Source organism: Phyllobates terribilis, unplaced genomic scaffold (genome assembly GCF_046119375.1).
Source record: "Phyllobates terribilis strain yellow unplaced genomic scaffold, ASM4611937v1 Scaffold_11__3_contigs__length_659146591, whole genome shotgun sequence".
NCBI classification, from domain to species: domain Eukaryota; kingdom Metazoa; phylum Chordata; class Amphibia; order Anura; family Dendrobatidae; genus Phyllobates; species Phyllobates terribilis.
This window is the reverse complement of record NW_027362771.1, coordinates 90,612,241-91,188,956: the sequence shown is the minus strand read 5'-3', so window position 1 is coordinate 91,188,956 and position 576,716 is coordinate 90,612,241. Positions and strand designations below refer to the sequence as shown.

General features: G+C 44.8%; 2 protein-coding genes and 1 long non-coding RNA gene across 6 annotated transcripts; all 3 read right to left on the bottom strand.

Annotated features, from left to right (window-relative positions):
• Window positions 1-66,694: 66,694 nt before the first annotated feature.
• Window positions 66,695-68,818, bottom strand: LOC141165000 (uncharacterized). Its single transcript, XR_012251023.1, has 3 exons — window positions 68,595-68,818; window positions 68,264-68,478; window positions 66,695-67,862 (listed from the first exon to the last, which is right to left on the bottom strand). It is a non-coding gene; the product is annotated as an uncharacterized lncRNA (long non-coding RNA).
• Window positions 68,819-138,905: 70,087 nt separating this feature from the next.
• Window positions 138,906-231,816, bottom strand: AFAP1L1 (actin filament associated protein 1 like 1). 2 transcript variants are annotated; one of them, XM_073651327.1, is made up of 18 exons: window positions 231,256-231,816; window positions 173,067-173,195; window positions 170,584-170,661; window positions 169,524-169,712; window positions 168,780-168,902; window positions 165,740-165,951; window positions 160,143-160,322; window positions 158,687-158,767; window positions 157,442-157,529; window positions 150,916-151,068; window positions 149,815-150,026; window positions 149,375-149,520; window positions 148,841-148,907; window positions 148,595-148,709; window positions 147,131-147,295; window positions 144,387-144,565; window positions 141,147-141,266; window positions 138,906-140,997 (listed from the first exon to the last, which is right to left on the bottom strand). In XM_073651327.1, the coding sequence occupies exons 1-18, from the start codon at window positions 231,269-231,271 to the stop codon at window positions 140,974-140,976; spliced, it is 2,277 nt and encodes a 758-aa protein (XP_073507428.1). In that variant the 5' UTR covers window positions 231,272-231,816; the 3' UTR covers window positions 138,906-140,973. The 2 variants fall into 2 exon arrangements, with proteins under 2 accessions (XP_073507428.1, XP_073507429.1); XM_073651328.1 differs by having other exon boundaries at window positions 138,907-140,997; window positions 168,780-168,878; window positions 231,256-231,814.
• Window positions 231,817-246,308: 14,492 nt separating this feature from the next.
• On the bottom strand, window positions 246,309-512,717 carry ABLIM3 (actin binding LIM protein family member 3). 3 transcript variants are annotated; one of them, XM_073651326.1, is made up of 22 exons: window positions 512,211-512,717; window positions 361,071-361,211; window positions 325,271-325,454; window positions 314,552-314,664; window positions 306,066-306,192; window positions 300,979-301,072; window positions 299,460-299,547; window positions 295,685-295,743; window positions 284,880-284,951; window positions 282,692-282,847; window positions 278,040-278,169; window positions 277,244-277,342; window positions 271,991-272,041; window positions 268,963-269,076; window positions 268,428-268,492; window positions 266,200-266,332; window positions 265,390-265,419; window positions 263,681-263,739; window positions 262,122-262,182; window positions 261,697-261,704; window positions 257,015-257,095; window positions 246,309-250,921 (listed from the first exon to the last, which is right to left on the bottom strand). In XM_073651326.1, the coding sequence occupies exons 1-22, from the start codon at window positions 512,221-512,223 to the stop codon at window positions 250,808-250,810; spliced, it is 1,992 nt and encodes a 663-aa protein (XP_073507427.1). In that variant the 5' UTR covers window positions 512,224-512,717; the 3' UTR covers window positions 246,309-250,807. The 3 variants fall into 3 exon arrangements, 2 of the variants coding, with proteins under 2 accessions (XP_073507427.1, XP_073507426.1); XR_012251181.1 differs by lacking the exon at window positions 261,697-261,704 and having other exon boundaries at window positions 246,310-250,921; XM_073651325.1 differs by lacking the exons at window positions 246,309-250,921; window positions 257,015-257,095; window positions 282,692-282,847 and having other exon boundaries at window positions 261,418-261,704.
• Between the last annotated feature and the right edge of the window lie 63,999 nt (window positions 512,718-576,716).

The following is a 576,716-nucleotide window of genomic DNA, read 5'->3' as shown; positions in this document are numbered from 1 at the left end:
TACCGGATCCCAAGTTGGTGGAGGAGAAACTACCCTCAGCCAAAGACCGGAGGTCGTGATCATTTATTGGTGCAACACCTCAGCAAACCTGCTAGGAAGGCACCATATAGGACAGTGGGGGACGGGCCCACGTTTACCCGCGCAGATCCGCGGCAGCTGGACAAAAGTGGGTCACTGGTGAGGCAGGCCAGAGAAAGGATTGAAGGGGGTCCTGTGCCATGCTCCTGAACTACCTTGGGGTTGACCGAGCCCCTCACCTGGTGGACACTGCACGGCTTGGGAGGTCACTGCTTGCGCAGAAGTGACCCGGAGCACCTGAACTGTGAGTAAAAGACATTGGACTGCAGTACGTTGTCTGTGTACTTTTTCGCTCCTCCAGCACTAACGGCACTGGGACTCTCTGCACCATCACCCCCACCATCCACCGCACTGCCCTGGGGTTACACTCTTCCCGTGGGGAGTTATATAATCTCAGCTGCACACACCATCAACCTCAGGGGACTGTCTTGCAGCGGCGGTTCCTAATAACCGCAATCCACGGGTGGCGTAGTCGGACATCACTTAAAACATCTAAAAGACTGCCACTGGTCTGACCACCCTGAGCCACGGGACCGGGTCGCCACTACTACCCCCATCGTCTCCCTATTGCCCGGTTCCGAGTGCCCAACGGCCCAGGGGGCGAGTCACATACAGTGCTGAAAAGACATGGGAACAGCATGGGGAAGACCCCTGGAAGCATCTCTGACACTCAGGTCACTGCCTAAAAGTGTGCCCATCAGAAGTGATCCTTCCCGCATCAGAAGATGCAGACTTGCAACTATCCCCGTGCAAGTCCTTGTCCCAGGGCAGTGTTCAATTTTACCTCCCCCATTCCTTGCAATGCAAGCGCAAGTATGCAGCCTGCCACCCGCCCACCCCCAGGCTTCAATACCATACTGCTAGCTTGCTTGCACTTGAAATGGGGCCTTTTAGCTTGGAGGAGACCAAAGCTGGCCACTACCTCATGGCTGCTTTGGCAGCGAGGTATCCATACTCAGTCCCCAGGCCAGTCAACCACACATGTCTTGTAGGATATGTTTCTGTACCAAAAGGAGCAGTTCGGCTACACAGTTATAGGGCATGCAGTGAGTGCAATGCCTAACAAAAATTTCGAGGCACTCCAATGCCCCTTGGAAGTGACATGGAGGTCAGAGGGCCTTAACTAAACCGTTTTTTCCATTTATAGCAACTGGGTCTCCTGTGCACTGCTGGCCTAAGCAGTGAATGGAAGGCTTTCCAAAAATTATGAGGAACTGCAATGCCCCTTGAAACAGACGTGGATTACAGCATACTAAAAACCTTCTACTCATTATTGGGGAGTGGGTCTCCCTTAGTTTTCGCCTATGCATTGAAAAGCAAAAGCTGACTAAAATTAGGAGGAAATACAATGCCTGTTGGAAGAATGGTGGAGGTCGCAGTGGAATAAAAAGACAATATCAATGCCCCTTGGAAAAGTGGTGGAGGTCGCAGGAGCTTAACAAGATGGTTTTAATGCCCCTTGGAAGAGACGTGGAGGTCGCAGTATATTAACAAGACAGTTTTAATGCCCCTTGGAAGAGACGTGGAGGTTGCAGTAGCTTAACTAGATGGTTTTAATGCCCCTTGGAAGAATGGTGGAGGTCGCAGTAGCTTAACAAGACGGTTTTAATGCCCCTTGGAAAAGAGGCGGAGGTCGCAGTAGCTTAACAAAACAGTTTTAATGCCCCTTGGAAGAGACGTGGAGGTCGCAGTAGCTTAACAAGACAGTTTTAATGCTCTTTTGAAAAGTGGTGGAGGTCGCAGTGGAATAAAAAGACAATATCAATGCCCCTGGGAAAAGTGGTGGAGGTCGCGGTAGCTTAACAAGATGGTTTTAATGCCCCTTGGAAGAATGGTGGAGGTCGCAGTAGCTTAACAAGACGGTTTTAATGCCCCTTGGAAAAGTGGTGGATGTAGCAGTAGCTTAACAAGACGGTTTTAATGCCCCTTGGAAGAGACGTAGAGGTCGCAGTAGCTTAACAAGACGGTTTTAATGCCCCTTGGAAAAGTGGTGGAGGTCGCAGTAGCTTAAAAAGACGGTTTTAATGCCCCTTGGAAGAGACGTGGAGATTGCAGTAGCTTAACAAGACGGTTTTAATGCCCCTTGGAAGAGACGTGGAGGTCGCAGTAGCTTAACAAGACGGTTTTAATGCCCCTTGGAAAAGTGGTGGAGGTCGCAGTAGCTTAACAAGACGGTTTTAATGCCCCTTGGAAGAGACGTGGAGGTCGCAGTAGCTTAACAAGACGGTTTTAATGCCTCTTGGAAAAGTGGTGGAGGTCGCAATAGCTTAACAAGACGGTTTTAATGCCCCTTGGAAGAGTGGTGGAGGTCGCAGTGGAATAAAAACACAATACCAATGCCCCTGGGAAAAGTGGTGGAGGTCGCAGTAGTTTAACAAGATGGTTTTAATGCCCCTTGGAAGAGACGTGGAGGTTGCAGTAGCTTAACAAGACGGTTTAAATGCCCCTTGGAAGACCCATGCAGTACAGCATCTTAAAAACATTATTCCCATTATTGGGGAGTGGGTCTCCCATAGTCTTTGCCTATGCCTTCCAAGCAAAAGCTGCCAAAAATTAGGACGGAGGAACTTGCAATGCTGGCAACACGGACCAAGGTCACCCTAGTGGTATAGTGGTGGTGGAGGCTGAGGATAAGGAGAAGAGCAAAATGCAGCCGAAATGAGGAAGCATATACCCATGTGTGGATGTGAAGCGGTGAATGGGAATACACCTCCCGAAATAACACAGTGGATTTAACTTTATGTTACTCTGCTGTCATTTGGTGGTGATGAGAAGTCTGGCCCAATCCAGCCCTTGTTCATTTTGATAAGAATCAGCTTGTCAGCATTGTCAGTTGACAGGCGAGTGCGCTTATCTGTTATAATTCCCCTAGCAGCACTAAAAACACGCTCCGATAACACGCTAGCGGCAGGGCAGGCCTGGACCTCCAAGGCGTACAGAGCGAGTTCATTCCAAGTGTCCAGCTTGGATACCCAAAAATTAAAAGGCACAGAGGAATCACGGAGGACTCTGGTACGGTTGGCAAGGTACTCCCTCACCATCTTTTGAAACGTTCCACTCCTTGTGAGAGTACCCCGCGCCTCAGGGCCTGTAAGCTGGGCGGGTCTCAGAAAACTGTCCCAGAATGTTGACAGTGTTCCCCTGCCTCTGCTGGATTGGAGTTGCATCTCTCTTGCCTGTATGCCTTGGTTGGTCAACGAACTGTGACCTCTGCTGCTAGCTTGTTCAAATGGGAATTTTTTTAACAGTTCTGCAGCAAGGGCCTTCTGGTACTGCCACATTTTTGTAGAACTCTCCACCTCAGGAATAAGAGAGTGAAAGTTCTCCTTGTAGCGGGGGTCTAAAAGTGTCACCAACCAGTAATGACTCTCACTCAACATTTTGACAACGCGAGGGTCACGGTTAAGGCAGCGTAACATAAAGTCAGCCATGCGTGCCAGACTGGTAACGGGCAAGACTTCCGTGTCCTCACCAAGATGACAACTGACCATGCTCTCCTCCTCCCCCTCCCCTCTGTCCTCAGGCCACCCACGCTGAACCGACTGTATGACAGTTGTACAGGTACTACCGTCTACAGAGCATGATACCAGCTCCTGTTCTTCCTCCTCCTCCTCCTCTCCCTCATTGTCCCCCAATGCACGTTGGGATGAGATGAGGCTGGGCTGCGTGTAATCGCCCATTACGGCTTCTTGATCCATCTCATCATACTCTGGCTGCAATGCCTCCTCTTTAATTCTCTGCAGAGAGCATTGCAAAAGACAGACAAGTGGGATGCTGACACTAATGATGGCGTCATCGCCACTCACCATCTTGGTGGACTCCTCAAAGTTTGTCAGGATGATACATATGTCAGACATCCAGGTCCACTCCTGAGGTCTTCTGTGTGGAATCTGACCTGAATATCGACGGCCTTGTTGCAGCTGATACTCCACAACTGCTCTCTTCTGCTCACAAATCCTTTGCAACATGTGGAGGGTAGAGTTCCAACGTGTGGGGACATCACACACCAGTCGGTGTGCTGGAAGCTGCAAACGCTGCTGCAACACAGCAAGGGCGGCGGAAGCTGTAGCCAACTTCTGAAAATGAGCTGACAGGCGGCGTACTTTGAGGAGCAGATCTGGCAACTCGGGGTACGATTTAAGAAACCGCTGAACCACGAGGTTAAGCACATGAGCCAGGCATGGTACGTGTGTGATCTCGCCTCGCCTCAGAGCCACCACCAGGTTACAGCCATTGTCACACACGACGATGCCTGGATGTAGGTTCAGCGGTCTCAGCCACAGATCTGCCTGCTCTTTCACAGCTGTCCACAACTCACAAGCAGTGTGAGGTTTATCACCTAAGCTTATGAGTTTCAGCACAGCCTGTTGCCGCTTGGCTGAGGAAGTACTGCAGTGCTTCCAGCTTGTAACTGATGTGGTGATATCTGAGATGGAGGCTGAACATGAGGAGGAGGAGGAGGATGATGCGCAGGAGCTGTACACTGTGGGGGCAACTCTGACTAACATAGGGCCCGCAATCCTCGGTGTGGGGAGGATGTGTTCCGTCCCAAGGTCCAACTGGGTCCCGGCTTTCACTATGTTTACCCAGTGTGCCATCAGGGACCGTCCCTGGCCACAAGCACTTGTCCACATGTCCGTTGTCAGTGAACGCTGCGGTGGGACGTGGACGTGGATGCTGTTTCTTGAGAAACTGCCAAGTGAAGACTGAGAGGAGGGGGCATCTTTGCATGCAGTATGGAGGTTCACCCCATAAAATCGGGTGCTTTGCTGCCATGTGCCTGATCATGCTGGTGGTGGTCAGGCTGGTAGTTTTGTGATCCCTGCTGATGCTGGCATGGCAGGTGGTACAAATGGCCTTTTTGAGGTTATCAGCAGAGTTTTTTTTAAAAATTCCAGACTCTGGAAGACCTACAGGTTGTACTGGCAATGCTCATCGTGTTGGTGTTACGTGGAACTGTTGCCCGCCTTCTGTGTGCGGCCACCACACTGCTTCTTCCTGCCTGTTGGGGTACTCTGCCTCCCTCCCCCTGTGTGCTGCTGGCCTCACTCTGCGCGTCTTCCTGCCACGTTGGGTCAGTTACTAGATCATCCACCAACTCCTCCTCTTCCACTTGCGCACCACGATCCTCCTCCTCACTTCGTGGCAATTGTGTCTCATCATCGTCCACCTCTTGTGACAAAATGCCAGCATCGACTTCCTCTGGCCGTGGCTGTTCAAATATTTGGGCATCGCTACATGGGATCTCCTCTTCCACCACTTCAAGCGGAGCAGGCGAGGGGCACAAATATGGAAATGGACCAGTGAACAGCTCTTCAGAGTGTCCAAGTGTGGGATCAGTTACTGTCTGACGACTCTCGGCATGGTCGGAGGAAGGAGCATCAGGGTGAGGAGGAGTATGCAGTCGAGACTCACGGCTACTAAAACTTGACCATGTGGAAGACAGACCGGAGTTGGTGGTGCCCAGGTAACTGGAAGTATTATCTGCTATCCAATTAATAACCTGTTCACACCGATCAGTTCGCAATACTGGTGTTGTAGTGTGCTTCTCTAGTAATTCGGTCAAGAAGTGGGAGCAAGAAGTTTTGGCTGTTGGTTGTAGCGCATTTTCACCTTGGCCACGGACTCGTCCTCTACACGCACCATCACCAGAACGTCCAGTTCCACGTCCCTTGCCATGCGCCTTGCCCATTGTAAATGAAGTAAAATATCTTACACTCGCACTATCAATGGCAAAAGGGTAATAAAAAGGAGATTTGAAACGTGGAAGAGGAAAACAATAGTTCTAGTTCTCTGGCCTACACCAGAATCTTTTAAACAGAAATATTTGTGTCTGAACAGTCAGCGAGACACTGAAACTGTTTTTTTTTATGCAAAAAGGTGGATTACACCCAGATTTGAACTGTGGAAGAGGAAAACCACAGTTCTAGTTATCTGCCCTAAACCAGACTCTTTTCAATAGATATATTTGTGTCTGAACAGTCAGAGAGACACTCAAAATGTTTTTTTTCATGCAAAAAGGTGGATTACACCCAGATTTGAACCGTGGAAGAGGAAAACCACAGTTCTATTTGTCTGGCCTACACCAGAATCTTTTAAACAGATATATTTGTGACTGAAAAGACAGGGAGACACTATTACTGTTTTTTTTACGTAAAACAGGCCAAAAGCTATATAATACAGAGATTTGAACCGTGGAACTGCAAAACCACAGTTCTAATTTACTGTTAGAACCTTGCTGTTAGGTTTTTTTTCCTTTGCTGGTCACATGACCTTGTTGGCCTATTTAGTCCTGCTCCGCCCTTCTGGCTTTGCTGGACTTCATTGTATATCTACTTTCTAGCTAGCCTGTGCTCTGTATCTAACTCTGTTAGTTTGCTTGGTCTTCGGACCTCTATGTTCTATCTATTTTGTTTGTTCGTCTGTCTGCTACTATTTCTGTTAGGAGGTGTCCCATATTCCTCCCAGTCCTTAGTACTTGTAGGGATTCCCTCCCCACATCTATAGGTCTTCGTACAGACTAGATTAGGACTTTAGCAGGTCTGATCGCAGGATCAGGTTCCCTGTTACATCGTAGGGATTCAGCTGAGTCTCATAGTAGGGACAGATCTCCTCTCTTTCCTTAGCTTTGGTAGCAGAACATAACAGTAAGTCCAGCCAGCAAATTCTCTAAGGAAAGATTTTTCTGTTCCATCATGGTGTCGGTTCAGGATTTGGCTCATCGCCTGCAGGGACTCTCTCTGGAGGTGGCCGAGCTCCGTCAGCACGTGAGTAACTGTCCTGGAGCACATTTCTTGGAGCCTAAGGTATGTTTGCCGGATTTGTTTTTTGGTGAACACCGAGAATTTTTTTCATTTAAAAATGCTTGCTTATTGTATTTTCGTTTGAGACCTAAGTCCTCTGGGGATGAATCCCAGCGCGTAGGGTTCATAATGTCACTTTTGCGCAAAGAGCCTCAGGAGTGGGCCTTTTCTTTGCAACCTAGTGATTCATGCTTCAGATCAGTGGATAGTTTTTTTTCTGCTTTGGGACTATTATATGATGATCCTGACCGTGTCGCATCAGCTGAGACTGAGTTGAGACGTCTAAAACAAGGATCGGGTAATGTGGAAAAATATTGTACACATTTTCGTCGTTGGTCCACTCAAACAGGGTGGAACGATTCTGCTCTGAAAAGTCTATTTCTTGCTGGGCTCAGTGAAAGGGTTAAAGACCTGCTAATTGCTTATCCTACACCTGAAGATTTGCAACAGGCTATGCAATTAGCTATACGGGTGGATAGAAGACTGCGTGCTAGGGTTAATGAGAGCAAATCCTCTGCTATGTCAGTTTCTGGTTATGATAATGTGTGTACTAACAGTGGTGAACCGATGGAGATTGGATCGGTGGCACCTCGCTCTCAAGAAAAAGACCGTCGTTTTTCGCAAGGCTTGTGTTTCTACTGCGGAAAATCTGGTCATTTGATTAAAGGCTGTGAGCTTCGTATGAAGAAAGAAAAAAAAATGGTCAGTCACGCCCGTATTGCCTGTTTAAATTCCAAGGGTATATTTTTAGCTGCTTCCACGATTGCTCAGGAAAAATTAATGGAATTTCGGGTGTTTGTTGATTGCGGGTCTACACTGAATGTAATTGATGGGGGATTCGTGGAAAAACTCAATTTAAAACCTGAACCTTTGTCATCCCCCATTGCTGTGGTTTCTGTGGATGGCTCCCCTTTGAAGAATATTACTCTCAAGGTCAGTGAATTTCCTCTCACTATTAATGGTGTTCACCATGAGAAATTGGATTTGGTAGTGTTGAATAACTTGCCTTCTCCAGTAATATTGGGTTTGCCCTGGTTAAAATTTCACAATCCTGTACTGGATTGGTCTACCAGTGAAATTAAATCCTGGAGCCATAAATGTTATGACAAGTGTTGTAACGGGCGTATTGCAGCTTTGGATAGGGGAGAATTGCCTGTTCCTATTCAGGATTTTTGGAGAGTTTTTTCTGAGAAGGAATCGCAGGTTTTGCCTCCCCATAGAGACTATGATTGTTCTATTGAATTTGTCCCTGGAGCGACTCTTCCTAAGAGTCGTTTATTTAACCTTACTATTCCTGAGAGGAAGGCTTTGGAGGAATACATACAGACAAGCTTGGCCGCCGGTCACATTAGGCCCTCTAAGTCTCCTGTGGCGGTTGGATTTTTTTTTGTAAAAAAAAAGGACGGCGGTTTACGTCCTTGTCTGGATTTTCGTGAGATTAACAAAATTACGGTACGCAATCCTTACCCACTGCCATTGATTCCTGATCTGTTTAACCAGTTATTGGGGGCCAAGTGGTTCTCTAAAATTGACCTTAAGGGGGCATACAATCTGTTGCGCATGAAGGAGGGTGATGAATGGAAGACTGCTTTTAACACTCCTGTGGGTCATTTTGAGAATCTGGTTATGCCTTTTGGTCTCACTAATGCTCCTGCATTTTTTCAGAATCTGATTAATGACATCCTTAGACCTTTGATCGGTAAAAATGTGGTTGTGTATTTGGATGACATTTTGATTTATTCGCCAGATCTGGAGTCTCATTGGCGGAGCGTGCGTGAGGTATTACAGTTATTAATGGACAATTCGCTTTTTGCTAAGCTGGAGAAATGTGAGTTCGCTGTACAGAGAATTAGTTTTTTGGGCTACAATATCTCCAGCAAAGGTTTTGAGATGGATCCGGTTAAGGTTCAGGCTGTGCAGGAATGGCCTAGGCCTATTGGTTTGAAATCGATACAGAGGTTTTTGGGTTTCGCCAATTACTATAGAAAGTTCATAAAAAATTTTTCTAGTATTGTCAAACCTCTGACTGATCTCACCAGGAAAGGTGCTGATGCGGTTCAGTGGTCTTCTGAGGCCATTGAAGCTTTTGTGTATCTCAAGGAGAGGTTCACCTCTGCTCCCATCCTTATGAAGCCTGATGTTACTAGGCCGTTTTTGGTTGAGGTTGATGCTTCCTCTGTGGGGGTTGGCGCAGTATTGTCTCAGGATAACGGGGATGGATTACATCCCTGTGCCTTTTTTTCAAAAAAATTTTCGGAGACTGAATTGAATTACGATATTGGTAATCGGGAATTATTGGCTATTAAACTCGCATTTGAACACTGGCGCCACTTCTTGGAAGGTGCGGAATTTCCCGTTCAGGTTCTTACGGATCATAAAAATCTGATATATCTTGATGCTGCCATGCGCCTGAATGCCCGTCAGGCTAGGTGGGCACTGTTTTTCTCGCGGTTTAATTTCTCCGTTACTTACATCCCTGGTACTAAGAATGTTAAGGCGGATGCCTTGTCTCGCAGTTTTTCTCCCATAGTCGGTGCTGAGAAAGAGGAAAACATTTTACAAGAAGGTGTTGTGATAGCTGCTTTAGACTCCGTTTTGGAAGATGAGATTCTTAAAGCTCAGGAGAATGCCCCATCTAACACGCCTCATGGGAGGTTGTTTGTGCCTGAGACCTTTAGGAGAGATTTGTTTGTTGAGTGTCACGAATCTCGGTTGGCAGGTCATCCCGGAATCTCTGAGACCAAGAGACTGGTGGGTCGCAGTTTTTGGTGGCCTGGATGGCAGAAGGAAGTCATTAAGTGGGTGCGCCAATGTACTATATGTGCTAGATCTAAGTCCTCACATACTCCTGCTGCGGGGTTGCTTTGTCCTTTGGAGGTCCCCAGTGCTCCTTGGACACATTTGGCTATGGACTTTATAACTGACCTTCCCCCCTCTGAGGGTTTTACTGTCATCTGGGTGGTCGTGGACCGCTTTAGCAAGATGTGTCACTTGGTTCCCTTCGTCAAACTGCCCTGCGCTAAAACTCTCGCTAAGGCCTTTGTCAAGGAAATTGTCAGACTTCATGGCGTTCCTACTGACATTGTTTCTGATAGGGGTCCTCAGTTCGTGGCTCGTTTTTGGCGTGCCTTTTGTGACAGGCTGGGAATTCATTTGTCGTTTTCGTCCGGATATCATCCTGAATCTAATGGCCAGACAGAAAGGAAAAACCAGGATGTCGAGCAGTTCTTGCGTTGTTTTGTGGCAGACAATCAAGAGGGGTGGTCTGAGTTTCTGCCACTTGCCGAATTTGCTCTGAACAATCATACATCTTCTTCTGCTGGTTGTTCGCCTTTTTTTTGTTGTTCTGGGAGACATCCGTCGTTTGGGTCGTTCTCCAAGTTGGGATCTGCCGTGCCTGAGGAGGAGAATTTTTCCGGTGATTTGGAAAGAGTTTGGACGGATGTGCGTGGTAATCTTCAGGAGGCCAACAGAAAATCTAAAGACTACTTTGATAGGAAACGACAAGAGGTTTTGTTCGCTGTTGGTGACATGGTTTGGTTGTCCTCTAGGAATCTGCGGTTGAGGATTCCTTCTAAGAAATTGGGTCCCAAGTTTGTAGGGCCCTTTAAGGTGCTTCAGGTTGTCAACCAATCTGCTGTTAGGTTGGAGGTTCCTACCTCCTGGAGAATTAATCCGGTCTTTCATGTCTCTCTGTTAAAAAAAGCTGTTGTGTCGGATGGTGACGCCTCTGCCTCTGTTCCTCCGGTGGTGGAGGACGGGGAATATGAAATTTCTCGCATCCTTGACTCTAGACGGTATAGAGGTAGTTTGCAGTATCTTGTGGCCTGGAAAGGTTTCGGACCCGAGGATAACTCTTGGGTGAGGTCAGATGATGTTTCCGCGTCCAGACTTATCAGAGCGTTTCACAGGAGATTTCCTGATAAGCCTGGTCCTAGGGGATCCGGAGGATCCTCTTAGAAGGGGGGGTACTGTTAGAACCTTGCTGTTAGGTTTTTTTTCCTTTGCTGGTCACATGACCTTGTTGGCCTATTTAGTCCTGCTCCGCCCTTCTGGCTTTGCTGGACTTCATTGTATATCTACTTTCTAGCTAGCCTGTGCTCTGTATCTAACTCTGTTAGTTTGCTTGGTCTTCGGACCTCTATGTTCTATCTATTTTGTTTGTTCGTCTGTCTGCTACTATTTCTGTTAGGAGGTGTCCCATATTCCTCCCAGTCCTTAGTACTTGTAGGGATTCCCTCCCCACATCTATAGGTCTTCGTACAGACTAGATTAGGACTTTAGCAGGTCTGATCGCAGGATCAGGTTCCCTGTTACATCGTAGGGATTCTGCTGAGTCTCATAGTAGGGACAGATCTCCTCTCTTTCCTTAGCTTTGGTAGCAGAACATAACATTTACTGGCATATACCAGACATTTTTAAATAGATATATTTGGGGCAGAACAGTCAGCGACACACTCAAACTGTTTTTCTTATGTAAAAAAGACCCAAAAGTGGATAATGAAGAGATTTAACCCGTGGAACTGCAAAACCACAGTTATAGTTATGTGGCGTACACCAGACTCTTTTAAACAGATATATTGGTGTCTGACCAGTCAGGGAGACACTATTACAGGTTTTTTTTACGGCAAAAAATGCCAAAAGCAGTATAATACAGAGATTTGACCCATGGAACTGCAAAACCACAGTTCTATTTTTCTGGCCTACACCAGACTCTTTTAAACAGATATATTGGTGTCTGAACAGTCAGGGACACACTATTACTGTTTTTTTAATGGCAAAAAATGCAAAAAGCAGGATAATACAGAGATTTGACCCGTGGAACTGCAAAACCACAGTTATAGTTATGCGGCGTACACTAGACTCTTTTAAACAGATATATTGGTGTCTGACCAGTCAGGGAGACACTATTACTGTTTTTTTTACGGCAAAAAATGCCAAAAGCAGGATAATACAGAGATTTGACCCGTGGAACTGCAAAACCACAGTTATAGTTATGTGGCGTACACCAGACTCTTTTAAACAGATATAATGGTGTCTGACCAGTCAGGGAGACACTATTACAGTTTTTTTTGGGCAAAAAATGCCAAAAGCAGGATAATACAGAGATTTGACCCATGGAACTGCAAAACCACAGTTATAGTTATGTGGCGTACACCAGAATCTTTTAAACAGATATATTGGTTTCTGACCAGTCAGGGAGACACTATTACAGTTTGTTTTATGGCAAAAAATGCCAAAAGCAGGATAATACAGAGATTTGACCCATGGAACTGCAAAACCACAGTTCTATTTTTCTGGCCTACACCAGACTCTTTTAAAAAGATATATTGGTGTCTGAACAGTCACAGACACACTCAATTATTTTTTTTTTTGGGGGGGGGGATACCAAAAGGTTAATAAGACACGTATTTTTTTTGGGGGGGGGTGGAATACCAAAAGGTTAATAAGATGCGTATTTGGACAGTCTGACTGAGGAAAAAAAAAATACAGGATTTAGATTAAAAAAATAATAATTTTTCCTGGCCTCTGAGACCGGGGTGATAAGTCTAGCAATTTGACCAACAGGAGCACACAGACTGTAATGCAGCGTTAGCTGGTATATCCACTGCGTCTCCTAAACAGACTGCCTGCCTGCCTGATATCTGGGATGAATATTAGTCCTGAGAAGGACTGTTTGCTTGATTTGGCAGGCTTTAGAGACCCTACACTACCTATTTTGCATTATATATCTCTCCCTAACTCAGCAGCACTCTCCCTACACCTTCTGATCCAGAGCGACTGTGTCCAAGATGGCGGCGCCCGGTTTTAAATACTCGAGGTGACGCTGTGCGGCCAGCCAATCACTGTGATTCCCACAAACAACATGGCTGCGGCATTACAGTGACTGGCTGGCAATCCCTGCATGTTCATTGGCTCTGTAAAGAGCGCCAAACGTGCAGGGCGGAGACCCGAGCTCCCACCCGAGTAACCCGGAAATGCTCGGTGCTCGCCGAACATCCCAAGTAGCGTGATGCTCAGGCGAGTAACGAGCAGTGTCGAGCATGCTCGCTCAACACTACTTATGACCATGTGATATTTAAGTTTTTCTTTTTTAATAAATTTGCAAACATTTCTACATTTCTGTTTTTTTCAGTCAAGATGGGGTGCAGATTGTACTTTAATGAGAAAAAACATGAATTTTTTAGAATTTACCAAATGGCTGCAATGAAACAAAGAGTGAAAAATTTAAAGGGGTCTGAATACTTTCCGTTCCCACTGTATACCAGGAATAAACCAGAAGGGAACAGTAAGCACAGCTTATTACATGTGCTTAGCTTTTCTTTTAACCTACTCCTACTCCTTCAACATGCTTACATATGCTCACAGTTTTGGCTCCACCCCTCCTCACTCTCCTTTGCTATTCTCAAACCTCAGCACCCTCTAACCAAATAATTATCTCTCCTTCCCTCTTATCTCCCCACCTGTCCTCATCTGCTGTACTGCTCTTCAACCTCAGATCTATCCTACTAAAACATGAAAAAACAGTCACTCTCCTTCTCCCACCTGCTCTTCCTCTCTCTGCTTCTCCTCACTGCTGGCGACATATCTTCCAATCCTGTTCCCCCCACATCCAGGGCCAGTTTTAGACAAAGTGGAGCCCTGGGCAAAAGTTTAAAGCGGGGCACCAAATGCTCATATATTACACCATCACACAGAAACATTTCAGTTGCATTTACATGCACAGAGTTCAGGCCGTTAAATGAGTGCGATTGACAAGTCGTTGTGTGCTTGATATTGGCGTCTTTAGACAGGCTGACTACTAACAATGATGAGCACAGAACAATTACTAGTAGATCAATCTGTCCCCATACAGTCTCGTGTTATCAGCAGCATTTCTCCTGATTATACCGGGTGATGTGCTGCTGAGAATAATGATTTTTGTTCTCTAAACAATCCAATCACCGATGAATGAGCAGCATTTTGCTTATTCATTGGGCAATTGCCAATGTTTATACATATTAACTCTTGTCTATACTGCCGGGATTTATAACTGTGGATGCTACATACACATAGTTCAGTTTTTCTATTATTTCAAATACTTATTTCATGCAATAATATACAAATTAATTATGTAAAAATGTAAAAATCATACAATGTGATTTTCAGGATTACTTTTTAGATTCTGTCTCTCACAGTTGAAGTGTACCCACGATAAAAATTACAGACCTCTTCATTCTTTGTAGGTGGGAAAACTTGCAAAATCGGCAATGTATCAAATACTTATTTTCCCCACTGTATATATGAGCACATAGATATAGACTTGTGTTTATATACAGTACAGACCAAAAGTTTGGACACACCTTCTCATTTAAAGATTTTTCTGTATTTTCATGACTATGAAAATTGTACATTCACACTGAAGGCATCAAAACTATGAATTAACACATGTGGAATTATATACTTAACAAAAAAGTGTGAAACAACTGAAAATATGTCATATTCTAGGTTCTTCAAAGTAGCCACCTTTTGCTTTGATGACTGCTTTGCACACTCGTGCTGTGCTCGTCACAGTCACTCCGGAATCAGACAGTGTAGGGAGAGGTGCTGCTGCGTCAGGGAGAGATTTGCTTGTGTATTAGGTAGTGTAGGGAGAAAAAACGTACATTACACATATCCATCTTAACAAACAGTCCTTTTGAGGACTAACTAATCCATCTGCAGAGATATCAGGCAGGCAGTGTATATATGCAAAAAGAAAAGGGAAAGGACGCATGTGTAGACTCACAGGGCTATTTATATAAATTTAAAAGTGCCAGTGCACTCACCTGTGATGGTTGTGTACGTCTACACAACCAAGATTAAGCGTGTGATTAATGAGTCTCCGGGTCGCCTCTCTCTATTTGTAATACCGTCCTGTCGGTGTTTGCATCGCAACTCCGTGCTCCTCGAGTGGTCACGCGATCCTGCCGGACCGGATACCACATCACCGCAGGTTCTCAGTTGTTTATCCCGGTGGCTGGATAACCGCAGGTCCTCAAACATCCAAATATGCCAGGCTGCTCCTGCCGCTTTGGCTCTGTATGGAGATATTTCACATGGAAACAATGGTGCAGCGGTCTCAGAGAGCGCCAAAGGAATACTGGACAATTTAATAGATGACAACCGACCTTTATTCTTCCTCCAATACCACTGCCACAACGTGTTTCAATGGTCTAAGCCGTCTTCATCAGGTGGGGTCAGATAAGGGAAGAGGAATTGTCCTTATGGATAGATCTTGGTATGTGGAAGAGGGCATGAGAATATTGAGTGATACGGAATTTTATGAAAAATTGGAGGATGATCCTAATATCAGTATTTTTATAAAGTATAATCTTCTAATTAAGAAGGCTTATGAAAAGGGGATACTCAATAAAAAAGAAAAGAACTTTTTAGATATTGCGCAATATAGAATACCTTTTTTCTATTTTCTGCCCAAACTGCATAAAGACCCAAAAAATCCTCCTGGACGCCCAATAATATCAGGGATCCAATCCATTACAAGTAATCTATCGCATTATGTAGATTTATTTTTGCAGACATATGTGCTGAGATTCACATCATATCTAAAGGACTCGTCACAATTAATTAAAGAGTTAAGGGCTCTACCACGCATGGAGGGATGCATCTTCCTCTCTCTGGATGTAGTGGCCCTCTACAATAATATTTCACATATATTGGGAATAAAGGCCATCGAAGAGGTTTTAACTGGAGACACTAATATGCCTATAAACCAAAGAGAATTCATTCTGAGCGCAATAGCGTTCATATTGGAGAACAATGTGTTTTCCTTTGAGGATGGATTATATAAACAGATCAAGGGCTGCGCGATGGGGACGAGATTTGTACCAAGCTATGGGAATCTCTTTATGGGTGCGGTGGAATCCGTCCTCATCGCACAGCCGGGATCATCCACGAGTGGAGTACTTTTCTATAGGCGCTTTATAGATAATTTATTCATTATATGGCATGGATCAATGGAGGAGGCATTGAGCTTTGCGGACAAACTAAATATCAATGATTGGGGGATACAATTCACGGCCACAGCATCATCCACTTGTCTCCAATTCTTGGATCTATGGGTGCAGTTCGACCACCTGGGGAGAGTATTCACATCCACGTTTTTTAAACCAGTGGATGTGAATAGCTACCTCAAATTCAACAGTGGACACCTTCCCGGATGGATCAAAAATGTGCCTTATGTGCAGTATTGGAGAGTCGGGATAAACTGTACTCTGGATTCTGACTTTAAGGTGGAATCCAAGATTCTCAAAAAGAGATTCTTGGAAAAAGGCTATCCAAAAAAACTTTTAAAAGATGCATATAAAAGAACGTGCACCCTATCACAAGATTCGTGCTGGGATAGAAGGGAGAATCCGGATAGGGCTTCTTTAAGAACAGAGGAAAAGACAAAGTGGAGTTTAATTACTACATTTTGCCAATCCAGGTCGGTAGTACGGGAGTTATTACAGAAACATTGGTTTATTTTAAAAGGTGACCCCATTCTCTCCAAAAGCATTCCAGAGAAACCAAATATTATCTTCAGGAAGAATAGAAGTTTAGAAACCTTGCTTGCTCCCAGCAACACGAATAGAAAGAAAAAAATAAGGGATGTGACGACTAATACTAACACAGGAGGCTGTTTCGCATGCAATACACCTAAATGTATGTGTTGTGGCGTTATAACCAATAATGCAAAAACCTTTAAATCTAATACCACTAATGAGGTTTTTCAGATCAAACAGAGATTAACATGCCAATCCACCTATGTAGTATACCTATTGGAGTGCCCTTGTGGCTTGCAATACATCGGCCGGACAATTCAGACGGCCCATGCCCGATTAAATAAACACAGATCTAATATAAGGGCAGGATATCAATTACATAGTGTCTCCAGACACTATGCAAACCATCACCACAAAGACCCGAGTAAGATGAAAATAACCATTATTGACCACATTGTGGATAATGGACCAGAACGATTGAGTACACTTATAAAGAAAGAAAGTTTTTGGATATACAAAATGGGTACTTTGTACCCTGAGGGTTTGAACCTTACGATTGAAAACACATCAAACCATTAAATCCGAGGAGGTTTAATGTTGTCCCTCTCATATCTTTCCCGGGTTGTCATCAGCCGTTTAATGACGGCTAGCGGGGTTACCTGCACAGGATTGAAGGTATGGTATGAGGCAGCCTAGCAGGAGACTTGCTTGCCCTTTCGGGTTGTCATTTAGCTCATTTTTCCTATTGGCGTCGGTTACTTGGTTTACTGGAAGCATAGGTTCCGATCATGATAATGGATAGTATTGGGTTTTAGGAACTTTATAATAGTAGTGGACAACTGTACAAGGTTATTTTCGGCCATTTTATATGAAAGTGTACTGTCTCTTTAAGAAACTTAACTTTTGAATTGGGGGTGGGTAATCGCAGTATAGCATTGTTAGGACACCCTGGGAAGGTTCCCAGGGTGTTTTAAAAAATTTATGGGGTTTATAATCGTAGTGGGCAACAGTACAAAGTTATTTTCGGCCATTTTATTTGAAAGTGTACTGTCTCTTTAAGAAACTTAACTTTTGAATTGGGGGTTGATAATCGCAGTATAGCATTGTCAGGACACCCTGGGAACCTTCCCAGGGTAATTTTAAAAATGTATGGGGTTTATAATCGTAGTGGGCAACGGTACAAGGTTATTTTCGGCCATTTTATTTGAAAGTGTACTGTCTCTTTAAGAAACGTAACTTTTGAATTGGGGGCTGGAAATTGTAGTATAGCACTGTCAAGACACCCTAAGAAGGTCCAAAGGGTGATTTTAATAGTTGGTAATAATAATAATAATAATAAAAAAATTTTTTTACAATTTTTTAAACACAAATAGGAAGTTTTTATTAAGAATTGTGAGTTTATGAATCCATGTAGGGATTTTTAAATATGAGTGCACAATGCTGTTTCAAGGGGAAATAAGAGGTTAATTGGTAAAGAATGCATTATATGGAGTTCTACAATGAAAGGGTTAATTGATTACAACATGTGGTCTAAATTATGTAAAATACCACCCCTTTATAAAGCTGTCATTGTAACATTCTCCTTTACCCCACCTGATGAAGACGGCTTAGACCGGTGAAACGCGTTGTGGCAGTGGTATTGGAGGAAGAATAAAGGTCGGTTATCATCTACTAAATTGTCCAGTATTCCTTTGGCGCTCCCTGAGACCGCTGCACCATGGTTTCCATGTGAGACATCTCCATACGGAGCCAAAGCGGCAGGAGCAGCCTGGCATATTTGGATGTTTGAGGACCTGCGGTTATCCAGCCACCGGGATAAACAACTGAGGACCTGCGGTGACGTGGTATCCGGTCCGGCAGGATCGTGTGACCACTCGAGGAGCACGGAGTTGCGATGCAAACACCGACAGGACGGTATTACAAATAGAGGTGACCCGGAGCCTCATTAACCACACGCTGTAGACGTACACAACCATCACAGGTGAGTGCACTGGCACTTTTTAATTTATATAAATAGCCCTGGGAGTCTACACATGCGCCCTTTCCCTTTTCTTTTTGCATAAGGATATATGACCTCCTACATTGCGGCTGGGCTAAATAAAAGGAAATAGGCACTGCTGTTTTCATGAGCTAGACAGTTTAATGTGCAAGCCACTATTCTTGATGAAGGGGAAATAATTATGTGCCCACGATGCAGAAATGCTCCTGATTTTTCCTGAGTGTTTCTGCATCTCCCTAGTAGAAAAAATGCATGCGGATTGTACATGTGGATTGTACATGCGGTTTTTGCGCCAGGGACAAGCGTGTGACAGGTCACATGACCGCTGACATCATGGAAGGTCCTTTTACATTACCGGTTCCGCCACGGAGCCAGCAGCGACGCCGAGAGCAGGGCGGGGGCCATTAGAAGGTGAGTATAAGGTTACTTTTTATTTTAATTCTTTTTTGACTTACAGGTACTATGGTACCCGGGTCTGGAGGAGAGTATCTTCTTCTCCAGACCCAGGTACCATCTGCGCATTAAACGCATGGCTACATGTAGTCATGCGGATCCAATGCAAGTCAATGGCGGCAATTTCACAGCGAACTAGAATTGTTCGCACTAGAATTGGTCTTGCTGCGGGTTTTACCGCAGTGCGAATTCGCAGTGGAAATTTCCGCATGATGTGCACAGCACATGCTGATTTGCATTGCAGTACATGGCAGACCTATTACAAGCAATTTTAATGTGTTTTCGCAGCAAAAATACGCTGCAAAAATGCATTAAAATCGCTTCGTGTGCACATAGCCTAACACTGTGTCATGAAACACAAAAATCCCTAGATAGGAAGCACAGATATCCCAATACATCTATGCGAGTTTGTGAATGGCCACCTGATAATGGAACTAGCAGGGGATTTGTTATCTATGAACTTTGGGCTAAGTGTAATATATGGTCTTTTGTATTTTGGCTGAAAATGAAATAAATATCTATGCACAAATAAATATATTGGGAATTATGCAATATGAATGAGTGAAGTGTAGGTGATACTCTGCTGAATTAGCTAAAATTATATAAGAAACATTCAAGACGGGTGGTTATACACATTGTTTTACTGTTAGTATCCGGCTCTGTCCTTGAATGAGGATACAGAGGGGATAGACTACAAAAGCACGATGGATGTTTAAATAATAGTTTTTAATATCCTTATAAGTTACATTTTAAAGTTAGTTCACCAGTCAGTAAGTTGTAGAAATTAGTGAACTTTATTATCTTGAGTTTATGGTCCTCCCTCAGTAACTAAGTGGAACCCCCCCCCCCCCCACACACACACACACAAGTGACACCTTTTTAAAAACTAGACCCCTTTAGGCTGTGTGCCCACGATGCGTTTTTTAAGCGTTTCCGTAGCGGCAAAAATGCTGCAGAAACGCTTAAACGCTTGCTAGAAGGTCTGCCATGTTCCCCAATGATAATCCGCATGTGCTGTGCACATGCTGCGGAAATTTCCGCTGCGGATTATCATTGCGGAAAAAAACGCAGCACTACCAATTATTTTGCGGAAGCGCTGGGTTTTCGCCGCCATTGACTTGCATTGGATCGCATGGGTTACGCATCACTGCATATGTACATGCGGAATCCATGCGTTTCAATGTGCGGATGGTACCCAGGTCTAGAGGACCGGAGACTCTCCTCCGGACCCGGGTACCATAGAACCTGTTAATAAATAAGAATAGAATAAAAAATAAATATTATATTTACCTTCTGATGGTCCGCGGTGTGCTTGTCTTCACTTGCCAGCAGATCGTGGTGGACTGAAGGACCTGCGCTGACGTAATAGTCATGTGACGGCAGGCCCTTCAGTGTACTGCGATCTGCCGGCAGCCAGGATGGATTGAATAAAGACTCCGGGGCCATCAGAAGGTAAGTATAATATTTATTTTTTTATTTTTTGACATTCTTTGGGGTCACACTATATAAATCCATGCCGTTTGCATGGATTTATATAGTTTGACCAAGTTGTCAAGCACTTTCCAAGTGATGCTAAAATCTTTTGGAAAGCGCTTGACAACCCGCATGCGGAAATGCAAGTGAAGAACGCTTCTCTTCCGCATGTCCCTGGCAGGAAAACGCATGTACAATCCGCATGTGTTTTTTTTTCTGCCAGGGAGATGCAGAAACGCTCAGGAAAAAATCCGGAGCATTTCTGCATCGTGGGCACATAGCCTTAAAGGGAAGGTGCCGCATTTTTACATTATGTAAAAGAAATTAAAATGTTAAATTCCTTAATGTTATAACATATTTTCAAGTGCCCAGTATTTATCGTTTATTTTTTATTAATTTGTTTTGCAGCTACTGGGGGCTTCCATCTTGCTTTTCAGGAGTGTAAGAGTTACTACACTACACTCACACTCCTTCAAATACGGCAGCCCTAGACATAGGCTTCAGCTGTGGATGCTGACCCTATCTGTAATATTGTAGCCACATTAGCTGTGAACTGGGCACGCCTCTGTGGGCTGCTCAATTCACAGCTGTAGGTGTGTCTAGGTGCCATTTCATTGTGGCCCAGAGCTTCCACACTGAGGACATGTAACTGGAAGCTTTTTACACACACAAGCTCCCCCAGCTCTGCTCTCATATTCTCCCATCCTCCACTGCCTGAGCAGTAAAGCTATGGACCCTGCGAGCTCCTTTACGGCCCCGCTGACCGTGAGAAATTCCCACAGTACAGCAGGGCCATAACGGAGGTCTCCGGAGCTGCGCTGCCTGAATGCACTCCGGTGACCTCAGTCAGGGGCTCACACTGCCGGGAGCGGACGTGTTCCCGGCAGTGTGAGCATACAGCAGCCATGACAGCTGTCACATCTCCCGATGTGACAGCTGTGCATGGGAGATCAGCGCTGGAACGTGGACAGGTAATTATTTTCTTTTTAGTAAATTAATAATTAAATAAAATTGTGTCGTTTATTTCAAATAAACAATTTTTTTTTTCTGAGTCTAGTGTCTTGTTTTTTTTTGTTTGTTTTTTTAACTTTGTAGGTTAGTAATGGGGTTGTCTTATAGACGCCCCTCATTACTAACCTGGACTTCATGGCAGCTAGCGCTGACATGAACCCTGCCACCGCACCAGGGCAGCGTGGAAGAGCGAGGCTAAGCGCCAGATTTGGCGCACAAATATGATGCGCCAAATCTGGGGCGGCTGAGGGCTGATATTATAGCCTGGGAGGGGGCCTATAACCATGGCCCCTTTCTAGGCTATTAATATCAGGTCGCAGCTGTCCGCCTAGCCTTTGCTGGCACCAATTTATAGGGGGACCCTATATTTTTTTTTTTGGGGGGTCCCCCTGTAGAATGGGCAGTAAAGGCTAAGCTAACTGCTGCGGCCTGATATTAATAGCCTAGAGAGGGGCCATGATCCTTGACTACGTCCCAGATTATAACATCAGCCCTCATCCGTATGCTTTCCCTCTGCTGGTTATTGAAAATACACGTGAGCCCACCCAATTTTTTTTATTTTTAAATACATTGAAATGTAAGATTATTATACAGCATATGCGTGACCAAGCATACATTGAAATGGGTCTGTGTGTGTCTCCGGTATGTGTGGAAAAAGTCATCACCACTTCATTTCTGCATCGTGGGCACATAGCCTAAATATACTGAGATCCTCTTCCTGTTTAGCAGCTGGTTGAGATTAGATCTCAGTGCAGTCACCAAGAAAATGGCGGTGCATTGTCTCTAGTCTTTATTCTGCCTCCCTCACTTTTGGGTGTAGTAGAACACCTAAAAGGGGAGGGAAACATTGATGTCCCAAGGACACTGCCCCAATTTTGCAGCTAACGTAATGCAAGTAAGCATTACTGTAGCTGCTTGAGGTCTATACAGGAAGATGCTCCCCCTAGCTATTGGAAACTTCACTGTTTAATGAATTCATCTAGGGGTGTAGTGAGTATTTTGAACCCATAGGTGCCTCACAGAATTTTATAACACTGAGATGTGAAAATGACATTTTGTGGTAAAAATGTCATTTTTGTATTTGCTACAAATTTTTTAGGTACACAAGGGTTAATAGGTGAAACTGGACACCATAATTTATTGTGCAATTTCTTCCGAACGCGATGATGCCCCATATGTCGTCAGAAATTACTGTTAGGCCACACGTCAGGACAGAGAAGGGAGGAGCGCTATTTGGCTTTTGGAGCACAGAAGGTACAGAACAACAGAAACCCCCAAAAGTGACCCCATTGTAGAATTTGCACCTATCAATGAATTCATCTACGCGTGCAGCAGCTATTTTGGAACATCCACGCCATGCTTTATTCTGAAGAATTGCAAATATGCCAGCTTAGTACCCATATGTTGTGCCCCCATAAAGTATAGAGCCCCCATATATTGTAGCGCCCCCATGCATTGTACCCAGCTTGACCTTCTGGCGATACGCACCCCGTAAATTGTTAAGTGCTCTCCCCACTACAATAATGCAAAACATTTGGCAGCTTACTGCGGTTTAGGTACAGTGGGGCTCAGAAGGAGGAGGGCATTTGGATTTGGCAGCGCAGAATTCACTGAATTTTATTTGAGGGGGCGGGAGCCGTTGCTTTTCCAGAGTCTTGGTTCTACCAGTAACTTGGGAACCCCTATAGTTCCAGTAACCGATGACGGACCTGAGTGGGGGCTGGTTTTGTTCAGCTATAAATTGGTAACATTTTATGGAACATAATATTTTCGATTGCTTCCAGAATAAGGCTCAATCGCCTTCTTGTGTTCAACGCTGAGCACTTACATCGGGGTTTCCGTGTAAATTCCACAAAAATGCGATTCAGATGAAACCCCCGGCGGAACCACTTACTATAATGAGGCAGATGAAGACACTTTTTAAAACGGCGATCTGGAATAAAGCCCCTTAACGACTACCATTTTAATGCGTATTTGCGGTTGTTAAGCAATTAAATGACCTCCGATCAGTAAGGCTGTGTGCCCACAAAGCATTTTCCAAGCGTTTACGCTGCGGAATTTACGCAGCGTAAACGCTTGGGAAACGCTTGGTAATCCGCCCCCCCCATGGTCCCCAATGACAAGCTGCAATGTCAATGCCCATGCTGTGGATTTTTCCGCAGCATTTATGCTGCGCTCAAAAATCTGCAGCCTATCCATTAATTTAGCGGACACGCAGCGTAATCGCCGCCATTGACTTGCATTGGACCGCGTGACATCCGCATCACTACATGTGGATAAGCGGATATCACATGGTTCAATGTGCGGATGGTACCCAGGACTGGAGGAAAGGAGACTCTCATCCAGACCTGGGTACCATAGAAACTGTAAAAAAAAGAATTTAAAATAAAAAATAAAGATTAAACTTACCTTCTGATGTCCTTCTTATTCTTCTTCTTTCTTTTTTTTTTTTTTTTTTTTTTTACTAACTTGGTCACACTTCTGTAAATCCATGCCGGTTGCATGGATTTATATAGTGTGACCAAGTTGTCAAGCACTTTTCCAAGTGATGCTAAAATTGCTTGGAAAAGCCCTTGATAACCCGCATGCAAAAACGCTTGACAAACGCTTCTACCTGGCGGGAAAACCGCATGCGTTTTTCCTGCCAGGGAGAAGCGTAAAAAATATGCAGCATTTCTGCATCGTGGGCACTTAGCCTTAATGTTTACAAACCTGTGGGTCTTATTGTCTTGTTTCTATGTAAACAGACCCTTAGACTATGTGTACACAGAGTGTTTTGAGGAGTTTTTTGGAGCAGATCAGATTAAAAAATGTTAGAAAGATTCTCCTTCTACTGTAAAACCACTTTGCTGGTCACATGTTCAGCCTTTTGAACGATCTTTGTGCTTCAGGTTTTGAAATACAGTATGCTAGGTAGGAAAAAAAGAGAGAGCTGTTTCCTGATGGAAGATGCTCCAAACTAGCCAGTGTCCCATCAAAAGGCTGATGCCTCAGGGGAAAAACTTCACACCCACTCCAGGAAATGAAAATCTCCTCCAAAAATTCCCTGTTTCTGCACCTATTAAATAAATTAGGTTACTTGCGTTTCTTCATTGTGTTACACGCACGCCGCTAGGTTCAGATAGGGTGAGACGGGTTTCGTGAATTCGTTGGAATCCTGGGGGAACCGTTAATCAGGGCGACCATAGGCTGCAGCTTCTCTCATGCATACGATAGATTTAGTTGCTGACCAGACACATCTGACAAGAGTCTTTTTCAACAGTTTAACAGTGGAATTTAATCTGAAGCACGGCCAGTGCAATTCAGAGATATTACAGCAACAATGTTCGTTACCATACAGTTTAATAAAGCAGGTACAGTAATGTCAGTCTCTTCAGTAGCATAATGCAGCACCGATTAGATCTCTTAGCACACTTCTATGCATACACAACCACAGTTTTTTCCTTCACAAGGACTTAATAGTACGCAGCATTCTTTATCCTGCATGGAGATGGAGGGGGAGAGGGTTTGATGAGGGAGGATATCACTATGACACGATTCCTTCCAGTCCTTATCTTTTTGCCGGATAATACTCCACACTGTTAGCTCAGGGAGTCTATCTGACCTGTGTTTAGCTTCCCTCCTTACCTGAATTCTGTTCCCTTGCCTTCTGTGATATACAGATCACACACCACCTTTCTTTTGGCTCCAGCCAGACAGTAAACAACTTCCCCACAATCCCCCTGGGGCTCTGCTAAACACTCCCTGTCTCCTGTGACTGTGTTAACCCCTCTAGTTGCTGGATGCTTCTGGAGCACAACACTTCCTGTCTCCTGTGCTTGTGTATCTTCTGATAGTTGCTGGATGCTTTTGAAGCAACAGCACTACTTCTACATGTCACACTCTTCCCTCCTTTTTGAATGTCGTCTCTTCAGCTGGAGCTTTTCGTACATCTTCAACCAGCTCTCTCTCACTAGACTTTAACAGTTCTTTGTTTCTACAAAGTCTTTTAAGGAAAATCAAAGCATGAAAACAAGTATTTCCACCAGGCAACATCTTCCATTCTGCCTCTCGGTGGTGAATACTACTCCAGTAGGCTTACCTGGTCTGTAGGCAGAGATACCTGTTTCCAGTCGACAGTCCTTTGCACTTGACTCATTTCACCAAGTGTCTCATATGTCAACATCACGGGCCTCCTCACTTCTCAAGTCGACATCCTCCTTGTGGGTTGTTCCTCAGATACCACGGGTTCTTCGGTCACAGGAGTTTCTTCTGCCGCACTCATTTCCTATGCTTCCTCAAACGCTCTAGGAGCTGCCTCTGTAAGTTCCTGTACTTCTCCTGAGTCGCCTGTTTGTCTGGTAATTCTGCTCCTCCTGAGTGTTGATCAGTCTTTTCAGGAACCGGTGTTTGATCATCAGATCTGAATTGGACTTCATCTGTACTCCTTGGTACAAACTCTGGAGCCTCGGGACTTAGTTCACTCTCCTGAGGATGGTACATACCTCTCCTTGCCGGTCACGAGAAATACAATGGTGTGTTCTTCTTCATCTGAACTTTCAAAGTCACTAGCCACCTTCGGAGCTTCAGTCTGTGGTCGTCCCTTAGTGGATCTCGGATGATGTCTGTTTACTTCTGGGAAGTCTTGTTGTGGTGGGGGATAATCACAGAGTAGTAGTAAATTCCGATGGACTATTCTGGTTTTCTTGTCTCCCATTTCTAATCTGATTTCTTACACTTGGCTGTCATCAGCTTTCCTCCATACGACCACATACACTTTGTCTTCCCAGTACGAATTAAGTTTTTCTGGACCGCCTTTCTCGCGTACATTCTTGACTAGCACCTGGCTTCCTGGTGCCAATTCTGCTCCATAACATTTTCGATCGTTGTACTCCTTACTCTTGCTCTGTCTTTGTGCAACCACTTTGGAAACTATGTTGTATGCCTCTGCCATCCATTCTTTCCATTTTCGAACGTACTCCAGATATGTTCTGTAAGCCTCTGACACCAGAGTATCGAACATGATGTCAATTGGCTGTCTTGGCGATCGTCCATACAAGGAAGAAGGGTGAGTGTTACGGGTCAGGGAGGTGGAACCTCTGTGCTACGGTGTAAGGAGGGACCCAGAGGGGCGTAACTAAGTATCAACCCGGAGCGACCCTGGTCGTACGGCGGCTAACAACTCCGTGACCAGGGAGGGACCAGGTGCTACTCTGGGGACGACCTTGTAAGGGAGCAAGTGACTCCCACGGTACAGATGGCAGGGACTGACCGGAATAGCAGGTAGGCACAGCAGGCAATCTGGCGAGCAGAAGCCTCCAGGTAGGCTATCAGGTAGACACGGCAAGTGATGACAGGAGTCTCTAGGTGGGCTGGCAGGTGGTCACGGCAAGTGACGGCAGGAGCCTCCGGGTAGGCACGGCAGGTAACAAGCGGGTAACAGGCAAGTGCTCCCAGGTGAGTGGGCTGGCAGGCATGGCAGGTAACAGGCAGGCAACAGGCAAGTGCTCCCAGGTGAGCGAACTGGCAGGTAACAGGCTGGTGGGCAAGACTGGTAGTCAGGCTACCAGCAGGACCTGAGGGCTGAAGCAGAGGTCAGAAACACTGTGCAACAACTTTTGCTCGGGCACCTCCATTTTGGAGGAGGTGCCTTATATATGGGAGGACCCTCGGCTATTGGCCGGGGACTCCTTAGGACTGCGCGCGCGGCCCCTTTAAGAGGGAGGGAGCGCGCGCCCTAAGCACAGTGCCTGGGGAGCTGCGCGCGCCGGCAGCAGGAAGAGGGGCGCTGGTGAATGCAGAGCAGGGATCGAGGAGGTGAGTGGGATGGCGTCTCTGCCTGGCAGGGGGCAGAGACACTGATGCTACAGTGAGTAACCCGTTGCATCACTCTTTGTACAGTTATAGGCATGTACCACTTTTGATAGAGAACTCTTCCAGTTTTTCTTCTCATCAGCTGTTAAAGTGTGCAACATCGACAATAATGTCTGGTTAAAACGTTCCACTTGTCCATTACCCTCTGGGTGATAGGGCATTGTGTGGGATCTCTGAATTCTACAGTACTTTCCTAGCTTGGCAAAGAGCTGGTTCTCAAATTCTCTTCCATGGTGTAACCTCGTTGGGAACCCAAACCTCACCACCAAGATGTATTCGTAACCACCCTTGCACGTCTCAAGATGTAGAAAGTCTATTGATACCATCTCAAATGGATACGTAGTTTGGATGTTGCCCATAGGTGCCTGGGTTGATGTGTTGGGACGTTTATCTTTCAGACACCCACACTCCCTGGTCACGTACCTCTCAATATCTCTCTGCACGTTCGGCCAGAAGAACTGTTCACGGACCAAGTTTGTTGTCCTTTCCACTCCCAGGTGTCCCATGCTTTCATGGAGTTCTTTGAAGACCAACCTACGGAATACTCTGGGTAGTACCAACTGCCAGTTTTGTCCTCCTTTACAATACAGGATACCGTCTTCACTGAGGTAGAGCTTCATCCATTCTTTAACTAAAACAGATACTGCTGGTGACTCATTATCTCTCTCCCGTTTACTTGGAAACCGATTTGGTCCATATAATGTAGTATTCTACCAATTATCTGATCTTCCCGCTGTGCTCTATGGATTTTTCCTTTTGGTAGTTGTTGAATGGACAGGGGGTGATCTTGTTCTCTCGCTTTTATGGTGGTTTCCACCGTCAACGGACAACACAATGGTGTGTTTTCGTCTTGATAAGCTGGTACTGCTTGGGTAGTTCTCTCAATTGCTTCCAGACTGACTTTCTCTGAGCATTCTTGCATGAACTCCTCAGGCTCTAGTGGCATTCTCGACAATCCGTCAGCATCCGCATTGCATTTTCCTGGCCTGTACTTGATGCTGAAATTGAAGTCAGCTAGTTCAGCGACCCATCTCTGACCCGTTGCATTCAGTTTGGCTGTAGTGAGTACATAGGTCAAAGGGTTGTTGTCAGTGTATACCTCAAACTCTTTGCTATAGTAGAGATAATAGCCCATTTCAATGCTAGGAACTTCAATTATCTGGTATGTAGATGGTAATTCTTCTCGGCGTCTGTCAACGTTTTAGAACCGTAACCGATGACTCAATTTTCCATATTAATGCTGATACAGGGCAGCTCCCAGTCCAACTTGAGAAGTGTCACAATGAAGAACAAACGGTAAGTTGAAATCAGGATATCCCAAGATGGGTGGTTTTACCAGGTAGTCTACTAGTTCTTCCAATACCTCCTGGTGGTCTGCCGTCCAGAGAATGGGACGAAATGGCGTTGTTTTTTAAGGCCGGTCCTACCCACGTTCTTCTTTTCTCCGTGGGTGTTGTTGACTCTGTCTCCCTTCCCAAGAGGAGGTATAGTGGGAGGGCAATCCTGGAGAAGTTCCAAACATAAGTATGATAGTAGGAGAGGAATCCTAATATCTGCCTCAACTCCCCGACAGTAGAGGAACGCTTGTCTTTTAAGAGCCAGTACCGGAGCGATTTCTGCTGGGTCTATGGTATATCCTTCTCTGGACACAATTTTCCCTAGAAATTGGACTTGCCTTTTGAACAGTTCACACTTCTTTTGGGTCAACTTAACTCTGTGTTGTTGATACCGCTGTAATACGGTCCTCACGTGTTCAACATGCTCCTGGAAAGTTTTTCGGTGTACCACATTGTCATCCAAGTACGGCTGGCAGATATCGTCACTCATTCCTTCTAAACATGTCTCCATGCTCCTCTGGAATTCTGCTGGAGTTGAGCTGAGCCCAAATGGTATGCGGATCCACTCATATAACCCCCAGGGTGTGATGAATGCTGTCAAAGGTCTACTGGATTCTTCAACCCTTGATGGTGTGCTTTACCCTGATCGAGGACAGAGAACCAGGTACTTCCTGATAGGCTATCCTGCATATCTTGAATCTTTGGTATCGGGTGCCGATCAGGTACTGACTTTCGGTTTAGTTACCGGTAGTCACAGCAGTCTCAACGTACCATCCTTCTTCCTAACACAAACAATAGGAGAGGAATAAGACGACTTTGACTTTTGGACCCAACCTCTGTTGATTAGGTCTTGTAAATACTCTTTCACTTCACGGTGTAATGGTTTCGGCACAGACATGTAACTTCTGGTTACTGGGGTCGTGTCTTTCAAATAGATTTTCAACTGCAACAACGGGATACAGCCTATATCAGCGTCATCTTTGGAGAATGCATGACACTCTTCTCTCAGCATCTGTTTTGCTACCGCTCGATCTTCAGCACACAAGTGTTCCAGGCGTACTGGAGGATCCCAGGACCCTGAGGTGGGTCGTGCAATTTCCTCCCCTGGGCAACTCCTGTTCCTTGGCGAGGAGAATGAATTCACGGTAGAACCCTGGTTAGGTCTCACACTGACTAGGTATACCATTTTAACAGTTTCAATGTGACCTAACATAGTCTTTGGATCCAGTCTAATTTCATGTTTTGTAATATTCCTCACTGGTACTGTCACTTGAGCAAACCCACCAGTAGGAATCGTTAGCACAGTCTCACCTTGAACTAGGCCTTCGGGAAGTTCTGAGGAGTCTTTTGGCACTAACAGTCTTTTCTGGACTTTTCTTCCTGGTTTTACCTGGACTCCACACCTCACCCCCACCATTTGGTTTGCAGGGATGATGGTTGGGCGCCAGCCTAACTTAACATCTTTTAGGTCCATTCTATTCTGTGCTTTCTTTACTCTATGAATCACACCTAACGCCGTGGCGGAAAATATGCCAAGCGATGTGGCAATTGCATCCACCCCCAGTGTCTCTGACTTGTGTTTCGTGATGACCTCACTGATTACATTATAACCCAGGATAGGATCCTCTGCCACGTTCGGATCACTTGTCACGAGAAAAGGTACCAAAAGCTCAATGGTGTTGCTGTTCTTCATGGCCCTTGTAATGCACACGCCCAGGCTGAGCGGCGTGTGCGTGTGATTCCACTGGACCGTGCCGGAGAGTGAATGCCTGGAGGGGCGTAACTAGGTATTCACCCGATCCGACCAGGGTCGCACGACAGCATACGACGCCAGTGCATCAAGGAGGAACCGAGCAGAGGGACCAGGTGCTACTGCAGGACAGACCCCGGACACGGCTGTTGACCCACACAGGGGAATACAGGAACAGACAGGTTAGGCTGGCACACAGACTGGTGGGTATATGCAGGCACGACTGGTATGCAGGCAGGTGGGTATGCAGGCAGTGGATTACAGGCAAGCACGGCTAGAGTGCAGACAGGGAGGCACTAGCAGGTAGGAACACAAGCGGGATAGGACCCAGTACACACTGGGACTCAGGAACAGAACCACAGATGTGGCGGACAAACACAGCAGAGTAAGGCCGCCCAGAGTGGTGAGCGAGAGCAGGGCAAGACGAGGCCGCCTGGAGCGGTGAGCGAGAGTAGAGCAGGACGAGGCTGCCTGGAGCGGTGAGCAAGAGTAGTCAGAGCGGAGCGAGACTGCCAGAGCAGTGAGCAAAGGGTCAGAGCGGAGCGAGACTGCCGGAGCAGTGAGCAAAGGGTCAGAGCGGAGCAAGACTGCCGGAGCAGTGAGCAAAGGGTCAGAGCGGAGCAAGACTGCCAGAGCAATGAGCAAGGCAGAGCAGGCTAGAACCGCCGGAGCGGTGAGCAAGGCAGAGCAGGCTAGAACCGCCGAAGCGGTGAGCAAGGCAGGGCAACTGGGGACAGGGCTCTGTTCACACAGAACAGACAGGAAGGGAAAGGCAGAACCAGATACCCACAGGGTACTTGCAGTGATGTAGCGAGTGGACCACAAACTCACAAACGGAAGTACAGTGACAACGAGCAGGAGTTAGGTACGAGTTCAGACTCTGCAGAAAAAGGAAAGGTACAGAAACAGGCTAGAAGAGTATACAGACAAGAACAGACACAGAAACAAGATACAGGAGCGGGTCTAGGTATGCAGCCCCTAGAAGGCGGGAGGAACAGGCGAGGAGCGTGTTCAGACAGGACTGGAAATACAGCCTACAAGAAAGGCAAGCAAGCAAACACAGAAAGGGACCTGGCACATTCAGAGTGAAAGAGCACACTGAATGAAACACAATGCTCAGGCAGGGATTCATTGGAGCAGCTGGGTTAAATACCAGGTGAAGGACAGCAATAGGCTGAGGACGCACAAGGGGTGTGCCCGCAGCAGGCACAAGAAACAGGAAGTGATCGGGCGCCGCCCTTAAGCAGCAAACACAGAGGCAAGCAGACAGCATGGAGGGAAGCCAGGCTAGCAGACTGGACTGGAGATCAAGTGCGCGCTCTTGCACAGTGGGAGATGGACCACTATGCAAGGACGCCGCCAGGTATGTTACAGCCCTCAGTTGGAAAGTCACTTCCATCCAGCCTATGAAAGGGATTTTTGTCTGGTTGACAGCTTTGCCGTGGAGTTCCACTGGTCCTAAGAGTTCTTTTAGCGACCGAAGGCAAGTAGCGCCTTCTCCATTCTTCATTTAAAAGGCTCGCTTGTGCTACTGTGTCCCACAGTGCTTTTACCAGGAGTCCATCTAACTGGCACTGTATAGAGCACCTTTCACCGATTAGGCTGATGAGGCTATCGTTACTGACCGAGGAATTCTCCTCCCAGGAGTACGTCGTTTGACCTCCACACTGGGTATTAAGTAACTTATGCCCCTGTCTCTCTTGCAGCTGTTGTAGACGGGAACACCCTTGGGATAGTACTGATGCAGCCGTTTTACCTCATGCGCCGTTCTGGGGTTTGGTGAGATTTGGATTTGCTTCTGGGGCCTTTTCCGTGTCGCGGTTACCAGTCACCCCGCACTGGCAACCTCCTGTCTTTTAACCCAAACGACCATGACCATTGTCATTCCTTGGCATAATGTCTTTCCTCACCACATCTTAGACAGTGGACACACACCGTACTCTGATTTGATGAACGGCATGCTTCACAAGTCGGGTATCTTCTGTTTTTCAACCCACTCCTGGGTCTGAGGGATACAGGTTCTTTTTCACCTCAATCAACTCGGCTCGCAGTTCTCCTACTACTTCCTCTCAGTCAGTCAGCGCTGGCGGTCCTCTCTTTTGTTGGTGCTTTAAGGTTCCATCTCTGAGGTGGCACTGGAGGATCTCCATGATGATCTTCGGACTGGCCACCGGGGGTCTCCAACTTCAGCTGACTCATTTTGGTGATTTTAAGAACAGAGCCTTTCTTTAAATTTTATTCGCTCTGACTCCAAACTAGCTGCCTCATTCATTTTTTCAATTAGGACTTCGTCCAGAATGCCAGGATCTTCTAGGTACAGTTTCAGCTGCAACTTGATGTCTTTGCTGATTAACCCCGTTCCAAATGATCTCAAGAACTTCTTCTGGACTAGTCCAGCATCAAACTTCTCCTCCGCTTCTACATCTCGGGATGCAAACAACAGTCTATCCTTCAGTTCAATTGCCCTGAGCAAGAAACTTTGGGGTGATTCGTTATTTTTCTGTGAGAGATTAATGAGTTGGTGGTACAATTCTGAAGTACTCTCTTCTTTATAGTGCCATTTTAAAATCCTCTTCAGCTGTTGCAAGGTCAATTGACTCTTCATTTCTAGCATACTATGGAGGTTCAGTCCTGGGCTGATCGCTTTCACCACCCCCTCAACGATCTGGTAGCCTTTCTGTGAAAAAGAAGTGAAAAATTCCAGCTCCAAAAAGTTATATTAAATTCCAAGTTTTTATTACATCATTTTAAAATCCGATGAGGACACAAGGTAAATGGAAATTCACATAGCAACACGTTTCCAACGCCAACCAGAATTCTTTGTCAAGCTACTATGACATGATACTGTGATCTTTTTTTAAATATTTCTGAAACAAATCACAAGTAGTACACTGATCACAAGAGCAATGAGATCACACCCATATTAAAACAAAAGAAAAAAAACACTAACACACCCTAATAAGAACAAGAGGATACAAATACATGCAAAATACATATCAAATATATAAATGCATAGATGCATAAATGCATGAACGAAAAGTCCCATATGTAAACACCTCAATAATGAAACATGACTTCTCTCCGAGAATTAAGTCCATGTGGATAGCAAGTTCCCAGGCAAAACATCCAGAAGGCTTCTCTTGTTAACATGCGTCTCCTGAGGTCTCCTCTCCTCTCAGACTTCAGTATATGCTCCACACCCAGAACTCTAAAGGAATCCGTATGTCTCCCATGGCAACTGATGAGATGTTTTGATGCGTGAGATATGGCACGATTGGAGCTGGAAGAATTAATGATGTCCGTTAAATGTTCAGAGATTCTGACCTTCAGCTTCCTACCAGTGCATCCAATATAACATAAATTACACTCCAGACATCTGATCATATACACCACATACTGCGAGTTGCAGTTTATATATTGTTTTATCTTGTGTTCCACATCATTATTACCAGAAAATGTGTGTGCAGCGACCGAATGTTTACATGTTCTACTCCTCAGTCCTCCACACTTGAAAAAAACAGGATGATTGAGCCATGAACTACGTGCTTTTTGACCTCGGAAAAAACTTGGTGATATAATTGTAACATCCCTGGCGGCGTGCTTGCAAGGCTTACCATCTCCCACCATGCAAGACCGCAATCTTACCTTTCAGGCCAGGCTGCACACTTTTGCTCCAGTACCTGCTGTTTGTATGTCTCTTGCCTGCTGGCTTAGAGCGTCGGTGCTGTTGCTTTCTGATTCTTAAAGCTACAGGGTGCGCAGTCCTAATGCGTCCCCAGCCTATTGCTGTGAGTCACTGGATACTTAAACCCCCTCCACCCAGTAGGAGGTGCCTGAGCAACACTTTCTTACAGTCTGTTCTGTGCAACTATGAGTTGCCAGGTCCTGTCCTGACTCTAGTCTGTCCGCCAGCCTGGGGGCTGAGTACCCAGGGCCTCTGCCTGTACCTGTGACTTCTAGTCAGTTTCTGCCACCCTGGGGGCTGAGTACCCAGGCCCGTTCCTGTATCTTGTTCCTGGTTCAGATCCTGTCTGAACAGTGTCCTAGTCCGTTACTTGTTTGTCTCTGTCTGTATCTTCCCTCTTTCCTGCAGTATCTGAGCCTCCACCTAACTCCAACTGGTTGTCTCTGTACTTCTGTTTGTGAGTCTTGTGTCCACTCGCTACTTCATTGTAAGTACCTTGTGTGTATCTGGTTCTGCTCGTTCTGTTTCCCTCCCTCTGTATCTAACTCCTGTCTTCCAGCTATCTTCTTGTGTTTTCCAGTCTGTTCCATGTGAACAGAGCCCTGTCCTGTCTACCGCATCTGCGGTTTTGCTCTGCTTTGCTTGCTCACTGCATCTGCGGGTTTTGCTCTGCTTTGCTAGTTCACCGCATCTGCAGGTTTTGCTCTGCTTTGCTAGTTCACTGCATCTGCGGTTTTGCTCCGCTTTGCTTGTTCACCGCATCTGCGGGTTTTGCTCCGCTCTGCTTGTCTACCGCTCCTGCGGCTCTTTCTGTATCCCAGTCTGTACTGGTCCCTATCCTGCCTACGTTCCTACTTGCCAGTACCCGCCTGTCAGCCGTGCCCACCTGTCTGCATACCAGCTGTGCCTGTCAATATCCACCTGTCTGCATACTAGCCGTACCCACCAGTCAATATGCCAGTTTAACCTGCCTGTTCCTGCATTCCCTGGTGTGGGTCAACAGCTGTGACAGGGGTCTGACCTGGAGTAGCACCTGGTCCCTCTGCTCGGTTCCTCCCTGATTCACGGAGTTGACTGAGCCGCCGTTTGACCTTGGTCGGATTAGGTTGATACTTGGTTACGCCCCTTCAGGCACTCCTCGGTTCATGGTACAGTGGGATCACTAATCACGCTCATGCCAGTCTGTCCGGGCGTGTGCGTAACAATAATATTGCCCAATGAAATACCCTTCTTGGCTGCTATCCAGCACCCTGACTCCAATATAGTGGACAAAACATCCTCATACAACATGGGTATATGTTTTGTTATAATCCTCTTGATTTCATTAAACTGTAGACAATACAGGACACTTAACAAATGTTGATTTTTCTTTCTGTCTATATCTAATTAAATGCTGATGATTCTTTCTGCATGCAATATCCCTATCCCTATTCAGAGACCATTGAGGATATCCCTGTTTCCGAAGTTTGTCCTGGCATTGCTGCAGTTCTGTATTCAAACAAGAACCATCCCTGCAATTTCTAACAATTCTGGTCATTTCCCCCACTGGCACAGATTTGATGGTATGTCGTGGATGGCTGTTCTTAGCATGCAATATGGAATTACCAGACAATGGTTTAGAGTGAGTGGATGAAAAGATGCAATTTCCCAGTCTTCCCTCCAACTTCAAATCTAAAAAAGATATAGAAAAGGAATTAGTCACATGTGTGAAGGATAAATTGCAGTGATTCTGATTGATGTATTTGATGAACTCTGGTATGACAGATACCCTCATAATTTGGAATGGAGATGTATCATCAATGTATCTGCCATACCAGAGTATATACCGAGCAAACGGATTCCCATCAGAGTACAGGTATGACTCTTCCCAGTATGACATGACTAAATTTGCCAGGGAAGGTGAATGTTTCCCACCCATAGCTAATCCCTTGTGTTGAGAATAGTAATGGCCATCAAAAAAGAAATAATTATTGTGCATAAGAAAATGAGCAACCTGCACTATAAATGTACACAAATCTACAGTATAATTACAATACCTAGCCAGGTGAAATTCAAGCGCAACCACTACAGTATCTTTGGGTATTGATGAATATAATGCAGTTACATCACAGCTTAACCAAGAGAACTGATCTGTCCATATAATAACAGATAGCTGTTCCAACACGTCTCCAGTATCTCTTATAAATCCGACAGTCCTTCGGCAAAGCGGTTGCAGCAAGTAGTCCAACCATTTGCTGAGATGCTCCGTGCTGGATCCAATGCCAGAAATTATCAGTCTCATTGGAGGTAGAGACATTCCTTTGTGCACCTTTGAAAGTGCATGTATGATGGGAACAACCGGATGCTCCACTTTCATGAAATCTGCCTGCACCTTGGTGAGCACATTTAAAGACAAACCTTCATCAATTAATTTGTGAGTAGCCACCTGGATTTCTTTGGTCGGATCTCAGAAGTTTTTTGCAAGTCGTATAATCACTCAATAAATCATGAATTTGTGATCTATACAGTGGTGTCCATGAGACTACAAGACGTCTTTTATCAGTTGCCATGTTAACTGTCTTATCTGTGGAAAAATTGTTGTTGTGCAATTCCTGCAAATTCATTAGTGTCGTTTGTTCATCAAAATGCATATTACGAAATTCATTATTTCCAATATCATTATATCGAACAATTGCCATATTATCCTCATTGAAAAAATGCCTTTTCACCTGTTCACATCAAGCAATGTTTGAAACAAATTAAATTGTTGATCCGGAACAAAGTTCAAACCATAAAAAAGAACTTCTGTCTGCTCCTTGGTCAATACACTGTGGAACAAATTCAAGACATTGAACACTTGTTCCTGTGCTATGTTTTCCTGCGGAGTGTCTCCATTCCTCCTGGATTTGGAGTGCTTTCGCCCGCTGTGCTTTTTCCGTTTTTTGATTTCCGTTTTTTGTTTTTATTATAATAAGTGAAATCACTAGATGTACCTTGTGCACCATCATCATTCACACAATCATCAACAGACTCTTGATCTGAGGAGCTGAAGCTTACATGCAATCTAGATGTACTGGGATAATCATTTTTCCTTATTTTGAGAATGGGACATGGTGCTTTCCGTGATGGTTGCCACCTGCCCCATTCATAAACCTGTTTCATATTATTGTCATTTGTATCCCTTAAAAGTTTAGATTTTTTGCGAGCCATAATCCTCTCCTCTAGCTTACTGACAGATTGTTGAATGCGCTGCATGGAGTCTTTGTAATCAATTGCATCTATGTGCTACTCCAAGTTACTTTTTATGTAGGTGATCTCAGTTTGTACCTCCTTTAATTTGACCTCTTCATAACGAATTATCAAGCGTATTAAATTTAGCGAACAGTTTGTTAATAATTGATTCCATTCATCAACAAACTCTGAGGTATAAATTACAGTAGGTATCTTTTTGATTCTAAGTCCCCTAGTAATCATGTCTTTCTGCACATAATTATTCAAAGTGGTATGATCCCACCACATCTTAAGTTAATTTATCATTTTCTTCTCCAACATCTTGAAATTTTGAAACTCATTATTTCCATTTTGTTCCACGTCCACAGTTAATGAGAAAAAATGTGCAGGTTTGCGCTATCAGAATGCATATGAGTCATGATGATTGTGCTGATAATACTGATAACAACATACCATGCCAAAAATAAATACAGAATCCGTGGTTCTTAAATGATCTCACAAACTCAGACAATGTGCAAGTTTCAAAAACCATTCAGGTGTGCACGACAACCCGACCAAAATGTGTATAACAATAGAGAACAAATGGAAGTCAGCTCACCTTCCACGGATTTCAGCGTGTCGAAGCCAGGAACAACCTGTGGTCACACGTGGAATCAATGCAAAAAAGAAGTGAAAAATTCCAGCTCCAAAAAGTTATATTAAAAAATTTCAAGTTCCTGGAATTCCACACCTTCCTGGCTTCGACACGCTGAAATCTGTGGAGGGTGAGCTGACTTCCATTTGTTCTCTATTGTTATAGCCTTTCTGTAAGCCTGCATCGATCTGGTGCAACAAGTTCATATAAGACAGTTTCTTTTTCTGTTCACACTCTCCAATCTGTCCCAGGATCTTGAATTCTTTCCTTATGGTGATTTGTGGTGTTAGAGAGGACTGTCTTCCTGATTTATCTAACCAGAGCACGTTAAAGGTCCTGTCTGAGACTGTCACCCGTTGAGAGGTTTTGGTCGATTGCTGCAGGGCTGTTGTTAAAGCATTGAATTGTTCTTTCAATTCCTGTAGTTCTGTCTGTGGACGGAGATTCCCGCTTTTGGTAATTGGTGCCGCCCCTCCATCTTCCAACTTCAACCTGGTTAGAAACTGCCTCAGATAGGACGAGATGGGTTTCATGAATTCTTTGGAATCCTGGGGAAACCGTTACTCAGGGAGACCATAGGCTGCAGCTTCTCTCAGGCACACGATAGATTCAGTTGCTGACCAGACACATCTGACAAGAGTCTTTTTCAACAGTTTAACAGTGGAATTTAATCTGAAGCACGGCCAGTGCAATTCAGGGATATTACAGCAACAATCTTCATTATAGTACAGTTTAATAAAGCAGGCACAGTAGCGTATTGCAGCACAGATTAGATCTCTTAGTAGCACACTTCTTTGCATACACAACCACAGGCTTTTCCTTCACAAGGACTCAATAGTACACAGCATTCTTTATCCTGCATGGAGATGGAGGGGGAGAGGGTTTGATGAGGGAGAAAATCGCTATGACACGATTCCTTCCAGTCCTTATCTTTCTGCTGGATAATACTCCACACTGTTAGCTCAAGGAGTCTATCTGACCTGTGTTTAGCTTCCCTCCTGACCTGAATTCTGTTCCCTTGCCTTCTGTGATATACATATCACACACTACCTTTCTCTTCGGCTCCAGCCAGACAGTAAACAACTTCCCCACAATCCCCCATGGCCTCTGCTAAACACTACCTGTCTCCTGTGACTGTGTTAACCCCTCTAGTTGCTGGTTACTTCTGGAGCACAACACTTCCGGTCTCCTGTGCTTGTGCTACTTCTGATAGTTGCTGTATGCTTTTGAAGCAACAGCACTACTTCTGCATGTCACAATTGCTTTTTTTTATATGCGTTTTTATCTTGTTTTTGTTTTTTTGTTATGTCATGCTATAAATAAAGTTCCTTTGTTTTTGATAATTCCTGATATTTGGCTTTGACAAACCTTATTGATATAGTAATGTGTGGATTACCTACGATTTTTATACATAGTAGACTGTGTCTGGGTGTCCGTCTCCAGTAGGCATACACGCCCGAAAATTATGCACAGCAGAGCACATGTTCGCTCTGTCGGCACCATTATAGTCTGACAGTGCTGGTGAACCTATGGCACGCGTGCCAGAGTGGGCACAAAGGGCCCTCCCTAAGGTCACACGCGCCATAGCCACAGCACTAGTGCACCTGGACCTGGACCGGGCCGGTGGCTGAGTACTTGGAGCCCGCTGACGCCAGCCCCTACTTCAGCTGGGCGCATGACAGTGACGTTGTAACGGGTCTGGGAGGCGGAACCTCTGAGCTACTATACAAGGGGGCGGTCCTTGTAAGGGAGCGGGTGGCGACCAGGGAAGACGGGCAGGAAGTCACAGCAGGTGACCGGGACAGTCTCTGAGTGAACGGGCTGGAGGTCACGGCAAGTGACCGGGGCAGTCTCTGGATGAACGGGCAGATGGTCACGGCAAGTGACCGGGGCAGTCTCTGGGTAAAGGGTTGGTACGACCTGTGGCGGCTGATGATAGACGTGAGCTCCCAGGTGAGCAGGCGAGAGTCTCTGGATGAATGGGTGGTCACAGCATGTGACGGCGGAGCCTCCAGGAAGACCAACAGACAGGCGGCAGATGAGCGCTCCCAGGTGAGCGGGCAGGAGTCACTGGACAGGCAGGTGGTCACAGCACGTGACGGCAGAGCCTCCAGGTAGGCTAGCAGACAGGCAGCAGATGAGCGCTCCCAGGTGAGCGGGCAGGAGTCACTGGACAGGCAGGTGGTCACAGCACGTGACGGCGGAGCCTCCAGGTAGGCTAGCAGGCAGGTAGCAGATGTGTGCTCCCAGGTGAGCAGGCAAGCTGGTCCATAGACAGACTGACAGGAGTTGGAAGGCAGACCGTCGGACCTCAGGCAAGCAGGCAGGTGGCTGAAGTGCGCTCCCAGGTGAGCGGACAGGCTGGTCCTTAGACAGACTGACAGGAGTAGTAAGGCAGACCGTCGGACCTCAGACTAGCAGGCAGGTAGCATATAATCAGGCAGGAATAAGACAGCAAGCTGGCAGGAATCTGGCAGGTATCTGGCAGGTAACTGGCAACGGGACCTGAGGGCTGAAGCAGCGTAGTGAACAGTGCAACAACATTGCTCGGGCACCTCCATTTTGGAGGAGGTGCCTTATATATGGTGAAGTCCTCCGGCCATTGGCCGGGGACTCCTTAGGACGGCGCGCGCGGCCCCTTTAAGAGGGAGGGAGAGCGCGCGCGCCCTAAGCACAGTGGCCGGGAAGAAGCGCGCGCTGCCAGCAGAGCGGGAGGAGGACGCCGGGCACGGAGCAGAGAGGTGAGGGGAACAGCGTCCCTGCCTAGCAGAGGGCAGGGACGCCGGCGCTACAGACGTCATGCGCCCCTGTCGCTAGGACACTGAAATCAGCTGCTGGTTACAGGAGAGGACGTGGCGCAGGAGAGGAAGGAAGGTGAGTAGGAGTGTTTGTTTTTTTTTGCTTGTTTTTTTTTGTTTGTTTTTTTATATGCAATGAACAGGAACAGCAGCAGCGGCGGGTGTGTGTGTGGAGGCAGCATATATACATGGATGGGGGGTGTGGAGGCAGCATATACTACCGTGCAAAAGTTTGGGGTCACCCAGACAATTTTGTGTTTTCCATTGAAACTCAAACTTTTATTTATCAAATGAGATGCAAAATGAATAGAAAATATAGTCCAGACATTGACAAGGTTAGAAATAATGATTTTTATTTGAAAGAATAATTTTCTCCTTCAAACTTTTCTTTCGTCAAAGAGTGCACCCTTTGCAGCAATTACAGTATTGCAGACCTTTGGCATTCTAGCTGTTAATTTGCTGAGGTAGTCTTTGGAAATTTCACCCCATGCTTCCTGAAGCCTCTCCCACAAGTAGGATTGGCTTAATGGGCACTTTTTGCGTACCATACGGTCAAGCTGCTCCCACAACAGCTCATTAGGGTTGAGATCTGGTGACTGCGCTGGCCACTCCTTTACAGATAGAATACCAGATGCCTGCTTCTTCCCTAAATAGTTCATGCATAATTTGGAGGTGCTCTTTGGGTCATTGTCCTGTTGTAGGATGAAATTGGCTCAAATCAAGCGCTGTCCACAGGGTATGGCATGGCATTGCAAAATGGAGTGATAGCCTTCCTTATTCAAAACCCCATTTACCTTGTACAAATCTCCCAATTTACCAGCACCAAAGCAACACCAGACCATCACATTACCTCCACTATGCTTGACAGATGGCGTCAGTCACTCTTCCAGCATCTTTTCAGTAGTTCTGCGTCTCACAAATGTTCTTCTGTGTGATCCAAACACCTCAAACTTTGATTTGTCTGTCCATAAAACTTTTTTCCAATCTTCCTCTGTCCAATGTCTGTGTACTTTTGCCCATATTAATCTTTTCCTTTTATTAGCCAGTCTCAGATATGGCTTTTTCTTTGCCACTTTGCCCTGAAGGCCAGCATCCCGGAGTCGCCTCTTCACTGTAGACGTTGACACTTGACTTTTGCGTGTTCTATTTAATGAAGCTGCCAGTTGAGGAGCTGTGAGACGTCGATTTCTCAAACTAGAGACTCTAATGTACTTATCTTGTTGCTCAGTTGTGCAGCGGGGCCTCCCACTTCTCTTTCTACTCTGGTTAGAGCCTGTTTGTGCTCTCCTCTGAAGGGAGTAGTACACACCGTTGTAGGAAATCTTCAGTTTCTTGGCAATTTCTCGCATGGAATAGCCTTCATTTCTAAGAACATGAATAGACTGTCGCGTTTCACATGAAAGTTCTTCTTTTCTGGCCATTTTGAGAGTCTCATAGAATAAACAAATGTAATGCTCCAGATTCTCAACTAGCTCAAAGGACGGTCAATTTTATAGCTTCTCAAATCAGCCAAACCGTTTTCAGCTGGGCTAACATACTTGTGCAAGGGTTTTCTAGGGTTTTCTAAACATCCATTAGCCTTCTTACAAAGTTAGCAAACACAATGTACCATTAAAACACTGGAGTGGTGGTTGTTGGAAATGGGCCTCTATACACCTATGTAGATATTGCAATAAAAGCAAGATGTTTGCAGCTAGAATAGTCATTTACCACATTAACAATGTATAGAGTGTATTTCTGATTCATTTAATGTTAGCTTCATTGAAAAAAATGTGCTTTTCTTTAAAAAATAATGAAGTTTCTAAATGACCCCAAACCTTTGAACGGTAGTGTATATACATGGATGGGGGCAGCATATATGCAAGGATTGGAGGCAGCATATGTGGCACCCCAGGGGTCTGGTTTCCACAGTAACGGCAATGTTATGTCTGAGAGCAGGTGGGAGGTCTCTTGGTCAGGGATCCTGTGCATGCCACACCTCCTGCCCAGTCCTGGGAGGGGAAGGACTTCCCCTATATAAACCTAGGGCTGAGGCAGGGTTAGTGAGTAGAGAAGAAGTAGAGACAGAGAAGAGAAGCCGATATAGGAAAGAACATCAGGAGCTCTGTGGGAGCAGTGCTACAAGGAGTCAGGGGCTGGCAGCTGCAGAGCTCGCCCTGACTGAGAAGTTATCACCGGACCCGGAGTCCGAGGCTGTGGGGACTAACTCCTATCCAGCAGCAGAAACCGACCGGCAGGGGATTGCAGGTCCTCTGGCCCAGAAACCCGAAGGCATGGTCACACGCGTGGGACCAGCACCGCCGTCGTGGAGCGGAAGCTACTAGAAGGCCCCGAGTCACCGGCCATACGGGTGAGCACCACACGGTACACTCAGGGACGTGGGCTATTTATACCCGCTTCTAGCAAGGTAGCCAGAAGAGTATCGTTAGTTTGGGAGGCCTACAACTCCGCCTGGCCAGGGGAGATCCCATCTGCTCAAGGACTGACCAGGCCCCAATCGCTAGCCAGTACTCCGGGAGGGTCTATCGTTGTCACCAGTAAAGACTCTGAACTACACCGTACCGTCTCTGAGTGGTTCCTGCTACCCCCATCATCCACGTCGGCTGCCCTGAGGCCATACCCCTCCCGTTGGGGGTTATACTATCACGTTGCACAATCCTACCACCGGCCTCAGCGGTCTGCCCTGCAGCAGCAGCTCCTTAGCTGTACTCAACGGGTGGCGTAGTCGTCCAACATCTACCGCTAATACAGCGCCACTTAGTCTGACTCCCTGGGCACGGACCGGATCACCGCCACTAGACTACAACCCTCAAGAGATCCGGCTCCGGGTAAGCTCCCGCGTGCGCAACGCAGCGTGACACAGGCCCAGGGGCGCGTCAACTTTTGGCGTAGTCGGCAGGATTTCGTGCCCGCAACCACCGGGTACTGCGTGCCTGAAAAAGAATGTTCAAACTTACCTGTGGTGAAGATTCCCGCCATCCGGCGCCATCTTCCGCTTCCTTCCCGCCATCGGTGGAGTTTTCCCGCCATTGGACGCCATCTTGAGGACGCCGCGCGGGAAGAAGAGGGGCGTGGACTCCGAAAGCGCGCGAGAACTGAAGCCCCGCCTCACGTCCGGACGTTGCGTAAGGTCCTGGAAGGAGCCCAGCAGACGCCGACGTCACAGGAGCGCGACGGAAGGTCCTCAACCCTGACGATCCACTGCGGAGCCGCGGCCTACGGAAGAGGATCATCGCAAGGTAGGCCACGGTCCACTAGGGGGGAGAAGGATGTCGGATACGGAGAAGAGCTTCACCGCTTCAACCCCCGCCAGCGCCACCGCTGTTGCGGTCATGCCTTTCACCATGCCCTATATCCCGGGGGCAGCCTGGCTACCCCAGTACTCAGGGGAGTCACATACCCTGCATGACTTTAGAGAAAAGCTGGATAGCCTCTTCCAGGTGTACCCACTCACAGAGGAGCAAAAAGTGAGCATCCTGGTGGCCCAATTTAACCGGAGCAGCCCAAAGGGAGGTAAAGTCCTGGCCACCTGGGGGGAGGACTGTCGCAGGGATACTAACCCGGCTGAGGGACACCTTTGATACCCGCACCTCAGCCGAGATCAAGCTTAGATTCTACGGGTGCAAACAGCGGGCACATGAGAGTATAAGGGACTATGCCCTGAACCTACAAGAGGCCCTGAGAGCCATTAAGCAGACCGACCCTGACGGCGTGGGAGACGAGGACAGGCTGTTGACTGAACAATTTATAGAGGGTTTATATTGCAATGCCCACCGAACCCAGTTGCGGGCAATGGCCTTACAGGACCCTCATCTGGGATTTGCACAGTTCAAGGACAGAGCCATCCGGGTGCTTCGAGAACCGGCACCAGGTGGCGTTGTGACCCCCAGACGCCCCACTACCACTTACCACCAGGAGGCGGCGCCCTTGTCGGCAGGGCCTGTGGGAGCTGATGCGTAGGCTTTGAACAATGACCCGGCTCCAGACCTGCACCATCAGGTCCAAGAGCTAGCTAAAAGCGTTGCTGCGCTAACCCGAACTGTGCAGTCTTTACAGGTTTCCACTCCAGGGAAGATCCAGCTGGCATCCGGACCGGAGGACATCCCGTGGCGTCGACCAAGGAGGACCCCACCGGCCAGAGGAAGACCCAGCGACCGATACAACTAGGACGGACGACCCATCTGCCGCCGCTGCAATCAACCCGGACATATGGCAAGGTACTGTCCTTTAAACTGGCACAACCTGGGGTAGAGGGCCAACCCCCAGGAAAAAGATCACCAGGCCCATCGAACTGGCGCGACAAATATGTGGGAGGACGTCCAGTCTTACCCGTGGTACTGGATGGCATTCCTATGAGTGCCCTACTGGACACCGGGTCACAGGTCACCACCATCCCGTACGTGCTCTTCAAGCAGTACTGGAATGACTCGGATATCACCCGCTGCCCTGACGACGACTTGAGTATCATCGCCAGCAATGGTCAGCCCGTGCCACAGATTGGATTTAAAGAGGTGACCATTAAAATCGGTAGAGTCGAACTGGCAGCACAGGGACTGATCATTGTAGACATTGACAAACACGAGAGTCACCCAAAGATAACTCTAGGAACTAATGTAATTGAAAATTGTCTTGCAGAGGTGATTTTCCTTTTACAGCAGGTTGCCAAGAACGCCAGCTCCGGCCAGCAGCGAGTGCTCCAGAAAGAGATCCGGGCACTGATGCGACGGCAACAGCTAGAACTCTCCGGTGGTGAGATTGGTAGCGTAAGAATGTGTGACCCTTTCCCTATTGCCATGACCCCAAAAAGTGAAATGATGATTTGGTGCCGGGCAGCTATTGGTCTGAGAGGTAGAGATTACCAGGCAATGGTAGAACCAGTTTACTCAGACAGTAGGCCCACCATTTTGACAGCACGGGGAGTGGTCAATGTACGCCATGGGAGGGTGCCCGTTCGCATAATAAATATCGGGAAGAGGGAAGTGTACCTGCCCCGGTATGCCACGCTAGCCAAATTGTATACCATCAATCAAAATTCCATACAGTCCGTAGAACCCTTGCCTCCATCTTCCCCGGAGGAAGGTAACGGCTCTAAAGAAACAATGGAGGACTGGTGTCAGCAACTACATTTGGGTACTGACTCCACTCCCTCACACCAGAAACAGGGAGTCTATCGGGTGGTTCAAGAGTACGAGAGAGTGTTTAGTAAACACCCGTTAGACTTCGGGCGAGTCAAGGGGGTAGAACACCACATCCCCACGGGAGACCATCTTCCCATAAAAGAGAGGTATCGACCCGTACCCCCTGCACACTACCAACACGCCAAGGGGATGCTTAGGGACATGAAGGAGGCTGGGGTGATCAGGGATAGCTGTAGCCCCTGGGCAGCTCCACTAGTCTTAGTCAAAAAGAAAGACAACACCATGAGGATGTGTGTAGATTACCGGAAAATTAACCGTATCACACACAAGGATGCGTACCCCTTACCAAGGATAGAGGAGTCTTTGGCTGCTTTAAGATCTGCTAACTTCTTCTCTACCTTGGATCTCACTAGCGGGTACTGGCAGGTTCCTGTAGCAGAGGCGGACCGGGAGAAGACCGCATTCACCACCCCGATGGGACTTAGCGAGTTTACCTGTATGCCGTTCGGACTCTGCAACGCACCGGGAACCTTCCAACGATTAATGGAGTGCTGTCTGGGCCACAGAAACTTCGAGACGGTCCTGTTGTACCTGGACGATGTCATCGTATATTCCAAGACTTATGAGGACCACCTGAAACACCTGGCGGAAGTGTTCGAAGCTCTGGCAAGCTACGGCTTAAAGGTAAAACCCTCCAAGTGTCACCTCTTGAAACCAAAGGTGCAGTACCTGGGACACGTGGTGAGCGCTGACGGAGTGGCTCCCGACCCTGATAAGATCACCGCAATTAAGGAATGGCCAAGTCCCTCCAGTGTAAAGGAAGTGCGGCAGTTCCTCGGGTTGGTAGGCTATTACCGCAGATTCATCCCCGGTTTCACCAAAAAGGCAGCTCCTATGCAGGACCTCCTGATAGGCCAGTCCCGGAAGGCCAAGAACCAGAAGCCGCCCTTCAAATGGGAGAAGTTAGAAGAAGAGTCCTTCCGCCAGCTGAAGATGGCCCTCACGGGGGATGAAATCCTGGCGTACCCTGATTACAGCCAGCCCTTTATCCTCTACACCGACGCAAGTAACATCGGGCTAGGAGCCGTACTGTCCCAGATCCAGCAGGGGAAAGAACGAGTAATCGCTTACGCCAGCCGAAAACTGCGACCCACCGAAAGAAACCCTGAGAATTATAGCTCATTTAAGCTAGAGTTCCTGGCAGTGGTGTGGGCAGTCACCGAACGCTTTAAGCACTACCTCGCTTCTTCCCGGTTCACCGTGTACACGGATAACAACCCGTTGACACACCTGGACACTGCAAGACTCGGTGCCCTAGAGCAGAGATGGATGGCCCGTCTGTCCAACTACGAGTTCACAATCAAATACCGGGCAGGACGCTCCAATACCAACGCGGACGCCCTGTCCAGGATGCCAAACCTACCGGACGTAGGAGAAGATCCAGAGGGACTGGAAGAAGTCGAACTCCCCGCGTTCCACCGTCATGGGACTATCCAGTATTCCCATCGGGTAAGGAGTAAGCAAGCCGCTACGTTCAACCCCTTACCTCATTACAACTGGGCGGAAACGCAAGACAGTGACCCTGCCGTCCGGCTGGTGAAGGAGATGCTGACTCGGCCAGAGGCTCGCCTTGACCCAGACGCTCCGGAGGAAGCCAAGCAACTGTGGGCTGAGAAGAGTCGACTGTTCCTTTACAAGGGGAAGTTGTGCCGCAGAATGGTTAACTCCCGGACGCATGAACTAATCTGGCAAGTAGTGGTGCCACGGAGAGACGCAGCCATGGTGATGGAAGCATACCACGACGGGGCTGGACACTTCGGATGGAAGAAGCTGGAGTTCCTGCTGCGTGGGCGGTTCCACTGGGTAGGCATGAGGGGAACCATCGAGAGGTGGTGCAGAGACTGTGGCCCGTGCAACCTAAGAAGGAAGGACCGTGCCAGCCAGAAGACTCCCCTGCAGTCCATCGTCACCCGGCAGCCGTTGGAACTGGTAGCCTTGGATCATGTAAAACTGACCCCAAGCAGAAGTGGCTACGTCTACGCGTTAACCATTGTGGATCATTACTCCCGGTTCTTGGTTGTCGTCCCCGTTAAGGACTTAACGGCTCAAACAGCAGCTAGAGCCTTCCAGCAGCACTTCTGCTGTCCACACGGGTACCCGGACCAAGTGCTGACGGACCAGGGACCTGCCTTTGAAGCGGAGGTCTTCCAGGAATTCTGCAAACTGTATGGCTGCCGGAAGATAAGGACGACACCCTATCATCCGCAAACTAATGGACTTTGTGAGAAAATGAACCAGGTGGTAATGGATCTCCTGAAAACGTTGCCCCTGGAAGAACGCAGTCTGTGGCCTGAGAAGCTGCCCGATCTAGTGGACCTATACAACCACATCCCGGTAGGTTCCACCAACTGTACCCCGGCTTACCTAATGAGGGCGAGACCTGGTAAGTTACCTGTTGACCTGGAAATGGGAGTCCTGACACCCGAGGACACTTCACCAGAAGCAGACTGGGACACAGAGAGGCAGCAGCAGTACCGGAAAGTACAGGAGAGCGTGGAGCGAAGTGTCTGTCAGGCTAGGGAAAGACAAGAGAAAACTTACAACCAGTATGCTCCCGCTGTTCCCCTGGTACCCGGAGAGCAGGTCTTGAAGAGGAAAAGACGGCTCCACAAGTTGGACGACCAGTGGGAGAAGGACCCGTACACCGTACTGCCCTCAAGCCACGAGAACCCGAAAGTCTGTACCATCAGTAAAGACGGAGGGGAGACCATAGCCATTGTATCCCGGGATCACCTGAAGAAGTGTCCCGAACAGCTACGGAACCCTGAAGAGGAACAAGAAGACCATCGACCCGTAGAGGAAAGGGAAGATATGGTTAGTACTGTGCTCGGAGACTTCCCTCGGTCCTGGACTCAAGTCAATGGTGCAGTTGTGGTACCCGTCCTCATGTTCCTCCAACCAGCATCCCAAGTGCCTACGGAGCAACAGGTAGAGCTGGAAGAGCAGCCGGTCCAGGAGGCAGAAGACTCCACACAAGCAGAACAGGAGGATCAACCCTCTGCTTATAGTGAGCCTGCCGTACCCCTAGTGAGTCAAAGAGCCGGTAGACAGCTGCCCAGTTTACCCTTGACAGCTCCTACACCCTGTAGTTCAGGGCTAGACAGTCAGCTCCGTAGGTCCACTAGGGCCACTAGAGGCCAGTTACCCGCACGTTGGAGGATTTGAAGTGTATAAATTGTTTTATTTGTGGTTACCTGTTTTTCTTGTTGCTTGTGTATAATTATGTGTTTCTAGTTATTTATAGGAGTCCTTGGTGGATTTACCGGGAATCCTTTGTGTATAGTTGGAGCGTAACCCAGGACGGACTAAAGACTGTTAAGGACTCGGGGCAGGACAGACCCCTACCTGGTTACGTCTCCCTGTTTTGGTGAAATGGACACCTTGCTTTTCTTCAAAGACTGCACCCGGTTGCGGACACGCCGTAACCATCTTTATGTGTTTTTCTTATTGTATTATTATTGTTTATACCTTGTTATGTTTTTCTAAAAATATGTTTAGTCCCGGAGTACTAAATTTCACTAGGGGGGAATGTGGCACCCCAGGGGTCTGGTTTCCACAGTAACGGCAATGTTATGTCTGAGAGCAGGTGGGAGGTCTCTTGGTCAGGGATCCTGTGCATGCCACACCTCCTGCCCAGTCCTAGGAGGGGAAGGACTTCCCCTATATAAACCTAGGGCTGAGGCAGGGTTAGTGAGTAGAGACAGAGAAGAGAAGCAGATATAGGAAAGAACATCAGGAGCTCTGTGGGAGCAGTGCTACAAGGAGTCAGAGGCTGGCAGCTGCAGAGCTCGCCCTGACTGAGAAGTTATCACCGGACCCGGAGTCCGAGGCTGTGGGGACTAACTCCTATCCAGCAGCAGAAACCGACCGGCAGGGGATTGCAGGTCCTCTGGCCCAGAAACCCGAAGGCACGGTCACACGCGTGGGACCAGCACCGCCGTCGTGGAGCGGAAGCTACTAGAAGGCCCCGAGTCACCGGCCATACGGGTGAGCACCACACGGTACACTCAGGGACGTGGGCTACTTATACCCGCTTCTAGCAAGGTAGCCAGAAGAGTATCGTTAGTTTGGGAGGCCTACAACTCCGCCTGGCCAGGGGAGATCCCATCTGCTCAAGGACTGACCAGGCCCCAATCGCTAGCCAGTACTCCGGGAGGGTCTATCGTTGTCACCAGTAAAGACTCTGAACTACACCGTACCGTCTCTGAGTGGTTCCTGCTACCCCCATCATCCACGTCGGCTGCCATGAGGCCATACCCCTCCCGTTGGGGGTTATACTATCACGCTGCACAATCCTACCACCGGCCTCAGCGGTCTGCCCTGCAGCAGCAGCTCCTTAGCTGTACTCAACGGGTGGCGTAGTCGTCCAACATCTACCGCTAATACAGCGCCACTTAGTCTGACTCCCTGGGCACGGACCAGATCACCGCCACGAGACTACAACCCTCAAGAGATCCGGCTCCGGGTAAGCTCCCGCGTGCGCAACGCAGCGCGACACAGGCCCAGGGGCGCGTCACATATATACATGGATTGGGAGAGGACAGCATATATACATGGATTGGGGGTGGGCAGCATATATACATGGATTGGGGGAGGACAGCATATATACAAGGATTGGGGTCATATACCAAGATGGGGGTGAGCACATTCTTTATTTCTGCAGTCTCATACCCCTGCTCCTTTCTGTGGCTACTTTATGCTGCCCTCGCCTGCTCTCTGTATGAGTTGTTTTTTTTTAAACTAAAACCTCAGTATTTAGGTTAATTTACCCTGTTGGCACTTGTCGATAAATAAGTGGGCTTTGGGTTGCAGTTTAGGCACTCGGTCTGTAAAAGGTTCGCCATCACTGGTCTATGGCCTCATCGGCACATACGCCCGAATCGGACGTAAGCCTCGACGGGACCAACGAATGGGGGCTAGAAAGCAGTGTGAAAGCACCCTTCTTTGCGGATTTGTGATGTTTATTATTTTTTTAAGTGCATTTTAAATGTCATTATTGTAATTGTTTCTCATTATTTTTTAGTAATTTAATAGGAAGAAAAAATCTGACTTTTATTTTCCTTCTATTTACCAGTACAATCTGCTTGTACTTTAGGAGGATACAATTCAAGTAGAGACAATTCTTCCACACCGTTCAGTGCAGCCAATGTTGAAGGTTAAGTGTTCGAATCCCGGGGAGATCAGATCTCAAGAAAATAATTGTTTGTTTAATTGAATGTACGGTAAGTATAAGCAGAGCTAGAGATGTCGCCTCACTCACTCCCCCAGAGTCAAGACCTTTGGAGCAATGAAGACGCTATAAGAGAAGACATCACACAGAGTAAGTGGAAGTCAGGACATAGCCCTGAACTCCCAGGACAGTGGGACAGCTTCTCCAAATTGGAACAGTCCCGTTGGATCCGGGACGGTTGGGAGTTATGCATGGGAGCAACAGCTGGGTTCAGGCGAGCATATGCAAAATCGTCAATTTTTCGTCCTGAATTTTCATTAGATTTTTCCTCTGTATTGTTATTCATATGCAAGCCATATCCTTCCATATGTATGCTATTTACATCCATCTGGCATATTGCATCCGGTTTTTACTTCAACATATTAATAAATAATAAAAAGCCAAATAGCTTTCTTTATTAATAATTGTAATGGATTTGTGAAAAACGCATGACATATGGATACTAAACTGTATGTCATTTATTTTTTGTACATCCATTTACTTATGACGGGCGAGTCTAATCCAAATTATGAATCATAGGAGCCCATGTTGCAATTTTTTCAGTCTGTGTGTAACCATTACATATATACCACCCATTTTGCATATGGACATTTAATACAGTGGTGGCCAAAAGTATTGGCACCCCTGCAATTCTGTCAGATAATACTCAGTTTCTTCCTGAAAATGATTGCAATCACAAATTCTTTGGTATTATCTTCATTTAATTTGTCTTCAATGAAAAAACACAATAAGAATTGTCCTAAAGCCAAATTGGATATAATTCCACACCAAACCTAAAAAAGGGGGTGGACAAAAGTATTGGCACGGTTTGAAAAATCATGTGATGCTTCTCGAATTCGTGTAATTAACAGCACCTGTAACTTACCTGTGGCACCTAACAGGTGTTGGCAATAACTAAATCACACTTACAGACAGTTAACATGGATTAAAGTTGACTCAACCTCTGTTCTGTGTCCTTGTGTGTACCACATTGAGCATGGAGAAAAGAAAGAAGACCAAAGAACTGTCTGAGGACTTGAGAAACCAAATTGTGAGGAAGCATGAGCAATCTCAAGGCTACAAGTCCATCTCCAAAGACCTGAATGTTCCTGTGTCTTCCGTGCGCAGTGTCATCAAGAAGTTTAAAGCCCATGGCACTGTGGCTAACCTCCCTAGATGTGGACGGAAAAGAAAAATTGACGAGAGATTTCAACGCAAGATTGTGCGGATGGTGGATAAAGAACCTTGACTAACATCCAAACAAGTTCAAGCTGCCCTCCAGTCCGAGGGTACAACAGTGTCAACTCGTACTATCCGTCGGCATCTGAATGAAAAGGGACTGTATGGTAGGATACCCAGGAAGACCCCACTTCTTACCCCGAGACATAAAAAAGCCAGGCTGGAGTTTGCCAAAACTTACCTGAGAAAGCCTAAAATGTTTTGGAAGAATGTCCTCTGGTCAGATGAGACAAAAGTAGAGCTTTTTGGGAAAAAGCATCAACATAGAGTGTACAGGAAAAAAAAAGAGGCATTCAAAGAAAAGCACACGGTCCCTACAGTCAAACATGGCGGAGGTTCCCTGATGTTTTGGGGTTGCTTTGCTGCCTCTGGCACTGGACTACTTGACCGTGTGCATGGCATTATGAAGTCTGAAGACTACCAACAAATTTTGCAGCATAATGGGAGGGAGACCCAGTGTGAGAAAGCTGGGTCTCCCTCAGAGGTCATTGGTCTTCCAGCAGGACAATGACCCAAAACACACTTCCAAAAGCGCTATAAAGTGGTTTGAGAGAAAGCACTGGAGACTTCTAAGGTGGTCAGCAATGAGTCCAGACCTGAATCCCATAGAACACCTGTGGAGAGATCTCAAAATGGCAGTTTGGAGAAGGCACCCTTCAAATATCAGGGACCTGGAGCAGTTTGCCAAAGAAGAATGGTCTACAATTCCAGCAGAGCATTGTAAGAAACTCATTGATGGTTACCGGAAGCGGTTGTTCGCAGTTATTTTGGCTAAAGGTTGTGCAACCAAGTATTAGGCTGAGGGTGCCAATACTTTTGTCTGGCCCATTTTTGGAGTTTTGTGTGAAATGATCAATGATTTGATTTTTGCTTCATTCTCTTTTGTGTTTTTTCCTTGCAAGCAAATTAAATGAAGATAATACCAAAGAATTTATGATTGCAATCATTTTCAGGAAGAAACTGAGTATTATCTGACAGAATTGCAGGGGTGCCAATACTTTTGGCCACCACTGTATGCTCGTCTGAATGAGTCCTAAGTCTATGGCCTCATTCAGATGAGCGTATTATACGGACGGTCTGAGTAAACATTGAAGAGCACACTGGCCAAAGTTACGGTAATTCAATACGGCTGTTCAGATGACAGAATCTTTGCACGGACCAAGTGTCCATGTAAAAAAAATTTCAGCCAGTACTATTCTCTTCCGTATATCAGATGAGACTCTCTTATTCAAGTCTATGAGTTTGCAGGAAAAAATCTAATCCCATACAGAATATCCGTATTGCATCCAATTTTTAGATATGCATTGCCATTATTAAATTAGGAAACTATTTGATCGTTTACATTTTAAAATGCTTATGTAGAAATAGATACCACACGGACGTAAAATATGGACACATGGATGCATGTGGAAGACAATATGGATGAAAATCATCTGTATGAACGGCCTATGGGTCAGTGAAAAACTTGGGCAGCACTCAGATGCTAACCAAAAAAGGACACTATCCCGAAGGAGTTTGTATCTGTAAGGGCACCATCTGTAGAATATTCACACCCTGCGCTGGTTTATCGCTTCATGGCTTTGAAGCCCAGGGTGGTGAGGAAGATCACATTCACCAGAGCTCCCATCACCCTGGCCCAGTTTCTGGCGAACATGTCCTTCTCAGTTGAGTAGGTCAAATGAGCAAATTGCCTACCACGAGAATAACATTAGACATCTTGCGAGTAGGCTTGGGAGTTGATGACCCAGGTCACCACTACCACTGCTATGAAAGAAAAAACAAAGGCGAGGCACAGTATGCATAGCAGTGATTTTTCCGTTAGTTTTGAAAAATGGAGCTAAAAGAGAAAAAATATCATGGCAAGCTCCATTGAATTCCGTATACAGAGCCATTCTGTCTTAGGTCTCAGTCAGATGGCTGTATAACTCAGATGACGATCGCATCACAATGCTCGGACTGGCCGGCGGCTCTCCTAATCCGAGTGTGAAGACATGCATGTATTTCTATGCAGTTGTCACACTCGGGTCAGGTGAGGCGCCGGCCAGTCCGAGGATTGTGATGCGGTCGTCATCTGTGTTATACAACTGTCTGACTGAGACCTTAGAAAAACGTATTTTAATTAGAATGTAAACATATTAGTTACGCTCATATTGGACAATAATCCTTATATTGAGCGAAGTGCAGGGATGCACCCTATGAATGAAACAGCAACACATAATCCCATGGGGATTACCCAGAAGGATAAAACAAGTGCAATGGTACTCCACAACACATTTATTCAAACATTTAAAAAAAATTGGAATTTAACAAAATTAAAAGGCAAGGAATCAAATGACACAAGTGGGTCAGGCTATGTACAATTATAGGACATGTGACTTTCATATCATAGTAATGAGATATTATACTAATAAGATCAGTAGTCAAGCTCAATATAGGTATGCAAAATGCTAAACCCAAACTGGAATTAGTAAGGGGTTAACAGCTGGTATAATATATAGGACAATAGGTAGCAATCAGAGATATATCATGTTCAAAATTATAGTAATAAAACCAACAGTATCTGGCATACAATCTATCCTACCATTCTAATTTGTCCATGTATGCTAGCTACAAATCAGCATATGGAGAGACAAAGTGGCAGAAAAACACATTAAGGCTATATCAGAAAATGTAGAAAGGATAGTTGATAATTACATACCTATAGAGGGGTTCACCTGACCAACGGTGTCCCAAGCCCCGATGCGCGTTTCACTCTGCTTCCTCAGGGGGCGTGTGGCCGTCTTTATACCAATTATCAACCATCTTTTCTACATTTTCTGATATAGCCTTAATGTGTTTTTCTGTCACTTGATGACAGATCTATCACTGATTGCTGCCTATTGTCCTTTGTATTATACCAGCAGTTAATCCCTTACTAATTCCAGTTTGGATTTAGCATTTTGTATACCTATATTTAGCTTGGCTACTGATCTTAATAATATAATATCTCATTACTATGATATGAAAGTCACATGTCCTGAATAAATGAATATAGTCTGATCCGATTTGTGTCATTTGATGTAACCTTGCCTTTTAGTTTTGTTTGATTCCAATTTTTAAAAAATGTTTGAATAAATAAATGTTTAACTACCATGTGGAGTATCATTGCACTTGTTTTATCCTTCTGGGTAACCCCCATGGGATTATATGTTGCATATTAGTTGCCCACCTAAGGTTTTCCTGTGGTTAGGAAATTGTGAAAAGCTTTCCATATGTTAGGAGCTGTGGGATTTTCCAGCTGTTGATGGCAGGAGGGTGAGGTAAGAGTAACAATTACCAGAAACCCAGGGAGAGGGCGTCCGTATAAACAAAACTGCAGTCATTGTCCTGCTGATGGAGCAGCCACACACTGTCCAGGAAGGGAAAGCCATTTGTATGTTAATTACATACGAAGTTGTGGAATGTTACAGATGTCCCTATAAAGAGCACTGAGTCAGCCTGTGAAGAATTTACAAAGGGCAGGGGATGTATTATACACACAAGATATCCAGCAGTATGTGTCTAGTTCATAAGAAAGGTGAAGTGATGTCAATGTTTGTTTTAGCATTTAAATACCCCATACTCCATGAATTTTGCTGAACACACTGTTTTCAGCAAGACTTGTTGACCATCTGGTGTCTCCACTCCCTCCAATACATGATGTCAAGGTAAATACGAATTGGAATGAATTTCACTGCCTCATCCTTTTGTTCTCCAGGGAGATGAGCTGTTATCATGCTCACTATTGAAAATACCAATAATCTCTTCACAGAGAAAAAGAATAATGTCTGGTGCCAACTATTGGCTTAAGCAGGGATGTCAAACTTAAACACACAGAGGGCCAAAATGAAAAACTTGGACAAAGTCGTGGGCCAACCAGTATACAGTATAATGGGCTCCACACAGTCCTCCATACAGAATAATGGGCCCACCATAGTCCTCCATACAGTATAATGGGCCTCACACAGTCCTCCATACAGAATAATGGGCCCCACATAGTCCTCCAAACAGAATAATGGGCCTCACATAGTCCTCCAAACAGAATAATGCCCCCCTCATAGTCCTCCAAACAGAATAATGGGCCCCCCATAGTCCTCCATACAAAATAATGGGCCTCACATAGTCCTCTATACAGTATAATGGCCCCCACATAGTCCTCCGTACAAAATAATGGGCCTCACATAGTCCTCCGTACAAAATAATGGGCCTCACATAGTCCTCCAAACAGAATAATGGGCCCCACATAGTCCTCCATACAAAATAATGGGCCTCACATAGTCCTCCAAACAGAATAATGGGCCCCCTCATAGTCCTCCAAACAGAATAATGGGCCCCCCATAGTCCTCCATACAAAATAATGGGCCTCACATAGTCCTCCAAACAGAATAATGGGCCCCCCATAGTCCTCCATACAGTATAATGGGCCCCACATAGTCCTCTATACAGTATAATGGGCCCCACATAGTCCTCCGTACAAAATAATGGGCCTCACATAGTCCTCCGTACAAAATAATGGGCCTCACATAGTCCTCCAAACAGAATAATGGGCCCCACATAGTCCTCCATACAAAATAATGGGCCTCACATAGTCCTCCAAACAGAATAATGGGCCCCCCATAGTCCTCCATACAGTATAATGGGCCCCACATAGTCCTCCATACAGTATAATGGGCCCCACATAGTCCTCCGTACAAAATAATGGGCCTCACATAGTCCTCCATACACAATAATGGGCCCCTCATAATCATCCATACACAATAATAGGCCCCATGTAGTGCTCCATACAGAATAATAGCCCCACATAGGGGTGGTGGTTCTGGTGTTGGGGGCCAAATATGACCACCCTGTGGGCCAGATTTGGGCCATGGGCCAGAGTTTGTCACGTGTGGCCTAAAGGATTGCTTCATGCAGTAGGTGACACCAGAGCCAATGGGGGCAGGCCACGTGACTGTTATGCGGCCCATGAGCCAATGGGGGGCCCATAGCAGTCACTTGCACTGTGTACTCCCCGCATCGGGCCCCCCTCTTGCACCCCTCGCTCCGGCGCTGCAGCTTGATTGTCGGCACTTCAGACATGGCCTTGCGCTGTGTGGCTGTGTCTGCCTGATAGTAATGACGCAGCAGGGGTAACACCGCACCTTTAATTGTGCTTGTGTGTTGCCCCTGCCGCGTCATTACTAGCAGACACAGCGCGCAGCCATGTCTGAAGTGCCGGCAATCAAACGCCACCAGAGGTCCTGCGGAGATGCTGGGGGAGCCGTCTGGGGTCCCGACGGTGAGGGGGCCCCTCTGATGGTCCAGGGCCATGCCTGTGATGGCCATCAGACACCCCGGCGGCCCCGCATAGCTGGACCAGACACAGGCCGGGGGCAGGTAAGTGAGGCTTGTAGCCATATTCCCCAATCCCCATATTAAATATATTTCTAATGTGTGTGTTTGTGTGTGGATGTATGTGTGTGTGTAATATATATATATAAATATATGTTTTTAAGAATGTGTTCAACTATGTATGTATGCCTGTATGTGTACGTATAGGTGTATCTGTTTGTGTATGTGCGTGTCTGCGTAATGTATGTGTGCATATCTGTGTACCATGTGCATGTGCGTGTATGTCTGCTTACCATGTGCATGCATGTCTCTTTACTGTGTGCGTGCGCATGTCTGCATACTGTATGTGTGCATGTCTGCGTACTGTGTGTGTGCGTGCATGTCTGCATACTGTGTGTGCATACACTGCGTAGTTTGTGTGTGTGTGCATGTCTGCTTACTGTGTGCGTGCATGTCTGCATACTGTGTGTGCATGTCTGCATACTGTGTGTGCGTGCATGTCTGCGTACTGCGTGTGCGTGCATGTCTGTGCGCATATCTGCGTACTGTATGTGAGCGCACATGTCTGCGTACGGTGTGTGTGTGCGCATGTTTTCGTACTGAGCGGGCGCGCATGTCTGCGTACTGTGTGCATGTCTGCATACTGTGCATGCGTGTCTGCGTACTGTGTGCATGCGTGTCTGCGTACTGTGTGCATGCGTGTCTGTGTACTGTGTGCACACGTCTGTGTACTGTGTGCGTGCGCGTGTCTGCGTAGTGTGTGCGTGTCTGTGTAGTGTGTGCATGCGTGTCTGCGCAAATGTCTGTACAGTGTGCGTGCGTGTCTGTGTACTGTGTGCGTGCGCGTGTCTGCATAGTGTGCCTGTGCATGTCTGCGTACTGTATGTGTGCATGTCTGCATACGGTGTGTGCGTGTCTGCATCCTGTGTGCACACATGCGTAGTTTGTGTGTGCTTGTGTGCGTGCATGTCTGCATACTGTGTGTGCACACACTGTGTAGTTTGTGTGCGTGCATGTCTGCATACTGTGTGCGTGCATGTCTGCTTACTTTGTGCGTGCATGTCTGCATACTGTGTGTGTGTGTGTGTGCGTGCATGTCTGCGTACTGTGCGTGCGTGCATGTCTGCATTCTGTGTATGCGTGCCTGTCTGCGTACTGTGTATGCGCGCATGTCTTCGTACTGTGTTCATGTCTGCGTACTGTGTGTGTGTGTGCGTGTCTGTGTCCTGTGTGCGTGCATGTCTGCATAGTGTGCCTGTGCATGTCTGCGTACTGTATGTGTGCATGTCTGCATACTGTGTGTGCGTGTTTGCATACTGTGTGCGTGCATGTCTGCATCCTGTGTGCACACATGCGTAGTTTGTGTGTGCTTGTGTGCGTGCATGTCTGCATACTGTGTGTGCACACACTGTGTAGTTTGTGTGCGTGCATGTCTGCTTACTTTGTGTATGCGTGCATGTCTGCATACTGTGTGTGTATGCGTGCATGTCGGCATACTGTGTGTGTGTGCGTGCATGTCTGCGTACTGTGTGTGCGTGCGTGCATGTCTGCGTACTGTGTGTGCGTGCATGTCTGCGTTCTGTGTGCGTGTGCCTGTCTGCGTTCTGTGTGTGCGTGCCTGTCTGCGTACTGTGTATGCATGTCTTCGTACTGTGTTCATGTCTGCGTACTGTGTTCATGTCTGCGTACTGTGTGGGTGTGCATGTCTGTGTCCTGTGTGTGTGTGCATGTCTGTGTCCTGTGTGTGTGCATGTCTGTGTCCTGTGTGTGTGCATGTCTGTGTCCTGTGTGTGTGCATGTCTGTGTCCTGTGTGTGTGCATGTCTGTGTCCTGTGTCCGTGCATGTCTGTGTACTGTGTGTGCACGCATGTCTGCGTACTGTGTGCATGTGTGCACGTCTGCGCTCTGTGTGCATGTGCATGTCTGCTTTCTGTGTGCGTTCTGTGTACATGTCTGCATAGTGTGTGTGTGTGTGTGTATATGTCTGTGACTCGCCCCCTGGGCCGTGGGGTACCCGGAACTGGGCCTTCTGGTGTACGGTGCTGATGGGGGTAGTAGTGGCAACCCGATCCCGTGGCTCAGGGTGGTCAGACCAAATTGTGGCAGTCTATTTATCAGTGTTTTGAATGTCCGACTACGCCACCCGTGGATTGCGGTCAGGGATAACCGCCGCTGCAAGGCAGACCGCTGAGGCTGGTGTTGGTGTGCAGCACAGGGGTAGGATAACTCCCCACGGGAAGAGTGTAGCCTCAAGGCAGTGTAGGTGGATGCTGGGGGTGATAGTGCAGGCCGCAATAGTAAGAGTTCAGAGTCCGCTTCAAACAGTCCAGGGTCTTTATTGTAAGTATTATTAATGACCCAACAGTAGTACCAGTTAGGAATGGGCCTGGGTGTCTGAGAGCATTCGGGCGAGCCCCACTGGTCAGGGTGAGTGTGTAGGCCTACCGTTCTCTCTATGCTCTTTCTGACTATCCCCCTCTTCGTGGTGTAATAGCCCACGTCCCTGAGCTGGCCGTGTACTTCTCGCCTGTATGGCTTGCGACTTGGGCCTTGGGTACCTTTTGCTTTCTCCTCGCTGTACTGGTCCCTCTGTGTGGCGGAGCCTCCAGGCTTCTTAGGCCAAGGGACCTGAAATCCCTCGCGGGTTGGTTCTCTGCTGCTGGGCTTACAACCCTGACAGCCTCGGACCCCAATGTCCGGTTGTGTGGTTCTCTCAGCCAGGACCGGCTCTCGTCGCCTCTGTCCCTAGCTTGCAGTTTCTCCTCTGCCTCATGGACTCCTCAGCTACAGCTGAACTGTCCCTCCTTCTCTGGGACTAGTCTCAGTCCTGATCTAGGTCGTCCAGTTCTCTCTAACCCTGCCCCCAGTTCCAGCTTTTATCGGGGCAGCCAGCTCCCCCTACTGGCCTGGGACAGGAGGTGCTGTATGCTAATTGTCCCTAACCAGGGAACCTCCCTCCTGCTCTCAGACGCAGCCTTTAATATTTGTGGCATCCAGGCCTGGGGTGACACATTCCCCCCTAGTAAAATTTAGTACTCCGGACTAAACAGGAAACACAAATACAGGGTATAAATGATAGCATAACATATTTACAAGTACATTTTGTCCTTAAGGCCACGGCGCTTCCATGACCGGGTGTCCATAGCACCCAACAAGGTGAAGTTTTCCACAGTGTGGGGACCTGTCCCTATAAACCCCAAGTTCCTGACCTTGGGCGTGGCGGCAAGGTAAAAGCTAACTACTTTGGACCACAAGGGAGCCACGCCGGACAGGTTTTTCTTCTGTGGCCATCTTCACAAGAGGGCACCAAGTGCAACTATCTACAAGACAGTTCCGGCCATTCAGTGTCCATGACCTGTCAGTCCATTGTATCTAGGAAAACTGGGAAAACAGTATTAATAACCGGGTAACAAACATAAAACATTTGCAATATACAGCATTTAGAACTTCCAGCGAGCTGGTATTTGACCCCTAGTGCTCCGGGTTGACCTGCGTAACCCACTGTCTGGTGGTGGTCTAACCTGGCTTTCCCCACTAGCATTTAGGGTACAGCTACTAGCTGGGTTTACAGGCAGGGCAGGCAGCTGTCTGCGGGTCCTTTGGCTTATCGCAGGCATGGCAGGCTCACTGTCAGCAGAGGGTTGACTCTCCTGGGCTGCTGGCATGGGTTCTTCTGCCTCCGGGGCTGCTTGTTCCTCTTGTTCTTCCTGCTCTCATGTAGGCTCCTGCTGGGTAGGTTGAAGGAAGTGTAGGACGGGTACCACTATCGCGTCGTTTATCAGAGTCCAGGACCAGGGGAACTCTCCAAGAACTGTGCTGATCATTTCTTCCTTGTCCTCTGCGGGTTCAAGGTCATCTTGATCTTCTCCTGCACTCTGTAGTCGCTCGGCGCACCGTTTTAGGTGGTCTCTGGAGACAGTGTTAGTGGTTTCTCCTCCATCCTTGATAATTACACATACCTTCGAGTTGTCGTGGTTGGACGGCAGTACTGTGTACGGGTCTCTCTCCAACTGGTCATCTAGCTTGTGAAGCCTTCTCTTCCGCTTCAGGACCTGCTCACCAGGTTCCAGGGGACCAGCAGGGGCGTGTTGGTTGAAGAGCCTCTCTTGCTTTTCTCTCGCTTGAGCCAGACTCCTCTCCACACTCTCCTGTACCTTCTTGTACTGTAGCCGCCGTTCTGTATCCCAGTCCACGTCCGGGGAGGTGTCCTCAGGTGTCAGGACTCCCATCTCCAGGTCTATCGGCAGCTTACCTGGTCTTGCTCGCATCAGGTAAGCCGGGGTGCAATTTGTAGCATTCACCAGGATATGGTTGTATAAGTCTATCAGGTCCGGCAGTTTTTCCAGCCACAGGCTGCGTTCCTCCAGGGGCAACGTTTTGAGGAGATCAATGACGATATTATTCATTTTCTCACACAGCCCGTTGGTTTGCGGGTGGTAAGGCATTGTCCGAATCTTCTTACAACCGTAGAGGTTGCAGAACTCCTGGAAGATCTCCGCCTCGAACGCTGGACCTTGATCTGTCAAGACCTGTTCCGGATACCCGTGTGGACGGCAGAAGTGTTGTTGGAAGGCTCTGGCCACTGTTTGGGCTGTCAAGTCTTTAACAGGAACCACCACCAGGAACCGGGAATAGTGGTCCACTATTGTCAGGGCATAGACGTAGCCCGACCGGCTTGGAGCCAATTTCACTTGGTCCAGAGCTACCAGCTCAAGAGGCTGCCTGGTGACTATGGGCCTCAAGGGTGTCTTCTGGCTGGTACCGTCCTTCCTTCTGAGGTTACATGGGCCGCAGTCCCTGCACCACTTCTCTATGGCCTCTCTCATACCGACCCAGTAGAACCGCTCTCTCAGTAGGAACTCCAGTTTCTTCCACCCGAATTGTCCCGCTCTGTCATGGTAGGCCTCCAGGACCATTGCTGCATCTCGTCTCGGGACCACTACCTGCCAGGTCAGCTCGTGCGTCCGGTGGTTGACAAGCCTTCTGCACAGCTTACCTTCGTAGAGGAATAGCCTGCTTTTCTCCTTCCATAACTGCTTGGCTTCCTCTAGAGCGTCCGGGCCAGGGCTAGCGTCTGCCTGGGTCAACAGGTCTTTCACCATGCGAACTGCAGGGTCACTATCTTGCGTTTCAGCCCAGCTGTGGTGGGGTAAGGGGTTGAACATGATGGTGGTTAGGTCTTTGTCTCTTACCCGGTGAGAATACTGAGTGTCATAATTTGATAGCCGGGCCATCCACCTCTGTTCTAGGGCACCTAGTCTTGCATTGTCCAGGTGTGTCAACGGGTTGTTGTCCGTGTACACAGTGAACTTTGCGGAGGCCAGGTAATGCTTAGGCTATGTGCCCACGATGCAGAAATGAAGCAGAAAATTTCTGCAGCATTTCTGCATCTCCCTGGCAGAAAAAACGCATGCAGATTGTGCATGCGTTTTTCCTGCAGAGTACATGCGGATCCACATGCGGATTCACATGCGTTTCCGCATGCAGATTGACAAGCGCTTTCCAGGCGATAGCATCACTTGGAAAGTGCTTGACAACTAGGTCACACTGTATAAATCCATGCAAACCGCATGGATTTATACAGTGTGAACCGTAAAAATTAAAACAAATAAAGCTATACTCACCCCCGAGGCCCCGGCGTGGCTGCAGCGCTGATTCACGGCTGCCGGCATATCGCGAGACAGAGCGGTGAAGGGCCTGCGGTCACATGACTGTGACGTCACCGCAGGTCCTCAAGCGATGCCGGCATTCAGAGAGAAGCCGTCGGACAGGTGAATATAAACTTTATTTGTTATTTTATTCTTTTTTTACAGGTACAATGGTACCCAGGTCTGGATGAGAGTCTTCTCTCCTCCAGAACTGGGTACCATCCGCACATAGAGACGCATAGAAGCCGCTTGTAAAAATGTAAAGTCGCGGTTTCTATGCGTCTCAATGCAAGTCAATGGCGGGAGTTCCGCTGCGCTTCCGCCATTGCATAAACGCTGCGGAAAAATCCGCAGCATGTGCATAGAACATGCGGAATCCCCTTGGGGATCATGGGGTGCGGATTACCTAGCATTTCACAAGCGTTTCCGCTGCGGAAATTCCGCAGCATAAACGCTTGAAAAACGCTACGTGGGCACCCAGCCTTAAACCGTTCTGTAACGGCCCACACCACTGCCAAGAATTCTAGCTTGAAGGAGCTGTAATTCTCCGGGTTTCTTTCAGTGGGCCTCAGCTTCCGGCAGCCGTACGCGATCACCCTTTCTCTGCCCTGTTGGTTCTGTGACAGTACGGCTCCCAGCCCCACATTACTGGCGTCTGTGTGGAGGATAAAAGGCTGGCCATAATCGGGGTAGGCCAGGATCTCATCCCCCGTGAGGGCCATCTTCAGCTGGCAGAAGGACTCCTCTTCCGGCTTGTCCCACTTGAAGGGTGGCTTTTGACTTCTGGATTTAGACTGACCTATCAGGAGGTCCTGCATTGGAGCTGCCATCTTTGTGAACCCGGGGATGAACCTTCGGTAGTAGCCTACCAACCCGAGGAATTGCCTCACTTCTTTGATGTTAGAGGGGCTTGGCCAGCTCTTGATTACTGTAACCTTGTCGGGGTCGGGGGCCACTCCCTCTGCACTCACCACGTGTCCTAGGTACTGGACCTTCGGTTTCAACAGGTGACACTTTGAGAGCTTCACCTTCAGGCCAAAGCCTGCCAGGGCTTCGAACACCTCGGCCAGGTGCTTTAGATGGTCCTCGTAAGTCTTTGAATATACAATCATGTCGTCCAGGTAAAGTAGGACCGTCTCAAAGTTTTGGTGCCCTAGACAGCATTCCATCAGCCTCTGGAAGGTCCCGGGTGCATTGCAGAGCCCGAATGTCATACAGTTGAATTCACTTAATCCCATCGGGGTGGTGAAGGCGGTCTTCTCCTTGTCAGCCTCTGCCACAGGAACCTGCCAGTACCCGCTAGTAAGGTCCAAAGTAGAGAAGAAATTAGCTGATTTTAGTGCGGCCAAAGACTCCTCTATTCTAGGCAACGGATATGCGTCTTTATGGGTGATACGATTGACTTGTCTATAGTCCACGCACATTCTCATAGTACCGTCTTTCTTTTTTACCAGAACCAAGGGGGCTGCCCAGGGGCTACAGCTGTCTCTAATGACCCCGGCTTCTTTCATTTCTCTCAGCATGCCCTTTGTGTTCTGATAGTGTGCGGGGGGTACAGGTCTGTATCTCTTTTATTGGTGGGTGGCTCCCCGTGGGGATGTGGTGTTCTACCCCTTTCACTCTACGGAAGTCTAGCGGGTGCTTACTAAAGATTCTCTCGTACTCCTGAACCACCCGGTAGACTCCTTGTTTTTGGTGCAAGGGAGTGGAGTCTGCACCCACGTGGAGTTTCTGGCACCAGTCCTCCTTGGGTTTCTGGGAGCCATTACCCTCCGCCTGGGGAGATGGAGGCAAGGGTTCCACGGCCCTGACAGCATTGTGTTCAACAGTATACAATTTGGCTAGTGTAGCGTACCGAGGCAAGTGTACTTCCCTTTCCCCAATGTTTAGGATCCGGACGGGCACCCTTCCAAGGCAGACATCAACCACTCCCCGGGCAGTCAAAATGGTGGGCCTGCTGTCTGAGTACACGGGTTCTACCATGGCTTGGTAGTCTCTCCCTCTTAACCCGATTGCAGTCTGACACCAGATCATCATTTCACTTTTGGGAGGCATGGCAATCGGGAACGGGTCGCTCATCCTCACGCTACCGATCTCACCACCAGACAGTTCTACCTGTTGCCGTCTCATCAGGGCTCTTATCTCCTTCTGGAGGACCCTTTGTCGGCTGGAGCTCGCATTCATCGCCACCTGCTGCAAAATTACAATCACTTCTGAAAGACAATTTTCAATCACGTTAGTACCCAAGGTTATTTTAGGGTGACTTTCTCGACGGTCAATGTCCACAATGATCACTCCCTGTGCCGGCAGTTCAACTTTACCAATCTTAATGGTCATGTCTCTGAACCCCACCTGCGGCATGGGCTGGCCATTGCTGGCGATGATGCTCAAGTCATTATCTGGATAGCGGGTTATGTCAGTGTCACTCCAATACTGCTTAAAAAGTACATAGGGGATGATATTTACTTGTGACCCGGTTTCCAGCAGTGCACTCATGGGGATACTGTCCAGCACTACGGGTAAAACTGGGCATCCCCCCACGTACTTATCACGCCAATTAGACGGGCCTGATGACCTTATGCCTGGGGGTTGGCCCTCTGCCCCAGGTCGGACCCATTTAACACTAGGACTACTGGACTCGTGACCCCGCCTAGAACTACTGAAAGGAGTCATTTTGACTCCTTGCTTGTTTTCGTTTATTTTTAGAGTTTCATTTGTGGTTATTTATTAATAATTATATTTTTTGTAATGTATTATTATTGTGAGATCCAACAGTAATGCTTTTGATTGTTTTTTTTCTGCTTTTCTTATTTTTCTACAGAAAATAACAATAATTATAATAGACGTTTTTCAAACATTTTTTTTTATTCAAGTGCACACATATAAACAACAACTGAAGAACAAAAAGCAGAGAAAATGTAGGTGGAGGAGCATAAAAATGAAAATATGGCGCAGAATTCACCTTCTAAACATTTGGTGTTTCGCATTTTAGGCATTGCCTTTGATTTATGGCAGTACATTGCCCACACAAAGACTTACCACAAGTCTTACAATTTCCGACAGATCTATTTTTCTTGCACTTTTCTTTGATCTGGCAAAATTTTGTTTGAACCATCACTTCTGAGCATGTAGAAACTTGGGACGTGGAACCCTTTTCCCTATCTGTGACATAAGGACCACTCAACTCTCTCACAAGCTTTTGCAAAAATGCCTTGCGTGACATTTTTTGGTGGGTAATCTCCTTGAATATTATCCATGCATTTATACCCGCAAAGTCTAAGGCATTTTCAAATGCATGAACAGGCCATCTCCTTGTGCATGTTCGTGTGGTATATTTTCGTGCCATCTGATCCACTACATCTACTCCATATTTTGTTTCACTGTAAAACTTTACCGTTTCTGGAGTTTTTTTAGCGGAATCAGACGCAACAACAACATCTGGATGGACGGAACTCAAAATGACAACATTTTTGTTGGGCTTTCCTTGATATACTGTAAGTGTAAAATTGTCTTCATTTCTAAACACTTTAGTGTTGTACAATTCCTCTTTCATGGATTTTATTTCTTTAGGCACTTCTAGCCTTATCTTGTTCAGTGTTCCCACGATGGTTGTTCCTTTGCTTTTTAGCTGTTTAGCTAATTTTACTGAAGTAAAATAATTATCGGTTGTAACATTGCGACCTTTTTTCAAAAACGGGTCCAATAACTTCATTACCACATGGTCAGCTAAACGGTCCTCAGCACAGCGTGTGTCATCTTTGCCTAGATAAGGGAAGCCATTTGCCAGATATTTGCTCCTCTTATCAACAGCTAGCCAATATTTGTGGCCATATTTATCTGGTTTGGAAGGCATGTACTGCGTGAATGGACACCTAGTTTTGCTTGGGAAAAGTTGCTCATCCACCGTTATGTATGGGCCAGGTTTGTAACACGCAATACAATTTTCAATAAACCTGTCCCACACAGTAGAAAATAGAGCAAACTTGTCCGTTTGCAGTCTCTCCGATCGAGTAGATTTCTCATCAAATCTGAGAAACCTCATAATTTCAACAAAGCGGTCCCTAGACATTGTCGCTTTGCAAAACGGTATTCCTCAGTCATTACACCAAATACTGCTAATCGAGTGACGGTTCGTGCCAGATATTCCACGAGCATAGAATATCGCAATGAATGCATCTAGCTCCTCATCAGATAGAGTAAACTGTAAATTATTGTTCCTGCATGCTTCTGCAAGCGTACAGTTCTTTATATGTGTCAATATATATGAATCAAAAAATAAACGCCATGCGCTCAAAGGACTATCGATAATGATATTTCTTCTGGCGTATCCTGTAGGGCCAGGTGCTTCTCGAAGAATATTTTGGCTGTCACGCCTACCAGGCAAGTGTTCTCCAATTTCAACAGGTTTCCATTGAATACCATCCGCTGAAACTAGTATTCCTTCAGATTCGCCTTCTCTGGTGTTTGTTGTTGCATTACCTTCGCCGTCATCGTTATCTGTTGTTCTTTCATTTCTGGGACGTTTTGCTGATTTTTTCTGTCCACGACCAGGAGGATGGTCACGAGGCAACATAACTGCATGAGCCCGATCCCCAGTTGATGTGCTTGGAATATCTGTAAAAAAGTTGATGAATATTTAGAATTTTTGTTTTGTAAGGGTCCGTGCACACTGGCTGGATTAGCGGCGGAATATCCGACCGGATATTCTCACCACAATCCGGCCCGTACCTGCCCGCTCAGGTACAGAGCGGAGTTTCAAACCTGAAGCTCCGCTCCGAACCCCGGGCTGGAGCCGCTGTCTGGGACGGAGCCGTGCTCGCGCGTAAGCAAGCGCTGCTCTGTCCCTGACAGCGGCTCCAGCCCGGGGTTCGGAGCGGAGCTTCAGGCATGAGCGGGCAGGTACGGCCTGTATTGCGGCAAGAATATCCAGATGGCTATTCAGCCAGAATTCTGCTAGTGTGCACAGGCCCTAACTCAGTGTGTGGAAGAACAAATAAATACACATAACTACTTACCTTCTGGATTTGTTCCTTCTGAGTCTTCAGATTCACTTGATATGTTCTGAGGAATGAAATCTTCATCACTGTCAGAATCAAATACATGTTCCTGCAATTCGGATTCCGATTCATCCTCCGGTATGGATTGCAAAGTAGCCAGAATATCCTGAGGCTTTATCAAACGTCTTCTCTCCATATTCCTCACAAATTCCATAATTCTATATAGTTCCCTGCTGAAAAATAGAAATGAAATGAAACCTAAAAGAAATAATAACTGTTCTGCCACCTTCAAAAGTAGGTGGGCTGAATCAGTTGACAGACAGATAAACTATTTCATAACAATTCATACCTGTATGAGTCTTCAGAGCTCGTATGTCTGCGTCTGTTCTCTTTGTCTCTTCAGCTGAACTGAAAGTAAAGTTACTATCCAGAATACTGTCTCCTGCTAGGACCTTAGAAAAACACCACCCTTCATTAGCATAAGATAAGAGCCTAGAGTAAACAAGCTATTTTGTTCAGCATTACACAGTAATACAAGCAGGTAAAACACAAGGAAAATGTGAAAAGTTGACATGTAAATTGAACTACATCTATATGAACATCAGGGTAAATAAGACAGAGTGAAAAAATTATGCACAAAACTTTATAGCAACATTTAGTGACAAAAGGACCTCAAAATATAGTAGGGAGTCAAAATGACTCCCTTCAGTAGTTCTTGGTAAATTTTGAAAAAAACGCGCAAATTTTTCACCAAAATTATTTATTCTCACAAAATCTTTTTTCACATCATATTTGAGGAAAAGTCACCGAGTTTCAAGCCGGAATTCTGAAAAATGTAGTCACAGAAGAGAAATAAAAAACGAAAGGAGTCAAAATGACTCCATCAGTAGTTCTAGTGTTAAAGTACAGTACCTGGCTACGTGTCCCGGCTGGCTGCAACGGCGGCAAATCGGCTGTCCATCCTCAGTGTAACGGTCGGTGGGCCTCCCTCTGAACGACGGGATCCTCCTCTGTCGACGCCACAGGACATCCTCCGGACTTGAAGCCAGCTTGATTGGTCCTGACGGGTCCATCTGTAACGACTGTATGGTCCTGGTCAATGCAGCAACACTCTTTGTTAGTTCTTGGACCTGATGGTGCAGGTTTGCAGGCGGGGATGGGTTGCCTGCGCATCAGCCCCCACAAGGTCTGGGGGTAGGGCGCCGCCCCCTGGTGGTAAGTGATGGCAGGGCGCCGGGAAGCTACAGCGCCACCTGGTGCGGGTTCTCGGAGCACCCGGATGGCCCTATCTTTGAACTGCGCAAAAGTCAAATCGGGGTTCTGTAGGGCCATGAGGCGCAGCTGGGTTCTGTGGGCGCTGGACAGCAAACCTTCTATGAACTGATCAGTCAATAGTTTATCTGGATCCTGCACGCTGCCAGGGTCAGCTTGCTTAATTGCCCCCAAGGTTTCCTGTAAATTTAGGGCATAATCTCTGATGCTATCTTGAGCTCGCTGCTTACATCCATAGAACCGCATTTTGATTTCTGCTGAGGTACGGGTATCAAAGGTGTCCCCTTACAGTCCTTTTCTCCTCAGCTGTCCAAGACTTTACCTCCCGCTGGGCCGCACCAGTTAACTGCCCTATCAGTATGCTTACTTTCTGTTCTTCTTTCAGGGGATAAACTTTGAACAGGCTATACAGCCGTTCTTTAAAGTCGCCCAAGGTATGCGACTCGCCGGCATACTGTGGCAGCCAGGCCGCTCCGGGGATATAGGGCATGGAAAACGGCATCACAGCTGCAGCGGCTACGCTGGTGGTAGAGGGTCCCTCCGCGTCCGACATCTTCCTCCCCCCTAGTTAACCGTGGCCTACCTTCCGGCGATCCTCTTCTGTAGGCCGCGGCTCCGCTCGCGATGCTCTGGGCGAGGACCTTGCGTCGCTCGGTGATGTCGTCACTGCATTCTGAGTCTTCTATCCTTTGGATTACGATATCTGAGAGAGAGAGTGAGACACAGGACAGGATGTGTGTCAAACAAGCTCTAAACTTTATTACAAAGCATGGGTTTTATATTCACTCTGAAGGCAGGAAACGGATTTACCATATATGGTTTGATTATACAATTTTAGCACACAAAGACTAACTTCTATTCTCGTGCTTGTGTTGAAAGATTCAGTCGGACACATTGAATTAGACACATTAAATCAGATACATTCTGATGACTGGCAAGGACGCATTATTGATTCAAGAAGGAACATTCATAGCTGGTGTTTTTTGACCTAAAGTAACTTTCAGACTTATATAGCATAGATGGGGCCTTTGAACTTAAGGGGCCTCATCTTCTGCTATAACATTCCATCCTTTTGTTCCTTCATTTATCAATATGTTTCTCTATATTTCCTTATAGTACACCGCTGAATACACATTAGAAAAAGCTTAAAAACCAAATAAACCGCAAGACACATTAGCAAAACCTGTAAAATAGCTTGCACTATACCAGCCAACCACCCACCGATACCTTTAAACCAATTTGCGGGATTTAGAAAGGAAAATCTCTGTGTGGAATTATTGGCCAAAGTATCTGAACAGTTCACCCAAAAGTTTATCTCTTCCCATGAGACTGGAACAGCGAGAAAGGGTATGCTAGTGGACGTCACAGGGGCATGTGTACATATCCAACAATTAGCAATGGTCTGGTTTTGCTCCTTTAGTCCATCGATTAGAGCAAGATGGTGTTTAATGAATCTATTGTCATCTCCATCTGTGGCGCTCAACCTAGTCCATGCACCTGTGGTTGTAAGTATGCAGGTAAGTATAAACAATGTCATCATTCTTTGTCCGCTGGTTCTCCTAGTATCTTTTTGTAATGGGATGCGTGGATCCAGGTCTCTTTTCCCTCTAGCTTAACGGCTGTACTTGTGGTCAGCAGAACTTGAAAGGGTCCGTCAATCCGTGGATCTAGGCTTTTCCTCACGTGTCTTTTTATAACCACCCAGTCTCCAGGTTGCAGCGTATGGCTGCTAGAGTCTTGATCTGGATCTGGAAGAGAACTGAAGACATTATCATGTACTTGCTTAATCTTTTTGTGTAAAGCCCTCACGTAGGAACTTAGCACATGGTTGTTAATTTCTAATGCTTGCGGATAGAAAAACCCTAGGCTGGGTATGTTGCCAAACAATATCTCATATGGAGAGAGTCCAGTCTTTCTATTAGGCGTGTATCTTACTGAAAACAGAGCAAGCGGTAAACAGTCCGGCCATGGTTTTCCTGTCTCAGCCATGGCTTTCTGAATTTTTAATTTCAATGTCCCATTCAGTCTTTCCACTTTTCCACTACTTTGCGGGTGATATGGGGTGTGGAATGCTTGTTGAATTCCTAGAGCTGACATGACTTCATTCATTATTTCACCTGTGAAGTGTGTACCTCTGTCACTCTCAATTACCTCTGGTACCCCATACCTGCAGACCACCTCCGCAAGCAGTTTCTTTGCGGTTGCCGCAGCCGTGGCTTTGGCAATCGGGAAAGCCTCTGGCCATCCTGAGAACAAATCAATACAGACCAACACATATTCCCATGATCCTGACTTTGGCAGCTGAATATAATCAATTTGCAGTCTCTGGAATGGATAGAGGGGCCGGGGGGTGTGTTTGGGTGGTGTTTTAACTACTCTACCCTGATTATGTGTAGCACATATCATGCACCCTTGTACCAGGTTTTCAAAACAGGTGGAGAATCCTGGTGCCACCCAATGTTTCTGCATCACACTCATCACACCCGTTTTAGATTGGTGTGTCGGCCCATGTAGTATCTGGGCAGCTGCTGGGTACAGTGCCCTTGGAAGGCATCGTCGTGTCCCTTTCCCCCATACCCCATTTGCTTCATTCAGGCATGCACCTTCCTTTAACCACTTATCAACCTCCTCCTTTTGAGCCTGAGCCTGCATTTGGGATAAGATGTCCTCCGACACAAAGGGGTTTTTAGGGGCACTTATCTGACGTACTGTTGACCCTTGTTGCGGCTTACAGGCTGCTGTTTTTGCCGCTGCATCTGCCATCGCGTTTCCTCTGCTTACCTGGTCGGTGCATCTGGTATGTGCTCTTACCTTTATGACAGCTACATGTTTGGGTAGTTGTAGCGCATCAATTAACTGCTGGACCGCATCAGCATTCTTAATGGGGTGTCCTGCTGCCGTCAGGAAACTTCTTGACTTCCATATTGGACCAAAATCATGCAATATACCGAATGCGTACCCAGAATCTGTGTAAATGTTAACAATACTACCTTCCGCTAGTTTACAGGCCTCGGTTAGGGCCCTAAGTTCGGCTTCTTGAGCCGACTGGTGTGGGAGCATTGGTTCTGCCTTGATTACTGCATTGAGGGAGACAACTGCATATCCAGTATGGAAAGTACCTGAATCGTCCTGATGACGGGATCCATCTACAAAAAATTAAAAATCTGCATTTTGTAATTCATGTTCAAATACAGTAGGTAAACCTGCCGTTTCTTGTGCCATCATTTGTACACAGTCATGAGGAACTTCCTCTCTTGGATCTTCCTTATAAAGCACAGTACCTGACCCCTCCTTTAGATCCGAGAGAGGTAACAAAGTTCCTGGATTCAGGGTAGTACACCTCTGTAAAGAAACATTGGGAGGCATTAACAGTGCACATTGTAACCTAAGATGACGTGCTGCTGAGAGGTGAGCGGGTTGCACTTGATTCAATATAGTGTAGACATCATGAGGTGTTAGCACGGTGAGCGGGTGGTCAAGAACAATGTCTGCGGATTTGTGGAGTAATAGTCCAACAGCATGCAGAGCACGTACACAGGATGGTGCACCTCTGGCTACCGCATCTAATCTGCCACTAAAATAGGCAACAGGTCTCTGATTGTCACCGTGTGTTTGAGTTAAAACTCCTGCTGCATGTCCAGCTTGCTCATGAAGGTACAGAGTAAATGGGAGCTCATAATTAGGGGTACCCAAAGCTGGAGCGGCCAAAATACGGTTCTTGAGAGAATAAAAACAGTCTATTGCCTCTGGTGTTAGTACAAAAGGTGTTGGGGTAAGACAGTCATAGAGGGGCTGCATTAAAACAGAGACGGCATGAATCCACTGTCTGCAATAGGAAACAAGTCCAAGAAAAGTTCTGAGGGCTGCAACATTAATGGGGACGGTGAATGCCTGTACTGCTAGTTTACGTGCATTTGTTAAATGACGAGCTCCTGGTGTAATGCAATGTCCCAAAAAGGTGACTGAAGATTTACAAAACTGAAGCTTATCTTTCGATGCCTTGCAGCCAGCGTGATAGAGAAACAACATAAGCGATATAGTTGCACTATGACATTGTTTCCTGGAGGGGGCACAAATGAGCAGGTCATCGACATATTGCAAAACAATGATATGTGTTTCAGACCATCCCTCCAGTATTTCCTGCAGACTTGCAGTGTACATTGTGGGTGAATTCTGGGCACCCTGTGGCAACACTGTCCATGTATATTGACTGCCCTGGAACGTGAAAGGAAACAGGTACTGGCAGTCAGGATGTAATGGTACACTGAAAAATGCATTTGCCAAATCGACCACTGAAAAGCAAAGAGAGTTAGAAGGTATCTGTGACAGAAGAGTATGCGGGTTGGGCACAACTGGTGTTAGAAGTTCTGTGGCTTTGTTAACCAACCGGAGGTCATGGACCATTCTATATGCGGCTGGTTGTCCTGGCACGCTCTTTTTCTTTACTGGGAACAGGGGAGTGTTGCAAGGGGACTGGGTTTTGACTAGGACTCCCCTGTGTAGTAATTTTTGGACTTGCTGGGCTATGGCATTCTCCTGAGCTGAGCTAAGGGGATACTGCCTCTGTTGAGGTAAGATGGCTCCTGGTTTTAATTTCACCATTACTGGTTGAACTCTTAACCTACCAACATCTGTTTTGTCTGAGGCCCAAAAATCATGTGGTACAGCATGCTCTAATATCAGGGGAAACTCATTTGTCTCTTCTATGCTGGCAATATCTAGTTTCATAATTTTGCAAAGGGTGCTTGGTTTTAAACCTGGGGTCATGGTGACAGTGCCATCAGGATGATACTCTATATGTGCTTGTAATTGGGACAACACATCATTTCCCAATAGATTACATTGGCCTCGGGGCGATACCATGAGCTGGCTATGTACAGTAGCTCCTTGAATTTGCAGGGGAATTCTCTTAGTGACAGGGAGCAGGACAGACGGGGAATTGAAGGGGGTGGCAATGACATGATGTGAAAAATCAGTGTCCGTATATGGCCAATCACCTTCCATAATTACTGAATTGTCGGCCCCTGTATCTACTTGGAAATCGATTTCATGTCCCCCTGGTAGGTTCACCTGCACTGTACAACTGGGAGTTGGGGGTAAGGAGATGAGGGGGTTCATGTGCAAGCTACCCTCATCCTATGGGGGCGTTGTTTGGTCGGCTGGAGGACCCGTACTCTGAGCATTTGGATACGGGTTGGTCCTACAGTTCTTTCTAAAATGTCCTGGCTTTTTACATCCTTACACAGTTTCTGTCCTCCTCCTTCAGTCCGTCCTCTGCCTCTGTTGTTTCTGGGGGTCGTCTCTACTATATGTATTCTGGCAGCTCTTTTTGCCTGCGCTATGTCATGTTGTGCCCCCTGAGCTATTCTAGCTAAATCTTCTGCCTTCACTGATCTCCAGTCCGGTCTACTGGCTTTTACCTTCTCTGCAATCTCTTTCTTTAGTCCATTCATGAAAGCACTTGCTAATACCCTCTCACTAGTCTTATTCCCGGGGTTGAACCCCATTTCTGACCAGGTTTTCTTTAATGCATAGAAATAATCCTTAGGATCTTCCTCCTTCCCTTGCACTCTATCTTCTAGTGTAACTTGCTTTTCTGCTTGCATGTCTTTACATGCTTTTACCAACGCTTTTACATACAGAACCCCGGCTGCTGCATCATTAGCCTCCGCTACATCAGGACCTGTTCTACTGTCATATTGTTTATAAGTTTCGTCCGTCAGTCTGTCATACCGAGCTTCATCTGCCAATTTCCCCTTAATTACCCCTTGCAGATCTATTCTAGTGGCATGGTACGTATCCTGTATGATGGTGATCATTCTAGCGAAACCCATAGGGGACTGGGACGGATCTGGCAGTTGGGAGATCAACGCCAACTGCTCTGAAAGACTCCATGGTCTATACATTAACATTGTGCGAGCTTCCTGACCTGGAACAACTGCATCCCCCCCTACTGCTGCTGCTGCTCCCGGTGCTCCTGGCACAACTACCGTCCTCATTGGGAATTGTCTAGCTGGGTGGGGTCTCGTTCCTCCACATGCCACACAGATGTCTACTGTCAAGGGGTTCTGCTGTCCACATCTGGGGCAAACCCAACATTTGGGTTCCTGGGAATTCTGGTACTGGGGTGGGGGTGACGTCGGGAGCGGACAGGGAGGAAAATCTGTCATTCCGGTTTTTGTCAGTCTGTAACGTCCGTCTCCTAATTCTTCAATCTTTCCTTCAAAATAAGCGCATGCATTCATCCATACATCTACTGTCCCTAACAGACCCTTGTCTTTCAGCCATCCATGATAGGAGTTAAAGAAGGATTTCCATTTCTCTCCATTCATCTCTCCATTCTCATTCATTCCCGCTTTACACAATATTTTGTCAATACCAATCAGTGCCTGTTTCCCTTCTCTGCGTACTACTAAGTCTTTGGCTATAATGCCTTCCTTAGCATTTTGGTTCCCCATTCTTTTGGTTCTCCTCACCTAGAAGAAACTCCTCAGTCACTTAGACAATGGTCACTTAGACAATGGGCCACAAAGGTTTCTGAACCATTCCACTACTAGCCTCTCTAGGACTTATACGCCAACCAGAAAAACAGACCAAAAACATCAATCCCGGGACACATCCACACCACAATCATCGGATCCATACTTTCATTCTTAAATTCTCCAAAGGATAGAAGGCAGGACTGATCTGAGGGGATTCTACTGGTTCAAAGGGACCTGAGCCAGACAACAATCTGTGAATTACCTGGGAGCCGACCGCTCGATGGTGAGGGAGTCTCTTCTATGCAGTGATATAATTAGGTAGAATATAGCAGTTATTCTTACCTCAGCGCTGTATATATCACCAACAGAGAGCTTCACTCGTCCCATGTCTCGGACCGGTCGAGCACCCCTGGGTAGATTAACTCAAGGTCCCTGTTCGAGGCGTCAGCTGTCGTCACTGCATTCTGAGTCTTCTATTCTTTGGATTACGATATCGGAGAGAGCGTGAGACACAGGACAGGATGTGTGTCAAACAAGATCTAAACTTTATTACAAAGCATGGGTTTTATATTCACTCTGAAGGCAGGAAACGGATTTACCATATATGGTTTGATTATACAATTTTAGCACACAAAGACTAACTTCTATTCTCGTGCTTGTGTTGAAACATTCAATCGGACACATTGAATTAGACACATTAAATCAGATACATTCTGATGACTGGCAAGGACGCATTATTGATTCAAGAAGGAACATTCATAGCTGGTGTTTTTTGACCTAAAGTAACTTTCAGACTTATATAGCATAGATGGGGCCTTTGAACTTAAGGGGCCTCATCTTCTGCTATAACAGTGATGACGTCGGCGTCCGCTGGATCTCCTTCCAGGACCTTGCGCAGCGTCTCAGCGTAGGGCGGGGCTTCAGGTCTCGCGCGTTTTTGACGTCCACGCCCCTCTTCTTCCCGCGCGGCGTCCCGAAGATGGCGCCCGATGGCGGGATACGGCTCCGATTGGCGGGAAAAACTTCACTCAGGTAAGTTTAAAGTCTTTTTCAGGCACGCAATACCCGTTTGTGGCGGGTTGGTCACAATCCTGCCGACTACGCCAAAAGCTGACTCGCCCCCTGGGCCGTGGGGTACCCGGAACCGGGCCTTCTGGTGTACGGTGCTGATGGGGGTAGTAGTGGCAACCCGATCCCGTGGCTCAGGGTGGTCAGACCAAATTGTGGCAGTCTATTTATCAGTGTTTTGAATGTCCGACTACGCCACCCGTGGATTGTGGTCAGGGATAACCGCCGCTGCAAGGCAGACCGCTGAGGCTGGTGTTGGTGTGCAGCACATTGGTAGGATAACTCCCCACGGGAAGAGTGTAGCCTCAGGGCAGTGTAGGTGGATGCTGGGGGTGATAGTGCAGGCCGCAATAGTAAGAGTTCAGAGTCCGCTTCAAACAGTCCAGGGTCTTTATTGTAAGTATTATTAATGACCCAACAGTAGTACCGGTTAGGAATGGGCCTGGGTGTCTGAGAGCATTCGGGCGAGCCCCACTGGTCCCCACCCACTGGTCAGGGTGAGTGTGTAGGCCTATCTCTATGCTCTTTCTGACTATCCCCCTCTTCGTGGTGTAATAGCCCACGTCTCTGAGCTGGCCGTGTACTTCTCGCCTGTATGGCTTGCGACTCGGGCCTTGGGTACCTTTTGCTTTCTCCTCGCTGTACTGGTCCCTCTGTGTGGCGGAGCCTCCAGGCTTCTTAGGCCAAGGGACCTGAAATCCCTCGTGGGTTGGTTCTCTGCTGCTGGGCTTACAACCCTGACAGCCTCGGACCCCAATGTCCAGTTGTGTGGTTCTCTTAGCCAGGACCGGCTCTCGTCGCCTCTGTCCCTGGCTTGCAGTTTCTCCTCTGCCTCACGGACTCCTCAGCTACAGCTGAACTGTCCCTCCTTATCTGGGACTAGTCTCAGTCCTGAGCTAGGTTGTCCAATTCTCTCTAACCCTGCCCCCAGTTCCAGCTTTTATAGGGGCAGCCAGCTCCCCCTACTGGCCTGGGACAGGAGGTGTTGTATGCTAATTGTCCCTAACCAGGGAACCTCCCTCCTGCTCTCAGACACAGCCTTTAATATTTGTGGCATCCAGGCCTGGGGTGACGCATCTGCCTACTGTGTGTGCGTGTGCATGTCTGCGTTCTGTGTTTGTGTGCATGTCTGCTTACTGTGTGCGTGTGCATGTCCGCATTCTGTGTGCATGTCTACGTACTGCGTGCAAGTGTGCATGTCTGGGTACTGTATATGTGCATGTTTGCATATGTGAAGGATGAGAGGACAGCCTGGGCCCTGTGTTGTATACCTATATTTCTCTGCCGTATCTGAGCATCATGAATCGTGATATGTATTAAAGGGGCCACTGAGACTCTTTCGACCGGGGCCCACGAAAACCTGGAGCTGGCCCTGCCTTAAAGCAGTGATGGACGAGGGTACGTCATGTGACACTCTCTCTCCCACCATTCCTCCTCTGCGTCTGACGTAGCGGCGTGATGACGCTCCACGCTCTATCAGACACTGGAGCTGGCAGCTGCTGAGGTGATGACAGAGACGCGCTGCAAAGACTGAAGCAGGGGGAACGAGGAGCGGTAAGTATGTATTTATTTATAATTCAGTGAGTACTGATAAAACTGTTGTACTGGGGGCTGAATATTTTTTACGCTATGGTGGAGACTGCATTTTACCCTATGGAGGGCTGCATTATACTGCGTACAGCACCACCGGATGCATTATACTGTGTTGAGGACCATGGCGAGTGTCTTATACTGTGTGGAGGACCATGGCAAGTGGCTTATACTGTGTGGAGGACCATGGCGAGTGTCTTATACTGTGTGGAGGACCATGGCGAGTGGCTTATACTGTGTGGAGGACCACTGAGAGTGCATTATACTGTGTGGAGGAACATGGCGAGTGCATTATACTCTGTGGATTGTGGGGCCATTATACTGTATGTAAGCCCATTATACTGCATGGAGGACTGTGTGGGGGTCACAGTTGGGGGATTATACTGTGTTGGGGTCACCATACTTTGCCTTGGGAGTTGAGGTGGGGTACAGTAGGGTCATTATACTGTGAATGTGGAAGAATTCACCATGGGGATATCATGCTGTGCTTAGGGGCACTTTTATTGGCATCATACTTTATGGGGCAATGAAAGGGGAATCTAGGACTTCAGCAGGAGAAAAATTACTATGTAAAGGATGGAATGTGAGATCTGCTCTTCTGTGACCCCAACAATTATTTACTTTTTTTTTTTTCCTGGGGGGGCAATTAGAACTTCTGCTATGGGGCCCCATGATTCCTATGTACGCCACTGCACCAGAGGCTCTGTTCTCTTTATTAGGGAAGTGGCTATTTGCATACCTTTTCCTTAGAGAGCATTACATAGCCTGTATATGTCCCTACTCTAGCTTGGCGATCTCCATAGAGAGAAACTTTACCCCTTGGAAGTTGGAACCTTGATTGAAGGACTCTTACCCAGCCAAACTGTCTCCAACTTTGCAGGATGGGAAGGGATGGGCAGGATGGGCAGCTGAAACAGCTGTCTGCAAATGGAGGTCTTTTTTTCCATTTGGAGAAAATGGTGTGGCTTTATATCCTAAGGAGCTGTTCACATTACCCTATTTGGAGCATTTTAAAAGCACAAATCTGTTAAATATTTACCAATTGGCAATCATTTAATAGCCTGTATAGACAAGCAGACTGCATAATAATATGCTTACAACTGAATTAATAAAGATCTTTAAGTGCACATCGATTGCCATTGTTCTCGGCAGTGCAAGTCCTGTTTAAACAGGATGATGTGCTGCTGAGAACCATGATCTTTTGCGCAGTACAAAAGATCATTTCACCCAACCAACAAGCATTTTGCTTCTTCATGCGGTAAATTATTATAACATGAACCGGACTCTATAAGATGCTTCCTCTGTGAGCCAGCTATTTGTATACTTTCACCCAGGGCGCATTGTATGTCCTATAAGTCTCCTCACACCTGCTTTGCTGTCACTCTAAGGAGAAACTTTACCACTTAGACCCTGTTGAAAATATATGGATGATATGGCGTGCGTTCATGTGTATTGGGAGAGTTGGGCAAAATAACTGTAGACGAAATGAACCTTCAGCCACTCCTGCTGTCTAAGGTGTATGAACCACTTTAGCTCTGTTAATATGTATTCATAGATTTACATCAGAAGTATACGTTGGAGAATACACCCAATGAATACCTCCAATGTAAGGCTCACTATTTTGGCCTCAACTGCAAAAGTGTGACCTATTGCTACTTTTATGCTTTGAAAACTCAGCCGGCACATAAACCAAGCATGTTCATATAATGAGATTTAAAGGGGACCTTACTGAAAAAATGTTCAGTCTCAATTCTGTGAAGTAATTTAAGATGACACCATGATATTCCAAGAATGCGTGTCTGTATCAAAATCATCACATTCTGTACGGTTAGGCTATGTTCATATTTGCATTGAAAGTTTCATTAGCAATAACATCATATTTATTGGCAAGAATAGTAGCATATGGCACTAGTCTTGCGGTAAAATCTTAGGGAACCCTGACGGATCCCTTTAAAAGTCCACTGGATACAGTTGAATGGTGGCATTTGTGGAAGGAAGGACAAAGTAACCCAACGAAGAGACACCAGTCAATTTACCAGTCAATTGTGGCACAATTAAACTGATCTACCAGAAGATCCATTCATGGGACCAAATACAACGTGGCCCATGAGGTTAATGAACAGTAAAGTTCATCTGAAGCTTCCATTGGAACAGCTCGCATGTCACTGTATTTTTTCCATTTTAAGATACTCTTTTACAAAATGAGAAATTTAGTTTGTGAGCCACAATAACAGTGATAACATTTTCTGTACAACACTGTGGAATATGATGGTGCTATACACTGTGTGCAGAATTATTAGGCAAGTTGTATTTTAGAGGATTATTTTTATTATTGATCAACAACTATGTTCTCAATCAACCCAAAAGACTCATAAATATCCAAGCTTAATATTTTTGGAAGTTGGAGTGGGCTTTTTTTCGATTTGGCTATCTTAGGAGGATATCTGTTTGTGCAGGTAACTATTACTGTGCAGAATTATTAGGCAACTTAATAAAAACCAAATATAATCCCATCTCACTTGTTTATTTTCACCAGGTAAACCAATATCAGTGCGCAAAATTTAGAAATAAACATTTCTGACATGCAAAAACAAAAACCAAAAAAATTAATGATCAATATAGACGCCTTTCTTTATGATGACACTAAACAGCCTTCCATCCATAGATTCTGTCAGTTGCTTGATCTGTTTTCGATCAACATTGCACGCAGCAGCCACCACAGCCTCCCAGACACTGTTCCGAGAGGTGTACTGTTTTCCCTCCCTGTAGATCTCACATTTTGATGGACCACAGGTTCTCTATAGGGTTCAGATCAGGTGAACAAGGGGGCCATGTCATAATTTTTTCTTCTTTTAGACCTTTACTGGCCAGCCACGCTGTGGAGTAGTTGGATGCATGTGATGGAGCATTGTCCTGCATGAAAATCATGTTTTTCTTGAACGATGCCGACTTCTTCCTGTACCACTGCTTGAAGTTGTCTTCCAGAAACTGGCAGTAGGTCTGGGAATTGAGCTTCACTCCATCCTCAACCCGAAAAGGTCCCACAAGTTCATCTTTGATGATACCAACCCATACCAGTACCCCACCTCCACCTTGCTGGCATCTGAGTCAGAGTGGAGCTCTCTGCCCTTTACTGATCCAGCCTCTGGCCCATCCATCTGTCCCATCAAGAGTCACTCTCATTTCATCAGTCCATAAAACCTTTGAAAAATCAGTCTTAAGATATTTCTTGGCCCATTCTTGACGTTTTATCTTATGTTTCTTGTTCAAAAGTGGTCGTTTTTCGAATTCCTTACCTTGGCCATGTCCCTGAGTATCGCACACCTTGTGCTTTTTGATATTCCTGTAACGTTGCAGCTCTGAAATATGGCAAAACTTGTGGCGAATGGCATCTTGGCAGCTTCACGCTTGATTTTCCTCAATTCATGGGCAGTTATTTTGCGCCTTTTTTGGCCAACACGCTTCTTGCAACCCTGTTGGCTATTTGCCATGAAACGCTTGATTGTTTGGTGATCACGCTTCAAAAGTTTGGAAATTTCAAGACTGCTGCATCCCTCTGCAAGACATCTCACAATTTTAGACTTTTCAGAGCCCGTCAAATCTCTCTTCTGACCCATTTTGCCACAGGAAAGGAAGTTGCCTAATAATTAAGCACACCTTATATAGGGTGTTAATGTCATTAGTCAACACCCCTCCTCATTACAGAGATGCACATCAACAGATTTACTTAACTGGTAGTTGGCTCTCAAGCCTATGCAGCTTGGAGTAGGACAACATGTATAAAAGGTATCATGTGATCGAAATACACATTTACCTAATAATTCTGCACACAGTGTATAAGTAAGCTAATTAAATAATAAATAGATAAGTCATTATGACCCGTAGTTGCAATTTAAGTCTGCAGTTTTGGCCCTTAACCCCTTGTGAGGCAGTGACTGGGATTGTATATGAGGGATGTTGTATATCCCCAGAATATGTGCAGAGACCTATTAAACCCATTGAAATGCATTGCAGTCACAGACAATGAAGGTGAGAATTGACCTGGTCAGGCTATCTGGCTAAGGCAGATTAAGTAAAACCTGGGAGGGCCTTCATTTCTTGGAGGAGGCTACAGAAGGCAGTGGGGCGGCCTCCTCCCTCCAACCCGGGTTTTTCAGTGGCTCTTGCCACAGGTCCTTTAACAAACGGCCCACTGTAGATAAACGTCGGCGCTTGCTGGGCTCTGTGCAGCGCCGACGTTTAAAAACGGTGGGTGGTCTCGCAGCGCTCAGGACCCCCAGGGTCCTGCAAGCGCTGCGATTCCGGTGCAGAGCGTTAGCTCTGACAGGGAACATCATCTGGACCTGATTGGATCAGGTCCCAGTGATGTTAACCCTTTGCTGTCTTCTATATGCCGCGATCTATAGTTATCGCGGCATATAGAAGACAGCAGGAGGAGAGGGGGTCGTCCACTTACCTCTCCGACGGCCCCCTTATACCTTCCAGGACCTGGCGTTGCTATGGCAGCTGGAGGTCACATGACCGCCTCCAGATCTGCCATATATGGTGTCCTGCCTGGCTCAGCCTGCAGCTGAAGCCTGGCAGGACACACTGACTGTGAAACAGTCAGCAAAGATCTCATGTAATGTAATACATGTCTATTACATTACATGAGATCAGTGATCAGAAAAATAAAAATTAATGTCCCATACAGGGACTAAGTAAAAATGTAAATAAAAATGTTTTTAAACTGTTAAAAAAAAAATCACAAAATAAATAAAAATAAATAAATAAAATATTAAACCAATAAATCCGTATATTTATGCAAAACCAAAAAAAGTACACATATTTGGTATCGCCGCGTCCGAAACAACCCGATCTATAAAACTGTCACACTAATTAACTCCTTCTGTGCACACCATAATAAAAATAAATAAAAAACGGAGCAAAAAAATATGTTTTCATCATATCGCCAAACAAAAAGTGGAAAAAAATGCGATCAAAAAGCAAAATGGAAATAAAAATGGTACCGCTGCAAACGTCATCTTGTTCCACAAAAAAAAGCCACCATACAGTTCCATCAGCCGAAAAATAAAAAAGTTATAGCGCTCAGAATAAAGCAATGCAAAAAAAATATTTTTTCTATAAAATTGTTTTATTGTGTAAAAGCGCCAAAACATAAAAAAAATATACAGTAAGTGTAGTATCGCTGTAAACGTACTGACTCGAAGAATAATGCTGCCTGATCACTTTTACCACACGCAGAACGGCATAAAAAAAAACCTCAAACAATTCCTGAATTGTTGGTTTTTGTTAATTTTACCTCACATAAAACGGAATAGAAAGCGATCAAAAAATGTCACGTACCCAAAAATGGTACCAGTAAAAATGTCAACTCGTCTCGCAAAAAACAAGCTGTCACATGACTCTGTCGGCTGAAATATGGAAAAATTATAGCTCTCAAAATATGGCGATGCAAAAACTAGATTTTACAAAAAAAAGCGTCTTAGTGTGTGACAGCTGTCAGTCATAAAAACCCGATATAAATCTGGTATCTCTGTAATCGCACCGACCCGAAGAATAAAGTAATCTCATCACTTATACCGCACGGGGAACGGCGTAAAAAATAAATAAAACCAATTCTTCACCTGCTACTGATTTGTTTATTATGTCTCCCAAAGATCGCAGTAAGGCTCTGCCCACATTTATCCTGCGCTCTGCACTGAGCGCTTACACCAGAGTTTCCGTGTAAATCTCTGAAATACGTGATTCAGACGGAACCCATGACGGAAGATTCCCTGTAATGAGGCAGATATAGGCCACTGTGGATGCCATCTGGCCTGTGATCCCACGGTGTCATTTGTTTTAGGCGTGCATAAAAGTGCGGTTGGCCAGTTTTGTGCACTTCAGAAAAAAAGGACACCGCTAAACAGAGGCCAGACGGAGTCCAGAGTAACTCTGCTGCCTCATTACAGTGAATGGATCCCGCAGGGGTTTCATCTGAATTACAACACTTGGAAATTTAGATGGAAACCCTGATGTAAGTGCTCAGCCTAGAGCGCCGGATAAATGTTGCGTAAAATGTTCCCAATAAAAGCTTCAACTCAGTCCTCAAAAAAAGCACGTCCCCACTCAAGTCCGTCATCTGTTAAAAATATAAGGGACTTCCAAGTTACTGGTAGCAGAAAGGCTCTGGAAAAGCGAAATGGCCCTTGCCCCCCAAAAGAAATTCAGAAAATTTTGTGCTCCCAAATCCAAATGCCTATTCTGCAATAATTTGTTCTCCAATTGTCAAATAGCGCCCCCCCCCCCCCCCGCAGATCTCACCGTATGGCTGAGCGGTACGATATAGCCACATATGGGGTATTGCCACTTTTAGAAGAAATTGTGTGACACATTTCGGCACCATTTTTACCCATTGCCCTGTGTGAAAATGTAAAATCTGAGGGTAAAACATTTTTTTTGTGGTAAAAATATAATTATGCTTTTTTCACTGCCCAATGGTATAAATTAAAAAATTAAAAAATACTCACTACTTCCCTAGATGAGAGGTTTAGTTTACAAAATGGGGTCACTTGTGGGGGTTTCTGCTGTTTCGGCATGTCAGCGACTCTTCAAATGTGACATGGTGTCTGCAACCTATCCCAGCCAACATAGCGCTCCTTTCTCTTCCGAACCCTGCCGTACACCAAAGCAGTGGTTTTCCCTCACATATGGGGTATTGGCGTACTCAGGAGAAATTGCACAACAAATTTCATGGTGCAATTTATCCTATTACCCTTATGATAATGCAAAATTAAGGGATGAAAAATGTTTTTGTGGGAAAAATGTGAAAATTTTATTTTTATAGCTCAATATTATAAACTTCTGTGAAGCACCTTGGGGTTCAAGGTGCTCACCACACATCTAGATAAGTTCCCTAAGGGGTCTAGTTTCCAAAATGGTGTCACTTGTGGGGGGTTTCCACTGTTTAGGCACATCAGGGGCTCCCCAAATGCAACATGGCATCTGCTAATTATTCAAACAAATTTTACATTCAAAAGGTCTAATGGCGCTCCTTCCCTTCCGAACCCTGCAGTGCGCCCAAACAGTGGTTTTCCCTCACATATGGGGTATCGGCGCGCTCAAGAGAAATTGCACAAAAAATTTTGGGGTCCATTTTTTCCTGTTACCCCTGTGAAAATAAAAAAAAAATGGGTCTAAAGTAACATTTTTGTGAAAAAAGTTAAATGTTAATTTTTTTTTCTTCCACATTCCAAAAATTCCTGAATTGAAGTTCTTGAATGTGGTTTTGAGCACATTGAGGGGTGCAGTTTTTAGAATGGTGTCGCTTTTGGGTATTTTCTGTCATAAAGACCCCTCAAAGTGACTTCAAATATGATGTGGTCCCTAAAAAAATGTTTTTGCAAATTTTGTTGGAAAAATGAGAAATCACTGGTCAACTTTTAACCCTTATAGCTCCCTAACAAAAAAAAAATTTTGGTTCCAAAATTGTGCTGATGTAAAGTAGACATGTGGGAAATGTTATTTATTAACTATTTTGTGTGACATATCTCTCTGATTTAAGGGCATGAAAATTCAAAGTTTGAAAATTGCAAAATTTTCGCCAAATTTCCAATTTTTTTCACAAATAAACGCAAGTGATATCGAAAAAATTTTACCACTATCATGAAGTACAATATGTCACGAAAAAAGTCTCTCAGAATCAGGGTGATCCATTGAAGCGTTCCAGAGTAATTACTTCATAAAGTGACAGTGGTCAGAATTGAATAAATTGGCCTGGTCACGAAGGCAAAAACAGGCTCTGGTGCAAAGTGGTTAAAAACCCTGCACTAAGGATTAGTGGTGTTCAGTGTTGGGACCTGCTAGGAGCATAGCAGGAAAGTGGATCCATGAGTAGCTGAGCCCACGTCTGAGAAGGCTCTGCACCCGTCAGGCTCTGAGCGGCCAGGCGATTCCGTTGCCCCTGACAACCATTGTTATGGACTTGTGTTAACCCGGCTCCGAATCGGAGGACTTTCTGTTTATCTGTAAGTTTTGCCGAATAAAAGCTGCTTATGTTGGACTTGCTTGGGTCACTGCCTCAGTTACTGCACGGTGTGAACACCGCCGCCCTACACCCTTTACAACACAGGCTGTTTTCACCTTTTTGATCAGGACAATTTTTTCATATCTGACCATTGTCACTTTAATGAGAAAAGAAATTAACTTTTTAGAATTTACCAAATGGCTGCAATGAAACAAAGAGTGAAAAATTTAAAGGGGTCTGAGTACTTTCCGTACCCACTGTATATCACTCTATACATGTTGACACATCTTTACCTACTCTTCATTGGATGACCCATGTATCCATCTGTGGTTAGTTGATGGGAATGTGACACAACTCAGAAGAATTCACACCTGTTCACTTTGATTTTATTTGCAACCGTTTTTTTGGTTTATTTTAATTTATTTATTTATTCTATCTTCCCCCGACTTCTTTCTTCCCCACTTTCTTGTTTGTACCTTGTAAATGTTGATTTTCAATGGAGTTATGTTATTTATGCTGTTCAATTTAATAAACATACCAGCCCTCAACTTACAGAAATGGTAGATCTTCCCATTGGCGCTGATGGCATGCATCTGGGCGACACTCTTTGCCTTGATTCTTCGGCTTCCGGTTCGCAGGTGCGTTCCACGGTGGTTTCCTCTATACTTCCGGTGGGCACTTGCACACTGGTGTTGGATTGCAGATCCCTTCATTTTCGGTTCGCCAAGTACGTTCCACAGTGGCTCTTGTAATTTTACTTCCGGTGCGTACACACGCACTGACTTTTTTTGCTCAAGTACTGAATGGATGCCTTGCACAGCTGTGCACAATCCTGGTAATTATCTTCTCTATTATTTATATGAACAAACAGGCCACCTTGCTACAATACTTCCCCTGATGAAGCCACATCTGTAGTCGTGATATGCATGGGGTCGGGGCTGCAATATCCTCTCCTTATACCTCTACAGGTCACAAATGGTCTTGTTTTTTTACCCCTATTTTTTGGTTATCCTCCTTGTGCCAGCAGTATATATATATATATATATATATATATATATATATATATATATTGTTTATACGTCTTCACATGTACCGATGATGTATATTCTGGGCGCATAGTGATTACTATTTTCAGTATTAGCACTTTATTGTCCCACGGGCCAGTATTATATGACTTTATATGGTTGTGTAAACTATGTGCATTTGATATTGTATTCATGTTGCATTTTGAGGGTATTTATGCATATTTTCACCTATAGATGCATTACTGTATACATCTTGTGGGGTAACCATCTATTTGTTTGATTACTGATATATAATAGTTCTTGAGGATTGACCTAGACATTATAATGTTGGGGTCTTGGATAGTGTTTTTTCGCTCTTTTAATTGCTTTTAAAAGTTTGTGTTTTGGTTTGTTTGTCAAAGTATTTTGATCTCATTTTGGTGATCCCTGTCTATACATACTGCTTCTTTTACTGTATTTTCCTATATACTCTTGACAAAAGATTCAGCAGCAGGAATACCAGAGGTAGTGGAAACAAGGAATGGAATATTGGGATGTTGACCGTAGACCACGAAAAACGGGGATTTGGCAGACGATTTACTCATATGGTTGTTGTATGCGAATTCAGCCCAAGGCAGGAGTTTGGACCAGTCACTCTGGTGGACATTGACAAAGTGCCGCAGGAAGTTGGTCAGGATGTGATCAGAACCCGCTCAACCTGGCCATTGGATTTAGGATGGTAGGCCGAAGAGAAATCCAGAGTGACACTGAGTAATTTGCAGGTGGCCCTCCAGAAGCGAGAAGTAAACTGGACGCCTCTATCCGAGACCATGAAGGCGGAAAATGTGTAGAATAAACTTCTCTGCAAGCACTGAAGCACATGGGAGACCAGACTGAGGAGTGAAAAGAGCCATTTTGGAGAAGCAATCCACAACCACCCAGGTGATGGTACACCTGGCCGATACTTGAAAATCAGTGATGAAATCCATTGCAATATGCTGCCAGGGGGGCAGATAGTACAGGCAGAGGAAGTAGCCAACTGGTCAGAAGCTGCTACGGAGTTTTGTTCTGGCACAAGAGGGACAGGCAGAGACGAAATCCGCAACATCCTTGCACAGGGTCGGCCACCAATAATGTCGGGAAATGAAGAGAGACCTTTTCTTCTGTCTGGCATGGCCAGCCAACTTAGACGACTGACCCCACAGAAAGACCTGCTTCCTATTTGGTTCTGCAACGAAAATCTTTCCAGAAGGGAGCAGAGACCAATCCATCGGAGCGACTGTAATAATTTTGGAGGACTGACTGATGTGTTCCGGCTCCTCCTCCTGGTTGGAACACAGGAAAGATCTAGAGAGTGTGTCTGCCTTGACGTTCTTATATGCCGGCCGGAAATGGAAAGTAAAGTTGAAGCGAGTGAACAACAGAGACCACCTGGCTTGTCGTGAATTAAGCCGCTGTGCGGACTGCAAATAGGCTAGATTCTTGTGGTCAGCGTAGGTAACTACCTGGTGTATCGCTCCTTCAAGCAAGAATCGCCACTCCTCCAGGGCCAGTTTTATCGCTAACTGTTCTTGATCACCTATGGGGTTGATGCATTCTGGGACTGAGAAGATTTTTGAAAAGAAGTCACAGGTCACCATGAGACCGGAAGAAGACTTCTGAGTAAGAACGGCTCTGGCCCCGGAGAAAGAAGCATCCACCTCCAGAAAGGACTGCTTGTTGTTGTCCGGACGATGCAGCACAGGATCTGAGGAGAAAGTCTGTTTTAAAGACACAAAGGCATCCTCTGCCTCTGGAGTCCATATTTTAGAGTTGACCATCTTGCGGGTCAGGGCAGAAATAGGAGCAGTCCGAGAGGAGAAATGTGGAATGAACTGGCGGTAGTAATTCGCGAATCCGAGAAATCGCTGGATAGCTTTCAGACAGTCTGGATGAGGCTACTTCAAGACTGCAGATACAGTACCTTCTCGGGATCCATTTTCAAGCAGACCTTGGAAATCATGTACCCAAGAAACGGGAGAGAGGTCTGCTTGTAGACACACTTTTCATATTTGGCGTACAGACGGTTCTTCCTTAAGCTCTGCCGGACCCGGCAAACTTCCCTTCGGTGTGAAGGCAGATCGGGAGAGAGCACCAAGATATCGTCAAAGTTAACTACTACACACGTTAGAGAAGGTCCCGGAAGATGTCGTTTACCAGTTCTTGAAAGACTGCAGGGGCATTAGAGTGTCCAAACAGCATTATGCGATACTCATAATGGCCATCCCGGGTATTAAAGGCCATCTTCCATTCATCTCCTTGTTCATCTCCTTGGCATATTCAGATCAGGTTGTATGTCCCTGAAGGTCGAGCTTCATAAAGACAGTGGAACCTTTAAGATGATCAAACAAGTTGTAAATGAGAGGCAGAGGATATTTATTCTTTATTCAGTGGTGACACGTGTAGGTCAACAGTTTATTCTTGTAAGAGACATACAGTCATGGTCCAGAACAATGTATCATATATATCAAAATTTTATTGAATAAATATAAATCAAACAAACGGGCAAAATACATAACATACAATAAAATAAGTCTACAATAGCAAAGACACAGGTATTCAAGTGATTGGTCCTCAAACAGGTACCGGGTATGAGGGGTGCTACATCACTATCAAATAAATAGGATCAACACAGTATGTTGCAATCATCATGTGAAAGTTCCTCACATGGTGAACATCATCAGCATGATGTGCATCCCCACAATTTAAATAAAAGACATAACAAAAATTGCGAATGCATAAAGTATGGGATACACTATCACACACAACGTGTATACACCATCTGAGAGCAGCTCAGTAACATAAGTAGACAAATGCAGGTTATGTACAGTTGAAACCAGAAGTTTACATACACTATATAAAACGACACATATGCATGTTTTTCTCAATATCTGACATGAAATCAGAATAAACCTTTCACGTTTTAGATCAATTAGGATTACCATCATTTTTAATATTTGCCAAATGGCAGAATAATGAGAGAGAGAATGTTTTAAGGCATTTTTATTACTTACATTTCATTAGTATTTGGTACCATTGCTCTTAAACTGAATGACTTGGGTCAAACGTTTGGGATATCCTTCCACAAGCTTCTCACAGTAGTTCGTTGGAATTTGAGCCCATTCCTCCTGACAAAACTGGTGTAACTGATCCAGGTTTGTAGGTCACCTTCCTCACACTTGCCTTTTCAACTTTGCCCATAAATTTTCAATAGGATTGAGATCAGGGCTTTGTGATGGCTACTCCAAAACATTGACTTTATTATCCTTAAGCCACTTTGCTACCATTTTGGCAGTATGCTTCGGGTCACTGTCCATTTGGAAGACCCATTTCTGCCCAAGCTTTAACTTCCTGGCTGATGTCTTGAGATGTTGCTTCAGTATTGTCACATAAGCTTCTTTTCTCATGATGCTATCTATTTTGTGAAATGCACCAGTCCATCCTGCAGCAAAACAACCCCACAACATGATGCTGCCACCCCAGTCTGTTACAGTTGGGATGGTGTTCTTGGGCTTCCAAGCTTCTCCATTTTTCCTCGATGGTCATTATGCCCAACAAGTTAAATTTTAGTTTCATCAGACCACAGGACATGTCTCCAAAAATGAAGGCCTTTGTTCCTGTGTGCATTTGCAAACATTAACATTAAAGACTTTATGTTTCTTTTGGAGTAATGGCTTCTTCTTGGCAGAGTGGCTTTTCAGCCCATGTTGATACAATACTCATTTCACTGTGGTTATTGACACAATCTTACCAGCTTCCGCCATAATCTTCACAAGGTCTTTTGGTCCGACATGTGCATATCAATCCAAGGACTAAAGCAAAGCAGGTTCATCTCTAGGACACAGAACCCGTCTCTGAGCGGTATGATGGCTGGACATTCCCATCTCGTTTGTACTTGCGTATAATTGTTTGCACAGATGAACGAGGCACCTTCAAGTATCTTGAAATTGTACCCAAGGATGTGCCAGACTTGTGAAAATCCACAATTCTCTTGGCTGATTTATTTAGACTTTCCCATGATGCTACACAAAGAAACAGTGTGTTTCAGGTGTGCATTAAAATACATCCACAGGTGTGTCTCTAATTAACTCAGATGTTACCATAAAACCTGTCAGAAGCTTTCAAACACATGACATCATCATATAGGCAGTCCAGAATTGTTTAACCCCTTTACCACCGAGGGTGGTTTGCACGTTCATGACCAGGCCAATTTTTACAATTCTGACCACTGTCACTTTATGAGGTAATAATAACTCTGGAACGCTTCAACGGACCTCACTCATTCTGAGATTGTTTTTTCGTGACATATTGTACTTAATGATAGTGGTAAAATTTCTTTGATATGACTTGCGTTTGTTTGTGAAAAAAATGGAAATTTGGCGAAAATGTTGAAAATTTTGCAAGTTTCAAACTTTGAATTTTCATGCCCCTAAATCAGAGAGATATGTCACACAAAATAGTTAATACATAAAGTTTCCCACATGTCTACTTTACATCTGCACAATTTTGGAACCAAAATTTTTTTGGGTTCGGAAGCTATAAGGGTTGACCAGCGATTTCAAATTTTTCCAACAAAATTTACAAAACCATTTTTTTAGGAACCACATCACATTTGAAGTGACTTTGAGGGGCCTTTATGACAGAAAAGTGACACAATTCTAAAAACTGCACCCCTCGAGGTGCTCAAAACCACATTCCAGAAGTTTATTAACTCTTCAGGTGCGTCACAGGAATTTTTGGAAAGTGGAAGAAAAAGTGAACATTTAACTTTTTCTCACAAAAATTATACTTTAGACCCCAATTTTTTATTATTGCAAGGGTAACAGGAAAAAATAGACCCCAAAATTTGTTGTGCAATTTTTTCTGAGCATGTCGATACCCCATATGTGGGGGAAAACCACTGTTTGGGAGCATGGCAGGGTTTGGAAGGGAAAGAACACCAATTGACTTTTTGAATGTAAAATTTGCTTGAATAATTAGCGAACGCCATGTTGCGTTTGAAGAGCCCCTGATGTGTCTAAACAGTGGAAACCCCTCACAAGTGACACCATTTTGGAAACTAGACCCCTCAGGGAGCTTATCTAGAAGTGTGGTGAGCACATTGAACCCCCAGGTGCTTCACAGAAGTTTATAACATTGAGCCGTAAAAATAAATTTTTCACATTTTTCCCACAAAAATGTTTTTCAGCCCACCAATTTTGCATTTTCATAAGGGTAACTGGAGAAATTGCACCATACCATTTGTTGTGCAATTTCTCCTGAGTAAGCTGATACCCCATATGTGGAAGAAAACCACTGTTTGGGTGCACAGCAGTGTTCGGAAGGGAAGGAGCACCATTTGACTTTTTGAATGTAAAATTTGCTTCAATAATTTGCGGACGCTATGTAGCATTTGGAGAGCCCCTGATGTGCCTAAACAGTGGAATCCCCCCACAAGTGACACCATTTTGGAAACTAGACCCCTCAGGGAGCTTATCTAGATATGTGGTGAGCACCTTGAACCCCCAGGTGCTTCGCAGAAGCTTATGACATTGAGCCATAAAAATAAATTTTTCACATTTTTCCCACAAAAATGTTTTTCAGCCCCCAATTTTGCATTTTCATAAGGGTAACAGGAGAAATTGTTTGTTGTGCAATTTTTCCAAAGTTAGCCGAAACCCCATATGTGGGAGAAAACCAATGTTTTGGCGCGCTGCAGGGTTCAGAAGGAGAGGAGCACTGTGTGACTTTTTGAAAGCAAAATTGGCTGGAATTGAGAGCAGATGTCATGTCTCGTTTGGAGAGCCCCCTGATGTGCCTAAATAGTGGAAACCCCCCACAAGTGACCCCATTTTGGAAACTAGACCCTTCAAGGATTTTATCAAGGGGTATAGAAAATATTTTGAACCCAGAGGTACGACACAGAAATCGATAACATTAGGTCATCATATTGAATAAGTTGTCATTAGTCTTTAGGGCAAGTGCTCGCTACTTGAGTTTGCATCAGGTACTCAGGTATGCATCATGTATTGCGGGTGCTCGAGTGACATGCTCGAGTCCCCGCCCTCATGTTTCACGGTTGTTAAACACCCAAAACAAAACATGCAGGGATCGCTCATGCATGGCAGGCAATCCCCTCGAGTTTTTTTTGGCCGCGAAGCATATGAGGCGGAGACTCGAGCATGTCACTCCAGCACCGGCAATACTCTGTGCATAGCTGAGCACCCAATGCAAACTCAAGTAGTGAGCACTTGCGTTCAACACTAGTCCCCATATTGTCATCTTTTTTTCTTTACTTTTGAAAAAATCCCAACCCCAACAGAACCCTAACCGTAGCACAACCTTAACCCCAGCACAACCTTAACCCTAGAGTTTATTTTTTATGCCTTTCCTCATGCAGTATAAGTGATTAGACGACTTTATTCTTCGGGTCGATGCCAGATTTATATCAGCTTTTTATGATTGACAGCTGTCACACACTAAAAGACGCTTTTTTTTTTGTTTGTTTTGCAAAAACTAATTTTTGCATCGCCATATTTTGAGAGGTATAATTTTTCCATATTTCATCCGAAAGAGTCATGTGATGGCTTGTTTTTTTGCGGGACAAGTTGACGTTTTTATTGGTACCATTTTCAGGCACGTGCCATTTTTTGATCGCTTTCTATTCCGATTTTTGGGAGACAGAATAAACCAAAAACAACAATTCAGGAATTGTTTTTTTTTTTTTTTATGCCGTTCCGCATGTGGTAAAATTGATAAGGTAGCTTTATTCTTTGGGTCAGTATGTTTACAGTGGTACCACATTAATATTTTTTTTATGTTTTGGCGCTTTTGCACAATAAACTATTTTATAGAAAAAAGAATTTATTTTGCATCACTTTATTCTGAGAGCTATAACTTTTTTATTTCTCGGCTGATGGAGCTGTATTGCGGCTTGTTTTTTGTGGGACAAGATGATGTTTTCAGTGGTACTATTTATATTTACATTCGTCTTTTTGATCGTGTTTTATTTGCAGTAGCATCCCTGTGCTATACAGGCTGTCACAGCTGCACAGACAGAAGATACTTTGATCGCGCACTGCGCATGATCAAAGTATCTTCCAGCTGTCTGGTGACCCGAATGTCGTCATGATGATATCCAGGTCACATGACAACCAAGGGACCTGGCCACAGTCACTGCGGGACGTTGGAGAGGAGGTGAGTCCTGGCGCTTACCTCTTCTTTCCACCGGAATGCTGCGATCAACTTCGATCACAGCATTTCGGGGATTAATGTGCTGGGAGTGGTGCAGGACCGCTCCCAGCCCATAGTACCGGGTGTCAGCTGTGACAATCAGCTGACACCCAGCGGCAATCGCTGTGAGGGCGAAATCGTCAGGGTGTACTAATACGTATCTGGCCCATAAGACCCAGGGAACAGATACGCATTAGTGCGCCTTGGGTCAGAAAGGGGTTAAAGGCATAGGGGTTAAAGGTATAGTAATCATAGTGAATGTAAACTTTTGACTTTGCAGTAAGTAATAAAAATGTGACTCGCCCACTGGGCCTGTGCTGGGGAACCCGGAACCGGGCCTGTTGTAGGATGCTGGGGGTTGTAGTCTCTGTGTGGCGGTGACCCGGTCCGTGGCTCAGGGTGGTCAAACCAGTGGCAGTCTATTTGTATTGTAATTGTCCGACTACGCTACCCGTGGATTGCTGTCAGTGGGGACCGCCGCTGCGCTGCAGACCGCTGAGGCTGATGTTATATGCGCAGCCAAGAATGGGATGACTCCCCATGGGAGAAGTATTGCCTCAGGGCAGCTAGAGTGAATGATGGTGTGGGCGTCCCAATACTAATGGTGCTGGTGCGGCGATGAAACCCAGAGACGTGTGGTTGCAGTTCAGGGTCTTTACTGATGTTATAAGGCAGACCCTACCGGGAGTACTGGCTAGTATAAGGGGCCTGGTCAGTCTGTGAGCAAGCAGGATCTCCCCTGGCCAGGTGGAGTTGTAGGCCTCCCCGTCTGTCTGCACTCTTCCTGGCTACCTTGCTGTCAGCGGTTATAAGTAGCCCACGTCCCTAAGTATACTGTGTGGTGCTCACCCGTATGGCTGGTAACTTGGGGCCTTCTGTTAGCCTCCGCTCCTGGATGGCGGCGCTGGTCCCTTCTTTGTGACTGAGCCTCCGGGCTTCCATGGCCAGAGGACCTGGAATCCCCTGCCGACTGGTTTCTGCTGCTGGGTATATATCAGTCCCCACAGCCTCGGACTCCTGTGTCCGGTTTTAGTGTCCTCAGCCAGGGCGAGCTATATCTCTGCTCACAGCCCCTGGTCTTCTGCTTCTGCTCCTACAGAGCTCCTGTTCTCACTTTCCCTGTGTCTGCTCTCCTCCAGACCAGACTGCGCCTCTGTCTGGGGCTTCACTCTCTAATCCCGCCCCAGACCCAGTTTATAAGGGCAGATTCCTCCCCTCCCAGGTCTGGGTGGGCTGTGTTGCATGCTTAGGGCTCCTGACCAGATAAACCTCCCACTTGCTCTCAGACATAATATTTCTATTACTGTGGCAACCAGACCCCTGCGGTGCCACATTCCCCCCTAGTAAACTTTAGTACTCCGGGACTAAACACATTTTTAAAGAAACATAAATACAAGGTATAACAATAACAAGACAACATATTTACAAGAAACTTTAGTCTGTAAAGGTCACGGCGTGTCCGTAACCGGGTGTCCATATCACCCAAGGTGAAGCTTTAAGCGAAGTAGGGGACCTGTCCAAAGCAAACCCCTTGCGTTGGCCTTGGGCGTGGCTGCAAGGCTGGAGCTAGCTACTTTGGGCCGCAAGGAGGCCACGCCAGACAGGTTTTCTCTTCCACGGCCGTCTTCACAAGAGGCACCAAGGTGCAACTATCTACAAAACTGTTCCGGTTATCCAGCGTCCATAACCTGTTAGTCCAAATAAATCTGCAGGGTAACTGAGAAACATAATTAGTAACAGGCAACAACAAAAACCATAAACAGTTAACAGATAAATTCACAGTGCATTAGTTATATTCTCCAGCGAGCGGGCATCTGACCTCTAGTGACCCTAGTGGACCTACGGAGCTCACTAACTGGTTCTGCACTACAGGGTGTAGGAGATGTTATGGGTAAGCTTGGCAGCTGTCTGCGCACTCTTTGTCTCACTAGGGGCACGGCAGGCTCACTACTAGCAGAGGGTTGATCCCCCTGGACTGCTGGTGTGGACTCTTCTGCCTCTTGGGCCGGCTGCTCTTCCAGCTCTACCGGTTCCTCTGTAGGCACTTGCGGGGCTGGCTGGAGAAAGGTGAGGACGGGTACCACGACAGCGCCGTTTACTTGTGTCCAAGACCGGGGGAAGTCTCCGAGTACTGTACTGATCATTTCTTCCCTTTCCTCCTGCGGGTTGAGGGTTTTCTTGATCTTCTTCAGGGCTTTGCAGCTGCTTGGGACACTTCTTCAGGTGGTCTCTGGAGACAATGGCTGTGGTTTCTCCTCCATCCTTACTGATTACGCAGATTTTTGGGTTCTTATGAGTTGAGGGCAGTACGGTGTACGGGTCCTTCTCCCACTGGTCGTCCAACTTGTGGAGCCGCCTCTTCCTCTTCAAGACCTGCTCTCCAGGTACCAGGGGAACAGCGGGAGCATACTGGTTATAAGCCTTCTCTTGCCTTTCTCTAGCTTGAGACAGACTTCGCTCGACGCTCTCCTGTACTTTCCGATACTGCTGCTGCCGTTCTGTATCCCAGTCTGCCTCTGGCGAGGTGTCCTCAGGTGTCAGGACTCCCATATCCAGGTCAATAGGCAGCTTACCAGGTCTTGCTCTCATTAGGTAAGCCGGGGTACAGTTGGTGGAACCTACTGGGATGTGGTTATACAGGTCCACCAGATCGGGCAGTTTCTCAGGCCACAGACTGCGTTCTTCCAGGGGCAATGTTTTTAGCAGATCTATCACCACCTGGTTCATCTTCTCGCAGAGTCCATTGGTTTGAGGGTGATAGGGCGTTGTTCTTATCTTCTTGCAGCCATACAGGTTGCAGAACTCCTGGAAGACCTCCGCTTCGAAGGCTGGTCCTTGGTCTGTCAACACTTGGTCCGGGTACCCGTGTGGACGGCAGAAGTGCTGCTGGAAGGCTCTAGCTGCTGTTTGAGCCGTTAAGTCCTTGACCGGGACCATCACCAGGAACCGGGAGTAATGATCTACGATTGTGAGGGCGTAGACATACCCAGATCTGCTTGGAGCCAGTTTCACATGGTCCAGGGCTACCAGTTCCAGTGGCTGTCTGGTGATGATGGGCTGCAGAGGAGTCTTCTGGCTGGCACGGTCTTTTCTTCTCAGGTGGCACTGGCCACAGTCTCTGCACCACCTCTCGATGGCTCCTCTCATGCCTACCCAGTAGAACCGTTCACGCAACAAGAACTCCAGCTTCTTCCATCCGAAGTGTCCTGCTCCGTTGTGGTATGCCTCCAGAACCATAGCCGCGTCTCGTCTTGGGACCACTACCTGCCAGGTCAACTCATGTGTTCGAGAGTTAACCATTCTCCGGCACAGCTTCTCCCTGTAGAGGAACAGCTTACTTTTCTCCTTCCACAGTTACTTGGTCTCCTCCGGAGCGTCTGGGTCAAGACTGGCATCGGCCTGGGTCAGCATTTCCTTCACCAAACGGACTGCGGGATCACTGTCTTGCGTCTCCGCCCAGTTGTAGTGGGGCAAGGGATTGAACGTCACGGAGCGCCTGTCCTTCACACAGTGGGAATACAGGGTAATCCCATGACGGTGGAACGCAGGGAGCTCGACTTCTTCCAGATCTTCTGGATCTTCCCCTACGTCCGGTAAGTTCGGCATTCTAGACAGGGCATCCGCGTTGGCATTTGAGCGTCCCGCCCGGTATTTGATGGTGAATTCAAAGTTGGACAGGCGGGCCATCCATCTCTGTTCCAGGGCACCGAGCCTTGCAGTGTCCAGGTGTGTCAACGGGTTGTTATCCGTGTACACGGTGAATTTGGAAGAGGCAAGGTAATGCTTGAAACGTTCGGTCACTGCCCACACTACTGCCAGGAACTCCAGCTTGAATGAGCTATAATTCTCAGGGTTCCTCTCCGTGGGCCGTAGCTTTCGGCTGGCGTAAGCGATTACCCGTTCTTTCCCTTGCTGGATCTGGGACAGTACGGCTCCTAGCCCGATGTTGCTTGCGTCCGTGTGGAGGATAAAGGGCTGGCTGTAGTCTGGATATGCCAGGATTTCATCCCCCGTGAGGGCCATCTTCAGCTGGCAGAAGGACTCCTCTTCCAGCTTTTCCCACCTAAAGGGCGGCTTCTGGTTTTTGGCTTTCCGAGATTGACCTATCAGGAGGTCCTGCATAGGGGCTGCCATTTTGGTGAAACCGTGAATGAATCTTCGGTAGTAGCCTACCAACCCGAGGAACTGCCGCACTTCCTTTATGCTGGAGGGTCTTGGCCAGTCCTTAATCACGGTGATCTTATCAGGGTCGGGAGCCACTCCGTCAGCACTCACCACGTGTCCCAGGTACTGCACCTTTGGTTTCAGGAGGTGACACTTGGAGGGTTTCACCTTTAGGCCGTAGTTTGCCAGAGCTTCAAACACTTCTGCAGGTGTTTCAGGTGGTCCTCGTAGGTCTTGAAATAGACGATGACATCGTCCAGGTATAACTGTCACGGGTGTGTCACCACGAAGATCGTCGCGATTACACAGCCTGACTTCTCGCAGCTGAGTTTTTGGTGCTTGGTGTTTTTCGGCAGGGAGGGAGTTAATTCTCTCTCTCTGTGCTAGACGAGGCCCAGCCTCGCCCAGCTGCAGTTAATTCTGCAGTATTGGGACTCCTTCAAATACCTGCCGTTCTGATAGGGTAGTTGTCGGTGAAAGCTTCTCATGCAGACTATCAGAGCGATACGTGGTATTGTGGAGTTTGGAGCGAAGTGTACTCGGTGTGGTTTTTTCCCTTCCTCGCTTTATTCTTTATCCCCTTACCCGTTGGTGTTCCCTCCATTGTAGTGGTGTAAGTTTTTGTATGCGAGGTGGTTTTTGGTTTGCCCCTTGTACTGTCTCGTTCGTCTTGTACTGTGTTTGGCGTATACGGTCATGTCCCCAATTGTTGTGATCGGGGTCCTTCTCAGGACTAGATTACTGAGGTTCAGGGATTCTCAGGAGGTAGGTTTACGCTGGCGGCCTGGACCTCTGTACCATCAACAGTACCTCCAGGTAGAGGGATGAGGCAGGGCCTCAGTGTAGGGACAGCATAGGCTCCTGACTTCCTGAACGCCGAGACAGCGTGACAATAACAGGACCGTCTCGAAGTTCCGGTGTCCCAGACAGCATTCCATCAACCGTTGGAAGGTTCCTGGTGCGTTGCAGAGCCCGAACGGCATACAGTTAAATTCGCTGAGACCCATCGGGGTGGTGAATGCGGTCTTCTCCCGGTCCGCCTCTGCTACAGGAACCTGCCAGTACCCGCTAGTGAGATCCAAAGTAGAGAAGAAGTTAGCAGATTTTAATGCAGCTAAGGACTCTTCTATCCTTGGTAACGGGTACGCATCTTTGTGTGTGATACGGTTGACCTTCCTGTAGCCTACACACATTCTCATGGTATTGTCTTTCTTTTTCACTAAGACTAGTGGAGCTGCCCAGGGGCTACAGCTGTCCCTGATTACCCCAGCCTCCTTCATGTCTCTTAGCATCCCCTTGGCGTGTTGGTAGTGTGCTGGGGGTACGGGTCGGTATCTCTCCTTTATGGGAGGATGGTCTCCCGTGGGGATGTGATGTTCTACCCCCTTTACTCACCCAAAGTCTAGCGGGTGTTTGCTAAACACTCTCTCGTACTCCTGAACCACCCGGTAGACTCCCTGTTTTTGGTGTGAGAGAGTGGAGTCAGTAACCAAATGCAGTTGCTGACGCCAGTCCTCCATTGGTTTCTTAGAGCCGTTACCTTCCTCTAGTTGAGATGGAGGCAAGGGTTCTACGGCCTGTACAGAGTTCTGGTTGATGGTGAACAATTTGGCTAGCGTGGCATACCGGGGCAGGTATACTTCTCTCTCCCTGATATTTATGATGCGGACGGGCACCCTCCCATGGCGTACATCGACCACCCCCCGTGCTGTCAAAATGGTGGGCCTACTGTCCGAGTAGACTGGTTCTACCATTGCTTGGTAGTCTCTACCTCTTAGACCAATAGCTGCCCGGCACCAAATCATCATCTCACTTTTTGGGGGCATGGCAATAGGGAACGGGTCACACATTCTCACGCTACCTATCTCACCACCAGATAGTTCCACCTGTTGCAGCATCATCAGTGCCCGGATCTCTTTTTGGAGCACACGCTGCTGGCTGGAACTGGCGTTCTTTGCAACCTGCTGTAAAATGAGAATCACCTCTGCAAGACAATTTTCAATCACATTAGTTCCCAAGGTTATTCTAGGGTGACTCTCATGACGGTCTATGTCCACTATAATCAGTCCTTGTGCCGCCAGTTCGACTTTACCGATCGTAATGGTCACCTCCTTAAATCCCACCTGCGGCACGGGCTGACCATTGCTGGCGATGATACTCAGGTCGTCATCTGGGTAGCGGGTTATGTCCGAGTCATTCCAGTACTGCTTAAAGAGCACGTACGGGATGGTGGTCACCTGTGACCCAGTGTCTAGTAGGGCACTCATAGGAATGCCATCCAGTACCACAGGCAAGATTGGACGTCCCCCTACGTATTTATCACGCCAGTTTGATGGGCCTGATGATCTTATGCCTGGGGGTTGGCCCTCTACCCCAGGTTGTGCCCGTTTAAATGACAGTACCTTGCCATATGTCCGGGTTGATTGCAGTGGCGGCAGATGGGTCGTCCGTCCTCGTTGTATCTGTCGCTGGGTCTTCCTCTGGCCGGTGGGGTCCTCCTCAGTCGGCGCCACGGGACATCCTCCGGTCTGGATGCCAGCTGGATCTTTCCTGGAGAAGAGACCTGTAAAGACTGCACAGTTCTGGTTAGCGCGGCAACGCTCCTAGTCAGCTCTTGGACCTGATGGTGCAGGTCTGTAGCCGGGTCACTATTTAAAGCCTGCGCATCAGCTCCCACAGGCCCTGCAGACAAGGGCGCCGTCTCCTGGTGGTAAGTGATAGCAGGGCGCCTGTGGGTCACAGCGCCACCTGGTGCCGGTTCTCAGAGCACCCGGATGGCTCTGTCCTTAAACTGTGCAAAGTCCAGGTCAGGGTCCTGTAAGGCCATTGCCCGCAACAGGGTTCGGTGGGCATTGCACAGTAGACCCTCAATAAATTGTTCGGTCAACAGCTTGTCTTCATTTCCCACGCTGTCAGGGTCTGCCTGCTTAATGGCTCTCAGGGCCTCTTGTAGGTTTAGAGCATAGTCTCTTATACTTTCATGTGCCCGCTGTTTGCACCCGTAAAATCTGAGCTTTATTTCGGCTGAGGTGCGGGTATCAAATGTGTCTTTCAGCCGGGCTAGTATTTCTCTGACAGTCCTCTTCCTCCTAGGTGGCCAGGACTTTACCTCCCTTTGGGCTGCCCCGATTAACTGGGCGACCAGGATGTTTACTTTTTGCTCCTCCGTGAGGGGGTATACCTGGAAGAGGCTATCCAGTCTTTCCCTAAAGTCACTTAGGGTATGTGACTCCCCTGAGTACTGGGGTAGCCAGGTTGCCCCCGGGATATAGGGCATGGTGAAAGGCATGACCGCAGCAGCGGTTGCGCTGGCGGCCGGTTTGGCGGTGGAGCTCCCCTCGGTGTCCGACATCCTCCTTCACCCCCTAGTGGACCGTGGCCTACCTTGCGATGCTCTTCTTCCGTAGGCCGCGATCGTCGGGGTGGAGGACCTGGCATCGCGCTCCGATGACGTCAGCGTCGCTCTTCCTCCCTTCCAGGACCTTGCGCAGCGTCGGTGCGTGGGGCGGAGCTTCGGGTCTCGCGCGCTTTCGGCGTCCACGCCCCTCTTCTTCCTGCTCGGCGTCCTGAAGATGGCGTCCGATGGCGGGAAGCAGCTGCGGATGGCGGGAAGATGGCAGAAGACGGCGGGAAACGGTCCAAGATGGCGTCTGATGGCGGGAATCGGCTCCAGATGGCGGGAAACGACTCCGGACGGCGGGAAACTTTGCCACAGGTAAGTTACGAAAGTCTTTTTCAGGCACGCAGTACCCGGTGGTTGCGGGCACGAAATCCTGCCGACTACGCCAAAGTTGACGCGCCCCCTGGGCCTGTGCTGGGGAACCCGGAACCGGGCCTGTAATAGGATGCTGGGGGTTGTAGTCTCCGTGTGGCGGTGACCCGGTCCGTGGCTCAGGGTGGTCAAACCAGTGGCAGTCTATTTGTATTGTAATTGTCCGACTACGCCACCCGTGGATTGCGGTCAGTGGGGACCGCCGCTGCGCTGCAGACCGCTGAGGCTGATGTTATATGCGCAGCCAAGAATGGGATGACTCCCCACGGGATAAGTATTGCCTCAGGGCAGCTAGAGTGAATGATGGCAGTGATGGTGTGGGCGTCCCAATACTAATGGTGCTGGTGCGGCGATGAAACACAGAGACGTGTGGTTGCAGTTCAGGGTCTTTACTGATGTTATAAGGCAGACCCTCCCGGGAGTACTGGCTAGTATAAGGGGCCTGGTCAGTCTGTGAGCAAGCAGGATCTCCCCTGGCCAGGTGTTGTTGTAGGCCTCCCCGTCTGTCTGCACTCTTCCTGGCTACCTTGCTGTCAGCGGTTACAAGTAGCCCACGTTCCTGAGTATACCGTGTGGTGCTCACCCGTATGGCTGGTAACTTGGGGCCTTCTGTTAGCCTCCGCTCCTGGATGGCGGCGCTGGTCCCTTCTTTGTGACTAAGCCTCCGGGCTTTTATGGCCAGAGGACCTGGAATCCCCTGCCGGCTGGTTTCTGCTGCTGGGTATATATCAGTCCCCACAGCCTCGGACTCCTGTGTCCGGTTTTAGAGTCCTCAGCCAGGGCGAGCTATATCTCTGCTCACAGCCCCTGGTCTTCTGCTTCTGCTCCTACAGAACTCCTGTTCTAACTTTCCCTGTGTCTGCTCTCCTCCAGACCAGACTGCGTCTCTGTCTGGGGCTTCACTCTCTAATCCCGCCCCAGACCCAGTTTATAAGGGCAGATTCCTCCCCTCCCAGGTCTGGGTGGGCCGTGTTGCATGCTTAGGGCTCCTGACCAGAGAAACCTCCCACTTGCTCTCAGACATAATATTTCTATTACTGTGGCAACCAGACCCCTGGGGTGCCACAAATGCCTTAAAACATTCTCTTTCTCTCATTATTCTGACATTTGGCAAATATTAAAAATGATCGTAAAACTAGTTGACCTAAAACAGGAAAGGTTTATTCTGATTTCATGTCAGATAATGAGAAAAACATGCATACGTGTCTTTTTATATAGTGTATGTAAACTTCTGGCTTCAACTGTATATAGTCCCATGCGCACAGCGTTGAAAGATCTCATAAGCAAGAAATGCTGAAGGATGTGCACCAGACCCATAAATGACCCCTGTGAAACCACACTTGCAGCAGCCCCAATGCGCGTTTCGCGTGGGCTTCCTCCGGGCGCTGTGTAGGTCAACAGTGCCTGACCACCCCATCCCACTCTTTCTTCTATCTGCATACTACGTATGGTGGTGCTGTGTGTATAGAAGTATTTCTTAGCTGCTATTGGACGGCCTGTCTCTTAGGGATATCATGATTCAGGTGACTATACTCTATATCAATGCTTTGGCGCTGCTTTCTTTGCCTACACACTCATTGTGACTGTAATTATTGCTTAAGGAACCACAGGTTCTGGCCCTTGCTCATGGTATTTTGGTGCAGTAGATATTCTATTGTATTTTTGGGCTTACTACCACCAAGTATTGTTATCAGTAGATAGTCCCTATATACAATGCTTTTGGGACATGTAGTGGTTTATTGGCCTTTTTTATTGGTGCTGACCATTAGAAACTGTGTGGCATAATTAATTTGTTTGTTGTTATAAGCATTACCGTGGGATGGTCTTGGTGGTTGGGCACTCTCCCACGGTAGGCATTCATTTGGTTTTTTAAGTTTTTTTAAATTGTTCAACTGAAGTGTTCTGGGCAATTAATAAAATTTTAATTTATTATAGTGATCCCTGCAATTGAGCATGTTTCTTTTCTTGTTTGCAACTGAGGATATTTATACTTGATTGTAATTTGGTTGAGACCCCTATACAGGGGTTGACACAGGGTCTGAGTGAACCGTCCTTTTTATTCACAAAGAAGAATCCTGCTCCGGCTGTGGAAAAAAGACTTCCGGATAAATTCCCTGGCAAGATTCTCTTTAATATACTCGGATATGGCTCGGGTCTCAGCCTGCAACACGGGGTCGATTTGGCCTCGTGGAGGGGAAGCGCCTGGTAGAAGGTTGATGGGACAGTCATACGGCCTATGAGGCGGTAGTGTCTCAGCCTCCTTCTTATCAAAGACATCAGTATACATCCAATATGCAGCAGGTGACGCGCCCCCAGGGCCATGGGGTACTCGGCAGCCGGGCCTTTGGATGCCGGTTGGCGGGGAATATCTCGGTGGCTGGCCCGGTCCGTGACCCAGGGCGGTCAGTGCAAAAGGGGGATATTTCTAGATGGGGTTTGGGGATTTTTCGTGACGCCACCTGTGGTGTCTGGTGAGGATCACCAGCGCTGCAACAATCCTCTGAGGCAGATGTTAGGGCAGCTTGTGCTGGAACGGCTCCCCACAGATGAAGCAGGCCTCAGGTCAGTGAAGTGAGAGAGCGTGGGTTGCGCTGGGCGTTGCAGTGCAGGGGGAACAATGGCGCAGATGAAAGGATGGATGGAGGCAGTACAGTGCAGTCATCCAAGATTTTACTCACAGTTCTTAAGGCAGTCCACAAGTGCACTATACAGGTGAAGGCCTCCCGCGTCGCGCTGTGTTCACCGGGCAGGGGTTCCATCCTTCCTCAGGCAGCTTGGGAATACCTGGCAGAACCCCACTTTCTTGTGTTCCTATTTTGACCGTCTTCACACTAGGTCCTTCTCCCTCCTGCCCTGCGCTGCCCACTCTCAGTCCCGCTCGGGTGCTCTGAAGTCCTTCCTGTACATCGGATCCGGGACCTACTTGACCCTCCTGGGGATTAGAATGCGGCAACGATCCCTCTGTCTTCTGACAGATGCGGGGCGTATGGGTGCCGTCCTGCACGCGCCGTACCCCCTGGGATCCTTTCTAGAACGGAGCATACTCCCTGCTCCCCTCCTGACTTGGCCCTACTTGTGGAGCAGATCTCCTAATGAGACTCTGCTCCCGGACTGTTTTTCTGAACTGTCCCGAGCTGTTCTTCTGAACTGCTCTCTAGAACTGAACTGCCACCATAAGATGGCTTCCCTATATATACTCCTACCAAAGTGCTCCCTCTAACTACTTCCTCCACCCACACCCACTACTGGTTTCCCCTACCTTTGGGTTCTCCCCACTCCAGCCAGGGTCAGGGCTCAGTTTGCGCTCTGCGTGTTGCCCCTCCAGCCGGCATGGAGCAGTGTAGTGTTGGATGCTGGTGTTTGGGGTTCCAAGCAGCACTCCCTCCTTTCCTGAGAGAAGGGAGACACCACACCTCAGGGTGAGGTGCAGTACCTCTGTGGCGACTGAACCCTAAGGGTCGCCACACAGGCAAGCCAGGTAAATTAGATGGAGAAGTCGGAGGTCGATCAGGACGAATGGGAACTAGACATCTCTCGTGGAACTCCTGAGCGGAGTACATCTCCAGATTTTCAATCCAAGACAGGCTCATGTTTTTCACAGCCATGGATGACCTAGAAGCAGAGGCTGATATAGAGAAGAATCTTCTCCAAGTGTAGCAATCCTACTCGAAGTTTCACAAGCTCGGTCACGAAAAGGATGGTCTCGGAAAGAAGTTTTCCATCCACCGAAGAAACCACCAATGGATCCTGAAAATGTTGGATTGGGATTTGATATTGCTCCACAACAGCCTGTCGAATGAGATTACCTTCGGAACCAGAGTCCAGGTACTCCAATTCGACAAAACGGATATTGCCATAGGACACATACTGACAGAGTCAGCGATTCTCGCCTGGAGTGACCTCTCCAACAGACCCTAGGCTCTGGAGTTTCTCAGTCTCTCTAGGCAAAAGAGGATTACATGCTCAGGACTGCCACAGTAGAAGCACCTTCCCTCTACATGACAGGCCTCCTAACGATGCTTTGTCATCTTCACCTGGTCAACCTGCATGGACTCTAGAGAAGGTGCTGGAGCTAAGGCTTGCTGCATGACTGGTATTTGAAATGTTGGAGCCAGTCATACAGGCCTTCCCTCGCGGTTCACCTCTTTGAAACGCTCCTGAAACCTGATGTCTATCTAGCCTACAACTTCACCTGGCGAGGTGAATTCCCAACTTGCTTACAGGCCGCCCGGGCCTCTATTACCAGCTAGTACCCATGCCCCAGTCTGCTTAACGAACCGCAAGTAAAGATAAGAGGAAACCGCCATTAAGCTGTGGACTAGTCATTATCTGCGCCATCACCTGCACTACAGTGCACCAACAACAACTACCTCATAGCATTACTATATCCTGCCCTGGGGCTAAGCTCTGCATGTGGAGAGCTGAACCAACTCTGCTGCATCACCATCAGCTCTGGAGGATCTGCACTGCAGCGGCGGCCCCATATAGCCGCATACCACAGGTGGCGTCACGAACATTATCTCTATAAAAACTTTATTCCCCTTTTACCTTTCACTTTAATTGACCGCCCTGGGTCACGGACCGGGTCATCGCCACAGTGACATCCTCCAGCATCGACCGGCCCGGCTACCGAGTACCCCACGTGTCACGAACAGGATTCGAACCCCGGTATAACCAGGTACTGTGTGCCATAGACTTTGCTGAACTGTGTCATCACGTCATTTGCCATCAGCCGAGGGGAAGCAGGAGGCCCCGATCCGGAACCACCGGGTAAGCGATCCCTCTCGCAGGCAGAGCAGCATACTGGTACGTCAGCAGAAACCCAGGAACTGTCTGAGGTTCACTAGGGGGTAGGAAGATGCCCAACCTGGGAGAGGATTCAGTCGCGGGCGCGGCCGCCGCCACAGTAATGCCGTTATCAATGCCATATATACCAGGGGCGGCGTGGTTGCCCTAGTACTCAGGGGAGTCGCACACCCTGAGCGACTTTGGGGAGAGACTGCGCAGTTTGTTCCAAGTGTACCCCCTGTCTGAGGAGCAGAAAGTCAGCATCCTCATAGGCCAGTTAATCAGTGTAGCCCAGAGAGAGGTGAAGTCCTGGCCAGGCAGGAACAAAAGCACTGTTAAGGAAATACTGGCGCGGTTAAAGGATACCTTTGACACCCGCACAGCAGCAGAGATTAAAATGAAGTTCTACGGGTGCAAACAAAGGGTGCAGTACAGTGTATGGGACTATGCTCTAAACCTGCAGGAGGCGCTGCGGGCCATTAAACAGGTAAACCCCGACAGTGTGCGAGACGAGGACAGATTGCTAACTGAGCAGTTTATTGAGGGGCTCCTTTCTAACACTCACCGAACACAGCTGCGCATTATGGCTCTGCAAAATCCTGATCTGGACTTTGTGCAATTTAAAGACCGGGCCATCCGGGTGCTGCGGGAATCAACCCCAAGTGGCACTGCACCCCTCCGGCGCCCACCTGTCACATACCACCAGGAGGTGGTGTCCTTTCCCTGGCACCTGTGGAGGCTGACGCGCAGACCCTAGATAATGACCCGTCTGCAGACCTATGCCTTCAGGTTCAGGAGCTGACCAAAAGTGTGGCTGCGCTAACCAAAACCGTGCAGGCCATGCAAGTGTCTCCAAAGGAAAGAATCCAGCTGGCTTCCAGTCCAGATGACGTCCCGTGGCGATGGCATAGAAGAATTCCATCGACCAGAGGGAGGAACAGCAATCGTTATGACCAGGACAGACAACCCATCTGCCGCCGCTGTCAAAAGGCGGGGCACTTCGCAAGCTTTTGTAATTTAAACAAGCAACCCCTGGGGCAGAGGGCCAACCCCCAGGAGTAAGACGACCAGGCCCACAAAGCTGGCGAGACAAGTACGTGGGCTGACGACCGGTCCCACTGGTTCTCAGGTGACAACGATGCCATATGTCCTTTTCAAACGATACTGGACTGATTCAGACATTACCCGCAGTCCAGATGAACATCTTAAGATCTATGCCAGTAATGGTCAGCCCTTGCCTCAGGTGGGGTATAAAGAGGTGACCATAAAAGTTGGCCAAGTAGAATTGCCATCACAAAGAATGATTATTGTTGATATTGATCACCGAGAAAGTCATCCTATGATAACTATAGGCACCAATGTGATAGAGAATTGTCTTGGGGAAATTATTGTTTTGTTGCAACAGGTCCCAGAGACTGCCAGTTCCAGTCAGAAGCGAGTTCTGCAAAAGGAGATCAAAGCCCTGATGCAAAGACAACAGGTAGAGCTGTCTGGAGGAGAAGTCGGCAGTGTCAGAATGAGTGATCCATTCCCCATTGCAATGCCCCCTAGGAGTGAAATGTTAATATGGTGTCGGGCAGCAATAGGTCTCAGGGGTCAAGATTATCAGGCCCTGGTAGAACTCGTGTACTCTGATAGTAGGCCCACCATCTTGACAGCCAGGGGTGTAGTCGATGTCCACAAGGGGAGAGTACTGATACGCATCCTGAATTGTGGGAGAAATAGGTTCATTTACCCCGGTATGCCACCCTTGCTAAGCTGTTCATTGTCAGTAACAATGCAATAAAGGCAGTGGAGCCCTTGCCTCCGTCCAAACCGGCGGAGGATAATGGCTCCAAGGGGCAAGTGGAGGATTGGTGTCAGAAGCTACAAGTAGGCACTGACTTCACCCCTTTGCACCAAAAACAGGGGTGTACTGGGTGGTCCAAGAATGAGCGAGTTTTTAGCAAACACCCACTAGATTTTGGGCAGTTAAAAGGGATCCAACATCATATCCCCACAGGAGATCATCCGCCCATTAAAGAGAGGTACCGACCTGTACCCCCAGCTCACTATCAATGTACCAAGGGAATGTTGCGGGAGATGAAGGAGGCTGGGGTGATCAGAGATAGTTGTAACCCCTGGGCAATTCAATTAGTCCTCGTTAGAAAGAAAGATGGTACAATGAGGATGTGTGTTGATTACAGGCAGATTGACCGCATTACACATAAGGACACCTACCCATTACCCAGAATTGAGGAATCATTAGCAGCACTGAGATCCGCTAACTATTTCTCCACTTTAGATCTCACCAGTGGGTATTGGCAGGTTCCCGTGGCAGAGGCAGACAGAGAGAAGACCGCATTTATGACACCAATGGGCCTCAGCGAGTTCAACTGCATGCCATGCGGGCTCTGCAACGCCCCGGGAACTTTCCAGTGATTAATGGAGTGTTGCCTAGGACACAAAAACTTCGAAACCATCCTGCTGTACCTAGATGACGTAATCGTCTACTCAAAGACGTACGAAGACCACCTGGAGCACCTGGTCGAGGTGTTCAAAGCACTATCTGGTTTTGGCCTGAAGGTAAAGCTGCCCAAGTACCACCTGTTGAAGCCCAAGGTGCAGTACCTAGGCCATGTGGTAAGCGCCGAAGGTGTAGCACCAGACCCTGAAAAAGTCACCGTGATCAAGGACTCGCCAAGACCCTCCACTATGAAGGAAGTGCGGCAGTTCCTCGGGCTGGTAGGCTACTACAGGAGATTCATTAAGGGTTTCACCAAGATAGCTGCACCCATGCAGGACCTCTTAGTGGACCAGTCCAAGAGGGCCAAGAACCCGAATCCTCCGTTCAAATGGGGTAAGCCAGAAGACGAATCCTTCACTCGACTGAAAGTGGCTCTTACTGGAGACGAAGTCCTGGCCTACCCCAACTATGGCCAACAATTTATACTCCATACGGATGCCAGCAATATGGGATTGGGAGCGGTGCTGTCCCAGGTACAGCAGGGCAGAGTGATTGCCTACGCCAGCAGGAAGCTCCGTCCCACAGAAAGAAACCCCGACAACTATAGTTTCTTCAAGTTGGAGTTTTTAGCCATAGTCTGGGCTGTAACAGTGCTTCAAATACTACCTCGCCTCCTCCAGATTTACAGTCTTCACGGACATCCCGGTGAACTCCACCAACTGTACACCCGCCTACCTGATGAGAGCAAGACCTGGCAAGCTACCTATTGACTTAGACATGAGAGTTTTAACACCTGAGACGACATCACCAGATGCAGACTGGGATACGGAGCGGCAGCAACAATACCGCAAGGTGCAAGAATGTGTGGAGAGAAGTTTGTCCCAGGCGAGACAGATGCAGGAGAGAACTTATAATCAGCACGCACCTGCAGTTCCCTTGTCACCTGGAGAACAGGTACTCAAAAGGAAAAGACAAGTTCACAAGTTAGATGATCAGTGGGAGGTAGAGCCATACACCGTCTTACCTTCAAATTTCGACAACACCAAGGTATGCCTCATCAGTAAAGATGGAGGAGAGACTTCGGCGGCAGTCTCAAGAGACCACCTAAAGATATGCCCTGATCAATTGAGACACCAAGAGGAAGACCAAAACAGCCCCCAGCACACAGAAAAGGTGGAAGAGACAGTCCAAACCATCCTTGGAGAATTTCCCCGGTCATGGACGCAGGTGAACCAAGCAATCGTGGTACCTGTCCTGACCTTTCCCCAAGTAGCCTCACCGGAAGCCGCAGAGACTCTAGAACAGCAGAGAGACCAGTCGGCCCCAGAAACAGATGCTTCATCAGCAATGGAACAAGTGAATCTACCCCCTGCTAGTGGTGAATCTGTCATACCCATGGTGAGTCAAAGAGTTCGTAGAAGACTACCAAGCCTACCGGTGTTACCTCAGACTAACCGTAGTGTAGTCCACACTGAACCCACCACACCAGCGGTAGACAATAGAGACCCGGGTAGGTCATTGGCAACAAATGTACTGCGTAGATCAACCCATAGTACCATAGGTCAGCTCCCTGCCCATTATAGGGACTGAAGTGTAGTAAAATAATAGTATCTGTTATATAGTTGCAACTGTTAACTATATATATCCAGGATTACTTATTACATTTATGGACAAATGGACCACAGGACTAGGTGTGGTCAGGACAATGTTGAATAAAGTTAAGTGTTGGGCTTGAAAATAAACCGCAGGCGTGGCCAAAAACCAAGCCCACCAACAGAGTGCCCTGAAGCCATGCCCAGGGACGATACACGAAGTGGGTTGAGGTGGTCTACCAATTTTTGTTGAGTTTTTGTGAATTTTGCTTTTTTAGACTTTGTAAACTGTTGGTAATGAGAATTGTTATTGTTGTTAATTCAAAAAGGTATCCTCAGTCCGGGAGTACTGAATTTAACTAGGGGTGAATGTGGCACCCCAGGAGTCCGGTTGCCACAGTGGCATTGCCTCCCTCACAAGGGGTGATGCCATGCCTGGAAGCAAAGAGGGGTCCCCTAATCAGGTTTACCAGGATACAACACTTTCCTGGCTCCAGACCAGAAAGGGGGAGCTCCTCCCCTTAGCAACTGGAATCTGGAGGCGGGGTTAGTAGGAGTGAGTTGAGAGGAGTTGAAGACAGGACAGCGATGAGGAAAGACCTGGGGAAGGGAGCTGTGTACAAGCTCACCCCAGAGGAGAGAAGCACAGAAGAACCGGATACTGGAATCCTAGGTTGTGGGGCACTGAAGGCCCAGCAGCAGAAACCGGAGGCCAGGAGACTGCAGGTCTCCTGGCCCCATCAGATGCCCGGCGACACAGCAGCACCATAGGGCCCAACACCGCCACGATGGAGCGACACTTGCTGAAGGCCCGAGCTGCCTGCCATACGGGTGAGGAACAGACGTTTTACTCAGGGACGAGGGCCGCAGCATAACTACAAGCAGCAGGGCCAAAGAGATTAGCGCAGAGGGAAGGCCTACAACTTCATCTGGTGAGGTGGATTCCCAACTTGCTTCCAGGCCGCCCGGACCTCTACTACCAGCTAGTACCCGTGCCCCGGTCTGCTTCATGAACCGCAAGTAAATATAAGAGGAAACCGCCATTAAGCTGTGGACTGGTCATTATCGGCGCCATCACCTGCACTACACCACACCAACAACATCTATCTCATAGCATCACTATATCCTGCCTGTGGAGAGCTGAACCAACTCTGCTGCGTCACCATCAGCTCTGGAGGATCTGAACCGCAGCGGCGGCCCCATATAGCCGCATACCACAGGTGGCATCACAAACATCTCTATAAAACTTTATTCCCCTTTTACCTTTCCCTTTAATTGACCACCCTGGGTCACGGACCGGGTCACCGCCACCGTGACTTCCCCCAGCATCGACCAGCTCAGCTACCGAGTACCCCACGGCCCTGGGGTGCGTCACAGGCACCTCCATGCAGGTGGAGATGCCTTAAATAGTGTCTCCCACTGGCTGGGGACACTTTAGTATGGCGTGCGGGCCCTCTAAGAAAGCACAGTGCCCAGGGATCTGCACGCCATGAGGAAGAAGGAGGAAGTGCGGGATTGGGGGCCGCGGCAGTGAGTGGATTGGAGTCTCCGCCGGGAGAGAGGAGCAACGTGCAGGGATGCCTGCGCTACACAGTTCATGAAATTTGTGGTCTATAGATCGGACTAATGTGGCACCCCAGGGGTCTGGTTGCCACAGTAATAGGAATATTACGTCTGAGAGCAAGTGGGAGGTTTCTCTGCTCAGGAGCCCTAAGCATGCAACACCGCCCACCCAGACCTGGGAGGGGAGGAATCTGCCCTTATAAACTGGGTCTGGGGCGGGATTAGGAGAGTCAGAGCCTGGGAGGGAAAGTTACAGCAGGAGCTCTGTAGGAGCAGGAGCGAGAGCCAGGGGCTGGAAACCAGATAGCTCGCCCTGGCTGGAGGCACTAAGACCGGACACAGAGTCCGAGGCTGTGGGGACATTCAGGTCCAGCAGCAGAATCCAACCGGCAGGGGATTCCAGGTCCTCTGGCCATAGAAGCCCGGAGGCACGGTCACAAGCAAGGGACCAGCACCGCCATCATGGAGCGGAGGCTAACAGAAGGCCCCAAGTCACCGGCCATACGGGTGAGCACCACACGGTACACTCAGGGACGTGGGCTACTTCTACCCGCATACAGCAAGGTAGCCAGGAAGAGTGCAGATAGACGGGGAGGCCTACAACTCCACCTGGCCAGGGGAGATCCTGCTTGCTCACAGACTGACCAGGCCTCTACTGCTAACCAGTACTCCCGGGAGGGTCTGCTTTATAACACCAGTGGTTGCAGCGGCGATCCCCACTGACCGCAATCCACGGGTGGCGTAGTCGGACAATTATAATACTACTAAGTCTGCCACTGGTTTGACCACCCTGGGCACGGACCGGGTCATCGCCACGGAGACTACAACCCCCAGCGATCCGGCTCCGGTTATTCCCCGCATACACGTGCACGCACAACACAGGCCCAGGGGGTGAGTCAACTTTGGCGTAGTCGGCAGGATTGAAACCAGCCCGCTACCACCAGGTACTGTGCGCCTTCAGAGACTGAGATACTTACTGTGGTGAAGTTTTCCCGCCAGCCGGAGATTTTTCCCGCCATCGGACGCCATCTTGGGTCGTTTCCCGCCATCTTCTGCCGTCTTCCCACCATCCGCAGCCGCTTCCCGCCATCGGACGCCATCTTTGGGAAGAAGGGCGTGGATGCCGAAAGCGCGCGAGATCCGAAGCTCCACCCCACGCACTGACGCTGCGTAAGGTCCTGGAAGGGAGAGGGAGCGACGCTGACGTCACAGGAGCGCGACGCAAGGTCCTCAACCCCGACGATCGACTGCGGAGCCGCGGCCTATGGAGGAAGATCATCGCAAGGTAGGCCACGGTCCACTAGGGGGGGAAGGAGGATGTCGGATACAGAGGGAAGCTCCACAGCCACCGCCAGCGCAACCGCTGCTGCGGTCATGCCGTTCACCATGCCCTATATCCCGGGGACAACCTGGCTACCCCAGTACTCAGGGGAGTCACATACCCTAAGTGACTTTAGGGAAAGACTGGACAGCCTCTTCCAGGTATACCCCCTCACGGAAGAGCAAAAAGTAAGCATCTTGGTGGCCCAGTTAATTGGGGCAGCCCAAAGGGAGGTAAAGTCCTGGCCATCTGGGAAGAAGAGGACTGTCAGAGAGATACTAGCCCGTCTGAAAGACACATTTGACACTCGCACCTCAGCTGAAATAAAACTCAGATTTTACGGGTGCAAACAGCGGGCACATGAAAGTATAAGGGACTATGCTCTAAACTTACAAGAGGCCCTGAGAGCCATTAAACAGGCAGACCCTGACAGCGTGAGGAATGAGGACGAGCTGTTGACCGAGCAATTCATAGAGGGTCTGCTGTCCAACGCCCACCGAACCCAGTTACGTGCAATGGCCCTGCAGAACCCTGACCTAGACTTTGCAAAGTTCAAGGACAGAGCACCGGCACCGGGTGGCGCTGTAACCCACCGGCGCCCTGCTATTACCTATCCTCAGGAGGCGGTGCCCTTGTCTACGGAGGCTGTGGGAGCTGGTGCGCAAGCTTTGGATACCAACCCGGCTACTGACCTGTACCATCAGGTCCAAGAGCTAACCAAAAGCGTAGCCGCGCTAACCAGAACCGTGCAGTCTTTACAGGTCTCTTCCCCAGGAAAGATCCAGCTGGCATCTGGACTGGAGGACGTCCCGTGGCATCGACAGAGGAAGACCCCGCCGGCCAGAGGAAGACCCAGCAACCGATACAACGAGGATGGACAACCCATCTGCCGCCGCTGCAATCAACCCGGACATATGGCAAGGTACTGTCATTTAAACGGGCACAACCTGGGGTAGAGGGCCAACCCCCAGGCATAAGATCATCAGACCCATCGAACTGGCGTGACAAATACGTAGGGGGAAGTCCGGTCTTGCCTGTGGTACTGGATGGCATTCCTATGAGTGCCCTACTAGACACTGGGTCACAGGTGACTACCATCCCGTACGTGCTCTTCAAGCGGTACTGGAATGACTCGGACATAACCCGCTACCCAGATGACGACCTGAGCATTATCGCCAGCAATGGTCAGCCCGTGCCACAGATAGGATTTAAAGAGGTGACCATCAAGGTCGGTAAAGTTGAACTGCCGGCACAAGGACTGATCATTGTGGACATTGACCGTCGCGAGAGTCACCCAAAAATAACCCTAGGTACTAACGTAATTGAAAACTGTCTTGCAGAGGAGATTCTTATTTTGCAACAGGTTGCCAAGAACGCCAGTTCCAGCCAGCAGCGTGTCCTCCAAAAAGAGATCCGGGCACTGATGAAGCGGCAACAAGTGGAATTATCTGGTGGTGAGATAGGTAGCGTGAGAATGTGTGACCCGTTCCCTATTGCCATGCCCCCGAAGAGTGAGATGATGATTTGGTGCCGGGCAGCTATTGGTCTGAGAGGTAGAGACTACCAAGCAATGGTGGAACCTATCTACTCAGATAGTAGGCCCACCATTTTGACAGCGCGGGGGGTGGTCGATGTACGCCATGGGAGGGTTCCAGTCCGCATCATAAACATCGGGGAGAGAGAAGTACACCTGCCCCGGTATGCCACGCTAGCCAAATTGTTCACCATAAACCAGAACTCCGTACAGGCCGTGGAACCCTTGCCTCCATCTCAACCAGAGGAAGGTAACGGCACTAAGAAACAAATGGGGGACTGGTGCCAGCAACTGCATTTGGGTACTGAATCCACTCCCTCACACCAAAAACAGGGAGTCTACCGGGTGGTTCAGGAGTACGAGAGAGTGTTTAGCAAACACCCGCTAGACTTTGGGTGAGTAAAGGGGGTAGAACATCACATCCCCACGGGAGACCATCCTCCCATAAAGGAGAGATACCGACCCGTACCCCCAGCACACTATCAGCACGCCAAGGGGATGTTAAAAGACATGAAGGAGGCTGGGGTAATTAGGGACAGCTGTAGCCCCTGGGCAGCTCCACTAGTCCTAGTGAAAAAGAAAGACAACACCATGAGAATGTGTGTAGACTACAGGAAGGTCAACCGTATCACACACAAAGATGCGTACCCGTTACCAAGGATAGAAGAGTCCTTAGCTGCATTAAAATCTGCTAACTTTCTCTCTACTTTGGATCTCACTAGCGGGTACTGGCAGGTTCCTGTAGCAGAGGCGGACCGGGAGAAGATCGCATTCACCACCCAGTTCCTCGGGTTGGTAGGCTACTACCGAAGATTCATTCCCGGTTTTACCAAGAAGGCAGCTCCTATGCAGGACCTCCTGATAGGCCAGTCCAGGAAGGCCAAAAACCAGAAGCCACCCTTCAGATGGGAAGAGCTGGAAGAGGAGTCATTCCGCCAGCTGAGGATGGCCCTCACGGGGGAGGAAATCATGGCGTACCCTGATTACAGCCTGCCCTTTATCCTCCACACGGACGCAAGCAACATCGGGTTAGGAGCCGTACTGTCCCAGATCCAGCAGGGAAGAGAACGGGTAATTGCTTACGCCAGCCGAAAACTGCGACCCACGGAAAGAAACCCTGAGAATTACAGCTCGTTCAAGCTAGAGTTCCTGGCAGTGGTGGGGGCGGTACCCGAACGTTTTAAGCATTACCTTGCCTCTTCCAGGTTCACCGTGTACACGGACAACAACCAGTTGACACACCTGGACACTGCAATACTTTGTGCCATGGAGCAGAGATGGATGGCCCGCCTGTCCAATTATGAGTTCACTATCAAATAGCGGGCAGGACGTTCCAATACCAATGCGGACGCCCTGTCCAGGATGCCAAACCTACCGGATGGAGGGGAAGATCCAGAAGAACTGGAAGAGGTCGAACTCCCTGCGTTCCACCGTCATGGGATTACCCAGTATTCCTACCGTGTGAGGGGCCAGCGATCCGCTACGTTCAACCCCTTACCCCACGACAACTGGGCGGAGACGCAAGACAGTGACCCCGCAGTCCATCTGGTGAAGGAGATGCTGACCCAGGCTGACGACCGCCTGGACCCAGACGCTCCGGAAGAGGCCAAGCAACTGTGGACGGAAAAAAGCAGACTGTTTCTCTACAAGGAGAAGTTGTGCCGCAGATTGGTCAATTCCCAGACACATGAACTGATCTGGCAGGTTGTGGTACCGAGACGGGACGCAGCTATGGTGCTGGAGGCCTACCACAATGGGGCAGGGCACTTCGGATGGAAGATGCTGGAGTTCCTGCTGCGTGAACGGTTCTACTGGATAAGCATGAGAGGAGCCATTGAGAGATGGTGTAGAGACTGTGGCCCGTGCAATCTAAGAAGAAGGGACCGTGCCAGCCAGAGGACTCCCCTGCAGCCCATCATCACCAGGCAGCCACTGGAACTGGTCGCTCTGGACCATGTTAAACTGGCTCCAAGCAGAAGCGGGTATGTCTACGCCCTAACCATCGTGGATCACTACTCCCGGTTCCTAGTGGTGGTCCCCGTCAAAGACTTAACAGCTCAAACAGCAGCTAGGGCCTTCCAGCAGCATTTCTGCCGCCCACACAGGTATCTGGAACAGGTGTTGACAGACCAAGGACCAGCCTTCGAAGCGGAGGTCTTCCAGGAGTTCTGCAACCTGTACGGCTGCCGGAAGATAAGAACAACGCCCTATCACCCCCAAACCAATGGACTCTGCGAGAAGATGAACCAGGTGGTGATAGATCTGCTAAAAACATTGCCCCTGGAAGAACGCAGCCTGTGACCTGAGAAACTGCCTGATCTGGTGGACCTGTATAACCACATCCCGGTAGGTTCCACCAACTGTACCCCGGCTTACCTAATGCGAGCAAGACCTGGTAAGCTGCCTGTTGACCTGGATATGGGAGTCCTGACAACCGAGGACACCTCGCCAGAGGCAGACTGGGATACAGAACGGCAGCAGCAGTACCGGAAAGTACAGGAGAGCGTCGAGCGAAGTCTCTGTCAATCAAGAGAAAGGCAGGAGAGGACTTATAACCAACATGCTCCCACTGTTCCCCTGGTACCTGGAGAGCAGGTCTTGAAAAGAAAAAGGCGGCTCCATAAGTTGGACGACCAGTGGGAAACGGACCCGTACACCGTACTGCCCTCAAGCCACAATAATCCAAAGGTGTACGTCATCAGCAGGGATGGAGGAGAGACCACAGCCACTGTCTCCAGAGACCACCTGAAAAAGTGCCCCGAGAAGTTGCAAAGCACGGATGAAGATCAGGAAAACCCTCAACCCGTAGAGGAAAAGGAGGAAATGATCAGCACCGTACTCGGAGACTTTCCCCGGTCCTGGACACAAGTAAACAATGCTATCGTGGGGCCCGTCCTCACCTTTCTCCAGCCAGCCCCTCAAGTGCCTACAGAAGACCAGGTAGAGCTGGAAGAGCAGCCGGCCCAGGAGGCAGAAGAGTCCACACCAGCAGCGCCGGAGGATCAACCCTCTGCTAGTAGTGAGCCTGCCGTGCCCCCAGTGAGCCAAAGAGTACGCAGACAGCTGTCCAGCTTACCCATAACACCTCCTACCCCCTGTAGTGCAGAACCAGTTAGTGATCTCCGTAGGTCCACTAGAGTCACTAGAGGTCAGATGCCCGCTCGCTGGAGAATATAAAGTAATGCACTGTAAATTTACCTGTTTCTTGAAAATGTTTATGGTTTTTGTTGTTGCCTGTTATTAATTATGTTTCTCAGTTACCCTGCAGATTTCTATGGACTAACAGGTTATGGACGCTGGATAACCGGAACAATTTTGTAGATAGTTGCACATTGTGCCTCTTGCGAAGACGGCCGCGGAAGAGAAAACCTGTCTGGCGTGGCCTCCTTGTGGCCCAAAGTAGCTAGCTTCAGCCTTGCAGCCACGCCCAAGGCCAACGCAAGGGGTTTTCTTTGGACAGGTCCCCTACCTCGCTTAAAACTTCACCTTGGGTGATATGGACACCTGGTTACGGACACGCCGTGACCTCTAAAGACTAAAGCTTCTTGTATATATGTTGTATTATTGTTTAACCCTGTATTTGTGTTTTCTTAAAAATGTGTTTAGTCCCGGAGTACTAAAATTCACTAGGGGGGAGTGTGGCACCCCAGGGGTCTGGTTGCCACAGTAATAGGAATATTACATCTGAGAGCAAGTGGGAGGTTTCTCTGGTCAGGAGCCCTAAGCATGCAACACCGCCCGCCCAGACCTGGGAGGGGAGGAATCTGCCCTTATAAAATGGGTCTGGGGCGGGATTAGGAGAGTCAGAGCCTGGAGAGGGAAAGTTACAGCAGGAGCTCTGTAGGAGCAGGAGCGAGAGCCAGGGGCTGGAAGCCAGATAGCTTGCCCTGGCTGAAGACACGAAGATCGGACACGGAGTCCGAGGCTGTGGGGACATTCAGGTCCAGCAGCAGAATCCAACCGGCAGGGGATTCCAGGTCCTCTGGCCATAGATGCCCGGAGGCACGGTCACAAGCAAGGGACCAGCACCGCCATCGTGGAGCGGAGGCTAACAGAAGGCCCCAAGTCACCGGCCATACGGGTGAGCACCACACGGTACACTCAGGGACGTGGGCTACTTCTACCCGCATACAGCAAGGTAGCCAGGAAGAGTGCAGATAGACGGGGAGGCCTACAACTCCACCTGGCCAGGGGAGATCCTGCTTGCTCACAGACTGACCAGGCCTCTACTGCTAACCAGTACTCCCGGGAGGGTCTGCTTTATAACACCAGTAAAGACCCTGAACTGCACTGCACAGACTCTGAGTTGTTCCTGCTGCGCTCGTGCACCATCACTCCCATCATCCACACCAACTGCCCAGAGGCTATACTTCCCCCGTGGGGAGTCATCCCATTCTTAGCTGCACACAGAACACCGGCCTCAGCGGTCTGCCTTGCAGCGGCGGTCCCCACTGACCGCAATCCACGGGTGGCGTAGTAGGACAATTATAATACTACTAAGTCTGCCACTGGTTTGACCACCCTGGGCACGGACCGGGTCATCGCCACGGAGACTACAACCCCCAGCGATCCGGCTCCGGGTATTCCCCGCATACATGTGCACGCACAACACAGGCCCAGGGGGTGAGTCACTAATAGCTGAAAAAAACGCATTGCTCCTTGGCTGTGCTCTATCAGCTGCATTTGTTATACGGATGTGGTGAGCTCCTACCCACCCCCCTCTTACCTTGTCATCAAAACTGCCGTTCCTAAGCTGCGGCTAGAGTGTTATACATAATAGGAATAGGTTTCTAATGGTGTCCCCTTCTGAAATGTGTCATACAGTATAAAGAAAAAATAAAGTCACTGGCTATAAAGAGGTAAGGATGGCAATCCTGAGGAGTCATACAGTCCTACCTCTATAAGGCCACATTCACACGTTCAGTATTTGGTCAGCGTTTTACCTCAGTATCTGTAAGCCAAAACCAGGAGTGGAACAATCAGAGGAAAAGTATAATAGAAAAACGTCACCACTTCTGCAGTTTATTCTTTATCCCTCTTTGTTCCAGTAGAGAGCTTTAAAGCTATTACTATTATGTGTAACAATATGGTGACTGTTTAGGGACAGTATATTTCATGTCAGATTCACTTCAATAACAGTCAAGCATTAAACTTCGTGAAACACAGAAAATCTAACAAATATAATTTTCGGTAATGTCTGAGCATTTTCTTCTGTTGATTCCTTTGAATATTGTCATTGGAAATCCTTGGGCCATCATCCGTCTGGATGGGAATAGATTGACCAACAGGACTGTGTGAAAGGTGTCTTTGTGGTTCTCCTATGACTGTTGAAGGGTCTCAAATGGACAACTAGACAACTTTAATGCCAAAAATATTAGATTATTCTATAAGTGAACCCAATGAATACATATGCCAGCATAGGCTTTCATACTCAAGGGGTGCAATAAGTGACAAAAATAAAGCATTTAGAGCGCTAAAGCAAGTAGGTGGTGATGAGGCATTAAATAAATACAGAAAATTAAATAAATTCTGTAAAAACCAAATCAAGGCAGCAAAGATTGAGACAGAGAGAATCATTGCCAGAGAAAGTAAAAATAACCCCAAAATATTCTTTAACTACATAAATAGTAAAAAACTAAAAATTGATAGTGTTGGCCCCCTTAAAAATAGTCTGGGTGAAATGGTGGATGAGGATGAGGAAAAAGCCAATATGCTAAATGATTTTTTTTCAACCGTATTTACACAAGAAAATCGCATGACAGAAAACATGATCAGTGATAACAAAAATTCTCCATTAAATGTCACTTGCTTAACCCAGCAGGAAGTATGGCGGCGTCTAAAAATCACTAAAGGTGACAAATCCCCGGGCCCGGATGGGATACACCCACGAGTACTGCAGGAATTAAGTAACGTCATAGATAGACCATTATTTTTAATCTTTAAAGATTCCATAATAACAAGGTCTGTACCACACGACTGGCGTATAGCAAATGTGGTGCCAATATTCAAAAAGGGGACAAAAACCAAACTCAGAAATTATAGGCCAGTAAGCTTAAGGCCCCGTCACACTAAGCGAGATCGCTGCTGAGTCACAAGTTTTGTGACGCAACAGCGACCTCAGTAGCGATCTCGCTACGTTTGACACCTAGCAGCGACCAGGCCCCTGCTGTGAGATCGCTGGCCGTGTCGGAATGGTCTGGACATTTCTTTGATCGTTGAAGCCCCGCTGGGTAGCATGCAAAGCTGTGTTTGACACCTTACCAACGACCTTGTTGACGACTCAGACACAGAAACACATAGGCGTGCATCGTTATACAGATCGTTACGGGTCACCGCATCGTTGCTGCGTTGTTGGGAAGATCTGACTGTTTGACATCTCACCAGCGACCACATAGCGACGCAGCAACGATCCCTGACAGGTCGTATCGTTGTTGGGATCGCTGTAGCGTCGCTTAGTGTGACGGGGCCTTTAACCTCTTCTGTGGGTAAAATCCTTGAGGGTTTCATAAGAGATGCTATACTAGAGTATCTGAAGAAGAATAACCTCATGACCCAATATCAACATGGGTTTACAAGGAACCGTTCCTGTCAAACTAATCTAACCCGGTAAATTCCAGACTGGACCAAGGAAATGCAGTGGATGTTGTGTATATGGACTTTTCAAAAGCTTTTGATACGGTTCCACACAAAAGGCTGATACATATATTGAGAACAATGGGGATAGGGGAAAATATATGTAAGTGGGTTAAGAACTGGCTTAGTGATAGGAAACAAAGAGTGGTTATTAATGGAACACACTCAGACTGGGTCATAGTTAACAGTGGGGTACCACAGGGGTCAGTATTGGGTCCGCTTCTTTTTAACATATTTATTAATGACCTTGTAGGGGGCATACAAAGTAGTATTTCAATATTTGCAGATGACACTAAACTCTGCAGGGTAATCAATACAGAGGAGGACAATTTTATACAACCCCTGGCAAAAATTATGGAATCACCGGGCTCGGAGGATGTTCATTCAATTATCAAACTCTTAAAAGAAGGTAAATCATCACGCAATGTTGAAAAAGATGTTGGTTGTTCACAGTCAGCTGTGTCTAAAATCTGGACCAAATACAAACAACATGGGAAGGTTGTTAAATGCAAACATACTGGTACACCAAGGAAGACATCAAAGCGTCAAGACCGGAAACTTAAGGCAATATATCTCCAAAACAGGAAATGCACAACAAAACAAATGAGGAACTATTATGCGAGGAAACTGGAGTCAATGTCTGTGACCGAACTGTAAGAAACCGCCTAAAGGAAATGGGATTTACACACTGAAAAGCTAAACATAAGCCATCATTAAAAACAGAAAAAACAAAGTTACAATGGGCTAAGGAAAAGCAATCGTGGACTGTGGATGACTGGATGAAAGTCATATTCAGTGATGAATCGCGAATCTGCATTGGGCAAGGAGAAGATGCTGGAACTTTTGTTTGGTGCCGTTCCAATAAGATTTATAAAGATGACTGCATGAAGAGAACATGCAAATTTCCACAGTCATTGATGATATGGGGCTGTGACGCGCCCCCTGGGCCGTGGGGTACCCGGTGCCGGGCCGGTAGATGCTGGGGGATGTCACAGTGGCGGCGACCCTGTCCGTGACCCAGGGCGGTCAACAAAAAAGGGGTTATTGATAGGGGATTTATAGTGATTGTATAAAGTTTGTGACATCACCTGTGGCATGCGGCTAAAGGAGCCGCCGCTGTGGAGCAGGTCCTCTGGAGCTGATGTTACTGCAGCAGGGATGGTGTGGCTCTCCACAGGTAGAGCTTAGCTCCAGGGCAGTGTAGATGTTATGGGTTATGCTGGGCATTGTAGTGCAGGGGTTGATGGCGCAGCAATAATCAGTCCACAACTTAATGGCGGTTTCCTCTTAGCTTTACTGGTGGTGATTAGACAAGCGGGGACTAGGGTACTGGCAAGAAGTGGAAGTTCGGGCAGCCTGGAAGCAAGTAAAGAATCCTCCTTGCCAGGTGAAGTTGGAGGCCTTCCCTTTCCACTAAACTCTTTGGCCCTGCTGCTTGTAGCTGTGCGGTGGCCCTCGTCCCTGAATGCAACGTTTCTGTGCTCACCCGTATGGCAGGCAGCTCGGGCCTTGCTGGTGCGTCGCTCCCACGTGGCGGTGCTGGGCCCTCTGTGCTGCTGAGCCTCCGGACATCTGATGGGGCCAGGAGACCTGCAGTCTCCTGCCCTCCGGTTTCTGCTGCTGGGCCTTCAGTGCCCCACAGCCTCGGACTCCGGTGTCCGGTTCTTCTGTGTTGGTTCCTTCTGGGGTGAGTTGCCTCACACTAAGACTAACTAACTCCGCCCCCAGAGCCCAGTTGCCAAGGGGAGGAACTCTCCTTGCTGGTCTGGAGCCAGGAAAGTGTTGCATGCTTAGTAAAACCTGATTAGGGGACCCCTGCTTGCTTCCAGGCATGGCCTCACCTCTTGTGAGGGAGGCAATGCCACTGTGGCAACCGGACCCCTGGAGTACCACATTCCCCCCTAGTTAATTTCAGTACTCCCTGACTGAGGATACATTTTAAAATTAACAATTAACAATAACAATTCACATTACAAACAGGTTACAAAGTCAAAAATTACAAAAGCCCCAAAAAAATTGAAAGCAGTCACTGCGGCGCTTAGTCCTTATGCCACAATCCTGGTAACTGTAATTTGGGTGGTGGGAACCGCATCAACCCACTTTGTGAATCGTGGCTTCAGGGCACTCTTTCGTTGGGCCTGGTCTTCAGCCACGCCTGCGGTTTATTTTCTAGGCCTATTAGTAACTATATTCAATATTGTCCTGACCACACCTAGTCCTGTGGTCCAATTGTCCATAAATTTAGCAAATATACATTTCCAAGAATATTTAACGGTTACAACTATATACAACATACATTTTAGTTCTCTTATACTTTAGTTCCTCCAGCGGGCAGGGAGCTGATCTTTAGTACTCCGGGTCGATCTACGTAGTACATTTGTTGTCACTGACCTACCCTGGTCCCTAGTGTCTACCCCTGGTGTGGTGGGTTCAGTGTGAACTACACTACAGGTAGTCTGAGATAACACCGGTAGGCTGGGTAATCTCCTACAAATTCTTTGGCTCACCATGGGTACGACAGATTCACTGCTAGCAGAGGGTCGATTCTCCTGGTCTGCTGATGATGAAGCATCTGTCTCTGGGGCCGACTGGTCTTCCAGTTGTTCTGGGACTTCTGCAGCTTCTGGTGAGGCCGCTTGGAGAAAGGTAAGGACCGGTACTACAATCGCTTTGTTCATCTGCGTCCAAGACTGGGTAAATTCTCCGAGTACTGTTTGGACCACTTCCTCCACTCCTTCTGTGGGCTGAGAGTTGTCTTGATCTTCTTCTGTGTGTTTCAACTGTTCAGGACAGATCTTCAAGTGGTCTCTTGAGACTGCCGCTGAAGTTTCCCCTCGATCTTTGCTGATGAGGCACACTTTGGTGTTATCGTAACTTGAAGGTAGGACGGTGTATGGCTCTACCTCCCACTGGTCATCTAACTTGTGGACAAGTCTTTTCCTCTTAAGTACCTGTTCTCCAGGTGATAAGGGAATGGCAGGTGCGTGCTGATTATAAGTTTTCTCTTGCTTCTGTCTTGCCTGGGACAAACTTCTCTCAACACATTCTTGCACCTTGCGGTATTGTTGCTGCCGCTCGGTATCCCAATCCGCATCTGGTGAGGTCGTCTCTGGTGTTAAGGCTCCCATGTCTAAGTCAATGGGTAGTTTACCAGGTCTTGCTCTCATCAGGTAAGCGGGTGTACAGTTGGTGGAGTTCACCAGGATGTGATTATATACCGTAGGTCCACCAAATCTGGTAACTTCTCTGGCCACAGGCTACGTTCTTCAAGGGGCAATGTCTTCAACAGGTCTATCACCACCTGATTCATCTTTTCACATAACCCGTTGGTCTGGGGATGATACGGCGTCATCCTGATTTTCTTGCAGCCGTACAAGTTACAGAATTCCTGGAACACCGCTGCTTCAAAGGCTGGACCTTAGTCGGTAAGCACCCATTCAGGGTAACCGTGCGGGCGAGAAAAGTGCTGTTGGAATGCTTTGGCTGCCATCTGAGCCATCTGGTCTTTTACTGGCACTACTACCAGGAACCAGGAGTAGTGGTCTACTATGGTTAGAGCGTAGACATAGCCTGACCTGCTTGGGGCTAGCTTCACGTGGTCCAAGGCTACCAGTTCTAGTGGCTGTTTGGTGATGATGGGCTGCAGGGGAGCCCTCTGGCTGTCACGGTCTTTTCGTCTCAGGTTGCATGGACCACATTCTCGACACCATCTCTCGATTGCTTTCCTCATGCAGGCCAAGTAGAATCGCTCACGTAGCAGGACTTCCAACTTCTTCCACCTGAAGTGTCCTGCTCCATCATGGTACGCTTCTAAGATCATTGACGCATCCCGCCTCGGGACTACCTCCTGCCAGTCCAGTTCATGTGTCCTGGAATTGATGTTTCTTCGACACAGCTTTCCTTCGTACATGAACAGTTTGCCTTTCTCCTTCCACAACTGTTGGGTCTCCTGTGGAGCATCTGGATCAGGGTGCGAGTCAGCTTGCGTCAGCAACTCCTTGACTAGGCGGACAGCCTGGTCGCTATCCTGCATTTCTGCCCATCCATGGTGGGGCAATGGGTTGAACGTGGCCTCTCTGTTGGCCGAGCGCTTGTCCCTCACACAGTGGGAGCACTGGGTTACCCCATGATGATGGAAAGCGGGTATCTCTATCTCCTCCAGCTCTTCCAGGTCTTCTCCCCCATCTGGCAAGTTGGGCATCCTGGACAGCGCATCAGCATTTGCATTTTTATGCCCCGCCTGATACTTGATGGTAAACTCGTAGTTAGACAGTCGGGCCATCCATCGTTGCTCTAGGGAACCAAGCTTCGCAGTCTCCAGGTGCGTCAGCGGGTTGTTATCTGTGAAGACTGTAAATTTGGAGGAGGCGAGATAGTGCTTGAAGCACTCTGTTACAGCCCAGACTATGGCGAGAAACTCCAACTTGAAGGAACTGTAGTTGTCGGGGTTCCTTTCCGTGGGCCGGAGCTTCCTGCTGGCGTAGGCCTTGCTGTACCTGGGACAGCACCGCTACAAATCCCACATTGCTGGCATCTGTATGAAGTATAAAGGGTTGGCCATAGTCGGGGTAGGCCAGGACTTCGTCTCCGGTCAGAGCCATCTTCAGTTGGATGAAAGATTCGTCTTCTGGTTTACCCCATTTGAACGGAGGTTTCGGGTTCTTGGCCTTCTTGGACTGGCCTACCAGGAGGTCCTGCATGGATGCTGCTATCTTGGTGAAACCCTTGATAAATCTTCTGTAGTAGCCTACCAGCCCGAGGAACTGCCGCACTTCCTTGATAGTGGAGGGTCTTGGACAGTCCTTGATTACGGTGACTTTTTCAGGTTCTGGCGTTACACCTTCGGCGCTTACCACATGACCTAGGTACTGCACCTTGGGCTTCAACAGGTGGCACTTGGACGGCTTTACCTTCAGGCCAAAACCAGATAGGGCTTCAAACACCTCGGCCAGGTGCTCCAGGTGGTCTTCATATGTCTTCGAGTAGACAATTACGTCGTCCAGGTACAGCAGGACAGTTTTGAAATTCTTGTGTCCTAGGCAGCACTCCATTAACCGCTGGAAGGTTCCTGGGGAATTGCAGAGCCCGAATGGCATGCAGTTGAACTCGCTGAGGCCCATTGGTGTTGTAAACGCAGTCTTTTCTTTGTCCGCCTCTGCCACAGGAACCTGCCAGTACCCACTGGTGAGATCCAAAGTGGAGAAATAATTAGCAGATCTTAGTGCAGCTAATGACTCCTCAATTCTGGGTAATGGGTAGGCATCCTTATGTGTAATGCGGTTAATTTGCCTGTAATCAACACACATCCTCATTGTACCATCCTTCTTTCTAACGAGAAGTAATGGAGCTGCCCAGGGGCTACAACTATTTCTTATCACCCCAGCCTCCTTCATCTAGTGTAACATTCCTTTGGCACATTGATAGTGAGCTGGGGGTACAGGCCGGTACCTCTCTTTAATGGGTGGATGATCTCCAGTGGGGATATGATGTTGGACCCCTTTTACCTGCCCAAAATCTAATGGGTGTTTACTGAAGACCCGCTCATACTCTTGGACCACCCAGTATACTCCATGCTTTTGGTGCAAAGGGGTGGAGTCAGTGCCCACTTATAACTTCTGACACCAATCCTCCACATGTCCTTTGGAGCCATTATCCTCTGCCGGTTTGGATGGAGGCAAGGATTCCACTGTTTTTATTGCGTTGTTACTGACAGTGAACAGCTTAGCAAGGGTAGAATACCGGGGCAACTGGACCTCTTTTTCCCCACAATTCAGGATGCGTATCGGTACTCTCCCCTTGCGGACATCGACTACCCCCCTGGCTGTCAAGATGGTGGGCCTACTGTCAGAGTACACGGGTTCTACCAGGGCCTGATAATCTTGACCCCTGAGACCGATTGCTGCCCGACACCATATTAACATTTCAGTCCTAGGGGGCATTGCAATGGGGAATGGATCACTCATCCTGACACTGCCAACTTCTCCACCAGACAGCTCTACCTGTTGTCTTTTCATCAGGGCTCTGATTTCCTTCTGCAGAACTCGCTGCTGACTGGAACTGGAAGTCTCTGCGACCTGTTGCAACAAAAGAATAATTTCTCCAAGACAATTTTCTATCACATTGGTGCCTAAGGTTATCATGGGATAACTTTCTCGGCGATCAATATCAACAATAATCATTCCGTGTGATGGCAATTCTACTTTGCCAACTTTTATGGTCTCCTCTTTATACCCCACCTGAGGCAAGGGCTGACCATTACTGGCATAGATACTAAGATGTTCATCTGGACGGCGGGTAATGTCTGAATCAGTCCAGTATTTATTCTAAAGGATATATGGCATCGTGGTCACCTGGGACCCAGTGTCCAGCAACGCGTTCATTGGGATGCCATCAAGCACGACAGGTAGGACGGCCGACCTCCCACGTACTTATCTCGCCAACTTTGTGGGCCTGGTCGTCTTACTCCTGGGGGTTGGCCCTCTGCCCCAGGTGTTGCTCGTTTAAATTGCAGAATCTTGCGTAGTGTCCCGACTTTTGACAGCGGCGGCAGATGGGTTGTCTGTCCTGGTCGTAGTGATTGCTGTTCCTCCCTCTGATCGGTGGAATTCTTCTCTGTCGTCGCCATGGGACGTCATCTGGACTGGAAGCCAGCTGGATATTTTCCTTTGGAGACACTTGCATGGCCTGCACGGTCTTGGTTAACGCAGCCACACTTTTGGTCAGCTCCTGGACCTGAAGGCGTAGGTCTGCAGACAGGTCATTGTCTAGAGTCTGTGAGTCAGCTTCCACAGGTTCTGGGGAAAAGGACGCCACCTCCTGGTGGTATTTGATAGCTGGGCGCCGGAGGGATGCAGCGCCGCCTGGTGTTGAATATCGCAGCACCCGGATGGCTCTGTCTTTAAATTGCACAAAGTCCAGATCAGGGTTTTGCAGAGCCATAATGCGCAGCTGTGTCCTGTGAGCGCTGGACAGGAGCCCCTCAATAAACTGCTCAGTTAGCAATCTGTCCTCATCTCGCACACTGTCGGGGTCTACCTGTTTGATAGCCCGCAGCGCCTCCTGCAGGTTTAGAGCATAGTCCCGTACACTGTCCTGCATCCTTTGTTTGCACCCGTAGAACTTCATCTTAATTTCTGCTGCAGTGCGGGTGTCAAAGGTATCCTTCAATCGGGCCAGTATTTCTTTTACAGTGCCTTTGTCTCTGCCCGGCCAGGACTTCACTTCTCTCTGGGCTGCACCGACTAGCTGGCCTATGAGGATGCCGACTTTCTGCTCCTCCGACTGGGGATACACTTTAAACAAACTGCGCAGTCTCTCCTCAAAGTTGTTCAGGGTGTGCGACTCTCCTGAGTACTGGGGCAACCACGCCGCCCCCAGTATGTATGGCATTGATAACGGCATTACAGTGGCAGCGGCCGCACCTGCGGCTGAACCCTCCTCCATGTTGGGCATCTTCCTCTCCCCTAGTGAACCTCAGCCAGGTCCTGGGCGTCTCCTGACGTACCAGTATGCTGCTCTGCAGGCGGAAGGATCTCTTACCCGGCAGTTCCGGATCGGGGCTTCTTTCTTCCCCCTCGGCAGGCGGCAAACCACGTGATAACACAGTTCAATAAAGTCTATGGCACACAGGACCCGGTTATATCGGGCTTCGTGAATCCTGTTCGTGACGCCAAGTTGACGCGCCCCCTGGGCCGTGGGGTACCCGGTGCCGGGCCGGTAGATGCTGGGGGATGTCACAGTGGCAGCCACCCGGTCCGTGACCCAGGGCAGTCAACAAAAAAGGGGTTATTGATAGGGGATTTATAATGATTGTATAAAGTTCGTGACGCCACCTGTGGCATGCGGCTAAGGGAGCCGCCGCTGCGGAGCAGGTCCTCTAGAGCTGATGTTACTGCAGCAGGGATGGTGTGGCTCTCCACAGGTAGAGCTTAGCTCCAGGGCAGTGTAGATGTTATGGGTTATGCTGGGCGTTGTAGTACAGGGGTTGATGGTGCAGCAATAATCAGTCCACAACTTAATGGCGGATTCCTCTTAGCTTTACTGGTGATTAGACAAGCCGGGACTAGGGTACTGGCTAGAAGTGGAAGTCCGGGCAGCCTGGAAGCAAGTAAAGAATCCTCCTTGCCAGGTGAAGTTGGAGGCCTTCCCTTTCCACTAAACTCTTTGGCCCTGCTGCTTGTAGCTGTGCAGTGGCCCTCGTCCCTGAGTGCAACGTTTCTGTGCTCACTCGTATGGCAGGCAGCTCGGTCCTTGCTGGTGCGTCGCTCCCACGTGGCGGTGCTGGGCCCTCTGTGCTGCTGAGCCTATGGACATCTGATGGGGCCAGGAGACCTGCAGTCTCCTGCTCCCCGATTTCTGCTGCTGGGCCTTCAGTGCCCCACAGCCTCGGACTCCGGTGTCTGGTTCTTCTGTGTTGGTTCCTTCTGGGGTGAGATGCTGCGCAGCTCCAGTCCCCAGCTCCTCTCTCTTCGACGTCCTGACTTCAACTCCTCACACTAAGACTAACTAACCCCGCCTCCAGATCCCAGTTGCAAAGGGGAGGAACTCCCCTTGCTGGTCTGGAGCCAGGAAAGTGTTGCATGCTTAGTAAAACCTGATTAGGAGACCCCTGCTTGCTTCCAGGCATGGCATCACCTCTTGTGAGGGAGGCAATGTCACTGTGGCAGCCGGACCCCTGGGGTGCCACAGCTGCATGTCAGGTAAAGGCACTGGGGAGATGGCTGTCATTACATCTTCAATAAATGCCCAAGTTTACATTAATATTTTGGACAGTTTTCCTATCCCATCAATTGAAAGGATGTTTGGGGATGATGACATCATTTTTCAAGATGATAATGCATCCTACCATAGAGCAAAAACTGTGAAAACATTCCTTGAAAGAAGACACATAAGGTCAATGTCACGGCCTGCAAATAGTCCGGATCTCAATCCAATTGAAAATCTTTGGTGGAAGTTGAAGAAAATGGTCCATGACAAGGCTCAAACCTTACTGTTTGTCACTCATTAAGAGACTGCAAGCTGTTATTAAAGCCAGAGGTGGTGCAACAAAATACTAGTGATGTATTGGAGTGTTCTTTTGTGTGTTTGTTCTTCATGATTCCATCATTTTTAACTCATAATTGAGTGATTCCATAATTTTTTCCCTCTGCTTGGTCTGAAAATTACCCTTACTGAGTACCACATTTTTAATCTTGATTTCTTTTAGTGTTTCTTAAAGCCCTAAAGTTGCCATTTGAAATTACTTTAGTTTTGTGCCATGTCTGTGATCTGCTTTTTTTCAACAACATTAAACAACTGAATGAACATCCTCCGAGCCCGGTGATTCCATAATTTTTGCCAGGGGTTGTATTACAGGAGGATCTATGTAAACTAGAAGCTTGGGCTGATAAATGGCAAATGAGCTTTAATGGGGATAAATGTAAGTTAATGCACTTGGGCAGAGGAAATAAAATGTATAATTATATGCTTAATTGTAAAACACTGGGCAAAACTGTCACTGAAAAAGACCTGGGTGTATTTGTGGACGACAAGCTAACGTTTGGTGGCCATTGTCAGGCAGCTGCTACAAAGGCAAATAAAATAATGGGATGCATTAAAAGAGGCATAGATGCTCATGAAGAGAACATAATTTTATCTTAAAACAAGTCACTAGTGCGACCACACTTAGAATACTGTGTACAGTTCTGGTCTCCGGTGTATAAGACAAAGCTGAACTAGAGCGGGTGCAGAGAAGAGCGACCAAGGTTATTAGAGGACTGGGGGGTCTGCAATACCAAGACAGGTTATTACACTTGGGGTTATTTAGTGTGGAAAAAAGAAGGCTTAGGGGTGATCTTATTACTATGTACAAGTATATGAGGGGACAGTACAAAGACCTTTCTACTGATCTTTTTACTCTGAGGCCTGAGACGGGGACAAGGGGGCATCTTCTACGTCTGGATGAAAGAAGGTTTAATCATAATCACAGACGGGGATTCTTTACTGTAAGAGCAGTGAGACTATGGAACTCTCTGCCGCATGATGTTGTAATGAGTGATTCACTGTTAAAATTTAAGAAGGGCATGGAAGCCTTTCTTGAAAAGTATAATATTACAGGTTATATATACTAGATTCCTTGATAGGGCGTTGATCCAGGGAACTGGTCTGATTGTCGTATGTGGAGTCAGGAAGGAATTTTTTTCCCCAATATGGAGCTTAGTGTTTGCCACATGTTTTTTTTTGCCTTCCTCTGGATCAACATGTTAGTCTATGGGCTGAACTAGATGGACTTAGTCTTCCTTCAACCTTAAAAATTATATTACTCTGCGCCCTGCGCACTCATTTAGCGAAAAGCTGTGTGCTCCTTCCTCCCAAGCTGCATACTTCTTTTGAGTGACTGGCGGGGGTCTCAAGACCTAGACCCACACCAATCTACAAGCACTAAACGTGCTTACAAAATACAAAATATAGTTATTCTTTAACAATATAGCTTGTTAGGCTCTGTTCACATGTCCAGTTGAAATCCGTTTGTAAAAGATCCAATTTAAAAAAAAAAAAAAAAAATGGATCCATAACAAGTTGGAGAAAAAAAAGCAAATGCACATATTTGTTCTGTTTGTAAAGGGTCTATCATTATTAGAGATGTTTCTTATCACTTTTATTTTACTCACTTATATAGTGCCATTAATTACACAGTGCTTTACAGACATTATTAGCACTGTCCCCATCGGAGCTCACAATGTAAATTCCCTATCAGTCTGTCTTTGGAATGTGGAAGGAAACTGGAGAGCCCAGAGGAAACCCATGCAAACATGGGGAGAACATACAAACTCCTTGCAGGGATTTGAATCCTTTGTGGGATTTGAACCCAGGACCCCAAGGCTGCAAGGCTGCAGTGCTAACCACTGAGCCACCGTGCTGCCCATGATCTCTAGCGTTCTGGGCACGTTCTGGGCATGTTCAGTGCTTAAAAAAAAAAAAACAACACAGATCAGTTAACAGATTTCACAATAGATGACCATCCGTTATAATGTTTCCTATAGACTTCAATGTTAAAGAAAATGATCCAGTTGCTATCTATTTTTTTGGGGTAGGGCAAAAAAGTTATGCAAATCACGTTTTTGATCGAGCTATAAAAACGTAGTCAAACAAAAGATATTTTAGGACATTTCCATCACTATTCAGATGAAGAGATTCTGTATTGCAACATTTTATATACTGTATCTGTTTCTGTTATCCCAAGCAGATCCAAAAACAGAAATAACTTTTGGACATGTACTGTAAAACGATGTGAGGAAATATGTACAAGTTTGATTTACAAAATGAGTTTCCTTTTTCATAGGTGTAGGTAAACTGCTTGTTAAAGTGTTAGGCCATGTGCACATGGAGTATTTGGTGAGTATTTTACCTCCGTATGTGAAGGCCAAAACCAGGAATGGGTGATAAATACAGAAGTGGTGACGTGTCCTGATGAATTACACATGTTTCCATTGATGACCAGCAGTAATGACAATTTTTATTCCATAATAAGGGCTAAAGCATCGTAAAGAGTTGGCCGGAAAGAGTGCGATTTTCAATGAAGAGAATTTGGTACTGGAGGAGACAGACTGGTATCTCCTCAATCTTTTCTGTCTCTGGTGGAGCTGAACTATGTGGCCTTACCTGGAAGTGTACACACTACTGTCTGGAAAGAGTATGACACAATAGTACCTTTTACTTATCACCGCATGTAGCTGACAAGATACTGATCTTACAGGGCTTAACAAGAAACCATTCACATTACATCGAAACTGTGATCTACAAAGGGCAGTAAACAATAAAACCCTTAGGCATGTTTGCATGGGTGAGATCAGATGGAGTAGAGGTTTGATTTAACACACACTGCAATAATTACATAAGAGATAATGGAGTCTAAAGTCTAGAAGAAGCAAATATTTTTCTCCACATTATGCCTTGTGCATACCATTTGATAAAAATCCTTACAAACGTGGCAGAGCCATGTGTATGGACCCTATATGGTGGGACACAGTCATTATAGTTCCATATTATGTAGACGTCATGCACCTCTGGGGTGAGCATATTGGCATTCTGTGTTGACTCATAATTTCGGTGGGTGCCATATTAGAGGGAACCTGTCACCATGAAAATGCCATCCAATCTGCAGGCACCATGTTCTAGAGCAGGAGGAAAGGAGTAGATTGATATTTAATTTTGAGAGAAAAGATTCAGTATCACCTGTGATTTAATCCTTTACTCTTTCTGGGAATTGGGTCCAGTGAGCGGTTCTATCAGTGATTGACAGCTTTCTATGTATAAAAGTGCATACAGGCATAGCTGTCAGTCACTGATAGAACCGCCCACTGGACCCAAAATCCCAGAAAGAAGAGAATTAGATCACTAATTATACGGAATCTTTTCTCACAATAGTATACAATCAATCTGCTCTTCTCCCCCTGCTCTATAACATGCCACCTGTAGATAGGACTACATTTTCATGGAAACCGGTTCCCTTTAAACATACATGTAATAATGCAGTTAGCCATAAAATTATTTGCACATACAAAATGGCCATTTAAGGTCCAAAAGGATGGCAACGTCTTTCAACCTGATCCTCTAAATTTTTTAATAGATTAAAATGGATATAAAAATATATAAATTGTTAAAATTGGTGCTTGCTCTCAATCATAATGGTCAAATTATATAGATGGATCAGATGCATCTTTGAAAAATACTGACTAGCCTTCTAGAAAGTTTTCATTTGTGAGTGCATGGAGTCTATCCATATTGAAAATTCAAGCCTTGCATTGAAGCTGTTTTTTTTTTCCCAAAAGATAGTTGATCAAATAATCATCTATGCAAAAAAGAAAAAAATCTTGTGTAGATCTCCGGTAAGGTGGTAATTAGTTGACAGTCCACTGATAATGTTGGGGGTGATAAGTGTTGGGCAGTTTGAATTTAATGCACAACCTTTCAGTTCTTCAGGAAATAAGCTGCTGCCAGAGCAGATTGGCAGAGGCTTTCTCTGGCCTCCTCTTTGAAAACACATGACAGTCTGGAGAGACATCTGCTAACAAAATGAGCGCTTGGCCGTCCGCTATCATATTTTATGGCCACCTTTAGGGAATGAGCATCTGTGACTGCTGCCAGGATAGCTGAGATATTCCCATAGCGGTGCTGAAACCACAAGGCCAAGCAAACCATTGCTGTTTTCCAATGCATTGAAGTTGATTGTGGCCAATAACAAATGCATTCCGTTTTTGAAGATCTATTAAAAAACTGACAGCTTGGAAGGCCACGTGCTATTCATCTGTAAAGTGGCCACATGGCAGCCCCTGTAAGTTTGTACCCTTGAGGTGGCCATACTCCTTGGGCAGCTGTTTGAAGCCGATGAATTTGACAGCACCAGCAATGAAGTAATGTATACTGCTCAAAAAATAAAGGGAACACTTAAACAACACAATGTAACTCCAAGTCAATAACACTTCTGTGAAATCTACCTGTCCAGTTATGAAGCAACACTGATTGTGAATCAATTTATCCTGCTGTTGTGCAAATGGAACAGACAACTGGTAGAAATGATAGGCAATTAGCAAGATACCCCCTTATAAAGGAGTGGTTCTGCAGGTGGTGACCACAGACCATTTCTCTGTTCTCATCTTTTTTGGCTGTTGTTTTGGCCACTTTTTCATTTTGCCATTGCTCTCACCCCTAGAGGTACAGTAGCATGAGGCGGTGTCTACAGTACAACCCACAGAAGTTGCTCGGGTAGTGCAGTTCATCTAGGATGGTACATCAGTGCGAGCTGTTGCAAGAAGGGTAGCTGTGTCTGTCAGTGTAGTGTCCAGAGCATGGAGCTGATACCAGGAGACGTGGAGGGGGCCGTAGGAGGGCAACAACCCAGCAGCAGGACTGCTACCTCCTCCTCTTTGCAAGGAGGAACAGGAGGAGCACTGCCAGAGCCCTGCAAAATGACCTCCAGCAGGCCAGCTGCTAGCACTAGACACTTTCCTGTCAGTCGCACTCCATAAGTATGACTTGAGATAAATTATTGATTTTATTCTGAGATTTGAAAGTCTATTACAGCTAATGGCACTAGACACTTTATGAACAGTTGTACTTTATGAGTATAAGATTCAGACTCAATGATTTATTGAATTTATCTCCTGCATCAGTAATATATAAATCTATTCGTGTTAATTTATTCTATAGGATTGAGACCTGTATTTGAATTCTGGTGCTGAATAATTTTTCTCCTGCTTAATTTTAATGTGGTTTTTCTTTTAATGAATTTAATAAAAGATTTATTTTAATACAATACTGTCTATACTCTATTTTCCCTCTACCTATATGTGCAGTGGGTGACGTGTGACGTATGTAATGCAGGACAATGCCAGACCTCATGTGGCTGGAGTGTGACAGCAGTTCCTGCAGGATGAAGGTATTGAAGCTATGGACTGACCAGCCTGTTCCCCAGACCTGAATCCGATTGAGCACATCTGTGACATCTCGCTCAATCCACCAACGTCATGATGCTCCACAGACTGTCCAGGAGTTGGCGGATGTGTGGCACCCTGCTATTACAGGTACCACAGGACCCAAAAGGGTGCATGGATGGACTTCTCCACAAGAGGCCCTCATTACATAACAGACACCTCCACCCTTCCACCTCATACCACCAGAGGTAGCCCTGTTAGGGATATATTTAGACTGGAAGGTGGAGTTAGAGTCAGAGTGTGCTGGCACTGAGATCAGTGAAGAAGCAGCATGTGAGCTGCTGTGCTGAGGGCCAGCCAGGGTCTAAAGCACATGCTGAAGCCTTGGGGCCTAGAGCGGGGCCAGAGGCAAGGAGAAGAGTGTGAGGAGTTATGGGGGCAGAGGAGCATCCTAGGCTCACCCCAGAACACAAGCCGGACACCGGGGCCGCGCCTACAGGGTCCTCTGCGCCCAGTAGGGACAACCGGTATACCAGGAGGATTCTAGGCCCCTGGTCAACCTGAAGTTACAATCATCTAAAGAACTAGGAACCACGAAGGCCCCAGCGTCCAGGGATAGTGGTAGCCAGAAGAAAGTTCTTACCACCAAGCATACAGGTGAGGAAAGGGAAAGAGTACAGAAGCTAGGCCTAGTTTCATGCTGGTCAGAAGCTTCAGAGTGAGAGGAAGAAAGAGATTAGGAGGCCTTATACCCGCTCACTGGGGAGAGTCCAGAAGTGCACCCTTCCTACCAAGTACTCTGGACCGTACCTGCCATCTACACCAGTAAAGGTACTGAAGCGAACCCCCTGTGTGCGTGTCTGTTATTCTCCCCTGGCCCGGCTGGGTCACCTCTCCCCTGCATTCCTTCCATCAACCCTGCCCCGGGGGTCCACTCTGCCTGTGGGGAGCAGAAACATCCCAGCTGCCATCCCATCACCCCTGGAGGTCTGCAGCAGCGCTGGTACCCATTACCAAGAGCCACAGGTGGCGCCACGAGACAGAACTGTTAACAATCCCCCTTTTAAAGAGTGACTCCAGGGTACGGGCCCGGGAGCTGACCGCCGTGACATCCCAAGAAGGTAAAGGCCCGGGTACAGAGTCCCCTATATTCCCCCTGGGCGAGTCAGATGCTTTAGTCCAGGTGTGGGGGGGGGGGATCCCACAAGAGACCATCCGCAACCTCATCAGGAGCATGCCCAGGAGTTGTAGGGAGGTCATACCGGCACGTGGAGGCCACACACAATACTGAGCCTCATTTTGACTTGTTTTAAGGACATTACATCGAAGCTGCATCAGCCTGTAGTGTGTTTTTCCACTTTAATTTTGGGGGGGTGCCTCCAAATCCAGGCCTCCATTGGTTAATAAATTTGATTTCCATTGATAATGTTTGTGTGATTTTGTTGTCAGCACATTCAACTTTGTACAGAACAAAGTATTCAATGAGAATATTTCATTCATTCAGATCTAGGATGTGTTATTTGAGTGTTCCCTTTATTTTTTTGAGCCGTGTATATTTGGGCTAAAAATTGTGTCACATAAATGTATTGCTTTTTCTCAAAAAAAAATCAGCAATCCAATATATGACTTATGTATTTATAACTGAGCATGTAATGGTCATCAACTGTTGCATAGAAATACAATTAGAAAATAAAAGCCCAGAGGAATTGTGTACATTGTCCTTTTATTGAAAAACATTTGGAAGACTCATAAAGTGCATAGAGCTCTTTGTACAACAGTGGCACAATATGCAGAAAAAATGGGCTTCACACTATTCTATACCTTATGATGAGAAATCATATCACTTTCCCCGGCTGCCATCACAAATCGATAATTATCTTTTTGAGATTTTAACATGAATCAAACCGAATTACCCTCTTGAGTGAGAATAAACTTGCAAAACAATGTATACCATGCGCTTTATAAAATAAAAGTACAAATTAAAGCGGTTTACTACCATAGAAAGTGTTGCTAAGGCTCCATTCACACATCCATATGAAATGTCCGAGTGCTGTCAGATTTTCTATAGGATCAAGTGAGTTAAACGGATCTATTTAGACATCCGTTAAAATAATGAATCTGAGAATGAGATCCATGAAACTCAGAGCATGTCTTATTCTGATCCAATTTTGAGCTTCAGAATAGCACACTCAATGGTTATGTATGCACTCCAATAAAAAATCCAGCAGCACACTGACACTACACGCATGTGTGAATGCAGCTTAAATCTGTATGTTATGCGATCACTAACTTACAATTTGGAGTCTTATGACTCCAACTTAATTAAAGGGCTACAGTACTTGTGGCTACCTCGCAGATTTTACCTACACAGCGACACTTAGCCACACCTTGTATAGGGAGCTCAGTTATAAAATGGTGCTGTGTTATAGTTCATTGTATGGTGGATAGTGGTTAGTGTTACTGTGAGGAAGCAGCAACAGATCCTATAGTTCTTTATTCCAAAGGATCTCAGGAGGTTGATCCTCAACCCATAGGCACCATACACATTAGATACATATTAATTAAAAGTCATCTGAACCCAGTGATATCATCTGACAGTAATTTATAGATGGAGGACTCTCAACTCTCCTGTCTGGGCAAATATGGGTCCGGCATGTTCAATTTTGGACTGCTAATCCTTTCGTTCTCCGGGAGATAATCCGCCACCAGAGAAGTTCAGCAGTGCTATGTATGGAGGAGTTCAGCAGCGCTATGTATGGAGGAGTTCAGCAGCGCTATGTATGGAGGAGTTCAGCAGCGCTATGTATGGAGGAGTTCAGCAGCGCTATGTATGGAGGAGTTCAGCAGCGCTATGTATGGAGGAGTAGGGAGAGATAGCTGCCGGTCGAACAAACAGATATTCAAAGTATCTGGGTCCCTTTATGGCGTATCCTAGTGATAGGCTACAATACAATGGTGTCAATAGTTTTGTTTCACAACTGCCATTTTATTAAAGCACCCTGGAAAATGAAAACAGCGTTTTTACATTAGTTTTTACAACTCCCTTCCAATACATTTTCAGAGGCACTTAATATGCACAATTAAAAGATAAATCAGAAATGTACATATCTATATGCAAGAGTGTTCTTTATTGGGGTTGGTCTGAGGAAATGAACATGTCTACACAACAAATGATCTTGCCAAGGCAGACTTTCTTAATACCACTGCCAGTGTTCGGGATGCAAATGAGGATTGGCTCAGTAGGTAGATGCCATGTAGAACGACTGACAGCCTGGTCTTGCAATTATATTCTTATAGTTTGTACTTTACATAGCAAATCTACAAGAGACTACCCAGTGTACAACTCTCATCCTTCTGTAGCCAGTTTTTTACAATTAGTGTAAGAGAAAACGGTTAGACATTCACAGTAGAGAGGCTATGTCCTGTATGCACAGCATAGACCTAACTGAATATTTTTTTAGTATAGTTTGTAATATCGATTTTCAGGTTTCCACTTCTTTTTCTGCTTTAAAATCCAAATTCATTCACTTGCTTTGATCATTAAGGGCTTATACTTCCAAGCCACAACTTTCACTACTGGACTCTATATTACGAGGAGTTGATGTTCCATGTATTTCCATGTATTTCTTGAAATTAAATCTCATTTTCTCTGATATTGTACATCTTTCAGAACGTATATGATGAAGCCAGATCCGCTTGTCATCATGTTAGTCCAGTGTTCAGTCTTTGTCTTTATCCATCGCTGCAGTTTTACTCTGAGAAGGCACATACATTTCACAAATGCTTCATGTTCACCAGAACGGTTTTCCACATAGAAGATATTAGTGCTTTATGATTTCTTCATTTCCCACTCCTGAAATACAACAGTGACACATTAGGATTGCAGAGAATGAACAGTGATATTAGTATAGTTGTCTTTATGCAGAGAATATATCCAGGTGCTGCCGAGGGACCCTTCAGATCTGTGACTGCCCCTCTCAATTTATTGTAAGTGGAACATACCTTAGCCTTTTGGAGCACCTTCCCTTTATTGGTCGTCACTATAGATGGGGCTCTGTGTCTCAACTCTGCAGCACTGTTGACAGGCACAGGACGTTCACTTTCTTGTTGGGTTTTTGATGCCTGCAGAAGAAAAAAAAAAAAAAGTGAATTTTAATTACATTTGCATAAAAAGCTAAGGTTAGTATTAGTGTTCTTTACAGTAAGGCTATGTGCACACATTAAGTGTTTGGATGGGGAAATTTCTGCACTATTCCCGCCGCGTTTTCAGACAGTAATGAATGCTATAGAGATAGATAAAATTAGATAGACAGACATATAAAACAGACCGACTGACATATAGAAATATAATTGCAAAACCCCCCAACATATTATAAAATTGCACCCTCTGGAGCTTATTGGACCGCTTTTTACTATTAAATAAATGGAAACAAAAAACGACGTGGGGTCCTCCCACTTTTTGTAACCAGTAAACGTAAAGCAGACAGCTGTGAGCTGATATCAGGATTGGAAGGTCTATGGTTATTAGGCCCTTCGGAGGATAAAAGTACCAGCCAGCAGCTGTCCCAGAAGTGGCGCATTACATAAGATGCACCAATTCTGCCGCTTTGCCTTGGCTCTTCCCAATGCCCTGGTGCAGTGGCAATTGAGGTAATGGGGTTTATGTCAGCTGTGTAGTGTCCAAAAACACAGCTGACATCAAGCCCTGGTATTAGTAATAGACATCTCTCCATCAGAAACCCCCATTACTAACCCGGTAAGAAAAACACACACAAAAAATACTTTATTCAAATAAATATCCCCAAAATTATCCCTCGTTCACCAATTTATTTAAAAAAATAAAAATAAAAACTTCCCATGCAGGTCCGCCAAATACAACATAGTCCAGAGTGATCAGGAACGTCTAAAGAGCAGTGACGTTACCGCTCCTCAGAGGCGCCGGGTCAGGCCGGCCTCTGAAGAGTGGTGATGTCAGTAACGTCCCTGTTCAGACAAAAAAGGCAATTCTGGCCTTTTAATTTTTTTTTTCCATTACGCCATTTACTGATCAGAATAATTTATTTTATATTTTGATAGATCAAACATTTCTGAACGTAGCGATACCAATTGTGTATTTATTGTTTTAGTTTCAATAGGGAAATTGGGGTGATTTGAACTTTTTTTTTATTTTTTTCATAGTTTTCAAAACTTGTGTTTAACTTTTCACTGTATTTAATAGTCCCCTTAGGGGACCTGAAGCTGCTATCATCCGACTGCTCGTGCTATACATAGTAGTGCATCAGCACTGATATGTATAGCAGAAATTACAATCTGCTAGGCATTCACAGGAGGATCATAATGACAGGCATGGGGGTCACCAGCAGACCCCCGGCTGTCACGACAACCCGTTGGCGCCCCACAATCAGGTCACAGGTGTGCCGATGGGAGTGTGCAATGACGTGCTCCATGCCGACGGGTGTTAAATACTGCTGTGACAGATTGACAGTGTGATTGAACAGGTTAACAGCCATTAAAGGCATATGATGGCTGAATAAATCAATAAATTTTGAAGGGTGTCTGGAAATTTTTGCCCATTCATCCAGAAGAGCATTTGTGAGGTCAGTCACAGATGTTGGATAAGAGGGCCTGTTCTAGTTAATCCCAAAGATATGAGATAGGAGATGAGGTCAGGGCTCTGTGTGAGACATTCGAGATCTTGCACCCTAAACTCAACTTAGCCCAACCATTCCTTTATGGACCTTGCTTTGTGTATATGGGCAGTGTCATTCTAGAACAGAAAAGAAACCCAAACTGTTCCCACAAAGTTGGAAGCCTAAGTTGTCCAAAATGTTTTAGCATACTTAAGTATTAAGATTTTTCTCCACTAGAAAGAAGGGGCCAGGGCCATCCCTTGGAAAAAAAAAAACCATAGCATTACCCCTCTTTCACAAAACTTTATACTGTAGTTGGCACAGTGCAGTTTGGCTGGTAACATTCTCCTGGCATTTGTCAAACTCAGACTTAGATTGCCAGGTAGAGAATTGTGATTTGTAACCAACACAAACCATATTTCCTCTGCTCCAGAGACTATTTACAACGTGCTTTACACCACTCCATCTGACGCTTGGTAATGTAAGACTTACTGCTCGGCCATGGAAACCCATGTCCCAATGAACAGTTTATGTGCTGATGTTAATGCCAGAGGAGGTTAGTCTCTCTGGAGTTATGTAGTCAGCAGAGCATTAGAGACTTTTATGCACCAAGCGCAACAGCAGTCACTCGTAACTCGTGGGAGAGTTGCTGTAGAGCTTCCACTTTTCCTTAATCAAAATTTCTATTGGTTTTGAACATCAAAAAAGAAAACCATAAAGTCACAATACAAACTGTACAGCAGCAAGTACATGGTTTTATATCCATGTACAATGAGAATGGCAACATGTCATCATAGACTACTTTAGCAGTATAAAGCAAGCAAGGTCATGACAAGTAACAGGTAAGAGTATGCCGGAGAAAAAAAAAAAGAATAGTAAAAAACAAAAAAGGGGAAAAAAGGAAGAGAGGGGCGTTTTGAAAATAAGAAACGCGAGGACGGCCTGTGGGATAACCTTATAAAAACCAAGGCCTCAGTTGGAAGTTGTGGATGAGCATATGTGATGCATGGCAATACGATTTTGGTGAATTTGCCACGAGTATCTGTATTATACTGGTTAGCTTTTCATTGATTAAAAATCCATCCAGTCTGGGTTTCACTTCATGAACTGGAACAAAGAGTTTCTTCCACACCTCAGAAATTGTTTGCTTAGCAGCTAAAAACACATCAGAAAGAAGTTTAAATTGAGAGATTGTAAGTCAATAAAGGAAAGACGATTAAACCATAGAATCTAGACCAAAACCAGGTCAATCTAGGGCATGGCCACCAAACATGTAACATGTCTCCTTGTAGGCCAGACCCTAAGAAATCATGGTAGAGAGAATTCTGGAGCGGCCTTGGCGATTGCTTCCACTTTTCAATACAACTTCAAGAAACCTCATGGACTGGCGGACACTGAAATTTAGTGAGCGCTTTAGAATGACTAATTTTTACAGAAATGTTTGCAAAGGCACACTTCATGGTTAGGGGCTGGATTTTATACACTTTTGTCAATGAGACTGAATATATAACCTGAATTAATTGTGTCCTAATACTTTGTCTACATAGTATTTGATATTGTACGCATATATGACCATTATAATCACATGAAAATTAATATCTGAAATACTTACTGGATTCTCCGCTTTTCCTGTCACTGTTAACCCAAGTGATGGGCCTCCAGCTAGTGACTTCTTCAGATTCTCCTTCACTTCTGTAAGTTGTAGCTCTAAATCTACGCGGTTCTTCTCATTGTCCTTGCACTGCTCTTCCAGAAAGGCTAACCTTGCCTCTAGATCTTGCTGTTGCTTTCCTGAACACAAATGAGAAAGTGAGTGTAAAATATATGCATATTAAAAAGTGATATGGTGATTCAAGGCTACTGTGTCCACAAGTCAACCTAGGACTGTGCTTTTACCCATGTGTGAATCTATAATCATCTCTTTATGCATGGACTAGGTCTATATACAGTACATATTGTATATATTAGCATGGTTTGATGAGTGTCTTTTTTGCTTACATTTTAACCCCTTCCCAACATCCGCTGTACATGTATGGCACAAGTCGAGAGTGGGTGTGTGGAGCTTATACCCAGCAGATAATGGCTTTGTCACAGCCAGGATCTGCCTTTATTAGACGCGGGTTCAGCTGAACTTCACCTGCAACTACTATCTGCCACCATGAATATCTGACAGCGTCATTTCCAGCGCCCCAGCAAGGGGGCACCTCATTGTGTGCGCCCTTCAGCTGCCCTGTGATCAGCTGTGCAGCCGGGTTCTGTTGAAGACCCCGTGACTGCTATCAAAGAGCAACGTTGAAGCTCAGCCTGAGGCAGTATAGTGGTATTGCTGAGTATAGTACAAGCAATCAGATGATCATAGGTTTAGCTTCCCAAGTGTAATAAAAAATACAGTAAAAGGTAAAAATATTTAAAACATTGGCCATTTCGGAAAAGGGTTAAAGGTAGAGCATGATAATGTCATCGGTTTGCCACATGCATGTCAGCTGTGGAATTTGCAGGAAGCCTGCACCAGAAAGCAGAATTTCTGCCATGGATTGGCCAATACGTCCAAGCATAAATAAGCGCCATTGTAATTAGCTTAGCTATTTTGTGGCTTTTCCATGCAGCATTTGTGCCAGTAAGCTGTGCATTTATTATTCTGCACAAATTTTTTCCCCAAACATTTGATTGCGAATGCGGTCACCAGTGCCAATATCCTGAACACAAACCGTCATAGGCCACGTTCACATGGTCCGTATTTTACATCATCATTTGTAAGCAAAAACCAGGAGTGGAACAATCAGGGGGAAAGTATAATAGAAACACGTCACCACTTCTGGATTTATCACCCACTCCTCGTTTTGCTTTACAAATACTGATGTAAAATACTGACCAAATACTGATCACGGCCTTTGGTCCTGTAATCGTATTACGCCAATGCCATGAGCCTAATACATTGCATGGTAATATGACGAACACCATATCTCTTTAGAAATTAAAGAAATCTGGTAATTTTTCACAATTACAAACTTTTTTTAAATTTTTGCAGCTTCTCTAATAAATATAATTGCAATTCATAGAAGCCCATCATACATTTTAGATAGCTATCAGGTGAATGATCATTTGGCCAACTGTTGTCTCTCCTGACTCCCCCATGAAGAAGGATGTTTGGATTGATCTAACATTCATGTGTTTTTATTGGTGAGAGGAGAAAACCACTGCCAATCTCATTTGGTAGCAGCCAATCATGTACAATCTACTCTGTAGAATTTACTCATTAGACCAGGGGTGGGGAATCTTTTTTTTCTGCCAAGGGCCATTTGGATACTTATACCATCCTTCGGAGGGCGTACAAATCGCGCGCTAACTCCACCCACAAAGTACGTTCTGGCGCTGCCACTGGTGTCAGGACGTAATTTTTCATTGCACGCGCCTCAGCATTCAGTAGTGAACACCGCGTGCACTACTCACAGAACAAGAAGAAATTTATGGACCAGCAGCTGTCAAAATACTGCTGCGGCCCAAGCACTGCGGTCCCTGGGATCTGCGCCAGATTAAAGGTCATCGAGGGCTGTAAACGGCACGCGTGCCAGAGGTTCCCCACCCCTGCATTAGATGATCAACTGGCCATGCTGAAATTCATAACCTTAAGGGGTTATACAGGACTATTTTTGTTTTTTTTTACTATGGGCCCAAGAACTAACAGGTAGGTAGTACCCAACTACCTGCCTGTTGTGCCTGGCGCCGATCTCTGCCAGCACAGAGGGGTCACAAACCTCTCCCGCCAGCAATTCAGCGGCTTCTGCTGACATGTCGACAGAGCAGCGGTTTCTCCTCCAGGCTACTCTGTTGACGGGGCAGGATGGGCCAATGTCATGCTGGTTGACACCCAGGTATCCATGCTGCCTAACTGCGAGGAGCAAGCTGTCAACCATGATGCCGGCAGTCACGCCCCATCAACAGAGCAGCCAGGAAGAAGAAGAGCTGCTCTGTTAATGTGGATCACTAGCAGGATCGATCAGTGACCGTTCTGAGCAGGCGCCAGATTGAACAGGCAGGAAGTTATCTCTTTTAGCAACTACTTACCTTTTGGTCTTAAGGCCAATAGTAAAACATCATAATAGTCCTGGATAACCCTTTAATCCAATGTGTATTGGAGGCTTTAAGGGTGCATTGATTCACAAGCAGAAGGATTTGCTGCAGAAATTTTTGCTACGGCTAATCATATCTGCATAAAGCTATTTTGGAGAGAAGCACATGAAGTTCTCCATTTTCTCCATCCAGAAAAAAAGGGACGTTGCCCAGACAATTCGGCAGCAAAATCTGCCATGTGTGAATACTTCTGAAGCTTTTTGCCACATTTATTACTCATCTCACCTGTGCTATTCTTCAACATCTCCTTCAGCTCTCTTCTTTCTTTCCTCAAAGCTACTATTTTGTTTCTGATCACTTCTTTCTCCTTTTCCAGATGTTCTTTCTCTTTCACAAACTTACGAGCGTCTTCCTCGGCTCTGGTTTTACCATATTTGTACTGGTTGGCATCTGAAACAAAACACTTTTTTAGGACTGTATTTACTATAGATGCAAAACAAACATGTGGGAAACTGGCTAAAAAATTTTTTTTTTTTTGGTACTTTTGCTGCTTATTCCTACGTAAATTATTATGATTGAATAAGACCTTCCAGAAGAATTATTTTTCAAATCCCACTTCTATATTGAATTTTTGTCTTTGAGCCAAAACCAGGATTTGTGGCTAATGGGAGCAGTACAATTTAAATACAACTGAAGTCTCAGCACGTTGTCTTGTGGATCCATTTCCTAGTTTTGGCTAGAAAAACAAAATACATGCAAAACTGGCAGCAAAGTGCCAAGTGGTAAATTCGGTATATGACTGCTACAAACTAGGCCTCATTCAGTCGTCAGTTTTTGACGTACGTCAAAAAAGGACCAAGTTTCATCAGAGTTTGGTTAGAGGTTTATCAGGATTTTTCACTGATGAGGGAAAAAAAAAAAAGTTTCTCCACCTTCTCCTATCTGTCAGTGAAAAATGGACAGCATTCGGATGGCATCTAAGTGCGGTCTGATTTTTTCCACTGCCCCTTAGACTTGCATTTCTGATTTTGATCAGACATGTGGATCAATATCGGACAGGTCTCAGTGATTTTGCACACCATTTGTTTTGAGGCAAAAATCTGACAGCCCCATAGACTGTCACAGTGCTATCCATGAAAAAAACCCAGATAGCACAGAAAAGTGAAATACTAATAAGTGAATGAGCCCTTACCAGTGAAAAGCCTGAGGTTCTCATTTCTGTTGAGTTCAGTGGATGTCATGACTAGAAAAACGTAAACATATATGCACTCAAATGCATATATGATTGTAGCCGCTGGCATACTAAGGCTGGCTATACACAATAGATTTCTGTCAGCCGAACAATGCTTCAGATGATCATTCGGATGACAACCATCTCAGCTGGCATCCCCATCCTTAGGAGCTACTCGTTCGGCCGAGAACTCCTGTATTCTCTATAAGAAAGTTGCCAACTGATACGTTGGCCAGCAACTTATTTCTGGAATAACAATGTGAACCGTTGCCATCTCCCTGTATTATGTGATGTATTCATGTATTTTTGCTACTATGGATGCTGTTGTTGCTGTCTTCACCTGTGAATCTTATGGAGGATTGGGATCATACTCGCAGCCACTATCTTCATATCAGGTTATTTGTGGTGATCTTACTATTTTTCTGATATCAGTGGGTTTGGCCGACATTAGTCTAATGTGTATGGGGGCCTTAAGGCTTTAAATATTGATATTTTAGCTCTTAAGGTGTAGCGCTTACTTGAAGCATGACGCTTAACTTTAACTTCAGGGTCCAACCTGCGGGATTTTTCACTACAAGACGAGGCATGGCGCTTCACTTGTGTTCCTCCTTGTGAGCGTTTTGGGTCTTCAATCTGAAAAAAAAAAAAAAAAAAAAAGGATGTTGGCTCCCACTACTGGTCACTATAGAGAATGCAATCAAGTACTATAACATTCTGGTATGTATTCACTGTATGAGAACTTAACAGTTCAGTTCAGTCCATACCTTTTCATAGGCCACATCATCGTAGACTCGACTGTCACTACTTCCACTGTGTGAAGACTTTGCCCACCTGAAAATGAGAATTAAAATATGCTTTTAGTACAGCAATACCTAAAGCTGCATTTACATTGAAAGATAATCGTGAATGAGCATTCTTAAAATGGATTGTTTCACAATTATCTTTCAGTGTAAACAGGCTGCAGATCATCCGATCATCAAGCAAAATGCTCATTTATTGGGTGAAATGGTCTTTTGCGCTGTGCAAAAAAAAAAAAAAAAACCCTCGTTCTTGGAGGTGCATCGTCCTGTATAAATAGGACTCGCACTACCGAGAACTGTAACACTGCGTAATCTATTACAGATCACTCAATGGCCATTGTTTACATTGGTCTGCCTGTGAAAACAGAATATTACATGATCACTGATCGGTAAAGTTTTACAGATCGGTGGTCGTACCATGCCGCCGGTCGGACTGTGTGAACGGACCCTTAGTCATAAACTTACAGTTTTATTTGCGTTTCCCTCCTAGTAACTCACATGAATGAATGGCGAACTGCAGTCACTATATTGGCTATTGTTTCCACATCTACATAGTCATAGTGCAAGGCCTCGGGCTTGGTTTTGGAACCGGTTTGCGCAAGTAGAAGACCCAACCATCGACCCATTTCTTCAGAACTGCTGGACTGCAAGAGCGTGAATAATAACACATAAGACTGTTGTATTATGTACAGCATAATGAGAATTGTTAATTTTACCAAAAAAATTCTGAATAATTTCATGGTGAAGCACAGTGCATGCAGTTGTTCTAACTCTCCCAAATTTACATATCTGGAAACTGTGGAAAATCAATTTAGAGTTCAACACTATATACTATATAATAAAGATTATTACACTTCACTTAGGAGAAAAAAAAAATACACACACACACACACACACACACACACACACACACATAGTCCTACAAAATAGGACTATACCTCTAACACTGAGATTTCTTGATTTTGCCGTAGTATCCGGAAAGCAAATGGATGCTGAGGCCCAAATCCTGGTGACACTTCACAACCACGAAGCGGGATCGAATTCACATGAGTCCGGATCTCATTGCGGTCTTTATGGAAGTAGAGAGTCTGTCCCTTTAACCGGCACCAGCGTTCTTTCCAGCACTGATTTACAAGCACGTTCAGGAATCCTAGAGGAGATGGCACAGAAGATGTGATGATATATATAAACTGAAAAACAATGGAAAATTAAATTATATCCTCGCAACACTGGACAAAGAAATGCAATTACAATTTCAGTTAATGCATACAGTTGCTTGTGTATGCTGGTGCTTGACATTGAAATATTTGCTACCTGCCAAAATACAAAAGGCCAAAAGAAGTAGAAGAAATTGCATTAGTTAAATGAAATGTGAAAAATATGAGCTTGTTCCTTCACCTTTGAACCATGTGAAAATACATTTTTTTTTTCATATTAATAAAAGTTAATTAATTAAAGTTCCCTTTGTAAGCCAAGTAGCTGGAACTGCAGGCTGATGCATTATACCCACTGTGATAGTACTAAGACAAGAGATAGAGTTGTTACTGATGTTGGTCATAACAGATTGCATGGGACGGATACAACTGCAGCAAATGCTCAGCTGTGACAACTATAGGGTTATCACATATCCATACTTATTGATCAGTGCAGGTCCCAGTGGTTGGACACGCACCAATCAGCAGAATGAAGATTTTTTATCTCCATTATAATGGAGCAGCAGTGCACATGCTCAACCACTGCTCCACTCATACCCTATAGGATTGTTGAGAGCGGCTTTTCTGGCAGCCTTGTAGAGAATGAATGGAGCAGCAGTCGGGCATCCAAGCTACGGCTCCATTTTGTAAAAATTATAAAAGTTCCCTGTGGGGGATGAAAATTCCCCGATCTGCCAATCGGTGGAGGTTCCAGTTATGTGACACCCACCAATCAGCATCTACCCTATGAATAGGTGATGTTTGTTCTTACTGGGCAACCTCTTTAAAAATAGGAATATTCCATTTCACCCACAATGAAGCCAGCATTGGCATATTGCCACTTACCACAGCAGGGCACATCTTCGTCAGTAGAGGAGGTGTGATGCTCTTCAGCCGACTGCTTCTTTTTAGAAAAACTAATTATCCTAGTAATTTTCTTCCCTGCAGCTCGGCTCATAGAACCCTTTAGTTCTGCCAGACCAGTCTTCCGACATTTTACTAGAGTAGAATGAATACTTGTTAAGATATTGGTCCCCATAGGAGAGATTTGGCATTATCAAGCATCTCAGCAAATCATATAATTACCTTTCCACTGAAATATTGTAAGAAAGTGTGAACCTTATATTGAGAAGGTACCAGATATTAGAAATCCCACAAATAAATAAATCTATATGATATACAAAGCACATACACTAATATATACAGTACAGACCAAAAGTTTGGACACACCTCATTTAAAGATTTTTCTGTATTTTCATGACTATGAAAATACAGTAATATATTTCCACATGTGTTAATTCATAGCTTTGATGCCTTCAGTGTGAATGTACGATTTTCATAGTCATGAAAATACAGAAAAATCTTTAAATGAGAAGGTGTGTCCATACTTTTGGTCCGTACTATCTATCTATCTATATATATATAGTGATACACTGCCGATTTTGCTAGAACTACAAGAAATGTCTGACCTCTGTAATTGCAAACAACGGATTCTGTACCAAATATTAACCCCTTAAGCCCCGCGGGTGGTTTGCACGTTAATGACCGGGCCAATTTTTACAATTCTGACCACTGTCACTTTATGAGGTAATTACTCTCGAACGCTTCAACGGATCCCCCTGATTCTGAGATTGTTTTTTCGTGACATATTGTACTTCATGATTGTGGAAAAATTTCTTCGATATCACTTGCGTTTATTTGTGAAAAAAACGGAAATTTGGCGAAAATTTTGAAAATTTTGCAATTTTCAAAATTTGAATTTTTAAGCCCTGAAATCAGAGCGATATGTCACACAAAAGAGTTAATAAATAACATTTCCCACATGTCTACTTTACATCAGCACAATTTTGGAACCAAAATTTTTTTTTGTTAGGGAGCTATAAGGGTTAAAAGTTGACCAGCGATTTCTCATTTTTCCAACAAAATTTACAAAACCATTTTTTTAGGGACCACATCACATTTGAAGTCACTTTGAGAGGTCTTTATGACAGAAAATACCCAAAAGTGACACCATTCTAAAAACTGCACCCCTCAAGGTGCTCAAAACCACATTCAAGAACTTTATTAACCCTTCAGGTGCTTCACAGGAATTTTTTGAATGTGGAAGAAAAAAATGAACATTTAACTTTTTTCACAAAAATGTTAATTTGGACCCAATTTTTTTTATTTTCACAGGGGTAACAAGAAAAAATGGACCCCAAAATTTGTTGTGCAATTTCCCCTGGGCACGCAGATACCCAATATTTGGGGAAAAAATACTGTTTGGGCGCACGGCAGGGCTCGGAAGGGAAGGAGCGCTATTTGACTTTTTGATTGTAAAATTTGCTTGAATAATTAGCGGACGCCATGTTGTGTTTGGAGAGCCCATGTGTGCCCAAACTTTGGAGCTCCCCCACAAGTGACCCCATTTTGGAAACTAGACCCCCCAAGGCACCTTTCTAGATGCATAGTGAGCACTTGGAACCCCCAGGTGCTTCACAAATTGATTCGTAACAATGAAAAAGTGAAAAAAAAAAACACTTTTTCATTTTTATGAATCAATTTGTGAAGCACCTGAGTGTTCCAAGTGCTCACAATGCATCTAGATAGGTGCCTTGGGGGGTCTAGTTTCCAAAATGGGGTCACTTGTGGGGGAGCTCCAATGTTTGGGCACACAGCGGCTCTCCAAACGCAACATGGTGTCGCTAACAATTTGAGCCGATTTTCCGTTAAATTTGTTAGAGGACACCATGTTGCATTTAGAGAGTCCCTGTGTGCCCAAACATTGGAGCTCCCCCACAAGTGACCCCATTTTGGAAACTAGACCCCCCAAGGCACCTATCTAGATGCATAGTGAGCACTTGGAACCCCCAGGTGCTTCACAAATTGATTCGTAACAATGAAAAAGTGAAAAAAAAAACACTTTTTCATTTGTATGAATCAATTTGTGAAGCACCTGAGGGTTCCAAGTGCTCACTATGCATCTAGATAGGTGCCTTGGGTGGTCTAGTTTCCAAAATGGGGTCACTTGTGGGGGAGCTCCAATATTTGGGCACACAGCGGCTCTCTAAATGCAACATGGTGTCCGCTAACAAATTTAACGCAAAATTGGCTCAAATTGTTAGCGACACCATGTTGCGTTTGGAGAGCTGCTGTGTGCCCAAACATTGGAGCTCCCCCACAAGTGACCCCATTTTGGAAACTAGACCCCCCAAGGCACCTAGCTAGATGCATAGTGAGCACTTGGAACCCCCAGGTGCTTCACAAATTGATTCGTAACAATGAAAAAGTGAAAAAAAAAACACTTTTCCATTTTTATGAATCAATTTGTGAAGCACCTGGGGGTTCCAACTGCTCACTATGCATCTAGATAGGTGCCTTGGGGGGTCTAGTTTCCAAAATGGGGTCACTTGTGGGAGAGCTCCAATGTTTGGGCACACAGGGACTCTCTAAATGCAACATGGTATCCGCTAACAAATTGAATGGAAAATCGGCTCAGATTGTTAGCGGACGCCACATTGCGTTTGGAGAGCCCCTCTGTGCCCAAACTTTGGAGCTCCCCCACAAGTGACCCCATTTTGGAAACTAGACCCCCCAAGGCACCTTTCTAGATGCATAGTGAGCACTTGGAACCCCCAGGTGCTTCACAAATTGATTCGTAATAATGAAAAAGTGAAAAAAAAAACACTTTTTCATTTTTACGAATTAATTTGTGAAGCACCTAGGGGTTCCAAGTGCTCACTATGCATCTAGATAGGTGCCTTGGGGGGTCTAGTTTCCAAAATGGGGTCACTTGTGGGGGAGCTCCAATGTTTGGGCACACAGGGACTCTCCAAATGCAACATGATATCCGCTAACAATTTGAGCCGACAATTTGTTAGCGGATATCATGTTGCATTTGGAGAGTCCCTGTGTGCCCAAACATTGGAGCTCCCCCACAAGTGACCCCATTTTGGAAACTAGACCCCCCAAGGCACCTATCTAGATTCATAGTGAGCACTTGGAACCCCAGGTTCTTCACAAATTGATTCATAAAAATGAAAAAGTGTTTTTTTTTTCACTTTTTCATTTTTACGAATCAATTTGTGAAGCACCTGGGGGTTCCAAGTGCTCACTATGCATCTAGAAAGGTGCCTTGGGGGGTCTAGTTTCCAAAATGGGGTCACTTGTGGGGGAGCTCCAAAGTTTGGGCACAGAGGGGCTCTCCAAACGCAATGTGGTGTCCGCTAACAATTTGAGCCGATTTTCCATTCAATTTGTTAGCGGATACCATGTTGCATTTAGAGAGTCCCTGTGTGCCCAAACATTGGAGCTCCCCCACAAGTGACCCCATTTTGGAAACTAGACCCCCCAAGGCACCTATCTAGATTCATAGTGAGCACTTGGTACCCCAGGTGCTTCACAAATTGATTCATAAAAATGAAAAAGTGTTTTTTTTTTCACTTTTTCATTTTTACGAATCAATTTGTGAAGCACCTGGGGGTTCCAAGTGCTCACTATGCATCTAGAAAGGTGCCTTGGGGGGTCTAGTTTCCAAAATGGGGTCACTTGTGGGGGAGCTCCAAAGTTTGGGCACAGAGGGGCTCTCCAAACGCAATGTGGTGTCCGCTAACAATTTGAGCCGATTTTCCATTCAATTTGTTAGCGGATACCATGTTGCATTTAGAGAGTCCCTGTGTGCCCAAACATTGGAGCTCCCCCACAAGTGACCCCATTTTGGAAACTAGACCCCCCAAGGCACCTATCTAGATTCATAGTGAGCACTTGGAACTCCAGGTGCTTCACAAATTGATTCATAAAAATGAAAAAGTGTTTTATTTTCACTTTTTCATTTTTACGAATCAATTTGTGAAGCATCTGGGGGTTCTAAGTGCTCACTATGCATCTAGATAGGTGCCTTGGGGGGTCTAGTTTCCAAAATGGGGTCACTTGTGGGGGAGCTCCAATGTTTGGACACACAGGGGCTCTCCAAACGCAACATGGCGTCCGCTAACAATTTGAGCCGATTTTCCATTCAATTTGTTAGCGGACACCATGTCGCGTTTGGAGAGCCCGTGATGTGCCTAAACAGTGGAGCTCCCCCACAAGTGTCCCCATTTTGGAAACTATACCCCTCAAAGATTTTATTAAGGTGTATAGTGAACATTTTGAACCCAGAGGTACGGCACATTATTTGTTTACATTAGGTCATCATATTGAATAAGTTTTCATTATTCTTGAGCGCAAGTGCTCGCTACTTGAGTTTGCATCGGGTACTCAGGTATGCACCATGTACAGCGTGTGCTCGAGTGACATGCTCGAGTCCCTGCTCCGCATGTTTCACGGTTATTAGACACCCAAAAAAAAACATGCGGGGATCGCTCGTGCATGGCAGGCAATCCCCGTAAAGTTTTTTGGCCGCGAAGCATATGGGGCAGAGACTCGAGCATGTCACTCAAATACCCACGATACTAAATGCATACCAGAGCACCCGATGCAAACTCAAGTAGCGAGCACTTGCTCTCAACACTAGTCGCCATATCGTCATCTTTTTTTCTTACTTTTGAAAAAAATCCCAACCCCAGCCCTAGCCCCAGCACAACCCTAGCCCCAGCACAACCCTAGCCCCAGCACAACCCTAGCCCCAAACCCAGCCCTAACCCTAGCCCAATCCTAACTCAAGAGTTTATTTTTGACGCCGTTCCTTGTGCGGTATAAGTGATTAGACGACTTTATTCTTCGGGTCGGTGTGATTACAGCAATGCCAGAATCATATGGGGTTTTTATGACTGACAGCTGTCACACACTAAAAGACGCATTTTTTGTAAAATCTAGTTTTTGCATCGCCATATTTTGAGAGCTATAATTTTTCCAGATTTTGGCAGACAGTCATGTGACGGCTCGTTTTTTGCGGGATGACTTGACGTTGTTATTGGTGCCATTTTCAGGCACGTGACATTTTTTGATCGCTTTCTATTCCGATTTTTGGGAGGCAGAATAAACAAAAACCAACAATTCAGGAATTGTTTTTTTTTTTTTTTTTTTATTCTGTTCCGCGTGTGGTAAAATTGATGAGGCAGCTTTACTCTTCGGGTCAGTACGTTTACAGCGGTACCACATTTGTATCATTTTTCTATGTTTTGGCGCTTATACACAATAAAAGCTATTTTATAGAAAAAAATATTTTTTAGTATCGCTTTATTCTGAGAGCTATAACTTTTTTATTTTTCGGCTGATGGAGCTATATGGCGGCTTGTTTTTTGCGGGACGAGATGACATTTTCAGCGGTATCATTTTTATTTATATGCGTCTTTTTGATCGCGTGTTATTCCACTTTTTGTTTGGCGGTATGGTGATAAAGCATTGTTTTTTGCTTGGTGTTTTTTTTTTTTTTTTTACCGTGTTCACTGAAGGGGTTAACTAGTGGGACAGTTTTATAGGTCAGGTTGTTCCGGACGCGGCGATACCAAATATGTGTACTTTTATTGTTTTTTTTTTATTTTTTTTATAGTAATATTTATTGATGGGTACATTATATTTTTATTTTTGGTGTATTATTTTTTTTATTTTTTTATAATATTTTTGCACATTTTTTTTTTTTTTTTTTTCCACTTTCACACAGTTTATACACTTTATTACTTTGTCCCACTCTGGGACTTTCACTTTTTTTTTTCTGATCGCCTGCATGGCACAGGAATGGAGCACCATCCCTATGCCATGAAGGCTGTCAGAAGTGCACAGTGTGAAGATTGCTTGGAGATGCACTGCGCATGTCCAAGCAATCTTCCTGCTCTCTGGTAACCCGGATGTTGTCATGACGACATCGGGTCGTCATGGCAACACCCGGGAAGCCTTTGCAGACTGCGCTGGAAGCCGGAAGAGGAGGTGAGTATCGCCGATCACCTCCCCTTGCCCCCGCAATGCCGCGATCGACTTCGATCGACTTCGATCGCAGCATCGCGGGGGTTAATGTGCTGGGAGCGGTGCGTGACCGCTCCCTGCACATAGTACCGGGTGTCAGCTGTGACAATCAGCTGACACCCGGCGGCGATCGCGCCCGCACAGCCTGTGTGCGGGCGCGATCGCGATGACGTACTAATACGGGTCTGGCTCTTAAGTCCCAGGGCACAGACGCGTATTAGTACGTCAGATGTTATTAAGGGGTTAAGTTCTGTTTTTCTATTGTATCAAATACTTATTTTATGCAATAAAATGCAATTTAATTATGTAAAAATCATACAATGTGATTTTCTGGATTTTTTTCTAGATTCTGTCTCTCACAGTTGAAGTATATCTACCATAAAAATTACAGACCTCTCCATTCTTTGTAGGTGGGAAAACTTGCAAAATCGACAGTGTATAAAATACTTATTTTCCCCACTACTGGGCTCGGTATCACTGTAGGAGAACTTACCATTGTCCCTGTTCTCCTTCCCACTGGGGGAGCTGTTTTCTCCATTGGCAGCGCTGTCCGAATCAGAGGTTTTGTCATGGGATAGTCTCTGCAGACAGTTAATAAGGAGACAAATCTATAAAATCTTTCGCTATATGAATGCACTTTCCTTGTGGTAATCATTGTATAATAAAATGATATGTAGCATCACTGCTTGCTGGCTATAAATAAGGACATGCTTCTTTGCATCTAGTGGCTGAAAACCTGCACAAGTCTAATACTTCTCACCGCTAGTTTAATATACAATATATTTAATATAAATGTATAAGGGATCAGTCCTTTCTTACAGATCTGTCCTGTACGGAACAGTATAGTATTCGCTATGTCCCTGGCCTTACATGGAATCTATGAGAAAATAAACTGTGTCATGTTCTATTGCATTATGCATTAAAGGGGTTGTCCAGGATTAGATAACCAATGGTCAGGGATGGTGTATTTACTCACTGAAAGCAGAGAAGGTTATGTCTGCGATTGCAGCTCAGCCCCATTAAAGTGGATCAAGCTGAGCTGCAATACCACACACAACCCATGGTCAGGGAGGTGCTGTAGTTTTATTGTTTTTTTAAAAGCAGCCATGTTTTTGTACTCTTGGAAAACCCCTTTAAAAAGGTGGTATTGTCCTTTAAAAAGTACTGAGTCTGTGACAAATTATGGTGCCTCAGTGGTAACACAATGCAGCATATGGGGGGCCTGCAGGTTTGTAATATGGCATTTTAGGGACTTTGCTTTTTATCCACAGTTCATGCATGCTGCAAAGTTGGGGTTTTCCATAAATACATTTTTTTGAACTCAAAAGGTCTCGCTGTAAATAAAATTATTAAAATCAGCTGAATTCCCAACCCTTGCTCCAGAGCCGGCTCTCCAAAACTGTTCCTAGTCTGTGATGACAAGCTGCAGCTATAGCATCATGACCACAGTGCACATGACCTCTGCAGATAATCAGTGTTAAGCTGTCTTCTGCTGACTCAAATGATTGGTGGCAGGGGTTACATGTGCTGCAGTCATGATGCAGCCTGTCAACAAAGACCAGGAGCAGGGGCAGAGAAGCATCCCTGTAGCAGGGATTGAGGAGTATAGCGGATTTTCCGGTTGGGAGCTCTGCGGACAGTCCGTGCATTGCAGTCTGTGCTCAGATATCTGCATGAGACCTAAAACCAGTCCTGCTGGCAGATCTAGACTGAAACATAATAGAAGTGAGTGGTTTACCTTATCCAGGTCTAGTTTATGTCTTAGTGCTGGGGAAGCCAAGGGCTGCAATGTGTTTGGGCTGCTGGCCTCTCTGATGACCTATAGGAAGAGAGCAGTATGTATGAGTTCTGAGCATAGTTTACCATACAGACATATGGTAAAGTAAGAGAACTTATTCTTTTATTTCATGAAAGTTAAGAAGGTTCTTCTGTAGTTCCATTGTAACATTACGCACATCATAAGTATTGTGACAGTCACTGGTAAAATATAGGAGGGGAGGTATGTGTCACTCATGTTGCTCTCCTGTGTGAACTGAAACCTACTAAATTTCTGCCAGCATGTTATGTGCTGGGGGGTTAACTTTCTTAAAGGGTGTGGTTTTATGGGAATGGCAAAGAGGGTGGGAGGCCATTCCCCTACCTTCACTCAGGGTGTGGCTGAGCAGGGTTAAATACTCTGTCAGTGATTTGCTCTGGGTAGTGTGTGGTCTGGAGAGGAAAGTCTCCAGGCTGTGTTGGGCTGAAGCCAGAGAGCAACCCCGGAGGACTGGTCCTGTATCTGCCTCTGAAGAGCAGAGCAAGTCGCTTTACCACAGAATATACTACAAATTATACATATTTTACAACCACACTATACACATTGCACACTTTACTTTCTAATGTATGACCGGGATCAATGCTGATGGTTTTGGGCACTGATTATTTACTTATGTTTATACATAAATGGATGTATATATATATTTTGTATATATATTCCACTATGGATGACCATAGTCAGATGACCATTTTTCAGTCAGACTCTGATCAGAGTGGGATCAGTTTTTCTCTCAGATTGAAAAAAAAAAAAAAAAAAAACACTATCAGGACATGTGCATAGCCCCATAAAATAAAATGGGTACGAGTGCTAACCGTCAAAAACCACTGTTACCCGCAGTGTGCTTTAGATGTGTGGACAAAAGGTGGCCATATACATTATACAAATACAAACTCTGGCTGAACCCACCAACCATCTAAGGTGAATTAATCGTACAGCAAATCCTTTTGTAGAGGTATAGGGACAAAAAGGATTGGGCATCTTGAACGTCAACATGTCTGATACTTTGTTCTCACAAAAGATAAACCGCCGAGGATGCATGTGTTTAGGGAGGTCAGGAAGAATAGCTGTCAGCCAAAGGAGCATTTGGCTGACAGCATTTGTCCACCATAAACTCAGTGTGTGGGTAAGAATCTCCCACAAAGAAGGGGAGAATATCCATAAGGATTTAACCCTCGGTCGAATAATTATGAAGGAATAAGATAAGCGGCTGTATCTTGAGGTTGGGCAACTGGATTGTGAGCCCTGCTAGAGACAAGTACCAGTGTAATCATATCAACTTGTAAATCACAACTACTTTTTTAGTGCATCTTTTTATTTTTTAACATTATTATTGTATTGTTTTATATACAGTGCGTCAACTATGCATCAGTGCCATTACCCTCATCCATTCTTCAGCCTGCTCCCGACTTTGTACAGCCAACACAAGCAGCTCTGAATTAGGCAGGCAGAATCGCAGCTCGTGCTTCTTACGTCTCCCGTCCTTGGGAACATAAGTGACACCACACAGGGGCAAGGGCATCTCTAAATGAGGATGCTGGTCTTTGGAGCTCTTATAACACTGTAGGTAGAAATATTTATTACCAGAAATGCAGTATAAGGATTTGCATATACAAACAGTCAGAAATAAACTCAAATACTGTAAATTCTGGGTAGTAAACAATTATTGGGATCGTACTGCTTCCATTATGATCATAGTGATGATCTTTCCAGTGTCTGAGAAATTAGAGGTAAATATTAGCCAAAAATTGTCTTAAACTATATAAAATGTTTCAGTTATTTCAGGTTTGTAAAAGTTAGATACAATAAAATCATATTGTTATCCTACAGTGAACTCAGGAATTTTAAAGCATACTCCGTAAGTTTTCAGCTCCACTTCGTGTGTGTGTACATAAGTAATAACACCATTTCAGGGTATTATTGCATCCTGCATTGCTCAACAGTTTTCTCTTCTGCAGGCTCTCTCAAATTTCAGTTCTCTCTGAGCTAGTGGGTAGAGACCAGCTTCTATGAGGTCTCCTAAACAGTACACAGAGATGGATTCCTGTTCTCTGTAGCACAGACCTAAGCAGTAGCACAGAGAACATGATACAGCAGTACTGAGCTGTGTGGCTGTGAATCCAGCACTAAAGTAAAATAAATTTGCCAGAAGCTGCAGCTCAACCTGCCATAGGCTTGCTGGTCTCTCATTGTGACGAGTGCTCCTCACTACTCCCCCACCCCACTCTCTCTATACATTAAAATAGGATGTGTAACCCGACACCTCACTATGTACAGTGGGTACGGAAAGTATTCAGACTCCTTTAAATTTTTCACTCTGTTTCATAGCAGCCATTTGGTAAATTTTAACAAGTTCATTTTTTTTTCTCATTAAAAAGGTACACTCTGCATCCCATCTTGACTGAAAAAAACAAATGTAGAAATTTTTGCAAATTTATTAAAAAAGAAAAACTGAAATATCACATGGTCATAAGTATTCAGACCCTTTACTCAGTACTGAGTAGAAGCACCCTTTTGAGCTAGTACAGCCATGAGTCTTCTTGGGAATGATGCAACAAGTTTTTCACACCTGGATTTGGGGATCCCCTGCCATTCTCCCTTGCAGATCCTCTCCCGTTCCATCAGGTTGGATGGTGAACATTGGTGGACAGCCATTTTCAGGTCTCTCCAGATATGCTCAATTAGGTTTAGGTCAGGGCTCTGGCTGGGCCAGTCAAGAATGGTCACAGAGTGGCTCTGAAGCCACTCCTTTGTAATTTTAGCTGTGTGCTTAGGGTCATTGTCTTGTTGGAAGGTGAACCTTCGGCCAAGTCTGAGGTCCAAAGGACTCTGGAAGAGGTTTTCATCCAGGATATCTCTGTACTTGGCCGCATTCATGTTTCCTTCTATTGCAACCAGTCGTCCTGTCCCTGCAGCTGAAAAACACCCCCATAGCATGATGCTGCCACCACCATTTTTCACTGTTGAGATTGTATTGGGCAAGTGATGAGCAGTGCCTGGTTTTCTCCACACATGCTGCTTATGATGAGTCCTTCATGTGTTTTTGAGAAAACTCTATGCGGGCTTTCATATGTCTTGCACTGAGGAGAGGCTTCCGTCGGGTAACTCTGCCATAAAGGCCCGACTGGTGGAGGGCTGCAGTGATAGTTGACTTTGTGGAACTTTCTTCCATCTCCCTACTGCATCTCTGGAGCTCAGCCACAGTGATCTTGGGGTTCTTCTGTACCTCTCTCACCAAGGCTCTTCTCCCACGATTGCTCAGTTTGGCTGGACGGCCAGGTCTAGGAAGACTTCTGGTGGTCCCAAACTTCTTCCATTTAAGGATTATGGAGGCCACTGTGCTCTTCGGAACCTTGAGTAATGCAGAAATTCTTCTGTAACCTTGGCCAGATCTGAGCCTTGCCACAATTCTGTCTCTGAGCTCCTTGGGCAGTTCCTTTGAGCTCATGATTCTCATTTTTCTGACATGCACTGTGAGCTGTGAGGTCTTATATAGACAGGTGTGTGCCTTTCCAAATCAAGTCCTATCAGTTTAATTAAACACAGCTGGACTCCAATGAAGAAGTAGAACCATCTCAAGGAGGATCACAAGGAAATGGACAGCATGTTACTTAAATATGAGTGTCTGAGCAAAGGGTCTGAATACTTATAACCATGTGATAGTTCAGTTTTTTCTTTTTTAATACATTTGCAAACATGTCTACATTTTTGGACGGTTTTCAGTCAAGATGGGGTGCAGAGTGTACGTTAATGAGAAAAAAAATGAACTTTTTAGAATTTACCAAATGGCTGAAAAGAAACAAAGTGGAAAATAGAAAGGGGTCTGAATACTTTCTGTACCCACTGTAGATGGTGAATTCATGAAGCAAGGGGGAGGAGAAGTAGCAGCTCATAAGTGGAGAAAGAAACAATTCTCTGATTAGGCATATTACAAAGTTTCTTAAATATTCCTGTACTATAGATTTATACAAAAATTGTTGAAATGACAGTAACAATGTGGTTAGGCCATAAATGTTTGATAGATGTAGGTGCCAACTTTAAAATCTGCAACTGTCGTCCCTGACATCCAGACACTGAAAATGTAGAGGAGGCCTGAAAAGCTCATAGAATTGAATGGAGAACACCATGCATGTTCGGACACCTCGCCATTCATTGCTGTTGCTTTAGAAAGTGGGATGGTGATTGGGGGAACCCCTATTCTCGGGATAGGTACAGGTCCCAGAGGTGGATTTACCGGTTGATATGATATGAATGTCTAAAATGGGGCTAATCCTCTGTGTTTTATTTTCATTTTGCATATATCTTCCTAAAGAGAAGTTTGTAGGAAAAAATATTCAACACAAAGAGCACACTACATTTAGAAAAAAGCGTGGCAAAAAAAAAAAAAAAAAAAAATTAGTATGTGAAACCACCCTATGGGTAAATTCACGCCTGATAGATTTTCCCTGAAATGTCTACGACTTTCCCATTCATCTAAATAGAGATGGTGGAAATCCATGTGTTGGATACTAAAACATCTCCATACAATTGTATAGAATTGATTTTCGGCCATAGAAATTTGTGCAAGAAATTCAGCATGTGTGAATAGACGTGAACAGCTCAGGTTGAATTATATGGTGAGTTCTGGGGGTTTATAAGCACATGTCAGCATAGTGGTCAGCTCAGTGGTGGACACAGACAGAAGAGAGTCCCTGTGCAATAACTCACCACAATTCCACCAGCTTTGGAGGTGGTAGAGGGTCCCCTCATCTCCTAGGCCACCAGATTGCCCCAATGATATGTCCACCCCTGAGTCAGCCTGCAGTCATGTGCCCTGAGATCTAGGCTTTGGCACTAGATATCCGCACATTGTGTATTACATTCCCATGTCCAGTTTATTTTATGTGTATATTAACCCCTTAAGGACCGGAGCATTTTCCGTTTTTGCGGTTTCGTTTTTTGCACCCCTTGTTCCCAGAGCCATAGCGTTTTTATTTTTTGGTCAATATGGCCATGTGAGGACTTATTTTTTGCGGGACGAGTTGTACTTTTCAACTTCATTACTAGTTTTACCATATCATGTACGGGAAAAAAAATCCAAGCGCCGTGAAATTGCAAAAAAAGTGCAATACCACAGATGTATTTTTTTTTTTTTTTTTTTTACCACGTTCACTGAATGCTAAAACTGACCTGTCAACATTATTCTCCAGGTCATTACGAGTTCGTAGACACCAAATATGTACAGGTTACTTTTTATTTAAGTGGTGAAAAAAAAATCCAAAGTTTGGGTAAAAAAAAAAAAAATGGTGCCATTTTACCAGACCCGTAGCGTCTCCATTTTTTGGGATCTGGGCCCGGGTGAGGGCTTATTTTTTGCGCACCGAGCTGAAGTTTTTATTGATGCTATTTTGGGGCAGATCCGATGTTTTGATCGCCTGTTATTGCATTTTATTGCAATTTTGCGGCGTCCAAAAAACGTAATTTTGGCGTTTAGAATTTTTTTCTCGTTACGCCATTTACCGATCGGATTAATTCTTTTCTTATATTGATAGATCGGGCAATTCTGAACGCGGCGATACCAAATATGTGTATGTGGGGTTTTTTTTTAATTATTTTATTTTGAATGGGGCGAAAGGGGGGTGATTTAAACACACACACTAATATATATTATATATATATATATATATATATATATATATATATATATATATATATATATATATATATATATATATATATATATATATATATATATATATATATATATATATATATATATATATATATAAAAATTTCACTTTTTGCTTGCTTCTATAGTCTCCATAGGAGACTAGAAGCAGCACTCATTTGATCGGCTCTGCTGTATACAGGGGACGAGCAGATCCCCTGCATGCAGCAGAAATGGTCCTGTGCTATGAGCGCCGACCACTAGGTGGCGCTCATAGCGACCAGCTCATGACAACCACTGGTGTCTGCTGCAAGTCCAGGGTTGTCATGACCACCCATCGGCGACCTGCGATCATGTGACGGGGTAGCCGATGGGCGGGGTTTAGGATGCGCTTCCAGGAAGCGCGTGTTAAATGCCGCTGTCGGAAAGTGACAGCGGCATTTAACATGTTAACAGCCGCGGGTGGATCGCGATTTCACCCGCGGCTGTTGCGGGCACATGTCAGCTGTAAGAATCAGCTGACATGTGCTCGGTTCAGTGCCGGAGCCCTCACTGAACCAGGGGTGATGGCACAAGGCGTACTAATACGCCCTATGTCGTAAAGGGGTTAAAATGCAGTGCACTTGTTATTGACTTAAAGGGGAATTCTCATCTCCAAGATCCTATCCCAATATGTAGTAGGTGTAATAATAATAATAATATTAGCAAATACCTCCAATTAAAAATGTAGTACAGTTTTCTGAATCGCTGTGTCTTTTCTCATGTGCAGGACCTTAGGTATCCATGGTTACGACCACTGATATAGTGAAAGCTAGTTGCTAGTGGTTGTAACCATGGATACCTAAGGTCCTGCAATGTCTGCACATTAGGAATCAGACAGAATCATAAGATCTATACTACATTTCTAATTGGAGGTATTTGCTAATATTATTACTACATCTACTACATATTGGGAAAGGATCTTGGCGATGGGAATACCCCTTTAAGTCATCTAGAAGCATATGGTAAGAAGTCATAGCTTTTTACCAATAAAGAGCAGGTCTTTGATGGATCAGGTGTCAGGCAGAATCCCTGACTCCACAGATTACAGGAGATGTAGAACACCAGGGCTGTTCATTGACCTCCCCAACACAACCAGTTCCCAATCTGACTTTTCTCGTTTATTTCCATGAAGGTGGCCAGTGAAATGTGGATACAGGAAATCCTTTCTGGCTGCCACAATATTTTGATATTGAGGGATGTAATCGAGAATATCCTTCTTCCTTCCTACTCTTACATCAGCCTATTTATTTCATGCTTTCTTGACTTTAGGACTGGATTGTTTCTCTTACCAATAGCTTGTTGTCTCTGATGAGTGTAAGCTGCTTGGCCCACTGGCCAAAACGTTTCTTCCGCAGGAGAAAAGCGCAGATTCTGCTGTCTCGAACAAGATGTAAGGAGGCCTCCTGTGAAGGCCATTGGTGCATTTGTCGCTGAGCTTTCCCCTCTTCGTCTTCCTCATCATAAGACTCATAGGAACTGCTGAGTCCATCCGATTCATTATCTATGTACAAAGAAGCAGAACTCCGTTGTTTCGCTGGTGATCACCTTCACATATTACAGGAGCAGGGTTCATATGGGCATCACCTGTACTTACCGTAAGGTCGGCTGCACACATTGCGGATGTTTCCACGCTGATTTCCGTGCGAAGAAACGCAACATAATACAGTACCAGCTAAGTTAATTAGACTTTGAAAATCTCATCTAAACTTTCCGCACATAAATTGACCTGCTGTACGGGCATGTCAATTCTTTGTGCGGATTTTATTGCAGGCTTCACGCTTGCAATGCACAGGATGAAATTCCCAAAATCAGCATCAAAATCGGTGTGTTGAAAAGCTGCGAAAACGCTGCAGAATATCTGTATCGAATCAGCAATGTGTGCGACCTGAAATCACAGCAATGCATGATAAAATACATGCAATTTTACTGCGACACTGCAACAGTATTGCCATATTACAAGCGGATGCATCCCTTCGAACTTTCAGAGGGACAGTGGCTGCCTGTAGAGTATTCTTCAGCGCCCCAATAGCTGTAATTAAGGTCTCAACTATGACAAATCATTTATAGCACCGATATCCTTATATGAGATTTGTCTCCTTGGGCATCTGGGCTTGGCTGCAACTGCCCCCTTATCAATCCCAATAAATACACCTTAAGAGTCTGATGCCTCTTATTTATTTCCTGTTTGTACAGTGAAAACATTCTGCATTCAAAATAAGGGGAGGAAGGGGAAAGAAAGGAAAAATCATCAGCTCACCAGGGAAGGAGGAATGACAGATAGGGCACGGTGCACGGATAGCTGCAGGCTGGTTCCTGGGCTGAATATTCAGGAGAAAAGGGTGTTCATCCAGCAACAACAACAAAAAATCTAAAACTTCTTATCAATGAACAATAAAAACTGGGAAAAACCTAAAAATATGGCAGTAGGCGTCCAGATGTCTGGTCTATGCGCTTCGAGCAGAACGCTTAATTATGATTAAAAGCTTGAAACGCTTAGACAAGACGTCTGGACGCTGCCATTTTAGTCTTTCCCAGTTTTTAATGTTAATCCAAATAAATATGAAGCTTTAGATTTTTTTTTATATTTTGATATAGCGGCTGCTGGATGAAAACCCTTTTCTCCTGCATATTCTGCAATGCTGTAGAGAGATTGCCATCATTCACAACAATCCCTGGATTCAATGGGTCTCATGAACACATCATTGAACCCATTGAGAAGTATGAGAAGAACCCCATGGAAAGATTGGGAGAGAACACACAAAATCCTTGTAGATATTACCTATGGTCAGCTTAGAGTCCAGGTCTCTAGTGTTGCAGGTGGGAAGCCCCGATATACCTGATATTAAGCTTTGCATAAATGCTCTGTACACCATGCAGATGACGTATAGTCTACTGGTAAGTGCCATACACCATAAGCAGTGCACAAATGAGAATCAGAGCACATCAATTTGGTTTTGTTATCTATATTTATAAGCAATTAAAACTGACTCAGAACTGAATATTCTTTTATTTAAACTCCTTAAATGCAGTGAACATCAGTCGTTGGGTTGTATGGCTCAACATAGGAAAAAGAGCAGTGCAGTTGTGAAAAAATGAAAAATTGCCTATAATCAAAAATTCACTGAGGTGTAAACTGATCTATGGTGACAAAATGTGCGATATTACTGTAGTCATGCATGGACGAAAAAGGCAGGAATGTTTTTGCTGTACCTACAAATTTTCACCACTAGAGGGCATGATAAGACAATTTTACCGCCCAGCCTTGCATCAGCTCAGACCAAATTCTCTCTTTAGAAATTAAGGAGTCTATAATGCCACATTCTCTATTTGTTGTGTACTTTAGTATAGTATATCCTCACTGACTTTTTTTAACTGTAAAAAACACAAGTAAATACATGCTATGGCCCTAATTCACCAGTTTTGGCAGAATACTGGGGCAAGTAAAACCGTCTCTGATGCCACCATATTTCTGTGCCACACTCAGTTGCACAAAAATGCAACACATTTTGGCTCCACCAACTTTTTGTAATATGGGCAAAGCTTAATATGCATGCATGGCTAAGCGCAGCCCAACAAATTCATTAGAATTTACACCACAAAAGTGGCATATGACTGGAGAGCACTAATGACCATGGGACATGGGCAGCAGAAAGGCGTGCCAAGTTCATAAAGAGATGTGCTCCTCTTCATTAATTTGGCGCATCTTACTCCAACGCATCCTGGATCAAGACTAGAGTACAAAATGCCAGGATTGATGAATTGGCTCCATTGTTTCCATACAAGCATTATAACGGACCATGGGAGGTATTTATCAAGACTTTTTTTTAACCTCATCCAGGGTCCGCTGGAGTCTTATTAAGTGGTGCATGCCTCTTAAGTAATTTGGTGCATCTTTCAGCAGCCCGTGCATGAACCAGAGTACATTTCTGCTATAATCAGCGCCACTTTTGTAGCTTAAACACCGTCCCACTAAGCTACCCCAATTTTTAAAAGGCTGTTACAGCTGGCAGAAAAGCACCAAAAGTCCCAATATTTTTTAGGTAGCAACATTTTTATGCCAGTGTTATGTCGAAAAGTACTTGATGAATCAGCTCTGGCGTGTTAAAGGGTTTGTCTCATACATTGCTTATTTGGGGTGTCAGGTATTGGACCCACACTTAATTCATTCTTATCTAACAGGTAGGTCATCAATTGTTAAGTTCTAGACCACCCCTTTAACCACTGGTGAGGCCCAATGTTCTGGCTGATGGGGACATGTGAAATAACCCTGCATTACAATGTAACGTTATTGGCTTCCACTCTATGTCTAGAAGGGTTAATGCCACTTACAGGAGTGTTTCTGTTCTCCATTCATCTGTGTCAGGGGATAATTATTATCTGCTTCTTCGTAATATCCGTCTTCTATGGAATTTGGAGGACTGGAGCTATCTGTGCAAAACAGGGAGACGATCACTAGGAACAAAGCACAATAACATCGGACTGCTTGATGTCACAATGTAACACTAGGAAAGACAACTTTGTATTGGTCTTAAAGGGGGTGTCCGGCCTTAGGCTACAAGTCTGCAGTCGCTATGACTTGTGAATCTTCACATCGCACTCAGTGTGTGCTGTGAGCGTTCTACGGTGCTGGTGTTGAGAGCGGCGGTCGTGTGACCACAAGTATGTGATTTGCATACAAGTGGTCACATTCCGACTAGATGAGCGCAGGAGTGCTCAATGTAAGTGTATTGAGCAAAGCCAGACAGTCTAGTTAGAATGTGGCCAGAAGTATGCAGATTGCATGACCGGCCGCTCCGGACACTGGCACCGAAGAATCCTTACAGCGTGCCGGACAGCCCCTTTAAAGTGAACCTCTACTTGGACAACAAGGTTTTCCAAAACACCACAAATGACTACATCCAACTTGCTGTCATACTTTTGTATTCTCTTTGATTAAAAAGGCCATAGACCAGATTGTATAAAACTGTTGGCATCCTGGTGCCAGTGAATGCACCCATCAGTGGTATTATAGTATATAGAACATATCAGTAGCACTGGACTATGGCAGGTATGGAAAAGATGGAAATGACTTACTGCGAGAGGTAATATATTCTGTGGACTTTCCTGGTCCCAGTGGCGCCGCCTCTTCATAATAATCTTCTGGGGGTGGAGTAGTGGGTAATGGTGGTGGAGGGATACAAGGTGGGGGTGGAGGTGGGGAAGATTGGCCTTCTATTTCTCTGTAGTCATCCGGCATATCCCGTAATTCTTGCAGGTCGCAGTCTAGAAAAGGAAAAAAAAAAAAAAGGTAGTTAACCACTTATCTCAGCAACGTCAACATTTCCTTTATAGAGCCCAGCGTATCATTTCCAGTAATGTATTATGTTATTATGTCCAATCGTGAGGAACTACGCACATAGTCTCCCAAACAAGTGTTACATTTAGTGGAGAACAAAGTAGAGTGAAGTTTTACAAGAATGACTCACGCAATAACCGTGCTGATGGTGGTATTAGGGTGGTCCGATAGTAAAGTTACTATATGGCTCTGTTTACTGATAAATTGTTTCCGCCAGAGCTGCAGAGCAGTAATAGGATGTCACAAAGACCATAGGTTTGTCATAGTGACGAACAGTAAATGCTGCTATGACACAGAGTGGAGATGTTACAGTGGTTTATTATTGATGATCTATCCTTAAACTAGGTCATCAATTACCTTATATAAAATGATAAGGTCCCATTTACGCTGCATGTTCCGTCAGCTAAAGGACCGCCGTTCGGTTAGGTTTAGACAGGTGGGCTGGAATACTAATCTCACAGAAAGATCGTTAATAGAGTCGTTCTGTGAGCATAGTACTGCACATCATCATTACACAGGATGATGTGCTACAGACAACCGATTCTTCAGCCAGATTATAAATCATTTCACCCTACAAAAGAGCGTTTTTCTTGTTCATAAAAAGCATAGAACTTCCTTAGGCTGCAACAAAGGAAATGTAGCCAAAGTCACTGTGTAGCCCGACCCTAAAAGGGGTTGTACATAATTCGGAAAAAAAATGTCCCAGTGTAGCCTCCAGCCTTTGTCACCTCACTACTTGTTCTACATAGTGAAAATCCTCAACACAAACTTGACCGATTCAACATAGTAATAACTTACCAAATTCCTCAAAGAGGGACTCCACGAAGCTGGTGCCATTGTGGTATGCTGCAGTGTTCATATACTGAAAGTCCTCTCCTAAAGATATCACATACAATATACAAATTAGTACAGAACTGGAAATGGAATAATCACACTTCCTTCCACCGGCAAATGACTGTCCTATTTGGGGTTTCCAAAAACACTACAGACTTTTACTTGGTAGAAAAATGTATTGAGAATACAGATATACTGTATTAAAATATTTAAAACAAAATAAATCTACCAGGTACATATTTAACTTATAAATTTGTCCATTTAATCCAGTGAAAGGCACATAATCCTTTAAATGTTGACCATCAGCTACTTCAGAAGAATTTAATACAAAAGCAAAAAAAAGGAGGAGTTTTTAGCTAAAAAGTAGTTTTGATTTATATGTAATCAAAAATATGAAAAAAGACAACAAATGTAGCAAAGTAGGATAAGGACAATGAGTGTAAATACATTAACTCTCAAATAATAGACAGGAACCTACATCTTTTCTCATCCATGTGTATGTATATGCGTATGTATGTGTGTGTAAATATACAACAGAAGAAAGCCTTACTCATAGTATAGTACACACAGCAGAGTTATCAGATCTATATTCTCCAAAGTGTATTTCGCGTAAATGGATCTTGCTTCCTCAGAGATTATAATACCCCCAGAGGAAGCAAGATTAATATACACAAAACACACATTGGGGAATATATGGTTATTATAACCCTGCTGTATTATACACCCTAAGGAAGCAAGTTATATATATTAGTAACCCTGTTGTGTGCATTATACTATGGGTAAGGCTTTCTTTTGCCATATACATGTGAATGGGTACATGTGTGTTTGTATATCTAATGTAGGTTCCTTGACCACTTAGTCTATTACTTAGCTAAAAACTCCTTACTTTGCTTTTGTATATATTAATACGTTTGTATTTAATTTTCCAGCAGTGATAATTCACTGTTACACTTTATATAGGCAGAGTTTGCCCTCACCTATGACAACCATCCCACCTCTACATCCGGTGATAGCACTTTATTTTTCCCTTTAAATGGCTGTATAAATAGTCTTATTTATGGGCGAGTCAGTCCAAATGCCATGTTGTTGTACACTACAATTATGGACCCTCTGATAAGGAGGGGCCTGTTGTGAAGTGGCATTGAGGCGCGTTGGTAAGCATGATACATTTATATAAAGGCGTTTTATTTTGGCGCTCTTGAAAATTTGGGTGTGAGCATGTGTGTTGTCACCCCCTCTGTTGATGCGACCTTCCTTCAGGTAGCCACAAACTGCACCAAAACTTCCAAAAAGGGCAACGTTTTTTCTTGTGGAGAGTGATAAGCCAGACCTGGCATGTCAGAGTAAGGAGACTTGTACGCCATGCAATGCTCCTCTGGGAAATTGGATATTTAATTTGCCTCTTCAGAGAGGAAGAGGACTAGAACTCTAGTGCCACCTATTAGAAGTATCAATCCTAAAAGTTAATATAGACCCTTTAACGAGCCTCGTCATATGACTTGGGATAAAAGCCAAACCAGAATCTCAATTTGCAGATATGTTGTTTCGGGGTATTGCCCCTCATCAGTGCAAAGTATGAGATCTGATTTGGCTTGGTGAGAGGCTTAAGACTGGAACCTAAGTGGTAACGTGTCTCCTTCTGGAGAGTGATAGGCCAGGCAAGGCTCGTTAAAAGGGTCGATATTGACTTTTAAGACTGCTACTTCCAATAGGTGGCACTAGATTTCTAGTCCTCTTCCTCTCTGAAGAGGCAATTTGCATAAAGCTTCCAAAGAATCACTATAAGACCAACTACACTGGAAGCAGGGGACCTAAAGTGCACTTGCATCAAGCAGGTCTAAAGCAAAAAGCTCCTTGCCCTAGGAGTCTGGACAGGTGGAGAGTGGAGACTCACTGCATGTTGATTGTGAAGCCAGGTTTATGAAGAATTGAGTTTCCCAAAATCTTGGTGAGTGAGACCTTAGAAGGATGGCATAATAATAATTCTGGTATACTAGAATATATCATTGTATTGGCCTTTAAGGGAACCTCACCAGTACAGATCTACATTGCACTGTTCTAATTAAAAACCTAAAGAGGCATTGAGGTCCCAGCAAGTTTTCATCCATCTGGCCATCTACTGGATAACGATTAGATGAGTTGAATGGAGCAGCAGATCGCACATGCACTATTCCTCTCTAATCAAAGTCTATGGCGCTAATGATTCTAAGATAGACGACTACATCGCTTGACTAGCTTTGTCAGTCCAATAAATAGAAGAAAGGTAGAAAAGAGTGAAGGAAAAAAAAAAAAAGGACAAATGTATAATAAATGATGCTCATGAAACATGTAAAAATTAAATCGTATCAGTTGTCAAGTACAGGTAATAAAAGGAGACAATGTTGAGATACCAGGGTAATGAGTGCTGATCCCCTGCATTAGTCACATCCTTGATAAATGATTCCTACCCGGAGATGGCTGCAGTTGGCGCAGGATATTACATACTGCACTCTGTTTCTCCCTAGTGGTGGCACTCAGGAATTCGTGGTCCAAAAGCTTCAGTAACACATTCAGTTCTGGCAACAGCTGGTCTAGAACTAAGACAGATACAAATACACAGATTACTATATTAGGAAAGCATATGATAAATTATTAATCCCGTAGTTCCAAGTGTCAGATGTACTACTGGAGTCATACAATTATTATTATTACGCCATTTATTCCATGGCACCTTACATGTGAAAAAGGGGTATACAAATTAAAAAACAATTACAATAATCTTGAACACAATGTGACAGCGACTGGTACAGGAGGAGCGAGGACCCTGCCCGATAGGGCTCACTGTCTACAAGGGATGGGTGAGGATACAGTAGGTGAGGGTACAGCTGGTCGTGCAGCGGTATGGTGGAGCGAGAGTTACTGCAGGCTGTAGGCTTGTCGGAAGAGGTGGGTCTTCAGGTTCCTTTTGAAGGTTTCCACGGTAGGCGAGAGTCTGATACGTTGGGGTAGAGAGTTCCAGAGCAGGGGGGAATCACGGGAGAAATCTTGTATGCGATTGTGGGAGGAGGAGATAAGAGGGGAGTAGAGAAGGAGATCTTGTGAGGATCGGAGATTGCGCGCGGGTATGTAACGGGAGACTAGGTCAGAGATGTATGGAGGAGACAGGTTGTGAATGGCACCAGACTCGCCCCCTGGGCCTAGTGTGGACATGTGTGGGATACCTGGAGCCGGGTCTCTGGGGGTTTTAGTATCCGTGGCGGTGACCCGGTCCCGTGGCTCAAGGTGGTCAGGCCGATGGCGGTATTTTGTGGGGGTTTTAGGTTAATTGTCCGACTACGCCACCCGTGGATTGCGGTCAGCGCGGACCGCCGCTGCAAGGCAGATCGCTGGGGCTGATGGTGTGTGCAGCTGAGGTAGTGTGACTCCCCACGGGAAGAGTGGAGCCCCAGGGCAGTGTAGTTGATGGTGAGGGTGCACGGGAGTCCCAGCACTAGTAGTGCTGGTGCGGCAATGAAGCAGGAACGACTCAGAGTCTTTGCAGTGCAGTTCAGGGTCTTTACTGGGGATATTAAGACAGACCCTCCCGGGAGTACTGGCTAACATAAGGGGCCTGGTCAGTCTGCGAGCAAACAGGAGTTCCCCTGGCCAGGTGGAGTTGTAGGCCTCCCCGTCTATCCGCACTCTTTCTGGCTACCTTGCTGTAAGCGGGTAGAAGTAGCCCACGTCCCTGAGTATACCGTGTGGTGCTCACCCGTATGGCTGGTGACTTGGGGCCTTCTGTTAGCCTCCGCTCCTGGATGACGGTGCTGGTCCCTTCCTTGTGACTGAGCCTCCGGGCTTCTATGGCCAGAGGACCTGGAATCCCCTGCCGGCTGGTTTCTGCTGCTGGGTGGATATCAGTCCCCACAGCCTCAGACTCCGGTGTCCGGTACTTGGTTTCTTCTGCCAGGGCAAGCTCTGCTTAGCTTCCAGCCCCTGGTCTTCTGCTCCTAGCTCCTACAGAGCTCCTTGCTGACACTTTCCCTGTGTCTGGAACTGTCTCCAGGCTCTGACTCTCTAATCCCGCCCCAGACCCAGTTTATAAGGGCAGATTCCTCCCCTCCCAGGTCTGGGCGGGCAGTGTTGCATGCTTAGGGCTCCTGACCAGAGAAACCTCCCACTTGCTCTCAGACCTAATATTTCTATTACTGTGGCAACCAGACCCCTGGGGTGCCACACACCAAAGAGTCCTCACTGGGGAATAGCGGGGGGGGGGGCAGGTGGTTTAGTCGGGCAGCAGAGTTTAGGATGGATTGGAGGGGTGTGAGAGTGTTGGAAGGGAGGTCACTGAGCAGGAGATGAGGGTGTGCCCTAGTGATTTTGTAGATTCATAGTTGAGGAATGTGCGGATCCGGGAAATATTTTTGAGTTGGAGTCGGCAGGAAGTGGAAAGGGCTTGGATATGTGGTTTGAAGGAGAGTTCAGAGTCCAGGGTTACACCAAGGCAGCGAGCTTGAGAAACTGGAGAGAGTGGGCAGCCATTGATGTTGATAGATAGGTCAGTTGGGGGGGGGGGGGTTGAATGAGATGGCGGAAAGATAACATGGATAAAACAAAATTCAAGTTTTAGAAATCTAGCAGAGAAGGATGAAATAACGGACAGATATAGTGGGATTTTGGTTAGTAGGGAGGAGATATTGGGTCCAGGTAGATCTGTATGTCATCAGCATAGAGGTGATAATGAAAGCCATGAGACTATGAGCTGTCCCAGGCCTAAGGTGTAGATGGAGAAGAGTAGGGGTCATAGAACTGAAAATTGGGGGACACCAACAGATAGGGGGCGATATAGCCCTGTGACTAGAAAACTGCGGCATATTGTTGAGGATTCTAAATGTTTGCCTAATATTCCTCAAGGTACAGGGAACCGGTTCCCTTTTCTTTCTTATTTTAAGGGGCTATATGTTTCCAGCGACTGCCAGACATGTCTCGTGATGGTTTATCTATGGGAGATTAAAAAGACAAGCAGTCCAGAAGCAGACATGGTGGATCGATATCTTCCCTACCAATAAATTGTAAGCGGCTCCCATACACAATAGATAACAGTCTAATATGTACAGTATTTAGGCCTTACCCCACATGTGCCCTGAAGTCTATAGTGCCAAAGTCATGTGCAGCAAGCAACTGAGAATTAATCTGCGTTGGAATCTTTACAACAGTTACGTCATGGTCGGAGTTGGTTGGGGGTTGCAGTACAACTGTCAAGCAGTAGATGTCACAATGTGATACCGTCATTTTCATGTCTCATGTCACCATGTAGCGCTAGCCTTGGAGCCACATACAGATTTATATGGGGGGAACACAGGAACAAAAGCACTACTATCACTCAATACAATACACCCTGATCAAGTGCATGAGAAAGACTCCATCTGAAATGTATCAATATATTGCCATTCACCTTGTGACCAGGTTCAATACCTACCCAGGCAAGGGGCCTATTCACATGTCCATTTGTATCAGTTTTTTAAATTACCTATAGTCTATGGTATTATTCAGAATTCCAAATAGAGATATGCCATACTGTGGTATAATTTGCAGAACAAACTTACCCAATGGATCAGCAAAATATATATATATATGTGCCCACGATGCAGAAATGCTCCGGATTTTTTCCTGAGCGTTTCTGCATCTCCCTGGCAGAAAAAAAAACGCATGCGGATTGTACATGCAGATTGCACATGCGTTTTTCCTGACAGGGACATGCGGAAGTGAAGCATTCTTCACATGCATTTCCGCATGCGGGTTGTCAAGCGCTTTCCAGGCGATTTTAGTATCACTTGGAAAGTGCTTGACAACTTGGTCACACTATATAAATCCATGCAAACAGCATAGATTTATATAGTGTGACCGAAAGAATGTTTAAAAATAAAAAATAAATCTATACTTACATTCCGATGGCCCCCGGAGTCTTGCTTTGCTCCGTCCTGGCTGCCGGCAGATCGCGGTACACTGAAGGACCTGCGGTCACATGACTAGGACGTCAGCGCAGGTCCTTCAGTCCACCGCGATCTGCCGGCAAGGGAGGACGAGCGCAGCGGGGGCCGTCCGAAGGTAAATATAAACATTTAATTTTTTATTTTATTCTTTTTTTTTTTACAGTTTCTATGGTACCCGGGTCCGGAGGAGAGTCTCCTCTCCTCCAGACCTGGGTACCATCCGCAAATTGGAACGCATGTATTCCGCATGTGCTTATCTAGTGAAGCAGAATCCATGCGTTCTAATGCAAGTCAATGGCGGGGAAAACGCAGCGCTTCCGCAAAATAATTGGTAGTGCTGCGTTTTTTCCGCAATGATAATCCGCAGCGGAAATTTCCGCAGCATGTGCACAGCACATGCGGATTATCATTGGGGAACATGGCAGGCCTTCTACCATGCGCTTTTAAGCGTTTCTGCAGCGTTTTTGCCGCTGCGGAAACACTTAAAAAAAACGTATCTTGGGCACACAGCCTATCACTGGTAAGAAAGTACCTGATTATGTAGGGATATGCCCCTTTAACAAGGGCAATAGAAAAAACTAGTAGTTAAAGGGGTTGTTCAGTCTTCGCATACAAGTCGATGTGACGGCAGACTTTTGAAACATCACATCACGCACTGCATGTTGTGAGGATTGTCCGGTGCCGGCATTGGGAGCAGCAGGAGCGTGTCTGCAAGTATGCAATTTGCATATATGCAGTCATGTGTCGACTTGACATGCACAGCTGGACACGTCTAGTTGGGATGTGGCCAGAAGCATGCAAATTGCAGTCACATGACCACCAGCTACCGGCGCTGGCACCAAAGAGTCCTCACGGCATAAAGTGTGTTGTGAGGATTCAAAAGTCTGCAGTCACAGAGTGACCACAGACTTGTACCCAAAGGCCGGACAAACCCTTTAAAGAAGACCTGTCACTTTCCACAAATCTGGAATTTTTATTTTGTTCCTGCAACCCTCCATTTCTAAGATATGGCCTTTTCCTATATAAATCTACTCTTGTCAGCCAAGGGGGCATCAACATTTTTTTTTTATGTAGTCTTCATTAGGACCATGCCCAGTTGGTGAAAATGGCTAGATTTATATACAAGGGAAAGGGGGTCATATCTCAGGAACAGGAATGCCAGATTCAAGAGAACAGTAGCATTTACATCAGGTAAAAAAAAAAATACATGTTATGGCAAGTGACAGGTCCTCTTTAAGTCAGTCATGCATTTCCAGGTGGAATAACAGAGTAACACTACTCTGAAATCTGAGACAATTTATTCCAGAATCCTTATTTTGCATGAGTGAGCTTCTGTACTAAAACAGACATGTTCTACACTAAAATATTTTTTTTGAACTATAAAAATAAATGTAAAATATTTTTCTTTCCCAAACTTGAAATACTTTACAGTAAATGCTTGTGATGTAAAAGTCACTTGTAGTTTCCTAGAAACGGCCGACATTCGCAGTATTGAAAGAACATGAAGAGCACTTGGGAGATCTCAGCCTACAGTATCTTAGGAGTGGAAGAGGCAGGTGGAATGTGAACAATGGGAGTAATACAAAGGCATGCATGGATAAATGCCTTATCTGGGCTGTTTACAATGGCAGAACATCAAGGCTGAAGGCATTAATATGAGTAATACCAAGACAGGCGGTAGACAGCTCACACAATCCAGGTACAAAGCGGTCACTGTCTGCACATTTCTACATATCTCAAGGTTTTATTTCTATTATATCTAAGTTATAATGTTATCAGCTGCAAATACCGGTGGTGGACTCACTGCTGGGAAAGATGGCAACGAGAAATCAGGGTCCTGTCAAAGTATTGTTCTTCACCCTCCACCGGTTTGCTAATACTCAGCACAAAACTTTCCCTAGCAACATTCATTAGGCTGTATAGTGCAGTGTAAGGAATATAAAGAATATGTGGGGCATAGTATTACGTGCCGAAATTACATCAGACTGTAGAGGAATTTGTTTTATCCACTTAAAGGTGCAATTACACCTGCCAATGTGTAGTGTGAAACAACATTTAATTGTGGCCCGTTTCAGATGGGCAGGGAACGATCAGTTGTAGGCTGTTTGACTAAATTGTTCTCGGCAGCGCAAGTCCTGTTTATTTAGGACGATGCGCTGCCGAGAACAATCATCTTTTGGGCAAATGAAAAGAACATTTCACCCAACAAAAACTATTTGCTCGTTCTTTGGGTGGTTGGCAGCCTGATTATACTGCAGGATTATTGGGAAGCAAGCATTCCTAGGTACATGATAATTTAGTAGTGTAAATGCACTTTTAGACAGGAGGCTGTTAAAACTCTCTGTATCGGACATACTGTAATTGGCACACCAGAACAGCTTATCCCATTCTGCATTAACCGGACTGTCCAGCTGCCTTCAGTGTCATGATAGGAATGTGATATTAAAGGGAACCCATCACATGAAAAAACGCTTTTACCCTGCAGGTTAATAGCATTCTGAACCTGACCGGCACCATCGCTTAGACCAACGCTGCCGGGAGGAAATTAACTTTATTCCTCCCACCAGCGTTCTGGTTTCAGTTACAAGGGTAGTAACAGCGCGGGTTCGGTCACCACTCTGTGTATAGGGAGAGGCGGCTGTAACCGCACCCCCAGCACTGACTGACAGCCGAATCTAATGCTGAGCTGCTGTCGGTCAGTGCCAGAGATACGGTTATAGCCGCTGCTCTCTATACACAGAGCGGTGACTGAAACCCGAACGCTACCGGGAGGAATAAAGCTTGTTTCCTCCTGGCAGCAGGGCTCTAAGTGTGTGAGCCGGGCAGGTTTAGAACGCAATTGACTGGCAGATTAACAGCGTTTTTTTCACGTCACAGGTTCCCTTTAAAAAACATAAAAAGAGGTCCTCTTGATTTTTAAAGGGGGTTTCGCTGCATACTTTGCAATAATAAAAATGGCATAAAACATTTTCTCTCTCATTATTCTGCCATTTGGCAAACATTAAAAATGATGGTAATCCTAATTGACCTAAATGGGAAACGTTTATTCTGATTTCATGTCAGATATTGAGAAAAACATGCATACGTGTCGTTTTATATAGGGTATGTAAACTTCTGGTTTCAACTGTATATATAGGTATTCCCATGTACAGTATATCGAGTTAACTCCACACCGTAGATCAATTTCCACTGCAATTTTTGTACATTGTGCATGAATGACATTTGATAACATCTCAGACACTTTGCTGTTACGATAATACTCTGCAGATTTCCCATCCACAAATTCAGATAGTAAGTCATAACTATCCTTAGAGTTGCAAAGTACAAAAATAATTAATTGGGACAAGAAATAATGAAATATATTTACTGGAAACAATCACCTGCCGCCAATAAATGGGGACCAGTGTCAGCTGGTTACTATCACATTCCAGCCATTTAGAGTGATGAAGGTTGGTTATCAACAAAGGACACTCATGTGCTAACAATCCACAGGATCACACAAACAATACTGGGAAACAAGAAAAAGGTCCACGAGGGTCTCAGTCAATAAGCAAATCGGGCAATAAGGGGTGTAGGAACCTGCAGATAGCAGTAGGAATTTGCCTTTTTTCCTTCCCATACCACTCCCTCTTTTATTCCTCCCATCTCCACTTCCTTCCAAAATTCTCATGATTGTGTATTATCCAATCTTTCTATAATTCCTTCATGCTTTCTTTGACTATAGAGAATGTGCAGTCCTCCATTCCCGCTGTGTGTGTCCCATGGCTACTTCCTTCACTGCCATTCTCCAGAGCGCAGTTTCCTCCATTTGTATTCACATTATTTTTTGTTTTAATGTTGTTACAATATGGATTTCACATTAATTAGCTGAAAATATGAGCACAAAAGAAGAATTAGGCTGCTATACCAGACATGATGGATCAGAAAATTAACAATATTTCTTTTTGGATAAAGGTATGCTATACTTTTAGGTTTGATATATTTCTAGGGTGGTCCTTAGGTGCTCAGTATAGATCTGTTAGCTGGAATACCCTCCAGATACAAGGCTTGGGGAGCAAAGTTCCATCATTTTTGTGATCATGGTGGTCCAAGTGGCTGGAAACCAACACCAATAACAAACTGGAGGTATAGCTATGATTAGAGATTTTTCTAGCATAGCGAGGCCATGAAAAATAGAATTAATCAAATCGCAAGTGAAGATTCTACAGTTATGGACCCCATACCATCCAAACTACACTGCTCAAAAAAATAAAGGGAACACTCAAATAACACATCCTAGATCTGAATGAATGAAATATTCTCATTGAATACTTAGTTCTGTACAAAGTTGAATGTGCTGAAAATCACACAAAAATCATCAATGGAAATCAAATTTATTAACCAATGGAGGCCTGGATGTGGAGACACCCCAAAAATTAAAGTGGAAAAACACACTACAGGCTGATCCAACTTTGATGTAATGTCCTTAAAACAAGTCAAAATGGGGCTCAGTATTTTGTGTGGCCTCCACGTGTCTGTATGACCTTCCTACAATGCCTGGGCATGCTCCTGATGAGCTTGCAGATGGTCTCCTGTGGGATTTCCTTCCATACCTGGACTAAAGCATCCGCCAACTCCTGGACAGACTGTGGTGCAACGTGACGTTGGTGGATGGAGCGAGACATGATGTCCCAGATGTGCTCAATCGGATTCAGGTCTGAGGAACGGGCGGGCCAGTCCATAGCTTCAATGCCTTCATCTTGCAGGAACTGCAGACACACTCCAGCCACATGAGGTCTGGCATTGTCCTGCATTAGGAGGAACCCAGGGCTAACCGCACAAGCATATGGTCTCCCAAGGGGTCTGAGGATCTCATCTCGGTACCTAATGGCAGTCAGGCTACCTCTGGAAAGCACATGGAGGGCTGTGCGGCCCTCCAAAGAAATGCCACCCCACACCATTACTGACCCACTGCCAAACAGGTCATGCTGAAGGATGTTGCAGGCAGCAGATCGCTCTCCACGGCGTCTCCAGACTCTGTCACGTCTGTCACATGTGCTCAGTGTGAACCTGCTTTCATCTGTGAAGAGCACAGGGCGCCAGTGGCGACTTTGCCAATCCTGGTGTTCTGTGGCAAATGCCAAGCGCCCTGCACGATGTTGGGCTGTGAGCACAACCCCCATCTGTGGACATCAGGCCCTCATACCACCCTCATAGTGTCGGTTTCTAACAGTTTGTGCAGACACATGCACATTTGTGGCCTGCTGGAGCTCATTTTGCAGGGCTCTGGCAGTGCTCCTCCTGTTCCTCCTTGCACAAAAGTGGAGGTAGCGGTCCTGCTGCTGGGTTGTTGCCCTCCTACGGCCCCCTCCACGTCTCCTGGTGTACTGGCCTGTCTCCTGGTAGCGCCTCCAGCCTCTGGACACTACGCTGACAGACACAGCAAACTTTCTTGCCACAGCTCGCCTTGATGACCCATCCTGGATGAGCTGCACTACCTGAGCAACTTCTGTGGGTTGTAGAGTCCGTCTCATGCTACCACAAGTGTGAAAGCACAACCAACATTCAAAAGTAACAAACATCAGCCAGAAAGCATTGGTACTGAGATGTGGTCTGTGGTCCCCACCTGCAGAACCACTCCTTTATTGAGTGTGTCTTGATAATTGCCAATAATTTCCATCTATTGTCTATTCCATTTGCACAACAGCATGTGAAATTGATTGTCATCCAGTGTTGCTTCCTAAGTGGACAGTTTGATTTCACAGAAGTTTGATTTACTTGGAGTTCTATTCTGTTTAAGTGTTCCCTTTATTTTTTTGAGCAGTGTAGTTGAAAGTATGGCGATCCTGGTGATTTTGAGATTATCACCACCAATCTAAAAAGTATGGGAGCCTACTGACTTTTCCCCAACAGATGAGAGGGATCAACTTGCTGGAATTTCATTGTCCATATAATATAATATAATATATTATATATAAAATTTTAGTTTTTAAGTAAATAAGCTGTTGGCGAAAGAGTCTACCATTACCTCTTTCATCGATCCCATTGAAGAAAAAAAAAAAAATGCTCGAATCGGCTGAACAATCATATGCACTAAGGTGCTTTCACATTGCGTTCAGGCACCCATTCATTGGTCCCATCGGGGCTTATGTCCAAACCCCTCGCAAAGCGGAATTGCAACATATGTGCTGACGAGACCATAGACTATAATGATGCCAGCAGAGAAAATTCGCTCACTGCTGTGCACCATTTTCGGGCGTATACACCTACTGGAGGTGGACATTACGCAGTTTACTACGTCTGGGTGTCCGCCTCCAGTAGGTGTACAAGCTCGAAAATTATGCACAGCAGAGCGGACCTTCGTTCTGCCGTCATCACTATACTCTATGTTCCTGTCGGCACATACGTCCCAATCCAGTTTTGGGGGGGGTTCGGACGTAAGCCCTGACAGGGCCAGTGAACCGCAGCCTGGACACAATGTGAAAGCACCCTTCGGGTGGAGGGGTCGGGAGCTATAGCTGTATAATGCAACTCCCTGTCTCTAGTTGGGCTCACAATCTATTCCTGAGACATGCTAATGACTCGCCCAGGGGGGGAATATGGGGGAGACTCGGTACCCGGGCCTTTACCTCCTTGGAATGTCACGGCAGTCGGCTCCCGGGCCCGTACCCTGGGGTCACTCTTTAAAATGGGGTTTGTTAACAGTTTGTCTCGTGACGCCATCTGTGGTTCCCGGTAGTGAGTACCGGCGCTGCTGCAGACCTCCAGGGGGTGTTGGGATGGCAGCTGGGAGGTTTCTGCTCCCCACAGGCGGAGCGGGCCCCCGGGGCAGGGTAGTTGCAGATGGTGATGCTGGGAGTTGTAGTGCAGGCGCGGTAGCGTGGTGGAAATAACTGACAGACAGTGGAGTGCAGTCATCCAAGTTTACTCACAGTTCTTTTTAGGTTCCTCTGGTACACTGTCCAGGTGTCAGACTCCCGCGTCGCACTGCGTTTGCCAGGCAGGGGTTCAGCACTCCTTCAGGTATATTAGAAGCACTTAACGAGACCCCCTTTCTTTATGTTCCTTCCTTGGCCGACTTCCCGCGCTGGGTCTTCTCCCTCCTGCCCTGCGCTCCCCACACACAGTCCCGATCGGGTGCTCTGAGGTCCCTCTGGGCAACCTGGAGTTCCCGGACCTACTTGGTGGCCCTCACGGCGACTAGGGTGAGGCTGTGGCAACTGCACCATGGAAGTGCAGAAGCCTCCGGTTTTCCAGCCGAGCCCTGGAGTAACACGGCTGGTCCAGGGACCGGTTCCCTTCCTGCGGCCTGATCCCTCTGACGCCTGGCAGATTCGGGCGTATGGGTGCCGTCCTGCACTCACCGTACCCCCTGGGATCCCTTCTGTTCCTGGAGCATTCCTCCCTTGCTCCCCTCCTGGGCCTCTATCACTAGGCCCCACTCTGGAGCAGAGCTCCTGAAGAGACTCTGCTCCCCTCCTCTCCTCTTGCTGCTCACTTACTTACTGCACTACCACACTAAGATGGCTTCCCTTTATATACACCTCCTATCCAAGTGCTCCCCTGGTCTGTGTCCTCCACCCACACCCACTACTGGTTCCCCCTCTCTTTGCCCCCCCCCCCACTCCAGCCAGGGACAGGGCAGCAGAACAAGTGCATAATGCCCTTCCAGCCGGCCTGGAGCAGTGTAGTGTTGGATCCAGGTGTTGGGGTCCCGGGCAGCACTCCCTCCTTACCTGAGAGAAGGAGATGCCACACCTCTGGGTGAGGTGCAGCACCCCTGTGGCGACTGAACCCTCAGGGGCGCCACACTAAGATCCATTTTATAAGAAGTGAGTTATCTTATCAGTATGTGGAACAGAACTGGTGTACCTAGGGGAAACTCATGCAAACACGGAGAACATAAAAAGTATATTGTAATTATAGGTCTTATTTGCCTGTAAAACAATGGACAGCCGCACGTCTGATGATGCATGTCAGACATGCTGATTGTTTTTAATATTCCATTTGATAATTTAAACAGAATATGGAATAACCATAGATGACCTGAGCTGGGTCGCTCTACACATTTGCTACTGTGCTGGATGTAAATTGGACATCTCACCCCCACCTTCCAGCCACTGCCCTTCCTGCCACCTCCTGCTGTAAACATATCAGCAGCTAATGTATATCTATCTATGCAGCCCTTCTGTTTCCTTCCAGCTCATTCCAGCCAAGTGAAACAGTGACTATAGCCGCACTCAGCACTTTTCACTAAGGGGAGTCACCAAAATTTTCTCTACACTTGGCTTGACAGATAGTCAGATTTATCAATGAAAAGGTTTCCTCCTATTAAAACAGGAAAAGTGGATGCAAGAGAAACACAGCTGGTCGGGGCTGCCAGCCTAGCAGTCTGCCAAACACATGGTGAGAAATTCCAGAGTTTTTACACTGAAAAGTAAAGCAGTCAGGTGACCCAGTTAGTTCTTGTCCCTAAATGGGAACTGTACTTTCAATAGACTTTGCATAAATTAATAGTACTCATCTTCTGCAAAGAAACTTTATAACAAATCTCAGAAAATCTGCTTCGCTCCTCATGTATGTTCCCCTTCTTTCTATTCCCCCTGCCTACTAAACTCACCATCCACTCTGAAAAAAATAGCCCAAATACAAGACTGACTTTCTGCCAGCATAGTGAGGTATCAGGTTACACCTTCTATTATGCTCTGTGGGAGAGGGGAAAAGTGAAGAGACTGGTAGAGGAAGACAGAAAAATTGTGCTGTGCCTTCTATCAAGTTAGTTACCTCACCTCCAGAGCTGGATTCATATCTACACTGCTCAGTACTTCTGTATCTGTAACGGGTCCGGGAGGCGGAACCTCTGAGCTACTATACAAGGGGGCGGCCCTAGTAAGGGAGCGGGTGGCAGTCTCTGGGTGAACGGACAGGGAGTTACGGCAAGTGATCAGGGTAGTCTCTGGGTAAGGGGTAGGTACGACCTGTGATGGCAGAGCCTCCGGGTAGGCTAGCAGGCAGATGGTAGATGTGTGCTCCCAGGTGAGCAAGCGAGAGTCTCTGGAATAGCAGGTGGTCACGGCACGTGACGGCGGAACCTCCGGGCTGGCAGGCAGGTAGGTAACGGAGAAGCGCTCCCAGGTGAGCGGGCAAGAGTCTCTGGAATAGCTGGTGGTCACCGCACGTGACAACGGGACCTCCGGGCTGGCAAGCAGGCAGGTAACGGAGATGCGCTCCCAGGTGAGCGGGCAAGAGTCTCTGAGATAGCTGGTGGTCACAGCACGTGACAACGAAGCCTCCGGGCTGGCAAGCAGGCAGATAACAGAGAAGCGCTCCCAGGTGAGCGGGCAAGCTGGTCCATAGACAGACTGACCGGAGTAGTAAGGCAGACCGTCGGACCTCAGGCAAGCAGGCAGGTAGCTGATATGCGCTCCCAGGTGAGCGGGCAGGCTGGTCCTTTAGACAGACTGACAGGAGTAGTAAGGCAGACCGTCGGACCTCAGACTGGCAGACAGGTAACAGGTATCCAGGCAGGAATCAGGCAGGAAACTGGCAGGAAACTGGCAGGAAACTGGCAACGGGACCTGAGGGCTGAAGCACAGGTGAGACACAGGTGCAAACAACATTGCTCGGGCACCTCCATCTTGGAGGAGGTGCCTTATATATGATGAAGTCCTCCGGCCATTGGCCGGGGACTCTTTAGGGCGGCGCGCGCGGCCCCTTTAAGAGGAGGGGAGCGCGCGCGCGCGCGCCCTAAGCACAGGGGCCGGGAAGGAGCGCGCGCTGACAGCAGAGCGGGGGGAGGATGCCGGGCACGGAGCAGAGCGGTGAGGGGAGCAGCGTCCCTGCCTAGCAGAGGGCAGGGACGCCGGCACTACAGTACCCCCCCCTTTAGGCCCCCCCTTTTTTAGGCCAGACAGAAATTTAGCTAGGATGAGAGGGGCATGGATGTTCTCCCGGGGCTCCCACGTTCTCTCCTCAGGACCAAACCCCTTCCAATCTACCAGGAAAAAGGTCTTTCCTCTTACCCTTTTGGTGGCAAGAATGTTCTCTACCTCAAACTCGTCCTCAGCAGAAACCGGAGCAGGAGGCGTACCTGTAGACTTGGAAAAAAAGAGTTAAGCACCACAGGTTTGAGGAGAGACACATGGAAGGAGTTAGGGATCCGTAAGTTGGCCGGGAGTTTCAATTTATAGGCCACCGGGTTGATCTGACTGATGACCTCCAGTGGGCCGATGAACCGAGGCCCTAACTTATAGGAAGGGATCTTGAGCCGGACATATTTGGACGAGAGCCAGACTTTATCCCCAGGGCGGAATTGAGGAGGGTCCAGACGTTTTTTGTCAGCGTGTCTTTTCATACGCTCGGATGACAGAAGGAGTGCGGACCGGGTACTCTCCCATATGGAGGAAAATTTGTTAACAAGAGATTCCGCAGCCGGATTGTCCGCCGAGGTGGAGACGGGAAACGGGATCCAAGGATGCTGACCGTAGACTACAAAAAACAGGGATTTGGAGGAAGACTCGCTCTCGTGATTGTTGTACGAGAATTCGGCCCATGGCAGGAGATCCACCCAGTCAGAATGGTGGGCATTAACGAAGTGCCGAAGGTAACTGGTCAGGTTCTGATTGATCCGCTCCACTTGACCATTAGACTGTGGGTGGTAAGCGGAGGAGAAGTCCAGGGTGACGTCCAGCAATTTACAAGTGGCTCTCCAGAAACGGGAAGTGAACTGTACCCCACGATCCGACACGATGTGACGGGGCAGGCCATGAAGACGGAAGATGTGGCGGATAAAGTCTTTAGCCAGCTCGGGTGCAGACGGAAGACCTGGCAGTGGAATGAAGTGAGCCATCTTGGAGAAGCGGTCAGCGACCACCCAAATGACCGTACAACCGGCAGAGATGGGCAGATCAGTAATGAAGTCCATCGCTATATGCTGCCAGGGGGCAGCAGGTACTGGCAGAGGTAGGAGGCGGCCGGCCGGCAGGTGTCTCGGAACTTTGTTGCGGGCGCAGGACACACAGGCAGAAACAAAGTCTATTACATCCTTGTGCAGGTTAGGCCACCAGTAGTGCCGGGTAATAAGCTGGAGGGTCTTTTTCTGACCGGCGTGGCCAGCTAGTTTAGACGAATGACCCCAGTGTAGGATCTTCTCCCGATCAGGTACTGGTACGAACGTCTTACCAGGAGGAAGACGATTTAGACTCACGGGAGCCACCTGCATTACTCTGGCGGGATCGATGATATGTTTCGGATCCTCCTCGAGATCAGACACCAGAAAGGATCGAGACAAGGCGTCCGCCTTGACGTTTTTGTCAGCCGGGCGAAAATGAAGGACAAAATCAAAACGAGCAAAAAACAAGGACCACCGGGCTTGGCGCGGGTTAAGTCTCTGGGCATGCTGGAGGTAAGCCAAGTTCTTGTGGTCAGTGTAAATTATTACCGGGTGAAGAGCCCCCTCGAGCAGGTAACGCCACTCCTCCAATGCCAGTTTGATGGCCAATAACTCTCGGTCTCCTATGGAATAGTTGCGCTCAGAGGAGGAGAAGAGTTTAGAGAAGAAGCCACAAGTTACCATCCTCCCGGAAGATGATTTTTGAGTAAGTACCGCTCCGGCTCCAGAGGAGGAGGCGTCAACTTCCAGGAAGAACTGCTTGTTGCCATCTGGGCGATGAAGCACCGGGGCGGAAGAGAAGGCCTGTTTAAGGGAAAGAAAGGCCTCCTCTGCTTCGGGTGGCCACTCTTTGGGATTAGTACCTTTACGGGTGAGCGCAGAAATTGGGGCCGTCCGGGAAGAGAAGTGTGGTATGAAGAGGCGGTAGTAGTTGGCGAAGCCCAGGAATCGCTGAATGGCCTTCAACCCCTCCGGTCGGGGCCATTTCTCGATGGCAGACAGTTTCTCAGGATCCATTTGTAGGCCGGTCTGAGAGATAATGTAGCCCAGAAACGGAAGCGAGGTCTGCTCAAAGAGGCACTTCTCAAATTTAGCGTAGAGATGGTTCTGCCTTAGCCTGAGCAGGACCTGACGAACGTCCCTCCGGTGAGTCTGGAGATCCGGAGAGAAGACCAAGATGTCGTCCAGGTACACCACTACGCAGGAGTAGAGAAGGTCCCGGAAGATGTCATTGACCAACTCTTGAAAGACGGCAGGAGCGTTACAGAGACCAAAGGGCATTACCAGGTATTCATAGTGGCCGTCCCGGGTGTTGAATGCCGTCTTCCATTCATCCCCCTGACGAATACGAACCAGGTTGTACGCCCCACGAAGGTCCAGTTTGGTGAAGATCCTAGCCCCCCTCAGACGATCAAATAATTCTGGAATGAGCGGAAGGGGGTACTTATTCTTCACCGTGATCAGGTTTAGGCCTCTATAGTCTATACAGGGACGGAGAGAGCCGTCCTTCTTTTTGACGAAAAAGAAGCCTGCTCCCGCCGGGGAGGTAGATTTCCGGATGAATCCTCTGGCCAGATTCTCCTCAATATATTCGGACATTGACCGGGTCTCAGCAGCGGATAAAGGATAGATACGCCCACGGGGAGGAGTAGTACCGGGTAGCAGATCGATGGGACAGTCGTATGGTCTATGTGGTGGTAATGTCTCTGCCTCCTTTTTATTAAAGACATCTGCATAAGACCAATAAGGAATCGGAAGTCCAGGTAGATTAGCTGGGGTAGGAGAGGGACGGACGGGATGGACGGGAACCAGGCAGGTTTTATGACAGTCTTGTCCCCAGCGAAGGACTTCTCCGGTTTGCCAGTCAAGCACGGGTGCATGTCTCTGGAGCCAAGGCAGACCTAGCAAGAGGGCGTGAGAGAGTCCAGGCAGAACATGAAAGGAGATACTCTCAGAATGCAGCATTCCCACCTGCAGAGTAATGGATTCGGTGATGAGTTGGATGGGGCGTGGTAAGAGCCCCCCATCCACGGCAGCCACAGACAAGGGTACAGCCAGAGGTTTGGTGGGGATGCGGTATTTCTCTACCAGGGACTGTGAAATAAGATTCCCGGCTGCTCCAGAGTCCAGTTGGGCTAGTTCGAAATAACGGTTCTCCCCGTAGACGATTGAAACTGACAACAGCAGGGATGGAGAGGATTTATTCTTGTCTAGGTGGACCTCTCTGAGCGAACCTAGACACAGGCGTTTCCCGACCTTTCCGGGCAGGCACGGATCTGGTGCTCCTTACTGCCACAGTAGAAGCAGGTCCCCTCGGCACGGCGTAAGTCCTGACGGGTCTTGACCATCTTGGTCTGGTCGACCTGCATAGGCTCAGGAGGGTGTACCTGGTTAGAGACAGAAGGAGTGACAGGTTTCTGAAAAGTAGGAGCTAGACGTGGTAACCTCCTCTCACGGGTGACCTCTCTGGCACGCTCCTGGAACCGTAGGTCAATCCGGGTGGCAAGAGTTATTAAGTCATCGAGAGTGGTAGGAGTGTCCCGACCGGCAAGTTCATCTTTAATACGGCCGGACAGACCCTCCCAGAAGACGGAAACCAGAGCGTCGTTATCCCAGGTCAGCTCCGAGGCAAGGGTACGGAACCGTATGGCATATTGGCCCACGGTGAGACTCCCCTGACGGAGGCGTAGCAACGATGATGCAGATGAGGTCTTCCGTCCGGGTTCGTCGAAGACTTTCCGGAAAGCCGTGAGAAAAGCAGGCAAGTTGGACACCAGGGGGTCTCCTCTCTCCCATAGAGGATTTAGCCAGGCCAGGGCCTCCCCGGTGAGATGGGACATGATGAAGGCAATTTTGGCCCGGTCGGAGTTAAACTGGTAGGACAAAAGTTCAAAATGCAGGGTGCACTGATTTAAGAAGCCCCGAGCCTGGACGGAGTCGCCTCCGAAGCGAGGAGGTGCAGAAAGCCGGGGTCCGGGGTAGGATACCATGGTATTAGTGGGCAGCGGAGCTGCCGGATTGCAAGATATGGCACTGGCGGAGGTTGTTGGTGGATCAGACAGAGTGTTCAGGCGAGTATTAACATTCCGCAGGTGACCCAGGATGGCCTCCTGTTGGGACCTCTGACGGGACAGTTCAAGACAGAGGTCCGAGAGCGAGGGAGCTTGGGTGCCACCGGGTTCCATGGCCCGAGCAAACTGTAACGGGTCCGGGAGGCGGAACCTCTGAGCTACTATACAAGGGGGCGGCCCTAGTAAGGGAGCGGGTGGCAGTCTCTGGGTGAACGGACAGGGAGTTACGGCAAGTGATCAGGGCAGTCTCTGGGTAAGGGGTAGGTACGACCTGTGATGGCAGAGCCTCCGGGTAGGCTAGCAGGCAGATGGTAGATGTGTGCTCCCAGGTGAGCAAGCGAGAGTCTCTGGAATAGCAGGTGGTCACGGCACGTGACGGCGGAACCTCCGGGCTGGCAGGCAGGTAGGTAACGGAGAAGCGCTCCCAGGTGAGCGGGCAAGAGTCTCTGGAATAGCTGGTGGTCACCGCACGTGACAACGGGACCTCCGGGCTGGCAAGCAGGCAGGTAACGGAGATGCGCTCCCAGGTGAGCGGGCAAGAGTCTCTGAGATAGCTGGTGGTCACAGCATGTGACAACGAAGCCTCCGGGCTGGCAAGCAGGCAGATAACGGAGAAGCGCTCCCAGGTGAGCGGGCAAGCTGGTCCATAGACAGACTGACCGGAGTAGTAAGGCAGACCGTCGGACCTCAGGCAAGCAGGCAGGTAGCTGATATGCGCTCCCAGGTGAGCGGGCAGGCTGGTCCTTTAGACAGACTGACAGGAGTAGTAAGGCAGACCGTTGGACCTCAGACTGGTAGACAGGTAACAGGTATCCAGGCAGGAATCAGGCAGGTAACTGGCAGGAAACTGGCAGGAAACTGGCAGGAAACTGGCAGGAAACTGGCAGGAAACTGGCAGGAAACTGGCAGGAAACTGGCAGGAAACTGGCAGGAAACTGGCAGGAAACTGGCAGGAAACTGGCAACGGGACCTGAGGGCTGAAGCACAGGTGAGACACAGGTGCAAACAACATTGCTCGGGCACCTCCATCTTGGAGGAGGTGCCTTATATATGATGAAGTCCTCCGGCCATTGGCCGGGGACTCTTTAGGGCGGCGCGCGCGGCCCCTTTAAGAGGAGGGGAGCGCGCGCGCCCTAAGCACAGGGGCCGGGAAGGAGCGCGCGCTGAGAGCAGAGCAGGAGGAGGACGCCGGGACGGAGCGCGCGCTGACAGCAGAGCGGGGGGAGGATGCCGGGCACGGAGCAGAGCGGTGAGGGGAGCAGCGTCCCTGCCTAGCAGAGGGCAGGGACGCCGGAACTACAGTATCATTTCCTCCATGCTGCTGCTGCATGCTGCAACGGTATGGTGGAGCGAGGGTTACTGCAGGTTGTACGCTTGTCGGAAGAGGTGGGTCTTCAGGTTCCTTTTGAAGGTTTCCACAATAAGGAAAGACAATAGGAATCCATCCGTGTGTGCTGTACTGCTTATGGCAGACATTATAGCAGCTAGTCTCCTCCCACCAGCTCAGAGTCAACTACAAATTTAGAGAGAACCTGCAGAGAAGAAAACTTTAAAGTGCAGGATACAAGTCATATAATGGACAGATAGTGTTTTTTTTTCACGTACCCACAAATGAAATGTTACTTGAAAATGCAGTTACCCTTTAAGATGACTCCAGAACAGCAATTTAATTATAAAAAGGCATCATTAATTTTTATGGGCATTCTATAATTCTTTATTTCTCCTGTGGTAGTGCTGCATTTGCTCCCAGGTGCCATTTCTAGGGTTAGATGGAATTTAAATGGTTACAGGTCATCCTTGGTTTAGGTCATCAATATCAGATTAGTGGGGGGTCTGATACCCAGCACCACCATGGATCAGCTGTTACTAGCGACCGGATGTAAACATTGAACAGAACAGAGCAGCTCCTATTTACGAGAGCTGTCAACAGCTAATAACTGATTGATGGGGGGGGGGGGGAGGGACAGGTTTTGGATCATCAATATTATGTGCTGGGACAGCCCCTTTATACTCAAGCAAGTGGAAAAGTCACATCTAGCAATGTATCTGCAAATGACAAGTATTCAAAGGGGATATTATATACGTTCTCTGGAAAACAAATAGAATTTTACATGTCCCCAGAAATAGTAGAGAACAGTTCCAACTTCTACTTTTAATATGACCCCTTTGGCATGTTGCACGTACAGTTCAGGCAGATGGTTGAAGCAAAAAAACATTCACAACTTGAAACAACTGTACAAGAGTAGACAAAAAACACTGTCGTCCATGGCCTTTGTGTGGTATTACAGCTCTGCCCTTACAAGACACATCCATTGAACTAAAAGTTTTATTCCTGCAAGTCCTTTATATAGACCCGAATAGAGTAATTTTTCAGGCAAGTCGTATTTCTGTCCAGCTGCTTGTGCCAGTCATTGCACTGGTTACCCATCTACTACAATAGGTGTCCCAAACACGCGGCCCCTCAGGCTCCTTCATGCAGCCCACAGGCACATGACCTCCCATAACAATGTGGCCCAGTCCAGGGGGCCGCCGACATAAGCACTTCTTTTCAATTAAGGCTATGTGCCCACGTAGTGTTTTTGTAGCGTTTTTGTGGCCGCGAAAACGCTTGTAAAACAGTCTACCGTGCAAAGGAATGTGAATTTGGATGTGCTGTGCACATGATGCGCTGATTAGCGCGCCGAATTAGCATGGCGTTGCAAAACGCAGCATGACCATTTCTACAGCGATTACACTGCAAATTTGCGGCCATTGAGGAACATTGAAACACAGCAAACCCGCAGGTATATGTGGATTTGCTGCGTTTCAATTAAATTCAATGGCCACGAATTTGCGGCGTAATCGTGGTGCGTGTGATACCCAGGATGAAGAGGAGACTACAACTCCTCTTCATCCCGGCTACCACGCGGTGAAAAAAAGAAATAAAGTTAAAAATAAAAAAAACCTGTATACTCACCTCTCCGGCGACCCCCGGTCTGCGATCCTCTCTCCTCGGCGTCCTGGCAGGACCTGCGGTGACGTCATTTAGTCAGTTGATGGTCACGCGACCACTGACGTCAGCGGTCAGGTGATGGTCGCGTGACCATCAGCTGACTAAATGACGTCACCGCAGGTCCTGCCAGTACACCCCGGGACGCCGAGGAGAGAGGATTGCCGCCGGGGAGGAGACTGGAGAGTTGACTATACAGGTTTTTTTTTAACGTGTTTTTTTTTTTTTTAACTATTGATGCTGCATTTAAAGCATCTAAGTTGGTCACACAATATAAATCCATGCCGGTTGCATGAATTTATATTGTGTGACCAACTTGTCAAGCACTTTTCCAAGTGATGCTCAAAATTGCTTGGAAAAGTGCTTGAAAAAACGCATGTAAAAATGCTTCTCTCTGGCAGAAAATCTGCATGTAAATCTGCATGCGTTTTTTTCTGCCAGAGAGGCAAAAACGCTCTGCATCAAATCTGCTACATGGGCACATAGCCTAAATGTGGGTCCTTGAATGTGTATCCTGGCACAGAGAGCAGGTCTCTGTACCACAATACCAACAGCTACTACTGGCCAATCAGAGGCCAGGAGCTAACGTTGGTGTACCAGCGCAAGATATCACTGCCATGAGCCAACTCGGCTGTGGAGGGGAAGAGGACGCTGTTCGCCGAGGGCACGAAGGACAGGTGAGAAGGATTTTTTTTAATGTGTATGTGAAGAGCGGCACAAATGGGACCATTACTGTAATATTGGGATGAGCCTGAGGAAAGCAGGCTGGGGGACCATTACTACAAGATGATGGCCAGAATTACTATACGGTGCTAATTGTAAGACAATATTACAGTATGAGGCCAATTGGGGGACAAAAAAAAAAAAATAATAATTCAAAATAAAAGTATGTAAAAAAAAAAATTGCACTAAAAAAGGATAGGGAATTTAGATTGTGAGCCCCAATGGGGACAGTGATAAAGGTCTGTAAAGCGCTGCAGAAAGTGATGGTGCTATTTAAGCGAGTAAAATAAAGCAGGGCAGTAATAGGAAGGTCCTCATAAGGAATTCCATATATTGGTATTCCCCAGTCTATATTTCCATGTCTTTCGACACTATGTTGCTGTATTGCCAGCCCCTGATAGATATAATTGAACACCTGCAAATGTAAGAATTGCTGCCACCACAGAGTCACAGATAAAACACAAAAATCCCAAATTAAGTGCACCATAAATTGGTTTATTGCTCTCAGTAAAGGTTTATTACGTCATGCCATATGACACCCTCACTGCCGGCTGCCAAGAAAATATACATTAACTGAGTTTACATTTCATATTCAAAAGGGAAGGGTGTGTGAACCTCCACCATATGCAAGAGACATTGCTTTGATTTTCCAATCGTCACCCATGCTGCACATATAAAGTACAATATGACACAATGTTGGAAAGATGGAAGAGCCCAGCAGCCACGTGACGCTCAGGCAGCAGCATGGTGCCACAGCAGTCACTGGGCGATTGAAGATTTCCTGCTGGAATGGAGTTCACTAACTTTACTGCAAGATCAGATTACCCTGCAGGGAAAAGGGCTGCCTTTGAAGTCCTTTGTTTGCAGAGAAGCAGATTAATAGGCAGAGATAGCCAGGCCCATGAGCAGAGATAAAACAGCTCACAGGGTTATGTTCTGTGCTACAGAGCAGAACCTGCCATCATGACCAAGGAGGATTTACACTACCAGCTAAGATAACTACAGATCTGTACTGATCATATACATTACTGGTATTCCATCAATCTAGTACAAAGAGTAAAGGCTTCTCTTCAGTTACTTTCCACTGCAAAAAAACTGTAATTCTGTACATTTTGTTGAAATTCAGTCTCAGATGTTGGCGTCGTGTTTCTGTATGTTTATGTAACATAGCATGGCACTGTAGCCGTGGGCGAGGTACTCCTCTTACACCCTGGCATGGAGGTGGTGATCCCGGCTGAGTGTGTAGACTTGTGCTATGGGGGCACTATGCCCAAGCAGGCCGCATGTAACCAGTGACATTGGTTTGCCAGGACCAGGTGTTGGACAGTTCAAAATAAACTTTTTACTCAACAATAACTTGGGACGGATTATATACAGTAGGTAGTCGGTACACATCTTGATGAACGTTTCCTTTACAATTCGGAGCATTTTCCACACACAGTTTCAATTCCTTCATTTTACTCGCTTGTTCTTAATGTTTACCGTTCCTCTCTACTTCAGCACAGCCCAGCTCAGTACTACAGTCCAGCTAGCAAGAGTCCTATTCTCAACCCACGGTTGCGAGTCTTCTTTCCCCTCAAGGGTACCATGTTGCCAGTATGGCTGGTACTTATCTTCTCGGTCCCTGACTCCAGCCTGGGGCACTCTCCATCTTACGTACGCTGTCCCGTCTAGGCCCATTATTTTCCAGAGTTATTAACTCTAGGCCATACTGCTAGGCGTCCCTGACCCAGGACCAGTCTTCGATCTTTCACTCTGCTCTTTTGGTCGCTTTTCTCTCCTGCTGTCTGCTAGGATCTCGCTATCCTCTGTGTCTCCTCTAGAGTTATGGACAACCATGTCATGCGGCTCTGCTCACATCAGAACTTAGGTCTTCTTTCTATGCACACTGGGCGCTTTTTGACAGGGAACTGACTCCCTCCAGCCTAAACCCTCCCACTCTGGGGTAGTCCCAAACATTCACTCTCACTTTCCTTACAGTAAAACAACACACATCATTAACACCATTAACATATAGCACAATTCACAGTACACATTACAATAACACACTTATTCTTCAAGGGGGAAACGTGGGCGATATGTCCATCTGCTTACATGGACCTATTTTGTGCAAGATATCAGGCCTCCCAAGATCCAGCAGCACAGTCCCAAGTCTGTCCCAAAAAATTGAAGCTTATAAAAGGAGTTATCATCTATCCATGGGATAGGTGACAACTTTCAACCTCTGGGTCCCCCATCGATAGGAACAAGGTGCACCATTCAGGCTAATTAAAACAAAGTGGAAATTCACATGCGACCGCCACAACATTCATTCTCTATCGGACTGCTGGAGAAAACCAAGTACCGTGCTCCGACAGTCCCATATAAAAGAAATGGAGTTGAGTACATGCATGATGAGCAGACAAGCGCATTTTTGGTCCGAATTAGCTGACAAAACGTCAGATCACACTCCGACCAATGTTATTCTATGGGGCCGAGTAGATGTCAGTTTTTCCTTGGACCGCCTCGGTCTCCTCATCTGACAGACTCCGATCAGACCCCGAAGACACCCACCCATTCAAGTCAATGGGTGCGTAGAAGACATCGGACTGCACTCAGATGCATTCGGATTTCTGTGGATTCACAGAATGAAGAAGATGAAGGACAACAAAATGTCTCCTTTACAGTGTGCTACAATTTTCACACCCAAGAGAATCTGATCACACTATGCTCACGCTCTGACCAACCTGTGATCAGAGTGTGATCGGAGCGTCATTAGCATAATCAGCCCGATTCTCTCGGATGAGAGAATCTATGGTTGTGTGAGCAAGGTTATTATATTTGGCCCTCAACCCCGGCACAGACATCCCCCCAATTATTCTGTATGGAGGACTATGTGGGGCCCATTATACTGTATGGAGAGTGGTTAATAAATATCAAGGTTGGCCTGCGACTTTGTCCAAGTTTTTTTTTATTTCTGCACTCTGGATTCGAGTTTGACATCCCTGCCTTAGATCCGCTCTTCAGAGAGTAGAGCAAGTTGGGGACGGATTCATAGAAAGTCGGTAAACTATTTTATCAGCATTTTCTCCCATTATCCAGCCACAAATAAGCATCAAATCTGGATAAGGATAATACAACAGCTACTAAAAAACAACACACACAACATGTAGTGAAGTAATATTCCTTTCTAGCTGAATGCTACACATTGTCACAAACAATCTTGTTTTCACAATAGTTTTCCTCTGTCAAATAGGAAATCCGGCTTATATTTATATCATCTTATTTTTAGACACAGGGTGTCCCCTTTCCTGAAAAATGGGCCACGATAGAGCCCGGAGTCCTTCCTGCAGACTTTAATTGTTGAATTTACAGAAAGTGGTGATGAAAGGGCGCAGCTCAAATAAATGCCAGCTACACGCCCGAATGGTGCCCAGATTTCACTGACTTACCAGTGAGCAAGCGCTATTAGATGTTAACATGACAGTGTGGAATGACTTTTTGGTTGACTCTACAAAATATCCAAACTTGAATTTTTTTTTTCTGTGTTTTAAGCATGCAAAAAGGTCAAATCACTTCCTTTACCAGTTTATTTCTCCATTTTAACTGATTGGTGTCTCAGAATGATGGAATTTTCTCATTGTTTTATAAAGGAGGACATTTGGAATTAAGAACATGCTTTGAAACAGTGCCAAATATTATACAAGTGAATGCATGTGGAATATAAGCAAACATAATAAATGGGTAAAGATATAACGTAGTGAATGCTAGAGAAATGTTTAAAGAGAATCCGTCACCAGGTTTTTGATACCCCATCTGAGAGCAGCATAATGTACTAACAGAGACCCCGATTCCAGTGATGTGTCACTTCCTGTGCTGCTTGCTCAAGTTTTGATAAATCATCAGCAGATTAAAATTGATTTTATCTACCGGTTCTCTGAATGATGAGCTATGTACAGTTATATGAAAAAGTTTGGGCACCCCTATTAATCTTAAGCTTAATGTTTTATAAAAATTGGTATTTTGGCAACAGCTATTTCAGTTTGATATATGTAATAACCGTTGGACACAGTAATGTTTCAGCCTTGAAATGAGGTTTATTGTACTAACAGAAAATGTGCAATCTGCATTCAATCAAAATTTGACAGGTGCATAAGTATGGGCACCTCACCAGAAAAGTGACATTAATATTTAGTAGATCCTCCTTTTGCAAAAATAACAGCCTCTAGTCGCTTCCTGTAGCTTTTAATGATTTCCTGGATCCTGGATGAAGGTATTTCTGACCATTCCTCTTTACAAAACAATTCCAGTTCAGTAAAGTTTGATGGTCGTCGAGCATGGACAGCCCTCTTCAAATGATCCCACAGATGTTCAATGATATTCAGGTCTGGGGACTGGGATGGCCATTCCAGAACATTGTAATTGTTCCTCTGCATGAATGCCTGAGTAGATTTGGAGCGGTGTTTTGGATCATTGTCTTGCTGAAAGATCCATCCCCTGCGTAACTTCAACTCTTCACTGATTCTTGAACATTATTGTCAAGAATCTGCTGATACTGAGTGGAATCCATGCGTCCCTCAACTTTAACAAGATTCCCAGTGCCGGCATTGGCCACACAGCCCCAAAGCATGATGGAACCTCCACCAAATTTTACTGTGGGTAGCAAGTGTTTTTCTTGGAATGCTGTGTTTTTTTGCCGCCATGCATAACGCCTTTTTGCATGACCAAACAACTCAATCTTGGTTTCATCAGTCCACAGGACCTTCTTCCAGAAAGAAATTGGCTTCTCCAAATGTGCTTTTGCATACCTCAGCCGACTCTGTTTGTGGCGTGCTTGCAGAAACGGCTTCTTTCGCATCACTCTCCCATACAGCTTCTCCTTGTGCAAAGTGCATTGTATAGTTGACCGATGCACAGTGACACCATCTGCAGCAAGTTGATGCTGCAGCTCTCTGGAGGTGGTCTGAGGATTGACCTTGACTGATCTCACCATTCTTCTTCTCTGCCTTTCTGATGTTTTTCTTGGCCTGCCACTTCTGGCCTTAACAAGAACTGTCCCTGTGCTCTTCCATTTCCTTACTATGTTCCTCACAGTGGAAACTGACAGGTTAAATCTCTGAGACAGCTTTTTGTATCCTTCCCCTGAACAACTATGTTGAATAATCTTTGTTTTCAGATCATTTGACAGTTGTTTTGAGGAGCCCATGATGCCACTCTTCAGAGGAGATTCAAACAGGAGAACAACTTGCAAGTGGCCACTTTAAGTAGCTTTTATCATGATTGCATACACCTGGCTATGAAGTTCAGAGCTCAATGAGGTTACAAAACCAAAAAAAGTGCTTTAGAAAGTCAGTAAAAAGTAGGTAGGAGTTTTTAAAACAAGAAAATGATAAGGGTGCCCATACTTATGCACCTGACAAATTTTGTTTGAATGCAGATTGCACATTTTCTGTTAGTACAACAAACCTCATTTCAAGGCAGAAACATTACTGTGTCCAACAGTTATTACATATATCAAACTGAAATAGCTGTTGCAAAAACACCAATTTTTATAAAACATTAAGCTTAAGATTAATAGGGGTGCCCAAACTTTTTCATATAACTGTATAACCCCACCCACACCACTGATTGCACAGTGTACACAGAAAGCTGCTGTAGGCAGAAAGCTGCTAATAACGGTGTGGGTGGAGCTACAGAGTTCATGAATATGGAAGACTACCAGTTTACTAGTTCTCTAGTGATAATTTCCTGCTGATAAAACAGGAATTTTATCAAAACTACACCAAGCAGCATAGTAAGCGACACATCACTGGAATCAGGGTCTCTGTCTCTATATTATGTTACTCTCAGATGTGGTAGCCAAAACCTGCCGACAGTCCTTTATAAATGGCGTAATTAGAAGCACATTATACATGACATACTTTGGATAAATTGGGAAAGTAAAAATTTAAAAAAGGGACACGAATTATTGGTTTTGATATCACATGCCTTCAGCTGTCAACATCTCCTAATGTTGGTTACATGGCTGTATATTCATTTTAGGGCTCGTGCAGACTGTATTTTTGGTCCGAGTGCGATCCGACAAAACATTGAACTCAGACCAATGTTAATCTATGGGGCAGCGCTCATGTACAAAAATCGGACCTTGCACAGAAAAATCGCAGCACGCACGATTTGCATCCGATATTTGGATCGCATTTGGTGATCCAAGTCAGTGAGTCCATGGGAAACATTGGACTGCACTTGGATGACATCTGAGTGCGCTACAATTTTCATGGACTGACAGAATGGAGACATTCTTAACCATCTTCTCCTCCTCTTCTGAGAAAATTGGATCACACTGATCAACCTATCAGATTATGATTAGCATAATCGGCCCGATTCTCTCAGACAAGAAAAAAAAAATTATGGTGTGACCCTAGCCCCAGGACGATGACCACTTTTGAAAAACAAGCTAGTAGGAAAATCAGCAGATTCTGTTTTTTTAATATCCAGCCAGCAAGAGGCTAAATCGGGTCAAACAAGCCCTCAGTGGCAGTCCATAAGAGCCTACCTCCGGCGTTCATAGACTTACATTGAGAAGCATCTCACAGCAAACACGGGAGCGATCCAGCAAGTTACACCCTGCAGAAAACGACTAGAGCGGCACTGGTAACAGATAAAGACGGCGGCTGATGAGTATATTAATAGGGGCAGGGAGCTTAGATTAGTGACACCACTCCAGGTTTAGATTGAAGCACCGCTCCACTTTTTTCTTAAAGCAAATTTTCATCACAGTAAATTAATAAGTAACCATGGTCATCAAGGGAGAAGTCACCATACAACACAAGACTTTTAAACTCACTATAGAGCACAGAATTAAATTTGATTGAAAAAACCTCATGATATTTACCCGGCATAATTTAGACCAAGACTGTGTAAAGTCTAGGAGGTTGTAGTCAACAGCACTTACGATTGACTCCTAAGAAACAAGTGGCAGCACATAGTTTTACTATGTCAGAGTTGAAAGGGACTAGATCAGAACAAAAGTTCCAGTCTTCCTGAAGAGGATGTGCATCCTTCACCATCATAGACATTGTAGACCTCTGAGCTCATACCAGAGTATGGGTGTCTCTCTAGTCACTACTAAAATTAGAACAGCCTCTCCACGCGCCCATTGTGACCCTGTCACCTCTATAAGAGGCAAATCAGACCACAGCAGGTCACTGAGGCTGGAGAAGAATATGCAGCCTCTCAAAGCTAGGTTTTGCCTTTGCACGGATAACACTAAATGTACAGGATTTTTTTTCTATGCACTCAATGGTAAAATGAAGCACAAGTCACATGGAATGACTGCAGACTTGTAGCTTAAGGCCGGACAACCCTTTAATGTAAAAATAGGGTTGTTGCTAGAGTTTGAAAGTGGTAGAAGAATAGTATAAGGCTCAATACAAACTGCTTGTGACCACTGTCGATTGTACATGCGACAGGAGCTAAGTGTGTCCCTATAAAAGCCATTTAAAAAAAAAAATGTGTATTGTGAGATTTTTTTTGCAGTGGATTTTTGCCCAGAGCCTCTCATCTAGCCTAATCAGATCTCATACTTTGCACTAATGAGGGCCAATAGCCTGAAACACCGTGTCTGCAAATTGAGATTCTGATTTGACTTTTATCCCAAGTCATATTGCACGACTCGTTAAAGGGTCGATTGTGACTTGTAGGATTGCACTCTTTACGCCATATACCTTCGTAATGAACCAAAAATGCAGCATCGGCAACGTTCCAAGGCCGTACCAGGCATAAAAGCAACAGATCCACTTGTGTAGATAGAAGTCACTGATCCAGTATTTTATAAGCTGCAGCACACAAGGTGTTACAGTCCAAAGTGACTTCTCTGTGCGAGTAGTGGTAAAATGTAAAACCTTGCATATCCCATCCTAAATTCCACATATTAATGCCCCACTGATATCTGGATTGACCTCACTGGTACCAGAGCACAACGTTAGCCGTATAGCCACAGTACTGGCCGTATCAGTTCAGCTGTCCAGAATCACCACCAAATGGATTCTTCACAATTAATCAACGAATTGTGCAAGGAAATAAAGAGCGAGCAATTTTGCTTCGCTCATACTGTGGGGGAGGGAGATAATTGAGGGTGAGTGGGGGGATTAATGGAGTGCTCAGTCCTCACTTGCTTCCCTCAGGCGCTGATAAGTGATATCTCTCCTTAAGGCATAAAGGAGAATTGTACTGGGTTGTAGAGGTCAAACTTTTATGTTTCACTAATGTGGAGATTTATTCTATGTTTGTGGTGTAGAAACGTGAATACAAAACATAGGAATCCTCCCTTGCAAAAGCAGCAGAAGATGCTTATCATCCTGGGACCTGGTCCACCTTCCTCCACACAGACTAGTTTCACAGGCATGCTTCCCACTCAAGTTCCTAAAAAAACTTGGCACATCTAAGGAAAAAATCCATTCCAGGCGCACAGTGCAGCTCAGTTATGGAGAAGGAGCAGATCTACCATTTCTAGGATAAGTTCAGCTATTCATAGTATTAGGGGCATACAGAGGTCTCCTACTATGGCCAGGTTATGTGCTGGCCAATGGCCTCACGATTCTGTAGTCAAACAGGTGTCATCTTCAAAATTATACCACTGTACCATGCGGGTATGGTAGCTGCCACTCATTGGAGACCCAGCCGAATATCTTTATATTACACAACTAATTGATATGCTTCATGTCAACTTTAATTTACTTTCATATAGTTTCTATATGTGCATCATCGACAATAGGAGAGTCGGACCAAAGAACCTTGGATCCACCAGAGGAAAAAATCTTGTGGCTCAAATTCATCATTTGCAGTTTTAATTTATTTTCTTTTATTGTCTTATGGTATGCAATGAAGGGACATGAAACCGTGACCATAAGTCCCAGCCTAGAGTTCACGTTCATCAGGTTGCCCAAATGTCGCGCCAGTGTCGTGACGTCAAGACATTAGGACGTGCTTGTGCAGAGAAGTCCAGGTCCTGGTTGTGACAAAGTCTAGTGTAAAAAGGCCCAGGCTTTCAGCACGCCATGGCGGTAAGAACCATATGGGGGAGATCATGCAGCGAGGTGGCCAGGAGATCAGACGGCCACCATCTTGCAGACTTTACACAGAGTTTGTTACAAAACTAAAAATTCTAGAGAACATGGATTTTTGAAAAATTCAATTGCGTCCAAATGAATTCAATCAACTCTATTCACAACACATCCTGTGATCATTGATTATCAAGTATAATAATGAATAATAATATCTTTAATTCAAGATTAGATTAAATATGACAGCGTATGACTATTTGGCTCAAAGCAAGAAAAGTATTGAATTCACATGTAAAAAGCCATGGAATAAATGGCGCTATAACAATAAATAATAATAATAATAAGTGCAGAAAATCTGATACTTTATCTTTAAGGTCTGTATGCTATGCAAATTATTCAGTCACGTTCCAGGGACAGCAGAGATGAACCCTGCAAGCAATGTAAAAATATTTGGTTTGAAGAGGAACTCACGGGAAGGCAGGAGCAAAGCAAAAGTTTATTTTTGTCTATAAACACTGGGATTGTCAGGTTTCCTCCCAGATGGGCACAGACATTGGAACGGAGACAAGCTGCTAAACGCAAAAACATCACAAGGAATGAAAATAATAATAAGCAAACAAAAAATGAGGTCACAAGCAGGAGAAAGTCAAGTCAGGGGTCCCCAGATTTACTGAATAAGAAATTACATGGGGATTTCAAAAATGGCTATGATATATCAGACACTTGTATTGACAAATACATCTAACTGATGCAAATGTGGCACCCCAGGGGTCTGGTTACCACAGTAATAGCAATATTACGTCTGAGAGCAGGTGGGAGGTCTCCTGGTCAGGAACCCTAAGCATGCAACACTTCCTGCCCAGTCCTGGGAGGGGAAGAACTTCCCCTATATAAACTGGGGCTGAGGCGGGGTTAGAGAGGGAGAAGAGGAGTCCCAGACAGAGACACAGTCTGGTCTGGAGTGGAGCAGATACAGGGAGAGCAAGATCAGGAGCTCTGTGGGAGCAGTGATAAAAGGGGTCAGAGACTGGAAGCTGTAGAGCTCGTCCTGACTGAAGAGATCTCACCGGACACGGAGTCCGAGGCTGTGGGGACTGATCCATACCCAGCAGCAGAAACCGACCAGCAGGGGATTTCAGGTCCTCTGGCCAAGAAACCCGAAGGCACGGTCACACGCAAGGGGACCAGCACCGCCGGCGTGGAGCGGAGGCTACCAGAAGGCCCCGAGTCACCGGCCATACGGGTGAGCACCACACGGTACACTCAGGGACGTGGGCTACTTCTACCCGCTTCTAGCAAGGTAGCCAGGAAGAGTACAATAGTTGGGGAGGCCTACAACTCCGTCTGGCCAGGGGAGATCCTATCTGCTCACAGACTGACCAGGCCCCGATCGCTAGCCAGTACTCCCGGGAGGGTCTACCTTTGCCACCAGTAAAGACCCTGAACTACACCGCACCGTCTCTGAGTGGTTCCTGGTGCCCGCGTGCAATTCTGCTATCCCCATCATCCACGTCCGCTGCCCTGAGGCCATACCCCTCCCGTTGGGGGTTATACTATCCACGCTGCACAACCGTACCACCGGCCTCAGCGGTCTGCCCTGCAGCGGCGGTTTCATAACCGCATTCAACGGGTGGCGTAGTCGAACTCTATAACATCTTATTCTAAGTTCTGCCACTTGGTTTGACACCCTGGGCACGGACCGGGTCACCGCCACGAGGACTACTACCCCTATCAGATCCGGCTCCGGGTATTCCCCGCGTGCGCAACGCTGCATAACATGGCCCAGGGGGCGCGTCACAAAGACTCAATGTCAAGATTTCTGCAATTTGTCCTGGCATGCTGGACATCAGCTTGTGAGTCAAATCCTGACTGATGGCAAATGGTTCTTTCCTAAACTGTGCTTGAAGTGATCATAATTTCTGGGATGTGTGTCCACTTTTTGGGGCTTGACCACATGTTCTCACTGGGATTGAGATCTGGGAAGTTTCTTGGCCATGGACCCAAAATGTACATTTTTGTTCACAGAGCCACCTAGTTATCACTTTTTCCTTGTGACATGGTGCTTCAGCATGCATTGTTCATCACCAAATTCCTCCTGGATCATCAGGAGAAGTTATTCTTGGACGGGGTTTCATCAGAGAAAATAACTTTACCCCAGTCGTCTGTGGTCCAATCTACAAAGTTTTCTTCTCTGATGAAGCCCCCTTCAGACTGCTTGTGACATCTGGAAGGATGATTGTCTGGAGAAGAAAAGGTGAGCTCTACCATGAGTCCTGTGTCATGCCATCAATAAAGCATCTTGAGACCCATGTGTGGGTTTACTTTTCATCCAAAGGCTCACTCACAATTTTGCCTAAGTATACGGCCATGAATAAAGAATGGTATCTAAAAATCCTCCAAGAGCAACTTCTCACAATAATCCAAGAGCAATTTGGTGATGAGCAAAACTTTTTCCAGTATTATGGAGCAACAAGTCACAGGGCAAAGGTAATAACTACCGCAAGTGGCTCGATGAACAAAACATTGAAATTTTGAGCATGGGGCCAGGAAACTCTAGGTCTCAATCCCAATGAGAGTTGTAGTCAATCCGCAAAAAGAGGATGGACAAACAAAAACACAGAAATTGTTAAAATCTCAAAGTACTGATTAGACAAAAGTGGGTTGTCATCCGTCAGGATTTGGCCATAAGCCGATATCCAGCATGCCAGGGTGAATTGCAAAAGTCAACACAAATGAGGGTCAACACTAAATATTGAGTCTTTGTACTTTATGTATTTTTCAATAAAAAAAATTATGAAAATAATGAAGCAAACTTTGTGAAAAATCTGAATTTGTGTCAGTTTCAAAACTTTTAGCCTCAACAGTGCACTACTCCTGCTGTCAACCACCCTGCTTGACAATTGGTAGGAGTAGTGATGAGCGAGCACTAAAATGCTCGGGTGCTCGAAGCTCGGGTCGAGCACATTGGAATACTCGGGTGCTCGACCCGAGCAACGAGCCCAATGTAAGTCTATGGGAAACTCTAGCATTTTTCTGGTGGTCCCACCCGGCGGTCTGCAGAAGGTCAAAAATTGCCCAAATCGATGGGAACGGTGCTCAATTAAACGTCAGGCAGGCAGAATATATAGGCAGACAGGCAGGCACTGTATATAGGAGGGTGCATGAAAAACATAGCAGGGCACTTGGAACACACTAGTGCCCTCCGATTTTCATGCACCCATCTCTTTAAAAAAGCCAGCCGGCAATTCATCAGTGGCATACACCGGTACCAGACAATTTAGAACAGAAAGAATAGAGCATCACACATAGATTAGATAGATATTATATATGTGACTGACATGTTTCTAAGTACAGTGACAGTGTTGATTACTGTACTTGTCATTTAGTGTTAAAATAAAGGATTTATTAAAAAAAAATTGGCGTGGGGTTCCCCGTAATTTTTGTCTCTAGCGGAGGTTAAGCAGACAGCTGGGGCAGATGTTTGAAGCCTGGGAAGGGGGTAATACCACGGAGCTTCCCAGGCTACTAATATCAGCCCCCAGCTGAATACCTAGCCTTTACCAGCTATTAAAATGGGGGACCCCCCAAAGAAATGATGTGGGGTCCCCCCTATTTTAATAGCTAGCAAAGGCTAGGCAGACACTTGGGGGCTGATATTAATAGCCCAGGAAGGGTGCCATGAATATTGGCCCCCTCCCAGGCTATAAACATCAGCCGTCAGCCGCCCCAGAAATGGCGCATCCATAGGATGCGCCAATTCTGGCACTTAGCCTCGGTCTTCCCACTGCTCTGTAGCGGTAGCAGTGGGGTAATAGGACTGGGGTTGATGCCAGCTTATATCAAGCCCAGGTTAGTAATGGAGAGGCGTCTATAAGACACCCCCATTACTAACCCCATAGTTAAAGTTACAAAAAAACACAAACACCCAGAATAAAGTCCTTTAATTGAAATAAACACACAATTCTTTATTGTTCTAAATTAAACCATACTTACCATCACGCCCATTCCAGCTGAAGCTAACGATCTCCTGCAATAAAAGTAAAATAAAGCAACCTCATCCATTCCTTACCTTTCCATGGTTCCCAGGACAGCTTCAGCTCTGCTACATTCACATGACAGGCTGGATCGCAGCCGAAAGCTGCCATCCAGCTTGCCATGCCGTAGACACTGAGAAGCGCAGGCATGCTTGCGCTCCTCAGTGTCTGGCTGTGACGGCATCCAGATAAGCAGAGTTCATGTCCAATGAACTCAGCTCACCTCATGCACATCACTGACAGCGTGGGGAAATTCTCCTGTGCTTGCGGTGAGCGGGAGCGAATTCTCCTGTGCTCACTGGTATGGTACTAGCTATTGAGCCTGTTCTACCCCTCGGTGGCAAGCATTTTTATTGGTATATGATCTCGCATGCTGGTATTTGTGCTGCCCCCATCTGTTCCCCAATCCTGGTATACGTGGCCCCATCATCCCTTTCACGCTGCACACATACATAAAAAAAAAAAAAAACACTTCTACTCACCTTTCTTCCCTGTGCTCCAGCGCTGCTGTGTCCTGTTCTGCCAGAGGCCAGGGGAGGAGTGTGGCGCCGGAGTACGCGCATTCATCTCCCGGCTACCAGCCCGAAGACACAGCGCGGTCTCCCGGATAGGTCAGTTGTTAGGGGGCTGGGGATCGCAGCATGCATTCAGTGCTTAGGCATACCGCGATCTCCAGGGCCACAATCCTCATCATCCTAAACTCCTCGTTTAGGATGTGGTTGCGTTCCTCTGTGGGGTCCAGACTGCGCCACGATGGAGAAGTAGTCAGCCCTCTATACTGAAATCCCTTTACTTAAAGAGTCTGGAATTGCTGCGCACCAGATCCCTTGTTCTCCACCGAGACAAGATCCATACTTATTAGGCATTTTTGGCATATCCATTGGTATTTGTATACAATAGGTAACTCTTAAAACTATATATATGTCAATATTGGAGTAAATCAATCAATCAGTGACAACAAAATTAGTGACTATGAGTTAGCCACATTGTCTACTGGAAGGGTGATGTAGTCTGAAATCCCCCTTCCGCATCATAACCGGCTCAGTCTACTCTATCAATACAAGCAAATACTTCAGACTTAGATTATTCAGCACATACCACAGATGATCAGATTGGGATCTGGAAATTTAGTGGCCATATCAACATACCAAACTCTTTGTCACATTACATAAACTACTCCTGAGCAGTTTCTGCAGTACAGCAGGGCACTTTATCTTTCTGAAAGGGGCCACTGCCATTAGGGAATCCTGGTGCCATAAACCATTCTGCTGAGTCTGCAACAATGTTTTGTTAGGTGGTATATGCTACTTTGTCATGTAATATTTAGAAAACAATTGCCCAGACCATCACACTGTTGCCTCTTTCTCATAGTGCATGTTGAGGCTACTTATTTCCTAGATAAGCAGCAGATACACACAGGGCCGTCCATTTGATGTAAAAGAATAAGGGATTTAGCAGATCTGGCCGCACTCTTCCATAGCTCCATGGCCTAGTTCTAATGTTCAATCAAACATTGTAAGGGCTTTCAAGGTATACAATGGTCAACATAGACCATCTGACCTGTCTGGGGCTGCACAGTAATTTCTTCACCGACATCTTTCCATCAAAGCCAGCATTAACTTTTTTGGCTACAGCAGCTTTTTTGTCGGATAGCACCCCCATGAGCATCAATGAGTCTAGGGCACCCATGGCTCTGTCATTGGTTGTCCTTCCTAGGACTACTTTTGGCAAGTACGAAACTAATGATTACTGTGAACATCCCACAAGACCTACTATTTTGGAGATGCTTTGACCCAGTCATTTAAGCATCACAATTTGTCTTTACAAATTTGCTCAGATCCTTACACTTGCCAATGTTTCTGTATCGCTAGTCACTACTCACGGAGAAGCAGTGCGGATGGGTAGTCAAGAGGTCCGAGGTCAGATATCAAGAGGACTCGTCATAAACAGGGGAAAAAGGCAAAGGCTTAGTCTGGTAACCTGAGGCCAGAATTCTGGGGAGGTAGTGGATCAAGACAAAAGGGCAAGGCAAACTGATAATCAAGGCAAGGTGCAAGGTCAGTCAGCAAAGATCAAATACAGGAACACAGAACAGAACAAGTGCAATCCATTTGAGCAAAGCTACAACTGGCACCAATTGGGAGGCAGAGAGACAGCTAAGTAGCCAGCTAATCACTCGCATAGCAGACACATGGAGAAGCCCTGGCACGCCCCAGACCTAATTGTACGACTGAACTGTCACTCAACACACTGACAGCTCAGCACGCCCCAGCCTCAGATAGAACAGTTGAGTTATCCATCACCATACTGACAGCTCATCACGCCCCTGTCCTAGATTGGACGGCAGAACTGTCACTCACTGCTTCCAGACACTCCTATAGGTGAAATCGTGGCAGTTTCCTGCTGCCTGAACTCCCTCGACAGACATATATATTACACTAAACATCCCTTTGTTTAAGTATATTTTGTTTCTAGGAAGCAACATATATTAATAAAGTGGAAAGATGTTATAGATACTCAAAATAGAAGCAAATGCTATGTGTTTAGCATGTGTGTTCCTTTTTGCATTTTGACAAACGATCCTGAATAGAATAAACAGACAAACATAGGAACAGAAACATAACCAGGGCCATCAATGGACTTGAGTGCATGCACGCATATGATCAGAGTCTTCACCTGGAAGGAGGAGGAAATGTTATTTCAGAGGAAGGAAAAGCTCCGAGGTCATTCTATTGCCGGGCAATCTAAATTCAACCCAGGGGAGAGACAAAGGGAGAAACAGGGATATGACCATCAGTGTAACCAGGAAAACAGAAGACGACTCTTCACAGTGTCAAGTGCCTATAACACGAGTGCTATGACATGCAAGAAGTCAACAACTGGGAAAACTGGTAGCTTATAAATTAAATAAATCCATAAATCCAATCCAGGCAAAGAAGGCCAAAAGAGCATCCTTATGGCCTCCATAAAAACAGTATACGTCGGTGCTTCCAACATCAGCCTAAACAACACTATGTGTTGGAAACATGCAGTGCAGGTATACGTTGAAACATCATTTCGGATTATACATATGACATACACTCCTACAATTATAAAGGCGGAAAACATTGCAATAATCTAGAAAAAATCCTGCAATGTATTACATAGATGAGGCTAGAGGTATGTTACAGACCATGGATAAACACAGATAAAATTGTGTAAATCGCAATTCTGTTGGTCATTATTGAAAAGACTACTATTTGGTGGCCACCCACATATAAGCCCAGGTCTCATACTGATCCAGTTTCTTAGCATCTGGTTTGGCCATTGTAGAGCCAGGGCAAGACACAATTATACATTTGCCTGACTTTAAAACATTGGGAAAGTAACTAGGTCCACTGCAATTGGAGCCCATTTTGCTTTCTTCATTTTTCAAGTGAATGTGTGTGAAAACCTAGTCCTGTATCATTGTCTTTGTAGTAGAGAGCACTGATATGCAGCGATGCAGCCATATAAATGGTCATCTTCTCACGGTTCTAGAATAAGGCAGCAGCGTCACCATTCGTTATTCTATCTACCTATATAAACCTACATAAGCACTCAGGTCAACATGGGGGTCAGCAGATGAGCAGAGAAAATTGCTGTAACAGCGGACCAGCAGGGACAGATCAAGATTAGATATCCATGAAATTGAACTAAGGGTCGGTTTACTTGGGCAAAAATCTCTCTCTCTTAATGGCCTTTGGAGAAGATAATTTCCCGACTTGGAGTCTTTTAGTTCCATTATTGCAGCTTGTATAAAACATTATACAGCACTGTCTGTACAGATTATGCAATTAAAAGGGTTGTCCACTGCTTGCACAACCCGCTCTAAATTGCCTCTTTGAAATAATAGCCGTGCTGTTCACTGACACCCGGAAGGAGTCAGAGGAGCTGCTGTTCTTGGACTCCCCCCAAATGTCAGTTACATCTGAAGTCCGAAGAAAGTGAGCGAAGCAGCCGATGATTGGCTGCAGGGTTGGACTGGCATTATGTGAGCCCCAGAAGAGCCAGGGCCGTCATCATTGGAACTACACTGGGACCATAGGCAATTCTAGGCTGCGGTCCTTTTTTAAATGGTAATATAGCATTTGAGAAAGGGTTGTCAGTGTAGTGGAGATATATGTCAGCAATATGGAAGCCTCAGGCAGTGTACTTGCAGCAGAAGGTCTGTGCCTCCAACTCCTCCATTCACCTCCCCCTCCATAGACTTTTATAAGCAGCAACTGTCATCTAATTTCTCAATGAGCAGAAACGGTATTCACTGGACACAGGTTTTACCAGTGAATGGAGAGTGAATAATCAGTCCACGAGGAGAAAGAAGACATTACAAAAAAGTAATGACCTCTATAGCAAAATGAACACATTAGTCCTATTCTTCAGGCTTTATCCAATACAAGTAATTTTGGTTGAATGGTAAAAATACTATCCAGTTGCTTAATGTACAGATATAGTTAGAAAGTTCTAAAATATCCTGTATTATACAGAAGACACATGTGGATATTTCTGTGAGATATAAAATACATTATCCTCCCCATATAAGTTACAGTGGAACAGCTGCAGGCAATCACATGCCCCCCCCTGCCCATCTCAAAGCCTTGTTCTGTGCCGACTGTATCCGGTAATTCAACAAGCCCAGGACTATTGGTAATGAATCTGGAAATAAAGCAATCTCCAGAAAAAAAATGTCACGAAGAGGAAGAAAGCTTATAGTGGTGGATAGCAGAGTATTAGGTCAAGGGCAACAAAAATATATGTTCTTCAGCTTTAAACTAACTTACAGTTTTATTGAAAGGAAATGGCAATGTGTAATACCGGTACTTCTTATTGTATAAAGTTACCCAAATCTAAATCCGGAAAAGCATAATAATTGGGGTCTCTGAAGTTTTACAGCTACTTCTTCTGGGAAATAATTATAGATTGTAAGCTCTTACGAGAAGGGTCAATATTGTGGTCAAACTAACTAAACTTTATTTTTGTCATACTTGGGTACACTGAATCTGGATTTTAACTTTTTTGGTCAACTTTTATTCTCTACACTTTAAGTTGGATGATATTCCCACCTTTTTTCTATTACATACAAACAGTGATGTAGTAGAGTTACTGATATGTACAAAACCTAAAGGTCATAAGGACTAAAAGGAACAGTGGAACTCAGAACCTATTAAAGAGCTGAAGAAACTAGAAGAGTTTGTAGAAAAGAATAGAATGGAAAAAAGGAATAAACTGATATTCAGAGTTTTAACACTCTCCATAAAGAGGCAGTGTTCACACCTGCTAAATTTCAGCCAAAGCTTTGGACATGCCATACATCTGGGAGATGGTAGTAGGTCAATAAATGTGCCATCGTGAACCACTAGAAGGCTCCCAAAAAGGAGGAAACACCCACCGGCCCAAATGTGGAGGTCATTCATATAGCAATAAGGTATAACTTATGTGCCATGGAGCAGACTTTGTCAAAAGAAGATCTTAATGATCTAACTGGTTAAAAGCATAAAACAAAATTAATCTGTTTTTTTACAGACTTTCTGTTGGGGCCTCCAACATTTTAACAATGTAGAACAATGACAACTTTAAATCGGGTATACAGTCACAATTTTATAGTGTAGATTCACTTTTGAATACAGAAAAGTACAAAATCTTGTTGTGACACCCCAGGGGTCTGGTTGCCACAGTGATAGAGATATTACGTCTGAGAGCAGGTGGGAGGTCCTTTGGTCAGGGATCCTGTGCATGCCACACCTCCTGCCCAGTCTTGGGAGGGGAAGGACTTCCCCTATATAAACCCGGGGCTGAGGCAGAGTTAGGGAGAAAGAAGACAGAACAAGAGTAGAGAAGAGAAGCAGCATAGCAAGAAACATCAGGAGCTCTGTGGGGAGCAGTGTTACAACGAGTCAGGGGCTGGCAGCTACAGAGCTCGCCCTGACTGAGAAGATTTCTTACCGGACCCGGAGTCCGAGGCTGTGGGGACTAACTCCTACCCAGCAGCAGAAACCGTCCGGCAGAGGATTTCAGGTCCTCTGGCCCAGAAGCCCGAAGGCACGGTCACACGCGTGGGACCAGCACCGCCATCGTGGAGCAGAAGCCATTAGAAGGCCCCGAGTCACCGGCCATACGGGTGAGCACCACACGGTACACTCAGGGACGTGGGCTACTTATTCCCGCCTCTAGCAAGGTAGCCAGAAGAGTACAGTTAGTTGGGAAGGCCTACAACTCCGCCTGGCCAGGGGAGATCCCATCTGCTCAAGGACTGACCAGGCCCCTATCACTAGCAAGTACTCCGGGAGGGTCTATCTTTGTCACCAGTAAAGACCCTGAACTACACCGCACCGTCTCTGAGTGGTTCCTGCTACCCCCATCATCCACGTCGGCTGCCCTGAGGCCATACCCCTCCCGTTGGGGGTTATACCATCCACGCTGCACCATCCTTCCACCGGCCTCAGCGGTCTGCCCTGCAGCGGCAGCTCCATAGCTGCATTCAACGGGTGGCGTAGTCACCAACCATCTACTGCTAGTACATCGCCGCTCAGTTTGACTCCCTGGGCACGGACCGGGTCGCCGCCACGAGACTACAACCCTCAAGAGATCCGGCTCCGGGTAAGCTCCCGCGTGCGCAACGCAGCGCGACACAGGCCCAGGGGCGCGTCATTGTCTTCGTCCACAATTCTCCTACATTGTAGCCCGGAGCTGCATTCATAATTCTGCTGGCTACGTAGCTGATATCTCACATTTCTTGCTTGTTCTTGGTCTCTGTAATTTGCATTCTATGAAATGTAGCTTTAATAGTTTAATAGGTTTAGCTACACTGTTCGGTATGTGTCTGGATGGTCTTCTTTACTGTTTTTGTAGGAACCTGCTGAGTTCTGAATACAGCTCTGTATTATCACAGCCGCTGTATCTTAAGATAAGTGCAAGAAAAGTAATGCAGTTTATAAAAAGTTATGTAAAGGGGAATTAGATATTGATAGGCCATCAATATTAGATCTATGGGGGTCTGACACTTTGCACCACCACTGATCAGCTGTTTGGAGGTCCTGAAGCGGTCAGTGGAAAACAGTACAGAACTGTGGTGTGACCTGCAAACAGCTGGTTGGTGGGGAAGTTGGGCATTGGACTCTAAGGATAGATCATCAATACACAAGTCCTGAACAACCCCTTTAACTTTTATTTAGACAAAATATAAACTGTTCACATGGCATTTAAACGTTATAACCTTAACAATAACTTTGAATGAACTTTTTCCCAGATTTGCTGTATCCATGTCATACAGTTTTATAAAAAAAAATTTCTCTGTAATTTTGATGACAAAAAAAATTTTGATCTCGGTATTTTCTTGGTATATCCTTAGTAAGTTTGCACTGTACCCAATTAATTTGCTGTTCCTGTGGGTAGTCAGCCCTGCCCTTCCCTTGCTGTACAAGGCGGCATAGATCAGGTGCAGCTCCAAGGTCAGAGATTTCAACTCAGAAGTTTCCTGTGCAAGCGGCATCCTGTGACGAAGTCAGGCCTTGTTTGTGGAGGGGGAGACAAGGCCGGAAAACAAGGAAATGCTCCTATCCTGTAGAATCAGAAACCAGGGTGGAGGTGGAGATGCAGAGGGTGGGAATATTCCATCTCAGTGAAGTAAATTGTATATGAGGAGAACTCATTGATAGAAGCTGATGGCAGATAACCAGACTGCGTCTGGCTCTTTACCTTCTGGTGCTAACTACGATACTGTCACTAGGGAATTTCAATTGGTTTACACACAAGTTGCTTGGTAGCAGCAAAAAATAAAATAAAATTTAAGAACAGACTTTTGTCGCTTATATCATTTTCTTGGCTTTTGAGATTGATTACTTTGTACCAGCAGGGACTCGGAGGTGATGAGGCTTTTAAGGCCCTCACATTAGACAGCTGGCTTTCTTGAGTCCTCCATACACAAGAACAATCGGCTTGGCTGAGAGCCGGGAGGCCCCCATACACACTAGACTGTCGACTGATCCTGTTAATATCAGTTGGTTCCTTTGACTTTAGTCTAAAGCCCCCCGTCTCACATAGCGAGATCGCTGCTGTGTCATGGTTTTGGTGACAAAACAGCGACCTCACCAGCGATGTCGCTATGTGTGACACTTTGCAACGATCAGGCCCCTGCTGTGAGGTCGCTGATCGTTGCAAAGTGTCCTGGACCATTTTTTGGTCGTTGCCCGCCCGCTGGTCAGCACACATCGCTGTGTGTGACCAGCGGGAGCAGCGATCACGCTGGTAACCATGATAAACATCGGGTTACTAGGGGCACACGCGCACCTAGTAACCTGTTGTTTATCATGGTTACGAGCCTGCTAAAGTGAGCGGTAACCTCCCGCTCACTGTAGCAGAGTGGTAACCATGATAAACAACGGGTTACTAGGGGCACGTGTGCCCCTAGTAACGCGCTGTTTATCATGGTTACCAGCCTGCTCCTGCTTCAGCAGGCTGGTAACCAGGAGCAAGACATCGTGGAAAGATTCTTTCCACGATGTCGCTGCTCCCCTGATCGTTGGTGAGCCTGCCTGTTTGACAGCTCACCAGCGACCACATAGCGACGCAGCAACGATCCCTGACAGGTCGTATCGTTGTCGGGATCGTTGCAGCGTCGCTAGGTGTGACGGGGCCTTAATGTGTATAAGAGCCTATATAGTGACTTCTCATTAATGGTCTTTTGTCTTCCTTATCTACACAACCTAAATACAACAGGGTTTCAGAGATGCTGCCTGAGGTAATCTGGCTGAAGCCTTCAAAGTAGAAACAATTCACTGCTATAAAAATCAAAATGTACAATGTCTAGAATCAATTTTAGAAAATATAAAAGAAAAAGGCCCCTGTGATAATCTGATTGCCATGGATTGGGCTCCTAAAATTTCCCCAGCAATTACATTGTTGCCAGGAGAAGTTTCATATTACCACATCTTGCATTTAAAATAAATGCACAACAGTGTAAGAGAGCCTGGCATCATGAGCTAGAATGGTAGCCGCTTTCAAGCTGCCCACACATTTTGGAAATCTGTAGACCAACAGTAGCTTCTCCTGTCCGCATTATAAATATGCATTAATTGTCCAATGTGCATGTTTATTTCAATGGAAAGATGGGAATAAAGCAGTGGTACCCAACCTTTCTTGCCTTGAGAGCCACATTCAGCTCTGAAAGATGGTCGTGATCCACATCCAGCCCCCCTTCACACCACAGTAATGAAACTCAGAGCCCCCCGATTATCGGTTTAATGATAGACAAACCTTCCACATAGAAAACACACCAAAGCCTTGTGCTATTGTTCCTTATAGGCAGTATACTTATTTCAAAGGTTTCTAATCTACCCCCATTCAGTATTCCCGCATCAAGCACACTCCCACCACACTATTGCATCCAACTTCAAGCAACCCTCTAACTCAGGAGGTGGGCAATTCATTTTCCGGAGGGGCCACATGAGACCTGGACAGTTGTGGAGGGCCGAACCAATAGGCTGAAAATTAGTTTTGCTCAATATTAATATCAATATTAATTGTAAATTATATTAATTGCATCACTTAATACGGAGCAGAATACAGTATGCCGACATCCCCCTATATACTGTTTGAACCCGAATATAGCCCATTTTATAAACCGTATGAGCCCCACAGCGTCTCTCCATGTCCAGCCACAGACCCCCCACAGGGTCTCCCCATGACCAGACAGACATGGGGAAAAAAAAAAAAAAAAAAACACACCACTTACACCCCGCTCCCGTTCCCCCGGTGCTGTGCCTCTGCTCCTGACTGTCCCCGGTGCACCGACTCGATGACATGACGTTATCGCGTCAGAGACAACCAATGCAGTCAGCGGCTCAGCGCAGTCCGAATGGACGATGGGAGACAGTGGTGACAGCAAGTGGGCGGGTACGGTGCCGTCCGTGGGCCACTGTTTCATACCTCTTTGACTGTCTCGGTCCTCGTGCCGGACTGGAACAGGCAGAGGGCCAGATGTGGCCCGTGGGCCGCACTTTGCCCAGGTCTGCTCTAGCAGTTTCATCCCATCTCCAGTTTACCATATTTATCTCTTCTTTCTATTTTTCTCTTATGTGTGGAGCTACACCCAAAAGTCACCATCTGGAGACCTGCTCTTCAAGGCTGTTTGCTAGACCTGGTGCTAATGCACCAAAGTTCACAGACAGCAGCAAGCCCCACAACATGTTCCCACGAGCCACAGGTTGGGGAACCCTGGAATAAGGCATGGCCAGACTCCTCTGTTAGTGACTCTTCTCATGTGGGAACTAAGGATCAGCAATGTTGAAACCCAACCCTTCATTCCCCTGAGATTTGCCAGTGGTGGAGAGTCAGGAGGCCCCTATACACATTAGGCTATGTTCACATGTCTAGTGGTGATCAGCTAGAACAGATCCAGCAGCAATCAGTTGGCAAAAAAATTGTGCAGACATGAATTTTAGTCTGCTTTTAAATAACTGATCTCTGCTGGATCAATTTTATTTATTTTTTTTAAATTTTTTAACTTTGAAGTCTATGGAAAACGGATGCGTTAATTAGCCATCTATTTTTCTTTAATTTGTAAGAAATCTGTTTTTTTTGCTTACAATTAGTGTTAAGCATTCCGATACTGAAATATCGGGTATCGGCCGATATTCGCGGTATCGGAATTCGATACTTTTGCAATATCGTATACCGGAATCGGAAGTTCCCATAATGCAATGAGCCATTTTCATTTTATTCAGCCAATGAGGATCCTAAGAAGTGTGGGCACATCCTGTTAGGCATGTAGGCATCTTAACTAATGGCATGGCTGTGATTGGCTGCTGAAATGATGTCATGATGCACTATAAAAGCCGCCGCCGCCATTTTGAGCTCACTCTGCTGTGAATTCAGTTAGGGATAGGACGCTGTTGTTCTGATGGACAGTTTTAGCTACCTATTTGGTCTATTCTGCTTTACCCAAGCTACTTTATAAATCGCTGTGCCTTGCAGCGCTAGTGCACAGTTCTCTGTGCTGTTCACCGCTTTCTGCAAGGTCTCTGTGTGTGAGTGCAGCTCACCCTGTAGTGTGTGCTTCAGCCACGTCTGGTTATAGTGCACTCAGTGTGTGTCACTGCCTCATACATTGTCCTTTATTGCCAATTCATAATTTTTCCTGATATCTCCTATTAGTGTGGTGGTTCCATCCGTATTCAGCTAAATTGGTTCCAAACACACTATATAGGAGTAGTTAGAGGAGCCTTTCTGCAGCATTGGGCCCTGCAGCCCCAGCCAGATTAGTATTAGCCTATTTTTTGCAGCCTCATCTATTGCATTGTAGGTTACCTTCCTACATTGTAATAGCTACAAAAAGTTTGTGATACTATCGTTATTACATCTTTAGGCACATCCAGTGTCTTTTTGTGACAAAAAAAACCTAAATAAAGTTCACCAAACACTCCACTTTACAGTTGTGTAGGCCACATTAGCTCATATTAAAGTCTAGTCCACACTTTATAAAATGAGTGTTTCTTATACCTGTTAGCAGCTGTTCAGGAATAAGCACACTAAGCCCTTAGTACTTTTCTGCCTATCTTTATCAGTCTACCAAGATGAAGAAGGCAGGGAGTAAGGCATGTGGTCGTGGGCGTGGAGTTTCTGCAGGGAGAGGACGTGAGGATTCTGTGCCTGCAGGGAGAGGACGTGGGGATTCTGTGCCTGTTGCGGGCACCAGTGACTCAGCATCCCCCAGTTTTACCAGGGAACAGTCCTTTATGCGCAGCTTTGTAGGAGCTAGCCGTACCCCACTGCTGCGGGAGGACCAAATTGAAGCCGTTGTCGGATGGATGGCAGCTAACGCATAGACTTCAATTAGTTCCAGATCCTCTCAGGTCCTGAGCACTGAAGAGCACCCATCTGTCTCTTCACCACCTGCCAAATTGCCCAGGCAGTCAGAGAGCCCTGGACAGGAGCCATCTCTACTTCTGTTCTCTGAATCTCTTGGCTTGGAAAGAGGGGGCCAGCCAAGCAGAATTCGAGAATTTGAAGAAGAGGTAGTATGCAGTGATGCGCAACCGTTTTGTCTCTCTGAATCTGAAGAGGCGGGTGGGCCAGTGCCTATGGTCAGCAGCACACCTCAGTACGCATCTGATGATGAGACTCAGGTGCCACTTTCTGGTGCGTACTGTGCTGTCGAGACTACCCAGGAGAAGCAGTTGTTTGAAGAGGGTGGTGTAGATGAGGAGGTCCTTGACCCATCATGGCGTGAGGGACAGGAAGGTGGTGGGAGCAGCTCTGAGGAAGAGATTCCCCGAACAGCCCAAAAAGGAGGGAGAGGGAGGCTGCAGACTTGGTTGCCTGTAGCCTCCACTTCGGTACCCATTAGGAGCATGGCTCTTCCAAAATCCAAAGCGGGCGCTCCCAAGACTTGCAGTGCCTGGTCCTTTTTTGACACAGTTGCAGATGACATTTGCTTTGCCAAATGCAAGCTGTGTAATCAGAAGGTGAAAAGAGGGAAAAGTGTCAGCAACCTCAATACCACAAATATGTGGAAACATGTGCGGACCAAGCACGTGGTGGAGTTACAAAAACACACTGAAGACCTAGGCCAACCTACAGAGCCACCTACCACCTCTTCAGCTCGTGTTGTAGCCTCTTCCTCCAGCTCACACACAGCTGGTTCGGCTTCCTCACAGGATCGCCATGGAAGAATCTCTGGCACTGTTGTACAGAGACACAGTGTAATTCCACCCACAGCACCACTTTCCCAGTGATCCTCACACTCCCAGGCCAGTCTACAGCCATCGTTAGCACAGGCATGGGAGAAAAGGCGCCCATACTCGGCAAACCACCCCCGAGCACAGGCTCTGAATTCTGGCATTGCTAAACTACTGGCCCTTGAAATGCTATCATTCAGGCTGGTGGAGACTGACACATTCCGTAACTTTATGGCATTGGCAGTCCCACAATACAACGTGCCCAGCCGATTTTATTTCAGCAGGCAAGCCGTCCCTGCCCTGCAACATCATGTGGAGGGAAAAATTAAACATGCGCTACAAAAAGCCGTCAGTAGCAAGGTCCACCTGACCACCGATGCGTGGACCAGTAAGCATGGACAGGGACGATACCTTTCCCTCACTGCCCATTGGGTAAATGTTGTGGAGCCGGTTACAGATCTTGAGAGTGGCGCTGTACGTGTTCTGCCAACTCCAAGGATTGCAGGAATCCAGTCTGTACACATTGATTCCTCCTCATACTCCAGTTCCTCTGAATCAGCGCTGCAGGAGCCATCACGGTCTACCTCCACATCGACCCGTGAACGGTTACCTGTTATGGTGACCAATATGAGCACAGCCGTGGCCAAACGTCAACAGGCCGTATTAAAATTAATTTCTTTGGGGAATCGAAGCCACACAGCGCAGGAGCTCTGGAATGCCATCAAGCAGCAGAGCGACGTGTGGTTTGTGCCAGCGAATCTCCAGCCAGGCATGGTAGTGTGTGACAATGGCCGAAATCTGGTGGCAGCTCTGGGCCTAGGCAACCTCACTCACATCCCATGTCTGGCACATGTGCTCAACTTGGTCGTGCAGAGTTTTTTGAGGGACTATCCGGATCTTGATGCACTGCTTCACAAGGTCCGCATAGAGTGCGCTCACTTGCGGCGTTCCAGCAATGCAAGATCACGCATTGCAGCTCTGCAGCGCCGATTACGTCTTCCGGAACATCGCATCATATGTGACCTACCCACCAGGTGGAATTCAACGTTACATATGTTGGAGAGGTTGTGTGAGCAGCAGGCAGCAGTAATGGAGTACCAGCTGCAGCAGGCGCAAACAAGTCACAGTGCGCGCCGTTCACACTTCACCACCACTGAGTGGGCCTCTATGAAGGACATTTGCCACGTTTTGCGTGCCTTCGATTATTCCACGCGGATGGCGAGTGCAGATGATGCACTAGTCAGCATGACTATCCCCCTTATCTGCCTGCTTGAAAAAACACTGCAAGGACTAAGGGACGAGGTTTTGGAAGAGGTGGAGGATGAGGAGTCACAAATGCCATCTGCTTCTCTACAGTCTGCGCAACGTGGTTCCTCACAAAGGCCTAGGCAGGGGACACTTTGTGAGGAGGATGAGGAGGAGTCAATGGATGAGGAAGACATCTGTCCATAGGAGGGAGGTACACAATGCTCTAGTAGTCAGTATCTAGAGCGAGGGTGGGGTGATGCAGAGCAGGCAGAGATCACGCCTCAAGCAGGGGACAGCGTTTCTTGGCCAGTTGGCAGTCTGCAGCACATGGTTGATTTCATGCTGCAGTGCCTGAGAAACGACCGCCGCATCGCCCACATTCTCAACACGGCTGATTATTGGGTGTCCACCCTCCTAGATCCTCGCTACCGGGACAACTTACAAAGCCTCATAACACCGTTGAACCGGGAGCGTAAAATGCGGGAGTACCAAGACGCACTGGTGCATTCCATCATGTTCTCCATTCCAACCGAGAGCAGTGCTGCTAGTGCTTTACAAAGCAGCTCAGTGCGTCGAGGCAGTGGAGGAAGCTCTGCACAAAGAGGGAGCAGAAGCAGCGCCTCAGCACAAGGCAAGACCAGTATGGCCGAAATGTGGCAAAGTTTTGTGTCCCCGCCGCCACAAATGTCTACACCATCACAGACGGCTCCAGTCAGCAGGAGGCAACGTTTCCGTCAGATGGTGACAGACTACATGTCTTGCCCTCTTAGTGTACTCCCAGACGGCTCTTCCCCCTTCAAGTTTTGGGTCTGTAAGCTAGATACATGGCCAGAGCTAAGTCAGTATGCATTGGAGGTGCTAGCTTGCCCTGCTGCTAGTGTATTATCGGAACGCGTCTTTACTGCCGCAGGTGATGTACTAACAGACCGTCGCATGCGACTATCCTCCGATAACGTTGACCGGCTTACTTTTCTCAAAATGAACAAGGCCTGGATCTCTCATGAATTTGCCAGTCCTCTTCCAGAATAAATAATTGGTTGGCAACAGTATCCAGGTCTCCTGTTCTGTTCATGTTTCTACCACCTGAACTGTAATCCCTGAGCTCCAACACCGCCAGTTGGCGCTCGGAAGTGCCGTCTGCACAGTCAACACTTGCTGCCATGTTATTGGGGTTCGGTAACGTCAGCTGTTCCCCTGCTGTGCGGACGGCAATTTCTCCTGCTCTGTCCACATCCACTGTACTACTGATTTAAAACTTGCTCCGATTACACCTCTGGCTCCACTCTGTTTTTAGTATTTACCCTGGGTTCCAGCACCGCCAGCTGGTTCTCGGTAGTTCCATTTGCTCTTGTACCTTCTACTACCCATCCGGGTTCCAGTACCGTCAGCTGGTTCTCGGCAGTGCCTTTGGATTAGGTGCCTCCTTCTCGGTATCCAAGTTCCACCAACGTCTGCTGGTTCTTGGTAGTGCTTTCTGGCACAGGTACCTCCTGCTTAGTAACCGAGTTCCAGTACCATTGGCTCTTGTACCTTCTGCTACCCATCCGGGTTCCAGTACCGTCAGCTGGTTCTCGGTAGTTCCTCAGCTTTCTTGTACCTTCTGCTACATTTCCAAGTTCAAGCTTTTTGAAATGGTTCTTGGTAATCACTCTGGATCTCCCTGACGAGGACCCTGAAGCCCAACCCTAAGAAGACGAGGACCCCGAAGACAACGACCCTGAAGACGAGGACCCCGAAGACAACGACCCTGAAGACGAGGACCCCGAAGACAACGACCCTGAAGACGAGGACCCCGAAGACCACCCCAAAGAAGACGAGGACCCCGAAGACCACCCCAAAGAAGACGAGGACCCCGAAGAAGACGAGGACCCCGAAGACCACCCCGAAGAAGACGAGGACCCCGAAGACCACCCCGAAGAAGACGAGGACCCCGAAGACCACCCCGAAGAAGACGAGGACGAAGAAGACGAGGACCCCGAAGAAGACGAGGACCCCGAAGAAGACGAGGACCCCGAAGAAGACGAGGACCCCGAAGACCACCCCGAAGAAGACGAGGACCCCGAAGACCACCCCGAAGAAGACGAGGACCCCGAAGACCACCCCGAAGAAGACGACCCCGAAGACGACGACCCCGAAGACGACGACCCCGAAGACCACCCCAAAGAAGACGAGGACCCCGAAGACCACCCCGAAGAAGACGAGGACCCTGAAGACCACCCCGAAGAAGACGAGGACCCTGAAGACCACCCCGAAGAAGACGAGGACCCTGAAGACCACCCCGAAGAAGACGAGGACCCTGAAGACCACCCCGAAGAAGACGAGGACCCTGAAGACCACCCCGAAGAAGACGACCCCGAAGACCACCCCGAAGACGACGACCCCGAAGACCACCCCGAAGAAGAAGACGACCCCGAAGACGACGACCCCGAAGACGACGACCCCGAAGACGACGACCCCGAAGACGACGACCCCGAAGACGACGACCCCGAAGACCACCACCCCCGAAGACCACCACCCCCGAAGACGACGACCCCCGAAGACGACGACCCCCGAAGACGACCCTGAAGAAGTTGACCAAGAGGACAAAGAAGAGAAGACAAGCACCAAGATACAGAAGAACAAGAGACAGAAAACCAAGAAGCAGAAATACAAGAAGCTGCAGAACAAAAAGCGGAAGAACATTAAGCATAAGACTAAAAATCAGAGCAAAAGATAATATCTAAATTATAAGCAGAAGATGACTAAGCAGTGTATGGGGGTGAGTCCGTTCCTCCTCGTGGTGCCCCTGGAAAAGACCTGCTGCTGCAGGCCAAACTGAACGCGGACAAATCCTGTTGTAAATCTTTTGTGACGGGCAGAACGAAAGGTGTAATGTCCAACCTTTTATAGATAACTACAGGAATGCCTGTCACAAATAAGAATATGATGATGAAGAAGAATATGAAGAAGATGAAGAAGTAGAATATGAAGAATGTAAAAAAAAAGAATAATACGAAGAAGGTGAAGAAGAAGAGGATGAAAAAGATGCTGAGGATGATGAAGGAGAAAGTGTGGGAGAAGTAAAAAAGAAGGTGAAGAGCATGGAAGTAGTGAAACATAAATATCTGACAAAATATAAAAATACTTAACATAGTCAATATTTCCGTAACTCAGAACGTCTTAAAAAAATATTAATTCCTGCTATTCCATTTGATTGGGCTAAACCTCTATGCCTTTATTGTCTCCCCCACCTCCCCCAATACATTCTACATTATTCTTAGTTGTTTTCCTTCATGTAGAATTAACCTACAAGGAAAGAAAGGGTTTATTTTCATTCCGATATTTCGGTCCCATTGACTTGCATTGGTTTCCGGTATCGGAATCGGCGATATCCGATACTTTTTTTGGTATCGGTCCGATCTAATCCGATCCGATATTTCCCGATATCGGAAGGTATCGCTCAACACTACTTACAATCAGTTATTTAACAACGGACTAAAAACTTATGTCTGCACAACTTTTTTGCCAACAGATTGCTGGTGGATCCATTCTAACTGATCACTACAGGACATGTGAACATCGCCTTAGATAATTGGCTGTTCCATTTAGCTTACTTTAATGCATATTGGCAACTTTTTGTCTATTTGGACAGATTGTCATCAAGTGGATTTTTTTTATTGCAAATAGTTAACAAAAGTTACCCCCACAGATTACTAAGGGGCAATAACCAAGCATACTCTGCCCTACTTGTTCTTTGGAGACAACATTCCCTAGGATGACATTGTTTTTAATAATGCTCATTTGTTAATTGCCATCAGTATATATTTATTGTACACCGTCCTAAAAATCGAAAAAGTCTTCACATTCTTATTTGCTACCAAACTGTCTTGCATTTTCAGCGGTCTCCGTGCGGTTAGTTACTGCAAGAACCCAACAAGCTGTAACAAAGCTCCATATTTGTTATGTTCAGAGCTCTGTTAACTGTGTGGATTCCAACAATGATCCTTTCTATCACTAAAAACTGAGATCAGCATCCCATCAACAGCATCAGATAAGTCATAAAGGGGCATTTAAAGAAACACTACGTCTATTCTCGTCTGTGAAGCCTTAAATTTTCTTATTAAAATTGACCAATGTTATAACATTCATCTCCGTCACATCCCCTAATTCCTAAGTAGACAGCTCTGTCCTGAAGCATCCATATATTGCTTGCGACTTTGGTTTAACATAATTATGTTCATAAAGCAGGAAAAGAGAATTAAGATCACGTCTGTTTATTTTAAGAAAATACCAGTACAAGACACCAATGCCTGAATTGAAGCTATGTGCTGCTGTCTTTCTAGCTAACCACCACATAACTGTGGATAAAGGCCACCCACAGCTGGTGATAGTATTAATAACCTGTTCTGTTCTTACATGTCACAACTGGACAGCGGAGGAGACAAGTGTTTGTATTAGAGCTCAGAAACACATGGAATTGTCAGTTTTATATGTGAACATGAGCAGCCATGGTACAATAATAATGGCATCTAAGCTAATGCATTCCCCCCCCCCCCTTATGAAATGGGTCTATTTAATTGCAGGAATGAGAACGTTGAACTGCACTTTCAAATGAATAATAAGCTGCCATGTGTGTGTACATGAGGAATAACACTATTTCTGGCCATTAAATGCATTTTTTAGCAGTTTCCCCTGCACTTATTACACACAGCAGGTGTAATTTGATCCTTCACTACAGACAGATTTGTAGACATTTGAGCAGTTTTTGACACTGAATGATAAGTGCATAAGACAAAAGGGGATTGAAAAGTTGGGGAAAAAAAATTTTTCTCTAATAAGATATAGTATAATTTTTTTTTTATTTTTTTTTTAATGTATTTATTTTTTTAACAGCCTTTGGCTCTATCTTGAGCCATGGCGAGTAGATGGATGAATGCTCTTGTAGAAAGATCAATCTTGTGTAAGCCTAGATAGGTCCACTGGGGTCTTCTCTGTTATCTTGATTGTATCAAGCCATTGGGTTGCTGGTCTTCAACTTTGCCTTGTTCTTTCTATTCCTCCGACCAGGATGTCCTTCTCCAGTGATTGCTCTCTTCTTATGACGTGTCCAAAGTAGGCAAGTCATAGCTTGGTGATCCTTGCTTTGAGTGACATGTCTGGCTTGATTTGTTTCAAAATTGATTTGTTTTTTTCTTCCTGCCATCCATGGTATTGATAACATCCTTCTCCAGCACCACATTTTGAAGGTGTCGATTCTTCTTCTATCTAGTTTCTTTATTGTCCAGGTATCACATCCGTATGTTAATACAGAAAAGACCAAAGTATGTACGAGCCATGTCTTTGTCACCAGTGAAATGTTCCTCAATTTGAAGACCTTGTCCAGTGACTTCATTGTTGATTTCTCCATAGCTATTCTCCTATTGCCTTCCAGTGTCATCGCTGCATCTTGAGTGATCATTGATCCAAGTAGGCTTAAGTCCTTTACAACTTCCAATTCGTTGCTGTATGATAATAGTTGCTATTTAAATCTAAAAACTGTGGGTTAACAGTTGAATACTATATACATAATTAAAGACAGGACTACAATGAGAATTTTTTTTTTTTTTTTGGTTGCTAATATCCTACTTTAAACTGATGATTTAAAGGGATTGCTCTATTAAGATAACCCCTATCCAAATAACCCCAAGTCTATTGACTAGAGCAGAAAGCTGCTGCAAAGAGTAAAGCAAGTCCATTCGTTTGAGGATATCCAATACACATACTACAGTGTCTTTTGCATGAGAGATGTCTACCCAACTACAGCTTCCTCTGATGATAACATCTAGGTGTTTCAGCGGTTCAACCGCTGTGGATCAGCCGATTGTCAGTGGTTCCTCAAGGTGTGAAGACATTTTTAGAAGGTGAACACTTTGGAGAACCCCTCGTTTTTAAGCATGTTCTATAATTATTGGTCTCGACCATATAAAGTGCAGAGATAAGATAGTAGCGTTTTAGTGTCCCCTCAAAATGAGAGTCACTCCTTGCAGTGGCTCTCGCTTGATAGAATGGTTTGAATAGGGAATCCTATTTATATGGCATATAGAAAGAGTTCTCCAAATCTATAACCCTTATAAACTGTTAGTAGGCATCTGCAGTAAATTTACCAGTGAGAGATGACAGAAGAAAACTTCAAAAGATGTTCTGGTCCATAACAAACTCAACTGATTCCCAACCACATGTAAAAACGCTAATTTTAGGTTCATAAAACAGCTTCCCTAAAAATGTGGTCATGATCTTGGCAAAACTCTAACACTACGAGTGACCTCTCTGTAATCATGTCATTGCCATTACTGTTAGGTGCAGCCCGGCTTTTAGCTTAGTCTTAGTAGCACAACTTGCAATGTTGTTATTCCTGCAATGTCTAATTGGAATCCTGTCAGTTCAGGATCAGAAGGACTGTACAGACCACTAACATCAATGTAGTCATGTGTCATTAATTATACCAGTAATTGCCCCTGCTGTTATGGGTTCAAAGGACCTGACAGCACTAACAGTTAAGTCATTTGGTGTATTTCGCATCAGTGCACTGATTGAGATGCATATACTGTGTGTCCAGGTGCAGAATAGGAGCTTTTTATTTTGAATGTATTACCACTTTTATATAGTTTTAGAAGATCTTTCTTTTTACTGTTTTATGCAGCATGGGGTCAAGAGAACACCATTACCCAATGCAGGGCATACCGGCAAGTAATAGACCATCGGTAGTGTTGTCACTTACAGTTGATAACAGAAGTCATTATTTTTTTACTTTTCTAGCACAAAACAAATAAATTCACTGTAGGTAAGACTAATAAACCTTGTTATGCTAAGTACTACTAGAGGACCTCAGGGTGGTTTCACATTGCGTTCAGGCACCCGGTCAGTGGTCCCATCGGGGCTTACATCACAAAACAGGATTCAGACGTATGTGCCGAAGGGGCCATAGACTACAAGGCCACGTGCACATGTTGAGTATTTGGTCAGTTTTTTACCTCAGTATTTATAAGCCAAAACCAAGAGAGGAACAATCAAAGGAGACGTATAATGGAAACACGTCACCACTTCTGTATTTATCACCCAATCCTAGGTTTGGCTTACAGATACTGATGTAAAAAAATTAAATACTCAACGTGTGCATGTGGCCCAATTGTGTCGACAGAGCGAACGTGCATTCTGCTGTGCATCATTTACGAGTGTGTACACCTACTTGGGGCGGACATTCAGACAGAGTGCATCTGAGTGTCCTCCAGTGGGCGTGCACGCCTGAAAATGATGCACAACAGAGCACGTTTGCTCTGCCGGCACCATTATAGTCTATGGCCCCATCAACGCATATGTCCGAACATAAGTCCCGACGGGGCCGCCAAATGGGTGCCTGAACGCAATGTGAAAGCACTAAGAACGGTTCTGTTTGGTGCATGCATAATCCCTGTGTCATGGACCACCCCCTCAGTCACTGTATTGTTCTACTTTTTACTTTGTCCTGGTCTTTATACACCAACTATTTCTCTCAAAAAAAGGAATAATTGCTATTTGGTTTAAAAGGGGTAGTCCCATCTCAAATTATATTTTATTAGAACATGCCCCCACTAAATGTTTGTCGGAGTCCAGCCTGTGGGACCCCTACAGACGCTTTAGCACTCAGTAAGCGCTGCTGTACCGTAGTCAGTCCCTGAACAGTGGCGCCCATGCCACATGCTGTGCAGGTGAACTGAATCCAGCTCTAGCAGGCTGTAGTTCAGAGAAAAGTCATGAACCTAGAAGAACCCAAGAGTACATTGAAACCCAGATGAACCCCAAGAAAACACTAGTATGTCCATTGCATTATTTAATGATATATCATTAGGACATGCCCTCACTAAATGATCATGGGGGTCCAATCTCTGGGGCACCAACTGATCCTGAGAATAAAGAGACTTCACTCAGTAAGCGCGGCAGGACATTCCCTAAACAGTGACACCATGATCCAAACACTGTGCAGGGGAAAAACACCTAGCTGGAGCAGGCGGCAGTTCTCTGCACAGTTGGCTTGGGCCTGATGCAGGTCCATGCACCAATGAATGGCCAGGTGCCCTACTGCATCCAGCTCTAGAAAACTGTAGTTCAGAGAAAACCCATCATGAACCTAGAAGAACCCAAAAGTACATTGGAACCAGGGCTGTGGGATCGGTAGGCCAAACCTCCGACTCAGACTCCTCAATTTCCATGACTCAGACTCCCTCATACATGGCTCATGTTTAAGTGATAAATTTACTGTAGCACAGATTCATCTCAGCTAAAAGTCTAGACCCTTAGATCAGGAATAGGACATTTCATAACTTTCCCAAATGCTTATGAAAAAATATTCCCACAAACTGCATTGAACTACTGTACCCAATTTATTATATATTTTAGAAGTTGGAGTCAGTCCACTTTATACTGACTCCGACTCCATGACTCCTACTGCACAGCCCTGATTGGAACCTATTGGTACCCAGATGAACCCTAGAGTACACTGGTATTTCCATCACATAATTTAATGATTTACCATTAGGACATACACTCACTAAATGATAGTGGAGGTTCAATTTCTGGGACCCCAACCGATCCTGGGAATAAAGAGACTTCAGCGATCAGTTAGTGCCGCTGTCCTTGTACAGTGACACCCAGGCCACAAGCCGCACCGGGGAGCAAGCTGTAGTTCTCTGCATAACTGGCTGGGTCCTGATGCAATTCATTGTTCTACCAAATGGCCTTGAGCACCACTGTGCAGAGAAAAACAGTCAAGGGGCCATAGTACTTATTCACATCTAGGACTCCTTCATTTATCTGGCACGTTGCTTTACATACACACCTTTCATAGTACTATGCACATTACAGTGGTAGAAGTCTTCCTGATACAACTACCTATGTATCTTTAGGAAATGCCAATATTCAAGCCCTATTTTTCCATCGCCGAATATTGGAAGGGTTGTAAGATCTTTTATCAAGGATGATCACAGATCATCTTGGAATCTATTAGCAGTAAGGTGTAATAGATCGCTATTGAATACTATTTATGAACAGAAAGTATGATGTAGAAGTATTCCAGGTCACATACTATTGTATATTTAGCAGTAATTATAGATATACTGGTAGATTGTGTTTCCTTCTTTCAAGATCTTAGTATAGAATTGTCACAAAGCAAACTGTCACGCATCCTCAGCTCCCCTACAGATGTTATGTTTACATGGCAGTCGTTGTCCTAAGCATAGTCCTTTATTGTGTATGTGTGCGGGCACCTGGAAAGACTCAGCGGAATATGAGAATGACGGATTGCAGAGGGATACAATGAATTATCTGCCAGAGGGGATAATTAAAAGAAGTTGTAGCTTATGACTCAGAGCAAATAGAGAGAATGGCTGGACCTAACACAAGTCCAGGTTTATATTGCCAACTCAGCTCAGTACATGGCACAACAATATGTCAATTCAACCAAAATTGTTCCCAACCCTAATTTTTGCAGGTACTGTCTGGAATAATGTGACTTTTGCATGGTTGACTGGGTGAGTCAATATATACAATAAAACTACACAATATTAATGGTAATTATTTTAGACATTTGCAATTTATGGGGTTACGTATATAGTTCTGAGTACTTGGTGAAGATAAAATATATCTTTGTACTGTGTTAACCAGTAGATAGAAAAACATTAAAATTTGAGAGTCCTCAGTGGTTGATACCATCTTTTCAGTTAGCCATTAAAAGGTAACACTCACTGGGTACTAGGTGACGGCAGACTTCCAGGTACACATCTTCAATAAACCAGGGTCCTGACCTATTAGACTTATAGGTCCACCCACTACAATACATTTTACATAGGGGTAGTAAAATTGATTTGATGGATTCCCTGCATTCAAGTTTTACAACAAATCAAGCAAATTTCCAAATGATGAAATCAATAGCAATATTAAAATCTAAAAACTGGAAACAGGAGAATTGATTTTCCAGGATCAAGATTTACTGATCTCTATTCAGAAGGATATATGAAAAGCACTGACCTTTAATCCGCTCCATGTCCTTGCTCAATGCTGCATTCCCAGGTGTGATGTAGGTCACTGACCAGTATAGGGTCACCTCTCTGCTCTTGCCAACAGTGAGTAGATCTCCTCTGATGGGCTTGTTCTATGTGTCACCCTTTGAGCAATGTCAAGAGATCTCCTGCATCAGCTCTTTATCTGCTCATTGTGGCTGGCCAGAGATCCTCCTCCAGGTCCTGCATCTGAACATTTCACCCTTCCTAATTGTTTCCCTATGAGTCTGATGTGAGCAGTGCTATCAGCCAGAAGTCCTCCTGGATGTGAGCTGCTGGGCTGAGGTGACTGATTCCTCTGCTTCACCCCCTCCTCTTCTCTCTTGACAAGCAGGCGAAGTTTGAAGCAACATGTAAGGTTTTTCCTGTGTCCTGTCCTGTGTCTCCTCCTCTGCCCCTTAATCAGAGGGTCTTAGTGCTTCCCCACCCCCTCTACTCTATAACCCACACATTGCTGACAAGCTTTTCCAGGGAGGGTCTGCAGTTGAGGAGTGCCCTGCCTCACCCTTCTCTAGAAGAGGGAAAATGTTCCACTCCAAGAGCTTCTCACATACTCTCCCATAGGGAGTCTGGAGATTGCTTTCCAAAAATATACCCCTTGTAACAGTGACTGTGGAAGAAACAGGTGTGCGGCTTCCAATGCGATCATTGACTTCTCTGAACCCAGGATACAGGATTGATGGCTTGTACAGCCACACTTTGTTACATTGTTGCAGTCAGATTTTTCATTTCAATATTAGGCCACAATCACACATCCAGTATAGTCAGTATTTATAAGTCAAAATCAGGAGAGGAACAATCAAAGGAAAAGCATAATGGAAACACGTCACCAGTCACCACTTCTGCATTTATCACCCACTCCTGGTTTTAGCTTACACATACTGATGTAAAATGCTGACCAAATACTGATCGTGTGAACGTGACCTTATTTCTTATGTTTGAATATTATTAGGACATGTGCAGACTATCCGTACTGGCTGTTCTTTGAATGCAGTATACTTTATGCTGCGTCCAAAGCGCTGCACGCAGGTGAATCCACGTGTTCACTGAACCATCCGGATTCACCGCATTCAATACATTGTACTGATCTAATTTCTCTTACGGAGACTCCGCAAGAGAAATTGACATGCTGCGGTCTGTAAAGACGTCCATATCCGCGGGTGATCCGCAGGTGCACGGAGATGCATAGTGGGCATGAGATTTCTTGAAATCCCATCCACTTTGCTTGTAATGCAGAACGCTGCGGTTTACACGTAGCGCACGTGCGATGCGTCCAATCCGCAGCGTTTCCTGACCGTGTGCACATACCCTCATGTGTAAGAAAAAAAAAATCTATCCGATTACTAAACAAATCCTGAAATGATTGCCATGAGTCACGAGCTGGATTGGTGTATTATAATTTTGTAATTTTGACCTCCAAAAGAGTGTAATGTCCCTGCAGGTAACAATGTTTGATCAGTAACTATTATGTAATATACTATGTGATGTCTCTTTGTGGGTTCATCTTAGGGTATATTTAAATCATGGCTGCTTATCATATGTGGCCCTATTTGTATATATATCCCTGTCTATACATTTTTATGTAGCTTTTATTATTATTTACATATTTGACAATTTCTTTTGTCCCTGCTTTAATATGTATTTGTGATCACCTAGTTACTGACATATATACTGTCTAATAGTCTGACAATTAATTGGCCCTGCAGAGTAGTGGGGGGTTATGCATTACTGGGATTACTTTCCCAACCTCCCCCACTATGCTTTTGTATATTTTTAATTGTTTTTAATCTGTTTGTTTGTTTGTGTGGTTTTGCAAAATTTTGTTTAATAAAATTTGATAGTTTCTCAAAACTTTGAGTGTGCACATACCTTATTTGCTCTGTGTCTTTTCTCTTCTTTTTGGGTTCTGCTATTTATCATAGGGTTTAATGTAGCACCCCTGACTACTTATATGGCTGTGCCTACCTATTATCCTCCGTCTTCTCCAAAAGGAATTCTGATTAATATGTCGTTGAGTTGTTTCAAAATGGATCATTACATAGATATCTTGCAAACACGCCTGCTGTTCCCTATTATGGGGCTCTCCAATACGACCACTGTGTGCAATCTACATGCACTTACTGTACATCTCTAGACAGAGATTGTCTGTAAAATTGGTGAGGTACACAATTTTTCACCATGTACACACACAGGGGCCTATGGTTGACCCTGTGTAAAAGTATATGTCTAGACTTCAAGGTTAAGATTGATCTTTGTTTATTTTGTGCTGATATATTTATATACTGTATATATATATATATATATATATATATATATATATATATGTCATTTTGCTCTATTCTCAGAGTTGAATTTTTAACTTGGCATAATATCCATGTGACTAAAAGCAGTCCAATGTAGCTCTGATTGTTTCTTGCGTGAATATTGGTCAATAATTTAGATTTATTTTAGAGTTGATCTACTTGTTTATATACATAAGGGATATGGTTTTCTATGAGATTTTTAATGGGAAGGTGCCTATAGGTGTCTGATACAGTACTGTCCATGATGCAAGCACTCATAGAATAATGATAGTTAAAGGGGTAGTCCAAAAATTTTATATTGATGGCCTATCCTAAGGAAAAGTCATTAATATCTGATCGCTGGGGGTGCGACACCAGGCACCCCCGCCAATCAGCTCCTGCTGTTCTCAATGCTGGCAGTCGTTGGATGTGATCAGTTGCGGAGGTCTACAGCACATCTCCATCAACTGTATTATGGATGCTGCTCGGTACTGCAGAGCCACACCTATTTGAATCAATGGGGGGCGGATGTGCAGTACCTTGTCACAGCCACTATGCAGATGATAGAGCTGTATAGTTTCGCTCCGCAACACAGGTAGCAGCTGATTGGCAGTGGTGTCGGGTGGCTATCCGCTACTGATCAGGTATAGATGATTGGCCATCGGTATAAGTCACGGACATCCCCTTTAAACTATGTAGCGTCGGCGTCTCGGCCTCCTGTACGGCAGAGACGCCAATCCCCTTACCGCCGCGGCCCCCAGCTGGTGTCTCCCGCACCGCCGGTTGTCTCTCACGCTGGCTCTGCCCAGGGTGCGCGCACCGAACGCAGATCCCCAGGCACTGCGCTTAGGGGGTGCGCGCGTGTGCTCCCTGTCTCTTAAAGGGGCTGCGCGCGCTGTCCTAAGATGTCCCCGGCCAATGGCCAGTGGACAGGTATTATTTAAGGCACCTCCCCCAACATGGAGGTGCCTGTGCAATGTGTTAGTTTGGTTCCTAATCGTCCTGTTAGTTCTCAGGTCCCAGTGCTGCCTGCCTATCAGCCGTGCCCATCTGCATGCCTACCTGCCGAGCCCACCCGCTTACCTACGAGCCGAGCCGCCCGCCTGCCTACCAGTTGAGCCCGTCTGACTGTCTACCAGCCATGCTCCTCTGCTCGCCTGCCATGCCAGTCGGCGTCTGCCATCAGTCCCATGGGAGTCGCCTGCTCTCACATGAGGTCGATCCCGGAGTAGCACCTGGTCCACCTTCCCGGTCCTTCCTTGGTTCTCGGAGTCGACTAAGCCGCCGTAGAGCCGGGGTCTGTCCGACTGAGGCCCTAGTTACGCCCCTCTGGTCCCTCCTTGTACCACGGCACAGTGGTTCCACCGCTCGGCTCCATAACAAACTACACAACAATCAATGGTAAATGCTATGATATTCATGGAGTGCTTGTCTTTTATCTGATACATTTAATAATCAGAATCTTATCAGAGGAAATCCAGTGCTGGTTATCTGTCACAGCCTCTGTTATCTTCCATTAGGCCTCAGCCCCACTATCAGTATTTGCTCAGTATTCAGTCAGTACTTTTTCTCAGGAGTGGGAGTCACACCAGGAGTGGGTGATAAATACAGAATTGGTGACTTGTTTCTATTATACCTTTTTTCTGATTGTTCCTCATCTCGTTTTGGCTCCTACTCCTGAGAAAAAATACTGACCGAATACTGACCAAATACTGATAGTGGGACCGAGGCCTTATACTGTATAAGTGCACATGCAATTTGAAGTTTTCTAGATCCCTTTTTAATAGAATGTAGGTATTGCGAGTCTTCAGGGTAAATGATGTTGGGCACTCAAATATCCAAGTGATTAGACAAGCTAACAACCTTGCTCTCTCATTGTGCACTTTGTAGAAGGGGTGAATATGTTTAGTTCATGTAAGTGGTAAAGGATGTGGTGTGGGATTAATGCAAATCAATAAGCGTAGTACAGCAGGATACAGATGAGTAATAAGAGGAGGACGGCGGAGATGTAGATTGTAGGAGTGGGAATGTGTCATGTGATCTCTGTGCAGCGCTGACATGGCCCCTGTTTAATAATGCAATGGTCACCCCCAGACGTAGGAATTCACATTTATTCATACAGTTCTGTGTAGTCCTTTTACTGCTCCTACTAAGAAGCTCAGATTGCAGCTAATGTGTACTTCATTTTCTGTGAACGGGCCTCACATAAGACCGCATCCATTTTGACCCATATTATATTGCACAATACATAATGAAATCGAGCAGTTTATTAAAGGAAAGGCTTTCTGCATTTCCATTTATGAAATTCAATGGCGTCTTTTTTCATGCATGCTCTGCATAAGGAAAGCTGTTCTGCACTCTCCCATCTAATGGGTTAATTTCATGCAGTGGTGGCACTGAAGTACAGAACAGTACGGTGGCTCAGTGGTTAGCACTGTAGCACTGGGGTCCTGTGTTCAAATCCCACCAAGGACAACATCTGTAAGGAGTTTGTATGTTCTCCTTCTGTCCAAGTGGATTTGGTTGAGGATCTTCAGAATCATCAAGACCGGTGATTTTTGTTTATTTTCCCTGTTTTCATGGGTCTCCTTTGGGTACTCCTGATTCATTGCTGATCTTGATGAGGGGAGTGTTGGAGTCAGGTGCTCCTGATTCATTAAGAGGTGCTCACTTCTAATGAATCAGGAGCGTCTGACAAGTGGCGTGCATCATGCCAGAAATGTTACTCCAGTTCATGACACAGGAAATGTTACAGCTCGAAATGAATTAGACGAGCTGTGGCATCACACCCCGCTACGCCCCTGTCCCACCACTACTCTGACTATTTTGGCTGAGTTGGGAAAAGCTGTTGTGAAAATGGCAATATTTTTGCGACTTTTCAAAGCAATTTACGCTGGAATTCTGGTGAAATTGCTTTGATAAATTTGGGCCCTATTGATAGGTAATAAATTGCTTTGTTCACACTACTTACATACTACATGGTCAAATGATCAAACTTGGAAAACCAATGTTGTATGGACTATGGCTTTACGTACAAGAGCATTGTCACCTCGTTGGAGTTATGATGCTCAACCCACTTTGTGAGAAAGAGCCCCAGACCATTAGTTCTTTTCCACCAAAACTTACGGTTGGCATAACACCTTTGATCTTGTGGCCATCCAGATAAGTCATTGATAATTCAGAAATCCTGATCATTTGTATCCAGTGCTCCATCGTCCAACAGAAATGTTTCCCAAACCGTCATTCCAGTGACTGACTGATATCCTGTATGATCTTGGACTTGTAGCCCAGAAATTAATATCCAGTCCATGAAGCTCCTGGCAAACAGTTCTTGTGCCATCATAATTATGCAATTAACAATAACTCCATATATCACTGACTGGAGAAGCCCTAGCAGAATATAATAGAGCTTTGTTGAACTTGGAAATTTAGTATAATTCTATGTCATTGTCACTGTCACTGGGCCACATTTACAAAGACTAGGCTTAAAAAAAGACGTCTTTGGAAGGATTTGTACCAAATGCATTAAAGTGAACCTGACCACGGATACATGCTGCCAATATATGGGCAGCATGTATCAGGCATGTTTAGCTCTGAAACGCTGCTGTGTTTGACAGAAAAACGTAATTTAATAGTCGGACCGGTGGGTCCCTGGCGGCTTCTCCCCACCAGCTGCCAGTGACTAACAGGTCTCTCCCTATACGTGCATATAAGGAGGGACCTGTCAATCCAGGGCGGCAGGCGGGGAAAAGTGAGGCTCAGTCCCCGGCGGCTATTAAACCTCTGAAACGCCGTAGCGTTTCAGAGTCAAACATACTCAGCTGAGATCATACAGCCAGCGCCTCATACATGCTGCCCACGGATCGGGCAGCATGTATCAGCTGTCAGGTTCCCTTTAAGTCACTCATATCTTACATTGGTTGCCCAGTCCTCGCCTACTTTATTTAAGCAGATTTTCACCTATCTGGGCAGCTTTAGATTTGTAAGACAATTAGTGCCACTACCACCTACGCTAGCTAATTAAACTAGCCTATATTTCATAATCTTTGGAAACATTATCAATGTTTACAGTCATTTCCAAATTTTGATGGGCAACCTGCCAGCAAGCAATCACTTGTTTAAAGTGACCCAGATATTGATGACCTCTCCGTATACTGTATAATGGCTATTTTCAGGTACTGTTGGGGCAGCATGGTGGCTCAGTGGTTAGCACTATTGCTTGGAAGCACTGGGGTCCTGGGTTCAAATCCAACCAAGGATAACACCTGCAAGGAGTTTGTATGTTCTCCCTGTGTTTGCGTGGGTTTCCTCCAGGTTCTCTGGTTTCCTCCTACACTCCAAAGACATACTGATAGGGAATTTAGATTGTGAGCCCCAATGGCGACAGTGACCATAATGTATGTAAAGCTCTGTGGAAATAATGGCTCTATATGAATGAGTAAAATAAATTTAAAAAAGAGAAATAAATAATGTAGCTCAGCTCCCATTCACTGAATGGTAGCTGAGCTGTAGTACCTGAGAATGGCCACTATACCGTGTAGGGAGAGGTTCTGTTTCACTGTGGAGACTGGTTGGTCCAGGAGCTGCAAACAGATGATTATTGATGGGGCTGGGTATCAGTCTTGCATTGTTCATCAATATTTAAGTCCTGGACAACCTCTTCAATAAATACAGGAGACTGAATTCTTTAATACAATGCTCTCCGCTGTTAATGTATATCTATGGGCATTGCATGCTATATATTTGTATTTATGCATGTGTATACAATGGGAGTGGATGAAATATAGAAACTCGCATATTAAAAGGATATGCAGTCCCTCTAACTAGCTAACAACTTTAATTGATAAAATACGACTTGCCATGTGTCTCACTGTCAAATACCCTGATGCTCACACATATTTATCATGCATGGTTATATAGGGAACATTACATATGACCTTTGGATTTAAAAGAGAAGTTAAAGTAGTAGAAAAAAATGAATCTCTTATCAATGATATCAGGACAACCTTCTATGAATACTTACTATAATTATATAGGTCATGGGTGTTAGCGGTCAAGTGGTCAGGCAATTTAGTCCATTTTTTATTTCAAAATACTAATTAATAAAACTACTAATTTTAATACATATGGGCAAAGCATATGTATATATGAAAAAACAAAATAGTAATTCCCTAACTAAAGGGAGGAAATGCTGCATGGGGTGACCCCCTGCCTAAAACAGTAGTCCCATGTCTGCTTGCGGACTAGTCTAGTCATAACTGCCGGGAATATAATTGCCGGTAGCGCTGAAATATTTACAGAAGCATTCCTGATTATTATGTTAGGAAGCTGCTTTCTCTAATCGAGTTTGTAAAACATTTGTATATTACGGATATATTCAATAGCTCTTATATCTGCACTGTTCCTTTTGGGCTACTGGTAGGTTATCGCTATCAATTAATTTTTACTTTCCTGTGTTTATCCATCTGCATCTGCTACTTTAAAAGAGTCTGTTAGCAGGATTTCACCCTCCAACTATTTATAGTTCTTAAAAAGACAAGTCCAGCGATATTTTTACATAACCATTCTGTGGCTCCATTACTGAGTAATCAGCATTTGAATTGATAAGCAAACCTCTGTCACTCCAGCTCTACTCCCCACTGAGTACTTACTCCTCCTGCTTGGCTGACGACGTCTTTGCTTTAAGTCACACAACATAGAAGCTGTCAGTAAAGGAAGAGGTGGCGCTGGGTGGGGTATAGAGCTGGAGTGACAGAGGTTTCAGATTTTTAGCCTCACTTTCATATTAATTCAAATTCCGATTTCTCAGTAGCAGAGGAATGGACTGTCCATGTAAGGGTATTGCTGGTCTTGTCTTTGATAGAGGTTTGTGTGCATATAAATTGTTTGTGAAGTCCTGCTGACATATTCTCTTTAATATATTCTTGCATTTGTGGGCTGCCTCTACAGCAGACAGACCCTTGCCAGACACCTTCAAGACGAGTGGGTGTTTAATCTTTTAAATGCCTGCCGAGGTTTTTTTTAAATTTGTCACATGTAAGAAAATGTTAAAGCTAGAAAACTCCTTTCAAGGGACTCTGTCACCAGGCTTTTGCTATATAATTTGAGAGCAGCATGATGTAATGACAAAGACCCTGATTCCAGCGATGTGTCACTAACTGAGCTGCTTAATGTAGTTTTGATACAATCCCAGTTTTATCAGCAGCAGATTATCATTAGAGGATTAGTAAACCTACTGCCAGGTAGGCCTCCATATTAATGAGCTCAGTATAACCCCAACCCCACCACACTGTACATGGGCAGAAAGCTGCCAATCACTGGTGTGGGTGGGGTTATACAGAGCTCAACATTCATATAACTGTTAGATCTGTAGCCAGGGGTGGACATATTGCCGATGCAGCTGCACCTGGTCTCGGAGGTTGAGGGGGGCCCTTGCAGGGTGGTAATAATGTGGGCAATCTGGCCTGTTGCTCGGAGCCCATGGCCAGATTGCCCTCATCATATTCGTCGATCTTGCAGCTCTGAAGCCTACAGGATAAAATGGCAGTGGAGCCGCAGAAATATGTCCTCAGCTTCCTGCCTGGCACTTTCTCTGTGACACAGGTGTGTGTGGCTTGATGACGTCAGCATAAGGCGCTACAGTGTAATTTAGAAAGTTGCCGGTGAAGAATAGAGAAGCGATGCCTTAGGGGAACGTATGGAGAGGTGGGGGGGGGGGGGAACAATGAAGGTTGTGGGGGAGAGGACAATGAGGGAAGTTTGGGGGGGGGGCGACAATGAGGGCGGTGAGAATAGAGATAGGCGTAAGGAGGACTTATAATGGACTTATGAATAGGGGGAGGAGGACATTAGATATGGATATAAAATGAATTGGGTGGTGGAAGAGAGTGCTAAGCCCCTGATAGCATTTTCCTCCATCCCACAATTCAATATGATACTATAAGGGACTTAAAATTTATTGGGGAGTGGGAAAGGAGTGGGTAAGGTGCATAGGACACTTTGTAATGAATTGAAAGGTGGGACAACACGCTATCAGAGACTTGTAATGAATTGGGAGGAGGCAGAGGATGTTAAATACCTGATAATGTCTTCACCCACCCCCAAATTCATTATGATGTTATCAAGAACTTGTAATGAATGGGTGGGACACAGGACAGGGACTAAGGCTACATAGCCATAGCGTTCAGGATTTACAGCAGAAAGTTCTGCAGCATATCCTGATGTGTTGGCAAGAAGAACTCTGCATTAAAATACATTACTTTAATATAGTATTTTAATGCGCTAAAATACATTTTTTCGCCATGTTTTACATGCTTTTCTTGCGTATTTTCCCCTCTCATTAGTATGGGTGAAATACGCTGCAAGAATTGACATCATGCAGATTTTAATGTGCTGCAAATCTGCAAGGAAAAAATAAGCAACGTGTGCATGAGACTCGTTCAATTGGCTTGTATTGTAAAACGTTTTCATATTTTCCATAACAAAAACGTAGTGTGTGCACATAGCCTTAAAGTTAATTAGAGAGAGTCACAAAAGACTTAATAATTTATATTTATTGAGCGGGGGAGATTATATGGGGGGCACAGTGCTACTTTATTTTGATTGGCGAGTGGCTAAAAGCATATTAATGGTGGGGTACAAATCTGTAGTCGGGCGCAGTGTGTGGGAGACAAATGTATATATAAAATATATGAGACTTTGTTATTTTCAGGGCTGCAGTGATCATCATGACAAGATGAGTCGTGGCTGGAAGATGTTGACATGAAGGTCTGACCAGATGGAGAAGAAACAGCAGAAAACGACTCTGATCAGATGAGACGTCAGCGGTAAGTTCCTGGATGTAAATATTATTCTGTATCTGCACTGTATGACTTGGAGTTATAATCTGAGATCTAAGGGGTAATGTTTCTCCCTGTGGAGAGTGACACACCGGCTCTGGCATGCCAAGGTAAAGAGTCTTATTTGCCGTGCAATGCTCCTCTGGGAAATTTAATATGCAAATTGCCTCTTCAGAGAAAAAGAGGACTTGAACTCTATAGCACCACCTATTGAAAGCAGCAATTCTGCAAGTCACAATCGACCCTTTAACGAGTCTTGCAATATGACTTAAGATAATAGCCAAATCAGAATCTCAATTTGTAGACACAGTGTTTCGGGCTGTTGGCCCTCGTCAGTGCAAAGTTTGAGAACTGATTTGGCTAGGTGAGAGGCTCTGGACTGAGGTCTAAGGGGTAACGTTTCTCCTTGCAGAGAGTGTCTTACCAGCTCTGGCAGGCCAAGATAAGGAGGCTTATTCACCATGCCGTCACTCTCCACAAGAAGAAATGTTACCTCGTAGAGTTTTATAGATTTACTCACACATCTGTGAAAATCACGGATATGAGAATGAGATCTGTAAGGGTTAGAGAATGTCTATTTCTGATCCAATTTTGAGGATCAGAAAAGGATATTGTTACGCTCAAGCCCTGACTGACTGGTGTGAGCGTGGTTAGTGGTCCCACTGGGCCACGAACCGAGGAGTGCCTGGAGGGGCGTGACTAGGGGCCTCGCCAGATCCGACCACGAACACACGGTGGCTTAATCGACTCCGTAGTCCGAGGAGGGACGTGGGAGGTGGCCCATGTGCTACTCCAGGTCAGACCCCGGTCACAGCTGTTGACCCACACCAGGGAATGCAGGAACGGGCAGGTTTGGCTGGTATGCAGACAGGTGGGTACTGGCAGGCACGGCTGGTATGCAGACTGGCGGGTACTGGCAGGCATGGCTTGTATGCAGACTGGCTGGTACTGGCAGGCACGGCTAGTATACAGACAGGCCAGTACTGGCAGGTAGGAAAACAGGCTGGATAGGGACCAGTACAGACTGGGATACAGGAACAGAGCCGCAGGTGCGGAGGACAGGCGGAGCAGAGCCGCAGGTGCGGAGGACAAGCGGAGCAGAGCCTCAGGTGCGGAGGACAAGCGGAGCAGAGCAGAGCCTCAGGTGTGGAGGACAAGCAGAGCAGAGCCGCAGGTGCGGAAGACAAGCGGAGCAGAGCCGCAGGTGCGGAGGACAAGCGGAGCACAGGAAAGCAGCGGGTGCGGAGGACAAGCAGAGCAGAGCCGCAGGTGCGGAGGACAAGCAGAGCAGAGCCGCAGGTGCAGAGGACAAGCAGAGCAGAGCTGCAGTCGCGGAGGACAAGCAGAGCAGAGCCAGAGGTGCGGAGGACAGGGGTGCAGAGCAGAGCCACTGGTGCAGAGGACAGTGGAGCAGAGCAGAGCTGCTGGTGTGGAGGACAAGCTGAACAGAGCAGAGCCGCAGGTGCGGAGGACAAGCGGAGCAGAGCAGAGACGCAGGTGCGGAGGACAAGCAGAGCAGAGCTGCATTGCGGAGGAGACAGGACAGGGCTCTGTTCACATGGAACAGACTGGGAAAAACCAGAAGATAGCTAGAACACAGGAGGTAGATACGGAGGCAGAGAAACGGGACAAGCAGAACCAGATACACACAAGGTACTTGCTATGAGGTAGCGAGTGGACACAAAACTCACAAACAGAAGTACAGAGACAATGAGTAGGAGTTAGGTACTGGTTCAGACACTACAGGAAAAGGGATGGATCAGACATAGAGACAAACAGGTAACGGGCTAGGACACAGTTCAGACAGGAACTGACACAGGAACGAGATACAGGAACGAGCCTGGGCAGTCAGCCCCCAGGGTGGCGGAAATAGACTAGAAGTCACAGATACAGGTAACAGGCCTGGGTTCTCAGCCCCCAACTTTAAGAATCAGGAAGTACCAGCGCCGCCGCCCTAAGCCAGCAGACAAGAGACATGCACACAGCAAGTAAAGGAGTATAGTACACAGCCTGGACTGATAGGTAAGTTGGCGGTCTTGCATGGTGGGAGATGGTAAGCCATGCCAGCACGCCTCCAGGGATGTTACAGATATACTCAATGCATATATAAAAGCAGACAGCACACTGTCACTGCAGCACACGAATTTAGGAATGTAACCTTATTATGTATAGCACTGTACCTTTAGTATATAGTGTACTCACTTATTATGTATAACGCCGTCCTTAGTTATATAGTTTCCTCTTTTACTATGTATAACACAGTCCCTTATTATGTACCATCTTTTCTACTTATGTATAGGGAGGTCCCTTATTATAAAGCGTCCTCTGCTGTAATGTACAGTGCTGTCCCTTACGTAGCGCATTCTTGCTATTTTGTTATTCACACCACCTTCCCTTTATTACATAATCCTCTTGTTATATATAAAATTACTGCTGACGGAGTAGCCAGAGACCAGTCCATCAGTCTCCTCCATTACCATACTCCATCAACAGTCATTTCAGTATATATCTAACAAGGGAGGATGCTATGTAATAAAGAATAGGGAGCTATAAATAGTCCGATATGTAAAGGACAGTACTGCACATAACAAGACAGGGAACTGTGTAATAAAGGACGGTTATATACATAATAATGAAGACTACAGTGGCATGTAAAAATTTGGCACCTCTGGTCAAAATTACTGTTATTGTGAAGAGTTAAGCAAGTTGAAGATGAAATGATCTCTAAAAAGCCTAAAGTTAAAGATGACACATGTCCTTTCTATTTTAGGCAAAAAAAATGTTATTTTCATCTTCTACATTTTAAAAATTGCAAAAAGGAAAATGGACCAATGCAAAAGTTTGGGCACCCTGCATGGTTAGTACCTAGTAGCACCCCCTTTGAAAGTATCACAGCTTGTAAACTCTTTTTGTAGTCAGACAAGAGTCTTTCAATTCTTGTTTGAGGGAATTTCATCCATTCTTCCTTGGAAAATTCTTCCATTTCTGTGAGATTCCTGAGTTTTTCAAGTAATGTTCAGATCAGGGGACTAGCCTATTGTGAATTTTGAAATGTGTTTAGAATCATTATCCATTTGTAGAAGCCATCCTCTTTTCACCTTCAGCTTTTCTTTTTACAGATCGTGTTATATTTGCATCAAGAATTTGTTGAAATTTCATTGAATCCATTCTTCCCTCTACCCATGAAATGTTCCCCTTGCCATTAGCTGCAACACAATCCCAACGAATGATTGATCCACCCCCATGCTTAATGGTTGGCGACATGTTCTTTTCCTGAAATTCTGTGCCCTTTTTTCTCCACACATACCTTTGATCATTGTGGCCAAAGAGTTCTATTTTAACCTCGGTCCACAGGACTTGTTTCCAAAATGCTTCAGGCTTGTTTAGATATTCTTTTGCATACTTTTGACGATGAATTTTATGGTGAGGACGCAGGAGAAATTTTCTTCTGATGTCTCTTCCATGGAGGCCATATTTGTGCAGGTGTCTCTGAACAGTAAAACAATGTACCACAACTCCAGAATCTGCTAAATCTTTCTGAAGGTCTTTTTACAGTCAAACGGGGGTTCTGATTTGCCTCTGTAGCAATCCTACGAGCAGCTCTCACTGAAATTTTGCTTGGTCTTCCAGACTTTATATTGACCTCTATGGTTCCTGTTAACTGTCATTTTTTAATTACATTTCAAACGTAGGAAAGAGCAACGCTTGAAAAGGCTTTCCTATCTTCTTATAGCCTTCTCCTGCTCTGTGGCCTCCAACATTTTCATTTTCAGAGTGCTAGGCAGCTGCTTGGAAGAATCCATGGCTGCTGTTTTTTGGCACAAGGTTAGAGGAGGCTGGGTTTTTATAAAGCTGGGAAATTTGCATCACTTGGCCTTTCCTAACAACAATAGTGAACAAGCCATTACCCTAACAGGCTGATTTAAGGTTAAGGTCTGAAACCTTGGTGAAAGTTATGTGAGCACTCAAATCTCCAAGGGTGCCCAAACTTTTGCATTGGCCCATTTTCCTTTTTGTAATTTTTAAAATGTAAAAAATTACAATACATTTTTTTTTTTGCCTAAAATACAAAGGAAATGTGTCATCTTTAACTTTAGGCCTTTTAGAGATCATTTCATCTTCACCTTGCTTAACTTTTCCCAATAACAGTAATTTTGACCAGGGGTGCTCAAACTTTTAAATGCCACTGTATGTAAGATATATAGACACATTTCTTACACAGCTGTCAGTGCTCCTGTCTTTACCAGATAAAACAAGGATTTTATCAAAATGACACTAAGCAGCTCAGTAAGTGGTACATCCCTGGAATCCAGGTCTCTGCCCTTATATCATTTTGCTCTCAGGTGGGATAGCAAAAACTTGGTGAGAGATTCTGTTTAAATTGAGGCTACCCATAAGCATCTTCACAGCTTGAAGAGATCCCTATCAATTCTAAAAACATTTTAATATTCCAGCCATGATGATGACATATGTCAATTTCAATATGATAAAACAGATGCTGAAAGGCAACTATTCAGGATTAGAGAGGCACCATCTAGCACGGATGCTCCCATGGTATCATGTCATTAACCATGTCTCCCTCTGATACTCTGTAATGATCATTTCTGACATTCTGCAGAAAGCCAACATAACATCCTCAGCAGGACAGAAGAAATGACATCAGATCGGCGCTGCTATGAAATCCAATATTTCTTTGAAATGCCGTTCTTTCATAATCACTACAGGAGGGATTTTACTCATATTAAATACTGTTGATGTTGGCTGGTTGTTGTTTTTGGACCACAGATAAAACAAAGAAAATTCATGCCTGCACATACATGTCAAAAAACATATGTACGAGCATGTATGTGAGTAAGTAAAGACACAACAAGGTGACCGCATAGAGGCAACTGTTTTTTTTTTTTTAATAGTTAACAAATCTGGAATCCAAATCCAAGGCAAACAGAGATAAGAAATGTTTCAAGAGAGAAAAAACGTCTGCATTGGCAGTTGTGTCCAAGTATTTTCCTTGCCTTAGGTGTTTCTCAAGAAAACATGAGAAGAGGCTGTGGGACGTGCTGTTTTAGGGGCTCACTAAGGCGTGTACGCTGCACGGTCAGGATGTCGCTGCAGGTTGTTATTGACTCATTTCACAGTGAATCATTGAGAAGCCACAATAGTATGATGGCTGATTATTGCACAGATGTCTTTCCTGTAAACCTGCACTATTCGCTTAGGAATGTCATATGGATACTCTGCTTGTCTATATACATTTAATAAGTAAGAACTAGGGGCGATTCCAGCCTTACTGACACCTGCAGGGAATCAACCCCCACCTAGTGAACATAGAACAAGAGAAGTCAACCTGTAGCACACAAGGGTCCTGGAATAAGAAGTTTTGGACATCGGGGATCTACAAGTAAGCAGCCTAGGTAATTATTGCTTGTCATTTGCAGTCCTTACTACTGCTCGTCCTCTCTTGGACAGTGCAGGGCTAAGTATGGCTGTCATTAAGGGAAGATCACCAGCTCATGGACTGTGGATGCCTACCAGTAAACTGGATAAATGATGAACACATGTATTCCAAATTATCCAATCCTCCACCGGTCACTATGACCAGCCTGGCAGATAGCCAAGTTATATGTAAGGGTATATACAGACGTATTTTTTGGCGGTGTGCTGTCCCTGTGGGAAATGAACCCATTGTTAGCCTATCTACTAGTTCACATGGGCTTTTTTCGCATGGACTTTGGATCCGTGTGAAAAAATCACAGCATACTGTAGTCTGGTCTGCTTTACGGGCACATGGATCTGCACACAGAGACAGTCACTTCTGCAATCTGCGGGCGTTACTGGCTTGAGTTTTAAAACATTTTTTTGCAGAAACAATGTTTCATGCCTGTACCAACTATGAGGAAATTGATACCTTATCAACATTAGCCCCAATTGACAAAAGAGATTATTAAAGCAAGAGATTAAAATGGGTTCTGTCTCCTGATTTCACTACACAAACTTTATAAGTTAAAGAAGCACTCCCATCAAAATTTTACACCCGAAAATATTATATATTATTATATATAGTGAGCTTGTATCCATCTCTTGAAAATATACACAGGCACTGACATACATCTGAACATCGTAACATAGCAAATAGAGCATGATCAAGAAGTAGTAGATAATTACCCAAATGCCATAGAAAATGACCGCACCCTTATCCTCCTGAGAAAGCAGTGTGCGAAACCCTTCTATATATGTGTGTAGTGTAAGTGCATTAAAGTACTCTTCTGGCCCACTTTGACTTGCTGGATCACCCTGGGCTCTATGTCTGAGCTGGAAGTTGCTTTTACAGTGTAAGTGTATGGAGCATCATCGTAGTAAAAGCGACTTCAGTAAGTATTTTAAAACAACTACACTACACACATATTTAGAAAGGTTTTGGGCAATCCATTTTTGTTGGGAGTGCTTCTTTAAATAGATCACTTAGACATCTAGAGGCTGGTGTACTTCTCCTGTCAGAATGGCTGTATAATCTTTTTTTTCAAATGTTTCTTGTGATATTAAAATAAGGTTGCGCAAATCTTTACGTTCATGGGCTTATGTCCAAACCCCCCGCAAAACGCAGTCTACTATGTCTGAGTGTCTGCATCCAATAGGCGTACATGCGCGAAAATGATACACTGCAGAGCACACATTCACTCTACTGGCACCATTATAGTCTATGGCGCCGTCGAGGCATATGTACGATTCCCATTTGGCGGGGCGGTTCGGATGCAAGCCCCGACGGGACTCACGATTGTGAAGATAAGCGCAATGTGAAAGCACCCTAAGCCTTCTATAGGTCTAGCTTGTGGTTGTCAGGCAAGAAAACTTTCAAAACAGATTATCTATTCTAACATGGTAAGTACAACAGCATCTTCAGGTCTAAGATCTATTTAATAATGTATGCAGTTTGTATAGCGAAAACTGGTGACACATCTGCTGTAAGCTGTGCTATAAGTCAATTCTGGGGATTTCTAATATTGAGGGTGGGAGAAGGTCGATGGACTATATTCATAGTTTTAAAAAGTTATTCCACTGCTCAGACATCCCCTTTAAATGACTGTATTCCCCTTTATAAAATAACCACAGCCTATATTCACCTTGGGTGCTGATGCCATTCCAGCGATGACGGCACTAGCTCTCCCGGGGCTCGCAGCAAATCAGCGACCACTTCACTCTGACTTCCTTCAGACATTCAGAGGTAGTCAGAAAGCAGCAGCCAATCTCACTGCGTGTCAGTTTTGTCCGAAGGAAGCAAGAATGAAGAGGTCAGTGATTGGCTGCAGGGCTTGCATCACATGACATCACGCAAGTACTACGGGAGCCAGCGCTTTCATCTCTGGAACGGCACTGGCACCGGAGGTAAGTAGGCTGTTATTTTATAATGGGAAATATAGCAATTGAGAAGGGGTTGTCTGAGTAGTGGACAATGCCTTAAGTATATTGATAGGTCCAATTAAGTAACCAGACAGTTACAAAGTCTGAATATTTAATTTTAGCCACCATTTGTTGAAATTGGCATACTTCTAATACAACTGTGCATTGTTTTTAGTGTTTAATTTTTGTTGAAAAACTGATAGGTTTGCATAATGGCTCCTTGTATACCATTTTATTTGCAGGCTTGGCGTTTGATATTAAATGACTATCGATTGGTAACTATTTACCTATCAATGGTCATTTAATAGCCTGTTTACAGAGACAGAACGCAGAACCGATACACGCTTGCTGTTTACACAGGACGTTGCGCTGCCGAGAACGATGATCCTTTATGCAGCACTAAAGATCATTTCACTTGATGAACCAGCGTTTTACTCATTAATCAGGTGATCGGCAAGCAGCCTGTTTAGACGATAATTTCATGACAATCTTGCAGTGTAATTGCACCCTTACTCTAATGTGTATAGGGGGTCTTTAGGCTCATTTGCTTACAAAGAGATACACCAGCTGATATTTCTCTGACAAGACATCTTTTATACATATTGAGATTTCCCTGACAATGCAAATATGTGGTGTAAAAAACTCATCTGTCTGGAAAAACACTCCATAAGAATGATATTTTACAAGGGTGAGTACTAACTTTTTGCGTCTAGTGCTATAAAATGTCAAACTTTTACAAAAATAGTGTCTGTAAATATAGAAATTGGATTACATTATAACATGTTGTAAATGTCACCGGGAGACAAAATTAGAATTATGTTCAATTTTAGTAATAAAGATAGTAAAATCACAAGGAGCGGCCATAATGTACAGCTAAGATAAAATAACAGTGCCCTACATAGGGCACTAGTGGTATTGGTGTAACTATAGTGCGTGCAGGAGTTGCAGTCACACCTGGGCCCTTTAGCCAAAGGGGGCCCAAAAGGTCACTTTGGCCAATATGAAATCAGTTCTATTAAAGACTGGTCATAGTTAGGGGCCTTGATGGAGATTTCGCATTGAGGCCCACAAGCTACAAGTTACGCCACTCACTAGTGGTCCAAAACACTTTATCCCTACAGAAAGCTACACTGCTTAGATGGGTTTAGCAAAGACTTAAATCTACAAAGGTGGATCTAACTGTTCATTTAAATATCATGTAATATATCTTTAGATTATTTTACTTTATTCATAAGGATGAGCCACATGGCTATCACACGATTCTCATCAGCCAAGTCTTGATATCATCTCAGATTATATATGTGACCACATCATGGCAGGCTCCAAAAGCCTCAGCTGAGGGTTACTCTGTGACGTGATCATTCGCATCGGCCAAAGATCACATGGTGCGTTTGGGTTCTGCATCATATGGCAGAAGTTGGCTTACAATAGACCGTCATATAAAATGTATAATCCTAACTAAGAACAGCTTGAAAGGAATGTGGTGAGCAGATGAAGATGGCTTCTGTTTTGCAGGTCACATCTTGTGTCCACTCATCAGTCAGTGCCTGGCTTTGTACTGAAGCAACCTGCAGAGACACCGCCGAGTTTTGGATAAAATGACCAGCGTACATTTGGCATACCTGCCAATTAGTTACCAAGAGAAAATGTCAAGAGATTAAAACAAGTGAGATTTGAAGATGCGTCAAGGTTGCAGGTTCATTGAAGTCTTTAAACTCTCCAAAACAGCGGCGCATAAAAAACAGCATTTAAAAAATATAACCAAGAGTTGAAAATATCTCTCTCCAAAGAATAACCTTGGCAGGAGTTAAAGGGATTACAACACATTGCAGAGAAATAAGCTGTAGTCCCCGTCACTCCTGAAAGGTAGAAAACCAATTCTCGTGGAGATCTTCCTATAATACAATATATATATTATGTGTAGTAGTTATACATAAGTTCTATATATATATATTTATAAATATATTTATAGAGGTGTACATATTGAGGCACATGGTGGAGCAAGTTAGAAAAGCCTGGCTTGTTTCTTCAGCTCATTTCTTTTCCACAGTGCCAGGCGGTCAAACTCCGATATGGTCATTCCAAACACTTGATAGAACTCTTCGGGTGATAGGTGGCGCTGTGGAAAGATAAGGATTGGAGACATGCTCATACAAACTGGTGGGTGGAATATTAGAAACAGGATAATCCCTTATTTTCCTATATAAGTCTCTTAAAGGTGGTTGCACTAAGTTGGGATGTCATTCCCAATCCATAGAATAGTGGATAACTTTCCGATTGCTGGAGATCTGATGGCTGGAACTACCACTGATCCCAAGAACAGAGTTGCAGCGGAATTTGAATAGAGCAATTGTTGATCATATGCACTTCTGCGCTCCATTTATCTTTAATGGGAGTGCTGAAGACCAGCCGAATGCTGTGCTCGGCGATCTCTGTCGGTACCATAGAGAATGAATGGGGCAGAGGTGCGAATGATCGATCATCCTCCATTCACAAGAGCTCTTCATAGCCCCAGTTCCCAGGGTCAGAGGGGCTCCCAGTTTTTGGACCCCAGCTGTGGGAAGTTATCCCTTATCCTATACATAGGCATACCTTCAAACCATAATGAATCCAACGGTACTGTAATAAATTTGGGGAGCTGTCCTTTGATGTCGGGTGTTCCAATTTCAGCTGCATCTGAGTCTTCAGGACACAGATAAAGCTGAATATAACAGTGGGGCAGAGAGCCAACTTGTCCTTTCTCTAAAGTTCAGTATATGTAAAGACCGCAGACCTTGTCAGAACTTTGGGTCACAAGACTTAATCAGGTTACTTCACTAGGCAGCATAGGAGAAGGATGAAGAGCAGGGCATAAGCAAGTCTGTGTGTATGTATTTTTGTGTGGTATACACTGATGTGTGTTGTTGTAGCAGAGCTGTGTGCGTGTTGTAGCAGAGCAGTGCATTGATGATGCAGAGCTGTATGTGTTGATGTAGCAGAGGTGTGTGCATTGTTATAGCAGGTGTGTGTGCATTCATATAACAGTGCTGTGTGTGTTGATGTAGCAGAGTTTTGTGTATTGCTGTAGTAGAGTTGTGTGTGTTAATGTTGCAGAGCTGTGACTATTGATGTACCACAGTTGCCTAGGTGTTGATGTAGCAACGTTGCTTGTGTTGATGTTACAGAGCTGTGTGTTGTGGCATTGTTGTGTCTTTTAGTAGACTTGTGTGTGTATTTTGCTGTAGCAAAGCTGTGTGTGCTGATGTAGCAGAGGTGTGTGTTGATGTAGCAGAGCGGTGGGTGTGTATGAGAGCTAGCATAGTGTATGTGGGGGTCTGTAGGTGGTTTCCAACTGTGTGTGGGCATCAGACGGTGTGGAGGTCTATATGTGTTTGGTACTAAGGGGGCTATAAAGGGCATACTATAACATGTGGAAACACTAACGGGCTTCACCAGTAACAATATTTCTCTGTGGACACATGTACAGAACTGGGCAAAGTTTGGGGACTGTTTTAATATTAAGTAAATATTGCTGAGGTTCGCTGTGCAGCAAGTATTTAAAGGGTTTTCTGGTTTCGGAAAACCCCTGTCCCTAAAGAAAAAACAAAACTGTTCATTACAAAGTCTCCCAGCACTGAGTCTCCACTGCTGCCCCAGGCTCTGTTGTTTGTCTGCAGCGCTGTCATCACGTTGCTGTTGCTAATAACAGAACTAAGCGGCTCAAGTTGCTGAGCTTACTAATTGGCTACAATGTTGTTGATACGACAGCGCTGCAGACAAACAGAGACTGGAGCAGTGTTATAACTGGATAGGGTAAGTAATACATATATTTTTATAGCTACTGAAGCCAATGAAAGAAAGGTTTCCGAAAGAGGACATTTTTTTTTAATTCAAAATACCTAATCAGGTGTTTTTAAATGGATTTTAAAAATTAGACAACTTCCACTTTGTGGGTTATAGTAAAGACTGAAGCATAGTTTCATGTGTTTCCCATATGGCAGTATAAAAGTAGTTATGGACATGCATTAACATAAGCTATTATATGTAGACGTTATTGTGATCACTATACTCACTCTATTACATCAAAATGCCATGGTAATATTACATAAAATTATTATGAAATACAGGCACTTTTGTAGGGAGATTATTTGACATGGACAGTGGAGCAATATACTGTATGGCATAGTAGTTTTAGAACAATTTTTTTCGTGGCACTGTTTTATAATGATATGGCAACATAGAGTGTAAAATGTGCCCCGTGATGTGGAGCAATGCAGAAAATATACGGCTAAGACAAGGATTCCTATAGTATTAAATTATTGTGGATGTGCCCGTACGCTGTGCCCAATATTCAAACATATATACGTACACTGTGCAACAGCACCGTGCCAGGAGTCAAGTGACTGCAAGTATCCGACACAAGTGACTTGAACGAGACCACGCACATCTAGTTGGAATGTGGCCAGGAGTGTACATATTGCATACTTGTGGTCACATGACCACCCAGTCTCAGCGCCGGCACCAGAGAATCCTGACAGCGCGCGCTGTACGAGCTGTGAGAGTTCACAAGTCTGCAGTCACATAGAGTGACTTCAGGCTTTCGGACCAAACCTGGACAACCCCTTTAATTGCAGAGTGCAAGTGCACAAGTGTGTAGTGTTTGTATATATGTGATGTGGAGTGAGTATGTGTATGTATATGTATATGTGTATATATAAATACAGTACAGACCAAAAGTTTGGACACACCTTCTCATTTAAAGATTTTTCTGTATTTTCATGACTATGAAAATTGTACATTCACACTGAAGGCATCAAAACTATTAATTAACACATGTGGAATTATATATTTAACAAAAAAGTGTGAAACAACTGAAAATATGTCTTATATTCTAGGTTCTTCAAAGTAGCCAACTTTTGCCTTGATGACTGCTTTGCACACTCTTGACATTCTCTTGATGAGCTTCAAGAGGTAGTCACCGGAAATGGTCTTCCAACAATCTTGAAGGAGTTCCCAGAGATGCTTAGCACTTGTTGGCCCTTTTGCCTTCACTCTGCGGTCCAGCTCACCCCAAACCATCTCGATTGGGTTCAGGTCTGGTGACTGTGGAGGCCAGGTCATCTGGCGCAGCACCCCATCACTCTCCTTCTATGTCAAATAGCCCTTACACAGTCTGGAGGTGTGTTTGGGGTCATTGTCCTGTTGAAAAATAAATGATGGTCCAACTAAACGCAAACCGGATGGAATAGCATGCCGCTGCAAGATGCTGTGGTAGCCATGCTGGTTCAGTATGCCTTCAATTTTTAATAAATCCCCAACAGTGTCACCAGCAAAGCACCCCCACACCATCACACCTCCTCCTCCATGCTTCATGGTGGGAACCAGGCATGTAGAGTCCATCCGTTCACCTTTTCTGCGTCGCACAAAGACACGGTGGTTGGAACCAAAGATCTCAAATTTAGACTCATCAGACCAAAGCACAGATTTCCACTGGTCTAATGTCCATTCCTTGTGTTCTTTAGCCCAAACAAGTCTCTTCTGCTTGTTGCCTGTCTTTAGCAGTGGTTTCCTAGCATCTATTTTACCATGAAGGCCTGCTGCACAACGTCTCCTCTTAACAGTTGTTGTAGAGATGTGTCTGCTGCTAGAGCTCTGTGTGGCATTGACCTGGTCTCTAATCTGAGCTGCTGTTAACCTGCGATTTCTGAGGCTGGTGACTCGGATAAACTTATCCTCAGAAGCAGAGGTGACTCTTGGTCTTCCTTTCCTGGGGCGGTCCTCATGTGAGCCAGTTTCTTTGTAGCGTTTGATGGTTTTTGCAACTGCACTTGGGGACACTTTCAAAGTTTGCCCAATTTTTCGGACTGACTGACCTTCATTTCTTAAAGTAATGATGGCTACTCGTTTTTCTTTACTTAGAATTTGTATTATAGCAAGAAAAAAGCAGCTAACAGTCTATTCAGTAGGACTATCAGCTGTGTATCCACCTGACTTCTGCACAACACAACTGATGGTCCCAACCCCATTTATAAGTCAAGAAATCCCACTTATTAAACCTGACAGGGCACACCTGTGAAGTGAAAACCATTTCCGGTGACTACCTCTTGAAGCTCATCAAGAGAATGCCAAGAGTGTTCAAAGCAGTCATCAAAGCAAAAGGTGGCTACTTTGAAGAACCTAGAATATAAGACATATTTTCAGTTGTTTCACACTTTTTTGTTAAGTATATAATTTCACATGTGTTAATTCATAGTTTTGATGCCTTCAGAGTGAATGTACAATTTTCAAAGTCATGAAAATACAGAAAAATCTTTAAATGAGAAGGTGTGTCCAAACTTTTGGTCTGCACTGTATATATATATATATAAAGCTGAATGTGTGTGTGTATGTCCGGGATCGGCATCTGCACCGTCGCAGCTACAGCCACAAAATTTTGCACAGTCACACGTCTGGACCCCGAGAGCGTCATAGGCTATGTTGTAAGGCAAAATTTTAACCCCGCGCATTCCAATTCACCAAACAATCTTGCCCCTATCTACATAATGGGGAAAAAGTGAAAGGAAAAGTGTTGGAGGCAAATTGACAGCTGCCACATGTGAACAAGGGAGAATTAAAGAATGAGAGCGATGGCGCCAAAGAGTATATATCGTACAGTTGCTAAGGTCCGGTCCCGACATGGGATACTCATACTGACCACACACGGGGATATGAACAAAAACACTACCACGTGCTTGAACACATATACCACCCTCAGCACACACAAAACTCATCTCACAAAGATTTATCAGGCTGCCAATAGCAACCAATCACAGCTCAGCTTCTATTTTGCTCCACTTAATTAATCTGAGCTGTGATTGGTTAATATAGGCAACAAAGGACATTCTCAGTATAACAAAGCTTGTGTAAGGTAATAAGATGTCAGTTAGGGTGTGTTGGTGAAAGACTGATGTCAATCACATTACTTGTATGTGAAAGGATATAGAAACTGCCAGTTACAGACTATTTTTACCACAATAATGCCTCATAAGAAAAGGAATGTCATGGCACGAATGTCAGCTGATGCGAAAAGAAAAGCTGCATTACGGGCCAATGAAAAATGTGAAGACCGAGAAACAAGGCTGACACACATGAGAACAGCAGCTGCAGAGCCAATGAACTTTCTGAGGACAGGGAAGCGAGGCTTGCAGACCTGAAAACGAGCTGCTTCCTCAAGGGCCAATGAACTTTCTGAGGAAAGGGAAGCGAGGCTTGCAGACATGAAAACAAGAGCTGCTTCCTCAAGAGCCAATGAACTTTCTGAGGAGAGGGAAGCGAGGCTTGCAGACATGAAAACAAGAGCTGCTTCCTCAAGAGCCAATGAACTTTCTGAGGAGAGGGAAGCGAGGCTTGCAGACATGAAAACAAGAGCTGCTTCCTCAAGAGCCAATGAACTTTCTGAGGAGAGGGAAGCGAGACTTGCAGACATGAAAACAAGAGCTGCTTCCTCAGGGGCCAATGAACTTTCTGAGGAGAGGGAAGCGAGGCTTGCAGACATGAAAACAAGAGCTGCTTCCTCAAGGGCCAATGAACTTTCTGAGGAGAGGGAAGCAAGGCTTGCAGACATGAAAACAAGAGCTGCTTCCTCAAGGGCCAATGAACTTTCTGAGGAGAGGGAAGCGAGGCTTGAAGACAAGGGAACAAGAACTGATTCCTCAAGAGCCAATGAACTTTCTATCTATTTGTTTTGTGCTTTTTGTGTGGAGAATAAATTTTTGTGAACACATTCTATTTTGCTAACAGCAGTTATTAACCCGGGCGAAGCCGGGTAGTACAGCTAGTATAAACATATATATATATATATAATCAATGTTGCTCCATGGCACAATTATACAATAATAGTTCAATATGGGGACAATTGGATTTGTAGCACTATGGTGTATGCGGTAATATGCAATATTGCACGTCATGTGGGCAATAAGCTCTAGAGGCATTATATTGTAGGGATGGTATGGTCTGCTATGCTCTAAAAGTATAACACATATATAGGATAGATTCAATCTGCTATGCAGTCAGAAACCTTTATTTCACACTGCTGTGTGTACACAATCACAAGGTTGATTATGCAGAATATACACTGAGGAATAAAAGTAGTGCAGAAGCTGTGAATAAAGTCTCTCATCTCGTACAGGTGGAGTACCATCCATAAAACGTAACACAATGAAGAAGCTCTTTTTAGTATCTCCACATTGCTCACCTCTAGTCGAGTTCTATCTGCATCTTTGGGTAGTCTGCTCCTCCCTCTAGTGGTCACCATGAGTAATTCATATGGATAAATCTGTAGAGAGATCAGTTTGTTAGGGTAGTAGAATTTGTATCTATCAGATGTCCTGCACTTTTAGCCATGCACAATCTTAAAGCTCCCATACACATTACTTGAATGTTAGCTAAACAGAACAATTTTTGTGAGGTTTGGAGGTCTTTCGACTCTCCACTGACAGAGAAGGTCAGGCAGCTAGAATATCAATGCCCAATCCTTTTGTTTCCTGGGGAGATAAGCCGCTGTCATAGCTGTCCTGCTGTGGCTTTCTCCATTCTCCCTGCTGAAAACACATGAATACCAGGCCAAGCTGAGAAGCTGAGCAGGATATTAAAAAAGTATTTTGGTAAATCTAGGTTTGTGACATCAAGACCAGATTCTCCATCTTATAAAAACAACTGAAGAATGTGACATAATAAACTCTAGGATGTTAGGTAATACATCAGGCACAAGAGTCAATATTACATATACGTACTATTTAAACATACATGGATACATACATATATTCACATGGATATATACATCATGAAATTTGAGTTACTTCTGATTGTAAGCAGTACTTTTGTCCTTCTGTTATTAGGTTGCATAGAAATATGCACATATTATTGATAGATAAATAAAATCAATATAGATAGAAATAAGATACATAGATTGATGGAATAGATGGATATATACACTAATCAAAAAAATAAAGGGAACACTCAAATACAGTCATATGAAAAAGTTTGGGCACCCCTATTAATCTTAAGCTTAATGTTTTATAAAAATTGGTGTTTTTGCAACAGCTATTTCAGTTTGATATATGTAATAACTGTTGGACACAGTAATGTTTCTGCCTTGAAATGAGGTTTATTGTGCTAACAGAAAATGTGCAATCTGCATTCAAACAAAATTTGACCGGTGCATAAGTATGGGCACCCTTATCATTTTCTTGTTTTAAATACTCCTGCCTACTTTTTACTGACTTACTAAAGCACTTTTTTTTGTTTTGTAACCTCATTGAGCTTTGAACTTTATAGCCAGGTGTATGCAATCATGAGAAAAGCTACTTAAAGTGGCCACTTGCAAGTTGTTCTCCTGTTTGAATCTCCTCTGAAGAGTGGCATCATGGGCTCCTCAAAACAACTGTCAAATGATCTGAAAACAAAGATTATTCAACATAGTTGTTCAGGGGAAGGATACAAAAAGCTGTCTCAGAGATTTAACCTGTCAGTTTCCACTGTGAGGAACATAGTAAGGAAATGGAAGAACATAGGGACAGTTCTTGTTAAGGCCAGAAGTGGCAGGACAAGAAAAACATCAGAAAGGCAGAGAAGAAGAATGGTGAGATCAGTCAAGGATAATCCTCAGACCACCTCCAGAGAGCTGCAGCATCAACTTGCTGCAGATGGTGTCACTGTGCATCGGTCAACTATACAACGCACTTTGCACAAGGAGAAGCTGTATGGGAGAGTGATGCGAAAGAAGCAGTTTCTGCAAGTACGCACAAACAGAGTCGGCTGAGGTATGCAAAAGCACATTTGAAGAAGCCTATTTCTTTTTGGAAGAAAGTCCTGTGGACTGATGAAACCAAGATTGAGTTGTTTGGTCATACAAAAAGGCGTTATGCATGGTGGCAAAAAAACACAGCATTCCAAGAAAAACACTTGCTACCCACAGTAAAATTTGGTGGAGGTTCCATCATGCTTTGGGGCTGTGTGGTCAATGCCGGCACTGGGAATCTTGTTAAAGTTGAGGGACGCATGGATTCCACTCAGTATCAGCAGATTCTTGGCAATAGTGTTCAAGAATCAGTGATAAAGTTGAAGTTACGCAGTGGATGGATCTTTCAGCAAGACAATGATCCAAAACACCGCTCCAAATCTACTCAGGCATTCATGCAGAGGAACAATTACAATGTTCTGGAATGGCCATCCCAGTCCCCAGACCTGAATATCATTGAACATCTGTGGGATCATTTGAAGAGGCTGTCCATGCTCGGCGACCATCAAACTTAACTGAACTGGAATTGTTTTGTAAAGAGGAATGGTCAAAAATACCTTCATCCAGGATCCAGGAACTCATTAAAAGCTACAGGAAGCGACTAGAGGCTGTTATTTTTGCAAAAGGAGGATCTACTAAATATTAATGTCACTTTTCTGGTGAGGTGCCCATACTTATGCACCTGTCAAATTTTGTTTGAATGCAGATTGCACATTTTCTGTTAGTACAATAAACCTCATTTCAAGGCAGAAACATTACTGTATCCAACAGTTATTACATATATCAAACTGAAATAGCTGTTGCAAAAACACCAATTTTTATAAAACATTAAGCTTAAGATTAATAGGGGTGCCCAAACTTTTTCATATGACTGTAACACATCCTAGATCTGAATGAATGAAATATTCTCATTGAATACTTAGTTCTGTACAAAGTTGAATGTGCTGAAAATCACACAAAAATCATCAATGGAAATCAAATTTTTAACCAATGGAGGCCTGGATTTGGCGTCACCCCCAAAATTAAAGTGGAAAAACACACTACAGGCTGATCCAACTTTGATGTAATGTCCTTAAAACAAGTCAAAATGAGGCTCAGTATTGTGTGTGGCCTCCACGTGCCTGTATGACCTTCCTACAATGCCTGGGCATGCTCCTGATGAGGTTGTGGATGGTCTCCTGTGGGATCTCCTCCCAGACCTGGACTAAAGCATGCGCCAACTCCTGGACAGTCTGTGGTGCAACGTGACGTTGGTGGATGGAGCGAGACATGATGTCCCAGATGTGCTCAATCGGATTCAGGTCTGGGGAATGGGCGGGCCAGTCCATAGCTTCAATGCCTTCATCTTGCAGGAACTGCTGACACACTCCAGCCACATGAGGTCTGGCATTGTCCTGCATTAGGAGGAACCCAGGGCCAACCGCACCAGCATATGGTCTCACAAGGGGTCTGAGGATCTCATCTCGGTACCTAATGGCAGTTAGGCTACCTCTGGCGAGCACATGGAGGGCTGTGCGGCCCTCCAAAGAAATGCCACCCCACACCATTACTGACCCACTGCCAAACCGGTCATGCTGAAGGATGTTGCAGGCAGCAGATCGCTCTCCACGGCGTCTACAGACTCTGTCACATGTGCTCAGTGTGAACCAGCTTTCATCTGTGAAGAGCACAGGGCGCCAGTGGTGTTCTGTGGCAAATGCCAAGCGTCCTGCACGGTGTTGGGCTGTGAGCACAACCCCCATCTGTGGACATCGGGCCCTCATGGAGTCGGTTTCTAACCGTTTGTGCAGACACATGCACATTTGTGGCCTCCTGGAGGTCATTTTGCAGGGCTCTGACAGTGCTCCTCCTGTTCCTCCTTGCACAAAGGCGGAGGTAGCAGTCCTGCTGCTGGGTTGTTGCCCTCCTACGGCCCCCTACACATCTCCTGGTGTACTTGCCTGTCTCCTGGTAGCGCCTCCAGCCTCTGGAGACTAAGCTGACAGACACAGCAAACCTTCTTGCCACAGCTCGCATTGATATGCCATCCTGGATAAGCTGCACTACCTGAGCAACTTCTGTGGGTTGTAGAGTCCATCTCATGCTACCACGAGTGTGAAAGCACAACCAACATTCAAAAGTGACCAAAACATCAGCCAGAAAGCATTGGTACTGAGATGTGGTCTGTGGTCCCCACCTGCAGAACCACTCCTTTATTGAGGGTGTCTTGATAATTGCCAATAATTTTCATCTATTGTCTATTCCATTAGCACAACAGCATGTGAAATTGATTGCCAATCAGTGTTGCTTCCTAAGTGGACAGTTTGATTTCACAGACGTTTGATTTACTTGGAGTTATATTCTGTTGTTTAAGTGTTCCCTTTATTTTTTTGAGCAGTGTATATAAATCAGATAGATAGATAGATAGAGACAAAAAACAAGAGATTCTATCCTTTAATTAAAGGGGTTCTCCAAGAATGTAATAAAATGACCCCTGTCATGAAATTTAAATGGCAGCCTGTCCTAGTCACATGTCAGGATGGGCTGCAGCTTGAAGAAACACTGATCATGAGATCTGTGTCTCATCTGACAGTGGCGCTGGATCCTAAGCACACATACCTTAGTAAGCCGAGGAGAAGGGTGGTGAGTCTGACATCAGAAGAATTTAATATTATCCTTGGCCCAGACATTTTTTTTCTCCAGGCTCAGTCCTCTGTGCACAGTCAAAAGAGGAAGATTTATTATTTATTTGCCCTTCTCTGGCAGCTATACGGTACGTGTGCTTAAGATACAGCTCTTCTGTCAGTTGAGACACAGGTCTCATGAACTGTATGTCTTCAGGCTGTTGCCTGTCCTGACACGTGACTAGGATGGACTGCAGTTAGAATTGTGTGAAAGGGGTTATTTTATTACATTCTTGGAAAACATCTTTAATATAGAGTTAATGTTCAGATCACGATTCAGTGAACAAATCAGCCACAAAGGAAATTTAGGTGTAAGGCTAAAATAATATAGATTATCATTCAGAAAATGATGAAAGTCCTTGGAATTCCGGTTGATTGGACATGAAAGCAGGACAAGGAGGTTCATCTGGTGATCAGTAATGGCCCATTGCATTGGAACAGGTCTATCCACCAAGAAAATGTAGGTTTTCTCACCTTGTACTCTACAATAAAGAAGAATAAGATGTGGTAACTCACTGACCATTCACGCAGAAACAAATTATTAATGTAAGATGTGGAACTGGTATATAACATCTTGTCCAATACGCAGAGTACTTCTTTAATTATTCATATGATGGGATGCTCTAGAAATAGGTTTATATTACTTTTCAGTCATGCTCAAGATTAATTCTTCCATTCATTTTTATGAACAGACCATTAATATGTAAAACTTTGTGCCTATGATCTACATTATAGCACATCCAGTTTAACCCTTTACCTCATATTAGGATATTACTGGTTTGCATTTGCTCTAAATGTCCTGATATGACCCCCTCCTATCACCTCAGTCTACGCCTTTTCTTCTTTATGCATATGAGAAAGGCCCTTAAGCTGGAAGTATAGAATACGATGATAATTACCTCTCATGCCCCAGTTGACAGCATTGGCACTATCGTAATGGAAAAGATCAGTGCTGGGTGGCTGTAAGAAAAACATGTATAGTAATTAGAAAGCAGTTTTAAATTGGGAAAAATGGAATAACTTTGTATTTTCCATCAACATAGCCATATGAGGGCTAGTGTTGAATGACACCATTCAATTTACCATATAACGTAAAAAAAAATTAAAGTAGGGTGAAATAGTGAAAAAACACAAATTCTGCCATTTTTTCTTAGGGGTGGATGGGGCTTGTTTTTATATTGTTCATGGTGCCTGGTTAAATGATTCTGCAGCTCAGTAAGATTATGGAGATACCAATTTTACATATTATTATTTTTATTTTTACTACTATTGTTAGTAGTAGAAGTAGTATTTTAGTATTGTGCTGCTTTTAAAAATTAAGAACTTTGTAAGAAAAACATTGGGTTTGTCTTGTCATTTTCTCCAAGACCCATACGTTTTTTATATCTCTGCTGATGGAGTGAAGTGAGGCAAGTTAGCTTTATTGGTACTACTTTGAGTAGCATATAACTTTTTGATTACTTTTTATCCCATTCTTTGGGGAGGCAAGATAACCGAAAAACCGCAATCCTGGTGTGGGATAAATACTGTTATATTTTTAAATACCTGACTTTTACAAATGTCAGTTCACTGATATCCTCTGAAGCCCAGCCAACGGCTTAGGCCATGGCCCCACTATCAGTATTTGGTCAGTATTTGGTCAGTATTTTTTCTCAGGAGTGGGAGCCAAAACCAGGAGTGGGTGATAAATGCAGAATTGGTGACTTGTTTCTATTATACCTTTTCTCTAATTATTCCTCACCTGGTTTTCGCTCCCACTCCTGAGAAAAAATACTGACCGAATACTGATAGTGGGGCCGTGGTCTTAGCTTCATAGGAGTACCAGGATGGAATGACTAGGATCATGACTTTAGCAGACCCCCAGCTGCCATAGTAGCCAAATTATATAGCATGTGGCATCCAGTAGTTCTTCATTAGAAACCACGTAAAGGAAGAGGAAGACCGTGCTACCACCTTGATAAATTTAGCACATCAATTTATTCAAAGACACTATGATGAATCACCCCCAGTGTGTTTAGGACTTAGGCCACGTTCACACGTTCAGTATTTTACATCAGTACTTGTAAGCCAAAATCAGCAGAAGAACAATGAGAGGAAAAGTATAATAGAAACACGTCACCACATCTGTATTTATCACCCACTCCTGGTTTTGGCTTTCAAATACTGATGTCAAATACTGACCAAATACTGAATGTGTGAACGTGGCCAAAGTGTAAGACTACATTCACATGTTCAGTATTCGGTCAGTATTTTACATCAGTATTTGAAAGCCAAAACCAGGAGTGGGTGATAAATACAGAAGTGGTGACGTGTTTCTATTATACTTTTCCTCTGATTGTTCCACTCCTGATTTTTGCTTACAAATAATGATGTAAAATACTGACCAAATACTGAACGTGTTATTACGTGGCCAAAGATTCAGTTATTTACTTCTCCCAAAAGATATTGTGTACTGTACCCTATGAAGTCCATTTCTCCGGTATGCAGGAAGCGAGGCAGATTTAGAGATCAAGGGATCTGGAAAAACCAGAATGCTTATATTAGTTACAATAACACAGAAATATATTAATGCATATGTCTAATACATAATAATATTTATGCATGTGCTTAATATTGTGATGTTTTAGTGACTTATTGACATTTTTCATGTTATCTTCTGTCCAGTACCGTACATAAGTAGTGTATAGCGTATTCATATTATTTAGTTATTACGTTTTTTTTTAATTCTTAATAACACAAAATTGGTCAGATGAAATGAAAACTTGTTCTATATGAATAAATAAAAAATAACATACCTACATGGATTTCAAACAAGGCAATTAAGAAGTAACTAAAGTGTAGACTCTCAACCATTTAGGAATTACAGCCATATTTTACATAGTCACTTCATTTTCACATTCTCAAAAGTAATTGGATGAACTAAGATAATTATAAATACGAGCATAAGTTTTAATACTTGGACGCAAATACACTGCGTTCAAAAACTGTCTGAAGTCTGGACTACTATAGGTATTTAGAGTTGCTTCTGGTTTGTTTGTCTTCCTTCAGTTTCATCTTCAATAAGTGAAAATCAGTCAGGTTGACTGACTCAATAGTTAAAGAATATGCTACAGCCATGCCTACAGAAGATATTGGGATTAGATATGGACGAATTTATTAGGGTGGAATTGAATTCTACTTGAATTTTACACAAAAAAAGTGTTCTAGAGAATACAGATTTTTTTGTAATTCACTCTGTGCAAATTTACCAGTTCTTGCTGAGCAGTAGAAGGCTGGCAAAAGGTTAAAAAGAAAAAAAGCTCACTCACATCAGGCTCACCTCTCCGGCCGCCCCCTGTGCCCCCTGCCTGCTGTCCAGTTCTCTGTGCCTGCGTTGCATCACATCTCTGGCCTGGTGTTCATTGTATGCCAGGGCTTCTGGCCACGAGTAGGTCCCAAAGTTCACTGCACATGCTCCGGGGTCTACTTGCGACCTGGAGTCCTGGCCTAGAGTGAACACTGGGCCAGAGATGTGATACAATGGAGGTGGGGAGACTTGGATAGTGGGCAGCAGGCAAAGACCGGAAAGGTGAGCATGTTTTTTCTTCTTTTTAACCTTTTGACTGTTACTCACCTCTCCTGCCACTCTTGATGTTCCCTGTCTGCTGTCCTCTCCTCCGCCACATCTCCAGCCAGCTATTCACTCTAGGCCAGGACTTTCGGTCACGAGCAGGCTGAAAGTCCTGGTCTAGAGTGAACACCGGGCTGCAACTTCAGGTAGCAGGTCCCAGAGGTCAATGCGTATGCATAGTTAACAAGCCTGCTTGTGCCCAGAAGCCCCGGCTTAAAGTAAATAGAGGGCCGGAGATGTAACACAACAGAGATGAAAGGAACCACACAGCAAGCAGTGAGGAGCAGTAGAGGTGAGCGGTGAAGTGAGCATAAGGATTTTTCTAATTTTTTACATCCTTCATTGCTTTTCAGTGTGCAAAAATGGCTGGAATTATTAATCTGTTAAACCAATTTTTTATTTAAAATGCCCTGAATAACAGCGGAATGACTACACATCAGAAGTCACAAGTTGGTGGCTGTTATTCCTGATATACTGTACTTGTTCTTCTGAATTCTATATATGTAGATTTTCACATGGATATAAGGGTATCAGTGAAGGTGATCACATGTACTCACCGCTGTCTGCAAGGTAACACTTATTGGGAGCTGTAAGACAAAATCATAAGCTTTATTTTCCCCTGCAATGCTACTGGAGGTCTTTGCTCCATAAACAATTGAGGAAAAGATCCAATAATGACATAATAATAGAAGACAAATCACTATCTTCAATCTTCAGCACTGTTCATTGGCTTATACATGTATGAAAATTTACTTTGACTATTCATTGCCATTTTTCCTTTCCTCTGGTTTCCCCTGACCCTTCCCGGCCCACCCAATAAAAATAATTGCAGGCCATTGTTCTTCAGTTATCAAACTTTGCTCTACAGCAGTGTTCTCCAACTCCGGTCCTCAGGAGCCAACAACAGGCCATGTTTTCAGGATTTCCTTAGTATTGCACATGTGTTGGAATTCTTGCCTGTCCTATCACCTGGGCAATACTAAGGAAATCCGGAAAACATGACCTGTTGGTGGCTCCTGAGGATCGGAGTTGAGGAAGACTACTTTTACAGATATGGGATAGGAGATGTTCTCCTACCATCTTAAAAAACAATTTTTATAAATTAGAGTGTCAGAGTATGTGATTACATTACACCATTTAGGTATGGGAGCCTGAATCCATAAAACTCTTCCGACATCAGAGTTCCACACGACTCCTGATAATAACGGCACTTACAGCAGAACAGCCAGAACCAAAGGACATAAATATGATTAAATTACTTGAACTGTTCCCTATGACAGATGACAGCACTGCATTAAAAGTTACTGTGATCTCCAGTGCAATCCATTCTACAGCTTTATGGCATAATCCTTTAAGTTTTCTCTTACATCCATTGTCATAGCCAATATTGTGCAGAGCTTCTTTGCTGCCTGCCGAACTTCGAGGAGGGGTCCAGGGATCAACATATGACCGAGCCTTCATTTCCTCTTTCAGAATCATCCGCCCAATTCCTCCCTGGAGCTAGTAAATGAGATATATTTGGTTTAATTATATACAATGAGTGACTGCAGAAGACAAACAGTTCTGGGTTCCTACTATTAAAAGTGATGTGCGATAAAGTTCAGTTTTGTTATTACCGTTAAAGGATATTATTCTTACAAGATATGCCATAAATGTCCTATACATGTGCGTCCCTCTGGGACTTGCACCTGCATCAACAAATGGGTCCCATGTCATACCATTGTGAATGAAGACATTAGCATGCTTGTTCTGGACTCCTAAAGAAAAGAATGGAGAGAGCCTTCCATGCATTGCCACCTCTTTATTCCTGGAGGAATGAGACAGGGCCCTAAGATAAGTGCATGTCCCAGAGGTGGGACCCGCATCTATCAGACATTAATAACATAACTTGTGGACCGGAAAATCCCTTTCATTTAAAGTAATTTTTAATGTAAAACCTATTTTATTCAAACCAGAGAGATTGTGCTTCTCTCTCCCCCAGTGAAGATGACTTAAAATGGTCAGTTACTAGGAATGAAGGAGGTGTTGATATGCCACAGCAGATGGCTGACTACAAAACAATTGTTTTATGACGTGTTTGAAAGCCTTTAAAGGGAACCTGTCACCAGGTTATGAGATATGGCCACCACCTTTCAGCCCTCATATACAGCATTCTATACCGGAGGGCGGTCCGGTCCGTGGGGCGTCGCTCATCCTGGTCCGGCGCTTCCCTTCTTCTGTGATACCGTCCTCCTTCTTGATTTGTGTGTATGACGAGTCCTGTACATCATCCACACAGTCTCCCGGCGTCGCGCTCCTGCGCAGGCGTACTTCTCTACCCTGGCTAGGGCAGAGTAAAGTGCTACAGTGCACATGCGCCGGGTATCTTTGACCTTTCCTGGTGCTTGCACACTGCAGTACTTTGATCTGCTCTCAACAAAGCAGAGAAGTACTCCTGCACAGGAGCACAATGTTAAAGAGACAGTGTGGATGACGTAGGGACGCGTCAAACACACAAAGCAAGAAGGAGGACGGCAACGCAAGTATAAAGGAAGTGCTGGACCAATGCGAGCGACACCCCTTGGACCGGACCGCCCCCCCAGGTGAGTATAATAAAAGCTCTTTTTCTGGTGTGCAGGTCGGATCAGGGGCTTATATACAGCATTATAGAATGCTGTATATGAGGGCTGAAAGGTGGTGGCTATATCTCATATTGGTCAAACCTGGTGACAGGTTCCCTTTAAAAGGCCTGTCTCATATTCATAAATGGTTCAAATTGCAAAGTGCTAGTAAAAACAAGCAACGTCACAGTTTCTTTCTTAGTACAAAATCCTCTCCAGAGGGATTTTTAATTTTATAGTTTACTGATTGTTGCCTGAGTTACTGAACACCTCTATTGTCTATCAGCGGTGGCTGGACTCCTAGACTAGTAGTGTGTGTTTGAAAACTTTTTGTTGATAATACTCAATCAAGATCAGTATCTCATTCATTTTCATAAGACCATGAGTGGATGTCACCATTTAATGGATTTTCATCAAAAGGAAGAAAAGTATCAACAGTGAGGCCATTGAAGGAAGAATTAATGCAATTAGTATGATAGTGTGGTGGCGCCAGGGATCAAAATAGAAAATGGCAGCACAAGAATTCAAGGAGAAAAAGAAAGCTATGCCCATATTCTAAAAACTAGCCCTACGAAAAGTATGTACACAAGTTCAGTATTTGCAGAAGAAAACTCTGCGGCAAATCCTGATGTGTGGGCAGGAAAAACGCAGCATAAAATACTGTTTTTTCACATGTTTTTGATCCATTTTTTGCATTTGTTTTTCCCATTCATTAATATGGGTGAAATCTCCAACAAAAACGCTGAAAGAATTGACATTCTGCAGATATAAATCTGCTGCAAATCTGCAAGGAAAAAATAAGCAACGTGTGCATGAGACTTCAGGAAACGTATTCACTTTGCTGGTACTAGGAAATCCTTTAGGTTTTGTGACAATCTGCGCAGAAATACGTGACAAAAATGCACAAACCCAAACGTGTGCACAGACTCTTATACAGTATTACACAATTTTAAACAAACTACAAAACATATTTTGATGTTTAACACCAATAATACCTTATGCATGCTTCGATCAAAACCGTCCTCCTCTCCTCCAGAGGAGAACCTCCGTGCTCGAGGCACTGCGGAACAAATGAGGAAGAGTATAATAAACTTTTGTACTGCAGCTTTGTTTTTAGAAACTGTAAAACAATGGCGTCAATTGTGACTTGTACACAACATATAATGGGACAACCGCTCCAAGCTGTTCCTAACACAACAGATCTAATAGGGGCTCAGGGTAATACAAGGATTATATAGTGGAACAGTCTCTATAGTCTAATCTTATTATTAGGTAACATATTGTTGACATATTAGTCGACAATTAGTGTCCACATGTCAATTCTTGGTTTTCTGTTACTTTAATCACAAGTGCTTTTGTAGGATTCCATGAGCTTCTCCAATTTTTTTCAAGTTGGAATCCAGTGAAAATCATAATGATAAATAATAACCTAAATAATAATAATACAAATAAAATCTACTGCTTATAAGAGTTCAGTACACAAGGCCAATACTATCCCTGCACCTCCAGAATGCTGAAGATGTGGCTTACTCTTTGGTGAGTACATCCAATACTCAGGCTCTGACTGGTAATAAGGATCTGGAGAATACGAAGGCAGATATTTTGAAGATTGCACAAGGTCATCACTTGTTTTGCTTTTCGTTGCTTCATTGGGATCATCTGATGTAAACACAGAAAATAATCACATTGGGCAGAACTTGTTAAACTTGTAAGATCAATGTAACAATAAGAAACTTCTTTTCAGATCTTTAATGGTACTGTAATGGCACGCTCTGGTTGCAGTTTTCTCTACTTTGACCATAGATATGTCAAATATGTACAGTACAGACCAAAAGTTTGGACACACCTTCTCATTTAAAGATTTTTCTGTATTTTCATGACTATGAAAATTGTACATTCACACTGAAGGCATCAAAACTATGAATTAACACATGTGGAATTATATACTTAACAAAAAAGTGTGACACAACTGTAAATATGTCTTATATTCTAGGTTCTTCAAAGTAGACACCTTTTGCTTTGATGACTGCTTTGCACACAGCCAGGTTCCAGCTGTAACTACTAAAGTTGGTATTATCACTGATCCCAGCATTTGAGCCCCTCATATGTCACTGTCAATAGTGAAAGCACCCTATGAGGAGTTTGACAGAGGAAGAGCACTCCTTCTGGCAGCCCATCGGAATCCGTACAGGGCGACTGCAGGGTGCTGATGGGTTGCTTTGGCCTCCAGGTCTGCCACCTATCAGATTCCACTAGATGCAGGCAATCTGTCAGTCAAATACTTATACGATAAGATAATGCACTTCATTACACAAGTAGTGCAGTGTATTAACTATGTGATCATAGGATTGCAAGTTAATTTCACCTTGGAAACTAGTAAGAAAGTAAAAACAGTCTCCCCAAAACTCCAATTTTACCAATAAAAAAAAATATTGAATACGGAAAAAAATAAGCGTTTCTTAAAATGACACATATTTGATATGGCCGGGTCCATTATGACCCACATAAAGCTATATTATTATTTATTCCACACGGTGGAGGCTGCAAAAATAAAATTGAAAAAGCAATGCCAGGATTGCTGTTTTGCTTCATCCCACCTCACAAAAACATGAAATAAAAAGTGATCAAAAGATGGTATGAATCAAAAATGGTGCCAATACTAACTACAGCTTGTTATGCAAAAAGCAAGCCGTCAGAGAGCTGTACATGAACCATATGCACATCACTTTCCTGTCCCATGATCGATGCATTCCAATCAAATCTAGCCTGACCATGACCGTTGCGTGCTGGCTTTGCATCATACACAATGGAATTATTGGAATTAGGCTCCATAAAAGTCACATCATGCAACCTGTGTGATACCACATTGAGCAATGGTTGGCATAAAGATCATGCCGAAATGTTGCATTTCCTACAACATAATACAGAGACTCTTTTTTTAATAAGGGCAAAGATTCAGTTTGCTGTGTTACCTTGTATCTAAATAACCTGCTCCATGCAGAGGGGCTCTTGGTGCCTCATATTTGCACCCAATACCCAGCGTTCATACCTGCCAGCCTTCCCCCTTGCTATGCCCCTTATTAATACACTTGAAAATAAAACTATATCAAGAATAGTTCACATATGCAGTATATATCTGTAGAGACGCAGAAAGCACAGACAGATGAAGAAGTGGACTTGTATGGTTGAGAACAGCAGGCATGCATGCAGAGGGAGGATGCTGAGGAAGTGGCTATGTTCTGCAGTGGTCGGCATATGTGTAAGTAAGTGGCTAGACAACAGCCATGCTTCCCACAGAGAAAAGGAATAAAGCTCTTACTTACAGCATGACACAGAGCCGGCCCGTCAGAGACAAGGGAGAGGTGGGAGAGAAGAGACAGCAACACAGCGTTTAGAGATCTGTCAGTGGTCACACTTATGTGTTTTATTCATGACAACACCTTCATCACGACCACCCACGGGCAATAAAGACACATAACTTCTCTTTCACCAGGCTCTCTACTGGCAAGCAGTTCTAAACCATGACACACTGCAGGGCATTGAAATATTTCACCGGCTTTGCAGGAATTTGCTGTTTCATTTCTTTGCATAGATTTGCTTTTACCAAAGAAGGAGCCCATTGTATAGTTTTGATACATTGGCTGTCAGCCACTATAAATCCTCCATGATAACATCAGCCTTATTACTGAAGGTATGTGGAAGAAACTGGTACTGGGAGGAAAGGATCAGTGGTTAAGACATGGCTAAAATCCTGGATCAAGGGTTACTAAATCAAAATCAATTTCGGTAGGATCCAGTGTCCATTCAATGGGTGATGTTTGGTAAAAAAGGGATTGGGCACGTTGAATTTCAAGGGAGACAAACTGCCACCAGAGGTATCTGGCAGCCACTTGTCAGTAAGATGCACAATTTGTGGGTAGATCAAGAGGGATCCATAGACTGAACATTGGCCCATAGACATTCGAATGTACATCTCATGAGCTGAGTGCTTCTTCCTGGTGGTTTGATCAATCTATCGGGGTATCAGGAGTGGACCTAGACCCACTTTGATCAACAGTGCATCAGAAAGGCTAAAATATTCCAAAAATCTTTTCAAAGTTTTGTTACACTCTTGCGTTCTTCAAACTTGTCCACCCCTGTAAGGCATCTTACAGAAGTATTGGTGCCATTCAATAGTTTTATGGTTTAGCACTCCTTGAACCAGTTGATCATAAAAGCAGTCATGAACTACTCTACAAATACAATACTACAGCAAAACGCCTTTCCAAACTTTATTCTAGTTACATATTGTATTTATTACTCTGCAAACTAATGGCAGATGCAATAATAAAGCATTTCATGGTTAATCAAATGGGTTTATTATTTAGGTACGCAAACCTTATCATGCTTCTTACCTCATGCATTGTACTAAACCCATGTTAACCATGCAATATATACATAGTTTGAATCTAAACAGACATGCATCCTTGCCATATATGCAGGTAGTGCAGCAATGACTAAGCACTGCAATGCAAGGGATACGGCAAGGTGTAGCATGCATAAAGGGACTACACAGTACCATGACGCTTATAGATGGGAGGCTTCCGATATATGTTACTTTCGGCGGCAGCTGTGAGGAGAGAGGAAAAGGAAGACGGAAAGAGGGAGGAAAAAGACAGGAGGAAAAGTGAAAGAGGGAGTGTACAGAATAGAGGGGGAGTTCAGGAGACACCGATCACAAGAGACAGAGGCATGACATGACAACAGGGAGAAGCCAAGATGAGTTAGAGGAAAAACAGGAGTAAGATGAGACAAGAACAATGTTCAATCAAGGCTTTTCTGTCTGATCATAAAGTTACAGGGACAATGTGACAATTCTATTGTGAAGGTAATGAAGAAGTTGTGAAGGAAGTGGCACTGTGCTGGAAGGAAACGTCAAGACCATAGGCCAACATGCATAGGTGATATCTATCCATGTTAACTAAAGGGTTGTATGAAACAAGAAAATATTATGCAATCTTTTTTCCAGAAACTGCATCAATCTTGTCCAGGGGTTGTGTCTAGTACTTGCAGCTCAGCCCAATTCAATTCAATGGTGCTGGGCTTCACTGCTAATTACAACCTTTGGACTAGGATGACTTTCTTCTTCCAATTTTATTCAGCCCATTGAGCTATCTATCTATCTATCTATCTATCTATCTATCTATCTATCTATCTATCTATCTATCTATCTATCCATCCATCTATCTACTTAAACCCACCCTCAAAATGCTAATTTAGTGGTTTAGTTGTCAGAAAAAAAAAACGATTTAACTTGTATGCAAATTAGGGAGCTTCAGAGTACCCTTGGTGTGGCCAAGGGCTCAGTGCGCCATTACGCCCCCTCAATTTGCATACTAAGCACTTTGTCATATGTTGACTGACAGAACTCAAGGGAACGCTCCATGAGCTCAATCAGTGGTTGGTTACAGACACTGCAGCTATGCTCACATAGTGTCATTGCGGGCTCTCAATAAGCCACCAATAAGAGCACACACTGATACTGCAGAAGTGTCAGTGTATACACCCATTGCAGGCTCCTGTGCCAACACTGAGTACTGTACAGCAAACAGGAGCCAGCGATGAGAACAGACACTGACATTAAACACAGCTGGGTTACTACAGTGTCACTGCGTAGGTGCAGAGCCACTGATTCAGTTCAGGCAGCATTCACTTTAGCTCTGTCAATCAAAATATGACCAAGTGCTCATTATGCAAATTGAAGGGGTGCAATCAGCTATGCCAATGGTGCCCCGAAACCCCTTCTTTTGTATACACAATAAATTGTTTTTTTTTCTGGCAACTAAACCTCTAAAATCTATACTACAGGTATGATTTTTATTGGAGCTCAGTCCACTACCTACCTGTAGAAGTAGTTTATTTAACGTTTTAGGGGTGACCCACTTCCTTTGAAGCTATGCTTTTTATAGAAACTTGTCATTTGTGTTTTATTCTTCAGATTATGATCACTCTTTAGTTATACCCCAATTCCCAAAAAGTTGTAACACTGTATAAAATGTAAAAAGAACAAGAATGCAATGAGTTGGAAATCTCTTATAGCCATATTTTCTTCACAATAGAATATAGAACACATTAGAAATTGTAAGTTAGACATTTTTCCATTTTATTTGAAAAAAATTAACACATTTAGAAATTAATAGCAGCAACACATCCTAAACAATTTGGGACAGGGTTACCAAAAGGCCTAGGAATTCTTCCAGAAATCATTGTTGGCACCTTTCCAAAACTGTGAGTAAACAATTTTGTTTCAAGCATGTGATGCTTGTTCAAACTCACCTGTGGCAAGTCACAGGTGTGGGCAATATGAAAATCATACCTGAAAGCAGATAAAAAGGGGAGAAGTTGACTCAATTTTTGTATTGTCTGTCTGTGTGTGTCACACTAAACATGGAGAACAGAAAGAGGAGAAGAGAACTGTCTGAGGACTTGAGAACCAAAATAGTTGAACAATATCAACAATCTCAAGGTTACAAGGCCATCTCCAGAGATCTTGATGTTCTTTTGTCCACAGTGTGCAACATAATCAAGAATTTTACATCCCATGACATTGTAGGTAATTTCCCTGGACGTGGATGGCAGAGAAAAATTGATGAAAAGTTGCAAGGCAGGATAGTCCAGATGGTGGATAAGCAGCCCCTATCAAGTTCCAAAGAAATTCTAGATGTCTTGCAGGCTCAGGGTGCATCAGTATCAGCGCAAACTATCCGTCGACATTTGAATTAAATGAAACACTATGGCAGGAGACCAAGTAGAACCCCACCGCTGCTGTCACAGGGACATAAAAAGCTAGACTGCAGTTTGCCAAAATGTATGTGAATAAGCCAAAATTCTTTTGGGAAAGCGTCTTGTGGACAGATGAGACCAAGATACAGCTTTTTGGTAAAGCACATCATTCTACTGTTTAGCGAAAATGGAATGAGGCATACAAAGAAAAAGACACGGTACCTACAGTCAAATATGGTAGAGGTTCAAAGATGTTTTGGGGTTGTTTTGCTGCCTCTGGCACTGGGTGCCTTGACTGTGTGCAAGTCATCATAAAATCTGCAGATTACAAAAGAATTTTAGGTCACAATGTAATATCTAGTGTCAGAAAGCTGGATTTGCGTCCTAAGTCATGGGTCTTCCAGAAGGACAATGACCCCAAAAATACTTCAAGCAGCACCCAGAAATGGATGGAAACATAACGCTGGAGAGTTCTGAAGCAATAAGTCCGGATCTAAATCCCATTAAGCACCTGTTGAGAGATTTTAAAATTGCTGTTGGGAGAAGGCACCCTTCCAATATGAGAGACCTGGAGCAGTTTGCAAAAGAAGAGTGGTCCAAAATTCCAGTTGAGAGGTGTAAGAAGCTTTTTGATGGTGATAGGAAGCGACTGATTGCAGTTATTTATTCCAAAGAGTGTGCAACCAAATATTAAGTTGAGGATACCAACAATTTTGTCCAACCTACAGTATTTTTGGAGTTTTGTGTGAAATTATGTCCAATTTGCCTTCTTTTCTCTGTTTTTTTTGTGTTGTTCCAATACACACAAAGGAAGTAAATATATGTATAACAAAACGTGTAATTGCAATAATTTTCTGGGAGGAATACTTCATTTTCTGGAGTAATTTCAGGAGAGCTAACATTTTCGGCCATGACTGTATATACAGTGGCTTGTGGAAGTATTCACCCCCTTGGCATTTTTTGTGTTTTGCCTCCTAACAACCTGGAATTTCACAGTTTTTTTTTGAGGCTTTGCATCAGTTCATGTAAAGAACATGTCTACAACTGTGAACATTTGGTTTTCTTTTTATTCTGAAGCAAAAAACACATAAGACAAAATAACTGAAAACTTCATTGTGCATAACTATTCACACCCCTAAAGTCAGTACTTTGTAGAGCATCTTTTTGCGGCAATTACAGCTGCAAGTTGCTTGGATAAGTCTCTATGAGCTTTCCACATCTGGCAACTGGCATTTTTGGTGATCTTGGGGTGATGAGCTGTGTTGGTTTGGCGCCATAGAGTTTACCTTGGTGGCCAAATTACCTTGGTGGCCAAAAAGTTAAATTTTGGTCTCATCTGACCACAGCACCTTTCTCCATACATTTGGGGAGTGGCCCACATGTCTTTTGGCAAGCTCAAAACGAGCCTTACAATTTTTGTGTGTAAGTATAGGCTTTTTTTATGCCCACTCTTCCATAAAGGCCACCGCTATGGAGTGTACGACTTATTGTGGTCGTATGGACAGATACTCCAGTCTCTGATTGGGAACTCTGCAGCTCCTTCAGGGTTACCTTTGGTCTCTGTGCAACCTCTCTGATTAATGTCCTCTTTGCCCAGGCTGAGAGTTTTGGTGGGCGGCCCTCTCTTTTCAGGTTTGTTGTGGTATAATGTTCTTTCCCTTTGATGATCATGGATTTGATGGTGCTCCAGGATATCATCAGAGATTGGGATATTTTTTTTTATACCCCAACCCTGACTTGTACTTCTCAACAACTTTGTCCCTGACTTGTTTGGAGATACCCTTGGTCTTCATGGTGCTGTTTGGTTAGTGGTGCTTCTTGCTTAATGGTGTTGCAGTCTCTGCGGCCTTTCAGAAAAGGTGTGTATACTGACAGACAATGTGACACTTCGATTGTACACAGGTGGACTTCCTTTCACTAAGCATGTGACTTACAGTTAGGTCCATATATATTTGGACAGAGACAACATTTTTCTAATTTTGGTTCTAGACATAACCACAATGAATTTTAAACAAAACAATTCAGATGCAGTTGAAGTTCAGACTTTCAGCTTTCATTTGAGGGTATCCACATTAAAATTGGATGAAGGGTTTAGGAGTTTCAGCTCCTTAACATGTGCCACCCTGTTTTTAAAGGGACCAAAAGTAATTGGACAGATTAAATAATTGTAAATAAAATGTTCATTTCTAGTACTTGGTTGAAAACCCTTTGTTGACAATGACTGCCTGATGTCTTGTTTTGGGTCATTGTCCATCTGTAGTATGAGACGACGACCAATCAGTTTGGCTGCATTTGGCTGGATCTGAGCAGTATGGCTCTGAATACATTAGAATTCATTCGGCTGCTTCTGTCCTGTGTCACATCATCAATAAACACTAGTGACCCAGTGCTGAGCATTATATAGAGGTGTTAGAACACATATGTTCCCATCCTGATAATGTCTATTTCAGAGAAGGCCATGCATATGTCAGGAAGACTGTGCTAAACCACATACTGCATCCATCACAACAGCATGGCTTTTTAGAAGAAGAGCTCGGGTGAAGAACCGACCAACTACAGTCCAGAACTTTCACCAATAAAAAACATTTGGCACTTTATGAATTGAAAAAACAACCAAAAAAGTACCAGGAACCTGGACCAAGACTGTTGAGCAGCTATAATCCTACATCAAACAAGAATGGTATAACATTCCTATCCCAAATGGTCTCCACACTTCCCAAATATATACCTCCAGGGAGGGGTGTTGTAAAAAAGAGGGGATTCTACACAATGCTAGCTATGCCCCCGTACCATTTTTTTACTGTACATGTTGCTGCCGTGAATTTTTAAATAAGTTAATTTTTTCAAATAAAATGGAAACTGTCTAACAATCACCTTCTGATATGTGTCTTATGTTCTGTTGTAAATAAAATATGGCTACAAGAGATTTACAAACCATTGCATTCTTGATTTCTTTACATATTACACAGCATCCCAAATTTTTTGGAATTGGGGTTATATATAATCTCTTGTGATTTTTTATTTTTCAGATAGCCCCTTTGCTTCCTACCTGGTACGTGAAAATGTCGAGGAGCTTGGTAAAGGGTTGGTGTAGAACAACGTACATCTACCTGGCTATAATAAGGAGAGTTACGACCACTCTCTGTGCCTGAAAAAGTTAGGTGAATGTGGATTGAAAGGCAGAAAGAATGGATAAGCGTTAAAGGGCAACAAGAGTGATGTGAAAAAGCAAGAAGAAAGAGGACACACAGTGAGAAATAAGAAAAGAAAAAAGACAAAGCAGAAATAGTGAGATGTTGAGAATCAGTGGGACGTCATAGTCAAGATGGAATGGTTCTGTTGACTCCATATACTATGGAGGCATATACTATGTATATAAGGAGTTATGTCCATCATCTATGGATTATATAAAACTGAAATTATGCAGTAATAGTGATATAGAACACTGATATCAAGAAATGACGGATGGTCTGTGTATATATAGCCCTGTCTAATATTTAGACAATGAAATATATTTGATTAAAATTACTGCCAATGGTTCTTAGAGTGATGAGTATATATTGTGCTCTTAGTGGTTAGCAGTGTTAATTCTAATATCTAAGGACAAGTCTGGTGTAGATTTATTATTTATTGAACAGTAGACTTGACCACCCTCTAGTGTTGTCGTAAGGGAAACCTTGGCATCTCCACAATAAGGTCCCAGGATCATCTATCAACTAGAGATAATATAGATAAGGATGCAGCAGAGGGACAGCTAAGAAAATGAAGTGATCATCTATTGGTGAATCTAAAACAAATAGTTTAGCAGTAGATGAGGATACAATATGTAGAGAGGGAATGCTTACCTGACATGTAGTAATGCTGGGGAGAACGTGGCATGGTAAGAGAGATGTCTCGATGGCTATACAGAGGAGAATCAATATATCCTGGGCTTGATGACCTTCTCTGACGAAGATCCATTCCTTCATAGATATCCTTTGGAAAGTACGAATAAGAGAGTGTCAGCTTGTTAAAGACATAGATGAATGCGGATACGATGAAGGGAAATAGACCTTAAAGGGGTGGTCCGAAGATGAAAGTAAATTTCATTCTAAATGCCTATCTATTTGATGCCATAATCTAAGCTATTTTCTAATATACCAGCTTTAAAAATTCCCTACTGTTCCCTAATTACACTATATAACTGTGTGCTTATTTTTTTTAAGTTTCTGATCGTTTGAGAATCCCAGTGCATCCTGGGACACTCAAACAAAGCATCATCAGAGCAGGGGGCAGAGGCTGTGGTCACGGTCACAGCACCTGCCCCTTACCTGAAACGAAGCATCATCAGAGCAGGGGGCAGAGGCTGCGGTCACTGTCACAGCACCTGCCCCTTACCTGAAATGAAGCATCATCAGAGCAGGGGGCAGAGGCTGCGGTCACTGTCACAGCACCTGCCCCTTACCTGAAACGAAGCATCATCAGAGCAAGGGGCAGAGGCTGCGGTCACTGTCACAGCACCTGCCCCTTACCTGAAATGAAACATCATCAGAGCAGGGGGCAGAGGCTGCGGTCACTGTCACAGCACATGCCCCTTACCTGAAACGAAGCATCATCAGAGCAGGGGGCAGAGGCTGCGGTCACTGTCACAGCTTCTGCCCCTTACCTGAAATGAAGCATCATCAGAGCAAGGGGCAGAGGCTGCGGTCACTGTCACAGCACCTGCCCCTTACCTGAAACGAAGCATCATCAGAGCAGGGGGCAGAGGCTGTGGTCACTGTCACAGCACCTGCCCCTTACCTGAAACGAAGCATCATCAGAGCAGGGGGCAGAGGCTGTGGTCACTGTCACAGCACCTGCCCCTTACCTGAAACGAAGCATCATCAGAGCAGGGGGCAGAGGCTGCGGTCACTGTCACAGCACCTGCCCCTTACCTGAAACGAAGCATTATCAGAGCAGGGGGCAGAGGCTGCGGTCACTGTCACAGCTTCTGCCCCTTACCTGAAACGAAGCATCATCAGAGCAAGGGGCAGAGGCTGCGGTCACTGTCACAACACCTGCCCCTTACCTGAAACGAAGCATCATCAGAGCAGGGGGCAGAGGCTGTGGTCACTGTCACAGCACCTGCCCCTTACCTGAAACGAAGCATCATCAGAGCAGGGGGCAGAAGCTGCGATCACTGTCACAGCACCTGCCCCTTACCTGAAACGAAGCATCATCAGAGCAGGGGGCAGAGGCTGCGATCACTGTCACAGCACCTGCCCCTTACCTGAAACGAAGCATCATCAGAGCAGGGGGCAGAGGCTGTGGTCACTGTCACAGCACCTGCCCCTTACCTGAAATGAAACATCATCAGAGCAGGGGGCAGAGGCTGTGGTCACTGTCACAGCACCTGCCCTTTACCTGAAACGAAGCATCATCAGAGCAGGGGGCAGAGGCTGCGGTCACTGTCACAGCACCTGCCCCTTACCTGAAACGAAGCATCATCAGAGCAGGGGGCAAAGGCTGCGGTCACTGTCACAGCACCTGCCCCTTACCTGAAATGAAGCATCATCAGAGCAGTTGGCAGAGGCTGCGGTCACTGTCACAGCACCTGCCCCTTACCTGAAACGAAGCATCATCAGAGCCGGGGGCAAAGGCTGCGGTCACTGTCACATCTTCTGCCCCCTCCCTCTAACGAAGTGTCATCAGTGACGCTCGTTTCAGCAGCTGGGCTTGTGACTGCTCTGTCCTTTCACTGTGCAGAAACTGTGAGGCTGAGTGTCCACAATGCGGATTTAATGCGTTTTCGCCGTGGCATCTCTGCCGCGGAAATGCATTAAAATCGCTTGTTAAGAGGTCTGGGATGTATCCCAATGATAATCCACATGTGCTGTGCGGATTATCATTGTGGAAAAATCCGCAGCACAACCAATTTGACTTGCATTGAACCGCATAATATCCGCATGTATACATGCGGATGTTATGTGGTTCAATGCGCAGATGGTACCCGGGTCTAGAGAAGAGGAGACTTTCCTCTAACCCGGGTACCATCACACCTGCAATTTAAAAAAGAGAATTATAAAGTAAAAAATAAAAAAAATTATTCATACTCACCTCTCCGGCGGCCCCCGGTCTCCTCCTGGCCAAGTCCTCTATCCTCGGCGTCCCGTGGTGTATCATCAGTCATCAGCTGACTAAATGACGTCACAGCAGGTCCTGCCAGTACACCGCGAGACGCTGAGGAGAGAGGACGTGGCCGGGAGGAGACCGGAGAGATGAATATAAGGTTTTTTATTTCTTTTTACTTTTTAATTCTATTTTTTACTTTAGATGCAGCATTTGATAGTAGAAATTGCCTCTAAGTTGGTCACACAATATAAATCCATGCCAGTTGCATGGATTTATATTGTGTGACCTACATGTCAAGCCCTTTTCCAAGTGATGCTCAAAATCACTTGGAAAAACGCTTGAAAAAAAAAAGCATGCATAAACGCATGTAAAAACGCTGAAAAAACGCATGTAAAATCTGCATGCGTTTTTTCTGCCAAGGAGATGCAGAATTGCTCAGGAAATTTCTGCTTCAAATCTGCATCATGGGCACATACCCTGACAGTGACCGCAGCCTCTGCCCCCTACTCTGATGCTTTGTGTGAGTATCCCGGGATGCACTGGGGGCTCTCAAACGAAAATAGTTATATAGTGTAGTTAGGGAATTTTTAAAGCTAGTATATTATATAGAAAATAGCTTAGATTATGGCAACAAATAGGTAGGGATTTAGATAAAATTTACATTTGCCTTCGAACCATCCCTTTAATATTTGGTCTTCCCAATGAATAGTCAACCCCTGTCTCAGATAATTTTTCTGCAGTATGTGAGTATGTATTCTAAATATTCTAAATCAAGAATATATGACCATGCAATATTATGAAAAGGACCTCTTAGCTTTCCTGACTATTTGAATTAATGTTTGTATTCTGCAAGTACTAACAATTCTAGACCATCTTTTCTTAGAACTCTTCATTGTGCCAATCCTGTTATTGCTCTTTAAAATTAATGAAGAAATTGACAACTGGGATTTACTAGTTGCGTGTGTCTGCTTACCCTTGTTTTCCCTTCATTTGTTTCCTCCTTGCTTTATTGAATACAACCAGTGAACAATGAAAACTGTCTGTACATACCTCTAGGGGTTGTGTTATGCCACGTGGCCTCAGTTTTTGGATTATTTAAACCCCAGCAACTCACTCTGTACCCTCATTCTGTTTTTTACTCCTGATGAAGGAGTTTGTTCAACTCAGTTAATAAAACTGCTCTTTGTTCAACACCATCATCGCCACTGGACATCTTGTTGACCAGCAAATTTATCCGCATATCCCTCTCTATTATCGCATTCTGCCTACACCCTGACACTGTCCATTGAGTGCTTCCAAGGTTAGACTGGGTCACACCTTTTAGACAAGAGAAATGGTAACACCCATTTGTTAATTTCTTCCTAAATATTTAGAAAGAATAACAAAGGAATGGCACAACTCTGAGTTATAAGAAAATTCATGGTATTACAAAACTGACATGTAAGGAGTAATAACTGGCCCTCTTTATCTCAACACAGTGTTCTTTATGATAATAATATTAATACGGCCGCAGATGAAACATTAATATAATAATTGAAAACAACATTGTGGCTTTATTCACAGTACTTTTACATTTTGAGTTTAAGGAGGATCTGCCACCACCAGTGATGGGCGAGCGTGCTCAGCATTGCTCGATACTCAATTAAACATCGAGGTGTCGATCGAGTAGCGAGCAGTGCCGAGTACCACGTGGTGCTTGAGTGCTCGCATCCCCGTAGGTGAATTATCTGAGCGGGGCGCAGAGAGAGAGAGAGAATTTTTCCGTCCTCCGGAAAAATGGTCGTGTTTGCTATTCACTTCCATTATGCTTACTACTCGAGTCGAGCACATCTGACGTGCTCAATTCGAGTACCGAGCACTCGAGCGTTTCAACACTAGTTACCAGTGGGCAGTTTTTGCTTTTGTTTTATTACCACTGATCTACTGAGTATTTCTTTTTTTTCTGCTTTTTAATTTAACCATACAGTTCCAGAAATAAAGGTCTATCTATGTAGTGGTAATTTTTATAGTCTTTACCAAGAGGGCATTGTTCACAGGATTCTCTGGGGTGTGTCTGCAAAATTACCCTACGAGCGCTGCACCCTTGACACAGACCATAAAAATTTGTACTAAATAAAAAAGCCCATATCTCTTGATCCGTATAGCTAAATATTAAAAAAATTGCGGAATACTTGAGGGACCAGTGGGAATAAAATAAGCCAAAAACTGAGCATTTTTTGACCCGGTGACAGATCCTTTTGAACTACAACGAGTTTCTATAATAAAGCTTTGGCTTCAGTACATGCTAAACTTTGTAGTTCAGGTAAAGACTGGGAGACGTTAAAGACACTGAAATTGACAATGGTGTGCAGGAGGGATTATAGGGCAGTGAGCTGTACCAGCAGGCTAAGTCATAATGTTATTGTACCTCCCCATAGCTGTATCTCTCCAGCATCTCATCCGACGTGTATCTGCTATAAGGCTCGTAAGAAATGAGGTCAGGGCGCTGCACTGCGTAGATTGCTTTAATCTTAGGGAGAGCAGCTAAGTCCTTGTAATTTAGAATCTCATTGTTTACTTTAGCCTGAGAGAAAAGGAGAAGGAAAAGGGAGAAAAAAAGAACAGGTGACAAGAGCCCATATTTACTGAGAGGATTATTCTCCCGACACCGTATGACCCATTTCCTCAGTGAGTCATGAAGATGCTTTATGGGAGAACACAGCTCACAAATATGGCTGAAAGGGTTAACAATGCGCGTTACACATAAGCTAGGGAAGCATGCATGAAGAAAAAGTATTTCTATTGGAATGAATGTAACATCGCTTTTTAGAGCGCAGTCAGACGGGCGTATAAATATACCAAGATGGGAACGCAATGCTCGGACTGGCCGCGGCTCTCCTTCCAACCTGTGCGTGACAGTTAAATTGAGATATATGAAGCTGTCACGCTCAGGTAGGGAGAGCTGCCGGCCAGTCCGAGGATTGCGTTGCGATCTCGGTCCGATTTGTACTGCCATCTGACTGTGTCCTTAGTGGGATACATTTTGTCTTAGGTTAGATGTAAAGATCTACAAGAGAGAATAATTTATATATTATGTTCCTATACAATTAGTGTCCAGGCCTGTCCATAGACAATACATTTTGTTGGTTGATTCCACTGGTTTTGGTGGGACCTGCCAACAATATGTCTATGGTCAATCGAAAATTGATCGCAACTAAAACAAACAAGACTGAAACAAGTAGAATTTTTCCTGCCTGTGCTTCAGTTTCACTACCAAGGAAAGTGGTGCCAGATATGCCTGGTAGCTGTGTATCAGCAATACTGTGCATGTGCTATCACAGCAAATATATCTATAACCATGTTCATGGCCTGTTTAACGTGTGATTGTCATGAGAACACTGTAAGTAAGAGCTCATTCAAACATCAGTGATTTTTCTCACATGCAAAAATCGTTCCAAGCTTCATCAGCGTTTGGTCAGTGTGGCAGCGTTTGGTCAGAGTTTCATCAGTTTTTCGCAGAAAAAAAAATGATGGAAGTTTCTTAAACTTTCCATAATAAATGGTCCATGAAAAAAGGACAGCATTTCGATAGTATCTGAGTGCTGTCTGATTTTTGCTAGGACCCATACACTTGCATTGGCGAGTTTGATAAGAGACTTGGATCAAAATCGGATATGGTTATGTGATTCTGTGCAGATCACTTGGTCTGCAGAATACCCCATAGACTATATTAGGTATAATCTTTATCCATGAAAACCATGGATACAACACATACAAGAATAGCTGATGTCTGAATGAACCCAAATGCTGACTGGAGAAGAGCCACCAATTGATAGGACTCCCCTCTTCGGTGCTGCTGTAAAATTCAATAAGATACAGTGATCAGTCTAAACATTACTTGCTAAACCCTTTCATGACAGTGACATTTTAGGGCTATATTGTAACCCCATATTAGGAATGGCAAGGATTTGTATTCTAGGGTGAGTAGAATTTTTCTTGTATCCACTGTATGAAAATGTACAAATAGGTAGTCATCTATCTGAAGGAGGCGGTGAAGAGGAATCAGCCCACATTAGGTCATGTGCACACAACATCTTTTTCAGGTAGTATGCTCCATAACCCTACTAAGTAAGGGCTAAATAAGCCCTAGAAAGAACGCAGTTATGCATTTAAATACATTTATAGTGCAAATGTTCAGTCTTTTGAGCTTGTCTTAACTGCTGCAGTTTTCCAAAGACTCAAAGCAGTTAAAGAAGTGAGCTGAAAATTCTTTAGGCAACTTCCACTTGGAAGCCACTCATAGTACAAGTAAAAAGACGTCACAAAAAATGACTGAAAAAAAGCTTCAAGAAAAAAACGCTGGTGTTCCCTGAAATGTCTTCTGCTTGAAAAACTTAGCAGGTACGCACAAGATGTTATAGGCACATACTCTAACCCAACTCAATCTTCTCAGTATCAACATGTCAGGTTCTACTGGTAAAACAAACGGGATAGTGTGGAGCAGGTAAAGTCATTATTAATATTGAAATGAAGTGCAATAAACAGGATACATAGGACATGATACTTGCCACAACTACACAAACTGGATAACGGTAATGTCATTGCAAGTCACTTACACAGATGACCCGATTGGGCGAGCCAATGCTGGATCCTGGTGGGGAAATTGAGGTTTCAGAAGCTCTTCTGTACTGTCAACACAAGTAAAGAATACATAATAAGTCTGAGCAAGTAGTCAAAATATGAAATGGTAAATTTATAAATTTCAATCTATTATCAATGCAAACCTGCCCGTTACTGTAAAGCATAAATTGCCACACAAACGCCCAGGCTTAACCCAATCTAAAAGCTCAGTCTCATGTGCCTTCTCAATGTAAGTGTTTCAGTATTAAATCAAAATGGCTTCCTTCTGTTCCTTGGTGTATTTGTACCTAGAAACTGACATAAAACCCATCCTTAGAAGCCTTCCTTTTCGATCATATAAATGAGAAAATTATGAATTTAGTAAGGATTTGTGTGCTGAAATGATTCATTAATGTTTACCACTCATCTGTATAATATCCAGTCTGGTTCCCCTGATAAGGAATGTCTTTGTTCTTGAATTCTCAGCCGCTGCCAGACAAGACATTATTTTCCCTATACAGTATTTAAGATCTCCCACAGAAAGCAAAACTGCACTATACAGTGACTATAGACTATGTACACAGTCCTATTTCTTTTATAGGATCCTCAATATACCTTATAGGATTCTCAATATACCTCTAATGGCAGGACACTGCTGTGAATGAATACAATAATGACATTGGCTGTGGAGATAATAAGCTCAGGAACATTGGGTTTTCTACATAGAACTAGCTTCAGAGTAAAATGGGATGTTTTTGGTCTATTCCTCAAACAGTGGTATAGGATGTGAGAAACTGAAGTCCCTCAGAAATGAAGACAGAAAATTATTTTCTCCACGTCTTAGTTAATGCGGCTTCCGCCAAGAGTTGATTGCCGTGATCAGAATCCAATTATGCCAAACACATAACAAGAAGAACTAAATGAGATGTGACGTTCTTCTCTACTTGAGCTGAGCAACCCGATCTCCTCTAGTGTCCTTGGAACTGGTCATAAGAAGGAAGTTTCCTTAAAGGGGATGTTCATAAGATTTATTATTATTATTTACTATTATTATAGCACCATTTATTCCATGGCACTTTACATGTGAAACAGGGGTATACATAGCAAACAACAAGTACAATAATTTGAACAAAAACGAGTCACCGACTGGTACAGGAGGAAAGAGGAACCTGCCCGCAATGGCTCATAGTCTACAAGGGATGGGTGAGGATACAGTAGGAGAGGGCAAAGCTAGTCGTGCGGCGGCATGGTGGAGCGGTGGTTACTGCAGGCAGTAGGCTTGTCGGAGGTAGGTCTTCAGGTTCCTTTTGAAGGTTTCGGCGGTAGGTGAGAGTCTGATGTGTTGGGGTAGAGAGCTCCAGAGTAGGGGAGATGCACAGGAGAAATCTTGTATGCAATTGTGGGAAGAGGAGAAAAGAGGGGAGTAAAGAAGGAGATCTTGTGAGGATCGGAGACTGCCTGCAGGTAAGTACCGGGATACTAGGTCACAAATGTATGGAGGAGACAGGTTGTGGATGGCTTTGTATGCCAAAGTTAGGGTCTTGAACTTGAGTCTCTGGGCAATGGGGAGCCAGTGCAGGGATTGACAGAGGGGAGAGGCAGGGGAATAGCGGGGAGACAAGTGGATTAGTCGGGTAGCAGAGTTTAGGATAGATTGGAGGAGTGCGAGAGTGTTAGAAGGGAGACCACAGAGAAGGAGGTTGCAGTAGTCGAAGCGGGAGATGATGAGGGCGTGCATTAGGGTTTTTGCAGATTCTTGATCACGGAATGTACGGGTTCGGGAAATATTTTTGAGTTGGAGTCAGCAGGAAGTGGAAAGGGCTTGGATATGAGGTTTGAAGGAGAGATCAGAGTCAAGGGTTACCCCAAGGCAGAGAGCTTGCGGGACTGGGAAGAGTGGCAGCCATTGACTTTGATGGATAGGTCAGTTGGTGGGGTTGAATGAGATGGTGGAAAAATGATGAATTCGGTTTTATCCATGTTAAGTTTTAGAAATCTAGCAGAGAAGAAAGATAAAAAATGCGGACAGACAATGTGGGATTCTGATTAGTTAGGAGGTGATATCAGGTCCAGAGAAGTAGATCTGTGTGGCATCAGCATAGATGTTATACTGAAAGCCATGAGACTCTATGAGCTGTCCGAGGCCAAAGGTGTAGATGGAGAAGAGCAGGGGGCCTAGAACTGAGCCTTGGGGGACACCGACAGATAGGGGGCGAGATGAGGAGGTGGTGTGTGAGTGGGAGATGCTGAATGTCCAGTCTGTTAGGTATGAGGAGATCCAAGATAGGGCCAAGTCTGTGATGCCAAGAGATGAGAGAGTCTGTAGTAAGAGGGAATGGTCCACTGTGTTGAAAGCAGATGACAGGTCCAGGAGGAGGAGGACAGAATAGTGCCGCTTGGATTTGGCGGTTAGTAGGTCGTTGGTGACTTGAGTCAGGGCACTTTCAGTGGAATGGTGCGGACGGAAGCCATATTGTAAGCGGTCAAAGAGGGAGCAGGAGGAGAGGTGGGAGCACAGTTCAAGATGGACTTGTTGTTCCAGTAGTTTTGAGGCATAGGGGAGAAGTGATATGGGTCAATAGCTAGACAGAGAGGATGGGTCAAGGGAGGGCTTTTTGAGGATGGGTGTGATCGAGGCATGTTTGAAGGATGAGAGGAAGACACCAGTTGTTAGTGACAGGTTAAAGAAGTGGGTTAGGGTTGGGATGAAGACTGCGGTAAGGTTTGGGATGATGTGGGATGGGATTGGGTCAAGTTCAAAGGCGGTGAGATGTGACTTGGGGAGTAAAGAGGAAAGTTGATCTTCTGTGATGGCGGAGAAGCTGGTTTTGGAGGAGGAGAGTTGAGTAATTATGAGAAAGGGGCTGTGGGGACTTTAGACAAAAGCTTTGCGTTATGTTATCAATTTTCTGTTTGAAGAATGAGGCAAAGATGTACAGTATCTTCAAGATCACACATCTGCTTCCTAGCTTTACCTCTACAAGATAGGTGGAACGCATGGGCACTAAGACTGTCTGGATCTAGGAGTGCGAGCAGGCTGTAGAGCAGGGATGTCAAACTCAGGCACACAGAGGGCAAAATGAAAAACTTGGACAAAGTCACGGGCCAAGCAGTATACAGTATAATGGGCCCCACACAGTCCTCCATACACAATAATTGGCCCCACATAGTCCTCCAAACAGTATGATGGCCCCACATAGCTTTCCATACAGTATTATGGGCCCCACATAGTCCTCCATAAAGTATAATGTGCCCCACATAGGGGTGGTGGTCCCCACTGCGGGCCAGATTTGGCCCACGGGCCAGAGTTTGGCATGTATGCTGTAGAGCATATATCCTGCAGCGTGCTCTCTGTCTATGTAACTGCCCAATCTGAGACTGCAGAAGTGGCAGATAATCTAGGTAACAAGCTGTACACTGTGAAATTAAACAAAGAACAGAGAGGATTTTTAATAAGGGATAAATTGCAAAGTTGCTTGTTTTTACAAGCACTTTACAATTTTACCTATTTCTGAACTTGAGACAACAGCTCAATTAATACAATTAATCACGTGGCTCAGAAGTGATTACATCCTGATTTAACAAAAAAAAATAGCAGGTCCCTGGAGGATAAAAATAAAAATATTCTCAATGCAAAGATTGTGAGGTTTTCTGCTCAAAAGGGAGCAAGGTGCCCTCTGATGCTTGCATAGAGAAAGCCTGGCATGCAGGTAATCTGGGGAGTACACATACACGCTGCAGTATCCTTCACCGAGACCAATAAAACTGCAGGAGAAACTACAACAGGCAGGAGCAAAATAGGAGAATGAACTGTCCTTCATCATTGTCCTTCTCCCTAGCCGTTTTGTCGTCTCATCCTACAGTCCGCTTAGATTAGCAATTAGTGCTGAGAGGGTAATGTTTCCATTGTACACTTCTATAGGGTTTCACTATGCGTTTCCGTCCTGTTTCGGACAATGCTGACATAGATGCAGCTCTTCAGTTATTGTGCACAGCAGTAATTGCTGTCTGTGGCCATTCTGTTTGCTCAGTTTGGAGAGACACAAGCCTGACCATATGAACTGCCTGATAGCCTCGCAGACTCTTGCTGTTCTATCTGTCATCCCTAACAAATGACATGAGAGTAACGACCATTAATGATGTTGGAACCAAACAGTCTGTGCCTTCTTCCATTTTTTTTATTTTACCACATAATTAATTTTTTTTTGCGACTCTGTTGGGCCTTTTGAATTTGAGAACCATAAGGATGGAGCTATATGGCGACTTTGGCTGCAATACAGATCAGGCGACAAAGGATCACTCTATGTTGTGCTACTACATCACTGCATAATGTATGCGAATGGGGTCATATTATGCCCTGCAGGCTACTGCGACTGCAACAGGCAAATCAGATCTCATACTTTGCACTGATGATGGGCAATACCCCAAAACACCGTGTCTGCAAATTGAGATTCTGATGTGACTTTTATCCTAAGTCATATTGCAAGCCTTCTTAAAGGCTCAATATTGACTTGTAGGATTGCTGCTTCCAATAGGTGGTACCAGAGTTCTAGTCCTCTTCCTCTCTCAAGAGACAATTTGCATATTTAATTTCCCAGAGGAGCATGCAAGGCGTTTAAGCCTCTTCATACTGGCGTGCCAGACCTGGCATGTCACTCTCCATAAGGAGAAAACTTACCAACTGATTCTGACTTTTTGCAACTTACTTTTTGCAATACCATGTGGGCGACAATACACCACAATCAGCTGCATTATGCTGCGATGTAGCAGTGTAGCACCCTGAGGATTCGGCTGCTACAGGGGTATTACACCTCAAGCCAGAGGTGTGATATTCCACTCCCGGGTAAGGATGGAGTGTGGAACTGAGCTCAGTAGGCTGCATGCACTACACACATCCCATTTCCGGGGGACAGACCAATGGTACTCCCACTAGAGAAATGTGCAGGTACGACAGTGTCTGTCCCTGGCTGGAGTGGGAGGGGGGTGGAACATCCCAGTAGTGTAGGGGCAGATAGGGGGAGCAGTCTGGCTAGTGCTAGGAGCTCATTGGGTGCTGGTCACCTGAGCTCACACATAGAGGGAGTATATAAGGTGGGAACCATCTTAGAACAGGGTCTTTTGTAGAGGTTTGGTCAGTCTGTCAGAGTGTAACCTGAGGAGCAGAGCAGAGAAGCTCAGCCAGCTCCAAGGCCCAGAGAGAGAGAGGAGAAAGAAGGACCCAGAGGGGGAGAAGAGAGAACTCCAAGATCCCAAAATTAGACCAGAGGGTGAAGAGTTGGCACAAGGGTACCGGATCCCAAGCTGGTGGAGGGCACTAATCCTCAGCCAGAGACCGGAGGTCGTGGGCAGGATCTGCTACGACCGCCCCACTAAATCCACTACGAAGGCAAACCAAGTATAGGGTCAGGGAACCCAGAGACAGAGGTTTACCCAACAAGAGGCCCGAGGGAGCTGGACTTAAGTGGATCCCTGGTGGGGAAGGCCAGAGAGGAGGCACGTCAGAAAGGGAGCTCAGGATCACGCTCCAGAATTACTTGGGAGTTGGCCGAGTCCAGGACCTGGTGGACGCAGCACGGCTCGGGTGGTCGCTCAAGGCCGGAGTGACCAGAATAACAGCAGTAAGTAAAGACCCTGAACTGCACAGCCCGACTCTGTGTCTCATTACCATCCTCACTGCACCTCCACAACCACCATCCTCTACACCTGACCCCCTGAGGCTATACCCCTCCCGTTGGGGGTTATACTACCTGAGCTGCACACACATCACCAGCCTCAGCGGACCCTGCTGCAGCGGCGGCCGTATTGACCGCAATTCAACGGGTGGCGTAGTCGACACAAAAGAACATCTAGTAACATCTATAAGGACTGCCACACACTGAGCTTGACACCCTGGGCACGGACCGGGTCACCGCCACTCGGAGACTACAACCCCCCATCCGATCCGGCTCCGGGTATCCCCCAAACAACGCTGGCCCAGGGGGCGCGTCAACTTTGGCGTAGTCGGCAGGATTACGTGCCCGCAACAACCGGGTACTGCGTGCCTGAAGAAAAGTTCACCGTTACCTTAAAAAGAAGTCTCCCGCCGGTTCCGGAGGGTCCCCGCCAACGGACCCCATCACAGGTCGTTTCCCGCCGGTTGTCCGCCATTTGCAGCTTTTTCCCGCCATCCATGGAGTTTCCCGCCACTGGGAGACGATTCCCGCCATTTCCAAAGATTTCCCGCCTTGGAAGAGCGGACGCCATTATGGGCGTGCCAGAGGGTGGCAAGAGGTCACCTCCCATCGTGGGCCAGGTCGAAGAATGGCGCCAAAAGCGGAAACCGCGCCCACCAACAGAGGCTGTGATGCTGGAAGTGTCCATCAACGTAAGAGAACTGCCCCTGGAACTGACAATCACAAAGTTGCCCCGGGACCACCCTAAATGTGGGCGGAGACAGAACAAGAGAGCAAAGATGGGTGTCGCCTGGAGCAGTCTGGAGAGAGCGCACCCGGAGACAAGAAGTCTGGAGAGGAGTCCAGAGAAAGCCTACCCGGAGATGGAGGGAGAGTCAGGCAGCACCGACCCAGTGGTCAGGAGCCTGCTACAAGCCACAACCCCACTAGGCCTAGTGGAGGTCCTGGCACAGCTCCCCCGAGACCGGGAGTGTGCACAGACTGCGCTGGAGAGCCTCGCACGGAGGATGGCCCGGGTACAGCGAGAGACGTTGGCGGAGTGGAGCCGAGAGATGGCCCAGCAGACCGAAACCCGACAGCGGAGCACGCCACCCGAGACGAGGAGACAGACCGCCTCTGAGGATGGTGCAGGAGGACTGAAGGCCGGAGACGGCGCCGAGAAGGGAGCTGAACGGACGGAGGCAGGTAAAGGGGACGTCTCTACCCCGAGCCGAGAAACCGTGTACCTGTCCCAGCTCCCCGTCGCAGAGCCCGATGTTCCCCCTGCCGTGCCCGTCGCTGCATCGTCACCGCCGCCGACTAGGCCTCAACCGGAAGCCGCGGCCGCGACCCCTGTGACGTCACACGCCTCGACCTCGAGCGTGGCCAAGCAGGAAATACCACCGGCCTGGTCGCAAGGCCTAGTACACCCGGGCGCCGCCATTCCAACAGCGCCCCCTACCTCCGCGGAGCCACCGGCCTGGTCGCAGGGCCGAATAACCCAGGGCGCCGCCGTTCTTACGGTGCCCTTTGCCTTTAAGGTGCCCCAGGCCTGGTCGCAAGGCCTGGCTAACCCGGGCGCCGCTACCATCAACGCGCCCTCAACATCTAGAGTGCCGCACCTGGGTGAAGATCTATTCGCCCAGCATACGTGCCCGGATGGGCAGCCCTTCATATGGCCCCAGGAGTATATTCAGCTGGAACTCCAAAAGGCAAGGCCCATGTGCGAGCCCCTGATTCCGGCTCCGAAGCCCGTAAAGAGGACCTCGCCCCCGCTGGAGGAGGCACAGTTTGAGTGGGACCCCACCGGAGAAGACCTCATGGGGTTCACTCAGGAGACTCGGGCGGCCGCAGCGGAGCCTGCAGAGTGCTGCCGCCAGCAGCTCGAGGTCTTCGAGAAGGAGCGGAGAGAGAGGCGGGTCCGGGAACAGCAGATGCAGATAAGAAGCGCGGAGCAGAAGAGCCGGACCAGGAGGAATCCCCGTGCAGCTCATGGTCCCCCTTCCACCGGGACTGTGATAAAATTCAACATGCAGCATGGGTGGGGCTTTATTAGAGACCATCATACCCCCGGCGACGTCTTTGTGACCCGCAGAGACGTAGAAAGCCATCTGCCGGAGGGACACAGAGGTCGTGACCTGTATGTAGGGGACGAGGTCACCTTCACCCGGCACAAGTGTGCCAAAGGACCCTACGCCCTCCATGTACATCGCCTGACGGAGGAGGAGCTGCGGTGTGAGGAGGAGCAGGAGGACCCGGACGGGTCTAAATCCAAAGAAAGAGCAGGAGGACGCCGTCGTTGAAGTACGGTAGAGAGAGACTGTATAAAGTTGCCCGTCGGGGTACCAAGAACTGTTACTTATTTAAAATATGTTCCCCGTTGGGACAAAGTGTGAACTGTTACCCGTATTCCCATTACCTGGCCGAGGACTGAGAGCGGCCATATCCCCTTTGTATATAGTTGCGCTTCCTAAAGCGCCCCCTACTGGTTTTATGGGAAAACCATTTTTCTTCAAGAGACTGTCGCACTTTACCCGGTCACAAGTTGCACCGTGACCGGAGGAACCAGAGACAGGAATGTTTACAGGAATGTTATTTATGAAAACGTTTTATTGCTGATGATATATATGATGTTTTATATGTTTTATATGTTTATGTTTATGAAAAAAAAAAAAAATTTGTATGTTTTGGATGTTTTTGTATCTTACAGCCCGAGGACGTGCTGTGGTTTACCAGGGGGGAATGTAGCACCCTGAGGATTCGGCTGCTACAGGGGTATTACACCTCAAGCCAGAGGTGTGATATTCCACTCCCGGGTAAGGATGGAGTGTGGAACTGAGCTCAGTAGGCTGCATGCACTACACACATCCCATTTCCGGGGGACAGACCAATGGTACTCCCACTAGAGAAATATGCAGGTACGACAGTGTCTGTCCCTGGCTGGAGTGGGAGGGGGGTGGAACATCCCAGTAGTGTAGGGGCAGATAGGGGGAGCAGTCTGGGTAGTGCTAGGAGCTCATTGGGTGCTGGTCACCTGAGCTCACACATAGAGGGAGTATATAAGGTGGGAACCATCTTAGAACAGGGTCTTTTGTAGAGGTTTGGTCAGTCTGTCAGAGTGTAACCTGAGGAGCAGAGCAGAGAAGCTCAGCCAGCTCCAAGGCCCAGAGAGAGAGAGGAGAAAGAAGGACCCAGAGGGGGAGAAGAGAGAACTCCAAGATCCCAAAATTAGACCAGAGGGTGAAGAGTTGGCACAAGGGTACCGGATCCCAAGCTGGTGGAGGGCACTAATCCTCAGCCAGAGACCGTAGGTCGTGGGCAGGATCTGCTACGACCGCCCCACTAAATCCACTACGAAGGCAAACCAAGTATAGGGTCAGGGAACCCAGAGACAGAGGTTTACCCAACAAGAGGCCCGAGGGAGCTGGACTTAAGTGGATCCCTGGTGGGGAAGGCCAGAGAGGAGGCACGTCAGAAAGGGAGCTCAGGATCACGCTCCAGAATTACTTGGGAGTTGGCCGAGTCCAGGACCTGGTGGACGCAGCACGGCTCGGGTGGTCGCTCAAGGCCGGAGTGACCAGAATAACAGCAGTAAGTAAAGACCCTGAACTGCACAGCCCGACTCTGTGTCTCATTACCATCCTCACTGCACCTCCACAACCACCATCCTCTACACCTGACCCCCTGAGGCTATACCCCTCCCGTTGGGGGTTATACTACCTGAGCTGCACACACATCACCAGCCTCAGCGGACCCTGCTGCAGCGGAGGCCGTATTGACCGCAATTCAACGGGTGGCGTAGTCGACACAAAAGAACATCTAGTAACATCTATAAGGACTGCCACACACTGAGCTTGACACCCTGGGCACGGACCGGGTCACCGCCACTCGGAGACTACAACCCCCCATCCGATCCGGCTCCGGGTATCCCCCAAACAACGCTGGCCCAGGGGGCGCGTCAGCAGCAGCATACAGCGATCTTTACCCACGTGACCTGTTTCTCAGTCAAAGATAATGTTTAGCCCTAGCCTAACAATTAATTTTGACAGCAATATATATCCTATATTGCTGTCAAAGAAAAACTGACAACTGGCCCATCCCTATTCCCTTTCCTTGTTAGGGTACTGTATATGGATGTCAGTGTGTCATCAGTGTTTTTGATCAGTGTGCCATCCGTGTGTCATCAGTGTTTTTGATCAGTGTGTCATTAGTGTGCCATTCATGTTTTTCCGGTATGGATAAGAAAAAAATGTAATGACAAAGCTTCTCCTATACTTTGCAATGTTAAACATGTACAGCACACGGATGGCACACGGATGCCGTCCGTGTGCTGTACCTGTTTTCACAGACCCATAGACTTGTATTGGCTATTGTCATCCGTGTCTCCGGAAAAAAACAGACCAGTCTCCGTGTGATCCACATGGACTGTCTGAAAACACCATAGGTTATAATGGGTATGTGTGGTATCAGTGAGAAAAACAGATGCCACACGTTCTGGAAACATAGACATGTGAAGGGGGCCTAAAAGGGTTTTTTCCACGAACAAAAGTTGATTTTAATCAATAGATTTTGGAATAATAATAATTTCCACAATTGGATGTGTTTAAATAAAATGTTCCTGTGCTGAGATAATCTTATACATGTGCCCCTGCTATGTACTGTGTAATGGCTGTGTACTGTGTAATGGCTGGAACACGGTCTGATCATACCACAGCTCCTGGGCAGGGGAGGGAAGAAGCAAAATAATATATAGACATTACAGCAGGAGATCGCAGATGATTCTTTTTGTGAGGTAAAATATTTCATTGCCTGTTCTTAAACATGTTTTACTTCAAAAGAAAGAATCAGTTGCGATCCCCTGCTGTAATGTCTGTATACTTATTTTTCTCCCCCCACCTGCCCAGGAGATGTGGTGTGGTATGATCAGACCGTGTTCTGTACACAGTGAGACACAGCCATTACACAGACACAGCAAGGGCACATGTATAAGATTATCTCAGCACAGGGACATTTTATTTAAACACATCCAATTGTGGAAATTATTATCATTCCAAGATCTATTGATTAAAAAGAACTTTTGTTTGTGGAAAAACCCCTTTAAGGAAAGTGAACATTACCAATTACTATAAGGTGATTTAAAGTCCACTCACTTTTAGCTTCTTCTCTGCACGGGCCGCCTGCTTACAGATTGGATGCCATACTTCAGAGCCTAGAGAAAATAGAAATTGCTACTTAATAGGAATAATGCCACGTAATTAGAAGTAATTTATTAAAAGGGAGAAAAAAAAGGAAAAGCCAAGAAATGAGATGACAGTAAATGAGATGAAGTGGAACGTGCAATCAGATGCTGCTTTCCGCGCTATCCTTGATCCACACACTGAAAACACATTTCCACAGATCACTGGAACTTAATGGGATATTGGGAACACACAGCAGTATTTGAAGGGCACCTTCAGCATGACGGAGGCTCTCTTGGGAATCCTTGATAATAGCTCTGTCTGAATTCTTTGTTCTTCTGGCACTCAAGGCAAGATGGGGATTTACATTTCTAAAAAAACACTGATGGTATACGGTGCACTGCAACTACGGTATAGTAAGAGGTGCCGCAGCAGGCTTTACAATAAGAAAGCGGAGTTAATAGAAATCTGGCAAACATCACAGCCAGCAGATGGAGAAAATGTGGGGTGCAGCCAAAGGTGATCAACCCACATAAGAGTATGGGGAATTCAGAATGATAAGCAGATTTATAGACCAGGGGAGCTTTCAGGCTAGAACGTTCTAACACATGTGATAACCATATTTAGATTAGCTTATATTGTTATTGCAGTATTATCGTCATTTTTTAAGATAAATAATACATTTTTTTTTAATTATTTACTTTAATAACTAATCATTTAAAAAAATGCAATTTTCAGGTTGTGGGAATTGAACTTTGCAGCACAATACATCAATTATAATACTACAGCTAAGAAATCACTGCAGGCCAGAAGAGGGCGCCAAAGAGATCTCTTTTCCAATGTGAGCCGGGGTTGGGAAATTATGTGAGGTGATGTCATCCGAAATATATCGAGGAGCACGCGGTCTGCTGTTAAAGGGAATGAGCACCTTTGTGCACAAATTTCTAGTGTGACATTGAGCGATAGCAGTAATGGAGTCCAGGAGCAGGGGCACCCACTGATAATTAAGGCCACGTTCACACATTAAGTATTTTACAGCAGTATTTCACATCAGTATTTGTAAGCCAAAACCAGGAGTGGGTGATAAATACAGAAGTGGTGACGTGTTTCTATTATACTTTTCCTCTGATTGTTCCTCTCCTGGTTTTAGCTTACAGATACTGAGGTAAAAAACTCACCAAATACTCAACATGTGAATATGGCCTTAGAGATCTCAGTGCTAAGCTCTATAGTGGTTTACCCAAGAGCCAAGGGAACCTTACCTCTCCCATGCTATTATCTGCCATATATCAATGGCCTGTCACAATTTTAATATTTACACCGCACCTTTTCTTCAGAAATATAGGGATTTTATTTAACATTTTTAATACATTTTACAGGGAATCTCCACCATTCCTTTATTTTGGGAAAAAAATGGTAACATTTCACTGTGTCAAAGTAAACGATACAGAAATTCCTACCATAGGCCTAGCAGCCATGGAGACCACATTCTAGCCACAGTTGTCCCACAATTTTACTGTGGCTTGCAGCAATGGTGGACACAGACAGAAGGGGGCCCCTGTGCAAGAACAGTATCTGGGCCCTTGACAGCCATATAGCTCATCATTATGTACAATCCCACCTGTTTTAGAGGTGGACATGGGCCCCTTACACGCGCCTGTGTGGCTGCACAGGTAGCACCAATGATATGTCTGCCCCTGGCTTGCAGGTGACGTTATCATCTGTGACGCCCGGTATAGAGACCCCCACACCCTCCAATGAACCATAGTAGTGAAATGTAATATAATGAATGGCCATTCTCCTGTAATCTGTACTGAGTGATGAGTGCAGAAGCGAGCTCACCAGGGACCTGATAGAGCTTCTCTGTCGTCATTATGACTACAGGACTTGGTGGACCTTGCACAATGCTGTACTCACTGAGCGCTAGTAATGCTGTACTCACTGAGCGCTAGTAATGCTGTACTGAGAGAGCTAGTAATGATGAACTCAGGTCAAATCCTGTCCTCCTGATGTAAGAGAGCTGTCCTTGGACGTTTTGTGCAGTGACAGTTATATTACTGGATGAAGGACATTTCCTCTTATTAAATACATCAATATCTATTTTTCAATCATTTAAGGTGTAGCGGCAACAAATTGAGTTTGAAACCATTCTGTTATATTTTTTACAATCTTGATTTATACAAAGGATAAATGTTGCAAATCTAAGGGATGGTGGCTTAAAGGGGTTGTACTGTGAAAACAAGTTATCACCTGTCCATAGGATAAGTGACAACTTATTGATCGGCGAGTGTCTGACCACTGGAAACCACATTGATCGGCAGATCGTGGCACTTTTATCCCCTCTACAATGGAATGGTAGAACGTATGCTTGACCGACCCTCCATTCATTACCTATGGGCTGCGCTCGGCTTTTTCCAGCAGCCCCATAGAGAATGAATGGAGCACGGATCGGGCGTCTGACATGTCGTCCCATTTTGTAATGGGGATAAAAGTTTCCCATCTAGGATAAAAATATCCTAATCTACTGATCTATGAGGGTCCCAGCTGTGAGCCACCCACCAATCAGCAAGTTGTCACCTATCCTGTTGGTAGGGGTTAACTTGTTTTAATTGGTCAAGCCCTTTAAGTTGCAGTCAGACAGGCTGATCTGTCTCATATGATCGCTCTGTCCCCATGCACCCTTATGTTATCGGCAGGACATCTGTTTACATGGGGCAATGTGCTGCTGATAATAATGATTTTTATGCCAACATAAATGATCCGATCAACCAAAGCACAAGGAGCTTTGCTTGTTCATTAAGTGATCACTGACATGTCCACATACGAACACTCAATTCATAGATTCTATGCCCGTATAAATACACCTTTACTTAAGTTCCAACATATCGGCAGCTTCCATAACCAAAAAGGTGTACTGTGCAGGAGGAAATTTCTTTGGCAGTACTGCAGAGAACAAATGCTCGACTTCAGCTCCATTCAAAGGCAGGACCAAAGTTATGGTGACCGGTGGGGTTCTCAGCGATTGAAGCCACACTGATCTAGTCAATATCACCTATCCTGTGGATCAGTAGTAACTTGGTCTTACTGTAATACCTCTTTAATAGCAACTGGTGCAGACTTTCACACTACTTGCATGGAACTTTCTTACAGCCTCACAATAAAATCTTAAAGCACCACTCCAGCGCTTTTTTTTCATGGCAGCCTTGGAGTGGTGCTACTAATGTAGGATCCTTGCACCTAGTACTCACTGCCCGCTGTGTCCAGGTCTTCCTGGCACCGCTCCGTTCCTTCACCATCTTCTGACCAGAACTTCTGACTGACCGGCAGTCAGAGGTAACAGTCACAAGCTCTCAGTGCAAGTCCATGAGATCCAGAAGGAGACTCTCATAGACTTGCATTGAAAAGTGACCTCCAGCTTGCTGCAGCTAACACTGGAGCGATAAGGCAGGTCACAACCTCCTGCAGACTGATCGGATAAGAGCAGAAGACAGAGGATGGTAAATATAATACTAAGTGCATGATCCTTACATTAGTATCGCCACTCAAGCGCTGCAATAAAAAAACAAAAAAACGCTGCAGTGGTGCTTTGAGAAAGTTTTTGTACATGCAAAAAGGTTATTTCTAGGGAAAGCACTTGTTTTGTGACTGTTTCCATCACAATTCATACCACTCAACTGAATTAGTGAGCCAATCAGATTGCTTATTCACAGGAGGACACTATCATGCCCGCATGCCCCATATGTCCTACCTGTCAGGTACATTTCCTCTCCTTCTGAAAACATCTGCTGGCAGCGTACACACCGGGCACATGTTGGGTGATAATGCTTGCCTCCTGCCTGAAGAAATAAGATATATATTCAGTGTTATCACATATAAAATATATCCAAAAAGGAAACTTCACACTGTAAATCTACATTGTAAAAAAGAACAGTTGCAATTCATAAAGATAACAAATGGGCTGTAATAGTGGTCCCAGTTGTTGGACCCTCACAGATCAGACATTGATTGCATATGCTACTGTTATTATGGAACTTTACATCTTTTGGAAGTACAACCGAGGTCATTGCAATAAGCATAGCTTTGTTAGACCATGAAAAGAATTACCTTACCATGAAAAGTAGTTTGGCAAAAAAAAAGTAAGTAAAACAAGCATATTAGACACAATATTGATTTCTACAATCTTATTACCCATTAGACTATGTCCAGATCGCAGTGCCAAAAATGCAGTTGCTTAAAAAGAATCTATCAGCACAATTGAGTAATGTAATGTAGATTCATGGCCAAATGGCCCTGTTATACTGATTAAATTGATACCTTTATTGAAGGAATCCGCTCTGTGGTTCTTGTTAATCACCATTTGAAGTTTTCTTGTAATGATATTTCACAGCACAAGGGCGAGACTGTGGGTAGGGTCTTCTCCTCCTGCTCTGGACCCTTCCCCTGCCTACGGTGTTTCAATGAGAGGTCACTGATTTTTTAGTGATCCACCTCCTGTTTGAAATTTCATGTCACTGTCATTGGTGTGGGCGGCATGTGCGCCGTTTGATATTAACGTTGCTGGTAATGTGTCCAGAAATAATTCAAATAATGTGTTGTAAAAGGTGAAAGCGCAGTTTATTCTCAAAGCGTTTTGAAGTTCTCAGACTTCTTCTGGAGAACTTCAAAGATCTTTGTGGTTTCCTGAAAAAGTGAGAACTTCGAAACGCGTTGAGAATAAGCTGCACTGTTAGCGCAGGTTATCCACATCTCCGATTACTTCAGTGTAATCAGTTTAACAGCGACATTATGGCCATGTTTTTACTTTACATTGCTAAATTGTGCTGACAGGTTCTCTTTAAATGCTGTGGATTTGTCCTGGGTTTCACCCTATGTGTTGCAAAAAATGAAATCTACAGTACAAATCTGCAGCCTAATTTGACTAAATGTTAATAAAACCTCATACACAATGCTGGTACTGTAATATGTAGTGGATTTTCTGCCTGCAACATCCTCTGCATATCCGTCCTGCGGGAACATGCCCTAAGTGACAAACTGATAAAGGACACAAAACTTTTGGCCTTGGAGGGCTGTCACTGTCCGGTGAAAGCAAGGATGGCTGTAAAACATTGTGAAGTGTACGGATGTGACGCACTGAATAGTACAAAGTCCAAGGATAACATTACATCCAGCACACACTGGACAAGTGCACATTACATGTCTGGATCCGTTGCTGTAGTCTGTTCACATGCACTAAGTGGCCCGGCTTTGGCCCGTCATAACTCCCATACCTCCAGGACTCTGCCGCTGATGTATTTGTTGCAAGTTTCACATTTGATCCCAAACTGAGCATGGTAATCGGATTCACAGTAAGGCACGCCGTCTCTGCAAGGCAAGAAGAGGGCGGTATGTGATAGAAAAGGTTCCATAAGGTCTAATTAGAGACTGGTGGTTACAAACCGCGAACGGGGGACACAGAACCCAAAGGAGAGCTTGGCATTTGACAGTATTGCTAAGTGTTCTGAAATACACCCAACATACAGAAGGAAGGCTGCACAGCACAATAGGAGCGTGGCAATGCTGTTTGGTTATTTTTATCACCAGGGCCAGACAGGGGAACCTCATGTTCTTGATGTATTGGCTAGTGACCCTTTTTAAAGGGATACTATATTGCCACATTAATTGTGGGAAAAACAGATGAGTCAAGTTCAGAATATACTAAGATGAGCTTGTTTATCAGGGCAGATATAGTCATTTGGTTACAGTCACAAACTTATCTGGGTTATTCACATGACACTTCTCACTAATTTGTGATTGCATGATGACAGTCGATTGCAGTGTTGGGCACTACTGAAGCCCAGATAATAGAAGCTTTCCGTCCACATTTATAGCAGTGTTCTGCTATCTAGTAGAGCTGACACCGCAGTTATCTTTATAGCAGTGATATCTCTGGCACTGTCACTCAATATGTATTTTTCAATGCATTCCTTAAAAGATATGGACAACTTTGAGGGATTCAGTTTACACAAATGTGTATATTTTTGGCTAAAAGTCATTTTTGCAGTAAGATTTTTTTTCTTAGAAATTTTGAACTGTAGAATGAGCTAACGGGGAAATCAGTCAGTGAGCCTATTCTGATAGCAGAGTCTCTAACAGTTATTGTGACTTAAAATATCTGCTAAGCTGATTTATAACCAATTAAAAGTTCAACTTTGATTTTAGTTATGAATCAGATTAGGTTCATCATTAGGTTCTGGCTTAGATAAATAAGAAGTACAGACCCTGTCAACAAAACAAGCTCAGTGACATATTAAACTGTTAATTCATTTGGTGGGCTGCTATGTACATGTGTTACATAAAGGCTACAGAAGCCAAACTGTCCCTATTTTTAGTAAAACCTTATGGAAAAATGCAATTTAAATAAAAGAACCTGATTCCAGCTATGTATCATTTAGTTTATCGGGTGCAGCAATTAGATAGCAGTCATGACAGAATCACAGTTTTCTCTATTGCAGATTTAGCAGAGCTCAGATGTTGAGCTGTGTATTACACTGCCGACATGACAGATTAGCAGGTTCCTGTATATTCAATGTATCATGACAGAGAGCTGCTATTCAGTGGTGCGAGTCAGGTTAGACCAGGAGGCATGAGTCAGTTTGTCCCGTAGTGATAATCTCCTGCAGATAAAACACTGATTATAGTGAAACAGCAAAACCTAGTACGTGATATATCAATGGAATCCGGCTCTTTTCCCCTACATCATGGTGCTCTCAGATTATACAGCAAAAATCTGGTGCCAGATTTGATTTATGTTTATAGAATTGACTGCAGTGCCCAGCACCATCACATGGCCTAGATTGCTACAGTGCAGGAAACAACATATGTAAACAAATGAAAGTACCCCAGGTCACATAATCTGTAATTTAGCACCACTTTTAATTTAATTTAATGTACCTCTGGCCAGAAAATAAAAGCCTGAGTCCATATTGTGTGCAGTCTTACACTTGAAAATTATATTGTTTGTGCTCTAGATTTCTGACGTCTTTTTCTGAAACAAGAAGAATCTGTCTGACAGCTCCAAGCTTCAGTTATAATAGCTTTTATAGGGCAAATTTCCAACCGAGGATTGGTCAGATCACATGTCTGAATCATGTAGCTGCCAACATCTGGGTGGAAGGCACCCACAATTGTGTCGTTTACGCACATCCCCAGACAGGGAGCAATATTTGTGAAGCTCCAAAAAGAGATTGATGTTCTCCTTGTAGCTGTATGTAAACAATATTTTTATATGATACATATACTGTATATATGTGTATATACAATCACGGCCGAAAGTGTTGGCATCCTTGAAATTGTCCCAGAAAATTATTGCAATTACACGTTTTGTTACACACATGTTTATTTCCTTTCTGTGTTTTGGAACAACACAAAAAAACTGAGAAAAAAAATCGGACATAATTTCACACAAAACCCCCAAAATGGGCCAAATTGTTGGCACCCTCAACTTAATGTTTGTTTGCACACCTTTTAGAATAAATAATTGCAATCAATTCCTATAACCATCAACAATTTTCTTACACCTCTCAACTGGAATTTTGGACCACTCTTCTCTTGCAAACTGCTCCAGGTCTCTCACATTTGAAAGGTTCAATTTGATTTAGATCCGTACCCATTGCTGTCCACTTCAGAACTCTCCAGCACTTTGTTTCCATCCATGATGTGCTTTACCAAAAAGCTCTATCTTGGTCTCATCTTCCACAAGACGCTTCCCCAGAATAATTTTTGGCTAACTCACGTACATTTAGGCAAACTGCAGTATAGCTTTTTTATGTCACTGTGTCAACCATGGGATCCTTCTGGGTCTCTTGCCATAGCGTTTCAATTCATTCAAATTTTGACGGATAGTTCACTCTGACACTGATGCACCCCGAGCCTGCAGGACAGCTTGAATTTCTATGGAACTTGATTGGGGCTGCTTATTCGTCATCTGGACTATCCTGTGTTGCAACCTTTCATCGATTTTTCTCTGCCGCCCATGGCCAGGGAGATTTGCTACAATGCCATGGGTTGTAAACTTCTTGATCATGTTGCGCACCGTGGACAAAGGAACATCAAGATCTCTGGTGATGAACTTGTAACCTTGAGATTATTGATATTTTTCAACAATTTTTGTTCTCAAGTTCTTAGACAGTTCTCTTCTCTTTCTGTTCTTCATGTTTAGTGTGGCACACACAGACACACATTGCAAAGATTGAGTCAATGTCTATCCTTTTTACCTGGTTTCTGGTGTGATTTTCATATTGCCCACACCTGTTACTTGCCACAGGTGAGTTTGAACGAGCGTCACATGCTTGAAACAAAATGGTTTACCCACAATTTTGGAAAGGTGCCAATAATTTTGTACGGCCCATTTTCGGGTTTTTTATTATGCCCAATGTGCCTTTTTTTGTGTTGTTCCGATACACAGAAAAGAAATAAACACGTACAAACATATGTAATTGTAATAATTTTCTGGGAGAAATACTTAATTTTCTGGAACAATTTCAAGGGTGCCAACTCTTTCGGCCATGACTGTATGTACACGATTTGGAACAGTATAAAAAGTATCACATTTGTCTGCTTGAGAAACTTAATTTAGATTGGATGGGGCCATATGCAGAAGGTTCAATATATAGATGATAGATTCTATTCATATATGTAAGTGTATATAGAATCTTCTGCATAGGGCCCATCCAGTCAAAAGGCAATCTAAATTAAATGGGTTATCCACTACTGGACAACCTCAGCTTAATCAATACAGGACTCTAATTAAAAAAACACAGTGGATACTCACGTCTTGCAGCAGCACTGTTTCTGCAATGCCAGTGCTGCTGTTCTTGGATGGCGCTAGCTGCAGCCAATGAGTGGCAGCTGTTTGACTTCACCCTTTACTAATCTATCAGAGTGGGTGTCCGCCCTGATGAAATATTGATGAGCTGCAGCCAAATAGCAGCCACTCATTTGCTGAGCAGGTATGTGACCAAACAATGTCATGTCACCCACCAGAAACAGCGGCACCAATATCGCCTGAACAGCGCTACTGCGGTAGATGACTATCCACTGTTTTTATTTTACGTACTGAATCGATTAAGCTGGGGTTGACAGGTAGGAGGAGAACCTTTTTAAAGGGAATCTGTCAGTCTGATCAACCCTCCTAAGTGGTCTATACGGGCAAGTAGGTCATAGGAAGATTAATAAAATGATACCTTGATATTATTATTATTATTATTATCTGCGATCTGATGTCTTATTCAGAAGAAATCCACGTTTTTCTTGTAAGGAAATGAGCTGCTAACATCTATGGGCTGGACACTGATCTCCCTGAGAATCTGCCTCCAAAGCTTATTTTAAATGAAAGAGGCTTTACCAGTGTGAGACATGTAATGACTGACAGTCTGCTCATCTGATCTACAGGTCTCACACTGGTAACACCCACTTTCATTTAAAATAATCACTGGAAGCAAATTCATGCAGATATGTCTGGTCCATAAATGTTAACAGCTCATTTACATATTAAGAAGAACATGGATTTCTCTGCAATAAGACATCAGATCGCAGATATCAAGATATCATTTTATTCAACTTCCTATGACCTACATGCCCATATAGACAGCTTAGGAGGGTTGATCCTACTGATTCAATTTAGATGTTTCATGCAGACAAAACTTATTCTTTTTCGACTCTTCCAAAGTGTTTTACCATTTTGGTGATTATTATTAACTATTTGAGCAATGTATATCTCAGGAGAGAAAGATAATTATTTTTATACATGGATGTCTGACATTTGATCTGGATTACTAAATTTAGTTAATTTACTTTTGGTAAAGTATCAATGAGTTGTATATCTGAGTTTCACGTTTTATTGTACACTACTATGCAAATGGGAACAACAATGTCTTTGGAAGCAATTTGGGAAGCATTAAAAGAAACATACTAGAAGAAAAACTGTAATTGTCCAGAATATCCTGCTTCTATGTTAAAATATTATTGCTTGATTTTACTAGGTCAAAGTCTTAGGATGATCCAATGTAAGGTTCTGATGACATTTCTTTATTCTGATACCTGAGTTAAATAATGGCACATAATTGGCTGGTATTAGTGGGACAAATATATATTTGATATTGGAATGCATACATTGATTTAGTGCAAAAACAGCACCTGACAAATGGGTTATAGTATCAAAATTTCTGGCTGTGCGCTTGAACCTACGTATTATTCTTTTTTTTTTTTTCACATATTAAACTGATTCCTTTTGGTAGGGTTTCTCTCCTGCTCTGCTGGTTGGTAAACCTAAGCTCCCCGGCATCTATCATTTCATACACTGATCATTTATACTCACTTGCTGATATACTCCCCAGTCAGGATGATGCCGCATGTCTGACACTTGAAGCAGCTGACGTGCCACTGTTTTTCTAGTGCCAATAGTGACTGGCCATGTTTGATTTCTTCCTTACAGCCGGCACAATCTGCAATTTCAATGGCAAAACAAAATCGTGATGCAGACATATCCCTCAAGAGCGTCCTATTCTTAGGATCACAATGGAGAACAGGTTTGATTAATGACCATACCTTGCATTACACTATCATGAAAGCTTTAATTATTAACATTAGAAAAGCCATCACTGCAAGCCTTATAAATGTGCTTTCCTAATGCAGTATTTTTGGGCACTGGCAGACCATTGACAATGATGTATTATCCATTCATTGCTTGCTCCCAGCAAAGTGACACTGCTGTATGATAACAAATGATTCATGTTAATGCTTTTACTGCTCTGCATTGATACCATGAATTCTAGCTGTAATATTACATATTTTAACCAATATGTGTTTTCCAGATGGAAATACTCAGTAGCTTTCCAGAAGGTACTGACACGGATTCTTCACCAAAGCACTAAATGTTGATTCACGCAACATTCCTTGGATCTGCTGCTCCTGCAGAAACACAACTCTTCCCGACAAGGATATGAAGTGTTGTTTCTCCACTCCCTTCCGCTCAGAAACAAATCTATTCTCAAGGATGAATGCCTCGAGGTTTTCTCTTTGCGAATACAAGGCAATGTAAAGTTCCATGTATCTGGCAGGCCTGCAAACATCACAGATCAGGTTACACATTAGGTTCTGCTGTCTGAGACAAGTTTAGCCTTAAAGTTTCACCCTTTTCCACTAGACTTTTAAATATAATATATCTATCTATCTGTCATGTTGTAATATATGTAATAATTGTAGAATCATATTACTGACTTCTAAAACCTGAAGGTACTCTCTAGGTGTGAAGAGGCTGCTGTCCATGGTCCTGATTGCTACTTGTCCACTTCAGCCTTATGCTGGACAGAGAGGTCTAGTTAAGTGAACATCAAAGGGCTCATTCAGGCGTCAGTATCTTCCACGTACGAGAAAAACTGACCAATTATTTTAATCAGACTTTGATCAGAATGTGATCAGCGTGTGGGCCGAGTGACATCAGTTTTTCTCGTACGTGTAGAAATAGTTTTCACCTTTCTGATAACACTTGAAAATTGGACAGCACTCACATGTCATCCAAGTGCAGTCCAATTTTTTCATTGACCCATAGAATTGCATTGCCGATTTTGATCTGACCCTTGGATCAAAATTGGACATGTCTCTGTTTTTATTTAAATGGACCACTTGGTCAGAGGAAAAAATCAGACATGTGAACAGCCCCATAGAATATTATAGGTACAAATGCTATCTGTGAAAAACACAGACATCACTGATGTCTGAATGAGCCCTAAATAACATCTTATTGATTGCCTAAGTCATTTTGTGCTTAGTACTTACTCTCCTCCTCAGGGGTGGATTAAGAGTAGTAAGGGACCCGGGCAGTTTAGAAGGCGTGGCACACACACACACACACCTGATGTATCATGTGACATGTCACATGATCCCCTGTGATAGATCATGGGATAGTTCACGTGAAATTAATTTTGCACAATATTAAAATATTATAATCATTTTTTTACATTAATTGTATGACTTAATATTGAGCACAATTAAGTATGCTGACATCCCCTATATACAGTATGAGACCCTTCACACAATATGAGCTGCCACATAATCCTCCTATACACAGCAGGAGGCCGCACGTAGCCATCTATACACAGCGGGAGGCCGCACACAGCCATTTATACACAGCGGGAAGCCGCATGTAGCCATCTATATACAGCAGTGGGCCGCACATAGCCATCTATACACAGCAAGAGGCCACTTGTAGCCATCTATACATAGCGGGAGGCCGCACGCAGCCATTTATACACAGCAAGAGGCCGCACGTAGCCATCTATACACAGCAGGAAGCCGCACGTAGCCATCTATATACAGCAGTGGGCCGCCCCTAGCCATCATTACACAGAGGGAGGCCGCACGTAGCCATCTATACACAGCATGAGGACGCACGTAACCATCTGTACACAGTGGGAGGCCGCACGTAGCCATCTATACATCTATATACAGCAGTGGGCCGCCCCTAGCCATCATTACACAGAGGGAGGCCGCACGTAGCCATCTATACACAGCATGAGGACGCACGTAGCCATCTATACACAGTGGGAGGCCGCACGTAGCCATCTATACACAGCGGTAGGAGGCTGCACGGCGCCATCTATGCACAGCGGGAGGAGACCGCACGGCGCCCCCCAGATACAGCGGGAGGAGGCCGCACGGCGCCCCCTAGATACAGCGGGAGGAGGCCGCACAGCAACCCCCAGATACAGCGGGAGGAGCCCAAATAGCGCCCCCCAGATACAGCGGGAGTAGGCCGCACGGCGCCCCCCAGATACAGTGGGAGGAGGCCGCACGCAGTCACGCACACACAAACATATACAGACATATACATACACGCATAAACACATTTGAAACACAAAAACACATATAAACAGACATCACACAATGATATCTGCTTGCACACACAGACACACTGTGACACGCACGCATGCACGCACACACACGTCACTCACCATCCCCCGACTCGGCTCCAGACGTCGTCCAGCTCCTCTCCGGTGCAGAAGTGCAGGGCGCACTCTGTGTGACGTCACACTAGCAGACACGGCCGTGCACAGGTCTCCTAGCTGTGACGCGGCCGGGCCAGCACAAGCACACAGGGAAGTTAACAGGTGCAGTGCTGACCCGGCCAAAGAAGAAGCAGCATCCCTGCGCCGCTGCCGGGGGAGCGGTCCGCAGGCCCCCCCGCCTCTGCCTGCCGGTGTCTGCCGCATTGGCGCCGCCGCGCCGCACATATTATAATGAATTTATTTTTTTGCATATAATAACTGAGATACCGCATTTTTTCGTGTGCTTGTTTTCTTTTTTATATATATGCTTTGTCTATATTTTAATTATGTTTAATAAAGATGAAAACATTTTTAAATAATTTTTTGGGTAGTTCTACTTTCTTCCTTGGTGTTTATATACAGATGCTACAGAGCTTTGTCATTTAACTGTTTACATGCTCATCCCGATAATCTGCACCCAGAGATGGACACAGACAGAAGGGGACCCTTGTGGAACAAAAGTATATAAGCCCTCTGCTGCTTTGGAGGAGGAAATGTTCCCCCTTATACCTTGGGCCCCTGTGCGACCGCACAGTTTTCACTAATGGTATGTCCACCCTTGCTTGCAACCTTCGTACTATTACAAGAAATAATGAAACCCACAATATGTTGAGAGTTGTTCAGTTTGTGCAGCCCTTGTAAGATTGTGGGTCCTGATGAATAAAGTTTAAAGGGGTTGTCCACAATTTAGATTCTAAGGCCTATCCTTAGAATAGGTCATGAATATCAGATTGCTGCAGGTCTGCAGCTCAGATCCTATTCACTTCAATGGGAGATGAGCGGCAGTACCCATGAAACAGTATGTAGTGGGCAACCCTTTTAATAATTGTGATCCTGCTACTGAAAGTAGGCATTATAAGATTCTATGCTAGGCGAAGCATTACATCACACCCACGACTGCTCACCATACTACAAAACAGTAGAAAGGGATTATTGATTGCTAACAATATAAATGCCTATATACAAATGACGCGCCCCCTGGGCCATGTTGTTAGGGATACCCGGAGCCGGATCAGATGGGGGTTGTAGTCTCCGAGTGGCTGTGACCCGGTCCGTGCCCAGGGTGTCAAGCTCAGTGTGTGGCAGTCCTACAGATGTTATTAGAGTTCTTTGTGTCGACTACGCCACCCGTTGATTTGCGGTCAAAAGGCCGCCGCTGCAGCAGGGTCCGCTGAGGCTGTTGGTATGTGTGCAGCTTTGGTAGTATAACCCCCAACGGGAGGGGTATAGCCTCAGGGGGGTCAGCCGTGGAAGATGGTGGTTGTGAAGGTGCAGCAAAGAGACTCAGAGGCATAAAATGCAGTTCCAGGGTTTTACTTACTGGTGTTGCTCGGGTCACTGTGTACAGCAGTGACCACCCGAGCCGTGCTGCGTCCACCAGGTCCTGGACTCGGTCAACTCCCAGGCAACTCCGGAGTGTGGTCCTGAGCTCCCTTTCTGACTTGTCCTCCTCTCCGGCCTTCCCCACCAGGGATCCACCTAAGTCCGGCTCCCTCGGGCCTCTTGTTGGTAAACCCTTGTCTCTGGGTTCCCTGACCCTATTCTTGGTTTGCCTTCCGGGTGGATTTAGTGGGTGGTTGTGGCAGATCCTGCCCACGACCTCCGGTCTCTGGCTGAGGATTAGTGCTGTAGCCTCCACCAGCTTGGGATCCGGTACCCTGTTGCCGACCCTTCACCCTTTTGTCCTTATTTTGGGATCTTGGGGTCCCCTCTGCGCCTCTGGGTCTCTCTTCCTTCTCCTCTGCTCTGCTTCTCAGGCTCTCAGACAGACTGTCTGACTGGCTGACTGACAACCGACTGACGTCTCACAGACTGACCCTGATCTAAGATGGTGCCCACCTTATATACTCCCTCTATGTGTGAGCTCAGGTGACCAGCACCCAATGAGCTCCTAGCTTTACCCAGGCTGCTCCCCCTATCTGCCCCTACACTACTGGGATGTTCCACCCCCCTCCCACTCCAGCCAGGAACAGACACTGTCGTACCTGCACATTTCTCTAGTGGGAGTACCATCGGTCTGTTCCCCGGAAATGGGATGTGTGTAGTGCATGCAGCTAACTGAGCTCAGTTCCACACTCCACCCTTACCCGGGAGTGGAATATCACACCTCTGGCTGAGGTGCAATACCCCTGTAGCAGCCGAATCCTCAGGGTGCTACATTCCCCCCTGGTAAATCACAGCACGCCCTCGGGCTGTAAGATATAAACATCCAAAACATACAATTTTTTTTTTTTTCATAAACATAAACATAGAAAACATCATATATATATATCAGCAATAAACTTTTCATATAAATAACATTCTTGTTTCTGGTTCCTCCGGTCACGGTGCAACTTGTGACCGGGTAAAGTGCGACAGTCTCTCTTGGAATAAAACAGTTCCCTATAAAACCGGTAGGGGGCGCTTTAGGAAGCGCAACTATATACAAGGGAAATATGGCCGCTCTCAGTCCTCGGCCAGGTATTAGGGAGGAATGACCACTCTCAGTCCTCGGTCAGTGGGAATAGGGACACACGGGTTTCAGTTCAATCTGCTGGTCCCAACGGGGACTATATTTTAACTAGAACAGTTCTTATACCCTACCCGGTAACTATGTACAGTCTCTTTACCGTACTTTAACGACGGCGTCCTCCTGCTCCTTCTTTAGATTCTTCAGACCCGTCCGGGTCCTCTTGCTCCTCCTCACACTGCAGCTCCTCCTCCGTCAGGCGATGCACATGGAGGGCGTAGGGTCCTTTGGCACACTTGTGCCGGGTGAAGGTGACCTCGTCCCCTACATACAGGTCACGACCTCTGTGTCCCTCCGGCAGATGGCTTTCTACGTCTCTGCGGGTCACAAAGACGTCGCCGGGGGTATGATGGTCTCTAATGAAGCCCCACCCATGCTGCATGTTGAATTTTATCACAGTCCCGGTGGAAGGGGGACCATGAGCTGCACGGGGATTCCTCCTGGTCCGGCTCTTCTGCTCCGCGCTCCTTATCTGCGCTTGCTGTTCCCGGACCCGCCTCTCTCTCCGCTCCCTCTCGAAGACCTCGAGCTGCTGCCGGCAGCACTCTGCACGCTCCGCTGCGGCCGCCCGAGTCTCCTGAGTGAACCCCATGAGGTCTTCTCCAGTGGGGTCCCACTCGAACTGTGCATCCTCCAGCGGGGGCGAGGTCCTCCTTGCGGGCTTCGGAACCGGAATCAGGGGTTCATCTAGGGGTCTCTCTTTCCGGAGTCGGGGATGGTGAAACTCCGGTGGCCATATGAAGGGCTGCCCATCCGGGCACGTATGCTGGGCGAACAGGTCCTCACCCAGGTGCGGTACTTTAGGTGCTATGGGCGCTGTGGTGGTAGCGGCGCCCGGGTTGACCAGGCCTTGCGACCAGGCTTGGGGCACGCTAAAGGAAAAGGGCACCGTAAGAACGGCGGCGCCCGTGGTTACTCGGCCCTGCGGCCAGGCCGGTGGGGGCGCTGTTGGAATAGCGGCGCCCGGGGGTACTAGGCCTTGCGACCAGGCCGGTGGTATTTCCTGCTTGGCCACGCTCGAGGTCGAGGCGTGTGACGTCACAGGGGTCGCGGCCGCGGTTTCCGGTTGAGGCCTAGTCGGTGGCGATGACGATGCAGCGACGGGCACGGCAGGGGGAATTTCGGGCTCTGCGACGGGGAGCTGGGGCAGGCACGCGGTTTCCCGGCTCGGGGTAGAGACGTCCCCTTTACCTGCCTCCGTCCGTTCAGCTCCCTTCTCGGCGCCGTCTCCTGCCTTCATTCCTCCTGCGCCATCCTCAGAGGCGGTCTGTCTCCTCGTCTCAGGTGGCGTGCTCCGCTGACGGGTGCCGGTCTGCTGGGCCATCTCTCGGCTCCACTCCGCCAACGTCTCTCGCTGCACCCGGGCCATCCTCCGTGCGAGGCCCTCCAGCGCGGTCTGTGCACACTCCCGGTCTCGGGGGAGCTGTGCTAGGATCTCCAGCAGGCCTTCTGGAGTGGCGACCTGCAACAGGCTCCTGACCACTGGGTCGGTGCTGCCTGACTCTCCCTCCATCTCCGGGTAGGCTTTCTCTGGACTCCTCTCCAGACTTCTTGTCTCCGCGTGCGCTCTCTCCAGACTGCTCCAGGCGACACCCATCTTTGCTCTCTTGTTCTGTCTCCGCCCACATTGAGGGTGGTCCCGGGGCAACTTTGTGATTGTCAGTTCCAGGGGCAGTTCTCTCACGCTGATGGACACTTCCAGCATCACAGTCTCTGTTGGTGGGCGCGGTTTCCGCTTTTGGCGCCATTCTTCGACCTGGCCCACGATGGGAGGTGGCCTTTTGCCACCCTCTGGCACGCCCATAATGGCGTCCGCTCCCCCAAGGCGGGAAATCCTTGGAAATGGCGGGAAAAGGCTGCAAATGGCGGACAACCGGCGGGAAACGTCCTGTGATGGGGTCCGTTGGCGGGGACCCTCCGGAACCGGCAGGAGACTTCTTTTTGAGGTAACGGTGAACTTTTCTTCAGGCACGCAGTACCCGGTTGTTGCGGGCACGTTATCCTGCCGACTACGCCAAAGTTGACGCGCCCCCTGGGCCATGTTGTTAGGGATACCCGGAGCCGGATCAGATGGGGGTTGTAGTCTCCGAGTGGCTGTGACCCGGTCCGTGCCGAGGGTGTCAAGCTCAGTGTGTGGCAGTCCTACAGATGTTATTAGAGTTCTTTGTGTCGACTACGCCACCCGTTGATTTGCGGTCAAAAGGCCGCCGCTGCAGCAGGGTCCGCTGAGGCTGTTGGTATGTGTGCAGCTTTGGTAGTATAACCCCCAACGGGAGGGGTATAGCCTCAGGGGGGTCAGCCGTGGAAGATGGTGGTTGTGAAGGTGCAGCAAAGAGACTCAGAGGCATAAAATGCAGTTCCAGGGTTTTACTTACTGGTGTTGCTCGGGTCACTGTGTACAGCAGTGACCACCCGAGCCGTGCTGCGTCCACCAGGTCCTGGACTCGGTCAACTCCCAGGCAACTCCGGAGTGTGGTCCTGAGCTCCCTTTCTGACTTGTCCTCCTCTCCGGCCTTCCCCACCAGGGATCCACCTAAGTCCGGCTCCCTCGGGCCTCTTGTTGGTAAACCCTTGTCTCTGGGTTCCCTGACCCTATTCTTGGTTTGCCTTCCGGGTGGATTTAGTGGGTGGTCGTGGCAGATCCTGCCCACGACCTCCGGTCTCTGGCTGAGGATTAGTGCTGTAGCCTCCACCAGCTTGGGATCCGGTACCCTGTTGCCGACCCTTCACCCTTTTGTCCTTATTTTGGGATCTTGGGGTCCCCTCTGCGCCTCTGGGTCTCTGCTCTGCTTCTCAGGCTCTCAGACAGACTGTCTGACTGGCTGACTGACAACCGACTGACGTCTCACAGACTGACCCTGATCTAAGATGGTGCCCACCTTATATACTCCCTCTATGTGTGAGCTCAGGTGACCAGCACCCAATGAGCTCCTAGCTTTACCCAGGCTGCTCCCCCTATCTGCCCCTACACTACTGGGATGTTCCACCCCCCTCCCACTCCAGCCAGGAACAGACACTGTCGTACCTGCACATTTCTCTAGTGGGAGTACCATCGGTCTGTTCCCCGGAAATGGGATGTGTGTAGTGCATGCAGCTAACTGAGCTCAGTTCCACACTCCACCCTTACCCGGGAGTGGAATATCACACCTCTGGCTGAGGTGCAATACCCCTGTAGCAGCCGAATCCTCAGGGTGCTACACAAACACATTACACCATTACAAATATCCCCCATGACAGTGAAATACTCACGACTTGGTCCATGAATCTTGATTGGCTTGTCACTTACTAAAGACTGGGAACAATTCTGGCAAACACAGTCTTTACCCCTGAAGGTCACCTTATCTCCGATTGGAAAAGGTTTCCTGTAACACAAAAATGTTTTATATATAACCAAAGTAATAAGTAAGAAATCATGTATAATTATGGGCAAAACTATTTTATTAAACTCACGTTTCCATCCAATTCTGAAAATCAAATTACCGTAGTCAAAAAGTAGAAATGGGGACCTTTTTTTAGCCACAGGCTTGCTAATGTTTTCAGCCAGTTGTCAGTATTCTGCTCCTTAAAATTCATGTAGATTTGTGGATCTATTAGTCAGTGGTCTGTAAATCTCGAAATAACTTGCTGCATTTATTGTTTTCTAAAAAATAATTATTTACTAGGATATGTAATAACTCCACATTCAATAGAGTCCATCTGTGGGACCTCGCTGGTCCTGGGAACTCCAGGGACACAATCAACACTAGGCTTTATTCTGATCAAGGACTACATTTATGTGTAGTTGGTATGTTATCTTGTGTATGCATGGTTTCCTCTGGGTATTTCAGATTCTGAGCTCACTACAAAAACATAGGGTTATATTGGCTTTCTATGAAATTGTCTCTATGTGTTCTTGTGTAATGATATAGGGGAATTTACATTATGGCCCTATTTGTGATAATCTCTAAAATTGTGCTGCCAAAGTATGCTACATGAGTATGGAGTATGGAGCAAAATATACAATGCAATCAACAAGTAAAAAAATGATGTATTTCTCTGCAAATCACCACTCCCATTCTTCACTGTGAAGAGGAACGCAACACAGCCTCAAGGGTTAACCATTGCCTATAGAGCACTTAGCGACGCTGAAACGATCCCAACAACGATACGACCTGTCAGGGATCGTTGCTGCGTCGCTATGTGGTCGCTGGTGGGCTGTCAAACAGGCAGGCTCACCAACGATCAGGGGAGCAGCTACATCGTGGAAAGAATCTTTCCACGATGTCCTGCTCCTGGTTACGAGCCTGCTGAAGCAGGAGCAGGCTGGTAACTATGGTAAACATCGGGTTACTAGGGGCACACGCGCTCCTAGTAACCTGTTGTTTATCATGGTTACCACTCTGCTACAGTTAGCGGGAGGTTACCGCTCACTTTAGCAGGCTCGTAACCATGATAAACAACGGGTTACTAGGTGCGCGTGTGCCCCTAGTAACCCGATGTTTATCATGGTTACCAGCCTGACCGCTGCTCCCGCTGGTCACACACAGCGATGTGTGCTAACCAGCGGGAGAGCAACGACCAAAAAATGGTCCAGGACACTTTGCAGCGATCAGCGACCTCACAGCAGGGGCCTGATCGTTGCAAAGTGTCACACATAGCGACATCGCTGGTGAGGTCGCTGTTGCGTCACCAAAACCGTGACACAGCAGCGATCTCGCTAGTGATCTCGCTATGTGAGACGGGGGCTTTACACATTCCAATCCTAGCTGTACAGAGATATTATTGTGCAATATAGAAAAAAAAAGGAAATACATGGATCATTAGCATTTTATTCAGTAAACTTCACGTAAAAGCAATTTAAGGTTGGAACGTCCATAAGGCAATGGCTGTTTCATGTGTGTGCATGATTGGTCAAAGAATGGTGCAAAGTACATTGAAGGGAGTCTGTCAGCATAAAAGGGCTGTTCACCCAGGTATAGATGCTCGGTGCACCCTTAGAGTGGCAAAGCAGTTTAGGGCATCTTCCCTCCTACTTGTTTTCCATATATCTTCCCCGTTCTCTGGCTCCTCTAATGTCAAAGCTGTCAATCAGGGAAGAGGAGGGCAATGATACAGTTGGGTGGGAAGCAGGGTTGCCAACCTGACTTTTTATTTTTTCTGGACAGCTTATCAAAGAATCACAGACTGACAATAATTTTTACGCACACATTTGAAAAGCATAAAAAATCATTAGAATTATAAGTGATACATGCCTTAAGCCCATAAGTCTCATATGAAGACATCAGCTGCATTCACTGTAAAATGATGATAATTATAGTCATAAAAAACTGTATAAGTTTCTTCAGCTTAAAAAAAAATTGATGGAATTTTTTTATGGACAGGGCAAAAAAGTGACCAATTTTTACGAACTGTCCTGGAATTTCTGGACGGTTGACAACCCTGGTGCAAAGGTGCACTGAAGTGCTTGGCCATTCTAAGGGTACACAGAGTGCATGTGCTTTGTTTGAACAGTCTTTTTGTGCTGACAGAGTCCCTTTTAACACATACTGTTGGATACTGTTCAGATCCATACCGTCTCTGCATAGTACGTAGCACATACTGTATGTCTGTCTGCAAAATCTGGCTGCTTGTTATACGAGGATAGTAGAAGTATTTGAATAACAAAAACGTACTTCATGGGGTTCTCACTACAAGTAAGAAATCAGGAGCCATGCCAAACCTTTCTGTGAACTTACAACTTTACTTCAGTAATTGAAAACTAATGTAAATTTCTACCCCAAAAAAAAATTCTGACAAGAACTCCTTTTTTCCTTCATCTCCTTACAGTTAAACATCCAGGTTTTGCAAGAGGCTTGTAGGGGGTTTCAGAAAGCTTTGATGTTTTAGTACAGGTTCTCTGGAGTATCTAGGACAACCCAGGGGGTCTTGACAGCTGAACGGTGTTCCATGGATGTTATCGGGGTTTGATTTCTTTTATGAGAGTTGAATGTATGCACAGCTGTTCCACAGAGACGCTTAAAATAGACAGAGCACAGCTGCATTCCCAGCCTCACCCAATTCTGTCTTTCAGAACTTGCTGCTCCCAAGTCATGTGAAAACCACTTTGTGAACTGCTGAGCTACAAATTACAATATATTAGATGGCTGTATGCACAGGGGCGGCAATGACGACTAGTCTGCTTGTATCTGTCTTGTTTTCTCACCATGCCAGTTCTCCATCCAAGACATTAATGGTCCTTGGATAGCAGTGAGTAGGGTGATGGTATGTGCATCTGTTTGCTACTATACTTATATGTATATTGATAGGGTGCAAGAAATCTATAGCTTCTGAGCTCATCTTCAAATCTTTATCTAGTAGTTGGCATGAATTTGAAGCCAGCTGCCAGTTATACACGCAGTAAGTGCCAAAAGAGCTCAAGAAAGCTCAGCATCTTGCAAGTGACAGACATCATAATCTTGTGCCATGGCCAGTTATAACATCTGACAGGTTTTGATTTATCTCATTTATTTTACAAGTTATTTAACAGCAAGATATGTGGAAAAAAATTCAGCAACCTATGCCTAGGGGGAACATTTGCATAGGGTGTTAGAAAAGAAAAAATAAAATGTCCAGTATGCAGAACACAGATCTGCAGTCCTCATAATAGATCCTATTCACATCAACATGCCCACATGGTAGTAGTCATACAGTCGTGAATTCTGACACGTCATTATTTCCATTCAGTACCATAGAACTTGTGTATCTGCCTAGTGGCACATTAAGATGAGCCGTGAATCTGTGAACGAGGGTTTGTAAGACACATCTTTATTTACTTTTAATGGCTGAGAACTTGTGTGTCTGTATAATGGATCATTTATCCAAGCTGCAAATCTTCATAAGAACATAAGAACACTTGTTCTTAATTATCAAGCTGGTGATCACCTGAAGAATGAGCGAAATGCTCATTTGTTGGGTGATCAGATGTTTATGCTGGCAAAGAAAATTGTCCATCGCCCCTTGTAAACGCGGAATGTGCTGCGACAACATGATGCTGCTGTACATGAACAGAATTATCATTTTGATGATCATTTTAATCTCACCAGTAATAGTTGACCTGTGCCAACAAGTAAGTAATTGAGCGCTTATAGACTTGTATATATGCAATCAGCGCTTGTTAAAGTGCTGAGATCAGCGGGTCTACATGGACTATAAGTAAGTGCTTGGAGTCCGGAGAGATATGTGTAGCCTGTCTAGGATTGCTTACACCAATTCAATGTAATTAATGAGCAAGTCTACTTGTAAATAAAAGTATTTCAATTAACAGACAACATGAATAGAATATACAAATTAATTTAAACATTTAATTAAAGGGGTATTCTCATTTTATTAAATTAGTAAAGTTAGTTAGACAGCATGAAAATAAACAAGTTTTCAGTTGACTTTCTTTTCCTATCTACTGTCATTCTTCTGCTATTAGAGCTTTTATCATTCATAGTGTACAGCTTGTTGCCAAGGAGATCAAACACCAGTGCATGCTCAGTACTTTCATTAAAGGGTGAGGAGTTAATGCCCAAGATGCCAGTCAGCTCTCTCCAGCTCACCAGCTCATTGATTTCTGTACATCAGCTAGCTACTCACCTCCGTATCAGTAAAGCTAATATGACATCACAAGTGTGTGTTATCAGATAACTCTGATATCAAAACTGGTTGGTTATTCGATAAACTGTTGTGACATCAAAAGTTGGTTTTAAACAGGTAAATGCTGTGATATTACAACTCTGTCAGATACAGGTAGTTGTTTGACATCACAAGTTTGGTTGAGTCTTCAGTGACATCACAAGTTTCAACCAGGGAAGCTCAGTGGTTGAGATACCATATGTAACCTGAAATTAGAACTTGGAAATCAAGTCAAGAAGGATCCCACATACTGATCTTACACAAGGGGCCTCTTCTACTGATGTCCACTGTAGGTCATTAGCTACAGTGGGGAAAAAAAATATTTAGTCAGCCACCAATTGTGCAAGTTCTCCCACTTAAAAAGATGAGAGAGACATGTAATTGACCTCATAGGTAGACCTCAACTATGAGAGACAAAATGAGAAAACAAATCCTGAAAATCACATTGTCTGATTTGGAAATAATTTTTTTTCAAATTTTGGTGGAAAATAAGTATTTGGTCAATTACAAAAGTTAATCTCAATACTTTGTTATATATCCTTTGTTGGCAATGACAGAGGTCAAACTTTTCTGTAAGTCTTCACAAGGTTGGCACATGCGGTTTCTGGTATGTTGGCCCATTCCTCCATGCAGATCTCCTCTAGAGCAGTGATGTTTTGGGGCTGTCGCTGAGTAACACGGACTTTCAACTCCCTCCAAAGGTTTTCTATAGGGTTTAGATCTGGAGACTGGCTAGGCCACTCCAGGATCTTGAAATTCTTCTTACGAAGGCACTCCTTCGTTGCCCTGGCAGTGTGCTTGGGATCATTGTCATGCTGAAAGACCCAGCCACGTTTCATCTTCTATGCCCTTGCTGATTGAAGGAGGTTTGCACTCAAAATCTCACGACACATGGCCCCATTCATTCTTTCATGCAAACGGATCAGTCTTCCTGGTCCCTTGGCAGAGAAACAGACCCAAAGCATGATGTTGCCACCCCCATGCTTCACAGTAGGTATGGTGTTCTTTGGATGCAACTCAGCATTGTTTCTCCTCCAAACACGACGAGTTGTGTTTCTACCAAACAGTTTTACTTTAGTTTCATATGACATTCTCCCAATACTCTTCTGGATCATCCAAATGCTCTCTGGCAAACTTCAGACGGGCCCGGACATGTAATGGCTTAAGCAGGGGGACACGTCTGGTACTGCAGGATCTGAGTCCCTGGCGGCGTAGTGTTTTACCGATGGTAGCCTGTGTAACGTTGATCCCAGCTCTCTGCAGGTCATTCACTAGGTCCCCCCGTGTGGTTCTGGGATTCCTGCTCACCGTTCTTGAGATAATTTGACCCCATGGGGTGAGATCTTGTGTGGAGCCCCAGATCGAGGGAGATTATCAGTGGTCTTGTATGTCTTCCATTTTCTAATTATTGCCCCCACAGTTGATTTCTTCACACCAAGCTGCTTGCCTATTGCAGATTCCGTCTTCCCAGCCTGGTGCAGGGCTACAATTTTGTTTCTGGTGTCCTTCGACAGCTCTTTGGTCTTCACCATAGTGGAGTTTGGAGTGTGACTGTTTGAGGTTGCGGACAGGTGTCTTTTATACTGATAACAAGTTCAAACAGGTGCCAGTACTACAGGTAATGAGTGGAGGACAGAGGAGTAGAGATGAGCGGTGTTCGACTAGAACTGTTCGCCAATCTCAAATTCGAGCTGTTTTGGGCGGTGTTCGAGTTGTTCTACGAACCCGAACGATTTGCAAAAAATTCGGCTGTTCGAGGTTATGTTCGATAACTGTTCGTGCACCAAAAGCGTGTCCTGCATGTCTGGCGCTATTTAGAGCACCAATCATGCAGGGATTGTCTGCCACTCACTGTAATGCCACAGCCATGGTGGTTGTGGCATTACAGTGATTGCCCAAATCGATGGGAACAGTGCCAACAGTGAAACATGAAAAGCCGGCAATTCAGCAGCGGCATACACCGGTACCCGACAATTTAGAACCGAAAGAATAGAGCTTCACACATAGATTAGATAGATATAAACATGTCAGTCACATATATACGAAGTACAGTGAAAGTGCTGCTTACTGTACTTGTCATTTAGCGTAAAGGATTTATAAAAAAAAATAATAGTGTTTTCATGCACCGTCTCTTTAAAAAAGCCGGCCGGCAATTCAGCAGCGGTACCCCACAATTTATAACAGACAGAATAGAGCTTCACACATAGATTAGATAGATAGAAACATGTCAGCCACATATATACGAAGTACAGTGACAGTGTTGCTTACTGTACTTGTCATTTAGCGTAAAGGATTTATCAAAAAAAATAATAGTGTTTTCATGCACCGTCTCTTTAAAAAAGCCGGCCGGCAATTCAGCAGCGGTACCCGACAATTTATAACAGACAGAATAGAGCTTCACACATAGATTAGATAGATAGAAACATGTCAGTCACATATATATGAAGTACAGTGATAGTGTTGGTTACTGTACTTGTCATTTAGTATTAAAATAAAGGATTTATTATTAAAAAAATTGGCGTGGGGTTCCCCTTAATTTTAGGCTCTAGCGGAGGTTAAGCAGACGGCTGGGGCAGATGTTTGAAGCCTGGGAAGGGGGTAATACCCACGGAGCTTCCCAGGCTACTAATATCAGCCCCCAGCTGAATACATAGCCTTTACTAGCTATTAAAATGGGGGACACCCCAAAAAAAATGACGTGGGGTCCCCCCTAATTTAATAGCTAGCAAAGGCTAGGCAGACAGCTGGGGGCTGATATTAATAGCCCAGGAAGGGAGCCATGAATTTTGGCCCCCTCCCAGGCTAGAAACACCAGCCGTCAGCCGCCCCAGAAATGGCGCATTCATAGGATGCGCCAATTCTGGCACTTAGCCTCGCTCTTCCACGCTGCCCTGGTGCGGTGGCAGGGGGTAATAGGGTTGGGGTTGATGTCAGCTTATAATGCCAGCTGACATCAAGCCCAGGTTAGTAATGGAGAGGCGTCTATAAGACACCCCCATTACTAACCCCATAGTCAAAGTTAAAAAAAACACAAACACCCAGAATAAAGTCCTTTAATTGAAATAAAGACACAATCCTTTATTGTTCTAAATTAAACCATACTTACCGTCACGCCCATTCCAGCTGAAGCCAACGATCTCCTGCAATAAAAGAAAAATAATAAAGCAACCTCATCCTTACCTTTCCATGGTTCCCACGACAGCTTCAGCTCTGCTACATCGAGATGACAGGCTGGACCGCAGCAGAACGCTGCCATCCAGCCTCTCATCCCGCAGACACTGAGAAGCGCAGGCTTGCTTGCGCTGCTCAGCGTCTCTCTGTGACGACATCCAGATGAGCCGAGTTCATGTCCAATGAACTCGGCTCACCTCATGCACGTCACTGACAGCGTGGGAAAATTCTCACGCTGAAGCGGTGAGTGCAGGAGAATTCTCCCACGCTGTCAGTGACGTGCATAAGGTGAGCTCATGTCCAATGAACTCAGCTCACCTCCTGCACGTCACTGACAGCGTGGGAGAATTCTCCTGCACTCAGCGCTTCAGCGTGAGAATTCTCCCACGCTGAAGCGCTGAGTGCAGGAGAATTTTCCCACGCTGTCAGTGACGTGCATAAGGTGAGCTCATGTCCAATGAACTCAGCTCACCTCCTGCACGTCACTGACAGCGTGGGAGAATTCTCCTGCACTCAGCGCTTCAGTGTGAGAATTCTCCCACGCTGAAGCGCTGAGTGCAGGAGAATTTTCCCACGCTGTCAGTGACGTGCATGAGGTGAGCCGAGTTCATTGGACATTAACTCGGCTCATCTGGATGTCGTCACAGAGAGACGCTGAGAAGCGCAAGCAAGCCTGCGCTTCTCAGTGTCTGCGGGATGACAGGCTGGATGGCAGCGTTCTGCTGCGGTCCAGCCTGTCATCTCGATGTAGCAGAGCTGAAGCTGTCGTGGGAACCATGGAAAGGTAAGGATGAGGTTGCTTTATTATTTTTCTTTTATTGCAGGAGATCGTTGGCTTCAGCTGGAATGGGCGTGATGGTAAGTATGGTTTAATTTAGAACAATAAAGGATTGTGTCTTTATTTCAATTAAAGGACTTTATTCTGGGTGTTTGTGTTTTTTTTAACTTTGACTATGGGGTTAGTAATGGGGGTGTCTTATAGACGCCTCTCCATTACTAACCTGGGCTTGATGTCAGCAGGCATTATAAGCTGACATCAACCCCAACCCTATTACCCCCTGCCACCGCACCAGGGCAGCGTGGAAGAGCGAGGCTAAGTGCCAGAATTGGCGCATCCTATGAATGCGCCATTTCTGGGGCGGCTGACGGCTGGTGTTTCTAGCCTGGGAGGGGGCCAATATTCATGGCTCCCTTCCTGGGCTATTAATATCAGCCCCCAGCTGTCTGCCTAGCCTTTGCTAGCTATTAAATTAGGGGGGACCCCACATCATTTTTTTTGGGGGGTCCCCCATTTTAATAGCTAGTAAAGGCTATGTATTCAGCTGGGGGCTGATATTAGTAGCCTGGGAAGCTCCGTGGGTATTACCCCCTTCCCAGGCTTCAAACATCTGCCCCAGCCGTCTGCTTAACCTCCGCTAGAGCCTAAAATTAAGGGGAACCCCACGCCAATTTTTTTAATAATAAATCCTTTATTTTAATACTAAATGACAAGTACAGTAACCAACACTATCACTGTACTTCATATATATGTGACTGACATGTTTCTATCTATCTAATCTATGTGTGATGCTCTATCTTTCTGTTCTAAATTGTCGGGTACCGCTGCTGAATTGCCGGCCGGCTTTTTTAAAGAGACAGTGCATGAAAACACTATTATTTTTTTAAATAAATCCTTTACACTAAATGACAAGTACAGTAAGCAACACTATCACTGTACTTATTATATATGTGACTGACATGTTTCTATCTATCTAATCTATGTGTGAAGCTCTATTCTTTCTGTTCTAAATTGTCGGGTACAGATGCTGAATTGCCGGCCGGCTTTTTTAAAGAGACGGTGCATGAAAACACTAATATTTTTTTTAATAAATCCTTTACACTAAATGACAAGTGCAGTAACCAACACTGTCACTGTGCTTCTTATATGTGTGACTGACATGTTTCTATCTATCTAATCTATGTGTGATGCTCTATTCCTTCTTGTCTAAATTGTCGGGTACCGGTGTATGCCGCTGCTGAATTTGCCAGCCGGCTTTTTTAAAGAGAGTGTCTTCTGAGCAGTTTGTCAGCTTTTGGACACCTTTGCAGGTGTTTTCTATGTGTTTCTATGTGTTTTTGTTTGCCTGCCATTGGTTTTAACGGTGTTCGACGGTGTTCTAAGGTGTTCGACGAACAGTTCGACGAACAGTTCCTCAAACATCCCGGTGTTCGACGAACCGAACCGAACCCGAACACTACGGGGGTGGCTCAACACTACAGAGGAGCCTCTTAAAGAAGAAGTTACAGGTCTGTGAGAGCCAGAAATCTTGCTTGTTTGTAATTGACCAAATACTTATTTTCCACCAAAATTTGAAAAAAAATTCTTTCCAAATCAGACAATGTGATTTTCAGGATTTGTTTTCTCATTTTGTCTCTCATAGTTGAGGTCTACCTATGATGTCAATTACAGGCCTCTCTCATCTTTTTAAGTGGGAGAACTTGCACAATTGGTGCTGACTAAATACTTTTTTCCCCACTGTATGTGTACCAGATTAGTAGTGAGTGATCATGAAGACATGATCACTCATTACAGTCGCTCCTGTCCTGTATTACTATTGCCACTCTTGTCCATTTTACAGTTAGGATATAGAACTGCAGAAAGTGACTGAGGTGGTTCTAAAGATTGGGCAGATAGTTTGGCTAGATACTGCGGCTTAGGAGTCATAGCCAGGATTTCACCATGCTTCCTTTCACCAAATTCTGATTTATCTCTCTTTATCCCTATTATGGACTTATTTGTATATTCCCACTGCATGGTATATAGCTAGAAAAAATTGTTATGTCTCTATATAAAATGGCATATGGAAATTAAGTAGAGGTCTATGAGAGCCTTATTACCTGTAGTAGACCATGTACATAAGGCCTAAGACTACTTAGATGATCTAATAATGCTTTGTAAATATTCCCTCATTTAATTTCAAGTAAAATCGGCAACCTCATATTCAGTCTACGATATATACAGTTTTTTATTTTCTGGGTAATAAATACCTTTGCTCATGTTTTTGGTGCTTTAGTGGTAAGTGGTATTTCAATTGCAATTGCACTGCTATCATCCATGGTGTTCCCTATGTGGACAATGCACTTTTTTAAGTGTATAGATATGTCATAATGTGTTCTATTTACCTGCACATACTGCATACAAAACATTTTGGATGGTATGTTCGTCCAAGCGCTGAAATGACTTCTCCTGTAATGAAATCTCTGCAGCTGTCACACCGGGTGCCATAGAGTTGCTGGTAATCGCGTGTGCAGATATACTCCCCATTTTTAAAGAAGAAACCAGACTGGGCCAGATCGCAGCCACACACTGTAACAAAAAAATACAGAGCTTAGAATACTTAACAAAGACTGTATGCAAATCTGGGAAATATATTCATTGAACTAAGTTCCACTGCGATTAGCAAATTTCATTTACAAAAAAAGAAAATGAATTTTCTTTGGAGACTGTAACCAATCGATAATAGCAGTAATCGCGTATGTTGTGCCCCAATCATAATTCACTTCCAGGAAAGATTTATCTGGGTCTTTAACATGCATGAAATATGCATGATAGATTGACTGCGCTGGCTAGACTAATGCAATACAAGCATTCCAGTGGAAACTGTGAATATAGAAGACTAATGTCATTTTACAATTACAGCTAAAAATCTGATCCACGCTATACTGAATGATAATAATAATTTGCTCATGGAGCATTAAGATGTATTATCTAGAGAAAAGCTCATGGTACTGAATGAGAAAGGGATTTCAATTCCACCTGCAGATTCACATGTCACCTGCAAAAGTGCAAATGTTCTGTTTTAGCTCCCCAGAGGGAAAAAGAGGACGACAAAGTCTGCATAAAAAGGTAAATTTAAGTTTTTTAGAGACAAAAGAAAGGAGCACCCCTTCCTGCACCTATGACTGTTATGAGTACAATTGTTTATAAATATTTTTAATTGTTTGAGGGGTTTTTTTGGAATTGGTCTTTGCTGGGACTCAAACTCAGGCCCTGAAGTGTGGAAAGCAGAAACATTAACAGTGAGCCACAGTCTGCACTGCTATATATTAAGACCTACAAGATTCTTCTTTATAGGCATATTGTTCTGGTATATACAGTCATGACTAAAAGTTTTGAGACTGACACAAATTTAGTTTTTTTTACAAAATTTGCTGCTTCAGTTTTTAGAATGGCAATTTACATTAATTCTAGATTGTTATGAAGAGTGATCAGGTATATTGCAAAAAAATCCATATTCATTCTTTGCCAAGAATATTAACTTAATAATAAAAGCATAATTTCCCCTGAATTTCAGCCCTGCCACAAAATGACCTGCTAACATCATTTCAGTGATCTTCTCATTTGCTCCGGATAAAGAGAAAGTTTAATGAGGACAAGGCAGCTGATATGACTCCGTCATGCTGACTGAATTATAAAAGCAGACTGGTTGTTTTAAAAGGGGGCTGGTAACTGAAATCATTGGCTTTTTTTGTTAAGCATGGTGGTTACCTCCAATGAAACATGTGTAACATCATTACTCTGTCTCAAAAAAGCTTAACACACAAAGACACTACTGCTTGTAAGATTGCCTCTAAATCAACCATTTATTGAATCATGAGTCTCAAAGAGAAGAGAGAGGTTCAATTGCTCTGAAGAAGGCTTCAGGGCAACCAAGAAAGTCCAGCAAGTGCCAGGATCGTCTACTAAAGAGAATTCCATTATGGGCTCGGTTAAAACACCAGTGCAGAGCTTAGGCAGTAATGGCAGTAGGCAGGTGTCGGAGCATCAGCACCTACAGTGAGGCAAAAGCTTTTGGAGGATGGCCTGGTGTCAAGAAAGGCAGCAAAGAAGCCACTTGTCTCAAAGAAAAATATCATAAGTATAAGAATAGGAAATGGACTGAAGAGGACTAAAGCCCCCTTCAGACTGTTTGGGACATTAGGAAGAATGATTGTTCAGAAAGAAAAGATGTGTGTTACCGTGAGTCCTCTGTCATACCAACAGTAAAGGACCCTGAAACCATTCATTTGTTGCTTGTCATCCAAGGGAGTGGGATCACTCACAATTTTGTCTAAGAACACTGCCATGAAAAAAGAATGGTAATTGAATATCCTCTAAGGACAACTTCTCCCAATGATCCAGGAGCAATTTGGCGATGATCAATGCTTTTTACACCATGATGGTGCACCATGTCTGATAAGTGGCTCAGTGAACACAACATTGCAAATTGAGTCCATGGCCTGGAAACTCCCCAGATCTTAATCCCATTGATAACCTATGGTCAATCCTCAAAAAGTAGGTGGAAAACAAAAACACAGAAATTATGATTAAAAACCAAGCACAAATTAAAGAAAGAATGAGTTGCCATCAGCCAGGATTTGACCCAAAAGTGGATATAGAGAGTGCAATATTCACCAGGCAAACTGAAGAAGTATTGAAAACTAAGGCTCAGAACTGCAAATATTGAGATCTTGCATAAACTTAATGTATTTGTTAATAAGATTAAAAACTTATGAAATGCTTACAATTTCATAATTGTACTTACTTCAGTAACCATGGAAACATCTGACTAAAAGATATAAAAAAAATTGAAGCAGCAGAGCTTGTGAAAGCCAAAACTTGTGCCAGTCTCAAAACGTTTGACCTCAACTGAACAGTACAGATAGCCTTTCACAATTTTCAGATTAGCATTTTTAAATGCATATACAGTTGAAACCAGAAGTTCACATACATTGTATAAAAATACACATGCATTTTTTTCTCAATATCTGACATGAAATCAGAATAAACCTTTCCCGTTTTAGGTCAATTAGGATTACCATCATGTTTAATATTTGCCAAATGTCAGAATAAAGAGAGCGAGAGAATGTTTTAAGGCATTTTCATTACTTACTGCAAAGTCAAAATTTTACATACACTAAGATTACTATGCCTTTAAACAATTCTGGACTGCCCATATGATGATGTCATGTGTTTGGAAGCTTCTGATAGTTTTTTTGGCAACATCTGAGTTAATTAGAGACACACCTGTGGATGTATTTTAATACACACCTGAAACACACTGCTTCTTTGTGTAGCATCATGGGAAAGTCTAAAGAAATCAGCCAAGATATCAGGAAGAGAATTGTGTACTTGCACAAGTCTGGCTCATCCTTGGGCACAATTTCAAGATACCTGAAGGTGCCACATTCATCTATACAAACAATTATACACAAGTATAAACAAGATGGGAATGTCCAGCCATCATACCGCTCAGTAAGGAGACAGGTTCTGTGTCCCAGAAATGAATGTGCTTTGGCCCAACATGTGCATATCAACTCAAGGACAAAAGCAAAAGACCTTGTGAAGATGATGGCGGAAGCTGGTAAGATTGTGTCAATATCCAGAGTGAAACGAGTACTGTATCAACATGGGCTGAAAGGCCACTCTGCCAGGAAGAAGCCATTACTCCAAAAGAAACATAAAAAAAAGATTAATGTTTGCAAATGCATACAGGAACAAAGTCCTTTATTTTTGGAGACATGTCCTGTGGTTTGATGAAACTAAAATTTTACTTTTTGGGCATAATGACCATCATTACATTTGGAGGACAAAGGGCGAAGCTTGAAAGCCCAAGAACACCATCCTAACTGTGAAACACGGGGGTGGCAGCATTTGCTGCAGGAGGGACTGGTGCACTTCACAAAATACATGGCATCATGAGAAAAGAAGATTATGTGGCAATACTGAAGCAACATCTCAAGGCATCAGCCAGGAAGTTAAAGCTTAGGCGGAAATGGGTCTTCATAATGGACAATGACCTAGAACACACTGCCAAAATGGTAACAAAGTGGCTTAAGTATAGCAAAGTCAATGTTTTGGAGTGGCCATCACAAAGCCCTGATCTCAATTCTATTGAAAATTTATGGGAAAAGCTGAAAAGGCAGGTGCAAACAAGGCGACCTATAAACCTGAATCAGTTACACCAGTTTTGTCAGGAGGAATGGGCCCAAAATTCCAACCAACTATTGTGAGAAGTTTGTGGAAACATATTCCAAACGTTCGACCCAAGTCATTCAGTTTAAGGGCAATGGTACCAAATACTAATGAAATGTATGTAAACTTTTGACTTTGCAGTAAGTAATAAAAATGACTTAAAACATTCTCTCTCTCTCATTATTCTGGCATTTTGCAAATATTAAAAATTATGGTAATCCCAACTGACCTAAAACAGGAAAGGTTTATTCTGATTTCATGTCAGATATTGAGAAAAACATGCATATGTGTCTTTTTAAATAGTGTATGTAAACTTCTGGTTTCAACTGTATGTGTGTATATGTACAGTACAGACCAAAAGTTTGGACACACCTTCTCATTTTAAGATTTTTCTATATTTTCATGAGTATGAAAAGTGTACATTCACACTGAAGGCATCAAAACTATGATTTAACACATGTGGAAATATATACTTAACAAAAGTGTGAAACTACTGAAAATATGTCTTATATTCTAGGTTATTCAAAGTAGCCACCTTTTGCTTTGATGACTGCTTTGCACACTCTTGGTATTCTCTTGATGAGCTTCAAGAGGTAGTCACCGGAAATGGATTTAGCACCAGACACATCTCTTCAACAACTGTTAAGAGGAGACTTTGCGCAGCAGGCCTTCATGGTAAAATAGCTGCTAGGAAACCACTGCTAAGAACAGGCAACAAGCAGAAGAGACTTGTTTGGGCTAAAGAACACAAGGAATGGACATTAGACCAATGTAAATCTGTGCTTTGGTCTGATGAGTCCAAATTTGAGATCTTTGGTTCCAACCACCGTGTCTTTGTGCGACACACTCTTGGCATTCTCTTGATGAGCTTCAAGAGGTAGTCACCGGAAATGGTCTTCCAACAATCTTGAAGGAGTTCCCAGAGATGCTTAGCATTAGTTGGCCCTTTTGCCTTCACTCTGCGGTCCAGCTCACCCCAAACCATCTCGATTGGGTTCAGGTCTGGTGACTGAGTAGGCCAGGTCATCTGGACTAGCACCCCATCACTCTCCTTCTTGGTCAAATAGCCCTTACACAGCCTGGAGGTGTGTTTGGGGTCATGGTCCTGTTGAAAAATAAATGATGGTCCAACTAAATGCAAACCGGATGGAATAGCATGCCACTGCAAGATGCTGTGGTAGTAATGCTGGTTCAGTATGCCTTCAATTTTAAATAAATCCCCAACAGTGTCACCAGCAAAGCACCCCCACACCATCACACCTCCTCCTCCATGCTTTACGGTGGGAACCAGGCATGTAGAGTCCATCCGTTCACCTTTTTTGCATCACACAAAGACACGGTGGTTGGAACCAAAGATCTCAAATTTGGACTCATCAGACTAAAGCACAGATTTCCACTGGTCTAATGTCCATTCCTTGTGTTATTTAGCCCAAACAAGTCTCTTCTGCTTGTTGCCTGTCCTTAGCAGTGGTTTCCTAGCAGCTTTTTTACCATGAAGGCCTGCTGCACAAAGTCTCCTCTTAACAGTTGTTGAAGAGATGTGTCTGCTGCTAGAACTCTATGTGGCATTGACCTGGTCTCTAATCTGAGCTGCTGTTAACCTGCGATTTCTGAGGCTGGTAACTCGGATAAACTTATCCTCAGAAGCAGAGGTGACTCTTGGTCTTCCTTTCCTGGGGCAGTCCTCAAGTGAGCCAGTTTCTTTGTAGCGCTTGATGGTTTTTGCAACTGCACTTGGGGACACTTTCAAAGTTTTCCCAATTTTTCGGACTGACTGACCTTCATTTCTTAAAGTAATGATGGCCACTCGTTTTTCTTTACTTAGCTGCTTTTTTCTTGCCATAATACAAATTCTAACAGTCTATTCAGTAGGACTATCAGCTGTGTAGCCAAGAGACTTCTGCACAACACAACTGATGGTCCCAACCCATTTATAAGGCAAGAAATCCCACTTATTAACCGGTTCAGGACCGCCCACTGTAGATAAACATCGGCGCTGCCTGGGCTCTGTGCAGCGCCGACGTTTAAAAATGGTGGGTGGTCCCGCAGCGCTCAGGACCCCCAGGGTCCTGCAAGTGCTGCGGTTCCGGTGCAGAGCGATAGCTCTGATAGAGGACATCATCGGGACCTGATTGGATCAGGTCCCAATGATGTTAACCCTTTGCTATCTTCTATATGCCGCGATCTATAGTGATCGCGGCATATAGAAGATAGTGAGAGGAGAGGGGGTCGTCAACTTACCTCTCCGACGGCCCCCTGATAGGTTCCAGGACCTTCCGTTGTTATGGCAGCTGGAGGTCACATGACCGCCACCAGATCTGCCATATATGGTGTCCTGCTAGGCTCAGCCTGCAGCTGAAGCCTGGCAGGAGACACTGACTGTGAAACAGTCAAGCAAAGATGTCATGTAATGTAATACATGTCTATTACATTGCATGACATCAGTGATTAGAAAAATAAAAATGAATGTCCCATACAGGGACTAAGTAAAAATGTAAAAAAAAGTCAAAAAAATGTTTTCAAACTGTTAAAAAAAATCACAAAATAAATAAAAATAAATAAATAAAATATTAAACCAATAAATCCATATATTTATGCAAAAACAAAAAAAGTACACATATTTGGTATCGCAGCGTCCGAAACAACCCGATCTATAAAACTGTCACACTAATTAACTCCTTCTGTGCACACCGTAATAAAAATAAATAAAAAACGGAGCAAAAAACTATGCTTTTTCATCATATCACCAAACAAAAAGTGGAAAAAAATGCGATCAAAAAGCAAAATGGAAATAAAAATGGTACCGCTGAAAACGTCATCTTGCTCCGCAAAAAAAAAAAACACCATACAGCTCCATCAGCCGAAAAATAAAAAAGTTATAGCGCTCAGAATAAAGCGATGCAAAAAAAATACTTTTTCTATAAAATTGTTTTATTGTGTAAAAGCGCCAAAACATAAAAAAAATATACAGTAAATGTAGTATAGCTGTAAACGTACTGACCCGAAGAATAATGCTGCCTTATCACTTTTACCACACGCAGAACGGCATAAAAAAAAACCTCAAAAAACAATTCCTGAATTGTTGTTTTTTGTTAATTTTACCTCCCAAAAAACGGAATAGAAAGCGATCAAAAAATGTCACGTACCCAAAAATGGTACCAATAAAAATGTCAACTCGTCCCGTAAAAAACAAGCCATCACATGACTCTGTTGGCCAAAATATGGAAAAATTATAGCTCTCAAAATATGGCAATGCAAAAACTAGATTTTGCAAAAAAAAAAGTGTCTCTAAGTGTGTGACAGCTGTCAATCATAAAAACCCGATATAAATCTGGTATCTCTGTAATCGCACCGACCCGAAGAATAAAGTAATCTCATCATTTATACTGCACGAGGAACGGCGTAAAACATAAATAAAACTAATTCTTCACCTGCTACTGATTTGTTTATTATGTCTCCCAAAGATCGCAGTAAGGCTCTGCTCACATTTATCCTGCGCTCTGCGCTGAGCTCTTACACCAGAGTTTCCGTGTAAATCTCTGAAATACGTGATTCAGACGGAACCCATGACGGAAGATTCCCTGTAATGAGGCAGATATAGGCTACTGTGGATGCCATCTGGCCTGTGATCCCACAGTGTCAGTTTTTTTAGGCGTGCATAAAAGTGCGGTTGGCCACAGTTTTGTGCACTTCTGAAAAAAAGGACACCGCTAAACAGAGGCCAGACGGAGTCCAGAGTAACTCTGCTGCCTCATTACAGTGAATGGATCCCGCAGGGGTTTCATATGAATTACATCACTTGGAAATTTAGATGGAAACCCTGATGTAAGTGCTCAGCCTAGAGCGCCGGATAAATGTTATGCAAAATGTTCCCAATAAAAGCTTCAACTCAGTCCTCAAAAAAAGCTAGTCCCCACTCAGGTCTGCCATCTGTTAAAAATATAAGGGACTTCCAAGTTACTGGTAGCAGAAAGGCTCTGGAAAAGCAAAATGGCCCTTGCCCCCCAAAAGAAATTCAGAAAATTTTGTGCTCCCAAATCCAAATGCCTATTCTACAATAATTTGTTCTCCAATTGTCAAATAGCACTCCGTCCCCCCCAGATCTCGCCATATGGCTGAGCGGTACGATACAGCCACATATGGGGTATTGCCACTTTTAGAAGAAATTGTGTGACACATTTCGGCATCATTTTTACCCATTGCCCTGAGTGAAAATGTAAAATCTGAGGGTAAAACATTTTTTTGTGGTAAAAATATAATTATGCTTTTTTCACTGCCCAATGGTATAAATTTAAAAATTAAAAAATACTCACTACTTCCCTAGATGAATTCTTTGAGAGGTGTAGTTTACAAAATGGGGTCACTTGTGGGGGTTTCTGCTGTTTCGGCATGTCAGCGACTCTTCAAATGTAACAACCAACATAGCGCTCCTTTCTCTTCCGAACCCTGCTGTACACCAAAGCAGTGGTTTTCCCCCACATATGGGGTATCGGCGTACTCAGGAGAAATTGCACAACAAATTTCATGGTGCAATTTCTCCTGTTACCCTTATGATAATGCAAAATTAGGGAATGAAAAACATTTTTTGAGGGAAAAATGTGAAAATTTTATTTTTACGGCTCAATATTATAAACTTCTGTGAAGCACCTGGGGGTGCAAGGTGCTCACCACACATCTAGATAAGTTCCCTAAGGGGTCTAGTTTCCAAGATGGTGGCACTTGTGGGGGGTTTCCACTGTTTAGGCACATTAGGGACTCCCCAAATGCGACATGGCATCTGGTAATTATTCAAACAAATTTTACATTCAAAAAGTCAAATGGCGCTCCTTCCCTTTCAAACCCTGCCGTGCGCCCAAACAGCGGTTTGCCTCCACATATGTGGTATCGACGTGTGCAGAAGAAATTACACAACAAATTTCATGGTGCAATTTATCCTATTACCCTTATGATAATGCAAAATTAAGGGATGAAAAACGTTTTTGATGGAAAAATGTGAAAATTTTATTTTTACAGCTCAATATTATAAACTTCTGTGAAGCATCTTGGGGTTCAAGGTGCTCATCACACATCTAGATAAGTTCCCTAAGGGGTCTAGTTTCAAAATGGGGTCACTTGTGGGCGGTTTCCACTGTTTAGGCACATCAGGGGCTCTCCAAACGCAATATGGCGTTTGCTAATTATTCAAACAAATTTTACATTCAAAAAGTCTAATGGCGCTCCTTCCCTTCCGAACCCTGCAGTGCGCCCAAACAGTGGTTTTCCCTCACATGTGGGGTATCAGCGCGCTCATGAGAAATTGCACTACAAATTGTGTATTCCATTTTATCCTGTTACCCTTGTGAAAATAAAAAAAATGGGTCTAAAGTAACATTTTTGTGAAAAAAAGTTAAATGTTCATTGTTTTCTTCCACATTCCAAAAATTCCCGTGAAACACCTGAAGGGTTAATAAACTTCTTGAATGTGGTTTTGAGCACCTTGAGGGGTGCAGTTTTTAGAATGGTATCACTTTTGGGTATTTTCTGTCATAAAGGCCCCTCAAAGTCACTTCAAATAAGATGTGGTCCCTAAAAAAATGTTTTTGTAAATTTTGTTGGAAAAATGAGAAATCGCTGGTCAACTTTTAACCCTTATAGCGTCCTAACAAAAAAAAATTTTGGTTCCAAAATTGTGCTGATGTAAAGTAGACATGTGGGAAATGTTATTTATTAACTATTTTGTGTGACATATCTCTCTGATTTAAGGGCATGAAAATTCAAAGTTTAAAAATTGCTAAATTTTCAAAATTTTTGCCAAATTTCCGATTTTTTCACAAATAAACGCAAGTGATATCGAAGAAATTTTACCACTATCATGAAGTAAAATATGTCACGAAAAAACAATCTCAGAATCAGGGGAATCTGTTGAAGCGTTCCTGAGTAATTACTTCATAAAGTGACAGTGGTCAGAATTGAAAAAATTGGCCCGGTCACGAAGGCAAAAACAGGCTCTGGCGCAAAGTGGTTAAACCTGACAGGGCACACCTGTGACGTGAAAACCATTTCCGGTGACTATCTCTTGAAGCTCATCAAGAGAATGCCAAGAGTGTGCAAAGCAGTCATCAAAGCAAAAGGTGGCTACTTTGAAGAACCTAGAATATAAGACATATTTTCAGTTGTTTCACACTTTTTTGTTAAGTATATAATTCCACATGTGTTAATTCATAGTTCTGATGCCTTCAGTGTGAATGTACAATTTTCATAGTCATGAAAATACAGAAAAATCTTTAAATGAGAAGGTGTGTCCAAACTTTTGGTCTGTACTGTATATATGTGCATGTGTATGTGTGTGTACAGATAGATAAATTGATAGATAGATAATCTAAAAATAGAGGCAGCACACTGTTCAAGTGCAAAAAATAGAAGTTTGAGAAAGATCCACAATTTGGGACCGAAACGTCACCATATGGTCTATTACAGTGGTCCCCAACCTTTTTTGCACCAGGGACCGGCTTGAAGCAAGATCATTTTTCCATGGCCCAGCAAGGAGGGGGTGGGGTGGGCGGGGCTTTGGTCATATGGGGGTGGGGTAATGGAGGGATTTGGAGTTTAGTGCATACTTATCATATAGTGTAGACCAGGTCCCCGCCAGGAGCTATGCCAGGAGCCCCACATAATGTGCTGTGCCAGGAGCCGCATCACTGAGGCCCCATCACGCCCTGCAGCAGGACAGGGCAGCTGTCCTGACAGCTGCTGTTCAGCTGCATTTACTTCATCCCAGGGGCGGACACAGACTGTAGTGGGCCCCTGTGCAAGAAATTTTTGGGGGCCCCCCCCGCCCTTCATAAGGCAACAAAGTTATGTAAACATAACCCCCCCATGTGCATCTCTCACCCCCCCATGTGCAGCTCACCCCCGTGCATCTCTCATCCCCCTCCGTGCATCTCTCATCCCCCTCCGTGCATCTCTCATCCCCCTCCGTGCATCTCTCATCCACCCCCGTGCATCTCTCATCCCCTCCGTGCATCTCTCATCCCCTCCGTGCATCTCTCATCCCCCCGTGCATCTCTCATCCCCCTCCGTGCATCTCTCATCCCCCTCCGTGCATCTCTCATCCACCCCCCGTGCATCTCTCATCCCCTCCGTGCATCTCTCACCCCCCGTGCATCTCTCATCCCCCTCCGTGCATCTCTCATCCCCCTCCGTGCATCTCTCATCCCCCTCCGTGCATCTCTCATCCACCCCCCGTGCATCTCTCATCCCCTCCGTGCATCTCTCATCCCCCCGTGCATCTCTCACCCCCCCGTGCATCTCTCACCCCCCCGTGCATCTCTCATCCCCCCCGTGCATCTCTCATCCCCCTCCGTGCATCTCTCATCCCCCTCCGTGCATCTCTCACCCCCCCGTGCATCTCTCATCCACCCCCCGTGCATCTCTCATCCCCCCCGTGCATCTCTCACCCCCCCGTGCATCTCTCATCCACCCCCCGTGCATCTCTCATCCCCCCGTGCATCTCTCACCCCCCCGTGCATCTCTCACCCCCCCGTGCATCTCTCATCTCTCCCCTCCCTCCCATGTGGATCTCTCATCTCTCCCCTCCCCCATGTGCATCTCTCATCTCTCCCCTCCCCCCATGTGCATCTCCCATTCCCCCCACTCCTAGTTAATTGTATTTAAAAAAAAATAAAACTTGTTATACTTACCCCCATGCGATCCCTGCAGAATCCTGGCGCTCGTCCAAATCGCTGACACCAGGTTCTCCTGACTTCCGGCCATGTGACGGCGCCGTCACATGACCGGAAGTCAGGGGAATCATGAAGGTGCTGCCGCAGCAGCGCAGCGCTAAGATGTCCCGGACCCGGCGCTTAGCATGCGGCCGGGGGCCCCATGAGGAGAGAGACGCACAAGAGGGGGGCTCCGAGGGGGCTCCTACCGGCCGGGCCCCATACTGGAGTCAGGGCAGTCATGCCCTGATGGCGGCCCTGCTGGAGGCTGGAGGGGCCCCCTCTCCCCGCGGACCGGCTGAAAAACCCCAACGGCCCGGTCCTGGTCCGCGGACCGGCGGTTGGGGACCTCTGGTCTATTAAATAACTTCTATTTTTTGCACTTGAACAGTATGAGAAAGTTCCACAATTTGGGACCGAAACAGCTTGTGCTGCTTTTTTGTCTTTCTTTATAGATAGATAGATTTTAAAATATAAATCTGAAAATTGTGACGAGCATTTGTATTCAGCCCCCTGTAGTGTGATTCCCCTAAATAAAATCCTGAGTGGCCAATTACCTCCAGAAGTCACAACATTTGTAAATTGAGTCCACCTGTGTGTAATTTATTCTCAGCATAACTACAGCTATTTTGTGAAGGCCTTAGAGGTTTGTTTGAGAACATTAGGGATCAAAAACCATCATGAACATCAAGGAACACACCAGACAGGTCAGGGATAAAGTTGTGGAGAAGAGTAAAGCAGGGTTAGATATAAAAAAAAATAGCCCAAGCTCTGAATATCTCATGGAGCACTGTTCAATCCATCATCCAAAAATGGAAGGAGTATGGCACAGCTGCAAACCTACCAAGACATGGCCATTCACCTAAACTGACATCCTAAGCAAGGAAAGCAATAATTAAAGAAGCAGCCAAGAGGCCCAGGGTCACTTTGGAGGAGATGTACAGCTCAGGTGGGAGAATCTGTCCACAAGACAACTATTAGTCTTATACTCCACAAATCTTGCCTTTATGGAAGAATGGCAAGAAGAAAGCCATTTGTGAAAGCAAGTCATAATGTCCCATTTTCAGTTTGCAAAAAGCCAAGTAGGAGACACAGCTATCATGTGGAAGAAGGTGCTCTGGCCAGATGACACCAAGGCAGAATGCATGTTCAATGCAAAACACTACAGTATGTATGGCAGAAAACTAACACTGCACATCACACTGAAAAAAACATGACCACTGTGAAACACGGTGGTGGCAGCATCATGCTGTGGAATGTTTTTCTTCAGCAGGGAGAGGAAAGCTGGTCAGAGTTGTTTAAAAGATGGATGGAAAAAAATAGAGTGCAATCCTGGAGAAAAACCTGTTAGAGGCTGAGAAAGACCTGAGAATGGGAATAGGTTCACATTGAGAATCTGTTGCAAGACTTGAAAATTGCTGTTCACATACTGTACACTCTCTGTCCAATCTCACTGAGCTAGAGCTAGTTTGCAAAGAAGAATGGGCAAACATTTCAGCCTCTAGATGTGAAAAGCAGGTAGGGACATACCCCAAAAGACTTGCAGCAGTATTTGCAGCGAAAGATGGTACTACAAAGTATTGACTCAGGGGAGTCTTCATACAAATGCATGTCACAATTATCAGATTTATATTTTTAAAATAATTAGAAAACATGCATCATTTCCTTTATACATCACAAATACATGATACTTTGTGTTGGCATATCACATAAAATCCCGGAGAAATTACATTAAAGTTTGCGGGTGTAACGTGAGAAAATGTGAAAAAGTTCATGGGGCATGAATACTTTTTTGGGGGCATATATACTTTATATATATATATATATATATATATATAATTACAGTATATATATTAATTTTCATTTATTTATTTTTTAGAAGCTGAACATTTCTCTTACCATAAAGAAGTAACAAAAAACACTGGTACAGGAACGATTAAAATAATCATTTTTTAATACACTTTTTTTCAAATATACACTACTCAAAAAAATAAAGGGAACACTCAAATAACACATCCTATATCTGAATGAATGAAATATTCTCATTGAATACTTTGTTCTGTACAAAGTTGAATGTGCTGACAACAAAATCACACAAACATTATCAATGGAAATCAAATTTATTAACCAATGGAGGCCTGGATTTGGAGTCACCCCCAAAATTAAAGTGGAAAAACACACTACAGGCTGATCCAACTTTGATGTAATGTCCTTAAAACAAGTCAAAATGAGGCTCAGTATTGTGTGTGGCCTCCACGTGCCTGTATGACCTCCCTACAACGCCTGGGCATGCTCCTGATGAGGTTGCAGATGGTCTCCTGTGGGATCTTCTCCCAGACCTGGACTAAAGCATCCACCAACTCCTGGGCAGTCAGGGATGCAACGTGACGTTCGTGAATAGAGCGAGACATGATGTCCCAGATGTGCTCAATCGGATTCAGGTCTGGGGAACGGGCGGGCCAGTCCATAGCTTCAATGCTTTCATCTTTCAGGAACTGCTGACACACTCCAGCCACATGAGGTCTGGCATTGTCCTGCATTAGGAGGAACCCATGGCCAACCGCACCAGCATATGGTCTGACAAAGGGTCTGAGGACCTCATCTCCGTACCTAATGGCAGTCAGGCTACCTCTGGTGAGCACATGGAGGGCTGTGCGGCCCTCCAAAGAAATGCCACCCCACACCATTACTGACCCACTGCGAAACCGGTCATGCTGAAGGATGTTGCAGGCAGCAGATCGCTCTCCACGGCATCTCCAGACTCTGTCACGTCTGTCACATGTGCTCAGTGTGAACCTGCTTTCATCTGTGAAGAGCACAGGGCGCCAGTGGCGACTTCGCCAATCCTGGTGTTCTGTGGCAAATGCCAAGCGTCCTGCACGGTGTTGGGCTGTGAGCACAACCCCCATCTGTGGACTTCGGGCCCTCATACCACCCTCATGGAGTCGGTTTCTAACCGTTTGTGCAGACACATGCACATTTGTGGCCTGCTGGAGGTCATTTTGCAGGGCTGTGGCAGTGCTCCTCCTGTTCCTCCTTGCACAAAGGCGGAGGTAGCGGTCCTGCTGTTGGGCTGCTGCCCTCCTACGGCCCCCTTCAAATCTCCTGGTGTACTGGCCTGTCTTCTGGTAGCGCCTCCAGCCTCTGGACACTACGCTGACAGACACAGCAAACCTTCTTGCCACAGCTCGCATTGATGTGCCACCTGGATGAGCTGCAATACCTGAGCAACTTCTTTGGGTTGTAGAGTCCGTCTCATGCTACCACGAGTGTGAAAGCACAACCAACATTCAAAAGTAACCAAAACATCAGCCAGAAAGTATTGGTACTGAGATGTGGTCTGTGGTCCCCACCTGCAGAACCACTCCTTTATTGAGGGTGTCTTGATAATTGCCAATAATTTCCATCTATTGTCTATTCCATTTGCACAACAGCATGTGAGATTGATTGTCAATCAGTGCTGCTTCCTAAGTGGACGGTTTGATTTCACAGAAGTTTGATTTATTTGGAGTTATATTCTGTTGTTTAAGTGTTCCCTTTATTTTTTTGAGCAGTGTATATCATAAAACAGTAAATAACGTCAACATATTTGTTATCCCAGTAGCAATAATTTTTATGGTGAATTGATTGATAAATGGCAAAAATAAAAATGTCAAAAATAAAAATGAACACTAAAAAGAAGATTCAGGGATAGAAAAGCCGGCATTGCCTGAAGTGTCTTCTGCCTGAAAACCTTGGTGGGTTTGCCCCCTTGACAAAATCATTGTGTGCACATATCCTCAGAATATTGATTTGATTTGGATTTCACTTTTGTTCATTCACTTTGTTTTTTTGTCAATTGATAATAAATTACTAACACTTATATTTTTAAAGCATTCTTACTTTGCAGCATTTTTCAACACCTGCCTAAAATGATTGCACATAAAGCCAATACTACAAGTGACCAGTCTTCCAGAAGATGATTCCTGTTTCTTTTAGGTACCTACTCATTCATTACATATATGTAATGCAGGTGCCGGAATGCAACGCACAGAGACACAAGGCGAGAACAGTCAGAGATGTTTGTAAACAGTTTTATACAACAGGTATACTGAAACAAGGGATTAGCAACAAGGATAATGAACAGTGGTTTGAAATATCATAAAAATGCAAAATTTCTCAAAGTAAGGCGCAGTCTATTAAAATAAGGCGCAGTCTCTTAAAATAAGGCGCAGTCTCTTAAAGTAAGGTGATGCCCTCAAGCATGAGAGACACCACACAAGTTCTTTAACCATGAATTTGGCCCTAGCGGGGGTCACCGGTTATTCCCGCTAGGCCGTGAGTCTCTTTCCAGATAAATTCAATTAAATCACGTTGTGCTACTTTAGCCCCAACTGTTCCCCTCCCAACCTGAGTACTTAAACCCAATTGTCCCCGGTACCGTGGGTGAGCAGTGGAAGTGACGGCCCTGCTCACTTATGCAACTCCTCTCTGCTTGGCCGTTGGAGGCAGTCTCTCGAGCCTTGGATAGGGGGGTCCAGGCCTCGTCTGTCGGCGGCCGACGTCGGGTTCCGCGAACTCACTCAGCACCGCAATCAGGTTCCTAGTATCCTCAGCAGGCACAGCACTCAGGTCACAACTGTGAGGGATCCGGAGCTGTTTTACCGGTGCCCGGCTGGAGCACCTCTCAGGCCTCGGGATTTGGCCTGTCACGCGGGGTTTCTCAGGACGCAGGGAGCACGTCTGCTCCTCTCTGCTGCTTGGCGCCAAAGACCCCTCAGGTTTGGCGCGCTGGCCTCTTATCTCTCTGAACTCCTTCCTGGAAGTCACCTGATCGGGTCCAGCATCTGAATCTGCCCTCTCTGCAACTTCCCTTGTATATTTTGGTTCTGCTTGACTGTCTCTGGCCAGTAGATGGCAGTCTCGCTCCATCCTTGAAACGTCATGTTGTAGTTCTTTTACAAGCTTTCTTGCTCATTCTACATTCCTCCCTCCTTTTTGCTCGCCAGTCCTCGGGCGAGTGGACTCCTCGCAGAATTGATGTCTCCTTCCAGGCAGTGCAAGCTCAGACAGGAGTTGGGCACACTCCTGCGTTTTCTGTTGGATTCGAGACCAGATAAACTCTTCCTGAGCATACCGGTTAGGAGGAATTCCGGCATTAGCCCGCTCAGTTCTGCGGGGCTCTTCTTGCGGAGGAGACTCCGGGAGATCCGAGGAATCAACTACTGGGGATTGCAAATCATTTCCTGACTCATTCTGACTTCCACTCGGGAGTGGCACCAACGGTTCTGACGGGCCCAACTGCATTGTGGCCCACCCTTCTTCATCCCCCAAGGTTCCTGTATGTGGCACTTCAGCCAACACGTCTGAGGGCCCAGCCCCGTTACAGACTTCTGCTTCAGAGGAGCAAGGTCGCAACATATTACGGTGCAACACCCTGGATGTCGCGGCGTTATCCCCTTCGGGCCTAACCTCGTAGACGGGGTTGTCTGGGTGGACCTTCTTCACCACCCGATATGGTATTGCCTCCCAACGATGGTCCAGCTTACTCCCAAATCGTTTAGCCCTCACCAGCACTCGGTCTCCTGGCTGAAGCGATCCACCTGTGGTCGGGGGCTGAACTGCATGCTCTACTTCCTGAAACTTCTGAGCAACCAGTTTTCTCACGGTATGGAGTCGACGCTGGTGTTCTCGCATCCAGGTACTTGGGCTACTGCCCGGACCGGGGTCTTCTGAGTCTAGCTCCAGCTCGGTGATTTCCCGGCCACTTCTTCCAAACAGCAACATGTAGGGGGTGTAGCCGGTGGTTGCATGAACTCGATTATTATACACCCACACCAGCTCGGACACGAATTCGGGCCACTTCATCTTTTTGTCCGCTTCCAGTGTTCGCAACATTTGCAACAGGGTTCGGTTAAAGCGCTCGCAAGCACCGTTCCCTTGCGGGTGGTAGGGCGTTGTCCGGGAACGGTCGATCCCATAGATGCGGTATAGCTCATCCATTACTCATCCTTGGAAGCAGGCCCCCTGGTCAGAATGTATTCGTTTCGGGCACCCATAAATCCGGATGAAATCTTGACAGATGGCCTTGGCTGCGGCTTCTGCCGTCTGATCTTTAGTGGGCGTCACTACTGCAAACTTGGTGAAGTGATCAGTCATGACTAAACAGTGTCCATAACCATTGTATGAAGTTCCTACCATCAAGTAGTCAATCATTAAGACTTCCAAGGGGGCAGAAGTTCGGATGGTCTGAATGGGAGCTCTTTGCTCAGAGGGCTTGTTCAACTCACACTGGCGACATGTTCGGCAGACCCCCTCGACTTCTTGTCGCAGTTGAGGCCAATACACCAGCCGTTGCAACCACCGGAAGGTCTTTTCTACTCCGAAGTGAGCACCTCTTCTATGAGCTTCTTGGGCTAGCTGTGTTACTAGCACTCCTGGAACTACCACTTGCCAGGTAACATCAAACTCTCGAGGCAGCTGGATTCTTCTGCATAGCAAGCCGTCCTTCAGGAGGAGCCTCTCCCACTGGCCTAGGATTTGTAGGGTAGTTGGAAGTGAAGCGGCTCTGGTTTCCTGGTCGGGTCTCTGATTAAGGGCGACCCATTCTCTCAACTTTGCTAGCTCCGGGTCGGATTGCTGCAGATGTATCCATTCGTCTCTTGAACGGCCCAGAATCTGAGTGGGCATCGGCTCCTCTCTGGTCTCTTGGGCGTTGACCACAGCAGCGGCGAACTGGCTGAAATCCGGGATCTCGTCGCCTTCGAGCTCCTCATCTCTGTCCTTCTTCGGCCCCGCCTGAGTGGCCCGGGACAGGGCATCTGCATGTGTGTTCAGGGCCTTGGACCGATAGGCGATTTTATACTGGAATTTGGACATCCTTGCGACCCACCGCTGTTCTAACGCGCCCAGTTTGGCGTTCTCCAAGTGGGCCAAAGGGTTGTTATCTGTCCGCACTTGCACTTCTGACCCTGACAGGTACTCAGCAAATTTCTCGGTCATGGCCCACACCAGTGCCAGTAGCTCCAGCTTAAACGAACTGTAGTTGTCCGGATTCTTCTCCGTATCTCGGAGTGACCTGCTAGCATACGCGATCACTCGCTCTTTCCCTCCTTGTACTTGAGCCAGCACTGCTCCCAGCCCATGCAAGCTTCCATCAGTGTACAACATGAAAGGCTGCGAAAAGTCAGCGTAGGCCAGAATCGGGGCATCTGTTAGCGCCATTTTCAATGCTCGGAATGCCTCTTCTTGTCGTGGGCCCCACTGAATGGGCTGCCGCTTGGCTCCCCCCGGCTGTTCCTCTCAGCAATTCATTGAGCGGGATCGCAATCTTAGCGAAGTCTTTAATGAATCTGCGGTAGTATCCAGCAAGCCCCAGGAATGCCCTTAGTTCCCTTAGATTGGCGGGAGTGGGCCACTTCTGCACGGCAGCTACTTTCTCCACAGTGGGGTGCACCCCTGCAATGGACACAGTGTGCCCCAGATATTCAATTTCTCGTTTGAAGAGACGACACTTACGAGGCTTAATTTTCAGGCCGTGCCTTTGTAGCCGTTTTAACACTTGTTCCAATCGGCGGAGATGATCCTCAAACGTTGCGGAATAGATAATTATATCGTCCAGATATATTAAAGTGGCTTCAAAGTTGAGGTCCCCCAAGCATCTCTCCATCAGCTGTTGGAAGGTTCCTGGCGCGTTTGTTAGTCCGAACGGCATTCGATTGAACTCAAACAGGCCCATAGGGAGAACAAAAGCTGTCTTCGGACGATCCTTCTCAGCTACTGGGACCTGCCAATAGCCACTGGCCAGGTCGAGGGAGGAGAAGAATTTGGCGCTTCCTAGTGCAGATAGAGACTCTTCGATTCGGGGGAGTGGATAGGAGTCCCGTACTGTACAGGCATTCAGCTTTCGATAGTCTACGCAGAATCTCAGGGTACCGTCCTTCTTTCGGACCAGCACGATCGGAGCCGCCCAGGGGCTCTGGCTTTCACGGATCACACCATTCCGCAACATGTGGGCCAACAGCTCTTTCACCTCCTGGTACATTTGAGGCGGGATCTGCCGATATCTCTCTCGGATGGGAGCAGTATTTCCGGTGGGTATTTCATGCTGAATGTCCCGAGTGCACCCGAAATCATCTTCATGCTGTGCAAACACTCCCTGATATCACTGTAGAAGTTGTTCGATCTGCCTTACTTGTCCAGCAGAAAACTCAGTCAGGTTAGCTTCCATTTCTTCCAGGAGGTGGCGTCCAGCCAACGGTTCTCTTCCATGTTCCGGGCTATTGAGGGACACCTCTAGGGTCCATGGTTTTCCTTCCACAGGTGCCAGCCCTATAGCGTCAGCTCTAGTAAGGGCCTCCGGCATTACGCACACTCGCGCCACCTCTTGTCGGGACAACAACTGTAAACTGGTGCCACTTAAATTGATGCAGCGCACGGGTACTCGACCGTGCCGCACGGTGGCCAGAGTTCGAGCAATCAGGAGTCCAGAGGGAGCTTCTTCTCCCTCCATTGGTTCAACTTGAATGTCCACGCCCTCTAAGGACACATGTGCCAGCACCGGCAAAGTGAGTACAGTCTGTCCCACCGGCAGTGTCATTGTGGCTTCGGGCGGTATCGATACCTTACCAAGGTACTGTGAGGTAGTGGGCAACTTTTGAATCTGACTGACCCGCACGAGGTGCTGGAACACTCTCTTGTTAGCTGGGTCTCGAGTGGCGCGGGTCCAGTTGTTTTTGCTACAGCCCTCAGCCAGGAACTGTCCGACTTCTTTCAGCACATTCATGCCCAGGGTTACAATGGGCCCATCGCCTCCGGGCCCGGTGGTCAGTACGATCCCTTTTCGACCGAGGTCCTTTCCACATGCCCGCATGGACATCCGTACTACTCCCACTACTGGGATAGGTAGTTGATTAGCCGCCACCAGTTTGACAGTGGGTTCCCGGCAGGAACGAGCGACTTCAGGAAAGTGACTTTGGAAGTACGTCTCAGGCATAGTGGTCACTTGAGACCCGGTGTCCATCAAACAGCGGATCCGCTGCCCATTGAATTCAGCCCAGATAATGGGCCTCTCGGAGACAATGTCTTCAGAGCTCCCTCTTCTACTCTCTGAAGCTCGAGACCCCACGGTATGCTCCACAACCGTGGGGCATTTTAGTTTAATGGCTGTCCCCTCCTCCTCCTTTCTCGGTTGGAACAGTCTTTGGAGATATGCCCCCTACCTCCGCAGGTCCAGCACTCCGGTCCTCGTTCTGCCGATAGGTCGGGTACATGTCGTGCTGGGGCCGGATAGGAACGTCTTTCTCGTTCTGGTCTCCGTCCGCGTTGAGCAGTACGGTCCGTCGGCAAGGGGGCAGTAGGAGTCTTCCTACTAGAATTCAGCTCACCCCGAATGTCTCGAATTTCCTGACGTATTTCCCGTACCCAATCAGGCTCTTGGTTGGTGAATCCAGGAGCAATTGCCTCATGACTTCTAACTGTGGCTTTGAGAACAGGAACTTCTCTCTCCAGGACTCTAGCTTCAGCCCCTACCTCCAGGAAGCCCATATCAGGGCTCAATCGCAGCCGCTCCTTCAGGATCTGCCTCAGGGAAGGGTCTTTCAAGCCAGCAATCAGTTGGTCACGCAACACCTCATCCAATGGTCCCAGTCCTCGGTTCCCATCTCGAGTTTTCTTAGTGATATGGGCCGTCACTTCCTGTAATGCATTAACATACTGATTTACTGTCTCATTTTCCCCTTGGACCCGCTGAAACAACCGTAAGCGCAAGTGTCCCAAATCTGTAGTGTCACCGTGCATGTCCTCTAGAATTTTTATCACTTTATCCACGGTGTCACGGTACCCAGGTGGGCGGTACATCACAGTTTGTCGGGCCTCTCCATCAAGGGTTAGGAGGGCCAGCTCCGCCTGGGCTAGAGGGTCAAGGGGATACATACGTAGCATACTTCTCAGTCTTTCTGACCAGTCCCAAAGTGACATGCCATCCCCTGTAAACTTGGGAAGATGGCTGAGCATAGCCCCCAGGGGTATATGGCTCCGGCCGGACCCAGCCACAGACTGATCCGCCATCTCTGCGTCTGAATGTTGCATCCTGCCGACTACGCCAAATATAATGCAGGTGCCAGAATGCAACGCACAGAGACACAAGGCGAGAACAGTCAGAGATGTTTGTAAACAGTTTTATACAACAGGTATACTGAAACAAGGGATTAGCAACAAGGGTAATGAACAGTGGTTTGAAATATCAGAAAAATACAAAATTTCTCAAAGTAAGGCGCAGTCTCTTAAAATAAGGCGCAGTCTCTTAAAGTAAGGTGATGCCCTCAAGCATGAGAGACACCACACAAGTTCTTTAACCGTGAATTTGGCCCTAGCGGGGGTCACCGGTTATTCCCGCTAGGCCGTGAGTCTCTTTCCGGATAAATTCAATTAAATCACGTTGTGCTACTTTAGCCCCAACCGTTCCCCTCCCAACCTGAGTACTTAAACCCAATTGTCCCCGGTACCATGGGTGAGCAGTGGAAGTGACGGCCCTGCTCACATATGCAGCTCCTCTCTACTTGGCCGTTGGAGGCAGTCTCTCGAGCCTTGGATAGGGGGGTCCAGGCCTCGTCTGTCGGCGGCCGACGTCGGGTTCCGCGAACTCACTCAGCACCGCGATCAGGTTCCTAGTATCCTCAGCAGGCACAGCACTCGGGTCACAACTGTGAGGGATCCGGAGCTCTTTTACCGGTGCCCGGCTGGATCACCTCTCAGGCCTCTGGATTTGGCCTGTCACGCGGGGTTTCTCAGGACGCAGGGAGCACGTCTGCTCCTCTCTGCTGCTTGGCGCCAAAGACCCCTCAGGTTTGGCGCGCTGGCCTCTTATCTCTCTGAACTCCTTCCTGGAAGTCACCTGATCGGGTCCAGCATCTGAATCTGCCCTCTCTGCAACTTCCTTTGTATATTTTGGTTCCGCTTGACTGTCTCTGGCCAGTAGATGGCAGTCTCGCTCCATCCTTGAAACGTCATGTTGTAGTTCTTTTACAAGCTTTCTTGCTCGTTCTACATATACTGTACATATAGTAATACAGTATATGTAATGAATGAGTAGGTACCTAAAAGAAACAGGAATCATCTTCTGGAAGACGGGTCACTTGTAGTATTGGCTTCTTACTGGAGTCAGTATACCAGCTGACATTGTTGGGAAGGTTGCGTTTAGCTCTAGTGATTTTTTTTCAGCCAATTTTGTGATGGACGATTCACACAAATAATGTGCAGCTACAAAATTTTATTTCCTTTTGGTAAAAAAGTATTGGAAATGGTTGTTACGAGGGCATACACAAAAGAAGCCAGAATTTATTTATAAAATACAGCAAAGTAGGCAAAAGATTGTAAAACAAAAAAAACAAATTACAGGAACCAAATGCAACCTTCCCCAATGACGTTGGCTGGCATTCTGATTCAGGAGGGTTCTGCAAATATTCAGCTAGCAACGGAAGCCCATACTACAAGCATCCCACCTTCCAGAAGACGATTCCTGCTTCTTTTGAGTACCCCCTCGTATATATACGTATATGTGCATAATATGTAAATGTGTGAGTTTTGTACAGTGGGGAAAATACTGTATTTTGCGGATTATAAGACGCACCGGATTATAAGACGCACCCCAAATTTTGGGGTGCAAAATACGAAAAAAAATTTTTTTTAAATAAAATGGTGCACCTTGGGCCAAAATCCGTGATGCAGTGTGAGCAAACTTTGTCAGGAACTACAGGAAATGTCTGACCTCTGTAATTACAAACAAAGGTTTCTGTACCAAGTATTAAGTTCTGTTTTTCTATTGAATCAAATACTTATTTCATACAATAAAATGCAATTTAATTATATAAAAATCATGCAATGTAATTTTCTGTTTTTTTTTATTTTTAGATTCTGTCTCTCACAGTTGAAGTGTACCTACGATAACAATTACAGAACTCTCCATTCTTTGTAGGTGGGAAAACTTGCAAAATCGGCTGTGTATCAAATACCGTATTTTTCGGACCATAAGACGCACTTTTTTCCTCCAAAATTTTGGAGGAAAATGGGGGGGGTGTCCGAATGTTGGGGGAGGGGTGTATATTTATCTGTGGTGTGGTGGGGGAGTGGTATCGGTGGAGGAGCGGGGCACAGGAGGCAGCAGCCGCCTACTGCAGCCTACACTGTCCCCGCTGCTAAAGAAAATGAATATTCACTGCCTCATGGGCGTGGGGAGCACTGAATATTCATACTCCTTAAAAGCGGTATACAGTGTAGCTGCACTGCGGCTGCTGCTGCCGGCTATCTCCTGTGCCCGCTGTTAGAGGGCATGAATATTCAACCTCTCTCCACGCCCATGGGCGTGGGGAGGGGGTGAATATTCATGCCCTTTAATGAGCGGGCACAGGAGATAGCCGGCAGCAGCAGCAGCCGCAGCGCGGCTCCGCTGTGTGCCGGCTATGAAGGAGAGTGAAGTCACTGCTCCCAGCACACACAGATCCGGCGTGGAGAGCAGTGACTTCCGGCAGCTGATCTCTCCTTGTGAGCCGCGCATGGCAGTGACGTCATGCACGGCTCACAAGGAGAGATCAGTGCAGCCAGACAGGACGCAGCGCAGGAGGAGAGAAGAGAGGTGAGTAGGAGTGTTTATTTTTTTTTAATGTGCAGCCTGATGGGGATTAGGGGGACCATGCATACTAGGACAGGGATTAGGGGTGCCATGCATACTAGGACAGGGATTAGGGGTGCCATGCATACCAGGACAGGGATTAGGGGTGCCAAGCATACCAGGACAGGGATGAGGGGCGCCATGCATACCAGGACAGGGATGAGGGGTGCCATGCATACCAGGATAGGGATGATGGGTGCCATGCATACCAGGATAGGGATTAGGGGTGCCTGCATACCAGGACAGGGATGAGGGGCGCTATGCATACCAGGATAGGGATTAGGGGTGCCATGCATATCAGGACAGGGATGAGGGGTGCCATGCATACCAGGACAGGGATTAGGGGTGCCATGCATACCAGGATAGGGATGAGGGGTGCCATGCATTACCAGGACAAGGATGAGGGGTGCCATGCATACCAGGACAGGGATGAGGGGTGCCATGCATACCAGGACAGGGATGATGGGTGCCATGCATACCAGGACAGGGATGAGGGGTGCCATGCATACCAGGACAGGGATGATGGGTGCCATGCATATCAGGATAGGTATGAGGGGTGCCATGCATACCAGGATAAGGATGAGGGGTGCTATACAAACCATGATGGAGGGATGCCAGGCATACCAGGATGGGGATGGGGACCACATATACAAGGAAGGGGGGCGGCATATATACCAGGATGGGGGATATTGTCAGAATTGGGGGACATTACCCCTATACCAGTGTCAGCAGAAGACCCCCTCCCCCTTAAAAGTGCACCTTGACCACATTTTTTGCTTACATTTTTATGTTTTTTTTATCTTCCTCCTCTAAAATCTAGGTGCATCTTATAGTCCGGTGCGTCTTTTAGTCCGAAAAATACAGTACTTAATTTCCCCAATGGATGTGTGTGTGATTGGGCACATTGGCCCTTTACCTGTCCCTGCTCATAGCTCTATTATATTAGCAATGTAAGGTAGCACTATATTGGCACTATATGGCGCTGATGGACTGCAATATTTTATAAAAAAGCACTGTATGGTATTACCAAATACTACAATGGAACACATTCTACAGCAGAATTCTTAATAATGACTAAGCTGTAGTGCGGATCTACAAGGGTTAAGAGAAAATACGCTTTAAAATCAATAAAAGCCATAAAGCCAAGAATGCCTAGTGATGTCTATCAAAGATTACATATCACAGACCACCTCCATGAGGCCATAAAATTAGTAGACTAAAATATACGGTTCCTTAGATTTAGTAATTCTTTACTATGTTCTGGATATACTTCAGCACTATACCATATGAAGTCTATATCAAAGAAGTAATGAAACCTGGCTCCACAACAAGCAGAATCATTAGGTTTTTGTTCTCGATCAATCCTGCTCTAAGTGTAATTTAATCAATCTCACTCGTAATGTGATTCCTTCAATGGAGAAATCATTGTGATGTTGCCGTTCATAATGTTAGAGATAAAATGATAAAGCTTTTATTTTGCCATCATTATAATAATGACTGAGAAATTCATGGATATTTATGAAGTTCATTGTAAGCCTTTCAGCATAAGTAACCATTTTTGCCAGTATTTATGAGACTGTCCCTTAAACCAAATTGCAAAAAAGAGGGGTTTATGCTAACTAAAAGTGGAATTTCTGGCATCTTGAGTGTATAAATATCCCAAAATTTGGGATTCAGTTTTTGGTGTATTGGTATGAGGCATTGGTATTGGCATTTTGCTGACACTTTGCCTACAAAAGTTTGCCCTGGTACAATTTGAATTATTCAAAAAATGCACAAGAAAAGCAGTACCTCATTGTGTTGGAGGAGAAGTGTAACATATAGTTATTCAATAAAGGAGGTACATAATTAGGGACAGTAAGTTATGGAAAAGCCAAATGCAAAACACAACATCAAAGGGAGAGGAGGAAAGACATGGTACAAATTGTGATTCTAAAAATTATATGCTCTTTATTTAATCACATTAACAAAAGGTGTGGGGGGGGGGAACCTCATAGGTCCAAAGAAATGGCGACATGTTACAGCAGGATAGGATGAGATAAATATAATTGCAGTACAAATAGGTTCAATGGTTGATGAGTTTACTGCATAGTATTAATAATCATGAAATATGCATATAAGACATGAAATATAATTGCCTTATTCAACCAATAATATCATGTACTGAAGGTGAAATGATACATTTATAATGAAGTGTATACAGCAAGGTCATGGATCAGTAGTGTATTGGTAATAGGATGTGAATCCAAAGACAAAGAAATGTGTCATCATAAAATAACATAAAAGAGTACTAAATGCCCATTATGTACTTGTACCTATTCCGTTGGAATGGTGACAGCCTCGATGCACATTTTCGGCGTCATTCTATGTCTTAATATTTTATTTCTGGTATGCGATATAGAAAATGCTACTCTAAATTGCTACAGTTTGCTAGATTTGGGTATGCTGGGACAACTTTATCTAAGTCTCCTTTAGGTAAATCACAACATTGTCAAGTAATTGACCTTAAAAGGACTGTATCAAGTTTGGAAATTATTCCCAATATATAGGATAAGAATACCTTCCTGGTAACTAATAGTCTAACTTCTGGGACAACCACTGATACCAAGAATGGGGCTCTGAGGTCAGGGACTGGTAGGGTTCCTGGCAGTTGGATCCCCAGTAATCGGGAAGTTATCCCTTGTCCTATTGATAGGGAATAACTTGCAAACTTGGTACAACCCCTTTTACGAACTGTGTGCACCAATTAAAAGTGACAAAACAGAAAAACTATGGCTACTATTAATCAAGACTGGAGTTCATCACGCTGGTCCTGATCAGGGCTTGAGTTGGAGTATTAAACTCCTAATTCACTGAGAGGCACACACAGCGTCTGCCTAGTGGCATGCATGTCTGTGTGTGCCTCGTCACAAATCTTACTCCAGTGTCTGACGAGCAGCTGTCATAACGCCCCCTGACTCGCCCCATCTCCACCCACTTTGTCAGAGCTGAGCAAAAGTGACGAGAGAACATCAAAAGTCAGAAATTTTTAACGTAAATTTGAGTTGACCAAACATTTTGCGACTTTTCAAAGCTTTTTATGCCAGAATTCTGGTGAAAACTTTGATGAATCGGGCCCTATATCTATATAAATATGATCAGTTTTGGCTATGTAAAAATCCTTTTTAAGATGCAATTGTTTTCAAACTGGACATGGATCACATGAGAGGTGACTCATACATGTCCACCACCGCCAAACATTGCACACAGTACTTTAAATTGCATCACTAGTACTGTAGAAATTAAAATATATCTGGGACATGATCTACAGCAGGACTTTTTCCTCACTGCCTCACCAGCTAATCATGGTGTTATCAGGGGTCCGGCTATCGAACATTATCACGGTGAAGGCCTTTTCATGGCGATGCCCACTTGGTCTCCAGACCAATCACCAGCTCTCATTACATCTCAGACAATAGTGTGACTCATCACTGAAGAGGATAGACCTCCATGCCAGCCTTCATTGTCGTCTTGCTCTGAGCCATAATATCCTTTGAGAGCGCTGACTTGAGGTCACGAATAAGTCTTCACAAAGGAACATCATACCAGTCCTACTCTGGGGATTATGGTGTGGGTTGGCATAATGTACAGTAGCCAGTCTCCTCTAGTCTTCATTCCAGGTACACTAACAGCTTGCCATTACATTGATTTGGTCGCGAAACCAGTGGTGCGGCTATTTGTCCAAATTGTCCCAGTAGTCATTTTTCAACATGACTACGCCAGTCCACATGTTGCTTGTGCAACTGTGAGCATCCTGCCTGGTCTATGTGTTACCATGCCCTGAGCGTCTCTTGACTCTTCTCCTATCAAGCACATCTGGGACGTCATTGGTCAGCAATTGCATAGGGAACTGCCAGCAGCAAATTTTTATGATTTTTCTACCCAATTGCATTCATTGTGGCAGAACGTTCCTCAGTCCACCAATAATAATGCATTAATAGCAGCCAAGGTGCGTAAGTGCGTGTATTTCTGAGGATTGGGGCTCATTCTAGATACTGAATAAATCGAATGTTTCAAAACTTTCGTTTCTATTTTTTCACCTTTTGCATCACATTAAATGGGTCTAAAACGAAAAGTCTGCAGTCACTCTGTGTGACTGCAGACTTGTGAATATTCCCAGCGCACGCACTGTGCGTTGCGATTACTCGCCGTTCTCTGCCCTGGTAATGGTGGTCAAGTATGCAATATGTGTACCCGTCTAATGGGCAATTTCAGAGTTGTGTGTGAATTTGAAGACATATATACATAGACATATATATATACAGTACAGACCAAAAGTTTGGACACACCTTCTCATTTAAAGATTTTTCAGTATTTTCATGACTTTGAAAATTGTACATTCACACTGAAGGCATCAAAACTATGAATTAACACATGTGGAATTATATACTTAACAAAAAAGTGTGAAACAACTGAAAATATGTCTTATATTCTAGGTTATTCAAAGTAGCAACCTTTTGCTTTGCATACTCTTGGCATTCTCTTGATGAGCTTCAAGAGGTAGTCACCGGAAATGGTTTTAACTTCACAGGTGTGCCCTGTCAGGTTTAATAAGTGGGATTTCTTGCCTTATAAATGGGGTTGGGACCATCAGTTGTGTTGTGCAGAAGTCAGGTGGATACACAGCTGATAGTCCTACTGAATAGACTGTTAAAATTTGTATTATGGCAAGAAAAAAGCAGCTAAGTAAAGAAAAACGATTGGCCATCATTACTTTAAGAAATGAAGGTCAGTCAGTCTGAAAAATTGGGAAAACTTTGAAAGTGTCCCCAAGTGCAGTTGCAAAAACCATCAAGCGCTACAAAGAAACTCGCTCACATGAGGACCGCCCCAGGAAAGGAAGACCAAGAGTCACCTCTGCTTCTGGGGATAAGTTTATCCGAGTCACCAGCTTCAGAAATCGCAGGTTAACAGCACCTCAGATTGGAGACCAGGTCAATGCCACACAGAGTTCTAGCAGCAGACACATCTCTACAACAACTGTTAAGAGGAGACTTTGTGCAGCAGGTCTTCATGGTAAAATAGCTGCTAGGAAACCACTGCTAAGTACAGGCAACAAGCAGAAGAGACTTGTTTGGGCTAAAGAACACAAGGAATGGACATTAGACCAGTGGAAATCTGTGCTTTGGTCTGATGAGTCCAAATTTGAGATCTTTGGTTCCAACCACCGTGTCTTTGTGCGACGCAGAAAAGGTGAACGGATGGACTCTACATGCCTGGTTCCCACCGTCAAGCATGGAGGAGGATGTGTGATGGTGTGGGGGTGCTTTGCTGGTGACACTGTTGGGGATTTATTCAAAATTGAAAACATACTGAACCAGCATGGCTACCACAGCATCTTGCAGCGGCATGCTAATCCATCCGGTTTGCGTTTAGTTGGACCATCATTTATTTTTCAACAGGACAAAGACCCCAAACACACCTCCAGGCTGTGTAAGGGCTATTTGACCAAGAAGGAGAGTGATGGGGTGCTATGCCAGATGACCAGGCCTCCACAGTCACCAGACCTGAACCCAATCGAGATGGTTTGGGATGAGCTGGACCGCAGAGTGAAGGCAAAAGGGCCAACAAGTGCAAAGCATCTCTGGGAACTCCTTCAAGATTGTTGGAAGACCATTTCCGGTGACTAACTCTCGAAGCTCATCAAAAGAATGCCAAGAGTGTGCAAAGCAGTCATCAAAGCAAAAGATGGCTACTTTGAAGAACCTAGAATATAAGACATATTTTCAGTTGTTTCACACTTTTTTTGTTAAGTATATAATTCCACATGTGTTAATTCATAGTTTTGATGCCTTCAGTGTGAATGTACAATTTTCATAGTCATGAAAATACAGAAAAATCTTTAAATGAGAAGGTGTGTCCAAACTTTTGGTCTGTACTGTATGTATATATAAAATATATAGACATATGTATGTGTGATTGTATGTATACAGTATATGAGTGTATTTTTTCTGTACATATTCATATATCATGCACATATAGTACTGAACTCCCCCATTACAAAATCCTCCCCAGTTCAATTGCAATGATATAAACCATATTATGATTAAACATACAAATACGGTATAGTGTTATATAAATCTAGAAAATTACAGCTAACATGTGCATTTCATACATTTCTTTATATTTACACTGTAATATAAAACACACAGAAAACACTGTACAAACATCCAGTGTAACAGAGTGGTAAAATAAAGTCATTCTACTGCTTGCGCCATTGATTATAAATCACCAAGGTATTGCTTGTATAATTAGTCATCGTATTGATTCCAATAATGCTCCATTGAAATCTAACAGTTGACTTTGTGTGCTGTATCGCTAGTTAACACAGCATCATTTCAATTAACACATAATGATGGATACATTATATCTAACAAATACAAGGCAGAATGAAACTTGCAGTGTAATAATTCCATGTATGTACATGAAGGAATGATTATTTCTAATTACAACTTTAATATATGTGGGCCATAGTCCAACTCTTGCCTTATTCCAAACTATAAACTAATGTATTAGATTTATTACATGTGAATATTATACTTCATGGTATTTCTAATAGTGTCGCTGTGGGGCTATGTTGTCTATAGGATTGGTGTGAGATTTCACATATAGATCATCATATAGTAATGAAATTGAACTCACGCCTAGATGACAGGTTGATGTGATACAAGAATGATTACTGAATCTATTTTCACTGTCGGTGATGTTGGGAGCATTAGTAATCCTCAGCCAGGGGGTTGTATAGGGAAAAGAACAGTACACAGGAATGGGTTACATACTAGATTTTTACATGCATACTATCTACATAGGACAGATAGTTAATGGATGGATAGATGTTAGAAACATAGATGATAGATCGATAGATACTATTCTTGACACCATCAAAGGACCATTTAGCATAAAAATGACTTTTTTACACAGCTGTATATTTGTCTAGTGTATTCTCTATATGCATTTTCAGGAAAAAAAATCCAAAACAGAACTTCCTTTACCTGTTCTTGTTTTTGGAAAATAACAAAATATTGGAAAAGGACAGTGCTCCCATAGTAAAGGAGAAAACGAAGTAGCTCTTCTATTGCTTATTCTTCGGGCAGAGCACCTCTTCAGGAGAGCTCGTGCCTGATCTTTTTCCTAGTCCAGGTAGCCACTGTGACCAGGTAATAGGATGGTTTATTTTGTGCTGCAAACTCTCTTTTACAATAGCATATTTCTGGGCTGTCCAGTTGTGCTTTCGAATAATTAAAAGGATTTCATAACACAAACTGCATACATTGCTAAATGGATTTCTTAATCCGGTAATGATGCAGTACTTACTATGAAAATCCATGTCAGAATGGCTGTATAGTCATTTACTTGGACTTATAAAATGCTCATATTAAAGGGAACCTATCATGTAAAAATATGTTATAAACATGCAGATATGGGGTTAATCAGCAGGTTAATAGCATTCTGAAGCCGGTGGGCCTCCATATTGAAAGACCCGAAGCCGGGAGAAAATGACGTTTAATCCTCCTGGCAGCCTCAGGCTTTCAGTCATAGGGGTGGGCCAGCACGGCTTCTGTCACCGCTCAGTACATAGTGAGCAGCAGTTTATCCACGCCCCCCAGAGTGACTGACAGCAGTATCTAATGCTGAGGCGGCTGTCAGTCAGTGCTGCGGTGTGGTAACAGCAGTTGTTCACTATACACTTAATGATGACTGAATCCGTGTCAGCTCACCCCTATGACTGAAAGCCTGAGGCTGCTAAGAGGAATAAAGGCAATTTCCTCCCGGCAGTGGGACTTTCAGTGCGGTTGCCGGGCAGATTCAGAATGCCATTAACCTGCAGATTTACCCCATATCTGTAGGTTAATAGCGTTTTGTTACATGATAGGTTCTCTTTAATATCACGATTATTCAGCCATTCTTACATCGATATTCATAGTAAGTACTCCTGTCTTATGAGGTATAAGAAATCTATTTAATATTGTGAAATCTTGTGTCAGATCTGCTTCAAAGTCCATTTCCTCAAATAAAAAAACGACATACTTGTATATTGGTTAACAGTGCAATATGCTTTTGTCACATATTTTGTATTTAAATTCTTTTTTTTCCCATCCAGAAATGTCAAAAGCCTGATTAGACAGAAAGCATGACTATGGTACTGAAAAAAGTCTACAACATTAATAAATATAACATGATGCTGCGTGACGATGGAAATAAATAGCCACAGTAGCCTTTATTGATTACAATATTATTATATACAAAATTTAAATCACCATTTCTTTGCTGAGGAGATCATGGATGGCCCACCAAACACTGGGCAGTGCCAACTACAATACTGCCCAGTCGCACCGTTCCACCACTGTCATAGTACTGCCCACACAATTTATCTATATCCTGGAACAGCGGAAACTAAGGTCACCTACTGATTAAGAGTCACAATACCTCCAATGTGACCAAACCCAATTAACCAAGGCAAACCCTGAACTTCTCACCTTCAACTGACATGACAAAACAAACAAAAACAAAGGAATCCCACACACACCACCAAAATTGGATCATTGTCAACCAAATGTAAAATAAGGGCGCGTGAGAGGGATGTTCACTGGTGCTGTATCCCAGATAGAAGCAGTTGCTCCAATGGTCCCCCTCTTCTTATAAGGTAGCATAAGATACCTGACCCCCATAACCTCTTACCCAATCCTAACTTAATGCCCCCTATGTGACTTATCCTACCCATGCCCCCTTAACAACCTTTCATGCCTAGTGCAAAACTAAAAGTTAACCCTTTCCTGGCCTTCTACTTTCAAACCCCTGTCATGTCTAGGCCTACACTAGCAGCGCCCATTTCGGCCCTATCTTAACATGGGATATTATAAAAGTGGAAGCAACTGAAATAGAAAATAGGTCAATATATACTTGGGCAGCAGCAGGTATTTTTTTCTGTGATTTTGAAATCTAACATGAAGAATATGACAAAAAGAAAAAAAAATCAGTAGCAAATATTGCGGTTGTGGGTGTGACAGTATCATGGAAATTAAATTTAAAAGCCAAATAATCACCATTTAAAGGGAAATACAATCTCCTAATACTCGTCATTAATCATACTTCTGCGCAAGTCTGCTTCCATTGGCAGATGTGGGAAGTGCTGATTCTCTTTAAAGAGACCAACTGAGTGTGTAGCCTTACAAACAATGCACCATGGGAGAAAAGTATGCAAATTAAATTCCGTCCTCGTAGTGGGCGATCAGCTGGTCGAGTTTGCGCAGTTCCTGTCATCATAAGAGGTCCCCCCAACTCCCCACCCCCAGTGTGCACAACGTAATCTCCCTCACACATCTGACAGTGCAGAGAGCTGATTCCTGAAAGCACAGTGGGACTTCCAAACCCCCCTCTTGGTATTTATTTAATGGAGTATAATTTTTAATAAATGTAAATTACAAAACCATTTATTTCCACATTTTCTGCTTGGTTAAAAATATTCTTTATGGTGGCACAACCACTTTAACTCTCTCACAGATTGAAAGAAACTACCTCACATGTATCATCTAGGAGAGGTAGCTACTAGAGATGATCACATCTTTTGCAATTCCGATTCTCCAGGTTTGACACATTTTTCCCCAAAATTTAATTTGGTGTGAATTGCAATACTACAAAGCCTCAATTTGCCCTAAAGAGACATGTACAAAGTTCTGAGGTCTCCTAGGACTGTATCCAACAACTTTCAAGCTCTTTAACACAAACATAGCCTACATAATATCAAAGTGAAAACACTAAAGAAAAGGAAAGTAACACGGTAGTCACCAAAAGCCCATTTAATAACACAGCACACTGACAAACTTTTCATGTTTTGTTTTGTTTGTATGTTTTAAAAAAAAAAAATGGTCCAAAAATTATCGCTCTTTGTAATTTGTGATCAGGCAGACCATTATGTGCAGAACACTGACTGAAACTGAGGGTGTCGCTGATAGAGGTAACATAATCTTGCTTTGAATAAGGATCCATGAGGTCACGTGTGCTTTCCGATTTGGATGCAATCTTCTGTAATGTGTAAAATGGCTGTGGGCATTTTTCTAGCGATTCACATTAGTTGAAACGCAAATAGGTCAAATTTGCTGAGCAATTTTAATAAAATTCAATTTTATTAGATTCAAATCAATTCGATCATCAATAGTTGTTACCCATAAAGTTTATGTCTGGCCCTTCAATGATCCTTGTGATATTATTTTAGCATGGTAATAGGCCCATTTTTAACTTTTTTTTTTAGTATGGGATAAACCATTTTGCAGTAATGCTATTTCCACCAAGCTAGTAATCTTTTCCTTGTCTGGTAAGCATAAAAACACTGAAATGTGGCACATAACATACTGTGCCATACTTCTGATTCAATTCAAGCCAACATTTTCACACATATTGATTAGTCAATCTGCCCCATCTACTGAGATAGGCATTTCATATGCCATTCTTAGTCCAAAGTAGACATGGGTTAAACGCTACAAATGTATTCAGAGGCACAGATTTGAATTGTAATTTATGCCACTTTCTGGCATCAGGCATCAAGGGGACCTGTCAATCCTGCAAAGATTTGTCTGCATTCACTTTTTAGCATTTGTCATGAACATTGTAAAAACTTCACAAATGGCTTGAACCAAATATTATTAAGTATTATAGTGTAAAGTCAGTAATGAGTTAGATTTCATATTAAAATGAAAAAGTATAGGATGCCCTATAACTCAAGATCACACAATCCTGGGGGAAATTGCATGATTTTATTGCAATTTGTATATGACCAAATGGCATCATGTAATATTAACTATGCAATTTTAAAAGGCAAGGTATGATTCTCATTCATAAAAACTCTGCATGTAAAGCACTGAATAAAGCAGTTCCAAAAACTCTCCCGCCTTGCCCTACATGTTATGACTATACAGAAAATTCAGAGAGTAAAGACCCCATACATGTCAGACTGATCAAAACCACTAATATTGATTGGTTTGGTTGACAATCATATATGGTTGGAGGCACTTAACTATCCTTCGACAGATGATGTTGAGGGAAATTAGAATCTAGCATGTCCAATTTTGGGCTGCCAATTTTTCTGTTCTTTAAGATATAATGTCAGCCAGTGCCTCTCTCATGGAGAACAAAGGAGAGCTTGGTGGAGCGAGTATTTCTGTGTATGGGATTGTTGGGTGAGATAGCTGCTAGCTAAAAGATCAAGCAATCGATTGTACAACTCATCTATCTATCTATCTATCTATCTATCTATTTATCTATCTATCTTTCTATCGTGTATGGGGGGCTTTATAGAAGGCATGCATTGTTTTACTTTTGGTTTCTTTAATCTGTAGGAATTACAGCTATTCTGACAAGCAACCAAGGACAAAAATATATTTTATTATTTTACTTAGTTCCATCACATAGGACTATGAATTGTCGATCTCCATGGGATTGCAAGTAAATAAATCTAGTAAGCAGATCACTGGGAAAGGGAGTTTTTTTTAGGAAAGGTGGCATTTAACAAGAGGTAATATATCAATCAGCCTGCTGATGCTTCTTCAGTTTATCTCTTAGAAACACGCGCAGATTGTCGAGTTGTACCTTGACAGGTGAAGCAGCGGATATGGAAGTGGTTGGTCTGGACTCTCACTACTTCTCCTTTACAGGTCTCTCTACACCGGTAGCATTGGATGGGCCCCGTGCTTCCTGATGAACTGTACGAGTTATGTGGGTAGGGCATTGCTGGAAAGAAGACAAGAAAGGCTTGTTACATACAATTCAAAATCACATTTTTATCAAGCTGCTCCTATTCTCTATGTAAATGACAGTACACATTCAAATAATGAAATAATAGGCACCAGGACCAATGTAGTTATTCCTGGTGCTTACATAGCATTGACATATTCCACAGCGCTGTACATAATATCGCCATTTACACCAAACCCTGTTACCCTAATTTATCTATCAAACACACTGGGTTAGTTTCATAGGAAGCCAATAAATCAATCACAAAGTTATTTGGAGATTGGAAAGAAATAGGAAAATCTTAAAGAAACCTATGCGAACATATAGAGAATCTGCAAGACAACAGTTCAAACCACTAAACCACCATACTGCCCTTAAAGCAAACGTGTCACGTGAAAAAAATGCGATTGACCTGCAGATATGGGGTTAATCTGCAGGTTAATAGCGTTCTGAACCTGCCCAGTGCCCGCACTTAGAGCCCCCTGCTGGCAGGAAATGAGACTTGCATTGGCGAATTTGATCCAACACTGGGATCAGTATCGGACAAGCTTCTGTGCTTCTGTACGGACCACTCAGTTCAATGAAAAAAATCGGACATGTGCACTGCCCCATAGACTATCATAGGTGAGGGACGAGTGCTATCTGTGAAAGACATGGAAAACACTTGTATAAGAAAAACTGAAGTCTGAATGAGCCCTTACTAGTGATGAGCGAGTATGTTCTGTTAACCCTTTCGGCAAGCATGCTCGTGTGTTTTCCGAGTATATTCAGCGTGCTCGGGTGTTATGTTTTAGTCACTCCGTGTGCATGATTTGCGACTGACAGCTTTAATACATGTGAGGAATGCCTAAGAAACAGGCATTCCTCACATGTATTAAAGCTGTCAAACAGTCGCAAATCATGAGCACGGAGTGACTGAAACATAACACCCGAACACGCTGAATATACTCGGAAAACACACGAGCATGCTCGCAAATCTCAAGTAACGAACATGCTCGCTCATCACTAGCCCTTACCCCTATTTAGGATTACTTCAATGAAACATGAAAAAATGGCAATGTATTGGGAAAAGGAAGTAACGGGGTTTGTGTAATAGGTATCACATAATAAAATGCACATGACCTTTTTACCAATCTCAGACAGACAGTGAAGGTTTATGGTGTATATCTATATTTTCTTATTTTTGTTTTATGTGGACTGGCTAGTTTTTTTCCTGGGGTCCAAGGAATTGGCTAGTTTTTTTCCTGGGGTCCAAGGATCACAAACTAACTCACCTAAAAGTAATAATTCATTGGACAATAAGGAAAAGTTCACATTCATTGCCTAGTAGAGGGTCAGGTATAGCACCACTGCAGCATCCAGTATCCAGCCATCATTTTATTCTGGAGCATAAATGTCATTGTATAATAAAACTGAGGAATTGTCTCCAGCATTCCTTCAATCCTATCGCTACATTCCTCAGTACAGTCTTCAGTGGTGCTGAAGCCAAACAGCAGTTCACTAAGAGGTTTGATTGTATTAATTTGAGCATGATGATCTGAAGGCAGATGCTTGGTGAAAGCCGCCTATTCATGCTCCTCACATCAGTTACATCTAGATAACCTTTTCAGACACTGCACAGACTTGCTCTGCCGCTCCTGGGTTTTCAGCCATAGATACGCTGTCCTAACCTGCTATTACCTTCAGGGGCCGCAGTAACAGTCAATGGCTGTTACACAGGTTATTCCTTCGCCCTACATTATTCCGTTCACAGCCTGCCAGCACCTGCCCTTACATTCCAGAAAAGCTTTCAGAGAAAAATCTGACATTTGGCATCACACATATATTAGGTTACCCAACTATTTCAGTTTTCTAATGAGTGTAAACAGGTTGAAGATAATGCCTCAATATATTACATGGAGCATCCGCAAGTGCCAATGGTTACGTTTCAATTTTAAATACCATAAATTATACTGTCTTACACTCCATTGTGACATCTCCAGACCAAAGTGGTCTACAGCGCTTTCAGAATTGGAATGGAAATTTATGCTGATTTCTATCAATAACAAATGCACACAGCAAATTTGATCAGAAAGATAATGATTAGTGTTGAGCGAGTATGTTCTATTAACCCTTTCGCCGAGTATGCTCGGGCCGAGCTCCGAGTATTTACAGCTGCTTGGTGATAAGGTTAAATCGCTCCCGTGTGCATGATTTGCAACTGTTTGACAGTTTTATTACATGTGAGGACTGTGTAAGAAATAGACATTAAAGCTAAATAATCCAAACAGTGCTGCATTTTGGATCCACATTAAATCAAAACTGTAAGGTTATGACTGGCTTTTAGCAGACCCAAATATGATCCTTAGTCAAAATGCGTGAAATTACCGTAGCTTCTTTAATAACTAATTTTGATTAGGCTGTAGACCATACTACACGAGATAAGCTCAAGTACCCTAAATCCTATCATCATATCCATCAGATAATACTACATTTTAGTCTAGGAGCACAAGCCTACATACTTTATCTGTTTTTAGACGAAGTATCTGACATACAAAGTACCCACACAGTGATGCATCATCAATAAAAGGAACCGGTCCACTGGCACAGCATGAATCAGAGCCTGGCTGCAGAATTGCAGCCATCTTGGTCAATCTGATTTCTTCATGGAGTTTAAAGGGATAAACCACATACAGCTGTGGAAAAAATTAAGAGTCCACTGAACAGTTTTCTATTGGAAAGCATGGAAAGACTGGTGGAAATCATGCATGAAAGCTGTGATTAAAAATCATGGTTAGTCCACCAAATATTGATTTCTGAACTCTTCCTGAGTTAAAACATGAATAATTTGAGGTCTGAAAGGAAAGGTTATTTTTTCGTATTTTGATTCTTTATCATTTGCTGCAAATAAATACCACATTTTTAGCTTTGAATTTCGGAGACATGTTGTCAGCAGTTTATAGACTAAAACAACAATGTACATTTTACTCAAAAATATACCTATAAAAAGAAAAATCAGAGAAAATGAAAATTTTGCAGTAGTCTCTTAATTTTTGCCAGAGCTGTATACCACGTATCCACAGGACCCCCATAAATGTTACATTTATCATCTATTCTGTGGGCAGGTAAGAAATCTTCGCTATGAAACATTTAAAGGGGTATTGCCATCTCCAAGATCCAATCCCAATATATAGTAGGTGTAATAATAATAATATTAGCAAATATCTCCAATTAGAAATGTAGTATAGTATTTTTGATTCGCTATCTCTCTTTCCTCATGTGCAGGCATTGCAGGACCTTAGGAATCCATGGTAACGACCACTAGCAACTAGCTAACTGTCACTATATCAGTGGTCGTATCCATGGATACCTAAGGTCCTGCAATGCCTGCACATGGAAAGAGACAACGTGAATCAGAAAAACTACTATATTTGTAATTTGGTAATATTATTATTATTACATCTATTACATATTTGGATAGGATCTTGGAGATGGGAATACCCCTTTACCATTTAAGACTAAATCTTGAGAGTCGTCTTTGAAGTTTACATACTTACTATTAATATGCATCTAAGGCAGGGGTGCACAACCTGCGGGCAGAGGTCACATGCAGCCATTCTGTACGGTCCTCAACCATGTGAATTGAAAAATATTGGTCTGACAGATTACCTATATGTGAGCAGCCACACTCAGAAGAGTAATGGCAGCAACTGAGGAACAGGGAGTGGCAAGTACTAATGGCGCACTGGGTAGACATCTCTGGATGCCTCATACATCAGGAGAATGGAGTCTGGGCACCTGTACAGCACTTCAGAAATCAATATGTGAATTAGACAGGTGCCAGTGGTCTTCTGTACCTGCGACTCTCTCCATTGTAGATTATGGGAATTGTGAATCACTAAGCCCAAAACCAATTACCTACTATAGAGAGCCGTGTGCATTCATCACCTCTTCCTCTTTATGGCCTATTCACACTGTTTTTTCTCGAGGATTTAGTATAGGATTTTCCAGCAAAGCCACATAAAAATGCTTCAAATGCTCTTTGAATAAGCTTCCTATTAGTTTAACTAAAAAATACTCAAAATAATGTGAAAAAAACCACTGTGTGCACTAGAGGAGTTTTTCCCATTAAAAGCAGTTGGAAACTTATTCAAAAAATATTTGACGCAATTTTATGTTGATTTAGGAGCTGGAGCCATTTCTAAATCCTTGCCCGAAACCTGTGAACCTAACATTAGAGTGCAGATTTTTGGAGGTAAGAGTCATGTAAGTAGAATTTGTACCTATCAGACATTTATGATGTATACTTTTGATATGCCAGAAATGTAACTGAAGGTAATACCCCTTTGATTTTTGGTGCGACCCCCGGATTGGTTCAGAATGACAATGTGGCCCTTGGACCTGATCTTGGATATATACCCTACAAAGAACACAGGCAACAGTATATGTACTTGAATTTTTAACAGTGCGCATCTGAACACTGGTATTCTTATATTATATAACCTCTCTGTTTCAGTGTTATAAGGATGAACTAGAACGGCTCATGTTTCCAGTGATTTCATTTTTTTCTGTGCTCTTATTGTTTTTTGCACCATATAATATATATTAATATATTTGCAAGCCCTTTGTTGCTAGGGAACTCTGAGTTGTCCCTACCAACCAACGCTAGACTCCCAGGAGGCACAAAAAGATGATGAGCACTAGAGAGAGGAGACAGGGATACGGGTATAGATGAGGACATAGCCGGCAAGAAAAGCTTACTCTATTCAATTATTACCAGTCCATCCAAACATGGAGGAATAAATGATGATTTTAGATCTCTTAACCTGAAATATGCTTTGGTTTGTCAGCGCATTTAAGCAGCAATCTACTATGTGCTCAGATGTAGCGTAAAAGGATCAAGAGAAGCTCATTACAGCATTTAATCCACTAATGTAAACAAGCATTACAAATATCCCTGATGGCAAGGAAAGCGGGCAACGGGGATGGACCAGATCTGTGCAATTACAATGCTGAAATTTCTACATTAACCATTTTGATGATAGATAGAAATGATATATAATACAACATGAGAACACTTTTACTGATTTCTGTCTTTTGGCTTTGGTTAATTAACCACAGGCAAAAATAAATAAAAAATTTAATTAAGTCAAATCTCCACCACTTTCATGAGGACTTTAAAGACATGTTACTAATCAGATACTCTGCAATGATGAGGGTAGAGATATCATGTAGAAATAAATGTATACCTTTATATAGAAGTTACTGAGTGTCCAGTAGGGTTAGATGGGTGGTCCCCTTTCTGAAAATCTCAGTACTTGAACGCAGTTTGTAATAAAAAAAAAAATAAACCGCGCTGTATTCACCCTCCGCGTGTCCAGAGCTAAGCATCCGCCACTGCTCCTGATTTCTGATAGTGGATGAGCAGCCAGTCACTGCGCTCACTAATTGGCTGCTGCGCTGTCGATATGAAGTAAGCGCTGCAGAAAAAATCAGTGACTGAGAGCAGTGGCAGAGACTCGGTGGACCCGGGGATGGTGAAGAAGTAAAGGGACTGGAACGCAGAGAACTGAAGTAGAATTTTTTGCTCTGATGAAGCCCTCTTCAGACTGTTTGGGACATTTGGAAGAATGATGGTCCAGAGAAGAAAAGGTGAGCGCTACCATGAGTCATGTGCCATGCCAACAGTAGAGCATCCTGAGACCATTCATATGTTGGGTTGTTTTTCATCCAAGAGAGTGGGCTTACGCAATTTTGCCTTCGAACACAGTCATCAATAAAGAATGGGATCTAAATATCCTCCAAGAGCAACTTCTCCCAATGGTCCAGGTGCAATTTGGTGATGAACAATGCTTTATCCATCATGATGGAGAAACATGTCACAAGGGAAAAGTAATAACTAAGTGGCTTGGAGAACAAAACATTAAAATGTGGGGTTTATGGCCAGGAAATTCCCCAGATTTCAATCCCATTGAGAACCTGTGGTCAATTCTCAAAAAGTGGGTGGACAAACAAAAACACAAATTATGATAAATTCTTAGCACTGATTAGGCAAGTATGGGTTGCAATCAGTCAGGACTTGGCCCCGAAGCTGATGCCAGGGCAAATTGCAGAAGTGTTGAAAAATAAGGGTCAACACTGTAAATTTTGAGTCTTTGTACTTGATGTAATTGTCAGTAAAAGTTTAAAAATAAGGAAATGCTTATAATTGTACTTTAGTAACCGCAGAACATCCGACTAAAATATCTAAAAACACTAGAAACAAAATTTGTGTCAGGCTCCAAACTTTTGGCCATGACTGTACATTCATGTATCATTTCATATTATAAAGGTAACATTCTTGCATTAGGTAAAATAGACTTTATCACATGAGAAAATTGACAACTTGTATGCGTAAAACAAAAAAGAATGGGATATAAAAAGAGAAGAGAACTCCTATTCAAATGAAAAAACAAAACAGATACCAATTAGCAGTTTTGTCCGGTCTTCTCAACACTGTCCTCAAATTGTACAAAATGACCTATGCTTCCAAAGGGTCCAAAGGGTGCATTTACCAGAATCTAGGGCACATACATATTTCATTCTAGTACTACAACCCCTTGCAAAAATTATGGAATCACTGGGCTCGGAGGATGTTCATTCAGTTGTTTAATGTTGTTGAAAAAAAGCAGCTCACAGACATGGCACAAAACTAAAGTCATTTCAAATGGCAACTTTAGGGCGTTAAGAAACACTAAAAGAAATCAAGATAAAAAATGTGGTACTCAGTAAGGGTAATTTTTTTTTCAGACCAAGCAGAGGGAAAAAATTATGGAATCATGAAAAACAGACACACAAAAGAACACTCCAATACATCACTAGTATTTTGTTGCACCACCTCTGGCTTTAATAACAGCTTGCAGTCTCTGAGGCATGGACATAATGAGTGACAAACAGTACTCTTTATCAATCTGACTCCAACTTTCTCTGATTGCTGTTGCCAGATCAGCTTTGCAGATTGCAGCCTTATCATTGACCATTTTCTTCAACTTCCACCAAAGATTTTCAATTGGATTGAGATCCGGACTATTTGCAGGCTATGACATTGACCTTATGTGTCTTCTTTCAAGGAATGTTTTCACAGTTTTTGCTCTATGGCAGGATGCATTATCATCTTGAAAAATGATGTCATCATTCCCAAACATCCTTTCAATTGATGGGATAAGAAAACTGTCCAAAATATCAATGTAAACTTGGCCATTTATTGAAGATGTAATGACAGCCATCTCCCCAGTGCCTTTACCTGACATTCAGCCCAATATCATCAATGGCTGTGGAAATTTGCATGTTCTCTTCATGCAGTCATATTTATAAATCTCATTGGAACGGCACCAAACAAAAGTTCCAGCATCATCACCTTGCCCAATGCAGATTCGCAATTCATCACTGAATATGACTTTCATCCAGTCATCCACAGTCCACGATTGCTTTTCCTTAGCGCATTGTAACCTTGTTTTTTTCTGTTTAGGTGTTAATGATGGCTTATGTTTAGCTTTTCTGTATGTAAATCCCATTTCCTTTAAGCGGTTTCTTACAGTTCGGTCACAGACATTGACTCCAGTTTCCTCCCATTCGTTCTTGATTTGTTTTGTTGTGCATTTCCTGTTTTGGAGGCATATTGCTTTAAGTTTCCGGTTTTGACGCTTTGATGTATTCCTTGGTCTACCAGTATGTTTGCCTTTAACAACCTTCCCATGTTGTTTGCATTTGGTCCAGATTTTAGACACAGCTGACTGTGAACAGCCAACATCTTTTGCAACATTGTGTGATGATTTACCTTCTTTTAAGAGTTTGATAATCCTCTCCTTTGTTTCAATTGACATTTCTCGTGTTGGAGACATGATTCATGTCAGTCCACTTGGTGCAACAGCTCTCCAAGGTGTGATCACTCCTTTTTAAATGCAGACTAACGAGCAGATCTAATTTGATGCAGGTGTTAGTTTTGGAAATGAAAATTTACAGGGTGATTGCATAATTTTTTCCTCAGAATTGAATGATTCCAAAATTTTTTCTCTCTGCTTGGTCTGAAAAAAATTACCCTTACTAAGTACCACATTTTTTATCTTGATTTCTTTTAGTGTTTCTTAAAGCCCTAAAGTTGCCATTTGAAATTACTTTAGTTTTGTGCCATCTCTGTGATCTGCTTTTTTTTCAACAACATTAAACAGCTGAATGAACATCCTCCAAGCCCGGTGATTCCATAATTTTTGCCAGGGGTTGTAGTGTAGGCAATATACTGGATTCTTATAATCTATTGTAATTTATGGCTCAGTAGAACCTGCTTTATTTATTGTGCTTACACTGTAATATTGGAGCTGTTTTCCTCATTCCTTCTTTTACTTTACTATTTTCTATTTCCTATTATTTGTTTCTTCTCTATCACAATTTACTATTTTCAGTTTATTACGGTATTTATCACTATTTCCTTACTATTCTTATTTGACTTTTACTATTATTTGTTACTTACCTCTTACAATTTACTGTTTTCACTTTACTATTTACCATTATTAGTATTACTTTATTCATGGATGTTATACTATGTACCATGCTTTTTAATATGATCAAGTTCTTTGATCTCAACGGACGAAAAGCCTTTGTAGTTGCTGTATTCTGGACACAAGAAGGGACGATATTTAAAGACATCTCTCAACCTCAAAATGTCTTAATAGGAACATGTAAAAAATGGTTTACACACAAAATAATTAGTAAAATTGTTTATATGTAAACTGTATATATATGAGGTATAATGTGTATTCGTGGACTATGGCTCTGTGATGGTGGGATGAACAAAGCTTATCTTAGCTATTGTAACTATACATAACCATGGATGACTTCACAGTAATGACATAAACTGTGAACATTTACAGCAAAGTCCAGTTATAGGCTCTATAATCGTGCCTTTATTCCCCATCGTCTCTTCCAATACATCTCCTCCATGAAACGTGTTCCACAGTTTTAATTAGGTGTCTGGGGCTGGTCTAGTCTTCTATTTTCCTATGAGATATCTAATGTCTCACAGCTAAACATGGCTTATGCTTCTTGCTGTTATTTTTACAGCAAGAAAGCGGCAGTCCCTTTACTACTAAATTACAAATATTCAGGATGTATTACACTCTAAATATGCAGCTGTGGTCGATGGGCTGACAAAGACGACTGCTTTGGGGAACCAATCCCGCTATGTTTTTTAAATACGGTATTAGGGCATGTTTAATGGTTGTCTGCTTCATCTCTAATCATCCTGATGGTCCCCCAACTATAAACTGTGTTGTCAAAACCAGCAGGAATTGTTTAATTTCCCTACAGCTATCCACCGGATAAATGAAGCATTGCACAGTAGGAAGAAGCCAGCAATGTAATGCATGGTCATGCAGATCTTCCAGGGCAAGAGAAAGTGTTTGTCATTGCTTTCTCCTCTTGTGAATTGTTGAGAGATGCCCTTGTTTAACTTAGAAACCTTTTGACTGGTAAGGTTACCTTAAGAGCTGTGTCAAAAGTGGCCTGTTTTGAATGATCATTTGAGGCCCCAAAAATATACAACCACTAATTTAAACAATCACTTCTGAAAATGATTTTTTTTTATTGTGTCCTTTGTAATATACATGGTTCAGCTTCAGTGAATTAAAACTGTTAAGTTTCCTCCAGCATGTTATTTGCTGAGAGGGGTTAAGTCCATTTGTAAATGGGCGTGTTTTTATGAGAACAACCAAAAACGGGCGGGAGGTCATTCATCATATCTCCACCTCAGGGTGTGGTCTGGGGTTTAAATACTCGGCCTGCTAAGGCATTCAGCTTTCAGTAGGTCTGGAGTGAGGAACTCCAGATCTGTTTGTGTGGAGCTATCCTGAACCACGTGGAGTTGCTGAACTCTAAGCAGGCGGATCTCTGCTACCACAAAGACTGTGCTTTTGTATTACCATTTTGCTCTGTTTTCCTGTTTTGCCCAAAGGGCCATGTTTTCTTTAATGGACTCAATGTTGGTTTATGCTACATTTTAATAAACCAACCAGAAGTTTTAAAGAGACAGTGTTTCTACCTCCGTGTGCAGCTGACTGAGCGATCTACCACAGGGTGGAACATACAATGGGTGTGTGTAACATGCGGGTTTTGAGTGCAACATGAACTAGGTGTGCTTGTGTGTAACATGCAATGTGTGTGTGTAACATGCGGTGTGTGTGTAAAAAATGAAGTGTGTGTGTAACATGCAGTGCGTATAACATGAAGAGTGTGAGTGTAACATGAATTGGGTGTGCGTGTGTGTAACATAGAATGTGTGTGTAACATACAGCATTTGCATAACATGCAGTATGTGTGTAACATGCAGTGTATGGGTGTAACATGAACAGGGTGTGCTTGTGTGTAAAATGCAATGTGTGCGGAACATGCAGTGTGTGTGTGTAACATGCAGTGTGTGTATAACATGCAGTGTGTGTGTATGTAACATGGAGTGTGTGTATAACATGCAGTGCGTGTATAAAAAAATGGCCATGCATAATGGTTTTTCTAGTTTAACGAAAATTGTGGTTAAAGTCAACACAGTCAGCATAGCCTTCGGCTTGTTGGAGATGTCCACGTCTACATGATCAGTAATTAAAGCCGGTGTTTCATGGTCCGAATCTATAGCGGTCCCCTTGTCACACATCTGAAATGTTTACCGGTACACAGTTTCCCTGAGGCCATGTGCACATTGCTATAATTACTTATCAAAACCAGACACCATGTAGAAAAACAATCATTACACACAAAATGCAGTTAAAAGCCTTAGTATTGTTCAGATGACCTTTTCATTGCTGCTTATTCTGCAAAATTCAAAGATCAATTCAGAATGTAAGATATGTATTTAATGTCCATTTCTGTAAAAAAAAAATTCAACACAAAGGAAATAATGCAGCCAACTAACTGTACCCATTCTGACTAATAAAACTACCCCGTTAAAAAGATTTAAAAAAAAACCAAAGATGTATTTTATCTTTATTGGGCCACAAATTCTAAAAGTAGGTGAACTTAACACACACTTAATTTATCAACCTCACAAAATAGTTGATGGAGAAAACGTGAAAAATGTAAATTTATAATTTCAAAATAAAAATATTTCAAAATAATACACATTCCTATTTTGTTAATAGTATCTGTCTGGTAGACAAGTGGCCCATTTGTTACTAAATGGCATATTGATCAATACATTTTAGGTCTCAGCAGTGAAAACCCCATCAATTAGACACTAAGTACTTAAACTGTAGTGCGGGAAACGATATGGGGCAAAAATTGTGTGATGCATTTGCACACATGGCATTTCTTTGGACACAGGGCTGCTAGATAGATAGATGGATTGATAATGGATAGATAAATAGATAAAGGATAGATAGATAGATAGATAGATAGATAGATAGATAGATAGATAGATAGATGTTTTTATGTTAGTCTTAATTTCTTTTTCTTGGAATTTGTGTAGAGCTTTAACTGTTTGCAAAGTAACAACCAATATCCTTTGTAATGATAATAGATATTTCAGCACTGAAATGCCATCTGCTAAGGCGTCTTTATCACAAATATACAAAAGACTCTTTTAGTGGGCACACTAAGTGTTGAAAACTGATCTTCCTGGCACCCTACTCCTTAATGACTCAAAAAGGTTCTCAGGTACACCAGATAATAAGCTTTGTCATATGTAGATCTACAGGAGGCTCCTACAAGAGTCTCTACTGGAAAGAGGAAAATTCCATTGACCTGGAATGAACACTTGCAAAGTAGTTCTGAGCTCATACAGTGGCATGTAAAAGTTTGGGCACTCCTGGTCAAAATTACTGTTATTGTTAAAAGTTAAGCAAGGTGAAGATGAAATGATCTCTAAAAGGCCTAAAGTTAAAGATAACACGTTTCCTTTGTAATTTAGGCAAAGAAAAAAATATTGTCATTTTTTTTTTCATTTTAAAAATTACAAAAAGGAAAATGGACCGATGCAAAAGTTTGGGCACCTTTGGAGATTTGTGTGCGCAGACAACTTTGACCAAGGTTTCAGACCTTAATTAGCCTGTTAGGGTTATGGCTTGTTCACCATCATAGTTAGGAAAGGCCAGGTGATGCAAATTTCCCTGCTTTATAAAAACCTAGCCTCCTTTAACTTTGTGCCAAAAACAGCAGCCATGGGGACTTCTAAGCAGCTGCCTATCACTCTGAAAATGAAAATAGTGGTGGCCCACAAAGCAGTTACCAGGAACAGCGGAGGTCAAGATAAGATCTGGAAGACCAAGCAAAATTGCAGTGAGAATTGCTCGTAAGATTGCTAAATCAGAGGCAAATCAGAACCCTCGCTTGACTGCAAAAAACCTTCTGAAAGATTTGGAAGACTCTGGAGTTGTGGTGCATTGTTCTACTGTTCAGAGACACCTGCAGAAATATGGCCCTCATGGAAAAGTCATCAGAAGAAAACCTCTCCTGTATCATCACCATAAAATTCAGTGTCAGAAGTATGCAAAATAACATCTAAACAAGCCTGATGCATTTTGGAAACAAGTCCTGTGGACCGATGAGGTTAAAATGGAACTCTTTGGCCAGAATGATCAAGGTATGTGTGGAGAAAAAAGGGCACAGAATTTCAGGAAAAGAACATCTCGCAAAACCATTAAGCATGAGGGTGGATCAATCATGCTTTGAGATTGTGTTGCAGCCAATGGCATTGTGAACATTTCATGGACAGAGGGAAGAATGGATTCAATTAAATTTCAACAAATTCTGGAAGCAAACATAACACCAACCGTTAAAAATACTGAAGTTGAAAAGAGGATGTCTTCTACAAATGGATAATGATCCTAAACACACGTCAAAATCCACAATAGACTACCTCAAAAGGCGCAAACTGAAGATTTTACAATGGCCCTCATAGTCCCCTGACCTGAACATCATTGAAAATCTGTGGCTAAACCTCAAAATAGCAGTGCATGCAAGACATTATTTTATCCCAGCAAACATTGAAGAACCTGGGCATCTTCGGTGCATTTTATACTTAAATGCATGTATTTCTGGTTAACCCTAGAATGTGAAACCCAGTAGCTTACTTTTTTGCTATTTTCTGCAAAATTATTTTAGTTAAAATTTTGAAACTCTAGGTATTCCTCAAGTATGTCGTTGTTGGTAATATGTTCATATAATTTTATGTCATAGGCATTTTGGTATAACAATGCTTTTTTGGGGAAACCCCATATTTACAGAACCCGGGGCTTTTAGGCCCATACTATGTTTATCTTGTACTCATCAGTGTTTGTGTCTCAAGTTACTGTGTTATTATAGTCAGGGTTGCTGGGGAGGGGGGTGGATCATGTGTGTGTGTTGAAAGACCAGTGATGATATAATGGCCATGTGATCTTGGGAGTGAGACTGACTCCTCCTTCCCAACTTCATAAGGCCATGACATTGCTTCTGGAAAAAAAAACATGACGAAATATCTCAAAAGAGGAATTGTTTGCTTATATTGGACTAACACTTCTGGCAGGATGTAAAAAATATTATGATCTTCCTATCAGAGAATTATTTCTGGACCCACTTTCTGATCCACACTACAAAACAACAATGTCAGTGGATAGATATGAGGAGATTCGGAGAATCCTTCGATTTCATAGAATCATAGAATCATAGAATGGTAGAGTTGGAAGGGACCTCCTGGGTCATCTGGTCCAACCCCCTGCTCAAAGCAGGATTCACTAAATCATCTCAGACAGATGTCTGTCCAGCCTCTGTTTGAAGACGTCCATTGAAGGGGAACTCACCACCTCTCGTGGCAGCCTGTTCCACTCATTAATCACCCTAACTGTCAAAAAGTTTTTTCTAATATCTAATCTGTGTCTCCTCCCATTTAGTTTCATCCCATTGCTTCTAGTCTTTCCTTGTGCAAATGAGAATAAAGATGATCCTTCTACAATGTGACAGCCCTTGACATATTTGTAGACAGCTATTAAGTCTCCTCTCAGTCTTCTTTTTTGCAAGCTAAACATTCCAAAATCCTGCAACCGTTCCTCATAGGACATGGTTTGCAGACCAGTCACCATTCTGGTCGCTCTTCTCTGAACTTGCTCCAAGTTCAGAGAAGATGATGATCAGTGAACTCATCCTGCGAGGTTGGAAACGAATCAATTAGCACCTATCAATTACATCTGGAATATTTTTATCAAGAATTGTACCAAGTTCTACAATCCTAGTGCTAATGTAACAGTGGATGAGCAACTTGTAGCCTACAGAGGATGTTGCAAGTTCATTCAATATATGCCTAGTAATCCAGCAAAGTATGGAATAAAAATATTCTGGATGTGTGATTCTTCAAATTATTATGGGATGAATGGGCTTATCCCTAGGTTCTGAAATTGAAAAAAAACCTTGCTGTACCAATTTACAATTCTGAGATACCTCCGATGATGAAGCACATTCCACAGCGAGCACTTTATGATAGTGTCTTTGGTTTCAGCAACAAATTAACAATGGTGTCTTACAAAGTGAAGAAGGAAAAATCTGTTATATCATCATAGAATCATAGAATCATAGAATGGTAGAGTTGGAAGGGACCTCCTGGGTCATCTGGTCCAACCCCCTGCTCAAAGCAGGATTCACTAAATCATCTCAGACAGATGTCTGTCCAGCCTCTGTTTGAAGACTTCCATTGAAGGGGAACTCACCACCTCTTACTCAGTACCATGCATCATGATTCCAGTACTGTCAGCAATGACAGGAAACAGAAATCAGAAATCATTCTGCACTATAATAAAACTAAAGGAGGTGTGGACAAGATGGATGAAATGGTTGGAGAGTATTCATGCAAAAGGTAAACAAAACGTTGGTCTGTAGTCATTTTTTCAAATTTGCTTGATGTATCAGCCCTTAATTCCTACATTATTTATACTGAAACTCATCCCGATTTCCATGCTAGGAAGAAGTACAGGAGACGCCTATTCTTGGAGGACCTTTGCCATAAACTTGTAATGCCTCACATGATGTAGCGAAGCAACATGAAATGCTTGCCAAAGCAAACTAGAGAGGCTATGAAACGGTGTGGCGTATTCCATTTTCAGGCAATTCCAGAGCCAGAAGAAAGAAAACAAAAGCATGGTTTTATTTGTCCAACAAACAAAGACAGGAAAACTGAGCATTACTGTACCATTTGTGGAGAAAAGATCTGTAAAGAACATTCTTCAGAAAAGATAACGTGTAAATTGTGCGGAAGATCAATAAAATTGAAAAGGAAAAGTTGGAAAAGAAATGCAGCTGCAGCTAGTTTACGTCAACATTTATAGACCCTTGTTTGTGTGTTTTTCATGTCTTTGTTGAAATGCCTTTAAAATTCAACACTGAACGCACTGATGGCAGAGTTTGCATCACTTATTTCTCTTCTCCTGAACAATCTTCTCATCAGCTAATTTATTATCAAGTCATAAATCAGCTTAAAATACTGTTCAGAAAAAGAGAGGAAAGGGTTACAAACTCAGCTGTCAGAGCCCTCACTGTTGAATTTCCCTAGTAACTCATTTTGCAGTTAGCTGTTTACTGCGATACATAGAGACTGTAGAAACCAAATGGTCCAAGGTTTTTATTATATTACTGGAAATATTTTTTTATACATGTATTAAAATAAAAAATGCAGCAAAACTATCTACTGTATGTATTTTAACTGTCTAGAAGTCCAATTTACCTAAACCCCAAGAAATACCTCATGACACAATCTCACCAGTCTAAAACTGCTACTGAATGTTATTAGCACAGAATGTTGATTCAGACATACACTGTGTGCAGAATTATTAGGCAAATGAGTATTTTGATCACATGATACTTTTTATACATGTTGTCCTACTCCAAGCTGCATAGGCTTGAGAGCCAACTGCCAATTAAGTAAATCTGGTGATGTGCATCTCTGTAATGAGGAGGGGCGCTGACTAATGACATCAACACCCTATATAACGTGTGCTTAATTATTTGGCAACTTCCTTTCCTTTTGCAAAATGGGTTAGAAGAGAGATTTGACGGGCTCTGAAAAGTCCAAAATTGTGAGATGTCTTGCAGAGGGATGCAGCAGTCTTGACATTTCCAAACTTTTGAAGCGTGATCACTTTACAATCAAGCGTTTCATGGCAAATAGCCAACAGGGTCGCCAAAAGCGTGTTGGCCAAAAAAGGCGCAAAATAACTGCCCATGAATTGAGGAAAATCAAGTGTGAAGCTGCCAAGATGCCATTCGCCACCAATTTTGCCATATTTCAGAGCTGCAACGTTACTGGAGTATCAAAAAGCACAAGGTGTGCGATACTCAGGGACATGACCAAGGTAAGGAAGGCTGAAAAACGGCCACCTTTGAACAAGAAACATAAGATAAAACGTCAAGAATGGGCCAAGAAATATCTTAAGACTGATTTTTCAAAAGTTTTATGGACTGATGAAATGAGAGTGACTCTTGATGGGCCAGATGGATGGGCCAGAGGCTGGATCAGTAAAGGGCAGAGAGCTCCACTCCGACTAAGACGCCAGCAAGGTGGAGGTGGGGTACTGGTATGGGCTGGTATCATCAAAGATGAACTTGTGGGACCTTTTCGGGTTGAGGATGGAGTGAAGCTCAACTCCCAGACCTACTGCCAGTTTCTGGAAGACAACTTCTTCAAGCAGTGGTACAGGAAGAAGTCGGTATCGTTCAAGAAAAACATGATTTTCATGCAGGACAATGCTCCATCACATGCATCCAACTACTCCACAGCGTGGCTGGCCAGTAAAGATCTAAAAGAAGAAAAAATAATGACATGGCCCCCTAGTTCACCTGATCTGAACCCCATAGAGAACCTGTGGTCCTTCATAAAATGTGAGATCTATAGGGAGGGAAAACAGTACACCTCTCGGAACAGTGTCTGGGAGGCTGTGGTGGCTGCTGCATGCAATGTTGATCGAAAACAGATCAAGCAACTGACAGAATCTATGGATGGAAGGCTGTTGAGTGTCATCATAAAGAAAGGTGGCTATATTCATCACTAATTTTTTGGGTTTTAGTTTTTGCATGTCAGAAATGTTTATTTCTAAATTTTGCGCGCTGATATTGGTTTACCTGGTGAAAATAAACAAGTGAGATGGAATTATATTTGGTTTTTATTAAGTTGCCTAATAATTCTGCACAGTAATAGTTACCTGCACAAACAGATATCCTCCTAAGATAGCCAAATCTAAAAAAAACCCCACTCCAACTTCCAAAAATATTAAGCTTGGATATTTATGAGTCTTTTGGGTTGATTAAGAACATAGTTGTTGATCAATAATAAAAATAATCCTCTCAAATACAACTTGCCTAATAATTCTGCACACAGTGTATACAGTATAATAAATGGTAAAGCAGACAATTTTCCTATCATAACCTGGCTGCTAAGGAAACATCTGTGTGAGGTGCTTCAGACTGCCACGAGAACAAAAATAAACTCTGCAAAAGCATTCCACAGAAAGTCTCATCTGCACAACATTAATGGGTGGAAAAGGCAGAAAAGGCTCTTTAAAACAAATTGCAAAAGAGCAAAACAAGCCTTTCTGTTCAAACTGTATCAAGTGCCAGCTTGTATTCATGTGCTGCATCAGCCAGATGACACACAGATGACTTCTACAAATGATAAATGCAACTAGGCAGAGGTAACGTGACATAATGCTTATACACTTATATTGAGCACAAGGAATGGCCATGAGCAGGCATATATATATCTACTGATAAAAGTTAAAGGCCACTTTCACAAACTAATTTTTATTACTCCAGTTTATCTACAAAAAAAAAATAAAGCAACCTTGTAAACAGTGTTAATTAAAATTGTTTTGGGACTATGGCACCTTTGAAGTTCCCAATGTATGTTAGAAATTAGTAGAGAACAAAGAAGGAGACCATATGACTGCTGGCTCAGACTACACTGGGTTTGTTTTGTAGTCTGTTACCATGGAGACGCATTTGTCTACTTTACTGGCTTCACACAAAAAGTTACTTAAAGAAGCACTCCCATCTATATTTTTTTATTAAATCTGTGTATATGCATGTAATATAGTATGAGTGTGTTAATATACTCACCTACCGCCGCTCTCTCCGGTGTCCAGCGCCGTTCTTCTTTTCTGATTGATGTCACCACTCTTCAGACTCTCCCAGTCACGCTGCGCTCTGCTTGACCTGGAAGTGGCTTTTACAATGTAAGCCTATGTAGTATCAGAACAAGACTTACATTGTAAAAGAGACATCCGGCTCATGCTTAGAACATAGAGGGAGCCAGCTAGTTGCAATTGTGGTGACATCACTGAGGAGAGAAGTAGAACGGTGCTGGGCACCGGAGAGAGTAGCGGTAGGTGAGTATATTAATACACTCACACTACATTACATGCACATATACCCACATTTAATATAGAAAAACATAGATGAGAGTGAGTCTTTTTCCATTTTAGATGCACTGGATAAATAAAAAATGGTCATAGCCTTTAAACATAATTGTGAAGAACATTTATTATGATCATATTTAGGATTGAGTCCGTAAAATAAATGGCCATCTTATGACATCGTTAGGTCTATAGTCATCCTGAATGCTTTAATAATATATTCTCACAAGGAGTCTTTGCCTAATTTAGTTGATATAGATCTTAACACAGCCAAAGAGTTGATAATATTCTGTCTGCTTGCTGCCATCACAAGGGGAAGCATAGGAACTTGTCTCATACTGTTTCATGATGGAGCTCAATATATAGGTAATAAAGAAAAAACCTTTTCTATCCCCTGCAGGTAAACTAAATGTTGTTATAAATAATATAACTCTATAGCTATTCGTGGAAATTGAAGTTCTGTAGCAGAAGAGTCAAGCTCCCCAATAAACAGTATGATATTTATCAACTGAGAATTTTGGATCTATTTATAGTTAAAACAATTAAATGTTGGACAAGGATGGGCATTCACGTTAGAGCTCACGGAGATAAGAAAGAGTGTTGCTTTAATTAAATATTGGAATGACCTTCAAGGCATACTCTAGTCAGGCTGCGGTGAAGGTTAAGAGAGCAATGTTTGTGTAGAGCAGATGAATGAAATGTGAACATGATGAAATGGCACCGGAATAACCCGGAGAGTTGTCTGACACATCATTATATGCCAGTTGTATTGAACATGCCACAGATATTTCTGAAGCTTGTACATGTTTGAAGCTTTCTGGCTGTTTTTGTACAGATTCTCCATCAACTATGAAAGATCAAGATAGAATGCAATTATTATGTGACATTTCTAACACTAAATAAAATAAATAGCTGTATATGTTAACCAAATGGATACATTTTGCTTCACTAAACTATGGAGCAAATCCATCAAGCTGTTTGCTTTCTCAGGAGACATTTCTCTGAGTACTGTATTGGAGCAATTCATCAAATATTAACTGCAACATGGTAAATTGGAACTAGTATAGCATCTTGATGATTTTCAGAGTTATGCATACTGAGTGAGGAACAGACTAAGCTAACAAGTCATTCAATGAAAATATCTCTATAGCTTGTAATCTTTGACTTGAGGAGCTATGGGCTCTTTGGGATGTATGATGACATTGGTAACAGTAGGTATAATCTATTTGAGACAATGGAAGCACTATTGTTTTGATAATTTAAGACTATTAGGCTAGGGTCACACTGTTTTTTTATCCATCTGAGAAAAATGTACCGCAGTACTGATTGTGCTAATCAGACTCTGATCAGAGTTTGATCAGAGAAAGATTCATTTTTCTCAGAGGCGAAGAGAAAAAAAAAGGTTTCTCCACCTTCTCCATACAGTCAGTCCGTGAAAATAAGACCACATTCAGACGTCATTCAAATGCGATCCAATGTTTTCCACGGACCCGTAGACTTGCATTTCCGATTTTGATCCGATCCGATTGTGATCAGATTGAAATCAGACATGCTAATTGTCCAAGGAAAGAATCGGACATGTGAACAGCCCCATAGAATAACACAGAAAGAACATCGTACCACAACAAACCTGCCAAGAGAGGGCCGCCCACCAAAACTCTCAGCCCAGGAAAGGAGGGTATTAATCAGAAAGGCAGCACAGAGATCAAAGGTAATCCTGAAGGAGCTGCAGAGTTCCCAAGCAGAGAATGGAGTATCTATCCATACGACCACAATAAGCCGTACAATCCATAGAGGTGACCTTTATGGAAGAATGGGAAGAAAAAAAGCCTTTACATACACATAAAAATTGTAAGGCTCGTTTTGAGTTAGCTAAAAGATATGTGGCCATCAAGGTAAACGCTATGTCTGGTGCCAAACAAACACAGCTAAGCATCCCAAGAACCCCATCCCCACAGTGCAACATGGTGGTGGCAGCATCATGCTGTGGGGATGTTTTTTGGCAGCAGGGACAGGGAAAATGGTCCAAGTCGAGGGGGAGTTGGATGGTGCAAAATACAGGAATATTATTGAGCAAAACCTGTTTTAGTGTGTCAGTAATTTGAGACTGGAATGGAAGTTCACCTTCCAACAAGACAATGACCCAAAGCATACTGGTAAAGCAACACTTGAGTGGATAACGGGGAAATGTGTAAATGTTTTGGAGAGGCCTAGTCAAAGCCCAGACCTTAATCCAATGGAGAATCTGTGATCAGACTCGAAGATTGCTGTTCACCAGAAGAAGCCATATAACTTAAAGAAGCTGGATCACTTTTGCCTTGAGGAATGGGCAAAAATTCCAGGGGCAAGAGATGGAAAGCTCATATAGACTTATCCAAAGCGACTTGCAGCTATAATTGTCGCAAACGGAGGCTCTACAAAGTACTGACTTTAGAGGAGTGAATAGTTATGCACACTGAACTTTTCAATTATTTTGACCTATTTGTTGGTTACTTCACAATAAAAAGACAACCAAATGTTCACAGTTGTAGGCATATTCTTTATATGAACTGATGCAAACCATAAAAACCCTGTGAAATTACAGGTTGTGAGGTAGCAAAACACAAAAAATTCCAGGGGGGGTGAATACTTTTGCAATCCACTGTATGTGAGTTTAGCCTTAAAGCACGTGCTACAATGCTGTATATACAGATGTGACTGCTCTGGTTTTCCCTTAGAGACAATAATGCTGAGCATGTATGTGCAAGTATAGTACCTTCATATTGAAAGATTGTAAATGGATGAGTTTATAAAAATAGCCTTTCTTAAAGGGTTTTTCCCACGAACAAAGTTAATTTTAAAGTTGATTTTTATCAATACATCTTGGAATAATAATTTCCACAATTGGATGTGTTTAAATAAAATGTTCTTGTGCTGAGATAATCTTATAAATGTGCCCCTGCTGTCACTGGTGTATCAGTGGTGACAGAGAGATGCCCTGCAGTTGGTTGCAGGAGATCTCTATGTTTGGCATTACAGACATCTTCTTAGATGACAGGCTGTCTCTAGGACCTAGCGGCTACCTCCCTCTGGTAATTAGCTCCCTGGCCTGGGTGTATATATACCTGGTATGTCTGAGAGGGAGGGGCCGGTTATATTCATTTCTACTTGTGAAGGCTTAGCAAGAGCAGCACTTCGTCCTCTCTGGAGTTTGTGGCCGAGGTCGCATTTGTCTGGAGTCATCTAAAGCTAAGCATTCTCCCCCTGTTTGTCTACTCTTGTTGTCTATAGAGGTTAGTGCAGATTGACTAGTGCTCATCTCCTCCCATCCCTAGCCTTTGCCATATGCCAGGGAAAGACAGGGCGAGGCACGCATGCAGCGATTGCTGAAAAGGCAATATAGAGACGGTAGTTGAGACAGGGTGACACTAGACCAGACTAGGAGGCCTCCACTTCCCCCTTTCCCTAGTGTCTGGGCTCTCTTTCCCTCTTTCCTCTGTGTTTCACTAAGTCTTTTCCACACCTGGCGCGACACCTGCTGTGTACTGTGTAATGGCTGTGTGCAGGGGCACATTTATAAGATTATCTCAGTATAGGAACATTTTTTACCACATTCAATTGTGGAAATTATTATTCCAGGATCTACTGCTTAAAATGAACTTTGTTCATGGGACAACCCTTTTAAGTTAGTCTGATAAAAGCTTTTTCATTGCATCAATCTTTTCTCTGCTTCTATAAAGTAAGAGAACAAAGTAACATTCACAAACTTTATGGGATCTGTGTACATGGGCACCTACATGAACATGCAAATACCCAGATTATAGCAGTTGTTGGATCAGACCAAGCATATTTTTGCAATAGGTACAGTACATTTTTTTTAAGTAAATTCATTTTTTCATATCTTTTGTATAACAAAAATTGATCCATGTATATAAATGTCAGATGAGTTTGGATGAGTTCCTCCAGAAATAATTCAGTTGTGTGGCAGACAGTCAACATGCGTCAAACTGGCCAAGTCTGTGGACTCCTAATCAACCCATTGTGTTGATTCACAGAGGTTTGTCATGTAAGCAGATTGTTCCCAAGCTTGTCTAAAGCTTTTTACGTCATAACTAATTGATAGCGGCCTTTGTACCGGGGCTGCTCAAATCATTACACGATCAAGGCACCCAGCTTGGGAAATAATAGAGTCCTATTGGCACCCCATCCAAACTGGAACAATACTTATAAGCAGCTTGACAGCAGTCAGTATATACAGACTTGTATACTAACAGAATGACCCCCCAATACAAACCCCTTCCTCTCATCTATCCCTGGTTCCAGAGTGATTAATTACAGTAATCCGGCACATATTTCCTGCTTTAACTGGCCTGTAAATCATCCTCTTTGCGAAATCCTCCTTAAGCTGCTACTGCCAAAACCTGCTAACAAATATGCCTGTATAGTCAAAGTATAGTACAGTATGGCTGTAAATAAATGGTGGCATAGTACTGCAAGGCCAATTAAAAACGAAATATTTTAGGCCAATTAATGACAAAAGGAGGCCATTACAGCACATAAGGGAATACCGCCATATGTATTGACAATATAAATAACAAATTAAGCATCTTTTTTATCTTTCTTATCTCTTTTGCCCATAAAATTGATTAATTAGCACTTAGAATGTCATCTTTATTTTAATTTTCTCTAATTCGTCTACATTTCTGTTGATTGGCATTTTTCCTTTGTCCATGTTACGACTCTCCTTTAGGCAATGTGCTAGTTTCTCGGGGAACAAGTATTCTCTGCAGTTAGGAAGATTCCAGCTGACTACTCTCTGCATGAAATGCATCTTGACTTCTACTGAACACCTACTCTTATTTTCAAGACTGCAGTCTGGTTTCTGATATGTATGAACATTTCCCCGCTGGCCGCTGCGCAGAATTCAGAGCACAGACGGAAAGCATACAGACTATATCAGGGTTGGTTGGGATGAAAAAGACAGGCCACTAAAACGCGCATCTATTCCCATTCTGCAACGATACTATTAGCACTGTGTCTGCAAGAAAGGATTGGAATTACACCTGCTGTAGTCATAAGCAAAGCATTGCTCACATATTATTTTCTCTGATCAGTTTTCACTATATATTAAAACAGCGCTTCCATCAAAGTTTTATCTTCTTAATATATAGCAGTCATCATATTATATAGCACTATGTACTTACAGTTGCTCATTTTGCCTTTCTACCCAGTTAATTCTTCTCTTTTCTCTGCTCTATGTAAAACTGGAAGTCTCTTGTCCCTGCATTTATCATCCCCTCTTCATCATAGCAGTTATGCAGTCCACATTTCATATATTCAATGTTTGTATACATTTTAGCACTAATCATGGATTTAATGACTTGAACTAACAAGCACCATGCTGATAGTCCACGTCTTGAGACTTGTGATAGGCCCAGGAATTGCACCTGTTATACCGACCATAAAATACAGCCTCTATATGCTCCTTGTGTATAAGCCCTTACCTGTTCACGTAATGAGATGTTAATATTAAAGGGGTTGTCTGAGACTTATATACAGTAGTGATGACATATCCATAGGATAGTCCATCAATATTAGATCAGTGGGGTCTGACACTTGTTGGCATCCCCACCAGTCAGCTGATACCTGCTCCGGCAGTGGCTGAATGTAAGCAATATATGGAGCACAACATCACATTATTTAGAGACTGCTCCCCTCAGTATTCTGTTATTTTTGTTTATTTAAATCCTCCAAACGGTTTCACAGATGAGTCTTTTTATTTAGTACTGATTTTTATGGTCTTTATTAAGGGGGCGGTACTCAACAGGATTCTCTGGGCCGGGTCTTTTGGCTGCGCTGCATTATTAGTCTGTGAGCCACATCCACTTGTAAAGACCATAGATGTTCTGTCCCATGATTCGGCATTTACGGACTATAATGGACCTTTTTACAGTTTCTATTCACTGTTATTGTATTGCTGTAGTGTTTACCTTCCTTAAGTTTGTCCCTTCTCTCTCCCTGTCTCTCTCTCATGTCACGTGTTTAGCTAACCATTCCCTTCTTTCCCCTGTCTTGCATTCATTCATTCACCATCTTGGCACCTTCTGAAGCTCATGTACTCACAGCCTGTTCTGTGAAAAGTTCTTTTTAACCTGCTGCTCCTGCATGCATTTAACAAGAGTTCTTAAAGAAAACCTAGTCTCCTCTGAATTCTTCACAATGTGCCTGCTAGCAGCCGAGTTAAGCTATCTGCGAACATCGCCATTGTATGTACAGGTGAAGAGACCTCGTCTCACAGAGCCATATTTATAGCCACAGGCCATGGGCACAGAATAATAGAAATTAGCTCTAAATAAAAAGGCCCATATCTCTGGAACCATATGGCGTCTTTAAAACAAAAAGAAGTGGAATACTCAATGAGCAGTGGGAATAAGAGAAAACTGGACACCAACAGTATAACCTAGTGAAAGGTTCCCTTTAAGTGGCAATTTATTAGTGAGGCTGCGTGCTCACTATGCGTTTTTCAAGCATTTTTGCTTCGGAATTTCTGCAGCGAAAACGCTTAAAAAACGCTTGGTAATACGTGCCCCATGGTCCCCATTGATAATCTGCATGTGCTGTGCACATGCTGCGGTAATTTCCGCTGCGGATTATCATTGTGGAAAAATATGCAGCATGTCCATTAATTTTGCGGACACGCAGCGTAATTGACGCCATTGACTTGCATTGAACCGCATAATATCCGTGTGAACACATGTGCCCATACGGATATCATACGGTTCAATGTGCGGATGGTACCCGGGTCTGGAGAAGAGGAGACTCTCCTCCAGACCCAGGTACCATAGAACCTGTTAAAAAAAGAATTTAAAATAAAAAATAAAGATTATACTTACCTTCCGATGGCCCCTGGTGTTTTCTCTGCTGTGTCCGGTCTGTTCTATGGGTCGCGGTGGTGTGAAAGGACCTGCCATGTAGTCATTTAGTCATGTGACAGGTCACATGACCAAATGACATCATGGCAGATACTTTCCCACCACCGCGACCCATACAACAGACCGGACACAGCAGAGAAAACACCAGGGGCCATCGGAAGGTAAGTATAATCTTTATTTTTTACCATTCTTATTCTTTTTTTTAAACTATTACTTGGTCACACTACTATAAATCCATGCCGGTTGCATGGATTTATATAGTGTGACCAAGTTGTCAAGCACTTTTCCAAGTGATGCTAAAATCGCTTGGAAAAGCGCTTGATAACCCGCATGCAGAAATAGATGCAAAAACGCTTGACAAACGCTTCTACCTGGCGGGAAATACGCATGTAACATCCGCATGCGTTTTTTCTGCCAGGGAAAAGAGGAAAAAATCTGCAGCATTTCGGCATCGTGGGCACTTAGCCTTATAGCTATTAGCATAAGCTAGTGTACTTCTATATCTTCTGAATGAATGTGTCTGCCATTTTCTGTAGTTCTGTATACATTTATTGCATGATAATACACCAGGAATAATAAACAAACATAAAAATAAATTATTCAGAAATATTGACCTTTTTTTCTATAACAGGAAATATGACCTAGACTTTTAAAGGTCCCAGAAGAGAAGTAGATTGTACAACTGCTTTATTATCCTCGGCAGATAGGGAAACAAGTGTGTCCTGGATACATATGGACGAGGTTTTACATACATAAAGAAAATAAATAAAATATACAGTATGTATCACAATGCTCTGTGTTTTTCACTACATCGTCCAGTCTGGTAAAGTTCTAACTTAGACATTTGTAAGATACAATTTTTCTTCTGTTCGATACTGATTAATTTACTTTTCATTTACTTGACATCCATCCATTTTTAGACAAGTGACAGCATAGTAACAGCCATGAGTTGCAGAAAGGGTTGTGCTAATCAGTGCAAGGCTGTAATAAAACATGGTATATTTTAAGGGATTTTTATTGACAGAATTTTTTGGGGGGTCAAAACACTTTGCTCAGATGTTCCCTTTCTATAATGGAATACAAAGCTTTATAGTTTCTGGGCATAATGGGCATAACTTTGTGGAAGTGGCATTTGTTAAAATGTGCCAATATGCCCCCAAATCGAGACAAGTCAGCCAATATGTGGTGTAAGGCTATGTGCCCACGATGCAGAAATGAAGCAGAAAATTTCTGCTTCATTTCTGCAAGTAAAAACGCATGCGGAATTCCGCACGCGTTTATCGTGCGTTTATCGCGCGATTTCCACATGCGGAATTGCCTTGCGTTTTTTAATGCATTGCAAAAGGCAATTCCGCTTGCGGAAACGCAAAATTAATGAACATGCTGCGGATTTTTGAACGCAGCATAAACGTTCCGGAAAAATCCGCAGCGTGGGCACAGAACTTGCGGAATCCCCTTGGGGACGATGGGGTGCGGATTACCTAGCGTTTAACAAGCGTTTACGCTGCGGAAATTCCGCAGCATAAACGCTTGAAAAACGCAACGTGGGCACGCAGCCTTAATGTCAACTAAAGTGTCTTATGTGCAGCAAAGTTGTCTTGAAGTCCAGACACTTAAATAAATTTGGAACATCGTCTGTCTGTTTGATCTAAGTTTATGCGGCTTTATTATTAGTGGAGATTAGTAAATGTGCCCCACTGTGTGAAAGAGTCGTAAAGAGAATCTATTATAACAGCAGAAAAGATTATGAGTGCAACATTTTTGTTAATGATTGAAATGTATCTATTGTTTATGCTAAACATATTTTCTCTTTTTGATGCTGTGATATCATATTCTTCAAGAGGCAATTGTGCCCTTCTTAAAGGGGCTTTTATATGGATAACCTATCCTTGCTCAGTTGTGGAGCGGAACTACATCGCTCTGTCAACTACATAGTGGCCGAGACTGGGTACTGCACATCCACTTCCCATGAACGCACAGCCACCGATTAGATATTGTTGACCTATCCTAATGCTAGAGTCACACCAGCGTATTTTCTCTCATCAGAGAGAATCGGCCTGATTATGCTAATCACACTCTGGTCAGAATTTCATCGGAGTGTGATCCAATTTTCTCGGATGAGGAGAAGATGGAAAAAAATGTCTCCATCTTCTCCATTCTGTCAGTCTGTGAAAATCGGACTGCACTCGGATTACATCCGAGTGTGGTCTGATTTTTTTCCGTGGACTCATTGACTTGCATGGCCGAGTGCAATGTGAATATTGGATGCAAATCGCGCATGCTGCAATTTTTTCCTTGGACAGACTTGATTCGAGGAAAAAATAGGACATGTGCACAGCCCCATAGACTAACATTGTTCAGAGTATGATCGGACCGATCGGACAGAAAATACGATTGTCTACACAAGCCCTAAAAATATCATCAATATAAAAGTCTAGGATAACCCCTCTAAATATCGTCACCAAATCTTCATGTGACAGGGATTACTCTCACTCTTACTGTTAAGAATCCCTGTTGATGAGAACTTCTCTCCCTAGATGTAGAGAATGCTCATTTGTCACGGTTCCAAGTCTAAGTATTAAACGATCGTTTGATCAAAGAAAAATGTGGACCTTTATGAATCAATCGAGATCTACAGATATCTGATTTCTGATGGACCTGCAAGATTTTCATTGTCCCTTCTATAAAGCGAGTCATTACATTTGTGAATGAGCATCAGACTATCCAATGACATAAAATAGTCTTTAAAATAGTAATATGTGTCCGAGCACCTCTGAGAATCTGAACTGATGTTAAATCTGGGAATTGCTATTGAGGATTCTCTAATATTCTTGCTTTATTCCCAAAAGGCAAATCTCCAGATAAACAACTATAAAAGTAATATTTACAGGTGTGCTATCCATCAATAATGCATATATGTTAAGCATTTGGCAACAATCTCTCAGGACTATTTAAATCAATACCATAGCATCTGAGAGTCTTTCATACTGCAGACAATGTTGATTTTGTGAAATGTAGCTAAATAAAGAAAAATATGTTATGTGACAATAAAAGATGTTCCCAACCAAGTAGGTCATAATATGTATAAATCTATATTTACATCAAGTGAACAAGACTGTTAAATAACATGTATCCTATCACCTTATTTAGACACATTTAAAGGGAACCCCCAGAAATGCTATTTACCTGCAGATATATGGATAATCTGCTGATAAAAAGCCTGAGAACCATGCCTGGTTGCCTTCGTGGAGCTACAGGAAAAAAATGAAGTTATGCTCTCCCTGCAGTTGCTCGCTCACAGTCATCAGGGCGTTTCAGGGGGATGTTACAGTCGCCGCTCACCGCTTTAAACATTGATTGACAGCCTGCCTTCCATACACACACTGCACGCACAGATGTGCAGAGCAGGCTGTCAATCCTGTGATTGATTGCAGTTGTACAGAAAGCGGTGACTGTAAAAGCTCTCTGCACCACCCCAATGACTGGACGCCAGCAACTGCAGGGAGAATAGAACTTAATTTTCTTCCTGTAGCCGCTGCTCCAGTAAACCAGCCAGGCTATTTAACTGTGGATTACTTCTATACCTGGAAGTAAATTATGTTTCTGGAGGTGACAGGTTCCATTTAAAGAGCACTATACTCATAGAAAACTTTTGGATACGATAGTTAAAAAAGCCTTTGGCTAATTATTTTCCCCAAAGCTTGTAATTTTGTTGCCGTATTAAAAGATTTGTAATCACTTTTTTTTAATACTTGGCAGCTAAGACTACTACCTTTCGTTATAATTTGAAGTACATTAGAATAGAATACAAGGATTGCTACTTGCAAGCAAGTTGTTTTATTTTAGTGAAAAAGGCTCTTTCAGTTACCAAGTACAATACTGGGTGAATTATTTTCTGTATTGGCATGTCATTTTTTGATAATGAACACCTCAACATTTGTATTGTAATGTCACAAAACATTATATGTACATATTTTGTTTTCCCACAAAGTAGTTGACGAAAATGATAAAAAAAATTAATATTTCTTCTTTTGTAAAAATTGACTTTGGAGAAATTGGGCAGCAAAGTGACTCAGTGGTTAGCACTGCAGCCTTGCAGCACTGGGGTCCTAAATTCAAATCCCACCAAGGACAACATTTACAAGGGGTTTGTATGTTCTCCCCGTGTTTGCGTTGGTTTCCTACGGGTTCTCTGGTTTCCTCCAAACTCCAAAGACATACTGATAGGGAATCTAGATTGTGAGCCCCAATGGGGACAGTGCCCATAATGTCTGTAAATTGTCTGAATTAAAGAGGGCTGAGGAATATGTTGGCGCTATATAAATAAAAAGATTATTATTATTAAATTGGGCAACTTTAGTAATAGGGTCAAGTATGAAATTCATGTGTAAAGAAATTAAGTATAAAAAAACTAGCACGTAGATTGTTTTATTTTTTATGGCATTGGGGACATTTTGCTTGAACAAAAAGTTGAAGCTTGAACTCAGAAACTGCACATAGCCTCTTCAGAGTAAAAGAGGACTTGAACTCTAGTGCCACCTATTGGATATAGCAATCCTAAAAATCAATATCGACTTTTTAATGAGCCTTGCCATATGGCTATGTGCCCACGATGCAGAAATGAAGCAGAAAATTTCTGCAGCATTTCTGCATCTCCCTGGCAGAAAAAAACGCATGCAGATTGTGCATGTGTTTTTCCTGCAGAATACATGCGGATCCACATGCGGGTTCACATGCGTTTCCGCATGCAGATTGACAAGCACTTTCCAGGCGATAGCATCACTTGGAAAGTGCTTGACAACTAGGTCACACTGTATAAATCCATGCAAACAGCATGGATTTATACAGTGTGAACCGTAAAAATTAAAACAAATAAAGCTATACTCACCCCCGATGCCCCGGCGTGGCTGCAGCGCTGCTTCCTGGCTGGTTCCCGGCTGCCGGCATATCGCGAGACAGAGCGGTGAAGGGCCTGCGGTCACATGACTGTGACGTCACCGAAGGTCCTTCAGCGCTGCTGGCATTCAGAGAGAAGACGCCGGACAGGTGAGTATAAACTTTATTTGTTATTTTATTCTTTTTTTCACAGGTACAATGGTACCCAGGTCTGGATGAGAGTCTCCTCTCCTCCTGAACTGGGTACCATCCGCACATAGAGACGCATAGAAGCCGCTTGTAAAAATGTACAGTCGCGGTTTCTATGCGTTTCAATGCAAGTCAATGGCGGGAGTTCCGCTGCACTTCCGCAAAATTAAATGACATGCTGCGGATTTTTGTACGCAGCATAAACGCTGCGGAAAAATCCGCAGCATGTGCATAGAACATGCGGAATCCCCTTGGGGACTATGGGGTGCGGATTACCTAGCGTTTTACAAGCGTTTCCGCTGCGGAAATTCCGTAGCATAAACGCTTGAAAAACGCTACGTGGGCACACAGCCTATGACTTAGGATATGAAGCCAAACCAGACACTCCACAGACATGTGTTTCGAGGTGTTTGCCCCTCATCAGTGCAAAGCAAGAGGTCTGATTTGGCAGGGTGAGAGGTCTGTGACAGAGGGTCTAAGTCAGGGGTGGGAAACCTTTTTTCTCCCAGGGGCCATTTCTATATTTATAACCTCATTCGTGGGCTGTACAAAATTATCAACTTGAAATTTATCCTGCTATATCTGGTCAAACCTTTAATTAACTCACCCCTAATGTGAAGCTGGAACTGCTTCTCTTTGGTGCAAAGTATGATGTTAGCTGGTAATGATGATGTTGCTACTCACTACTGCTTTTCTAGGTTTGGTCGGCTTTGAGTGCAGTTGACTCTTTGCGAAGAATTTTGAAAAGAACTCGCAGCACTAAATTCTGAACACAGATGGAGATTACACTACATGTCTCCTCACAGTGGGAATTTCATCACTGCTCATGTTATATTTATAGAATTCAAGAAGTGGGGGTTCTGCAGTATACATCACATAGGAGACACTGAGACTGCTCTATATACATCATATATAAGACACTGGAGCTGCAGCATTTGCATCACATAAGAGATGACAGGGCTGGAGTATATACATCACACAGGAGACACAGGCTGGAGCATATACATTCCACTGTTAAGTTGCACCCAGTAAAAGTCAACAAAAAAGTATCTATACAGCAAAAATAATGTATACATTCCTCCTTAGTCACTAAAAAAGTTTTATGCCATAATACAGATGACAGAGAGCTTGCCAGAATCAGTGCTGATACTGCTGAGCAATTTGTCTCTTCAGAGAGGAAGAGGACTAGAACTCTAGTGCCACCTATTAGAAGTATCAATCCTAATAGTCTAATAGTTAATATCGACTGTCTAACAAGCCTAGTCACATGACTTGTAGACACTGTGATTCGGGGTACTGCCCCTCATCAGTGCAAAGTGATCTGGTTTGGCTGGGTGAGAGGCGTCTGACCAGGATCCAAGGAATAACCTTTCTCCTTGCAGACAGCCTTACATGCCAAGGTGAGGAGACTTTTAAGCCCCAATGCTCCTCTGGGAATTATGCAAATTGTCTCTTCAGAGAGGAAGAGGACTAGAACTCTAGGGCCACCTACAGGAAGTAGAAATCCTAAAAGTCAATATCGACTTTCTAACGAGCCTTGTCACATGATTTAGGATTAAAGCCAAAACCAAAATCTCAATTTGCAGACCTTACTGTGATCACAGAACTTATCTAGCAAGTTCCCTCTACAGCCATAAAAAGCTTGTCATTGTTTGTCTGTGTAATAAGTTCAAGGGGTTGTCTCATCTCAAAAGAAAAGTCTGCAGTCTCTCTATAGCTTCCCTATATTCCCCAAGTGGGTGGACAATCACGTGAATTAAATGAAGTGCATGATTCTAGTGGACATGTGTCCCCAAGTATGCAAATCACACACTGTCATGATTCGCCAGTCTGCAGTCACGCTGAGTTATTGCAGACTTTTCTTCCATATAGTTCTGTCTTTCTTTCAGCAAGGAGAAAGTAAAGTTCTCCAGTAAATCATGTCTTCCTTCTATGCTGCTTCTTAGTAAAATGAATGTACAACCTCTAAGTGAATGATGCTGATAATCAACATAGATAACTCATTGTTTAGGTATTTATTTATTTTCATGTTTTATTTCTAGATTAAAACTAGAATTTACACACTGAGGTACTTAACAGCTTTTAAAGCAGAGGTCCCCAACCGCCGGTCCGCGGACCAGGACCGGGCCGTTGGGGTTTTTCAGCCGGTCCGCGGCGCCGCTGACAGCTAGCTCCGCGGCCCTGCGCCTGGTCAGAGCTCGCTCTGTGTGGATTTATAATGTTTTCTGCCATAGCCGTGACAGCTCGCAGCTCCCGGCAGAGAACATTATGCAGGACGGGGTGGGGCGTCGGGCGGGTCTTAGTGACGCGGCCCTCCTGCACAGCATGGTGTGTTCCTGACGGGGTGGGGCGGCAGGCTCTCCTCACTGACACGCCCCCGGCAGAACATGTTATGTGGGGCGTGCTGGGGCAGCAGACTGGCTTCAGTGACGCGGCTCCCGGTACCGGTGTTCAGTGTGTAGCGCTGCTAAGCAGCAGCGCTGTATACACTGACGCTCAATGTACAATGCTGATACTTAGCAGCGCTGTACACCGAGGTCCCGCCAGCATCCTCCCCATACAGCTCCACCCCTCCATAACCCCACCCCCATATGACCAAAGCCCTGCCCCCACCCCCACCGGGCCGTGGAAAACTGGTCTTGCTTAAAGCCGGTCCCTGGTGCAAAAAAGGTTGGGGACCTCTGTTTTAAAGTACACAACTGGAGATAAGTTTCCACCACTGACACAAAAAATACATTTCTATGAGTGTAAATGGAGTATCATTTAAGATAAAAAAAGATTCACTGTGTGACCGACACTTTATTTTTAATGTTTCTCAAATAACATTCAGAGCTAAATATTTCAAGGGAATACACAGATGCGGCCATAACTTTCTCCCTGCAATAGTGCCATGCATAATTGCGTTATACACCATTCCTTATTAAGACATTAAAATATAGCTGTCAAGCTTTCAGATGCCACAAGAGCATAATCTTGTATTTCAATCTACACCATATATCATGTGCAGGAGAACAAATATATATCCTGTACCTTTCCGATAGGTGCCATAAAAATGCAAATGAACATAAATGTAGTTATTAATTCTTCTTCTGAAGTATCATCCAGACAAACTGATCTCCCTCACAGTTTTATTTTATATGGATATCCAATAATAATAAACTTTGTAATTATGATTTGATAGATTCTCAACAGAGCTTTATTTTGAGCAGAGTGGTTGGTGCACATTTTTCACAGAAAGAAAACAAACTACAATTTTCCTACATGCGCAAATAGAGATCTTTTCAGTAACCTGGAGAGTAGAGGTCCAGTAAAACCATAGCCAATTTATGGAAACTGAGTAGCCTGCAGTGCAATGTTGTTTCCATAGCCTCGTCTCCAGTGGCTGGCATCTGGACTGGGTTATTTTATGTCATCCATGAAAGGCTGAGATGAGAACAGCGACCCACTTACATGAGTGGTGATGAGTCTAGATTGTCCCAGACATAATGCCAATTTATTTTTTTAAGCACGGGCAAGGCAAGGAGCTGATCATGGCTTTCTGCAGTGCCACTATTCCAATTTTCCAGACTCTAACAATGTACACACTATTACCATTCCCCTGTACTTGCAATGCAAGTGGGCAGTCATGTATCCGCTTGTATGAGATTTGCATACTTGTTGTTATGTCCTGGCTAGACTAGATTCCATTGAGGACTAGATTCTCATCCACTTCTCTCAATATTCTATTGAGACTAGTCTTCTATTGAGGACTAGATTCTCATCCACTTATCTTAATGCTCTATTAAGAAAATCGGATAAACTACTCATCACATGGCTATGCATATGCTAATCGCAAACAGGTGGTCACGTGACTGTCTACACACGCTGCAAATAAGGGGGAATAGTGACAGTGTGCACACCACATGCTGCCACGATTCTGCAGCTTGCAATCACATAGAGTCATTGCAGACTTTGTTTTTCAGCCTGGAGATCCCCTCTAAAAAGGGCTATTCCTTCCAAAAAACAAGTTATCGCCTATGCATAGAATAGCTGATAACTTGTTGATCACTAGTGTCTGATTGCCCTGAGAACCAAGCGCTGCAGCACTTTCTTGAATGATGAGTATAGCGATTGTCTTTCTCCAGCAGTCCATAGACCCCCCTCCATTCATGATGGGGTTGCTAAGCCCATTTCTTGAGATTAAACAGCCCCGATCTTAGGATCGCTGCGGTCCAACCTGCTTTTTGGGTAAAACTCTCTAAGATGTAGATATAATTAGATTATAGTGACTCGCCCCCTGGGCCGTGGGGCACTCGGATCCGGGCAATAGGGAGCGATGGGAGTAGCAGTGGCAACCCGGTTCCGTGGCTCAGGGTGATCAGGCCAGTGGTAGTCCGTTATATTGATTATGTCCGACTACGCCACCCGTGGATTGCGGTTATTAGGAACCGCCGCTGCATGCAGACCGCTGGGGCTGATGAGGTGTGCAGCTAGGGTAGTGTGACTCCCCACGGGAAGAGTGCGGCCCCAGGGCAGTATAGTGGATGGTGGGAGTGATGGTAGTGAGAGTCCCAGTGATTATAGTGCTGGAGGAGCAAGGAGCACACAGACAACAGGTTGCAGTCCAGGGTCTTTACTAAACAGGTAAACTGACCCACAAACAGTCCCAGCTAGGAGGGGACCTGGATGTCTGAGAGCAACGGGAAAATTGGCCCTGGTCAGGGTGAGGGTGTAGGCCTACCATGCTTTCTGCGCTCCTTCTGGCTATCTCCTCCTGATAGGGTAACAGCCCACGTTTCCGAGCTTTCCGTGCTTTCTCGCCTGTATGGCCTGCGACGTGGGTTCCTTTCTGCTCCCAGCCTTGTACGGCTTTACTGGTCCCTTCGGTTGTGGCAGGGCCTCCAGGCTTCTTAGGCCAAGGAATGTACAGTCCCTTGCGGACTGGTTCTCTGCTGGGGGATGTGGAATCCTTCCAGCCTCAGACACCAAAGTCTGGTAAAGCTAAGTCTTTCTCTGCCAAGACAGGCTCTCTTCGCCTCTTGTCTCTGGCTTGTGGCTCTCTCCTACTGCCACACTTCCTCTTAGGTGCAATCAACTTTCTGTCCCTGCTCCACTCTGGGACACGTCTCAGTACTGAGACAGGCAATCCAGTTCTCTCTAACCCTGCCCCCAGCACCAGCTTTTATAGGGGCAGCCTGTTCCCCCTACTGGCCTGAGACAGGAGGCATTGCATGCTAATGTTCCCCTGACCAGAGAACCTCCCCCTTGCTCTCAGACACAGCTTTATTACACTTGTGGCATCCAGGTAGGGTGACACAATAGCAGTGCTGCAAGAAGTTATCATTAGCTTTGTGCCTTGTTACTCAATGCCCTCCCTATGATGCTGCCAGCAAAATGATGTGACATTGCAGGGTATTTGCGTATTATGTTTCTGTCTTTGTCCTTTTCTGTTTAGTGGCCATGTGTGAACATGCTCTTACATGCTGCATGCACACCAATTTACAAGTGCATCTCACTAAATTAGAATATCATCAAAAAGTTAATTTATTTCAGTTCTTCAATACAAAAAGTGAAACTCATATTATATAGAGTCATTACAAACAGAGTGATCTATTTCAAGTGTTTATTTCTGTTAATGTTGATGATTATGGCTTACAGCCAATGAAAACACAAAAGTCATTATCTCAGTAAATTAGAATAATTAACAAAAAACACGTGAAAATGCGTTTAAAAGGGTCTCTTAGTCTGTTTCCCTTAGTCTCTATATAATATATATAATATATGAGTTTCACCTTTTGTACTGCAGAACTGAAATAAATTAACTTTTTTATTATATTCTAATTTAGTGAGAAGAACTTGTATATCTCAGTTCATTTCTTTAGTTTTTTTTTCGGTTAGTGTGCACCAAATGCATATAAAGGTGCGGCCTGCTTTCTCCTCGAGCTGAAAATTCTATCCATCTTGTTCCCCATGGCTGTGTCTTTCAGCCCTTGTCCACATGCATGTCACTTGACAAATGGTAAGATATATTAGAGTTAGGACTATTCCGAATAGTCACCGTGACGTGGTGGGATGGCTTTTGCATTATTTTGATAGCATTTATGTTAACTAAGTACAATATATTATTTTCATGCACTATTGCTGTTTATTTATTGTCTGTCTTTGTTTTTTTTGCTAAGTCATTCAGACGAAGAGTGGATAGGAGACGGTGCCCATGCGGGATCATGTGATGGGAAGTGAGTGTTTTTTTTTTCAGAGGGTTATTGGGGTGGCTTGAATTCTTTTCATTAGACACATTGGTAGCTTATATTCTCTTTAAGGTCAATGGGGTGGATTATAATATATTCAGCTGGAAAAGTAGTGGCTTATATTACTTTTAGGGGCCACAGTGAGTAATTGTATATTCAGACGGCACAGTGGCTAGTGATATATTGATAGGAGGCACAGTGGTTAATTTTATATTTAGGCGGCACAGTGGCTAAGGTGTCGGTCTGGGGCTGGATTTGAAATGGGTCCAGGACCTTCTGTGGTCTCCCATTCCAGGCCAGCTGGGGCTGATACTGCTCAGCATTGTTATCAGCCTCAACGCCTAGCTGTTCCACGAGCCCTGCAGATTGTCTCCCAGGCATCTGCGCCTAGCAGTGTTAAGCATAGGCTGCAGAGGGAGACAGGGCTCGTGGAGTCTAAGTCCAGGATTCGCCGCACTGAGCATGTCCGTGACCTGGTGGATCATGATTGGTGGTTTGCACCCACCTGACCTGGTGACCTGGCACCGCCTGATTGGTCACGGGTGTCGTCACCAATGGTGCGACAGTGGGGAAGGGCTTAATCTTTAAAAGGCCCGCCCACAAACATGGCGGTGCGCTCAGATCATTTGAGCTAGCTGTTTGTGGTGTGCACGCTGACTCTGGGCTCAAAGAGCCATAGTTTCCGCTAGTCAGGTTTAGCTCCATAGAGGCAGGTAGCTTTGCTTCGCTGACTGGCTCTGACCAGGGGGTTCGCCCTTACACCCCGAGCCGCCTGTGAGTTTAATTGAGCGGGTTTGCTCAGTCCGGTAGCACGCCGGCTGAGTGCTCGAATACCCGGCGGGAATCACCCGCAAGCTAGCGCCGTCTCCTATAGCGTAGCGCCTGTACCGAAGACAGGGCTACTGCTCATAGTCCGGTCACACGTCTCCCTGCGGTTCTTGGAGATTGTGTGAACCGCTTTAGCGCCAATCCCCATAGCGTAGCGCCTGTATCAAAGACAGGGCTACTGCTGTTCCCACGGACGCACGTCTCCCTGCGGTTCTTGGAGATTGTGCGTACCGTCTTACCCTTCCGTGTGCGTTAACACGAAGGGATAAAATTATTGTTAGGTGCGTCACCGGTCGCTCTCTCCTCCGTGCAGTAAACGGAGATAGAGCGTACCGCTATACCCTGTCCGGTGTGAAGTTAACACGGAAGGGTTTATCATTTAGTTGTCGTTTGCCTTTCCACCCGAGAAGTGTTCGGCAGCAGTCCTCTAGGCTGCATCGCGGACCCCGGGGTCGGTTGCGTTCCATTAAATAAAGTTGTCTGCAAGCGCTCCCCTTAACAGCTAGTAACATATTTATGAAGTGCTATCATTTACTGAGGAGTCACAAAATGTAGCAATTTTTATTCAGGGACACATTGTAAAACATATTTGTGTTCATTTGTGTTTATTTAAGGGAACAATTATGGGCAGGTTTTTCATTGTAATAAAAAATAACCAAAGACATCTGCACAGCAAACTGCAGAGACAAGTCATGGCCAGGAGTAGTTGTCATGAATGTCAGGAGAAGGTGGTGAAGAAAAAAATAGAGAACGAATTCAGAGCAGATGTCACCTGTAAGGTGCGAAATGTAAATGTGATCTGACTAATGCATCTGACTAAGGTCAAGTTCACATGAGAGTATTTTTGCTCCATGTGCTGTAAGTGAAAAACAGGCAGCACACGGACAGCCCCCAGACCAATGTTATTCAACGAGGTAATTCAGATGAAGGATTTTTTTCATGGACTGAACCTGCGCATTTGCAGCATGCACTATTCATTTTACTCACTTATATAGCGCCATTAATTCCACAGCGCTTTACAGATATTATCATCACTGTGCCCATTGGAGCTCACAATCTAAATTCCCTATCAGTCTGTCTTTGGAATGTAGGAGGAAACCGGAGAACCCAGAGGAAACCCACGCAAACACGGGAAGAACATACAAACTATTCTCTTCCATATGTAGGATAAGACTTGCACATTCTAGTCTATGGTTGTGCGATTATATAGCATATGATTACTATGGAAAAACTGCAATTCTTTAATATAGGAAACTATATTTTGTGTGGAAAACCTTTAATAACTGCTGATGCATAAAAACGGATGCCAGACAAATTGCATATGGATTACAAATGAGAAAAATATTGCCGAATTTTCTGGATGAAACTCAAATGATTTTTTCTATGACTAATCACTACAGATTTTTTATGGTCTGCAAAGTGATAATGGGTGGTTGCATTCTTGTTTGTGACACAAATCACAGAATACCCTTACTATTGTGCATTCTTATGGTCACACGCCAACTAGCTTCTCATCTGTTTTTCTCAATAGAAAATGAAGAGAAGTAGATGAGAAGCTAGTTGGCATATGCCTGGAAGAAGGCAAATTGCATACTTATACTTATATGAAGTGCAAGCTGCAATGCTTGTCGAAAATTTGCACTGGACTAGACAAACCTTTTAAGGCTATACTAGGAGGTGTAATTTCACAAAGGTATAAAAATACATAGCAGGCATTTATGACACACACACCCTAATCTGAACCTTTATGTACACCTCTCCTCTGACCTCCTTTATTATGTTTAACAATGTCCATTATTACATACCGTGACATCCTATAATATTATATAGGGTATTCTTTTTAAATTACTGAATTTAAAGCATTGTACTTTATTACATACTGAATTTAAAGCATTGTACTTTATTACATACAGTGTCCTCCCATAGTATTATAAACAGTGTTTTCCTTTATTAATACATACAGTGTTTTCCCTTATTATAATATACAGCGCCTGATGCTGGTCATGTGGTTTATAATTGTTTAGGGCATCTGCAGTGTAGTCTGTATTCATCCTGGGGTGTGCCAAATGGGGTCATGTGTATTATTTGTGAGTAAAATGCCATGATGGTAGATCCATAAGAGAAAACTTGTACGTGTTTCATGTGTCCCAGTTGTCCCTGTCCAAAGTTGCCAATAGTTATATCCCAAATCACCATGAGAATATGGCTTCATCCATGCTGGTTTGGTGTATGGATAAAAGTCATACAAGCAATGTAATAATTTATTTACATACAATGCTTTTATTTGTACCCCTACATCACTTGTCACAATATCCCAGACCAAAACCTTCTCCCAGTTAATTTCCCAATACATTTCTGGCTGTACCTTTGGATGGGAATTATCCATTAAAGAAGCATTCCCATCAAAATTTTTATCCTCTTAATATATAGCAATCATCATACACTGCTCAAAAAAATAAAGGGAACACTCAAATAACACATCCTAGATCTGAATGAATGAAATATTCTCATTGAATACTTTGTTCTGTACAAAGTTGAATGTGCTGACAACAAAATCACACAAAAATCATCAATGGAAATCAAATTTATTAACCAATGGAGGCCTGGATTTGGAGTCACACCCAAAATTAAAGTGGAAAAACACACTACAGGCTGATCCAACTTTGATGTAATGTCCTTAAAACAAGTCAAAATGAGGCTCAGTATTGTGTGTGGCCTCCACGTGCCAGTATGACCTCCCTACAATGCCTGGGCATGCTCCTGATGAGGTTGCGGATGGTCTACTGTGGGATCTCCTCCCAGACCTGGACTAAAGCATCCACCAATTCTTGGACAGTCTGTGGGGTAACGTGAAGTTGGTGGATGGAGTGAGACATGATGTCCCAGATGTGCTCAATCGGATTCAGGTCTGAGGAACGGGCGGGCCAGTCCATAGCTTCAATGCCTTCATCTTGCAGGGACTGCTGACACACTCCAGCCACATGAGGTCTGGCATTGTCCTGCATTAGGAGGAACCCAGGGCCAACCTCACCAGCATATGGTCTCACAATGGGTCTGAGGATCTCATCGCGTTACCTAATGGCAGTCAGGCTACCTCTGGCGAGCACATGGAGAGCTGTGCAGTCCTCCAAAGAAATGCCACCCCACACCATTACTGACCCACTGCCAAACCAGACATGCTGAAGGATGTTGCAGGCAGCAGATCACTCTCCACGGCGTCTCCAGACTCTGTCACGTCTGTCACATGTGCTCAGTGTGAACCTGCTTTCATCTGTGAAGAGCACAGGGCGCCAGTGGCGACTTTGCCAATCCTGGTGTTCTGTGGCAAATGCCAAGCGTCCTGCACAGTGTTGGGCTATGAGCACAACCCCCATCTGTGGATTTCGGGCCCTTATACCACCCTCATGGAGTCGGTTTCTAACCGTTTGTACGGACACATGCACATTTGTGGCCTGCTGGTGGTCATTTTGCAGGGCTCTGGCAGTGCTCCTCCTGTTCCTCCTTGCACAAAGGCGGAGGTAGCGGTCCTGCCGCTGGGTTGTTGCCCTCCTACGGCCCCCTCCACGTCTCCTGGTGTACTGGCCTGTCTTCTGTTAGCGCCTCCAGCCTCTGGACACTACGCTGACAGACACAGCAAACCTTCTTGCCACAGCTCGCATTGATGTGCCATCCTGGATGAGCTGCACTATCTTAGCAACTTCTGTGGGTTGTAGAGTCCGTCTCATGCTACCACGAGTGTGAAAGCACAACCAACATTCAAAAGTGACCAAAACATCAGCCAGAAAGCATTGGTGCTGAGATGTGGTCTGTGGTCCCCACCTGCAGAACCACTTGTTTATTGAGGGTGTCTTGATAATTGCCAATAATTTCCATCTATTGTCTATTCAATTTGCACAACAGCATGTGAGATTGATTGTCAATCAGTGTTGACAGTTTGGTTTCACAGAAATTTGATTTACTTGAAGTTATATTCTGTTGTTCAACTGTTCCCTTTATTTTTTGAGCAGTGTATTATATAGCACTGTGTACTTACAATTGCTCATTTTGCCTTTCTATCCAGCTAATTCTTCTCTTTTCCATTAGGTCTATGACTTCACGTGATTAAAAACTGACTAGCTGAATCCTTCTAAGCTCTATCTAGAACAGGTGGTCAATTTTCCCTGCATGACTCATAAGTCACTGCAAAAGTCACTGGCAGGGGGAGGAGGGAGCAGCTGGGTCAGGAGTTGAAGAGAGGAATGATAAATGCAGGGACAAGAGACTTTGTTTATACATAGAACAGAGAAAAGAGAAGAATAAGCACGGTAGAAAGGCAAAATGAGCAATTGTTAGTATGCAGAGCTATATAATATGATGATTGCAATATATTAAGAGGATAAAAACTTTGATGGGAGAAGTGTTTCTTTAATGTTATGAATCTTTTTATTGTAGCTTATACAACACCTACATATTCCACAGTCCTCAGAAAAATCATATTGTGAATTTTAGTAGTAAGGATGGAAGTTTATACAGGTTGGCTAGGATTTAAAAATAACTTACCAAACTATATTGTTACTATGAACAGTAGCATGACATATATAATACATAAAAATATATATTGCACAAAATGTTACAAAGTTGATATTCATGTATGTGCAGATGGGACGTGTGAAATATAGGTGAAAATGTATGGTTCCCTGTACCTTCAGAGGTAAAAACTGCTGCAGATATCACTCTTAGACTGCGTGCCCACGATGCGGATTTAATGAGTTTCCGCGGTGCCATTTCTGCAGCGAAAACGCATTAAAAATGCTTGTTAAGTTGTCTGCCATGTTTCCCAATGATAATCCGCATGTGCTGTGCACATGCTACGGAAATTTACGCTGCGGATTATCATTGCGGAAAACTCCACAGCACAACCATTAATTTTGCGGAATCGCAACGAAATCGCCGCCATTGACTTGCATTAGACCGCATAACATCCACATGACTACACGTAAACATGCGGATATTATGCGATTCGATGCGCGGATGGCACCCGGGACTGGAGAAGATGAGACTCTCCTCCAGACCCGGGTACCATAGAACCTGTAGTTAAAAAAGAATTAAAATAAAAAAAAACATATACTTACCTTCTGATGGCCCCCTGTCTGCTCCCGGCGGTGCTGCTGGCTCTTCTGCTGCTCGCAGTGGTGTAAATGGACCTTCCACCATCGGCGGTCGCGTGACCTGTCACATGACTAAATGACGTCATGGATGGTCCTTTTTAGAGTACCCACGAGCCGCCGAAGACATCGGACGCACCGTAGTGGGGTCATCGGAAGGTCAGTATAATGTTTTTTTTTTATTTTTCAACATTTTTATTCGTTCTTTACTACTGATGCTGCATTTGCAGCATCGTAACTTGGTCACACAACATAAATCCATGCCGGTAGCATGGATTTATATAGTGTGACCAAGTTGTCAAGCTCTTTTCCAAGTGATGCTAAAATCGCTTGGAAAAGTGCTTGACAACCCGCATGCAAAATCGCATGTTAGAAACGCTTCACAAACGCTTCTACCTGGCAGAAAAAACGCATGTAAAATCCGCATGCGTTTTTTTTCTGCCAAGGAGATACAGAAATGCTCTGCAGCATTTCTGCATCGTGGAAACTTAGCCTTAGACCTCCCTCAGATATCACTAATGGCACTTAATCACGGTTGACACTGAATCACAAGAGAAATGGTTGAAAATATTGCTGGTAAAACTAAATTTCACTTGGGCAATGTACTGTTTTAGCAATTTAAGGTTGTTATATGGCAGAGAACGCTTAATGTGAGAAAGATACAACAACTGTATATATATGGAAGGGAGCATTAATAGAACATTTGGTAATGCTGGCTCAAGATCAGTGTCATTCATCCTTGGTTGTTCCCTAAATTAATGCCTGATGCTAACAGATCACAAATGAAGAGTTGTTATACTATAAAAGTTGTAAAACCAATGCGCCTGTGCTCCTAGAAGAGTTGTAAAGACATTGCAGAAGAGGGAGCAGGAAACTGTTCACACAACAATATGCCATGTTCTCTCGATCCTCCATTGGTCTGGCTTCAGAAGCTTTTATTAGAAAGTGGAAGAGACCTTTAATTAGAGAGATGTCACACTGCCTTCACATTACTTTACTGAAGACGTGATGTTTTAATAGACTAATAAGGATCTTTTCCCATTAGATGCTAATTCAGATCTCGTATCGGTTCTAACATGTAGTGTCTGCGGTCACACAACGTCGGCACAGCACACCATTATGTACAAGCTTTCAGACTGCAGCTTCAAAAGCCCTTCTGTGCCAAGCTCTGTGTGCGCCGGGGACTCCTGTGCCGGATAATTAGATCAGAGACACAATTTTAGCAGCCACCTGTCTGCTGCTGTCACAGCCCATACCTGTCACTGCAACGCTATGTCACCTCCTGTGGTTGTAGTGGAAGTAAACAAGATGAGGGCATTTAATGGAGGATAAAAGGACAAAGCCAGAGTGACAGAATCTGGGCTGAGGAACGAAAAACTTCCTGATAGGAAACAGTGAGCTTAGCAGGAGTACTAAACCGGCATCTTTGTTGCTACTTCACTGTTAAAAGCACTGGTGCCACCACAGCCACATGGCCTGACCTAGCAAATGAGTCCATATGGTACATCCTGTTATGCACAGTATATGATTTATATGCACATTTTTGATTTACATCTTCCTTACTGGGATTCGCTGAGTATATTAATATATAGCTCAAACAACATAGCTCCATAATATTCACTCTTACAATTTGTTGCCAACTGTGTGTTAATCCTGGGGACCACAGAATGCAAGGCTTATTAATATACACATGTACATAAATGAAATAGATCCTTAGGGATGTATTTATGAACGTATGAAGACAGGAATGTGCAATGAAAGAGTGCTTTTTCTGCAGCAATGTCAAATTATCTGCAGTCACAAGAGGTAATATAACCGTATATATTTATTTAGTTATTTATTATATTATTATTTGTATAGATATATTATGTTACTCTTTATATATACTTCAAAAACAATATCGACAACATCAGACAAAGCTTTAATGTTCAACCACCATAACCCCCCTTATAACAGACCAATACCCTTCCCCTATACCCTTCTTTCTTACCAGCACTGAAGAAAACTTACTTATTGTCTCTACAAATCATACCTCATCACTTATGCACTTTATCCCATCCCACCTCCATCCTAACCTTACCACCATCATTATCACCATCTTCTCTTCTGCTTTCAAACACGCAACAATCACCTATCTTGAAGACATCCATTAACCCAACCTCAACGTCCACCTCCAAACTCCTTAGACAACATGTCCATATTGACCTCACTCTTCAAGAACCTAAAATATGGCTTCCATCCCCATCGCACCACTGAAACTGCCTTAACCAAAGTTACAAATGACTTACTAACTGCCAAAGCTAACAGACAATATTCTCTATACTCCTCCTTCTAGACCTGTCCTCTACCTTTGAAATAGTTGACCATTCCCCACTACTACAGATCCTCTCTTCCCTTGGCATCAAAGACCTTGCCCTCTCCTGGATCTCCTCATATCTTACTAACTGTAATTTTAACGTAACATCATTTTTCTTTCAGGACATTACTTCCAAGAAAATACGAGTATATTAGACCATAAGATTTAACCTTTATTGTGACATAGTCATGATTAAAACACATTAAAAAAACAAAGTGCTTCACAAAAAAATGGGTAAGGTCTAAGATTGACCCATAAACATCATAACAGCAATATTGGATGTATATAACAACGATAGACTGATCAAAATCTACTTTGCATGATGAGCGTTGTGGCTACTTTCAGTCCAATAGTTTAGGCGTGTGCACAATGTGCATCACATACATATGATTAGTTAACAAGACCACATGAATCTCATGCAACCAGAAGCCAACCAGATCAATTCAGATATTGATATGGCACCTATAATAGTGCTAGACACCCATATACAACAAACACATTGTACAGGGATAAACTATATAAATCATTACCTTCAAGAAATGATGTATGGGCATAAACGAAGGTCCGCCATATCAATATCTGAATTGATCTGGTTGAGTTCTGGTTGCATGAGCTGCAATATCTTCCTTTGTTGCCTCCCGACTACACTCTCGAACCTCTCCATTCTGTCCTTAACTCTGCTGCCCGATTAATCTACCTCTCCTCTGCCTCTCTCCTCTGCCAATGCCTTGACTGAGTTATAATCCTCCAGTGAGTCCAATTCAAACGACTAACAACAAATTACAAGGCCGTCTATAATCTGTCTCCTCCATACATCTCCAAACAAGTCTCTGAATACCTCCTCACATACGGTGCTGCTCACCATTATTGGCACCCCTTCATTTTTTTCATAGACTGTACAATATGTTCAGAAATAAATGTAAATGTACCAAAGTTGCATCCTCAGGATTTTTTAATTAGTGGTCCAAAGTAATACAACAATAAAACATTACTTTTCAACTTCCATGTTGCAATGCACCCCTAATTAATACTTGGTTGCACACCCTTTGACATTGCTGAGAGTCTCCAAACATTTCTTGTAGCCATCTATAAGCTTCTTGCACTTCTCAGCTGGAATTTTCTCCCACTCTTCCTTTGCAGTTTCAAGCTCTTGAATGTTTGCAGGGTTCTTTTTCCCAATGGCAGATTTGATTTGAGCTCACCCCAAAGATTTTCAATGGGATTGAGGTCAGGACTCATTGCTGGCTTTTTTTCTTTCTTTTTCAACCATTTCTGTGTACTTTTGGATGTATGCTTTGGGTCATTGTCTTCGACTCAAACCAAGTTTTCTTACTCTGGGTAGGACATTTCGCTCTAAAGTCTCTTGATTATTCTCTGATTTCATGATTCCTGTGGCACGGTCAAGGCCTCCAGTACCAGATGCAGCATAGCAACCCCACAACATTATGGATCCTCATTGTCGGTAAGGTGTTCTTTTCCTTATAAGCTTCATTGCACCATCTGTAAACAAACTGTTGCTTTGCATTGCCAAAAAGCTCTATTTTTATTTCTTCAGTCCACAGAACATTTTCCCAGAAGGATTGTGGTTGGTCAAGGTACTCTTTGGCAAAGATCAGTAGTTCATTTTTATGTCTTTTCCTAAGCAATGGTTTCTTCCTTGGACTTCGCCCATAAAGCTCTACTTGGTTTAGTGTGCGGCATATGGTATTTGTTGAAACCATGACCCCACTATTTGCACCAACCTTCGAAGATATCTCTTCTCAATTTTCCTCTTTCTCCCACGTCCAGGGAGGTTCTTGACAGTTCCATGCTTGGCAGACTTAATAACATTGAGCACTGTTGAAACTGTGATAACAAAGTCTTTGTATACCCTCTGGAAGTCTTGTGTTTGCTAATAATAGCAGTTGTGAGGTCCTCAGACAGCTCCTTTGTCTTCACCATTGTGACAAAGAAACAGGGCCTACCATGTGGATTTTTAAAACAGTGAAGTCATCATTCATTAGCTAATTCATGGCACATGGGCACTGACAGTTAATCATAGGTGAATCTCTTTTGTGATTTACCACAAGCGAGTCAACATGTGTTTCCATACTAAATTAATGTACAGGGTGCCAATTCCTATGACACAGCAAGCTTTAGGTTTTTCTATTTTTCCCTCTCATTGTTTTTTGTTTTAGATTATTGTTTATCATTTGCTCTTTTTTATTTAACACGAGTGCTCTATACAAAAAAAACTGCTTCACTTGATTCATTTTTTTCAGGAGATATTCCACATTATGTACTTAAACTTCATGGGTGCCAATAACGATGAGCAGGACTGTATAATCTCCGATCATCACAAGACCTCCTTCTCTCCTTTCTCTTGTACATTCCTCAGCCCATTGCCTCCAAGACTTCTCCCGGGCATTCCCCCATCCTCCGGAACTCAGTGCCCAACACGTCTGATTATCTCCGACATTTGGATTCTTCTAACGGAACCTGAAAACTCACCTATTCAAAAATGCCTACAGCCTGCAATAACCTCACTGCCACCTCACTACCACCGGAGCCACTACAACCCCCTGACTGATTGTCTCCTTTCCTAATACCCTGTAGATTGTAAATCTGTGAGGGCCGGGTCCTCTCCCCCTCTGTAAATGTCTGATAGTCTGTTTAAGTAAAATTTTAAATATATGTTATGTGTGTAAACCCTTTTTCACATGTAAAGCTCCCTGGAATTAAGGGTGCTTTAAAAATAAAAAATTGTGATAATAATATATTTATATAAATCCATATCACAATATTAGTATGTAACCACAATTAATACATTAAAATTTTTATGTGTTTCACATTTGTATTGACTAAACATACATCAGTACATTCATCGATTCCGAACCAAGAATAACCACGCCATACATTTTAAACTAATGTCGGACAAAGCTGCTCATATCAACAGGGTCGGCCAACAATATAGCACAGTACAGTAATGTGTATCTGAGCCTCATGAATCTCCCATGACAGATTATAATCGGGAAGAGAAGGATGCAAACTGTTGGATTTCCAACAGCACATCCTTTATTTTTTTGGAGATATTGGTTGACAGTTATCTCATTTATATGGGGGATATGGGGAACTTTACTAAGAACCCATCAGTGAGCCAGTTTTGAAATTTTTCAAAGAAAAAGGATTTCCAACTGCTCATCCTTTTGTTCTCAGGGAAAATGCCACTGCTAGAGAATGACAGAGGCACTATCATTGAGAACAATTAAGCAATTAGCTAGTTCCAGTGTATGGGGAGTTGGGGGAGATAGCTGTCAGCCGAACGGTCACCAACAGCTATCTAAATTATATCTAAATTATATGGGGGCCTTAGAGGGAATCTGTAATTTCCCCAAAATTTATTAACCTGCAGATATAGGACTAATCTACAGGTTAATACCATCACAAAACTATTTGTTTGCCTTACTGAAATCGTGGCTACTGGGAAAAAATGAACTTTATTTTTACTGGGAGCCGCCAGCTTTCAGTCACAGATGCGTGCCTGGACATAGTGATACTCAGTAGACAGTGAGAGGCGTACATAAGCACAACTCCACACATTTATTCACAGCTTACTCTGCAGAGCGATCTGTCAATGCTGTGAGCCATGACTGTAGCCGCTCTGGGACATCTCTACGACTGAGGCCACTGACTCCGGTGAGGAATAAATTTCATTTTTTCCTGGTAGCCACGCTTTTAGTATGATACTTTTGTATTGCTATTAATCTACAGATTAACCTTATATCAGCAGGGTAATAGCATTTTTGGGCATGATAGGTTCCTATTAACAGTATCTGTGAACAATGTACCTATTTGTGTGATGGAAGTAGATCTCGATGATGACCTTTCAAAGTCAAGAGTTTAAGTGCTTTCAAATAAATCTCCAGGACTGTCCTGCAAATATCTAGCTACACACAGTAACACCTGAAAATTACATCCCAGGAGATTTTTTTGGCTCAAGGCTACAAAAGAATCAATTTTTCAATATTGTAGGTACTAGCGGCAACCTTCATGAACTTTAGCTCTCATGAAATCAACAAAATGCTCAAAGCTGAATGCTGGCACAAGAAAGATGTAAATTCAACACAGTGATGGTAAATCAATGAATAAATGTGAGTGATATTATATTGTATACAGTGCATAAAATTATACAATTATAATTTTTTCCAGCAAGAGAGTGGAATGTGTGAAGTTTTAAAAAATGGTTAATCTAATCAACAGAGAAAGTTTGGCTTTTTTGGCTTTATCTTTGGAATTATTAACACAGAAGGAAGTTCTTAATTGTCCTGTTATGAGAAAAGTGAGAATATCTTGGAGTATTTGGCTCTCTGAGCCAAAAAAATACAGCAGCTTACACAGTGTTTGTTTCCTGCTGTGAACAAATGCCAAAAACCCATAAACTAAATGGCTGGGAAGAGGTTGGGAGTGCCACTTGACCTACTGACCTCTTCTACAACTATCCCAACATTGTACTGCTGCTTGTAGTTAGACTACTTGATATACCGTTCTGTAAGCAATCCACTGTACAGTACGTAGTGAACTGAAAATATGGAAGGGAGCCCCAGCGGTTTTATAACATGTTCTCTTTATCAGAGAATACTTAAAGGGAGTTGTTCAAGACGATTTTATTTTATAGACTATTTTATTTTTTTACTATTGTTCTAAAAACTACTAGGCAGGTAGTTGCTAACAGAGGCAACTACCTGCCTGCTCTGCCCGGCTCCAGTCCCCGATGACTGCTGCCCACGATTTAGCTGTTCGACATCAACACAGCTGCTCTTTCTCTTCCGGGTTGCTCTGTCGACAAGGCGTGACTGCCAATGTCATGCTGATTGGCAGCCAGCTCTCTGATATAGGCAGTCAACAGAGCAGAGCAGGAGAGAAGCAGCTGCACTGTCAATGTGACGTCAACGGAAGCTGCTGAATCGCGGTTAATGACCACTCTGTGCCAGCAGAGATTGGCCCTGGGAGTAACAAGCAGGTAGTTAGCAAATACCCGACTGTTGGCTGTTAGGTCCCTAGTAAAAATATATATATATAGTCCTGGATAACCCCTTTAATGTTAATAACATTTAAAATTTTATACTCTAATAATCTAAATTCATTCATTCATTTCCTCTGCCAAGTCTGACACTACGGATTTACTAACATTTAATGGTGTCACAGAATTGTAGAAAAAGACTTGGGTCAAACATGCACATTTTATATATAAATGTATTGTTCCTAAGCAAATAAAGCATGATCAGCACTGTCCCCACTGGGGCTCACAATCTAGATTCCCTATCAGTATGTGTCTGGACTTTGGGAAGAAACCGGAGTTCCCGGAGGAAACCCACGCAAACATAGAACATATAAACTCCTTGCAGATGTTGTCCGCAGTGGGATTTGAACCTAGGACCCCAGTGGTGCAAGGCTGCAGCCTGTCTGTGATGACACTTAAGTTCCCATGTGTGTCAATGCGTATCTGTTTCCTGAATATGTCCTCTGTGTGTTAGTGGTTTGGTGGGGGACGGGCTGAAGAGGAGGCAGGTGTAATTGGTGGGGAGCCATTTCAAATGCGAGGAGCTTCTGGTTGGACACTAAGGGTGAATCCCTATATGAAATTGTCCTTTGCCGAACAGCACTATTAGTTTCTCTTTCCTTGTATGGGAATTCCTGAATCCCTGACAAGAAGTAAAAGAAGAGCAAGAATGATGTGCTCGCAGCATACATAGATTCAGGGGGGACTTCAGTGAGGTTAGGTTACCTGACTTTGATTATATACTTCTTCAAGTGCCAGGAAGTTTGTACAAGAAGTTAGAGTTGAAGCTTTCATAACAGACCCTAATTGCACATTTTCAGTTGTGATGTTTTTATATATTTAAAAAATGTAGCGGAAAAAAAAATATTTTATTGGGTGGATGTTTTCCATTGAGGAAAGCTGGAGTGAAAAACAGCTGCATAGAACATCAGTCAGTGGAGGACTTTTCAATATGTAATGTAATGCTGCATGTGCCCTGTGGGGGCACTGCAGGGAAATGTTGCTAAGGCAGGAAGACACTCTGTGATCACCTTGCTGTTGGAGAACTCTTCTAACATAAAGGCACTGTCAAGAATGGACAACCACCAAAATATAATTTTTTTTCACTGTTTTCCATACATTGTGCAGACATGTGAAGTACTAATTTTTCATATGTTTTATACTGATATCTTCTGTAACTGAATATAATTATGAGTAAAAACTCAATTCTATATATTTTACCTCAGTCTTTAAAGTCACATTATGGATTAACATATATTATGCCTCTACGTTAAACCTACAAATATCACTTCCACGCGTGTACAATGACATAAATCATACCTCGTATACCAATAAAGAACCCATCAGTATGCTGTATGTGTGATCTTACAGATACAGAAATCCTAATAATGCCGCAGATAACATGTAAGTGGCATTACAGGGGGAAAAAAGACAGCAGCTCGCAGGTTTTACTAAGCACTAGAAATTGGTTCCTTGGTCTCGCTTCATTGCAGAACTGCATAATTTCGGGTCTCCATGACAACCATCTGGTTAGAGGCACTGCACTGATGCCCCCATGGTGACTGCAGGGTGGCGAATGAATTAACTATAACCCCAAGGGCAAAGCCAGCTAGAAATTGTCAGGACAAATGTGCAATAACAACATACACTAATGAAAACAGTGACGGCAACACAATGTGAGAGTGCTGAATTCATGCTTACATCCACACATCACTGGCCGTGGAAGGGTTAAAAGAAACAGCAAGGGAAGTGATAGAAAGTAGTACGGCCGACAGACGCAACTTCCCTAGGGATGAGTCTGCATAGGTGTACACAAAAGGCAAAAACTGCTAAATCACGGCTTTAATGCAAAAAAGCCCAAAAACAATGATGCCAAATTTTAGAAATTTTACCCAGGACTATGAATGGAAGACGATTTATACCACAGAATGGACAATAAACAATAATTATTTCTTTTTTAATCCCACTATAAATCAAATTGGGTGATGGTCCCCAATGCTGGAGCAGCTTACGATGTTCCATTCAATCTAAGAACAATAGCTATATAATCTCAAATGTGTTTTTAGACATAAGAAATATCTATACTCTCTGGTCTTTTTTGACCGGTATTCCTATGATTAATTTGCTAACAGTAAATTATTTGTACATTGGGCCAAATTTTAATGCACATCTTTAAATAATTTGTCACTTGTAAAGGGGTGTCCCATGATTAAATATTACATTTCTCAGGTCAATTATACAGAATGTAAACATTTTTTCCATTGGAATTGACGCGCCCCCTGGGCCATATTCTTTAGGGGAATACCCGGAGCCGGATCAGATGGGGGTTGTAGTCTTCCGAGTGGCTGTGACCCGGTCCGTGCCCAGGGTGTCAAGCTCAGAGTATGTGGCAGTCCTACAGATGTTATAAAGTTCTTAATGTCGACTACGCCACCCGTTGTATTGCGGTCACTACGGCCGCCGCTGCAGCAGGGTCCGCTGAGGCTGATGGTGTTGGTGCAGCTTTTGGTAGTATAACCCCCAACGGGTGGGGTATAGCCTCAGGGGGTCAGGTGCAGAGGATGGGGGTTGTGGTGGTGCAGCATAGATGTTAAGTGAAGACAGAGTCGGGTTGTGCAGTTTAGGGTATTTTACTCACTGCTGATGTTCCGGTCACTCCAGCTTCAAGTGACCACCCGAGCCGTGCTGCGTCCACCAGGTCCTGGATTCAGCAAACCCCCAAACAAGTCCGGAGCGTGACCCTGAGCTCTCCTTCTGTCCTTTCCTCTGGCCGTCCCCACTAGTGATCCACCTAGGTCCAGCTCCCTCGGGCCTTCTGTTGGGAGACCCTTGGCCTTGGGTTCCCTGACCCTCCACGTGGTTTGCCTTCGGGGTGGATGTGGTGGGTGGCCGTGGCAGACGCTGCCCACGGCCTCCGGTCTCTGGCTAGGGTGTGCTTTTGCCCCCACCAGTTTGGGATCCGGTACCCTATTGCCGACTCTTCACCCGGGGATTGAATTTGGGTTCTCAGAGTCCTCTCTTTGTCCCCTCTCTGGGTCTTTCCTTCTCTGCTCCACTCTCTCTCTGCAGGCTCATCTGGACCTCTGCTTCTTACTCTGACAGACTGACCCTGATCTAAGATGGTGCCCACCTTATATACTCCCTCTATGTGTGAGCTCAGGTGACCAGCACCCAATGAGCTCCTAACTTTACCCAGGCTGCTCCCCCTATCTGCCCCTACACTACTTGGGATGTACCACCCCCCTCCCACTCCAGCCAGGAACAGACTCGGTCGTACCTGCACATTTCTAAGTGGGAGTACCGTTGGTCTGCTCCTCGGAAATGGGATGTGTGTAGTGCATGCAGCCTACCGAGCTCAGGTCCAGACTCCATCCTTACCCGGGAGTGGAATATCACACCTCTGGGTTGAGGTGCAATACCCCTGTAGCAGCCGAATCCTCAGGGTGCTACATTCCCCCCTGGTAAATCACAGCACGTCCTCGGGCTGTAAGAACAAAACACCACAAAACATACAAATTTTTGCATAAACATATAAAACATCATACAAAACATTATATATATATATATCAATAAAACTTTTCATATAAAACATTCTTGTAGACTTTTCTTCGCTTCTAGTTCCTCCTCCGGTCACTGTGCAACGCGTGACCGGGTAAAGTGCGACAGTCTTTTCTTGAAAAATGGTTTTCCTATAAAACCGGTAGGGGGCGCTTTAGGAAGCGCAACTATATACAAAAGGGTAGTGGCCGCTCTCAGTCCTCGGCCAGGTATTAGGGAGGAATGACCGCTCTCAGTCCTCGGTCAGTGGGATTTAAGGGATAAACGGGTAAACAGTTCACACTTGCTGGTCCCAACGGGGACTATGATAGCAGCAGTAACAGTTCACTGTGCCCCGACGGGCAACTATATACAGCTTGTACTCCGCTGTACTTAACGACGACGTCCTCCTGCTCTTTCTTTATGGTTTCCTTTAGCTTCAGACCCGTCCGGGTCCTCTTGTTCTTCCTCCTCACACCGCAGCTCTTCCTCCGTCAGGCGATGCACATGGAGGGCGTAGGGTCCTTTGGCACACTTGTGCCGGGTGAAGGTGACCTCGTCCCCGATGTAAAGGTCACGACCTCTGTGTCCCTCCGGTAGGTGGGACTCAACGTCTCTCCTGGTCACGAAGACGTCGCCTGGGGTGCGGTGGTCTCGGATGAAGCCCCACCCATGCTGCATGTTAAACTTGATCACAGTCCCGGTGGTGCGGGGACTATGCGCTGCACGGGGGTCTCTCCTGGCCCGGCTCTTCTGCTCCGCGCTCCTTATTTGAGCTTGCTGTTCCCGGACCCGCCTCTCTCTCCGCTCCCTCTCAAAGACCTCGAGTTGTTGGCGGCAGCACTCAGCACGCTCCGCTGCAGCTGCCCGAGTCTCCTGAGTGAACCCCATGAGGTCTTCTCCGGTGGGGTCCCACTCAAACTGGGTCTCTTCTAGCGGGGGCGAGATCCTCTTTACGGGCTTTGGAGCCGGGATCAGGGGTGCACACATGGCCCCAGCCTTCCTCTGCCGTTCCAGTTCATGATATTCCTGGGGCCAGATGAAAGGCTGCCCATCCGGGCACGTGTGTTGGGTAAACAGGTCCTCTCCCAGATGCGGCACTCTTGGTCTTATGGGCGCGGTGGTGTTAGCGCCCGGGTTGCCCGGGCCTTGCGGCCAGGCCGGGGGTATCTGGAAGGTGAAGGGCACCGTAAGGACGGCGGCACCCTGGGCTACTTGGCCCTGCGACCAGGCCGGTGGCTCCGCGGAGGTAGGGGGCGCTGTTGGTATTGCGGCGCCCGGGGGTACTAGGCCCTGCGACCAGGCTGGTGGTACTTCCTGCTTGGTCACGCTCGGGGTCGAGGCGTGTGACGTCACAGGGGTCGCGGCTCCCGTTTGAGGCCTAGTCTGTGGCGATGACGTTGCAGCGACGGGCACGGCAGGGGGTACTTCGGGCTCTGCGACGGGGAGCTGGGGCAGGTACGCGGTTTCCCGGTTTGGGGTATAGACGTCCCCTTTACCTGCCTCCACTCGTTCGGCTCCCTTCTCGGCGCCGTCTCCGGCCTTGAGTCCTCCCGCGCCATCCTCAGAGGCGGTCTGTCTCCTCGTCTTGGGTGGCGTGCTCCGCTGACGGGTCTCGGTCTGCTGGGCCATCTCTCGGCTCCACTCCGCCAACGTCTCTCGCTGCACCCGGGCCATCCTCCTTGCGAGGCCCTCCAGAGCGGTCTGCGCACACTCCCGATCTCGGGGGAGCTGTGCTAGGACCTCCACTAGGCCTAGTGGGGTCGTTGCTTCCAGCAGGCTCCTGACCAACGGGTCGGTGCTGCTCTGCTCTCCTTCTGTTGTTTCCAGCAGGCTCCTGGCCAGCGGGCCGGTGCTGCTCTGCTCTCCCTCCTCTGTTTCTAGCAGGCTCCTGGCCAACGGGCCGGTGCTGCTCTGCTTTCTCGCCATCTCCGGGTAAGCTCCTCCGAAACTCTTCTCCAGGCTTCTTGCCTCCGGGTGCGCTCGCTCCAGACTGCTCCAAGCGACACCCATCTTTGTTCTCTCCTTCTCAGTCCTCCCACTTCGAGGGCGGTCCCGGGGCCACTTGGTGATTGTCAGCTCCAGGGGCAGTTCTTTCACGCTGACAGACACCTCTAGCATCACAGTCTCTGTTGGTGGGGGCGGTTTCCACTTTTGGCGCCATTTTCGGTCCTGGCCCACGATGGGAGGTGGCCTCTCGCCACCCTCTGGCACGCCCATAATGGCGTCCGCTCTTCCAAGGCGGGAAACCTTTGGAAATGGCAGGAATCGTCTCCCAGTGGCGGGAAACTCTGCAGATGGCGGGAAAACGCTGTTAATGGCGGACAACCGGCGGGAATCGACCTGTGATGGAGTCCGATGGCGGGGACCCTCCGGAACCGGCAGGAGACTTCTTTTTGAGGTAAACTTGTTCTTTTCTTCAGGCACGCAGTACCCGGTTGTTGTGGGCACGTTATCCTGCCGACTACGCCAAAGTTGACGCGCCCCCTGGGCCATATTCTTTAGGGGAATACCCGGAGCCGGATCAGATGGGGGTTGTAGTCTTCCGAGTGGCTGTGACCCGGTCCGTGCCCAGGGTGTCAAGCTCAGAGTATGTGGCAGTCCTACAGATGTTATAAAGTTCTTAATGTCGACTACGCCACCCGTTGTATTGCGGTCACTACGGCCGCCGCTGCAGCAGGGTCCGCTGAGGCTGATGGTGTTGGTGCAGCTTTTGGTAGTATAACCCCCAACGGGTGGGGTATAGCCTCAGGGGGTCAGGTGCAGAGGATGGGGGTTGTGGTGGTGCAGCATAGATGTTAAGTGAAGACAGAGTCGGGTTGTGCAGTTTAGGGTATTTTACTCACTGCTGATGTTCCGGTCACTCCAGCTTCAAGTGACCACCCGAGCCGTGCTGCGTCCACCAGGTCCTGGATTCAGCAAACCCCCAAACAAGTCCGGAGCGTGACCCTGAGCTCTCCTTCTGTCCTTTCCTCTGGCCGTCCCCACTAGTGATCCACCTAGGTCCAGCTCCCTCGGGCCTTCTGTTGGGAGACCCTTGGCCTTGGGTTCCCTGACCCTCCACGTGGTTTGCCTTCGGGGTGGATGTGGTGGGTGGCCGTGGCAGACGCTGCCCACGGCCTCCGGTCTCTGGCTAGGGTGTGCTTTTGCCCCCACCAGTTTGGGATCCGGTACCCTATTGCCGACTCTTCACCCGGGGATTGAATTTGGGTTCTCAGAGTCCTCTCTTTGTCCCCTCTCTGGGTCTTTCCTTCTCTGCTCCACTCTCTCTCTGCAGGCTCATCTGGACCTCTGCTTCTTACTCTGACAGACTGACCCTGATCTAAGATGGTGCCCACCTTATATACTCCCTCTATGTGTGAGCTCAGGTGACCAGCACCCAATGAGCTCCTAACTTTACCCAGGCTGCTCCCCCTATCTGCCCCTGACGCGCCCCCTGGGACATATTCCTTTTTGAGGGGAATACCCGGCACCGGATCAGATGGGGGGTTGTAGTCTCCGAGCGGCTGTGACCCGGTCCCGTGCCCAGGGCGTCAAGCTCAGTGTGATGTGGCAGTTCTACAGATGTTACTAAAGTTCTTTTGTGTCGACTACGCCACCCGTTGTGATGCGGTCACTGTGGCCGCCGCTGCAGCAGGGTCCGCTGAGGCTGATGGTGGGTGCGCAGCTTGGTGGGATAACCCCCAACGGGAGGGGTATAGCCTCAGAGGGGACAGGCGCAGAGGATGGGGGTTGTGGTGGTGTAGTGCAGACGGCAGTGAAGACAGAGTCGGGTTGTGCAGTTAAGGGTGTTTACTTACTGCAGTTGTTGTACTGGTCACTCCAGCTGCTAGTGACCACCCGAGCCGTGCTGCGTCCACCAGGTCCTGGATCCAGCCAACCCCCAAACAAGTCCGGAGCGTGGCCCTGAGCTCTCCTTCTGTCCCGTTCTCTGGCCGTCCCCACCAGTAATCCACCTAGGTCCAGCTCCCTCGGGCCTTCTGTTGGGACACCCTTGGCCCTGGGTTCCCTGACCCTTCATGTGGTGTGCCTTCGGGGTGGATGTGATGGGTGACCGTGGCAGACGCTGCCCACGGTCTCCGGTCTCTGGCTGGGGAATGTTTTTACCCCCACCAGCTTGGGTTCCGGTACCCTGATGCCGACTCCTCACCCGGTGCTTTAATTTGGGTTCTTGGGTCCTCTCTGTTTTCCCCTCTGGGTACTCCTTCTCTGCTCCTCTCTCACTCAGGGTCTCTCTTCTCCCTTGCTGCAGGCTGACTTCCTCTCTCTGCTTGCTGTCTGCTCCTCTGCATCTGACTTGTTCTCTGCATCTGACCCTGATCTTAGTTGGTGCCCACCTTATATACACCCTCTATGTGTGAGCTCAGGTGACCAGCACCCAATGAGCTCCTATCTTTACCCAGGCTGCTCCCCCTATCTGCCCCTACACTACATGGGATGTACCACCCCCCCTCCCACTCCAGCCAGGAACAGACTCGGTCGTACCTGCACATTTCTAAGTGGGAGTACCGTCGGTCTGCTCCTCGGAAATGGGATGTGTGTAGTGCATGCAGCCTACCGAGCTCAGTTCCACACTCCTTCCTTACCCGGGAGTGGAATATCACACCTCTGGGTTGAGGTGCAATACCCCTGTAGCAGCCGAATCCTCAGGGTGCTACATTCCCCCCTGGTAAATCACAGCACGTCCTCGGGCTGTAAAGACATAAATAACACCAAAACATACAAAATTTTTCATATAAACATATAAAACATATAAAACATTATATATATAAAACTTTTTTATATAAACATTCTCGTAGACTTCTCTTGTCTCTGGTTCCTCCTCCGGACACTGTGCAACGTGTGTCCGGGAAAAGTGCGACAGTCTCTTAGAAAAACTGGTTTTACTATAAAACCAGTAGGGGGCGCTTTAGGACGCGCAACTATATACAGGGAAGTTGGAAGTTGGCCGCTCTCAGTCCTCGGCCAGGTAGAGGGAAGGGAATGGCTGCTCACAGTCCTCAGCCTGTGGGATTAAGGGGTTAACGGGTAAACAGTTCACTGGTCCCAACGGGGACTATTTTAGCAGCAACAACAGTTCCAGTTCCTTTATACCCTGATTGGGTAACTATTTACAACACCTGCTCTGCCGCACTCAACGGCGTCTTCCTCCTGCTCTTTGCTTATAGCTGGCTGTTACTTCAGACCCGTCCGGGTCCTCTTGCTCCTCCTCCTCGCACCGCAACTCCTCCTCCGTCAGGCGGTGTACGTGGAGGGCGTAAGGTCCTTTGGCACACTTGTGCCGGGTGAAAGTGACCTCGTCTCCGACGTAGAGGTCACGGCCTTTGTGACCTTCCGGCAGGTGGGACTCGACGTCTCTGCGAGTCACAAAAACGTCACCGCGGTTGTTACGGTCCCGAATAAAGCCCCACCCATGCTGCGGGTTGAACTTTATCACTGTCCCGATGGTGCGGGGACAATGCGCTGCACGGGGGTTCCTCCTAGTCCGGCTCTTCTGCTCCGCGCTCCGGATTTGGGCCTGTTGTTCTCTGGCCCGCCTCTCCTCCCGTTCTCTCGTAAACTCTGCCAGCTGTTGACGGCAACACTCTGTACGTTCAGCTGCGGCTGCCCGAGTTTCTCCGGTGAACCCCATCAAATCTTCTCCCGTGGGGTCCCACACGAATTGGGCTTCTGCTAGAGGAGGCGAGACCCAAGCCACGGGCTTCGGAGCCGGGATTAGGGGCTCACACAAGGGCCCTAGTCTTTGCTGCCGCTCCAGCTCAGGGTACCCTTCGGGCCAGATGAAGGGCCGCCCGTCCGGCCATGTGAGCTGGCCGAAGAGGTCCTCCCCCAGGTGTGGCACCCTAGGTATTGCGGGCGCAGGCGCGGTGGTGGTGGCGCCCGGGTTGCCCAGGCCTTGCGGCCAGGCCTGGGGCACCTGGAAGGTGAAGGGCACCGTTAATACGGCGGCGCCCTGGGCTACCTGGCCTTGCGGCCAGGCCGGAGGCTCCGCGGAGGTAGGGGGCGCTGTTGGTGATGCGGCGCCCGGAGGTACTAGGCCTTGCGACCAGGCTGGTGGTACTTCCTGCTTTGTCACGCTCCGGGTCGGGGCGCGTGACGTCACAGGGGTCGCTGCGGCGGCTTCCGGTCGGGGCCTAGTCCATGGCGGTGACCTGGCGGTTACGGGCACAGCAGGGGGACTTTCGGGCTCTGCGACGGGGAGCTGGGGCAGGTGAGCGGTGTCACGGCTTGGGGTATAGGCGTCCCCTTTACCTGCCTCCATGCGTTCGGCTCCCTCCTCGGCGCCGTCTCCGGCCTTGGGTCCTCCTGCGCCATCCTCAGAGGCGGTCTGCTTCCTCTTCCAGGGTAGCGTGCTCCGCTGACTGGTCTCTGCGTGCTGAGCCATCTCCCGGCTCCACTCCGCCAGTATCTCCCGCTGTACCCGGGCCATCCTCCTTGCGAGGCCCTCCAGGGCAGTTTGTGCACACTCCCGGTCTCGGGGGAGCTGCGCTAGGATCTCCGCTAGACCTAGCGGGGTTGTGGACTCTAGCAGGCTCCTGACCATCGGGTCGGTGCTGCTCTGCTCGGCTTCCGGCAGGCTCCTGGCCAGCGGGCCGGTGCTGCTCTGCCCTCCTTCCTCGGTCTCTAGCAGACTCCTGGCCAGCGGGCCGGTGCTGTTCTGCTTTCTTTCCATCTCCGGGTGAGCTCCTCCGCTACTCCTTGTTAGACCTCTTGCCTCCGGGTGCGCTCGCTCCAGACTGCTCCAAGCGACACCCATCTTTTCTCTTCTCTTTCGTCTCCTCCCACTTCGAGGGCGGTCCCGGGGCAACTCGGTGACTGTCAGCTCCAGGGGGAGTTCTTTCACGCTGACAGACACCTCCAGCATCACAGTCTCTGTTGGTGGGGGCGGTTTCCACTTTTGGCGCCATTTTCTGTCCTGGCCCACGATGGGAGGTGGCCTCCTGCCCTCCTTTGGCACGCCCATAATGGCGTCCGCTGCTCTTCCAAGGCGGGAAATCTGCGGTTTTGGCGGGAAGCGTCGCCCAGTGGCGGGAAACTCTGCAGATGGCGGGAACAAGCTGGAAATGGCGGACAATCGGCGGGAAACGACTGGTGATGGAGTCCGATGGCGTGGACCCTCCGGAACCGGCAGGAGTCTTCTTTCTGAGGTAAACTTGCACTTTTCTTCAGGCACGCAGTACCCGGGTGTTGCGGGCACGTAATCCTGCCGACTACGCCAAAGTTGACGCGCCCCCTGGGACATATTCCTTTTTGAGGGGAATACCCGGCACCGGATCAGATGGGGGGTTGTAGTCTCCGAGCGGCTGTGACCCGGTCCCGTGCCCAGGGCGTCAAGCTCAGTGTGATGTGGCAGTTCTACAGATGTTACTAAAGTTCTTTTGTGTCGACTACGCCACCCGTTGTGATGCGGTCACTGTGGCCGCCGCTGCAGCAGGGTCCGCTGAGGCTGATGGTGGGTGCGCAGCTTGGTGGGATAACCCCCAACGGGAGGAGTATAGCCTCAGAGGGGACAGGCGCAGAGGATGGGGGTTGTGGTGGTGTAGTGCAGACGGCAGTGAAGACAGAGTCGGGTTGTGCAGTTAAGGGTGTTTACTTACTGCAGTTGTTGTACTGGTCACTCCAGCTGCTAGTGACCACCCGAGCCGTGCTGCGTCCACCAGGTCCTGGATCCAGCCAACCCCCAAACAAGTCCGGAGCGTGGCCCTGAGCTCTCCTTCTGTCCCGTTCTCTGGCCGTCCCCACCAGTAATCCACCTAGGTCCAGCTCCCTCGGGCCTTCTGTTGGGACACCCTTGGCCCTGGGTTCCCTGACCCTTCATGTGGTGTGCCTTCGGGGTGGATGTGATGGGTGACCGTGGCAGACGCTGCCCACGGTCTCCGGTCTCTGGCTGGGGAATGTTTTTACCCCCACCAGCTTGGGTTCCGGTACCCTGATGCCGACTCCTCACCCGGTGCTTTAATTTGGGTTCTTGGGTCCTCTCTGTTTTCCCCTCTGGGTACTCCTTCTCTGCTCCTCTCTCACTCAGGGTCTCTCTTCTCCCTTGCTGCAGGCTGACTTCCTCTCTCTGCTTGCTGTCTGCTCCTCTGCATCTGACTTGTTCTCTGCATCTGACCCTGATCTTAGTTGGTGCCCACCTTATATACACCCTCTATGTGTGAGCTCAGGTGACCAGCACCCAATGAGCTCCTATCTTTACCCAGGCTGCTCCCCCTATCTGCCCCTACACTACATGGGATGTACCACCCCCCCTCCCACTCCAGCCAGGAACAGACTCGGTCGTACCTGCACATTTCTAAGTGGGAGTACCGTCGGTCTGCTCCTCGGAAATGGGATGTGTGTAGTGCATGCAGCCTACCGAGCTCAGTTCCACACTCCTTCCTTACCCGGGAGTGGAATATCACACCTCTGGGTTGAGGTGCAATACCCCTGTAGCAGCCGAATCCTCAGGGTGCTACACCCCTACACTACTTGGGATGTACCACCCCCCTCCCACTCCAGCCAGGAACAGACTCGGTCGTACCTGCACATTTCTAAGTGGGAGTACCGTTGGTCTGCTCCTCGGAAATGGGATGTGTGTAGTGCATGCAGCCTACCGAGCTCAGGTCCAGACTCCATCCTTACCCGGGAGTGGAATATCACACCTCTGGGTTGAGGTGCAATACCCCTGTAGCAGCCGAATCCTCAGGGTGCTACAGAATTGTTACAAAAATGCTCCTGTGTGTAGATATTGATGTTACTTACTTGTTATTGCGCCCCCTTGTGTACTCTTGATTCCCTCTCAGAAAGTCCATCTAATGTGACAAATGTTGGTGGTCATATAATTATTCTACCTCTGGGATTGTCTTGTGCTGTGTCTTGTATATGGGTGGTGGAGCGATCCCCATTAGTGTACAAGCTAGCCAAAAGCAGTGTCATCAACATTTAGCCCTATAATGAATTAAAATAATACCAGGGCTCAAAACTGCATATTTAATTTCTCAGAGGAGCATTGCATGGCCTATAAGTCTCCTTACACTGCCATCTCAGGCATGTCACTCTCCACAAGGAGAAACATTACCCTTAGACCTCAGTCAGAGGCCTCTCATACAGTCAAATCAGATCTCATGCTTTACACTGAGGTGAGGCAACACCCCAAAACACGTGTCTGCAAATTGAGGTTCTGGTTTGGCTTTTATCCTAATATATAAGGCAGAAACTACTGCACACCTGGTGTAGGTGGTGCCCAGGTAAGGTGCCAAACCAAGTATAGACTAAAGATAAAACCCGGCACTCAGAGACTTAATCATTTTTTTTGCTTTTAATAAAGTGGATGAATACAAAAGTATTTTTGTATTCATCCACTTTATTAAAAGCAAAAAAATGATTAAGTCTCTGAGTGCCGGGTTTTATCTTTAGTTTTGGCTTTTATCCTAAGTCATATGGCAAGGCTTGTTAAAGTGTCGACATTGCCCTTTAGGATTGCTAATTCCAATAGGCGGCGCTATAGAGTTCTAGTCCTCTTCCTCACTGAAGAAGCAATTTGCATATCTAATTTCCCAGAGGAGCATTGCATGGCCTATAAGTTTCCTCATACAGGCATGTTACTCTCCGGAAGGAGAAATGCTACCCCTTAGACTCTATTACAATTATGTAACACCAATATCTACACATCGGAATATAAAAATGGTTCCAACTAAAAAGTGAATATAATTTGAGTGATCAGAGAAATGGAATAGTTATCCTCATAATCATGCCCTTTTTATATAAATTATTGCACATTTTGCTCAGCAAATCTTTGTCAATGGGAATAACATATAAAAAAGGCAACCATCAATCCCAATTGTCTATAAATTAAATTATTTTTTTTAACAAGATGCAAGGTGAAAGGTTTTAATAATATTAAAGAGATTGTCCATCACTCGACAAACCTTTATTAATGGGCCCAGGGTGCTGCATAAATTTAAAAAAAATCTATAATAGAGGGGAAGACCGGTCTGAGAGCGGAGGAGGTGCGCCGAACTAGGGAGTAAGCATAGATTTTATTTAATTTATTTAGCTGCCTGGGGACATTACTTACTACTTGTACAGATGTGGACAACCCTACAATCACTCATATATGAATAATGCCTATAGATAACTAACCACTACACCATACTATAGCAATGAGGTCAGGTTCATAATATGAAATCCAAAATCCAAGGATATGGAAGGGAATAGTCAGTGGAGGCAAACCCCACGCGTATTGCTGCTGCGGAGTAGCTTCATCAGGGGGGGCCCGGAGCGGCGCTACGCACAATCTGGATTTGGCCATCGAACTGGACCACACAATTTACATACAGTGCAAGACATGAATGAAACACTTTTTCAGAGGTGTGCAGCGACACCGATAGTGATATCAAGGGGTAGTACGAAACCCATTGAAATGATTTTAAAGGTGATGGGCATGGTTTATATGGCAAAAAACGGGTGACAAGTTCCCTTTAATGTCCACATATGAAAACTGTCTATTAAAGGGCATGCTATGGTTGAAAGCTCTATCAGGCCTAATTCAGACATCAGTGTTTTTCACGTACGCAAAAAAAATGGTACGAATGTCATCAGTGTTTTGGATGCTTATGTCATCAGTGTCTGGTCAGTGTGCCATTAGTATTTCATTAGTTATCTAATATATACTTACCTTGTAATGTCTTCACATCCGATTCCATCCAGATGTGTCCGGATCCCAGAATTCCAAGCGGCGGAAGTTTGTCGACCGCCATATTGGGACATCCAAGTGATGAGTGTCTCAATATGGAAACCGCTGGTGGTACTAACCTCGTACGCAGTACCACCAGCGAAACACCGTCGCAAACACACCGTACACGCCACCGCCGGGATAAGCCGAATGATTCACTGACCGCCGTCATCTTTGTACAGGAGGAGCGCATGCACAGTTTTAATGTGACCTCCACTATCTGTCTGCACAAAGATGACAAAGGTCTCGGGTGAGTGCACATAGGAAAGAGAGGACACACAGGGGGGAGACAGCTCAAACGAGAGAACACATGAGGGAAGAAGACAGCACAGGGGTGGAGAGAGACAGCAGACAAAGGGGGAGAGCACATGGGGTACAGAGGTCAAAGAAGAGATGACATGAGAGGAGAAGACAGCAGATGGGGGAGAGAGAAAGCGCACAGGGGGGAGAGAGACAGAGCACAGGGAGGAGGGAGCTCAAACGGGACAGCACATGAGGGGAGAACACAGTATAGGAAGGAGCGAGACAGCAGACAAGGAGGATAGCTCATGGGGTAGACAAGTCAAAGAAGAGAGCACAGACGGGAGAAGTCAGCACATGGGGGAAAGAGAGAGTGGATAGGTGGGTGAGCACATGGGGGGGGGGGGGAGATTCTCAATGCTGCAAAGCCTGCCCCCATCGTGACATCACCGCCCTCCGATGCGATAGCATCGGGCCTCCATCTAGTTTTCACATATGCATAAATAAATTACAAAGCTTCTCCTCTCCTTTGCAATGTTAAATATAGACAGCACACGGACTGTACACCGATGCCTTCCGTGTGTTGTACGTGGTTTCCACAGACCCCTAAACTTGCATTGGCACTTAACATCCATGTGGCCTGAAAAAAATGGATATGTCTCTGTGAATTTTGCATGGACACAAGGTCCATGAAAAATACCGACATGTGAACAGCTTCGTAGACTATAATGGGTCTATGTTGTATTTGTGAAAAACACAGATAAAACATTTACATGCAACACAGACGTCTAAATAAGGCCTTACAGCCGTACATATTTTACTGCTGGGCGCAGAAGCTTTAAATTACTGGTAATAAAAGATCAAAAAGGTGTAATGTTGGCAGGGGCAGTACTCATGGGCTAGATGAGCATCATCCGCGCGCCACCACACTACAGGAAAATGAGGGTCCCTGCTGGGTGTGTGTGCTTCTATTTCCTTGGTGATATGCCTCTGCAGATCATATTCTGCCGCTAGAAATGGCAGGCCAAGACCAGGTGAGGTAGACGTGAATGATGGAGACCAAAGTCCAAAAATAAGCCTTTAACTTCATGAGAAGTACAGTACAGACCAAAAGTTTGGACACACCTTCTCATTTAAAGATTTTCTGTATTTTCATGACTATGAAAATTGTACATTCACACTGAAGGCATCACAAGTGGAATTATATACTTAACAAAAAAGTGTGAAACAACTGAAAATATGTCCTATATTCTAGGTTCTTCAAAGTAGCCACCTTTTGCTTTGATGACTGCTTTGCACACTCTTGGCATTCTCTTGATGAGCTTCAAGAGGTAGTCAACGGAAATGGTCTTCCAAAAATCTTGAAGGAGCTCCCAGAGATGCTTAGCACTTGTTGGCCCTTTTGCCTTCACTCTGCGGTCCAGCTCACCTCAAACCATCTCGATTGGGTTCAGGTCTGGTGACTGTGGAGGCCAGGTCACCTGGCGTAGCACCCCATCACTCTCCTTCTTGGTCAAATAGCCCTTACACAGCATGGAGGTGTGTTTGGGGTCATTGTCCTGTTGAAAAATAAATGATGGTCCAACTAAACGCAAACCGGATGGAATAGCATGCCGCGCAAAATGCTGTGGTAGCCATGCTGGTTCAGTATGCCTTCAATTTTGAATAAATCCCTAACAGTGTCACCAGCAAAGCACCCCCACACCATCATACCTCCTCCTCCATGCTTCACGGTGGGAACCAGGCATGTAGAGTCCACCCGTTCACCTTTTCTGCGTTGCACAAAGACACGGTGGTTGGAACCAAAGATCTCAAATTTGGACTCATCAGACCAAAGCACAGATTTCCACTGGTCTAATGTCCATTCCTTGTGTTCTTTAGCCCAAACAAGTCTCTTCTGCTTGTTGCCTGTCCTTAGCAGTGGTTACCTAGCAGATATTTTACCATGAAGGCCTGCTGCACAAAGTATCCTCTTAACAGTTGTTGAAGAGATGTGTCTGCTGCTAGAACTCTGTGTGGCATTGACCTGGTCTCTAATCTGAGCTGCTGTTAACCTGCAATTTCTGAGGCTGGTGACTCGGATAAACTTATCCTCAGAAGCAGAGGTGACTCTTGGTCTTCCTTTTCTGGGGCGGTCCTCATGTGAGCCAGTTTCTTTGTAGCGCTTGATGGTTTTTCAACTGCACTTGGGGACACTTTCAAAGTTTTCCCAATTTTTCGCACTGACTGACCTTCATTTCTTAAAGTAATGATGGCCACTTGTTTTTCTTTACTTAGCTGCTTTTTTCTTGCCATAATACAAATTCTAACAGTCTATTCAGTAGGACTATCAGCTGTGTATCCACCAGATTTCTGCACAACACAACTGATGGTCCCAACCCCATTTATAAGGCAAGAAATCCCACTTATTAAACCTGACAGGGCACACCTGTGAAGTGAAAACCATTTCCGGTGACTACCTCTTGAAGCTCATCAAGAGAATGCCAAGGGTGTGCAAAGCAGTCATCAAAGCAAAAGGTGGCTACTTTGAAGAACCTAGACTATAAGACATAATTTCAGTTGTTTCACACTTTTTTGTTAAGTATATAATTCCACATGTGTTAATTCATAGTTTTGATGCCTTCAGTGTGAATGTACAATTTTCATAGTCATGAAAATACAGAAAAATCTTTAAATGAGAAGGTGTGTCCAAACTTTTGGTCTGTACTGTATATACATCAGATAGCAGGCAAAAGGCTCAACGAATGCTTTTTCTGTAGAATTTACAGTTACACGTGGTGGTACATTACATGTTACAACAGTCCATCAAACCGATAGGGGAAGCTCCATCTTCCCTTGTGAGGACTGCAGGGGGCTACAGCCCTTCACAGCTAATCTCAAGTCTATGTTGATTTATGAGGACCCCACTTGCTGTCGTACATCGATTCGACTCCTCACCACTACTTTCAAAGTACATTCGATACGGGCCACACACTCCTTGCTGTGCCACTGCATCTACAGCTCTCCATAGGAAAACTCGCATTCCAGACTGATCATCTTCTCCTTGATGGGCCTCAGACCTGGCTACATTTTAAATTCTTATTTAAGTATAGATAATCGTTAGGATAAGGAATCCTTCCTTCAGCTTAGTCCTTGATCCATACCTCCTAGGCTTGAGATAATGAACCCGTCCTCCTCTTTGTCTGTGCTAGGCCCCCTGCCTGAGATTCGTAATCCTGCTGCCACTTCATGCTTGCTTTTCTTTAGGACATACTATCTGATATATTGTGGTCTCCCCTCTTCGCACACGAACACACGTTACAATGCAGGTCTGCGAGCAATTAGACCATAAATCTGTTCACTTCTCAATCTTTTCCCTATCTAACTAATCAACAGGAAACTACCTTCCCTTATGCCCACGTAACTCCTCCCATCCTTGGCTAGTGCCAATAATTAACTGTGTCTGCTGCCAATTCAACTGTTGCTGGGCACAAAATAGAGAAAACAACATTTTAAACATATGAATGCATTATATAATCGCAAGATCTTCAAGGGGTGTGTGGGCAGTGTCTTTACTCCTTTACAGAGAGTCCTCACTGATCACTAGAACAAGAGAATACCATCTCCACATCCTCTTAATGTAGTCTGCAATGGTGAGAAGGAGCATGCACTCTGTTCTACATAAGTCAATGGGAGATATGCACATGGCCAAACTCTTATTCTTCACAGGAGGAGGGAAGGGGTCTATTGTTCTAAATATTAGTGGGGTCTCAATTGTCAGACCTTTAAATATTCTGATTGTGTGAAAAAGGTGATATATGACAATTTCACCTTAAACATTTGTGTCTGATGCAATATGTTGGCAACCTCTTTAAGACCTTTTTTGGCAACTGATGTTAACTCAAGCTTTGTATGGAGCAGTGGTCTGGACTACAGCTGCAGACATTTTTGCAAATGAAGTGAATGGGAAAACACTGCAAGGAAAAGTATAGGAAATATACCAAATGACTGGTTGTATTATACTGTACTGTACTGTAAAATATACTAAATGAATGGTTATTAGCTAACAGGTAGAAATTATAAAGTTCACATGCTGGAATATAGAGGCAGCCTCAACAACTGACCAAATCAAATGTACCCAGGATTTCCTCTGTTCTAGGGCAAATTCATTTATATGTCAGCAATCATTATTCCTGCCAGTAAGCTGTGGCAATGGATACAAGGAGGAAAAGATAGATTGGGTCATTGTTCTTTTGCAAGCATAAATCGAAAAATATGGTAATATGTAAAGTAAAACTAAATAGACATTAAATAAAATACATCATTTATTATAAACATAAGCAATACAAAAGAATAGTCATACTGTATTTGGCGTCTCATAATATATAAAGCAGATAACCTTATACAAAAAAAATAATTTCAAGAGCCAAGATGTCTTGTATTAATTGGCCAGCAACAAGAAAACAAACAGAAACAAACCAAAACGTTAGCTAGGATTCTGGCAATCTAGCTCCTTGGACTTGCCTAGTCTTATAAAATAGTATATAATTGAATTAAGGAATTTCATACATTTCATTGGTTTGAAGTAAATATATATTTAGTCAAATAGAGTCCTTAATATGACTTTTTTTCATAAGCTCTGTATAACAAAAACATATGAATAATGAGATGAATGTAGAGGGTTTTGCATGTCCCCATTTAAATGGATTAACCACAAGCAGTGGTTATGATGGAACACACTCACTTAGTTAGTACTTTAGCCCTGTAGCACAGAGGTCCTGGGGTCAAATCCCACCAAGGACAACATCTGCAGGGAGTTCCTAACACACTCCAAAGACATACTGATAGGGAATTTAGATTGTAAGCCCCATTGGGTACAATGATGATAATGTCTGTAAAGTGCTGTGGAAATTAAAGAGGCTCATAGATAAGTGAGTAAAATAAATGTATGAATGCACTGGAAAATGCAGTGTGAACAGGCCCAAATTCCTCCATTTGCAAAAATTGAAACTTTATAATTCCATTCTTACACACATACAACTGTATATAAATGTCCATATAGTCAGTGGAGATGAATTTTTTTTTTTAACTAGGAATTGTCTAATGAAAAAATGATATGAAAATTGGGAGCCACTGAACGGGTGGGATGTATGGTGAAATATTGTGGGACAATGGATGTCAGAGGATTCTTTGTAAGCATTTATTGCTTGCATTGTATTCCCAAAGGTAACACAAGGGAAATACAGTTACCCACAATGCATTGTCTGTCTTCTTTCATGCAATAGAATATATTTTTCCCGGTCTCACAAGAGAAATAAAGCAAATATTTTCCATTTTCGCTATATTAATAGCAGGCAATCCTACTTTATCCACCATAATAATTTCCAGTAAAAAATCAACACATCACTGGATATTTACGGAACAATGAATCGCTATGAGCTCAATATGGTACTTGTCATACTCTACAAATCCTTGACATTTACAGAGTATTACTTTTTTTGTGATAAAATCCCTTGTAAATGATTGATGTTATTCTCTTTGCAGATTTTGTTACAATGATAAATCACCACTGAGGATAGGATCCTGTTAAATAATATTGCGGTGTCAAATAAACTTCAGCTACACCGCGCTATGAGGATTAATGTGAAAGCAAAAATCATTCAGATTGTTAACTGCAGACACTCAGGAGGCGCACGGAGCAACGCCATAGGTGCCGTCTGCAGTCACCGCTCAGGAAGATAGGGTTTATTTAAGACATTCACCAAAGTCTAAGCTGAGGCCCAAGTAAGGCAAGTGTTCCCTTCTCTACACACTAATGTCAGGGCTTAGAATTTTATCAACTACATTTTTAAAGAAGCACTCCTCCCATCAAAGTTTTTATGCTCTTAATATATAGCAATCATCATATTATATAGCACTATGTACTTACAATTGCTCATTTTGCCTTTTTACCCAGCTAATTGTTCTCTTTTCTCTGCTCTATGTAGAAGCAGGAAATCTCTTGTCCCTGCATTTATTATTCCCTTCTTCAACTCCTGACCCAGCTGCTCCCTGCTTCCCCTGCCAGGGACTTTTGCAGTGACCCATGACTCATGCAGGGAAAATTGACCTCTTGTTTCTACATAGAGCTTAGAAGGATTCAGGTAGTCAGTTTTTAATCATGTGATGTCATAGGCCTAATGGAAAAGAGAAGAATTAACTGGGTAGAAGGACAAAATTAACAATTGTAAGTACACAGTGCTATATAATATGATGACTGCAATATATTAAGAGGACAAAAACTTTGATGGGAATACTTCTTTAACAGATGGAAAACACAACAGAATCTAATGGACTTCATTGATCATCAAGAATGAAAGCCGTTGGAATGGAGGCAATTTCCAAAAGTCCTACTGAAATTAATGGGGATATTAAAGGGGTTTTTCCTTTTCAACTATTACAAATTCCTCCTGGCCATGATAAAACTAATAAAATGAGCTGGCACCCTTCCCAGGTCCAGCACTGCATCTGTGCCACTACTTCAGTGATGGTATACAGGTTGCTGCAGTGATGTTCCATCAACAACACTACAGTCAATCATTGAGTTCAATTATGCAATTTTTCATGATTCCAATTCAAAACAATTTTTGCAACGTTGCTTTGTAAAATAATGTAAAACACAAAAATTGAGCTTGGTTTAAGTTGGTATACATGCAGCACATAATCACATGTTCACAATGGCCATAAATCAGAAAAACCCTAAATGGGGTCGCCTAGCTGTGGTAGGATGGCTTTTCTGCTATTTTTGATAAAAAACAGTGTTACTAAGAACCCTATGTTATTTAAATGCACTTTTGCATTTATTTATTTACAGCAGGGTTTATGTTCATCTTGCTTCTTGTAGGTTTTCCTGATTAATGGCCATTGTGAACATGCGTTTATGTGCTGCATGTATACCAATTTAAACCAAGTTCAATTTTTGTGTTTCTGTGCAAGCCAGGGTGTGGCCTCCCTTCCTTGAGCTGGAAATCACATTAAAGCTATTTACTCATGATGCAGAAATGCTCCAGATTTTTCCTGAGCGTTTCTGCATCTCGCTGGCAGAAAAAACGCATGCGGATTGTACATGCGGATTGTACATGCCTTTTTCCTGCCAGGGACAAGTGGAAGTGAAGCGTTTTGATCATGAGACTTCACATGCGGGTTGTCAAGCGCTTTCCAAGCAATTTTAGCATCACTTGGAAAGTGCTTGACAACTTGGTCACACTATATAAATCCATGCAGCCGGCATGGATTTTATATAGTGTGACCAAGTTAGTTAAAAAAAAAAATAGTAAAAAACAAAACAAAAACATTATACTCACCTTCCGATGGCCCCAGGTCTCCTTATCCGATGTGTCCGGTCTTCCCGGTGTCTCGTGGTTGTGTAAAAGGACCTTCCATGACATCATTTAATCATGTGACAGCCGACGTCAGTGGTCGCATGACCCGTCACATGACTAAATGACGTCATGGCAGATCCTTTTAGACCATCGCGAGCTGCCGGAGAGCCAGGACACATCGCAATGGAGACCTGGGGCCATCGGAAGGTGAGTATAATGTGTATTTTTTATTTTAATTCTTTTTTTTTTTACAGGTACTATGGTACCCGGGTCTGGAGGAGAGTCTCCTCTTCTCCAGACCTGGGTACCATCCGCACATTGAATCGCTTAATATCCACATGTGCACATGTAGTCATGCGGATATTAAGCAATTCAATGCAAGTCAATGGCAGCGAAAACGCCGCGATTACGCAAAATAATTGGTAGTGCTGCAGATTTTTCCGCAATGATAATCCGCAACGGAAATTTCCGCAGCATGTGCACAGCACATGCGGATTGTCATTGGGGAACATTGCAGACCTTCTAACAAACATTTTTTAAGCGTTTCTGCAGCGGAATTGCCGCTGCGGAAATGCTTAAAAAACGCATAGTGGGCACACAGCCTCAAATAGCTTCCCAAGGCTGGTGTCCACAGTTCGGTACCCAGTCCTTTGTTTGCCCTTATTCACACATCGAGGTCAACTTTCATACATGGTAAGGTTTTTAATATTAGACAGAGTAGGACCATCCCGAATGGGGTCGCCTTGCCTTGGCGGGATGGCTTTTATGCTATTTTTGATCAAAAACAGTGTTACCAAGAACCCTATGTTATTTAAATGCACTTTTGCTTTTTATTTATTTATTTACAGCAGGGTTTATGTTCATTTTGCTTCTTGTGTTTTTTTTTGTAAAATAAAGCGTATGTCAACCATTGACTTTTTTTCAACATATGAGCCTCTGGATGATAGAAGGCAGACAGAAGACATCCATCTGGCATCAGTCAAATTTTTTTTTCATGTAAGTTTAGTCCCGTGCCATACATCTTAAGATATGTTGGGTTTAATAAACACACTCATCTGTACATATTTCAGGATATGTTGAGCAACACTCAATACCGCCATCACTACAGCTTCTATTTGCACCATGAAAAACTAGGTAGATTTTCAGTTAGGGCTCTCAGAAGCTGGATAGCAAACCTATAAAGGTGGCAATTGTGGTAATCATTGAGAATTCAGATACAGTGGCGTAACTTGAAGATTGTGGGCCCCTATGTTAAATCTCAAACAGGGCCCCCAACTATTAGATATCTTTAATAGTAATAGTTTCTACCTTTTAGGCCCCCCTATACTCCAGGATTCAGGTGCGATTGCAACCCCTGCGCCTACTATAGTTACGTCCCTGGTCAGATATACCTAAGAAATAGCTGAGCAGAAATGTTCTTAACAAAGATGGCTTTGAAGCATATTTTCCCGCATTCTAAAAAAGGGTAATTCTATAAAGCACCATGACCATACTTGCTTTACTGTAAAAGATTCATTTCTTGGTCACATAGCTGTTAAACTTAAATAGCTTTTTTGTGAATAACCGGATTAAAATACTCTTTTGTTACTAACACAAAGCAATGTTCTTAAAAGATGAAATCAGAAACGGACAGAGCTTTTTGAGTCACTGAGCCAATTTGTAACGATTGACCCTGCTAAGAGGATGCATAGTGTTATCTTAACAAAGGTCCTGAGCACGCTTAATACTTGGAATAGTCTATAATACAGCTGCAGATTGCTAGTATGTCATTGCCTGGGGTCTAATGCTCAATGAATGAGCATCAAAGCTGAAACACAGTCGCTGGAAAAAATGTATCAAGTGTTACGAAACCAGGACAATGCTTAAGAAAACAGATGGGAATCCTGCCATTTGGACTTGGTGTCGCTCGCTAGCTGGCCACCCAAATGCAAAGTCATATTTCACTCATTCATGGCATACTGATTCCCAGAGTATCAACGGAATTATTTTTCTAACTATTTCCAAAAAGAATCATAAAAGTAGCAAATATTTAATGTGATACAAATATACTATTTTTAACAAAATTAAGTGTAGCCAATAGAATATATTAGAACGCCTAAAAACAAAATTAATGGAAAAGATAGTAAAAAGAGCTGATATAGACTCATTATTAGCACAATAACCTGCACACCCTCACTGTGCTTAAAAGGAATCTATTACCAAGTGTTTGCTATATAATCCGATAATATAGAGACGGAGACGCTGATTCCAGCGATGTGTTACTTATTGGGCTGCTTAGTATAGTTGTGATAAAATTACTGATTTATCAGCAGGAAATTATCATTACAGGACTAGTAAATCTGTCGCCAGGTAGTCCTCCATATTCATAAGCTCTGCATAACCCCACCCCCACCACTGATCAGTAGATTTCTGTGTACACTGTATATGGGCAAAAAGCTGCCAATCAGTGGTGTGGGCGGGGTTATACAGAGCACAGCATTCAGAGCACTGCTAGATCTGCACGGGATAAAACTGTCATTTTATCAAAATTACAGCAAGCAGCCTAGTAAGTGATATATCGCTAAAATCAGGGGCTCTTTTCCCCCTACATTTAGCTGCTCTCAGATGGGGTAGCAAAAACCTGGTAACAAATTCTCTTTCACAAAAAAATGTGGAAGAATCAATTTTTTTTATCATTGACACTAGGATAATGTCTCTTTTTTATGGACTGTCCACTGCAGTGAATGAGGCCAGACAGGTTAGAGTAGTCCTCCCGCAGAAGACTCGAAAGACAGATATTCCTGGAGAGACAGAATTAAAACGACAGCGACCTGCAGGGTTCTTGATGGTGATGTCAACATACAAAGGTTTGTGTTTTTAAGACTAAGGCCACGGCCCCACTATGATAAGATAATTATCAGATAGCCTGATAAGAGAGTTTATTGCCTTTGTACCTTCCCATGAGAACCACTATGTGAATGTCTTCATAACGAGTAATGTCAGCCAAGTTTAGGTGTCTCAATTTTCATGCTAGTAAAAATATGTTGTCCAATCCAGTTGACCACTTACAGAGTAGTTACCCTCTAACATCTCTAAGCAATGGGTCTGCCATGTTCTATACTCACTGTCACACACTCTCAGATTTAGGATTTTTTATAAACATTCATCCATTGTTCCTCAACCAGCACAGGTGGACCTGGCTCTACGGCTTGTCATTGTTGTTTTGTAGCTTGCTGCAAATGGCTAAGGCTTCATGACCTACCTTTCCTGTTCTTCACTAAACATACAGTACAGACCTTTGCAAAGTGTGCAAAGCAGTCATCAAAGCTAAAGGTGGCTACTTTGAAGAACCTTGAATATAAGACATATTTTCAGTTGTTTCACACTTTTTTTGTTAAGTATATAATCCCACATGTGTTAATTCATAGTTTTGATGCCTTCAGTGTGAATGTACAATTTTTATAGTCATGAAAATCCAGAAAAATCTTTAAATGAGAAGGTGTGTCCAAACTTTTGGTCTGTACTGTACATGTTAATTTCTTTCCGGAAGGGAGAGGAAGAGTCTGCCAGAATCCTCTGCTGCTGCATCTTACTGGCAGAGAAAACATATGGATTGCTTTAAAAAAAAAAAAAAATCAAACGTTGATTTATTCCCTATACAAATGAGCGCATCTGAAACCTACAGGATACACTACTATCGATCTGGTGTCCCTAGGTGGCTTTAGCAGAACAGTGATAATGCAGACCATTTTCACTGATAGGTACAGATTAAGTTCTTGTTTGTGATGTCCACTTAGAATCTACTGTACGCAAGGAACAGCTCTTGACATACACAAGAAGCAAGTACATAGGGCGTACATAGCCCAACAACCAAATGTCACCTTTTAACCTCTATCAGGCCAGTATATAGCAAAAAAAAAATGCAATAATTTAGAAGGCTAAAAAATTTTATGACATTATCTAATAAAAAAAAAACATACCACATTATAATTTTTTTTCTACAATGTAACCCTATAGGTTATGGATTGCAATATATGGTATCCATTTGAAATCTCCACTCAGTAGCTTTTCCAGGTGTATGCATCCATAAAGATGTCTCTAAGGGCAGGTACAGTCGGCTGTAGATTCTTTCATCCGACAAAACGGCCGATTATGCAAATAACACTCTGGTCAGACTCCATCAGAGTTTAATCAGAGTGTGATCCGATTCTCTCACATGAGGAGAAAATGGAGAAAAAAAATTCTCCATTCTTGAGGCCACGGAAATCAAGCTGCACTCAGATGTCACCCGAGTGCAGTCCATGTTTTTTAAAGACTCATTGACTTGCATGAACGAGTGCGATCCAATTATCAGATCAAACTTGGGCATGCTGCGATTTTTTACTCGGGACAGTCTGTGTCCGAGGAAAAGTAGGATATGAACACGGCCCCATAGACTAACATTGGTCGGAGTGTGATCCGATGTTTTGTCAGATCGCATCAAAAATACGCTGGTCTGCACGAGCCCTAACAGTGCACTAAGTAAGAGTATGCAAAGTGTTATGTAAGCGATAAAACTACCGGCGTAAAGAGACCGCGGTGAACGAAGCTTATTGTAAATGTATTACATGATCATTCCATATTTGATTTAAACTTCCATTTATAAAGACAACAGAAGGTACAAAAGACCTTCATCGGGAACCTTCATTTTTACCAGACATTATTTTCCCACAGAGACACTAGGAGAATCATTTAAGGAAAATAATGTAACTACTGTTCAGAGCAAGGCAAGGATTTAAAGCCAGGTACAGGCGGCACTTTGCCCCTTCTGCCATCTGTTACAGAAAATATACTGATTGCTGAATAAGAAATGACAAAAAGAAAATGAGAAACGAGTGAAGAAAAAATATTTTAAAGGGATCAGGACCAAGTACAATGGACAAGTCTGCAAAAAAAGGCTATTTCTATGCAAGCCAACATTTATCCCTGCTGGATCCTTGTTTCCTCAACAGCAGACATTTAGGAAATGTTTGACCATTATATATACCACTGAAATTATAATGTACAAGGTGAAGGGAAGAGGCAATGCCGAGCAAGAAGACTTCAGAACAAACTAGAGAAGGGTTATGTAAGGAGAGCCTTCACTTGTAGTCCTGTTTCCACCATGCTAGAGTAAAGGCACACTTGAAGCAGCTGGCATTGGGGGGGGTTAACTGATCTGTTGTTTTGTGGTGTCCTACCCACATGGCTAAAGTGTGCCCCTTCACCTTGACCACATTGCATCTTCATTTGCAAATGTATTGCAATGCTCTACAGTCAGAGCCTTATCTATTACCACTATGTCATCAGGACACCCTAATATTGCTGAACACACTGAAAAAAGGGTCTAAAGGGGTTGTTCATTTCAGGACAATTCCATATTAATTTGCCCAAGTGGAGTTAAAAAATAAATAAATTGATATCTTCAGGACCGATGCAATTGTTTCATCTGCTCAGACAAAATGTGAACAGTTCAGCAGTCAGTGACTAGCTGCAGCGCTCACAGGATTCCCCCACTGGATGGTGATCCCAGCAGACTAGTGAAGGACACAGTGCTGAATATAGAAGAGTGCTGCTGGACGGGGAAGTGAGTACCAATTTTTTACATTTTTTTACCTCCTTGTGCCCATTAATAATGGGTTGTCCTGTAATGGACAACCCCTTTAAAGGAGTATTTCCAACTCATTTTATGTCATGTGCACCCTATATGCCATAAATACTTAAAGTTTACTGATCCTACCTCTGAGATCTGCAAATATGTGCAGAATGAGGGTCCCCAAAGTCACTTGGTTAGTTGGTGGTCAAGTACAGATACACCATGGCTCTCTGAGTTGGAAATACCCCTGTAACATCCAATCTTGTTCAAGGCTTTTTTAAAAACTTTTTAATAAGGTCCAATCATCTTTGCTCCCTGTTTCTCCTAACTAATCAATTCACCTAGAAGGGTGCACCAGAATGTTCCTCAAATTGCATAGTCAACACAATTGTTTTAACCCTTTGCCACTGGTTTTTAACCTTTGGTTCTCCAGCTAATGCAGAATTCCAACTTTAAATAGGCACTGAGCTAAAGGCCACGAGTTGGAGCCCATTGCTTCCTGGCAATCTTTTCAGATGTTCATATTTAGAGTACATCTATCATCTGGCCTAGTTGGTAAGATTCCTTTGATTCTACTTAGGAATGATCTGGAGGACTGTGCTTTCATGTTTCTTATTTCTATGAACGTGTTTACGCTGCCAGAGCCGCTATAACTGGTAATTATTACATTATTCAGTATACAATCTGTTATAAAGCTTCACCCAGACAATGAAGAATTAAGGCAATCTTGCCTAGAGAAAACATTTATGAACTGCCATACTCAGCAAAGCCAAGATAGCAGGCTTTCAGCATCATACTAGATTATGTAAATTGTAGTGTGTACAGAGAAGAAAGACAAAAACATCCTGATCGCTTGGATGAGTTATAGACGCTTCTCAAGGGAGGATGCCATAATGGTGAAAAGATCTAGCTGCTTAAAGTGAGACATTAAAGTTCTGTGACAAGACATGTAACGGCTCGAAAATCAGGATATGAGAGGAACATAAGGAGGCTGACACACATAATGCATCTATATAAAAAGGAATCATCAACTTATACTTGACTTTAATAAATGAAAGTTGAACAATAATAGTATTATTAGAACCTTCGTGTTACAAGCAGGATCCCTGAAACAAGTATGCAGGTGTTTTACATCCTCTCCTTCCAAAATCCATAAGGTTATTATTTTTTCCATGAACTGGAGTTGCTTATTTGTAGAATGAATTGTCATTTTTAATGATGCTTTTGCTGTATTTGATGATGCTGAATTCCACTTTCAGGGCGACATGTAATTTTAATTGGTATGATTTTGGGGTACAAAGGACTTTAAATGACTTTTTATTCTTGTTTTTGCAGAGCAGGGTACACAAAAACGCTATTCTAGAAAGAATTCCAGTAAAAAAAAATAGCCAGGGCAATTTTATAATATAGGATGAGTTAATATTTATATTTCCTTTTTTTTCATATTTTTTATATTTTTAATACTAAAACACTGTGTAAAGGAAAAACTGTTTATTTTTTCACTAAGGATTTTTTTTTCTAAACATTTTGAGCCTGATTCATTGAAACTGACCTTAATGAATGAAGTACATCTCTTAACTGGCGAGGGCCGCCACCAGAAATGTACTCCGGTCTGGGACTAGACTCCGCCATTTTAGTTTTAATTTTAATGAATTTGATGGGTGGGCTTAACCACGCCCCATCTTGCCCTTGCTCCACCCATTTTGCCGAAGCTGGCCAGGACTGGTGTGAGAATGCTAAATGTTGAAGAATTTATATGCAACCAATGAATTGCTCAAAAATTTGCAAAAGCATTATGCCTCTGAACTTTACACTGATAGACTGCCTATTACGTCCTACCGTAGACAAAATCGTACATAAGCAACCTTGGGCTATTGTTAGACCCCAAATACCATGGCAACCTTTCGAAAACTAAGTCATTGGACATAGGAATAACCGTGCCGATTGTAAAACCACTTACGTGCTGCTGTCAACACTTACATCAGCATCTGAGCGGGTTGACCCTCAGTGGCCATGACAACCCTTCGAAACTCTGCTGATGGACCTAGAGGGGCCCCTGTCTTTCTAAAAACCACTTATGTGCTGCAGTCAATACTTACAGCAGTATCTGAGGGGGTTAACCATTACCTATCAATTAAGTATATAGGCTGCAAATACAAGTCCTTAGTCATCGCTATCCCATGGTGTATTATTATGGAATTACTAACTATTAGAAACGACTTGCTTACAGTGAGGTTTGGTAAGGGGATGTATTGTAATGGGTATTAAAGTGTTAATTTACGTGTCTACACATGGCAGATTTGTTGCAGAGATTGTGTTCTCTCTTGAGCATGTGCAAAAATTTCTGCAAACCCCATTCAGAAGTGAAATTTCAGCAATAAATTTACCACAAGTGAATATTCCCCTATACATGCATTTGGACACAACTCATTCAACACACCACTTCATCATGCTCTAAAAGCACCATTCCAGGGTTTGGATTTTTTCCAGTGCTGGAGTGGTGATTCTAATCGAAGTTCTCTGACCCTAGTCTTATACTTACCCGCCGCCGTCTTCACCTTCTATTGCCGCTGCTCCCGTCGGTGTCCAGCAGTTTGTGACCTGCTGGATCGTTACAGTGTTTGCTGGAGAGAGCCAGAGGTCACTTTTCAATACAAATCTATGAGAACCTTGTTCTGGCTCTCAGAGACCTGGTCTCTAATCTGAGCTGCTGTTAACCTGCGATTTCTGAGGCTGGTTACTCGGATAAACTTATCCTCAGAAGCAGAGGTGACTCTTGGTCTTCCTTTCCTGGGGTGGTCCTCATGTGAGCCAGTTTCTTTGTAGCGCTTGATGGTTTTTTGCAACTGCACTTGGGGACACTTTCAAAGTTTTCCCAATTTTTCGGACTGACTGATCTTCATTTCTTAAAGTAATGATGGCCACTCGTTTTTCTTTACTTAGCTGCTTTTTTCTTGCCATAATACAAATTCTAACAGTCTATTCAGTAGGACTATCAGCTGTGTATCCACTTGACTTCTGAACAACACAACTGATGGTCCCAACCCCATTTATAAGGCAAGAAATCCCACTTATTAAACCTGACAGGGCACACCTGTGAAGTGAAAACCATTTCCGGTGACTACCTCTTGAAGCTCATCAAGAGAATGCCAAGAGTGTGCAAAGCAGTCATCAAAGCAAAAGGTGGCTACTTTGAAGAACCTAGAATATAAGACATATTTTCAGTTGTTTCACACTTTTTTGTTAAGTATATAATTCCACATGTGTTAATTCATAGTTTTGATGCCTTCAGTGTGAATGTACAATTTTCATAGTCATGAAAATACAGAAAAATCTTTAAATGAGAAGGTGTGTCCAAACTTTTGGTCTGTACTGTTTAAATATATAGTTCCTCTCACTCAGGCAGAATAATCTTTTCCATTTATTATGAGGACACCCATTCATTTGAGTTCCTGGCTACATTTCTTCTGCAAATAACGAATCCATCAACAATCACTATTCTCCAGGTAGTAACTGAATGCATTTTGTGCATTGCAGAAAAATAAAAAAAGGGGGAAAAAAACAACAAAAATGGCTATGAAAGTAACTTACAAAGATATTAATCTTTACATTTAGTGATGACGTATTTAGTGTTGATTCTAGGCGATTTGTCTCTATTACTATTTTCTATGCAGAATTGATAATTAAATAAATTGCTAACACATTTCATAGACAACCGGATAAAGTTCTTCCACAATGCACTGATGTACTAAATATGTGCCTGACTTAAAAATGCTTTACCAGTGAATCTTCCCTGAAATTATTTAATGGGTTTTCTGTTGCCAGCAGAAAAAGCACATATTATTTTCACAAAGAGAAAGCTATTACATGTACTTAAATACAGGAGGCGAGAAAGCGGTGATTAAAATGCAGAATTACCATGACAACTGCAATACACAGCTTGAGTGACGGCTGCTGGTGCAGAAAAAGATTAGGTTTTGCCAAGGAAATTGGAGATAGAAGAAGTCAGCCGAGGTCATATTGTGCCTTGCTGGTTGCCGTTCTGCATTTGTTACAAGCCCATATGTCTCACCTTTAAGAGACAGCTTGTAAATTTAGGCTCCAAACCTCACCACTGTTTAAAGTTGACATTTGGACGGTGTTCAACTGTGTAAGAGGCTTTATGGTGGTACTCGTTATTTTCCCTTTCGTTACAGAATGTGATCTGAGCAGTGATTTGTTGGACATTATACTATTATGTTCTGCCATTAACAAAAAAAGACCAAAACAAAAGAAAAAATGCAACAAATGTTGGACTTGGCTGCATATGCTCTCTAGACTGTGGCAGTCGCTGGCAGAAAATGAATGGAAATCATGTTATGCCGCCTAGTAATTTCAGGCTTTGTCTCTCATTATTAACTGGAACTACTAAAGTCTTGCTCATTTTTATTCTTTTATAGATGATGTCGTTAATGTAGAACCAGTAGTCCAACCACAGATTATATAGGGGTCCATACATTTGAATAGATATGCGTGAGTTTCAGATTGGGTGCATCCCTAAAAAAATAATTTTCCTATGGGAATTAAGCAAAGGTGAAAAGTCTTATTCAAAATTATCCTACTGTTTTTGTCTTTAGCTCCTATATAAATTCAAGTGTCTCCATCAATACAAAGTATGCAAATTGCCTCTTCAGAGAGAAAAAGGACTTGAACTCTATCACCACCTATTGGAAGTAGCAATCCTAAAAGTCAGTATCGAGCGTTGCCAATTGACTTAGAATAAAAGCCAAAAACAGAATCTCAATTTGCAGACATGTGTTTCAGGGAGTTGCCCCTCATCAGCGCAAAATAGGAGATCTGATTTGGCTATGTGAGAGGCTCTGACTGGGGTCTAAGGGGTTACGTTTCTCATTATGGAGAGTGACATGTCAGGCCTGGCACGCCAGTGTAGCAAAACCTTATGAAAACCACCATGAAAGGATTAGCCACAAACCACCAAAATAATTAATATATATATATATATTTATTGAGACAGGTTAAAAATACCTATGGTACAAAATATTGAGGTCTAAAAAAGAGTAACATAAAAGTGGAGAGACATCATTATCCAGTACAGAATATAAGGAAAGCATAGTTGCATCAGGAACATCATGCAGTTATATGAAAAAGACAAATACCAAGAGTCTATAGAGATCCATAAAACCCATACTTGTGTCAAAAAAATCATGTAAAAAGCAAGTGCTATAAACTAGTGAACATCATATAATGCACATGAATGTTGATAGAAACCCTTGTATGTATATGTTCCATGAAGAGATTAATGGCAATAATTGAGCTTACTCATAATGTGAGGGGATAGATGTATGCGTGTTTTGCATAGCTCCTTTCTCAAGTGGAGGAGCCCTTTTTGACCTCAATATTTTATATGATAGGTGTAACATACCTGGCGGCGTCCTTGCATGGTGGTCCATCTCCCACTGTGCAAGAGGGCGCACTTGATCTCCTGTCCAGAATGTCTCTCTGGCTTCCCTCCATGCTGTCTGTTTGTGTCTGTTTCTGCTGCTTAAGGGCGGCGCCCGATCACTTCCTGCCTTTTGTACCTGCTGTGGGTCACACCCCTTGTGCGTCCTCAGCCTATTGCTGTCTGTCACTTGGTATATAGCTCAGCAGCTCCCTTCTATCCCTGCCTGAGCATAGTGTTTCCTTCAGTGTGTGCTTGCACTCTGAAGGTGCCAGGTCCCGTCTCTTGTCTCCTGCTTTTTATCAGTTCCCGTGTCTGAACTGAGTCCTGTATGTCTCCTGCTTTGCGGTATCAGCTCCCGTGTCTGAACTGAGTCCTTTCTGTGTTCTCTTGTCTGTCCTGTCTGAACACGCTCCTAGCCTGTTCCTCCTGCCTTCTAGGGGCCGATTACCTAGACCCGTTCCTGTATCTTGTCTGACCTGTCTGTACTCGCTCCTTGCCTGTTCCTCTCGCCTTCTAGTGGCCGATTTCCTAGACCCGCTCCTGTGTCTGGTCTGTCCTGTCTGAACACGCTCCTTGCCTGTTCGTTCCGCCTTTTAGTGGCCGATTTCCTAGACCCGCTCCTGTGTCTGGTCTGTCCTGTCTGAACACGCTCCTTGTCTGTTCGTTCCGCCTCTCTGGGGGCCGTATTCCCAGACCCGCTCCTGTATCCCTCTGCAGTGTCGGTCTCCTCCGTACACTCAGTTCCAGTCTGAACTCTCTCCTGTCCTTTACCTGTTTTGCCCCTATGTCCGTTCCCTTCCTTTTTCTGCAGAGTCTGAACTCGTACCTAACTCCTGCTTGTTGTCTCTGCAAGTACTGTGTGAGTATCTGGCTCTGTCTTTCCCTTCCTGTCTGTTCCGTGTGAACAGAGCCCTGTCCTCCCTGCTCAGCCTTGTCTGCACTCTAGCTGTGCTTGCCTGTAACCCTCTGCCTGTATTGTTCCTGAGTCCCGGTGTGTACTGGGTCCTATCCCGCCTGTGTTCCTACCTGCTAGTGCCTCCCTGTCTGCACTCTAGCTGTGCTTGCCTTTACCCCCCTGCCTGCATACCCGCCTGCCTGCATACCAGTCGTGCCTGCCTATACCCACCAGTCTGTGTGCCAGCCTACCAGCCTGTTCCTGTATTCCCCTGTGTGGGTCAACAGCCGTGTCCGGGGTCTGTCCTGGAGTAGCACCTGGTCCCTCTGCTCGGTTCCTCCTTGGTGCACTGGCGTCGTATGCCGTCGTGCGACCCTGGTCGGATCGGGTGAATACTTAGTCACGCCCCTCCAGGCATTCACTCTCCGGCACGGTCCAGTGGAATCACTACCAATCACACGCACACGCCGCTTAGCCCGGGCGTGTGCATAACAATAGGTATATATATTTTAATTCTTTTGGTGGTTTGTGGCTACTCCATTCATGGTGGGTTTCACATTAAAATTAAGGGGGAACACCTAAATTGATTATGTTCACAACCTGGCTACATAGCTTGTGCTCTATGAATGTTTTGGTAATGGCATGCCAGTGTGAGGAGGCTTTTAGGCCATGCAATGCTCCTCTGGAAAATTAAATATGAAAATCCCTCTTCAGGGAGGAAGAGGACTCTGAAGAGGCAATATGCATATTTAATTTCCCTGAAGAGCATTGCATGGCCTATAAGCCTCCTCACACCGGCATGCCAGGCCTCACATGTCACTCTCCAAAATGAGAATTGTTACCCCTTAAACATCAATACAAAGTACATTTCCTATGCCTCTTCTGTGTGCTAAGCTACAGCCAAACGGGAGCATATGGAGCAGAGGGAAAGAAATAGCATTGACTGCAAGCAGCTCTTTTCTTACCTCAAGGAACTTGACGGATCTCATCAAAAGTCAATGAGGTCTATTGGGCACTGGTGGCATCTGCTGTATGATGGACTCATGAGAGCATTGTGGCTTCAGGGTTAAGTGGATGCCAAGGTGCAAGTATATCCTTAGCTAGCCTACGACTATGTGCACAAAAATGTGCATATAATGATATAATATCTACACCTGCATGTTTTGTGGACTGAATCCATTTCTCAAAGTGTTATATATTATCTTGTTCTGAGGTTACTAAAAGAAGAGGTACCATTATGTATTGCACTAGGGTGCACACAGGCAGCATTGCACATAACATACTTAGATACGCTTCCTACACAGCAACCTATCCCCAGAAAATATTTTAACTCAATCTATTCAGCAGCTTCTTAATATTTTGGTACAAATTATAAAAAAATGCACTAACCAGAGAACTTGATTGGTGAAATTAAATTTGCATTTTTTTTAATTACCGTGCATTATTGCCCATTTATGCTTAAGTCAGGTATTCATATGTACCAAGTCAGTTAAAGAGAGGGAAAAATCTAATAAATTGCAAATATCTTTTTTAATTCAAATATATGTAGACATATAAGGGCAAGAAAGAAAGAAATCCATTGTTTTATCACAGGCAAAGTCTTAATATCATCTGATTGGCTGGGGGAGAACAATGAAGGGAGACTGGTTACTGGGAAGAAAATGCACCAAAGATGTCATATATACAGAATTGCCTCATCCGAAATTAGCTTTTTAACTCAAGTCTGGAAATTCTGACAAAATATTGCTACTGACAGATGTGAAAAGGATGAAGGCTGGACGGAAAAAAAAAGAAAAGTAATTAAATACTAGAGAGATGCAACGGGAAATATGCTGGCAAATGTAAAATTCCAATCATTTGTGCATACAAAGCAACCGCCCAAACACATGTAAACAGCGAGCTGCAGTCTCTGACGTTCTCCAACATCTCACATTCCTAGATAGCAGCGCAGGCACAAATACAAGGAATGAAACCTGTCAAACTATTTTCTTTTATTAATATGATTTTTTTTAATGAAAACATTCTGCAGCAGATGTTAGAATATTTTGCAAGTTTAAATCAGATAGCTAGATAGATACGTACATACATTACACGTTAACATCAAGAATCTAGAAAACCCAGGAACCAGATTCAAATTCTTCAAAGAAACTCTCTAATTTAGGGCTCGATCACATGTCCGATTTTCTCATCTGAGTGCTATCCGTGGTTTTCACTCGTAGCACTCGTACCTATGATATTCTATATGGGTGTGCACATGTCCGATTTTCTCATCTGAGTGCTATCCATGGTTTTCACTGGTAGCACTCGTACCTATGATATTCTATATGGGTGTGCACATGTCCGATTTTCTCATCTGAGTGCTATCCGTGGTTTTCACTGGTAACACTCGTACCTATGATATTCTATATGGGTGTGCACATGTCCGATTTTCTCATCTGAGTGCTATCCATGGTTTTCACTCGTAGCACTCGTACCTATGATATTCTATATGGGTGTGCACATGTCCGATTTTCTCATCTGAGTGCTATCCGTGGTTTTCACTGGTAGCACTCGTACCTATGATATTCTATATGGGTGTGCACATGTCCGATTTTCTCATCTGAGTGCTATCCGTGGTTTTCACTGGTAGCACTCGTACCTATGATATTCTATATGGGTGTGCACATGTCCGATTTTCTCATCTGAGTGCTATCCGTGGTTTTCACTGGTAGCACTCGTACCTATGATATTCTATATGGGTGTGCACATGTCCGATTTTCTCATCTGAGTGCTATCCGTGGTTTTCACTCGTAGCACTCGTACCTATGATATTCTATATGGGTGTGCACATGTCCGATTTTCTCATCTGAGTGCTATCCGTGGTTTTCACTGGTAGCACTCGTACCTATGATATTCTATATGGGTGTGCACATGTCCGATTTTCTCATCTGAGTGCTATCCGTGGTTTTCACTGGTAGCACTCGTACCTATGATATTCTATATGGGTGTGCACATGTCCGATTTTCTCATCTGAGTGCTATCCGTGGTTTTCACTGGTAGCACTCGTACCTATGATATTCTATATGGGTGTGCACATGTCCGATTTTCTCATCTGAGTGCTATCCGTGGTTTTCACTGGTAGCACTCGTACCTATGATATTCTATATGGGTGTGCACATGTCCGATTTTCTCATCTGAGTGCTATCCGTGGTTTTCACTGGTAGCACTCGTACCTATGATATTCTATATGGGTGTGCACATGTCCGATTTTCTCATCTGAGTGCTATCCGTGGTTTTCACTGGTAGCACTCGTACCTATGATATTCTATATGGGTGTGCACATGTCCGATTTTCTCATCTGAGTGCTATCCGTGGTTTTCACTCGTAGCACTCGTACCTATGATATTCTATATGGGTGTGCACATGTCCGATTTTCTCATCTGAGTGCTATCCGTGGTTTTCACTGGTAGCACTCGTACCTATGATATTCTATATGGGTGTGCACATGTCCGATTTTCTCATCTGAGTGCTATCCGTGGTTTTCACTGGTAGCACTCGTACCTATGATATTCTATATGGGTGTGCACATGTCCGATTTTCTCATCTGAGTGCTATCCGTGGTTTTCACTGGTAGCACTCGTACCTATGATATTCTATATGGGTGTGCACATGTCCGATTTTCTCATCTGAGTGCTATCCATGGTTTTCACTGGTAGCACTCGTACCTATGATATTCTATATGGGTGTGCACATGTCCGATTTTCTCATCTGAGTGCTATCCGTGGTTTTCACTGGTAGCACTCATACCTATGATATTCTATATGGGTGTGCACATGTCCGATTTTCTCATCTGAGTGCTATCCGTGGTTTTCACTGGTAGCACTCGTACCTATGATATTCTATATGGGTGTGCACATGTCCGATTTTCTCATCTGAGTGCTATCCATGGTTTTCACTGGTAGCACTCGTACCTATGATATTCTATATGGGTGTGCACATGTCCGATTTTCTCATCTGAGTGCTATCCGTGGTTTTCACTCGTAGCACTCATACCTATGATATTCTATATGGGTGTGCACATGTCCGATTTTCTCATCTGAGTGCTATCCATGGTTTTCACTGGTAGCACTCGTACCTATGATATTCTATATGGGTGTGCACATGTCCGATTTTCTCATCTGAGTGCTATCCGTGGTTTTCACTGGTAGCACTCGTACCTATGATATTCTATATGGGTGTGCACATGTCCGATTTTCTCATCTGAGTGCTATCTGTGGTTTTCACTGGTAGCACTCATACCTATGATATTCTATGAGGGCGTGCACATGTCCGATTTTCTCATCCGAGTGCTATCTGTAGTTTTCACTGGTAGCACTCGTACCTATGATATTCTATGAGGGTGTGCACATGTCCGATTTTCTCATCTGAGTGCTATCTGTGGTTTTCACAGATATCACTCGTACCTATGATATTCTACAGGGCTGTGCACATGTCCGACATTCTCATCCGAGTGCTATCTTCGGTTTTCACTGGTAGCACTCGTACCTATGATATTCTATATGGGTGTGCACATGTCCGATTTTCTCATCTGAGTGCTATCCATGGTTTTCACTGGTAGCACTCGTACCTATGATATTCTATATGGGTGTGCACATGTCCGATTTTCTCATCTGAGTGCTATCCGTGGTTTTCACTAGTAGCACTCATACCTATGATATTCTATATGGGTGTGCACATGTCCGATTTTCTCATCTGAGTGCTATCCATGGTTTTCACTGGTAGCACTCGTACCTATGATATTCTATATGGGTGTGCACATGTCCGATTTTCTCATCTGAGTGCTATCCGTGGTTTTCACTGGTAGCACTCGTACCTATGATATTCTATATGGGTGTGCACATGTCCGATTTTCTCATCTGAGTGCTATCTGTGGTTTTCACTGGTAGCACTCATATCTATGATATTCTATGAGGGCGTGCACGTGTCCGATTTTCTCATCCGAGTGCTATCTGTGGTTTTCACTGGTAGCACTCGTACCTATGATATTCTATGAGGGTGTGCACATGTCCGATTTTTTCATCTGAGTGCTATCTGTGGTTTTCACAGATATCACTCGTACCTATGATATTCTACAGGGCTGTGCACATGTCCGACATTCTCATCCGAGTGCTATCTTCGGTTTTCACTGGTAGCACTCGTACCTATGATATTCTATATGGGTGTGCACATGTCCGATTTTCTCATCCGAGTGCTATCTTCGGTTTTCACAGATATCACTCGTACCTATGATATTCTATAAGGGTGTGCACATGTCCGATTTTCTCATCCGAGTGCTATCTTCGGTTTTCACAGATATCACTCGTACCTATGATATTATATGAGGGCGTGCACATGTCCGACATTCTCATCCAAGTGCTATCCGTAGTTTTCACTGGTAGCACTCGTACCTATGATATTCTATATGGGCGTGCACATGTCCGATTTTTTCATCCGAGTGCTATCCGTGGTTTTCACTGGTAGCACTCGTACCTATGATATTCTATATGGGTGTGCACATGTCCGATTTTCTCATCCGAGTGCTATCTTCGGTTTTCACAGATATCACTCGTACCTATGATATTATATGAGGGCGTGCACATGTCCGACATTCTCATCCAAGTGCTATCCGTAGTTTTCACTGGTAGCACTCGTACCTATGATATTCTATATGGGCGTGCACATGTCCGATTTTCTCATCCGAGTGCTATCCGTGGTTTTCTCTGGTAGCACTCGTACCTATGATATTCTATATGGGTGTGCACATGTCCGATTTTCTCATCTGAGTGCTACCCATGGTTTTCACAGATATCACTCGTACCTATGATATTCTATGAGGGTGTGCACATGTCCGACATTCTCATCCAAGTGCTATCCGTGGTTTTCACAGATATCACTCGTACCTATGATATTCTATATGGGTGTGCACATGTCCGATTTTCTCATCTGAGTGCTACCCATGGTTTTCAGAGATATCACTCGTACCTATGATATTCTATAAGGGTGTGCACATGTCCGACATTCTCATCCGAGTGCTACCCATGGTTTTCACAGATATCACTCGTACCTATGATATTCTATATGGGTGTGCACATGTCCGATTTTCTCATCTGAGTGCTACCCATGGTTTTCACTGGTAGCACTCGTACCTATGATATTCTATATGGGAATGCACATGTCCGATTTTTTCATCTGAGTGCTACCCATGGTTTTCACTGGTAGCACTCGTACCTTTGATATTATATGAGGGCGTGCACATGTCCGATTTTCTCATCTGAGTGCTATCCGTGGTTTTCACTGGTAGCACTCGTACCTATGATATTATATGAGGGTGTGCACATGTCCAATTTTCTCATCCGAGTGCTATCCGTGGATTTCACTGGTAGCACTCGTACTTCTATGAAGGTGTGCACATGTGTGATTTTCTCGTCCAAGTGCTATCCATAGTTTTCACTGGTAGCACTCGTGCCTATGATAATCTATGAGGGCGATTTTTTCCTCAGTCCGAGTTGTCCTCAGAAAGTACCAGATACATGTCCAATTGTGATCCGACGGTTGGATCAGAATCGGAAATGCAAGTCAATGGATCCATGAAAAAAATCAGATCGCACTCGGATGACATCGGAGTTGGGATCCGGACGGTCAGAATGGAGAATGTGGAGAAAATGTGTTTTTTATTTCACGTACGAGAAAAACGGATGACACTTGGACTGCACACTGATCTAACTCCAATCAGAATTATCACTCTGTTTTTCTCGAACGTGGAAAAATCAGATGTGGCAATGAGCCCTAAGTGCTCTTTATATTTTATCATGATGATGATTTTGAATTGGTTCAAAGAAGCATAGATAATATGAATAATTTTTCTCATACTGCAATTACAAAATGAGAAATGTTTTTGTGTCACAGCAAATTAATCATTTGCTTCACAATCTTCTGTCTGGCTGTAAAGCAACTGACTGCAGCAGGAACCCTCCTCCTCATCTATGTTCCATTGTAAGAGACTACAGTAGAAATGATGAAGCACCCCCTTCACTAACCCCCTTTAGGAACCCAACTAAAGATGTAACGGATATGATAGAAAGTAACGTGTGTTCTACCATTTTCTCTTACTTTATTAATTCACTTACACCTTTAAAGCTTTTTAAAGGAATTTTACAGAGCACCAAATAAAAATCATAATGACAATATGTCTTAATAACACTACTACCCATTTAATGTTCTTCTAAATTAATGATTTTATTATTATTTCATCCCTTATCAAGTATGAGGAAACAGCACGTCTAGTGCTCCAACTCTTGAAGGGTTCTGAAGCTCGGAACAGCTGGGGTTGGTGGAGCAGATGTGTGAGATTTACTGACATCAGATTCATACAGGGTGTCCGTGTGCTGTCAGTGTCCTGTCAGTGTGACACATATGGAATGAAATGCAGCATAGAAATGAAAGAGTGTTATGTATTAAAGATGTTCAAAATAGAGATAGTGATGAGGAACATGATAGATAGAAATCAGTGCTTTGCCTGATTTTTTTTCTGTACTTTATTGTTTAAATAAATAATTTAAAAAACACGTCCATTTTTCATGATGGCATGGCATGATGCGACCGCTCAGCCATGCATCCAGGAGACACTGAGCTGAGCGTGAGAGCGCAGCTTCAGTGACCAGCGGTGACGTCATTGAGGTTACCGCTGGTCACAAGCTGCGGTTCCCATGGTCAGTTCAGTATGAGACGGCCGATGAACTGCGGTAACGTCAATAAGGTTACTGCAGTTCATCGGCTGGCTCACACTGAGTAAGATGCTGCTGATAGATTCCCTTTAAGAAACATTTTTAAGCAATGGATAACACAAGTATCTTTAGTATTCAATGTGCCTTATTAGCAAGGGAAGAGATTATTGGCCTTTCTGTACCTCAGATATCATACTGGTTTACATATTATGAAGTTCTGGGATCATTTTCTTTGTGACAGGCATGAAGACTGTAGGAATGTGTGGTCATAGCCTCCCAATGAAAAGACTTTTGGACAGGTGGATATTTTCAGGGCAGTCAAAGAATGGAAAACCAGTAAATGTGGATGGCTTTGTTCGGTCAAAGTCTTGTTCTCATTCTGCAGCTGTTGCCCCTTGCTGATTCGGTTTGATGTAGCATGCACTCATATTTCATCCTGTGGGATTACTCTCCTGAGATCTGGATAAATTACACAGTAGCTGCTAATGTGTTGACAATTCCAGTGTCAGGGTTGAGAGACACTGGAGACCTCGGAGAAATATCCACTTACTCACTATGTTTCTACCCAAAAATCTGCTCTATTATACTGAGAGCATAGTAACACTCTCACTGTGGCCATGGCAAACGGTCATTGAACTTAGATAGGGTTTCACGAACGACCACATGACCTTGGGCTAAGTCATTCTTCAAGCGGGACGCTAAATCAGATTACAAGATCATCTGTTTAACGCCAGACTGTGCCAACTTCAATATACTTTCTAGAGTCCAGCTCGTACACAATCAGTGTTTAGAGCGCCGTGCCAAGTGCTCCTCATTCCAGTATCTTCAATCCCAAAAATGACTTTGATTTACGATCCCCTGAGCAGTGCTATTTTTGTGTCGTGTTATTTTTAGATTGATACGCTTTATATGACATCATTTTAGTGCACTCTGAACTCATTATCAAAAGTTAGTCTACTAAATGATTATCCCTTTAAAGGGAAATGTCTATAAAATATACACAGAGCAGGGCTTCAAGAATTGCAGAGCTCTGTGCTATACATTTTTTATATCTGTCCCCTTTTAAAGGGATGACGTGCCAAGTCTGCAAACTTGTAGTCTGGGAACTATGGCCTCTAAGCTGCCGGCCTACTTTCAAAGGATCAGACTCATTTATTAGTGCTTACATTTATGTTCTGTGGGCAGACGGCATACTTTCCCTGAGCGGCATATACGTAGAACTGTCAAATCTCTATATAGAAAATGTTCATTTAAATGTTACTGAAGTATATCAGCTATTAAAGGGAGCCTCACAGTAGATTCATACTGCCCAGACTACTGGCAGCATGAATTACACACTGGTTGATCAAAATATTTTGACAGGATGGCCACGGACTATGCATGTGTATAGGAAGAGACCTGTCAGTCTAGGGGAGGGGACGGGGACAAGCCACTGGGGGACCTGTCTTGGAAGAATCATCCAAAATACATAATCCCATGATGGCTTTTCAGAATATGTGTCCTCTGAAATGCTGAATTTCAGAATAAAATATACACGGTTGAGATAACAATAACCATGAATCTACAGTCAGGTTCCCTTTTATATTTAAGCATTCTCAAAGTCTCTCAAATACGTAGGGCACACTGTGAAGAGCAGGCACACAATATATTAAAAGAGGTTGCCAATCATTATTCAAATTAAGTTTAACTGGAAAAGTTATGCAACGGCCTAAAATTCATTGGGAGAGTATTTACTAAGATAAATACACCAGAATCCAGGTTTAATTTGCACCAAAAAAAACATAGCTTGCACCACATTTTCCAAATACACTATTGTGTCCTGCAAACTAAATGGAAACAGCCAGAAAGGGGGTTAAACAGAGTCCCACGTTGCTAAATTATGTTTTCAATTCTGCTTCACTGCAATGAATGGACACACCAGGATCACGTCTGAATACTGTTTTCTGGTATGCAGATGTGAGCTGATGAAATGCTCAACATAGACTTAGTTTGGCTCATTAAAGCAGTTATCCAACATAGTTTTTTTAGTGGACCAGTTGTGGAAAATAATCTCAGCTGTACTCCCCTTCCGTTGCTCCAGCGCTGCCTCCCCACAGCAATTCCAGTCTTTGTTGACAGGCTGTAGTAGTGACATTTCAAATGCAGCAAATGTGACCGCTACAGCCAAAGACTTGGCCTAAGAGAACTGTCGATGTAGACGGCACGAATCGCTGAGCCTACTGATGTGCTGCTGAGATCACTGAGATTTACTGTCACTCAGGATAAGAGCTGCAAAGTCTGCTAAATCTAAAAGACTGTTGCTAGATACTCATGCACATATGCTGTGAACAAAAGTTACACTTTGGCAATTTGCACATACATAACTGGCAATATGAAGTTTTTATGAGAACCTGAATACAATTACGAGAGATTTTAATCCACAAGTACTGGACTACTATATATTTTTTTACTAGTTACCTATAGCCTAGTCCACGATGGGAAGAATGTGTGCAGTGAATAGAGTCTACAGGTGACTGCGCTATAATATGTAGTGTTACTAATTGCTAGAGTCTCTGTAGGAATTCTAATCTGGCAAACTAAACATGATATAAAACGCACCAGGACAAAAGGAGTATAAAAGTTATACAGCAAGCTGTGGACTAAAGTTAGTGATATATTTGAATGCGTATAACCATTTAAGAACGATTTGGACTGTGGTAACAGAGGAGCTCTCTATAAATATTACATAGTTACATACTTACATAGTTAATATGGTTGAAAAAAGACACATACCCATCAAGTTCAACCGAGGGATGTTTCATAGTTTCATAGTTTATAAGGCCGAAAAAAGACAATCGTCCATCCAGTTCAGCCTATTTCTTGTGCACTGCAGCTATTCCGCAACGTTGATCCAGGGGAAGGCAACAAAAAAACATGCGGTATAGGCCAATTTACATCATTGAGGAAAAATTCACTTCCCGACACCAATCTGGCAGTCAGATTAAATCCCTGGATTAATTAACTAAGCATAAGATGTAATTTTATTGTTCTCAAGAAAGGCGTCCAGGCCTCTCTTGAACTCGTTAAGTGAGTTGGACATCACCACTTCCTCTCCCAGAGAGTTCCAGAGTCTCACGGCTCTGACCGTAAAGAATCCCCTTCTATGCTGGTGCAGGAACCTCCTTTCCTCCAGACGCATAGTGTGCCCTCTCGTCTTTGTCACCATCCTTGGTATAAACAGGTCATGGGAGAGATCTCTGTACTGCCCCCTGATGTATTTATACATGTTTATGAGGTCTCCCCTAAGCCTTCTCTTTTCCAACGTAAATAGGCCTAATTTTGACAACCTCTCTGGGTATTCTAGTCCCTCCATTCCCTTTATTACCTTAGTCGCCCTCCTTTGTACCCTCTCTAGCTCCAATATGTCTTTCCTGAGCACCGGAGCCCAGAACTGTGCACAATATTCTAAGTGCGGCCTTACCAGCGCTTTATACAGAGGAAGAACAATGTTCTCATCACATGCTCCTATTCCTCTTCTGATGCATGCCATGACTCTATTTGCCTTCGCAGCTGCTGCCTGACACTGGGCACTCCAATTTAATTTGCTATTAACCAAGACGCCCAGGTCCTTCTCCATGTCAGATTTCCCCAACGGTTTCCCATTTAATATGTATGGGTGACTGCTGTTTTTCTTTCCCATGTGCATGACCTTACATTTATCGGCATTGAACCCCATTTGCCATTTTTTGGCCCAACTCCCCAATTTATCTAAATCCTCCTGTAGCTGTGCCCTATCCTCATCTGTATTAACTACTTTACAAAGTTTAGTATCATCTGCAAATATTGCTATTTTACTATGCAACCCTTCCACTAGATCATTAATAAATATATTAAATAATATAGGGCCCAAGACAGACCCTTGAGGCACCCCGCTAGTAACCCTGACACACCCTGAGCTTACTCCATTGATAACCACCCTCTGCTTTCTATCACTCAGCCAGCTATTTACCCACTTGCACACATTATCCCCCAGACCAAGCATTCTCATTTTATATACCAACCTTTTGTGTGGCACGGTATCAAACGCTTTGGAGAAGTCAAGGTATACAACATCCACTGACTCTCCCCGGTCCAGCTGTGAGCTCACCTCCTCGTAGAAGGCGATCAGGTTTGTTTGGCAGGAGCGATCCCTCATGAATCCATGTTGATATGCAGTTAGACAGTTATTATCATTAAGATATTCTACAATAGCATCTCTAAGAAATCCTTCAAACAATTTACCCACAACAGACGTTAAGCTGACTGGTCTATAGTTCCCAGGGTCACTTTTAGACCCCTTTTTGAATATTGGTACCACATTTGCTTGGCGCCAGTCTAGTGGGACAGACCCTGTCCATAAAGAGTGCTTGAATATAAGATACAGCGGTCTGTCTATCACATTACTTAATTCTTTTAGTACCCGGGGGTGTATGCCATCTGGGCCTGGTGACTTGTCTATTTTGATATTATTTAGGCGTTTCTGAACTTCCTCCTGGGTTAGGTGGGTGATATTTAGCGGAGGGTTTACTTTATCACTCTGCATTTCCTCCGATAAATTGTTTTCTTTTGTGAAAACAGTGGAGAAGAAGCTATTGATTAGGTTTGCTTTACCCTCATCGCCCTCTATGATTTTACCCAGGTTATTTTTCAATGGGCCAACTCCATCAGTTTTAATCCTTTTACTGTTTATATAGTTAAAGAACAGTTTGGGATTCGTTTTACTTTCTTTGGCAATTAGTCTCTCTGTCTCCTCTTTTGCTATTCTTATTTGTTTCTTACAGATTTTGTTTTTTTCCCTATAAGATATTAGCGCTTCCTCGCTGCCTTCTTGTTTAAGTTTACCGAAAGCCCTTTTTTTGTTTTCCATTGCCCTCTTGACTTCCTTATTTAGCCACATTGGCTTCCTCCTATTCCTAGCCCTTTTATTCCCATAAGGTATGTACCTTCTACAGTGACTATGTAGGACTGTTTTGAAAATTTCCCATTTTCTATCCGTGCTCCTATTACTAAAGATACTATCCCAGTCTATAAGATGAAGGGCATCTCTTAGCTGATCAAACTTTGCCCTCTTGAAGTTCAGTGTTTTTGTGACTCCCTTGCTGGGCACCCTACTGAAGCACATGTGGAATTGTATAATGTTGTGGTCACTATTTCCCAGGTGCCCCCCGACCTGCACCTCAGTTATTCTGTCTGGCCTGTTAGTTAATATTAAGTCTAAAAGGGCCGTCCCTCTAGTTGGTTCCTGCACAAGTTGTGACAAATAATTGTCTTTGATAATTGACAGAAACCTGTTTCCTTTCTGAGATCTACAGCTTTCGGTTTCCCAGTCTATATCGGGGTAGTTGAAGTCCCCCATAATAATCACCTCGTTATTTTTTGCTACTTCGTCTATTTGTCTCATTAATAGACTTTCCGTGGCTTCTGCTATATTTGGTGGTTTATAACAGACTCCTATGATAATTTTGTTATTGTTTTTTGCCCCATGTATCTCCACCCATAAGGACTCGACCTCCTCATTTCCCTCCCATACATCCTCCCGTATTGTAGGCTTTAGACACATCTTTACATATAGACAGACTCCACCCCCTTTCCGACTTCTTCGATCCCTTCTAAACAGACTGTAACCCTGTAAGTTAACTGCCCAGTCATAGCTTTCATCTAACCATGTCTCCGTTATTCCCACTATGTCATAGTTACCTGTAGATATTTCTGCTTCCAGTTCATCCATCTTGTTTGTCAGGCTCCTGGCATTTGCTAGCACGCAGTTTACACGATTTTGTTTTGTTCCAATCTTCTCCCTGTGGATTGTGTTAGAAATTTTCTTACCTCCCTTCCAAGTATCTTGTCTTGGACCTTCTTTGTCGCACTTCATATCTTTCATTAGTATGTTCTCTGGTTGCATGTTCGTGTTCTGCGTTTTTCTTCCCATCCCCTCTTCTTCTAGTTTAACGCCCTCCTGATGAGTGTTGCGAGTCTCCTGGCGAATGTGTGTTTCCCGGGTTTGTTGAGGTGTAGTCCGTCTCTGGCAAGGAGTCCGTCATAGAGGTAATTCACACCGTGGTCCAGGAATCCAAATCCTTGTTGTCTGCACCATCGTCTCAGCCAGTTGTTCACATCAAGGATCCTGTTCCATCTCCTGACGCCATGCCCGTCTACTGGAAGGACAGAAGAAAAAACTACCTGCGCATCCAGTTCTTTTACTTTCTTCCCCAATGCTTCAAAGTCCTTGCAGATTGTCGGTAGGTCCTTCTTTGCCGTGTCATTGGTGCCAACATGTATCAAAAGAAATGGGTGGACATCCTTGGAACTGATGAGCTTCGGTATCCTATCGGTAACATCCTTGATCTTCGCCCCTGGGAGGCAGCATACTTCTCTTGCGGTTATGTCCGGTCTGCAGATAGCTGCTTCTGTTCCTCTCAGTAGTGAGTCTCCAACCACCACCACTCTTCTTCCCTTCTTGGCTGTCCTTTTTCTTGTCGCTTCTGGGTGTTTCTGGGTGCTCTTTTCTTTTTTGCTTGCTGGTAGTTCCTCATCCTTAGGTGTGCCATCTTCGTCCTCCACAAGTCCTTGGAATCTGTTTCTCAGTTGTGTGGTTGGTGGTGTCTCCATGGATGGAAAAGGACAAAGGGAATGGCGTATATGTCTAACTATAATGCATGATCCAATCCAACCGAAAAGAGCTAATCTTTCCCTGTTGATCCTAATTGCTGATCCACTGGAACAAACATTCAGAAAAAAACTTTATACATGTACATGATTAATTATGTTATTTTCTTCTAAAAAACATTTAAGCCCTTTTTTCAACCATTGACATCTCCTGCTGTGACCAACTCTTGTGGTAGACTGTTCCACGGATTAATAGTTCTTATGGTAAAGAAACCCTGACTCCTCAGAGATTAAACCTATTTTGAGGGGGTTTCACCAGAAACAGCTTTTCACCATGCTTTTTTGTATGAACCATTTATGTTCTTGTTCAAGTTAATCATGTCCCCCCTTAGATGTCTCTTCTCAAGAATAAATACATTTTAATATTTTAATCTTTCCCCATAACCAAAATCCTCAATAGTAGTATTATATTGTCTCATTACTTCATACCTATTTTAATACATGACAATATCCTCCTGGCCTTAGAAGCCACTTATTGACATTGCATGTTGTTATTTAGTCTGTGATCTACAAGTACGCTCAGATCCTTCTCTGCAAGTGACTCTCCTAGTTTTACTCCCTATAGAACATATGATTCCTGCATATTATTTGTGCCCATGTGCATAACTTTACATTTCCCCACATTGAACCTCATCTGCCATGTGGATGCCCAAACACTTAGTTTGTCCAACACAGCTTTTACTCACCTGTCAGCAGGATTGTGCTCAGTAAACTACATACACTGTCAGGTGGGCGACATTACACTGATTAAAATGATACCTTGGTTGATGAAATCCGATGAAGGCACAGTGAGCTGTCATAAGAGCATACAGATGAATATGTAAGCAGATCACCAGATAGAGCGCCCTCCACAGGCCGCACCGGAGCACGAGCATATCATTATCTCCAAACTGAAAGTAAAGATTACATAAGAACCACAGGATGGATTTCATCAACCAAGGTATCATTTTAATCAGTATAATGTCGCCCACCTGACAGTGTATGTACTTTACGGAGCACAATACTGCTGACATGTGCGCTTTAACTTATGACATCTTCCATAGACTGTACTATACTACATGGTTTGGTGTCATCTGCAAAAACAGATGACGACAAACTATGTAGCATAATGGACTTAGAATATAGTAATAAAGGAGCTCTAAACACAAAAGTCTGTGCCTCTTAGTGATATTTTTCTTGTTTGCATCAAAAAGAGTCTGTGACACTTCAGTAGTGTATAACACTGACATAAATAAAGTCATTTAAAGGGATGCAACAAGTTACCCTTGTATGTTAGATATGTCTGAACTTTAATGTATGATAAGGCACTAGAAGACTAGGAAAAGTGCAGGCACTCTATGTAATTACCACCCGTGACTTGGACAATGTGACCAAATCAGCGGAAACAACATGGAGAAGCTACTAACAGTGTCAAAATAAGGTCATCTGGGAAGAATTACAACGCATCTCTAGTTCTGAATAAAGGCATACACTGTTCATATCACTGCAGAAAATTATAACTCACGTCAAGCCCACCCAGACCAACTGAGTAATTAAATGCTAGGCACTATTTATAAGTGTGGCAGGCTGCCCTCCTTTCTTCTTCATGTAGAAAAGATAACAATATGTTAAGCATTAAAAGGGCAAAGTGTGGAGGCAAGATCTGCTTTGATGCAACCCTCCTGTCATTACAAGTGGCACAAGAAGCGTGGGCGGATGCACCCTGTCACTAGCGGGTGCTTGAATTCTGCAAACATAGTTGAAGGGCACTGGAAAAGGCCATGGTTGATTATTTAGAACCAGTAGAAAAAAATACACATTTACAATAAAATGTGAGACAACTGAAATGCATTTTTTTTTTGTAAAAAGCATTGGGTAAACCTGAAAACTCAATGTAACAAATCCTTTCAAAGCCTCCATAACAACCAACATTCTGTCTTCAAGTAAATTAGTTCCTGGGATAATGCCGAATACCACCTGAACACTTTGGCAAAAACTATATTCTTTGGCAAAAGCTATGTTGTCATTCCTTTAGGGCTATTTTCGGGAATAGCTTAAAACTATTAAAGACACACTCCCACCCAAAATCTTAGCGCTTAGTCCCTTTGCAGAGGGTATGTTGTACACTGTGCTTGTGTTCTGTTCAAATAATTCTGTGTCTTATACCATGACCCGTACGGTTCTCATCCCCTTCTGCATTATATGACCATAATTCACACTAGCCGTATTACACGGTGTCTTTTGTGTGTTGACTGGAAGTTGCTTTTTCAATAGAAGTCTACAAAACTTACATTAAGGCGCTTATACCATTATATAGAGAAAACAACTTCTGATCCACAGAAAAGACACTGTATGATCCAAATAGTCAAAAGAGGACCGGATTGTGCGGATCATGGGAGGAGATGGTGATTGATAAGTATACGAAAATATTCACAGTGTACTACATGTTTATTGCAAAGGGACTAAGCGATAACATTTTGGTGGAAGAGCTTCTTTATAGTGATATCATGCTTATCAGTCAGATTCCAACTGGTACGTGTAATATTAATAATGATAGTAATGTGCATATACAGTACAGACCAAAAGTTTGGACACACCTTCACATTTAAAGATTTTTCTGTATTTTCATGACTATGAAAATTGTATATTCACACTGAAGGCATCAAAACTATGAATTAACATATGTGGAATTATATACTTAACAAAAAAGTGTGAAACAACTGAAAATATGTCTTATATTCTAGGTTCTTCAAAGTAGCCACCTTTTGCTTTGATGACTGCTTTGCACACTCTTACCATTCTCTTGATGAGCTTCAAGAGGTAGTCACCGGAAATGGTTTTCACTTCACAGGTGTGCCCTGTCAGGTTTAATAACTGGGATTTCTTGCCTTATAAATGGGGTTGGGACCATCAGTTGTGTTGTGCAGAAGTCAGGTGGATACACAGCTGATAGTCCTACTGAATAGGCTGTTAGAATTTGTATTATGGCAAGAAAAAATCAGCTAAGTAAAAAAAATGAGTGGCCATCATTACTCTAAGAAATGAAGGTCAGTTAGTCTGAAAAATTTGGCAAACTTTGAAAGTGTCCCCAAGTGCAGTTGCAAAAACCATGAAGAGCTACAAAGAAACTGGCTCACATGAGGACCGCCCCAGGAAAGGAAGACCAAGAGTCACTTCTGCTTCTGAGGATAAGTTTATCCGAGTCACCAGCCTCAGAAATCGCAGGTTAACAGCAGCTCAGATTAGAGACCAGGTCAATGCCACAGAGAGTTCTAGCAGCAGACACATCTCTACAACAACTGTTAAGAGGAGACTTTGAGCAGCAGGCCTTCATGGTAAAATAGCTGCTAGGAAACCACTGCTAAGGACAGGCAACAACCAGAAGAGACTTGTTTGGGCTAAAGAACACAAGGAATGGACATTAGACCAGTGGAAATCTGTGCTTTGGTCTGATGAGTCCAAATTTGAGATCTTTGGTTCCAACCACCGTGTCTTTGTGCGACGCAGAAAAGGTGAACGGATGGACTCTACATGCCTGGTTCCCACCGTGAAGCATGGAGGAGGAGGTGTGATGGTGTGGGGGTGCTTTGTTGGTGACACTGTTGGGGATTTATTCAAAATTGAAGGCATACTGAACCAGCATGGCTTCCACAGCATCTTGCTGCGGCATGCTATTCCATCCGGTTTGCGTTTAGTTGGACCATCATTTATTTTTCAACAGGACAATGACCCCAAACACACCTCCAGGCTGTATAAGGGCTATTTGACCAAGAAGGAGAGTGATGGGGTGCTACGCCATATGACCTGGCTTCCACAGTCACCAGACCTGAACCCAATCGAGATGGTTTGGGGTGAGCTGGAAAGCAGAGTGAAGGCAAAAGGGCCAACAAGTGCTAAGCATATCTGGGAACTCCTTCAAGATTGTTGGAAGACCATTTCCAGTGACTACCTCTTGAAGCTCATCAAGAGAATGCCAAGAGTGTGCAAAGCTGTCATCAAAGCAAAAGGTGGCTACTTTCAAGAACCTAGAATATAAGACATATTTTCAGTTGTTTCAGACGTTTTTGTTAAGTATATAATTCCACATGTGTTAATTCATAGTTTTGATGCCTTCAGTGTGAATGTACAATTTTCATAGTCATGAAAATACAGAAAAATCTTTAAATGAGATTGTGTGTCCAAACTTTTGGTCTGTACTGTATATATATATATATATATATATATCTTTATATATATATAAATATATATGCCACATTTTTCATAAAGATATCACTTGTGCTTTAATTTGCAGTTCTTTCTCTTCCTCCAGTCTGAAAACATTTGGTCACAACTGGATATATATTCTCATCTGCACATCCCTGATTACGAAAAGTTGGGACTCTGTGTAACTATGTTAAATATAAAGAAAACAAGAATGCAATAATCTCTTATAGCCATTTGTTATTCACAATAGAACCTAGAACACGGATCAGAAGGTGAACTTTAGACATTTTTCCATTTAGTTAGAAAAATGAACTCACTTAGAAATTGATGACAGCAACACATCTCAAAAAAGTTGGTACAGGACCATGTCTACCATTGCGTATCATCCTCTCTTCTTTTTAAAACAGTCGGTAAACGTCTGAGAAGCGAGGAGCCCAAGTCATAAAGTTTTGAGGGAGGAATATTGTCCCCTTCTTGTCTGATGTAGAATTCTAGTTGCTCAACAGTCCTGGGTTTTCTTTGATGGATTTTTCATTTCATAATGCTCCAAATGCTGTCTACTGGTGAAGGATCTGGACTACAGGCGGCCAGTTCCTTCACCCAAACTCTTCTTTTGTGAAGCCATACTGCTGCGAAAGATGCAGTATGTGGTTTAGCATTGTCTTGTTGAAAAAATACAAAGCCTTATGTGAAATAGATGTTGTCTGGATGGGAACATATGTGTTCTAAAACCTCTATGTAATGCTCAGCATTGATAGTGCCTTTCAAGATGTGTAAGCTGCCCATTAATGCAACCCGATATCATCAGAGATACAGGTTTAAATCTGTACATTAATATCAAACTGCATAGTTGCTCTCCTCTTGAGTCTGCAGGACATGGCATCCATAAAGAATTTCACATTTTCATTCTTCTGACTACTGAACAATTTTCCATTTTGCCTCAGTCCATTCTAAATGAGTATTGGCCCAAAGAAGACAGCATTTCTTGCTTGTAAATTGGATATATGGTTTCTACTTTGCATGATGGAGCCTTAACCATGGAACGCATACCTGGGGCATCGCAGGCCCGCCCTGTTAATTGTTTTCTATTTTCTGCAAGATTACTTTAGTTAGAATTTTGAAACTCTAGGTATTCCTCAGGTATATAGTTGTTTGTCATTTTTGTTTGAGTTATTCCATGTTATTTGCACACTGGCCTAAAAGGCCCCAGGTATGTGAAAAAGTAGATTTTTATGGTCATGAGTTCTAGGGTTAACTTGCATTTGTGGCTTGCATGATCAATTATGTTCACAGGCAATGATTTCTGGAAGCCCGTGCACTGATTTACCCTACCGAAGCATGCCTGGTTTTAATGCAGTGCCGCCTGAGTGTCCGTAAAGCACGAACATCCAATATTAAATCTGAATTTTTTGATGACTGTAATGCAGATAGTGGAATATTCAAAGTCTTTGCAATTTGACATTGAGGAAAATTTTATTAAATTGTTCCACAAATTTTAGATGCAATGGTTCTTAGATTGGGGAACCTCTGACCATCTTTGCTTCAGAGAGGCTCTGCCTCTCTAACATGCTCTTTTTATATACAGGCTTGTGTCTTGGTTGAAAATTGACCCTCCAGCTGCTTTTCAGTAGTACCACTTTTTTCCAGCCTTTTGTTATAATTCCAAATTATTGTATACTTTTCTTTTCATTTTACACAGCGTACCAACGTTTTTAGAATTGGGGATTCATATATACAGTATATATATTATGATTAGTACATGTATCTGCTCGACTCTTCTTATCTGCCATTGTGGGAGAGTTGTGACACAGGCATACTCATGAGATGATCAGCTGGTCCTGCTGAAATCGGCATTTTTGGTTCCAATTCATCTAATGTGTATTTTTACATGTACGCTAGGCCGAAAGGCCTCACTACTTTCTATGTGCATGATGGGATGATATAGGCTAAGTAATTGAACAGCAGAGTTCAGCCACAATCACAATTTTATTGGAAAATGAATGGCAGGGCTGAATATTACCTTTACAAGTTCCAAGAATATTACTAAGTGGACTGTCGCTTTTACTTTCATCATTCAGAAGGGACAACCTAAGGATGCTGACACAAGCAAGAACACATGTATTTACACACAAGTATGTTTGATAAAAAATAAAGGGGTTGTCCCAACACAGAAAATCTTTTAAAGGGAACCAGTCACCAGTGTTCTAGTATCCCAACAAATGCTACCACCTTTTTCTGCTGTTGCTATGCATTTCACAAATGATTACATTGCCTCCTGACTTCCCCTATACACCTCGAAAATAACATTTGATTTGGTCGTGCGCTGTATTTAAATGAGGCTGGTCTGGTCCGATGGGCGTCCTCCTTGTGGCGTCTGTTCCTCCGCTCCGCTAGTAAAAGCTGTCTTCCGGCTCTGATTGATGTGGATGACGAGTCCTGCGTCATCCACATAGTAGGACGAAGTCTCGCGCCTGCGCAGTAGCATTGCAGGCTGCGTAGGCGCACTTTGCTCTGCCCTACTGCGGGCAGAGCAAAGGACATCAATGTGCATGCCCGCAGTAGGGCAGAGCAAAGTGCGCCTGGACGATGCAACTGCATAGGTTCAAGATACTTCATTTAGCTATGTGGATGACGCAGGACATGTAATCCACATCAATCAGAGCTGGAGGATGGCTTTTGCTAGCAGAGATTAGGAACAGATGTCGCAATGAGGACACCCATCATTTGTGAAATGCATAACAGCAGAAAAAGGTGGTGGCATTTGTTGGGATACTAAAAAACTGGTGACAGGTTCCCTTTAAAAAAAAGATTTGCAGATTGCTCCGGGTACCACTTAGGGCTCCTCAGGCAGACAGCTTATTTTGCCAGCCTTATATTTCCTGTGCAGGGGCATTGCAGCAGAAGTGACTGCCATCCTCTATGGTGTCTTCATAGGTAACAATATATAATAATAAGAACACTAACAATAATATACGATAGCTTCAATGTAAATAGTTATAACGTTAGAACGTCTCTTCATGACTGCCAAATGAGGCCATTTAAGGATAACATTAAAAAAATATTCCTTCTGCTAACTTTGCACTCAGTTCCCATAAAAGATACACCAGCAGAAGTAACGAATGCCTATGATAATAAAGGTCATTTCTGAGACGCAGGCACTGCTCCGGTATTCAGCAAATATGATCATGAAGATCTGTTTGAACTCTTATCAGTGCAGAACTGTACGCTGTGAAATGCAGATTGAATACATTTGAGCAGGACAATGGGTGCATCTTAGGCTCTACAAACTGCTCCGAGACATCCGAAATTCTGCAAAACAAAGAAATGATCTAACCGAGCAATGTTTTAAGTGAGCTGATGATTGAAGCTGAGTGATAAATGAAAAAGTCATCTCTAAGGGGTATTTCTATTCTTACACAAAATAATGAAATTCAAGGAGCACATCAAAAAATCTGAACAATAACAATTTCCATTGTTCCTGGTACGGGGTTGAATTAAAGGTGAGAGTATGGCCAAGGTCATTCCTTAGGAAACAATCTAGAAAAAGTGCATAAAATAGTAGTTAGGCACCATTCAATGCTTGCTGCAGGAGGTTACGTCAATATGGTCAAATTATTATGATGGACAATGGTTATTGGAGGAATAGAAAGTCACTGCGGCCTGTATAGAACACAAGGGACAACTCTGGGAAAAGGCATATTACAATGAATTTCCTGTTTTTCTATAGGATCCTAGTCCCGAAAACCTATCCAGAGAATAGGTGACAATTGTCTGACCTCTGGCGGGCCCACCGCTGATGGTTACAGGGACAGGGGTTTAGCTGTACTTGGCTATCTCCATCGGTCCCATAAACTCTGAATAGAGTGACTTGTAAATATTCCATTATCTGGAGGGGTACTAGACAGACCCCTGTACTTGTGATCAGTAGCGACTCCAGCAGGTTGGATCCCCAGCGATCACATAGTTATCATGCATAATTTACCACCTATCCTCTCTACTATTTCAATGATTTATAAAACACAACACCTGAAAAAATGTATTATCCCAATAGCCTATAAATAAATGCCGGATTGGTTATGTGATTATCAGTTCACTGTAAAACAAGATCTGTGACTTATTTCAATCATACAGTATGGATGGTCCAAAAGTCTGGACTTTGTGCCATAAAGACCAGATAGTTCTAATAGAGATGGAATCTGCTAAATCTTGATTGATTAATAGTTTTTATTTTTTATAGTTTTTATTTTTATAGCGCCAACATATTCCGCAGAACTTTACAAATTTTAGGGGGGACATATACAGACAATACAGAATAAGCATATCTCATATCGAAAGGAGTGAGGGCCCTGCTCGCAAGCTTACAGTCTATGAGGAAATGGGGGAGACACAAAAGGTAAAATGTACATATATTGTATAATGCAGCCTTGATATACTAAATAGGATAAATAATAATACATGGACTGGTCGCCAGCCAGTATGTGTGCAGTCCTGACAGAGGCTATTATGTGCATGGTTGGTATGAACCTGAAGTTGAAGAAGATTTTAATATGGGGGAAAACTGGGACGGACAGAGTGTGTTTAGGCGATACGCCAGTCTAAAGAAATGTGTTTTAGGGTTCGCTTGAAACTGTGGGTATTGGGAATTAATCGAACTGTCCTGGGTAGTGCATTCCAAAGAATTGGCGCAGCACGCGATAAATCTTGGAGACGGGAGTGGGAAGTTCGGATTATGGAGGATTTTAGTTTTAAGTCATTTGCAGAACGGAGGGCACGTGTAGGGTGGTAGACTGAGACAAGAGAGGAGATGTAGGGGGGTACTGAAGCATGGAGCGCTTTGTGGGTAAGCGTGATAAGTTTAAATTGAACTCTATATTGGATGGGCAACCAATGCAATGATTGGCACAGGGAAGAGGCATCGGTGTAGCGGTTGGCGAGGAATATGATCCTGGCTGCTGCGTTAAGGACGGATTGGAGAGGGGAGAGTTTAATAAGAGGGAGACCAATTAGTAGAGCATTGCAATAGTCAAGACGAGAATGAATAAGAGCTACAGTAAGAGTTTTTGCGGAGTCAAAGGTGAGAAAAGTCCTGATTCTTGAGATGTTTTTGAGGCATAGATGACATGAACGAGCGAGTGATTTGATGTGAGGAGTGAAAGAAAGATCTGAATCAAAAATGACCCCAAGACAGCGGGCTTGTTGCTGGGGAGTAATGGTTGAGCCACAAACAGAAATGGCAATATCGGGCACAGGTAGGTTAGTGGAGGGAGGAAATACAAGTAGTTCAGTTTTTGACAGATTCAGTTTTAGGTAGAGGGAGGACATAATGTTAGACACAGCAGAAAGACAGTCACTGGTCTTTTGTAGTAATGCAGGGGTAATGTCCGAAGCAGAGGTGTATAATTGGGTGTCATCAACATAGAGATGGTACTGAAAACCGAATCTGCTGATTGTTTGTCCAATAGGAGCGATGTATAAGGAGAAAAGAAGGGGGCCTAGGACTGATCCCCGACAGTAAGGGGAAGTAGGGAGGAGGAGGAGCCGGCAAAAGACACAGAGAAAGAGCGGTCAGAGAGATAGTAGGAGAACCAGGAGAGAACAGTGTCCTTGAGGCCAATAGAGCGGAGCATAGTGAGGAGGAGCTGTTGATCCACAGTGTCAAATGCTGCGGAGAGATCCAGGAGAATCAGCAGGGAGTAGTGACCATTAGATTTAGATTCCAACTACTAATTACTATACTAACTATAATTTGTATATAAAATAGATTAGTATACCTGTATATTTTATATGTCATGTATACAGTGGGGGAAATAAGTATTTGATCCATTGCTGTTTTTGTTAGTTTGCCCACTGACAGACATGAACAGTCTATAATTTTAAGGGTAGGTTAATTTTAACATTGAGAGATAGAATATCCCCAAAAAAATCAAGAAAAATCACATTGTATAAATTAGATACATTTATTTGCATTTTGCAGTGAGAAATAAGTATTTGATCCCTCTGGCAAACAACACTTAATATTTGGTGGCAAAACCCTTGTTTTTTTGTAGTTGATGATGAGGGTTGTGCACATGTCAGGAGGAATTTTGGTCCACTCCTCTTTGCAGATCATCTCTAAATCATTAAGATTTTGAGGCAGGACCTTGGCAACTCAGAGCTTCAACTCCCTCCATAACTTTTCTATGGGATTAAGGTCTGGAGACTGGCTAGGCCACTCCATGACCTTACTGTGCTTTTTTGAGCCACTCCTTTGTTGCCTTGGCTGTATGTTTTGAGTCATTGTCTTGCTGGAAGACCCAGCCACGACCCATCTTCAATGCTCTTATTGAAGGAAGGAGGTTGTTGGCCAAAATCTCGCGATACATGACCCTATCCATCTTCCCTTCAGTACGAGTCAGTCGTCATCTCCCCTATGCAGAAAAGCACCCCCAAAGTATAATGTTTCCCCCACCATGCTTCACGGTTGGGACAATGTTCTTAGGGTTGTACTCATCCTTCTTCTTCCTTCAAACACAGAGTTGAGTTCGTGCCAAAGAGCTCAATTTTTGTCTAATCTGACCACAGCACCTTCTCCCAATAACTCACAGAATCATCCAGGTGTTCATTTGTAAACTTCAGACAGGCCTGCACATGTGCCTTTTTGAGCAAGGGGACTTTGCAGGCACTGCAGGATTTTAAACCTTTAAGGCATAAATGTGTTACCAATGGTTTTCTTGGTGACTGTCGTCCCAGTTGCCTTGGGATCATTAACAAGTTCCCCCTGTGTAGTTTTAGGCTGATCTCTCACCTTCCTCATGATCAAGGATACCCCACGAGGTGAGATTTTGCATGGTGCCCCAGATCGATGTCGATTGACAGTCATTTTGTATTTCTTCCATTTTCTTACTATTGCACCAGCAATTGTCTCCTTCTCACCCAGCGTCTTACTTATGGTTTTGTAGCCCATTCCAGCTTTGTACAGGTCTATGATCTTGTCCTTGACATCCTTAGAAAGCTCTTTGGTCTTGCCCATGTTGTAGAGGTTAGAGTCTGACTGATTAATTGAGTCTGTGGACAAGAGTCTATTATACAGGTGACTATGTAAGACAGCTGTCTTTAATGCAGGTAACGAGTTGATTAGGAGTGTCTAACTGGTCTGTAGGAGCCAGAACTCATAATGATTTGCAGGGGATCAAGTACTTATTTCTCACTGCAAAATGCAAAAAAAAAAATCTAATTTATACTATGTGATTTTCTTGATTTTTTTTTGGATATTCTATCTCTCAATGTTAAAATTAACCTACCCTTAAAATTATAGACTGTTCATGTCTTTGTCAGTGGGCAAACTTACAAAAACAGCAAGGGATCAAATACTTATTTCCCCCACTGTAAATTGTCAGGGGCGGGAATAATTCTTAATTCAGTGTATAAATGTAGCCTATATTTAGCCAATCTGCATAGAAGTTTCAGTCATCTATATGTTATTCCATCTCCACGGACAAAAATTCTAGGTCAGAGTGTGACATATGTACAAAGTATTTTATGGTAACTGTCGGAGATGTACAACATGAAATAGCTGGAATGAATGGTATATTTTAGATTTGGTTCTTTATTTTGCCCTGCAGTTGATAAAAATGATTGGAAATCTGATAACAAATTGACATCAGTCAGCATCATTCTTTTCAATCCACCACCCACTGATCTCAATGATAAAATCATGAGAGAACTGATAAAGACAGTCTGACTATAATAGAAATAAAAAAATGCCATTTATTTCCTAATATAAAGCTACTGCAAATGCAAGAAAGAACAATGAATTTACCAAATATTCTGCCTAACCCTGCGGAGGTCCCAGTAACAGACCCCTACTTGGTTCTATAAGGTGTTAGCTTTAGGATCTAGCATGCAATTCCTTAACACAATTTATTCCTCTGACCTTATAATGCTGTAAGGAAAGAAAACTCCAGGTTTGGTTGTCAATAGTAATAAAAGCAAGTGACAGGTAGCAGTTCTGGAATGAAACGTTACAGCATGTGTCAAATGGGGGAGGGCGTCCCACCTGCAGCCTCAGATAGCTTCATCAGATAACGCTGTCAGTCACACAAGCTCTTTGTTCGCAGTGTAAAGAAAGCTTTGCTTTGTTTTGCTCTATAAATGTGGCTGTTTTTAGTCAACATCTGCTAAAACATTCAGGTCAGCTAGGAGTGTTCCCATCCTACAGCCAGTACACATTGCCTGGGGTGTACTCTTCTGTGTGCCCTTTACATAGCACAGTGCGGATCGGCTGCCAGACACAATTTCATACCAATCCCCACATATATCCTGTAACGCAAAAAGTAGCTGTCGGCAAAACAATCATTTGGCAAACAGCCCTCTCCCAACTCATCTATACAAATGAGCAGTCTTACGTGTTTTCAATGAGGAAAGAAGACAAAGCCACTGCCAAAAACGTCTGGCAGTGGCTTATCTGCCCTGAAAGCTATAGGATCAGCCGTTGACATTCCAAAAGGTCTGATCTCTCTCTACCCCTACATCTGTCAGGAAAGAGTCAGGAGACCCCCATACACATCAGATGATACTGCTGAAATAGGCGGGTTTCGCCTCCTTTTCATATAATGTGTACGGAGACCTTTACTGCACTTGCGCTATACATAAGACCAGTTTTTAGCTGCAGAGGTCGTGTGACTGATTGAGAGAATATCATCACTTTACTGACATCTAGGTGGTAAATGTTATATATTTATTTATGAATAATCCCTACTTTATAACCAATTATGTATAATCCTGAAAAACCCCTTTAATTTGAAATCCTATATAAAGAATAAAGAAGACGTCTGTTTACATATGGCAATCATCACAATCGCTTTTTTTAACATATGTCTTCAAGTGAAAGCACCACCTAGATGCAGTAATAGGATAAAAATGTCATATCTGGGTGACATGCAATTATTTTCGCTACTGAGACAATTCCATTGCCGAGCAATTTTTTACCTAAAATCAATAATTATTGATAAAAAGCTCAGTTATTCTCATGGTTTTAACACATCTCTTAAAGTGGTTATCAAGGACTTATGAAAAGGTTATCCTGCATAATACCATTAAGATGTTTGTTTGTTTTTTTGTAAAATCTGCTTTTCTCATTGTTTTTTTTTTTAAGAGACCACTGGAAATGGCAGCCTATAAAAATGAACACCAGTATTTGCTTATTGCAACAATATATGAGCATATCGATGCCTAGCCCAGCAAATGTATCCTTTCAGGTGTGTGGGAAAAATAGCTTACAACCTTTAGGCTATGTTCATACTCCATGATTTTTTCAGCGTTATTTTCCTGCAGCAAAACATGATCTCTTGCCAGGAGGTTGTTCAGGATTTTTGTTGCTATTTTCTTGCTTTTTTTGAGCGTTTTTAGTGCGTTTTTTCCACTGTCCTTTTGTGTCTGTTATGTATGTACATAAGGTTCAGTGAAAAAAAAAATATCATTCTGGTTTATGCAAAAAAAACGCTTAAAAAACGTTGAAAGAAGTGACATGCTCTATCTTTCAAAAAACCATGCAAAGCACAAAATCCTGGCCAAAAAAAAACATGATGTGTGCCTGAGATTTCTGGAATCTCATAAACTTTGCTGGTACTGTACAGCGCAGCTGAAAATTTGCATCAAAAAACGCATCAAAAAGCATGATGTGTGAATATAGCCTAACAGCACCAGTTATGGCTGTAATTTGCTGTTGATACTTTTTGAAAACAGAGGGAAGAAACCAAGAGACATCCCTCTTTGATGTCTGCTGCTTACTGCACTGATACACACAGAAGAGAGCGATGTGAGTGCGATGTCCAGCAGTGTCGGTGCGCAAGAACATATCCAGAGATTCAGTTCAGGGACGGCTTGTTCTCAAAAATTGAGCTCTGTCAAACATCATAAAGTGAGATATGGGGCATGTTATTTGAGGGTGGGATGGGGGAACGGTGCATTCAACCATCAGCCATGCCAAGGTTGCTCCAAGCACGCTCATTTGCATAAGGAGTAAAGCACTTTTTTTCTGAACAACTATGGAAGTGAAAGCTATTCTACAGATATGATTTTTATGAGGGCTTAGTCTTTTTTAAGACTGCATAGGTAGTTTAACTTGAGTTTTGGGGTGAGACTTATCCCTTTAATGATAACAATATCTGGTCTGGCCAGATCAATGCAATGATTTTAAAATGTAAAAAAAGTGAATTATGGTGTTATTTGGTTTCTGGGTGAAGGTTACCACTTTCTGCACGAATTTTATGCCTGCTTGCCCACAACCTGTGCACCAATTTGGTATTGCTGAAAGTGCCCGGTCACCAAGTGAACAGCTTTTTTGCACCTCTTCGCAGTAGTCTTTGCCTGTTGGATTCCCTCAAACATGAGCTCAAGGACTCTGTACCCAGGACAGTATGTCACCCCATCCAGTGCTTTATAGACTATTTGAGGCCATCTAAGAAGCCTACTAATTGTTTAAAAAACGCTATGTGGCATGTCAGGAACTGCCTCGTTTTCAGTCGAGAAAGTATGTCCATCCTGGACTGCCGCAGGCTCGACAGAGAGCTTTTCATATTGAGCAGTTCAGACATTGATGAAGAAGAGGACAAACACACTGCTTCCCCGTCTACCTTTCATGTGTGTGTCTTTCAATAAAGCATTGGCCATGCAATTGACAACACACAGTGTGTTTTTATTTACTGTCTGCAGCTCCTTAAAGAGTTTGACGTGTATCAGCTAATCACAATTTGGCATAAAAAAACAAAACTGTGCTGAATTCATCATACCCGGGGTCACTGACAGGTCTTCACTGCTGCTCTGTATATGACATTTGCTGTGGCTCCTATTAAACTCTTTAGAGAGGGGAATGAGGAGTGAGGATCACTCTGCACAGTGAAAGATAGGCAGACACAGGCAGATCAAGCTGCAGCTTCAAGCAACTGTTTTACCCTCACTCCAGTGCTGGAGTCACAGCCACTGAGCTCAGTACTGCTGGGGCAATGTCTTCCATGCTGCTGCTACTGTCTCTCATGCTATAAAGAAAGAAGAGCAGGAATCAATCTCTTGGTGTGCCGTGTATAGAAGACATTATAGCAGCTAGTCTCTATTCACTATGTCAGCGACAACTGAAAATTAGAGATATAGCCAGCAAATGGGAAAACTGGTGGTACATGCATATTCTAAGTCATATAATGTCGTGCTAGTCTTCATGTATGCCTACATGGCGCATTATTCTGAACATACCTGAAAGAACAGGTATACTTTAATGTATTCTAGTTTTATTTTATATGTATGACATTTACTTTTTCTACCTTTTCCTAAATCATATATTTATTAAAGGGAACCTGTCAGCAGGTTTTTCCCATATAAAGTACGGCCAACACCTGTAAGCCCTCATATACGGCATTCTAAAATGCTATATATACACTGTATGTCCCCAATATGCTTTGCATAACACAAAAAAATTGCTTTTATTATACTCACCTACGGCGTGGTCTGGTCCGATGGATGTCGCTGGTCTTGATCTGGCGCCTCCTATCTTCTTGCGATCGCTGTACTCCTTCTTGCTTCATGTGGATGACGTGTCCTACGTCCTCCACACAGAGTCCTTCATCATGCTCCTGCGCAGACGCACTTCTATCTGCCCTGCCAAGGGCAGAGAAAAGTATTGTAGTGCGCATGCGTGGGTAAAGGGCAAAGAGCGCCAGCGCATGCGCACTACAATACTTTGCTCTGCCCTTGGCAAGGCTGATAGAAGTGCGTCTGCGCAGGAGCATGATGGAGGACACTGTGTGGATGATGTAGGACACGTCATCCACACAAAGCAAAAAGGAGGATGTCAATTGCAAAAAGAGCGGAGATGATGGATCAAGACCAGCGACGCCTATCGGAGAGGACCGTGCCGTAGGTGAGTATAATAAAAGCTATTATTTGTGGTATGCAGAGCACACTGGAGACATATGGACAGCATTGTATAATGCTGTATATGAGTGCTTATAGGTGCTGGCCCTACTTTATATGGGAAAAACCTGGTGACAGGTTCACTTTAAGCAGACAATAGTCGCAATACATTCCTCTTACTGCTAAACACTATAAGACATAATCATTGCTTTTGCAATGCAATAATACAACAATTCTCTGCATAAAATGTGATAATTTTAATGTATATATATGTAATATTAGTAAACCACACTATCGGAAGATATGCGTTTATAGGGCAGTATCTGAGAAAACTTAAAATGTGTGGAAAATACTTTTCCCTGTTGCAGGTCTGGAGAGTTTCCAGTAAGAACCACTGTAATCACAATCACATGTCTCTTGCATAGACTTGTGTTTAAACATTTTGTCCTGGTTTCGTTTAATCCCATTAAACATCTTATAATTTGTTGCTGATCACATTATATTGTTTATCTGTTGGACTCTATTCTGTTATATCTCATGTGTCACGTGTGTATTCTCCATGTGACAGAGCATCCTTGTATTAATTCAGCACAATATACAATCTACAATTTGAAATATATTGAAATAATGTATATAGAGTACGTACACACGTGGTCAAAATTGTTGGTACCCCTCGTTTAATGAAAGAAAAACCCACAATGGTCACAGAAATAACTTGAATCTGACAAAAGTAATAATAAATTAACCCCTTAACAACCATGGGTCTTTCTGTTTTTGTGTTTTCATTTTTTGCTCCACTTCTTCCCAGAGCCAGAACTTTTTTAATTTTCGTTCAATATGGCCATGTGAGGGCTTATTTTTTGCGGGACTTTTAAACGCCATCACTGGTTTTACCATATCGTGTGCTGGAAAATGGGAAAAAAATTCCAAGTGCGGTGAAATTGCAAAAAAATGCAATTCCACAGTTGTTTTTTGGGTCCTTTTTTTACCACGTTCACTTAATGCTAAAACTGACCTGCCATCATTATTCTCCAGGTCATTACGAGGTCGTAGACACGAAATATGTATAGGTTCTTTTTTATTTAAGTGGTGAAAAAAAAATCCAAAATTTGCAAAAAAAAAAATGACGCCATTTTCCAAGACCCGTAGCGTCTCCATTATCTCGGGATCTGGGGCTGGGTGAGGGCTTATTTTTTGCGCGCCGGGCTGTCGTTTTTATTGATACTATTTTGGGGTAGATCCGATGTTTTGATCGCCCGTTATTGCATTTTATTGCAATATTGCAGCGACCAAAAAAACGTAAATCTGGCATTTAGAATTTTTTTCTCGTTACAACGTTCACCGATCGGATTAATTCTTTTTTTATATTGATAGATCGGGTGATTCTGAACACGGCGATACCAAATATGTGTATGTGTGTTTTTTTTTTTAATTATTTTATTTTAGATGGGGCGAAAGGGGGGTGATTTAAACTTTTATTTTTTTTTATATTTTTAATATTTTTAAAAACATTTTTTTTACATTTACTGCATGCTTCAATAGTCTCCATAGGAGACTAGAAGCTGCAGTTGTCTGTTTGCTTCTACTGCATACAGGCGATGAGCAGATCGCTTGTATGCAGCAGAAAAGATCACTTGCTATGAGCGCCGACCACTAGGTGGCGCTCATAGCAATTGAGACATGACAACCACAGGCGTCTGCTGCAGACCCTGGGTTGTCATGCCCACCCATCGATGACCCGCGATCACGTGACGGGGTCACCGATGGGCGGGGCTTAGGACGTGCTTCCCGGAAGCGCGAGTGAAATGCCGCTGTCAGAGATTGAAAAGCGGCATTTAACATGTTAACAGCCGCGGGTGGATCGTGATTCCACCCGCAGCTGTTGCGGGCACATGTCAGCTGTAAGAATCAGCTGACATGTGCCCGGCTCAGTGTGGGCTCAGCGCCGGAGCCCCCGCTGAACCGGCCTTTCCGACCAGGTGCATACTATTACTGACCTGGTCGGAAAGGGGATAAAAATCTATGAAAATGAACAAATGAAAGTCAGACATTGCTTTTCAACCCTGTTTCCACAGAATTTAAAAAAAAAATAAACTCATGAAATAGGCCTGGACAGAAATGATGGTACTCTTAACTTAATATTTTGTTGAACAACCTTTTGAGGCAATCACTGCAATGAAATGATTCCTGTAACTGTCAATGAGACTTCTGCACCTCTCGACTGGTATTTTGGCCCACTCCTCATGAGCAAACTGCTCCAGTTGTCTCGTGTTTGAAGGTTGCCTTTTCCAGATGGCATGTTTCAGCTCTTTCCAAAGATGCTCAATAGGATTTAGGTCAGGGCTCATAGAAGGCCACTTCAGAATAATCCAATGTTTTCCTCTTAGCCATTCTTGGGTGTTTTTAGCTGTGTGTTTTGAGTCATTATCCTGTTGCAAGACCCATGACCTGTGACTGAGACCAAGCTTTCTGACACTGGGCAGCACATTTCTCTCTAGAATCCCTTGATAGTCTTGATATTTCATTGTACCCTGCACAAATTCAAGACACCCTGTGCCAGATGCAGCAAAGCAGCCCCAGAACATAACAGAGCCTCCTCCATGTTTCACAGTAGGGACAGTGTTCTTTTCTTGATATGCTTCATTTTTCCATCTGTGAACATAGAGCTGATGTGCCTTGCCAAAAACTTCCATTTTTGTCTCATCTGTCCATAGGACATTCTCCCAGAAGCTTTGCGGCTTGTCAACATGTAGTTTGGCAAATTGCAGTCTGGCTTTTTTATGATTTTTTTCTACAATGGTGTTCTCCTTGGTCGTCTCCCATGAAGTCCACTCTGGATCAAACAACGACGGATGGTGCGATTTGACACTGATGTTCCTTGAGCTTGAAGTTCACCTTTAATCTCTTTAGAAGTTATCCTGGGCTCTTTTATTACCATTCGTATTATCCATCTCTTTGATTTGTCATCAATTTTCCTCCTACGTCCACATCCAGGGAGGTTGGCTACAGTCCCATGGATTTTAAATTTCTGAATAATATGTGGAGCTGTATTCACAGGAACATCAACCTGCTTGAAGATGGTCTTATAACCTTTACCTTTAACATGATTGTCTATAATTTTCTTTCTAATCTCCTGAGACAACTCTTTCCTTTGCTTCCTCTGGTCCATGTTGAGTGTGGTACACACCATGTCACCAAACAGCACAGTGAGTATCTGTAGCCCTATATACAGGCCCACTGACTGATTACAAGATTGTAGACGCCTGTGATGCTAATTAGTGGACACAACTTGATTTAACATGTCCCTTTTGTCACACTATTTTCAGAGGTACCATCTTTTCTGTCCAGGCCTATTTCATGAGTTTAATTTTTTTTTAAATTCTGTGTAAGCAGGGTTGAAAAGCAATGTCTGACTTTCATTTGTTCATTTTCATAGATTTTTAATTTATGATTACTTTTGTCAGATTCAAGTTACTTCTGTGACCACTGTGGGTTTTCTTTCATTAAACGAGGGGTACCAACAATTTTGACCACGAGTGTATATTCATTAGAGATCAACAAAGCAGCCAAAATTCCAATTGAACAGATTCACTCAAAACTGGTCTGAAAATTCGACTTGCATCAAATGTATTCAATGCGAATCAAATGAGCCCCGATTACTATTAAAAAAGCCATTTAGAATGCTCTGAGGTCTCCGAACCCCAAAGCATAATAAATGGATGGGCCGGTAAGGGGTTAAAAAAACAATAAATGTTCATATTCACCTAGCCCCTCACTGTCATCATAGCTCCTCACTAGAGCAGAGCAAGGGTTTAGGAAGCCAGTGGAGGACGGAGCGTGGAGCTAAATGAGTGTGATTTTTTTTGCTTTCTAACTACTTCCCGGCATATATGAATCTAGAAAATTGGTATCTGACTGGCCAACATTTTACAAGATTTGCAGAAATCAAATTCCAATTCTGAAAATTTTGGGAAATTTTAAAAGATTTGATTTAATTTAGAAAAGAGTCACTCATTCTTAATATTCATTTTACATGCTCTGTACAAATTGAAGGGCTATTCTCTATTCTAGTAAGCAAAAAACATGTCCTCCATGGGATGATAATTCTATTTTTAAGATGCTGATTGCTGTTCTTTATGACCATTGTCTCCGTGCCACCAAGCAACTTGTACCTGGTCATCACTACAAAAGGGTTTTTTGAAGCCTAAAGGGAATGTGTCATCAGAAAATGACATATTGTTTATAGGGAGCTGTGACCACCAAAATACATTTTAAATAAGCTATACAGTGTTATAGGGGACTTGGCCCCTATAACCACCATACTAGCACTGTATCTGTTACTGTTACAGTGTCAAAGAAAATAATTAATTCATATGCAAATGAGGAGGCATTAGTGAACCCTTGGTGTGGCCAAAAGTTTGGTGCCCTCCTCATATCCATATTGGGGCCCCTCCCCCACTTCTGATTGACAGTGCTCGCCTCCCAAAGCGAGCACTGTCTGAATACTACCGGTGTGTGTGTTGCCGCATGCGCATGACGTGACCGACCGTGTGCTCCTTCTCCACACGTTCTGGCAGAATTCAGACAGTGCTCACTTTGGGAAGTGAGCATTGTCAATCATAAGTGAGGGAAGGGCCCCAATAAGCAAATGAGAAGTCGTAACGGTGCACCAAACTCTTGGCCATGCCTAGGGTGCACTGTTGCCTCCTAATTTGCATATATAAATGAAAACTTATTTTCTCAGGCACTTTACCAGTAACAAGTACAGCACAGAAAAATCCCCTACAACACTGTATAGCCCATTTAAAATGCATTTTGGGGGTGATTGACACCCTTTAACCCCTTCACAACCTATGACGTATAGGTATGTCATAGGTCGTGTATCCCCCTTTGATGCGGGTTGCGGCACTGAGCCCATATCTTTTCTGCCACATGACAGCTGATTTGATCAGCTGTCATGTAACCCTAACAGCTGAGGGTGGAATCGCGATCCACCCATGGCTGTTAACATGTTAAATGCCACTGTCAATCTCTGACCGCGGCATTTAACATGATCGCGCCGGAAGCGCATCACAAACCCCGGCCATCAGCGCATCTGTCACATGATCGCGGGGCGCCGATGGGTTGGCATGACAACCGGGGGTCTGCAGAAGACCTCCGTGCTTGTCATTGCTGATCTGCTATAAACGTCGGCCTTAAGCCAAACACTAAATTCATACTTGCTGTTGTTTCCATAATAGTATTTTCTGCGCATTTTCTGACCTGGGAAAAGGTCATTGTGCAGGGAGAGGGAGGTGAACTCTGTCTATAGTGAATAGAGGATCTTGTGTTATCGATTCTGTATAATGGTGTTACCTTTCATTATAATCCTATCTGTGATTCTGTGATGGTATTGAGTCTACTAAGTATGTCTAGTATTGTGCGTTGTGCATAAAATTGCAAGGTTTCCAACATATCTTATAAATGGTGATATGGAAGATTGAAAAATAACAAAAATAAAAAAAGTTATCAAATATTTGTAAAAAAAAATCTGTAATATTGAAACCAGATTTAAACATTATGTATTTTTCTGATGACACATCCCCTTTAGGTATAACATTCCTGTTTGATTAGCCAGTGCCTATAGGTGCAGATGACCATCAAATACAGGAAGGTCCCTGTCTGGGATCCCTTCCATTTCCTAGAATAGAGGTCAGCTGCGTAAAATCTGCTGCTACTCTGGTGGACCATTGAGCAGCTGCAGGGAAAATGCATGGGAATATGCAGTCTAGAGACAAACCTGAGTAGTGCTAGTGCATTGCTTCTAGTGTTAGCATCTGTACTGGCAAACCATTCACTTTTCATATATACAGTCTATACAGGAATATTAAATGAAAATGAATCATAAAGATTCAGGGTCAGGATTCATTAATTATTTTCTTTCGCATTCCTGAATTACGGTATATATTGCGCATTGCTATAATATATAGGATGGGAGCTGTTGACCATTACATGTGTTACGTATTCCTGCTGTTTATAACTGGAACAAATGAAACTATTGAAATGTTGTATTTGTGAAGAAATGTCCGTACAGCATTCTGAAAAAGCAGAAAACGATTAAGATTTCACGTCTTCTCTTTTCGTACTTATTTGCTTTCCACGTTTCCTCACAAACCCTTAAATGGATCAATGCACATAGATCAATGACTCTGCTCACTGGAGAATGATGAATGAATCCAGGTCACATGACCACTTAGATTCTCACTTTACCTGGATGGATCACCATCTCTTTACTCACAGTATGTATGTTGTAGGGCTCGTTCAGTTGAGCGTATTACACTTAAGGATGCTGTCTGTGTTAAAAGTGGATAGCACATGAACAGCAGACTGACCAATGTTATTCAATGGGGCTATTTCGATTACAGTTTTTCACACAGACGGAGTATCAATGTGATAAAAATTGCAGGATGCACTATTCTTGGATGAGACTCGCCTATTCAAGGCTATTGGTGCTTTTTACCGATACATTGCAATTCTTAACACAAGAAACGGTATTTGATCATGTACATTTTATTAGAGGGGCAGTCCAGTACTTTTATATTAAAGGCCTAGCTGAAGGATAGGTCATCGATATCTGCTGCTCCCAGTGCCGGCTTCAGCCAGATGAAATCACTTGTTGAGTGGAACAGCACAGCTCCGCCAATTGTATGGTGGTCACAACCTGGTACTGCACTGCCACCCCCTATTTGAATGTATAGAAGTGAATCAGTAGTACCCAGCTATGGCCACTATACAGATTATGGTGATTTTCTGTTCCATTCTGCAATTGGTATCCAAGAGGTAACATTTCTCCTTGCGGAAACTGGCATGCCAAGCCTGGCATGCCAATGTGAGGAGACTTAAGGCTTAAAAGCCTTGCAATGTTCCTCTAGGAAATTATACATGCAAATTTCCTGTTCAGAGAGGAAGAGGACTAGAACTTTAGTGCCACCTATTGGAATTAGCAATCCTAAAAGTCAATACTGACCCTTTAACCAGTGACTCCTCTCACCTAGTCAAACCTGATCTCACACTTTGTACAGATGAGTGGCAGCACCCCAAAACACCATGACTGCAAATTGTGATTCTAGTTTGGCTTTTATTCTAAGTCATGTGGCAAGGTTTGTTAAAGGGTCCATACTGACTTTTTTCAGATTGCTACTTCTAATAGGTGGCACTAGAGTTCTAGTCCTCTTCCTCTCTTAAGAGGCAATTTGTATATTCTGCAATTGATCACATCTGGCTGCCACCAGCACAAGGAAAAGCTGATTGATGGGGGTGCAATGTGTTGCACCCCCACTATCTGATAATGATGACTTATCCCAAGAATTGGCTATTAACATAAAACTACTGGAAAACCCCTTAACCCTTTGCCTTGAAGCCTGTTTTCACCTTCCTGACCAGGATAATTAACCCTTTAGGTACTTCACAGGAATTAAAGCAATGTGGAAGGAAAACATTTATATTCTAATTTTTCCCACAAAAATGTTCATATAGCCCCAAATTTTTTTTCATTTTCACAAGGGTAACAGGAGAAAATTAACCATACAATTTGTTGTGCAATTTCTCTGGGTACGCTGATACCCCATATGTGAAGGAAAATTACTGTTTGGGCACATAGCAGGGCTCAGAAGGGAAGGAGCGCCAATTGATTTCTGGAGACCAATTTTGGCTGGAATAGATTGAGGCTGCCATGTTACATTTGAAGAACCGCTGACATGTCAAAACAGCAGAAACTACTAAAAGTGACCCCATTTTGGAAACTAAACCTCTTGATGAATTCATCTAGGGGTGTAGTCAGCATTTTTAACCTTCAGGCGATTCACAGAATTGTATAACCTTCGGCTGAGCCAATGGAAAATTACCATTTTTTTTCCACAGAAATGTTGCTTTGACCCCAAGTTTCCAATTTTCAAAAGGGATAATAGGAGAAAATGATTGGTACAATTTGTTATGCAATTTCTCCTAAGTGCGCCAATAACCCATATGTGGGTGAAAACTACTTTTGAGGTACAGTACAAAGGTCAGAAGGGAAGGAGCACAATATTGTAGTACAGTTTTTGCTGAAATGATTTGAGGGTGGCATGTGACACTGGCAGAGCCCCCGAGGTGCCAGAACAGTAGAACCCTCACATAAGTGACCTCATTTTAGCTAGGGGTACAGTGATCATATTGACACCAAGCGTGTGTCACAGAATTTTATACCATTGGGCAGTGAAGAAAAGATATATATTTTTGCCACAAAAATTCTGTTTTAGCAACACCACACCACAGATTTTACATTTTCTCACAGGGAAATGGGTAAAAATGGTACCAAAATTTGTCACATAATTTCTGCTGAAAGTGGCAATGTGGCTGTACAGTACTGCTTAGTTACACGGCGGGGCTCGGAAGGGAAGGAGCGCTATTTGACTCTTTGGGAACAAATTAACGTCAAATAGTTTGCAGACTCCATATACAGAGTCCCTAAGTGCCAAAAAAGCAGAATCCCCCCTCAAGTGACCCTCTCTTGGAAATTACACCCCTCTGGGTATTTACCTACAGGTGTAGTGACAATTGACCTGAATGGGCACTTGCATTTTTTTGTGGATTGAGTTGAAGCTTTTAATTGGGACATTTTACAAAACATTTTCAATCACATTTATCCTGTGCTCTACGCTGAGCACTTACATCGGGGTTTCCATCTGATGTCACACACATGACACACGGATTGAATATGGATGACAATACAAATGAAAACTGTCCTTTTTTCTGTTTGATAATCAAATGATTTTTCATACAAACCTCATGAGAACCTTGTTGGGCTCTAGACCATTGTGTGAGTTGACAGAGCTTTTTGCAGGCTTCATTCTACCCCAGGAGTGTTTTAGATGTTACTGTAGATTATTATTTCTGTACATACATCCATATTGCCCATACAGTACATACTATCTATATAGTAGACCAGAAAATGATGCACAGCACTTATTTTATTCTGTTACTGGAGACTTCAATATAACAAACATCTAATGAACATTTTTTTCCAAAGTCTGAATACTGACAGTGTCATCATCAATGTTGCCATAAAGCTGATGGCATATGATTTTTTCCTGCACTGCTATAATTATTCGCGCGAAGGCCATTCCAGCTATGTCATTAGTTAAATTGCTATTTTTACTGCTACCATAACGAGATCTGTTATCTCTTTTCACCATGAATCATTATTTTTCATTTTTTCTTCAAAGCAGCATCAAACACGAAAAAGCTCACAGAACATCTTCATAAGAAAAATTATTATTTATGGATGAAACAGAATTGGAGCATAAATACAGCATTAGGATTAAAAAAAAACATTGTAAATGATATTGATCCCAATTCATGACTCTGATTTGTATTACCACAGTGCCAAAACACATGGTTGTTTTGGGGAAGTCTTTGTCTTATCTTTATTTTAACAAAAATGGGGCCATAATTTTGTAACACATACTTTATAAATAAGTAGTTCTTCTTTGTGAAGCGTTGGCCACTTGGTAGCCTTCATTACAGACTGGCCAACTGTTCTCAAAATGCTGGCTAATGGAGAGACACGTGACTTTCAATTAAAAAGCGCTGTGGAAATTGGAGGAGGCTGATGGACAGGTCTAGCTCCTCCACCAGCCGCCGTTTTGTGGATAGGAGTGCCGTTCAGTCTGTGAGTAAGGCTACACTCACAAATACAGAAGGAAAACTTGTAATATATATTACAAAGGTTTGCAATATCATGTCCCCCACATATTGGTTAAAAAAGAGTTAAAGTGGATAACCCTTTTAAGAAATCTCCTATTTCTAGAACGTCAGGCCAAAGAAAAAGTGACAATTCCTGCAAATTAACAAAAAAAGGTAAAATTGTACTGCCTTAGGCTGGTGTCATGTGACCGTATTTTCTATCATCCCAGAAAATCGGTCCGATTATGCTAATCACACTCTGATCAGAGTTTAATCTGAGTGTGATCACAGTGTGATTCAATATTCTAATATGAGGAGAAGGTGGAAAAAAGTTTCTCAATCTTCTCCATTTTGTTAGTCCATCAAAAACTGCTTTTTCAACAGACTCATTGAGTTGCATGACTGAGAGCGATTCGAGTATCGGATGCAAATCGTGCGTGGTGCAATTTTTTCTTTAGATAGACTCTGCCCGAACAAAAAAATTGGACATGTGCCCTATAGACTAACATTGGTCCGAGTGTGATTGAAATGGTTTGTCGAGTCGCACTCGGACCGAAAATACAATCTTCTGCACCCTTATTGGGATGACCATCAAAGATTGGGAATTTGTGGTTGAATCCAACAGCAAGGTCAATTCCACTGCAGTAAAACCACAGGGATAATGAAACATTGTACAATCCCTGTTAAATGTAATACATAGATGTGCAGGGTCCTCCAGAGACAAAGTTTTCTTAATGCACTAAAGATATAATAAACAAGTGGGACTATTCCCCGGAAAAGTAATATTTTACTATTACACTCCGCACCCTTTCAACAGGAAAAGAAAGGCAGAAAATGACTGTAATAGAAAATTCTCAGAATAGACACTGCTAATTTTCCAAGAAAAACTATTCAACCTAGTGAAAACAGAAAAGACCCTTTGGCTTACATAATCCTGATTCACAAATCTTGGCGAAAAATACTTTTATTCTACTTGCTACTTAAAAGAGTCTTCTAGACAATGAAATCTATTATTCAATGGGCACACACAGATTAAAAACAATAAGCAAATTGATACCCTAACCATCCCTCCGCACGTGCGTTCAGCTGCTTACCCAGTCCTTGGTGGTCTGTACTTCCTGGTCCCATCTTCGACATGCCAGAAATAACAATAAATGCCCCCTTAACTGGAATTTCCAACCATTTCTACCATGCCAGGGATGGGACCCGAGGAAGATTTGTGAGGGTAATTTAATATTTTTACTTAGTCTGAGCCATTTTAAAACCTGTTTAACAAAATATATGTGTGCCAAAAAAATATAAATATTTCAGCGTATTGAGGCTTTTTTAAATGAAATTAATTTATCTTCAGTGGCACGGTATAATGTTTTAGACACTTTCCAATCAGAATTTATTTCACTTTATTATGCATATGTACATAAATTTTGTACACCAACTGAATGGCCTTGATTTATGATTTGTGTTATTTTAAGTCACTTTCCTTTTTTGTCTTGTGGCGCTAGTTGCCAGTTTTGGCCTCAAATTCTTCAAATGGCGCACACAATTCATGAATTCGATGCAAAGTCAAAAATGGTCTTTTTTTCTGTCTTGAACTATTTTTGTGACTCTTTAGTACTAAAATTTGAATGTTTTAGAAAAATACTGGTAACCTCAAAAATATACCTGTGGATGGCTGGAGTGGAGTCTTTTTAAAAAGTTGCAATTGATGAATAGGGAGAAAATATCTGGAATTGCTAAAATCTGACCACAAAGTGGAAAAAAAGACAGGCGAGAACATATAAAATAGACTTTAACCCCTTTACAGCCTGTGCTGTATTTGTACGCACAGGGCTGTAACCCCCGGTTCAGTGAGGGCTCCGGCGCTGAGCCCTCACTGAACCGGGCACACATCAGCTGATTATTACATCTGACATGTGCCCGCAACAGCCGCGGATGGAATCCCGATCCACCAGCGGCTGTTAACATGTTAAATGCCACTGTCAATCTCTGACAGCGGCATTTAACATCGCCGCGCGGGAAACGCGTCACTTACCCCGCCCATCGGTGACCCCGTCACGTGATCGCGGGTCACTGATGCATGGGCATGACAACTCTGGGTCTGCAGCAGACTCCAGTGGTTGTCATGAGCTGGTCACTATGAGCGCCACCTAGTGGTTGGCGCTCATAGCACAGGACCATTTCTGTTGCATAGAGGTGATCTTGCTGATCATCTCTATGCAGCAGAGGCGATCAGACAAGTGCTGCTTCTAGTCTCCTATAGAAGCAAGCAAAAAGTGAAAAAAAAATGTTTTTAAAAATATTTAAAAAATTTAAAAAATATAAAAGTTTAAAGCACCTCCCTTTCGCCCCATTCAAAATAAAATAATTAAAAAAAAACCACCCACATACACATATTTGGTATCGCCGCGTACATAATCGCCCGATCTATCAATATAAAAAAATAATTAATCCGATCGGCGTAATGAGAAAAAAAATTCTAAACGCCAGGATTATGTTTTTTGGTCGCCACAACATTGCAATAAAATGCAATAACGGGCGATCAAAACATCGAACCTACCCCAAAATCGTATCAATAAAAACTTCAGCTCGGCGTGCAAAAAATAAGCCCTCACCCAGCCCCACATCCCGAAAAATGGAGACGCTACAGGTCTTGGAAAATGGTGCCATTTTTTTTTTTTATCAAACTTTGGAATTTTTTTTCACCAGTTAAATAAAAAAGAGGCTATACATGTTTGGTGTCTACGAACTCGTAATGACCTGGAGAATAATAATGGCAGGTCAGTTTTAGCATTCAGTGAACGTGGTAAAAAAAAATTAAAAAAACATCTGTGGTATTGAACTTTTTTTGCAATTTCACTGCACTAAGGAATTTTTTTCTCGTTTTCCCGTACACAATATGGTAAAACTAGTAATAGTGTTGAAAAGTACAACTCGTCCCGCAAAAAATAAACCCTCACACGGCCATATTGACCATATTGACCAATAAATAAAAACGCTATGGCTCTGGAAACAAGGGGAGCAAAAAACGAAAATGCAAAAACGGAAAATCCCAGGGTTGCGAAAGGGTTAAAAGAGGCGCAGATAGAATAATGAATTGTGTACAAACAAGAAAAGAGTGCAAAACACACAAAATGAGACAAAAAAACAGGCCAAAGGCAATGATGAATCAAAGGCCTATAAGTTTTGTTCTTGTGTCTTCGCCCTACAGGAAAGATTGCACAGATGGCAAAATCACCTTGGTAAATCAGGGCCACAGTCTTTGGAGTGTGACTCTTATTCATTAAACAAGAGACAAGAATAGGAAATTATAATAAAGTGATTTAATAATATAATGTAAGCTGTATACTAGGGGATAGATCACCTTTCCCTGATGAGGCTGGGGTACTCACCTTGCAAATCCACCGTTAAATGACTAATCCTTTCAGAATATGCAGCACCCTATGAGTCCAGCTATATAGTGTCAGATTTTTATGAGTCCAGGTGTATTCAGACTGTAAACTCTACCTCCGCTCCCCTAACTTGATTGACAAGCTACTTTCACTGTGCTCCTTCCCGTTCTTGCTGCTGAAATCTTGTACATGCTCAGTAGAGCTGCAGTCTCTATTGCCATACACTAGAGACAACATCCACCAGCACTTTTAGTGTGTAATAATAGTTGCTAACACCATCTGCTGCAAGAAACAAGTTTCCCAAGGATAATTCTATATATGTACATTATATCTACGTATGGTAGAACATGGTAAATCAGTACAGACATCAAAAATGGCTTGGCTGTCAATCACAGAGCTGGGGGGAGGAGGGAGATGAAACTGAAGGCTGATGAAGGGCAAGCTTGCTGACCAACCTCCATAACATGGTTTACAGATCTGCCAGGAAGACATGAATACACTATTTTTTTAAGGTTTAAAATCCTTCTAGCAGGCGCTGTGAGTAGTGTTTCATGACCTTGACACTGTGGTGACATTAGATGAGCATAGTTTTTCTACTGACAGATCCGCTTTAATCTTGGTTCAGTTAATCTTTATAACAACTCAGCAGAAGTGCCACCTATTATGTATCTGGCACCAATATGTTTCTCCGCCACTGTATTTGTAGTTGTGCTGACTAAAAACAAATTGTGAGCAGACAGCTTGGCCTGCGATTGTTTTCTTTAAAGAGAAACCACCGGTCTTATATCCCCTAAAAGCTATTGCTGTGCAAATGGTCTCCTTGAGGGGGGTCCTCTTAAAAAGAAACAAGGGAATGAAGAACCTAATTGTTTGCTTATGGACAAGAACGCATAGATATTATAAGCGGAGTCCATTCAGTGGTCTGTTATATTAGCCCTAAGGCTCTATTTGTACTGAAATCTAGCACAAGTAGCAAATGTATACCCAGGGCATATACAGTGCTGGCCAAAAGTATTGGCACCCCTGCAATTCTGTCAGATAATACTCAGTTTCTTTCTGAAAATGATTGCAATCACAAATTCTTTGGTATTATTCTCTTCATTTAATTTGCTTGCAAGGAAAAAACACAAAAGAGAATGAAGCAAAAATCAAATCATTGATCATTTCACACAAAACTCCAAAAAAGGGCCGGACAAAAGTATTGGCACCCTCAGCCTAATACTTGGTTGCACAACCTTTAGCCAAAATAACTGCGAACAACCGCTTCCGGTAACCATCAATGAGTTTCTTACAATGCTCTGCTGGAATTGTTGACCATTCTTCTTTGGCAAACTGCTCCAGGTCCCTGATATTTGAAGGGTGCATTCTCCAAACTGCCATTTTGAGATCTCTCCACAGGTGAACTATGGGATTCAGGTCTGGACTCATTGCTGGCCACCTTAGAAGTCTCCAGTGCTTTCTCTAAAACCATTTTATAGTGCTTTTGGAAGTGTGTTTTGGGTCATTGTCCTGCTGGAAGACCCATGACCTCTGAGGGAGACCCAGCTTTCTCACACTGGGCCCTACATTATGCTGCAAGATTTGTTGGTAGTCTTCAGACTTCATAATGCCATGCACACAGTCAAGCAGTCCAGTGCCAGAGGCAGCAAAGCAACCCCAAAACATCAGGGAACCTCCACCATGTTTGACTGTAGGGACCGTGTTCTATTCTTTGAATGCCTCTTTTTTTTCCTGCACACTCTATATTGATGCTTTTTCCCAAAAAGCTCTACTTTTGTCTCATCTGACCAGAGAACATTCTTCCAAAACGTTTTAGGCTTTCTCAGGTAAGTTTTGGCAAACTCCAGCCTGGCTTTTTTATGTCTCGGGGTAAGAAGTGGGGTCTTCCTGGGTATCCTATCATACAGTCCCTTTTCATTCAGACGTCGATGGATAGTACAGGTTGACACTGTTGTACCCTGGGACTGCAGGGCAGCTTGAACTTGTTTGGATGTTAGTCGAGGTTCTTTATCCACCATCCGCACAATCTTGCGTTGAAATCTCTCGTCAATTTTTCTTTTCCGTCCACATCTAGGGAGGTTAGCCACAGTGCCATGGGCTTTAAACTTCTTGATGACACTGCGCACGGAAGACACAGGAACATTCAGGTCTTTGGAGATGGACTTGTAGCCTTGAGATTGCTCATGCTTCCTCACAATTTAGTTTCTCAAGTCCTCAGACAATTCTTTGGTCTTCTTTCTTTTCTCCATGCTCAATGTGGTACACACAAGGACAAAGGACAGAGGTTAAGTCAACTTTAATCCATGTTAACTGTCTGTAAGTGTGATTTAGTTATTGCCAACACCTGTTAGGTGCCACAGGTAAGTTACAGGTGCTGTAAATTACACAAATTAGAGAAGCATCACATGATTTTTCAAAGGGTGCCAATACTTTTGTCCACCCCCTTTTTTAAGTTTGGTTTGGAATTATATCCAATTTGGCTTTAGGACAATTCTTTTTGTGTTTTTTTCATTGAAGACAAATTAAATGAAGAGAATAATACCAAAGAATTTGTGATTGCAATCATTTTCAGGAAGAAACTGAGTATTATCTGACAGAATTGCAGGGGTGCCAATACTTTTGGCCAGCACTGTATGATTGTACGCCATTACACTGCAAAAACAACATATGTCTCATGGTATATTTTTTGTGTACCTGGCTGCACTGGAAAGCTGCTATATAAGCCAGGCTACATGCATGCTCTGTACTAGTGCTCTTTAGAAATGAACAGTTCTGTCCAGGCAACCAGCCTGCAAATCAAATGATAAGCTCAAAAGTGACTCTGTCACCTGCTTTATGCTGCCTGAACCACGGACAGCATGAATCAGACATATGCAGCACGATAGCAGCCAGGTATGTTTTATTCTAAAACACTGTAGCAAGTGGCAAACTAACTCCAGAAATCTAATCAAGTATCTGGAGTACATTTTTGGCAGTGTTAACAGATGTGCTTAATTTATTAAAGGGAATCTGTCACCATGTTTATGCAATGGAATCTGAGAGCAGCATAATGTAGGGGCAGAAACCCTGATTCCAGGGATGTGTCACTTATTGGACTATTTGGTGCAGTTCTGATAGACTCACTGTTTTCTTTGCTGTAGATGCAGCAGTGATCAGAATGCTGAGCTGTGTATAACCCCGCCCACACCACTGATTGGCTAATTCCTGTGCACACTGTCAGGAAGCCTCCAATCAGTAGTAGGGGCGTGGTTACACAGATTAGCCTGACTGGATTTCACACAACACCTAGTCTTGCAGTGATAATCTCCTGCTGATAAAATACTGATAGTATTGACACATCCTTGCAATCAGGGTCTCTCTCCCTTCATTATTCTGCTCACAGATTGAATAGCACAAACCTGCTGACAGATTCAAGGGGTTGTTCAGATTTGGCATGACAGTCTGCAGTTACTCCATGTGACTACACACTTGTGAATCCGTAAAGGGCGCACAGTGCGCGCTGTAAGGATTCTCCGGTGCCAGCGCTGGGAGCAGGAGGTCATATAAATTGAGTGAGGCCACACACGTCTAGTTGGAATGTGGCCGGGAGTGAGCATATTGCATACTTGCAGTCACAGGGGCTCTCCATATGTGTATGTGACCAGTCATCCTAGTCGAATTGTCTCCAGATGAATATTCAAAGTATGATTACTCTGGAAAGCTGCAGTATTTAAGACTAAAACATGCACGACTGCAGTAACACAGCCAGAGTCTGGTTCATGGTGCCCGTGGCTCGGACAGTATGAATGAGCTGAAAGTAATCTTATGAGCTAGGAAAGTGGAGTACATGAGGAAAGTACCAAACAACGCTATGTATTAGTACATAGGACAAGTAACTGTATAAGATAGAAATTGTTATACATCTGTTCCACTATATTGATGGAATGAATGGTTGGAAGCAAAAAATCTATTTTAACCTCTGGATAAACTGATGTTGTTTTCCTTGGTAAAGACTGCATTAGCATCCTCTGAAATGAAGGTCAGGTTAAATAGCCCGTAATAGTCTATAATTACATCCACTTCTTCCTACAAACCACATTTGCATAGACGCACAATTCTACTTAGCAACAACATAAACTGGACCCGTAATCAGATGCTTCACAAACATTAAATCCATTAAATCCTAATGTCAGGTACCCTGCACAATCTGTGGATGGGTAAAAAAAAAAAGATGTAAATTCTCTGTATATACATAAAGGCATATTCACTTTTCCATACATTTCCACCAACAACAGGTGGGGTTTTTAAGGATTTAAGGTGTGCTTTCAACATTATAAGTTATATGAGAGGAAAAAACAATAGTGCTTTCATTAATTTATTATCATACCCAGGCCTTGATACTACCTGAATATAATCTGCTGGTCAAGCAGAAGAAATGAGAAATAGATGCTAGACCCCTCATCTTACTTCCAGAGTGAACACACTATATCTTTAAAGGGTTATTACCTACAAAATTAATTTATTCCCTAGGGGGTAACTTACTGATGGCTGGAGCCCAAGAACTCCTGATGCCGAGATCAAGGCTCTGCAAAGCCCCGTTTCGAATGGAGCAGAGATGCACATACAGGTGCATCTCACTAAATTAGAATATCATCAAAAAGTTAATTTATTTCAGTTCTTCAATCCAAAAAGTGAAGCTCATATATTATATAGAGTCATTACAAACAGAGTGATCTATTTCAAGTGTTTATTTCTGTTAATGTTGATGATTATGGCTTACAGTCGATGAAAACACAAAAGTCATTATCTCAATAAATTAAAATAACTAACAAAAAACACCTGCAAAGGCTTCCTAAGCATTTAAAAAGGTCCCTTAGTCTGTTTCAGTAGGCTCCACTATCATGGGAAAGACTGCTGACTTGACAGATGTCCAGAAGGCAGTCATTGACACACTCCACAAGGTCCCAGAGTTCCAATTTTTATTTGGAAATCAAGGTCCCAGAGTCTGGAGGAAGAGTGGAGAGGCACACAATCCAAGCAGCTTGAGGTCTAGTGTGAAGTTTCCACAATCAATGCTGGTTTGGGGAGCCATGTCATCTGCTGGTGTAGGTCCACTGTGTTTTATCAAGACCAAAGTCAGCGCAGCCGTCTACCAGGAAATTTTAGAGCACTTCATGCTTCCTTCTGCCGACAAGCTTTTCGGAGATGGAAATTTCAATCTCCAGCAGGACTTGGCTCCTGTCCACACTGCCAAAAGTACCAAAACCTGGTTTAAAACCAACAGTATCACTGTGCTTGATTGGCCAGCAAACTCACCTGACCTTAACCCCATAGAGAATCTATTGGGTATTGTCTAAAGGAAGATGAGAGACACCAGACCCAACAATGCAGATGAGCTGAAGGCTGCTATCAAAGCAACCTGGGCTTCCATAACACCTCAGCAGTGCCACAGGCTGATCGCCTCCATGCCACGCCGCATTGATGCAGTAATTGATGCAAAAGGAGCCCTGACCAAGTATTGAGTACATTTACTGAACATACATTTCAGTAGGCCAACATTTCGGATTTTAAAAACATTTTTCAAGCTGTTGTTATAAAGTATTCTAATTTACTGAGACAATGACTTTTGTGTTTTCATTGGCTGTAAGCCATAATCATCAACATTAACAGAAATAAACACTTGAAATTGATCACTCTGTTTGCAATGACTATATAATACATGAGTTTCACTTTTTGTATTGAAGAACTGAAATAAATTAACTTTTTGATGATATTCTAATTTAGTGAGATGCACCTGTAATTGATCTGCGTTCCATTGATGGTCTAGGGGAATGTCGGAGAAAGTGCGATTGGCTATTTCTGGCAGTCGCATAGACAATTGTTCTTTGGGTCTTTGGATAGGGGATAAGTTAATACTTTGAGAATAAGGCTATGTGCACACAAAGCATTTTTAATGCGTTTCCACTGCGTTTTTTCCGCCACAGAAACGCTTGTTAATAGGTCTGCCAGCTATAGCAATGGTAATCCTAATGTGATTTGCACATGATGCGAAAATTTCTGCTCAGGATTACCATTGTGGAAAAAACCACAGCATGGCCATTGTTTGCGAGATTCCGCCACGAATTTGCGCCCATTGACTTGAATTGAAAAGCAGTAAATCCGCAGGCATAGTATTTATACCTGCGGATTTGCTGCGTTTCAATTAAAGCCAATAGCCGCAAATTCGAGGCTGAAGAGGAGGAGGACTACTACTCCTCTCATCCGACCGCCGCTGATAACAGCGAGAGCGGGTCAGCTGGGGAGAGGAGTAGTCTGCTCTGCCGAGCCGACGTGTCCGCGGTAAAAAAAAAATAAAAAATTTAAATTAAAACTACTAAATTCACCTGTCCGGCGCCCCCAGGTGTCCTCCTGGTCCTCGCGATGTCCCCGGTGATGCTCTCCTCCCGGCGATGCTCCCCTCAGTGTACTGCACTGCCAGGACCTGCTGTCAGGTGAGCGATCAACTGATCGCTCACGTGACCTCACCGTGGGAACATTCTGAAAAATGTTCCCATGGTAGTGAGCTCACCGGGGCTGATCAGCTGATCTTCAGCTGATGAACCCAGTGACCTCCTGCAGCAGCATGTATACTGACAGGAGTGATTTTACACTCCTGTCAATATACATTGCTGTCTTCTACAGCAGTGACATCAGTGATTGCTGATGTCACTGCTGTGGAAGTGACACAGATCGCTGAGGGACAATCGTTGGCGTAATCGTGGAATGTGTCGTTGACGGCGGACAGGTGAGGGATATCATTTTTGTTTTTTTACTTTTTTTTCTGAAGATCAATGGCTTCGCGTACAGAGTGCAATAAAAAAATTATTAAAACCATGTGTTTTTTATTTCATTAAAATACTTTATTCTGGCTGTGTCTTTTATTGAAAAAGCGGTGACCACTTTACTGCGCGGTTAGTAATGGGAGAGTCTTATTATTACCCTCCATTACTAACCTGGGCTTCACTTCAGCTGCCAATACAAGGCTGACGTGAAACCCAACCCCATTACCCCACTCGCCACCACTACAGGGCAGTGGGAAGAGCGGAGGCTAAGCTCCAGATTTGGCACATCTTATGGATGCGCCATTTCTGGGACTGCTAAGGGGTGATATTAATAGTCGCGGAGGGAGCTAGCATTGATGGGCCCTTCCCTGGCTATTAATATCAGCCTGCAGCTGTCTGTTTAGCATTTTCTGGTTAGATTTTATAGGGGGACCCCATGTCAATTTTTTTCTATGGTCCCCCTGTAATCTAGCCAGTAAAGGCCAAACAAACAGCTGTGGGCTGATATTAATAGCCAGGGAACATTGTTGGCTAATGACCCCTTTCCCTGGCTACTAATATCAGCCCCCAGCGTTCGGCTTTCCCTCTGCTGGCTATAAAAATGAATCAGGAGCCCATACCATTTTTTTTTTTTCATTTTAGGCTCTGTGCCCACGATGCGGACATAGCAGCGCTTTGGGCACATATTTTTTGCTGCTTCCAAAACATTGAATATTTTGAACGCAGGTAAATCCACATGTGTTCACTGAACCATGCGTATTTACCGCATTCTAGTGGTCAAATTTATGTTGCGAAAACTAGCAGCTCCACAAGACAATTTGACATGCTGCAGTCCTGAAAGACGCGCCGTATGTCAGTGTCCACGGGTGATCCGCAGCCTCAGTTGCTCGCATAGTGGACATGGGATTTCTAGAGATCCCATCCACTATGCTGTAACATCTGGACGCTGCGGGTTTGACGCTGTATAAACACGCAACGTCAAACCTACAGCGGCTCCTGATCGTGGCCACGTACCCAAACTCACCCTCAGCATGTCAATTTCTGTAGTCTCCTCTGCAGATTTTGACCGATTGAAGTGTCATTATATGTGGTGGATTCACATGTACCGACAACAAAAGTGCGGCATTAGAACACAGTGTTTTGGACACAGCTAAAATATGCTGCGTCCAAAGAGCTGCTGAGTGCTGATCGGGGGGACGTAGCAGCTAACGAAACGGCTGTAAGCTGTTAGTAATAGCCAGGGACCATGTTTGCAAATGGCACCTTCCTAGGCTAAAAATAACAGCTCACAGCTGCCGCATAAATTACATTAATGGAAATGCTAATGACATTGGGCGAATGGGATTAGCTGACACCTAGCTCTTTTGTTTGTTGATGACAAGGTGTCAATCAGACCCTTTCATCACCAAACCTAATTAAAGTAAAGTAAAGAGTTAAATAAACACACAGACACAGGGCAAACCCTTTATTTGAAATACAACAGACACATTCTTTAATCATTTAAATTAACAAATATACTCACCCCAGTTCTGATGGTAAACCAAGAGTTTAAGCAATGTCCCACCAAATAACTTTATTTAGCTCCAAAAAGCATTCACTGATGTACAAAAACGCTTCAAAAACCGCATAAAAAAGCGTCAAAAACACATCAAAACCGCACGTTTTTTCCGCAGCGTTTTTCCTGCCAAGGAGATGCAGAAATGCTCAGGAAATTTCAGCTTCAAATCCTGATCATACGCACACAGCCTAACCCTTGAAAAATAGTAACTGTATTTTTTGTTGCAGCAAACAGTAGTCCCAGTGATTTTAAACATTTTTTAAATACACACAATTGCACTTTTTTTAAATTCACGGACACTCCGCAAAAAACAAGTGCTTTTTCTGCCATCCATAGCCTTGCCGAGAAAAGCACCATCCGTGATTTTTTTTCTTTAAAAAAAACTTTGCCTGCAAATAGGCTATCATGAGCAGCACAAGCACAATAAGGGTATGTGCACACAACGTCTTTTAGACAGGTTTTTCAGGAGGAAGATGCTTCGGGACATGCTGGTATCTTTTGTTCTGAAGCATCTTTTTGGTAGTTTCCTGAGCACTTTTTTGGCATCTCTAGAATGGTCAGGTCACTTCTTTTAACTGCTTTGTGTCCTAAGAAACCAGAAGCAGTTTTAAAAAGCTCAAAAGTCTGAACATATCTACAGCAAGTCATTTTTAGAAAGGCATATATTCATTCTTTTAAGTGTTTATTAAGCCCTTTTTTAGGTGGGTTAAGAAGCAAACCTGTCTAAAAAAGAAGTTGTGTGCACATACCGCAACAGACAGAGTCAGACTGACAAGCTGGGACTCAGTTGGGTCACAAAAGGAAGGAGAGGAGCTGCAGTCACAAGTCTACTGTTACATCAGGTCTTACAATACAGCCACAACTTAGCTACAGTCACTATTCTGGTTTTACATCGTGTATTATTCTCCAGTCACAAATGATGCCGCAGCTACTATACTGTTGATACATTAGGTGTTATACTTCAGTCACATCAAGCATTGATATCAAACCAATGACAGACTTGATGTGCTCAGCTGTAGAACTAAGCTACTGAACCAGGACTGTCACTCAAGGAAGAGTGCCTGCCCCCCCAGCAACAAGGAAGTGAAGAGACTGTACAGCTGTGTGCTGCTGAACACATTTGGAGAAAAACTGTTTAAGAGGATATTTAATCACGTATTTATTAAGTTTTACTCTTTGGGAATTCTAAGTCAAAATACTAATCTGCTTTAAACCCAAAGGGAACCTATAACTCATGATTGGTCAAAAGACCATTCAATTAGAAGAAGCTGGCGTTTAGCAGACCTTCAACACAGACCAATTAGATAATATACAGTAAGCACCAAAAGTTTGGACACAGCTTCTCATTTAAAGATTTTTCTGTATTTTCATGACTATGAAAATTGTACATTCACACTGAAGGCATCAAAACTATGAATTAACACATGTGGAATTATATACTTAACAAAAAAGTGTGAAACAACTGAAAACATGTCTTATATTCTAGGTTCTTCAAAGTAGCCACCTTTTGCTTTGATGACTGCTTTGCACACTCTTGACATTCTCTTGATGAGCTTCAAGAGGTAGTCACCGGAAATGGTTTTCACTTCACAGATGTGCCCTGCCAGGTTTAACAAGTGGGATTTCTTGCCTTATAAATGGGGTTGGGACCATCAGCTGTGTTGTGCAAAAGTCTGGTGGATACACAGCTGATAGTCCTACTGAATAGACTGTTAGAATTTGTATTATGGCAAGAAAAAAGCAGCTAAATAAAGAAAAACGAGTGGCCATCATTACTTTAAGAAATGAAGGTCAGTCAGTGCGAAAAATTGGGAAAACTCTGAAAGTGTCCCCAAGTGCAGTTGCAAAAACCATCAAGCTCTACAAAGAAACTGGCTCATATGAGGACCGCCCCAGGAAAGGAAGACCAAGAGTCACCTCAGCTTCTGAGGATGAGTTTATCCAAGTCACCAGCCTCAGAAATCGCAGGTTAACAGCAGCTCAGATTAGAGACCAGGTCAATGCCACACAGAGTTCTAGCAGCAGACACATCTCTTCAACAACTGTTAAGAGGAGACTTTGTGCAGCAGGCCTTCATGGTAAAATAGCTGCTAGGAAACCACTGCTAAGGACAGGCAACAAGCAGAAGAGACTTGTTTGGGCTAAAGAACACAAGGAATGGACATTAGACCAGTGGAAATCTGTGCTTTGGTCTGATGAGTCCAAATTTGAGATCTTTGGTTCCAACCACCATGTCTTTGTGCGACGCAGAAAAGGTGAATGGATGGATTCTACATGCCTGGTTCCCACCGTGAAGCATGGAGCAGGAGGTGTGATGGTGTCGGGGTGCTTTGCTGGTAACACTGTTGGGGATTTATTCAAAATTAAAGGCATACTGAACCAGCATGGCTACCACAGCATCTTGCAGCAGCAAGCAATTCCATCCGGTTTGCGTTTAGTTGGACAATCATTTATTTTTCAGCAGGACAATGACCCCAAGCACACCTCCAGGCTGTGTAAGGGCTATTTGACCAAGAAGGAGAGTGATGGGGTGCTACACCAGATGCGGAACCCAATCGAGATGGTTTGGGGTGAGCTGGAAAGCAGAGTGAAGGCAAAAGGCCAACAAGTGCTAAGAATCTCTGGGAACTCCTTCAAGATTGTTGGAAGACCATTTCTGGTGACTACCTCTTGAAGCTCATCAAGAGAATGCCAAGAGTGTGCAAAGCAGTCATCAAAGCAAAAGGTGGCTACTTTGAAGAACCTAGAATATAAGACATATTTTCAGTTGTTTCACACTTTTTTGTTAAGTATATAATTCCACATGTGTTAATTCATAGTTTTGATGCCTTCAGTGTGAATGTACAATTTTCATAATCATGAAAATACAGAAAAATCTTTAAATGAGAGGGTGTGTCCAAACTTTGGTCTGTACTGTATATGTAGGTAAGCAATTCATCAAAATAAACCTTCTATAATAATTCTCCATTTTAAAAATGAATCTGACTATCTGATTCTGCCATCTCCATAAACTATAATCTATTTCACTATATTCAGCTATTTGTAGCTTGCGGCTCACATCTGCAGGACATTTAAGGGCACTGTAGTGTGAGATAGCTTAGAAAGAGCCAGTTATTACATCATATGGCTAAGGTCCTGATATGCATCTCCTTAGTGACTATTTATAACCTATTTCAATCCTTCAAGGGTATGACTGGGCAGATAACCAAGCAAAGTGGAAGGGGCTATACATAAATGGAAAGCTGGGTTCAGTGGCTTTGGAATTAGCTTATGCAGATATTTTCATTCGGGCGCTAAGCCTGGAGCTGCCAGTGTCGTCAAAGCAGCCGAGATTCATCGAGACGGGAGATATTGTGACAAGACCTAGAGATCAGAAGCATGGAAAGGCCGTCAGCGTATGGACATGGACCAGAGTCTGGCTGCTGAGCACATAGTAACAGGAAGACGCCATCTGCTCCCTCAATCTCTTCTGCTGTCTGAGTTGGACGGATGCTCAATGCATTGAAGCACATGTATATAACACATACGCTTCCCATAAAAATATACATGATGAGAGCTGTTCACGACAGATAAACTACACCTACACTTGTCAGAACATCTTGGACCCTGATGGCTGACATCCTATAGGGTTTTTCTACATCTGATCCTAAGTGCACACAAAAGCCTTTTGTATAACAGACCATACAGAATAGTTACCCCACTCAACTCTGCGCACACACATAGCTCCATTTCAACGAAATTCCTGAGATTTTATCTGGTGCTTGTTCCTCTGCAAACTTCACAATAGCTTAACACAAGCCATTTACATAGAATAATAAAAGAGCAGAGATGTTATGATATGGTTGTGATAGCAAGATGTCTGTGATAAGTCATACAAAGAGGAGCTATCTAAACTGAGACATGAGAACAAGTGGTCCCAAGACAGAAGAGGGGCAGGGAGAATCGTGTAGAGCAGAACCCAAGTTTGTCGATGCATATCCATATAGCAGTGTAGCATTAATCCCAAAAAGTATTCTTTTAAAAGACATCTCTTGTGACATCACATGTAATATTGCTTTAAATAGCATGTTTTATCAACGTCTTATAAAATAACCAAGGTTTTTATAATCATCTACAAAACAAAACAATTGTTACTACAAATGCTTGTGTGATATTTAGCGCATCATATTTGGAAAGGTTGTAAATTACAGCAGCATGAAATCCCTTAGGTGTGTAAAATCTTCAGGGACGAAGCCCAGACGTCTAATAGAGCTGGAAGAGGCTGGGGGCGGGGTGTTAGTGAAACAATAACATATTGTCTGATCCATTTTACACTCCATAACATTGAACATGCAAAATCAAAGTAAGAATTGTGGAATTATGAAAATCTCAGGATTGATTGACATGGTAATGATATGCAAATGGTGAAAAAATTAAAATAAAATTTCAGTGCATCTTAATTTATTTAATATCGAGTATGAGCGGCATGCACATTAATACACACACTTACATGCATTGGCTGCTACCAAAGAGATTATTAACGGTTGTCTGTGGAATGTTCTGCCATGTGAAGGCTTAGGCATGTAAATCCTCAAGATCCGCTGCTGGCAGCGCTCTTTGCTATTGATGTGTTCAATGGGAGACAAGTCCACAGACGCTGCAGGCCATGGTAGCACAAGCAATATACAACCTGACGTTACGTTGAAAAATGGTTCAGGGAACACTTTGGAGAAATGGTTAATTCAATGTAATACCGAGCTATTGTGTACCTGGAATGAAGATTAAAGGGGTCAATTTACAATACTTTATGACACCATAATCTAGGGAAATAGGACTGGTGCGATGATCTCTAGTGACAGCCTCGTCATGTCATTGCTCATGTCGCCCCCAGACCAAACTTTGGTTCATACTGCGTCCAAAACAGGAGCGGGACTCATCACTGATGAGGATAGAGCTCCAATCCAGCCTCCATTGCTCTATTCCAGTCACCAGTCTCCATCTGGAGACCATGTGGGCAACACCACGAAGAGTCCTTCATGAGGGAACAGCACACTATATTCCATATGGCACTCTTGCTCAATACTGAACATATTGAGACGTTATGAAAATTGTGTTTCTAATTTTTCATCATTCGCATATCATTAACATGTCTATGGGTGCAGTGATTTCCATAATATCATGACTTATCCTTCTTGGTGTTGCAATTTCAATGTTGAGGAGTGTATAACATTTTATATGAATAAGAGTTGTATACAGATGTAACAGATTATAAATTGGGATTGCGCTTTATTGAATAATGACTAGGGGTGTAGTTCTCTCTAGCTTGGAGTTAGAGTAGTTGTGTAGTCAGAGCAAAAAATATAACATTTAGGCAGATTATGGAGGTGAAAATGGTCTTTAAGCATGGATGAAACCTTTGACTCTGACAATCCTAGACCACAGGACACTGAGAGGTCAAATAATCACTGAACATCTGCTTCAGGAACCTAAAAAAACCCCACAAAGACTACACTACAGCTAGAACAACATATGTGCTTTGGCCATAAAACAGTAAATAGTGACAAGTCTGGGTCAACATGTTGGTAAAAGCTCTCTAGCTACTCCAAATAGCTACTATAAACATTGTGTGTATTTTGTTACAATGCCTTTCACCTATTAACTGTATAATCTATACCTATTGAGAGTGTTTTACTGCAAGGACATCTAATCAGGATTCTCAGCAAGGACATCTACATAATGCATAAGACAGAACTGGACGGCCTCCCAGGAAGCTGTGTCTAAATATATATAAAAGCACAAAATGACAAATAATAATAGTAATAATAGAATTCATCATTAATAGTAATTTTCACGTTTCCAGCCAAATATTATGAACAACTAGAATATAAATAAAAAGCTACACCAATCTTTCAGAATGTTAAGATGCCGCCGTAAAAGTGAGACGTGGTTTCCTGACGCTACGTGTGCAGCAGATATACATAAGAATTACCCCCATTGTCATTACATGGGGCGAATTTTCAGTTTTTCTTTACCACTCATAAATAAGTACTATGCAACTTATTTCTGTAGTGGATTCATTTTTCCAAAGTACCAACAAAAATCCACCCACATTAGTTAAACTTCATGTGAATGGGATACTGCGTTTAATGCATGTGACGTGTATCGTCTTTGGATTTGACACAGACTTTGGCGCAGGATCTGTGCTCAAGTCTATGTGAAATTTGAGACGTGTGAATGGAACCGAACTCTATCACCATATATTTTGTTAGTGCATGATGGGATGATTTACCATATTGAGAAAGTAGTAACTGCTGTCTTGGCTGTGGAAACAGATTGAAGTATGAAGAAGAGCTACTAGAAACTATGAAGTAGAGTAATTTGTAATTAAAGCATAATTCTACTAACAAAATCAATTTTTCTCTAATCGCACAACAATTGCCCCCTGCTGCGGTGTACTTAGCTCTAAGCTCCCCCTGCTGCATGTTCTAATGCCTTTGTCTCCATGGTTGTCAATGGCTTCATGCAGGGCTGGGATGAGAGGTGGCAAGGTAACCTACTAGGAGAGGGAGGCATGTGATAAGAAGCATACCATCATGTTTTTCTTGTTGATTCTCCAGCTATGAAAAATACAATATGGGTCTATATTCATCTTTTGGTGCACATTACAAATCTGTACAACAAAGACCCATAATATCACAGCATGCAGAAGGCATTACAGACATTAATGCTAAATATATGCAGTCTGCATTAAACAAAATGTATAAGTCATATAAAAGCTCTCTCCACTCCCAGCGATAAATCCAGAAACTAAAATCTAGGAAGATTTAAAGGGACCCTTCGCTTGTGGCCAGTGTCAGACTGGGGTGCCAAGGGCCCACCAGTAAAATTAACTTTGAGGGCCCCACTTTTTACCTGCATGCAAATATTACACTACCCTCATTCACAAATTTACCTATATCTCTATATCAGGGATGTCAAACTCAAACACACAGAGGGCCAAAATGAAAAACTTGGACAAAATCGCAGGCCAACCAGTATATAGTATAATGGGCCTCACATAGTCCTCCATACAGAATAATGGGCTCACATAGTCCTCCATACAGAATAACGGGCCCCCATAGACCTCCATACAGAATAATGGGCCCCACCTAGTTCTCCATACAATATAATCGGCCCCACAAAGTTCTACATACAGAATAATGGCCCCACATAGGTGTGGTGGTTTTCGTGTCACGTGCCAAATATAATTACCCTGTGGGCCTGATTTGGCCTATGAGCCAGAGTTTGACATGTATGCTCTATATAAAAATAAACTAGGTAGATTGGTTAATGAATGATCAGATGCTGCTTTATTCTGTACAGAGTGAATCAAGTGAATTATGCCAATTACTGCACATATAGTGGGGCTGGGAGCCCATATCTGCACAGGAGCCCACCGGGGGATTCCCCTGTTCCCCTATGGGCCAGTCCGAGCCTGTTTGTGGCAGTAAATAGCCTAAATGTTTGGCTTAGCCAGATGGATAAAAAGAATGTGTAATCTGATCTGTGGGCAGCAAGTTAAATGGGTTATATAGGGCTTTTTTTTTTCTATTGGTCTAAGAACCTACCCACAGATGGTTACTATCTACCTGCCTGTTCTGCCCTGCTATGATCTCTGCCGGCTCAGGTGGCATTTCTCCTGCTTTTTTTGACTTCATGTCAACAGAGCAGTTCTTTTTCTTCCAGTCTGCTCTCTTAACGGGGAGTCACTACAGTTAAGGCCCCGTCACACTTAGCGACACTGCAACGATCCCGACAACGATATGACCTGTCAGGGATCGTTGCTGCGTCGCTATGTGGTCGCTGGTGAGCTGTCAAACAGGCAGGCTCACCAACGATCAGGGGAGCAGCGACATCGTGGAAAGAATCTTTCCACGATGTCCTGCTCCTGGTTACGAGCCTGCTGAAGCAGGAGCAGGCTGGTAACTATGGTAAACATCGGGTTACTAGGGGCACACGCGCTCCTAGTAACCCATTGTTTATCATGGTTACCACTCTGCTACAGTGAGCGGGAGGTTACCGCTCACTTTAGCAGGCTCGTAACCATGATAAACAACGGGTTACAAGGTGCGCGTGTGCCCCTAGTAACCCGCTGTTTATCATGGTTACCAGCCTGACCGCTGCTCCCGCTGGTCACACACAGCGATGTGTGCTAACCAGCGGGAGAGCAACGAACAAAAAATGGTCCAGGACACTTTGCAGCGATCAGCGACCTCACAGCAGGGGCCTGATCGTTGCAAAGTGTCACACATAACGACATCGCTGGTGAGGTCGCTGTTGCGTCACCAAAACCGTGACACAGCAGCGATCTCGCTATGTGAGATGGGGGCTTTAGATAGTGGGAAGCCGGCTGTCAATCAGCATGACATCGGCAATCATGGGCAGCATGGTGGCTCGGCTCAGAGCTATACTGGGTTCAAATCCCACTAATGACAACATCTGCAAAGAGTTTGTATGTTCTCCCTGTGTTTTCGTGGGTTTCCTCCAGGTTCTCCGGTTTCCTCCCACATTTCAAAGACATACTGATAAGGAATATAGTTTGTGAGCCCCAATGGGGACAGCAATGATAATGTATATAAAGCGCTGTAGAATACGATGATGCTATATCAGAAAAACATAATAAATAAATGCTGCTGGGTTGACATGATATCACCGGAAGTGAGAGAATTGTCGGCAAGAGTGGTCTATAACCACTGTAACCTGGAAGAGACTGCAGAACAGGCAGATAGTTAGCAACTACCTGCTGGTAAATTCTTAGCCTAATAGTAATGAGAAAAAAAAACAAAGGCCCGGATAATCCCTACAACAGAAGAGGTGAGCAGACTGACATATAGTTTTGTAAAGAATAATTATGTATAACTTGTAATTTTACTGATTTAATTCCCCTTTTCATCCTGGGCTAAGAAGTCTAGTGAGCAGCCCTACTCATACTCAATGATTGACAGTTATGTGTGTATGCAGGAAAACACTGAAAGAGATCACCTAGTATATGCTCAGCTCCAAACACCTAACAGGGACACAGTTTTACAAAACTCTATTCAACATAAAACATAATCATATCAATATAACCATACAAAGCAAGCTGAAATCACATGGGTTTAGTTGGGTTTACATCAGGTACCTGTGGAATAAACAATATTAGTAACACTTACATCCAAACACAGCTTGCTAAACTGTTGGGTTAATAGAAGTCCTCTAAGTTCCTCTATAACTAGAACATACACGCAAGCCTATTATTGATGCTATTTTGAACAACATTTTCCATTCAGATTAAGACAATAAAAAAACACTGTGAATACCAAACTATATTAGAGAATCTAGGACAATGGCAAACAGCTACATAATTCATTGTATGTCTTTCCTGCCAAGGAATTTTGTGCACTGAATGACACAATTAAGCTTACTGTCTCATCGTTTGCTCCCCATTAAATATGCAACAGCATCAACAGTAATTGGTACATGATGACCAGAGATGCCATAGGTCATAAAAAAGTAACAGATAATGGCATACAAATTTCTTACTGGGAGAAAAGGAGCAATTGTTGGCTGATCGCTTTCTTCTAAGCCTCTGTGCCCAGGACAAACCCTGGGAGAGTGGAGCTTGGCAATTGGAGTTTTTCCTATGCAGTTGAGAATTAGGATGGCTCCTCTAGGGCTCTGTAATAAAGCTTAGTGTAAATGTTTTCCCCTAAACGTTGTAGAGTACATACTCATTGGACATTGGAGCTCCTTTTCTATCTTATCAGACCTTATCAACTGACTGCAGAAAAATTAGCAACATTCTATCTTCGATTGTTCATTCTGAAGATACTCCCTTAATTTGCTGACGTCCACTGACCTAAAATGATGCTGACCTGAACATGGAAAATTCTTCCAAGTCAAGAACGACGACAAACAAGGAAAAAGGGCTAAACAAATCCCTAGAACCTGGTAATCCATGCACGTGAAAAATTGACATTAGTGCTTGCTTTCTATATTTTCCATGTTTCCATTTGTACTGTTGGGTGACTAAAAAAGATCAAGTTGACCAATAATGTAGTCTAACTGGATCCTACAGTATTTCATTCACCTTTCTAATAAAGTATGTTGTACATTAACTAGAGTAAGTTCTGCTTCACTGTAGATTTTAACCAAATTGAAAGGTATTTGTTAAGCAGAAATTCGAGGCACTAACATTTATCACATATCCATGGGACAGTTACTTTTTATGTTGGTGGCCATTCACATTATGCAACTTTCACTTGACAAAGGCAGTGCCGAAAAGTGAATGCTGTAGCTGTATACAACCCTTTTTAAGATGAGATCTACATATTCCCCTTTCTCCACTTCAGACTTGAGCACTTGGAAAAACAGACAGAAGCTGCACCATATTTAGCATGGTGGTGAATGCTATTAAATAAATATTTCACATCTTGCCAGGCATAAAAGGCACTTTTTTCTTCCTTATGTCTCCTCTTGGCTGGACTATTTTTCACCATTAATTTATGCCAAAATATTGGAGCATGTTATTAATAAGTCATATGTATTTTACAGTTCATTTTAGTCTTAACCTCCTTTTAATACATCTTTCAAAACTGTCTGATTTAATACTGTATATCCTAAATATAATAAATCTGGTGCACACCATGTACTCCAATTTTTTTTTTAGCAATTTGAGACAGAATTATGGTGCCATTTTGCACGGTACTTTGCAAAACTTTGCTTTTAAAACTTCTAGGTACACTTGCACACAGTATCTGAAGGAATTCTGAAAGGAGGTTGTTCTAAACATCTTGGAAAACTAACTACAGATCTGTGGATGTAGGCCTGTGCAAATCCTTCTATTTCTTCATGTAATCCCATACAGACCCAATGATGTTGAGATCAGGGCTTTGTGGGTACCGTATCATCACTTTCAGGACTCCTTGCTTGTTTTTATGCTAAAGATAGTTATTGATGACATTTGTTGTATGTTTGAGATTGTTGTTCTGTTGCAGAAATTTGGAGCCAATCAGATGCCTCAGTGGTGGTATTGCTTGATGGAAAAGTATCTTTCTGTGTTTATCAGAGCATTGAAGACACCAAAAAAGGCAACTTTGAGGACAGTAAACACAAACACAGTGGTCATGGTCATCCAAAGAAAATTAATGCAGCAGATAAGACACCTCATACGTACTTTCCTTCAAAATCAGAAGATGTCCAGCTCTGACATCAGCTCAGAACTGGCAGTGGGACCAACCTACACCCATCTACTGTTCTTAGAAGTCTGGCCAGACGTGGTCTCCATGGAAAAATTGCAGCCAAAAAGCCATACCTTTAACATGGAAATAAGGCCAAGTGACTAAACATAGGAACTGGGGTGCAGAAAATATAGGAATTGGGGTGCAGAAAAATGGCATTAGGTGCTTTGGACTGATGAATAAAAATATGAAATAGTTGGCTGTAACAGAATGCAGTATGTTTGCCAAAGGGCTGGAGAATGGAACAATAATGATTGTCTGCAGGCAACAGTGAAGCATGGTGGAAGTTCCTTGCAAGTTTGGGGCTGCATTTCAGTTAATGGTCATGTCAGGATTAATGGTGTCCTAAATGTTAAGAAATAAAGGTTGATACTTATCCATCATATAACAAGGCATCTGATTGGCTCCAAATTTATACTGCAGCAGTACAACGACCCAAATATACAGCCAATGTCATTAAGAATTATCTTCAGTGTAAAGAAGAACAAGGAATCCTGGAAGTGATGATATGGCTCCCACAGAGCTCTGATCTCATCAACATCATCAAGTCTATGTGGGATTACATGAAGAGACAGAAGCAAGTCGGCATCCACACAAAATCTGTGGTTTGTTCTCCACGATGCTTCAAACAACCTCCATGCAGAGATCCTTCAAAAAGTGAGAGCAAGTGTACCTAAGAGAATGGATGCATTGATGCTGTTTTGAAGACAATAATTAATTTGATTTAGATTTCTATTTTGTTCATTCATTTCGCATTTTGTTAGCTGATAAACAGCGGTGTTGGCACTGTCTCTCCCAGGGATCACGTGACATTATTATGTCACACGATCCTTGCAGCCAATCAATGCTGGCTTCAACCTCCCCACCTTTGGATGAATTACATACATCCCGAGAAAGTGAAAGAGCGGCAGCTGGTTAGCCGCAAGGATTGTGTGACATAACAATGTCACAGGATCCCTGGGAGAGCCAGTGCTGATACCGCTGGAAAAGCACTGGCACTAAAGGTGATTATAAGTGTTATTATTTTACAAGGGGGAAACATAGGCATTAAGAAGGGAAGCAATTGCCTCAGTAGTAGACAACCCCTTTAACACTTCTATTTTTTAAAGTATCCTCACTTTGCAGCATTTCTTACACAACTGACTAACCCTTCTGCGCACTAATCTATATATATTATACTTCATCTTCACAGTTCCACTTTACACTTTACTTTCTGAGTCAGGTATATGAGTGATCAATAAAAAATGACAGCAATGTAGGTGGTGACATTGACCTGTCCTTAACGCATTCCTATATTGAGACACAGCTCTGTTCAGAGGAGTATATTTGCCCAAAGGCTAGAATACAGTGGACATCTTACCTGTCTGACAGGTGGATTTGCCAGTGCAAAAAACATCTGATAACTGGCTATTAAATAGGCAAGGTGTAACAGGTTACTATTATTTATGTATTTCACAACAAGTAGTCTTACAAGAACGCCATGAATATATTTATATCATATTATATAACCTAAATGAGTTCATGTGCTTTAGTCAAAGGACACTTAATGAATGTCACCGCTGCATGCTAGTACATCCCTTATATTTCTTTATCCTAGCTATTAGTAAATTATAGCTCCTATGATCCTATCAACATAGAAATATGATGTTTAGCCATAATGGCCAATTATATTTGTGACCATACACCAATTCTCCAGTGCTAACACTTTTACAATTGGGGTGGCAATCTGATTAACTGGGGGAAGCAATCAAGCAAGAGTTATATCTATTATATTATGCCCTCATACCTCCAAATGAAGTTTTTACAAAGTTCTATTCTGAAAAAAAAAACTGTAGTTTTGCAATGGTAAAATTGGGTATCAATGTCATGCTGCAGGTCAGCACCATATTAATATTGTAACAACTGGTGAATACCATTAAGTACCAATGCTAAATATCAAAAGTCCTTCACAAGCTGATCATGGGGAAGAAGGCAGAAGAAGATCAGGGGAAGAAGACACTCAGTTTGGTAACGCAAGCTCTCCATAATGTGCTTGGAATGGAATGGGGGTGGTGGGGGCTTGCTACTAGCCGACCCCTCCCATGATGTGCTCGCTGGTGTTGTATGTGCTGCTACAGGCAAAGGAAACCAGAATGGAGTACCCATTAAAAGGAATAACAGTTTATGCTTTCTATTGTTTTCCCGACAGCTCTTGCCGTTCTCAACTACAATTGACTTGTTGGAACCAATTCTTTACAATCTGGCAATTCCTTATCATTTATGTCACCATTTTTAGCTCTATGACATCAGTGTGTGAACACCTGTGTCTCTGGGCTGCACTTTCCCACTATAACGGAGTGCTTATACATTTGTGCATGGAGCCAAGCGCTCAGATATAACATGTTTCACTATGAGTACTACAGAGTTCAGCCCAGCCCTAGGAGCAACACACAATAACATTGTCGCTTGACCAAGACCAATTCATTCCCTAAACCAGCATGATGTGATACAGCAAGCACGTCTCTATCATCATAAACCTGATATTAACACTAATTATTAAATAGGACTTTATCATTTACCATCCTAAACAAAATCGAATCAACGCTTGGGAGTAGAAAATGCACCTTTCTAGGCTACATTGGTGAGCAGATCCTCCTATAGGCTAGCAAAGCGCTGTTGTTAGGCAATGACATCAGTTCTTTACTGAACTTAGGAGACAGTCATGTTCATGGAGAAGTGGATGGGTAGATGGATAGAAGATAGATAGATAGATAGATAGATAGATAGATAGATAAATAGATAGATAGAGATAAATATGGATAGCTATAGATAGATAGATAGATAATAGATAGATAGATGATGGATAGAGATAGATAGATGATGGATAGATATAGATAGATATAGATAGATAATAGATAGAGATAGATAGATATAGATAGAGATAGATAGATATAGATAGATAGATATGGATAGATAGATGATGGATAGAGATAGATAGATATAGATAGATAATAGATAGCGATAGATAGATAGATAGATATAGATAGATAATAGATAGAGATAGATAGATATGGATAGATATAGATAGAGATAGATAGATAGATATAGATGATAGATAATAGATAGAGATAGATAGATATGGATAGATATAGATAGAGATGGATAGATATGGAAAGATAGATAGATAGATAGATAGATAGAGATAGATATGGATAGAGATAGATAGATAGATAGATATGGATAGAGATAGATAGATAGATATGGATAGAGATAGATAGATATGGATAGAGATAGATAGATATAGATAGATAGATATGGATAGAGATAGATAGATAGATATGGATAGAGATAGATATAGATAGAGATAGATATGGATAGAGATAGATAGATAGATAGATAGATATGGATAGAGATAGATAGATAGATAGATATGGATAGAGATAGATAGATAGGTATGGATAGAGATAGATAGATAGATATGGATAGAGATAGATAGATATGGATAGAGATAGATAGATAGATAGAGAGAGATAGATATGGATAGAGACAGATAGATAGATAGATAGATAGATAGATAGATAGATATAGATATGGATAGAGATAGATAGATAGATATGGATAGAGATAGATAGATATAGATAGAGATAGATATGGATAGAGATAGATAGATAGATATGGATAGAGATAGATAGATATGGATAGAGATAGATAGATATGGATATCTTGCCACATGATGATACATTGCTAGTATATCTAAAATGTAAAGTTGTCCCAGTGCACAGAACAAGGCCTGCCTTTATTAGATAAAAAATCCAGGCTACATACAGTTCTTCACACACTATAGACAATGATACTATAGATATAGTCCAGTGCTGAAGAACAATGATTTCATTATTAATAAAGGTCTGGGGAAAGAGTTGGTTGTATACAAGGAGCATCACATGGACAATACATTGTGTCAGAGCAAACAATGAGAAGAATAAAGTAGGCTGCATCTATACGAATCCATAAGTAATGGTGAGCAGTGCAGGTACACTAGCACCCTGCAGACCCCGGAGAGCCGGCGCAATGCTCTGCAGCCTCCCCACACATGGCTGGTGGCCCTGGCATGTACTTACAGTTGGTGCTCATGATGCCAGGCTCTTGCTCTCACCCGCTCTGCTTCTGCTGTCTGCCCTGTGTGCTGAATCCTGCCGTGTCCTCGCTTACAAGCTCCTTCCCATGCCAGCCATCCCCGGGCACAGCCACCTCTGCTCTCAGGTAGTCAGAGGCTGGAGGAGGGCACGGTGCCAGCAGGAGGACAATACTGACAGGGAGGTGACTGATGCCACCTTCTCACTGCACACGCCTACAGCCACACACTGACTGTCACTGTCACCGCAGCACAGGAGCGTGGAGCTCTCCCAGCACTCGGGGGTGTGGACTGTGGAGACAGAGGGGGAGGCAGATACACCGCGCAGACCTCACTGCTCTGATCCCTGCCGTGTGCAGCTGCTCTCTGTTCTCCGCTGGTGGCAGCCAGTCTAAGGCTATCACTGGGAATCCTCCGGGACATTCCCATGATAGGATCACGGTGACCGGGGCTGCGATTACCGGCACGAACTGAGCCGGATAGTGCGTGGTCTGCTGCCACCTGCTGGTCAGACCGCATGGCGGCATCAAAGAGAGCAGCGGCTGCCTGGGCTGCACATGGCCCTGGGCAGTGAGGTAATGCTCAGCGGGGTGCCATGTAGTGCCACATAGTGCCATATAGTGTCACATAGTGCTATATAGTGTTATATAGTGCCATATAGTGTCACATAGTGCCATATAGTGTCATATAGTGTCACATAGTGCCATATAGTGCTATATAGTGTCATATTGTGCCATATAGTGCCATATAGTGTCACAAAGTGCCATATAGTGTCATATAGTGTCATATAGTGTCACATAGTGCCATATAGTGCTATATAGTGTCATATAGTGTCACATAGTGCCATATAGTGCCATATAGTGCTATATAGTCCCACATAGTGCCATATTGTGCCATATAGTGCCAAGGCTTAGCTGATACTTTTACTTGGTATATTTACATTTTTTCTTGCAATTTTCAATATTCCTTGTCTTCTTAAATGGGTTGTGTGGTGAAAACCAATTATCATCCATAGCTCACTGGTGGGGATCAGTCACTGGTGGGTGTCCGTTTGTTGGGAATCCGCATTGATCAGCAGAACTGGGAATTTTTATCTTGGACGGAGAACAGTTATCCCCATTGCAAATTGGCGCAGCAGATCAGACGCCCGAACGCTGCGCCAGTCACCGGGGGGTCACCAGGAGTAGCTGACGGCAGCACTCAGCGGCCCCATAGTGACTGAATGGAGCGGCGGTCGAGCATGAGCAATGCCACTCTATTCCGCAATGGGGATAACAGTGTCCTGGAATTGAATTTTACAAAAAAAAATTCTCCAGAATGTGGACGTTTTGTAATTCACAGCTCACAAATTCAGCAAAATGGCGGCCAAATGTGACCACCATTTTGCTGCCATATAGACGGCCAGGCTTGTTTAGCTTAGAAAAACGACGCCTCAGAGGGGTTCTCATTTACATGTATAAATATATGTGTGGTCAGTACAAAGTACTGGCACATGGCTTATTCCTTCCAAAGACCATACTGAGGTCCAGGGGGCACTCATTACGGGTGGAAGAAAGGCGATTCCGGCACCTAAACAGCAAAGGGTTCTTTACAGTCAGAGCAGTCAGACTGTGGAATACCCGACCACAAGAGGTAGTAATGGCTGACACTAGAACAGCTTTTATAAAGGGGCTGGATGATTTCCTCACAACAAATGGCATTGTGGGTTATAAATCTAGCGATAAAGAGTGTATAACTGGGGGAGGAAGGTTGAACTTGATCCTCTATAACCATGTAACAATATGACAGCATTATATTACAAACAGTACCTAATGAGTGTTATACATTGGTCAAATACTTCCACAGAGCGCCCACAACATGCTGATGAATAGAGAGTACCATATGTTGGCTACAAAGCCATATTATGTCTATAGAGAGATAAACAATCCCCTCATAGCACCAACTGGGGACAGCAAAGTTTTATGGTGAACATACAAAGCAAAAATGTGCCCAGTCCCAAATGGTCCAACAATAACCATCCTATGCTGTGCCCACATGTAGCCATCCTGTGCCCATGTACTTTTGTTTCCACCATCCGTCATTAAAGCGAATCTGTCAACAGGATTTTGCTACATCATCTGAGAGCAGAATATTGTAGGAAAAGAGACCCTGATTCAAACGATGTATCACTTAAGATTACTGGGTGCAGCAGTTGTGACACAATCAGAGTTTGTAGATTTAGCATGTAGCAGAGCTCAGAAAGCTAAACCCACCCAAACCACAGCGTTATGTTTACATTCAGCTTAGAGGAGGGATGCATGTTTGAACCAGAGCTTGTGTGCACTGTGGTCCAGGCAGTGATAATCTCCTGGTGATAAAACCTTCATTGTAAGTAAACAAGAGCACACAGCCTAATAAGTGACACATGGTTGAATTCAGTGTCCCAGCTGCTACCTCATACTGTCCTCAAATTACATAGCAAAATTCCACTGACAGATTCCCTTTAATAGTGAAACAAACAAACAAAAAAATGAAACTGGACTTTTCACAAATTTCCAGGTGGGAAGTTACTCCTCTGACAAGTGATGCAGTTATTATCAGTGTTTTCTTAGGTCTTATTAGTATCTATTTTAACATTCTTTTACATCTATTCCTTTATTTCTGTCTTTCCAATGTGAAAATATTTAATGTGATGGTTCATTAAGAGTGCTGCACCTGAGGTTTCATGCCTCTGAGCCATATCTCTTCTGCCTGGCTTCATGATGCTTGTGTTTTTTTGAGTGTGTTTTTTCATATATCACAGTTAGGACAGACAAAAGCTCTAAATTAGGGGAATCATTGCATGATATATTCACACATCATTGCAATATATACATAAATAACTGTATGTGTCTCAGAGTTTTGCAAAGTTCCACTTGTGGTCTGACAGACAATGCAAAGTAAAAGTATTATCTTAGTTCCTTTAGGACAGGACTCTTCAATTTGTGGCCCCCAAATGTTAACAAATCACAACTAAGTATTATGGTGATTAAAAGGGCACATTATTGATGGCCTATCAGTAGGCCATACATATCAGATTGGTGGGGGTTCAACTCTCTGCACCTGTTGATCAGATGTTTGCATCACTTACATTGCTTCAGCTACCTGCCTGCCAAGTAAATGCTATAATGCAGCAATACACAGCATAGCCGCTACTAAGTAGATGGCAGGCAAGTATACAGTAAAGAGAAATAAATATTGAGCTGTGGCGCTTGATTGAGCACCAGAGACATTTCAAACAGCTGATTAGCAAGAGTCGGACTCCAATTGATCTAATACTGATGGCTTAAGGGTAGGAAATCAGTATTGCGATCCCTTTAAAAGCCAATGTGGCACAGGCTAGAGACCACTGCTTTTGCAGTACATCACACAAGGAGATAGCTAGTTGACTTTTTATTAAATGTGAATAGGCTGTCATACATGCAAAAATAAGGTGCATTATTTAATAATAAATATTTGAATGAAACTCAATGTAGCTGCAGAATAAAATTCTCTGTGAAGTCTGAAATAGCTCTAGAAGAATGAGTTTTTAAAATATCCAGTGTCTTAACCCAAAATGGAACATGCAAAATGAATACACAGGTCCGGTGTACTATTAGCACTGTGCCATTTGACTAATAAGAAAAATCAAATAGAGCGGACGCATAGTTTAAGTCCACAGTATTGAGGATTGGAGAGTAACCTCCACCTCTCCCTCTCAGCGGTGCTTGGGAAGCTGCTGTGGCACCACAGTTTTATAAAAGAGAATCTGTCAGCAGGATTTCGCCCCCCAAAAACTATTTATAAGGGCATGTAGTTCTTTCAAAGTCAAGCCCAGCAATACCTTTACATGGCTACTAGTCTGTGCTTCCATTACTGATAAATCAGCGTTTGAATTGATATACCAAATTGGCTAAAGGTCTATTATAGATCTTAAGCATTTGTCACTCCAGCTCTATTCCCCAGCCAGCGGTGCTTTCTCCTACTTGACTGAAGTCACACAGCTTAGAAGCTGTTAGTCAAGCAGGAGGAGGCGACACTGGGCAGGGAATAGAGCTGGAGTGACATAGGCTTCAGATCTATTGCCTCATCTGCATATCAATTCAAATGTTGACTTTTCAGTAACAGAGAAACTGACGGTCTAGGTAAAGGTATTGATGGACTTATATGTGAAAGAGCTACATGTACATATAAATAGTTGGTGGGGGGGGTGAAATCATGCTGACAGATTCCCTTTAAAGAAGTTGTCAAGGGAAAAACAGTAAGGGCCTATCCAAAAAAAAACTAATAAACAACCACTTTAGGAAGTGAAGCACAGAATGAAATTTTGAAGGATGCTGTAAGGCACATGTCAACATCAGAAGAAATCAAGAGATTGCCCGGTATTAAGAAGTCTCCTGACATTCATGCATGCACAAAAAAGTAAGAAAGAGGCAGAGACTTACTGCATTATTTTCTGTGTACTGGATACAAGCAACTTGTATTGTACTTTGTACTGACCACACATATATTTATACATGTAAATGAGATCTCCTATGAGGCGTCGTTTTTCTAAGCAGAAAATTCCTTTGCCAAGCAATAGTTGGAGTAACCCTGGATAAGAATCAACACAATGTTCTTATCTAGAGAACAAAAACATCGCAACCTATAAAAAAATAGGCAAGACACTATCTTTAATATCCTAGGAAGGGAGGAAAAACTCATGGATGAGGATGATCATGTGGTCAGATGTGGACTCCATGGTTTACTCCATATATGTTGTTCTGCTGAGAAACATGTGTCTCACACAGATTTATTGAGGATATTGCTAGAATTCAGTAGTCGGAGAGGTAGAGTACAGACAAAACATGACATGCTCTACTGAGTGGAACCATAGACCCACAGTGTTATGTTACAGTGTTGAATGTATTTCCCTAGCAGAACATCCAGCCTTAACAAATGAATAAAGCTCTTTATGTGTCAGATAGAGAAATGGAATGTTCCTGCACTAATCTTGGAAACCATTGCCCCTCCATGTATATAGAAATCATGCCCATGGCCGTTTGTTGCTTTGTACAGCATGGTAGGAAGTCTAATCTTCTTTTGGTTGCAGAGAACCTTCATAATGCGCAAAATATATTACTGAAGAAAGCCAAACTTTAAGCAGAAACAGGGGCGGACCTACCGTCCATGCAGCTTGTTCATTGAACGGGGGGCCCCCTGGGCCCCTCCAGTCTCCAGCAGGGCCGCCATCAGGGCATGACTGTCCTGACTCCAGTATGGGGCCCCCTCTTGTGCGTCTCCTCATGGGGCCCCCGCAGGGCCGGCGTCTGCACCCGGCGCACCCGGGTAAATGCCGGGGCCCTGAGCAGGCTTGGGGGGCCCTCACCGTTGGGCACCCCACGCGCTATGGGACCCGTGAGCGGAGGAGAGCAGTGTCAGCGCTTGCTCTCCCCTCTTGCTCAGGGCCCCGGCGCCCGGCACAACACTTACCTCTCCCCGTGCCTCCGCAGCAGCTCCTGCATCCTCCGCGGCTGCTGCACTGTGACGTCTCAGGTCAGAGGGTGCGGTGACGTCTTTACACCGCGCTCTCTCCTGAGCAGTCAGAGCGCAGAGCGGGAAGACGCTGGCGACGCTGGAGTCCGAAGCAGTGGCAGCAGGTGAGACGTGAGGTGAGTATTTGATTTTTTTTTTATTGTATGGAGGCCTGTGGCAGTATAAGGGAGGGGGGTGAGGTGGGGGTGTGTGATATCCTGCCTGGGGCATTATAAGGGGGGGGGGGTGACATCCTGCATGGGGCATTATAAGTGGGGGTGTGTGTGTGACATCCTGCATGGGGCATTATAAGGGGGGGTGACATCCTTCATGGGGCATTATAAGGGGGGGGATGTGACATCCTGCATGGGGCATTATAAGGGGGGGTGACATCCTGCATGGGGCATTATAAGGGAGGGGGGGTGACATCCTGCATGGGGCAGTATAAGGGAGGGGGTGTGTGTGACATCCTGCATGGGGCATTATAAGGAAGGGAGGGTGTGTGTCATCCTGCATGGTGCATTATAAGGGGAGGTGACATCCTATATGGGGGGGGGAAACAGCCTGCATGGGGCATTATTTGTGGGGAACAGCCTGCGTTGGCCATTATGTGGGGGGAACAGCCTGCATGGGGCATTATGTGTGGGGAACAGACTGCATGGAGAGTTACATGGGGGCCAGTATTCTGTATGGAGCGTTATATGGGGGCCAGTATCCTGCATGGAGCGTTATATGGGGGCCAGTATCCTGCATGGAGCGTTATATGGGGGCCAGTATTTTGTATGGAGCGTTATATGGGGGCCAGTATTCTGTATGGAGCGTTATATGGTGGCCAGTATCCTGTATGGAGCGTTATATGGGGGCCAGTATTCCGTATGGAGCGTTATATGGGGGCCAGTATCCTGTATGGAGTCTTATATGGGAGCCAGTATTCCGTATGGAGCGTTATATGAGGGCCAGTATTCTGTATGGAGCATTATATGGGGGCCAGTATTCTGCATGGAGCATTATATGGGGGCCAGTATCCTGTATGGAGCATTATATGGGAGCCAGTATCCTGTATGGAGCGTTATATGGGAGCCAGTATTCTGTATGGAGCGTTATATGGGGACCAGTATCCTGTATGGAGCATTTTATGGGGGCCAGTATTCTGTATGGAGCATTTTATGGGGGCCAGTCTCCTGTATGGAGCATTTTATGGGGGCCAGTATACTATGTGGAGCGATTCGCTATTTTCTGAGCTATTGTGGAATTTACAATAGATATCACTCATGTAATGTAAGAAGTGAAATCTTTGCATTGTACTATATATATATTTCTCTTCGGTATCTGTGTATCATGAATCGTGGTATGTGTTAAAGGGGCCCACTGAGACTCTTTCGCCCGGGGCACACAAAAACTTGGAGCCGGCCCTGGGCCCCCGGCCCCATGCTGAGCGCTAAGCGCCGGGACATCTCAGCGCTGCTTTCCTCTGTGTAGCAGTGCAGCGCTGCTGCGGCAGCGCCTTCATGGTTCCCCTGACTTCCTGTCATGTGACGGCGCCGTCACATGGCCGGAAGTCAGGAGAACCTGGTGGCAGCGACGTGGACGAGCGCCAGGTTTCTGCAGGGATCGCATGGGGGTAAGTATTAGGCTGCGTGCCCACGATGCATTTTTCATGCGTTTCCGCTGCGGAATTTCCGCAGCGGAAACGCATCAAAAGCGCTTGGTAATCCGCACCCCATGGTCCCCAATGGCATTCCGCAATGTCAATGCACATGCTGCGGATTTTTCCACAGCGTTTCTGCTGCGCTCATAAATCCGCAGCATGTTCATTAATTTTGCGGAAGCACAGCGGAAGCGCCGCCATTGACTTGCATTGAGACGCATAGAATCCGTGTCTGTACATTTGTACACGCGGATTATATGCGTTTCAATGTGCGGATGGTACCCAAGTCTGGAGGAGAGAAGACTCTCATCCAGACCTGGGTACCATTGTACCTGTAAAAAAAAGAATAAAATAAATAAAGTTTATATTCACCTTTCCGACGGCTCTCTCTGCATGCCGGCATCGCTGAAGGACCTTCGGTGACGTCACAGTCATGTGACCGCAGGCCCTTCACCGCTGTGTCTCGCGATATGCTGGCAGCCAGGAACCAGACAGGAACGATCGCTGCAGCACACGCCGGGGCATCGGGGGTGAGTATAGCTTTATTTTAAGCATTGTTTTACGGTCACACTATATACAGTAAATCCATGCTGTTTGCATGAATTTATACAGTGTGACCTAGTTGTCAAGCACTTTCCAAGTGATGCTAATCGCCTGGAAAGCGCTTGTCAATCTGCATGCGGAAACGCATGTGAATCCGCATGTATTCTGCAGGAAAAACGCATGCACAATCTGCATGCGTTTTTTCTGCCAGGGAGATACAGAAATGCTGCAGAAATTTTCTGCTTCATTTCTGCATCGTGGGCACATAGCCTAACAAGTTTTATTTTTTTTAAATACAATTAATTAACTAGGAGTGGGGGGAATCAGAGATGCACGGGGGGATGAGAGATGCACGGGGGGATGAGATGCACATGGGGGGGATGACAGATGCACGGGGGGGATGAGATGCACGGGGGGGTGAGATGCACGGGGGGATGAGAGCTGCACATGGGGGGGATGAGAGCTGCACATGGGGGGGATGAGACATGCACGGGGGGGATGAGATGCACATGGGGGGGATGAGAGATGCACGGGGGGGTGAGAGCTGCACATGGGGGGGGATGAGAGCTGCACATGGGGGGGTGAGAGATGAATATGGGGGATTATGTTTACATAACTTTGTTGCCCTATGAAGGGCAGGGGGGGCGGAGTCTCAAAAATTTCTTGCACAGGGGCCCACTACAGTCTGTGTCCGCCCCTGAGCAGAAATGTCAAATAATTCGGAAATTCAGTTACCTTCAGTATAAGTTCCAAACTGCCACAATATAACCCTCATGACCAAAGTCTCCAATTACCTTTATGTATGAATATGTTAGGCTATTTTCACACTAGCGTTTTTTCAGCGATTTTTTTTGCGGCAAAACCTGATCTCTTGGCAGGAAAGAAGCTGCGTCAAAATGCATGTTTTAGTGCATTTATTGGTGCGATTTTTTTGCGCGTTTTTGGTGCATTTCTCAGGATCCCAAAGTTCAGCTTTGCTTCCACCACAGAAGCATGAACACAGGTCACCAATGTAAGACATATGTGAAACCATATTAAGAGATAGAGTCTACGGAAGGGTAAACTGGTGAAAATTCAGGATACAAGACATATAAATAGCTAGGAATTGTGTCATTCCTCATGTACACACAGGACAGTTCATTCTGAAAAAAGTTGCTTGAAAGTACGGTTACCCGGTAAGCTTACCAGACACACGAGTTAGCTGCTTGTTCGGCACACAGCCATCCCTACTGGCTCCATCACATACATGAGAACTCAGCTTTCAACAGAGAAAGGGGAGAACAAAAGAATTAAGTGTTTAATTCTAACTGTAAAATTTTTCGCTCCCCCTATATCATCTATCGGTAAAAAGTCGGGATGCTTTGGTTGATTTTTATCTAACGTATATGGGGGCCTTTAATAATTGTGATATCTTGTATCTTAGTCTGGGTTTTTATAAAACTACATGTAAACATAATGGTTATATTTTATTACAAATAGTTCTTTTCATGCAAGAAAAAAGTGTTAAAGGAAAAATTCAGATCTTCTCTATCAGTATCTCCTTTCTGATATTGTTACTCCACGTCAGACATGCATTTGTATATTATGAGGTTTTAGACTCGAGAAATGTGCCATCATTAAACATTATCTACTGCAGCAAAACTGTTTACTAAAACAGGTAAAATATTAACTGACCCCACTGAACACAGACTGAGATAAAAGGTTAAGGTTTTATATATATATTTGTTTGTATCGGAAGTTAGTGTAGGCATTCATTTCTGGAGGAAAGTATGTATGACTGACTTTTGCTGTAGATGAAAAATAACTTCATAATAAAATATTATAATATGAATGCTAAAGATCACTCCTGTAGATACATAGGGCCCGATTCATCAAGACCGACGTTGTTCACACTGGTCTTGATGAGGAGATGTGCTGGAGTTAGTTGCTCCTGATTCATGAAGAGGCTTAGCATGAGTGGTGCGTACCCCTGTGTGCACCTGGCCATAAATCCTACTCCAGTCCCTGCTGGAGTAAAATATGTGTCACAGCGAACTTATGAATTTGACGAGAGGTGGTTGCACAGCCCCTGTCTCAACCCAGCTATGTGCACTTTGTCGGAGCCTAACAAAAATGGTGTGAGAACACCAAAACTCGCAACATTTTAGCACAGCCTCGAGTTGCACCATAGTTGTGCGACTTTTTAAAGCTTTTTGCCCCAGAATACTGGCTTTAAAGCTTTGGTGAATCGGACCCATAAATTCATAAGTGTGAGAACAAAATATCTGCTATAATAATTTATTGTTTACACTTTTTCAGTGTTTTTATATTAGAGCTTAATGTGCTTGACAATTCTTTCTTCAGTTTAAAAATGTTGTGGATATGATTTTATGGCATTTACTAAAATATAAGTTCAGTTCTTTTCACCCCCTACACAGCACTGGTGTCCATAAAATGGCTGCTGATGGAGGAACATGTGACCAGACCAGTCCATCAGACTTCTCCAATTGTAAATCACCTCACCTGGAAAAACTGTTTTACAATTGGAGGAGACTGATTGATAAGTCCGCTCACATGCTCCTTCAAAGAAAAAAAAACAAAAAACTGATTAGCACTTGTTAACAAAATGAAACAACGGTGTACAGGTGCAAGCCGCTGTTACTGAATTTTGTACAACCCAAAGAACACAATAGCATACTGTGTGAGCCAAGACATGTGCAATCATTGAGTATGTGAAATTAAGACTGCAGCATTGTCATCTAAAATATACTTAGAAAATTAGCGAACAAATTGGCTATTATGTGTGTGCCCACCAGCCATGACAAGTGTTATGCACCTATTCCGGATCCGTGCCTTGATTTCCTCACCCTGGTCTGCTAGACTCTGTTGTGGTCCACAATGGGCTTTGCAGATGGCTCTGTGTAATCCCATGTGAGCATCCGACTGGGCCTATATAAGGCTCACCAAGACACAGAACTGTGCCTTGGTATTAAGAATTCAGTGTTGCTAGACTCTGGCTTGCTTTATACACCTTGACCTGCTCAAATGCTGTCTGTGGTCTCCTGGACGTCTTCCACCTGCCTGCGGTCTCTTGACGTCTTGCACCAGCCTGTGGTTTCCTGCACTCCTCCTATCTGCCTGTGGTCTCCTGACATGTTTCACCTGCCTGCAGTTACCTGCACTCCGCCTATCAGCCTGCGGTCTCTTGACGTCTTCTGACTGCCTGCAATTTCCTGCACTCTGCCTGCTTGCAGACTTCTGACATCTTCCACCTGTCACACACAATGTAGGAAAGACAAAGTGCGACATGAAGGGATGAGCGTAGGGGAGCCCAGACACTAGGGAAAGGGGAAGTGGAAACCTCCTAGATTGATCTACAATCACCCTGTCTACCCCTACCGTCCCTCTATTGGTTCCTCACCAATCGCCGCACAGGAACCTATCCCTGTATTTCCGTATCGCTTGGCCCTAGATAGGGAAGGTCGGGATGAGTGCTAGTCGATCCCCACTGACAACTAAAGACAGCAAGGGGAGAGAGACACGGGGAGTCGACTTCAGAGAGATGGCACACACGTCCTCTTAGCACTAGAGAGGAAGTAAGAACTGCGCTTGCTCAAAGCCTTCACAAGGGTTCATGTGAATATCACCGGCGCCTCCCTATTGCAGACTGAAAGTATTTAAACACTCAGGCCAGGGTGTTAATTAGCAAGATGAAGGTAGCCGCTGGGTCCTAGAGTGACACACCTATGACACCACCTGCCTGCAGCTCCTTGCACTCTGCCTACCTGTGTGCGGTCTCTTCACATCTCCCATCTGCTTGCCTGTGGTCTGTTGGACGTCTCCAAGTGACATAGTGTGACAGGCAGGCCAAGGGACATAGTGTGCCAGACAGGCCAAGGGATGGGGGGGCAGCGAGGCCAAGCCACAGTGGGGCCAGCCAGGCCAAGGGATTTAGTGTGCCAGCCAGGCCAAGGGACTTAGGGGGCCAGCCAGGTCAAGGGACATAGGGTGGCAGGCAGTCCAAGGGTCATAGGGGGCCTGTCAGGATAAAGGACATGTGAGGAGCTGGCCTTGTTCTAAAGACTATTGGACCAATGAACGTAGAGCGGAGTCCGTGGCTCTAAGGGATGCAGACATTTTCTAGCACGAAGCACCCTTTACATCATTCTTATTGTTGTTTTATTAGAGATTTTCTTGCTCGTCACTTCAGCCTCAGGAATCAGTGTTTCCATTCAGTGACAGTAAGCACAGGTCTCTTGACGTCTTCTGCTTGCATGAATTTCCTGCACTCCACCTACTTGCTGTCTTCTGACATTTTCCACTTTCCTGCAGTTCCTTGCACTCTACCTGCCTGCGGTCTCTTCACATCTCCCACATCCATTTCCCATGTGTGAGAAAAATACCACTCCACTAATGTACAGTTAGCTTTGGGGGGAGGGGGATGAACAGTTTTGTCCATTAAGGGGCCTGATCCCAGGGAGGGAGGAATAAGCCACATGTTTAGACAGAGAGTTGGTGGAGTGACGTTGAGGGATGAAGATCTATAGCTGAGGTCCTGTAGCCTATGGATGGATAGCCTATGGAGTTTGGAGATTGGTTGCCGGCTGGGCTGGACACACGTTCTACAGTTGTGGGATCTGTCGTCTGGATTTGATGAACTTTCTTAAGGACTGTTGCTGCTAGAAACATGGGCTTCTATTGCGTAATCTGTAGCCTGGAGGAGCGTGGACTGTAATTACAGACTATACTTTCTCAAGAAAAAGCAGCGCAAGGGCAACGCGAAACGCACGTTGGGAGTTAACAAAACAGCCCTGCATACCAGTCTGGGGGTCGGAGGGTCATCAGCCTGTCGGTAAGTGGTCTTGGATTTCCAGCTACTTACAATCTTTTCCTTTGCTTAATATGGCACATACTGGCTTCTGGTTGCTGGCCATTTCTACCAGCATTATTGCAGCATTTGCTATGTGCATTTTATGACCACAGGTTATTTTTTTACTATTTTGAGGCCAGCCACCTGCTACCAGGCCAGTGATCCATAATATTTCACTATACCATACAGGTCACCCCAATTGTTATCTTTGGCTGGTTACTTCAAAGGGGGCATTTTTGCACTGGTCCTTTGCACACTGGTTTTATACAATTGCATGTTTTGTCTGTATATTTATATGTATTTAATAAAGAATTTTGTTATTTTAAAAAAAAAACCTCCTAGTTTCTCCAGTTTGTCCTGTATCTGATGGAGTTGTTCGGGCACACTCTCACTCATGTGTGCTGATGTGCCATAGCCGACATGTTTTTGGGTATCTTTCTAATAACTATGCACTATCTACAGAGCTCCTGTATATAATGTCACCGGTGATCACTGTATTATCTGTACACTGACACTATACTGTACACCCTATACTCCAGTGTTGTTAGTATTGAGTTTTTTATTCATGATCAGTATTGTAGTATCCGGTCACTATGTGGTGGTAATATGTGGTCTGGTGATGGTGTGGTGGTACTTCTCGCTTGTATCTGGTATTATTCAGTCACTATGTGGTGGTAATATGTTGTCTGTTCATGGTGTGGAGGTATTTGTCCCTTGTATGTGGTAATATTTGGCCACCATGTGGCGGAATATGTAGTCCAATCATGGTGTGGCGGTATTTTTCCCTTGCATGTGATATTATTATAACTTCTTGTACATCCTAGTTATTGTGTGCGCATAGTAGATGTGCAGGAGCCGCCTGTGTTTTACAGTGGATGCTCCACTATAACGGGCATAACGGCTAACAGACATTTGCATATAGCTGTAGAGTGGGTTCCTAGAGTCAATTCCCACTGTGGGCCCCAGACATCCCAGTCCGACTCTGCTCCTATGTGATGCATATAGAGCAGTCTCGGTGTCTCCAATGTGATGTATATACTGCAGACCTCCCACTGCTTCAGTTCTATAAATGTAACATGAGCAGTGATGAATTACCCACTGCGAGGAGATATACAGTGTAATATGTATCTGTGTTCAGAACTTACTGCTGCAAGTCCTTTACAAAATTCATTGTAAAGAGTCGACTGCGCTCCAGACGGATGCAAACCTGGAAAAGCAGTTGCGAGTAGCAACATCATCCATACCACCTAACATCACAGCCACATCAAAGAGAAGCAGTTCCAGCCATCACATTAAGGGTGAGTTAATTAAATGCTTGACCAAATATAGCAGGATAAATTTCAAGTTGATCATTTTGTATGGTGCCCTAATGATGGTATAAATATCCAAATGACCTCTGGCAGAAAAAAAGGCTCCTCACTCCTGAGTTAAAGGGACCCGTATCCATACCACTGTACTTCAGAACTTGAGTGCTAAATCAATGGAAACACAAGAATAATACAATAAACCACTTTGACAAGGGGTATATTTACATGCTTTGCAAAGGCCACATAGAAAGCTTATTCTTCAACGAGAAATACCCAATACGTTGCACTGCTTTGACACAAGGATTGAAACTGTGGAGCCTAATTTCTTAAATATTGGCATTTAAATATTTTTTAAATATTGGCATTGATCTCTCAACCTTATCTGTCTATTTAGTAAATTTAGCTAGTGCCTTGGCTTTATTCCCACATTTCAGAAGAGTTTGCTCTCCATTTTTCAGCCAATGTCTGAAGTATAGGGAAAATTTTTTTTGTTCTTCTCTCTATTGGTATCTGTTCCTTATTTGGGTTCAAAACACAATGGAAAAGAGAACCAACCCCTGTAACACTAAAGATGATAAAGGAAAACTTCTTATCACTTTTCTCTTCTTCAATAAGGACGGGTTTTCTAAATAATGCTATGGGTTACTTCTTTTCATTTGATAAATTGCTCTGTAGGGCACCAAAACATTTCTGTGTCCATAGAAAGTAGGAGTCTTAGTGGCTACTTTTAGCCAATCGTATAACAAGTATGAATTCTTGCTTACCATGTGATGTGGCTAAAAACATATGTGACAAATAGGCAAAATGACTCCTCTCAGTCTTAGACTTGGAAAAAATAGCCAACATTGATCTGGCAGATACAAGATGGGCCACATTTATCAAAGTTGTTCATGCTATGTGTTAGACTTGGTACATCTTATATGCAATTAGACACTTACACCAACTCTTAGTTGGCTCATTTTAAGGCATTCATTTGTGCCGAAAAACTTGCACATGCCAAGAATAAATCTAGAACATTTTTAGACTCGTGTTGTAGACACTTGGAAACTGTCTAATGCGGCTCACACGTCTATACCTTATTGCACAAGTCAATGATAAATTAGTTTAAATTCATTTGCACCAAAAAGAAGGTGATAACCAAGGTAGTAAATGTGGACCAATATGTGTGTAATATAGTAGAGATTATTTTGAGCCCCAGAATTTTTGTTCGTGCCTAGAGTCATCATACTCATTTGGCAATACCCAACAATAACCTCACCAGCATTACATGGATGCCTCTTGTCAACTGGCAGCAGGCTCTAGACCTCTACATTCAATTAAGGGAAGACAGCCATATTGGAATACTGGGGTGGTAAGCACAAATATGTGTACTGAGTATCTCGTACTGCTGCTGTCCTCATATTATCACTGTGAGGTAGTGGTAGTCTGAAATCAATGTGACATTGGCTGCTATGAGTTTTGCCAGGATTATAGCAACAGCTAATAGCAGCCATCATATTCATGCTCAGTAAGAATGTCAGGACTAAATGTAGGTGTTCAGCCTTGACGTCTTTAGATATGATAGATACACTATATCTTGTAGTGTTTGATGTGACAGTCACACAAATACACATATTAACATTCTAGTAAAGTGGAAGATACAAGTAGCAACTTCACAGCATTTTATATATGAAAACAAAACAACAAAAGGACAATCTGAGACAAAAGTTCATTAGCAGTACAAACAGAGTGTGAAACAGATGCTCCTCTCTCATCTCAGATCACAAATCACATTGAAAGGCAATTTAGTCTTAAGTGCAATGCTCATTGGAAAACATTAAATTTACCGCTTCACAAAAGCTCCATCTATAAAGCCTCCCTCTTCTAGATAAAATACCATGTAAGACCCCATGCCTGCACTCCACATTATATTAGAGCATCTAATGGATATTACCTCCTCAAATAGTTAGGCATTTTCCCAGTCAGCATCCATCTTTTCACACTATGTCTATTTCTCTCTCGGCACCACAACTCCAACTAGCAGTTGCTTACAGCTATGGTTTCAATGATACATTTGCTAACAGAGAGCAATGCGTAATCAATTTCTATGCTGGTGTTTACTTAGAAATGGCTTAGCATATCAGCGGTTGGTAATTCACAGGCTTCATTGTGATTCTGCAAGAAGGATACTCATAGTCTGACGAAGATTGGCTCAATATTAGTCACGAGAGAGAAGATATGTGTGGCCTCCAATAGATTTTACTGTATAAATTGGAACATATGACTGCATGAATTGTATTCAACCTGGTCTAGAAAAAAATCCAAATGACAAAACTTTCTATCCTGTGTTCCCAGAGATTTCATCCAAACAACTCTCTTTAAAATGTAACTGTCATTTCATCAAAATCTGAAATAAATATATAGGTATATGACGCACCCCTGGGCCTGTGTCGCGCAGCGTTGCGCACGCGGGAGCTTACCCGGAGCCGGATCTGTTGAGGGTTGTAGTCTCGTGGCGGTGACCCGGTCCGTGCCCAGGGAGTCAGACTAAGTGGCGCTGTATTAGCGGTAGATGTTGGACGACTACGCCACCCATTGAATGCAGCGAAGGAGCTGCCGCTGCAGGGCAGACCGCTGAGGCCGGTGGTAGGATTGTGCAGCGTGATAGTATCACCCCCAACGGGAGGGGTATGGCCTCAGGGCAGCCGACGTGGATGATGGGGTAGCAGGAATCACTCAGAGACGATGCGGTGTAATTCAGGGTCTTTACTGGTGATAAAGATAGACCCTCCCGGAGTACTGGCTAGCGATCGGGGCCTGGTCAGTCCTTGAGCAGATGGGATCTCCCCTGGCCAGGCGGAGTTGTAGGCCTCCCAAACTGACTGTACTCTTCTGGCTACCTTGCTAGAGGCGGGTATAAGTAGCCCACGTCCCTGAGTGTACCGTGTGGTGCTCACCCGTATGGCCGGTGACTCGGGGCCTTCTAGTGGCGTCCGCTCCACGACGGCGGTGCTGGTCCCACGCGTGTGACCGTGCCTTCGGGTTTCTTGGCCAGAGGACCTGAAATCCCCTGCCGGGCGGTTTCTGCTGCTGGGTAAAGATTAGTCCCCACAGCCTCGGACTCCGGGTCCGGTGATAGCTTCTCAGTCAGGGCGAGCTCTGCAGCTGCCAGCCCCTGACTCCTTATAGCACTGCTCCCACAGAGCTCCTGATGTTCTTTTCCTATATCTGCTTCTCTTCTCTGTCTCTACTTCTTCTCTACTCACTAACCCTGCCTCAGCCCTAGGTTTATATAGGGGAAGTCCTTCCCCTCCCAGGACTGGGCAGGAGGTGTGGCATGCATAGGATTCCTGACCAAGAGACCTCCCACCTGCTCTCAGACATAACATTGCTGTTACTGTGGAAACCAGACCCCTGGGGTGCCACATTCCCCCCTAGTGAAATTTAGTACTCCGGGACTAAACATATTTTTAAACATAACAAGGTATAAACAATAATAGTACAATAAGAAAAACATATAAAGATGGTCACGGCGTGTCCGCAACCGGGTGCAGTTTTTGAAGTAAAGCAAGGTGTCCATTTCACCAAAACAGGGAGACGTAACCAGGTAGGGGTCTGTCCTGCCCCGAGTCCTTAACAGTCTTTAGTCCATTCCTAGGTTACGCTCCAACCATGTACAAGGATTCCCGGTAAATCCACCAAGGACTCCTATAAATAACTAGAAACACATAATTATACACAAGCAACAAGAAAAACAGGTAACCACAAATAAAACAATTTATACACTTCAAATCCTCCAACGTGCGGGTAACTGGCCTCTAGTGGCCCTAGTGGACCTACGGAGCTGACTGTCTAGCCCTGAACTACAGGGTGTAGGAGCTGTCAAGGGTAAACTGGGCAGCTGTCTACCGGCTCTTTGGCTCACTAGGGGTACGGCAGGCTCACTATAAGCAGAGGGTTGATCCTCCTGTTCTGCTTGTGTGGAGTCTTCTGCCTCCTGGACCGGCTGCTCTTCCAGCTCTACCTGTTGCTCCGTAGGCACTTGGGATGCTGGTTGGAGGAACGTGAGGACGGGTACCACAACTGCACCATTGACTTGAGTCCAGGACCGAGGGAAGTCTCCGAGCACAGTACTAACCATATCTTCCCTTTCCTCTACGGGTCGATGGTCTTCTTGTTCCTCTTCAGGGTTCCGTAGCTGTTCAGGACACTTCTTCAGGTGATCCCGGGATACAATGGCTATGGTCTCCCCTCCGTCTTTACTGATGGTACAGACTTTCGGGTTCTCGTGGCTTGAGGGCAGTACGGTGTACGGGTCCTTCTCCCACTGGTCGTCCAACTTGTGGAGCCATCTTTTCCTCTTCAAGACCTGCTCTCCGGGTACCAGGGGAACAGCGGGAGCATACTGGTTGTAAGTTTTCTCTTGTCTTTCCCTAGCCTGACAGAGACTTCGCTCCACGCTCTCCTGTACTTTCCGGTACTGCTGCCGCCTCTCTGTGTCCCAGTCTGCCTCTGGTGAAGTGTCCTCGGGTGTCAGGACTCCCATTTCCAGGTCAACAGGTAACTTACCAGGTCTCGCCCTCATTAGGTAAGCCGGGGTACAGTTGGTGGAACCTACCGGGATGTGGTTGTATAGGTCCACCAGATCGGGCAGCTTCTCAGGCCACAGACTGCGTTCTTCCAGGGGCAACGTTTTCAGGAGATCCATTACCACCTGGTTCATTTTCTCACAAAGTCCATTAGTTTGCGGATGATAGGGTGTCGTCCTTATCTTCCGGCAGCCATACAGATTGCAGAATTCCTGGAAGACCTCCGCTTCAAAGGCAGGTCCCTGGTCCGTCAGCACTTGGTCCGGGTACCCGTGTGGGCAGCAGAAGTGCTGCTGGAAGGCTCTAGCTGCTGTTTGAGCCGTTAAGTCCTTAACGGGGACGACAACCAAGAACCGGGAGTAATGATCCACAATGGTTAACGCGTAGACATAGCCACTTCTGCTTGGGGTCAGTTTTACATGATCCAAGGCTACCAGTTCCAACGGCTGCCGGGTGACGATGGACTGCAGGGGAGTCTTCTGGCTGGCACGGTCCTTCCTTCTTAGGTTGCACGGGCCACAGTCTCTGCACCACCTCTCGATGGTTCCCCTCATGCCTACCCAGTGGAACCGCCCACGCAGCAGGAACTCCAGCTTCTTCCATCCGAAGTGTCCAGCCCCGTCGTGGTATGCTTCCATCACCATGGCTGCGTCTCTCCGTGGCACCACTACTTGCCAGATTAGTTCATGCGTCCGGGAGTTAACCATTCTGCGGCACAACTTCCCCTTGTAAAGGAACAGTCGACTCTTCTCAGCCCACAGTTGCTTGGCTTCCTCCGGAGCGTCTGGGTCAAGGCGAGCCTCTGGCCGAGTCAGCATCTCCTTCACCAGCCGGACGGCAGGGTCACTGTCTTGCGTTTCCTCCCAGTTGCTTACTCCTTACCCGATGGGAATACTGGATAGTCCCATGACGGTGGAACGCGGGGAGTTCGACTTCTTCCAGTCCCTCTGGATCTTCTCCTACGTCCGGTAGGTTTGGCATCCTGGACAGGGCGTCCGCGTTGGTATTGGAGCGTCCTGCCCGGTATTTGATTGTGAACTCGTAGTCTTGCCATGTCCAGGTGTGTCAACGGGTTGTTATCCGTGTACACGGTGAACCGGGAAGAAGCGAGGTAGTGCTTAAAGCGTTCGGTGACTGTCCACACCACTGCCAGGAACTCTAGCTTAAATGAGCTGTAATTCTCAGGGTTTCTTTCGGTGGATTGCAGTTTTCGGCTAGCGTAAGCGATTACTCGTTCTTTCCCCTGCTGGATCTGGGACAGTACGGCTCCTAGCCCGATGTTACTTGCGTCGGTGTAGAGGATAAAGGGCTGGCTGTAATACGCCAAGATTTCATCCCCCGTGAGGGCCATCTTCAGCTGGCGGAAGGACTCTTCTTCTAACTTCTCCCATTTGAAGGGCGGCTTCTGGTTCTTGGCCTTCCGGGACTGGCCTATCAGGAGGTCCTGCATAGGAGCTGCCTTTTTGGTGAAACCGGGGATGAATCTGCGGTAATAGCCTACCAACCCGAGGAACTGCCGCACTTCCTTTACACTGGAGGGACTTGGCCATTCCTTAATTGCGGTGATCTTATCAGGGTCGGGAGCCACTCCGTCAGCGCTCACCACGTGTCCCAGGTACTGCACCTTTGGTTTCAAGAGGTGACACTTGGAGGGTTTTACCTTTAAGCCGTAGCTTGCCAGAGCTTCGAACACTTCCGCCAGGTGTTTCAGGTGGTCCTCATAAGTCTTGGAATATACGATGACATCGTCCAGGTACAACAGGACCGTCTCGAAGTTTCTGTGGCCCAGACAGCACTCCATTAATCGTTGGAAGGTTCCCGGTGCGTTGCAGAGTCCGAACGGCATACAGGTAAACTCGCTAAGTCCCATCGGGGTGGTGAATGCGGTCTTCTCCCGGTCCGCCTCTGCTACAGGAACCTGCCAGTACCCGCTAGTGAGATCCAAGGTAGAGAAGAAGTTAGCAGATCTTAAAGCAGCCAAAGACTCCTCTATCCTTGGTAAGGGGTACGCATCCTTGTGTGTGATACGGTTAATTTTCCGGTAATCTACACACATCCTCATGGTGTTGTCTTTCTTTTTGACTAAGACTAGTGGAGCTGCCCAGGGGCTACAGCTATCCCTGATCACCCCAGCCTCCTTCATGTCCCTAAGCATCCCCTTGGCGTGTTGGTAGTGTGCAGGGGGTACGGGTCGATACCTCTCTTTTATAGGAAGATGGTCTCCCGTGGGGATGTGGTGTTCTACCCCCTTGACTCGCCCGAAGTCTAACGGGTGTTTACTAAACACTCTCTCGTACTCTTGAACCACCCGATAGACTCCCTGTTTCTGGTGTGAGGGAGTGGAGTCAGTACCCAAATGTAGTTGCTGACACCAGTCCTCCATTGTTTCCTTAGAGCCGTTACCTTCCTCCGGGGAAGATGGAGGCAAGGGTTCTACGGACTGTATGGAATTTTGATTGATGGTATACAATTGGCTAGCGTGGCATACCGGGGCAGGTACACTTCCCTCTTCCCGATATTTATTATGCGAACGGGCACCCTCCCATGGCGTACATTGACCACCCCCCGTGCTGTCAAAATGGTGGGCCTACTGTCTGAGTAAACTGGTTCTACCATTGCCTGGTAATCTCTACCTCTCAGACCAATAGCTGCCCGGCACCAAATCATCATTTCACTTTTTGGGGGCATGGCAATAGGGAAAGGGTCACACATTCTTACGCTACCAATCTCACCACCGGAGAGTTCTATCTGTTGCCGTCGCATCAGTGCCCGGATCTCTTTCTGGAGCACTCGCTGCTGGCCGGAGCTGGCGTTCTTGGCAACCTGTTGTAAAAGGAAAATCACCTCTGCAAGACAATTTTCAATTACATTAGTTCCTAGAGTTATCTTTGGGTGACTCTCGTGTTTGTCAATGTCTACAATGATCAGTCCCTGTGCTGCCAGTTCGACTCTACCGATTTTAATGGTCACCTCTTTAAATCCAATCTGTGGCACGGGCTGACCATTGCTGGCGATGATACTCAAGTCGTCGTCAGGGTAGCGGGTGATATCCGAGTCATTCCAGTACTGCTTGAAGAGCACGTACGGGATAGTGGTAACCTGTGACCCGGTGTCCAGTAGGGCACTCATGGGGATGCCATCCAGTACCACGGGCAAGACTGGACGTCCTCCCACATATTTGTCGCGCCAGTTCGATGGGCCTGATGATCTTTTTCCTGGGGTTTGGCCCTCTACCCCAGGTTGTGCCAGTTTAAAGGACAGTACCTTGCCATATGTCCGGGTTGATTGCAGCGGCGGCAGATGGGTTGTCCGTCCTCGTTGTATCGGTCGCTGGGTCTTCCTCTGGCCGGTGGGGTCCTCCTTGGTCGACGCCACGGGATGTCCTCCGGTCCGGATGCCAGCTGGATCTTCCCTGGAGTGGAAACCTGTAAAGACTGCACAGTTCGGGTTAGCGCGGCAACGCTTTTAGCTAGCTCTTGGACCTGATGGTGCAGGTCTGGAGCCGGGTCATTGTTCAAAGCCTGCGCATCAGCTTCCACAGGCCCTGCCGACAAGGGTGCCGCCTCCTGGTGGTAAGTGGTAGTGGGGCGTCTGTGGGTCACAACGCCACCTGGTGCCGGTTCTCGGAGCACCCGGATGGCTCTGTCCTTGAACTGTGCAAATCCCAGATGAGGGTCCTGTAAGGCCATTGCCCGCAACTGGGTTCGGTGGGCATTGCAATATAAACCCTCTATAAATTGTTCAGTCAACAGCCTGTCCTCGTCTCCCACGCCGTCAGGGTCGGTCTGCTTAATGGCTCTCAGGGCCTCTTGTAGGTTCAGGGCATAGTCCCTTATACTCTCATGTGCCCGCTGTTTGCACCCGTAGAATCTAAGCTTGATCTCGGCTGAGGTGCGGGTATCAAAGGTGTCCCTCAGCCGGGTTAGTATCTCTGCGACAGTCCTCCTCCCAGGTGGCCAGGACTTTACCTCCCTTTGGGCTGCCCCGGTTAATTGGGCCACCAGGATGCTCACTTTTTGCTCCTCTGTGAGGGGATACACCTGGAAGAGGCTATCCAGCTTTTCTCTAAAGTCATGCAGGGTATGTGACTCCCCTGAGTACTGGGGTAGCCAGGCTGCCCCCGGGATATAGGGCATGGTGAAAGGCATGACCGCAACAGCGGTGGCGCTGGCGGGGGTTGAAGCGGTGAAGCTCTCCTCCGTATCCGACATCCTTCTCCCCCCTAGTGGACCGTGGCCTACCTTGCGATGATCCTCTTCCGTAGGCCGCGGCTCCGCAGTGGATCGTCAGGGTTGAGGACCTTCCGTCGCGCTCCTGTGACGTCGGCGTCTGCTGGGCTCCTTCCAGGACCTTACGCAACGTCCGGACGTGAGGCGGGGCTTCAGTTCTCGCGCGCTTTCGGAGTTCACGCCCCTCTTCTTCCCGCGCGGCGTCTTCAAGATGGCGTCCAACGGCGGGAAAACTCCACGGATGGCGGAAAGAAGGCAGAAGATGGCGCCGGATGGCGGGAAAACTTCGCGGATGGCGGGAAGAAGACAGAAGATGGCACCGGATGGCGGGAATCTTCACCACTGGTAAGTTTGAACAGTCTTTTTCAGGCACGCAGTACCCGGTGGTTGCGGGCACGAGATCCTGCCGACTACGCCAAAAGTTGACGCACCCCTGGGCCTGTGTCGCGCAGCGTTGCGCACGCGGGAGCTTACCCGGAGCCGGATCTGTTGAGGGTTGTAGTCTCGTGGCGGTGACCCGGTCCGTGCCCAGGGAGTCAGACTAAGTGGCGCTGTATTAGCGGTAGATGTTGGACGACTACGCCACCCGTTGAATGCAGCGAAGGAGCTGCCGCTGCAGGGCAGACCGCTGAGGCCGGTGGTAGGATTGTGCAGCGTGATAGTATCACCCCCAATGGGAGGGGTATGGCCTCAGGGCAGCCGACGTGGATGATGGGGTAGCAGGAATCACTCAGAGACGATGCGGTGTAATTCAGGGTCTTTACTGGTGATAAAGATAGACCCTCCCGGAGTACTGGCTAGCGATCGGGGCCTGGTCAGTCCTTGAGCAGATGGAATCTCCCCTGGCCAGGCGGAGTTGTAGGCCTCCCAAACTGACTGTACTCTTCTGGCTACCTTGCTAGAGGCGGGTATAAGTAGCCCACGTCCCTGAGTGTACCGTGTGGTGCTCACCCGTATGGCCGGTGACTCGGGGCCTTCTAGTGGCGTCCACTCCACGACGGCGGTGCTGGTCCCACGCGTGTGACCGTGCCTTCGGGTTTCTTGGCCAGAGGACCTGAAATCCCCTGCCGGGCGGTTTCTGCTGCTGGGTAAAGATTAGTCCCCACAGCCTCGGACTCCGGGTCCGGTGATAGCTTCTCAGTCAGGGCGAGCTCTGCAGCTGCCAGCCCCTGACTCCTTATAGCACTGCTCCCACAGAGCTCCTGATGTTCTTTTCCTATATCTGCTTCTCTTCTCTGTCTCTACTTCTTCTCTACTCACTAACCCTGCCTCAGCCCTAGGTTTACATAGGGGAAGTCCTTCCCCTCCCAGGACTGGGCAGGAGGTGTGGCATGCATAGGATTCCTGACCAAGAGACCTCCCACCTGCTCTCAGACATAACATTGCTGTTACTGTGGAAACCAGACCCCTGGGGTGCCACATATACAGCGCTAGTAATTATTATGTCCTGACTGGTTTTGGCACACCATTAATTTCCACAGCGCTTTACAGACCTGGGTTATTTTATGTAGACCTGGGTTTATGTGTTGAGCCCCTAAGCTGCTGCACAGTTACCATTACCAGTCATCTATTGTCTTTCACTGGGATGCTACCGAGCCTTAGAAGACTACCAACACTATACATGCTGCAACTTCCGCTCTTACTGCAGTGACCAATTGGATGCTAGTTCTATCAGAAACCTCTCCTCTCTGCATTATTGTATGATCTGTGACAGGGGAGTGTTGGAGTTTGCGCACACCAGATCAGTGATGGCCAGAGAGGAGATGGAGGTGACAGCGGCACAGTGAGAGGAAGAAAGATCAAGTTGACAGCACAGTGAGAGAAGAAAGACAGAAACATGACTAGTTATGTTTTGTGTGCCCAGTTTGATCCTGTTCAGTTACAGTGGCATGTAAAAGTTCATGCAACACTTGTCAGAATTACTGTTATTGTGAACAGTTAAGCAAGTTGAAGATGAAATGATCTCTAAAAGATGACACATTTCCTTTGTATTGTAGGCAAAAAAATCAATATTGTTATTTTTTACATTTTAAAAATTGCAAAAAGGAAAATGGGTTGATGCAAAAGTTTGGGCACCCTGCATGGTTAGTACCTAGTAGCACCCCCTTTTGAAAGTATCACAGCTTGTAAATGTTTTTTTTTGTAGCCAGACAAGAGTCTTTCAATTCTTGTTTGAGGGATTTTCATCCATTCTTCCTTGGAAAATTCTTCCAGTTCTGTGAGATTCCTGGGTCGTCTTGCATGCACTGCTATTTTGAGGTCTAGCCACAGATTTCCAATGATGTTCAGATCAGGAGACTGTGAGGGCCATTGTAAAACCTTCAGCTTGCACCTTTTGAGGTAGTCTATTGTAGATTTTGATGTTTGCTTAGGATCATTATCCTTTTGTAGACGGTCAGACTGGCCTGGCGGGGTACAGGTGAAATGCCCGGTGGGCCCGAGAGAGAGAAGAAGGAGAGAAGAAAAAAAAAGCAATTTTTAGGGGCACGGACCCTTTAAGAGCGCAGACAGGAGTGCGTGCAAGCAGGGTTCTTACCTGACCTGCCGCGATGACGCTCATTAAGATGAACTTCGGCTGCAGCTGTGACAGGACATTCTGCTCTGTGACAGGCCGTGTGCCGACGTCACATAGCAGTGACGTTAAAAGGCCGGCGGCCTTTCAATGTTATTGCTATGTGATGTTGGTGTGCGTCCTGTCACAGAGCAGAGCTCCCTGTCACAGCTGCAGCCTGTCCAGTACCAGGTGACATAGGGGCTTAGGATGGAGACATTAAATAAAGGGCCCAGGATGGGAACCTTATTAAAGTGGACATAGGGGCACATGATGGGGTGACATAGGGGTCCAGGATGGGGACATTATTAAATAAAGGGGCCCTGGATGGGGACATTATTAAATAAAGGGGCCCAGCATGAGCACACTACTAAATAAAGGGACCCAGCATGGGGACATTATTAAATAAAAGGGCCCAGGATGGGGACATTATTAAATAAAGGGGCCCAGGATGGGGAAATTATTAAATAAAGGGGCCCAGGTGGTGACCTTATTAAAGTGAACATAAGGGTCCAGGATGGGGGCAACGTAGGGGCCTAGAATGGGGACATTAAATAAAGGGGCCCAGGATCTGGGACCTTATTAAATAAAGGGATGACATAATTCCTGGGGGTCAGGATGAGGAACATACATGGTGGCAAGTGGGGGACATAATTACTGTAGAGGCCACTGAGGGGACATTATTACTGCTCTAATTTTATTTACTTTTGAGGATACTGTCTTCCATGGGGGGAACAAAAGGGAGGTCCTGTTACTGTGCAGGGCGGCATTTTTTCACTTTTTTTCTTCATCTAATATATTGTAGAAATTGGGGAAAAAAAGTGGAGAATGTGCTCTAAAAGCGATCAGCTATTGATAACTGTGTTATTTTCTGCAGAGACGAGCCCTCTCTGGAAGAAGTGATGGCGGTCTGCACTGGATGAAAAAGAAAAGTGAAGATAAAGGACTTCAACTACAGATGTCACTGTCGAGTCAGTATGTTATCTGTTCACTTACACTATACAATATATAGTAAAGAGCTTTTGTGTATAATGGCACTGGTGATCACTGTATTACCTGTATGCTATACACACAGGAGCTTTGTGTATAGTGTCAGTGTACAGGAAATGCAGTGATCACCAGTGGCATTATATACAGGAGCTCTGTACATACTGTAATGTCACTGGTGATCACTGTATTACCTGTGCACTGAAACTATCTACAGAGCTCCTGTGTACAATGTCACCAGTGATCACTGTATTACTTGTAAACTGACACTATATACAGAGCTCCTGTGTATAATGTCACCAGTGTTGCCTGTATTACCTGTATAGTATACACTATATATAGAGCTCCTGTGTATAATGTTACTGGTGATCACTGTATTACCTGTACACTATATACTATATACTATATACAGAGCTCCTGTGTATAATGTCACTGGTGATCCCTGTATTACCTGTACACTGGCACTATGTACAGAGCTCCTGTGTATAATGTCACCTGTGATCACTGCATTACCTTTACACTGACACTATATACAGAACTCCTGTGTATAATGTCACCGGTGATCACTGCATTACCTGTACACTGACACTATATACATAGCTCCTGTGTATAATGTCACTGGTGATCACTGCATTACCTGTACACTGAAACTATGTAAAGAGCTCCTGTGTATAATGTCATTGGTGATCACTGTATTACCTAACACTGACACTATAATACAGAGCTCCTGTTTATAATGTCCCCAGTAGTAATATTAGTGTTATTAGTATTGTGGTTTTTACTAATAATCAGTATTGTAGTATTCGGTCACTATGTGGTGGTAATATGTGGTCCGGCCATGGTGTGGCGGTAGTTGAATCTTGTACAGTGGGGATAAAAAGGATTTAGTCAGCCACCAATTATGCAAGTTCTCCCACTTAAAAAGATGAGAGAGGCCTGTAATTGACCTCATAGGTAGACCTTAACTATGAGAGACAAAATGAGAAAACAAATCCTGAAAATCACATTGTCTGTTTTGGAAATAATTTTTTTTCAAATTTTGGTGGAAAATAAGTATTTGGTTAATTACAAAAGTTCATCTCAATACTTTGTTATATATTCTTTGTTGGCAATGACAGAGGTCAAACGTTTTCTGTAAGTCTTCACAAGGTTGGCACACACTGTTGCTGGTATGTTGACCCATTCCTCCATGTAGATATATTCTAGCGGAGTGTTTTGGGGCTGTCACTGGACAGCACAGACTTTCAACTCCCTCCAAAGGTTTTCTATAGGGTTTAGATCTGGAAACTGGCTAGGCCACTCCAGGACCTTGAAATGCTTCTTACGAAGCCACTCCTTCGTTGCCCTGGCGGTGTGCTTGGGATCATTGTCACGCTGAAAGACCCAGCCACGTTTCATCTTCAATGCCCTTGCTGATTGAAGGAGGTTTGCACTCAAAATCTCACGATACATGGCCCCATTCATTCTTTCATGTGCACGGATCAGTCGTCCTGGTCCCTTGGCAGAGAAACAGCCCCAAAGCATGATGTTGCCACCCCCATGCTTCACGGTAGGTATGGTGTTCTTTGGATGCAACTCAGCATTCTTTCTCCTCCCAACACGATGAGTTGTGTTTCTACCAAACAGTTCTACTTTGGTTTCATCTGACCATTTGACATTCTCCCAAAACTCTTCTGGATCATCCAAATGCTCTCTAGCAAACTTCAGACGGGCCCGGACATGTAATGGCTTAAGCAGGGGGACACGTCTGGCACTGCAGGATCTGAGTACCTGGCGGAGTAGTGCGTTACTGATGGTAGCCTGTGTAACATTGGTCCCAGCTGTCTGCAGGTCATTCACTAGGTCTCCCTTGCGGTTCTGGGATTTTTGCTCACCGTTCTTGAAATCATTTTGACCCCATGGGGTGAGATCTTGTGTGGAGCCCCAGATCGAGGGAGATTATTGCAGATTCAGTCTTCCCAGCCTGGTGCAGGGCTACAATTTTGTTTCTGGTGTCCTTTGACAGCTCTTTGGTCTTCACCATAGTGGAGTTTGGAGTGTGACTGTTTGAGGTTGCGGACAGGTGTCTTTTATACTGATAGCAAGTTCAAACAGGTGCCAGTACTACAGGTAATGAGAGGAGAACAGTGGAGCCTCTTAAAGAAGAAGTTACAGGTCTGTGAGAGCTAGAAATCTTGCTTGTTTGTAATTGACCAAATACTTATTTTCCACCAAAATTTGAAAAAAAATTCTTTCCAAATCAGACAATGTGATTTACAGGATTTGTTTTCTCATTTTATCTCTCTTTCTCATTTTATCAATTACAGGCCTTTCTCATCTTTTTAAGTGGGAGAACTTGCACAATTGGTGGCTGACTAAATACTTTTTTCCCTACTGTATGTGGTATTATTCTGTCACTATGTGAAGGTAATATGTGGTCTGGTCATGGTGTGATGGTATTCATCCCTTGTATGTGGTATTATTGGTCTTGGAATAGTGGATTGTGTTGTGTATGGTAGTCATTTGTTCTCTCTGATATCAAAAAGCGGAAGATTCTTTATTTCCAATAGAGATTAATTACTTGGATGTTTAGCTCCTCCCTGTCCTGTGGCTATTAAATAGTAGCTGTAATGTATAATGTTTAGATCTGTCTCTTTAAGAAAAGGAAGTCTTGTGACTGGGGAGTTAGAGACAGGAAGTGAGTTGGGGAGTTTCAGTTTTAGTTTCGGTTTCTAGTCTGCTGAAAAACATGTTATGCTGTGTGCTGGAGGAAGAAGGAGAAGAATAAAATACAGATAAAATCTACTCTCTTGAATTCCTTGTACCGTGAGGACATTACAGTAGCAAATATGCACTTACAGGGGTTCTACTTCAAAAACAAGTAATCACCTATCCTAAAGTCATATTCACACATTCAGTATTTGGTCAGGATTTTACCTCAGCATTTGTAAGCCAAAACCAAGAGTGGGTGATAAATACAGAAGTGGTGACTTGTTTCTATTATACTTTTCCTCTGATTGTTCCACTCCTGGTTTTGGCTTACAGATACTAATGTAAGATGCTGAACGTGTGAACATGGCCAAAGGATAAATGATAAGTTATTGATTGGTGGGGGGCAACTGCTGGGACCTGCACAGATCTGCAGAATGTGCAACTTGTATCTCCAATAGTATGGAGCAGCATGTACATGTAGCACCCTGAGGATTCGGCTGCTACAGGGGTATTGCACCTCAACCCAGAGGTGTGATATTCCACTCCCGGGTAAGGAAGGAGTGTGGAACTGAGCTCAGATAGACTGCATGCACTACATACATCCCATTCCAGAGGAGCAGGCCGACGGTACTCCCACTTAGAAATGTGCAGGTACAACCGAGCCTGTTCCTGGCTGGAGTGGGAGGGGGGTGGTACATCCCATGTAGTGTAGGGGCAGATAGGGGGAGCAGTCTGGGTAGTGTTAGGAGCTCATTGGGTGCTGGTCACCTGAGCTCACACATAGAGGGATATATAAGGAGGGCACCAACTTAGATCAGGGTCAGACGCTGAGAACAAGTCAGTTGGAGAGGAGAGAGAAGAAAACAGCAGCCCTGGAGAGAGAGAGAGGAGAAAGAAAGAGAAAGACCCAGAGGGGGAAGACTGAAGGGACCCAAGAACCCAAATTAGAGCACCGGGTGAGGAGTCAGCAAGAGGGTACCGGAACCCAAGCTGGTGGGGGCAAAAACATCCCTAGCCAGAGACCGGAGGCTGTGGGCAGCATCTGCCACGGCCACCCACTACATCCACCCTGAAGGCATACCACATGGAGGGTCAGGGAACCTAAGGCCAAGGGTTGCCCAACAGAAGGCCCGAGGGAGCTGGACCTAGGTGGATCACTGGTGGGGACGGCTGAAGAAAGGACAGAGGGAGAGCTCAGGGCCACGCTCCGGACTTGTTTGGGGGTTGGCCGGATCCAGGACCTGGTGGACGCAGCACGGCTCGGGTGGTCACTAACAGCTGGAGTGACCGAAACATCAGCAGTAAGTAAACTCCCTTAACTGCACAACCCGAGTCTGTCTTCATTGCCGGCTGCACCGCACCACCACAACCCCCATCCTCTGCGCCTGTCCCCTCTGAGGCTATACTCCTCCCGTTGGGGGTTATCCCACCAAGCTGCACATCCACCATCAGCCTCAGCGGACCCTGCTGCAGCGGCGGCCACAGTGACCGCATCACAATGGGTGGCGTAGTCGACATAAAAGAACTTTAATAACATCTGTAGGACTGCCACATAACACTTAGCTTGACGCCCTGGGCACGGGACCGGGTCACAGCCGCTCGGAGACTACAACCCCCCCCCCCATCTGATCCGGTGCCGGGTATTCCCCTCAAAAAGGAATATGTCCCAGGGGGCGCGTCAACTTTGGCGTAGTCGGCAGGATTACGTGCCCGCAACACCCGGGTACTGCGTGCCTGAAGAAAAGTGCAAGTTTACCTCAGAAAGAAGTCTCCCGCCGGTTCCGGAGGGTCCCCGCCATCGGACTCCATCACCAGTCGTTTCCCGCCGATTGTCCGCCATTTCCAGCTTGTTCCCGCCATCTGCAGAGTTTCCCGCCACTGGGAAGCGATTCCCGCCAAAACCGCAGATTTCCCGCCTTGGAAGAGTAGCGGACGCCATTATGGGCGTGCCAAAGGAGGGCAAGAGGCCGCCTCCCATCGTGGGCCAGGACAGAAAATGGCGCCAAAAGTGGAAACCGCCCCCACCAACAGAGACTGTGATGCTGGAGGTGTCTGTCAGCGTGAAAGAACTCCCCCTGGAGCTGACAGTCACCGAGTTGCCCCGGGACCGCCCTCGAAGTGGGAGGAGACGAAAGAGAAGAGAAAAGATGGGTGTCGCTTGGAGCAGTCTGGAGCGAGCGCACCCGGAGGCAAGAGGTCTAACAAGGAGTAGCGGAGAAGCTCACCCGGAGATGGAAAGAAAGCAGAACAGCACCGGCCCGCTGGCCAGGAGTCTGCTAGAGACCGAGGAAGGAGGGCAGAGCAGCACCGGCCCGCTGGCCAGGAGCCTGCCGGAAGCCGAGCAGAGCAGCACCGACCCGATGGTCAGGAGCCTGCTAGAGTCCACAACCCCGCTAGGTCTAGCGGAGATCCTAGCGCAGCTCCCCCGAGACCGGGAGTGTGCACAAACTGCCCTGGAGGGCCTCGCACGGAGGATGGCCCGGGTACAGCGGGAGATACTGGCGGAGTGGAGCCGGGAGATGGCTCAGCACGCAGAGACCAGTCAGCGGAGCACGCTACCCTGGAAGAGGAAGCAGACCGCCTCTGAGGATGGCGCGGGAGGACCCAAGGCCGGAGACGGCGCCGAGAAGGGAGCCGAACGCATGGAGGCAGGTAAAGGGGGCGCCTATACCCCAAGCCGTGACACCGCTTACCTGCCCCAGCTCCCCGTCGCAGAGCCCGAAAGTCCCCCTGCTGTGCCCGTCGCCGCCACGTCACCGCTATGGACTAGGCCCCGACCGGAAGCCGCCGCAGCGACCCCTGTGACGTCACGCGCCTCGACCCGGAGCGTGACAAAGCAGGAAATACCACCAGCCTGGTCGCAAGGCCTAGTACCCCCGGGCGCCGCATCACCAACAGCGCCCCCTACCTCCGCGGAGCCTCCGGCCTGGCCGCAAGGCCAGGTAGCCCAGGGCGCCGCCGTCCTAACGGTGCCCTTCACCTTCCAGGTGCCCCAGGCCTGGCCGCAAGGCCTGGGCAACCCGGGCGCCACCACCACCGCGCCCGTAAAACCAAGGGTGCCACACCTGGGGGAGGACTTGTTCAGCCAGCTCACATGGCCGGACGGGTCTGAAGTAACAACCAGCTGTAAGCAAAGAGCAGGAGGAAGACGCCGTTGAGTGCGGCAGAGCAGGAGTTGTAAATAGTTACCCAATCGGGGTATATAGACTACAGGCTGAGGACTGTGAGCAGCCATTCCCTACCCTCTACCTGGCCGAGGACGGAGAGCGGCCAACTTCCAACTTTCCCTGTATATAGTTGCGCTTCTTAAAGCGCCCCCTACCGGTTTTATAGAAAACCAGTTTTTCTAAGAGACTGTCGCACTTTTCCCGGACACACGTTGCACAGTGTCCGGAGGAGGAACCTGAAACAAGAGAAGTCTACGAGAATGTTTATATAAAAAGTTTTATATATATATAATGTTTATATGTTTTATATGTTCATATAAAAATTTTGTATGTTTTGGTGTTTTATGTCTTACAGCCCGAGGACGTGCTGTGATTTACCAGGGGGGAATGTAGCACCCTGAGGATTCGGCTGCTACAGGGGTATTGCACCTCAACCCAGAGGTGTGATATTCCACTCCCGGGTAAGGAAGGAGTGTGGAACTGAGCTCAGATAGACTGCATGCACTACATACATCCCATTCCAGAGGAGCAGGCCGACGGTACTCCCACTTAGAAATGTGCAGGTACAACCGAGCCTGTTCCTGGCTGGAGTGGGAGGGGGGTGGTACATCCCATGTAGTGTAGGGGCAGATAGGGGGAGCAGTCTGGGTAGTGTTAGGAGCTCATTGGGTGCTGGTCACCTGAGCTCACACATAGAGGGATATATAAGGAGGGCACCAACTTAGATCAGGGTCAGACGCTGAGAACAAGTCAGTTGGAGAGGAGAGAGAAGAAAACAGCAGCCCTGGAGAGAGAGAGAGGAGAAAGAAAGAGAAAGACCCAGAGGGGGAAGACTGAAGGGACCCAAGAACCCAAATTAGAGCACCGGGTGAGGAGTCAGCAAGAGGGTACCGGAACCCAAGCTGGTGGGGGCAAAAACATCCCTAGCCAGAGACCGGAGGCTGTGGGCAGCATCTGCCACGGCCACCCACTACATCCACCCTGAAGGCATACCACATGGAGGGTCAGGGAACCTAAGGCCAAGGGTTGCCCAACAGAAGGCCCGAGGGAGCTGGACCTAGGTGGATCACTGGTGGGGACGGCTGAAGAAAGGACAGAGGGAGAGCTCAGGGCCACGCTCCGGACTTGTTTGGGGGTTGGCCGGATCCAGGACCTGGTGGACGCAGCACGGCTCGGGTGGTCACTAACAGCTGGAGTGACCGAAACATCAGCAGTAAGTAAACTCCCTTAACTGCACAACCCGAGTCTGTCTTCATTGCCGGCTGCACCGCACCACCACAACCCCCATCCTCTGCGCCTGTCCCCTCTGAGGCTATACCCCTCCCGTTGGGGGTTATCCCACCAAGCTGCACATCCACCATCAGCCTCAGCGGACCCTGCTGCAGCGGCGGCCACAGTGACCGCATCACAACGGGTGGCGTAGTCGACATAAAAGAACTTTAATAACATCTGTAGGACTGCCACATAACACTTAGCTTGACGCCCTGGGCACGGGACCGGGTCACAGCCGCTCGGAGACTACAACCCCCCCCCCCATCTGATCCGGTGCCGGGTATTCCCCTCAAAAAGGAATATGTCCCAGGGGGCGCGTCAACTTTGGCGTAGTCGGCAGGATTACGTGCCCGCAACACCCGGGTACTGCGTGCCTGAAGAAAAGTGCAAGTTTACCTCAGAAAGAAGTCTCCCGCCGGTTCCGGAGGGTCCCCGCCATCGGACTCCATCACCAGTCGTTTCCCGCCGATTGTCCGCCATTTCCAGCTTGTTCCCGCCATCTGCAGAGTTTCCCGCCACTGGGAAGCGATTCCCGCCAAAACCGCAGATTTCCCGCCTTGGAAGAGTAGCGGACGCCATTATGGGCGTGCCAAAGGAGGGCAAGAGGCCGCCTCCCATCGTGGGCCAGGACAGAAAATGGCGCCAAAAGTGGAAACCGCCCCCACCAACAGAGACTGTGATGCTGGAGGTGTCTGTCAGCGTGAAAGAACTCCCCCTGGAGCTGACAGTCACCGAGTTGCCCCGGGACCGCCCTCGAAGTGGGAGGAGACGAAAGAGAAGAGAAAAGATGGGTGTCGCTTGGAGCAGTCTGGAGCGAGCGCACCCGGAGGCAAGAGGTCTAACAAGGAGTAGCGGAGAAGCTCACCCGGAGATGGAAAGAAAGCAGAACAGCACCGGCCCGCTGGCCAGGAGTCTGCTAGAGACCGAGGAAGGAGGGCAGAGCAGCACCGGCCCGCTGGCCAGGAGCCTGCCGGAAGCCGAGCAGAGCAGCACCGACCCGATGGTCAGGAGCCTGCTAGAGTCCACAACCCCGCTAGGTCTAGCGGAGATCCTAGCGCAGCTCCCCCGAGACCGGGAGTGTGCACAAACTGCCCTGGAGGGCCTCGCACGGAGGATGGCCCGGGTACAGCGGGAGATACTGGCGGAGTGGAGCCGGGAGATGGCTCAGCACGCAGAGACCAGTCAGCGGAGCACGCTACCCTGGAAGAGGAAGCAGACCGCCTCTGAGGATGGCGCGGGAGGACCCAAGGCCGGAGACGGCGCCGAGAAGGGAGCCGAACGCATGGAGGCAGGTAAAGGGGGCGCCTATACCCCAAGCCGTGACACCGCTTACCTGCCCCAGCTCCCCGTCGCAGAGCCCGAAAGTCCCCCTGCTGTGCCCGTCGCCGCCACGTCACCGCTATGGACTAGGCCCCGACCGGAAGCCGCCGCAGCGACCCCTGTGACGTCACGCGCCTCGACCCGGAGCGTGACAAAGCAGGAAATACCACCAGCCTGGTCGCAAGGCCTAGTACCCCCGGGCGCCGCATCACCAACAGCGCCCCCTACCTCCGCGGAGCCTCCGGCCTGGCCGCAAGGCCAGGTAGCCCAGGGCGCCGCCGTCCTAACGGTGCCCTTCACCTTCCAGGTGCCCCAGGCCTGGCCGCAAGGCCTGGGCAACCCGGGCGCCACCACCACCGCGCCCGTAAAACCAAGGGTGCCACACCTGGGGGAGGACTTGTTCAGCCAGCTCACATGGCCGGACGGGTCTGAAGTAACAACCAGCTGTAAGCAAAGAGCAGGAGGAAGACGCCGTTGAGTGCGGCAGAGCAGGAGTTGTAAATAGTTACCCAATCGGGGTATATAGACTACAGGCTGAGGACTGTGAGCAGCCATTCCCTACCCTCTACCTGGCCGAGGACGGAGAGCGGCCAACTTCCAACTTTCCCTGTATATAGTTGCGCTTCTTAAAGCGCCCCCTACCGGTTTTATAGAAAACCAGTTTTTCTAAGAGACTGTCGCACTTTTCCCGGACACACGTTGCACAGTGTCCGGAGGAGGAACCTGAAACAAGAGAAGTCTACGAGAATGTTTATATAAAAAGTTTTATATATATATAATGTTTATATGTTTTATATGTTCATATAAAAATTTTGTATGTTTTGGTGTTTTATGTCTTACAGCCCGAGGACGTGCTGTGATTTACCAGGGGGGAATGTAGCACCCTGAGGATTCGGCTGCTACAGGGGTATTGCACCTCAACCCAGAGGTGTGATATTCCACTCCCGGGTAAGGAAGGAGTGTGGAACTGAGCTCAGATAGACTGCATGCACTACATACATCCCATTCCAGAGGAGCAGGCCGACGGTACTCCCACTTAGAAATGTGCAGGTACAACCGAGCCTGTTCCTGGCTGGAGTGGGAGGGGGGTGGTACATCCCATGTAGTGTAGGGGCAGATAGGGGGAGCAGTCTGGGTAGTGTTAGGAGCTCATTGGGTGCTGGTCACCTGAGCTCACACATAGAGGGATATATAAGGAGGGCACCAACTTAGATCAGGGTCAGACGCTGAGAACAAGTCAGTTGGAGAGGAGAGAGAAGAAAACAGCAGCCCTGGAGAGAGAGAGAGGAGAAAGAAAGAGAAAGACCCAGAGGGGGAAGACTGAAGGGACCCAAGAACCCAAATTAGAGCACCGGGTGAGGAGTCAGCAAGAGGGTACCGGAACCCAAGCTGGTGGGGGCAAAAACATCCCTAGCCAGAGACCGGAGGCTGTGGGCAGCATCTGCCACGGCCACCCACTACATCCACCCTGAAGGCATACCACATGGAGGGTCAGGGAACCTAAGGCCAAGGGTTGCCCAACAGAAGGCCCGAGGGAGCTGGACCTAGGTGGATCACTGGTGGGGACGGCTGAAGAAAGGACAGAGGGAGAGCTCAGGGCCACGCTCCGGACTTGTTTGGGGGTTGGCCGGATCCAGGACCTGGTGGACGCAGCACGGCTCGGGTGGTCACTAACAGCTGGAGTGACCGAAACATCAGCAGTAAGTAAACTCCCTTAACTGCACAACCCGAGTCTGTCTTCATTGCCGGCTGCACCGCACCACCACAACCCCCATCCTCTGCGCCTGTCCCCTCTGAGGCTATACCCCTCCCGTTGGGGGTTATCCCACCAAGCTGCACATCCACCATCAGCCTCAGCGGACCCTGCTGCAGCGGCGGCCACAGTGACCGCATCACAACGGGTGGCGTAGTCGACATAAAAGAACTTTAATAACATCTGTAGGACTGCCACATAACACTTAGCTTGACGCCCTGGGCACGGGACCGGGTCACAGCCGCTCGGAGACTACAACCCCCCCCCCCCATCTGATCCGGTGCCGGGTATTCCCCTCAAAAAGGAATATGTCCCAGGGGGCGCGTCATACAACTTGACCACTGATCCATTCATTCCCTAAGTGGCTGCACTTGGCTTTTTCTGGAAGCCCCAAAGAGGATGAATGGAGCTGCGGTCAGACATCCCACCTGCCCCTCCATTTTAAAATGGGGATAAAAATGCACTGTCGGGTAAAAAATTTCACATTCTTCCGATCCGTGCGGTTTCCAATGGTTGGATTACACCAATCAATAAGTTATCACCTACCTAACCTAAAATGTGGATTGGTGATAACTTGTTTTCGTCAAAGAACCCTTTAATGCAAACTACAGTAACTGTACATCCCAGTTATAGTGGCGCACAGTAGATGGGCAGGAGCTGTGTGTGTTTTACAGTCGACGCTCCACTATAACAGGAATAACAGCTTACAGATATTTGCATATAGCTGTAGGGTGTAGAGTCAATTCCCCCTGGGAGTCCCTGAAACTCCAGTCTAACCTTGTTTGTAGAAGCCATGCTCTTTTCAACTTTAGCTTTATTACAGATGGTGTTAGGTCTGCAGCAAGGATTTGTTGAAATTTCATTGAATCCATTCTTCTCTCTACCCGTGAAATGTTCCCCGTGTCATTAGCTGCAAGACAATCCCATGATTGATCCACCCCCATGCTTAATATTTGATGAGATGTTCTTTTCCTGAAATTCTGTGTCCTTTTCTCTCCACACATACCTTTGATCCTTGTGGCCAAAGAGTTCTATTTTAACCTCATCGGCCTGCAGGACTTGTTTCCAAAATGCATTAGGCTTGTTAAGATGTTCTTTTGCATACAGTACAGACCAAAAGTTTGGACAAATCTTCTCATTTAAAGATTTTTCTGGATTTTCATGACTATGAAAATTGTACATTCACACTGAAGGCATCAAAACCTTGAATTAACATATGTGGAATTATATACTTAACAAAAAAGTGTTAAACAACTGAAAATATGTCTTATATTCTAGGTTCTTCAAAGTAGCCACCTTTTGCTTTGATGACTGCTTTGCACACTATTGGCATTCTCTTGATGAGCTTCAAGTAGTAGTCACCTGAAATGGTTTTCACTTCACAGGTGTGCCCTGTCAGGTTTAATAAGTGGGATTTCTTGCCTTATAAATGGGTTTGGGACCATCAGTTGTGTTGTGCAGAAGTCTCGTGGATACACAGCTGATAGTCCTACTGAATAAACTGTTAGAATTTGTATTATGGCAAGAAAAAAGCAGCTAAGTAAAGAAAAACGAGTGGCCATCATTAAGAAATGAAGGTCAGTCAGTGCAAAAAATTGGGAAAACTTTGAAAGTGTCCCCAAGTGCAGTTGCAAAAACCATCAAGCGCTACAAAGAAATACATGAGGACTGCCCCAGGAAAGGAAGACCAAGAGTCACCTCTGCTTCTGAGGATAAGTTTATCCGAGTCACCAGCCTCAGAAATCGCAGGTTAACAGCAGCTCAGATTAGAGACCAGGTCAATGCCACACAGAGTTCTAGCAGCAGACACATCTCTACAACAACTGTTAAGAGGAGACTTTGTGCAGCAGGCCTTCATGGTAAAATAGCTGCTAGGAAACCACTGCTAAGGACAGGCAACAAGCAGAAGAGACTTGTTTGGGTTAAAGAACACAAGGAAAGGACATTAGACGAGTAGAAATCTGGTCTTTGGTCTGATGAGTCAAATTTGAGTTCTTTGGTTCCAACCACCGTGTCTTTGTGCGACGCAGAAAAGGTGAACGGATGGACTCTACATGCCTGGTTCCCACCGTGAAGCATGGAGGAGGAGGTGTGATGGTGTCGCGCCCCGAGGGCAATGGGGTACTCGGAGTCCGGGCCCATAGATGCTGGGGGAAAGGGATATGTCACAGTGGCTGGCCCGGTCCGTGGCCCAGGGCGGTCAACTAAAAGGGGGAATAGTTTATAGGGGGTTTATAGTTAGATCGTGACTCCACCTGTGGTTTCTGGTAATTTGTACCAGCGCTGCTGCAGACCTCTGAGGCAGTTGATAAGGCAGCTGGGATGGAACGGCTCCCCACAGGTGGAGTGGGCCTCAGGGCAGTGTAGGGTTTGATGGTGGGTAGTGATGCTGGGGCTTGTAGTGTAGGCGGGATGGCGCAGCAGGAGTAACTGACAGAGACAGGGGATTCGCTTCAATACTTTTACTGGTGCGGATGTCAGGTACAGTCCAGGGTACTCAGTAGGATGGGTGCACTTCAGGACTTCTCCCCAGTGAGCGGGTATAAGGCCTCCTGGTCTGTCTCTGCCTCTCTGTATGCTCCTGGCCAGCCTGCAACTGGGCCTAGCTTATGTGTCGTGCCGTTCCTTCACCTGTCGCTTGGTAGTGGGACCTTCTGCTGGCAACCACTATTCCTGGTCGCTGGGGCCTTCGTGGTTCCTGGTCCTGTAATGGGTCTAGCTTCAAGTCTGCCAGGGACTTGTAGTCCTCCTGGAATGCCGGTGGTCCCTACTGGGTATAAAGGACACTGTAGGCGCGGACCCGGTGTCCGGTTTGTATATTCGGGGTGAGCCTATGATGCTCCTCTGCCCCCTCAACTCCTCTCTCCTCTCCTCCTTGCCGTCGGCCACACTCGGAGCCCTCAGAACTCAGCAGCAGACGTGCTGCGTCTTCGCTGCTCTCAGCGTCAGCATGCTCTCAGACTCTCTGACTCTGTCTGAATGACTCTCTTCTGACTGAACTGCCTGGCTCCACTCTCTATATATATATCCCTAACGGGCTCCCTCTACTGATATGAGGTGGAAGGGTGGAGGTGTTTGTATGTAGTGAGGGCCTCTTGTGGAGAAGTCCATCCATGCACCCTGGGTCCTGTGGTACCTGTGAACAGCAGGGTGCCACATTCCCTCCTAGTACTATTCAGTACTCCTGGACTGAAGCATTTTGCAAAACAGGCTACAACAATAATAACAATTATAATAATAACAATAATTAAGTTACAGCATGTCCCGTAACCAGGTGTCCATTTCACCGATGAAAGTGTAACAGGGAGAAACATGAGGGACCCGCCTGAAAGCCCTAAACGTAGGCCCTGGGCGTGGCTACAGGCATAAGTGATCCAGGTGCTGGACCACGTCTTCGGCCACGCCAAACGGGTTTTTGTTGTGTGGTCATTTAAGGGGGCACTTTGATAAGTGCAAACTATATACATGAACAGTTTTTTGGCTGCTCACAGTACGACGTTGAGTGGTGGCACCACTGCGCAGGTCTAGGGTGCCAACCTCCGCTGTCAGGTAGGGATTGGGGCCTAGGGCCAGTGTAGAAAAGATCATATGTGCCATGTTGTATCCCTTTGGCCTTTTTATGGGGCCACTTTTTTTCGCCAGGGTTTCCTTCATTTATTTTTAGTAATATATTATTTCTTGATCTACCCTGTGGTGTGTGTTTGTTTTCTCTACCCCTTACTTCAGATGCTGACCCTTGGTTTAGCCTTTTGGACAATGTTCCAAATGTTTTTTTTGCGGACAAATACGTGTTGGTCTTAGCCTCCTATTCATGTCTGCTTAGCTGTCTGGTTAAGATAAGCCCTATGGTGGAAGGCCATGCTTAACCCTTAAGGTGTGGGACGATGGATGCTTCCTTTTTTTCTAAAAAGTTGAATTGCTATAAATCATTTGGTCCCATTGTCTGATATGTTGCTGCATGATTGTAGTGGCGAATGTATCTGAAAATGGAGGAGAGGAGGTGTATTACACCTCCCGGTCTGTTTGTCTGTGACAGTGGTTTATTTTGTCCCTCCTCCCTCCCCAATCACCGCTATGTGGAGTCCAGTTTTGGATCGGCGGTTTTTGTTGTTTTGAAGCGCTAGTGTGAATGCCGGAGATGCTCCTCATTGCTATATACATGCGTTCCATTTACCGGAAACAGGAAGGACGTCACCGGATGTGACGTCGGCGGGATTCCATATGCGTTCCACCCGATGGTTTGCGTTCCAGATACCGGCCCACGTAACTGGAAGTGACCTAGCGGCGTGTCGTTTAGCGCGGCAGTTTAAAGGAGACACAGTGTAGGAAGTGACAGGTGGAATCCTGGGTCTTTTGAAAGGAGGATAAGGGCTGTTTGAAATGATGGAGACCCTCAGCCCCCTTTTTCAGTCTCCCTTGATGAATCTACTTTAGGAGGAAACGCGTTGGGAGCAGGATACCTCCAGTATGTTTTGGTCATGAATAGAGATGAGCGTTGTTCTACTCGAACTGTTCGCCAATCTCAAATTCGAGCTGTTTTGGGCGGTGTTCGAGCCGTTCGGCGAACACGAACAATTTGAGAAAAATTCGGCTGTTCGAGGTTATGTTCGATAACTGTTCGTGCACCAAAATCATAACTGGATTTTTTCTCAGTAATGATGAAAATTAATGTTAATACGCAGTTTGAGTGTACAGCGGGGTGGGGGGAGGGGCAGGGGATGGATCTCTGCAGGAACAATGAAGATCTCCATTTTTTTTTCTCTTTCCCGCATTTGCAGTGGGGAGGTGCAATCTGTCAGCCTATCAGCAGCGCACACACGGAGCGAAGTGCTTTTTTTCACACAAGCAAATGCATGTGTCATTGGCAGTGTATGTCACATGTCCTTGCCCTATAAGACCCAGCCATTTTCCCCGTCGCCACCATTTTCTCACTGCTGCAGCTGCGTGTTAGACGGCACCGCTGTTGCTGTGTGCGCTATACCTTGTTAATTTCAAGCCAATTTTCGCACAAATCTACAGATAGCTTGGGAGTAGGGAATAGTTGTGATTGCAGTCCTTTTAAGGACTAGGTTACAGCATTTCCTACGACTTTTATCAGGCAGGTCTGTGCTCTTAAATAGATAGATTGTGGGAGTACAGACTAATTGTAATTGGAGTCCTTTTCAGGACTAGGTTACATCAGTTCCTATCAGTTTTTGCCAGGCAGGTCTGTGCCAGTGCTGTGCAAGTTTTTTTCACAGCATTTGGCTGAATCTAGCAAAGCTAATCCTTTTTGGCCTATTGCAGAGTGTGTTAGTCAGTGGAGTAGCCTATCTGTGTTGCAAGATATACCACCTGTGTATAGAATACCAATTTTTTTACTGCACCTAGTGAAGTAAAATCTTTTGGGCATAGCATCATTCTATTAGTCCATCTATACTGACCTCCATCAGGTTGCAAATTGAATATAATTTTTTTCTGCATCTAGCTCTGAAAAAATATTGGGCTTCTAGCTGTGTGTGGGACTTGTTCTATTAATCCATCTATACAGACCTCCATCAGGTTGCAAACTGAATATATTTTTTTCTGCATCTACCTCTGAAAAAATATTGGGCTTCTAGCTGTGTGTGGGACTTGTTCTATTTATCCATCTATACAGACCTCCATCAGGTTGCAAACTGAATATATTTTTTTCTGCATCTACCTCTGAAAAAATATTGGGCTTCTAGCTGTGTGTGGGACTTGTTCTATTAATCCATCTATACAGACCTCCATCAGGTTGCAAACTGAATATATTTTTTTCTGCATCTACCTCTGAAAAAATATTGGGCTTCTAGCTGTGTGTGGGACTTGTTCTATTAATCCATCTATACAGACCTCCATCAGGTTGCAAACTGAATATATTTTTTTCTGCATCTACCTCTGAAAAAATATTGGGCTTCTAGCTGTGTGTGGGACTTGTTGTATTAGTCCATCTATACTGACCTCCATCAGGTTGCAAACTGAATATATTTTTTTCTGCATCTACCTCTGAAAAAATATTGGGCTTCTAGCTGTGTGTGGGACTTGTTGTATTAGTCCATCTATACTGACCTCCATCAGGTTGCAAACTGAATATATTTTTTTCTGCATCTACCTCTGAAAAAATATTGGGCTTCTAGCTGTGTGTGGGACTTGTTCTATTAATCCATCTATACAGACCTCCATCAGGTTGCAAACTGAATATATTTTTTTCTGCATCTACCTCTGAAAAAATATTGGGCTTCTAGCTGTGTGTGGGACTTGTTCTATTAATCCATCTATACAGACCTCCATCAGGTTGCAAACTGAATATATTTTTTTCTGCATCTACCTCTGAAAAAATATTGGGCTTCTAGCTGTGTGTGGGACTTGTTCTATTAATCCATCTATACAGACCTCCATCAGGTTGCAAACTGAATATATTTTTTTCTGCATCTACCTCTGAAAAAATATTGGGCTTCTAGCTGTGTGTGGGACTTGTTCTATTAATCCATCTATACAGACCTCCATCAGGTTGCAAACTGAATATATTTTTTTCTGCATCTACCTCTGAAAAAATATTGGGCTTCTAGCTGTGTGTGGGACTTGTTCTATTAATCCATCTATACAGACCTCCATCAGGTTGCAAACTGAATATATTTTTTTCTGCATCTACCTCTGAAAAAATATTGGGCTTCTAGCTGTGTGTGGGACTTGTTCTATTAATCCATCTATACAGACCTCCATCAGGTTGCAAACTGAATATATTTTTTTCTGCATCTACCTCTGAAAAAATATTGGGCTTCTAGCTGTGTGTGGGACTTGTTGTATTAGTCCATCTATACTGACCTCCATCAGGTTGCAAACTGAGGTCGACTCCAGCGCTTCTGTGAATCCAGACGAGGAAATGATCTGCACTGATGCCCAGAATCTTTATGAGTCGGATCCAGGACCAGACGCAGAAGGTTCTGACCATAATGTAGACCCTCATTCCCAAACTGTAACTCCTGTTGGTGGAGACAATGAGGAAGACGATGATAAGACTCAAATACCTGATTGGAGCGACAACTTTAGTTTTTTGTCAGGGCAGGAACAGGTTGGCTCTGAGGACGACGGGTGTGATAACGCACAGGGTGATGATGATGAGGTTGGAGATCCCACTTACTGTCAACCCACAGTCAGCCAAGAGATGAGGTCAGCAGAGGAGGTGGAGGAAGATGCTAGTGACGACGAGGTCAGGTTGCGCCTTCCTGGACAGAGACGTAGTACTGGAAGCACGTCAACAACTGCATCCTCAAACACAACTCTGCCTCTCACCACAAGTCGTGGTGGCTCTTCAGGTCGCATGGGTGCTAAGCCTTGCATAGCCTGGGCATTTTTTCAGATCGATAAAGATGACCCAACTCGTGTTATCTGTAACATTTGTCAGCAAAAGCTAAGTAGAGGCCAAAAAATACATAGTTTGAGTACTTCATGCATGAACCGGCACATGGACATGAAGCATAAGTTGCAGTGGGAAGCTCAGTGTGCTACAATGCGGCCTAGCCGGCCGGACCAACCACCGTCTGCCATATCTTGTGCATCCGCGGCCTCTTCATCCTCTGTGACTGGGGGGACAGCAGTCACACCTGTTTTGGGGCGCAGACCTGCCACCTCTTTACCCGCAACAGCCAGCGTGATTGGCAGGTCATCATTTTCTTTGGAGGTGGTAACACCAGCTGGTCTTGAGCGCTGTCCGACATCGATAGCACCACCTTTGGATCAAGGCAACCTAACATGTCCGCCTGCATCTTCCTCACAGACCGGCAGTTTGCCGGGGACACCCTTATCAACCCCGTCTAAGCACAATAGCCAGCCCTCGGTCCCTCAGATGTGGACAAGTAAAAGACCATTTCCTCCTAGCCATGAGAAAGCTAAGAAGTTGAATTTCACCATCTGCAAGCTCTTGGCTACAGAAATGCTGCCTTTCCGCCTGGTGGACACAGAGGATTTTCGAGACCTTATGTCCGTCGCAGTGCCCCAGTACCAGATGCCCAGTCGGCACTACTTCTCAAAGAAAGGTGTGCCTGCGCTCCACCAGCATGTCGCACACAACATCACCGCTTCTTTGAGAAACTCTGTGTGTGACAGGGTGCATTTCACCACAGACACTTGGACGAGTAGGCATGGACAGGGGCGTTACATGTCGCTGACTGGGCACTGGGTAACTATGGTGACAGCAGGACAAGGGGCTGCTGTCCAAGTCTTGCCGTCCCCACGAGTTGTGCGTCAATCCTCTTTATGTCAAAGTTCCTCCACTGCTTCTGCCTCCTCAACCTCCTCTCGGTCTTCCACCTGCACCCAAAGCCTGTCTGGTCATGCCACAAGCTTTCTAACTGCGCAGAAGGGATCCTGCACACCTCCTTACTATGCTGGAAGTAGGGCTCAACGTCATCAGGCGGTTTTTACATTGAAATGTCTGGGAAATGTGAGTCACACAGCTGAGGAGTTGTGGTCAGCTCTGGAGAACCAATTTCATGAATGGTTGTCTCCACTGGACCTGAAACCAGGGAAGGCCGTGTGCGACAATGCTGCAAACCTGGGTGCGGCCCTTCGCCGGGGCAATGTCACACACGTGCCTTGTATGGCTCACGTGTTGAACCTGGTTGTCCAGCAATTTTTAGCCCACTATCCCAGACTAGATGGCCTTCTGCAGAGGGCACGGTCGCTGTGTGCTCACTTCCGCCGTTCGCATCCCGCAGCTCAGCGACTTACATCTCTACAGAAGTCGTTGGGCCTGCCACTTCACCGGCTAAAATGCGATGTGCCTACCCGGTGGAATTCAACTCTGCACATGTTGCAGCGACTGTGGCAGCACCGACAAGCCCTGGTGCAATACGTTCTGACGTATAGCCTGGGCCAACGAGATTCAGAGGTGGGGCAAATCACGCTGGAGGAGTGGTCTCAGATCAGGGACCTATGCACCCTTCTGCACAGTTTTGAAATGGCGACGAAGATGTTTAGTGCTGACGATGCCATTATCAGCATGACTATTCCGGTGATTTACATGCTGGAGCACATGTTAAACAGAATTCGGAGTCAGGTGGTGGCACAAGAGGAGGTGGAGGAAGTAGAGGAGGAGGAGTTGTATGCGGAAGGGCTAACATCTGCAAGGTCCAGACGGTCGGCAGCACCAGGGCGGCAGGCATGTGAGGGTGGGGGAGATGATTTTACCAGGGCGCATGGTAGCAGCCAAACTAGTGAGGAAGGTGCAGGAGCCCAGGAAGAAGTGGAGGACGAACTGATGGAAGACTCATCAGATGAGGGAGACCTTGATCACATTTCTGTTGTGCGAGGTTGGGGGGAGAGGACAGAGGAAGGAAGCATGATTGTTACCTCGCCACCAACACAGCAGGGACTTGGTGCTCCTGGATGCGCAACACACATGAGTGCCTTCTTGCTGCACTACCTGCAACATGACCCTCGAATTGTGAGAATTAGAAATAATCCTGACTACTGGGTTGCCACACTGTTAGATCCCCGGTACAAAAGTAAATTTGCAGAAATTATTCCTGCCATAGAAAGGGATGCACGCATGCAGGAGTATCAGCAGAGACTGTTGCAGAATCTTACATGTGCTTTTCCACAAAATACCAGTGGTGCACGTAGTGAATCTCACAGTTCCAACTTGCCAACCGTGGGACCGTCAAGTGTTCAGCACTCAAACCGTAACAGAACCACAGTATCTGCTGGTAACATCAATTTTGCGGAATCATTTCACCACTTTTTTAGCCCATCCTTTGCAAGGCCACAGGAGACAAGAAGTCTGACACATAGTCAACGCCTAGAGACGATGGTACAGGAGTATCTCCAAGTAAACATTGAAGCCACGACTGTGTCACTGGACCCTTGCTCTTTTTGGGCTTCCAATCTGGATAAATGGCCGGAGCTAGCCACTTACGCCTTGGAGATCTTGTTATGCCCCGCAGCCAGCGTTCTGTCTGAACGTGTGTTCAGCGCTGCTGGTGGTGTGCTGACAGATAAGTGCACGCGGCTCTCCACTGATAATGTAGACAGACACACGTTCATAAAGATGAACAAATCATGGATCCGAAATGACTTTTCTACCCCTGTGTCATCCTGGGGAGAGTAAAAGCTTGATGATTGGTTAAAATCACCCTACCAACCGTTTTAAGCTTTCAAATTACTAATCATGTTTATCTGTATCTTGGCTGGAAAATAATTTGGGCTTTGTAGCAGTGTGCAGCACTGATTCTATTAGGCCATCTATAATAAGCTCCACCAGATTTAAAATTACTAATCATGTTTATCTGTATCTTGACTGGAAAATAATTTGGGCTTTGTAGCAGTGTGCAGCACTGATCCTATTAGGCCATCTATACTAAAGCTTCACCAGATTTAAAATTAATAATAATTTTTAGCTGCATCTAGCCCGGAAAATAATTTTGGGGCTCCGAGATGCGCAAGACACATAAGTGCCTTCTTGCTGCACTACCTGCAGCATGACCCTCATATTGTCAGAATTCGAAGTAATCATGACTACTGGGTTGCCACACTCTTAGATCCCCCAAACTTTTCGATCAACCTTTTCATTTTAATAAAGACCAAAAAAATGGTCATTTTTGAAATTATAAGCATTAGCAGGTTGTTAGAAACTGAAATCAAACAGTTTTCAACTCAAAACTTTATTCTAGGTGATGTTACATTTTCACATAGGACCCCTTGTTCGAAAGGAGCTTCTGAACTCTCTCGTCCATTGAATTTGTCAGGTTTTGGATGGTTTCTGCTTCAATTGTTTTGCATGAGGACAGAATACCCTCCCAGAGCTGTTGCTTAGATGTGAACTGCCTCCCGCCATCATAGACACTCCTTTTAATGATGCTCCAAAGGTTCTGAATGGGGTACAGGTCAGGGGAGCATGGGGGTCACACCATAAGTTTGTCCCCTTTTATGCCCATATCAGCCAGAGATGCAGATGTTTTATGTGCAGCATGAGATGGTGCATTATCATGCAGAAAAATGATCTTGCTGTGAAATACACGGTTCTTCTTCTTGAACCATGGCAGGAAGTGCTGTTTGAGAAAATCCACATACATTATGGAGTTCATCTTTAGCGCCTTCAGGGATCCTAAAGGGGCCGACAATCTCTCTCCCCATGATTCCAGCCCAAAACATTACTCCACCTCCTCCTTGTTGGCGCTGTAGCCGTGTTTGCGTGGGGTGTCCATCAACCAGCCATCCTCCACTCCATCCATCTGGACCATCGAGCGCTGCACGGCACTCATCCGTGAACAAAACAGTTTTGAAATCAGTCTTCATGTAATGTTTGGCCCACTGGAGCCGTTTCTGCTTGTGTGAAGTGGATAGAGGAGGTCGACAGGATGGCGTATGCACAGCTGCAAACCTCTGAAGGACCCTGCATCTTGTTGTTCGGGGGACGTTGGAGGCACAAGCAGCTTCAAAAACTTGTCTGCTGCTATGACAAGGCTTTTTTGCCGCTGCTCTTTCAACCTGACGTAATTGCCTGTAGGAAAGAGTCCTCAATTTGCCCTTATCAGCACGCACATGTGTGTACTGTGAATCAGCTACATACTTCTTGATTGCCAAGACACTTCATCCTGATCATCGCACAATGTTGATTGTAGTCATGCCTTGACCTAAACACTCCACAATTTGTTGCTTCTCAGCAGCCGACACATCCTTTTTCTTTCCCATTTTGGCAGAAAATGTAGGCTGCTTAATAATGTGAGACAACCTTCTTAAGTAGTCTTGCCTTTCATTGGACACACCTGCCAAACTAATTAGCACAGGTGTCTGCAATTGCTTACAGTGATATAAAGAGCCCTGACACACATCACCATCAATGAGTTTAACTGACAAACAAACAAATTCTTCCCTTATCACTCCTAAACACTTTTTGCATAATAATTTGGAACGCAGTGTACATGTGCTTTTCCACAAAACACCAGTGGTTCACGTAGTGAATCTTACAGTTCTAACTTGCCAACCGTGGTCTGTATGGAGTTGTTCAATAAAGGGCCCAAATTAAGATAACATAGATGGGAGAGGTCTCTATGAATAGGAATTCCTAAGTATTTGATACCCTGTGAGGGCCAGGCAAAGGGAAAGTTGGACTGGATGGAATCCTATATGGATTTGGGGAGGGAGACATCAAGGGCCTCAGACTTCGCTGCATTGATTTTAAAATTTGACCATGTAACAAAGTGATCTATTTCAGCCATAACAGCATGGATGGATATATGTGATTGAGTGATATATACTAGGACATCATCAGCAAATAGAGAGCACTTGTACTCGGTGCCTCCCACCTCAATCCACCTAATATTGGGGTTATGGCAAATTGATGAGAGCAGGTGCTCCGTCACTAGGATGTATAAGAGAGGGGACAGAGGACATCCCTGCCTTGTCCCATTGGTGATTGTGAAAGGTGATGAAAATGTTCTGATGCACCCCCTGGGCCTTGGGACACCCGGAGCCGGACCCTTTTTGGTGGATGCTGGTGGTTGTAGTCTTCGTGGCGGCGACCCGGTTCCGTGGCTCAGGGTGGTCAAACCAGTGGCGGAACTATTTATGTGGTTTTGATGTTTAAATGTCCGGCTACGCCACCCGTGGATTGCGGTCAGAGTGAACCGCCGCTGCAGGGCAGACCGCTGAGGCTGGTGTTGTGGGTGCAGCAGAGCGTAGCATAACTCCCCACGGGAGGAGTATAGTCTCAGGGCAGTGTATGCGGAGGATGGGGGTGATGGTGCAGGGCAGCAGCAGTAACGACACGGAGTCAGTGATGCAGTCCAGGGCCTTTACTCACAGTTCTTATTATCCAGACCACGTCTGCAGGTAACGGCTGCCCACGTCGTACTGTGCTCACCAGGTGAGGGGCTCAGACAACTCCCAGATAACTTTGGAGCGCTTCACAGGACCCCCTTTGTGTGTCCTTTGTCTGGCCTTTCTTACCAACCCTTCTGTCCGGCTGCCTCGGGCCTCCTCTTGGTAAACTTGGCGCCAGTTTCCCTGACCCTATGTGGTGCCTTCCTAGCGGGTGTAGCGAGGGGCTGCGCCACATAAAATGTCACAGCCTCCGGTTTCTAGCTGAGGGTCGTTTCCTGCCTCCACTAGTTTCGGGGACCGGTCTCCCCCTTTGGCCTGACCCCTCCACGCAGGTGGATTCGGGCGTGCGGTGGCGACTCGCCCGTCCGCACCCCTGGGATCCCTTCATTCCTCGTTCCTGGAGCCTTCTCCGCTCCTCTTCCTTCCTTCTCCCTCTTCCAGGCCTGGGCCTCTGTTACTAGGCCCGCCTCCGGAGCAGAGCTCATGCAGAGCCCCTGCTCCCTGCCACTTCTGCTCAGACTTCTCTGCACTGAACTAAAATGGTGCCCACCTTTTATACTCCTTTCTCAATGCACCCAGGAACTGCTTCCTCCCTGCTCCTGCACTACAGGGTTCCCCTTCCTCAGTGTTCCCTCCCCCCACTCCAGCCAGGGACAGGGACTGTCGTACCCATCTCAGAGGCATATTGGTCGCCCTGCCCCACGGCAATGTGGTGTAATGCATGCAGGTGTCGGGTCCTGATCCACACTCCATCCTTACCTGAGAGTGAGATATCACACCTCTGGGTGAGGTGCAATACCTCTGTAGCAACCGAGCCCTCAGGGTGCTACAGTTCCATTTATCTTCAGCCTAGGTGACGTATTGTGATACAGGGCCGTGATTTTGGCTATAAAAGGGTCCCCTAGACCCCTACCCCAAGCTTTTTAAGAGAATCATATATGGCGTGCCAGGAGACTCTATGGAATGCTTTCTCAGCATCCAACGAGAGTATCGAATTACAAATTTTTAACTGCATCTAGCCCAGGAAATACTTTGTGCCTAGTAGCAGTGTCTGCTAGTCAGCGGATTATCCCGGCTGTTAAGCAAGCTACACCACCTGTAGTTTAGACACTTAATTTTTTCAAAGGAAATGCTTCGGGACCATGGGATACTCAGTGAAGAGCATCAGGAGGCACCCCAAGGCATAGGGGCTGGGACTGGCAGTAGGATGCCTTTCGGTGGACAGCTGAGCTCGATCCTTATAAAAGCTTTTTAACTGCAGCAGCTTTAGTGGACGCTACTGGAGCTGGAATTACGCGGCTGCTGGCATGAGACTTGCCCTCCAATAGATCCTTGTAAATGGATTTAAAGTGTATTCATTCAAATTAGAGAGACAATTTAAATTAAAAAGCTTAGAGCTGCCTCCACCACAGGGGGGCTCGCTCGACCCACCAGCGGACAGGCACCAGTATTGGGAGAGGGGGGCTGGCCATCAGGGTTCACCGCGGCTCTGGCACAAACCCGGCGACACGGAGGTGGCACGGGCAGGAGCGGACTGGCCGTGTCGGCTTCTCACTTTTTGGATTTTAGAAGGGCATGACATGCCTATATCTGTGTCTCCCCCTCCTTTTACTCCTCCACCTCTTTTATTTTCGCATCACTATATGTACTTGTCACTTTTCCATGTGTTAGTTATGTCTTCTGAGCAGTTTGTCAGCTTTTGGACACCTTTGAAGGTGTTTTCTATGTGTTTCTATGTGTTTTTGTTTGCCTGCCATTGGTTTTAACGGTGTTCGAAGGTGTTCGACGAACAGTTCGACGAACAGTTCGGCGAACACACGGGTGTTCGACGAACCGAACCGAACTCGAACACTACGGGGGTGGCTCAACACTAGTCATGAATAATTGGATGACATTACACCAGGATGAATCAAGCCATGATGCACTTTAGGATTGGGTGAGATTGTTTCATTTTGTTTGGTATAACAACAACCCGAAGGATTCTTTCAGTGGGGCTTTGTTGATTTTCCCTGACATAGTCCACTTTACTTCTTTGAATAGAGGTCATGTGGGATTCTACTGTGTAGTCCATGGTACCTTCTGTGTAAAAGGGCATATAGGAGTTCATTGTATACCTAATTTTGAGCGCATACATGGTGTAACATACCTGGCGGCGTCCTTGCATAGTGGTCCATCTCCCACTGTGCAAGAGCGCGCACTTGATCTCCTGTCCAGAATGTCTCTCTGGCTTCCCTCCATGCTGTCTGTTTGTGTCTGTTTCTGCTGCTTAAGGGCGCCGCCCGATCACTTCCTGCTTTTTGTACCTGCTGTGGGTCACACCTCTTGTGCGTCCTCAGCCTATTGCTGTCTGTCACCTGGTATATAGCTCAGCTGCGCCCATCTATCCCTGCCTGAGCATAGTGTTTCTTTCAGTGTGTGCTTGCACTCTGAAGGTGCCAAGTCCCGTTCTGTGTTCTCTTGTCTGCCTATCCTGGAGGCTGTATTTCCAGGCCTGTCTGAACACGCTCCTAGCCTGTTCCTCCTGCCTTCTAGGGGCCGATTACCTAGACGTGTTCCTGTATCTTGTCTGACCTGTCTGAACACGCTCCTAGCCTGTTCCTCCTGCCTTCTAGGGGCCGATTACCTAGACCTGTTCCTGTATCTTGTCTGACCTGTCTGAACACGCTCCTAGCCTGTTCCTCTCGCCTTCTAGGGGCTGATTACCTAGACCCGCTCCTGTATCTTGTCTGTCCTGTCTGAACACGCTCCTTGCCTGTTCGTCCTGCCTCTCTGGGGGCCGTATTCCCAGACCCGCTCCTGTATCCCGCTGCAGTGTCGGTCTCCTCCGTACACTCAGTTCCAGTCTGAACTCTCTCCTATCCTTTACCTGTTTTGCCTCTATGTCCGTTCCCTTCCTTTTTCTGCAGAGTCTGAACTTGTACCTAACTCCTGCTTGTTGTCTCTGTACTCCCGTTTGTGAGTTTGTGGTCCACTCGCTACTTCACTGCAAGTACCCTGTGGGTGTCTGGCTCTGCCTTTCCCTTCCTGTCTGTTCCGTGTGAACAGAGCCCTGTCCCCCCTACTCAGCCTAGCCTGCTCTGACTCCTTTGCTCACCGCTCCGGCGGTTCTAGCCTGCTCTGACTCCTTTGCTCACCGCTCCGGCGGTTCTAGCCTGCTCTGACTCCTTTGCTCACCGCTCCGGCGGTTCTAGCCTGCTCTGACTCCTTTGCTTCTGCCCGCTGCTCCGGCAGTCCTGTCCTGCCCTGCTTCTGCCCGCTGCTCCGGCAGTCCTGTCCTGCCCTGCTTCTGCCCGCTGCTCCGGCAGTCCTGTCCTGCCCTGCTTCTGCCCGCTGCTCCGGCAGTCCTGTCCTGCCCTGCTTCTGCCCGCTGCTCCGGCAGTCCTGTCCTGCCCTGCTTCTTGCCCGCTGCTCCTGCAGCCCTGTCCTGCTCTGTTCTTGCCCACCGCTTCGGGCGTTCCCTCTCTGCTGTGGTTGTCTACCGCATCTGCGGTCCTGTGACCCAGTCTGTACTGGGTCTTAACCTTTCTGTGCTCCAGCCCGTCCTTTCGGCCAGTACCTCCCTGCCTGCTTACCCGCCTGCCTGCATTCCAGTCGTGCCTGCCTATACCCTCCAGTCTGTGCACCAGCCTAACCAGCCTGATCCAGTAATCCCTGTGTGGGTCAACCCCCGTGTCCGGAGTTTGACCTGGAGTAGCACCTGGTCCCTCTGCCCGGTTTCTCCCTGGTGCACTGGCGTCGTATGCCGTCGTGCCATCTTGGTCGGATCGGCCAGATACTTAGTCACGCCCCTCCAGGCACTCTCCGGTTCATGGTCCAGTGGAATCACTACAATCACACGCACACGCCGCTCAGCCCGGGCGTGTGCATAACAGCATGCTCAGGCCATGGTTCCCGTTGAGCCCCACGGCCTTCGCTCTCTGAGAAGTTTTCCAGCGAATACATGCATTAAAATAAATAAATAAATATATATTTTTTTCCTTTAGCTGAGTTCCAGGCGAATTACGCACCCGTCCAGATGGATCTATCTGCTCTCGTTCCCGCGGATCCGCTACGTTATTATGGGGATCCTAGACAAAGTCGTGCATTTGTGGAGCAATGCATGCTACACTTCAAGTTCTACCCTCTATGTTTTCCCACCGATCGGGTTAAGGTGGCATTCATTATGTCTTACCTGGCGGGTGATGCCTTGGAATGGATCAACCCCCTATATGAAACACAGGATCCGATCCTCCTGGACCTAATGGCCTTCCTGGTGGCCTTTCTAATGGTCTTCGATGATCCTAACCCGGAGGCTCCTGCTGAAGCTTCACTTCCCAATATCCCGGAGCAGCCCCAATGGGTAATGTGTGTGGGTAGCGCAATAGTCCTCCAGCCCAATGAGACTACTGCCCACCCAGAATCCTCACAGTTTGACTACGCTTTCCGGAATACTTCTCCCAACCTCAAGAGGCAGTCCAGACGTGCTAGACGTAGAGGCAAGCCGTCACGCCAGGGTCTGTCCTCCCTGAGACCTCCTGACCCCAACCTTGAAGTCCCTACTGAAGCTTCATCTCCCTGTATCCCGGAGAAGCCCCAACGGGTAATGTGCGTGGGTAGTGCACCAGTTCTCCTGCCCGAAGAGACTTCTGCCCATCCAGACTCCACACAGGAGAACTTCCTGCACCCGGCATCAGATGCTTCACCCACTTTAACCGGTGTGCATGTCCAAGGATGCTCCAAAGCTGTGGTTACCTCAGAGTCTGTGCACCTCTACTACCTGGCGGAGGACCCCCTGTTGCCTCCTGAATCCTCCGGGATACCACTCGATGACAAATGGAGAGAGAATTCTCTACACCCAGTACTCGATACTTTGTCCGCTTCGTCCTGTGAGCCTGACAATGGGTACCCCAAAGTGGTAGTTACCCCCGAGTCTCTACACCCCTCCGACCAGGCGGAGGACCTCCAGTTGTCTCCTGAACCCTTCGGGGTGCTACCTGGTAGCGAAAGGACAGAGACTCTCCTATACTCTGTACCTGATACCTCGCTCGCTTCGTCCAGTGAGTCCAACCTAGTGTACTCCGAAGCAGAGGTTACTCCCGAGTCTCTACACCCCTCCGACCAGGCGGAGGACCTCCAGTTGTCTCCTGAACCCTTCGGGGTGCTACCTGGTAGCGAAAGGACAGAGACTCTCCTATACTCTGTACCTGATACCTCGCTCGCTTCGTCCAGTGAGTCCAACCTAGTGTACTCTGAAGCAGTGGTTACTCCCGAGTCTCTACACTCCTCTGACCAGGCGGAGGACCTCCAGTTGTCTCCAGAACCCTTCGGGGTGCCACCTGGTGGTAAATGGACAGAGACTTTCCTATATCCTGGATCTGATACCTCGCTTGCTTCGTCCAGTGAGTCCGACCTAGTGTACTCTGAAGCAGAGGTTACCCGTGAGTCTCTACACCCCTCTGACCAGGCGGAGGACCGCCAGTTGTCTCCAGAACCCTTCGGGGTGCCACCTGGTGGAGAATGGACAGAGACTTTCCTATACTCGGTACCCGATACCTCGCCTGCTTCGTCCAGTGAGTCCGACCTAGTGTACTCTGAAGCAGATGTTTTCTCTGAGCCTCTGCACTCTTCTGACCCGGCGGAGGACCTCCAGTTGTTTCCTGAATCCTCCGGGGTACCACCAGAAAACAAAGAGACAGTGACTTTTCCTCATTATGTACCTGATAACCCGTCTATTTCTTCCTGTGAGCTTGACAAGATGTACCTCGAAGCAGAGATTACCCCCAAGTCTCTGTCCCCCTCCAACCCGGTGGAGGACTTCCAGTTGTCTCCTGTACCCTCTGGGGTGCCACCTGAAAATATGTGGAGAGAGACTTCCTTGTGTGCTGTTCCTGGTACTCCACCCGTTTCGTCTGTTGCTAAGGGTGGCTGGATGGGAGGTAGCATCCTAGCTACCCAGAGGAGACCAGTTTTTCCGGTGGACAGTGGAAGTGATCTCTTCGAAGTGAAGAATTGGCCCTCGAATTCCCTGCGGAAGATTCTGGCAGGCCTGAAGAAGAGGGGGCGTAAGGGGGGGGGGTACTGTAACATACCTGGCGGCGTCCTTGCATAGTGGTCCATCTCCCACTGTGCAAGAGCGCGCACTTGATCTCCTGTCCAGAATGTCTCTCTGGCTTCCCTCCATGCTGTCTGTTTGTGTCTGTTTCTGCTGCTTAAGGGCGGCGCCCGATCACTTCCTGCTTTTTGTACCTGCTGTGGGTCACACCTCTTGTGCGTCCTCAGCCTATTGCTGTCTGTCACCTGGTATATAGCTCAGCTGCGCCCATCTATCCCTGCCTGAGCATAGTGTTTCTTTCAGTGTGTGCTTGCACTCTGAAGGTGCCAGGTCCCGTTCTGTGTTCTCTTGTCTGCCTATCCTGGAGGCTGTATTTCCAGGCCTGTCTGAACACGCTCCTAGCCTGTTCCTCCTGCCTTCTAGGGGCCGATTACCTAGACGTGTTCCTGTATCTTGTCTGACCTGTCTGAACACGCTCCTAGCCTGTTCCTCCTGCCTTCTAGGGGCCGATTACCTAGACCTGTTCCTGTATCTTGTCTGACCTGTCTGAACACGCTCCTAGCCTGTTCCTCTCGCCTTCTAGGGGCTGATTACCTAGACCCGCTCCTGTATCTTGTCTGTCCTGTCTGAACACGCTCCTTGCCTGTTCGTCCTGCCTCTCTGGGGGCCGTATTCCCAGACCCGCTCCTGTATCCCGCTGCAGTGTCGGTCTCCTCCGTACACTCAGTTCCAGTCTGAACTCTCTCCTATCCTTTACCTGTTTTGCCTCTATGTCCGTTCCCTTCCTTTTTCTGCAGAGTCTGAACTCGTACCTAACTCCTGCTTGTTGTCTCTGTACTCCCGTTTGTGAGTTTGTGGTCCACTCGCTACTTCACTGCAAGTACCCTGTGGGTGTCTGGCTCTGCCTTTCCCTTCCTGTCTGTTCCGTGTGAACAGAGCCCTGTCCCCCCTACTCAGCCTAGCCTGCTCTGACTCCTTTGCTCACCGCTCCGGCGGTTCTAGCCTGCTCTGACTCCTTTGCTCACCGCTCCGGCGGTTCTAGCCTGCTCTGACTCCTTTGCTTCTGCCCGCTGCTCCGGCAGTCCTGTCCTGCCCTGCTTCTGCCCGCTGCTCCGGCAGTCCTGTCCTGCCCTGCTTCTGCCCGCTGCTCCGGCAGTCCTGTCCTGCCCTGCTTTTGCCCGCTGCTCCGGCAGTCCTGTCCTGCCCTGCTTCTGCCCGCTGCTCCGGCAGTCCTGTCCTGCCCTGCTTCTGCCCGCTGCTCCTGCAACCCTGTCCTGCTCTGTTCTTGCCCACCGCTTCGGGCGTTCCCTCTCTGCTGTGGTTGTCTACCGCATCTGCGGTCCTGTGACCCAGTCTGTACTGGGTCTTAACCTTTCTGTGCTCCAGCCCGTCCTTTCGGCCAGTACCTCCCTGCCTGCTTACCCGCCTGCCTGCATTCCAGTCGTGCCTGCCTATACCCTCCAGTCTGTGCGCCAGCCTAACCAGCCTGATCCAGTAATCCCTGTGTGGGTCAACCCCCGTGTCCGGAGTTTGACCTGGAGTAGCACCTGGTCCCTCTGCCCGGTTTCTCCCTGGTGCACTGGCGTCGTATGCCGTCGTGCCATCTTGGTCGGATCGGCCAGATACTTAGTCACGCCCCTCCAGGCACTCTCCGGTTCATGGTCCAGTGGAATCACTACAATCACACGCACACGCCGCTCAGCCCGGGCGTGTGCATAACACATGGTATCCCTATATGATTGTTATTAAAAATGTCAACCAACATTAGTAAGGGTAATATTTAATCCAATGCTCTGGATGAATTGAGGTTGATTTTTCTAAACCCTACATACTTGGTATTTGGCATTTTGAGGTGTGGTTTGCATGTATACACTATTATAAGTTACTGATGGTAATTCAGAAGACCCAGGGTTCACTATCTTGGCCCATTAGGGTTTTTTTGTACTTGAAGAAAATTTTAATATATATCTAATAAATGTTATATTTTAACTATCTTGCTTAAAAAAAAAAAAAAAATGCTCACAGTCCTCAGCCTACAAGTCTTTGTACCCTGACGGGTAACTAAATGCACTCATATTATTGACAGTTTATACAATAAATAATAGGCAATACCCAACTGGGTAACTATTTACAATTTTGGCACTTCATGCTTATTCCCTAAACCTGGCAGGGCTTTGTCCTTGTGTGCTGCATGTGGACCTTCGTAGCACTAGGGTGTTAATAGTGTCTGTGCGTACCCTTTCTGTTAATCTAGCAGGTGTACGTGCTGGTAGATTATATAACTGCCTTAATCTCTCTATGGGACTGGCAAGTACACTGTCCACTGGGCCTTCAGGCTCTGTCTCAATGGGTGATCCTCCTCTTACTGGGGACTCTTCCTGTTCCTGAGCAGGTTCTTTTAGAGCGCTCACAGGTTCTTCTTGTGGCTGATAGAAGTGTATTACAGGTATAATCACTGTTCCATCAAGTTGAGGCCAGTCTGCAGGGAAATCTCCTAGAACTGTGTGAAGCACGTCTTTCTTGCGTTCTTCTGGTGCTATAGGAAATACTTCTTCTTCCGTTGTCTTCAGTAGACCTGGGCACACTTTCAGATGGTCTCTTGAGACTGTTGCAGTTGTTTTACCTCCATCTTTGCTAATCAGGCAGGTTTTACTGTTATCAAACTTGGAGTTTAACACTGTGTAGGGCTCTCTTTCCCACTGGTCATCGAGCTTGTGACTTCTTCTCTTCCGCTTTAGCACTATCTCTCCAGGTGCCAAGGGTTCTGCTGGTGAATGTTTATTGTACTGTTCTTCCTGTCTTTCCCTTACTCTGTTCAGACTGTCTTCGACACAGGCCTGTACTCTCCTATACTGCTCTTGCCGATTTGTATCCCAGTCTTCAGTGGACATATCTGCTTCTGGTTCTACCACTCCGAGTTCCAGGTCCATGGGCAATATCCCAGGTCTTGCTCTCATGAGGTACGCTGGGGTACAATTTGTAGAACTCACAGGTATGTGATTGTACAGATCTACCAGGTCAGGTAGCTTGTCTGGCCACTGATTTCTTTTTTCCAAGGGTAAGGTTTTCAGCAGGTCTATGACGATGTTGTTCATTTTCTCACACAAACCATTGGTCTGAGGGTTGTACGGCGTACTCCGGATCTTTTTGCACCCGTATAGGTGGCAGAATTCTTTAAACACCTCGGCTTCAAAGGCAGAGCCTTGATCCGTCAGCACTTTGTCCGGGTATCCATGGGGTCTGCAGAAGTATGCTTGGAACGTTCTTGCTGCAGTCTCTGCTGTCAGGTCCTTGACCGGGGCTACTACCAGGAACCGGGAATAGTGATCCACCATGGTCAGGGCATAGGAGTAGCCTGACCTGCTGGGTGCCAGCTTGACATGATCCAGAGCGATGATCTCCAGGGGCTGAGTTGTATTGATGGACTGCAAGGGTGCTTTCTGGCTGCCGTAGTCTTTTCTTCTGAGGCTACAGGGCTCACAATTCCGGCACCACCTCTCTATGGAGCTCCGCATTCCGACCCAGTAGAACCGGTCCTTCAGCAGGGTTTACTGCTTCTTCCAGCCAAAGTGACCTGCTTGATCGTGGTAGGCTTACAACACCATCTGGATATCCGTCCTGGGTACAACAATATGCCACACCATTTCATGGGTCTTGGGGTTGACATATCTTCTGCACAGCTTCTCTCTGTAGATGAACAGCCGGCTTCTTTCATTCCACAGTTGCTTGGCTTGTGGAGGAGCATCCTTCTCCAGGTGAGAACCTTCCTGGGTGATCAGTCTTTTGATAAGGCTGACAACCGGGTCACTGTCCTGGGTCTCCTTCCAACTGTGGTGGCGTAGAGGATTCAGCGTCCTTCCATGACGTCTTCTGGTGACGTGTAGCTGATGGACCACTCCGCTTCGGTGGAAAGCAGGTAATTCAACTTCCTCTAAATCATCCACTTCATCCTCGGTGTCTGACTGGTGGGGCATCCTTGACAGGGCATCAACATTGGTGTTCTTGTGACCTGCCCGGTACTTGATGGTGAACTGATAATTTGACAGTCTGGCCACCCAACGCTGTTCCATGGCTCCCAACCTGGCTGTCTCCAGGTGTGTCAAGGGATTTTTGTCAGTAAAAGCTGTAAACTTAGTTGAGGCTAGGTAATGTTTGAACCTTTCAGTGATAGCCCAGACCAAGGCCAGGAACTCCAGCTTGAAGGAAATGTAGTTCTCCGGGTTCCTCTCGGTAGGGCGTAGCTTGCTGCTGGCATACGCAATTACCTTCTCTCTTCCATTTTGCTTCTGGGACAACACAGCTCCCAGTCCCTCATTGCTGGCGTTGGTGTACAGCAGGAAAGGCTGGCTGTAGTCAGGGTAAGCCAGGATTTTTTCACCAGTCAGGATTTCCTTCATTACTGCAAAGGATTCAGCCTGTTCTTTGCCCCACTGGAATGAGGGACTCTTTCTTCTTTTGGACTGTCCTACCAGGAGGTCTTATAGAGATGCTACCTTTTTGGTATAGTCCTTTATGAACCTCCTGTAGTACCCGACCAGTCCCAGGAATTGCCGTACCTCTTTGATGCTTCTCGGTTCAGGCCCCTTCTGGATGGCAGTGACCTTCTCCGGGTCTGGTGCTACTCCCTCTGAGCTGACTACATGTCCCAGGTACTGAACCTTCTGCTTGAGCAAGTGGCATTTAGAAGGCTTTAGTTTCATCCCATACCGGGACAATGCTTCAAATACCTCCGCCAGGTGCTTCAGATGGTTCTCATACGTCCTTGAGTACACAATAGCGTCATCCAGGTACAGCAGCACTGTCTCGAAGTTCCGATGTCCGAAGCAACACTCCATCAGCCTCTCGAACGTTCCGGGTGCATTGCAGAGTCCAAACGGCATACTGTTGAACTCGCACAGTCCCATCGGGGTGGTGAAGGCCGTCTTCTCCCAGTCTTCCTCAGCACCAGAGACTTGCCAGTACCCGCTAGTGAGATCCAATGTAGAGAAGTAATTGGCAGATTTTAGTGCAGCCAGGGATTCCTCTATACGGGGCAAAGGGTATGCATCCTTATGTGTTATTCGATTAATTTGTCTATAATCTACACACATCTTCATGCTACCGTCCTTCTTTCTGACCAGGACCAGGGGAGCTATCCCTTACTACCCTGCCTTTTTCATATCATGCAACATTGGCTTGGCTTTTTGGTAATGTGCTGGTGGTATGGGTCTGTAACGCTCTTTAATGGGTGGATGGTTACCGGTGGGTAAGTGGTGTTGTACCCCTTTAACCCTTCCAAAATCAAGTGGGTGTTTACTAAACACTTGTTCATATTACTGAACCATTCTGTAGACACCGTGTTTTTGATGGACAAGAGTGGCGTCAGTTCCAACATGGAGCTGTTGACACCAATCCTCCAGCTGAGCTTCGGAGTCATTGTCCTCCACTGTATCTGGTGGGGTAAAGGATTCCACTTTGTGTATGGCATCATTATCCACAGTATACAATCTGGCAACAGTGGCGTATCTTGGCAATTTAACTTCCTCCTCCCCACATTTAGGAGACGTATGGGTACCCTCCCATTGCGTACATCAACTACCCCTCTAGCAGTTAAGAGTGTAGGTCTGTGCTCTGAGCTAATGGGCTCCACTACCGCCTGGTACTTCTGACCCTTGAGACCTATTGCTGCCCTACACCAAATCAGCATCTCATTCATTGGGGGAATCACAATGGGTATCGGGTCTGTCACCCGTACATTACCAATCTCACAACCTGTTAGCTTTACCTGTTGCTGGTACAGGAGGGCTCAAATCTCTCTCTGGAGCACCTTCCTCTGCCCTGGTTTGGCAGTGTCAGCAATTTGTTGGAGTTAAAACAACACTTCTCCCAAACAGTTACCAACAATATTTGTACCAAGTATCATATACGGATTGGTATCACCAGGGTTAGATTCTATGACAATTAGTCCTTGGTCCTTTAGTTCCACTCTCCCCACCTTCACTGTCACGTCCTTAACCCCTACTAGGTTAAGAGGAAGGCCGTTAGAGGCATACACAGAGAGGTTCGGGGCTGGCGGGTGGAGTTCATCTATGGACCAGTACCTTTTGTAGAGGACATCAGGTATGATGTTTACCTGTGAGCCGGTGTCCAGTAATGCAGGTGTTGCTATGCCGTCCAGCACGATGGACAGGAAAGGCCTTCCTCCTACGAACCGGTGGTACCAGCTTGATGGGCCTGGTTGATTGACTCCTGGGTGTCGGCCCTCGGCCCCAGGGTTTGCCCGTTTAAAGGACAGTTCCGCGTGGTGTGGCCTGCCTTGTGGCAGTGGTAGCAGATTAAGTCTCCTGGAGGGCAACATTGGTCGTTGGTCCTCCCACGGGGTGGCATTGTCCTCCTATGGGGTGGTGTCGTCCTCCTTCTTCTCCTCATCCAGGGGACATCCTCAGGACTATTGGTGAGTAGGATCCTTCTTCCGCCTGTAGCTGCAGGGTGCTCAGGACAGTGGCCAGGGTTTTACTCAGCTGATGCACTTCAGAGCGCAGGTTGTCCAGCTTGCTAGGGGGCACTGTTTGCATCTTTGTTTCAGCCGTCAATGAAGGAGCAGTGGGTGCTGCGGGCACTGGGGTGGCCCCACCCTGGTAACGCTGGATAGCAGTCCCTGATGTTTCCAGGGGCTGAAGGCCCTTAATAGCCATGTCCTTCAGGGTGTCAAAGGTGGCATTTGGATGATCTAAGGCCCACCACCGTACGGTTCTGCTGTCCCAGCACAACAGCGGCTCTCTGTTTACCAGTCATTGAGTACATATCCAGTACACCGCATATTTTCCTTTTGAATCCAGACAGGGTGTCTGGTTTGCCATCATGCTGGGGAAGCCATATTGCTCCAGGGATATACGGCAGGGCCATGGGTATCAACGGAGTCACGACCCCTGCTGGTAGTGCAAGTTGAGCATCAGGAGCGTTATTCGGTGCTCCGGCGTCTCGCTGGTCGTCGGCCATGGTTGCGCCCCCCTAGTGAACCGTAGCCTACCTCTTGTTTCTTTAATCGGGTAGGCCGCAGCTCCGCAGACGACAGTCTCCTTCCAGGACCTGACGCTTCCAGGTGCTGCGTCAGAGCGCGAGGCGGGGCTTGAGCTTCGCGCGCTTCCAGCAGTCACGCCTCTCTGATTCCCGCGGTTACGCCCCTCTTCTTCCCGCGCGGCGACGCGGTAATGTTCACCAGAGTTAAAACAGTTAAAACACAGTTCAATACAGCACACAGTACCTGGTGGCAACGGACACGAAATCCTATTCATGACGGCAGAAGTTGTCGCGCCCCGAGGGCAATGGGGTACTCGGAGTCCGGGCCGATAGATGCTGGGGGAAAGGGATATGTCACAGTGGCTGGCCGGTCCGTGGCCCAGGGCGGTCAACTAAAAGGGGGGGATAGTTTATAGGGGGTTTATAGTTCGATTATGACGCCACCTGTGGTTTCTGGTAATTTGTACCAGCGCTGCTGCAGACCTCTGAGGCAGTTGATAAGGCAGCTGGGATGGAACGGCTCCCCACAGGTGGAGTGGGCCTCAGGGCAGTGTAGGGTTTGATGGTGGGTAGTGATGCTGGGGCTTGTAGTGTAGGCGGGATGGCGCAGCAGGAGTAACTGACAGAGACAGGGGATTCGCTTCAATACCTTTACTGGTGTGGATGTCAGGTACGGTCCAGGGTACTCAGTAGGATGGGTGCACTTCAGGACTTCTCCCCAGTGAGCGGGTATAAGGCCTCCTGGTCCATGTCTGCCTCTCTGTATGCTCCTGGCCAGCCTGCAAGTGGGCCTAGCTTATGTGTCGTGCCGTTCCTTCACCTGTCGCTGGGGCCTTCTTGGTTCTTGGTCCTGTAATGGGTCTAGCTTCAGGTCTGCCAGGGACTTTGAGTCCTCCTGGAATGCCGGTGGTCCCTACTGGGTATAAAGGACCCTGTAGACGCAGACCCAGTGTCCGGTTTGTATATTCAGGGTGAGCCTATGATGCTCCTCTGCCCCCTCAACTCCTCTCTCCTCTCCTCCTTGCTGTCGGCCACACTCGGGGCCCTCAGAACTCAGCTGCAGAAGTGCTGCGTCTTCGCTGCTCTCAGAGTCAGCATGCTCTCAGACTCTCTGACTCTGTCTGACTGACTCTTTTCTGACTGAACTGCCTGGCTCCACCCTCCATATATTTATATCCATAACGGGCTCCCTCTGCTGGTATAAGGTGGAAGGGTGGAGGTGTTTGTATGTAGTGAGGGCCTCTTGTGGAGAAGTCCATCCATGCACCCTGGGTCCTGTGGTACCTGTGAACAGCAGGGTGCCACAATGGTGTGGGGGTGCTTTGCTGGGGACACTGTTGGGGATTTATTCAAAATTGAAGGCATACTGAACCAGCATGGCTACCACAGCATCATGCAGCGGCATGCTATTCCATCCGGTTTGCGATTAGTTGGACCATCATTTATTTTTCAACAGGAAAATGACCCCAAACACACCTCCAGGCTGTGTAAGGGCTATTTGACGAAGAAGGAGAGTGATGGGGTGCTATTCTAGATGACCTGGCCTCCACAGTCACCAGACCTGAACCCAATCGAGATGGTTTGGGGTGAGCTGGACCGCAGAGTGAAGGCAAAAGGGCCAACAAGTGCTAAGCATCTCTGGGAACTCCTTCAGGATTGTTGGAAGACTATTTCCGGTGACTACCACTTGAAGCTCATCAAGAGAATGCCAAGAGTGTGCAAAGCAGTCATCAAAGCAAAAGGTGGCTACTTTGAAGAACCTAGAATATAAGACATATTTTCAGTTGTTTCACACTTTTTTGTTAAATATATAATTCCACATGTGTTAATTCATAGTTTTGATGCCTTCAGTGTGAATGTACAATTTTCATAGTCAAGAAAATACAGAAAAATCTTGAAATGAGAAGGTGTGTCCAAACTTTTGGTCTGTACTGTATATTGATGCATTATTAATTATATGAGAACTGGCATTTTATGTATTCTTTGGTCTTCCGTTTGTCTTCCCAGCCACTAAATTTGATTGTGAACAGCATGTCCTTAATACTTGTTTCTGATGAGCCCCCTGGGCCGTGGGGTGCTCGGTAGCCGGGCCGGTCGATGCTGGGGGATGTCATGGTGGTAGTGACCCGGTCTGTGACCCAGGGCGGTCAATTAAAGGAAAAGGTAAAAGAGAATAAAGTTTTTATAGAGATAAAGTTTGTGACGCCACCTGTGACATACGGCAACATGAGGCCGCCGCTG

Bases quoted from the DNA above. Each gene is read 5' to 3' on its own strand.
- ABLIM3 (XM_073651326.1), bottom strand. The intron at 314,665-325,270 runs GTAAATAGAACA...TTTGTGTTACAG, and splicing joins TTTGTATGCAGTATGTGCAG to GAAACCTTTTCCAATCGGAG. The intron at 299,548-300,978 runs GTATGGGAGTTA...TTATTTCTTCAG, and splicing joins TCAGCGGCAGAGTCCTGGAG to GCAGGAGGCAAGCATTATCA.
- AFAP1L1 (XM_073651327.1), bottom strand. The intron at 148,710-148,840 runs GTATGGACTGAA...TTTTTTTTTCAG, and splicing joins ATGATGTGGCCTATGAAAAG to ATTGAAGACCCAAAACGCTC. The intron at 140,998-141,146 runs GTATGTTCCACT...GTTGTATTTCAG, and splicing joins AGGTGCTCCAAAAGGCTAAG to GAGTGGGAAATGAAGAAATC.